This window comes from Triturus cristatus, chromosome 11 (genome assembly GCF_964204655.1).
Source record: "Triturus cristatus chromosome 11, aTriCri1.1, whole genome shotgun sequence".
Classification (NCBI taxonomy): Eukaryota; Metazoa; Chordata; class Amphibia; order Caudata; family Salamandridae; genus Triturus; species Triturus cristatus.
The window spans coordinates 1,165,214,959-1,165,791,674 of NC_140594.1; the positions used below are offsets into that span (position 1 = coordinate 1,165,214,959).

Consider the following 576,716-nt stretch of genomic DNA (forward strand, 5'->3'; position numbering starts at 1 on the left):
TGAAGAAACAAAGGAGCTCTTTTGGAGAGGGGCATGCTCACCTACTTTGCTTACTTGGTTTTGTCAAAGGCGTGGTTCAAAGTAAGGGGTATTTTAATTTTTGGTCTACTCCCTTCACTCACTGTCTGTATTTGTTAAGCAAGGCAGATATGTATCCCACCCATCACCATTCATCACCTTCCTCCCTGTCCATGGCATTTCGCCACCCATGACCTAAGTGCAGCATTGTGACTGCAGTGCTGGCTGTGTAATGTGCATCTTCTTCAGTTAATGCAGCATTTACAAAATTGGCAATGCATTGAAAACAGAACACAAGGTGACTGAATAAGCCAAATTTTAAGCACATGACAGTGATCAGTGCCACCACATCATTCTATAGCAAAAGTTCTACCTACCCATCCCATTCCCTCTAACTTACCATGCAGTAGAGAAAGTTAAATTTCCTTTCCTTTCTGCCAAGCAAATGAATCTGTTGGAAATAATTTGTGTTGGAGTGCGAGCCCCGGGAGTAAAGTGGAACTAAGTGTCAGATTTCAAGTTTGGCGGATGGGATACTCTGTGACGCACGGGACAAATACAATCTATATATCACATTCCTTTCCCTGTAGTGCAGAGCATTATTTTTTCCACTGTCTACTTACAGCAGACAGGATATCTGCATTGTATTTGCTATGTGTGTGACATTACATATTATTCATCTGCCTCTTTGGAGCCAGGGTAGAACTTGAAAGGCATTTGGAGGAGAGCAGGGACATTAGAATTTAAGTAAGATAATGTCCAGCTACAGACTGCAGAGAGTAACAACGTACCTGCCGTGCTGGCTATCATACCTCCATTAATTTAGCACAACAACTTGCAATACATAGTGCACGATGCCTTACTCATTAATGAGAGATCATATATTTTTATTATTCCACACAAAGTGCCTGTTTCGTTCTTTTCATAGGAAAGCCTTTAAAAGAACAAAATTATATCGCTTTGTGTTTTTTTAATTCTGGTGTTTTTCTGCCTTAATTCTTTTCAGACAGACGGACAGTGCTTTTTATTTGAGGCATTTGTGGCTAAACAATTGTCAGGATAGGCCACACTGATTCTATTACTAGACACAAAGTCCCCACCTTTAAAATTAGGCAGGGTTACACCTTTTGGTACTCACCCCTTTGTTGGAGCCACAGGGTTGCTAAAGGGTTTGCTGCTAATGCTCAGGCTTGAGCTCGCCTTTCCCCCCCCCCCCCCAGAAAGATACTTTTAACATGGCGGTCGCTGAATTCAGGTCAGCGTTCTAGTGTGCCTCTCAGGTTTCTGTAGTGTAGTGTTCATTAGTATCGCGCGTGTGCACTCCGTGCGCCGCGCACTTCAACTGTCATTTTTCCAGGAAAGAGTTGAGTTTTCTCTTCAGCGCTTCAAGCAATTCCAGTGATTCAGTTAGCGAGTATTCCCTCACTCGCTATCTCCAGGTTTACTTAGCGTGAGAATTTAACTCGCTATTGCTGCCATTCAGGTACAGTCTTTTTGCCTATTATGGTTCCAGTTTGTTCCCGCAGCAAGAGGCAGTAGCATTTCTCGCATTGCCGCATATGGTAATTTACTTAGCCCTTACGACATGTCAGCAGTATTTTGAAGCGTATTAATTTCCTGTTAGTAGATAGTTCAGTGACGTCCTTCTTTTGAAGCGGTTGACCTTGAACACCCACTTTTGAAGCGCAAAGACTTTGAACTCCTACTTGAGAGGCGCTAGACTTGGAACTCATATAATTAGACGCTTCTGACCCTTTCTACCTGGTCCATCAATCAAACATTTCAAAGTTCTCTCATAAGGCGCTCCAGCCCATTTATCTTGCCAGCTTTAACCTTCGATAAATTCTTCAAGTAAATACAAATATATATATATATATTTTTACTTACCATCTTTACCAGCTGCACCTTCAATTCTGCTGGGGGTGTCTGAGTCAAGTCGGTGCTCCTTTTCACAGTTGAGTTCTTTCCATCCTGCAACTAAAGAAACGAAAAGGATTTATTTACCCTGACTAATCTACCTACAAGGTCAGCTAGAGAGAGGCAAATTCCACACACACATGAAGGTAATTAGGGTTATTTGGGGAGAGTACAAGTTGACTTGAAAGTTCAGAACTGTTATAACCGTTTGCTTAATATTACAGGTGCAGGCCTTCTAGTGACAACACCAGTGTGGCAGTCTCTCTATTATTCCCATTCCCCTTTCCCCCGTGATTCTGGAATCGGATAGTCTTCCGGTTCTAGGAGTGCAGGGGAGTTGGGAAATATTCAGCAAGAATAGACTTCAGCCATTCGGCTCCTGTGGAGGCGCAAGTTCAGGTACTTTGTTTGACAACAATGGCCCTTTGACTCTCCTAATCAAATTCCAATGGCTCTAGGGGACCAGCAATTTACTTGTATTGTGCCACCATTTAATTTTAAACAAGTGTTTGTTAGGAGCATTGTTTGCAATGTCTTTTTTTTCTTTTTTTCTTGATATAGTATCTCCTGCTGGTCCACCACCAACACGGCAGGAGATAGCGGACTGACTGTGGCGGCAGGGACTGGTGACTATCCAGGCTGAATACCACCAGCTGGTGGCCCTGAAGGACGAGGAGGCAGAAGCATCTGCCGCTGCTTAGGGTCCCAGTTCCTCCAGCAGCCAGCTGCAACCTCCCGGCCAATACATTTCTGACACTGCCCACAGCTGTCAAGGGTCCTAACCACCACTGCTGCTCCCCTTTCACTCAGACCACTAATTCCAGTGTCGCCTGCTGCAGTGGATGGACCGCTTTGAGAACAGTTTGGCCGGTATAGAGCAGAGTATTAATTGCCTCTATACCCGCATAGACAACGCCATCTTCTAGGCCTCTTTTTAATTTTTTGTTTTGGTGGAAGGGGCTTTTCTTTTAGTTGGAATGGGTGGGAAGGGACTAGGGACAGGGAGTTTGGACTTTTGCTGGATAGTTTTCTTTGAGCATTGGTTAGGGATGGGCAATTTGTTTGTGGAGAGGGGTGGGCCTGTTGTGGGTAGAGAGGGTGGGGGGTTTTGCTGTAAAAAAAACAGCAAAAGGAAAAATTATTTTATCATACTTTATGTCTGAAGTAAATTTTTTGCATGATACTTTTACTTTGCACAGCTGCCTTTTTGGCACAGCCTTTTTTTAATCTGCTTATGAAAGTGTTATAGCTATAGTTAGTTATATACCCTTGTCTTACTACACTCAGTAACTATTGTGACCTATATTGCCCACAGCAACCTAGATAAACAATTACTCATTTTCATTGGAAGTTAGTTACTTACTAACTGAAGTAGATCACTTCAATCCATATTTCTCTTACATGAATAGATGAAGCGATGGTTGCTACTGCTCTCAAGCTTCCAAAACCACAGTTCCTGCAGGGTTGCCCAAGGTGCCATTCTTAATGGTGGTGGTAGTAGCAGCAAGCTAGTGTGCTAACAGGGAAGGCGTCACAAGCAAGATACCATTCCCACCTAGGTGAGCTAAAACTGTAGGATTAGTCGAAAGGATTATCTAGCACGGGCAACTGAATTGAAAGAAAAATACAGAGTTAGCTTTACAAAGATTGAGACCCTAATACTACAACCATGATACAACAAAGAATACCTGATAATATAACAAACAAGCATTTGCTATGCAATCGGTCTCGCCTTTGGGAACTTATATGTATCTAGCTATGCAGCACATTAGCCTGGGTGCTGAAACATCCACTGTTCTTTAACATGGAGGGAAAGTAAGCACCAAACTGCGTGACACGCTAGGTATGGGAACACATGGAGAGAAATATTGCCTTTCAGCAGGAAATGGTATAGTCCAAAGCTCTGTTTTCAATATAAAATCAGGGCCTTCGGTGGTCATATCACTGAAAATACGAGATTTGCAATAAATATTATTGTCTACGGGTGCTCGTGGAAGACAATTTCTATGGACTGAAACCTAGAGAATGCTAAAGTGATTCTGGTATTTTACTCACCTCTGCTGGTCGTTTTCTATCAAGAAAGTTAAATAGAGACAGTTGCCAGAAAATTTTTAAAAAGAAAGTCTCTCAGCAGAAAGCAATTCTGGTATTTTACCGACCTCTGCTGGTCATTTTCTATCAAGACAGTTAAATAGAGGCAGTTGAACAGGTAAAAGTCCCTAAGAGGAATCAGACAAGTCTTAGGGCTGGTCTCCAGAGGCCACAAAGTACATACCCATATAAGTATATAATAAGTATATACTAAAGTATATACAAGAGGTCTCGAATGCTCGACCAATAGTAACTTTTTCTGAGCAATTGGGAGCTAGTATTTATTTAAAACTAAAGTTATGAAATCCTTGAGTCAGGAAAAGTCTGGAGTGGAGTCAACAAGGTTAAGTGTTTACGCAACACAAGACCTGAATGCTGATTCAGACGAATGGTGTTCTCCTATATATAAAATATGGATCACATTTATGCATGAGTGGGTAAATGGGGCCAGTGTGGGCTATTGCTCAGGGAATAGAATGCTTTTTTTATCCAGAGGTGCAGTACTCACTGTGCTCCTTTTTCAATACCGTGGATACATCAGTTGTTGGTGTACTATAGAAGAACGCTTGTCGTTTTTATTTCATTGCTTCCGACAGTCCATCCTTTTTCTTTTACTTAGCGGGGATATGGTCAGACTTGAGGCTGAACCAGTTTTTACAGGTGTCGCCTGAGGTGGCCTTGTAGTTAGCAATTTATCAGTGGCAAGGTCTGGCTGATGAAGAGTTTTAAGGTAGTAACCCTTGATCAGCCCCAAGTTCTCCTCCCTGGATTCCACTTCCTGAGGATGCACAGTGGTTTCCTTTGAAGACACCCCATTTGTAACTTGGCCCGCCTGCTCTGACATACAGGATTACCGGATGAGACACACACTGCACCATAACCATTTGCTGGAGATTGAACATCCTGCTGTGGAGCATGGGAGGCTTGAATACAGGGTCCAGCAGCCATGATTGAGCTTTGCCCGACTTCTTCTTTGATGTCTTTTATCTCAGATAGTACAATATTAAGAAATGCTGGAAAAGATGACTTATTGTCAGTGGATGGAGAGCAGCAGCAGACGGTTGTGCCAAGTTTGTGCTAGATTTAGCTCTATTTAGAATTTCATTTAGTTTGTCAAGTTTGCTCTCAATCCGATGGGTAAAAACAACAAGGGTATTCAAAAGGTCAACTTGAGGGTCCAACTTGTCTGAGGGCAACTACCATGGACAGTAGGGTCTGGAGGAATTGTGACCAGAATGGAGCCGGCACTGGCAGAAGGAAATTGAGGCTGACATTGCTGGAGGCGCCGCTATTACGGGGCTCATCAAGAAAAGAAAGTGAAAGCTTTAGTACTAATCGATTGTTCACTTCCAAACCTGCAGTGTTAGTTGGTTGTTACCAATGTGAGCCGGCTGAGATACAAACCTATGTTACCCACGGTGGCCTGGTCCTGCCAAGCAGATGGTGGAATGCCCGGGACATTTTGAATTTAATTGTGAGCTTGGCTCCAACCAGTGCTACTCCGCTTTATGTAGGGGATCACCTTTTTGAGGGATTGCGTATGTCAGACAGCTGGGATACTTATATCACAGTTGCATACTGTGCATTGATGGACTGATGCCAAACACAGAGTTAACACATTCAGAAGTAGTTTAAACAAATGAGGATCCAGTGATGATGTGCCTGTGGGGGGCAACCGGAACGATGGACAATTGAAGGAACGGGAGAAAGATGCTGCATGATACTTAATTCCATTGGTTGACCTTCAAGAGGACTCCCCGGGCATGTTTAGCATCATTGCTGTCGCTTAGAGACAGCGGGCTAAACAAATAGTTACCCTTGTAGTCCCCCCTCCACCTTGGTGGACTCCATAAGGACGCATGAAAGAAGCCTGCGGTCCTTCAATGATCATGTAGGTTTCATTTTAGATGGTTTCCTGTTAAAGAAGTCAGTCATGGTAGAAGCGCACAGGCCTGTCTGTCCAGCGCCACGGCCAGGTCTTTTCATGCTTACATTGGTCACTGAATTTATAGCCAGAGGACTGGCCCAAATGGAGTAGGTTTGCACCAGTGTGTAGACTAGATGGGTAGAGGTGGGAGTGGAAGTGGTCCGGAGGGAGGGAGGTCACCGCAGTCACAAGCTGCACCTAGACCTGGCCAGACCACTGCAGAGACTGAGCTCAACCTGCTGCAGTGACGGCACCTAGAGCAGCACACACCCCACCACCCCACCCCCTTGTCTGAAACTGTAGCACCGCTCAGCAACTCCTGGAACTGTGAGAAGGATCCTCACGTGAGTCCAGAGTCCCTCAGGAGACCAGGGGAGGGACAGGAGGGGCAGGATCCCCATACAGTCCCGTAATTGTACAACTCCTCACCCCACCTCACCACGACTGCCTTCTGCTTCGAACCACCACTATCCGATGCCACTGCCACTACATATACAGCAACGACCTGATGCTCACTTGCCGCTCCGGGCTTCAGGCTGAGATGTTCTCCATGCTGGACTACACACCAAGCCCCACTGCAAACACCACTGGGCACCGGCTCTGTTGTGCTACAGGAACTAGTATGGGCCGTCCAGGGCTAGGGGGCGGGGCTAGCAATGGCAATACAAGGGCCAGTAGCAGTGGCAGAGGCAACAGACAGTTGGTGCTGGTGTTGGCACTAGTGCATTACCAACACCATGTCGCCCTGCTCCGCCATGGCACTGCAGCGCTTAACCACAATCCGTGGGAATTCAGAGTGGGCTGCCCCATCGCCCCTCATGCTGAGCCGCTCACTGTCCCCTCTGCAGGCCACGGCTCCAGTTTCACCCCTGCCTCACCTTGGCTTGCTCACCACTTGCCCTGACCCTCGCACAACGCGGCCTGGCTTCCTCCAAGGAGCCGGGTGTGAATACGAGCATGGGCGCAGGTGCGAACACCCGCCATTCGCTGTCCAGTCACCAGCACTCTCTAGTAGCCATACTGATGGATAAACTAAAAGAAATAGGGTATCTGTGTAGCCAAGTCTGGTAAAGAAAAGAATTTGTTTGCACTTTCTTACTGTTTTTCCCAATAAAGCAATATTTTGGCTACTTTCTCTGACCTTTCCAGGGGAATCCACAAACCCTGGGTACGTTTCATAGTGCCAGGATCAGCAACACTCCCCATCCCACATACAGCAATATTATTTGGAAATAAACCACACAACACCTTCTTTGTGGAGAAAATTGCAGCAGGTTTATATGCATAACAAATATGCCAACACAGTGGGTTATCATACGGGCGCTCCAAGGGCAGGCAACCCCTCCGCTACCTGCCCACCTGATGAGCCAAATGACACTGTGGCCGTCGCCAATCGGTGCTTACCAATTTTGGGGGAGGGGCTAACCCCTCCCACCGGTAGACTGCCAGTCCACCCCCTTACTCATGCCCTCGAAGTGGCGGAGTGTTCTAGGCAACCCCCTGTTGCTCAGGTCCACAACTGCCTGTAGGACTAACCGGGTGAAGTCGCTCCTCCAGGGTACAACGCGAGGACGTCCCTGGGGATATTTGGCCTTTGCACCCTTGTTGTGCTCCTGCAGAGGGTACCCCTATGTACCTTACAGCCTCTGGATCGCCCTGTAACTCCGCCTGCAACACAAAATAACAAGTTAGAACATCTCTCCCACCCCACCCTTGCACTTACGCCGGGTAAGCGCTAGGGAGGGAACCGACATCAAGGGCAGCGGCAAAGAGGCCGCCAGGTGGGTGGGGAGAGGCTCTTATACCTCATCCCTGCCCACCCCCTACCAGAAGTGTCGCTGCACACGGACCCCTGGGGGTGGGGGGTCCCACATGCCAGACTGTCTCGTGTGCCCCCATGTGGCACTAAGGAGGCCACCCTCTTATGAGGGTCCCCTGAATCCCCAGGATGTTGGGGGAAAAAGGACACAATAAAATTGTGAAGATCTAAGCACAGACTACCCCAAATAGTCAAAATTGGGCTTAGCATTCTAGGTGGAAAAGGCCTAGTAGGGAAAGGGTTATAGTTACAAAGCTGTGCCACACAAACTAAACTAACAGCTGGGATGCTGTCTTTTTTGTTTGATCTTCTTTCATGTCAATGTTACACCTGTATTTCTGCATTTGTAATGGAAAAACTGCAAGTACCAGAGTGCAAATAAAGAAAAGAAGGAGCTGAACTGGCCACATCTGATGAATAATACTTACAAACGCTACAAAGGTCTCCAGGTGGGGTCACCTGAATGCTACACTGCCTTAGGGTGGCATAAACAGCTGTTTGCCAAGATGGGCTTGTGAGGGGTGGAGATCGGAGGGAATGGCTTAAATTCACAGGTGATGCAAATTTCCGGGCACATTATGCATTAAAGTCTCCTGACTTCGCGGATGTAAAGCTTCTCTCCGGGGCTTCTCTGTGAGAGCTCCTTGTTTGCAGACGCCCTTGGTCAACAGCATCATCTGTAGTGACCCAGGGCCTCAGTGCACACAAAGCACAGGGCGGCGGGAAGGAATACAAGGCTGGGGCACAGATTACCTGGTAATAATCCGTTCATTCAGCTGCAAATGTACCACAGCCTGAGACCCTCATGTGTCCCAGATCCTTGTGGGAGGAGCTCCTGCAGTCCAGGTGCTTGTCTGTGCATTCTGGGATTTGTAGTCAGTATTATAAATTCAGAACTGCAAGTCCCAGAATGCAATGAAAAATACCTGGATGGAGTGAGCTATTCACACATGAACCTGTGGGAGTTGAACGCTCTTTACACTCGGTGTAAAACATTCTCGTGAGGGAATGAGATGGTGGAGGGGTGCTGCCGGTGGGGGCTGGGGCAAGTTACCTCAAATCTTACCCCGCTCTCCCGTTCACAGGTTCGTGCGCTCAACTTCTCCCCGAAGTCCATTAATAACAGGTTTTCCCTACCCCTGGTGTGGCAGGGAAAGGCTTCTAATAGTGGCCAGTGTGGCTCTGATAAAGGTTGAAACCCAGCGCCACGTCATTAACACAACATGTCCCCAGCCCTGCCACACATTATGCACCGGTTTGTGAAACATTTGCCCAGGGCTCCAGTGTGCGACAGGGTCACAGGCACCAATTCTACCCAGAATCCTCCACCGCCCACGGCCACCACATGTACAGCAGAGCGGCATCCTTCTCATTGGTGTAAGAGTTTCTTGGCGTTAGGCCGAAGCCCATCCTGTAGTGTTCACTATAAGAGTGAAAGTGCAAACCCTGTGTTCTGGGGATTCTAGGCTCGTGTTTCCTTGCAGATATCAGGTGTGCTCCTGGCTAGGGGCACCCGACAGATACACACAGGGATCTTGCAACAGGCACACACACGGCCCCCCTATACAGGCACAATCAGGGCACATTATAGGCACACACAGAACTCCTGCAACAGTCATACCCAGGTCTCTCTCTACAGGCACTCACAGGGCTCTCTCTGTACAAGCACAAGCAGAGCTCTGTCACAGGCACAGAGGGCTCCCTCTACAGGCACACGGCTCTTTCACAGGCACACACAGAACCCCTCCATAGGCGCACACAGGGATCTGTCGCAGGCGCGCACAGGAGCACACAGGGCTCAGGTACACACAGGTCCGTCTACAGGCACGCACAGGGCTCTGTCACAGGCACGCACGGGGCTCAAGTACACACAGGGGGTCCCTCGACAAGCACAGGGCTCCTACCAGAGGCACATGCAGGGCTTCGCCTACAGGCGCGAACGGGTCTCTCCCACAGGCACGCAAAGGCACGCACAGGGCTCAGGTGCACACAGGGCTCCCTTTATCAGGCGCACACAAGGCACAGATACACACAGGGCTCCCTCTACAGACGCATACAGGGCTCATGTGCACACGAGGTTCAGGTACACGCAGGGCTTCCTCCAGAAGGCGTACACAGGGCTCAGGTACACACAGGGCTCCCTCCACCAAGCGAACACAGGGCTCAGGTACACACAGGGTTCCCTCCAGCAGGCGCACACAGGGCTTTGTCACAGGCACGCACAGGGCTCCCTCTACAGGCGCACACAGGGCTCCGTCTAGAGGCACGCACAGGGCTCAGGCACGCACAGGGCTCTGTCACAGGCACATACAGGGCGCCCAGGGCTCCCTCCAGCAGGCGCACACAGGGCTCTGTTACACACAGGGGTCCCTCTACAGGCACAGGGCTCCTGTCAGACACACACACAGGGAGTGGGGGAGCCCTGTGTCTTAGGAGGAGTTGGAAGCGCCAGGAATTGCCTGTAATTAGGAAGGTGTGTGCTCGACATATAAAAATGAGCAGGGATTGCGGATCGACAATCATTAACCCCGCTGCAGAAGACGAAGAGACGTGGATTCTGAACCCGACTTCTCCCGGGCAGCGGGGAGAGGGCAGCTGCACCCCTGTGATGGAGGAGGACCCCGAGAAACACAGCCATGCCTTGCTCAACCAAGGGGAGGAGAACGAGATGGTAAGACCGCGCGCCTCTGCCGTACTCTAGGCGCTGTTTCACTCTCTGCCTCTTTTGGCGCTAGAACATTCTTCACAGAATCTGCACCTGTTTCCTCAGATGCACTAGGACGGCTCTGATGGGGGGGGTCACAGTTCATTTTTTACTGGGGGGGTTATGTGCCCCCCTATCACGAGCTGAGTCTCAGGCATATCCAGGGTCAAAGTTATTTTCCTATAGCGCTTGAAAGTTCGAATTCAGCCTATTTCTAAGCACTGCCATAAATGGCATGGAAAGAAGCACAGGGAAAAATAATGATTTGCCCAGGATCACACAATTTTAGCGAATTGTTGATTATCTTAAAAAGACAAAACGCCCTCTCTAAATATTACTTTACTTTGGGAAAGGGTTAACAAGAGTGGGCTTGCATTTAGGCAACGTTCCCAATTACGTCATATAGGAACACAAATATTTATACCCCCCCCCCCCCCACACTCGCCCCCAAGGGAATCATTTTTCGACTTTTAATGAACTATAAGGGTGCCAAATCACTCTATGTCAGCAGGATCCCCGTTTTCTAGTCCCGGATTCCATTTAGAAACGCTTGCTTTTAGACGTTGTAGTCCAATTGTTTCAGTTGAAATGAACACCACTACAGCTCCCAGAATGCACTACATTGTTATTGAAAACCCAGCACTGCAAAACGGTGTCTCATGGTGACGACGTGGAGTCAGCTGGTAACCTTAAAAACGTTTTTTTAGGGTGCCAAATACGAAAAACAAGATTAATCTTTTGAACAATTTATTTAAATGACAGTCGGATGAAGAATTCTCTGCTCATATGTCTGAGATTCTATTTCTAGTCGGTGCCAGCTTCAGGGCGGTGCGACCGGTGCAGTCACACCCGTTGCTAAATTTGGGGGGTGAGGGACGCTCCTGTTTAGAAATAACTTCTGGGTTTAAAACCGCCTGCTGCAGAGTTCCTTGTGTGTCCAGCAGTTTTCAGGAAGCAATTAAAATGTCAAGATAACTCTGGTGATCAATCCTCCTGCTGAAGAGAGATCGGGGTTTTGTCTCATCCTAAAGTAGTACAGAGGGTTAATGTGCTTGCTGCAAACAGCGTGCTCCGTACTGATCACTGAACCGTGATTTAGGAGGATACGTCAATGCGTTAGTGATTTTGTTTATTTATTTACTAATAGTTTTGTAGAGTGAGCGATTGATTACCCAAGAGTGTCCAGGCGCTGATACACTAATACACTCTGAAAACCAACTCAGTCAGTCTAGTCCACGCCTGGGCTCTGAGTGTAACTCGGCGTCAGTCTAGTCCACGCCTGGGCTCCAAGTGTAACTTATGCATCAGTCTAGTCCATGCCTGGGCTCCAAGTGTAACTCGGATGTCAGTCTAGTCCACGCCTGGGCTCCAAGTGTAACTCAGGCGTCAGTCTAATCCTCGCCTGGGCTCCATGTGTAACTCAGGCATCAGTCTAGTCCTCGCCTGGGCTCCAAGTGTAACTCAGTCTAACCCACGCCTGGGCTCTGAGTGTAACTCAGTCTAGTCCACGCCTGGGCTCCGAGTGTAACTCAGGCGTCAGTCTAGTCCATGCCTGGACTCCAAGTGTAACTCAGGCGTCAGTCTAGTCCATGCCTGGGCTCCGAGTGTAACTCAGGCGTCAGTCCAGTCCATGCGTAACTCAGTCGTCAGTCTAGTCCACGCCTGGGTCACGAGTGTAACTCAGGCGTTAGTCCAGTCCATGCCTGGGCTCCGAGTGTGACTCAGGCATCAGTCTAGTCCATGCCTGGGCTCCGAGTGTAACTCAGGCATCAGTCTAGTCCATGCCTGGGCTCCGAGTGTAACTCAGGCGTCAGTCTAGTCTACGCCTGGACTCCAAGTGTAACTCGGATGTCAGTCTAGTCCTCGCCTGGGCTCCAAGTGTAACTCAGTCTAGTCCACGCCTGGGCTCCGAGTGTAACTCAGTCTAGTCCACGCCTGGGCTCCAAGTGTAACTCAGGCATCAGTCTAGACCATGCATGGGCTCCAAGTGTAACTCAGTCTAGTCCACGCCTGGGCACCGAGTATAACTCAAACGTCAGTCTAGTCCTCGCCTGGGCTCCAAGTGTAACTCAGTCTAGTCCACGCCTGGGCTCGGAGTGTAACTTGGGCATCAGTCTAATCCACGCCTGGGCTCTGAGTGTAACTCAGGCAGCAGTTGAGTTCATGCCTGGGCTCCAGTGTAACTCGGGCGTCAGTCTAGTCCATGCCTGGGCTCCAAGTGTACCTCAAGCGGCAGTCTAGTCCACGCCTGGGCTCCAAGTGTACCTTGGGCATCAGTCTAGTCCATGCCTGGGCTCCAAGTGTAACTTAGGCATCAGTCTAGTCCACGCCTGGGCTCCAAGTGTAACTCGGATGTCAGTCTAGTCCACGCCTGGGCTCCAAGTGTAACTCAGGCGTCAGTCTAGTCCTCGCCTGGACTCCAAGTGTAACTCAGTCTAACCCACGCCTGGGCTCTGAGTGTAACTCAGTCTAGTCCACGCCTGGGCTCCAAGTGTAACTCAGGCGTCGGTCTAGCCCTCGCCTGGGTTCCAAGTGTAACTCAGTCTAGTCCACGCCTGGGCTCCAAGTGTAACTCAGTCTAGTCCTTGCCTGGGCTCCAAGTGTAATTCAGTCTAGTCCACGCCTGGGCTCCAAGTGTAACTCAGTCTAGTCCACGCCTGGGCTCCGAGTGTAACTCAGTCTAGTCCACGCCTGGGCTTCAAGTGCAACTCAGGCATCAGTCTAGACCATGCATGGGCTCCGAGTGTAACTCAGTCTAGTCCACGCCTGGGCACCGAGTATAACTCAGTCTAGTCCACGTCTGGGCTCTGAGTGTAACTCAGTCTAGTCCACGCCTGGGCTCCAGTGTAACTCAGGCATCAGTTTAGTCCACGCATGGGCTCTGAGTGTAACTCGGACGTCAGTCCAGTCCACGCCGTGGTTCCGAGTGTAACTCCAACGTCAGTCTAGTCCTCGCCTGGGCTCCAAGTGTAACTCAGTCTAGTCCATGCCTGGGCTCGGAGTGTAACTTGGACATCAGTCTAATCCACGCCTGGGCCCTGAGTGTAACTCAGGCAGCAGTTGAGTTCATGCCTGGGCTCCAGTGTTACTTGGGCGTCAGTCTAGTTCATGCCTGGGCTCCAAGTGTACCTCAAGCGGCAGTCTAGTCCACGCCTGCGCTCCAAGTGTAACTCAGGTAGCAGTCGAGTCCATGTCTGGGCTCCAGTGTAACTCAGGCATCAGTTTAGTCCATGCCTGGGCTCTGAGTGTAACTGGAACGTTAGTCTAGTCCACGCCTGGGTTCCGAGTGTAACTCAAATGTCAGTCTAGTCTTCGCCTGGGCTCCGTGTATAACTCAGTCTTGTCCACGCCTGGCTCTGAGTGTAACTCAGGCATCAGTCTAATACACGCCAGGCCTCTGAGTGTAACTCAGGCAGCAGTTGAGTCCATGCCTGGGCTCCAGTGTAACTCAGGCATCAGTCTAGTCCATGCCTGGGCTCCAAGTGTACATCAAGCGACAGTCTAGTCCACGCCTGGGCTCCAAGTTTAACTCAGGCAGCCGTCAAGTCCATGCCTGGGCTCCTGTGTAACTCATGCAGCAGTCTAATCCATTCCCTGGCTCCAAGTGTAACTCAGGCATCAGTCTAGTTCATGCCTGGGCTCCGAGTGTAACTCAGGCATCAGTCTAGTGCACGGCTGGACTCCAAATTTACCTCAGGTGTCAGTGTAATCCACGCCTGGGCTCCGAGTTTAACTCAGACGTCAGTGTAGTCCATGCCTGGGCTCTGAGTGTAACACAGGTGGCTAGTCCCTGCCTGGGCTCCAAGTGTAACTGGGGCATCGGTCTAGTCCCTGCCTAGGCTCTGAGTGTAACTCAGGCGTCAGTCTAGTCCATGCCTGCGCTTCGAGTGTAACTAGGGTGTCAGTCGAGTCCACACCTGGGCTCCGAGTGTAACTCGGGCGTCAGTCTAGTCCACGTCTGGGCTCCGACTGCAACTCAGGCGTCAGTCTAGTCCACGCCTGGGCTCCAAGTGTAACACGGGCGTCAGTCTAGTCTTTGCCTCAGCTGTGTCCCCAGAGAGACTCCTCCTCCCAATCCTGCCTCCGGTGTTTTGGTTCCATGATAAGAGAAGCGGCGGTCGAGGGAAGCAGTCCAGGAGGAGTGTATGTTTTGAACCTATCTGAGATGTACGAGGACCAGGCTACTGGATAAAGCTCCTTGTGAACCATACAAAGGGCCTTAAACCATTAAACTTACTCCTCCCGAAAATTAGCCTAGCAGCTGCATTTTGTATAAGTTGTAACATCTTTTTAAGGTAGTCCATGAAGGGCATTGCAGTTTACAAGCAGTGTGCATTCTTCTAACGACGGGGCCACCATATTGAGGGCCAATTTGAGGTTTTACCAAGAATCAGAACCTCCATTTTGACTGAGTTTAGTCAGACAGAATTGGCACTCGTCCAGCTGTCTCCCTTGATCGTGCAGCCTTTATATATATTCTGGAGTTGGAAGATATTGCCCTCTGTGGATGAATACTGGGTGTCATCCCCGTACCGTCAAACTGAAACCCAAAAGAGGCAATCAGATCAGCCTGGGAGACACAAAAAAAGTGTAAGGCTAAGTGCAGACCCCTGAGAAACACCACATTTAAAGTCTAAAAACTGAGCGAAAAGTTGCCATCTGGACTGCCTGCGTTCTGGTTTCCAGAAAGTATTCAAAGCATCTAAGGGCCACATGTACAACCCTAAATTGCATGCGCAAATGGGTTAGCGACCCGTTTGCGCATGCAAAAATGAATAGGGCCATGTACAATTCAATCAATCAATCATAACATTTGTATAGCGCGCTACTCACCCGGAGGGGTCTCAAGGCGCTGGGGGAGAGGGGAACGTTACTGCTCGAAAAGCCAGGTCTTGAGTTGCTTCCTGAAGGAGAGATGGTCCTGGGTTAGCCGGAGGTGGATGGGGAGGGAGTTCCATGTCTTGGCTGCCAGGTAGGAGAAGGATCTTCCTCCGGTGGTGGCTCTGCGGATGCGTGGAACGTCGGCGAGGGCGAGGCTGGTTGATCGTAGCTGGTGGGTGGGAGTGTAGAAGTTCAGGTGGTTGTTGAGGTACTTGGGGCCCAGGTCGTGGAGGGCCTTGTGTGCGTGGGTGAGGAGTCTGAACGTGATCCTCTTGCTGACGGGGAGCCAGTGCAGGTCTCTCAGGTGGCCGGAGATGTGGCTGTGACGGGGGATGTCTAGGATGAGACGTGCGGAGGCGTTCTGGATGTGTTGGAGTCTTTTCTGAAGTTTGGGTGTGGTTCCGGCGTAGAGGGTGTTTCCGTAGTCCAGACGGCTGGTGACGAGAGCCTGGATGACCGTCCTCCTGGTTTCGGTGGGGATCCACCGGAAGATCTTTCAGAGCATGCGCAGGGTGTTGAAGCACGATGATGAGACGGCGTTGACTTGTCTGGTCATCGAGAGGGAGGAGTCCAGGATGAAGCCCAGGTTGCGTGCGTGGTCCGTTGGTTTGGGAGTGGTGCCCAGGGCAGGGGGCCACCAGGAGTCGTCCCAGGCGGAGGGCGATGATCCCAGAATGAGGACTTCCGTTTTGTCTGAGTTCAGTTTCAGGCGGCTGTTCTTCATCCACTCGGCGACGTCTTTCATCCCATCGTGTAGGCTGGTTCTGGCGGTGGCGGGGTCATTGGTGAGGGAGAGGATCAGCTGGGTGTCGTCGGCATAGGAGATGATGTTGAGGTTGTGTTGGCGTGCGAAGGCTGCGAGGGGGCTCATGTAGAAGTTGAAGAGGGTGGGGCTGAGTGAAGATCCTTGTGGTACGCCGCAGATGACTTCGGTGGCCTCGGATACGAATGGGGGGAGGCGGACTCTCTGGGTTCTTCCGGTGAGGAACGAGATGATCCACTCCAGTGCCCTGTCTCGGATTCCGATGTTGCTGAGGCGCTGCACTAGGGTGCGGTGACAGACAGTGTGGAACGCTGCGGAGAGGTCCAGGAGGATGAGGGCCGCTGTTTCCCCGTTGTCGAGCATGGATCTGATGTCGTCTGTGGCTGCGATGAGTGCGGTCTCGGTGCTGTGGTTGGCTCGGAAACCGGATTGCGAGTGGTCGAGGGATCCGTTCGTCTCGAGGAAGGCGGCAAGCTGTCTGGTGACGGTCTTCTCGATGACTTTGGCGGGAAAAGGGAGGAGCGAGATGGGGCGGAAGTTCTTGAGGTCGGTGGGGTCCGCTGTTTGTTTCTTCAGGAGGGCGCTGAGCTCGGCGTGCTTCCAGCTCTCCGGGAAGGTGGCGGTGTTGAAGGAGGCGTTGATGATGTCCCGGAGTTGGGGTGCGATGATGGAATCGGCTTTGTTGAAGACGTGGTGGGGGCAGGGGTCGGTTGGTGATCCGGAGTGGATGGTGTTCATCATGCGGGTGGTGTCTTCGGTGTTGACCGGGGTCCAGGCACAGAGGGTGGTGATGGGGGGCGTTGGTCCGGAGGTTAGGTGCGTGGTCTGTGCGCCGAAGGTGTTGTGTATGTCGGCGATCTTGCTGTGGAAGAACGAGGCGAGTGAGTCGCAGAGGTCTTGCGAGGGAGTAATGTCGTTGTTTCCGGTGCTAGGGTTGGAGAGCTCTTTGACGATGCTGAAGAGTTCCTTGCTGTTGTGGGCGTTGTTGTCCAGTCGTTCTTTGAATGCTGTCTTCTTGGTGGTGCGGATCAGCTGGTGGTGTTTGCGGGTGGCGTGCTTGAGGGCAGTCATGTTGTCTGTGGTCTGGTCGTTGCTCCAGGCTTTCTCGAGGGTGCCTGGAGTTCTTAAGTTCGTCGGTGAACCAAGAGGCTTTCTTGCTGCCGGGTCTGCTGGGAGGGGTCTTCAGTGGTGCGAGGGGTGCGAGGTTGTCTGCGCAGTTGGTGATCCACTGTGTGAGGCTGCTGGCTGCTTCGTTGGGGTCCATTGTGCTGGCGGGAGAGTTCTGGCAGAGAGAGGTGGTGAGCTGGTCGGCGGTGATCTTGTTCCAGCTCCTGCGAGGAACCTGTTGCGGGTGGTGGTGGGCCGTGGTCCTTCTGAAGCTGAAGTGGACGCAGCTGTGGTCAGTCCAATGAAGTCCGGTGGAGTGGCTGAAGGAGATGTATTTGCTGGAGGAGAAGACTGGGTCAAGCGTGTGGCTGGCGTTTTGGGTGGGGGTGTTCATCAGTTGCTTGAGTCCGAGGTTGGCGAGGTTGTCCAGCAGGGCGGCGGTGTTGCTGTCGTTGTTGTTCTCCAGGTGGAAGTTGAGGTCCCCTAGGAGGATGTAGTCAGCGGAGGGGAGGGCGTGCGGGCTGATGAAGTCTCTGATGTCTTCGCTGAATTGTGTGCGTGGTCCCGGGGGTCTGTAGATGAGGGTGCCTCTGAGGGTCGTCTTGGGGTCGGTGTGTATCTGGAAGTGGAGGTGTTCGGCGGCGGTGAGGGAGTCGTCGGAGTTGGTCATGATGCGGATGGTGTTCTTGTGTGCGATGGCGATGCCTCCTCCAGTCTGGTTGACACGGTCCCTCCGGGTGATCTTGTATCTGTCCGGGATGGCGATGGCGATGTCAGGGGCTGAGGAGGCGTTCATCCAGGTTTCCGCGAGGAAGGCGACGTCTGGTGATGTTGTGTCGAGCAGGTTCCAGAGTTCCACAGCGTGTCTGTGGACGGAGCGGGTGTTGAGCAGGATGCACTTGAGGTGCTCGTTTCTGGTGCCTGGCTTGGCGGGTGCGGTGCAGGTCCGGAGGCAGGTGAATCGGCAGGCTTGGCAGGCGAATGGTCCGTGGGTGCGTTTCGGGGTGGCTTGGTAGCAGGCGGGGTTCTGGACGGCGTTAAGTGCGTTGAGGGTGGCGGCGTCGTAGGTCCGTCGTGTGGTCTGGCATCGGTGGGGGCCAGGGGTCCTGGCGCTCGGTGCGGTCCAGGCGCGGACGGGCGCAGACGGGCTTGCCTTTGGCGCGCCTTTGGCGCACAATCGGCGCGCCCGCTGCGCGTGTCCGCTGCGCGTCCGCGCGGTCTCCATTTAAGGCGAAGTGGGAGGGAGGAGCAGCTGGGAGGCAGGAGCGGGGAGGACACAGAAGAAAAGGGGGCGGGCCGCGATGTCACGGCGGCGGGAATCGGGGAGCGGGGGTCACACCAGGGGAGGCAATGAAGCAGGAAACAGAGGTACAGAATCAAAAAACAAATACAAATACTAAATACAATAGAGGCAACAGTGACAAGCAGTCAGGGCACAGGAGGGCAAAAACGGCAAAACGGCACAACGAGCAGCAGCAAGGGGGCACAGACACAGCTAGAGGACCGTGCGGCGCGGGGGTGTCCTGAGGACAGGTCACCCTCTATTTAGCAAGGAATTGTGACTCGCTAATAGGAATGGGCGTTTCAAGGGTGTCCCTTCATAATAGCGGCTCTCTACCCCATGTATGAATGTTTTGCGACCGCAATTGCAGTCACAAAACACTCGCAATTTACCTCCCTCTTCAAGAGGGTGGTAATGCAATCGCAAATGGGAAGGGGTCCCCAAGGGACCCCTTCCCCTTTGCAAATGTAGAGAAAAATTATTTTTAGGGGCAGGCAGTGGTTCCAGGGACCACTACTTGCCTTTAAAAAATGAAACAAAAACGTTCCATATTTTTAAAAAAATGCACCCCCGTTTTCCTTTAAGGAAAACAGGCTGCATTTAAGAAAAAAAACTGCTTTATCTAAAGGCAGTCTCAGACATGGAGGTCTGCTGAGCCCTGCAGGCCACCATACCTGGAAGGGCCAGCCATTCCCACTGGGGTCGCAAAATGCGAGTGCCTCATTAATATTCATGAGGCATGCAATTTGCGACCCCATTGGGAATCGCAAACAGTGTCTCAGACACTGTTGTACATGGCATTTGGAGGACTCCCGAATTGCGACTCGCAATCGAGCACAATGTGCGAGTCGCAAATTGTCATGGTCGTACATCTGGCCCTAACTTGCTTGTCTCTCTGGCCAAAAGCAAACAGTCTTTACAATGAAATAGCGCGGGAAACAGTATCGAAGGCGGCTGAGAAGTCAAGGAGGACAAGTGCCGACAAGCTCCTTGCGTCCAAGATCATGTGTATGTCATATGTAGCCGCTGTAAGTGCTGTTTCAGGGCTGAAGCAGAGTCTAAATCCATGCTGGTGATTGTTAAACACACTAGTTTCCTCACTGTAAGAGGTTAGTGTGCATTTCCTCAGCTTTCAAGGATTTTTGCGAAAAGCGGAAGGAGAGAAATAGGTCAGTAACTAGAAGAAATACCTTTTTGAAAATTGAGTAAATAATGCTGATTTATGAAAAGCAGGTACCACGCCTCTCTTCAGGGAGTTTTTGCACATCATAGTAAGTCAAGAAGAGAGGAGGCCAGCAATTTTTGAAATCCTAATAGGACATGGGCGAGAGCAGAGCCGGATCTGATTGTGAAACCTTTAGATATCCCCTCCTCCTCAGTAATACATCTAAAATCTGAACTCCCTTTAAAGTGATGAGTACCTTCATCCAATCTTTCTGCATGTTCCACCACTGAGGTAAATGAAAATAAAAAAGTAGAAATCTTATTCTGAAAGAAATCTGCCAGTTCTGAGCAAAGCATTTGCTCTGGTTGGGCTTTAGGTAAATGATTCGTTCATTTTGCCAAACAGTTATAGATTGCAAGAAGTTCTCTAGTGGGATTCTATGCCTACATAATTATGTTATGATAGTAGCTACATCTAGAAGCTTTCCTAGCCCTTTATATGTTCTGAGTTCTGATTTATAAGCCTGTCTCTCTGCTTCTGAATAATCTTGTCTCTAAATCCTCTCTAGACTTTTTTATTTCCTTTTTACCCCAGTCAAAGATTGACACTACCAGGATATGTTTTAAATCCTGAGTTTGGGCTTTTCCAGACCAAACACTCTTAAAATATATTGCCTACCAGTATGGATGACATGAGTTTCCTATACCTTGTAATTCTCATTGTTTTATGTAACATTTCCTACAGACTGATTTACACATGTATGATTCACTCTCTCTGTACAATGTGTGTGTGATGTAAAGTGCTCTTACACCCTACAGTGGCATGAGTAGCGCTATAAAACAAATGAAATGTATGTGAATGGGCTATGGAGAGATGAGGGGCACTGCTGCTAGTGAGAGTACCCATTGAAAAGGGGGTTGTTGGTGGCACAAAAAAACATTGGTGCACCGAGCGCCACCAGCACTAAAGCCGGCCCTGGCTTTAGTCCAATTGTTTCAGTTGACATGACCAAAACAAACTCTCCCAGGATGCACCAGATTGTTACCGAAAACCCATCAATGCAAACACCAGTGCGTCACGGTGACATGGTGTCACCTGGTAACCTAACAACATTGTTTTTAGGGTGTCTTTCCCATTGAGTTCAACCACAGCGTGCTGCAGAATCCCTTACTCAGATGTCTCACAGAGTCAATCTTTTACATCTAATTATTATATGTGAAGTTGCTACATTTATAATATGTACATGAGCAGGCAGCAGTGACGCACGAGAAACAGAACAAGGTTACAGCGTGCATAGGTCCATGGACTAAAACAAATTACAAAATCAGTACACAACTATACTGTATAGAAACGAACCCTCGCGGTACCGGAGGACCTGGTTACCGCGTTATATTAGGACTTGATAGGGAAAGAGAAGCAAGAGATGCAAAAAAGACCCATTCCAGTTCAGCTGGTAGTCTGAGATAGGGATACCAGGCCTGGGGTAACCTTATGCAAATGGTATTCCCACCCCAATCACCAGCTATTCGGAGATTACAGGGTTCAATTCCACATGTGAGTCCTTTATCCAGGCTGTTTACACGCACACACACACACATTTCCCCCCTATACCATCAGGCAGAAATGTTTGCAGAAACATATTAGGGAAGATCACAGATTTGTAGCACGCAAAGAACTACTGCTTAGTTACTACAAAAAGCAATTCATAAACCTATGGTGAAAACCTCCACCTCTCTTACCTTTTCTATGGGAAGACCCTCACACATGTAAGTTTACTATTTAGTAGTAAATTTAGTAGTACCAGGGGGAGTGGCTGGAAAAAAGGGTATACTTAATACTAAAAGGGAGGGGTCTAGGGAGGAGTAAGGAGTAGTTTAGGGAGGGTTGGAGACAATTTTAGGGGCAGACACGCACCCACCCACCATAAGCATATTGCTATTCACAAACTCTTCTTGTAGAGTTACAACAGCCAAAAGGACCCAAATAGTGGTAAATGTATTCCAGGTCAGTCCTGAAGTAAGTGCCGCACCACATAGGGCCAAACCATGGTACTACAACATCTTTCAAGAAAAATAATGGACGTAGGGACCTAACACAAAACTCCATGGACAATAATGTTAAATTAAATTATTTGAAGTAGTTAAACATAAAAGATATTTTATTTACTGTTAACAAAATTCATCTACAAATAAAACATTATTACCTTATGTTTATGACCACTTTTGAATTAAAAAAATAAGTACTATTCATTTTTATCAAAATATAATTACGTTTCTTTTAATTAATTCTATACATCACTTTTATTACTTAATACATAAAAAATACCTAGTTTATTTTAGGTGGCATGTTTTTTATTTAAACTTCACAAAATAGTTTCAATTTAACATATACAATATATGTAATTTAAATTGTTAATAATGTGGTGGTATTTTATTTTTGTTCTACATTTGAAATGCATAGCAAAAATTATTTTACAATAATATTTAAGATAAAATCATTTTTTGTAATTATTTTCAAGTTTAATCTACTTTTTAAATTTTCTCTGTACTTTACCATAGGAATAGCTCCACCACTGAGGTACAGTATTAACCCCGGGCATAGTGTGCATAGCGGGGCGACGCGGAGGGCCACGGAGTCTTAAATATACTCTGTGGAACTCCGATGGAGCTCCGCTACGCCACCTGACTCCACCCCCCACTATTACAAGTAAGTTAACATTAAGTTAAAATATATTTAAATCCACTTACCTACATACCGCGGCGTCCCCGGGCTGCAGTCGTCATCTTGCTCACCGTATGGGTAATGCTGTTGAAAACTGCGCATGAAAAATACAACGGAGGCTGTTGAAACGCGTCACCTACCAGATTTGTAGCCTTAAATAAACACGTATTGAAGCAACCCCGAGCGTGCTGGAGTGTGTATTCAATTCTACAGCAGACAATGTGATGAAAAAACAAATATATATATATATATATATATATATATATATATATATATATATAAAATTCAACAAACATCCTAAGTTGAAGACGCACTCGAAGAGCAGATTAATTCCACTGATTCTTTAATAAAATAAACCAGCATTTTAAAACAGATGCATATCGTGCCCTACACGTTTCAGTGCAGCAGCTCATTGATCACAGTTTTCATGATACTGCACAGATACATATATATATATATACAATATATCTTCAAAACTCACAGCTCTGCCACAGAGAGATGAGACGCACTCTTCTTTGAAACATCTTTTATGGAAATTAGCAACAATCCAGGTAAAATCATAAATACAGTCCCAAAACAATGACTTTGGCACAGCCTGAGAAATCTCCATGAATTTTTCACAAAACGTCTCCTTTTTGGTACAGCTGCTGTGTTGAATCTTTCAGAGAGATCCGTCATGTGGGGGCCGAGAAAAAAGGGGGGTCTCAAAACGCGTTTTCCCCATGTTAAGTCTACGGGGATTTTTTATTTTTTTTAACACGACTGCAGTCTGAACTGCTCAACAGAATTACACTAAATTCAGCATATAGCTAGATGTTGGTCCAGAAAGCATGCTTTTTGTAAATTGTGTTAAATCCATTGAGAAGTCTTTGAGTTATCTAACTTCAAAAAATATAAGTATCTGGGGACGCCAGTCCTTGCAGGGGACTCATGGATACTACTAAAATTTGATTGACTGCCAACACTTCAACCATGAAGTGTTGGCAGCCATCTTGGGACTCAGCTATATACATATATTGACTGACAAAACCATAGGTTTCAGGAACATTATAGTTCGAAATTAGCATTTCACAAACCTTATAAATTCACTGAAAAAAACACAGGTTTCAGGGACGTTATAGTTAGTTGGACATTTAACTCGTACAAAACCAGTGAAATTCAGCCGTTAGAGTTAGTTCAGCTAACTATAACGTGCATCCCCGCAATGCACTGCTGATGACGTCACATATTACATCACTCATGACATGGTCAGTGACATCACTGACGATATCACTGATGACATCATCCATGTGATAATTTTGATGCATCATCTCGCACCCTAATATAACCTTTGGTACACCCACTCTAAAATACAGACTGCCATTCTCAAAACCATAGACATTCCAACACCAATAACTACATACTCACTCACTGATTCTTAGGTCTACACAGCCATCCCCTCACTCACCCATACAGTCACTCATACTTTTGGTCACTCATCAGTACAGGACTATCATATACTTATATAGACACTCACACACTGTCACTCATCCATAGAGTTACTCACACACCTAGTCAGTCATGTAAAGAATTAAACACACTCCCATTTGCTCACCTATACAGTTATACACACACCAACTCACTTACTCACACAGATACTAACACATACTTATGCTCTTATACAATCACTGATACCAGCACACACTCATCCATACAGCCACGCTCACAATCACTCACTCTCACATATTGTCATTAATATAGTCCAACACTCACATATACTAGCTTTCACATATGTAGTTACTCACACATGTACCACTGAACCTTCCATTCACTCACCAACATACCCATACACACACTCACTCACCCATACAGTCCATCACAGATGCATTCTTGAATCCATACACCCAGTGAATCACCCACTCACACATCTATGCACAGAGTCACACACCCCTCACCCATACAAACACTCAGGCACCCATACAGATACTCAGAAAACCAATCAATAACCCATACAGACACTCATGTAGCTATTCCCCAACCCATGTAGCCACTTACACACCAACAGACAGACTGATACAGACATTCACACAATTAGTCACTAACCCATGTATTCAGTAAGATACGTTTAATCACTCCCTTATAGAGTCAGTCATGCACCTACTAAATCATTCATTCAGACACTCATACACCCACTAATTCTTCAATACACCTGGTCTATATATATTAAACATATTTAAACTTCACAGAAACACACAGTCACTGGGTGATGTCATCAGTGATGTCATTTGAGATGTCATCAGTGATGTCATCAGTGATGTCACTGACCATGTTATGAGTGATGTAATATGTGACATCATCAGCAGTGCATTGCGGGGGTGTGAGTTATAGTCAGCTGAACTAACTATAACGGCCGAATTTCACTGTTTTTATATGAGTGAAATGTCCAACTAACTATAAGGTCCATGAAACCTGTGTTTTTTTCCTGTGAATTTCTAAGAGTTTTTTTAATGCTAATTTCTAACGATTATGTCCCTGCAACCTATAGTTTTTTCAGTGAATTTCTGAGGATTTTTAAAGGCTAATTTATAACTATGACATCCTAAAACCTATGTTTTTTTCAGTGAATATCTAAGGTTTTTTAAATGCTAATTTCTAACTATAACGTCCCTCTTAAGTCCCCTTGAATCCTGAGGGTCCCTGGAGGCCAACTAGCCCACCAGGTACCTTCAGTAAGTGCCACAGAGCTGCGTTGCAGAGAGGTGTTCTGAGGCCACGCCCCTTTTTACACCACACTGCAAACACGGCTTCTGGCGCACTGCTCCTCGGAGGATGAAGTCCACTTGTGTCCTGAGGTCCTCAGGTCACAAGAGGACCTCATCGCCCCACCAGCAGTGCACCAGAAGCTGAGTTTGCAGAGTGGTGTAAAAAGTGGTGTGGCCTCGGACCACCTCTCTGCAACACAGCACTGTGGTGCTTAATGGAGGTACCTGGTGGGCTAGTTGGTCCCCAGGGACCCTCAGCCTTGAAGTGGACTTAATCCCCCAATTTACAACGTGCCAGGGGGCGTGTTTGCACACTTGTTATATCAGGCCCCAACCCCTACCTGCACCACTGTTCAAACACACCCCCTGGTGCGTTATAAGTTGGGGGATTAAGTCCCCTTGAATCCTAAGGGTCCCTGGAGGCCAACTAGCGCACCAGGTACCTCCAGTTTGCTCCACAGAGCTGCGTTGCAGGGTGGTGTAAAAAGGGGTGTGGCCTCAGATCACCTCTCTGCAACACAGCTCTGTGGTGCAAAATGGAGGTACCAGGTGGGCTAGTTGGCCCCCAAGGACCCTCAGTATTCAAGGGGAATTAATTCCCTAACTAACAACGTGCCAGGGGGCGTGTTTGCGAAGTGGTGGACAAAGGGGGCGTGGCCTCCGGCTGGATGCCAGCTTTTTAAAAATTATTTTGTTTTGCAAGAAGGGCTGTGTGGCCCCCCTTCTTTTACATTTATGGGGTCCTGGGGACCCCATCCCCCAGGGTCTGACCCCATTTTATTCATTTTTGTAAAAAAGTCAGGAAGGGGGCCGAGTGGCTCCCCTCCCAAGCCCAATTTTGCCCCAGGGACCCCATCTCTCGAGCATGACTAGTCGCTTTTTAATTTTTTTAATTTAATTCTTTAGAGGGGGTCCGTGTAGCCCCCCTCCTCAGGCCAATTATGGCCCCGGGGACACCATCCCCCGGGCCGGCCTTACCTTTTTTAATTTTTCACAGGGGAGGGGGGCCGTGTGGCCCCCCTCCCAGGCCACTTCTGGCCCCGGGGATCCCATCCCCTGGGGCCTGGCCACTCCGTTGGGGGAGCCCCAATGCCCCCACAGTCCAGCCAGCTCCCCGCCTCCTGCAGGAGCTGGCATTGCTTTTGAGCAAAGGGAGTTGCTAACATGCAGCTCCCCTTGCTCAAAAGCAATTCTGCTTTGCTTCATTGAAACGAGAGCGGGTTTCCCTGCTCTCGCTTCAATGAAGCAAAGCAGAGTTTGCTATGGCAGGGCAGGAGCCATCCCCGGGGCGTGGGATTAAAAAACAAGCCCAGGGGAGGTGGCGGTCCCTGGGGCTGCGGGAGGGCCGCGTGCCCTCTTGCATATAATTTATATAGCCCCGCGGGAGTGGCAGTCCCCGGGGTCGCGAGGGCCCCCACGGGCCCCCGTGATATAATTTTGGCATTCTCCCGGGATCTGACCCACTCGAGGTCTCACTGAAATGAAGCACAGGAGCCCGCGCTTCATTTTTTAAAATTTTCTCGGCCGGATTCGCGAACCCAGTGCGAATTCGACCGATTAAAAAAAAGAAAATGCTTTTTTTGTCCCTACATGTCCTTGTGGGATCCCCTGAGCAGGCCTAGGGAGTGAGGGTGTTTGTAGCCTGCCCCCTTTTCTTGTTTTTTATCCTCTTTTTTGCTGTTTTCTTGTGACTCGGTTCTACCGAGTCACAATATGGCTGCCAACACTTCCTGGTTTGGAGTGTTGGCAGCCATTCAGAGTGAAGCTCGTGCCCGGGAGGGTTCGCGAACCCTCCTCTGTGCTCAGATATCGATATTTTTCTTTTTTAAATTTCTCAGGAACTATGGAATGGATTTACACCATTTAACAAAAAAGGCGCATTCTAAATCAAGAGCTACTTTTTTGCCAAATTTGGTGTAACTCCGTTCAGCAGTTCGGGCTGCAGCCTGTAATAAAGTTCCTATGGAAATTAACATGGAGAAAATGCACTTTAGGACCCCCCTTTTCTCTCAGCCGCTGCTTGACGAATCACCACAAAAATTTGAACACACAAACTGAGAGATCTGACCCTGGTTTTTGGAAAATTTCACAAAGATTCGTCAAATGGCGATAAAGATATTGGCAAATCAAAAAACGCCTTTCCCTTGGTAACTAGGTCCTAACTATAACTACCCACTGGTGACCGCCAGTAGGTAATACACACACACACACATATATATATACATTTATATATATATATGTGTGTGTGTGTATATATATATATATATATATATATTACTCTTTCAGGCTTATAGTGCTGCATTCATTATACAGAAAAGAAGCAGAGAACTCTTAGTAGTTCCCACATTTAGGTGGAGAGCAGCTCCTGTATGGCGCACCCTACAACTCCAGCGATGAATTTGCTCATCCTCAAATGTCTGTTTTTCCAGCAAAATTTTTAAGCATAGGATTAGCACAGTGCCATCCATGCTGCGCTAGAAAGGGACACAGTATTTTTCCATTTATACAGCAAAGTCTTTAAGCATAGGATTAGCACAGTGCAATCCACGCTGAGCTATAAAATGACAAAATTCTGTTACCACTCCGGGCACAGAAAGAATAAAAACAACTCCTGACATTCATTTTGCTATCATTATAGCTCCTCAGAGAGGTTTAGCTTTGTCCAGATACAAAGATGCACCCAGTATAAGTCAAAACAAGACCAATTTATGCTTACAGTGCCACATAAATTATGAAAAAAGAAGCAGAGAACTCTGGGTAGTTCGCAAATTTAGGTGGAGAGCAGCTCCTGTATAGAGCACCATAATACACAAGCAAAATTCTGAATTTGCTCACCTCAAATGTCTGTTTTTAAGCATAGAAATGGCTCAGATTGCATTGCACTGTGCTAATCCTATGCTGTCTCTGAGGTGACAAGTGAATGTAGTAATTGATAAGGTTTCAGAGAGCTCTGTGCTGTACATCCCTCACCTGTGTGTTCTTCTTATTTTAAAAACATTTAAATGGTATTTTATGAAGTACATTGAAGTTTACTTTGTTGGATGAAGTCATCGGTGATGTCATCAGTGATGTCACTTGAGATGTCATCAGTGATGTAACCTTTGTTTTTTTAGTGAATTTCTATGTTTTGTTAGTGCTATTTCCTAACTATAATGGTCCTGTAACCTTTGACTTCTTAGTGAAGTTCACAGCTCTTTTTTTAGATATAAATTGTACCAAAATGTCACCCATAAGTTCAATCTACTAATATACATTTTCACAAGTTTTTAAAGTCATTTTATTAACATAATACTTATTAAAAATGTAAGACAAACAATTAACAAATAAACATGACAAAACTCATCAAACTATTTACAATTTTTTTTTTTTAATTTATTTTATGGATCCAGATATCAGCTGTGATGCCACTACGAATCTGGTAACACATCCACATTGTAAACCGTACACTAAATCATTTATTTTTATGCATCATTTGTCTGGTGACAGTCTTCGCAGCACAGCTCCATTGAATAATTCCCTTTCCTTCAAAAGAACAGAGTATTAAAGTTAAAATCTCTTCTGCTGGAGATGGAATACAATTTAAGGAGCAGGGCGAAGAACACTTACTATTGCCAAAAATGTTACCAAACGAATATATGCAGTAATAAACTGTCTGTGAAGAAGTGTTCACACGGCACATCACCCATTTCGAAACAACTGAAAATCATACATTCATCTACACATCCAATAATATAAGATGGCTCATCAACATCAGCAGTTGGATCTTCTGTGGGACTCTTACCACTTGACCAGATGCTTACCATTCTTGCTGCTTGTCCACAACTGCAAGACATCGTGACTCACTGTGTTAAACATCATATGCCTGTGAAACTAGATATATCTTCTGTTGCTTACATTTTGGATTCTGTCAAGAAGCAGATTTCTTATTTTTTCACCTCATCCTTCCATCTTCTATTGCTCTTTTAATACAAGTAGATTCACAGGGGTGGCCGAGCTGAGCCCTGCGGCGCATCCGGGGATCCTTGCACATGGACAAAAAGGGTTTGGGCAATTTCTTGTCCATCTGGGAGTTCATTACTGACTCCTCTATTAGACCCATGGTAGTCAGGGTCCATGTCCTGATATATAAAATGGCAGTCACAACTTTCCTCTCAGGTTGCGGCAAGCCAATCAAGGTATTGCTGTTGGCACATGGATTCACCTTCCTAGATATACAAAATTATTTTTTGCTTTAATAACTCCAAATCTACTGAACAGATTTAAAACAAATTACAAAAGGGCTCTTTCTGGACCAAGATCTACCTTTCTGCCAAATTTGGTGTAATTCTATTCAGCTGTTTGGGCTGTAGTAGTATTCAAAATCCCTATAGTAAATTGCTAAGAAATATGCATTTTTGGACACCCTATTATCTCAGATCCAGCTTGAAGAATCATCCCAAAACTTTTAAGACAGCATCTGAACTGAGTGGGGTACTAGTTTTGAAAATGTTGTGAAGAGTCGTCAAACAGCACCAAAGCTAATAGCAAACAAAAAAATGCTTTTCCTAACAAAACAAGATCCTAACTATTACCACCTACTGGCAACTGCCTGTAGGTTACATATATCTTTACTGAAAGAACCAAAGGTTACAGGGACATTATAGTTAGGCTCAGATTTTACAAGCACAAAACTATAGAAATACAGCAGTTATAGTTGCCTGAAATAACTAACATACTGCTCTGCAATGCACTGCTTCTGACCTCACATATTACACCACTCATGACATGGTCAGTGTCATCACTGATGACATCTCAAATTACATCACTGTTGATATTATTCAGTGAGTGTGGTTTGTACATGTTTCTGGGACTTAAGTATATATACAACACTACTGCATAATGCATATGTTAAAATACTATTCTTTCTGGTCTACTGAGTAATACTATTTCTAACATATGTCATCTGAGTGACTGTGGCTCTGTCTGTATCAATATTTGAGTGGATGTTTGTGTATCTACATGGGTGTGCAGGTTGGTATGTAAGTGTCTGTATTGACATGTCAGAGTGTGTGTAACTGGCAGTATAGGTCTGTTAATGGGTATGTGAGTTGCTGTATAGGTCTGTGAATGGGGTTGTGAGTGGTTTTCTGAATTTGTGAATGGTGGTTGTATGTGTGTGAGTGGTTGTATGGGTGTGTGAGTTGTATGGGTGTGTGAGTGATTGTATGGATGTGTGAGTGGTTGTATGGGTGTTTGAGTAGGTGGCTGAGTAACTGTGTGGGTGTGTCAATGCCTGTATGGGTGTGTTAGTGGTTTTATGAGTCTGTCAGTGGGTGTGTGAGTGATTGTGAGGGTGTTTGGGTGTGTGTGTATGGATCTATGAGTGGGTGTGTGAGTTGCTGTATAGCTCTATGAGTGTGTGTGTGAGTGGTAATATGGGTGTATGAGTGGGTTTGTGACCAGCTGTATGGTATGTAAGTTGGTGTATGAATGTTTGTATGGATTTGTGAGTATGAGTCATGAGTGTGTGAATGGGTATGTGAGAAGTTTTGTGGGTAAGTGGATGTATGAGTGCTTGTTTGGGTCTGTGAGTAGCAGTATGAGTTGTTTTGTGGGTGTGTAACTGGGTGTGTGACTGGTTGTATGGGTCTGTGAGTGGGTGTGTAAGTGCCTCTATGGATGATGTCATCAGTGATGCCATTTGAGATGTCATCAGGGATGTCACTGACCATGTCATGAGTTATGTTATATTTGAGGACATAAGTAGTGCATTGCAGAGTCAAAAGTTCTTGTTAGGTCAGGTAACATAACTGCTGAATTTCTATGGTTTAGTGCATGTTGAATATGAGCCTAAACATAACACCCCTGTAACCTTTGGCTTTTTCAGTGAATTTCTAAGCTTTTTTAAATTCTATTTTCTAAGTATAACATACCAGTAACCTTTGTTGATATTCATTGAATTTCAGGGTTCTTCAAAATCCATTTCTAAAGTATCATGTCCATCTAATATTGACTTTTTTAATTCAATTTGTGTGGTTTATTTTCAATGTTAAGTGTATTACAATTTATTTAGATTTTGAAAATTCTTTTCAACTGTAGACAGTCTTTTCTTTCATAAATATACTTAATATGTTTAAAATCATAAAAATCACGTGTGTAATTAATGTAAGGTATATCACGTTTTAAAAATGTAATTAAACACATTTTTTTTTTAAAATATGTTTTATTGGGTGCTGCAGTACCTTCATGGGTCCATGAACCTGGACAGACTACTACTCTATGGTTTTTAATCACAACCATGAGATGGGAATTAATGCCCAAGTCTGAATCCACAGATTCGCCGAAAATTAAATAAAATATTTCAGATATGTACACTCCTTCATTTTTAATAATGACATCAGTGTGAACATATTTACAAGTATATATAAGTAACCTTTAATCTGTTTTACAGTAAGGTTTTCTATTTTAAGAGTTTCACAAAATCCACGATTCTAAACGTTGGATTAAAAAATTCACCCAAAATCACACCCAGTCTTGATCTTTTGACTGGATATATGAGGAACTCACCCATGCACATGGAAGAATTGAGAACCAGTGGTGCTCTGCTTTTACAGAATGTCAGACTACTTCTTCCGTCCAGAGTTAGCATCCACAACCTGTTGAGGATGAGGAGGAAGACACACCACTTCACAGAAAAAAGTGATTTCTGGAAGCACTTTACTATACCTTCTCGGGAAAAGAAAATAACTGCACAATATGTGCAGTGCAATATTTGCAACAATCAGTTACTCAGAAGCACTGCAAAGAAGTATTCAAATGGGACAAATTCCATGTGGAAGCACCTCGAAACAATTCATGAAAGGGTCTACAATAGGATGATGCAGGAGAAAGCGGTTGCAGCAGGACAGTAGACCTCTATAGCAGCCTTGGGAGAACCATCATCAGCTACAGTCATTACAATACCAGTTCCCTGTGAAGAAATGAGAGACATTGTTATTCACTGTGTGAAAAAGCACATGATTGTCGCTGTAGAAATGTATTTTGTGGATGTATTCTTGGATACAGCAAAGAAGCTATGCTCTTAGTTTTTTGTTTTGCTTCCAGTGACCACATAATGTTTTTTTTAAGACTGAAGCCTGTTGCTTCTTTGCATTTCTCAATCCTTACCCTTTTTACTACCCTGTTGACTTTTTAAAACAAAATAGAAAAGAAGAATTAAAAAAGATCTGTTAAAAAACCTTTCTAGAAAAAAAAAACGGCTCTTGTTAGGACCCCCATCTGGTCAAACAAAGAGCTAACTCTGTGTTTTAAATGTATCAATGATGGTACTGTATAAGTGTGAGAGAGGGCGTGTAAGTGTGTGCACCTGTATATGTCTGGGTGTGTTGTTGGATGCATTAGTGTTTGGCTGATTGTATCCGTGACTGCACTGCTGTATGTCTGGGTGTGTCAGTCTTTGCATCAGTGTATGCTTGGGTGTGTCAGTGTGTATATGGCTGTCTTATTGGAAGCATTAATATTTGTCTGGGTATGTTACTGTCTTTATAAGTGTGTGGTTGGGTGTGTCACTGGCTGTATCAGTATGTGTATGGGTGTTTGAGATGCTGCATCAGTGTTTGGCTCAATGTCTAAATGGCTGTATTAATATGTGACTGAGTGTGTCATTGACTATATAGGTATGTGCGTGGGTGAGTCAGTTTCTGTGTGGTTTTATCAGTGTATGGCTGAGTATGTGAGAAGCTGTATTGGTGTATGTGTTTGGGTGTATGAGTGGGTGTATCAGTGTATAACTGGGTGTATGAGTCATTGTATTGGTGTATGCCTTGGTGTGTGAGTAACTGTCTGGGTGTGTGAATGGCTGTATGGGTGCATGAGTCTATCTAACTTGCAATTTGGGTGTTTAAATGGGTGTGTGACTGACTGTATAGGATTTTGAGTGGCCGTGTGAGTGTATGTGCAGGTGTGTCAGTACCTGTACAAATTAATCCATAGGTGTGCGGGTTTGTGTATAAGTACCTGTATAGATGTGTTTGTGACCCATAAGTAAAATTACAAAAAGAAATTTTTATAATTTTACAAATACATTTTTTTAACACATTACAAAACAATTTAAACCAAACCATTAACAAATAAACATAACATAACTTATTTAGCTATATAAAAATACACTTTTTTGCACAAGTGTTCCAGGAAGCACAAAACAAAGTGATGTGTGAAGCACCTTACAATACCATCAAGTCAAAAAAGGTTCCAGATAAATATTTATACCGCAATACTTGCACCAAGCATCCAGGGCCACTACAAAAAATTATTTGCATAGGAAAATGTCTATGTCGAAGCACGTAAAACAATTCCAGAAGGGGACCACAACTAAATCAGGTGAGACAAGGCAGGTGTAGCAGGACAGTTAACCTGTACAGCACACTAGGGAGAACCACCATCAGCTGCAGTCACTGAAATAGCACCTGCTTTCATAAATGTAAGTGAGATGCTTACTCACTCTGTAAAATGCCATATTCTTGTCACTGTAAAATTATCCTCTGTAGGTGCATTTTCCCTTTTTTCTATTCTGATGTTCTATACTCATACACCAAAAGTCATGAACTGTTGAAGGAATCATTAATGAACAATAGGGAAAAACAATCATAAAGATTGTACCAAAAAAACGTGGATTCTAACTATGAGCTGTGCATAATATCCATGGGATGAATTACATGACTTTTTTACACAAACAATCTGCAACATTAAAGACATCAAATTCAAGACACCAGGAGAACATTGCCGTTTGCAACCGTCAAATGTTTGCAGGTACTATAAGCAAAGATTTGAAACTGTGCTGTCCTTCATCTGCAAAAGAAATTCCACTCCTTGGAAAAATGACCGATTTCTTCTTGCAGAGAGTACCGAGCAACAATCACTCCTCATTTTCATATGCTGGTGTGAGCAAAAGATGCTCCTAAATTTGGAACAGACACAGATGAGTCTGTACCTTCATTCATACAACAGTATATTACATCCAGCATTCCAAAAGACACTGAGCAAAATGCATAAAGCAGCAAGTACTGCATTTCTATTCACATAGATATGCAATGTACTACCGGAAATGTTTAATTATTTTCTTAACTCCCTGTTGAACCTTCATGTTTTTCATATTCACTAGAAAAAAAGGGACGTTATAGTTAGGTTTCCATTTCACTTGTACAAAACCAGACAAATTCAGCAGTTATAGTTAGCTGAGCTAACTATAACTTGTGCCCCACAATCCACTGCTTATAACCTCGCATATTACATCACTCATGACATGGTCAGTCACATCACTGTTGACATCACTGTTGACATCTCAAATGAAGTCACTGAGTGGCTGTGTGGGTCTGTGAGTGTATGCAGAGGGGCTGAATGGGTGTGTCAATTGTTGTGTAAGTTTCGGGGTGGGTGTGTCAGTAGCTCTGTGAGTGACTAGCCAGGACGGAACTTCACCTGCCCCTTTATTAAACAAGAGTCCACAGTTTTGCAGATAAAGTCTACCCAACAAGAGTACTTTCTACTGGTCAATGAGGAAGTGCTACCTCATTGGATAATAACTATTGCATATTCTACACTACAGCTGCGTAATGGACCAAGGAGAAAATGTCTCCAGTGACTTTGTGTGTGTTTCGGCAATGTGATTGTTCCTCGTGCGTCTTAATTCAGAAATTTATGATAACATGAATCCTCCTATAGAGAAGACAGCAAGACTACAAAGAGAGGAATCTCCACCAAACAACAGTACTTCCTCTTAACTACATGAAGCAAGTGCTCTTTTGTTTAGTGAAGATGTCCTCATATCCGTCGGCATCAAGAACGCATCACCAAATTCGGCAGGAAGTGCAGGGGGAGTGCTTTTGATAAGGTGCCCATCATTCTGGAAAAAGGCAGAAAGACCAATGCTTCCGACTAATATGAATGAGGCGGGGCCAAACAGGCATGCATCCAGGTGATTTAGCATGTTTGCATACTCGTAGTCATTTAAAGGAAAAACAATGGACTCTTCTTTCACCAGAAGAGGTAAAAAAATAACACACTCACCATAGTCACTACAGATTGCGCTCTGACAGTTCAACATGCATACACCTTCACCAAGATTTTCAGTTCGTTTTAGGAATAGCCTGCACAGTTCATGCGTTGTGCATGTGAAATCTATTGTAGTCAATATAAATCTTAAAAGGGGCTTTCATTCCGCCCTTACATTTGATTTGTTCGTATGCTTGCCACTTACATTTCTTCTGTTTCAGTTAGTTGAAGCATGTTTTTTCCTGTTGTCTGTCTTGTGTTTTTCTCATCAGTGGAGCTTGGCCCATGAACTCCTTTTCATCCCTTTTTGTCAACATTCTTTGTAAGTTGTGAGCAAGCTGTTTGGTGCCTGCATGTGATTTTGCTTTTGTCTCCGTATTCCGATGGTATTTGAGCATTGGAGCGCTGTACATGAGTCAGCTGCATTATGCACAACACTTTCCTTTTCATGCAAGGAGAGATACAGAGATTATCCCAGAATCAAAGGATGTTGAGCCTCCTGCCAAGACTCGAACCCAGTTCCTCAGCTTCAAAGTAGGTCACTCTAGCCATTATGCCATATAATCTCTAATCATCTTGATTGTCTTATTCTGCTCCCTCCTCCCCCGCATTAACGAGCCAGCATTCATTGTGTACAGACTTTGTGTTTTAATGAAGGCCACTCTGTGAGATTGGGCACATGGTCCTTATGTAACATTGAGGGCTTCGACAGATCTCCTGGCCAGTCTCGCATGGGATGCTCTCTGGAGCCTGCTTATATTCGGAATCTGGTCAGTGTGATTTGCCCCGCCCCTTTCTCCACCACTCTGCAAACGTGCCTCCTGGCCCACTGCTGTTTGAGGGATGAAGCCCCCTTGGCTCCAGATGGTCTTTGGAAGCCAACAAGACCTCCTGTTACCTCAAGAAAGTCCACCAGAGTGTGACTGCAGAGAGGACGTCTGAGGCCATGCCCCATTTCACCACCACTGTTTTAACACGCCTCCTGGTGCACTGCTGGTTGGGGGGTGAAGTCCCCCTTTGCTCCAGAGGGTCTCTGGGGGCCAACAAGTACCCCTGTTATCTTCCGAAAATCCCATGCAGCAGGATTCCTAACACCTAGTCAAGGGCCCGCCCCCTTTCTCCAACACTCTGCAAACATGCCTCCTAGTGCACTGCTGTTTGAGGGATGAAGGCCCCTTGGCTCCAAAGGGTGCTTGGGGCCAACAAGCCCTCCTGTTACCTGCAGTAACTCCCACACAACAGACTTGCTGAGAGATGTTTGTAGGACATGCCCCCTTTCTCTACCACTCAGCAAATGTGCCTCCTGGTGCATAACTAGTTGGGGGATGTAGCCCTGTTGGATGCTGAGGGTTCTTGGGGGCCCAGAAGCCTTCCTGTTACCTCTAAGTCTGACATAGTAGGATTCCTGAAAGCTGGTCATAGGCCCGGCCCCCTTTCACCACCACTCTGAAAATGTGACTACTAGTTTAAAATAACTGAGAAATTCACTCAAAAAAACAAAGGTTGCAGGGATGTTATAGCTAGGAAATAGATTTTGAAAAACATTAGAAATTCACTTGAAAAAACAAGGGTTACAGGGTCGTTATAATTAGCAAATAGAATTTAAAAAACCTTAGAAATTCACTGAAAAAAACAAAGGTTGCGAGGTCGTTATAGTTAGGCTTAGATTTCACTTGTACAAAACCAGTAAAATTCAGCAGCTATAGTTACCTGAGCTGTAACTATTCGTTACACCCTCACAATGTACTGCTTATGACCTCACATATTACATCACTCATGACATGGTCAGTGGCATTGCTGAAGACATCTCAAATGACATCACTGATGACATTATCCATACAACCACTTACACACCCGCTCACACCCCCATACAAACTCTCATACACCTACTCACACACAACCACACACATATCCATTCACAGACCCATACCAGTACTCACACACCCACTCACTCCTCCATAGAGGACCTCACTCATCCACTCACTTGCTTATACAGTCACACACACAACCATTCACTCACTCATAAAACCGCTTATACAACCAGTCACTCACCTGTACAGCCACTCACATAGCCATAAACTCAGCCATACATCTACTCACATGCCTACATATTAATCTACACAGTGACTCACACACTCACTCACTCACTCACCCACAAAGCCTTTCACCACAGCCACTCACTCACACACCCACACAACCACTTACATACCCAGGCACACATCTATACAAATACTCACACATTTGCTCACTCACCCATGCAGCCATTCACACAGACATTTAGGGACATATTTACAAGCCCCTTTCGCCACCATAACCTCACTTTTTGTCAGCGGTCATTGCATGTGTCTTAAATTAAGCCTTCAACCTTTCAAGAATACTGTGTCCTGTCTTTTCAAAATTGGGATGTGTAGAAAGAGGACACAATTAGGAGAAAGTACCTTGGATAAAGTGGACAAAGGTGTTTTGCTGTCATTTATGGAGGGATTAAAGCACACTAATAGCTATCTCGACCCCTGGTACATAATAGTCATGGTATGGTGATTCTGAACTGCTTGAGGATACATTGGAGTAGGCATTGACTTTGTGCTGGTGTGTATGATTAAAACAAGAAGCCTTTATGACACGACCTATGCATATCACCGAGGTGAGATATCACTCGTATTAAGGTGATTGTAAGTTTGGACACAGCGACCGGGTGAAAGTGGCCGTGTGCATATGCCAACGGAAGGTTTTCGGGGACACGTATCGGGCCTCAGTATCAGCTGACAAAAGATGTTTGGGTGTACTTATCTGCTCTCAGCAGATGTTAACACATTAAGGCTTATCGACATTGTTTTGCTTTGCAACTTGAAGAGATGTGCTCGAGGACAGTCATCTGGGTTGTTGAGGAACGTCGCTGTGCATAGATTTCAGCAGTGACATATAAGTAGCGTTTAGTTGCCATAGCAACCTGTATTATGGTAGTCATGGAAGAGGATGTTATCAACGGTGTGATGTTGCACATTGTGCTAGTGTATCCTAGCAAAGCAATGTTGCAATGCTAGAGGCCCTGTGACGCAGCTATGGAAGTCAACAGACAGCACAGCATGAATTGCGTATGTTTTCACTATGCCTGTTGTGGTCTTAGCTAACATTAGGAAACAGGAAGTATCACTGATGTGCACAATGTCTGGATGGGGAAAGATCACTGATGCACACAGCTTTAATGGTGGTATGTTTATGCGCACAGTATGGAAGGTGAGAAGCAAGAGTCGCTGATGCGCACAGCTTGAGGTATAAATCACTGGTGCGCACAGTTTTGAAAGTGCTATAGGCGCACAGCAGTAAAGGCGTTATGTGAGTTGCGAGCAGTGTGGAAAGGCAGAATCACTGCTAGTGTGCACTAATAAAAGACAACATCCTTTTGCTGAAACTTTTGTACACCTGTTGTATTCAGTAGTTGGTGTGATATTCATTTTCTTTTTGGGAAATCTGGTGTGGTCATGACCAAGCGGGCACCAATATACTAGTGTGAGACTTACCTTACTTATATCACAAACCTCACCTTCTGGACCATGTTCTCCCCATTTCGACATGTTTACTGAGCTATTAGGAAATGTGTAGCAAACCCCCTGCTATCATAAGGGACGTGTGTGAGACACACGATAAATGCTGAAAAGGGGAAAACGGGTAGGCTTCCATCATAATTTTTATTGCAAACTTCTATTCAGAGGACTTGGAATAACCTGAAATTTAATGCTGATTGCAAGTTGTATTGTACATTATGCTGTGAACATGCTATACTGAATGTTTACATATGATGTCAAGTCATACTATTCCAATGTTATGCAACTGCTACTGTTGATCTCATTTGTCAGAATAATCCTGTTGTGGAATCACTGACAAAATATCGAAGGTCAAAAAATCGACCTACAAAAATATCGGAGCAAAAATATCGATTACAAGAATATCAACATCCTATCTACAACATGGTAAGTACAAAAATATCGAAAATAAAATATAGAGGTGCCAATTACGATCCGGTAAAAACCGGGTACGAACCGTCGGACGGAGCATATTCTCCGTCCGACGCGTACCCGGTTGTAAAAAAATACAAACATGGACTTACGATTCGCACGGGAACACCATTTCCGTACGATTCGTAAAAAACCCCCACCGAACAAAATAATCCTACAAATGCGATCCGGGAAAGCGCCGACCTGACGTCGGGACGCTCGCAGCCTGCCATTCACGAACCAGGAATTACGATTCGCACCGACGTCATCCCGCACGGTGAATATTTTCCGGCTGCCAAAAACTGCCGGGAAATCAGGACGACGCGAACAAGGACCACCAGTACGCGACGGACAGACAGGACGACGCGAACAAGGAGGACCTGTACGCGACGGACACACAGGACGACGCGAACAAGGAGGACCAGTACGCGACGGACACACAGGACTACGCGAACAAGGAGGACCAGTACGTGACGGACACACAGGACGACGCGAACAAGGAGGACCCGTACGCGACGGACAGACATGGACCCGAACCTACGTGTCATCCTGGCCCTCATAGCACTCGACCTCCTCTACAAGTTCCGACGCAGACGCCGCAGAAGGTCAGACCAACTAAGGGAGGGGGGGAAAGGGGGGGGGGCAGGACCAGGGGCAAGCCACAAAACCACCACCAAAGTCACACAGCACACATGCCCTGGACATACCTGAGCCCCATGCCCTGGTCACTACGAGGGGGTGGGGGCGTGTCCAGCAAAGCCAGCGTCCGACACAACGGAAGTGCCTGACGACGCGAACCGGCAACACAACTATACAGGTACGTCCCATACCCACGCCTTAAGAGCGTGGGTACGAGTCGTACCACGCCCACACCTACGTCACCCCAACAATGGCGGGACGGCTGTACCCACGTGGCAAAGGCCTGGGTACGGCCCGCACAAGCATCACATAGCGTGGGGACGGATATGTACGGACCGTACCCCCACGCCCGTATGCATGGAGCGTACCCCCAACCCCAACAGTGTAAGTACGACCCGTACCCCCACCCGCGTATGTATGGAGCGTACCCCCCACCCCAACAGTGTAAGTACGACCCGTACCCTCACCCGCGTATGCATGGAGCGTACCCCCCAACCCAACAGTGTAAGTACAACCCGTACCCTCACCCGCGTATGCATGGAGCGTACCCCCCACCCCAACAGTGTAAGTACGTACTGTACCACCACCCCAACAGTGTAAGTATGACCCGTACCCCACCCGCGTACGTATGGAGCGTACCCCCCACCCCAACAGTGTAAGTACGACCCGTACCCTCACCCGCGTATGCATGTAGCGTACCCCAAGCCCAACAGTGTATGTACGTACCGTACCACCACCCCAACACTGTAAGTAAGACCCGTACCCCACCCGCGTACGTATGGAGCGTACTCCCACCCCAACAGTGTAAGTACGACCCGTACCCCACCCGCGTACGTATGGAGCCTACTCCCACCCCAACAGTGTAAATACGACCCGTACCCTCACCCCCGTATGCATGGAGCGTACCCCCCACCCCAACAGTGTAAGTACGACCCGTACCCTCACCCGCGTATGCATGGAGCGTACCCCCCACCCCAACAGTGTAAGTACGTACCGTACCACCACCCCAACAGTGTAAGTACGACCCGTACCCCACCCACGTACGTATGGAGCGTACCCCCCACCCCAACAGTGTAAGTACGACCCGTACCCTCACCCGCGTATGCATGGAGCGTACCCCCACCCCAACAGTGTAAGTACGACCCCTACCCCCACCCCGTATGCATGGAGCGTACCCCCACCCCAACAGTGTAAGTACGACACGTACCCCCACCTCGAATGCATGGAGCGTACCCACATCCGTGCATGTCATGAGCGTACACATTGTGCAATTGGAGAGGTGGGTGCAGAGTCCTCCCAGCAGTGCCCTGAGACAGGAGGGGTGGGGGCCTATCACTCCCAGCAGTGCCCTGAGACAGGAGGGGTGTGTGCAGAGTCCTCCCAGCAGTGCCCTGAGACAGGAGGGGTGTGTGCAGAGTCCTCCCAGCAGTGCCCTGAGACAGGAGGGGTGTGTGCAGAGTCCTCCCAGCAGTGCCCTGAGACAGGAGGGGTGTGTGCAGAGTCCTCCCAGCAGTGCCCTGAGACAGGAGGGGTGGGTGCAGAGCCCTCCCAGCAGTGCCCAGACACAGGAGGGGTGGGTGCCTAACACTCACAGCAGTGCCCAGAGACAGGAGGGGTGTGTGCAGAGTCCTCCCAGCAGTGCCCTGAGACAGGAGGGGTGTGTGCAGAGTCCTCCCAGCAGTGCCCAGAGACAGGAGGGGTGTGTGCAGAGTCCTCCCAGCAGTGCCCTGAGACAGGAGGGGTGTGTGCAGAGTCCTCCCAGCAGTGCCCTGAGACAGGAGGGGTGGGTGCAGAGTCCTCCCAGCAGTGCCCAGACACAGGAGGGGTGGGTGCCTAACACTCACAGCAGTGCCCAGACACAGGAGGGGTGGGTGCAGAGTCCTCCCAGCAGTGCCCAGAGACAGGAGGGGTGGGTGCAGAGTCCTCCCAGCAGTGCCCAGACACAGGCGGGGTGGGTGTAGAGTCCTCCCAGCAGTGCCCAGACACAGGAGGGGTGGGTGCAGAGTCCTCCCAGCAGTTCCCAGAGACAGGAGGGGTGTGTGCAGAGTCCTCCCAGCAGTGCCCTGAGACAGGAGGGGTGTGTGCAGAGTCCTCCCAGCAGTGCCCTGAGACAGGAGGGGTGTGTGCAGAGTCCTCCCAGCAGTGCCCTGAGACAGGAGGTGTCAGGAACCTAGTGAACGTCATTTCTGTAATGGAAAATCAGAATTGCAATCGTAGGGTTATTGTGAAGCCCTCTAGTTGCAATTGTTGGGTAAACGTTTAGGCGGAATTGACCCCTTTCAAGATGGCCGCCCTAATTGCTAATTCTTCTGATGTACTTGTGCTAAGGCATGGATATCGCGTGAACCGAGATTTCATCCTCGGCGCGCGCGCACTCCATTGCGCACTTCAATTTGAGTCTTGACTGGAGTAGAAGTATTTTCGTGTCGCGCTACAGTTTCCTGTCAAAACTGGTAGCGTTCCTCCTCGTTTTGCACATTCTCTTCAGAAGAGAAGAGCAGCATTCAGACCAGTTCGTCCTCCTCACAGCTCCTCGTTTTGGCAGTTGGTCAACTGTGCTGCCCCTTCCGCTGAGAAGTTCAAAGTTTCCCGCTGCTCGTCGAATTCCTGAGAAGCTTCCTACTCATTCACAGCTCCGGTAGGCTACCGTCAAATATGAGGTGAGCCAGTGGAATACCAGTGTGACCAGAGACAAGTAAGAATTAGACTTGGTAAAGACTGCGTCGTGAACACAGCAAGTTCCAACTCTGTGATAATAAATGCTCAGTCTCCTTTTCCCCCTTCCCCCCTGCCTTTCATGCGTGCTTCCCTTTTCTTACCTCCACCCTTGCTCCTACCTGGCTTCCTTTTTGCGCGTTCAGTCCTAGGAGCTGAGCATTAGGAAAATCAACTTTCAGTTCAAGGCTTCGCCTATCCTCCAGAGATTTGAAAAGCAATGAGCATTGACAATCGTTTTCTTCAAGAAGACTACTCAAACTGCTGTATGTTGTAAACCAGAATCCTCTATTGGGTAGTCGCAGCATTAGCGAGAAAGGTAGGAAGAGAGGCCTATAGAAGAATTAGAGAATTAGGTTAGGAAGGGAGTGTAACTGTTCCTTTTCTCTCCCATGTGCACTAGGAAAGTAGCTGTCCCTCAATCCCAGCTGCAATCTACTGAATATACAGAAAAAGAAAGAAGAGAAGCAATACTCACGCAGAACCTGGTAGGATAAAAGAGAGAGAGAGAGAGAGAGATCGATAAGGAGGAAGAAGGCAGAAGTAGGTACAAGTGTAGTATTGAAGTGTTGTCTCCCTCTGTGCATTAGGTGCTCCTGTATCATCTAAGAAAGACGACGAAGGAGTTCAGGTCCAGCACGAGTGTCTCTTCTCTGTCCACTTCCCCTTTCCCCCGGCCTGGAGAAGCTGCTTAACGCAGTGAGCTCCGGGAGGCGGGCATTGGGAAAAAGCAACATTCTGCCTCCGTGGAGATTCCAGCGCACCTTCTGACAGATTGAAGTGCCCACGAATTTCCTTCACCCAGGCAGAATGGCTGAGGGATTTAGTTTAAAGGCTTTAGGAGAAATGTTAGAGGGAATCCAGCGAGAAATGGGGACACTTAGTGAAGACAACAAAAATTTAAGGCAGGATATATTAGCTTCCCGTCAAGAGACAATGTTACTCTCCAAAAGGGTTAGTGAAATCACGACAGGAGCTTCCATGTCCCAGTCCTTGTCTAGTAACATTTCAGCTGACCAAGACCAGCGCACAGTAGCACAGGTAGTGCATTCAGTTTCTCCACTCATTCCCTTGGCCCCCCCAGAAAGATTTAGTGGAGATCCACAAAAGGCCCAGCTTTTTCTAACGCAGTGCTCCTTACATTTTATGTGTCGTTCTACTCTCTTTCCAGATGCTCAGTCACGAGTAGCCTTTATATTATCCTACCTGAGTGGGGATGCTGCCAACTGGGCCATGCCTTTAGTTTCACGGGATGATCCTTTTTTGTATGACTTTGAACGTTTCAAGGCTGAATTTTTGAGGATCTTCGATAGACGCAGAATCTCCCAAGCTACAGACAATGAATTGTTAGAGTTGCGTCAGGGATCCAAAGACCTTATAACGTATTTGACTCATTTCAATAAACTTTTAGTAGAAACAAACTGGCCAGAGGAAAAAAGATCTGCCCTATTCTATCGGGGATTACGTGATGACATCAAAGATACATTGGCACAGATTCCAAATCGGCCTACAGAGTTTTCGGAACTGGTGGACCTGGTGTTGGAGATTGATTTCCGAAGTTCAGAGAGAAAAGGAGAAAAGAGGTCACGAGATTTTCGATGGAATATTCCACGATTCGATAGAGCAAGAGCTGATCAGAGTAAGAGTTCAGGAACTTCCATGGAAGGTGAACCTATGCAGATAGGATCTGTTCGCGGTCCCTTAACCCGAGAAGAGAAAGAACAAAGAAGACAAAAGAAGCTCTGTATGTATTGTGGGAGTGCTGGACATTTTGTGAAGGAGTGTCCTAAGAGACCTAAGACCGTAGGTTCGGGAAACTCCCAAAACCATCTGTAGGCGGAGTCGCTCAGGTGGTGCAACAAGGGAATCCGACTCCTGTGAGCCATCAAATTATGAATACCCTTCAAACTCTAAGTCCACATTTAACCTTGCAAATGACTGTACGATTCAGCAAGAAAGAAATCACCGGAGTGGTCATCATGATTGATTCTGGGGCCACTGGTAACTTTTGCGATATTAAATATGCCAGAAAGATGGGAATCCAAGCGGTGCTTAAGGATCGTAAGGAATCAGTTAGAGCAGTTGATGGAACCAACCTCTCTTCGGGCCCTATTACACATCATACAGAATTGATGGAACTCATTCAGTCCAACGGCCACCGAGAAAATATCCAATTCAATTTAATTGATGCTCCGCAATTTCAAATTATCCTAGGTATTCCGTGGCTCTCCTTGCATAACCCTAATATTGATTGGGAACATCGGACAGTCAACATGGATTCATCCTTTTGCTCAGAACATTGTTTCCCGCAAGCTGAAGAGATTTTGGAGCCCTCGCTAGCAACTCTGTTGTCCTATGGGGGAGAATCCATTGGAGTTATTGATACCTTGGAGATTCCAAAGGAATATGAAGAATACAAGGAAGTATTCAGTGAACAAGAGGCTGAGAAGTTGCCACCACATCGTTCTTATGACTGTGCCATTGACTTGGAACCAGGAGTTGCTCTGCCTTGCAGTAGGATTTATGCTTTGACCGAAGCAGAGAACGGCTACCTTAAGGAATACCTCGATAGATACCTTGCCAACGGCTTCATTAGACCGTCTCAGTCGCCGGTCTCTTCTCCGCTGTTCTTCATTCCAAAGAAAGAAGGTTCCTTAAGAACGTGCATAGACTATCGTGCAATCAACAGAGCAACTATTAAGAACCGTTATCCACTACCATTGATCTCTGTTCTTCTTGATCAGATTAAAGATGCTCAGATATTCACCAAACTAGATCTGAGAGGGGCCTATCACCTTATTCGCATGAAGGAGGGGCATGAATGGAAAACTGCCTTCAGAACCAAATATGGATTGTTTGAATATCAGGTTATGCCATTTGGCCTCTGCAATGCCCCAGCGGCATTCCAACACTTTATCAACGACATCATGGGAGATTTGTTGGATAAGATTGCTGTCATCTATTTGGATGACATTTTAATCTTCTCCAGGGATCCTCAAGAACATTCTGGTCATGTTAAGGCTGTACTAGAAAGGCTCCGTCAACATCAACTGTATGTCAAATTAGAAAAATGTGCTTTCAGTGTACAGTCAGTAGAGTTCCTGGGATTCTTAGTGTCTCCTGGTGGGATCACAATGGACGCTAAGAAGGTTCAAGCTGTAATAGAATGGCCTCCACCTAAGAATGTCAGAGAGATCCAGAGCTTTTTGGGGTTTGCCAATTTCTATCGCCGGTTTATTCAAGGATTTTCGCAAAAAATTGTCCCGATTACTCGATTGCTCAAAAAGGGTGTAAAGTTCCAGTGGTCAGTTGAGGCGGAACAAGCTTTTGAGTACCTCAAGAAGAGTTTTACTTCAGCCCCAATCTTGCTTCATGCGGACCCAGCCGAGCCATTCTATGTGGAAGCAGACGCTTCAGATCAAGCTATTGGAGGAGTCTTGTCCCAACGGCACAAAACTACTGGGCAATTGCATCCTGTGGCATATCATTCAAGAAAACTTAGTCCAGCCGAGATCAATTACACCATTGCTGAGAAGGAGTTATTGGCAGTCAAAGATGCTTTTGCCGAATGGAGACATTATCTGCTTGGAGCTCGACATACGGTTACAGTGTTCACCGATCACAAGAATTTGCAATTCCTCAAGTCAGCACGAACTTTAACTCCTCGCCAATTGCGATGGTCCCTTTATTTTGCAGATTTTGATTTTGTAATTACTTATCGTCCAGGAAACAAGAATGGCAAGGCGGATGCCTTATCGCGAATTCAGACAGAAGCCTCAGAACACCCGATAGATCCACAGCCGATCATTCCAGAATCAAAGATTGTATGTACTCTCTCTCTGACCGACTACAAAGAAGAAATTGGAAAACACATGTCTCCTTCTGAAATGACAGAATGGGCAAGTCAGGAAGAGGGAAGAGAGATCGTGGATTCTTTACCATACTTCAATGGAACCCTCTATGTGCCGACTAAGGAGATTCGAGAACATGTTATGAAAGATTGTCACGATCACCCTTTAGCTGGCCATAAGGGCATCCTGAAAACTACCGATCTAATTCAACGTTACTTCTGGTGGCCCCACATGAAAACCCAGATTAAACAATATGTAGATTCCTGTGAGTTATGTGCCCGAGGGAAATCCACTAGACAGGCTCCCCAGGGGTTTCTGCAACCATTACCCATCCCAAAGCACCCTTGGCATACTGTCACATTAGATCTGATAGTGGACCTACCATTGAGTAGAGGTTACAACACAGTATTGGTAGTAGTAGACACCTACACTAAGATGAGCCACTTTATCCCAGTAAAAGGGGTTCCTTCGGCTCCAGAGTTAGCTAAGCTTTTTAGTGAACATATAGTAAAAATACATGGGATTCCCAAGATTCTAATTTCTGACAGAGGTCCCCAATTTGTGTCCCACTTCTGGAGAGCCTTTATGAAGGGTTTAGGAGTAGAGGTCAGACTCTCCACTAGTTACCACCCTGAGACAGATGGTCAGACCGAGAGGATGAATCAAGAGTTAGAACAGTACCTTCGGCTGTTCCTTCTGGATCAGGGAGGCGATTGGTCCGACCTGTTGTGGATGGCTGAATTTGCACAAAATAACGCAAAGAATGTCTCCACCGGTTTTTCCCCATTCTTTTTGAATTTTGGGAGGCATCCAAATCCTTTTACCACTCAAGGAGATTTTGGGGTACCTTCAGTTAAGGATCTATTCACAGAGTTATCCTCAGCTCATAGGTCAGCGGAATCTAACCTACTCAAGGCAAAAGAAAGCTATAAGAAGCAAGCAGACAAACATAGGAAGAGAGCAAGAGAGTATCAAGTGGGAGATTCAGTTTGGTTGTCCTCACGTCACCTCAGATTGAAAGGCAATCGAAAATTTCAGCCTCGTTTTGTGGGTCCTTTTCCTATAGAACAGGTCTTGGGTCCAGTGACTGTTAAATTGAAATTACCTGCTCATTTGGGTATCCATCCTGTCTTTCACGTTTCCCTCTTAAAGGCTGTGGCATCAAATCTTAGGAAAAGTAAGACACCCCCCCCTTTAAAGATTGAAGAACATTTAGAGTATGAAGTTAAAGGGATCTTAGATTCTAAAAAGATTAGAGGAAAACTATTTTATCTAATTGACTGGAAGGGGTATGGTCCTGAATAGGGGTGGGCGGAATTTGCGGAATTAACCTTCGCAAATTATCGCGAGAATGTTTAAAATTATCGCAAACAAGCAGAAATATCGCGAAGATGCGGAAGTTTTTTTCCGGCATGTTCGCGCGATTTTCTGCATGGTTGCGGGTCGCCAACTTACCCATGTGGCTGCTTGCGGGCGCGGCCATCTTGTTTTGAGTTGTTCTCGCGGTGCATGATCGCGAGAAGAAAGACGTGATCGCGCGACGCATGACGTCACTGCGGGCGCGAACTGTCGCGAGACAGCGCAAATGGCTAAAAACAATACAACATCTCATGGAGAACGCGACCGGATCAAGAAAACTTGTCGGCGAACGCAGGGATTCAGGTAAGGCGATCGCGCGCGCGCGAGAATGTATCATTTTACAGCGCGAGCAAGAAACAAATTATCGCCAAGCTGCGGAAACCGGAATTTTTGACATTTTCGCGCTCTCCGCGGAACGCAAAAATGTCAAATTATCGCAATTTCCGCGAACGGAACGAAATTTTTGCCCAGGCCTAGTCCTGAAGAAAGATCCTGGGAACCTGCAGAAGAGGTTCATGCTCCATTACATATAAAACGTTTTCATTTGCAACACCCCTTCAAACCAAGACCGATCAATCGGTCATTGAGAGGGGGTACTGTCAGGAACCTAGTGAACGTCATTTCTGTAATGGAAAATCAGAATTGCAATCGTAGGGTTATTGTGAAGCCCTCTAGTTGCAATTGTTGGGTAAACGTTTAGGCGGAATTGACCCCTTTCAAGATGGCCGCCCTAATTGCTAATTCTTCTGATGTACTTGTGCTAAGGCATGGATATCGCGTGAACCGAGATTTCATCCTCGGCGCGCGCGCACTCCATTGCGCACTTCAATTTGAGTCTTGACTGGAGTGGAAGTATTTTCGTGTCGCGCTACAGTTTCCTGTCAAAACTGGTAGCGTTCCTCCTCGTTTTGCACATTCTCTTCAGAAGAGAAGAGCAGCATTCAGACCAGTTCGTCCTCCTCACAGCTCCTCGTTTTGGCAGTTGGTCAACTGTGCTGCCCCTTCCGCTGAGAAGTTCAAAGTTTCCCGCTGCTCGTCGAATTCCTGAGAAGCTTCCTACTCATTCACAGCTCCGGTAGGCTACCGTCAAATATGAGGTGAGCCAGTGGAATACCAGTGTGACCAGAGACAAGTAAGAATTAGACTTGGTAAAGACTGCGTCGTGAACACAGCAAGTTCCAACTCTGTGATAATAAATGCTCAGTCTCCTTTTCCCCCTTCCCCCCTGCCTTTCATGCGTGCTTCCCTTTTCTTACCTCCACCCTTGCTCCTACCTGGCTTCCTTTTTGCGCGTTCAGTCCTAGGAGCTGAGCATTAGGAAAATCAACTTTCAGTTCAAGGCTTCGCCTATCCTCCAGAGATTTGAAAAGCAATGAGCATTGACAATCGTTTTCTTCAAGAAGACTACTCAAACTGCTGTATGTTGTAAACCAGAATCCTCTATTGGGTAGTCGCAGCATTAGCGAGAAAGGTAGGAAGAGAGGCCTATAGAAGAATTAGAGAATTAGGTTAGGAAGGGAGTGTAACTGTTCCTTTTCTCTCCCATGTGCACTAGGAAAGTAGCTGTCCCTCAATCCCAGCTGCAATCTACTGAATATACAGAAAAAGAAAGAAGAGAAGCAATACTCACGCAGAACCTGGTAGGATAAAAGAGAGAGAGAGAGAGAGAGATCGATAAGGAGGAAGAAGGCAGAAGTAGGTACAAGTGTAGTATTGAAGTGTTGTCTCCCTCTGTGCATTAGGTGCTCCTGTATCATCTAAGAAAGACGACGAAGGAGTTCAGGTCCAGCACGAGTGTCTCTTCTCTGTCCACTTCCCCTTTCCCCCGGCCTGGAGAAGCTGCTTAACGCAGTGAGCTCCGGGAGGCGGGCATTGGGAAAAAGCAACATTCTGCCTCCGTGGAGATTCCAGCGCACCTTCTGACAGGAGGGGTGTGTGCAGAGTCCTCCCAGCAGTGCCCTGAGACAGGAGGGGTGTGTGCAGAGTCCTCCCAGCAGTGCCCTGAGACAGGAGGGGTGGGGGCCTATCACTCCCAGCAGTGCCCTGAGACAGGAGGGGTGGGGGCCTATCACTCCCAGCAGTGCCCATGGAACGCAAAGGGTGGAGTAGTCACATATACCATGCCCACAAATGTCAGTCAGGTGTACAAAGACCCTGCAGTACATGTACCACATGTGTGCGAGGCTGGGAGTATAAGCATGCATAGCGCAGAAAAGAAAGCATGTACACATGAAGTCATGTCAATAGGCCTCATACACAAGTACAATGACTACCAAGGATGCCACGAATGATGCAGGTGGAGACATCGCTCAGCATGCATGTGCAAAGGTGAAGGACTAGGTCACACACCCACCTAATGGACACACAGCTCTGTGCTAAAGTCAGGGGACACCCTGCAGGGAAGAAGTCAGGGTACACAGAGGAAGGAATACACCTTGGGACAATTGCAACATGCAGCAACTGCATACATGAATGGAGAAAGGTAGCTAACACCGTGTGAGGCACACAGATCCCAGGGTCCCCCCTATGAGCAGCACACTACTACATTTCCCACACACCCAACACATGACCAACACCCACAACCATGTAGCAGCCCCACCAACAGCAATGCCAGCAATGCAGGAGTGTTCCAGGGGAAAAAAATAAATAGCTTTATTCAGCATGAGCAAAAAACTAGTATGACGTAAGTCCAATATTAACAAAGCCCATAGGGCAGTCCAGGAGTCCCAGCTGGATGGGGGACACAGTGGGATGCGTGTCCCCTAGCTTGCCTGCACAGTTACAATCCGTTGTCTTCCACAGGGTTGAGGGCATCATGTGGGGGTGAGGAAACAGGCACCGCAGGGACAGGAGGGTGAAGGGTAGGCGTCGTGGGTGCAGGGATGGAGGACTCCACCACAGGGGGTGGGGCAGGGCCAAAGGCAGAGGCCAGGATGTCACTGCACACCTTTGCAAGGTCCTCCCGGGACTCCCCTGCACCCGAAGGAACCACAGGCCCCAAGGAGGGGGGGGGGGTCAGAGGGATGGGTCGCAGCGCCACTGGGGGAGGATGTGGACAGGGGGGGGGACTCAAGCACCCTGACCGGGGACCTCCTTGACCGCTTGCGGGGTGGTGTCAATGTGGGGCTCAGGGACAGAGCGGCCATGAAGGAGTCCTTGGGGAGATGTGGCCAGGAGAGCTGAGGGGAGGGGATTTGGAGGGAGTGGATTGGGTGGAATGCGGACTCCCACTCTGGCTGCGTGTCACACGTTTGCCCCCCGACCCAGTGGGTGTGCCTACTGCACCCTGTGTGTGCGTGTCAGGAGGTGTGCGGCGGACCTTCCCTGCTGGTGTGGTGCCTGTGTCTGTTGTGGTGGGTGCATGCTTACGTCTGGGTGTATGTGGGACAGGCATGGGAGTGGGAATTGTGGAAGGAGCAGGGGTAGGGGGTGGGACGTAGCGCTGCAGGAGACCCACTGCTGCAGTCAGTGTGGAGTCTATGGACCTCAGCAAGTTGCGTTGGTCAGCCTGCGATGAATGAATGCCCTCCAAGTATGCCTCCATGTTGTTGAGGACCTGGCTGTGGCCATGGAGGACATTAAGGATCGCAGTCTGGCCAATCTGCAACTGCCGCTGGATGTCCACAGACTCAGCATTGGCGGCAGCAGTGGAGACAGGGGCAGGGGGTGCTGTGCCTGGCAGGAAGGAGACATGTGGGGACCGGGTGCGCTGGGAAGGGACACGAGCACGTGGGAGGCGGCTGATGCCAATGGAGGGGGCAGTGCCAGATGTAGGGCTGCTGTCAGATGGTGGTGCAGCCACCGCCCACTCGGAGTGATCCTCCTCGGACCCGTCAGCTTCATACTCTGTTGTGCCAGTCGACAGGTCCCCGGGTTCACTCTCCACCGCCTCAGTCCCACTCGAAGTGCCAGCCCCGATGTCACCGCTGGCACTGGTGCTCGGTCCCTCCGCGCCGTCTGTGTCCATGTCTCCCTCCGTGTCACCCGACGATGCTGTGGGCAGGGTGAAGAGACCGAAATTAATCATACACCTGTATACATATGTCACATGAATCAAATCTACTTAGGTCACAGTGCATAGCCTGAAACAAAGGAAGAGTTACAACTACAAAACAAGGTACATATGTAGGCCCTGCAAGACACAGTTGTGTGACCCACCATGCCATGGAAAAACTATGGAGAGCATGACACAATAGCAAATGGGATGACATGGAATTTTGACTGAGGAGCAAGGCCCTGGGGACAATCCAGCACTGCATCTACACCACACAGCGTGGCAGGCAATAGGGATGAGCAGGGACCATAGGCAGGAACTAGAGGCACATGCAGCATAGGTAATACTGAAAACATGCCCACCATGACTGGCACAATGCACCTTGAGTGTATGTCCAGACAAACATCACACACTGGCCAGTCCTAGCAAGGAGATGACAGGTCTTGACATGTAGGCCATGCCCGCACCACCCACCCCCTACATGAGACAAATCTGTGGAGACACAGGAAGCACTTACATCTCGTAGTCAGGGTGAAATACACATGGGATGCAAAACTTCAATATTGCACACAAACTACCCAAGGTGCGGCTGTCCAAATTATCATGTACAAATGGGCATCATCAGATGATTGCAACAAGACGCAAAGGCAATGGCCACCGTGAGTATGTAATAGGAAAATCAGGTCAGGCTGTACAGTGGACACTTGCAATACATCTCAAGTCAATATACATGGTGCCAGGGGACAATGGCACAGAGCACAACCTATGCTGTAGACACAGAGATTGTCGAAATTCTCGGCTTACACACATGATACCTAGGAAAAGATGCCCCTGGGGACAGTAGTGGCCACACAACTCCATGCACCTGAATGGAAATGACTGCAACACACGCTAACATCCCTGCACTATGCGTAACGCACAATCATGCACATCATGTCACAGGCCACCACATGGGACATGCCTGCTGGAAGGCCTTGCACTCGAGAGATTAACTCCCATGTCTGGAATCAGCATTAGTGCCAACTGACATGGAACCCACAAGTCCAGAACTGGACTGGGCACAGGCAAGGTCACTAAACCTGTTACACACCACCCCCACACATGATGCTGCAGGCATTGGACACTTGGAGAATGTGTCAGGCTACATAACTTTGTGATGGAGTGACTACACAGAGACCAGGGAACACATTGCAAGGAGGGGAAGGCAGGCAGGAGAGCACTGCAATACTGTGGGGAATAGGATCTGCACAGCACCATAAACCCTGGAAGTGTATCCATGGAACATTGCACTTACAAATGCTGGTGAAACACAACAAACACACACATGTACCTACCCCCTTCCGGCTGCTGCATCTCGTGTAGACGCCTGTCCAAGTCAGGAAAGACCACCGCCAGCACACGTTTCTGGATGTGGGAGAGACGGCGGCGCCCGCGGTTCTTGTGGCTCTCAGGTGAGTCCCCCAGCAGGACCCGTGCGATCCTCCGCGTCCAGCACCGGATATCCTGCCAGCGTTTCCTCACCTGGGTCAGGCGCCGCTTCCGACCTTCCGCCCTCCTCACGGCGCTGACGGCGTCCAGCCATATCTGCTCCTTGGCAGAGGCGTCTACCTGTGAGGATGGACAAGTGACACTACATCAATACACCTGGCACATGTCACAGGGACACTGCTTAGAACACATTCGCTGTTTACAACAAGGCCTAGTATGCATCTTTGTCATAGGGACATGATCCTCTGGGGAAGGGCAAAAGCAGTACGTGCCATTGAAAGTACACAGGTGGAATGAGGGCAACGACACAATCAATGATCCAGGCTCACACTGTGCATCACACCCACCCCTCCTGTCTCAGGGCACTGCTGGGAGTGATAGGCCCCCACCCCTCCTGTCTCAGGGCACTGCTGGGAGGTCTCTGCACCCACACCTCCTGTCTCAGGGCACTGCTGGGAGTGATAGGCCCCCACCCCTCCTGTCTCAGGGCACTGCTGGGAGTGATAGGCCCCCACCCCTCCTGTCTCAGGGCACTGCTGGGAGTGATAGGCCCCCACCCCTCCTGTCTCAGGGCACTGCTGGGAGGACTCTGCACACACCGCTCCTGTCTCAGGGCACTGCTGGGAGACATCAGGCATTCCTCCCCCTTGGGTCCCCCCCTACAGTACATAGCATGTGTGTCACACCTGGACACAATGGCAGAAGACACAGTCACAAAAAAGGGACACAGTCTGTGGCAGTGGACACTGCACTCACCTGATAACCTGGTCGCCCATACAGCATGGGGTACCGTGGGAGGATCACATCCACCAAAGCCATGTTCTCCTCCAGGGTGAATGGCTGTGACCTCTCCACAGCCCTTGACATGGTTCCAGGTAATCAGTAGCAGCAGCTGGGTCGTGGAATACAGAGATGTGCAGGCAAGTGCTCCCTCATGGGACCTGGCTGCCTTATATCTGCCTTGCTGGCCCATCTCATGCACAGGAGTACAGAGTGATTGGGCACTCACATTTGCATCCTATGTTTCCTCCAATTCCTTCAAACCTAGCAGTCTGTGGGTTCTCTATCGGTTTCATTTTCCTGCATGATGTCAGCCCCACAATCACATTGCAACAAAGTAGAAGAATTCCAACTGACTCCTGCTGTGCACCTTCCAGAACAAATTAGAAATTTGAACTTGGTCTCCATGACAACCAGCATGCATGTAGGCCTTAATACTTGTCCCTCATGTGTCCCCTATGTAATTTGGAGCATCACACACAGGTACGGTGCGTTTCGGGGCCCTAGGGCACCCCAAATGCATTGCAACGGCCCGTACACGCGTGCCTACGTTCACAATCACTATGGGTCTCCTCGCGTATGCGTACTCGTAGTGGTACAGGCCGTACACACGCATGTACGCTCACTATCACTATGGGTCTCCTCGCGTATGCGTACTCGTAGTGGTACGGGCCGTACACACGCATGTACGCTCACTATCACTATGGGTCTCCTCGCGTATGCGTACACGTAGTGATAGTGAGCGTACATGCGTGTGTACGGCCCGTACCACTACGAGTACGCATACGCGAGGAGACCCATAGTGATAGTGAGCGTACATGCGTGTGTACGGCCCGTACCACTACGAGTACGCATACGCGAGGAGACCCATAGTGATAGTGAGCGTACATGCGTGTGTACGGCCCGTCCACTATGGGTGTTCTTGCGTATGCGCACTCGTAGTGGTACGGACCGTACACATGCCTGTACGCTCGCCATCACGATGGGTACACATACGGCAGCACTCCCATAGTGATTTGGGAACGTACACAGGCCCTCTTAGCAGCAGTACGGCAGTTTTAACACATCACAGTGGTGATAGGCGGCACACAGGTAGGAATAGGGCGGACATACTTGTCCATTGATGGACATACTTGTCCAGGAATGGACATCAAGGCATCGTCTGTGCATTACTACATGTGTGGGGCACAGGTGTGACAGGCTGTGATGTGGAACATTACTCCTGAGTGGAGAAGGCACCACATGTATGATGAGATGTGTACAGGTGTACTGTGTGACGGTGCAATGTGTGCCAGGCATGCCCTTGACTCCTTTGACATGTGTGCATGTCGTACTGCACACTTGGGGTGAGCGTCACTGGCATGGCACGGACACCAACACACGGAAGTGTCCCCTGATGCCCGGTACAGGGGTTACCACACCTGCCTTGACATTACCCACGGTGCACAATGTGACTATGTCATGTATGTGTGGGGGCTTCCCATCAGGTTGATGTTGGTGCACCCTCAAAAGCTGCAGCTGTTGCAGCAACCAACATGTGTCTGTGTGTAGATTGACATCGCACACTGTTCCGCACACCATGCCACATGTGGTATCGGATGTGAGGTGCACATGTATGCATGGGACACGGAGTAGCGTGACATGGACATGTCTGCATCCTCACAATGATTGTGTGGTGAGTCATGACATGTGCACCGGCATGGCAAGGTGTGTGGGCTGTCCTAGTGTAATGTCATGTGACCTGTGTCTCTAGTGTTCCGCTACCAGTCTCTGCAATCGGCATCCTACTTCTGCAGATGTGTGGGCGTATGTCACTCCTGTCTTGCGTCTGGCTGTTCACTTGCACTGGGACACAGCTATTCCCATGCCATGGCACGTGGAGGTTCAGAATCTCCGTGTGTAGCTGTAGGAGTGTCACCTGGCAGCCATACGTGTCCTGGGCATGTAGCACATACCTGACTCCCTATGTAGCATATGTGTATTGACAGATTTACATGTGCTCAGTACATATGACTTGTTGTCGTAGTGCACTCACTCTTCCTTGTCACTTCCTAATTACTGCAGAGCGCCGCCTCTTGCCCGACCAATTCCGGACTTGGCTGCCATGCGGGAGAATGACAGCATCCGTTGCTACCGCTTTCCCCAACCGTTGATTCTGGAGTTGACGGCGAGACTGGCACCACACCTGCAACCGCAGCACAGGTATCCTACGGCACTGACACCCCAGCTGAAGGTAATGGCTGCCCTACATTTTCTTGCCACGGGTACCTTTCAATATACCATAGCTCATGTTGGTGGCATGTCCCAGAGCATGTTCTGCCATGTGCTGCATGATTTCTTAGAGGCCATGTTGATTCACCTGGATGACTTCATCAAGTTCCCAACCCCTGAACAGTTGACTGCGGTCAAGCGTGGATTCTATGCCCTGGGAGGGATGCCCCATGTCATTGGGTCCATAGATGGGACACATGTAGCTTTGGTACCACCACACGCACGGGAGGTAGCGTACCGCAATCGGAAGCACTACCACTCCATCAATGCCCTTGTGGTGTGTCAGTCCAACATGTTGATTTCACATGTCTGTGCTCGTTTTCCAGGATCAGCACACGATGCCTACATCATGAGGTGTAGCAGGATGCCTGAAATGATGATGCAGCTGCGCAACGAAAGGGCATGTGTTGTTGGTGGGTACAGTCTGTCTGTCCTTCATTTTGCATAGCCTACCTGCACGAACGCTTCACCAGTTCTAACGATGTCAATGTGCTTCCCATGTAGGGGACGCTGGCTATCCCAACATGCCTTGGCTGCTCACACCTCTCCGCAACCCCATCACGCCGGCCCAGCTCCGCTACAACACCGCCCATGGCCGGACAAGGCGAGTGATAGAGAGGACGTTTGGCCTGCTGAAGAGCCGCTTTCGGTGCCTCCACAAGACCGGCGGCGCCCTCCCATATGCCCCTGCGAAGGTCTGCAAAATCTTCATGGTCTACTGTATGCTGCACAACATGGCAGTTGAGAAAGCTGTGCCACTCATCCTGGATCAACATGACGAGGACCATCCACCCGTGGAGGCTTGGCAATGGGGCTAGTGATGTGGAGGATGTGGAGCCGCAGGAGGACATCCGGACTCGGCTCATACGCGACTTCTTTGCTTAGTGGTGAGTACCAGTGTCTGAGTGTGCACGCATTGGTCCCCGTGTGGCATGTGTTGTGATGTGTGTCTCCACCTGCATGTATGGCACGTGAGTCAGAGGTGTGTGTGGGTGTGTCACTGGAGTGATGGTGCCAGTGATGGTTGTATTTCCCCAGTCATAATTGTGACCTAGCATGTTGTCATCCATACATGTGTCGAGTAAATGCACATGCAAGTGGCTGTGCTTTTTGTGGCTGACTTCTTGTGTGTCTCTCTTCCCCAGGTACTTGTGCATGCCGTCTGCTGGTTGCATTGTTGTGGCACTGCTATTTCTCATGGACACGTAATCGTGGGCTGACTCAGCGTTACAGGCACGGACACGTTTGGAAGTCTCCATAGGGTAAGGGATGCCTCAGGGGTGTATTGGGTGTGGCAGTTGTTCACGATGTATGCACACTGCCCCTGTCGATGTTTGGTTCCTCTGCAGACATGTTGCATCACCATGGGACACGACATGCAGCTGTGTACACCTGAATAGATGGTATGACTGGTTGACAGTCATCAGTGATGGGATAGTGGATTGTGATGATGGCATCAATGTGTGTGACACTTCCCTCGGACACACACGGTTAGCATTGGCTTGACATGGTGTGGGACTTCCACATCAGCGGATCAATGGTGTATGGCAGGCTCTCCGTGAGCAGCTGTGGGTGTTTAGCTGTTAGCCGACAATTGTGTGCCAGTTCCATGGCTAACACGCATTTGTGCTGCAGAAGGGGGGTGCCAGTGTTGGACCCACATGTTACTCCACAAGATGTGTTCATGTGTACTTCAAGTTGCCTCTGCAATCCCGAAAACATGACTAATAAAGGTGTCCCTATGCCTCCAAGGTGCCTCTTCTCAGTCAATGCTGGTGTGTTGCCACGGTGCATCCAGCATGTCTGGCATGGTTTTCCCTGATTGTGGCTATGTGTCAATGTGTCGAGTAGCAAGATGCAAGCTGTGTGTGTGGGCTGAGACTGTGTAGTGGGCATGATGTCCATGACTGTGTGGGTATTGTGACATGTGCCATCCCCATATATCGAACGTTGGGCAGGCCCCCATTCTCTGCATCCACCGGAATCAAGCTTACAGGACATGGTTCTGCCACCTGTCTACACATACCTGCGTGCCCCCCAGGACACTCCACATGATCCCTGACCTCTGCGCATGACTGTTGCTGTACTCAATGTGTCTGTCAGCACGGTTGTGCGGCCACCCCCTCAGCTGGTTGGGCCCATCACGGGTGTGTATGGCGCTCAATGTCTGTCTTGCCTAATACACTGTGACCCGTGTGTCCTGTGCCAGACTCAGGCCCCAGGGTGTGGATGGTTGAAGTCAAAAGAGAAATCAGGCATGTTTAGACTTTACAACACACATGTAAGTTAATAATGCAACCAGCAGGCATCTTCTCTTCATAGTGTGATTTATTATTTGGGGGGGGGGATAAAGTGAGGGGCTTTCCGGGAGTTTGGAATCCAAAGTTCAGTAGGGGAGTTGGTCTCCTTGCCATTGGAAATCATCAGAGTCCATGCCACAGTCTTTGTCAACATTGGTCAGACAGTGACCAGCAGGGCCATGTGGCAGAGAATGTCTCTTGATGCTGTGATGCTGTTGCTCCAGTGGGCCAGGTGCCAGGCCAGGTGTCCTGGGAGATGGTGATGTTGCGCCGACCCTCACGGTCTTTTCCGTGGACGACCCGCCCTCCTGCGGGGACCCTCAGAAGCAGGCCGTGACGACGTCTGGGATGCTCCATCGGATATTTCCTCCTCCTCCTCCTGCTCCCTCCCTGTGGGTGGTGATTTTCTCCGCCTTCTGGCACAGGGAGGGTCGGCCATGTTGTCGGCCATCCGACGGAGTGTATCGTGAATCCCCTGGAACACCGTCACTTGCTCAGCCTGTCTGTCCTCCATCCGTCCTTGGTGTCGCTGTAGACAGGCATGTTGCTCCGCATGTTGCTGGGCCTGCTGGGTCTTTATCTCATCGAGGGTCCCCTTGATCTCATTGAGGGTGGACACAACCTGGGCCATGCCCATGGTGTCCTGCCGGTATGTGTCCATGATGTTACAGACATGGGCAAATACTGGTTCCCCAGCCAACTGGTCAGGCTCGCGCCTCCGCCGTCCTCCATTCCCACCACCCCTGCCCACTTGCACCTGGCCTGCCCTTGTGGGTACATCGGGTCTCCGGGACCCCTGAGGGGTGGCATTGACGTTGTCGCCTGCCTCCTCCTGGGTGCCCGGGACACCATGTCCCTCCTGGCCAGCCTGGCTGCATTGTGGTGGTGGGGCAGGGATCCTGGGTGTCTCCTGGGATGTGGCAGGAGTGGGGGTGGTGGTTGGCACAGTTGTACCTGACGCAGGTGCTGCAGGTGGTTGGACACCAGAGGGGCCAGGTCGGTCGGGGTCGTCCACAGAGTGGTGAGAGTGGTCGATGCCGGTGGGATCGGGCTCCTGCAGATCCGGGTCTTGTGAGTCTTCCCCCCTAGTGTTGGGGGGTGAACCACGACGTTGACCTGTGTGTGAGAGAGACAATGTTAATTTTGGTCCATGCAACATCCATGTTTCATCAGTTTCAAAGTTGGCACTTTTCCTCTTGGAATTAGGATCTGTCTTGCATTCCACTCACAGTGCACTTGTGCATGGGTGTGTCCCTTGGGCACCACTTTGGCCCCTTTAATTATGTGTGGCACAGTCTTACTTGCTGCGTCAAGTGTGACTGCAGTCAGCAGTGGAGTGGGCAGGTGTGGCGAGCCATGCATTGGCGCCTTCCGTCTAGCACTGTACATGTGCACATGGAGTGGATCCACACACTTATATAATGCAGGTAGCTGTCGTTGTGCTCGTGCACAGGTTGTGACATGGCCCTGTGTTTTGCCATGGAGGAGAGGGGGGGTTCTGGCACTGACCACCCTTGTCTACATGCACGCAGTCTACCTGCTGACGAGCAGACATTCGCACACGCCACAAGGCTGATTTGCTCTCCCTGTGTCTCGCTCCCTCTCTGTCCCCCTCTCCCTCCCTCCGTGTGTCAGCCTCCTCCCTCTGTCCGTGTCCCTGTGTCTCCCTCCCTCTCTGTCCCCCTCTCCCTCCCTCTCTGTCCCCCTCTCCCTCCCTCCGTGTGTCAGCCTGCTCCCTCTGTCCGTGTCCCTGTGTCTCCCTCCCTCTCTGTCCCCTTCTCCCTCCCTCTCTGTCCCCCTCTCCCTCCCTCTCTGTCCCCCTCTCCCTCCCTCTCTGTCCCCCTCTCCCTCCCTCCGTGTGTCAGCCTGCTCCCTCTGTCCGTGTCCCTGTGTCTCCCTCCCTCTCTGTCCCCCTCTCCCTCTTTCTCTGTCCCCCTCTCCCTCCCTCTCTGTCCCCCTCTCCCTCCCTCTCTGTCCCCCTCTCCCTCTCTCCGTGTGTCAGCCTGCTCCCTCTGTCCGTGTCCTTGTGTCTCCCTCCCTCTCTGTCCCCCTCTCCCTCCCTCTCTGTCCCCCTCTCCCTCCCTCTCTGTCCCCCTCTCCCTCCCTCTCTGTCCCCCTCTCCCTCCCTCCGTGTGTCAGCCTCCTCCCTCTGTCCGTGTCCCTGTGTCTCCCTCCCTCTCTGTCCCCCTCTCCCTCCCTCTCTGTCCCCCTCTCCCTCTCTCTCTGTCCCCCTCTCCCTCCCCCTCTGTCCCCCTCTCCCTCACTCTGTGTGTCACCCTCTGTCACCTCAGGCCAGCTTCCTGGGCACACACTGTTAGCAGATCTTTGAATGGCCCTTGGCTTGTTGATGTGAGTTAGTTTCTGATCTCCAGGCACCCATTGGGTGTAGTGTGTGTCTGTGCGCTGCTGCTGTGGTGGTGTGTGCTGCCACTCTTTCACAATGGTGGCTGTTCATTAGCTGCTGTCATGTGCAAGAACGTGCCGTCACCCCCATGTGTTGATGCAAGGCGTCCGCCATTTGCTGGCGAGTCTTTCCTGTGTGGGGACACAGTGTTTGTCTGGCTGTGACCTAGGCCATATGGGCAGAGGGCATTGTTGTCTGCTTCTGAGTTGCACTATGTGGATTTTGTGGCCCACCCTCCCGCCATCCGGGTTACCGTGTCAGGTGTTGGTGTCTTCTGTGGCCTGTGACTTGACATTCTCCAGCTGGGTGCATGGGGCATGGTGGCAGCAGTGGCATGTGCGTGTTCATGGAGTGTGGTTGAGTCATGCGATGGCTTGGGGTGGTTGCGTGCCTGTTAGTGATTTTGGTTGTGGATGACGTTCCCCCCATGTGAGGTGCGTTGTTTGTGTACTCACCCGGGTCTCGGAGTCCTTCTAATCCGTCCACTGCCTCCACCGGCAGTATGGCCATCACCCTCTCCTCCCAGGGCTGGTAGTGTATGGGTCTGCGGGAGGGCCCTCCTCCAGTGGCGTTGGCCTGGTTGTGTTCCTCCTGCATCTTGGCTCGGACCCTCCTCCGCAGATCGTACCACCTGGATTGGCATTCCTGCCTGGTCCTTCTGGTGTCCCCAACAGCATTCACAGCATCGATGATGGTCTGCCACATGGCTGTTTTAGCTGCCATGCTGGTGTTTCTGACCAATGTTCCAAAGAGCTGTGGCTCGACTCTGAGGATTTCATCAACAAGAACCTCCAAGTCTCGGTTACTGAACTTTGGATTCTTGGTAGTGGGCATGGTGAGGGGTGTGGGTGTGGATGGTGGGGGGGGTGTGTGGATGGTGGGGGGGGTGTGTGGCTGGTTGTGGGTGTGTGGGTGTGGTTGTGCAGGTGTGTGTGTGTGTCAATGTGATGAGGGTGTGTTTGTGAAGGTGGTTGTGTGAAGGTGTGCAAGTGTAAGGTGTGGTGAAGCTTGTAGTATGGTGCTGTAGGTTGTCTGTGGTGTCTGGCAGCAGTGAGTCTGTTGCAAAGGCTCATGGTTTGTGTGTGTGGGCCCTTTTTATTGGTCCATTGGTGGGTGTGGCTGTGTTTGAAGTTTGGGTGGGTGTGTTATAAGGAGTGGTGGTGTATTGGGCCTCTGTTTGTTTTTGGCAGTTGCAGGTCAGTGAATGTGTTATTTTAGTGGTTGTTGGACATGTTTAGTGGCTTTGTGCCATTCGAATGGTGTATTCTTGTGTTGTTTTGGTTTGTCCTGGTGGTGTACGTGCGTTTTTAGCGTGTGTACGGTGTGTACATGGGCCATTTGGTTGTACGGTGCTGTCCTTGTGTGTGGCTTGGTACGACTCGTACATGCGGTGTGATGTTGGGGCATGGGGTGCGCTCCGTACTTAGGAGGTAGTGGTGGGGGTGCGACTCTGACGTACAGGGGTGTAGGTACACGGTGGTACGACACGTACAGGGGTGGGGGTAGGACTCGAACGTACAGGGGTGTAGGTACACGGGGGTACGACACGTACAGGGGTGGGGGTAGGACTCGAACGTACAGGGGTGTAGGTACACGGGGGTACGACACGTACAGGGGTGGGGGTAGGACTGGAACGTACAGGGGTGTGGGTACATGGTGGTACGACACGTACTGGGGTGGGGGTACGACTGGAACGTACTGGGGTGTACATAGACGGTGGTACGACACGTACAGGGGTGGGGGTAGGACTCGAACGTACAGGGGTGTAGGTACACGGGGGTACGACACGTACAGGGGTGGGGGTAGGACTGGAACGTACATGGGTGTGGGTACACGGTGGTACGACACGTACAGGGGTGGGGGTACGACTGGAACGTACTGGGGTGTACATAGACGGTGGTACGACACGTACAGGGGTGGGGGTAGGACTCGAACGTACAGGGGTGTAGGTACACGGGGGTACGACATGTACAGGGGTGGGGGTACGACTGGAACGTACTGGGGTGTACATAGACGGTGGTACGACACGTACAGGGGTGGGGGTACGACTGGAACGTACTGGGGTGTACATAGACAGGGGTACGACACGTACAGGGGTGGGGGTAGGACTCGAACGTACAGGGGTGTAGGTACACGGGGGTACGACACGTACAGGGGTGGGGGCACGACTGGAACGTACAGGGGTGTGGGTACACGGGGGTACGACACGTACAGGGGTGGGGGTTGGACTGGAACATACTGGGGTGTACATAGACGGTGGTACGACACATACAGGGGTGGGGGTAGGACTGGAACGTACAGGGGTGTACATAGACGGTGGGACAACACGTACAGGGGTGGGGGTACGACTCGAACATACTGGGGTGTACATAGACGGTGGTACGACACGTACAGGGGTGGGGGTACGACTCGAACGTACAGGGGTGTACATACACGGGTGGGGGTGTACATACACGGGGGTACGTGTCGGACGTACGGGGGCGGGGGGGAGTGTTGGGCGCGTATGCGGGCACATGTCTCCATGGTTGCTATGGGAGTTCGGTGCAGACGGTGTTTTTTCCATACGGTTGAGAGATCGGACGCACGAGATGGATCGTGATTCCTCGGTCGGACTTCACCTTTCACATTTGTACGGTAAATCATCCGAGGACGTGTCGGACACATTTTCCGACCCGAGGACGTGTGGGGAAAGATTCCCGATGCGGTTCGTATGGACTTTTTCCCATGCGAATCATGATTGCCAGTTCGAACGGCACTTGTACGATTTGTACGGTAAAAAGATCGGATACGAGTCGCACGGGGAATTTTTTTACCGGATCGTAATTGGCACCAGAATGTCAAAAATATCGTTATTAAAAATATAGAGTATTTTTTAGTTTAAAAAAAAACATGTAAAATAAACCAAATAATACTTATAAATAAAATAAACATAATTAAATATATTTTATAATGTTTCAAATTAATAATTAATATATAATTTAATAAAACATTAATTAAACATATACATAAAATATATAATATATATACTTACTTAATAATAAGTTTTAATAATTGTTTTAATAACTTATAACTTGTTAAAAATTATTATAAATTACAAATACATCATACACATAAAACAATAACATGAATAAAAATTAAATAATTATATATAACACATTTAAAAAATTACATTTAATTTGAATATTGTTAAAATGAATTATATATTACATTAGCTAAAATAATACAAAAAATATTAAATAGCACCGACAATAAAACTACTACTTAAGCTCCAAAAAAACAACAGTAAGGAAAATGTTGGATAGCGTAGAGCTAAAAATTACTATTTCCACTCCAGGGAGTGTAACAATAGGAAAAGTGTTGGATAACGTACAGGTATAAATTACTATACCCACTCCAGGGAGTGCAACAGTAAGGAAAGTATTGGATAGTGTAGGGGTAAAAATGACTATTCCAACTCCAAAGAGTGCAACAGTAGGGAAAGTGTTGGATAGCGGAGGGGTAAAAATTACTATTCCCACTCCAGAGAGTGTAACAGTAGGGAAAGTGTTGGATAGCGTAGGGGTAAAAATGACTATTCCCACTCCAGAGAGTGCAACAGTAGGGAAAGTGTTGGATAGCGTAGGGGTAAAAATTATTATTCCAACTCCAGAGAATGCAACAGTAGGGAAAGTGTTGGATAGCGTAGGGGTAAAAATTACTATTCCAACTCCAGAGAGTGCAACAGTAGGGAAAGTGTTGGATAGCGAAGGGGTAACAATTACTATTCCCACTCCAGAGAGTGCAACAGTAGGGAAAGTGTTGGATAGCGTACGGGTAAAAATTACTATTCCAACTCCAGAGAGTGCAACATTTGGGAAAGTGTTGGATAGCGTAGGGGTAAAAATTACTATTCCCACTCCAGAGAGTGCAACAGTAGGGAAAGTGTTGGATAGCGTAGGGGTAAAAATTACTATTTCCACTCCAGAGAGTGCAACAGTAGGGAAAGTGTTGGATAGCGTAGGGGTAAAAATTACTATTCCAACTCCACAGAGTGCAACAGTAGGGAAAGTGTTGGATAGCGTAGGGGTAAAAATTACTATTCCAACTCCAGAGAGTGCAACAGTAGGGAAAGTGTTGGATAGCGTAGGGGTAAAAATTACTATTCCCACTTCAGAGAGTGCAACAGTAGGGAAAGTGTTGGATAGCGTAGGGGTAAAAATTACTATTCCAACTCCAGAGAGTGCAACAGTACGGAAAGTGTTGGATAGCGTAGGGATAAAAATTACTATTCCAACTCCAGAGGGTGCAACAGTAGGGAAAGTGTTGGATAGCGTAGAAGTTAAAAATAACATACTTATAAATAAAATAATTATGTAAAATAATTAGTGATTTAATTATTAAATAACTCAAAATTATTTACAAATACCAATATATAATTATTACAAACATAACTACCAAAGAATAATTAATTAACAATACATTAATAATAAATACCAATAAATAATAATCAATAAATATTAATTACCAAATAATAAATATTAACCCCTTCCATGCTCATGACGGAACGGTTCCGTCATGAGCCACGGTTGAGCTGTGCTCATGACGGAACCGTTCCGTCATGAGCCCGCCCGCGCTCGAACCCTTCAGCACCGCGGCGGAATTCGCCCAGCGCTGAAGGGGTTAAACAATAAAATATTTTTCATAACCAAAAACATATGAATTATTAAAAAGTAAATACCAATTAAAATATATTTAACAATTACAAAAAATATATACCGCAAAATAATAATTATGAAACATGAATTACCAATTAATAATTACTTATTAATATATTAATTAGAAATATCAATGCATAATATTTAATTATATTTAATTAACAATTAATGATTAATCAACAATGGAATTATTTTTCATAACCAAAATATTATAATTTTAAATATTTGCCAATTAATAATTATTGTCCAATTAATTAATTATCAATACCCAACAACAAATTTATTAATTACTTAATTAGATTTCAATTACTTCCAACACTATTCCCCTATAAACGCACGACACACTCCACTAATAAAATAATACACTTAACATAATTATCAATTAATCAACTAATTAAAACTAATTGCCAATTAATAAAAATTAATTACCAATTAATTCTTAATTAACAATAATATAATTATCAATACCAATAAATGAAAATAAATTATTAATTAATTACAATTAAATTACTTCCCACCCTATTCCCCTATAAACCCACAACCCGCTACAGAACTTAAACGCAAAAATGTATTAAAATGAATTTATAATTCCTAAAAATGTATAATTAATTCCATATAATTAAATTACTTCCCACCCTATTCCCCTATAAACCCACAACTCGCTACAGAACTTAAACGCAAAAATTAATTAAAATTAATTTATAATTCCTAAAAATGTTTAATTAATTCCATATAATTAAATTACTTCCCACCCTATTCCCCTATAAACCCACAACCCGCTGCGGTACTAAAACACAAAATTGATTTAAAAAGCATTGTTAACATATAAAAATTGTATACATATATTTTAAAACCAGTAGAACACTTAACAAAAAACATATAACACATGCATATTAAATACATAATAAAATACATAATAATAATATAAATATCGATATTAGTAACATCAATATTAGTAACATCGATATATTTGATGTCGATATTACTAACTTCGATATTACTAACATCGATATTAAAATACTTACCTTAGGGTCGATATTCTGTCCTTAGATATTATTGAAATCGATATTCTGTCCCTTCGATATTTAAAACTCGATATTAGTGTAGGTAGATATTTTATTTTCGATATTTTGGCTGCTCACCCCTGTTGTGAGAGTGGTCAGGAGAAAGCATTTTTCCCCTTATTTGCAAGAGTGTGTTCAGTCATGACAAAACAGTCTATGCGTGTGCTGCCAGTCTTTTTACAAGATCCAGGGGTTCCATATATTGGATGGGAAGACCGGAGGGAAATGATTGAAACCTATTTGGAGGCTATTGTGGGCAGATGTTTTTATGGTCAAAAGAAAACTGCCCATTTTAAAACACATTTTGGAGCTGGAAGTAAGAACAGTTCTCAAGACCTGTAGAGGAAGAGAGACATGAAGATGAGGAGTCCGATGCAGAGGAGGATGATGAGAATGAAACTGAAATGAGAGCATTGCAAGATAATTTTGGCAATAAGACTAGCATTTTGGTCCAAAGATACAAGTTCAGTTCCCTCACGCAGCTGCAGGGGAACCTTTGAGCAGTACATAGCAGCCCTTAGAAGGTTTACCTTTTCAAGTCAATTCAGATATCTCCAGGATTAAATTATTAAATATTAAATAATTAACAATTGGTACTGAAAGACCCTAGTTTAGATAAGACAGTTGAAGTTCCAAGGCGTATGGGGTACACCTCTTGTTATGTCAAGGAATTGGGAAGTGCTGCTGCCAAGAGAGCAGGTGAATCGGAGAATGCATGTGATGTGAATGCGGTTGAGTAAATCCTTTAGAAGCAGAAATGAGGGATACAAGAAAGAAGTGGAATCCCCAAATGTTGGGAAAAATAGTGTGTTATAGGTGTGGTAGTGAGTGACACATGCTTGAGGTGATTAACTTCCCTACTGCAGAAAGTAAGTGTTTCAAATGTAAAAAGATGGGTCAGTTCATGAAGTGTGGAAAAAGTGGGCAACTGGAAGTCCAGGAGAGGGTGAATTTAATGAATGGACAGAAGCACCAGGGAAAAAGATGAATTTGCAATCAAGCAATGAGGTAGATTGTAGTGATGGTGGTGAGTGAAAAGGAACCACAACTTTCGGGTCACTCAAAGGAGTCTAGTGAAGAATATTGCACACCAAAATGTACAATAAGGCAGAAGGGCAAAGATGTACATGCTTGGGCTGATTCATGCTCACCGTTTACGATCATTGACAAATCAATATAGGAATACCGGGTGCGTGTGAATTGTGTTCCCCAGATGTTGAACCCAAAGAGCATTGTGGGAACAAATTGCTAGTTTTAGGATATTTCCATGCAGAAGTGAGATTTCAGGATAGGAAGGTGATGGGAAAAAAATGTATGTGGTTGAGAAGGAAAGATCTTTGGGTGGAAAGAACAATGAGCATTGGTCATGATTTTGAACCCTAAGCACCCTAAACAAGTGGATGAAAAGCACACATTACCAATAGTCTATACCGAGCAAGCTTGGGAAAATATGGCAATGGAAATATGTGGTCCCTTAGAGCGCTTGGGTGCGAGGGAAAGGTATCAGTGGTTACGATGGATTGTTTGTTGCAATGGCCGAAGGTGGCATTTAGGAGAGAAGTAAAGGCATCAAAGGTGGTTGCTTTTTGTGAGGATGTATTCCAATGGATGGTTTATCCTGCCTCCAAACTTAACGGTAATGGTCTGCAATTTATTTTGGAAGAGCTTTAGGTTATTTTGGGGAAGAAGGGAATTATTAAGCATGGTAAGTCACCTCATTAATATTGATAACAAAATCTTCCCCAAACTGCATAGCGACGCGTCTTCTCCCTCTTATGCTGCTCATCGCTCATCCAGATCAGTCCGGCTTCATACAGGGCCGGCCAACCTCCCACAATCTTCGGACCATCTTCTCCGTCCTTCACCAAATCAATCCAGCGCTTCCTGCGGTGGCCGCACTGCTTGACGCCACCAAGGCCTTCGACACCCTGGAATGGCCCTTCCTATTCTCTATCCTCCCACGTTTCGGCTTTAGTTTAGTTTCTATTCATAAAGTCTCATTATTGTACACTCTCCCCACCACCCGTCTATGGATCAATGGCCTGGTATCCGATTCCATCCCTATCGGACGTGGCACCCGCCAGGGGTGCCTGCTCTCACCTATGCTATTTGCTATCGCGATGGAACCACTGGCAGCTAGACTCTGACAACACCCAGAGGGGCATCGGGTTTACAGAACATGCCCTCTTGGTTTCTATGTATGCAGACAACATCACTTTATATGTCCGTCACCCCAGGAACATCTTAGTCCTTTACTATGCGAGATCATACGATTTGGTGGCTATTCAGGCATACAGGTCAACTGGTACAAGTCAATCCTCTTCCCTCTCACAGACGCCACCACTCCTTTTACCTCAGACTATCCTTTCCTCTGGGCGTCTGGTCCACTCGCTATTTAGGTGTCTGGCTGAGCAGGGACGTAGACGAAGTCTGGAGGGCTAATTTCGGTCGCGCGATGGACTGGCTTGAGTCGAGGATCCTCCTTTGGAGCCGACTGCCCCTGTCGTTAGCTGGTTGAATAGCCATTGCCAAGATGGTCGTCCTCCCAAAATTCTTATATTTATTCCTGAACATACCTGTTCCCCTCACCACTCATTTTTTTTGCAGGGTTCGCTCGTTGATCATCTCTCTTATCTGGGCCAGCAGGCAACCCAGGATTGCATATGACGTCCTCACCCTTCCGATGTCATGTGGCGGCCTCAGCGTCCCTAACTTCAAGCTCTATGCAATGTATGCTCAGGCCAGCTTCTTTCACTTTTGGCTTCATCCCCCTCCTTTCAAGCCGCACATGGCAGTCGATGGCGGATCTTGCTGTCCCGTGGCCGCTCACCACTGCCCTGTTTGCCCTGGCCAAACTCCAACGTCCTGAAACAGACATGGTTGAGACCTTGCGCTGGGCCTGGGAGGGACTTATACGGGCTGAATACGGTTGCGGATCTCTATGCGGGGAGTACGTTTTATTCCCTGGGTGAGGATTCTGGACCCATGGACACTCTACTTTTTTATCAGCTACAGGCTATCTGGAAGGAGCTGCACCCTGCATTCCCTCTTGAGTTCCTGTATTTGTCTTCTTCCCTTCGGAAGTTGGTAACCAAACCATACGCCCTCACACTTGCAGCCACCTCCATCTCCACTGATCACGCTCCTGTTGCATGGGGAAGGACCTTGGCATAGATATCTCTCAAGCTGATTGGCTATACTGTTGTAGTAGACTAAGCGATTGTCCCCTAACTATCGCCTGCGCCATATCCATTTAAAATACTAGCTCTACCGGCCCCCCCTTTCAGTTGCACAAGCTGGGACTTATCCCCAGTGACAGATGCCTACGCTGTTCAGCTCCTGCGGCGGATTTCGCTCATCTTGCCTGGTTGTTCCCCAAAGTCACCGATTACTGGCGCATGGTCTGTTCTGCTATATCAGAGATCACCTCATCGTCAGTTCAGCCTGACACCCCACTCTGCCTCCTTGGCTTTGGTAAATTCTGCCCGGACGCTTCCCGCCGCCTAATCACCATGCTGCTTGTCCTCGAACAGCACAGGGTTTCCATGTGTTGAGGTCGCAAACCTGTACCTATATTCGCTCAGTGTCTCGAGGATGCATCACGCTGCCAGACCCTATTGTCTGAATTCTGGGACCTTATGCCAGCTAGATCCCACCCACTCAACATATGTGGGCCCCTTGTGTTATACCTCCTTGCTCATTCCCCCCAGCGCCTGGCTTCCTCTCCCGCGCTCCCCGCCGGCACTCCGCCCGCAGCGGCCGCTGGTGTAGAATAGTAATCGGCCTCCCCCCTGTCTCTTCTCCTTCTCAGCAGGGCCCGCCCCTCCCCCTGAGACTTGTGCTCCTCATACCAATGACTGTTTATTGTCCAAACGTGCCTGTATAACATTTGCTATGCTGTCGTTTTATGATGTTTTGAGCTATTGGTCCCCTTTGCGATTTTCAATTGTGCTCATGTGCATGGTGCTTTGATTCAGTGCAAGAATGTAATTTGTTTATGCAACTTTGTCAAAACAGGTTTTTTGAAAAATTAAAAAAAAAAAAAAGCATGGTAGGTCTTCTTATAATTCCAGGGGAAAGAGTGTAAGGAAGAGATTTCACAGCATGTTGAGCCAAAGCCTACTGTAAGTAGTGACAAGTGAGCTTTGCTGGGGATGTTAGGTTAAAGATATGTTGTGGAACTATAGGACCACTCTGCATTCTATGACAGGTGAGCCTCCCTTTTTGCCTACTTAAAGGGAGAGCTGCGGAGTTAAGAAATAAACCGATTGAGTGGACAGTAAGGCTGACCTGTGAGGAGGAATGTGACACCCATGTGTGGGTGAAGTCTAAAGATGTTTAAAGTGTATGTATGCACGTATAGTATGTACCTAAATGACGAACAAATGCTTATTGTACCTGTAGCTCATATGTGATATTTATCAAGAGTTGGGTAACTCTATAATTGGTTTAGATGTACGAATATATAAATTATACTGTAACAGCTATTTGCATTTTGTTATTGTATTAAAGAAGGGGGATGTGTTGTATCCTGGAAACGGGATGCTTCCACTGCTGGATTCTAGAGTGGAGAATCCAGGAGGGGTGGGAAGTTGAGACAGTTGGTGAGGATCACAGAGTGACCAGGGGTCTTTGCATGTGTCTTAAAAAAGCCTTAAAACTTCAACTATACTCTGTCCAGTCTTGTCAAAAACTAGATCATGGTCAGACAACATAGGAGATGGTGAGTACAGAATTAATCAACAAATGATTAGGCAGATGTGTTCTTCCCTCTTACTTGAATATCCTCTAGACTGATAAAAGCTCTTTAGGAACTTAGTGCCATTAACAAAGCCTCAAAAGAGTCAGGCACTGACAGTGAGTCTCAGTTAAAATCAGCAATTGATAGGTTTCGACTGACTTCACATTGGAATCCGCAGAGATCCCAATCCTGTAAGCGGAACACTACTGCTGCCACCACTGCCAAGCCCTGCCAGCCAGTGTCTCCTCCGCATTCAGGGTTGATCAGGTCACTGCATGAGGGCGTCTGAATTCCAAAGGATACCTCTTTTAATGGTCAACAGCTTCAGTCCGATATATTATGTCATGGGTAGCAAATTGATGCTGCTCATTCTAACAATGCACCTGAAAGCTCAATGTTTATACTGCTTCCTGAAACCATTTTGGAGTAGAATCATCAGCTGCAACAGTCCTTAAAAGATGCAGTCACAGTATTGAATTCACATCTGGATGAACTTAAAAACAAGATGTCTCAACCACTCAAGAGGATCGAAAAAACACAACATCACCTGTCAGAATGTAAAGATGAGCTAATATCTACTAGAGACAGAACTATGCAATTTCTGTATTACATAGGATTGTGTAGGTTCAGTTTCTAATGCTTCTAATGTTGAGGCCTTAAAAAGAACTCATGTTCTTCCAGATTGAGCTCAAAACATCATATTAATTTGGGAACACACAGTTCATTCACAGATAAACTAAAAAGAAGCATCCAAGAACAGAGCTAGTTATCTTCTCTGAGCATAGGGTCAAAGAACCTACATTTCTAGGAGCAAATCAGGTGAAAATCTTTTTTCAAATCAGAAACAGTATCATTTTTGAATATTTCATGAGGTGAGAGCTGAAACTGCCTGTAGATGTAGAGTTTTTAAAAATCAGAATTCTCAGATTCGAGACTCAGGTGTCTGTGGTACATCAAGCTAAGTTAAATATTATTTTTTAAGGGAAAATATGTTAATGATTGAAAGAAGCACGAATATTCTCGAAAGACGTTCAACAAGCTGTGGCATAAGTAAATTGTTTTCCCTTTACAAAGGTTGGGGGTGGAGGCAAGATAAGCAGGATAAGAAGGAAGTAGTGACGGAGAGGCAAGGTGTCATTTGTCAGTAAGGCAGAGATGCAGCCCACTAGCATTCAGTCCCTGGAAAGCACAAAAGGTGGATCACAGGGAGTAAGCATTTGAAATTAAGGAGATGTTGGTTCTAGGTCAGTCAAAAGATTTTAATCAAGATAGATATATTACTGGGTTATGTTGAAGTCATAAGCTGCTATTCGTTGTTTACATTATGGGGCCGATTCTGATCCTGGACTTTTATTTTACATACAAATCGGATCCGTATTTTTTTCCATACAAATCGTACAAGTCCCTTCCAACCCGTGTAGTACGATTCGTACGGGAAAAATACATACAGATCGGCCCGATCCTTACAAGTCGGATCGGGAAAAGCTGTACGACACGGACTTGTAAAACAGACCATACAATTTGTAAAAAGGCTGTACAACCCGTCAAGTACGATTCGTACCGGGTTGTCAGCATGCGATTTGTATGGAAAATGGCCTATATACGGGGAACGACTCGTACCGGGCTATGAAGCGAACCCCTATACGCCTCGTACCCTGGTATGACTCGTTCTGGGGGTACAACTCGTACCGGGGTACGGGTCGTATAGGGGTATGAGGCGTACAGGGGTCCCCCCACATGCGAGGCGTGTGTATGGAGCGTACCCCAACATCGCCCATGTACGCACCGTACATACGCGATTTTGGGGTCCGCACCGTACATATGCAATTTTGGGGTACGGTGCGTACACAAACGATTTTGGTGTACGGTGCTTTTACGGTGCGTACACGACCAGTACCCCTTCAGCGCATATATACGCACCGTACCCCACTTTCCGTGTCATCGGTATGCACCATACATAAGCACCGTACCCCTGTATTCATGGGGTGTACGACGCGTACATGGGGGGTCCGTCTCGTACTGTTTTCGGGACGTACAATGTTTTCCCAGCACTTTTTGGCTCCTGTAAAAAAAGAGCCGTACGGAGTGCCGTTTGTACGAATTGTACTTGACGGGTTGTAAACTGCTGCCGGGAATACATGTGAACATTAAAAAAAATGCCCATGTCGAGAAACGACAAAAGAAACGAGGCGGCAAGCAAGATGTATGATATGCAAACACAAGGAAATTACAATGAGAGGGGAGATATTTTGAATGAGAACGACACTACGCCAAATAAAAAATCAATGTGGAATAAGCTGTGGAAATTGTTAAAAAATGAGCAGAAGAAATGGTGGGAAGCCACTGCTTTACAAAAATATGTTGATGCCGGAAGAGTTCCTAGAGGCCTAAGGATCTTCATAACACCGACATTTTTTTAACCGGACCCTGAGTTGGTTGAGGAGTGGGTGGAGAATAGTCACCAATGTTCAACTGTGATGTTGAAGCTGTTGGTTAAATATGCAAAAAAGGAATGCGACAAACTAACGAAAGAAATTGATGAACTAATAGTGAAATTGAAATTGGCATGTAATAAAGAGGAGTTTGAAAATGACATGTCAAAAATGGAACAAAAACTTGAAAAAATTGAGAAAGAAATTCGAGAAAAGAAACAAAGGAAGTACTTAAGGGATCAAGTTGACTATGAAAGAGGACAAGTCCTTACTTTTGCCAAAAGGTTTGATCATTTACGCAATGAACAGTCAAGTAGGAATGTTGTCACTAGACAAAAGGCAGGTACTGACAATGTTCCTATAAACGAAGAGGAACTTATTTGAAATGAGGATGAACCAACTACAAGCAATCCTGGAGAAAAGAGTACTACTGATATAAAAGAAAATCAAGCTACCAGTGCACCAAAAGATCGCATTTTAAAAGAATTTGCCCTGTTGGCGCAAGGCCGAATGGAAACACATAAACAACCAACCAGTGGGGGACAAAGAGGACGTGGACGAGGAGGCAGAGGAGACGGAAGATTAAATACATCATCAAGAGAAGAAATTTTATGCCCAGTGGGAACAAGAACAAGGGGCCAGAAAAAACGAGGACAATAATGGATATAAAAAATGTAATCAATCTTTCTGAGCGGAAGCTTACAGATATGGAAATTGAGGTATTGTCCTTTGGTCTTTCCTTTTGCCCTACAGTCAATTTTGATTACACATAATGCCGTATTGATTTATTCCAATATACTCGCAAACTCAGGCTGAAAAAATGGTTTAAGACCAAAGTAAAAGATCAAAGGCCAAAAAATCCTGAGAGACCGAATGTATTGGCTATACAAGATATTGACCTCCTTCATGTGTTTCATGAGCTACATGATAATTCCCCTTCTAACCAGAATTCTATCTTAAATTTGGTTAATGATAATATGAGACTAGACCTTAACTACGATAGTGGATTCAGGCCAAAATCTATATTTTTACCGCAAATAGTCAATGAAGCAATTGATATATTTGAGAAGGGTGTTATTAATGAGTTGAAGAAAATGTCAAAATACACTAGCTATGTGAAAAACAATTTTCCAGAAGGCCAGACAATGGCGCTTAAAACTTTACAAAATGACGAGAGTATCGTGATTAAGAAATCAGATAAAGGGGGCAATTTTGTAGTATTACCAAAGGAAATGTATATCAAAGAAGGCTTACAACAATTAAGTGACAAAAACAAATATGAGACTAGTACAAAGAAAGAGTATGAACTGGCTAGCACTAAGTTCCTCGACCAGTTGGAGGATTGGAAAGACAGAGGCCTACTTTAATCAGAAGAACACAATTTTCTTAAATGTAAATATCCTAAACTTCCAGCGCTCTACCTCCTCCCCAAAGTACATAAAAGCATGACAAACCCTCCTGGAAGACCAATTGTATCCTCCAGAGGGAGTTGTCTTGAACACACGTCGAGGTATGTAGATTTTTATTTACAGCCTCTAGTGCAAAATTTGCCTTCGTATTTAAAAGACTCAGGTGATTTTGTACGATTGATTGACTCAATCGAATGGCACCCGGGATGCTTACTTATGAGTCTTGATGTCAACAGCCTCTATACAAGCATTCCCTCATCAAAGAGGAGTAGAGGCGTGTCGACATTTTTTAAATACAAGATCCCTATCTTTCTACTTCCATACAGAAATGATTCTGGACATGATTTTGATTTGTCTGACAAATAATTTTTTCTTGTTTGATGGAACTATTTATCGTCAAATCCTTGGTACGGCGATGGGCACTTGTTTTGCCCCCAGCTTTGCTGGGTTGTACCTGGGCTGGTGGGAGGAGCAAGTGGTCAGGCCACTGGAACAATTTAAAACACATGTCAAAACTTGGGTAAGATATATTGACGACATTTTTTGTGTGTGGGACGGCAGCAAAGAGGAAGCAGAGGAATTTGTAAAATTTTTAAATGTAAATGATTTCAATTTGACATTCACAAGTCATATTGATTTAGAAAGAATTGAATTCCTTGATCTTTTAGTCAGTACAAGAGATAATAAACTTGTGACTAAACTCTTTACGAAGAAGACGGCTGGTAATAGCCTAGTCCATGCACACAGCTGTCACCCAGACAGTCTCATTAAAAGTATTCCTTTGGGTGAACTGCTACGAGCAAAACGTAATTGTAGCATTGAAGAAGATTTTGTGATAGAGAGTAAAATCATGTGTGAAAGATTCAGAGACAGAGGTTACAGTACCAGATGTACTGAATCAGCACTGTCTGAGGTCCAAACCAGAGATAGGGCTATATTAATCAAGCCTAAAGACAAACAAGAAAATGAAGTGACAGAGATTACTGATGATAAAGAAACAATACGGTTCATAACTACCTTTAACCAGCAGTCGTGGAATGTTAAAGGAGCATTAAATACATTTTGGGGAGTTCTACAAACTGATCATGATCTTTCAGAATGTCTTCAGGACTATCCCCAAGTTACGTACCGTAAAGCTAAATCTCTAAAAGACTCACTGTGTCAAGCAATAACACAAACAGGGAAAAAGAAAAGTGGCATTCAGGGATTCTTCACATGCTGGCAGTGTAAAGCCTGTAAATACAGTCACAACGTTAAAGAAGTGCAATTGTCATCTCATTGTAAACCTTTTAAAATTGTTAAACACTACTCTTGTAACACAGAATTCGTTGTATATGCCCTTAGGTGTCCATGTGATAAGTACTACATCGGTAGTACCATTCACAAAGCTAAAAAATGAATTCTTGAACACCTAAGAGCAATCAAGAACAACGATAAACAGTATCCAATCGCAAGGCATTTTGCCACTTATCATAAGGGTGACAATACACTTCTGTCTTTCTGCGTTCTTGATAATATTCCAATCAGAATAAGAGGAGGAGACAGAGTACAAGAACTTAGACGGTTGGAATCGAGATTTATTATTAAGTATCACACTCTACAACCTGATGGCCACAATTGTGATGAGGGGCTCTCAACACATTTAGGTTAAAGTCGTTATCTGGCTGTATCTCCCCGTATAAGATCTGAATGTACATTCATTAGTAAGCTTGTCCAGCCTGTTTGCTTTTTAAATGATGTTTAGTGCTTGTGAATTCTTTTACAAATTTTAAATCTGTGTTTCACCACTGTTTATTTTTGTTTTGATTTGACAGACACACGGCAGGGTACTGGAGGAGAGTTGGGTGTGAGACTGATTTGAAGTTTTTTGACTATTAATTTTTTTGGATGAAATCAAGATTACCCACTTGGGTCGGATGAAGTTAAATTCATGATGTAGAATTGACGAATGGGCCAAGTCTTTAATGCCCACTGGGGCTTCGATTGTTTTTTGTTCCAATTTACATGGAACAATAAAGTTTGTACAAAAGATTGATCAATGAACAGTTATTAACCCCTTGCACGCTCATGACGGAGCCGCTCCGTCATGAGCCACGGTTGCCGTGTGCTCATGACGGAACGGTTCCGTCATGTCACGGCCGTTGGCGACCGCTCCGCCTACGCGGCGCTGTTTCCCCGCCTGTGCGGGGGGACAACGCAAATGGGCGGAGTCATGACGGAACCGTTCCGTCATGAGCACAGCTCAACCGTGGCTCATGACGGAGCGGCTCCGTCATGAGCACAGCGCCACCGCGCTGCCCCCTGCACCCCCCAGCGCTGCGGCGGAATTCCCGCCGCAGCGAAAGGGTTAAAATGATTGTACTTTGGTTACCATAAATTAATGTAGGTAAACAAATACCGACTAATGTCTAAATGAAATGCATTTGATATGATTGAAATGTCTGTTTTCCTTTAGCTCCTTGCACTGAAATATGCCGTTATGTCTGTTTTCACTGTCTACTCTTAAGTGGGTGTGGCACGTTAAGTTTTGTATAAACACGATTATTTGCACTGCACTCTTACTCATGACAAAGGAGTTGTACTCCGAAACGCATCGAGTGACTGGCCGAATAAGATAAAAATAAACACGCTGTGAAAAGGAATACGTGGCTGTGGCATCGTTTTTTTCGGAACGATAAAAATACGATTGTGTTGGATATATATATATATATATATATATATATATATATATATATATATATATATATATATATAGATGTGTGTGTGGGTGTATGTTACCTACTGGCTGTAGGTATAGTTAGGACCTATTTTCCATAGGAAATCCGCAATATTCTATTTGGAATAACTTTGGCGAATCTTCGCGAAATTTTCAAAAATTTTGGCCAGCTCCGGTCCGCTCCTATCCTGAAAGTCTCTGGTTGATTTGTGTAGCGGGGGCTGAGAAAAAAGGGGAGTCCCAAAACGTGTTTTCCCCATGCAATTTCTCATAGGACCTTTAGCTGAAGCTACAGCCCACTCTGCTGAACGGAATTACACCAAATTACTAGTGTAACCAAAACGCTTTTACTCAACTGTTTACAGGAGATGTCCCAGGACTGAATCTAGGATCCAGTCCTGTGGTTAGAAAAGTAATCCATAAAGTAACTAATTCCATTTAACTAGAAATTCACATTGAGCTCAATGTTGCATTGTCTGAAATTGTGTTGCGCATTGCAACAACTGTAACTACTGTAAAGTCTATTGCCTATTTGCAAAGTATTTAAACTAAAGTAATTCATTCTGAGAAAGTATATTTTGTAATGTAATGTATAATGTAATTATAATGTAATTTAAATATAAAAATATCAAAAAATAAATACCACCCCCGGGGCTGGGGGGCCCCTCTGGGCCCCCATTTACATGAATTACCATTGCCCTCGGGATTTGGACGCCCGTGGGCTAAATACCAAACAAGCGCGGGAGCCCGCGCTTAATTTTTTTTTTATTGTCAGGATTCGCGCATCCAGCGTTTTAAAAAACCTTGTCCTTGTGGGACCCCCTGAGCAGGCCTAAGCGGTCAGGGTGTTTCTACCCTGCCCCCTTTTCGCGTTTTGCAAGGTTTTTGGGGGGGTTTCTTGTGCCTCAGTTCTTCCGAGGCACAAGATGGCTGCCAACCCTTCCTGATTTGGAGTGTTGACAGCCAATTAGAATACAGCTCGTGCATGGCAGGGTGCGCCTAGGCTGCGCATATGGTACGCGGATCCTCCGAGGCCATAGATATATATGTACTTTTAAATGTCGTTTTCTCAGGAACTACTGAATGGATTTACACCATTTAAGCAAAAGGCACGAGTCTGAACTAAGGACTACCTCTTTGCCAAATTTGGTGTAATTCCGTTCAGCAGTTCGAGCTGTAGCTGCGTCTAAATGTCCTATGGGAAATTGCATGGGGAAAACACGTTTTGGGACCCCCCTTTTTTCTCGCCTCCTGCTACACAAATCATCCCGAGACTTTCAGGACAGGAGCGGACCGAAGCTGGCCAAAAGTTTTGAAAATGTTGCGAAGGTTCATCAATCGGCGCCAAAGTTATTTCAAATAGAATGTTGCGGATTTCCTATGGAAAGTAGGTCCTAACTATAACTATCTACTGGCGACCGCCAGTAGATAACATGTATATATATATATATATGTATAGAGAGAGAGAGAGAGAGAGAGAGAGAGGGAGAGAGAGAGAGAGAGAGAGAGAGAGAGAGAGAGAGAGAGACATAGATAGATAGATAGATAGATAGATAGATAGATAGATAGATAGATAGATAGATAGATAGATAGATAGATAGATAGATAGATAGATAGATGGATAGATAGATATATCAAGTTGCAGTTTTGCCACCATGCTCCCAAATCATTGGTTGTGCATGTGGAAAGCGCTACCGCTTGCAGATGCCCCAAAAAGCCTTCCCCAATCTGAGAAAAAAAGACCAGTCGGAGATTAAATGAAATCAGGACCTGTTTATTTTATAAGGCTACTCCAGACAGGACAATTTTTGGTTGTTCAACAGACTTTATCACCTGACAAGCACCATTTTGCTAAAGACATTTATACTCTCCTTTAGCACAAACATGAATGAAATACAATCAGGTTCTTGTTGGCAGCAGTGGTTAAAAAGTTAATAATCTCCATACCTTTAGTCATTATTTACCTGCTCAGAGTCATTGAATTAATACCAACATAATGTTGGAATTACTTTTTGACGTTTCAGGCGCAGACAATATACAATCTGTCAGATAGTACATATGCATTACCAAAATTAGGTAAGATAAACTCAATCCATGCCTTTTCAAGCTTAATAGTGAGAAGTCATGAAGTGCGCAGTAATTGTCCACTTGAAACCCCAAGGCTTAATATTTAGTAAAGTACGGTTCCTAAGGGGCTAACAAGTTTGTTGTGGTCATTGTTGCCTCGTATGCTACTGAATCACATTGAGTGTGTTGAAAGGCAATTTAATAAACAAAATTGCTATTTCCAGCAGTCTGTGCAGCCCATCAATGCACCAGAAGTTAAAAGCATATCCCCAAGGTTCCTTCGTAATCAGCAACTAAATTCATTTAAATTCACCGTCCTATTTACCTCCTTTGCTTTGGTGGCGATGTGATCATTGTTAATTCACTGTCGCCGCTGAAACAGGTATTGTGAGAAAGTCATCTTTTTTGCAATTATCATCCTCATGTTTTGATTGATACTGTTAGGAACCGACTCTGACTGTGCCCTGGGCTCTGCTTACCAGACTCAGAGCCAGTGCGCTGATCATAAGGTATATGGTATTTAGGTTTAATTACAATTGGTACTGACAGACTAGCTGTAAGTCCCTAGAATATAATAGGGCATGTAGGCTTGAAGGTCCGGTAGTCTTAATGCACTTAAGTGTACACTACTGTGTTGCATGCTGTCCTTTTCAAGGCAGCACTGCTTTTCAGGCTGCCATTACATTAATCAATCAAATTGTGCTTATGTGGCATTCCTTATCACCTGTGAGGTTGTTCAAACACTGGGCTGAGGGTCTCAGTCGAAGAGTCAGGTCTTGAGTCCCTTCCTGAAGTCTGCCAATGGGCTGATATTCGAAGGTGGAGGGGAAGGGCGTTCAAGGATTTGGTGGTGAAGTGGGAGAAGGATCGTCCTCGAGTGCGGCAGCTGTGCAGTCTGTGCGAGGGGGAGATGAGTAGAGAGGAGGTTTCTGGGTGGCTGGTAGAAGTTTAATGTATGCTGGTCCTTGGTTGTGGGGGGCTTTGTAGGCATGGGTCAGAATCTTGAAATGGCATCTCTTCTGAATAATATGCAAATCGACTTTGGAATAAAGGTACTTCCAAAGTCTCAAGCTACCATATTTTTACATCTAAATCACCCCTAAGGTCCCCCCCTCGGTGCCCACGGCATAGAGTGTCTTGTAACTATAAGCAGTGACATTATAAAATATGTTTTACATGCCCTGATGACGCAATAAATGCCAATCTCATGTATCCCCATTGTAGAAAATTAGCTCCATAGGCTAACATGGGTATAAATATTGACAGGAGTGAGCTAAAAAATATATTTCAAAGACTTAAAATGAGAGTTAGAATAAATTCAACAACTTACCTCTGTTAGATTTATTATAACTATCCCATAAAAGATGTTATAGAGCTTTCTCTCTGTAAGCCAAAATACAGCCTTCCAGCAGCCCTCTTCTGATTGGCCAGGGTCTGCCAGGCTCAGCCATGCTGTCTCAATGAGGTGTGAAGTGGCCTGACTAGAAACAAAGGATTCCTGGTGGGAGGAGAACTGCAAGCTGCAGAACAAAATGCAGGATGGGGTGGAGTAGCCAAATTGGTCTTCAAAGGGAGAATGACAGTTTAGGGCAGCACAGGCCCAACCCCACTTCCTTCAACCACAGCCAAACGGGAGACCCAGTAATTAGATTAGCAGCGGGGCTGGAAGGGGAGTGTTAGGTAATCTTAGACACTCAAGTGAGATGGCTTAACCAGATCTAACCCTCCCAGGGAAATTTTCTCCATTTTGGATTTTGGAAAAATAGTGCTATCTGGGTCAAAAATATGCTTCACTTTGGAGGAAGTGGTTAGAAATCTAGGTGGCACTCTGCACCCCATTGGTAAGGGGTGCCCCCCTGCTTGATGCCCAGGAATAAATAGGGTAGATCTGCCAATCAACTCAGATCCCTGCCTGAAACAACAAGGAGAAGAAGAACTGTCCTACTGGAACCCTTATCTGCACCCCAAGGATTGCACTCAGAAGGACTGCACCTGCCATCAATCTGGAACTAGATGCCTAAGGACGTTGCCCGCTTCACAAGGATTAAGGAGTGGAGTCTCTGAAAGCAATAGGTTAACAGAGCTCCACCTGCATCCTTTTCACCAAGAAGGACCGATCTGGAGTGTGTCCAGTGAACCTTTCAAAGGATTTGGTCAGGTGCATTGTGGGAAACGTAGTCCCAACATCCCAAGGACACTTTTAGAGCTTCTAGACCCTAGAAGTGGTGTTTTGGACACGTTGAAACCCACAAGAGGAATTTCGGAAAGAAGCTCCAGAAGTTTGGAGACATTTGGAGCAACTTTGGTAAAAAGCTCTTTAAGTTGACCAACCCATCATTAAGAGTCAAGCTGTAGATGTCGAACGGCGATCCAGCCAGGATTTGGGGTTCATACCGCTGAAAGCTCCTGAGCTCCAGCCGTGGACGAGACTTCCAGGAGTTGACTGAGGGCTCACAGTGGACCAAGCAGACGACGTTGATGTGAATCTGGCCAGACGAAGTGCCATGCTCGACAACAAGAGTAAAAGCTCTGAAATCCTTTCTAAGTGCAAAGATAACATTTTCACAGAGGCTTCCTGCTTAGTGTATCTTACCCTCAGTCCATCGCAGTTTGCATCAAACTTTGATTTTGTCAAGCGTGACCAGATGTCCCAAGTTGGAACTTTAGGTTTTTAAGCACTATAAAGTGTTTATTTTATTAAAATTCATATCTCTGGTTCCCTACATTGGATCTTTGCCGTATTGGTGTCTAATTGTTCATAAAAATATCACCTATTTTTATAAATTGGTGTTGTAATTTTATTGTGTGTTTTGTATCTTAGTTAATGTATTTTTTTAAATGCTTTACACACCTTTCTCCTAAGTTGAGCCTACCTGCTCACAGCCAGCTACCAAGGGTTGAGAAAGGGAATCATTTGTTGAGACCTTGAGACTCTTATTACTAGTGAAAGGGCCCTACTTATCACTACTAGTAAACCACTTTCCAACAGGTATCTTCCCCATCTTGTTCATTACTTTTACAGATAGGGCTTCACAATACTGCTGTATCTCAACTCTGGTGTAATCCGATCTGACACGCATGATTGCAGTCTCACCCACCTCTTTGCCAATGCTGCGGTGCCCAGCTCTGAGCTGCAGGGGGGCACGTGGGAAGCACTAGCACTAGTGCTTGCAAACTTCCACAGAAAGCCTTCCCCAATCTCAGAAATGGCACTCTGAGACGGAAGGAAATCAGCATCTGTTTATTTTTATCAGACAGTACATATGTTTCAGACAGTACATATGCATTCCCAAAGATGCAGTTTGGTAATGCATATGTACTATCTCACACATTGTATTTTGTCTGCACCTGATATGTCAAATAGTCATTCAAACATTACGTTGTTATTAACAACTCCAGTGCCTTGAGACCCTCATGGGTGATTTGCCGCGAGTGTTGCCACTGGGTAATTACAATTAGGTTAGACTTGAAATGTTTTGGAGTAATCCGTCAAGCATAGACTGGGAAAAAGGAGAGTTCCGAGACCCGTTTTTCTCATGCACTTTGTCGTAGGAATTTTAGGACACATTTTAGAAAAAAAACAGCTGAACAGAATACACCAATTTGGGCAGAAAGCAGGGTCTGTAGTGCTTTTGTGATTTGGTGTACATCTTTTCAGTGGGTTTTGAGAAATGAAGGTTCTAAAGCTAGTGATATATTAACAGTTGGTCCTGAAGAGTCCCGCAGTGCATCCAGCTGGAAAAATAGAACAATCTGATTGCCTGACAGGGCTTTTTTCCATCCAGGCAGAGCAATGGGCAGGTTGCAACAGAAAAAGAGGCGTTGCAGCTGCAATTATTGAGCACGGGAACTGAGTCCTTCAACTTTAAAAAAATAAAAAAATAGATAAGGGGCAGCGTTGTCCCCTCCTTATAGTTGTGGTGGGTTCCTTGAGGGACCACGCCAGGGCCACAAAAACATATTTTCTCCCAGGAGCTAGTACAGCCCCTGAGTGGTCCTTGTGGTCCCTAATTAATGAAAATGGTATTTAAAATGCAGGGGCAGATTTACAAGCCTCTTGCGTCATTTTTGCACTGCTGTTGCGTCACCTTTTGTGATGCAGCGGCAGTGTAAGCAATGTGCCACATTGCAGCCCATTTACAACGTGATGCTCTTGGGAGATGCGTCACGTTGTAAAGCCCTGCGCCACATTATACCTGAATCAGGTATAATGTATGCAGGGTGGGCGTTCCCACGCAGGAAAGCCTTGTAGCAGTGAAGCAGTGAAATGTACAAGATTTCACTGCACCACTTACAGGATGCCACTGCGTCAAAACCTTACGCCTGCTAGGAGCAAGTGTAAGGATGACCAACACTATGAGTAAAGGCCTCTCCATGCATTGCTGGAGTTGCGTCGTGATTGCAACACAACTCCAGCAATGCGAGTTTTTGGTGTCAATCCTTGAGCCATGGTGCGCGTATTGTAAACATGATACATCCATGGTGGTGCAAGGGTTTCGCACACATGTGCATGGAAACTGAGGCATCTCTGCTTTAATGCAGCGATGCGTCTGTAACTTGTAAATCTGCCCCAATATGTTTTAGAATTATACAAGCTCATCAGGGCAAAACTCTTTGCAGAACAGAGCTGGCTCCCCTCAAAGGCTGGGGCCCTGGACCAGAGCCCACTTTGCCCATGCCTTAGGCACAGGTTATGGCGAGCCCATTTCCTTAAGACACTCAGGCTCCTACTACTCCCTACATTTGCTCTGTGCTAGACTATTTGTGGATAGGCAACCCAATCAATGAGGCCCAGGTGGCCAGGTGCCAATAAAGCACGGACTGGCTTTGTACAGATGTCCTCACCGGGAGTCCACTCCCTCCAGACACTCAAGCTCCGTTAAGTGGCTAAGCCCCTACTACGCACACTACGTGTTCGCTCTGTATCGAAACCTCCGTGGATAGGTACCCTTTCATGAGCAAGTAGTGAGATGTGGGTGGCCGAGCCCTTGCTACAGAAAGCCTTCGTCTTCTACAGAAGTCTTCATTATGAGCCCACTCTCTCCAGACACCCAAGTCCTGATCCTTGTAGCACAGTGGAAGGGTCCCTGTGGCTGCTCAGGACAGCTTTTGTCCCAGAAGGGGACCCTCTCTGCACAAAAACCGTGCTGTAAGGCAATTTCAATGTATATGCATGCTGCAGATGGCAGCACAAAAGGAAAGACGAAAAAAGAAAGAGAAATAAAAATAAATTGTCTTTATCAGGCGACCCTCACAGAGGTGCAAATCAATAGCGCCAAAATACATGGGTGGATGCATGGGAACGGTCACAAACCACCCATGGAATGCCCTCTTCATTCAAGGTAAAACATGCCAATGCATCGCGCTACATTTCTTTTGATTAGAAAGCAGTACTAACCTGGATTTTTCATCGGGTTCGCGCTGAAAAAGTTTTGCAAACCTGATTTAAAATCTTTGTGTATGTAACACAAATTTATTAGTATAAGTGTTCACATTTCGCTTACACTCATAACAGCAGACTTATGTTTTATTGCTATGTGTAGAATGCTAGAGCAGACTAGAATGATACTCTAACATAAAGATAGAGGCATGACAAATAACATTATTTTTTTCCATTTTTACTTTACTTTAAAACAATAAAGTTGGTTTAAAAAAAAGCATTCGTAGATTTTTTAAACAACTTTTTTTTGTGAGGGGGTTTCAAATATTTTTGAGGTTCATCTTTAAAAAAAAGTGCATCTGAAGCTGGAGATTAACCAAAAGAAAACTTTGTTTCTTTGGTAGCACCCTCTGTTCACCACCATTTTATTTCTGGCAGGCACATTCTGGTGCCCTACAACAATTTAGGTATCTGTGTGCTGGTGCTCGGGTATCATGTGCTTTTGTCGCTTCACTACCACTAAAGGGGCTCGGTCCCCAGGTCCAACAGATGGTCCATGCTGGATGTGAAAAATAATGACCTTCTCCTGGTTGTGTTTGCACTCTGCTTGTGACAGCTGCCTTGAATGTACCGCATGCACGTGCTTCCTCATTCCTGGTGTCCTGGTGCAAGTCAGTCCTTCCTTCCTTTCATTCCCTTCCCTTCCCTTCCCTTCCCTTCCCTTCCCTTCCCTTCCCTTCCCTTCTCTTCCTTTCCCTTCCCTTTCCCTTCCCTTCCCTTCCTTTCCCTTCCCTTCCCTTCCCTTCCCTTCCCTTCTCTTCCCTTCCCTTACTTTTTTCCTTCCTTCCTCCACTTTCCATCCCTCTTTCCTGCTTTGTTCTGTTTTCTTTGCTTCGATCATCTCTCTTTCTCTCTCTCTCTTCTTTTCCCACTTTTCTTTCATCCGCTCTAGCATGCACCAAGGAGCGATGTGTCAGCCTACTTCAGCTATTGGCTGACTTCACTGTGAGTCACAAGCAGCTGCCGTTTCACATCAACACACAAAGTCCCCTCCATTGCCTGGGAGTACTATGCCTATATGTGGTTTTTTTAGGTCAAATCAACATGTTCCCCTTAGATAATGCTCCTATTTAGATTGACGAGGGCCCGGCAGCTTCCTGAATAATGCGTTGTGCTAGAACCATAACAAAACAAAACAACAATTGCCAAAAGACAGGCCCCAATGCCAGACACGCTGGATTTGCCAATGCTTGTTTTAAACAAGAAATCTATGAATATCTGCCTCATTTGCATAGCTACTCGTAGTTTAGTTCTTAAATGCTCAGTCTTGTGAGCTCAGAGGCCTTGAAACTCCACCAACTCATAGGGAATATCACTCCCCACTATTCCATCTCTAGCCCAGCATGCTTGGCGAAAGGGGGTCTTTTTCAGAGGGAAGCTGGGAGGGTCGGAAAAGCACTTAGACAGTCTCCAGTCCTAAAAGTCTTCAATCTTTTTAATATTTCATTTTCAAATCTTTTATTAACCAAGACAGTTGAGGTCTTACTGAATAAATACATTAGCTCCCAAAACACAGCAACAGTACAGTTAAGAATCTTCATCACTCCCTCTTTGAGATTTCTTTCGGATTATTTTTTGCTCATTTCAGGACTATGGTGCTGTCTAAAAAAGCATAAAAATGGGTAATAAGAATTCGCTAAAACTAAGTTGTCAAGGATAAAAAAAAAACTATAAAACCAACTTTTAGATGCAGTATTTAGTTTCATGACACAGTTTTAGGAAGAAAGTTCCACAATACCTTTACAAAAAAGTACATCCGCACAAAAACACGAAGTGCAAACATTGTGGATGTCACATAAGTTTGATAGCAGACAATACATGTTCAGTGTCCTGCTTGTAATGTGGGCACACCGATGGCTAGCACTGGACTTTGCCCTGAGTTGCATGCACGAACTTTGATCATATTTCTGTCTGCGTTTGTCTGCTGTGATTTACAGTTCACACTTTGTGCCAAGGCAATCGTATACAATCCAGGTCTCGTCAGGTTAGTGCCCGGTGGGTGGGGTCGTTCTAAAGATGGCATCTTTGTGGGCGTCCTCTCTCAAACAGACACAACACATCTTTCCACCCACACAGCATCACTCCCAGGAGAGCTGACCCCCCCTCGCCCCAGAAGCCCTCGTGGACCGAAGTACACAGGGCGGACTGCCAAGTGATAAGGGAAAGACATACTCTTTTCATCGACCTCAGAAGGATGAAAGGCTGAGAGGACCCACAGGGATTTGAAGCTGTGACCATGAGGTCGAGCACAGGCCCCTACAGTGGTCTTTAGTCCACTAAGCCACCCAACCTGGCATTCCTTCCTCAAGGTTTATTTCCTTCTCTTTTCTGTTTCAATTTCTCTATTATTTTTTACCAACCTTTCCTTCCCTATTTATTTATTCCCATCACTTTCCTTTCTTTACATCCTTCTTGTCTTCCTTCTTTCACGCTGTCATTCTGTTTGCCTCTAACTTATATTTTTTCTTTACACTGTTTTATGGTTTCTCCCATATTTACTTTGCCATTCCGTCCCTTGACCTCACCACACAGCATATAGTAATATCTTCTTTCTTCCACTTTTCTATGTTTGTACCTGCTTTGATCTTGGGCCCTGCGAGTCTCACACCACAGTTAGGACAGGACTTAAGAACTGTGTAACCTGTCCACTCACACTTCGCTGAAGATGATACCACAAGCTGATGGGTGGAGTGCTTGAAATATTCCCAGCCACTGGTCATCCCTCAGAGCCGCGTCCCAACCCATCGTTTCTCACCCACCATGCCACCTCAGTTAGGATCCGACACAGACTGGGTCAGATACACCAACCAGATTTGGCTGTGTTGGAGGTTCTATCTAGAGACTTATGGCCAAATGTATCAAAGGATTGTGTGGTCCTTGCATCATGCAACAGGATGCAAGGGCAACGCAATCGCTTAAGTGAGATTTACTATGCCACACAGAGCCACAGTGCACGGCACTGTGTGCCATAGTAAATCGGGAGTGATGCAAGGCAGCACAAGACACTGCCCTGGAAAGGTGTTCTATGAGTCAAACGTGGGGGTTCTCATACATCCACCCATGGTCTTTAGTGCATTCCAAGGTTTACTAAACCTGGGAATGTGTCAAAATGGCGTGCCTTCCCAGCTGAGGCGTAACAAGAAGAAATATGTTTATTTCTACCCATTCTTTCCTCTTTCTACATGTGCTGCAGAAAGAGGAAAACGCCTCAGAGGATTGTTGTTGTGCAGGAAGGTGTCCCTGCCAGGAAAACACAATCTTGACTGTAACGCAGGCTCCCTTGCACCATGGTGCCAAGGTACCTGTGCTGGCACTTGCAGCCACAAGTATGTCAGCTCAGTGGGAGAGCAGGAATGCACCATATCTTAGTAGATATAAGGCCTTCTGGACCTCTCCATTTGATGCAGTGCAGCAAGTTGTCCTTCTTGGTTTGCGTTGTGCCAACTATTAGTAAATCTGCCCCTTAGTCTTTTTTCTGGAAGTCTAAATTCTTCAACAGGGCACTGCAGCTGGCTGTATCCGATGAAGTCCTCGCAAAGTCGGTTAGGCGTTGGACAAGGTAGAAATCACTGGTTTTGACAGGAAAAGCTCAGAGCAGGAGAAATTCAAATTTTGTGCCCAGGTAAGTCCACTTCCCAGTGGGATACTTTTGGCAGGTTCGCTTAGTCTCTTTTTTGGATCTTGGATTCATTCAGCAGGGCAAGGCTGCAGCAGTATCGGGCAATGAGTGTCAACTGAATTGGATTTGCTGCTGTGGAGAAGTTCCGGGTGGGAGAAACGTATTTTCTTAGCTGGGCAATGTTGCACCTTGGTTAGATTGGCTGGGGTAGTCTGTCCTGGTCCTCCCGAGGTCTGAAAGTCCCAACATTTTCAAAGTCTCAGGGTATTAAAGGTGGTATGAACATTTCAGTTAGACACTGCCAAGGGTCCCTGACCTTAAGATCAGCCCTTGGGGGTCAAAGATGACTCCAGGAGAGACCACTAGCAGGGTCAATGTCAGGTTCAGAAGGTACCAGTAAGCTTGGCATTTCGGGAAAAGCCCTGTAGTCACACAGGATTTGAGCCAACTATCTCTCCGAGTACACTTCATTGTCCTGGGCATAAGAGAGAGCAAGTACAGTCCTTCAGGGCAGCTTTTAGGCTACATGGTGTGCCACATTTATGCTTGGTACGAGCTAGTATGTGGGATTACTCCTGGCTCATTCATAACCAATCGGGTAAACGTTCCCAAGCGTTGCCCTATCCACTTTTGCAGAAGTTCTTCTTTGCCCTGCTGCAAACAATCTCACAGTGCCTTTCAATCCTTAAATCCAAGATGGGGAAACCCCTCTCCCCTTCTGTGCAGCAGATGTGGCTAGGGTACTGAGCAGTACCCTCCCTTGTGGTCAATTCAAACCTTTTTTGAGGGCGGCCTCCCCCCGGATTTCAAAAACTGCCTAAATGGGAGGATAAATGCTTGGGCCTTTCCAGGTATTTACCTAATATTTGCTTCGGACAGGGGAAGCCCATTTGAGGGCAAACCAAGTTCATAGTTACTCCCAAATGAATCTTCTGCTAGGGTAAAGAAAACACATCGCCACACCCAAGACTTTGTCCCTGCTATGGGGGCAGTTGCAACACCTTATCAGGACTAATCACCGATATAGATACAGCTGAGGAACTACTGCAGAGTAGCATCCTGGAGCTTCAGGAAGAGGAAAGGTAATTATTGAAATGTTACTTTTCCTTAATATTTATAAAAAAATCTGATTTCCTCATTAAGTTACCCGTTAATTAAATATTAAAATGATTGGTTTTTAAACTTCTCGCTGTCAGTCATTGTAAGCACATGTTAAGTTTAAATATCTACATGTCCTACTTTTTTAATACCAGGCACCTTGTCTTGTATGCAGCAAGGGCTACATAGGAGTGCTTTATTAATTTTTTAATGGAAGGTTTTCTTCTGTCAGAAAGAGGTAATTTGACAGGTGACACTGCAGATGTTACACTCAAGCATTTGGGCTACACAGGGTAGGCCTGAAGTCTGGTTTGCACTGCCACTGTAGTGGATGGCACAATTGGTGCTGCAGTCCACAAGTGGCATTTAAATTCCAGGCCCTGGGTACCCCTTTCAAACCACACACTAGGGACCTATCGGCAAGCTAAATGGTCCAACTAGGAATACCAATGTCACCATTTTTAAAGGAGCACCGTGGTCACTTAACCACTGGTTAGCAGGGGTGAAGTGCACAGAGTTTTAAAGTCAGACAGCAGATAGAGCAAAAATCTGGGGGGAACATTACACAAAAGATCATTTCCTACAGTATCCCTTGTATTCTAGTGTGGTTGGGTATGTCGTTCTTTAATGAAGCAGTGTTTGGGGTTCCACTAATTATCCCTATTTATCTCCTGAGAATGATATTTCCCTGAAACACATCTTGCTTGAGTATTGCTCAGTGGATTATGTAATGGTTGCAGTACAACCGTTTTCCCGATTCAGGTTGGCACATTGACTATGTCCTTGGTGCCGGGTATGTTATGTTATGTTAATTAGTTTCCTAAAGTGCTCAATTACCCCAGTGTGTCTTGCGCAGTAGAGAGGAGCCCTAGAAATAACTGAGACCCTAAACAATGCTAAACAGCCACATCTGCAGGGCTTTCCTGAAAGCCAATACATTGGGCATGGCTTTGATATGCATGGGAAGCATATTCCATGCTTTTCTTGCTCCCAACATAAAGCTATAGCCTCCCATTGCCACACAATTAAATCTAGGCACTAGTTCATATTTGGCTGATGCAGACCTTAAGGTCTGGCCTAGATTGTACTAATTAAAACTGTTTCTTAGGAAATCAGGGCCTTAATCGTGTAATGCTTTATAAGCAGTGCAAAGGGCTTTAAAGATAACTCTTTGTGTAATGTGCAGCCACTGAAGTTTCCTAATGGATTTGGACTTTGAATGTTGTTTTGGGATGTCAAGCAGGAGACGGGTCACAGCATTTTGCAAAGTTTAAAGTTTGCTGAGTATATATTGGTGTGAATTGAGATAAAGACAATTTCAATAGTCTAATTGAGACAGCACAAATGATGTGACTACCGTTTTCTGGATATTAGATGGATAAAAAGGTAGTACCTTCTTTATCATCCTGAGGAAAGCTGCAGAAGTGACAGCATTAACTTGGGTCAGTATATATCAATTACATAGGAGTGAACCCAAATGTTGTGGTCATCACGCAGGGGTCCAGAAAGAGGATTGGCTTCCAAGAGCAGGACTTCAGTCTTTCCTGAATTGAGTTTCAAACAATTCTCAGACATCCATACATTGACCACTTGCATATAGTCACAAAATGGCCAGGGAAATGACAATTTGTGTATTGTCTGCAAACCGAAAGATTTTATTAACTGGGCTATGGGAGGAACATAGACATTAAAAAGTGTACCGCCAAGCAAATACCCCTGAGCTGCCCAGCAAGGTAGAGAATAAGGCTGTGAAACAAATTTGCCCAGTAAAACAGTCTGTTCTCTGCCTTGGAGGACAGAATCAAGCTGTTCCCAAGTGGTTCCAGTAATCCTGATGTTAGCTACATGATCCAATAGCAGCCCATTATTAATGGTATCAAATGCTACTGATAAGTCGCATAGGATAAGGACTGCTCTGCCTCCCTGTTCGAGAGGCAGCCTGATCTCCTCAGTAGCTTTGATTAGAGCTATCTCCGTAGTGTGGCAGCTATGGAAGCCAAACTGAGTGGCATCAAGAAGATTGAAGGATTGAATATTCTTGACTAGTTTTTGTATGATCTTCGCAAATATAGGTAAACAGGAAATGGGGTTGTAACTATTTAGGTCCAAAGGATCAAGGAAAGGTGGTCTAGAAATCTGACCTCTGCATTTCTAGTAAAATCAAGAAAGCATGTCAGATCTGTGTGGGTTCTTCCCAATGGATATTAGGTGGAACTCCGCAGAATCTCACAGAGTTTTTAGATAACTTTTCAGAATTCTGCCCAACTCTAGTATAAATATGGCACCTTAATCAAACCTCCTCTGAACATTCCTGGACATGGGAAGACTCCACCCGAAGAAGAAGACCCTGCTGGAAAAGACTTCTGACTCCTTCTCGAACAAGAAAATGCACGCAAGGACTCTTGACTTCTTTTGGCCACCAGGCACTTCAACTGCTTTCCAAGGATTACATGTATAGCGTCCTGTATTTTTTCTTCAATGGTATAAAATACAGATGGACTACTGATTCAAGGGTGGCCGATCTTGGTTATGCGGTTTGGGCTCTGCAGAAGACCTGACTAAAGAGGCACCTTGTGCCAGGAATTCTGCCCTGAGGAGGTAGGGGTTGTGGACTGACCAGAAGGAATTTTTACAGAAGATGGAGAAACGTACGACTTAGTCATGGATTGTGAGCTGTTTGACTTTTTGCCTTCCTTTGGGCCAGAGCCTGGTTTGCACAACTCACGTCCCACAACCTCGAACTTTCATTCCACTATTTATCTTCAGACTGATGTTTCTGGGGAATGATGTGGCTAGTAAAGGGTGAGACCCACCATAGGCTGCATCAGAATCTTCCTTGGTAAAGCGGTCTTTCAAATGTCTTTCAAATTCATTTGACTAACATGCAAGGGACATCTGCTGGTTTTTGCTGCTGGATTTTGGTCAGCCTTTTGCTCATGATTGGATGGGTCTCCTACCTAATGCTGTTGTCTACCCTGAATCTGATTACTTTACTCCCTATTCTTGTGTTTGTCTCTTCAAGCAGAATTTCACTCTCATGGTGTTCAGGTGGGTGAGTTGTATTTCCCCACTGCATACCTCCTAGAACCAGACACTTTATCAAAAAACATTAGCAAAGCCAATAGCTCGAGCATTTAAAGCCAAGTCCTATAGGCTTTGGCAATGTTTCTTTTTGTTATGTGGATTAGACAAAGGTAGATAAGCTTTTGGAATCTATGACTTCCTCAAAGGTAGTTCAATTTATCCTGAGAACTTTATCTCTTCCACCCAGTCTTGTGCTAAACAAAAAACAAATTGAATTGACCCTAGCCATCCTGCCAAGGAATAGTCTGAGGTAGATTGGGGGACAGACTAAGAATTGTAATACTCCCTGTACCTCTGTCATTACCACAATAAGCCCACTTAAAATCCTACTGCTGATCATGGCATACCTGGGGCCAGATGGGGATCTGACAAGCACAGTGAGCAGCTCAATACATGTTCTTCAGCCTTATTGAGCCCACCACGGAGCCTCTATCAACCAAAGGCAACTGTTTAATATGCTATGGGTTGACACATAGTATCCTGCCATTTCTAGTGGAGCAAGGCAATACGCAAACCTTTGCTGTTCCTTTGACCTGACCACGCATGCCTTGCCCTGCCACACACTCAAAACTGGCACATTGGTATGCCCTGAGAAAGCTTTTGGGACATAGGTCAGCAGGGTAAAAGCTGCTACAGTCTTGTTAAACCAGAGTGTGTGAGGACCTTTTTTGAAGATCAAGGATCCAGAGTTTATGGTGAGGAGTGAGTGTGACTGAAGAGACAAGAGTGGGAGAGATTTTTGGTGGAAGTGAGGGGGACTTGAAAATGTAAGGATGAACTCCAGGGTGTGAGGAAGAATCTGCAATGGGGAGCAAATTAATCTTGAGCAGCTGGGTTGGGGAATAGAATTGGGTGGGCATGAGTAGGACTTTGAGAAGAAAGTATGTGTGTTCAATCAATGGGCCTTGTTGGACCTGGCACTTTCTGCAGGGTTGCCCCTAAACCTTTTTCCTCTCCCCTTTTTTTGATGAATTCTTTTTTGTTGGCTTTAGGAATCTGGGTAGTTTGCCACTGTTATCCAGTTGCTAAAGTGCATGTGATCTCTCCCTAAAAAATGGTAAAATTGGTATAAGCCTGTTTGGCATATTTAACTTATAAGTCCCTAGTAAAGTGCACTACTTGTGCACAGTGTGTGCAAATAAATGCTACTAGTGGACCTACACCGTTGATTGTGCCACTCTCTTATGTGGCCCTTTAAACATCTCAGGCATGCCATTACAGACCCTGTGTGTGCAGTTTTAAACTGCCATGTTGACCTGGCAAGTCAACCATCTTGCCAGCCCAAAACTTCCATTTTATTACATATAGGTCAACCCTAAGGTAGGCTCTGACAACCCCAAGTGCCGGGTGCATTGTATTTAAAAAGTGGGACATGTCCTAGTTGTGAGAAATGCCAACATTAATTTTTCACTACTGCAAGGCCTATCCCTCCCATAGGTTAACATTGGGATTACCTTATTACATTTTATAAGTGTAATTTAACAATTGGGAAATATAGGTATTTCGAGTTTGGTGTCTCTGGACTCACAATTTAAAATCACAACTTGTGGTAAATCAGATGTTAAGTTGTAAGTCTGAAAAGTCCTTTTTTAGAAAGTTGGCATTTTCTTACTTTAACCATTCTGTGCCTCTGCCTGTCTCTGAATACACGTCTGGGGTAGGTGAGAACTGGGCTTTGTGCATTCCCTCTAGGCAATCACACACAAAGGGACCTCAGGAGTGCCTGATGGGCCTTTCATTTTCTGATGGCTCATCACAAGGCTTCCTTGGCTGGATGAGAGGGAGGAGCTGACACTTCCACCTTAAAAGGGCTGTGCCTCTCCCCACACTAAGAGACGCATACTCCGCTGTAGTGAGTCTGGAGCCAGAGCAGAAAGGGCAGTGACCTTGTGTACTTCAAAGGCCTCTCATTGAAGGCTCTCCCACTTCAAAGGCACAAGTACGTATAAGTACTGGACCGCTGACACCACCAACTCAGTACACTCTGGACCTGAGGAAAATCTGCTAGGAAGGACTGCTGTGCTACTGAAAGAACTGATATTCATCTGGACTTTAGTGCTAGAGGCACTCCTATGGTTTGAAACCACGTGATGACCCTTGACTATCATGATTTTAGTTGACTTTTAGTGTTTCATTTTACCCTAGCCTGAATTTACGATATCATTTTCCTGCATTTGCCTTTTCCCTTGAAGATGTCTTTCGTATCTCTTGTAGTTTTAAAGTGGGAGCTGTCACAGAGTAGAACAGCTTGCCAAGAACAGATTGTGTGGGATGTGCATTTGAAAGCATGAGAGAGAGAGAGAGAGAGAGAGAAAGAGAGAGGTGTGGAATTTACTTTTTGGTCTCAAAGTGCAGTGTTATGAGCAGCGGTTCTCAAATGTGCATTATGATTCAGCTTTCCTGTTTTCAGTTTCTATTTTTGGTAAATTCTGGTGGTTTTTTTTCAGTTTTTTCAATACCTTAAAAAAACAGTGGTTATCAGTGGTTACACATTTTTGCACCGTTAAAAGCAACAGAAACAGTGTTTTTCCGGTGTTTATGGCATTTTAATTTAATTTGACTTTTTCCTTGCCTTTCTGCACTGATAGTGAATGTGAAAAGATATTGTGTGCACAGGGTATATGAGGTCTAAATACATTTTTACTGCACCAGAATGGACTACAAAGTCAATAGCATTCTTTATTATCCCTGAAGATTGTAAAGATGCTTTCAGCATACTATTTAGCAAGTGACAAGTATCTCTTTCAGGGAAGCACTTCAACTCAGGTATCTATTTTGACAGGCCGTCATACAACTTTTTCATATACGTTGCTGAATTACTGCAAATAGAAACACTATCACTCCAATCTTTATTGAACTTTGTAGAAACTTTTTTCAGCAGCATTCCATGTGACACTGTGTTCCATGTTTACCAAACATCTTGTGTCATGTTTTCACCTCTATCTCAGATGCTTGGTGACAACATTCTTTTCACGTACACCTGTCACTACATCTTGCAGTGAATGTTTAAAGCCTGGGGTGTTTGGCAATTCACTTACCATCAATACCGACTCACTACAAAAGGGGGCTGATGTATCAAAATATTTCACCTATTCTCTGCCTGTTGGAAAATGTGATGATACATATTAGGAAAGATTTTTATGAAATCAGCCATTTTACCTATCAGTGAAATCAAATGTAGCCAAAATATCAAATATGATTTTGATATTTCCAGATTCTCTACAGTTTATAAAATAACTAAGTAAGACCTAAGACATGCATCTAAACATTGCATCTTTAAACCAAAGCCCACAAAACTGAAAAAACCAAAAGCAAGAAGAAACAATATTTAAGTGACATCCCTAAACAACAAAACCCAAGCAGAGTAATGTTAGCCCCGTCTTTATTGATGCTACCTTGTTTAACAAAGTTACATTGTATTGACCCCTTCAGGAAGAAATACAAATGACTCTTTCACTCATCTTTTCCTATCTTTGAATGGCACTTAGTTTGTGGTTGTAAATGTGTTTTTTCAGTGTTTATATGTTTACACCAGTGATAGCTATTTTCCTTTTGGTGGGGTTTTATCAGTTATTATAGGTTTAAACCTAAAACTAGATAGCCTAATTATGATGTACATTGGCAGAAAAGTGTGTGATGCTATAGGCAGTGGTGTACAAATGTGCATTGTGTTGTGCATTGGGAAGTATTATAAAGTTCTTACTATTGGCATTGACATGCCCTCATATCATCTTGAATTCCGACTGTCTTGCTTGAGCTTTTTGCTCACACTGGCAAGCTCCCAGATTACTCAAGCTGTTTAGGTTATTCACATTCAAAGTTGTTTTGTTTTTTGCTGGATAGAGGCTTTCGCAAGCTTCACTGGGATGATATGTGGGATGTGTGCTTGGTGCCTTTCAGAGCATAGATTGTTGTTGCCAGAGAAATGTGTGGCATGTACAGGTTTTATACACACAAGGAGGTAGGAAAGTGTATAATGGTGGTGGCACATGCCCCGTGAGAAAAACTGCCCTCACTCACAAAATTGTGACATGCTTCATCATCTTGCTTGCTGACTAACACCCCTGCATAGATCAATGCCCTGGGTGGCGCAAGAGGGAGGGGGAGACAATAAAAAACATACAGTTGTGGGATCACCAAAGAAAAGGACAGTCAGTGAAAGGTAAAACAAGCTCGGATGTGTCCCTGGTTCCAATTTAATTCCTGGGCAACCCGGCTGGGGTTAAAAACTTAAAATATGGTGGTGATAGGAGATGTTTCTGTTGATGTAACTGTGCCCACAGTTTTGGGTCACTACGGCATTTATCAGGACCACCAGCATCCCAGAGCAACACCCTCTGATCCTGAATTAGGTATCTCTGGGTCTTTTCCCTTCCAGGTTAGGGTTTACCAAAAACACACTCTCTCCATAACCTATAGGAAAGAGGTGTGGGGTTATCCATTATATCATCTTACTCTCCTCATATAATGTATAAGAAACAAAAACGTCCCTTTTCATAAGAGCGCATACCCCCCACATGCTCAACATCCATGCACATCCACAAGGCCGACAGATCCAGCCTGGCACGCTTGTAAACTCATAGTCCAAATCGGACAATTACTTATGGAACAATGTCCACTTCATACAACCCGCAGGGGTCCGTTCCATCCATGTACAAAGAGTGTCACTGTAACGCGTCCACCCAGGCAGAACTCGGGCTATCACTCACCGAGTTCCACAGAGCTAATTGCTTGAATGAGCGAGGTATGGGAGCGACCCTGTAGTCACACTCTACATGGAGACAAAAATATGTACATGTAGATGTTACTGGTAAGCAGCTGCCCTACAGATCTTACAAGGGCTCATATAACTTTGGTAGTAGTTAGTAGTCTCACACCACTGTCTCCTTGATGAGGGTGACCAATGATGTAACGGCCCGTGTGGTGGCCCGGCTGGCCACCACACCCAGTTACCTTTATACAATCTCAATTATTTACATGCCCTAGTGTGGTGAAATTCTCTGACTCAATAGAACCCGACCAGGCGTTCTGGTGTAAAATGGAGGTGCCTGCAGAAGAATGCTAGTTTATCAAAGGTTAGGGTGTCTCATTTATACCAGCTTTCCCGTCTCCCAGATCCATCCTCATACCGGTAAACCCTCTGGGATGTATTGTCCAAAGAACCCACCCCGACTCCTTACTTCATCAAGGTAGGTCCGCTGCCTGGAAAGTCTCCACCACTCGCTGTAAAGGTGGAAAGCTTCTAATTTCTTCATTTCCTCTTTTGGGCTCCTAGTTCGGGTCACGTGGGGCGGCGTAACCCCACGACATAGTGACATCATCGCTACCGACTCTGTTCCACTTTTTATCGATTCTCACATACCCTCGTTTTTTTTAGAGAAACTCAAAATCTTCCACAACTTTATTCCTGTGAAGCCTCTTAATCAGATCATCAAGGGGCATAAGATGTGTTCTCAGATGATTCTCCAGTTATTTCTGTCACTGCAATCGTGCAGAAATTCGTTTAGCACAATAAGGGAACGCAAAGTAGTGTGTAATAAGTATAAGGCCACCATGGTGTTTCGGAACCCTGTCTAAATAGGGGACTTCTATGTTCATGCATCTCTTTAAACTAGGAGAAGCACCTGGTCACAGAACCTGCTCATCTACCCATCCTTTATTACTCCTCTCTAGCCCATTAAGGGGCTAATATCATGGGATCGAGAGGACTGTCATCCGTGTGTCTTCCAAACATATATAGGCATCAGACCAACTGCTATCAGGATAGAATCAATCTCCTATTTTGTAGGATCATTACCTGGTCAGAGTGTTCCAGGGGATGTCAACATTCAGCCCCAACTCATGGCTACGTAGTCTGTAGACCCATTTCTGCTCCCTTAGCAGGAGAGACCTCTTTATGTCCCCAGCGGACTTATAGATTTTAGGTTTGTCCATCACCGTCAGGCAATGTCATCAACTGTATGATGTTCCTCCAAGTAGTGTGCCGTGAATTTTGTCCTTGACCATTGGCATCTAATGGTGCTCCTGTGGTCCATGAAGCGTACTTTCAGCTTCCTAGTTGTCACGCCTATGTAATGTTTTCGGCATGGACATACTATTAGATAGATAACGTTTTCTTAATTGCAATTAGTATGGACCCTCTCCTCCCACGGGTAAGTGAGGCCAACATCAATACTCTTGGAGTCCTTTGTCAGGTGACATACACCACACGAACCACATCTTGTGGGTCCTGTGACTGGTGTGTTGTTCAACTGACCTTGAGTTCTATCCAGCTTCGTGACTTGGGGTCGAGTATGCACCAATAGATTTTTCAAATTGGCACTTCTTTTGTAGGAGAATAAGGGTTTCTCCATGTTGAGGCTGTTGGAGTTCAGGATCCGCCAGATCTTAAGTATCAGTTTAATATGGTGTGCAGCTGTATTAAAGGTGGTAACGCATACTGTGTTGAAAACCGTAGGTTTTTCCACCTTCTTCATCAGGCTCTCTCTGTTGGCATTCATGGCTCTTTTCCTTGCTCATCTTACCACCTTCTCCGGAAACTATCTATTCTGGAGTTTCTTGGTTAGGATTGCTGCTTCATCTACAAAATCCATCTTGTCTGTGCAGTTCGTCCGTAGACGGAAGAATTGTCCCACAGGTAAGTTCTCTCTCAGTGATTTCAGAGAGAACACTCGACTGAAAGAAGATAAGTTTTGTCTGTAGGTTTGTGATAGACACGGGTGGATACTGGATAGTCCTCCTCATTTTGGTCCAATGACCAAATCCAAGAACAGCAGATCTGTCTTGGTGATGGTACAGGTAAAATGTAGTAATGGATTCCGCCCATTTAACCTTTGAGAAAATCACGTACTGTTGATATAGCACCCCTGCATGTTACTAGGACATCATCGATAAATATGCACCACAGTTTGATGTGTTGGAACCAAGGGCTTCCCTTGTTGTAGATATGCTCCTTCTCAAAATCCCCCACATACTGACCTGCCAAACTAGGGGTGAAGATACTCCCCATGGAAGTACCATGGGTCTGTAGATACATGATACCCTCAAACTCAAAGAAATTCTTTGTGAGAGCAATCTCCGCCAAATTCAAGATGAATGCCTGTGGTGTTTTATACAACCACTCCTCTGCATATAAGAGGTCCTCCAGTACCCTCAAAGTTTTTCTCTGGGGGATGCTCCTGTAGAGTGACTCGATGTCAAAGCCCAACAGATATTAGTTTTGGGTGTCAAACTCTATCTCCGGTATCATATTTAATATGTCCTGTGTGTCCTGCAAATAAGCTTCCATCTTTTGCACCAGGGGTTTGAAATAGAAATCGCAAAACTGTGATAAGGGTTCCAATATGGACCCAATCCCCGATACAATCAGTCTCCCTAGGGATGGTCTGGTGGCCTTGTGTACGGAGTTACCGGTTGGTCCTTGATCAGATAGTCCACTTCTTGTTGAGAGATCCAATCATTGGCCAGACCCTCTTCCACTATGGAGCTTATCTCCTTCTTGATTTCTGCTGAGGGGGTCCCTCCTCAGGATGCTGTAATTTCTCTGGTTGGATAATAATCATAAGCACTCATCTGCGTATGCCTGTTTGTCCAGGATGACAATGGCACCCCCTTTATCCGCTGGTTTTATCACCAGAGTAGTGTTCTCTCTCAGTTGCTGCAATGCTTGCTTCTCATCTTTGCTCAGGTTCCTAAAGGACCCATTCTGTGATTTGCTCAGCTCCACAAAATCATGAATCACTGCTTGCTCCAAAGTGGCCACTTCAAGAGGTAGTGTTGCAGTAGGAGGAATGAAATTGGATCTTGGGCGTACTGGTGTGTCACCAGTCATTGAACCCCTTTCCTCCTTCCCTTCAAAAAAGACTCTCAATCCGATGTTCCTAAAGAACATTGCCAGTTGCTGCCATATTTGGAAATTGTTTAGCATGTTAGTAGGGACAAAACCTAGTCCCTTATTCAAGAGCTTCTCTTGTGGTAGGGTTAATGGTGTGTTTGTCAGGTTTACCACTAGTGACTCTCCCTACTCGTCCCTGTAACTAGATTCTGAGCCATACTCCTGGTGACTCGTTGGTCCAGGTTCTTCCAGGTTACTCTCTCTTCTGCTGTCCTTTCTGTCTCCCTCTGCCCCTTCCCCTGCCTAAAAAACGTATCTGTAACTGTTGCTGTGGGTGTACCATCCCTGGCCATCCAAACCCTTGGTTCATGTAACCCTGAAAGAGGACCGGGCAACAGGGACGCTGCCCCTCCTCCGTGGGTTGGAATCATAGTCACTGCCATCACTGCTGCAGCTCTGATTACTTAATGCTTTATAGATATATCTGAATGCTGTTCTTTTGACATCTGGGAAAGCCTTTCGATTAGAGAGCATCGCATAAATAAAACTCCAAGCCTTATGCTGAAAACAGTCTTTGATGTGCTTCATTTTATAAAGTGAAATCCCTTTCCAGGGGGTGTTGTGTTGTGTGTATTGCTTTGTCGTGTTTGGGCCTCCATGTGGGAGAGTGCCTCCGTTATCTGGGAGTGCGAAGCGATACATGGACTCTGCTGGATTTGCAGGATTTCTGCTCTGCTGTACCTGCTCTGCTGTGCCTGCTGCCCCTTGCCTAGTGGGGAGAAGGACTGGACCTTCGAGGCATACGCATCACCACTGATAGGACTCTGCAATGTCATCAGTGCGGCTCAAAGAGGATGCAATGCCTTCATCGTCCGGAGCTTGAAGACGAAGCGCAACCCGACTGCACGACTTGGAACTGACGCATCACCTACAATCAATCGGATCAACTACGAAGCATGACCACCTCCACTCCTCGCAGCCACTCCTCATCATCAATGCTTTTCTCAGTGAAGGTACTGTTTCAGAGGGGCCTGCATGGCTTCTCTTTCCAACTCACACTCCATCGCATTTGGCTTGACTTTTCAGATTTAACCCGATCCAGCACAGAGACTCCTCAAGGCAGAGAAAAAAGCTGTGAATCAAATTTGCCCACTCGAGCAAAATGTTCTCGGCCATAGAGGAAAGATTCAAGTCGTTACCAAGCTTTTTCCAGTCATCCGGAGGATAGCTAAATGATCCATCAGCAGCCCATGATTAACGGTGTCAAGTGCCGCTGATAGATAGAGTAGGATACGGCCTGCTCTGCCTCGACTCTGTGTAGATAGCCCCAGTTTGCACCTTATGACTCTAAGCATTATATTTCAAGCTATTGTTTAAACATTTATAACTCAGGCTCATACTTATTAGATACTTGTCATTTTGGTCTTGTGTTGTTCATCGAATTAAGCTCTAGTTTTCAATCCTGGTGTGGATTATTTTTGGTTTGGTGTTTTCACTGGTTACTGTTGCACAAATACTTTACACATTGCCTCTTAAGTTAGGCGTGACTGCTCAGCGCCAAGCTACCAGAGGGTGAGCATAGGTTAATTTAGGCTGTGTGTCTGACTTACCCTGACTAGAGTGGTGGTCTCTACTTGGACACGGTGCATACCTCTGCCAACTACAGATCCCATTTCTAACAGGCCTTGAGAGGCCAGGGGTGAGGTCTGAGTCAGAGTGCAAGGGTGCTTCAGATGCCACGGTGGGGGAGTCTAAGTGAAGTGAGGCAGACCTTAGAGAGGTCAGGATGCAATATTGGATGGGGACTCAGCATTGTCATGTCACTGGGGAAAGGAGAGTCTGGGGCGATGAGAGAATCAGTATGGAGTGGTTAGAGCTTCAAAAGACCAAGATGGACACTCTCTTGGTGGGACATTGGGGTTAGGAGATGCCAGGATCAGGAGAGTCTGTGGACAGCGAATAGGGCTAGAGAAGTCACAGCAGAGACATGGTGGGTTGGGGCATGGTCAAGGCACGATGATCAGAGTTAGGAGAACAAGCAGTATGGGGCCAGTGCATGGAATTGAATGTGGAGATACCAAGGCAGAGAGACAGTGTAAAACCTATCCTCCGTTCTTTTCCTTAACGTCGTCTTATCTTTGCCTGTTATTTCCCTGTGGAACATGTGAGAAAATCCTGAATGTAGAAGGCCAACTCTATCATTCCAAGCCATGTTTACAATGCTGTAACAGACTGGGTAGAGTATTTATTCTCATTTTTTTCATGTTATTTACTGTATTTTGTACTGTGAAGTACATTAAACATGCTTTACAGAGACCTTAATATCACACAGGAGGTGTGGTACCTAGAGATATATGCAGTGGGGGTCTAAGTATTCTAACAAAGAATTATAGAAGTCAGAGCGGGGGTTGTATGATCGTACCTCGCACACGTTTTCAACGCGTGCTTTTACCACTCGTCTTTCACGTCGCAAAGACTGCCACACCGGCAGTTTTCACAACGCACGGCGTTTCAACGCCAATGCCGTGTCACCTATTACGAAGTCAATTACCTCGCACACTGTAAAAGCGCACGCCGTTACTACGGGGGATCAGCAGCAGAGTGGGCCTAGGCTCCTGCGGGCACCCGAATTGCAGAGTCTAGACTCTTCCCAGTCAAAACAACGCCCAGAGTTTCCTGAATGCAAGTAAAGGCTTGGAATTACTAATGCTGTCTTATTAGTCTTTATTTTAGAAATGTGTGTTGAGGTGTGCGTGAAATGTATGTCCTGCATTGAGGGTTTTGAATCTACTGTATAGGTGGAATCTGTGATTGTATTAAGGCATTGCTTTGCAGACAGTTACCCCTCCCTGCTGTGGTCCTTGTTGGGCTGCGGTCCCTGTCTGTTGCTGCGGTTACCACATGTTTGACCAACCACTTGTTCCCTGCTGCAGTGGTGCAGTGACTGGCTGACCTCCCTGCAGCTGCAGGGAGGTCAGCCAGCTGAGTGTACAGTGCATTCGGGTTACCTTGGGCTTAGTTTCGAGGAGGAGGATTCTGCAGAGACTGACCCAGATTTATCGATCTCTACTCGTGTTAAGCTTTTGACCATCGTCGGTCAACCATGTGGCCCATTCAGTAGCAAATAATAACTATCTGCTGCCAACCTCCCTGATCTTTGCGGTTATGACCAGGTGTGAACACTCTGGGGTTGTGCGGTAGAGCCCCCTTCAAAACAGGTCTCATTTGCTCACTAGTTGCCAACGCAGCCCCCTCGAGGGTAGTCTTATTCAGTTTGTGTTCGATCAATTTGGCTGTCTCCCTCTCTGGGCTTGCTCCTGCTCTTCCCTGTCATTTACCTGTCTCTTTCTATCATAGTGTAGGTGTTAGAACTGGCACCATTGGCGTGGGTCTCTCTTCCATTTTTCGCTGTTGTCTCCTCTGTTTTTGCTGGTGATAGATGCTCTGGGAGCTGTGCCACTGCCATTCAGTGCCACTGGGCGAATGCTCCCTGTGTAAAGATGACATGTGAATGGGTATATCCATGATTGGCTTATTTGGTTCACCTGTTAGTCCCTATTAGTGTGGCCTGTGTGTGCCCAGGGCTGGTAAACCAAATGCTGGTGGTGGGCCTGCAGCGCTAGTTTGCGCCACCCACAGAAGCAGCTTGTAAAGTGTGTCTCAGACCTGCCACTGCAGTGTCTGTGTGCAGTCTAGAACTGCCATCTTGGCTGTGAAGTGCACCCACTTCCCAGCCCCTGAATCTTCCCTTGGCATCCTGTAAGCCACCCCTATGGTAGGGTGCATTGTATGTGTAAGAGAGGACATGCTCTGATGTGTGTAGCATGTCCTGGTAGTGAATTACACCCAATTTTGTTTTTCACTATTGTAAGGCTACCTGTTCTCCATAGGCTAGAATGGGAGGTTTGGCTATTACATTCTATAGTCCTAACTGACCCACAGAACATGGTAGAAAAACGAATTTAGTATGCCTGAGCTCAGAATATTAAAATACATCTTTTAGTGAAGTTTATTTTTATACTCTGTGTTTGAAAATACCACTTTTAGAAAGTAGGTATTTTCTTGCCTAGGCCTTCCAGTGTGCTCTGCTGTTATGTGTATTGCCTTTCTGGTTTTGGAAGGACAGGGCTGGCTGAGTCAGACCTGGGTTGAATAGAGAGATCTGCGTTGGAGTATGGCGAGGGGTAGCTCCTGGATCTGAATAGGGCTGTGCCTGGCAAGGTGAATGCTGGCTCCACCTCCCACTGTGCGTCTGATGGCAGACCCCCTCTTTCTGAAAGGAAGGATGCAGCCTGGTAAACAAAGTGCTCCAGGGCTGGGCAGAACTGGTTCTGGCTGGGTTCAGTGACTTTTAGCTTCTGAGAACAAAGACTTTTGGGGTATAAATATCTGTGCCCAAACCCCTACAATTTGTATTGCTCCTGGACAACAAGAAGAACCTCTGTCCGTGTAACTGAAGGAATCTGCAGGAGAGGACTGTCCTTGTGCTTGTGTGCTGTTTCTTGGACTGGCCTGCAGTGGTTACTTCTGGACTTGGAAGAAGAGGAAAAGCACTTTGAAAGAACTTTTATTTTTGACTACAGCAATCACCCAGGGCAAGGAGAGAGCTAGCCTCCTGCAGGAGTCTCAGGCACATCAGAGTCCACCACCAGCCTCCTGTTTCCTCCCAGCGAGGATTTCTATCTGCAGGTGAGGCTCCTGTGAGTTCCAGGGCCTCTAGTTCTACTGTGGAGAAGAGAGCGCTGAAAATCGTCGCTAACGCCCGTTAGCAAGCCGCTGCAGCTGAAGAGCCTAAGGAAAATCATCGCTCTGCTGCCGCTGAGTGCTCGCTACCGGAGATCATCGCATCACCTGTCGGCGGGCTGCCAAACGCTCACTAACCCGAAGATTATCGCATCGCATGTTTGCGGGCCTGAAAGCGCTCGCTAACCAAAGATCTTCGCATCACTTGTCTGCGGGCTGCCAAACGCTCACTAACCCGAAGATTATCGCATTGCATGTTTGCGGGCCTGAAAACGCTCGCTAACCAAAGTTCATCGCATCGAGTTCATCGCTTCACGACATCGCAGAGCGGATGCCGAGTGTTTGCCATTTTAATCGCATCACATCAGGATCGTCGCTCCCTCGCGGAGTGCCATTTTCTTTCATTGCAACAAGATCGCACACGCAACAGGCTCGGCGCATCATCCTCCCTTCGCAGCAAGGATTTTATCGCATCGCTGGCTTAGTGTGCAGAAGTTTGTCACTTTGTCCTGCACACAAATCAGCGCATCATCCTCCCTTGCAACAAGGATTTAACGCATCGCTGGTTAGCGTGAGGAAAATCATTGCTACAACTCCTTAGCGACATTTTTGTTGCTTTGCTAAAGAATCCAGGTATCTTGTGAGTAAAAGGGTCGCAGAGACCACTGCTTGAACTGAACTCCTCTTTGCACACCTTGAACTATTTTTGCAGCATTTTAAGAGTAACCCTATTTTCTAGTATTGTGGATTTTTATTGTTATTGGTCTTGTGTTAAGTCTATATATAAAGATACTTATTTTTTTTATAACTCCTTGAGTGGTGTCCCTTTGTAGTGTTCTTCACTGTGTTACTTTGTATGGTCATAAATGCTTCACACACTGCCTCTGAGATAAGCCTAGCTGCTCGTGCTACGTTACCACAGGGTTGAGCAGGGGTTGTCAAAGGGTGTAGGCTGCTTACTCTGACTTAGGAAGAAGGGTCCCTACTTGGACAGTGGCCAGCCATTGCCAACTAGAGACCCCTATTTCTAACAGTAGCTCTGTATTTCCCTCCAGGATTCCATGTCTAACCCTACTATGCTGTCTAATCCACTTTGTTTCAGTCTAAGGCTGGCCTGTGCTTTGTCCCCATCGCTCCCTCATTCTGTCTAGCAAGTCAGTTATGGTCACTCCAGGTTTCATACTCTCCGCCACCGATCAGGGAATATTTCCCCTAGGGCGTCCATATTGGGTGCCTGTATGAATTAAATGCAGCCCCATCATGCTCGGTGTTTGTCAGCGTGACTGCTGGGATATGGTCTCAGGCAAACACTTTGATAGTCTGCTCTCTAATGAGACTGCTTAGTAGACATGTGCCAACATCTATTTGCTAGGTTTATGCCCACAGTGTTCTTCTCAATGCATGGTATCCACTTCCCTGCCCTAACCATTAAGGCGGCAGTTTGGTTCTGAGCCCTTCCTTATCCATCTGGGCCCAAGGCACATAGATGGTTCCTGATGTGCCCTTCTCCAGCAGTGGGCGCATTGTAGCTTGGAGCAGGTCCATAATGTAGCGCTCCAATTTCCTTAGGCAATCCTGCATGTAGGGGAAGTTCCACTTGGAACAATGAGTTCCCAAAACACCATAAGTTAGAAGCAGCATGCAGTTAGGAACACCCAGCCAACCAGGACACAGCACACACTACACACGCAGAAGTAATCACGAGCTCCCCATGCCAGACATCTGGACACGTTACCCACTCGCCCTCATTGGGTCCATGCAAGGTCGGACCCACCTGCAATAGTCATCAGGTGGGAGTTATTTATGACCTCATGACAAAGCACACCTTCCACTCACAAAACAGGATCTATGAATTGTTTCCTGATACTTCAAGAAATGTATAAAAAGACATTCAAAACTGTTGTACTTTTAGTCGGTCTTCAGACCTGTTTCTGTATGCTACAATCCTGGCCGTAGTGGTTGAATAATCCAACAGTTCCTGTTTTGTCAAATGACTTTTGTCTTTGTTTTTTCTAAGTAAATTCATATTGGAGCAACAATATCATTTACCTAGGGCTGGTAAATTAAAAGCTACTAGTGGGAATACAGCACTTATTGTGCCACCCCTTTAAGTATCCCCTTAAAAGTAAAACATGGCTTAGGCCTACCCTTGAAGCCTGGTTGCTATTTCAAACTGGCAATTCGACTTGGCAAACCCTCTTGCCAAGCCTAAAACTACCCTTATATTACATATAAAGCACCCTTAATGTAGGCCTTAGACTGCTGATGGGGAAGGGTGCATTGTAGGTAAAACGTTGGACATGTACTTTTAAGTTAAACAAGTGCTGGTAGTTTGATACCTTATTACATCTAATAAGTGCTAATGTTTAATCAGGAATAGGTAGGAAAGTTATGTTTGGTATCTGAGGAAGTGTTATTTTAAATCCTTTTTAATGGTAAAGATGTATTTTAATGCACAATTCTGAAAATGGCACTTTGTGAAATTGGGCATTTTCCTGTCCTATTTGGTGCCTTCAATCTTTTCCTGGGTCATATGACTAGGTGTAGTTGGCATTTGGTCTTTGTTTATTACTCCCAGACAATGAGACAAAAGGGGAATGAGTGTTGTTAGGAATGGCCATCTTTGATTTGATAGGGGGACAGAGCTGGTTTCTACCACACATGCACATCACAAGGGCTCTGACTTATCACACTCGCAAATGGTTTCATCCTAGTCTTTGGTGCCCTCAGAAAAGCTGGGGGCAGGGCAGGAATTAAGGAAATTCTAGACACCTCTGCAGGGGGAAGATTCTAAAAGCTTCCCCCACTTCAAAGTGGGAGCGAGTTCTAAATGTTGGACCCTCAGACCCATCTCTTCAGTGCACATCTGGACTGGTGGAAGACTCAGAAGAAGGACTGCTCTGTTGCTCTGCTGCCGTGCTACTCTGCTGCCCTGTTGCCTGAGTGAGAAGGACTGGACCTGCATCTTGAACTCAGAACCACAAAAGTGACTTTAAGGGCTAGTTGCTGGCCTCCTGATCACAACCTATGGGACAGAAAAGGTTCCAACCATCTTTAACCCTGCACCTGGGCTCTACATGCTTTGAGCCCTAACCCTGCAAGTGGTATCTCTCCAGACTTCAACTCCTCTGTAGTGAGTCTAAAAGTGCTGTGCCAGCCCAGCTGTGATCCTCAGCAAAAACCAATGCAGAGCGACGTATCTTTTCACAGCCCTGCATCCAAACCGCCAATGTCTGATGCTTCTCTGATGCAGGACCTTGCATCACAGACACACAGCTCATCAGAATCACTGCTGCACAATGCATCTCCAACACAGGATTTCACAACGCCGACCTGCAGATAATTGGAACCGCTGCTGCATGAAACATCTCTGACGCAGGACCTCACATTCCAAACTGACAGCTCATTGGAACCGTCACTGCGTTGCCCATCTGTGAGGTAGAATCTTGCATTGCATTCCAGCCATCTTGGAGCCACCACTGCGTGATGCATCACCAATGCTGGACCTCACATCGTTGCCTGGAAACAACGCTGCGGGCCCCAACACTGCAAACAGGAATGAAGGTGCATTTTTCCATGGTACTAACTTGATATCTGACCTGCACGCAAACGTGGTCGACCTAAACTTGTGTCACGGTCCGGCACAACCAGATAACCACTGATGGCACTTTGTGCTCTTAAGCACTATTTTTACCTCAATCTGAAAAATTATATATCTCCAGTTCTACCAGTTGGATTGTTGTCGTCTTCAGCTCAAGAAATGAATTAATATTTAATCATTTTTAGGTCTCGCGTTTGGCAGCGCATGCGCTGCATGCGCTGTCTCAGCGAGACCTAAAGTAATCTATATGTTGGGTGAAACTCTGTGTAATTTGTTATACAGCTTGTGATTCGTTTAACTGTGGCAATGCTTTTCTTATCTTTCTTTCTGTTGGCTGTTGATCCCATAGTAACTTCCTTGAAGTCCCGAAGCAGCGGCGCCTAACTACTGTTTTCCTCCGCTCGCACTTGTTTTAATTAGCAGCGGTGCCCTGTAGCTGAGGAAGAGCGGCTCCCTGGCCTCTTCTTGGCCAATAGGGAGCTGGGAATTACATCAGCATGGTGCTGTGAGAGCCAGCATGTCTGCAAATGTTCATTTTCAACGTGATAGGGTGGCCGTCATACTCCCTGATCCACTGCAGTGCAACCCAGACTTGGTATTGTTTTTTGATGTAGCGCCACGTCCCCCTGCGCCTGCTGAATCTGCGCATTCCGATCACGTCTGGAATTTGGATGCCTGTTTCTCGGACTCCGCCTTGCATCGTGTCCCTGGGGCTTCGGAGGAGCGGGCAAGGAAGAGGCTTTACAGCACAGGCCGTGGGTGAACCCAGCTCCCAAGGAAGGCAGCAGCTCCCCGAATCCACTCTGCCTGCCCGTCGGAGCCAGCCCAGCAGTCAACCCGAGGGCGGAGAACTGACAACCCCGCCCTGTCCACCCGCCGAAAGCACTACAACCCACAGCGCCAGCCGAAAGCACTACATCCCCGCTCCCTCTCCTCCAGCAGCAGCCTGGCAACACACAAACACACAACCTCTTCACACAGCAGCAGCCTGTTCCTACATCCCCGCTCCCCCTCCCCGCATCCCAGTACCTCAGCCAGAGGCGCAACTAGAGCCAAATTACGGGGGGGGCTGAGAAAATTTCGGGGGGGCTGAACTTTAAGCAATAGGCAGAGTGGAGCTGCAGGGGCTCTTAGAAGGGGTGAAACAACAGCGAGGCCTCATTAACATGCAAATTGTCTTTTAAAGACCTGTGAAGTGCTCGGGTGCGGCTGCTTTTTTGCCCGGGAAGGTGTCTCATCCCGGGCTGCCACACGCGACGGGGGGGGGGGGGGGCTGAAGCCCTGTGAGTCCAATGGGTGTTGCGCGCCTGACCTCAGCCATGGGCACCACGGTCCCCCAGATGCTGCAAAACACCGCCTGGGGCAACAAACACTACGGAGCCCAATTGAACCGTGGCAGCACACCATCCCCTGGGAAATACAACAGCGGCCAGCTGAAAGCGCTCCATCTGCGCCCCCGCCACTGCCCGAGCGTGGAGGCCCCTGCCCATTGCACAGCTCTCAATGCACCGTGACTGACCTGAAGGTGTAACCGCGTAGCCCCCACCCCCAACCGCCGGCGTCCCTATGGTGGTGCCTTGGTGTATACGAATACTATCAAATCACAAGTGCCCCCTGTGACGAGTTGATTAATGTGCTAACTGTCTTCCCCGCGTATCCCCACTGCCTCGTGCCCCTAGAGCCCCCCCCCTTTCCTGAAGGTGACCATCCGCTCCCCAACCACCTGTGCAAACTACCTCCCGGCTCCTCTGCATTTCTCCCTGCTCAAACCAGTGCCCCCCACCTCTCCTACTGGCGCTCCCGCATCTCCCTCCACTCCCAATCAGTGCTTGTGTGTGTCTTCCAGACTTGCCCGCCACGTCACACCCGGCTAACTTCCCTTCCGTACTATTCCCAGGACACTAAACCATCTGCCCAGAATCACCGGATGTGATCAACACCGAAATCTGCACGCCATCCCACAGCCCCAAAGTCAACAGCCTTGCCCACAATGCCCAACGCCTCCCCATGGGACCCCTACATTGCCCACCATATGCTCTAACAACACTGTGCCCTGATCCCCCCTAGCAATCCGCCACCTCCAAAGTGCGCTCCAGCAGTCAAAGAAACAGTCTCCCATCACCAGCTTCACCCAGCCCTCCCGCACCCCTTCCCGTTCTCGTGCGCACTTCCACCCCTCACCCACTTGTGTAAATTCGCACCCAAACCCCCTAAATCCCACCCCCAAACCACGAGCATTGAACCCTCGGCAGCACTTCCAATTCCCCACCCATAACCACCAGCAAAAAAAAAAAAATCATCCATCCTCTGGTACCTGGGCTAAGCCTCGGACCTGTAAATTTGATGCCACCTCGAAACGCACGTAGATGAATGGACTTTTAAAATACTTTGGGATAATAATAATGTATTAAAAGTGCGCATTCTTACTCATATGTTGTGGCTATACATAGGGTGTTCACTAGCACGGAGCTCCTAGAAGGAGCTACTGTTTTGAAGGACACGTGAGAGCGCTATGCGGCGAACACATGTAAAATAGCGCGAAGACACCTGCGCGTGTTTATTTAATTTATGGCCACAGACAGTCCATATTACTCGAGCAAAATATTAAGCGCGATGGCAGACAGCATGCTGTAAGTGTTAATCAGATACCCATGCAGACCCAGACCCCAGCTGCAGCAGCTCTAAAACCTCTCTGCCCCTCACCCACTCACGCAGAGTCCAGTAGGAATACTCCGCCTGCAGTGTGTTGGGCAAAGGTGTTTTTCATGGAGGACAAGCAGAGGAACAAGTCATGGGAACAAGAGGCTGCAGGAGTTCGGGAGGCTGCGCTAATGACGACCCCCTGGGAAGTGCTACTTGAGGACACAGCAGGAATATTCTGTGCTCTGGCAGCCTCCCTCCCTTTCCGACCCAGCAGGAGCCCAAGCCATTTTGACGATAATGATCACTAAGTGAGCAGAAATGTCACTTCACAAATTAATATAAGTTCTCTTTAAGGACATTGTACGAGCCCTTGTAGACTCCTAAAACATTAACAAATTTCGGATTTTTTTGCCTACCTGATGCAGCTCTCCCATATAGCAGCCAGCAGATCAATAGACAGGCGGGCTGGGGTTGCAGCCACGGTCAAATTCCGTTCCAATCTATGTAGAGAGACGCAGAGGGGGTGGGGGGAGTGTGGCAGAGGCCCATCTAATTAACAAACATTTGCAATGCAATAGATCTCGCATATACGCGAGTTTCAGCTATTGGCATTGTAAATGACAATGCCTTTTATTTATGTTTTAAAAACAAAAACAAAAAAAGGCATTATTATTTGCAATGTCAATAGGTCAAACTCGCGTAAATGCGAGACCTATTGCATTGCAAATGCTTGTTTTAATTAGTGTGGGATTTGTATTGTGTTATGTTTTCACTTTGTTGATGTTTGGGTGCTGCATAAATACTATACATATTTCCTTTAAGTTAAGCCTAACTGCTTTTATGCCAAGCTATTTTAGGGTTAAGCATAGGTTAATTCAGTGACTTTAATTGTTCACTCTGAAGGGAATTGTGACTATTGCTTGAGAAGGGCTCACATCCTCCTCACCAACAATTTCTCATAAGCACCCAGCAATCAACATTTGCTCACAAGCACCTATTGTGCCATCCACTAAAGTGGTAGTATCAACATGGCTTTAGCCTAGCTTATGTAGCCTGACTTTAGCAGGATGAAAAATGCAATTCAACCAGTCAAAACAAACATTTTTGACAGGCAAAAACACCATTTTAAATACTAAAAAGTCACCCCTATGTAAGCCTAGTAGCCCATAAGGCATAAGGCAGTGTGCATGGTATTTAAAAGTAGAACATATAGAATTGTAATATTAACATGTCCTTACAGTGAATAGCACCTAGAAGCTACTTTTCACCGTGGCAGGCCTAGCTGTCCTATGAAGAACACCGGAGTACATGTTAAAATCCTACTATAGCTCGGGAATGAACTGGGGGTAAAAAAAATGAAACAACAGTTTTTAATAAATATTAAAAATATAATGTAATGGTGAAATCAGATGTTTAATAAATATTAAGGACAGGTAACTTTTAGAAAGTTAACTTTTCCCTGTCTGAAATTCCTCACTGCTAATTTCCATTTTCTCTCCAGCTTCTCTCAGCCAGTGATGAGCATTTGAATAGGTGTGAAAAAGGTTTGTAATGCCTCTCAGGAGCAAACACTAGGCTGACCAAATTGAGCAGAGATGACTTGTCTGAACCTCACAGAATATGCAGGGTGGGTCTGTGGGTATCCATGTTGTCAAATCTTACTGGAGTGATAAATCCTGCTGTACAGATTTGCTGGTTTTACATATGACACTTGGAGTGCACTTGAAAGGTAGAGAACAGGCTGCCAGGACAATTCTTCTGTACCCACTGTCTACTTGCTGTAGAACCCTGCTTTTGTCCTACCTGACATCTGTCACTAGGAATATTGTGGATAGAGTGGCCCCTTCAATTTGGATTTTAGTAATGGATTTAGGAAGGCTCTAGGAGTACCCCGCCTACACATCCCCAAGCCTCAGAGCCCAAGTTTAGAAACCAAGTGTGTATGGTTGGCCCTGGAACTTTTACTCCATTGTTTAGGGCCAGGAATCATTCCGACCAGCTAGCTTGTGTCAGGCATAAATATGGCATCTCTAGGCACCCACTTCAGAACATGTTCTGGACATGAAGAAGAAAAGGACTTGATCTGCTCCCTCTTTATCCAACAAAAAGAAGTGGACTGCAAGGGTCATAAGGCTGTTATGACCCTGTTCAAGCTACAGGACCACAACAAGCTACCAGAAGCCTTTCTTTCAACTGCCCAGCTGACCAGTGGCAACTGGCCAAGGACTAGGCTTGCTGTTGGCCTCTGACCAACACCATGTGAGACTATAAGGGCCGGCCTTGTGGTCCTGTGGGCTTTAGAAACATACTCCTGTGGTGGATTGGGACATAAAGGAATAATGCAAAATGTAAAATCTCTGACCATGACGAACCTGGTTGGTGTATCGGACCTGCGCTCCATCGCGAATTTAGGACCCGAGCAGCGAAGAACATATGTGATTGAAATTCAGGGTTCTGCTGGCACTGTGAGAAGAAAGTAAGCCACACTCGTGGGGCATCTGCTCTGGCCTGGTGTTAGAGGGCCACTATCTACTTTAGTGGCAAAAATGAGAAGTAAAAGAAATAAGAAAAAACTAGTTTTCTACACCATTGCTGCAGCCATTAAGAGCCACTTAGCACACATAAGTTTCTCTACACTGTTGATTGTCAAACACTTCTAGTTTCTCTCTCTCCCCTTTAACCCCTTGAGTGCCCCGCCCTTTCCACGCCCTGTGCCGGGCGTTTCATTAGCGGGCGGGGCTCATGACGAGATAGTCTCGTCATGGGCACAGCGCAACCGCGGCTCATGACGAGACCATCTCGTCATGGGCACTCAAGGGGTTAATGTATAATTGAATAAGAACAAATCAGATTTTTTCTGGCTGGGCACTGTCTGACAAATGTTTCATTATTGCACTGATTTTTATGTCGGGCACCCAGTTCAAATATGGTGATGCTACCCTTCTGCCGTCAAAAAATAATTGACCCCCCCCCCACTAGTAGACAATAGTTATGTGGGTTCCTTCTGACGCTTCTTTGGGGATTTCTCTAAAACACAGTTCTGTCTTTCATATTCTAGTACAGTCAGGAGAATCTGAGGAAATCAACTCTATTTCAGAACTCTCAATTTTCAGGGGGTTATTTTGTCCCATTTCAGCCTACAAAACAACCCATTTGTTAAATCAATTTATTGCTAATGTGAAGGTTGTACTTCAGCCAAATAAGCTATTTGTGTACTGTATATCTGGATCAAAGTATGCAGGTGTTACGTAACTACTGCAAATGTTGCACAGTTCATAACTTTCATGCTCCATGTTTGTGCTTTTTTGCCACAGGAAATGTTTGGATACAAGACACATCCATGCCGAAGGGTGTTGTGCATCATTGGTCACATTCTGTCCCTTGGCCTCCTTCTCTTTCTGTTCTACTGGAAGCCCGAGTGGGATGTGTGGGCGAACTGTACGCCGTCCACCTTGGAAGACGCGGATGTCATGTTACTGAGGACCACGGTAAGGTGCCTTGGTTGTTGAGTTGGGTTGGATGATAGAAGTGCACAACACAAAAAGGCATTATTGGCTAATAGTATGTATGTTATACATGTATAGGACTTAGCAGAGTGCTAAGGGAGAGCTCAGCTGGGACCTTAGGGACAAGGTAGGAATAATTCACAAGAAGGCAGCATGTACATGGGTGGTGGTTTCTTATGCTACCAAATGTCATTTGCTTTGAAGAGGTGAATGTTCTGTTACTTCCTGAAATGCAAAAGAATTAAGGCAGTTCTATTGTTTACACAACATAGTTCCAGATCTCGGGAAAGTAGATAGAGGCGGCCTGTCTTTTGTTTTCTCTTTTTTGCAGTTTTGTGTTTTATTAGGCCTGGTCTATATTAGCTTTATCTGCGGTGCTAGTCTTATTTTTTCCAAACAAATATCATATAGAAAATACATACATACATAGGGTCTCCCAAGCAACACTCTATCACCATTGGTCTGTTGACATGTCATTCAAATGATACTTCTTCACACCACAGCAAAAGACCTGCCCACTTCAGCCATTGGATACTTTCACTTTGAGTAACTACATTTTTCACTTTAACATTTACACATACATCTAAAAAAATAGTTCCCCAAAAATAGAAATTGTTAGACACTTCCACTTTTCAATGACTGATAATCCCTACGTATATTAGTGCTACATCAACTATTTTTATAACTCTCAAGACATTTATTGTAAATTACAATGTTCATTCCGCACTATAAACCAGCTTTGGTAAATATATTTATCCCACCGAAAATTAGCACAAGTCATTATAAGAGCTAGAGCATATGTGCAGATCTTTATCTTGAAGTCACATTCCCACAGCATTGTAATTGACATTAACACCACTCACCCCTAGAGAAAGTTTCACAAGGCTGCCCTACCACCTGTTTCCCCCTAGAGGGAGAGTTCAAAGTAATGACCAACTCTTATATCCTCTTACATGGAGCATATGATACATTCCTGTCACTAAAACATAATCAACTAAAATAAACTGTTTAATTGTGTTGTATGTACCTGTAAAAAGGTTCATACAAATATTAGGTTTTGATCCCAAACTTTAAAAAAAATCAAGAACTGTATTGAAATCTATAATTTAGACTCATTATTATGAACATGCTTTGGCATTAATTTATCCTTTAAAAAACATGCACAATTAGTTAGAATATCAGCAGTGTGCATGCAAATTAATGTACTAAAGCCACACCCCCACAGGTTGGTGGAGTTCCTTCTGACTTGAGCTGGACCTCTATTGACAGGTGGCGCTGCAACTTTATTAAAGGATTCCAAAGCATTCCCATTCCACTTTTGAGGGACACCTAGTGACAGCCAGTGGAACTGCAGGTAGATCTCAGAATGTCAGTGCTTTTATATTTGATTTGTGAGAGACACCTAGTAACCACCAGTGGAACTGCAGCTTTATTTGAGTATTTCAATGCTTTTGCATCTGACTCAATAGGGACACCTAGTAATGACTAGTGGAACTGCAGCTTCACAAAATAATATAAATACTTTTGCATTTGACTTGTGAGGGACACCTAGTAACGACTTGTGGAACTGCACCTTCATGACGGAATATCAAGGTCTATTTGTCAGACCCCCACAATTCTTACCTCGTGTTTGTGGAGGGATCCCACAGGGACGACAGGAGCAACCCCTACCTGAACCCTTCTGTTACTGGAAGGACTAAATACACTAGCCAGTTCCAGGAGGGAACCGGGGGAGATTGCCAGGAAGGGTGGTGCGAGCGGGACAGTGGATGGCGTGACGGGACACCCTTCGTGGCTCCTTAGTCTGTGTAGAAGTCCACGATACCTAAGGCAAGAGAGGAGACAGGGGTGACTACAGCGCTGGGGTTAGGCGAGAACATGCACATCCCCCGAGCGTTTGGGGGAGACACAATACTATGTGGAGCAGGACTCTCTTCTTGGTTACCTGTGAGCGTGGTGTTCTTGCACTGAGGAAGTTCAGGCGATGATATCAACGAGGTCCTTGCGGAGAGTGAAGATCACCAAAGGAAAAGATCCAGACGGTATGCCAGGGTACGAGCGCTCCTGCGCTGTTAGAAAGGATCAAGTACCAGGAAAGCGCCACTGCGCTAGAGGGAGAAAAGACAGGTGTGGCGACTTCGTGCCGTCGCACGAGTCGTCTAAGCAAAGGAAAGCGCCACTGCGCTCTGGGGGAAAATTAGCAGTTCTGGCGACTTCGTGCCGTCGCACGAGTCGTCTCAACAAAGGAAAGGCGCCACTGCGCTCTGGGGTGAATAAGGCAGTTATGGCGACTTCATGCTGTTGCACGAGTCGTCTCAACAAAGGAAAAGCGCCACTGCGCTCTGGGGTGAATAAGGCAGTTATGGCGACTTCGTGCCGTCGCACGAGTCGTCTCAGCAAAGGAAAAGCGCCACTGCGCTCTGGGGTGAATAAGGCAGTTATGGTGACTTCGTGCCGTCGCACGAGTCGTCTCAGCAAAGGAAAAGCGCCACTGCGCTCTGGGAAGGTAACTAGGAATATGGCGGCTCCGTGCCAAGTACGAGGGAAAGGCGGGATCTTTGGGCGCCCTTGCGCGGTCCGGACAGACTGTCCGGTTGCTGGAAGAGCCTTCGCTACGCGCCTGCGTGCCTGCGAAGCTCAGGGAAGGAATCCGAAGCGCCGAGCCTGCCGTTCTCAGTTGTGATATGCCCAGGCGACCGGAAGTGACGGCCGGCCGGCGGCGTCCACTACGTGACGCCGAAAGACTAGACTGCAACCTGCCGGGACCAACCAGGGGGAGGAGTCCCGTGTCGAGTGATGAGTGCCCTGCTTCCGGTTCGCTGGTGAGGGGCGCAAGGAAACATGACAGCACCCACCCTGAAAACAGACCAACCCATCCGGTCACAGAGGGGTAACAGGGCGAGGTTTCTGGGGATGTCGGGCATGAAAGGCTCTGACTAAGGAAGGAGCATTACGGACGTGTGACAGGGGTTCCCAGGAGCGTTCTTCCAGGCCGTAACCTTTCCAGTCCACTAGGTAAAACAGTTTTCCCCTAGTTCTGCGGGAATCAAGAATGGCCCGAACCTCGTATTCCACGTGGTCTTCCACGGGAACAGGAGGAGGGGGTTCTGCCAATGAGCTGTCTGGATGCGCAGGGCGTAAGAGGGAAACATGAAAGACAGGGTGTATTTTCATGTGAGACGGTAGGGAAAGTTTCATGGACACTGGGTTGATGATCTGGGTTATGGGATAGGGACCTACGTATCGGGGCAACAGTTTCTTGGGGCCATGCGTGTTGAGGTTCTGGATGGATAACCACACCTTGTCTCCCACTACATAGGCTGGTTCGGGTTGTCGGTGTTTATCGGTGTTGTGTTTGTAGTATTCTTTGGCCTTCGCGAGTTCAAAATGAGCACGTTGCCATATGGTGCGAAGGGAAGCATGGTGTTCCTGTACAGTAGGTACTCCACACGTTTGAGCTTCCACCCAGGGGGTCGTTCTGGGTTGATATCCCTGGAGACAATAGAACGGTGAAACCCCTGTTGCCGCATGTTTGCTGTTATTGTAGGCGTACTCTACGATCCACACCACTTTGGACCATTCGGTTTCCATGGACAATAGCAGGCAACGGAGGTACTGTTCCATAGTGCGATTTGTTCGCTCGGCCTGGCCATCAGTTTGGGGATGGTAGGAGGACGATAAACAGGCTTCCATTTGTAAAAGCGAACAGACTTCAGTCCAGAATCTGGATACGAATTGAGTACCTCTGTCCGTTATCAAAACCGATGGGATGCCATGTAACCGTACCACGTTCTGCATGACCAGGGCTACCAGTTCTGCCGCTGAGGGTAGATGCGTTAGAGGTATGAAATGCGCCATTTTAGTCAAGTGGTCAACAATTGTAAGAATGGTAGTGTGTCCTGTGGAGGTCTTAGGGAGCTCTACCACAAAATCCATCGAGACAGTGTGCCACGGGCAAGGCGGAACCGGAATGGGGTGTAACAACCCTACTGTGGGTTGTGAGAGCGTTTTTCCTTGAGCACAGATGGCACAGCGGGCGATATAGGCTTGTGTGTCGCGGTTAAGGGTTGGCCACCAGAAGTGTCTCTGCAGTAATTCCTTGGTTTTTTGATACCCTGGATGATCAGCTAGGGGGTGGTCGTGGCACAGGACCATTGCTTGTAATTGTTGAGTGAGCAACGGTAAATAGTATCACCCGTCTTTGAACAGGAATCCGTTGTTTTCTGTGAGCCCTTGGACGTCTCCGGCCCAGTCGTCCCTGGTTTTCTGTTGTAACTCTTGGTGGAGTTGTGTCAAGAAGTTGGAAGACGTAACTGCACCCTGAAAGCAGCGGAGGGGAATAACGGGTACTGGTTCTGCTGGGGGTTTCTGGTCTCCGTTTTCCTCGATTCGTGACAAGGCGTCGGCTTTGGCGTTCTCCCTTCCGGGTCTGTAAGTGATCTGGAAATCAAATTCGTTAAAAAAGAGGGTCCAGCGTAGCTGTCTTGCCGTTAATGCTCTGGCTGAACGGAGGAACAGTAGATTCCTATGGTCGGTGAAGATGGTCACCGTATGTTTGGCGTCCTTGAGGTAGTGTCGCCATTCCTCAAACGCTGCTTTGATGGCCAGGAGTTCCTTGTCCCCAATGGAGTAATTGCATTCAGCGGGCTGCAACTTCTGGAGGAGTATGCTACTGGGTGAAGCATGTTTGTCTTGTCGTCTTTCTGTGATAATACTCCCCCGAGGGCGTTTTGCGAGGCATCGGCCTCCACGATAAAGGGGCGTGTAGGGTCAGGATGTTTCAGGATTGGAGCCGAGGTGAATCGGTCTTTCAAGTCGCGGAATGCCTGTTCTGCTTTGGCGTTCCATGCGAACAGCACCCCTTTACGCAGAAGACCGGTAATGGGGGCGACAATCCGGGAGAAACCATCAATGAAGCGGCGATAGTAATTCGCAAACCCTAGGAATCTCTGGACTTGTTTCACGGAGGACGGGGCTGGCCATCTCAAAATGGCATCAACTTTTTTGGAATCCATCTGAACACCTCCTGGTGTCAGAACATGTCCCAGGAATTCCACGGTTGTGGTATGGAACACGCTTTTTTCCAATTTCACGTACAGCCCGTGTTGTTGCAATTGTTGGAGAACGGCTCGTACGGGTTGTCGATGTTCCTCCGTGTTCGCAGAGTAGATCAGTATATCATCGATATATACTATGCAGAAACGGTCAAGGAACTCCCGTAAAACCTCGTCGAAGAAGTACTGAAATGTGGCCGGGGCATTGCAGAGTCCGAAGGGCATGACGCGGTACTCAAATAACCCGTACCGCGTCCGGAAGGCGGTTTTCCATTCATCACCCTCTCGGACTCTGACTAGATGGTAGGCCCCTCGCAAGTCCAACTTGGTATATATGGCCGCATCTTTCACTTGGTCCAGTAAGTCAGGAATTAAGGGGAGTGGATACCTGTTCTTAACGGTTATGGCATTCATTGCCTGAAAGCCAATGCACGTGCGTAGATCCCCCTCCTTCTTTGCCACAAAAAAGAGAGGGGAGGAGAACGGAGATTTGGAGTGACGGATGAACCCGTTCTGAAGGTATTGAGTGAGGTAGTTGCGGAGATGGTTGTTTGCTTTTTCTGTGAGGGAGTATACTCGACTACAAGGGAGCGTGGATCCCGGAATCAGATCGATTCTACAGTCAAAGTTTCGATGTGGAGGCAGAGTATTAGCTCGTTGTTCGTCAAACACTCGGGCCAGATCCCTGTATTCCTGGGGTATAGACTCCTGTGTGACCAAGCCCATGCCGTCTCTAGGTAGGATACAGGCTAGGACCTCTCGGGTCGCCTCTTTCCCCGCGGAGGGGTAGCAGGATTGGGCGCAATAAACAGAGTCCACTGTTGTTTTGCCAGTAACCCAATCGATCAAGGGGTTGTGCTGAACCAGCCAGGGAAGGCCTAATATCAGCCTGAACTGAGGGGCATCAATGACATCGAAGCCGATGGTCTCGGTATGCTGATTTTCCAACACCATTCGCAGATCTTCCGTTTGGTATCTAACCAATCCTGAGGTTAGGTCCGTACCGTCGACGGCTTTGACTATCTCGGGTGTCTTCTTGGCTTGTGTCAGCATGCCCAACCCCCTCATGTACTGTGCATCGATGTAATTCCCGGTTGCCCCAGAGTCGATTAAGGCTATGACACGCCAGGAGGACCCTGTAGACGACTGAAGGAGTACAGGTATACCCATATGGTGATGGCGGGCGCTGGTGTTCGAGGTCTGCGTCTTCTCGGTGTGTAGTCCCAGTAGACAGACCCCATTATCTACTGGGAGGTCTCGTTTCCCGTCCTTTCTTCTCTGGTGATCGATAGAGCCGAAGGGTTCCTCTCCTTGGGCTGGCGTGGTTTAGCAGGGCAATCCCGCACGAAATGCCCATTTTTGCCACAGTACAGGCATAGGTTCTGTTTCCGCCTCTTTTCTTTTTCTTCTTTCGTCAAGGGAGCCCGGACGCCTCCGATCTGCATAGGCTCGGGTGTTTCACAGGGTTTTGGAGTTTCCCTGTACACCGGGAGTCTGGTCTCACTTCCTTTGAACCTTTCGGTTCTCCGCTCTTGCAGGCGATAGTTTTGTTTCACTACCATGTCAATAAACTGGTTTATGTCCTCAGGAGGTTCCGTCATCTGTGAGATGAGATCCTTCAATTCTTCCCGAAGACCCCTGTAGAACACTGATACTTGTTTATCTTCTGGCCAGTGAGCCTCCACCACCAATCGTTTGAACGTTGTGATGTAGTGCAACAAGTCCGTGTTGCCCTGTTTTAATTTGAGCAATTCGTTGTCCGCGGCTTGGACGAATGTATGGCGGGCAAACATGCGTCTCATGGTCTCCTTGAAAACTGGAAAGTTATATAGCAGAGGTTCGTCGTTCTCTATCAGGGGAATGGACCACTGAGCGGTGTCACCCCCTAAATAGGATAGAACGAAGGCGACCTTCGAGGCATCATCCGGAAAGGCGGTTGCTCTGGCCATGAAGTGCAGGTGGCACTGGTTGAGGAATATGCTGAACTTCGTACTATCGCCGTAATAACGTTCTGGTGCGGCCAATTGTGCCATGGGTTGAGCTAATACCTGAACAGGGGGAGGATTTGACGAGACGGTATGTGCCTGACCTCATGGGTTAAACAAAGGAGGTCTCACTATTCCGGCTGGTCGGGTTTGTTGTCCCTGGGGCGCGCCCCAGGCTCCTGTATGTCCTGCACCCAACTGTCCTTGTAAGGCAGTGACATCGTTTCGTAAGCTCCGATTCTCAGCCTGGATGTTAGTTAACATTGCTGCTATGTCCTGTAACGTAACGTCGGGGCCCTCCATGTGTCCGGGTAGGATGATAAACTTGGGCTTCGGATTCTGTCAGACCCCCACAATTCTTACCTCGTGTTTGTGGAGGGATCCCACAGGGACGACAGGAGCAACCCCTACCTGAACCCTTCTGTTACTGGAAGGACTAAATACACTAGCCAGTTCCAGGAGGGAACCGGGGGAGATTGCCAGGAAGGGTGGTGCGAGCCGGACAGTGGATGGCGTGACGGGACACCCTTCGTGGCTCCTTAGTCTGTGTAGAAGTCCACGATACCTAAGGCAAGAGAGGAGACAGGGGTGACTACAGCGCTGGGGTTAGGCGAGAACATGCACATCCCCCGAGCGTTTGGGGGAGACACAATACTATGTGGAGCAGGACTCTCTTCTTGGTTACCTGTGAGCGTGGTGTTCTTGCACTGAGGAAGTTCAGGCGATGATATCAACGAGGTCCTTGCGGAGAGTGAAGATCACCAAAGGAAAAGATCCAGACGGTATGCCAGGGTACGAGCGCTCCTGCGCTGTTAGAAAGGATCAAGTACCAGGAAAGCGCCACTGCGCTAGAGTGAGAAAAGACAGGTGTGGCGACTTCGTGCCGTCGCACGAGTCGTCTAAGCAAAGGAAAGCGCCACTGCGCTCTGGGGGAAAATTAGCAGTTCTGGCGACTTCGTGCCGTCGCACGAGTCGTCTCAACAAAGGAAAGGCGCCACTGCGCTCTGGGGTGAATAAGGCAGTTATGGCGACTTCGTGCCATCGCACGAGTCGTCTCAACAAAGGAAAAGCGCCACTGCGCTCTGGGGTGAATAAGGCAGTTATGGCGACTTCGTGCCGTTGCACGAGTCGTCTCAGCAAAGGAAAAGCGCCACTGCGCTCTGGGGTGAATAAGGCAGTTATGGCGACTTCGTGCCGTCGCACGAGTCGTCTCAGCAAAGGAAAAGCGCCACTGCGCTCTGGGAAGGTAACTAGGAATATGGCGGCTCCGTGCCAAGTACGAGGGAAAGGCGGGATCTTTGGGTGCCCTTGCGCGGTCCGGACCGACTGTCCGGTTGCTGGAAGAGCCTTTGCTATGCGCCTGCGTGCCTGCGAAGCTCAGGGAAGGAATCCGAAGCGCCGAGCCTGCCGTTCTCAGTTGTGATATGCCCAGGCGACCGGAAGTGACGGCCGGCCGGCGGCGTCCACTACGTGACGCCGAAAGACTAGACTGCAACCTGCCGGGACCAACCAGGGGGAGGAGTCCCGTGTCGAGTGATGAGTGCCCTGCTTCCGGTTCGCTGGTGAGGGGCGCAAGGAAACATGACACTATTAGAGTAGCAAAAGTGGATATGAACATTTTTGTGAAGGGCATTTTAAACAGTTGCATCTTACTCAAGAGGGACATTAGGCCCAGATTCATGAAGCCCTTGAGTTGCTGTTGAGTTCCGCAAGGCAGGACAAGGGCTTCAGTGAGATTTACTAATTCATGGAAAGCCACCTGTGTGGCTCTTTGTGGCTTAATAAATCTGGAGTAACGGAATGCAGTGCAAGGCTCTGCCTTGTGTAGAGCATGGATGTTCCCACATATCCACCCAGGGACTTTAGCACATTTCCAGATGTATATATGGCTAGTAAAGCTGTGAAGCTATGCCTTCTGCGGTGAGATGCAGTAAGGAGAAATATCTTCCTCATTGTATCCTATTTCTACATGCATTCTACAGCACGCATAGAAAGGGGAAAAAGCCTCAGAGGACTTTTTTGTGCAAGAATGTAATGCAGGCAGCGTTGCACCAAGGCACACGTGCGCCTGCTTCGGTGCTGGGCTGCAGTCAGTGTGCCATCACAGAGAGATATATATTAGTAGATGTGGCACATTTCTACCCTTTCCCTGTCACTCAACAGAGTTTTTTTGCTGCGTTGCATGACCTGTTAGTAAATCGCCCCCTTTGTAACAAGGTGAGTTATTGCAACATTGGGACAGACATGTTCAGAAGTTGTTTCTGAGTTGAGAGGTACTTCTTTTAAAGTTCTGAAGGACTGCAGTCTTGTTAACAACTTCACATTTTTTTCTGACTCAGACTCAGAAAGGACGTCTAATAACGGTAAATGTAGCTTTGTTAAAAGCCAATCCTATTGGTTTTGCCAATGCTTGTTTTGGCAATGTCCTGGCTTTGAGTGAGGTGCTTGCACCACAGTGGTTGAAAGATTAAAAGAGTTCGCTTCAGTCATCTCCAGTCTTTGACTATTCATCAACACTTCATTGCTTGGATTGAAAACCTCTTACTATCTGGCAGGTGCGCCGCGTCCTTAGTAAACTCACTAAGCACAACTGGGTAGTGTCACTTGTGAGAGTGATCTGAAAGTGATCTCTGTTCTTCACCTTCATGTTGGGACTCCTTTAAAATAAAATGTGAAAATTGCTACCAATGTGTCTCAAGAACCAGTATCCTGTCCAAAATTTCAGGTTGAAATAAGCTATATGTTGGAGCGTTTTTATTCTGCCGTATTTTTTATTTTAATTGTTGCCATTATAGCCACTGAAACAGAAATCATCTGTTAACATCAATTAACATAACTAGAAAATACTTGGAAAATGAAAAATGATGTATTTTTAGAATTTCAGCCCAGCACAAAAAGAGATTCTAACTTCAACTTTACATTTCTCTCCCGGGATCACCTTGCTGCTGGTGGGCATCTGCCCCCCATTTACTCCTTTAGTTTTCTGCAACTAGTCATTGAACACATCTCTGCATTTACCACTGAGAAGAACATTGTGATACTATTAGGTGACATGTTTCACCTGGTTACTGAACGATGAGCCTCATTCTCTGTGCCCGCCACTCATTTTGAGGGTGGACTGATTCTCCCTCATCGAGTAGACATTCTCTACTGGCCCAGAGTCATGTGAAGAGAAGAGAAACAGCGCCAAGATTGGATAAAGTGTTTACTTTCTATCACAGAACTTTATTTGCACTGGAAAGTAGACTTAAAGTAATACAAATTGTGCTTTGCACTACTTTGCATAAAGGGGCGTCCCATGGATGGTGCATGGACATTCCCACGCTATTGTCCATGTTTTTTACGCAAAGTCACTGCTTCTAAAATTGGTAGACAGGGCTTTGCACCAAAAAATAATAACTCCTTGAAGCAAGCGCTAACAAGGACAATCTTTTTTAATCCTAACTATTTAATCATTTCATGTATGCTGCACTGTTCAGCACACATCCAATGTATGACAAGTTTAAAGGTATCTCTAGAGGGAGCGCTTTTACTCAGAGGGTACCATTCCCCTACAAAACCTCCACTACCCATCAGAAGTAAACCTTTGCATAATAGTGCAAAGGTGTATGCACACCACTGTGCAGCCTAATTGTGCTCTAGGACCATAGTAGCACCACTGTAGGATAGTAGATATGGCGCTGCCCTGCTCTCTCCTCTTGGCTCAATGCTGGCCAGCTTCTTTCATTGCTTCACTTCAGTGCGCTACGTGCTAGTTAAAGAGTCTCCCAATAGACTGGGGGCCCCTTTATCTGCTTCTCAGAAAATATACACAATCCATAAGACCCTAATAACTTGCAGACACTGGCATAGGCTTAGTTTCCATGCTCTTGGTGAAGCTTTGTCTAACCTCCCCATCCTTGAATGCCCACTTCAGTTACACAGACCATGCAACAGGCTGCCACCACTGATACCATTGCTTTAGAACCAAGGTGCCCAACGTAAGGAAGAACAAAGAATGCCCCCTGGTTTGCCCCTCCCTTGGTACTCTCCAACCTGAAACCAAACAAACAACATTGAAATGGCTTCTAAATATTCTGCACATCTGAAGCCAGATTTGAAAAATAAGTTACTCTCATACAACCCCGCGATTTCCCAATTCATGGGGAATATTCCTCCAATAATATTAGCTCACCTGGGTACAAGTAGAAAATATTCCTAGTGGTGGGTAAAGACCGTTTAGACCCCCATCTCTTCTGCCCAAATCACTCAATTTCAAGAACTGTGCAATGATTCGGTCAATCATTTCACCAACAAATGCCCTGATTTGAAACCACAAAGTCTCCCTCTTGGCCCTGGATTGCTCTGCCTCAGCATAGAGGAGCCTGGTGGTCCCTTGAACCAATCTCTTGCTTTTCAAACCAGTTATCACGCGCCTGGTCCAGTGGCCCTTTGGACTCTGCTACTCTGAGTTTCTCTCGGTTTTGCTTCATTTCAGAAAAATATACTGAACTCCTGATAAAATGTAAATCTGGCTCCCCGTCCAGTACAGATCCCATTAAGGTTCACCATCTCTACATCCCAGGGGTAATGCAATCCATTATTAGTAATATCAATCTTTTTGTTCATTTCAGCACCTTCCAAAATGATCTAAACCTTGCTGTGTAAAGCCAAGTCCCAAAAATACCAAACTATGACCCAAAATGATATCCAGCTAAAGACACATCACACTCTCAACAGAAGTCTCCAGATCTTTGGAATGCTAAGCTGCTTCTCAACTCTCACCTTATCTGAAGGACAACTCTGTTCTTAAAAATGCAAAGACCATCTTCTGGCCACTAGAAGCACAGAAATTGGCATGGAGTGTCTGTGAGATGAGCTGTGAATGGGCGCTGACCAAAGTTGAACCAGTGCCATGGTACTTTTAGATCTTTTTTCTTTTACGGAGTTTTATATAGCGCAAACTTGACCTGAGGGCACTAGAGTGCTTTACACGAGCACCAGTTGCATCACATGAAGACACATTCATTTTTTGTTAGGCACGGGGAGATTAAGTGATTTGCCCGGAATCACAGGATGATACGCGTCCTTGCCAAGACTCAAACCCATTCCCCTGATTTGTGGTCGAACGCCCTAACCATTAGGCCAACTGTCAACTGATTTTAAAAACAGGCTCTTCCTTTACCTTATTACAGCAGATTCAATTCAGATTCATTGCTGCTGTGTCCAAGGGTCCTGGAGATAGGCATCCACGTCCAAATCTGCTGGGAAGAACAGGAAAGGGGTGAGTATGCACCCCAAATCCTTTCCTTCCACTGACCTGTAGACGGCGGTCCCACTGCCGTGGATGGCTCGTGGAAATCCAATTAGTAAGTCGGTCAACTCGTAATACGGCGGATGGACTGCAGAGCTCGTGGAGGTCGGACCGTGACTGGGGGGTAACAGCATTCCACGGACCACAGAACTCATAATATGCCACCAAATCCTACATCTCCATTCGTAGACCTTTAGCTGCTCACACAGTTTACACATGCAGATTAACATTTAAAAAATCCTAAATTTTAAACATATTTAAAACTGCTTGGAAGTAAGATGTGGTCTTGTTGAATATTTTCAAGCTTCTCTCGGCCAATGGGGACCAAATGAGTCAACAAAAAATATATTTACAGTCTGATCTTAAAATGATACAAAAGTCAAATTTCTGGCCATGGAATGCTTTTATGGCATTCATTTTGTCTCAAAGTATGCTGTGAGCCTTGTACCTCCCTCAGCATTCCCTTCATCCCTTCTAGATGAGAGGTGGACCATGAAGTAAATGTGACTCTGGTGAAGAGCCAAGGGGCCATAGTTATAGCAGCCGTGTGGTGATGAAGTCACTTCCCCCAGTCTTTCTAATTTGTTTCAGGGGATTGTCAAGTGGAGCTTGTATGTCACTAAACCCTTGTCAGATATATCATCTCAGATGAATACTATGTCTTAAATATAACTAACACGTGTGTGTGAGATGATATTGCAGCAGCCAAGCCAGGTGGGAATGTCTGAGATCAAAGGATGCATGTGCCATGTGGGAGAGCAGTGCAAGTTCTATCATAGATAGAATGCTGAAGAGATGCTGGCTGGAGAGGCACTGCTCCCCAACGCGGCTGATACAGCAAGTAGATCACCAACAATGGGTATAGTCATTCACAGACATGCTTGGCAACGTGTTCCAGGGTTCAAACCTAAAGTTTAGATAAATACCATTCAGAGAGTAAACTTTCTTTGGAGCCAGGGCGATGAATCCCTCAAGTGAATGAAAGAGATCCAATGACACAGCTAAGGCTATGGGAGAAGTGATGACGAGGATCCCGATGAACTGCCATCTAGGACTTTCTTCAATGCTCGAGCTTCCACAAGGCTAGCTTTGGCATCAAGCAGGCTTAGTGTGCCATTTTGTGGTGATTCCCAATAAAACTGGAAAAACCTGTACTTTCCAAAAGAACAACATGAGGGAAGGAATGCTTGAATACATTTCAGCGACTGGTGATTGCTCGTGGCTGTAATCCCGACAATTGCGTATCGCCTACTGTGCCACTCTAAACGGAGACAAGCAATATGCAAACCAATCTGCGCCCCTCCTAAAAATTGAACATTCCAGTTTGAAGCTTAACCCCAAACTACCAGCCAATAAAGACTTTAAGGAGAATGCTTCAAATGAAGTAAACGTGAATTATCAATCTTTTCAGCTACCTCTTGCAGGATCCAGCTGTAGGACCTTTTCAAAGCGCAGAGGTGGTAAAACATTGGGGCCAGTCTGTGAAGCATGAGGTGCCATCTTCACGGTTGTGAGGATTGGTAACAAGACCAGGGTGTGCCCTCCACATGAACAAAGTGGGCTGCCATGATCACCAGGACAACAGGAGTGCCTGGAGTCTGCCTCTGGTCACACATCTGTGCTCCTACCCTTGAAACGTGTAAAATGAGTCAGGCCATCAGATTCACGATGCCCATTCATCCACTTGCAACTCATCGGCTGTGTTTGTCTTCCTTTGGCAACAAGAGCTCAAGTGTAGACAAACAGAGCTGCTGCATAGAACACCAGTGTTTCACACTGCAGCACAAACAAACCAGGAAAATTGCTAATTGCCTCCTCATCGCTTCCAGAACCCACTCCTTCTATCATTAGATGTGTCACAGAAAGAAGCAGGCCCCTTGTTGCCTACCAAACAGGGAAGAAATATGTGTGAGAACCTCTCCCTCCGAACGGACCACCTCTTTCCAGAATCTTCCTCTTTTTCCATCATCCTCTATGAAGCAGTTTAACTCTGCTTGCCTTCTCCATGGAAGTTCATGTTTTCTTATTGTGACCATCTTTGGGCATTTTCTGCTTTATTCTTGTAGTTTGTTTCTGCTGTGAATTGCATTCCTGCTCTTGCAGGCACCCTGGGCCATGATAGGCTTGCCGCCAGTCCTCTGCTATCGATATATGCACCAACACCAGCCTGCTGGGTTTCAGGCCTGTGTCTGGCCTCTCATTTGTGGTTCCCCGCTGGACTTCAAGCCTGTATCTGGCCTCTCATTTGTGGTTCCCTTCTGGGTTTCAGGTCTGTGTCTGGCCTCCCATTTTTGGTTCCCCTCTGGGCTTCAGACCTGTGTCTCGCCTCCCCTTTGAGGTTTACTGCTGGACTTCAAGCCTGTGTCGGGCCTACCATTTGTGGTTTCCTGTTGGGCTTTAGGCATGTGCCTGGCTTCCCATTTGTGGTTACCTGCATTTGCTTCAGGCCTGTGTCTGACCTCCCATTCATAGTTCACTGCTGGGCTCCAGGTCTGTGTCTGGCCTCCCATTTGTGCTTACCCCTGGGCTTTAGGCCTGTGCCTGGCCTCCCATTTGTGGTTACCTGCATTGGCTTCAGGCCTCTGCCTGGCCTCTCATTTGTGATTACCTGCATTGGTTTCAGGCCTGTGCCTGGCCTCTCATTCATGGTTCCCTGCTGGGCTTCAGGTCTGTGTCTGGCCCCCAATTTGTGGCTCTACACTGGGCTTTAGGCCTGTGTCTGGCCTTCGATTTGTGGTTACCTGCATTGGCTTTAGGCCTGTATCTGGCTTCCCGTTCATGGTTCCCTGCTGGGCTTCAGGTCTGTGTCTGGCCTCCCATTTGTGGTTACCCTCTGGGCTTCTGTCTGGCCTCCCATTTGTGGTTCCCTGCTGGATTTTAGGCTTGTGTCTGACCTTCCATTTGTGGTTCCCTCCCGAACTTTGGCCTAAGTCTGGCCTCCTATATGCGGTTCCCCTCTGGGCTTCAGACCTCTGTCTGGCCTACCATTTGCAGTTCCGTACTCGACTCCCATTTGTGGCTCTCTGCTGAGCTTCAGGCTTGTGCATGGCCTCCAATTTGTGGTTCCCCTCTTTGCTTCAGGCCTGTGTCTGTCATCCTATTTGTGGTTCTCTGCTGGACTTCTAGCCTGTGTCTGGCCTCCCATTTGTGGTTCCCTGCTGGGCTTCAGGCCTGTTTCTGGCCTCCCATTTGTGGTTCCCTTCTGGGCTTCATGCCTGTGTCTGGCCTCCCTTTCATGGTTCCCTGCTAGGCTTCAGGCCTGTGTCTGGCCCTCCATTTGTGGCTCTATGCTGAGCTTTAGGCCTGTGTCTGGCATCCCATTTGTGGTTACCTGCATTGGCTTCAGGCCTGGTTCTGGCCTCCCATTCATAGTTCCCTGCTGGGCTTCAGGTCTGTGTCTGGCCTCCCATTTGAGGTTACCCTCTGGGCTTCTGTCTGACCTCCCATTTGTGGTTCTCTCCCGAACTTCTGCCTGAGTCTGGCCTCCTATATGCGGTTTCCATCTGGGCTTCATGCCTCTGTCTGGCCTACCATTTGCAGTTCCCCGCTGGACTTCAGGCCTGCGTCTGGCCTTCCATTCGTGGTTCCATGCTGGGCTTCAGGCTTGTGCCTGGCCTCCAATTTGTGGTTCACCTCTGGGCTTCAGGCCTGTGTCTGTTCTCCCATTTGCGGTTCCCTGTTGGGCTTCAGGCCTGTTTCTGGTCTCCCATTTGTGGTTCCCTGCTGGGCTCCAGGTCTGTGTCTGGCCTCCCATTCATGGTTCCTTACTGAGCTTCAGGCCTGATTTGGCCTACCATTTGTGGTTCCTTGATGGGATTCATGTCTGTGGTTGGCCTCCCATGTGTGGTTTCCTGCTGGGCCTCAGGTCTGTGTCTGGCTTACCGTTTGTGGTTCCCTCTGTTGGCTTTTGGACTGTATCTGGCCTCAGGTTCATGGTTCCCTGCTGGGCTCCAGGTCTGTGCCTGGCCTCCCATTCATGGTTCCCTGCTGGGCTTTAGGCATGATTTGACCTCTCATTTGTGGTTCCCTACTGGGCTACATGCCTGTGTCTTGCCTCCCATTTGTGGTTCCCGCTGGGCCTCAGGTCTGTGTCTGGCATTCCATTTGTTGCTCTACTCTAGGCTTCAGGCCTTTGTCTGGCCTCCCATTTGAGGTGGCTGTGGTCACTCTCCTTAATGTGGCAGTGGGTTGGCCCGCACTGATGCATGTGGGTTCCCTCCAGCTTTCACCCTCTGGCTCGTGGGAGCATGGCGGGGGCTCTTCATATACTTTCAGAATGGAGCCCAGGGTACACATGCACCAACGTTTGGATCTACTCACACTGGACATTAGAAAGAGGGAGTACTTTATTGAAAGTTGCTTCAATGTGATGACCATCTAATGCTATGAAACAGATAAAGCATTTAATTGAGGTGCTGGAATGCAATTCCAGGCGTGTAGCAGTCGTATCTGAGGGGTGCAGCAGTCCTATCTGAGGGGTGCAACTGTCACATCAGAGGGGTTTAACAGTCACATCAGAGGGGTGCAGCAGTCATATCAGAGGGGTGCAACAGTCATTTCTGAGGGGGCGTTGCAGTCGTATATGATGGGCCTAGCAGTCGTATCTGAGGGGCGTAGCAGTTGTATCTGAGGGGTACAGCAGTCAATTGCCAGTAAAGTAGCCTTGATTTGGAGGGTGCAATCATTGTAGGCCAAGGTGCAGCATCTTACAACATGACATGACAGTGTTAGCACCAGCCACATGCACTGCAATCAGAAACCAAAATTAATGACATTGTTTCTGTTATGGCAGCACTCCAAACACATAGGCTGCAATTAAACACAATGTTTGTAGGCCACGGTACAAGGTGACAATCATATCTGCTGGACTAGTATTTCCAAAACAGAGATGGAAATCAATTCAGGAATCTCAAACGTCCTCACCATTTGTCAACGCTTTGTTCCATGGTAGGATATAACTTTTTTTCTCAACAATACACATTTTCTTTTAAAGGCAGTCAGTGTTTTGAGGCAATGACACAAGGAAGATGAGTACATGAAACATTGTCTACGGAGGGGGCATGAAGTAGATTACTTCGTTGCAATATATGTTCATAAATGCTAAATCCAAAAATTCTTCCTTCCCGAAGGAAGTACTTAAATGTGTGTTCACTGAATCACAAACTGCCATCACAGTCGTTGTTGAGCAGATCCATGTATCCTGTTATGTACTCCTTATTTTGTGCTGCAACAGTTCTGGGTCAGGGAAGCTATCACTGCATCTCCTCTGGGTGAGGGAAGGTATCACTGCATATGTTCTGGGTGATGGGAAGCTATCACGCATCTCTTCTGGGTGAAGGAAGCTATTACTACATCTTTTCTGGGTGAGGGAAGCTATTACTGCATCTTTTCTGGGTGACGGAAGCCATTACTACATCTTTTCTGGGTGAGGGAAGCTATCACCCCATCTCTTCTGGGTGAGGGAAGCAATCACAGCATCTCTTCTGGGTGAGGGAAGCAATCACAGCATCTCTTCTGGGTGAGGGAAGCTATCACTGCATCTCTTCTGGGTGAGGGAAGCTATCACCACATCTCTTCTGGGTGATGGGAGCAATCACTGAATCTCTTCTGGGTGATGGGAGCAATCACTGCATCTCTTCTGGGTGAGGGAAGCTATCACTGCATCTCTTCTGGTGAGGAAGCTATCTCTGCATCTCCTCTGGGTCAGGTAAGCTATCGCTGCATCAGTTCTGGGTGAGAGACGCCATCACTGAATCCCTTCTGGGTGAGGTAATCTATCACTGCATCTCTTCTGTATGAGCGAAGCTATCACTGCATCTCTTCTTGATGATGGGAAGCTATCAATGCATCTCTTCTGGATGAGGGAAGCCATCACTGAATCTCTTCTGGGTGAGGGAAGCTATCACGGCATCTCTTCTGGATAAGGGAAGCTATCACTGCATCTCTTCTGGGTGAGAAGAGCTATCACTGCATCCCTTCTGGGTGAGGGAAGCTATCACGGCATCTCTTCTGGGTGAGGCAGAGACAAAATATTGAATCACAAATATCGAGTTGCACAAATATCGAGTTGCAAATATCATGGGTCAGAAATATCGACAGAAGGAATATCGTGGTCAAGAATATTGTCTTAAGGTAAGTAATATCGATTGTAAAAATATCGAAGTGTTTAATATCGTTTGCAAACATATATTTGTTACAAATATCGTTTGTTTATCAATGTGTCGCTTTTTAGTATATATTTTATGTGTATGTGTTTTAAGTTTTATGGGACAAGAATTGTTTGTATTTTGATATATGTGTTACATTTTTAGTAGTTATTAATTATTTTTTTATTTGAATTTTGCGTTTTTAGTTCTGCAGCAGGTTATATATATGTATTAATTATTATGTTTGTGTGTTTATCTTTTTTTAATTAGGTTTTGTTAATATGTATAATAAATTTAATTTATTTTGTTAAAATTAATATTGAATATATTTAATATAAATTATTTAATATATATGTTTACATCAATATTTTTTACATCTATATTTTTTACATCAATATTATTGACTCAATATTTTTGTACGTACCTGTTTAGGTATGGGAGTTGATATTTTTGTAGTCTATATATGTTTTTCTCAATATTTTGAACATCGATATTTATGTCATCGATATTCTATTAGTGAACCGAGGGAAGCTATCATTGCATCTCTTCTGGGTGAGGGAAGCTATCAGTGCATCTCTTCTGGGTGAGGGAAGCTATCACTGCATCACTTCTGGGTGAGGGAAGCTATAACTGCATCTCTTCTGGGTGAGGGAAGCTATCACTGCATCCCTTCTGGGTGAGGGAAGCTATCACTGCATCCCTTCTGGGTGAGGGAAGCTATCACTGCATTTAGTCTGGGTGACAGAAGGTTTCCCTGAATCTCTTTTGGTTGTGAGAAGCTTGCACTGCTGACTGTACTGCACCTGTTCTAGGTGAGTCAAGCAATGACTGCATCTCTTTTGGGTGAGGAAAGCTATCAGTGCATCTTATCTGGGTCAGGGAAACTTGCACTGCATCTCTTCTGGGTGAGGGAAGCTATCACTTCATCTTTTCTGGGTGTGGCAAGCTTGTGCTGCTGACTGTCCTGCATGTGTTCTTGGTGATGAAAGCTTGCACTGGTGTCTGTACTGCACCTGTTCTGAGTGAGGCACGCAATCATTGCATGTCTTCTCGATGAGGGAAGCTAATGCTTCATCTCTTGTGGGTGAGGCAAGTTATTACTGCATCTCTTCTGAGTGAGTAAACTATCAGTACATCTCTTGTGGGTGAAGAAAGCTTACACTGCTGACTGTACAGCACCTCTTCTGGGCGAGAGATCTTGCATTGCTATCTGTACTGCACCTGCTATGGGTGAGGGAAACCTGCACTGATGTCTGTGCTGCACTTGTTCTTGGTGAGGAAACTTGCATTGTTGGTTTTACTGCACCGGTCTATCTGTATTATACCTAGTTGGGGCGGTGGAAGGTTGCACTATTGGCTTTACTGCCACTCTCCATCTGCATTGTACCTGTTACTGGTGAGGGAAGCTTGTACTGTCAGCTTTACTGCACCTGTTTGTCTGTAGTCTATCTGTTCTGGGAGATGGAAGCTACACTGCAGGCTTTACTGTATCTGTCTGTCTGTAGTCACTCTGTTTCAGGTGATGGAAGCTTGCACTGCTGGCTTTGCTGCACCTATCTGTCTGTAGTCTACCTGTTCCAGGTGATGGAAGGTTGCACTCCTGGCTTCACTGCACTTGACTATCTGCACTGCACTTCTTTTGGGTAATGGAAGCTTAGATTGTTGTTCTTACTGTACCTGTGTGTCTGTAGTCTACCTGTTCCGGGTGATGGAAGCTTGCACTTTTGTCTTTAGTGCACCTGTTTGTCTGTAGTCTACCTATTCTGGGTGATGGGAGTTTGCACTTCTCCTGCTGTCTGTTCTGCATCTGTTCTGGGTGAGGGAAGCGTGCATTGTTGGCTTTACTGTACCTGTCTATCTGTATTGTACCTATTCAACTAAGATGGAAGCTTGCACTGCACGTGCTGTCTGTTCTTTACCTGTTGTGGGTGAGGGAAGCTTGCACTGTTGGCTTTACTGCACCTGTCTATCTATATTGTACCTGTTCTAGTTGATGGAAGCTGTCTGCTGTCTGTTCTGCTCCTTTTCTGGGTGAGGTAAGCTTGCACTGTTGACTGTGAGGCACCTGTCTGTCTGGAATGCACCAGTTCTGGCCGAGGTACACATGCAGCACCGCTGTCTGTAGTGAACTTCTTCTGGGCGAGGGAAGCTTGCACTGATTCTGTCTGTTGTGCATCTGTTCTGGATGGTGCAAGCTTGCAGTGCTGTTGTCTGTACTGCATCTGTTTTGGGTGAGGGAAGTTTGCACTATTTAGTGCATGGCACCTGTCCCTTTGGAATGCTCCTCTTCTGGGTGAGGGAAGCTTGCAGTGTTTCTGTCTGTAGTGAGTGCCTTCTGGGTGACAGAAGCATGGAGTGCCCCTTGGGCTGTGCTTATTCTGTGCTAGAGGGACCTAGCAATGCAGGTGCCGTGAGCCGCTATTGCGTCTACCTTCAATCAATCAATCAATCAATCAGTTAATTTGTAAAGCGCGCTACTTAACCACAAGGGTTTCAATGCGCGGCAAGGGGGGGGTGCTGCTTCTACTGGTCGAAAAGCCAGGTCTTGAGTTGTTTCCTGAAGGTCAGTAGGTCTTCGGTTTGTCGTAGGTAGAGGGGGAGGGTGTTCCATGTCTTGGCAGCGCGGTGGGAGAAGGATCTGCCTCCGGAAGTGGTTCTACGGATGCGCGGGACCATTGCCAGGGCGTGGTCAGCGGAGCAGAGTATCCTGTTGGGTACGTAGAAGGAGAGTTGGCTGTTGAGGTAGGCTGGGCCGGTTTTGTGGAGTGCCTTGTGTGCGTGAATCAGGAGCTTGAAGGAGATCCTTCTGTCTACGGGGAGCCAGTGTAGGTTCCTCAGGTGGGGGGTGATGTGGTCGCGGCGCGGGACATCGAGGATCAGGCATGCAGTGGTGTTCTGGATTCTTTGTAGTCTGTTGATGAGCTTGGACGAGGCTCCGGCGTAGAGGGCGTTTCCGTAGTCGAGTTGTGGAAATATGGATTTTTCTGATCAGTTATGTCCCCTATCTTGGACCCCAACGGTCTCATGTATGAATCACAAGTACATGTATGTTCCCTCCAGTTCCAGTTATGAAGACGCAAACACATGTGCGTCCACCGTCAACATGTCCTCTTTCAGATCCGCCATGAATAGGCCGGATATTCCATTCCTAAGTATGAAAGGCCACTGGCTTTATATGGTTCACTTATGCCATTTTACAGTCCAGGCAAGTAGGCCCTGATCCTGTCATCAAAATCTTCTTGTCTTCTGCCTCTGAAAGCTCCAGTCTGAGCCTGCATCTGTGACCATGAACTTTGTCTCATTCCCTGCGCGGCTCACGAAGCCTGACATCAGCCTATTGCCTGCCAAAAACTGTATTTCACCTTCGAAATTATCTGCTCCGTTCCCTGCCCAATGCATTCCTGTCTAGCAGTTTAAGTAAACATTCTTCCAGCTACCGAGCAAAGGCCCGGCTTCTCTGTCTTTATGCAAGTCATTCATAGCCCTATTACTATGGAAGATTTCCGCCCTCGCATCTAGTGTAGACACTTAGACGCTTGTACACGCACTAACCGTCAGTATAGTCAGTATAGAATAAGATTCTACTCGAAGAGACCTCTCTTTTGGATAACATAGTTCTTTAAACATGGGATGTTAGATATGATTTGGGATTAGGTTGACTTGACCCTCCAGACTTCTGTCGCCACATGTAGAGCTAAATGTCAAGTCCCCTTCACCCCCTAGTTGCACGTCAATTACACGTCATGCTGCTGCACGCGCATTTCTGCCAAGTATTTCTGCTGACATTACGAAATTCTTTCATAGAACCACCCTATTATGACATCACATCTGATGACGTTCTTTCATCACACCCAGTTACGCCTACTTTTTGCTACGCATGAATATATTATCCATACTATCAATTGTTACGCCTCTTGTATTTGCTTCACTGTAATGCCTATTGTATAAAAGTGATTGATTGTCAATAACGTATGTACTTCACTTCCTGAACCTTCGTGGTGATGGAACTTGGAGCAACCGATTATAATCGACCATTGGAATAAAGCCCATTCCGAACCTCTAATACCACGGATTCTGCCTCTTATTTACTGAGCTATTTTATTAAGTTTCTGTATCAAATTAAGTCCCGGTAATTAAATTATTTACCACATGAATGGCGCCCGAACAGGGACACTTTCTCATCTCACGCGCCGGCGGTGAGTTGCAGGCCCGGTCTCCTGCCACAGCTGGACGGACAACAACGCGTACCAGCAGGATTTCCTGTATCTCCCTCCGGTCAAGCGGGGGCGACTGAGGCTGCGATCAACACCCAGACGAGGCGGTGAGAAGTGCGAAGTATCCCGACCAGAGCCTAGCTGAGAGAGCAAGATCCGAGGTATACAGAGGCCCACCAGTTTCCGAAGTCCCGAGTCGAGTCCAGTTTCCGAAGTGTTCGAGTCGAGTCCAGTCCGGTTCAAGTTCAGTTCAGTTTCCGAGGCCTTCCGTTTCCGAGCTACCCGGTGAGTACCATTACTGGGGAGGCGTTCTGACGTGCACATAGGTTGTGCCGGTCAAGACGGGTTTGGGTACACAAATCCGGTCTGCACTGTTTTAGCAGTGTATCTGTACTGTTTAGCAGTATATCTAGTATATCAAGTATATAAATTCAGAATAATTCAGTTAATGTCGAGTATTATGTTTAGTGATTAAGTTTTCCTTAGATCGTCATCATCATTGTTGCTCAGTTAAATGTTAAATGTTAAATGTTTTAAGTACGTTCTGCATATTGTGGTGTGAATGACTGTTCATTATCGTGTTTACTGTATTAAGTTTGTTCAAAATCAAGTATCAGATCAGTTCTCAATATGCCGCTCTTTTCGAAATTAAGACAGATCACAACAAGAAAAGGGGTACTCGAAGAAGCCGTTCCTATTCCTCCTAGGGACACTCCAGGGTACTTCATGTATCATAAACATGGCTTAGACGCTATATTATTTCTTGATTTATGGGTAGACTACACCAAGGAATTACCAGAAAGTCAGAGGTGGCCCGCAGCTGGGACCTGGGATGCAGAGTGCATCATGAAAGTAGAGGAAGAGTTATGGAAAAGGAAAGTCAGACAGTCACAGAAAGACGCCATTGAGTTATGGCGTAAAGAATCTCATAGACGTACAGAAAAAGCACTCCGACAGGAAGAGAAAAATAGAGAGAATTCAAATAAAGTCCGAGAAAATCTATTAATTGAAGAAGGTAGCCGAGTGAAATCAGAACAAGTAGACAGACAAAGAAATGCCCTTATGAATGGTATGTATCCCCTCCTGGCCGAGGGATTACCTAAGGTTACTCCGGAAATACCAAAAGACTTGCCTTCCCTCCTTCCCCCATTATTTCCAATAAAAGTACATCCTAAGGGGCATCCTAGAACCGCAGAAGACGTTTTTCTTTCCTCATATTTAGATGACGCAGCTCCCGAGTATGCTAATTCCGCCCCACATAGACCGCCTGCCAAGGAGGTTCAACGCCAAGATCCAGTATCTGTACCTCTACAGCAACAAATCCTGACACAAGTTCCGGCAAGCACATCTGTTTCTACATCTGTTCCTAAAGCTACTTCTATAGCCGTGTCCACACCTATAGTTGCTGTATCGCGTTCAACGAATCCTTTCACGCCCGATACCCCAGACGGGGCTACGGGAGGTACTACCAACATTTTTTCTACGCCACCCAGAATAAATAAACTTACCTTCCAAGAGTCAGCACATTCACGTACCCCCAAACTCATAAATGCCCGTACGCTTAAGGAACTTCTTATAGATTGTAGATATGACCCTGTGCCCGGCAAAGAGGACGAAATGACCCTGGCATCATTACGTATCAGACGAGCGGCAGTGTATTTAGGGAAGTTACCAGGAATGACTGCGCATCTAGATATTATATACCATTTTGTTCAAACAAGGCGAGGAGGAAGGATCAGGACTGCCCACCGGACAGTCAGACACCATAGCTTATGTAGGTAGAGGAAGATCTTATAATAGTAATAGATGTCTTATTGACTCGATACGTCCGATATGTCCAGATAATAACAGGAATATCCGGCCTATAATTAATATAAGGTCTAACGAGCATTCGTTCCAAACCGCTGACAAATTACTCCGAGAACGAAGGGGTTATCATTTTCTCGATTCTATGGATGAACAAGAATTAGCCAGGTCAGCTGTCCATTGGGTTGACAGTCCCGGAAAGTATGGTGATGATACAGTAGCACGCACATTTTTGAATCTCACCCCAGATGAACAGCGTTTAGCTGGGATTTATATGATTCAACAACTCCTTATACTATATCAGAGTCAGCATTCGGATCCTGGTCCCTTGCCTGATATATTGACTGAATTACTCATGAATAGATGGAGAGGTTCAGGTACTAAATTAATTAAAGAAATACTAGAATCAAGAAAACAGTACATTCTTTTTGTATGCTCAGAACATGTCTCACTGCCCATTAAGGAAAGAACCACGTATTACATGGACAGACAGAATCCCTTACGAGAAGTGCACCCAATAAAAGGCGAGGACAATGAGTTTAAACGCGTATTTGTATATACGCCCATATCGAAAATAGAATTGTTAGAAATGAAGAAAGTGGTACCCAGTCATGACAAAGACCCAGCGGGTTTCCACCGAGAAATTAAAGACATGTTACTCATGGGAGAGTATACCTATCCCGACATTATGACAATATTAAAAGTATTAATGCCTGCTGGCATTTATGAAAAACTCAGGGAAAAAGAGTGGGAGGTAGGAGACCAAAAGATAGAATGGTCAGCATTAGAAGCAGAAGAAAAGGCCCGAACTGCAGGAGCAGGGCTTGGGGATAAAACTAAAGCACTACCAGGTTTACTAGTACAAGTACTGCCACGTTTATTAACTACGAAAAAGGAAGATTGGGGTACAATTTCTGCCTGTAAACAGAAGCAAGATGAAGACACTAGTGATTTCTATGCCCGATTTGAAAAATGTTTTGGTATAAATAGTGGCATAAAAGCAAGTAGCGAATCATACCCACATCTGTTTGTGACAAAATTAGTAGAAAATGCCTTGCCTCAAGTGAAGAACAGAGTATTAAAATTCGAGAGTACCTGGCAAGGTAACACTCCATCACAAATGTTACAAATGTTACAGTACCATCACAATAGAATTAGAGAGGAACAAGAACATGAACAAAGACGCATGAAAGACACGAAAATGAAAATGCTAGTCTCCCAGACAGTTCCAGCTGAAGGACATAAAAAGGGTACGACACATTCCGGTGATTCAGCAGGACCTGTAAAGGGGACATGCAACTATTGTAAAAAGCCAGGTCATTACGTACACGATTGTCCAGTTTTGAAACATAATATCGCCATAGGTAATACAAAAGAAAGACCACGGCCACCTAGACAGGATCAGAATGAACAAGGAGCCCCGCAGCATGCACAGTCCATGCCAGCTCCACCACAGTCTATACAGTTTGTGCCAGCTGCACCAGCGCTGCCTGTTGCTGCCACACAAACCACGACACGACAACTGTACCAGACCGCACAGTACGACTATCCTGATTATCAACGATACGCATGAACAAGCCTAGAGAGGGAAGTTGACTTACCCCTTATCGAGGTCCCTGTAGACCAAGAAGGACCTTATGTACATAGTGAATTATTAGGCCAAGACAGAAAATTTTTACTCGATACAGGGGCAAGTCGAACAACTATAAAACGTAGTGAAGTTCCAGGGGCACCCCTCTCAGGCTCACAGAATATTTCCCTTGGTTTTTCAGGAAAACCTATTGTTAATGAAGTGTCACAACCTCTTCCACTTACGATAGGACCTTTGACCCGAACTACAGATTTATTGCTTACTAAATCATGTCCAGAAAACTTGTTAGGAATAAAAACACTGAAAGCTCTAGGAGCTATAATATGTTGTTCTCCGGAAGGAGTAAGATTGTTTTTGCGTGATTTTAAAGGTCACTATGTGTCTAGAGACATGGATCCCCGACTGCAGACTTTACCTACACATCTATGGGCACAAGGCCCTACTGATGTTGGTTGCATGAATATTACACCATACCGAGTCACACTAAAGGCAGGAGTGGTACTACCACGAATGCGACAATACAAGTTACCACCAGATGCTGTAGTGGCTTTACTGCAAATCATTGACGAGCTCATTGCCCAAGGAGTGGTTGTGGAAACAGACTCCAATGTATGTAATTCACCGATAATTCCGATTCTTAAACGAACAGATCCGAAGGCCCCGCCAGTATATCGATTGGTTATTGATCTGCGCGAATTAAACAAATGCATTGTGCCACAATTCCCTGAGGTCCCAGATATCTCGTCATTACTGACAGCTATTGATTCCGAAGCAACATTCTTTACTGTAATTGATCTCAAAAATGCCTTTTTCAGCGTCCCAATAGATCCGGAAAGCCAATATTTGTTCGGATTTAGTTTAAATGGACGTAGCTTTAAATTCTCCCGCGCACCTCAAGGATTTACAGAAAGCCCCAGCATCTATAGCCAAGCACTGAAACGAGAACTCGACAGTATCCATATGCCAGTTAACACTGCCTTGCTTCAATATGTCGATGATCTGCTGATCACCGCTAGAAGCGAACCAGAATGTGAGAAAGCATCACTGACAGTTTTACAATTTCTAGCCGAAAAGGGGCACAAGGTGTCCCCTTCTAAGCTGCAATTCTGTGTCCAGCGAGTTGTTTATCTTGGACACTCGCTGTCCAAGGAGGGAAGGCAGCTTACACCCGACCGCATTCAGTTAATAGCTAACATGCCAATACCCAAGACACAAAAGGAGGTACGGGCTTTCATAGGCCTCACTTCATATTGTAGGCAGTGGATCCCTCAGTATGCATTTCTAGCAAAACCACTCATTCAGTTGACAACACAGGAGGCAGCCACATCGACTGTTCTCCCTTGGACTCAGGAACATACACAAGCTTTTGAAAGCTTAAAGAAAGCTTTATGTCAAGCACCTGTCTTAGCAACGCCATGTTACAGTAAACAGTTTATACTTTTTGTTACAGAACGCGAAGGTACTGCCTTGTCAGTACTCACACAGGAACAAGCAGGATCACACAAACCATGTGCTTATTTTTCTAGTACATTAGATCCCGTAGCTCAGGCTTTGCCTGCGTGCCTGAAATCAGTGGCAGCAACAGCTTTAGCAATCAGACAAAGCGATGCCATAGTGTTAGGACATCCATTGACAGTTCAAGTACCACATGCAGTAGAGGTTCTTGTGAATAGAACGCAAACGCAACACTTGACTATAGCGCGACTTACAGGGTATGAATTAACATTGTTTCAGCCACATATAGAAATCAGACGCTGTAACACATTGAATCCTGCCACACTTTTACCTGTAAAGGGAACAGACCCACTAGCCCATGACTGTATTGAAGTTATTACAATAACGACGAAACCCAGACAAGACTTAACCGATGTCCCATTGTCAGACCCAGACCTGACGTTGTATGTAGATGGTTCATGTATGAGAACAAGTACAGGAGACTTAGTGGCCGCTTACGCAGTCACAACAGACACTGAAGTCATTGAAACAAATTGCATAAATACCTTGTCAGCCCAAGCCGCAGAGCTCATCGCTCTGACCCAAGCCTGTATTCAAGCCACAAATAAAAAAGTCAACATATACACTGATTCACGTTATGCATTCGGAGTTGTACATGACTTCGGCGTGCTGTGGCGAGAAAGAGGTTATTTAACTTCCCACGGTGCCCACATTCAGCACGGACCCCTCATTCATGCCTTATTAGATGCGATACATCTACCCACTGCAATATCAATCATGAAATGTAAAGCTCATACGAAGGTTACTGATATCATTTCTCAAGGCAATGATCTAGCCGACAGAACAGCTAAACAGACTGCTCAAACTCAAACATCCGACATGACAAAGACAATAGTCCCGACGCCAACACATTGTATGACGGTTAAAGATCCTACTCTTGACGTAATAGATATACAGACACATGCTACACCAGAGGAAATAAAGAAATGGACTGAATCAGGAGGGATTCAAACGGATCAAGGATGGATGATGAAGGAAAAGTCTGTGTGGTTCCTTCCTGATTCAATGGTCCAGGTTATAATTAACACTGTACATAGTCCAGCGCATCTAGGAGAAAAAGCTATGCTAGACAGCATTCAACACATTTGGTTCAATAAACATTTACGAGCAGCAGCTAAACAAAAAGTTCGTACCTGTATGATCTGTTGTCAGTTCAACCCAGGAAAAAGCATTCCCGTAGAACAGGGTGGATTTCAGCCTCCTGATCACCCTTTTGAAGCCCTCCAGATGGATTATATCCAGATGGAACGATGTCGAGGATTCAAATATGTTCTCGTAGTTGTTTGTGCTCTTTCCCGTTGGACGGAGGCATACCCGGTTTCAGATTACACTGCCCCGACTACTGCCAAACAGTTGGTTCGAGAATTCTTCCCACGGTACGGTTTACCACGTGTTGTCTATTCAGATAACGGCCAGCCGTTCTCATCCGAATTAATGAAACACGTTTCACTTTTGTTAGGCTATCAGTGGAAATTCCACTGTGTCCGGCACCCCGAGGCAGCAGGTCTCGTAGAAAGACATAATCAGACCCTGAAAATTAGATTGTCCAAAATATGCAGAGAGAAAGGTGTCGACTGGGTAGTAGCGTTACCAGTTGCACTCTTTTACACGAGAATGGTAGCACACTCTCGAACAGGGCTATCCCCGTATGAGGTGATCTTCGGCAGACCACCAAATATGTGGGGGACGCCTATACCACGCAAAATAACTGATATTGACTGTAATATGCTGACAGATTACTTGGCTTCCTTGATGTCTGCACTACAATCTTGTCGTTCACAGGTAGCTGCAGCTTTTCCTGACAACACTGAGGTGAAACCCCATGACGTAGTTCCGGGAGACCTGGTCCTGGTGAGGAACTTTGATCGAAAGACTCAGCTGGAACCTAGGTGGAAGTCACCGCAGTTGGTCTTGCTCACCACAAGGACAGCCGTGAAGATCGAGGGCAGGAAAGGCTGGATTCATTCAAGTCATATCAAGAAATTTCATGGACTATCATCGGATGTGAATACCACACCTCGTGTGTCTTCACCGATTGACTCAAAACTTCCTTTTGTTGAAAAGAGTAAATCCGAACTTTATAAACTGAAACTCAGGTCCAATCAGTCAAGCAATTTGATTGTTTAAGTCCTCTCCAAGGTGAAGCGGTTGAATTGTCTCTGACATGTATCCCTTGGACCTGAATAGAGAAAACACCCGAAAAATGTTGAAACGACAGGCGTACTGTAAATCACTGCGTAGTCATTGCATAGTGACGTTATTAATTTTGTTTTTCTTAAGTCTTTTAATAATTACTGCAAGTATATTGTTGCACATATATTATCCTATTTCTAGACATGTTTATAATATTACTGCTGAACATTCTTTTAGTGAATTACCCCCGCTTGAGTTGTCTTATAGATTTGCGCTGCGCAATAACACGTTTATTAGTATGTTACATCATTCCCATCAGGTTAGCAATGCTACAAATTGTTGGATATGTGGTCGACTCCCTCCCTATCAGAATTATAAGGGAATTCTACCTCTCTTTCCATACCCGTTCACACACAACGGCTCCTGTGGAGCATGGTTTAGTTTAATTAATTCTCTAGATTCGAATTCTGCAGTTTATCAAGATAACTGGGTATGGGGAAATTTGAACTTAGTTTTGCTTAAGGTCTGCTACCCTAACAAGGAGGGACTTCCCCAGAGAACAGGAACTGATCTAGAAAATGAAGTGTATGGATTAGGTAATTTTACGCTTAATCTTATGATCCTAAATGTCGAATCCGAAGCTGCTCCAATTTTGCCCGCTATGTCAATATTTCCAGTAAAGGGTGAACTATGTGTAAGAAAGAATGGTTCCATACATATGGGCCATAGTAGATGCACCACTGTAGTAGAATTTAGTGATCAAGGCAAGTCTACATTTAGAGCTTCTCGCCATTCCTATTTCATATGTGGTCAGACGGCATATGTACGTTTGCCTCTAGATTGGGATGGTACTTGCTACATTGGATTCCTTTTGCCACCTGTTTTCCTAGCTCCTCCTGATTATCACAGAAATACTCATTTAGTATATAATAGAGTAAGGAGAGATCTCCCGATAGTCGATTACACTGAAACAGCATGGGAAAAATACACAGATTTCAATAAAGGTCTCTTTCCCTATATAGGTACCGTTACTAATAGTAAGCTGATACGTAGATTAACTAGAACCCTTGAAGCAGTAGTGAACGAAACTATTTCCGCCTTAGGCAATTTAACAGAAGAACAGTCTGCTATGCGGATTGTTGTGCTTCAAAATCGTCTTGTCCTTGACGTCATCCTAGCCGATAGGGGCGGAGTCTGTAGGGTCATCGGATCAAGCTGTTGCATTTTCATACCAGAAAATTCGCCATCTGTATATAAAGCCATAACTCGCCTTCATAAGATTGTAAGCCAGATACATCAGAACCCAGGCACCTGGACTTGGTCCGGTTGGTTTTGGAGTGTATTGTCTACCTTTGGATGGAAGGTCCTATCTTTCCTAGGTATTGGCCTTCTCATACTATTCAGTTGCTGTCTATGTCTACAATGTGGACCAGCGATCTGTGGTCTGTGTGCCACATTGTGTATTCCACCACCAAGATTTCATTCGTCACGGAAGAAGAAAGAAGAACAAATGATGTTATATGAACAGATCAATGGATTGATGAAGATTGATATCTCTTAACGGGCAAGTAGGGGACAAGGAGGGAATGTGGAAATATGGATTTTTCTGATCAGTTATGTCCCCTATCTTGGACCCCAACGGTCTCATGTATGAATCACAAGTACATGTATGTTCCCTCCAGTTCCAGTTATGAAGACGCAAACACATGTGCGTCCACCGTCAACATGTCCTCTTTCAGATCCGCCATGAATAGGCCGGATATTCCATTCCTAAGTATGAAAGGCCACTGGCTTTATATGGTTCACTTATGCCATTTTACAGTCCAGGCAAGTAGGCCCTGATTCTGTCATCAAAATCTTCTTGTCTTCTGCCTCTGAAAGCTCCAGTCTGAGCCTGCATCTGTGACCATGAACTTTGTCTCATTCCCTGCGCGGCTCACGAAGCCTGACATCAGCCTATTGCCTGCCAAAAACTGTATTTCACCTTCGAAATTATCTGCTCCGTTCCCTGCCCAATGCATTCCTGTCTAGCAGTTTAAGTAAACATTCTTCCAGCTACCGAGCAAAGGCCCGGCTTCTCTGTCTTTATGCAAGTCATTCATAGCCCTATTACTATGGAAGATTTCCGCCCTCGCATCTAGTGTAGACACTTAGACGCTTGTACACGCACTAACCGTCAGTATAGTCAGTATAGAATAAGATTCTACTCGAAGAGACCTCTCTTTTGGATAACATAGTTCTTTAAACATGGGATGTTAGATATGATTTGGGATTAGGTTGACTTGACCCTCCAGACTTCTGTGGCCACATGTAGAGCTAAATGTCAAGTCCCCTTCACCCCCTAGTTGCACGTCAATTACACGTCATGCTGCTGCGCGCGCATTTCTGCCAAGTATTTCTGCTGACATTACGAAATTCTTTCATAGAACCACCCTATTATGACATCACATCTGATGACGTTCTTTCATCACACCCAGTTACGCCTACTTTTTGCTACGCATGAATATATTATCCATACTATCAATTGTTACGCCTCTTGTATTTGCTTCACTGTAATGCCTATTGTATAAAAGTGATTGATTGTCAATAACGTATGTACTTCACTTCCTGAACCTTCGTGGTGATGGAACTTGGAGCAACCGATTATAATCCACCATTGGAATAAAGCCCATTCCGAACCTCTAATACCACGGATTCTGCCTCTTATTTACTGAGCTATTTTATTAAGTTTCTGTATCAAATTAAGTCCCGGTAATTAAATTATTTACCACAGAGTCTGCTGCTGACTAGGGCCTGGGTGACCTTCTCCTAACTAAATCCAAAGCTATGCTACCAAGAGACAATATAAGAGCTAAACCTAGATAAATAGCATGGTGATGACTGTGTGTGAGATTATCACATATAAATATATCTTCCGACGTAAATATTATGTCCTAAGTAATGTTTACAAAATATTACAATGGGTGTAGATGTTCTGTTATTAACAGTAAGGGGATTTTATGTAGATAATATATAGGACACAATATGTACTCTAGATGATATTCTGGTCCCGAGACCTGGTGGGATTTAAGGATGAATACTCATTAGAGCATGATAACAGAGTTATTTTAAACATGTTTTTATTATGGTCAGTGCAATCCGTACCGCAGAGGATTATCCAATTGTAGTAGGAACCAAGGCATAACAGTGATCATTACCCAATCACAGGAAGTCAACATTGCATGTTATCATAAATAAAGTGCACAAGATACACTAAAGAAAAGAAGTGAGAAGCAGTGAGTAAGTACATTAATATACTTCCAGTAAGAGAACCCCTCCCCCATCCATATCCCCAAAACAACTGTGGAAGGGGGGGCAGGGCACAGGACAGCAGCAAAGATGAATACATTAACACAGGGGTATTGCATCTGATTTAGGGTTTCTCTGGTTCAGATGCTGAGTAATGTCCACTAACAGCCATTTCAACCAGTAGTGCAGTGCAGTGCTCGGCCTTCCAAGGTGTGTTGAACATGCAGAATCCTGCAGTCAATGCTTGGAGGAAATTGTGTGGTCAAAGAAGAATTGACCTAACTCTGAAGGAAAAATCAGTGCAAGCACTATTTGTACCCAAATCAGATTTACTGCCATACTTAGAATAATGCCAGACTTTGGGCACCAATAAAATTGCAAATTCAATTTACAGTGTACACTACATTCTACAACTTTTCCACATCACTATTTCAGTGTTGTATTTTTTGTCCTTGGGAGACGTAGTGGCCTTTATTCCAGTGAACTAACTTTTAGGGAAGAAATTCTAACTACAAGATGAGAACAGTTTTCCATTACACTCGTCAGCTAATCAAATGTTCAGGAATCTGAAATGTGGTTCTATGATAAGGTTCTCTTTTATCTTGTGGGTTGGAGACAGAACAAGTAGAGCATTCTTCAACAGCTATGAGTTTACTATTACACTCCACAACTTGTCAAGTTCTCAGGGATATTAAATGTGGTTCCACAATAACATTCTCTTACTTCTGGTGGTCTGGAAACAGAAACAGTAAAGCATTGCTCAACAGCTATTTTATTATTTTATTTGAAAAGTTTTATATAGTGCGAACAAGACCCAAGGGTATCAGAGCGCTGTACAGAGTTGGCGCCAGTAAGTATAAAATACATACAGAAGGTAAGTGAAGTTACAACCTGTGGGAAAACATTCAAGAATAGCACGTTGGGTGTATCAGAGGTGCTGTAGAGCGCTCCAAGTAAAACATCATACAATAGAAAGAACCAAGATGTGCAATGTGCATCGTGAAATTTAACAAAAGAGAAACAAGCACAAATCAACAGTAACTATCAAGGACTAGAACAAAAGGAAGGTAAAAGAAACATAAAATAGAACATCAGTGAAAATGATTCAAATTTTGGTTACTAACAAACACACAAGCATGGTCAATGTGTTAAAGTTCGTTCATTAGATGCCTTTTGACTAGTTTTTTAAAGGAAGTAGTGGAAGGATTGGATCTGATCTCGGATGGCAAGGAGTTCCAGTTTCTCAGAGCAAGACCGGTGAATGCATGGTTGTACGATCTTTTATTTTTGAATCTTGAGGGTTTCAAGGGAATGATGGATGTACTTCTGAGGTTCCGGCTGGAGTCTGATAGTTCAAGTTTATTTGCTAGGTAGTGTGGGGTATTGTGGTGGATGGCTTCATGAGTCAGACAAGCTATCTTGAGTCGGATTCTAGCTTCAATAGATAACCAATTTAGCTGCAAAAGGTCGGGTGAAATGTGATCAAATTTCCTTGAGCCTGTTAAAAGTCTGACCGATGCGTTCAAGGTAGCTCTGAGTGGGGCCAAGCTAGCTTTGGAAAGTCCTTCTAGGGTCACCAGCCATATTCCAATCTAGGGATAGTCAGTGATTGAACCGCCGGCCTCAGATCTTTGGGGAGTAGGAATGGTTTGATTTTCTTCAGTGTGTTGAGTAGGAAATTGGCTCCCCTTGTGGTATCACTGATGTGTGCTTCCATGTTTAGGTGTTTATCTAAGGTGATACCTAAAGATTTGGCAGAGTCTATGACATTAGGTGTGCAGTTCAGAGCAGTTAGGTGTTTAATCCAGTCAAGGGTAGGAGCTGAATGATTGAATGAAACTATAGAAAACTATAGCTATGAGTTTACTTCCTCCTCTGCTGTCCATTGACCTTGGACTGACTCTCCTGTGACATCTCTCTCTAGGACGACTTTAAAACCTACTCCATGAAGAAGGTGAGATGGATCTACCTGCCTGCACTCATGAGCCCATCGAGGGGGAAGAGAGACTATCTCATTGCGGCTGACAAGAACGCCATCATCAACCGAGCCATCATGAAGCCAGAGCACAAGGTATAACCTTCAGTATCCTCACCATCAGCACTATCACGTCAGCTGCATTCTGGGGGTGTACTAGAAGTACAGTCGTCCATACTAAAGGACTCATTACGAGTGCTCCAATAATCCCTGATACAATACACATGGCAGCTTGCACTTGATACATGTTGCCGTAACACACACCTTATGCTGCATTATTGGTTATTCCGCATGCGGAATTACCGCATTATTTTATCAAAATGAGTTCTGAGCAATCCCCGAGTAAACCTTAGCAGAAATTTACTTATGATTAAAGGGAGGGAATTGTAATTACAATAAAAAAAATAAAAAATACGTGAAATGCATGTGTTTAGTAAACATAACCTTAACTCTCACCAACAGCATACACTCTTTATAACGTCACACAATAAATACTGCAATAAATGTTCAATAACATCCCTAAAGATCTATGTAACATTGAGGTGAATGGAACCTCACCCTAAAACCATAAAAGGAAAGACACACCAACTACAAATGTATACATTCATTTAAGAATCATTGAATGATGTAAGATGTGCCGGTATCAGGCTACACAAACAACTATTGATAAAGTCTTGACTATCACTGAATAATAGCACTTGTGCTGCCAAATAAATGTTTGCATATTTAGCAATTCATTCCATTCCTCAGTTCATAAACACAGTGAATCATTGTAAGTCTCACACACATATACATATATATAAACAATTCCAATCTGTTTCAATAACAAGCATCATACAACATCCTATTTACATTGGGTTATATTATAAATCATAAATGATTAAAATGAATGTATAATAGATAAAACAGACCTACTAGACCCAACACCATGAAGACAGTCCTATTGAACAGGTATTCTTCATAGGAGAAAAAGTTCATATGTAGTTAAAATAGGTTAATGGACGGGCCGTGAAGGTAGCAATATCCCCAATGTCGACATTAGTGAATTAGCACGTATGGGGTGATAGGATGCTATGTAAGCCTACTATGCCTTTTGCTACGAGCTGGCTATCCTGGGAGGCGCGTTGTCTATAACCTTCTTACTCTGATTCCAAGCACAAAGCAGATAACGTGAAACTGCCAGTGCGAGTAATTCCCTAGTGTTGCTCTTAAGGAGCCTTAGTGCTTCCCTCCAATGTCTCACACCCTTAGAGTTTAATACTGCTTTCAGCCATTTCTTGCGCGTATTTCTGTATTGTGGGCAGAAGAACATAAAGTGTTTGCCAGTTTTCGCGATGGTAGGGCAATTTGGGCAGAGCTTGGTATTTGAGGGTACCCTGTCCCATTTCGTAGTGTGAGTTCTCAGGGGCAGCATTACACACCTGAATTGGACATATAAACACTTGGACTGGCGTGGATACATATGGTCCATGTAGGGCTCTGGGCTGGGAGCATTTGTGGAGGAGGAACTGGCCGGTAGTGATATTTTCCTGGTGTACTTTCCAGGTTTGCAATATGATTTCCTCCCAGAACCGGGTTGTCACTCCACGGGATGTCACTTTTGGTGATTTGCCCCCGGGTGTTCCATAAGTTAGCCATGCCTATTCTGTGGGATAACACTTTTATAGCCTTCAGCCAGGGTGTACTCAAGTTCTTATCGAGGGACATTAGCTCTTTCACACAGTCCCTGTATGTTGCTAGTTCCATAGTGGACCAAAGTCTTATCTAGATTAATAGGGGTTTGAGTTGAGCCACTTGGTGTATAGGGTTGAGGGGTAGATCAAATCTTAGTTGGGTGATAGGGAAACCTGGGGGCAGATTAAAGATACCCGTTATAAACTTGTTTTTAGTTCTTGTCAACACTTCTGCTTGGACATGGCTCCATATCTCAGCTCCATAAGTCGCTGATGCTAAAGCTGTTGATCTATACATGGAAAGGACCAGAGACAGAGTGCCTCCTGAGGCAGCCCTGTAGTTTTTCACTATGGCAGAGGGTTTCAATTCGAGGGTCAAAGTATGGAACTTTTTTGAGGCAGACCCCCTCTATATGCACGTTGCCTCAGTATGATCTCTGAGGGTTAATGGTCATGACTTTGGACTTTGAGTAATTAAGCTCAAGACCTCTTTCCTCGCAGAAGGAGACAAAGGCATTTAGTTGTGCTTGCGGCCCCATTGGGGTGCGTGAAATTAGCAGGGTGTCATCCGCAAACATCAAAATAGGCGTTAGCACACTTCCTAATTTAGGGGCGTCAAGAACACAGTTCATCAGTCTACTTACTGCTCCATTAATGTAGAGGCTAAATAGGTTGGGGCGAGAACACACCCTTGTCTATCCTCTTGATTGATCTCAAATCTTTCTGACAGGTCCCCTGTGGTATTCCACCTGACCTTAGCATAGGTGCTTGTATGTAAGACTCTCAGAATCCTCAGTAGGTCTGGGGGAATAACATACCCATCCAGTACCTCCCATAGTGTTTCGCTTGGGACCAGGTCGAATGCCACCCTTATGTCTATAAAGTAGACATATAGACGGACATGTTTCAAGGTGACATATTTCCAAGATATGACCTTGAAGTGGAGGACCTGGTCCAGTGTGCTAATCTTAGGTCTAAACCCAGCATGTGCCTCTTCTAGGATGTTGGTCTCATCTATCCAATAGTTAAGTTTGAACAACACCTGCCTACAGATTTTTTTTCCGGTGTTATCCAAGAGGCTGATAGGGCGGTAGTTTAAGGGGTTTGATCTTTCTCCCTTTTGTGGATGGGTATGATAATTGCTCCATGTCATGTAGATGGAATGGAATTACCTTTTAGGATACTATTACATACAGCGTTCAGGTATGGTACCCAGATGTCCGGTTGAGAGAAGAAGAGATCACCTGGTATACCATCCATCCCAGGTGCCTTTTCTTTTTTCATTTGCTTAACTGCTTAGTGGGTTTCATCAATAGTAAAGGTAAGATTACATTTTGATAAATCAGATCTACTATACATGTCGTGAATTGAAATTCCCATTGGGTCACTCATGGCTCCTTGTTGGATTTTTCTGGTTTAACTTGCCTTTATACAAGCCACTAAAATGTGAGACCCATAGATCAGGTTGTATAGTTAGCTCCAGATGGTTAGCACTAGAGGAGTTAACAGCAATTAGTGTCCAGAAGGTCTTGTGGTCTCCCATCTCTAGGGCATCTGCCATAGGTAACAACTGATCCTCCTCCCAGTCTCTTTTGGCCTTTTCTAATGTGGATTTCTACTTTTTTTCTGGCCTTTGTGATTTCAGCTCTTTGTCCCTTTTTAATTGTACATTAAAAGAGGGATTTATCTAAACCACAAGATTTTGAATGCCAGGAGGGGGTTTTCTTTTGGAAAGCCCCTCTTTTTTGGTTCTTAAAGCACAATCTTAATGTGCCCATCAGTTCTGAATGTATAATGGTAAAGTTGAGGTTACCTATGTCTGCAAAGTCTACCTGAAAGAATTTCCACCCAAAAAGATTATATAGGTGTGTCATTTGCTTTGTGTCCATCTCCATTGCTGCCCATTTAATATTTCTTAGGTTAGATGTAGGGACCATGGGCAAGAAGGTCACTTCTTGATCTAATTTTGTGTCAGCAAAAGCAACCATGGAGAAGGATACACTTAGGGCTTGGTGGTCACTATCCGGTCTGGGGACCAACTTTATATCATGCAGGTGTGCCCATAACTCAGTGTCCAGGAAGATATAATCGATTTGTGAAATGCTAAAGCCTCTTTTAAAAGTTGTGCAAGGGTGACGGTCTGACTTAGTGTTCCCATTAACCACTCTTAGTCCATGGTCTAGTATCAGGTCGACAATTTGGGCTCCTACTTTAGTAATGTTGGTTCCTTTAGAACCAGGAAGGGGTGACATGGAAGTTCTTGTGACCATCCCGCTTGGGATTTCTGTAAAATTCTGCCCAACGTTTGTTGGTTTTCGGATGTTGATATCACCTGCTACAATCACTAGAGCTTTACGGTTAAACTGTCCCATCAGGGCATCTTCCTTCTCCACTATAGGAGATTGGGTATTTGGGGGAACAGAACTAATATATACGTTAACCAATGCTATGTATCTTGGGCCTGTTTGGGTCGAGAGTTGGATTTCCATTGCTAATACATCACTAAAGCTAGCTGAAACTAGTCTTGTTGTGGGAAACAAGTCAAGACGTAGCCATGTTAATAGGGCACCTGATGGGCGTCCTGCCTGGGCAGGAATTGCATTCTCACAAAAAGTTTGTAAACCTGGTCGAGGAATAGGATTAGTGGCCCATGTCTCTTGGAGAAGTATGATGTGGTGTGTGTCAATGAAAGTATTCCACTCTGGGTCATTAAGTTTGAATTTAATCCCACAATGTTCCTAGAAAGCAAATTTAGGCTACATGAGTTAGAAGTTATAATGGACCTCCAGATGAACCCAATTTGTTCACCCTATTTTTTTAAAGGGGTATCTGTGATATTTTTGGTGGCAATGACCCTTTCACTTACTGCGAGGTTATCAATGGGAAGTGTCGTCGAAAAATTCCTTTTATCAATCGGTGATTGCTGTGGTTCTAGAGCTACAAGGGAATCCGAGGTATCATTTCTGAGTCAATCAATGTCAGAGGTGTTCATGAGACTACTAGATTTCCTATGCTTATGTTGCCCCTCTTTTATGGACTTTGGTAGTGTTTGGGAATTGAGCTTGAGCCTTATGTAAGTATCAGTGGGAGAATTAAAGCGTAGTTCTAGTACAAGTAGTCCATCTGCTAGGTCCATATCCTTAAAGGTCACACCGATGTGATCCCACTGTTTGTTGTCAGTGCAAAACCGTTTGACATTGCATATGTCCTCCCTAATGATAGATCTGCAACCTCTTTTAAACCATATCCAATGTATAACCTTATTTACCAATGACTCGTAACTTTCCTGGTGTAAACCTTGATTTTTAGGGGTGTTAATCAAATAAAGGTCAAAGGGTTTGCCACATCTAGCATCAATGGATACCTTATTGGGTACACTTTCCTTGGTTATTACAAAGGGGCTAAAGTTTGCATCTACCCAATTAGGGTTTGTGTACGGCTGCTCACGCCAGGGGATTTTATCTGGCCTAAAGGCAATTGGAGCCACCCGCCTTCCCTCCATGGTGAACCCCTTTGGATGGCTGTAATTATGGTTTCCCACATAAGGTTTGTAAGACCCCATAGGCATTGGGTATAGTCCAGAAGTCCTATCGGCCACTCTAGTTAAAATCAAGATTTGGTTCATGCAACAGAGGACGAACTGGTGCTAAGGGGGAATGTTCCGGCAATCTTTCCCTCGTGGTCCAATTATGGGAATTATGGTTCACAAGGTAAGGCGGCTCTCCAATTTGATTGTCAGTCATGGTCTTTGGCCTCGGAGAGGGACCAAACCCGGGACCAGGCTCAATGGATTGTTTCTGTGTGACTAAGTCAGTAAGGGTGTCTAGCTTAGCTGTTAATAGTTTGGCCATCCTTTCCATAGTCTGCCTTAGTGAGTTGATTTCATTCCTTAATGCTACTAATTGGTCATCTATGACAACAGGATCTTTGGTTATACAGGTCTCCACACTGTCTTGGTCCCCTAGCAATTGAGAGAGGTTATTATCCATAGTCTCAAGACTTCCTAGCACAGTGTAGTCGTTCCACACTTGCATATATACGCTCCTCCTTCCCTTTTGATTGTGCTGCTGTTAACAAGGGATGGGGACCATTTGCAGGTGGCGAGCCTAGGACATGCGGGCTTGTGATTAAGGTAATATCTGGAGAGGTTACTGGCAATTTATCAAGGTAGGTAACAATGGTTTTTTGGTGCTTTGGGTCTCCCCCCCCCCCCCTTGGCCTTCCTAAGCCCATTTGAGGCCTTCCCTTGGTGGATTTTCCCTTTAGACTTTGGTTGGGGGGGCAAGCAAGTCCTCCACTTCCTCAATAAGTTTGCCAATTTCAGCGAGGGTGCAATTGTCGGCAGCATGTCTTGGAATTTTCTTTGAGTTACATGCGCCCTGATTTTTATCAAAAGCCTTTCTTTTGCCCATGGCTTGGTCGGGTTTGTGTGCTTAGTGCGAAACCAAGCCCTGGTCAGTGCAGTAAAGAAATGGGGGAGCTTGGTAAATGGGAGAGGGCACACCAAGTTAACGTACAGTACTTACAGTTTAAAGCCAAGAGGGGTGGCCCTGCCCTGCCTCTTCCTGGTGCTGACGGACGCAGTACGCGCGTGTCCCGTGCTGCGGGATGACAGTAGCTCTTAGGAGCGCAAGTGTAGCCCCTCCCTTCTGGGAGTGAATACTTCTGGGGCTTTGAGTCCCCCAACGGACCATCAGAGCAGCAGCAACAGCGGTAACAGCGTCCCCTCTAACACTTGAACTCACATATGTATTCAACCTTTCACATTCATGAGGGGTGAGGGTAAGGTTAAGTTATTATCCTAACTAGTGAATTTCCAGGCTTTTTGTGAAGTAAACCGTAAATAAGTATTTCCATTGCATTTTGAGTCTTTGTTTGAGTTTCAATTGCCACAGACAGTAATGAACATCAATAACCATAGAAAACAATGAGCCTCACTGGGCTGAGATATTAATGACTTAGGAAGCAATTAATACTAATGGCTCAAGGCAGGAATGACCCATACTGGAAGTGAGCAGTATTGATAATCAAAGATCCCAATCTGCAATGGGCATCAATGGTTACATGCCTTAATGAGCATTAAATGTCCTGGTCTGTAATAAAAATCAATGTCCTGAGGGCTTAATAATGAGAAAAGGCCCGAGGGGATAGGAACTGAGCATTACTGTGCCTCAGCGGCACAAAGGTTTAAAAATATATATTGGAACAGTATCAGCTCCATGAAACAATCAGGTTTAATGTTCCCAGCATTATTGAGCAACAATGGCCCCCAGGCAGTAATGAGCAGTAGTGTCCCAAAGTAGTACGTATCAACAGTATGATCAACAAGTAATGAGCCTCCCTAGTCACAGGCAATCGGAAACATAAATTACCTCAGACACTAATGAGCCTCAATAGACGCTAGCAGATTTGGTCATCATTGTCCCACACAATAAGTCTCAGTGGCTTCATTATTGCCCAACAGTCACCTCATGGAATAAAGACAATCAATGGACCCAGGCATTAATGAGCATAGGTGGCCAAAGACATTATTTATCTCTTTATGTATTTATTTAATTCTGAGGTACACAACCACGCAAAGGTGCATTGTAAGATAATGTTGATTTAATCAAATTTTGTGCTTAACATTATGAAAATTTCTGCACTAAAAGGAAACTTTTGAAAAACTGTTGAAATTAGTAAATTGTTGCATAATATGAGAGTTTCATGCAGATTTATAGATGGTACATTGATGTAGGAGGAATTCATTTCAGCTTCTTTGTTGGGATTGAGTCCAGAAATTAGTTTGCATATTCAGCAGATTGTGATGTGTTGAAATTCCATATCTGTGATTGAGATCTAGGCCAATGAAAACTATTGTCGCGATTGCTGTAATATTAAGAAGAAATCAACAAAGGAAAAATTAATGATGGCTCATAAGACTTTTTTCCAGAAGGCTTGTCCTGGTCAAGGTGACTTTCAGGAGTCTGGTCCTGACCTCGGTACTCAGTTTGGTCCTGTTGAGGGTGTAGTTATGACCACTGGAATTATGCAGCAAGAGAGGCCAAATTATGTACGGGGTTAAGTAAATTATGCGGCAAGAAAAGTTACATTATGCAGCATTATGCAGCATATTTTGTAAAATTATTATTTCATTATTCTGTCATTTTTATACTTGGTAACACTGTATGGGCATTGGCTGCAATTCATTAGAACCCGTTTAATACTCAAATACAGCAATAAGCAATGCCATTCAATCTTTGCAAAGGGCCTTACACTTTGTGGCAACACATGTCTCTGCATGTTTAGTAACTTTTGAACTGTTTGAGGTAGAAACAATTTGTTTTTGTTAAAATCTGTGGATTAAGTGGCAGATGATGGATTTTGTGGCAAGTGTGTCAAATCTATAATCATGTGTGAATCACCATTGCCGCACTATTGCATAATTTCATTGGCCCTGGATGTAGTACAAGGCAATGGGGCACAGTTTGTGCAAGGAGAAAATGTTTGCGGCATAAGGAGAGGATTTATGAACAATATACCCAGTGAGAATATTAATAAGGTTCAAATGAGGAACTGTCCTTGCCACATAAGTGGGAGGACAGGCCATTGGAAACACAATTGGAGAATTAATTCAAATAGTTTCAGAATGAGTCATAAATGTTCCCCAAATGTAGCAGAATATGAATCAGATGGCACAAAATGGGATGATGCAGTCAGCTGCCCTGTCCTATCTTCTTTCAACAGAATTAACAAATTCAGCAACAATTTCCAGTGATAAATGATTGTTAATCACAAATTTCAGGTTCACACGGAGTGCCTACAGGACAGAGTTTCACAATATGATGCATGAGGGACAAATGGATTGCATGCTCGGTGCAATCCCAGAAGTAGACTAGAATGACCCATTTGTGGAAGAAGAAGTGAATGGCCATCCAGTATTATTTTTCATTGATACAGGTATTTCCCACTCCACTGTTACACAGTTGGAGGTTCCCAACCCAATCCTTTCAGGAAAAGAAGTCCATGTTGTTGGTATATCTAATAAACAAACAACTGAGTTGTCAGCTAATGTACCAGTACAAATTGGCCGATTAACAGATAATCATGAGTTTTTCATCAGTAAGATGGGTTTAGTTAATCTGTTAGGATGCGACTTGCTTTTCAAATTAAATTTGTTAATGTACTGTACACCAGATGATTATGTGATTCAAACAAATGATGATGACTCTGATTTTAAAATAAAATCACAAGAGTGAAGAGCTCAAATGTCCTCGTTTTTTACAGAAGAAGCCTTACCTCCAGATTTAAGGCAGACTCACAAGCATGTCCAAGGGTTGGAACAGGAGGGTTGGAAAACTATGTGTCCCTGAGTCCTAGTACAGGAGGCAAGCCAGAATGCCCTTGGAGTTACTCTGGGCTCAAGTGTTGCAAGTCCAGTTCTTCTCACCCCGGCAGGAGAGCAGCAGGTTGCAGGGTAGCACAGCAAGACAAATGCACAACATGTCAGAAATCCAGCAAAGCAGCAGTCCAGCAGAGTGGCAGTCCTTTCATCAGCACAGCAGCTCTTCTTCCTGGCAGAGTAGTCACAGGTCCAGAAGTGTACTGAGGTGGTGGTGTCAGAGGTCCAGTTGTGCCTTTGAAGTGGGAGAAACTTTAAAGAAAGCTTTGGGGACAGAACCCATCCCATTTAGGTGTAAGTGTCAGCCCCTCCCTCCATCCTGCCCAGGATGGCCCATCAGGTTGTAGATGGCCCATCAAAAACACCTAAGTTCCATTTGAGTAATAAGAGCCTGGACTACTGTCCTTTGCGTGGGACCAGGCAACATCCCAAGGATTTTTTTCAGCCACTTTAGGATGGTGAAGCAGGTTGAGGCGACCTTGACTGCTTGCTGCCTCATTGATAGCTGGTCATCAATGATTATGCCTAGAGTGCCGGCTAGTTACACAGGTTGGGGAAGAGCAACCATTTGAGGAGGTCAATGCTGGGGGACCCAGAGATCTTTATTGTTGCCAAAAATTAGTACTTCTGTTTTTCCGCCGTTATGTTTTAGCAAGTTGGCATGTATCCAACCTGCTATTTTTGCAGCCCTACCGGAAGAGAAGATGACTTAAATGCCTCTTTGGTGGAACGGGAGAAGATTAGCTGGGTGTCATCAGCATTGGAAAAAATAGACAACCCAGCATCTTCGGCAATTGTAGCCAGAGGTCTGACGTAGATATTGAACCGTAAAGGGCTGAGAATAGATCCTTGCGGTACTCCATGAGGAGAATCATGGGACTTAGAGCTGGCTGACGGGGAAAAGACCTGACAAGTACGATCAGTCAGAAAATCAGTGAGCCATTTGAGTGCTGTCCCGACAACGCCCAGAGATTGTAAAGCTTTTACTAGGGCAGTGTGTGACACAGTGTCGAAGACAGCACTCAAATCAAGAAGTAAGAGTGCCACAGTTTCACCCATATCAAGGTTGTGACACAAAGTTTCTGTAACTCCCAAAAGAGTGGTTTCCGTAGAGAACCCAGCTCTAAAGCCAGACTGTAATGCATGTAAAATTTTTTGGGAGCCAACAAAATGCGTCAATTGCTGATTAGTATGTTTTTGTAGTATTTTTTAGAAAAAGCTGGAAGTAAGGAGATCGGGCGAAAATTAAATAGTTCTGGTCGATCAGCATTGGCTTTTTTCAGGAGTGGGAGAACCATGGCATGTTTCCATTCAGATGGAACAACTGCTTCCTGCAGAGATGCATTAAGCACCTCCATGGGATGGGAAGAGGATCTCTGGGAGAGCCGGATTTAAGGTTAGTTAATGTGCATTTGAAAGAGATGGTATCCAGAGGCAGCCAAATTTCTAGAGTATTAGCAGGTACGGCGGTCTGGTACGCCGGTGGGGCAAAACAACCCAGTGTAAGGGGAGAGTTCTGAGTTTGCTGCACCACATTGGTTGTCACTACATTCAGTTATGAGTAGATTTTTCCCACTTTAGCGGTTACAAATTTAGCTAAATCCGTGCATCGAGCTTCGGTGAGCACAGGGGGATGGGTTGGCAAACTGCACCCAAAAGATCTTTGACTAATTTAAACCGGGCATTAGGGATGTTATGTACCGACGTGATGGTGTTACTCACATATTCAGCTTGGGCAGTGTCGCAGAGGGAATTGTAGTCCCTTTTAGCTAATGTGTATGCAAGTTTGGATTTGGGCGCATAGTCCTTCCTCTAGCGTCTTTTTAGTGCTTTGCATTTGGTTTTCTCTGTTTTTAACCTTTCTGAGAACCATAGGGCAGAAGGTCAATGATTGTTCACTTTTTTAAAGGAAAGTGTGAGGCACGCATCAATGGATGTTAAAATCCAGGTGTGGTTATTCATCGGCTTCCCCAGAAACGTATCAACAAATTGCAGGTGGCACTGAACGACGCAGCTAGATTGATTTTTAGGCTGCCTAGATGGACTCACGCCACCCCTCTGATGTGCAAGTTGCACTGTCTCCCCATCAAGCAAAGAGCAAAATTTAAGGGTCTCTGCATTGCCCATAAAGTTATCTACGGCCAAGCCACAGTCTGCATTAAAAAACGCCTTGAGAACTACGTCCCGGGTTGCATATTGCGGTCATCCAAGGCCTGCCACCTGGCCCTTCCATGGTGCAATACCACATCCAAAGGGGGAAGAGCATTCTCCGTCCTACTCCCACAACTATGGAACCAATTGCCTGATCACCTTCGCAAAGGAACCCGCACTCCTCCCCTTCAGGAAACAGCTCAAAACGGTGCTGTTTAGGGAGGCTTTGGACACAGTTTAACCCCCTTTCCGTGCGATGTTATATAACCGTTCTATTAACCTTTGGCCCTCTCTCTAAAGCGCTAAGAGACCTGCCGGTGATTACGCGCTATACAAAAATCAATTAACATAACATAAAGATATCAAACGCTATCATTAGGAAATCTGATTTCCATGCAATTCCTTCAATCTGACTCAGGAAATCCTTATGGTACTTAACATATGAAGTAAAATAGATTACATGTTGAAACAAAACAAAACAAAAAAAAAATATATATGCAGAGTGACTAGCGAACTTGAATGCGCTGATGGCCTCTGAGGAAGGAGTGAGAGACTCTGAAACGCGTCAGGCCGAGGGTTTCCAACACGGAATCGGAAACTGTCTGTTTATTTAAATTAAAGATGTTCTTTGAACCTGCGGTGGTGAGCGGCCTCAACTTGCTGAAGCAAAAATGGGTGATATATATATATATATACACACACATATACATATATTACCTACTGGCGATCTCGCCAGTAGGTAGTTATAGTTACAACCTAGTTTCCATAAGATTTTATTTTTTTGATTTGCTAATAACTTTGGCGTTGTTTGATGAATCTTTGTGAAAATCTCCAAAAACAAAGTCTATCCAGGTCAGCTCCCATCTTTAAAGTCTGAGGGTGATTCATCAAGAGGGGGCTGAGAAAAAAGGAGGGTCCCAAAACACATTTTCCCCATGTTAATTTCCATAGGAAATTTTGCGACGAGCTACAGCCTGAACTGCTGAACGGAATTACCCCATATTTGGCAGAAAGGAAGAGCTTGGTTCAGAAAGCAACCTTTTTTTAAATGGTGTAAATCCGTTCAGAAGTTTTTGAGAAATTCAAAAAATAAGAGTCAAAAAATCAATTTCCCATAGGAAACTTTGTGCAAGGTTACAGCTGAACCTACTGAACGGAATTACCCCAAATTTCGCACAAAGGTAGTGCATGGGTCAGAAAGTGACCTTTTTTTTAAATGGTGTAAATCAGTTCAGAAGTTGCTGAGAAATTAGAAAAATAAAAGTTTCGATATCTGGGCTAAGCCTAAGTTCCGTGCATGAGCTTCACTGTGATGTGCTGCCAACACTCCAAACTAGGAAGTGTTGGCAGCCATCTTGTGGCTCGGTAGAAGTGAGTCGCTAGAAAACAGAGAAACAAAGGTAGAAAACAAGAGAAGGGGGCAGGGTAGAAACACCCTGACCCCCTAGGCCTGCTCAGGGAGTCCCAGAAGGACCCTCAGGGCCCAAAAACCATTTTTTTTAAAAAAACAAATCGGCGCAATTCACGCTGGAGTCGCAGATTCCCGTGTTTTATTTTAATGAGACCACGGGGTGGGCTAGGTCCCGGGGGCATTTCTTAAAAATAACAGCAGGGGCTCGCTGGGAATGCGGGGGCCAACTGGGGTCCCTGCAGTCTCGGGGCTTCAGTCATGTTTGGCGTCGTTTGACAATTCCTTACAAAATTTTCCAAAAAGTTTCTCTTTTTTGATCAGCTCCTATCTTGAAAGTTTAGGGGTGATTGGTCAAGAGGGGGCTGAAAAAAAGGGGGGTGTCAAAATGTATTTTCTCAATGCATTTTCCATTGGAAACTTTAGACAAGGCTACAGGTCAAACTGCTGAACGACATTTGGCAGGGATATAGGTCTTGGTCCAGAAAGCGCGGTTTTGTAGAAATGGTGTAAATCCGTTCAGTAGTTTTTGAGATATTAAAGGAAATATATATATATATATATATACATATATATGATATGATTGTAAATATATTATTGTGTAATGTTGTAAGGGCTTTTAGGCTAGAGAATCACCTACTCCCGGTATCCTCTATGAGATTAATTAGTTTTTTTAATATAATTGTAATAATTGTATATTTAAAATCCTTAAATGAAAATGAATTTTGGGATTGTTGATATATTGAGAGAGGAGGGAGTGTTGCACTATGCCAAGATGACCTACACTGTGTTAAGAAGCATTGTGTGAAAAGCCTTAACATTACGAGATAAATAGCGTGAGTCTGTTTTCAGTGGCTATTTTTAAAGAGATCATGTGACCCTGTGATTTGTATTTAAATGAAAGTGTTTCGTAATGTTGATTTGTGTGAGCAAGGCAGTTGTGCCGAAACGCGTTGCTTTAAAAGGAATAAACCCTAGCCGGATGGCTAAGTATATCTCCTGTGTCGGTGTCCGATTTTAAGAAGATCGGGTTTGGTTTTGATATATACATATATATATATATGTCGCTCCAAATACACCAAAATACGAGTCACTCTTTGCGGGCGGGTGCCGAATGCTTTTTCCCTTGTGGAAGATGTAAGGCCTGTGCGTACAGCAAAAGGGTGTTGACGTATGAGATTAAAGGCCTGAAATCACCTAAACAAATCAAGAAATTCATGACCTGTAATACTACACATGCGGCCTATTGTCTGAAATGTCCCTGTGGGCTAAGATACATAGGGAGCACAATACATTGTGTCAAACTTAGAGTGCTGGAGCATATGCGTGCAATTGCAAAAAAAGATTTTAACTATCCTGTGGCACGTCATTTTGCCCTTAAGCACAATAGCAACAGGGACCTGTTGCAGTATTTTAGCATAGACTGTATCCCATTTGATGTAAGGGGAGGAGACAGGGTATTGAAATTGCGAAGACTCGAATCACGATATATCATAGATCTCCAATCCAAGTCCCCGAATGGGTTAAATGGTGGGGAAGAATTGACAGTTCATCTGGGTAACCAATAGTTTTGTAAATTAATGTGATCACTGATCGTTGAAATGTTGACTGGTGAAGAACCTGGGACATTGTAAGCATCTGCCGATACACGGCTAAATAATGATAAATGAGGGACATTTGCAGCTCATCTTATTTGGTGCAATTGACCGATACACGGTAAAATTGTAATTAATTGACTGGTCATAGCAAGGTTATGATTATAAAATCAAGCATGTTGATGAATTTTCATGTGAAATGTATAATATGTTGTATTTACCAACTGTACTCTAAGAACCATGCATAATTGACCACTCTAAGATGGCGCGCATGAAGGAAATGCGCTAGTCCCCTGTTTATGTCTAGGTCAACCAATGTGACTCTTTTTAATGGCACCTCACAACGCGTAATGCAAACACTGAAGAGGGATCTATTCTGAAACGCGTCTGTTTGTATTCGGTTTAAACCATTAAACCTTGCTGAAATGAAAGCCCCGTGAGTGCCGTTTTTTCCTTCCAGAGAACGGAGGAATTTTTGGAGCTTATATATATATATATATATATATATATATATATATATATATATATATATATATATATATATATATATAAAGGTCCTATGGGAAAATGCATGGGGAAAACGCGTTTTGGGACCCCCCTTTTTTCTCAGCCCCCGCTTGACGAATCCCCCCGAGACTTTCAGGGTAGGAGCGGAGCGGAGCGCCCCATTAGTTTTGAAAATTTCGCGAGGATTCGTCGACCGGCGCCAAAGTTATTCCAAATAGAATGTTGCGGATTTCCTATGGAAACACGGTCCTAACTATAACTATCTACTGGCGACCGCCTGTAGATAATATATATATATATATATATATATATATATATATATATATATATATATATATATATATATATGGTCGGTTTCTAACTCCCGAGCATGAGCTTGCCTCTGATTGGCTGCTAACACTTCAAAGCAGGAAGTATCCTCTGGTTGGCTGCTAACACTTCAAACCAGGAACTGTTAGCAGCCATCTTGTGCCCTGCATCGAGTGTAAATATAAAAGAAAGGTTCCAGGGGCAATTTAATATAGCGGAGCTCTGTGTAATAATGATTTGGACGCAGTGAAGGTTTAAGATTTATCAACAATAAAGGAGAAACAGGTGAGCGCCGGGCAGCACAACCTCCACTCCAGGACACCAGTAGGAAGATAACCCTTTCACACGGGCCGCAGTTGTTCATCTGCGAGCCTGAGTACGAACTGTTCATAAGTCACACTATATGAGCATTGAAAAGCCATTTTGTGATTCAGTCCGTCAGCTGGCATCTGGCCGAGGCATTTCTGAAAACATATCGGAGCTCCTTCTGTGAGAGATACCCCTTTCACTCTGCGTCTCCCCACATTAGTAGGTGACACACCCTCTTCCCACATCACCAGCATACCCCCAACAACCTTCTTGGGCCCGGAAGTGTCCCTCTACAAACTATTAATAAAAAGATGCTTGTGAGGTTGGAGAAATAAGAATCTTAGTCATGTATAGATTTACATGTAAAACATTTTATTAAAACAAAACAACAACAAATAAAACTATGTACAGCCGTGGTGTGTCATCGCTGGTCCATTTGTGATACACAGCCTGCAAGAGAAAACGATAGATAAGATGGTGCGTCATGCGTCCAGCAAAGGAGATAGAGAGAGAGAGAGAAAGAGTGAGAGAGAATAAGACAGAGAAAGAAAGACTGAGAGAGAGAGGAATACAGAGAAAGAGAGATAGAGTAAGAGAGAGAAAGAGAGAAAGAGTAAGATACAAGGAACAGAGAAAGAGAAACAGTGTGAGAGAGAGGAAGAGAGAGAGAGAAAGCGTGAGAGAGAGGAAGAGAGAGAGAGAACGAGTGAGAGAGAGGAAGAGAGAAAGAGTGAGCTACAAGGAAGAGAGAAACAGTGTGAGAGAGAGGAAGGCAGAGAAAGAAAGAGAAAGAGAGAAAGAGTGAGATACGAGGAAGAGAGAAAGGGAGAATCAGTGTGAGAGAGAGGAAGAGAGAGAGAAAAAGTGAGAGAGGAAGAGAGAAAGAGTGAGAGAGAGGAAGCCAGACTAAGAGAGAAAGAGTGACACAGAGAGAAAGACAACGAGAGAAACAGTGTGAGAGAGAGGAAGAGAGAGAGAGAAAGTGAGAGAGGGAGAGAGAGAAAGAGTGAGAGAGAGGAAGAGAGAAAGAAAGAATAAGAGAGAGAGGAAGAGACAGAGAAAGAGAGAAAGTGTGAGAGAGAGAAAGGAAGAGATGGAGAGGGAGTGTTGACACTGGATAAAATCTTCGCAGCTCACCTTTGTGCCACCGGTGTGTCTCCAACCACGGGCAGGGGGATAGTGCAGCCCTCAAGTTTAGTGATCTGAAAGATAGTATAGAATTATTAATTGCAGAGAACATACAACTGCACACGCGTAATTCTCTGTTTCGCTAACGCGCAGTAAGGCTGGTGCACCCCATCCACTCCAACTGCTCAGAGGTGTATGTGCGCTCTTGTGCGCCCAGACTGCTGCACACTATCCACTCTCATCGCACAGAGGTGACTGCCCGCTGCTGCGGAAATAATTCTCTCTGCTCACCTTCTGCCACCGACATGTGGGTAAGAAGATCCATCACGTGCCAAAGCAACTTTGTCATGCTCTCAGGTTGGCCACGCATCATCGCAGGTTTTTCACGTGTTCAGCTTTGGTGGTGTTGGGGGGGTGAATGTTGATTCGTGATTCACAGCCTGTTAGATAAAAAGCAAGATAATATTGTGCATCATGCATCCATCAAAGGAGAGAGGAAAGGAGAGAGAAAGAAAGAAAGCGTGAGCAGACGACTGAGAGAAACAGTATGAGTGAGAGAAAGAGAGAGAGAAAAAGAAAGAAAATGGAAAGAAGACAGAGAGAAAGAGTCAGAAAGATGAAGAGAGAGAGAGAAACAGTGAGAGAGAGGAAGAGAGAGAGAAAGAGTGTGAGAAAGAGAAACAGAGGAAGAGTGAGAGAGAGAAAAACAGAGAGAGAGGAAGAGAGAGAGAGAGAAAGAGACAAACAGTGTAAGAGGAAGAGGGAAATAGAAAGAGTGTGAGGGAAAGAAAGGAAGAGATGAGGATAGACACTGAGTGCCCAAACTGTGTACAAAACCATCACAGCTTACCTTTACGCCATCGCTCTGTCTCCAACCACGTGCCGCGACCTAGTGGAACTCTAAAGCTCCCACATCTGAAAGATAGTGCAGAATTAGTAATGGCAGAGCAGGGTTGGTTTAGGATTCAAAATCGGCCCGGGCACGCTAAAAAAAAAACTAACCCACATTTGCATATTGCCTTTCCTCAAAACACTGCTTCGCCAAAATTTTATTTAAAAAAGGGGGAGTGGGGAGATGGAAAAAAAATGCACGGATTCGTTTACACTGGTGACTTAAAAGCAAGTGAGGCCACTTCTGCTCAGGCCCACTGCCCTGCTAGGTATGCATACATTAATGGGCAGCCCTGCGAGAGAAAGAAAATGACATCTCTGCCTGTTGCTAAATGTGAGGTAATGACGCCCATCTGCCACCAGAAATGCCATTCAGATACCCACTGAGCTGCTGGCTGTATCCGAACAACAGCGACAAAGTCCAAATCTGCCCACCAGGCTGCTCCAAAAAGCAGCCCACAGTTGGAACTCGGCACCGGCTCCTTGGGCATTGCACCAGTGCCTGCGTTACCAATCCGACGCTGTGGTAGAGAATATACAAGTGCGTATGCCTAAATTGCTCTGCCGTCTTTCTGCATTCAGGCTGCGGTACCCCATCCACTCCCGCCGCCCAGAGGTATGTGCCTGACGCTGATCACCAAGGCCTCACTGCTCAAGTTTTCACGGCAATGGAACCGACCACATCATGCAGCTCCGTTCTGCAAGCTAATAGGTCTCACGTTTGGTACTGAGTCTTGATATCGCCAATGAAGAGGATATACTAATTCACCTATCATAATTTCAGGTTGTACACCCACTCAGAACTTACGGTGTTACTAACTCATTGAGAAGTGAGGCACGCCGTGGCGGTAGGCCCTTGCTGTTGGGCCCAGGCCTACACTGCGGGGAAGCAGAGCACACAAAACATCAAGTGTCCGGAACACCAGGACGGGCCATCATGGCGGTGTGACTGTACCGGCCGCGGTGCATGCATTGCGAGCAACTCTAAAACAGCATAGAGCACACGCGCCCAGTCTTTTTTGTTAGTAGGGTCACGTGTCCTGTGACGCCTGTGCCGGATGGGTGTGGTGTGGGTGTATGCCAGATGTGAAGGAGTGGATGTGTGTTGGAGTGCTACCATCACCCGGGTTGCAAAAGCCAAAGTGTCACTTTGGGAGCCAAGCCCAACAATATGGCCAACATGGAAGGTACGGGCAATTACTGACCCTATATTCATCCATAGTTCCACACAAGAAAGATGGTGGACATGAGACATCTGTCTGGATATGAATGTTTATTGCACATTTAGTGGAGTGTTGCAGCTGTAGCAATACAGGGCCATGGAAAGTTGAAGTTTCAGTTTTTGGCACATGGAGGGCAGCCAATTAGAGACAAGCTCATTGTCGGAGTCAGGTTGCACCAACATATGCACTTATACAATCACTGCGACGATCCTCACGCACTCATAAATTCACTATACACTAAGTACGTACTTGTACAATGACCGAGACAAAGTTACACCACTGTCAAAGGTAAGATGTTTGCATACGCTGTCCAGAGCACTATGCAATGTGGTAGGGCCTAGGGGCAGCATGTTGCATACATAATGAACACACAGACACAGATAGATAGTGGAACTAGGTACGGGCACGTGCGCTCGACTCCTTTTTATTACCAGGGTCACATGTCCAGGGATGTCTGTGGTGGATGCGTGTGGGGTGAGTGTAAGCCAGCCCTCCAGGAATGGTTGGTGCTGGCAACAAGTACAACAGTAATCATTGGATCAGACACAGAGATTCAATCATAAAGGGTCAATAATTTGTGCTGCACTAAGGTACAGGTACCAGATTTGAAATCATACAGAAAAGATTCTATTGTAAAGGGTTCATAACTTGTGGTACACTGAGGTAGGACAGCAGATGTGAAATTATACACAAAATATCGTATCACAAAGGGTGCATGAGTTGTGCTGCACTGAGATAGGGGCATCAGAAGCATTTAGCGTCTGCGCAGCCAGCGATGATGCGTGGTGCGGGTGAGCCACAGAATCGCAACTCAATGTGAATTGTGAGCCCTGCTATCATAGTGTACATCGAAGTCAGTAGTCAGCACAGACATCAAGGAATGTGTTTAGCCACTTCCTCTTGACAAAGTTCGAGGACATAGAGTACAATTCTCTCTAATAAATAAATCATGTTTCAATTTAAATTGTGAGCTCTGCTGACCGCAGTGTTGGTGTATGGAACAAAAGATGAAACATTTATGGAATACACTGAGGAAATCTTGGTTGTTCTGAGTACAGTTGTAAAGTACGGTATTCTGAAGCTAGAATCTGAACTGGTCGTTCATCATATCATCTACCTTGTTCAGTAGGGAAGAGCTTTGGAAAGCAACAAGCTTCCAAACTTGTTTCCCAAACACTCATGGGAGTTTGTTTTGCTTTTTTCATCTGGAACAATTCAATAGTTCTTTTGAATGAAGAGGATGTATAGTATAATGTTCATAAATTTCTTCTTTTATTGAATTGTCCACTTGAAATATGTGTTTCATCTTCTAAAGTCATTTCTTCTCCTTCTACATTTACAATGTTATAGTAAATATTGTTTTGCACCAGATATAATGTAGCCTTTTGGACTTTCGTGACATGTTCTAACTCTTGCCATATTTTCCGACTCTTTGTGGGTACACCATTAAGAAGAATGACTACAGGTTCAGTATCGTCTCTTTCTACACTAACAGTTTCAACATTTGTCTTAAAATCTAAAGGTAAACACACAACTCTTCCTTTTAACCCCTTCGATGCGGCGCGGATTCCCCCGCGGTGCTGACCGTTTCTTGCGCGGGCGTGGTCATGACGGAACGGTTCCGTCATGAGCACAGCTCAACCGACGCTCATGACGGAACCGTTCCGTCATGAGCACCGAAGGGGTTAAACCTCTTTATAGATCTTTTGAAGGCAGCTAACCTGTTTTAGGCTGCATACGAATTATAGCCTGAAATGGGTGCACAGATTGTATAAGGATGGCCTTATATGTATTTAAATCTGTAAGTTTAGGAGGTATAGCAACTCATTATGGACAGCTCTAGCTGGCATTTTGTTTTGTTCTAATTTATTGTAACAATATTTACAAATTCATTGTACAGTACGTAACTAAAACGAGCTTCCACATACAGATAAGCAGGAAATTCTTTCTATTTATCATTGTTATCCTTTTCACTATTTAAAAACACATCTACATTCCTAGTTTGAATTTATAATGAGTACGTCGAGTACAAATACAAATATAGTTGGGATTTTCAGCAGAAACTACTTTACACTTTGTTATTTCTTTTTCAAACTTCACATCAGTATTATCTTCCATCTCTTCTTCAACATGTACACTTATCAAACTATTATTTTCCGTACACTTCGCTTGACTAACAAAGAAACGTAACTCTATATCATCACAAACTTGTTTTATATCCTTTATATTAAAACTCGATTTTGTGCCGCAGCAAGACCTCAACTTATCCAGATGACTCCTCTAGACTTTGAATATAAACTTGCAGATTTCTATCGATCGGAACATTCGTAGGATCCAATTTCTCAATGTGAAAGCATCTTCAAGCTGAAGCTGTACAATTTTTTGCTAAGTGTGTTCTCCTGTGAAATTTCTTCCTACATTTCTGTAATTCTGTCTTCTAAGACTTGGTAATATATGATGTGACATAGCGAGAAACAGCAATTGAGTTATCTGCAACATATTGTATGTCCATATTTGCATTCCACATCTTCAAAATCAATGGATTGTGATCATTAATGTACTTTGATTCTTCTGTTCTTTTTATATTATAAGTATTTTTGGGTGATTTTCGAGTGATAGTATGCCTCATTGCTGACATAAAACTGTTCACTCTTCCTTGCGATGACTTATGGTGCACTGAGTTAGTAGTACCTCTGGCGCTCAGCGTGTACGTACCCTAAAATGATGCGTGGTCGGGGAGCGCCACACTCGACCCAATGTCTTTTGTCTATTGAATTCTGCCTCTATAAGGCCACGTGGCGATGATTCATGGTGCACTGAGTTAGTAGTACCTTTGGCACTCAGCGTGTACGTACCCTGCGATGATGCGTGGTTCGGTAGGGCCGCACTCGGACCAATGTCTTTTGTCTATTGAATTCTGCCTCAATAAGGCCATGTGGTGATGACTTATGGTGCACTGAGTTAGTAGTACCTTTGGCACTGAGCGTGTACATACCCTGCGATGATGCGTAGTCCGGGGGGCCGCACTCGGACCAATGTCTTTTGTCTATTGAATTCTGACCTAATAAGGCCACACTCGGACCAATGTCTTTTGTCTATTTCATTTTTTCCTCAATAAGGCCACGTGGCGATGACGTATGGTGCACTAAGTTAGTAGTACCTTTGGCGCTCAGCGTGTACGTACCCTGCGATGATGCGTGGTTCGGTAGGGCCGCACTCGGACCAATGTCTTTTGTCTATTGAATTCTGCCCTAATAAGGCCACGTGGCGATGACTTATGGTGCACTGAGTTAGTAGTAACTTTGGCGCTCAGCGTGTACGCACCCTGCAATGATGCATGGTCCGGCAGGCTGCACTTGGACCAATGTCTTTTGAATTCTGCCTTAATCAGGCCACGTGGCGATGACTTATGGTGCACTGAGTTAGTAGTACCTTTGGCGCTCAGCATGTACGTATCCTGCGATGATGCGAGGTCCGGCAGGCTGCACTTGGACCAATGTCTTTTGAATTCTGCCTTAATCAGGCCACGTGGCGATGACTTGTGGTGCACTGAGTTAGTGGCACCTGAAGCACTCAGCGTGTGCGCACCCTGCAATGATGCGTGGTCCGAGAGGGCCGCACTGGGAGCAATGTATCTTGCGTACTGGACTGCATCATCTGCATTCGCTACTCCATCCAAACTGTGATGCCTGCTGTCCACAGTGTAGATCGAAGGCAGTAGTCTGTACAGACATAAGTCTGTGGTGCTGTGCCGCTGGGTTTACAGGGGGCCTGTGTTGAGGGGACCCACGGTCATGGTGGCAGCCCCGTTGCAGGGTGAGGCCCACCGCTCTGGCACACTTGTTGGTCTTCACAGTTCACAAGTGAACCACGCCCAGAGCCCTGACTTATTTATTCATACTCCTACGCTGGAGTGGCATACGTTGGACCAGCCCACTGCACTTCCGCTAACAGAGGAGGACAACACAGCTACATGTCCGAGATCTTCCCCACTGCCTCAGGTAACATGGTTGCGTCTATTGTGCACACCACTACAAGCACCAGCAGTATATGTACAGATGGAGAGGTTTATGATCTGTATAGTGAGGTCTGTCCTTCACATCACCGCTACACTTGGTATTGTGTGCATTATTATTATTGATGGATGAGTTGCGTTCTTCACACATATTTGCTTGCCATATCTACCAACATTCAAGTATTGTGTGGCTGAGGGACCATGCAGTTTTTGGAAGGTCCGCTGTCCTGTTCTGCGCTGCCTCTGTGGTAGTAGGGAGGGGGGTGTACCGGAGGGGATGTCCTGAGGCTGGTGGCAGTGAGTGTTGTGGCCTTCATGGGTGTTTGAGCTGCGTGATCAGTAATTCTATGACATATGTTGCGCTTCAGATGTGATTAGGTAGTCGTCCTGAATTGCACCAGTTAATTGCAGATGTTAGATACCTACTGCAAACGTGGCTTATTCCCTGTTTTTGGATCGCACCCCAGATTTGGCTGCACGTTGAAAATATCGGGAACTGGTGCTTTTGGGTTAATTTTTGCACAGGGACATCTACTCTGTATATTATTACCGTTAGTTGTTGTTCTGTGACAAAAAAAAAATTGTGGAAGCTATTGCTGGAAAACTGGGGATATTGGCTGTTTTCACTAGGTTGACAATGAAGTGATAATTTAAAATCACTGACAAAACTATAAATTTAAAGAAGAAAATAATTAGAAATTAGCATTTAAAAAACCTTTGAATTTCACTGAAAAAACCATAGGTTTCAGGTACGTTATAGTTACAAATTAGCATTTAAAAAACCTTTGAAATTCACTGAAAAAATCATAGGTTTCAGGGACGTTATAGTTAATTGGACATTTCACTTATACAAAACCATAGAAATTCCGCCGTTATAGTTAGCTCAGCACTGCTGATGACGTCACATATTATATCATTCATGACATGATAAGTGACATCACTGATGCCATCACTGATGACATTCAAATGACACCACTGATGACATCACTGATGACATCATCCATGTGACAATCTGATGCACCTCCTCAAACCCTAATATAACCTTTGATACACCCATTGTAAAATACACACTACCATTTTCAAAACCATTGACACACCAATACCAGTTACTACAAACGCACTCACTAATTCCTAGGTCTACATACACATGCACTCATTCATCCATACAACCATTCATACATGTAGTCACTGATCAATACAACACTATTATATGCACTCATACACCTATACAGACACTCACACACCACCACTCATCCTAGTCAGTCATGCCCTTATCCTAGTCAGTCATGCAAAGAATCAATCACAGTTCCGTTTACTCACCTACACCGTTATTCCCAAAACACCTAATTCACCTAATTTATTCATACATATACTAACACAGTATCTGTATATATCCGTGTATATATATATATATATATATATATATATATATATATATATATATATATTATCTACTGGCGGTCGCCAGTAGATAGTTATAGTTAGGACCGTGTTTCCATAGGAAATCTCAAAATTCTATTTTGAATAACTTTGACGCCGGTTGACGAATCTTCGCGAAAATTTCAAAACTAATGGGGCGCTCCGTTCAGCTCCTACCCTGAAAGTCTTGGGGTGGATTCGTCAAGCGGGGGCCGAGAAAAAGGGGGGGTCCCAAAACGCGTTTTCCCTTATGCATTTTTCCATAGGACCTTTAGTCGCAGCTACTGCTGGAACGGCTGAACAGAATTACGTGAAATTTGGCAGAGAGGTAGCCATAAGGTCAAGGAAGTGCCTTTTGCAGGTCTGGTGTAAATCTGTTCAGTATTTCCTGAGAAAATAGCATTTAAAAGCATATCAATATCTATACGCGCGCACCGTGCGCGCACGGTGCGCGCACCCTGCCGTGCGCGAGCGCAATTCTGATTGGTTGTTAGATGTCGGTAAACATTCGAATCAGTCGAAAGTGTCGGCCGCCATTTTGTCTCTCGCAGTCTGAGGGGGTGAAAAAAAAAGGTGGAGAACGTGAAAAGGGGGCAGAGTGGACAGTTCCTGACCCCCTAGCCTTGGTCAGGGGGTCACAGAAGGACCCCCAAGGGAGAAAAAAACATTTTTATTTTTTTAAATCGCGAGGTGCGCGCACCGCGCGTGCACGGCACGCACTGCGAACCGTGAGTGCTCGGTGCGCAAAGCGCACCCAGTGCCCACAGAGCGCGCACGGTGCACGCACGGTGAAAAACCTGAAAAAAAAAAAATTTAATAAATACATAACTTAGCATTTAAAAAACCGTACAAATTCACTGAAAAAACCATAGGTTTCACACACGTTATAGTTAGGAATTAGCATTTAAAAAACCTTGCAAATTCACTTAAATAACCATAGGTTTCACACATGTTATAGTTAGCTGGACATTTGTATCCAGAAGCCCTACGCTGGATTGCACTGGCCGCCCTTCAAGGTTCAGGCTTGTGTCGTGGGACACTGTGGCTTGATTTACTGTTTGGAGCCTGACCTGCTTGCCCCCTTTGAACGTGCATCACTGTTTGTGGCAAGTTGGGAGCAGAAGGAATCTTCCGGTTCTGCTGGCTGGAGTGACGTTTTAATACAGTGAGTGAAGACTGAAATTACGAACTGTGTTTGTTGGTGGACTTGGCTTTAGCGCTCAGGGAATGGATTAAATGCAAGAAGTGGTTGCGCATTATGGTCATTCGTCAATATGAAAGGACTGCGCTATTCACCTTTGAATTGAAGATTTTCCCTGTGCGTGCTCTTAGTGAAAATACGGCCCACAGAGTTAAATAGGTAAACCACGTGGGTTGTGTTCAAATGAGACTGCCTCCCGTGATCAAGGCTCGAACAGAGCAGAAACGTTGGGATTGACTGCCTCTTACCTTCGTGCTGTCTCACCATTAAAGTATTTGAAACGCTGCTCTACCAAGTGTCAGTGCACCTCTTTTGTAGTCGGAAGGAGGTATTGTAGGGATTTGTATCCAGAAGCCCTACGCTGGATTGCACTGGCCGCCCTTCAAGGTTCAGGCTTGTGTCGTGGGACACTGTGGCTTGATATATATATATATATATATATATATTACCTACTGGCGGTCGCCAGTAGGTAGTTATAGTTAGGACCACGTTTCCATAGGAAAACCTCAACATTCTATTTTGAATAACTTTGGCGCCGGTCGACGAATCCTCGCGAATTTCTCAAAATAGGTGGGGCGCTACGCTCCGCTCCTACCCTGAAAGTCTCGGGGGGATTCGTCAAGCGGGGGCTGAGATAAAAGGGGGGTCCCAAAACGCGTTTTTCCCATTCATTTTTCCATAGGACCTTTAGAACGAGCTACAGCCCGAACGGCTGAACAGAATTACTTGAAATTTGGCAGAGAGGTAGTCCTCAGGTCAAGGAAGTGCCTTTTGTAGGTTTGGTGTAAATCTGTTCAGTAGATTCTGAGAAAATAGCCTTTAAATCAATATATATATCTGAGCCCGCTTACGGTACGCTTACCGTACGCTTACGGTAAGCGTACGGCGGCGTGCGCGAGCGCGATTCTGATTGGCTGTTAGATCTTAGTAAACATTCGAATCGGTGGAAACCAGGAAGCGGCGGCCGCCATTTTGTGTATTTCACTCTGAAAAAAAAGAGTGAAAACAAGGAAAGGGGGCAATGAGGAGAGTTACAGACCCCCTAACATTTGTAAGGGGGTCAAAGAAGGACAGAAAAGTACAAAAAAAACATTTATTGATTTAAAAAAAAAATCACGGGGTACGCGTACGGTAAGCTTACGGTAAGCGTACGGTAAAAAAAAAAAAATAGATAAATGAAAAGCAGATTTAAGAGTTTAGAAATTAGGGAGCTCTAAAAAGAGCTGTTGTGTTTATGAAGTCATTTTTTTAGTGGTACCTACAAGTAAGTACCGATGCAGAGTCTAAGGTTCAAGAGGAAGACTCTGTTCCCTTCATCATTGAAGTGCACACCATCTCCTCTATAAATGTCTTGCATGTCATAACGCAAGTTGTTGTGGTAAATGGCACCCATACCATAGTCACGGAGGAAAGCAGAAACAGATTTGTTGACGTGCTTTCTTGCTTTGTCAATCTGTGGACAGAAATGATTGGACCAGTTCCATTTTTGCCTTTGGCATATGTTGGAAAACACAAAGGCAGTTTTAGGGAAAAGTGTAAACAGTTGTGCAAAGGTGTCCTTCATAAGCATTTCCAGACCTACCCCAGTCAAAGTGCCTAGGTCATTGCCACCACAGTGCACTATTATGAGGTCAGGGTGTTGGATTTGAATGAAGGATTTCACCAATGGCATCAATTGGTGCCACTTTAACCCTCTCTGACCAATCCATTTAATGTCTACATTTGGCAAAGCAAGGTCTCTCACCATATCTGTTTTCTCTGCAAACTTTTCACTCCAGAAGACATAGCTGTGCCCTACAATCCACACTGTGAACATCTTCAAAGGAGAACTGGATGCACTCAGGAGGTGTCTTTCAGTAGAATGGCAATAAGAAAAGAAAGACAGTTTGGAAATGGAGGCATACATATTTTTTTAAAACAAAAAGAACTGATTGGCTGTTTCATACCATTCTAGAATAAAAACTAGGCTGTATGTGAAAATTAATAGAAGCATGTTTTGTATTGGTACAAAAAAATGTGTAACCAAAGAACAGTACTATGGATTTGCTGTAAGGTTTGAAAAGTCAAGCACTCTTGCTCTGTGGAATTGAAACATTGTGTGTCGAACTTCTGACCTAACTGCACACAGCAGTGTTCCATGAGCTGTTGCTATGGTAGCAGGCAGAAGTCAAGTTGGGGGAAGGGTACTAGGCAGAAGTCAAGTTGGGGGCAGGGTACTTTTGGAAAAGGGTTGGTTTTCAACCAATAGAAATGTGTGAATACATGTGAAAAAAAGGGGGAAGCACTGAGATTTGAAACTTACATGTATATGTGTGGAAAAATAGAGGGAAAGTTTGCCATTATCTGGTTCTGCTGAGAGGAGAGAGGTGAACAGAACAGAGATCCTGGCTCTGATAATCTGCTGTTTGAGTGTCACATTTCTTTCACAACTAACTAATTTTAAAGGTGAGTTTACAGTTTGAGAGGGGATGTATGTGGTAACTTAAGAAATGAATAATAGAAATGGGAATTGTTTTTGTTGTAGTTACACATGGTGGTTTCATAATGTGTCAGTGTGTAAAAGTGATTTACACTTGCCCCGAAAAAAAAAAAGAGCAGTAAGTGTGCTTTCAAATTGGCAAAGAAATTTCGTTTTGGCACTAATGTGAAAACATGACTCTGTGTGCATAGAAGAATTATAGGCAGAGATTTATTGCGTCTTGCTCTGGTGATTTCACAGTTGCATTAGATGGAAAGGGGGAGCGAATTATTGGGGGAAGAAGCAGAGGCTTAGCACACACCCATGTCCTTGCCGTGTATAGTCATGCACAGTATTTACAAGCCAGTGGGGTTTTCAGGTTTAAGTCTGTAATGCAAATACATTCAGCATCACTAAGGCTGGTTGCCCTTGCTGGAGTGTAGGCAGTCACAGAGAATGCACATGGTGGTGGTCTGAAAAAAAAGCAGCTTGGACACGTGCAATTAAATAAATCAAAAATAGTGGTTTCATAATGTGTCAGTCTGTAAAAGTGATTTCAAATTGTAAAAAGAGATTTTCACTTGGCCCGAAAAAAAAAGAGCAGTAAGTGTGCTTTGAAATTGGCAAAGAAATTTCGTTTTGGCACTAATGTGAAAACATGACTCTGTGTGCATAGAAGAATTATAGGCAGAGATTTATTGCGTCTTGCTCTGGTGATTTCACAGTTGCATTAGATGGAAAGGGGGAGCGAATTATTGGGGGAAGAAGCAGAGGCTTAGCACACACCCATGTCCTTGCCGTGTATAGTCATGCACAGTATTTACAAGCCAGTGGGGTTTTCAGGTTTAAGTCTGTAATGCAAATACATTCAGCATCACTAAGGCTGGTTGCCCTTGCTGGAGTGTAGGCAGTCACAGAGAATGCACATGGTGGTGGTCTGAAAAAAAAGCAGCTTGGACACGTGCAATTAAATAAATCAAAAATAGTGGTTTCATAATGTGTCAGTCTGTAAAAGTGATTTCAAATTGTAAAAAGAGATTTTCACTTGGCCCGAAAAAAAAAAAGAGCAGTAAGTGTGCTTTCAAATTGGCAAAGAAATTTCGTTTTGGCACTAATGTGAAAACATGACTCTGTGTGCATAGAAGAATTATAGGCAGAGATTTATTGCGTCTTGCTCTGGTGATTTCACAGTTGCATTAGATGGAAAGGGGGAGCGAATTTTTGGGGGAAGAAGCAGAGGCTTAGCACACACCCATGTCCTTGCCGTGTATAGTCATGCACAGTATTTACAAGCCAGTGGGGTTTTCAGGTTTAAGTCTGTAATGCAAATACATTCAGCATCACTAAGGCTGGTTGCCCTTGGTGGAGTGTAGGCAGTCACAGAGAATGCACATGGTGGTGGTCTGAAAAAAAAACAGCTTGGACACGTGCAATTAAATAAATCAAAAATAGTGGTTTCATAATGTGTCAGTCTGTAAAAGTGATTTCAAATTGTAAAAAGAGATTTTCACTTGGCCCGAAAAAAAAAGAGCAGTAAGTGTGCTTTCAAATTGGCAAAGAAATTTCGTTTTGGCACTAATGTGAAAACATGACTCTGTGTGCATGGAAGAATTATAGGCAGAGATTTATTGCGTCTTGCTCTGGTGATTTCACAGTTGCATTAGATGGAAAGGGGGAGCGAATTTTTGGGGGAAGAAGCAGAGTCTTAGCACACACCCATGTGCTTGCCGTGTATAGTCATGCACAGTATTTAGAAGCCAGTGGGGTTTTCAGGTTTAAGTCTGTAATGCAAATACATTCAGCATCACTAAGGCTGGTTGCCCTTGGTGGAGTGTAGGCAGTCACAGAGAATGCACATGGTGGTGGTCTGAAAAAAAAACAGCTTGGACACGTGCAATTAAATAAATCAAAAATAGTGGTTTCATAATGTGTCAGTCTGTAAAAGTGATTTCAAATTGTAAAAAGAGATTTTCACTTGGCCCGAAAAAAAAAAAGAGCAGTAAGTGTGCTTTCAAATTGGCAAAGAAATTTCGTTTTGGCACTAATGTGAAAACATGACTCTGTGTGCATAGAAGAATTATAGGCAGAGATTTATTGCGTCTTGCTCTGGTGATTTCACAGTTGCATTAGATGGAAAGGGGGAGCGAATTTTTGGGGGAAGAAGCAGAGGCTTAGCACACACCCATGTCCTTGCCGTGTATAGTCATGCACAGTATTTACAAGCCAGTGGGGTTTTCAGGTTTAAGTCTGTAATGCAAATACATTCAGCATCACTAAGGCTGGTTGCCCTTGGTGGAGTGTAGGCAGTCACAGAGAATGCACATGGTGGTGGTCTGAAAAAAAAACAGCTTGGACACGTGCAATTAAATAAATCAAAAATAGTGGTTTCATAATGTGTCAGTCTGTAAAAGTGATTTCAAATTGTAAAAAGAGATTTTCACTTGGCCCGAAAAAAAAAGAGCAGTAAGTGTGCTTTCAAATTGGCAAAGAAATTTCGTTTTGGCACTAATGTGAAAACATGACTCTGTGTGCATAGAAGAATTATAGGCAGAGATTTATTGCGTCTTGCTCTGGTGATTTCACAGTTGCATTAGATGGAAAGGGGGAGCGAATTTTTGGGGGAAGAAGCAGAGGCTTAGCACACACCCATGTCCTTGCCGTGTATAGTCATGCACAGTATTTACAAGCCAGTGGGGTTTTCAGGTTTAAGTCTGTAATGCAAATACATTCAGCATCACTAAGGCTGGTTGCCCTTGGTGGAGTGTAGGCAGTCACAGAGAATGCACATGGTGGTGGTCTGAAAAAAAAACAGCTTGGACATGTGCATTTAAATAAATCAAAAAAAGTGGTTTTATAATGTGTCAGTCTGTAAAAGTGATTTCCAATTGTAAAAAGTGATTTTCACTTGGCCCGAAAAAAAAAGAGCAGTAAGTGTGCTTTCAAATTGGCAAAGAAATTTCGTTTTGGCACTAATGTGAAAACATGACTCTGTGTGCATAGAAGAATTATAGGCAGAGATTTATTGCGTCTTGCTCTGGTGATTTCACAGTTGCATTAGATGGAAAGGGGGAGCGAATTTTTGGGGGAAGAAGCAGAGGCTTAGCACACACCCATGTCCTTGCCGTGTATAGTCATGCACAGTATTTACAAGCCAGTGGGGTTTTCAGGTTAAAGTCTGTAATGCAAATACATTCAGCATCACTAAGGCTGGTTGCCCTTGGTGGAGTGTAGGCAGTCACAGAGAATGCACATGGTGTTGGTCTGAAAAAAAAACAGCTTGGACACGTCCAATTAAATAAATCAAAAATAGTGGTTTCATAATGTGTCAGTCTGTAAAAGTGATTTCAAATTGTAAAAAGAGATTTTCACTTGGCCCGAAAAAAAAAGAGCAGTAAGTGTGCTTTGAAATTGGCAAAGAAATTTCTTTTTGGCACTAATGTGAAAACATGACTGTGTGCATAGAAGAATTATAGGCAGAGATTTATTGCGTCTTGCTCTGGTGATTTCACAGTTGCATTAGATGGAAAGGGGGAGCGAATTTTTGGGGGAAGAAGCAGAGGCTTAGCACACACCCATGTCCTTGCCGTGTATAGTCATGCACAGTATTTACAAGCCAGTGGGGTTTTCAGGTTTAAGTCCGTAATGCAAATACATTCAGCATCACTAAGGCTGGTTGCCCTTGCTGGAGTGTAGGCAGTCACAGAGAATGCACATGGTGGTGGTCTGAAAAAACAGCTTGGACATGTGCATTTAAATAAATCAAAAAAAGTGGTTTTATAATGTGTCAGTCTGTAAAAGTGATTTCCAATTGTAAAAAGTGATTTTCACTTGGCCCGAAAAAAAAAGAGCAGTAAGTGTGCTTTCAAAATGGCAAAGAAATTTCGTTTTGGCACTAATGTGAAAACATGACTCTGTGTGCATAGAAGAATTATAGGCAGAGATTTATTGCGTCTTGCTCTGGTGATTTCACAGTTGCATTAGATGGAAAGGGGGAGCGAATTTTTGGGGGAAGAAGCAGAGGCTTAGCACACACCCATGTCCTTGCCGTGTATAGTCATGCACAGTATTTACAAGCCAGTGGGGTTTTCAGGTTTAAGTCTGTAATGCAAATACATTCAGCATCACTAAGGCTGGTTGCCCTTGCTGGAGTGTAGGCAGTCACAGAGAATGCACATGGTGGTGGTCTGAAAAAAAAACAGCTTGGACACGTGCAATTAAATAAATCAAAAATAGTGGTTTCATAATGTGTCAATCTGTAAAAGTGATTTCAAATTGTAAAAAGAGATTTTCACTTGGCCCGAAAAAAAAAGAGCAGTAAGTGTGCTTTCAAATTGGCAAAGAAATTTCGTTTTGGCACTAATGTGAAAACATGACTCTGTGTGCATAGAAGAATTATAGGCAGAGATTTATTGCGTCTTGCTCTGGTGATTTCACAGTTGCATTAGATGGAAAGGGGGAGCGAATTATTGGGGGAAGAAGCAGAGGCTTAGCACACACCCATGTCCTTGCCGTGTATAGTCATGCACAGTATTTAGAAGCCAGTGGGGTTTTCAGGTTTAAGTCTGTAATGCAAATACATTCAGCATCACTAAGGCTGGTTGCCCTTGGTGGAGTGTAGCACTGTGGACATGGGCTTTTTAAAAAATCTGAAAAGTGGTTTCATAATGTGACAGTTTGTAAAAGAGATTTTCACTTGCCCAAAAAAAAGAGCAGTTTGTGTGCATTCAAATTGGCAAAGAAATTTCGTTTTGTGACTATTGTGAAAAGAAATGTAGTAATATATTTAAATACAATAACAGATTTTTTTTTTAGTTTTTTTCAGGTATTGCTGAAGAACAGTGAACAAAATTTAAGATGCCTACAAAATCTCGAGTTCAAAAAACGCTAAAAAAAAAACTATATTTGAAGACAACTGGAGGACCAAAGTTAGTAGAAGATGCTGATGTTGGGAAAAAGAAAAAATCTTCTGGTAAGGAAAAAAAACAATTCCTAAACAAAATATTTAAAACAAAGAAAAATGTACAAAATGTCTGTTCTCGGAAAAATGTAACAAAACATAGAGAACAGCAAAAAATTGAGAATTTAGTTAATGCAAATATACCTTCTGCAATTGAAAAGTTTAACATAAACAGAAAAACAGCATTTAAAGAGATACGTAGAAAAATGTTTCAGAGAAGAGTTATGTCCAATTTGATAAAGGATATAAAGAAATATAAGCAAAAGGCTAAATATTACAAGAGAAAAAAAGAAATTGAAGCCATTGCAGCAAAAGCATTAGAATTAAAAAGGAAACTATTCATATTAATTTTGAATAGGATGCGTACATTAGATAAAATGGTTAATGTACTGAAATCACAAAGCAAAAGCAAAAGAGTAGTGAACAGAACAAACTTTTGTAAAGTGTTTTTAGGAAAGTGGATGCATAGTTCAAGTAGTGAACCTTTTTTTAATGAAGAGAGCTATTTTCAAAGTAATAGTTTGCTGCATGCAGTTGACACCAGAGGTCGTTCATACGAAGTAAAAAATGGTTGCATAATGGAGAAGGAGATAATGGTTCCAAGAGATGAGGTACAAGTGATGGCAGATGAGGCAATGGGGAGACGTCCTAAAGCCCCAGTGTACACTTGGAATTGTAGTAGTATTTGCACTGTGCGTCAGGAATCTATTGACAGATTTCGAGAGTTTCTAAGAGAATATAGTAAAAAAAGTGTAAAACAAAAGATTAAGGTGCTTCAAAGTCTGGATCCATGCAGAGTGAGAGAGAATACTGGTTTGCAGGGTCATTCTCTTGCTTGTCTATCTAGAAAAGTGTGCAATAGTGTTTTCCATCATTTTAGGATGCTGGCTGTTCATCATACTGAAATGAGAAAGTTTGTGAGACGGTTGTATTTTGCCAAAAGTCCAGCAATAAAGTTAAATGAATTGAATAGGGCTCTGTTCCGAGGAACGGTATCAGATGTAGAGAAGGTTGTTGATGAAATTCAGTTTTGTTACTTTGGTCCTGAACAAAACAGTGCAGAGAAGGACACAGTAAATGAGGAAGAAGTGGAAGAGAATGTAGAACCCTCTGTAAGTAACACATTTAATGATCACATAACAAAATTTGCAATAGTCTCTAATGAAAGACCAAATTTTACTTGTATTTGTTGCCGCAGAACTCATTATAGAAAACAAACTAGGAATGTTGATCTCTACAGAAAGAGTGAAAATGAAGATAATTATAAGTGGAAGGATTTTGCCACATATATATTTCTAGAAAATTGTTTTGAATTGGGTGAAGATCAGCGTATTTGTAAATACTGTTATAATAAGTTAGAGGAAAATAGAATGCCGACCAGAGCTGTACATAATAATTTAGAATTGGATGCTATTCCTGCTGAACTTTCTGAATTAAATACATATGAGTCTATACTCATTCAATGTGTTCATCCGTTCCAGACCATAGTACGTATGGAGCCCAAAACTGGTAAATTACCTCCTTCAGATTTACTGAGAGGTTTAAAAGGTAGAGTGGTGTATTTGCCCTTGGATTTGAAAAAAAATATGGAAACTATTGATGCGGATACTTTGGAAACTGAACCATTAATTATTCTGGTTAATGGTGTACCTACAAAGAATAAGAAGATTTGGCAGGAGCTGGTAGATGTGCGGAAAGTACAAAGAGCAAATTTGTATTTGAAAAAAAATAACAAATGGTATGAATCAATTTATATAGAAGAAGAAGAAGAAGAAGAAGATTTACAAGGAGACACAGAAACACCAACTGGACAAATTGAAAAAGTGGACAAGTCAAAGGAAGAAGAAATTTATGAACATTTTAGCATACATCCTCTCCATTCGAAAGAAGTTATGGGAGACAATATTGATCTCTTTCAGATGAAGAAAGCAAAAGGAAATCCCGTGAGTGTATGGGAGGAGAGCTTGGAAGCTCGATGTTTTCCCCAGCTGTTTCCTAAAGGAAAAGGAGGACGATACGATGAACGTCCAGAACAGATTCCAGCTTCAGAGTATCGAACTACAAGACTATATGCTGAAGATCCCAGATTTCGACAAAGTATTCCTTATTTGTTCCATCTTTTATTTGAAAGCGACTTGTCTGCACTGTCTTATGCAGTAAATCACATTTTAAAAAGTGGAGTACATTTACAAAATGTGTCTGCTAAGGATTTTATGGAGAAAGTGCAGCACCGAGATGATCATTTGGAAACACAACTGATCAATCTGATGGCTTGTCAGCGTGGGACAAATGAATATTGGTACCGACGCCATGGTGAACTAAAATGCATGTTACGCAATTTAGGAACACCAACATGGTTCCTTACCCTAAGCTGTGCCGAGTACGCTTGGGATGATTTACTGGATTTTCTACGAGAGGCCAATTCAAACATTAAAAACATCGAATACAAGACAGCAGGAGAACTGTGCTCATTGGATCCGGTTAATGTTTGCAGATATTTCAAACATAGATTTGAGGCTATGATGTCCTTCATCTGCAATAAAAAAAATCCACCCCTTGGAGAAGTAGTGGATTTCTTTTGGAGAAAAGAGTACCAGGCAAGAGGTGCTCCTCATATTCATATGCTGCTGTGGATCAAGGATGCCCCAAAGTTTGGAACAGATACTGATGAAGCAGTGTTATCTTACATTGAAGAATATGCAACATGTGCTATACCAAAAAGCACAGAAGAGAACAAGTTAAAGGAGCAAGTTCTACGTTTCCAAAGTCATCGGTGTGGAAAATACTGTCGACGGAAATACAAGAGCAAAGAAAAATACTACACTAAATGTCGATTTGGATTTCCTAGACCTGTTCTTTCAAATGGAAGAGTCAACAGTTTTATGTCAGCTGTGAGACATACTATCACAAGAAAATCACCTAAGAATACCTACAACCTTAAAAGAAAAGAAGAATCTAAAAATATAAATGACTACAACCCAGTCATTTTATCCATGTGGAACGCTAACATGGATATACAGTATGTTGCTGACAATTCCATTGCTGTTGCTCGATATGTAACGTCTTACATTACGAAATCAGAAAAAACAGAATTGAAGGAAATGTGGGAAGAGATTTCTCACGAGAAGACTGTCAGTAAGAAGCTGTACAGTTTCAGTTTGAAGATGTTATCGCATCGAGAAATTGGATCCTACGAATGTTCAGATAGGTTATCTTCTGCAAGTCTCTACTCGAAGTCAAGAAGAATAATTTGGGCAAGTTTAGGCCTTGCAGCAATGAGAAATCGGGTACTGAAATCTGTTGGAGAAATTGAATATTTGGCTGAGAATGACCCAGAAAGTACAGATATATTGAAAACAAACATGTTGGACACATATTATCCCAAGAGAAGTCATCATCTGGAGAACATGTGTCTCTATGAAGTGTTACAGAACTACATTTATTCACGGAAAGCTGCAGAAGACATCAACAGTGGAAAATATAAAGTTGTTGGTGAAGAAGGATGTTTGGTGAAGCAAACCAAAGGAAGTTTGATAAATCACCGGAAGCTGAGTTGCGACACTACCGACAAGAAAGAATTTTACTACTTGGCTCTTTTACAGTTGTTTAAACCATGGCGTACAGAGGATGAACTACTGGGAGAATTCCAGAGCTATGAAGATTCTTTTAATGCTTGTAAAGACAGCATACAATGCAGTACATTCTCAACTTATCTGCAAATGTTAAATGAAGAAATTGAACAGGAAACTACAATTGCAGCAGAAATAGCTAGAGACAGTTCTCAGGACAGCCAAAGTTCAGGAACATACAGTCAAGATCCCCTAGGACAACCAATCGTTGAAAATGAAGCATCAATAGCCATGAATGAAGTGGAAACGGCTATGAATCAAGGTCAAGAAGAATTTATAGACTTAGAAAATTTGGAAAGACAACTGAATCAAGAGCAGCAACAAATTTATGAAGAGATCAAAAACAAAATTGATCACGGATTTCTACATATCAAAAAAGAGTGCTCATGCACATCATTTCATCCAATCAGGATGTATGTAAGCGGACAAGCTGGCACTGGAAAAAGTTTCCTAATTAAAGTCATCAGAAGCTACCTAAAGCAAAAAACGGATTCTACTTTGTCTTGTGTGGTTACTGCTCCAACTGGGTTAGCAGCATATAACATAAAAGGAATCACCTTACATCGTTTGCTAATGTTACCAGTGGAGCATGAGAACAAAATACAATTCAACAAGCTAACTGGAGAAGCATCCTTGGAAGTTTCAAGAGTATTGAAGAAGATGCAAGTTCTCATTATTGATGAGGTGAGCATGGTATCGAACTTAATGCTTGCCTTTGTGCATTTAAGAATGCAGCAAATTTTGAAGACAGACTATGACGTGTTATTTGGTGGAAAACACGTCATAGTTTTTGGGGATCTTTTGCAACTTACTCCAGTTAAAGGACAACCAGTGTTTAATACTGTGACACATGAAGACACGAAGAAGTCATTGGGAAGCATTGGAAATACAAATATTTGGTCCTTCTTTGAGTACAAGGAACTTACAACTAATATGAGGCAAGCAAACGATGAAGAATATGGAAGTATTCTGAAAGATATCAGGATTGGAATACTCACAGAAGTTGGGAAAAAAGCATTACAGAGTCGGCTGCTACATAATTAATTTCCAAAGGAAGAAATAGTTGCAGAGAAAATATACAAGAATATTGCAGAAAACAAAAGTGTCATCTGCTTAATGCCAACTCTACGTGAATGCTCAATATTTAATGAGGAGCTTTTGAAATTGGAAAAGGAAGACATCAGGAAATTGGAAGCAGTGGACAAAATTGAGGATGGAAGAATTACTGTCACAGTAACAGGCAAACTGAAAAATAAATTGGACTCACTAGAGAAGAACATCTCCAAAACAGCAGGATTAGAAAAAAATCTATATGTTTGCATGAACTGTAGAGTGTTTTTAAGGAGAAATTTGGATGTTGAGAAAGGCTTAGTGAATGGAGCAATGGGAAGAGTTGTGGGTTTTATTAATTATCAGAAAAAAGAAGGAATTGAATGTTTAAAAATAAAATTTGATCAGATAGAAGAAGTTAAAGATATTTGTCGTTGTACAGTTCGTTTTATGCTTGTGAAAGACTTATATGTACGTAGGAAGCAGTTTCCGTTTTCTCTAGCATATGCTGTAACTATTCACAAGTCTCAAGGATTGACTGTAGATTGTGCATTTGTGAACATTGGTTCAACTGTGTTCAAAGAAGGTATGGCATATGTAGCTTTGTCACGAGTCAAAACATTATCAGGTTTATTCATGATAGACTTTGATGACTCAAAAGTTAGTGCTGATACAAACTGTGTAAAGGAGTATAATAGATTAAGAAGAAGCTATGCTCCTCATTTAGGTCAGTATCCTGTGTTGGAGAAACGTGTAGTTTCTCGTAAAAGGAGAAATGAGAATATCTGTAATGAAGATATAGAGAAGAGGAAAAAAAAGAGGAGTGATGTAATTGCAAGCAAAAAGAAAAAGGAAAATGAAGAACAGGTTGTAGGATGTCATTTTGAAAATAGCTCTGGTGTCAACTGCTATGCAAATGTAGTGCTGAATGTTGCATTTTATCTGGAAAGTTTGCAAGAGCAGATAATAGTAAATCAGGGAAAAAGATTCTGTTCAGAGCTGAGTCTCCTTTTTCAAAAGCTGAGTAAAGATAAAACTCAAATAGAAAGTGCTACTGACATTAGAAAACTTTTAGATGTATGTTCAGGACGAACACAGTTTTCTCAAAATGAACAGCAAGATGCACACGAATTTTTGATGTATTTTCTTCAGGTAGTGGAAGAAGAAGGAGTTCCCATTGACATTTTTTTTGGTCTCTCTTATAAATGGGAACATAGTTGTGATAATTGTTATAATATATGTGGCTCTATTGTTGATAATGAAAGGTTTATTTATTTGACATTGCCAGAGAGTAAAACAGTCACTTTTGCAAAATTAGTTAAAGATGCTAATCATAGCATGAAATGTGGTGAGTGTAATTCTGACATGTTATCAACATTAATTTTAAGGGAATACGGACAGTATGTAATTTTAATGATGCAACGATGTAGAGCTGATGGATCAAAATTGGATACTTTAATAAAGAAGTTTACAGGACAGCAATTATCAATTTCAGGAAAAACTTTTGTAACTGTTGCAATAATTTTCCATGATGGACCTACTGTTACTTCTGGACATTACACAGTTTATCTAAAATGTGAAAAAGGCTGGACACTGTGTAATGATTCCCAATTGATTTTCAAACAACGTTTGCCTTTTGATTTAGCAAATTCCTATCTAATCTTCCTGAAACCTAAATTTTAGAGAGACTTGGCAAGATCTGGACAAAATAATTTTACCATTTTACTGGATTACCATTGCAATTTTGTAAAAAAAAGATTTTTAAAATTATCATTTGGCCTAATGGAAAGATAACCAATTGTAATGTGGACTTTTTTAATTTTTAATGCAATTTTGAAAAACCAATAATTTAGAGATAATCGGTAACTTCTGCACATTTTAAATTTTGGAATGCTATTGAACTGCCATTGGAAATTTTTTTCAAAAAAGATTTACAAAATTACTATTTGGCCATGTGGAAAAGTAAGCAATTCTATTGTGGACTAAATAAATTATTCAAAAAATTTTCGTGAACCAAAATGTTACAGAGAATCGGTGAGATCTGGACAGATTAAACTTTAGAATTTTAATGGATTTCCCTTGGAAATTTATTCCAGGAAAAAAAAAAAAAATACTATTTGGCCTAAAGGAAATAAAATCAGATGTATTTTGGAGTTATTTGAGATATAATATTGTGATTATACTTCTCAAACAAACATATCAGACGGTATTTTAAAGAAAAAAGTATTGTTTTTAGATGATATTTTTTTAGAATAATATGCATTTCTGTAATGATAAGTTTAAGTGAGAAGAGATTCTGGGCTTTTTTAATACAATCTTTGTGATTGTTAATTTTTTTTGCCCGCTGTAAAATGATGAATGCAATTGCTTTCACAATTAATAGTGAAATGCAATATATTCTGAAAACAGCAAAAATAAGGCAAAAATATTTTTTTGGTAAAAAATGTAAATATGTGTACTGTATTATAAAATGGTTTAAAAATATTAATACTTTTTTCTTTATTTTCAGATCGATATAGAAAATTTTCGGAAACTACAACCATTTTAAAAACTATTTTTTAAAAAAACAAATGAATAAATATTTTTTTGAGTGAGTATGGTAAGTCAATAATAAAAATTGTAGTCTCTCAAGGACTTTGTAATGTGATAAATGATTTTTAGTGTTTTTTTTAAAAAAATAAAAAAAAGGTACGCTTACCGTACGCGTACGGTAAAAAAAAAAAAAAAAAAGTTTTTAAAAACAAGTAAAAAAAAGATGGAAGATAAGGTTGGCTCTTAAAAGAACCGTTGTGTTCATGCAGGGACAGAGGAAAGGAAGCATGGGAAAATCATTCAAAGCTACAAATGTGCTGATCTATTTTGTTGTTCACTAGGGAAACACTGGTCTCCCTATGACAAATTAGACCTTTACAAAATGTGCAATGAATATCAACCTTCCGAAATCGAAGGTTCATTTCCAGAGGGCCAGCAAAAGGAGATTCTCCCCCCACAGATGAAGGGCTCACCTGACCTGCAGAAGAAGGAGTAAGCCCTGCAGGTGATGGTCCAGGCTGAGCTGCTGTGGATGTACTGGCTCGTCTTTCTGAAGAGTTACCTCCAAAAAGATGACCATGTGTCCTTCTGTGTACATCCTGGAGGTGTCTCTTCATGGTGTGATTCCCAAAGGAATACTTCCTGTTAGGATTACCTCTAGAAAGTACACGCTTACACAGCTTGCAAGTAACTAAAGGTGCATTCACCTTTTGCTGGCCTTCTGGAAAAGTAAAATAATCCCAAACATAAGAAGGCTTTACTTTCCTCGCTCTCTGCCTCAAGACAGTGCTGCTGGTGCTAGCCTCACTCTCAGAAGAGCTCTGCTGTTCTGCCATCGTATCCCAAAGACAAACCAGCTCCTTCTCCCAAGGGATCACAAGCAGAAATGAGGGGAATGGGTGTGGTGTAGGAGAGTTCTAGAACTGAAAGTACTTTCAACCAATCAAAAGTTGTGTTTCATGATCACATGACCTACCGTACGCTTACGGTACGCTTACGGTGCGCTTACGGCAAAAAGTACGCATGCGCGTAAAAAAGACACACGCTTGCGCGCATGCGCATAACAGTCACTCCCCGGTACTTCCGCGTAACGTGCGCGTGTGGCGTAAGCGCGCACGCGACCCACGCGCAGTACGCGCGGCTACGCAAAGTACGTAACTATACGCAAGCAGCGTAGATAGATTACGGGCGTTGCGTAAACCGTACGCTTACCGTGAGCTTACGGTACGCGTACTATAAAAAAAAAAATAAAAAAAAAATAAAATCTGGAAATAAATTTTACATGTTTATTTTAAAAAATGTATATAAAATAAATATTTAATGATTTTAAAAATTTAAGCATAGTCTTTATAAAAGGTAAGAAAATTAAATTAAAAATATGTTTGAAAAAAATGAAGAATAAAAAAAAAAAATAGCATTTAAAAAACCTTGCAAATTCACTGAAAAAACCATGGGTTTCACACACGTTATAGTTAGGAATTAGCATTTAAAAAACCTTAGAAATTCACTGAAAAAACCATAGGTTTCACACACGTTATAGTTAGGAATTAGCATTTAAAAAACCTTAGAAATTCAGTGAAAAAACCATAGGTTTCACACATGTTATAGTTAGCTGGACATTTTACTCGTAAAAAACCAATGAAATTGCCCCGTTATAGTTAGTTCAGCTAACTATAACTCGCGCGCCCGCAATGCACTGCTGATGACGTCACATATTACATCACTCATGACATGGTCAGTGACATCACTCATGACATCACTCATGACATCTAAAATGACATCACTGATGACATCACTGATGACATCATCCTTGTGATAGAGTGGCAGACCTCCTCTCACCTTAATATAAGCTTTGATACACACATTCAAAAATAGAGACTAAAATTTTCAAAACAATGGACATACCAATACCAGTTACAACAACCTCTTCAGTAATTCTAAGATCAACATACACATCCACTCATTCACCAGCAGTCCTATACAGTCACTCATACATGTACTCACTCATCATATGTACTCATACACCTATACATCCTGTTACATAATGCCACTCATCCATAGAGTTACTCACACACATAGTCACTCATGCTAATAAAGAATCAAACATACATTCACCTGCATATACAGTTATACACACACCACCACACTTACTTCTACGGAAACTTACACATACTTAGTCTTTTAAACAATCACTTATAGAAACACATACTTATTCATACAGGAACTCTTTCAATCTCTCCCTCTCACATATACTCACATATATACACCAATAGTCACATATACTAGTTTAAAACATATGTAGTTACTCATAAAGACACTATTGAGACAGTCATTCACTCACTAACACACCAATACACACACGCATCCACCCATGCAGTCCTGCACACATGCTCTGTTCAACACATACAAACAGTGAGTCACTCATTCATGCACCTATGCACTACATCATACCCCCCACCGAACCATGCAGACACTCAGACTAATACTCAAAAAAACCAACTAATAACCTATATAGACACCCATGTAGCTACTCACCAACCCATGCAGCCACTTATACACAAAGTGAAAAAATGATACAGATATTTACATATTTAAATATTACTCACTAAGCCATGTATTCACTATGATACACTTAATCAGTCAGTTACACAATCAATTTTTCAAAAAGAAATCATCCATTTAGACAGTAATATACCCATTTATTCTTCTATCAACCTTGAGATATACATATATAAAACATATTTAATTTTCAGAAAAACACACATTCACTGGATGATGTCATCTGTGATGTCATCAGTGATGTCATTTGAGATGTCATCAGTGATGTCATGAGTGATGTCACTGACCATGTCATGAGTGATGTAATATGTGACGTCATCAGCAGTGCATTGCGGGCGCGCGAGTTATAGTTAGCTGAACTAACTATAACGGGGCAATTTCATTGGTTTTTTACGAGTAAAATGTCCAGCTAACTATAACATGTGTGAAACCTATGGTTTTTTCACTGAATTTCTAAGGTTTTTTAAATGCTAATTCCTAACTATAACGTGTGTGAAACCTATGGTTTTTTCAGTGAATATATATATATATATATCTTGCATGTCCGTCCTGGGTGTTGGCTATTCTGAATGCTAAATTGCCTCTTGAGGACCTGATCTTTCTGAGTCTTAACCATCTTGTTTCCTTCAGCAGGCTACCCCATTTGATCCCTTTTCTCCTCAGACTCGCTGTTTGATCTTGGGCAGCTCTGTACTCAATATTCTGCTACTTTGTCTTGCCTGCCACCAGTCCTTGTCACAGTCCCTGACACATACCAGTTTCCCGGACAGAGTCCTGACAGCTTTCTGTAGCTCATAATCCACACTAAATGTGAGACCTATAAAAGAACAACTATATAAAAAATGAAATTGATAAAAGAAAACACTACTCCCCATAATTAGGTTGTTGTGAGTGCCTACTACTCCTGGGTCCCAATGCAATGGAATCTCCTGCACTATAAATAGCTGCAGCCCTGAGCAGCTGGCTTTCCCCTCTAACTCTTTCACCCTTGCCCCACCATACCTGACCATCACTCGAATCTTGAATCAGACACTCTGTCTGAAAAAAAGGCACTCCCACACTTTGCCTGTCTCTTTGCAGCAAGGGTGCTCTCAGCCCTAAACTAGCAAGGAAAGTTAACTCCCATGCCTCTTTGTAAAGTAAGACAGTCATAATTGTGATGCAGCGGGCCCTCACACTTCTGGGCCCTAGTGCCACTGCTCCTGCTTTACTGAAGAAAAACGTCCTTTGATTGGACTTATAAGCATTTTGGCACTGAGTACAATCTGTTTACCTAGGATTCAAATGTATGTATTTGTTTATCTTAAACACTAAGGACTTGATTTAGAGTTTGGCGCAGGGGTTACTCCGCCACAAACGTGACGGATATCCCGTCCACCGTATTACAATTCCCACAGGATATAATGGGATCGTAATACCACGCACGGGATATCCGTCATGTTTGCGACGGAGTAACCCCATCTGCCAAAGTCTAAATCAGGCCCTAAATCATTTTGTGGCAGCATGCATTATACTCAAGGGCCACTGGAATCATGTGATTCTGTGGCCGTGGCTTTTCTGCATAATTATGGATTTTCCGCATTTGCCACATAATCCATCATCTCCTACTAAAACTTTTATCAAAAAATATTGTTTCTAGCTCAAATGGAACAAAAGTTGCTACATGTGTCCCTGCAAAGTGAAAAGTCCTTCACAAAGGTTGACTGGTTATCTTTCAATCTCTTATAGTTGTGTTAGGGTGTTTAACTGGTACAAACAAGGTGAAATAGTTGTTCAGACAGTGCCACTATGTGTAAAAATGACACAAAATGAAATAATACTATCACCAAATGTGCTGCATTACGCAACATAATTTCCCTTTTCTTGCTGCATCATTTAGCCAACCCTGCTGCTTAATTTGGTCCTCCACTTCCACATAATTCCAGGGGCCCCATTTATACTTCGTGCAATCCAAGTTTAAAATAATGAAATCTGTATCCACAGTGCTTTCTGTTACAGGCTGCAACCTCATAAACTATATACATATAAGTCACTATTCGCCACTGCGCCAACCTGAATTCAATTCTTTGACTCTCTGATCTTGCAACAGAGTGTTCACAATAGAAAACTGAGGGTTTTATAATGTGAAATAGTAGATTTTTCACTGAAATGACGCATATCATCATAATGAACACAAATCAGTAGATTAGATAATAGAGATGTTTCTAATGTGAAAATGTAAGACAAATAATAATTTGCTTGCTAATTATATCTAAATCTAAATGTGAGCAGTAGTTATATCTGTATTTACATACCTGGTTCTGTTCCTCTAAGCTGTACTTTATCGTGTAGTATCTTGTTATCAATGCTACTGGGACAAGATCTGTTAGAGCAATATGATGTTGATTTGGATTATCCTTTCAATTAATTATCTGCAATTAAGAGTCTGGCTCCTATTAATAATGGAACAAGACCCATTGCACTATTACTCAACCCTTTATTAATACTAATGAAAGGAGTGTGAGTAAGCTGAGTGTTGTAGAAAATAATTGTATTAGAGAATTTAATGAAAGGCGAGTGGAAATTAGTAGAAACACTGCAGAAGCAAGAGAGATTGTGATTGCATGAAGAAACTGAAGAGAGATTTAGAAATTTGAAAAAGCTTCTTAGATTTAGAATACTTCAAGAGAAAAAGGGAGTTATTTGAATGATGCCTGATAAAAATAATGATTGGGAAACTTCAGAAATGATTGAATGAGTGAGTTTAGTTATAGTTACAGAAAATATATGTTGGATGATGACCCTACATTCAGGGGCATTTATCATGTCTGCGGTAAAACAGTTGATTTTAACATTACATTCCAGGAATTTTGCATTAGTATTTCAGAAAGTGTATCATGTGAGTGAAATGAACGTGAATGAAATGAGTCTGTGTGACTCATGGTTTTTGTCAATTGTTAATGGATATATTGGGTGTATTGATTCCTCCTATTAATGTGGCTTTGAATAATGTCAAGATTAGAAAGTTGTCTACATTGGTAGATCAAGTTTCTGCTAATACTGCAGGTGCCTTACTTAAAATTAATGAAGACATGATATATCCATATATATATAATCGTGTGCATTTGTTTTGTAAATGCTCCACATATTCTAGTTTGCCCTTGTGAATAGATAAAAATAAATGCTTAAAAAGTACATATTTTTTCTATCAGTTACAGGTAGTCACCAGAAGTTCCACAGTGGCTCTGATAAAGAGGCAGCTGGGCGATGTACTGTGGGTGGGCAGCATGCACCGTCTTTCCCAGAGTTGTTTTCAATTCCTTTTTCAATCTAAGGAGGGTCTGGCTTTCCTAATGCCCTTTGGGTACAGTGAAAGAGCTTCAGGTGGCTTGTGGACATCCAATGCTGTGTCTTTTTTAACAGTTCTTTTTGGTGCATATTTCACTCTCTTGCCTTTAACATGCAATAAAATATATGTAGCACCATGTTCAGAAATTAAACTGCACCTTATTCAAAAGTCATCCAACCTGAGACTGCAAATCTACAGGCTTATCCATAAAAGGACATATGCGGAAGTGGGTCATTAAATGTGAAGGATGTGGGTTCTTTACAAGAAATGAATCTGCAATCTTGGGTCCACTGGGAACTAACACCCTGTTGTAGCACTTAACTCTCCCAGGGTACTAACGAAGAGCAGTCCAAGGCCTACTTACGGGAGTTGATGCAGGCTAGTACCCCAGTCTGCAGGCACAAAACATACAACACACAATTACCCAATGTCCAGGCCAGTCAGTGCTTCAACTTATAAAATGGAAAAGCAATCTATTACTCATACACTACTCAACTATACCCATTATTTACAAATATATACTTGAAGGCAGGTGGAAATGCCAATGGAGATACCGTCCTAACAGTTCATGCCCCTTACATGCCCTGAGATCCATACCCACAATGCCACCGAAATATACTAGACACAATATAAGGGAGAGCAAAATGTCACCACATACATCGGAGCAGAAATATGTCACAATATACCAATGCAAAACCACTAACATCCCAAAGGGTGTTAACATCTTACAATGGAATTCACTAATAGCTTTTGTGTGTCACTGCATGGGGAAAGTTGTGCTTTGATCCTGGTGATCCACTCCAGCCACCAATAATGGTTTCTTCAGGCTCCTTGGTCACTACATTTAGCAATTGTTGCTCTCCCTCCTTTTACTCGGGACCTGTCTCCTATCTTGGAGCCTGACATGTCTCCAGAGCTCTGGGTCTTACTCAGCAGCCCTCCAGGACCCCCTAGTTAGACTGCTTCCCCTGCCTGAAACCTCTAGGCCCCATTGTCTCCTTTGACCACTTGCAGGGCTCCTACACCAGTGGAAGTCAAATGCCTCCTCCTTCAAGAGGTCACACTCCTGCAGAACCAGTAAACGGAAGGTAACTCTCCATGGTCCCTCCAGCAGGCTCCTCCATCTATTGGCCATGGACAAACAAATCTTATTCCCTGGGGTTCAAAAGTCCTGTAGTCTATCTCATTCGGTGATTATCTCCTCTGCAGCTAACCATTCCTTTGGCATCTCTTATTCATGGTCCTGACTGCTCTTCAAAATCTAATTTCTAAAAGGGTTTTTCAGTGGTGGTGGAAAGTTCCAGAAACTATCTACCTCTGCCCAGTTATAGGGTCACACATGATCACTCCATTCGTGCCCGATCCTCCTGCACAGGATTTTGGGAATTTCCAAGATGGGGCCATCAAGTAGCCTGCTGAAAGAGCATATCTGAGAACCTAAGCCCTGCCCCTAACTACCACAGAAGTTTGGCCCTTTCCCTCCTCTTGTGATTGACTCTAGAGGTCTATCTACCCTCCTATCTTTCTGTGGAGTTGAGTCTTCCTAGGGCACGTGCAATGTAAAAAGTACTTAGCACATGTAGATTCTGTTCTCACTTCCTCCCCGCCTCTAACTCCCCCCACCAGAAACATGCTTAATGTCTGGGTAATGACCTTATTGTGTGAGGAGGACTTTGATCAATCAGCAGTGTAATTAACTTAACCCAGTAGTGTGATTCAAAGGCACAAATATAATTACGAGCCTATTCAGAGAAAAATCAATCTTGAAGTGTCCAAAGGAGTGCAGATGTGTGGAATTTAATGTCAGATCTGAATTCAGTATCCTGACTTACTATAATATTGGTGTGTCATCTGTGTCTCTAGGTCTAATTATGGTAAAACTGCAGTGTAGTGCAGATTTCAAGATTTTGCCCATAGTGTATAAGACAACAAAGCACTCTGAAAACCTTTATAAAGCCTACACAGGCCAATGCCAATCCATGAAGGGTTCTTTTTGGTACAGGCTACATATGCACAGGTCGACTAAGTTTTAGCATAGTCCTAAGCATTGAGCCCACACATGTGTGTGCACGTGTTCACATTCAACTAGCCCAGAGATTATTACCCTTGCTGTTCTGGGCTTTATCATAAGAAAATTCACACTTGTGGTTTGCAATCCCAATTCTATTATAACAGAGTTTATAGTGACTGAGACTTTGGTAGTGAGACTCATTCACAGCTAAAGTTCATAAACCAGGGTGTCGAAAAAGTGAATAATCCAGAAGGATTAAATAGGAGGATCTCGTTTCACACAATACCCTTTCTTTTGGAAACCAAAACTCATTAAGATCACTTCTTGGAAGGATGATATTTGTTACTCTGCATATGCAACCTTCTCTTATGTGATCAAACTGTGGTGGAATAAAGTGGTCTTCTAATAAGGTCTTGCTTGTTTCTGCAGGTTCGATTTATTCAGGTACAGAAGATTCTGTATGTCTGGGACAGCTCTGAGAACCGGTTCATGAAAATTGGGTATGGTTCATTCTCCCCACACAAATAAATGAGAAACTGTTTGCATCCAGTCATAACTTGATATTTTGGGAATGGGGGAAGTTCAGGCATCCTATCACCTCAGAAATCTTAGACCTGTTGGAGCCTGGTAATGCCATGAGCGAGGGCCTTTGCTCCTGTGATGAAAAGTCACACAACTCGCAGGAAGAACACAAAAGTCCCATCATCTTCAAAACCTATAAAATACAATCCTCATGTGCCATCCAGATAGAGCCAGCTAAAGTAAACCATGTTAGCGACAAACACACCTGTATGACATCTGTTTATAAACCAATGGTTCCTCTTCTCCTCTTTGGCATACCCACTTGACATTTTTCTGGCTGACTGTACCCTGTGTGTGCCATGTGTTGCTCCTCTGTCACTTCGGGAGACTGTGTTTCCCATTTCCCGTTGCTTTCTGCAATTGGTGCATGCCACAAGCGGCTCCTCTATTCGGTGGACCTTGACAAGCAAAGTCGCAAATATACCTGGACCTGCCAACATTTGATGACAAAGGGACAGATCGTATTTGCAAACTTGTAGTTATGATACAACCAGTAAAGAGAGAAATATTCCCTTGTTATTATACTTTGAAAAGCATACAATTTTATGTCAAAAAAGGGGGTATTCTATATCAAATATTTATTGTTTTTAAAAAAAACATGTTTATCCTTAAAAACATACACAATCATAAAAACATTTCATGTTACATCAAATCACATTAATAAAAACATCATATAATACATATCCATTTGATCTCAATCACATATACAATTGTAACCCAATTATAACCAGCATAACATGGAGACAGACAAAATAAAAAGATCCAACCACTCTTTTTCAAATGCACATCAAGAAAAACCCTAAAATACAGCTTGTTACACGTAGATAAATCTGTGCATAATTGAATCTGTATTGGGGCTTTGATTGTGCAAATCCTCAGCGTCTACGCGTTTTGATGGCTTAATGGGATGTAACCATCTTTATCAAGACAACTTTATACTGTCTCCCTCCACAATAAATGTAATTCCTGAATTGTAAGAGACTTTTCTATATGCTCCTGGCTCTGTAGATATTGAGCAAACACCAACTCTCCATCTATGTTTCTCCTGATTAGTACAATGGCGTATTGCCTATTGTCTTTTCGTTGGTATAAAAGGTGTGTGTATTTTTAAATTTTCTTCTTTGAATTGATGGTGCCAATTAATCACACCGTAGGAATTACATATACGTCTTCTTCTTTTCTACAGCGTGTCTCAATTACGCTGTGTTCTGTCCGTCGTGTTTGTTGCTGGATCGTTGTTGCTCCGATCCAGCAACAAACACGACGGACAGAACACAGCGTAATTGAGACACGCTGTAGAAAAGAAGAAGACGTATATGTAATTCCTACGGTGTGATTAATTGGCACCATCAATTCAAAGAAGAAAATTTAAAAATACACACACCTTTTATACCAACGAAAAGACAATAGGCAATACGCCATTGTACTAATCAGGAGAAACATAGATGGAGAGTTGGTGTTTGCTCAATATCTACAGAGCCAGGAGCATATAGAAAAGTCTCTTACAATTCAGGAATTACATTTATTGTGGAGGGAGACAGTATAAAGTTGTCTTGATAAAGATGGTTACATCCCATTAAGCCATCAAAACGCGTAGACGCTGAGGATTTGCACAATCAAAGCCCCAATACAGATTCAATTATGCACAGATTTATCTACGTGTAACAAGCTGTATTTTAGGGTTTTTCTTGATGTGCATTTGAAAAAGAGTGGTTGGATCTTTTTATTTTGTCTGTCTCCATGTTATGCTGGTTATAATTGGGTTACAATTGTATATGTGATTGAGATCAAATGGATATGTATTATATGATGTTTTTATTAATGTGATTTGATGTAACATGAAATGTTTTTATGATTGTGTATGTTTTTAAGGATAAACATGTTTTTTTTAAAAACAATAAATATTTGATATAGAATACCCCCTTTTTTGACATAAAATTGTATGCTTTTCAAAGTATAATAACAAGGGAATATTTCTCTCTTTACTGGTTTTAAGTACCCCATTTCCCTTGAGTTTCAAGGGGACCCTCTCAAGTCTTTTTTCACGTTATGATACAACCTCCAGACCTTTGGCCCCAACTCCAGTCCTTTTCCCTCTTACTATCTCATTGTCTCTTCACTTAACCTAATGGATTCATCTTACAGACTCTTTTAAATTTCACCTAAGTCAAGTACTGCATCTACCTAATAACAGAATAATTCACAGGTTAAATCCCAGATCATCTTCCATAATGTCTCTGATCAACTCAACTAGAACTCTTTGGCCCAGCACTGCCTACAGGGTGAGGATTCAGTCACTTCTGTGTTGACTCCATGTGTGGTTTCCTGGTAGCTTGGTACAGCCACTAAGGGCTTGGATTCTGTCACTCCTCTGTACACCCCACAATATGCTTCCTGGTGACATAACAGTGTTCTTTGAGACTTGCATTCTGTTAAAGCTAGGTATACTCTATATTGTACTCACTAGTGACTTAGCACTGCCCAAGTGGCTAGAATTTTGGCGTTCCTGTATTAACTCCATGTAGTTTTTCATGGGTAGATAGAATTGCGCCAGCGGCTAGTATTCTGTTGCTCCTGGATCGACTCCTCGTTGTGCATCCTGGTGGCTTACCACTGATCGTTATCGTCCTCTTCATCTGGTCCCAATCCTACTGCCAGTAGTCCTCCTGCTCCTTGCCCACATGTTTCTGCAATAACGCCTCCTGGCCCGTCACACATCATCCTAGCCTTTCGTAGATCTGATGTTCCTTGACCTCCAGTTCATTCTAGTCTTCATGTTCCTTCAGTTCCTGGTCCTGCTCTGCCTGGTCATCATTCCTGTGTACTCCTGCTCTAGTTATTTGGATCTCGGGCCTCTGTTTCACAGGCTCCTGGTCCTGGACCTTTTCTTCCTCCATGCCCTAATTCTCGCCCACCAGATCTCATAGTCTTGTACACCTGGTTATCTACTTCTCTGGTTTGCTTGTTCCTACCTTCTGCTCATGCCCCCCTGTAGTCCTGGTCTAAGTTCTGGTACTCCTTTGCCTGGTCCTTGTGTATAAGGTCCCTGGTGCTTGTCCCACTAGCCTAGGTTTCACAGGTCCCCATGGTAACCCAAGTCCTTCTGTTCTCCTGGTTTTCCTGTTTTACCTTCTTCTTGTCCATCTGAATGTGGACTCCTCTATCATAGTCCTCTTAGTAATGTTTCTCCTGGGTCTAGTGTTTCTTATCCCTTTGATGCTGGTCCTCCTAGTTCCCAAGTGCTTGTTACCCTGGTTTATGTAGTCATTGCCACCCTAGTTGAGGACGGTCCTGATTCTGAACCTCAACGAACTTCTGATGCTAGTCCCACTGGGCTTAGACTTCCTGGTCCTTTATAACCCTCCTGGCCATTTTGATCTAGGGCCTCCTGGTCACCCTGGTCCTTTCTGGTTGTGGTCTTCCCGATCCTGGTCCATTCAATTTTGGCCTCTTGGTCCTCCTTGATGTGATCTCTCTGGTCTTGGCCCTCTTTTCTCTGATCCTTCTTTCCATTGATGTCCTGGTACTGGCCCTCTTTGCTCTGTCTACCTGGGTCTGATACTCCTGGTCCTGGTCATCCTCGTCCTTCTGGTCCTGGTCAGTGCACTCATGCCATCCTAGCCCACCTGGTCATTGTGATCCCAGGTCCTTCTGTTCCTTCTACCCCGGGTCCTTCTTTTACTTTGGGCCCTTGTCCTCTGTGTCCAGAACCCCCTGTTCCACATCCTCCTAGCCCTCCTGATCCTTCTCACCCTGGTCCTGATACCCATAGGGCTATGGGTCCTTATTGTGCTCCTCCTCATCTATTTGTTCCTGGTCCCCTCTGACAATGGCAGCCCTGGTCCTCATGGTTTAGGTCTCCTTGAGCCTGTTTCTTTCTGTCCTGGTCCTCATAGCTCTGGTCATCCCAGCCCTTCTGGTGGTCCACCTAATGGCCCTTAGTTGCCTACTGGTCTCATCATCATCCTACTGGTTCTTATCCTTACTTCCCCAACCCTAAGTCTTTATTCAGGTACAGCCTTGTCACTCAGATTTATGTTTTTTGGGCTTCTAGATTTATTTTGCTGAGACAGCCCTGTCAAGGACAGAAATCAGTGCTCAGTAGAGAAATAACTTTGCCCACTTTGCCCACTTAAAACACTGGTTAGTATGTTAAAGATCAAAACTACCATTATTTATATATTTGAGAGGTTTTATATAGCGCTGGCTGGACCAGAAGTATTAGAGCGCTTTACATGAGTATAAAATAGTTACAGTCACAGGAACAAAAATCAACAACAATCAACAGCAGTGAATAATAACAGGTTACAAAAGAGAGACGGTTTGTAACTATACAAATACAGGTATAAGATCAGGAGCAATTTACAAATATTAAAGGAAGACGATGGGTCAGGGTTAAGACCCCCAATATTTGTTAAGGAGGTGCACTTTGAGGTCCGTTTTAAAGCTGAGATAAGAAGGGTTGCATCACAGGTCTTGGGGGGGGGGGCATTCCAGGTTCTAGGGGCATTGCCGGAGAAGGAGCGGGATTGGGTGGATTTATTTATTGACAGGGGTGGGACAAGGAGGAGAGCGTTCTTATTTCTCAGAGCTCGGGAGCTGCCCGCTATGCAAAGTTTGTTGGCGAGGTAAGGCGGCATCGTTTGGTGGAGGGCTTTGTGAGTAATGCAAGCATTTTTGTAGGCAGACCTGCCTTCGACAGGAAGCCATTTAAGAGTTTTGAGAACTGGGGAGATGTGGTCGAAACGTTTGCAGTCAGTGATGAGTCTAGCTGCGAGGTTGAGAACAGATTTTAGAGGAGCTAGGTGGATCTTAGGGATTTTGGTGAGGATGGCGTTGCCATAATCAATTCTCGAGAGCACCAGGGATTGAACTACTAGTTTAACGTCTTCAGATGGAATAAAAGGCTTGATTTTTTTGAGATGGCGGAGAGTGAAGAGTGCTCCTTTTGCTGAAGTTTTGATGTGAGAATTGAGATTAAGGTTATTATCAATGGAGATACCAAGAGATTTGACTGAGCTGGACAAGGAGAGAGAGCAGTTAAGGGCATTGAGGTTGGAGATCAAAGTTTGGCTTGGGAGAGGGTTGGTTTTAGGGGAGAAGAGAATGATTTCCGTATTTTTAGGGTCTAGTTTGAGATGGTTTATTTGGAACCAGGATTGAATCTTGGCGAGGGTGTTGTTGAGGTGTAGGATATCGGTGTGTGTTTTAATCTTGTAGTACAGTTGAGTATCATCAGCGTAGAAGTGGTAGTTGATTCCTGCTTGTTTGAGGATGAGTGTGAGGGGTTCCGTAAAGAGGTTAAAGAGAGATGGCGAGAGGATAGATCCCTGGGGGACTCCTAGGGATACCGGAGTGGGACTAGAAAGACAGTTGTGAATTTTGATTTCCTGTGTTCAGTGTTCTAAGTAGGAGACAAACCATTTGTAGGTGGTACCATTAAGGCCAAAACGATCTCTGAGAACATTAAGTAGTGTAGAGTGGCTGCCTGTATCAAACGCTGCAGAGAGATCAAGAAGGATGAGTTGACATGTCTCGCCATTGTCAAGAGAGTGATGAATGTCATCAACAATATTTGGCATGGGAGTTTCGATACTAAAGCCTTTTCTGAAGCCTGATTGAAGGGGGTCAAGTAGATTAAAATGTTCAATGTGTTTGTCAAGTTGGAGCAGGACACATTTTTCCTAACATTAATACCATGTTTCCTACCTGCATACCATTCCTAAGATATATTGCGCGAGTGAAAAAAAATTCAGTGTGGCTGAAGGGACAACTCACGACATCAGACCAAGAAGCATCTGTGTCTGAATTCCACTCTGCTGGGTGAATAGTAAGATAAAGGGTGTTTATTCAGCAGGCAGCTGAGGGAACTTCTCCTGTGGATTACCCAGATGTCTTACTTACCTGTCTCCTGCTTACACCTCCCAGTTCCACAGAAGTCCCATTAATGTGTCCTGCTCAATTTACCTCCTGCAAGAGTCCCAAAATACTGTGCTCCCAAGCACCGACTGTCTACTGTAAAAGCCCAGATCCAACTTTGTGTCTGAATTCCCTTTTTGCTGTTGCTACTCGACTGCGGCCGTGCTGCTAGTTCTAAAATATTAGGCAAGTCCAATTCTCCTTAGAAAGTAGTCTAAAGTTAGCAGAAGGCCATTCATAAGAAGCATAAAAAGAGCCTAGCCCTCAAAACCTTCAAAATGAGGATATATGTAACATGCTTTGAACCGTACTCACTATACTTTGCAGGCAGCCAAATACTCCTAAAATGCAGCACAAACTATCTGTGTACCTTGTTGTGAAGCCCCTGAAACAGAAGTTTGATTTCTACATTTCTTATTTGAATATTTAAATAAAGTAAATGTTTTTATTAGAAATTGATTTAACTGTTTTGTAATCTGCAAAAATGTAGGTTAATTCATGCACTTACCTTTGTACATGCTTGTGTACGTTTGTATATGCACTTACTTTCAAATATTTTACACACGATGGATGCCTATTGCAAGATATCCACCACTCTACCATTGCCAGGAGTCCCTTTTTTCTTCATGGCTAGCTAAATTAAGACTTCCTTCCCATTATGTATCTGGCCGGTGGTCAAATAGTACATCAGTTCTACTATTTACCCTGTGGCCATTATGTACTATTTGTCCAGTGTCTAGTTAAATATCCACCTTCTTTCCACAAAAGCCACTATGTGCATATTGTTATGCTGGTCTTTCACTAACAAGTCCTTGTTTTTAGTTCTGATACTTCTCCATATGCAGTTGTTTCTTATTACAGAGTCAAATCATCTTCCACATAAGCAATTCAACATTCAACCATATTGATGCAGGTACTCTGCTTGTCCAGGCTTTCTTTCACCATATTGATATGTAGCTACCCATCTATGTTACTCTCTATGGTGGACAAACTCTTCCTCATGTATAGCAGAAGGCTTTTCTGACTCTTTATTACTTCTTTTATTTGGGTAAGTTAGTCTGTCCCATGGTCAGCTCCCTCCCACTCTGGTGTACAGCTCGCCCTCTTTAGGTTAAAGGTAAGTTTTGTTTGCTTTTGTTAACTTTTCCCATGTGATGTTGCTTTCTCGTTGCCTCTAGATAATATGGAGGCTCCACCATGGCTCAACCAGCCACTCTGATGCTCAGGAAGCTCAGTGGATTCTTGGATATTTCTGGAAGTTACTAGATCTCCAGGGCCAGGTCATAAGCTGCTTTGAAACATCCCATTCTAGGGGTATCTCACTCCGCAGTTTACCTCACTAAGTTGTGCATTGCAGTATTGTCTCCACTTCCAAGGGAAGACTCTTGCCCACCTCCCTCTGACCTTAGAGTACTGTGCCACTAGGCACATTGGCTCAATGCAGCAGATTCTCTCAAGTTGCAGAAGGTATCGTGACCGAGATTTATCAATATTTGACAAATCACGCTGTGTTACATGGAGAGGGCAGAAACGCCCCATATTTACCAAGATATGGTACATTCCTGCTCTCTCACTGCGCTGGCGCCCTTTTGGCTGCCAAGCACCAACACAGGCACTCTTGCACCATGGTGGAGGCTGTCTGTGTTGCAGGCAGGATTGTTTTTGTGCAGGAAGGGGCACATTCCTGCACAAAACCCATCCTTAGAGCCATTCCTCTTTCTAAGTGTTCTGCCGAATGCAGCACACTTAGAAAGAGAAAACAATGAGAAGAAATAAGGATATTTCTTTGCGTGGCACCTCCATCAAGAAGATGTACAGTTCTGACACATTCCGAGGTTTACTACCCTTTGTATATATGGAAATACGCCAAGAAGCATGGGTGTATGAATGGAAATATGCACTCTCCATTCATGTAACACTTTACCAGCACAGAGTAATGCAAGGGAGTGACTTGTGCACCTTGTGTGACTCCGGATGTACCAGGCCAAGCAGTGCCACTCAAGGTGACTTTGCGTGGCTTGGTAAATCTGACTTAAGGATCAGATTGCCCTTGGGTCTCCTTGAGTGACGCATGTGCAGCGCAGTCCTTTGATAAATCTGGGCCCCATTGTATATTGATGTTTTTGGTGGCTGATGTGTGTGCAGCACCCAAGACTCTTCCTGACATGCCACGGCCTGCATGTCAGTTTATTACACAGTCTGTATGCCAAGCTGGCTGAGGCATTCCCAATGGAGGCGCTGCGCCACCTACAGCCCATGGGGCCTCTCCATGCGGATCTCGGGTACTTTGAATCTTTCTCTTGGGCACTGGTAGGGTCTCCTTTATGCACATGTTGCAGGCATCCAATTAATCATCCCAGCCAGGCCCCATCAGATAGGGTGCCACCGCTGAATGTCTTCCTCCTCCTTTCTGCACGCCACTCTGGAATCCCCAGTATGTACAGCTTACTCCACTGTGGCTCTATAAACTGGAGGCTAGGTTCTGATGCAACCATGCGTTGTTCTGTCCACCAGGGGACCTTACATCTCTGCCCCCCCCGGCAGGTTGTGGCACTCCTTCATAGCACCGATGTAGAAGGGGGTCCATCTTCCTCAAGCTCTAGCTGTGGCGCTGTGACTGGCAGGCTGCTTGGACAGCTCACCTTCTGTGCCCTCTGTTGCTCAGTCAGGGCTATAAGTTTGCATATGGTGAAGGTTACAAAGATAGTGATATATTTATGGACCCAGTCGCAGCGGCTTTGTTAGCAAGCAGCTATCATGGGTCTCTCCAAGATTACAAACTTTGCCCCTATTCAAACCTTTCACACCCCGTTTGCCTCAATGGACTTCATTTTATCCTTCTCAGATGGATGAAAGTCTGAGTCAGTTTAGAGATTGTTTTCTGCAGTTGCTTGAAGGTTTGTGAAGCAGGTTCCTTAACACACTGAGCCTTCTTAATGGGCTTAGGTCTATGGGTAGTAATTAACCTGAAGTAAGCACATAAGAAGGCCTCTTGGATCAATGTAGATGTTTCAGAAATGTGTAAATTACATTATATGCAAACAAATCTTCTGTGTTCTCATTTCAGGGCTCTGGAGGACAAGTACTCCTGCACTGACATGCACACAAAGTTCGGATCCGGATTCACAAGTGAAGAACAAGAAATCGGGTAGGAAGACTGTGGCCCAGCACTCAAAATGGGCAGCACATTTCAATGTATTAATGTTAAGTGCCCTTCACTGTAGTTAAGCACTTGTGTAGCACTTACACCCACTGTGAAAAATTATGATTCAGCAGGAACTCTTTGAAAATGTATAGGGCTAATTACCTGAGGTCTTCTACTGCACACAAAATTTTTGGGGGGATTCAAGTAGAATTATTTTAACATGCATGTTTGCCAAACTGCACATTTTGTTGTAATTATGCGAAAAGGCAATCCTGCACTTAGGACTAAATTTTAGTGTAAACTGTAACCTTCTGCCCATTTTGGAGAGTAGGATGCATATCATGCTAAAGAAATTGCACTAAAAACACAAGTACCACGAATGACATCCACTCATGTTTTGGTAGTTCGCTTTGCTCCTGCGCTCCCACAGAATAGTCTTGCTGTTCAAAGATGGCCACCACCTTCATGGTAAGTCGCCATGTTAGTCTTTGGCAGTTATCGTGTCAAACAGCAAAGTATCAGTGAGATGTTACAGAGACTTCTGCTGTGCCTTCCATGTGGCAGCATCCCCTTAAAGGGACAAATGGCTCCATTCTCTGAAGTGACTACAGTTTTACAGGCAGCGAGTGTGTGCACTCCTCGCAAACCAGAGACTTTCCCAGGCACCTCCTGTGATCCACTGCTTGTTCCTTTCATTCCACACATAGTTCAGAGGTAACAGATGCAGGGCTGTCAAGATTCCCTTGTCCATGACTGAGGATCTCATCAAGTCAGGCTTTTCTTTGCACTGAAGCACTTGTAATCCTGTGTATAGCATCATAAATAGAGGACTGCAAGAGAGCAATGAACAGACCTGGACTGGAGAAGCTGCTCATAAATGGACCTTGGAAACGTCACAGCTCTGATGTTACAGCATTCACTGGGACATGTGGGGAAGATGCAATCAGCTGCTACTTCTGTTGAACCCTAGTTTACATCCTTGAGGGAAATGGTCCTTTCATCCATGACCAAGTATCTTGAAGTAGTGTAAGATTCAGTATACAGCCATGAGGAGTCAATGTCTTGCAATCCTGAGAAGGTCATGGGATCTGAGGCGTGGAGAGTCTATCCATACTTATACTCAAGGTGCTGGTACCTCAAGAAAGAATGATTTATACATGTGGTGTCTTTTCAGTGTTTATTACTAACAAAGGAATTGTTCTTTGTAGGAAACTGATATGCGGACCTAATGCTATTGAAGTGGAGGTAGTCCCAGTTTGGAAACTGCTCTTCAAAGAGGTAGGAAGGGTTCCTTTTTATGCCCAGTCTCTAATTCAGCACCCTCCGTGAGGTCTACACTCTACAGACCCAGTGCTCTATTCCAGCTTGCATAAGTTCTTTCAAAACAGACAGACCTTGAATATAACTGGTTTATTGATTAATGTCAATAATCTAACTAATCTGTGAAAACTACTTTTATCTGTTTTCTCTTTGTTCTACACAGGTTCTAAATCCCTTTTACTTGTTCCAAGCTCTTGCTATGGCTCTTTGGTTGTACCTTGGAAACTATGAAATTCCCGGTGTCATCATCTTTATGACTCTAATTTCCGTCATAGTCACTACCTATGACCTCCGGAAGGTGAGTGCCCTGACTGGCTGAGAAAAGTCATCGCTTTTGTAGAGGCTTTGATGGGCTCTCGCTTGGACAGCAAGATGAAAAGGTCGCCCTCCAGCAAAATGAATGTGCAATCTAGCTAAAGGGAAATTGTCTGGCATGAAATTAAGTTTCTGTGACTATTGCTGGGGTGCACCAATTATACATCAAGCTGACCTAAAGGCACTGCAAAGTCCCTTGAAGGTGAACAACCTTTACAACGAAACTATTACAACCCACTACACTTACAACGAAATTTTTACAACGCAACATCCACTACAACGCATTCCATTACATAGCATGACACTACAACGCATGTTTAAAAACTACCTTTACAACGCATTCCATTACATCGCATACTACCTTTACAACGCATACCATTACAACGCAATCCAACACTTACCCTACTGTTGCACCCCCTGGAGTTAGAATAGTAATTTTTACCCCTATACTATGCGTTGTAATGGTATGCATTGTAAAGGTAGTATGCGATGTAATGGAATGCGTTGTAAAGGTAGTTTTTAAACCTGCGTTGTAGTGTCATGTTATGTAATGGAATGCGTTGTAGTGGATGTTGCGTTGTAAAAAATGCGTTGTAAGTGCATGCGTTGTAAAAGTGTGCGTTGTAACGACATACATCCTCCCTTGAAGAGTGGTAGACCCAGGGCCTGTAAATTAAATGCTTCAAATGGGTCTGGAGCACTTATTGTGCCACCCGCTTAAGTAGCCCATTAAAATGTGTCCCAGGCCTGCCACTGCAGCCTGAATGTAGTTTTAAACTGCCAATTTGACTTGGCAATATAACCCCGTGCCTAGCCTTAAACGTTTCAATTATTGCATATAAGCCACTCATAAGGGAGGACCTAAGGTAGCCCATAGGTCAGGCTGCGTTGTAATCAAAAGATTGGAATGTACTTTAAAGATTAAGACCTGGTTCACCAACCTCTAGAAGGTGGCAGGGGGATTATTCAATCTAAATATGATGGGTAGGCCTGGGCCTGAACATTTGAAACTGTGTTTGGACATTTGAACCAATGCATGAAAGGCATAGGCATTACAGGCAGCAACTGGTTATATGTTCTTGTACTTATGCATGCAATTGCTGTACTGGTGCATATTATGGCTAATGTGTAGCATAGTTTGGCATCCTATTAATTGGCATGTGGTTGCAAACTAAAATACACTTTTATGAGTTTTCATTTTGTTCTCATGATTTTATTGATCTTGCAGTTGTAATTGACTTTACTTGAGTGTCCACAAGTGCAAGGTCATGTGACATAATTTCCTATGGTAACAAGGGGAAAAGATACTTATGATTTCACTTCCTGTGATGTCCTCAACGATTAAAGGGCAGGTCATGTCATTTCTACTACTCCTGGCATTTCGGTGAATCGGCGCCCATGGGTAGATGCACACAGTGCGATAGCTTATTCATTAATCAGCCATTTTAGCCAAATCAATGGCCAATCTTAAAAAATAACTAGGGGTCCCTCTTCCATCATATCCAATCTGAGAGGTTATTTTAAAATGGCGCAGGTGCTTTGAGGTCTTCTTGTGGTATAATGCCATTACTGGATACTCTTCAGTCACAGATCCAACCTCTAAGTCTCGGCAACAGATAAGGAAATATTTAAGGATCATTGAGTGTCCTCAAGCCAGAAGAGTTAGAAAGGTGAGTTAAGGTTGAACCACTCTTCTAGTATTATTGAACAAGATTTTTGGCTCCTAGTAAAGTGATGCACATGATCCACCGATGATGTGTTGAATCTCTGTCAAGGACTGCGGGGATTCTTATGGGCGTTTGAGGAGCATTGATGCCCCACCTTAGAATGCAATTTTAAGTCCAGTGTTAGAAAGGGATTATAAATCTGTCTAGGATGTTAAAAAATGTGAAATAACTGTGCTCATAGTAACATTTTGCTCCTCTCTAACAGCAATCAGTGAACCTGCATAAATTGGTTGCGGCAAACAATAGCGTCATGGTCACTGTGAGTCTGAAAACTGGAGGTGAGTTCTTTGTAATTGTGAAATGAGGTTGTGCCTTAATATTGGAAGGTTCCGAAACAGACGTCCTTTGAGGACTAAAGGACTTATTTGGCATGAGACATCAGTTGTCAAAAATAAATGGCTTTGACTGGATAAACATTTATATTTTAGAAGATTTAAAAACGTTTTTGCTTCTGTTCAAAGGCTTTGCATGTCATTGTTCCAACTTCTCCTACATTCCTGCTAGATCCTAGCTCATGCTAGGCCCACCTTCTCAATGTTCCTAAGATTAAGAAAGTGCATCCAGGCAGGAGGTCCCTTGCTTTTCGGGGGGGGGGGGATTAAATGGAATCTTTGTTACTCTACATTAGAAGTCATTCAAATTTGCTCACCTTCCAGAACCAGTTAAAAACCTGAATATTATCTTCTAAAACGTCTTTGTATCACCTACGTTTAGTTTGGCCTTCTTGTCTAGCACCAATAGAATACCCAAGGCCATTATGTGCTAAACAAATATAAATAACATGCAAAACACAGACAATAACATCAGATGTCAACGATAACCCAAAATTCAACTGATCCGAACCTTATCCCTAAACAGAGGGACACTTTTTTACCCCCTTAATTTTTTAGTTCATTGAAGAAACGATTTGATGTAATTCCATTTAAAATATATTTGCCTGTTATGGCTGAGTCTGTAACAAATGTGTCCCTCACCAGGAAGTGCAATTCCAAATCGAGGGCACGCAACACAAGGATAAGCAAGATCCGATCTTATCCTACCTCTTCACTGTGGAGAGTGGTCGCTTCCACATACACAATTTCATGCTAGTATTGGCCGTCAAACTGTGATCATGGTGAATGCTTGGTGCACAGTATGACGTGTTGGGACAATCTTTAAAATGTAGTACCTGGATCCTGTAGACTGTTTATCACAAAGAGTGCTGTCCATAATTGTATTATTGAAATCATTAGGGTGTTCTTTAAACTGAATTATATGACCTCACACTGGTTTTTACCTCCTTCCCACCAATCTTTACTTCCTACAGTTGGAGCAAATAATTTGACTGGTTTTCTATCCATGCTTTAGTAGTTGGTGGAATTATGTTTGCTATAATTACAGACCTAGGAATTCTAATTTAAATGATACTAATGTAATCTTCAATGAAGACGTTCAAACAATATTGCTCATTACGTATGTGCAGCAATTTTCTTCTTATTACAGACAGTGCCAACTTTGTTTTGATATTATGGATTTCATTGTTGAACAATTCATAGTTCTAAGTTATGTGTCAAATATTAGATTACATTATAAGGAGGAGCTAGAACAAGAGTTCTAATAGAATGGTTATTGAAATGTTTTACTTTTCACCCTTTAAGTTAACAATTTGTTTGTCTGAGTTATTTTTTAAAGATGCATAGGCACAGCTCCATGTTATGAACTACCCATAACAGCAGAAATGTGTAAACAATATATTTTCTTATTTTGCAGCGTGCAAAGAGGTGGAATCGCACAATTTAGTCCCAGGAGATGTGATAATATTGACTGGAAACAAGCTTTATTTGCCATGCGATGCTGTACTCATTAATGGAAGTTGCATTGTAGATGAAGGCATGCTTACAGGTATGAATATTATATATATCTTCTTCTATGGTACAGTTGGTTTTCTTTAGGTTTCTGAACAGTAGTTATTGCTGTCACATTTTCTCATTTTTTTTGTACCAATAAAAGGGGTTACAATGTGAGAATCCCCCTCTTCCCCTGCTAGTGCACCTGCTTGTGCGTACGGTGTCCTGCCTTGTCTGGTAGGGCTATTCAGAACCTTTACAATGTGTTAGTCAATTAGAATCCCTGCGCTAAAATCCAATTAACTCATTTTTCACAGAAATTAATTAGTTATTGCAGCAATTAATATAACCTGCTTGACTCAAACAGATATAGAATGAAACCTTAGCTTAAATAAGGCATACCACTATTTTTACAAGGTTATATGGTAAAACCCTAAAACCCACAGAACACAAGTTTTTTGGTCCTCACTTCAGCCGAGGTGAGTGTTATTTATTTTGCATAGAGGTATCAATATATAACGGCATAAAATATTTCCTGTCTGTGTATTTACATGATATACATTTTCACATTTGAAAGTGATTTGTGAACCCCAGTGATGTGACCATAACCAAAACCAGTGAAATATAAATGTTGCTATTGGAAAACTTGTGGCGGTGGTTATTAGTAGATAAAAGAGGAGCCAATGGGAGATGTAATACAATCAATTCTTCAAAGACAACTGTATGATTTGTTGGGGGCTCTCCCTTTTTAATAGTCGCTGTGTGCTAGCTGGTTGGTGTAGTTTGGGCCTCTGTAATGGTGGAAGTCATTGCAGAGTGAATTGATACTGGTTAAGACGTGGTTAGCCTGAACTCGTAAGACCCCGGTGACACCATTGGGTTCTAACGCAAGGATCTAAGGCAAAGCATCAGAATCCAAAACAAAGCATACTTGATTGTGCAGTATTCTGTTCATTGTTGATTCACTTGGAGTATTAGAGAACTAAGGATTGGTTACATCAGATGTGACGTACCAGTATGTGACTTCTGAAGGTGATCAGATGTGGTGGCATCAGAGGCACTGTTGTCATAATGTATGACACACTGAATAGTCATTAAATATTTACATACCAATCACCCGCATTCATTAGATTAGCACAGTGCAACAAGTTATCTGGAGGGGTGGTGCCTTCAATATTTTTTACATTGCGAAACTGTTATATTATAAGTATTGTTCCAGGTCTACCATATTTTCCATTTTTCCATTATCTTGCTTGATTTTATTCAAATCTACTGACATAAAATAGTTGAATGTATTAAAACAACACACCTGCCCTTGTGTAGTCTTCCTTCCTAGTGTATGTGCAGATTGACATCTTGGGAAGTGAAGATAAATCACAATTTAATGTTGCCTGGCTCCGGAGATGTTCCAAACCCCTCCTATTTATCTTTTGCATTCAACTAACGACACACAGGCAGCTAATGCAATTTAGCCTCCAGCAGCTGCAGACAGAGTAAGAGTAACTTTCTAAAGGTTTTGTTTCCCATATATTTAATAAAAATGTGACTTTACCGTTTAATTAGAGTTTTGTAAAATATAAAAATGTGTCTTTGAATTGAGTATGTAGCTGGTCCAGGTAAAACATTCTATATTAAACTGCATAAACTATACTTTGACTTTTCTATGTGCCAGTTATAGCCTGAATGGTTGCAATGTGATTTTGGGCCTAGTCACCGGGAGACTATGCCATTTGCAATATCACATCAGCCCAACTCCTAAATATGTGGTACCCTACATTGAGGGCAGAAAGGTGTACTTAGGGACGACATTTACTATTTAAACCCATATTTTCAACCTGTCAAGGCTGCAGGATGTAAGCTTTTTGCTGTCAGGGTACACAGGATACAAGCCATATTTCACTGCCACTGTAGTGGATGGCACAATAGGTGCTGCAGTCCACAAGCATTATTTCACTTTCCAGGACATGGATGTATTTCCGCACCATGTACTGTGTCATTAGAGAAAGTATCAAAGTGCCAATCAGGGTAAAGTGAATGAAACCATGTTTAAATTGTGTGAGGCACTTTGTTTCTGATGACCAGGGTTAAATTGCACAGAGTTCTAAAACCAGCAAAAATAGGACCCAATAAATGTGGCAATCCGGCGATCTTGCAGAAAAGTCTAATTTCCTACAGATGGCCTAAAAAGGATGCAAAGTGTATGAATAAATAAAAACAAAATTAATTTGCTACAAAAATGGAAAACAAAGTGGGTAAAAAAACAACACAGAAGAATTAGCACTGCCTATTGATCTCGATTGATACTGAAAGTGCCTCTTCAGTTACTGGTGAGTTTAGGCACACAATAAGTCATCATGCATGCTCTCTGTCCTTCATCCTTGCACTCATTCATCCATTCATTATCCATTTACTCATTCTTGCATTCACCAATTTAACCATACACAGTAAAACAGACACACAAACTCAACAAGCACATGGAAGCTGAAATACAAGAGTATAGATAAAATAAGAAAACATATCACAAATGAAACTTGCCAGCTTATGTTGCAATTTAAAATTAAACATAGCAGTGGGCGGTCATCTTGCAATGTGATTATTCAAAGTGTATTATTTTTTTTTTTTTTAATTCCAGCATGACTGCCATGTTTAAAAACAATATTTTACTTTGAGTAGTAAAAACAATGATACAATATTCACAATGCCATTCTAAAGGGCTGTTCAGTAAACACTGAGCGACTATCTTTGAGTAATAAAGCATATAGTGTTTCACTGTTGTGCTGATTCAAAGGTGTCAGCATAATGCTTCTAAGCACGGTGTCCATCTTGGGATGGTAAAATAATGATCCGCTATGGACAAAATAATTCCAAGATGGCCGCACAGTTTAGAATGTTGGGCCTCACATGAGGAAGCACACTGCAGATAAAATGAGTTGCAATTGACTGTCCCAGTAGGACTATCTGGGGAGCTGTAGGATGTTTTAAAAGATAAGGAGAGATTAAATGGGATCAGTAAAAGGAAAACATTGAAAACTAAAGGACAGTCACCAGCCCAGATACTGAGGCGCACTTATTGTGAGATTGTCAGGTGCATATGCACATGTGTTCCAAAAAATGTTGTTATTCACAGGGTAATGGTGCCAATGGCAGACATGGTCTACCATGGTGCCCCTTTACATATACTGTCATGGGGAGAAGCAACATGCTAACGGCACTCAAACACACCGAACAGGGCTGACCCGAAGACCCTCTATGACTCGATTCTGAACTGTGCAGTACTGGGGGAAATGGTAATATTGCATGACATTCTACCATTGCCACCTTGAAACATTGCCCCAGTGCCATGCAATTATGAGGAGAACCCCATGGAATGTGGAATTCCGTTTTCGGGCTAATCTGTTTCCAGTTGTCAAACCACAGAGAATATGTCATTGTTTGGGGTTTTACCACATGCATTTGCCACATGCTCTGAGTAGGTGGAAATGTATATGTGGCCCTGTGGCTGCCTGCTTTAGCTAACCCTGCCCCATACTTTATTCTTCTGCTGCCCCCTGACCCCAGTGGCCCTAGCACCAGTAAGGCTCTGCAGGTTTGATTCCTGTTATTTTTATAATGAAACCATACTTACTGACCCAGGAAATACTATGCATTTTTAGGAAAAAAAGCTATTTCATATTACTGCATTCTGTGTAATAAAAGCGCACCAATATGTAACACTTCTCTCTCGCGCGTGCTCTCTCTCTCACATTCTCATTCTATACTCTTCTTTCTCCATTGCTTTCCTGCAAGTCTTTGTCTCATATCGCTACCCTTGCCCTTTCTTCCATTCGATGGTACTCTTTTTTTATCTCCATTTTATCTAGAGCATTCTGTTTTTCCATCATTTTAATTTCTCCACACTTGTCTGTCTCTAGCTCTTGTTCTCTTTTTCTTTATCCGTGCCCCCCTCTCTTTATCTCTTATCTCACCAATTTCATTCTCTCTTGCGCGCCGGTGGGTTCCACCCATCTAATCCACCTAGATTTTTTTGCTTTTTGATCACTTGGTTTTCAAACTTCTACTGTGGAGGAGCCTCATACCTTGTGACGCACCCACAGTAAACTCGTGGTAAAAGGACTGCACGTGTTTACCACTAGTGTCCGCCTTTTAAGATAAGTCTGCTACGATGCAGCAAGGGTAAGGAGCACTTGGCTGGTTACATGTGCACACATGTGAGGGCTGCGCCTGGAAGACTCCTGATGTGCACATCCAGGTAACTGTGCACAAGTAGTCTGGCACAGAAGTAACTCAGCATTATTGGATATTTAGCAGGGGTAGGCCCCATAATGTTAGTGTACACTCATAAGTACAGTCAGTGTGGTTTACTGTCTTGTCTGCACTGGCACTCCATTATACTCATATGGGGAGGGCTGCCTTAGAGTGCAGCTTCGCCTCCCTCTGGCCCACAGAGACCAGTGACACCTGGAATTGGGGCATAAAATGTGTAGAAAAAAAAATCTGCAAGTTCCAAAAAGATATCTGTACAGCTTCTGGGTCATCCAGGAATGTCATATTTCTCTGGCTCCGCTCCAACGAACAGCCCTGGCCTTTTGTTACTCTGCTGTGCTAAGTTAATTACATTTCTCTCCAGTAGCAGGAACAAAGGCCACCCCACACAAAGGGAGCAATTAACAGTACTTGACGCAGCTCCTTTGGAGGAAATGGGTGAGGATGAAAAGTCTGCATTGATCAATCAACTGTCGCATTGTGCCAGGGATGGACCTGACCCTGCCCACTAAACAAAGGAGGAACCCCAGGCCTCTGAAGCCAACACAGGAGTGGAGTCCCTTTGAAGATTTACTGGAAAAGTCCCTGGCAGTGATGTCAACGAGGTGCGTAACTGAGGCCCCAGAGCAGATGTGGCAAATGACTCCTTGGTGACGCCATTTTGAATTGTCCTAGGTAGGGACAGGGGCGGAGAGGTGATGTGGCACCCCAGGACAGGCCAGTGGTGCCGCACTGCTGGAACCTTCCACCCCCATGTAAAAGGTCTTGCGCAAGAGGGAGAGCTCTCTTGGTTGTGATTTTCTGCTGAACACCTGGAATGTAGGCAGCAGCCATGGACACTTGGAAGGAAGAATCTCCTGATGCCATCTGGGCTAAGGCCTGTAACTTCTGTTGACACCAGGACCTTTGGGGCTATCCCTCAGACTAGGGAAGCTGTTCCCCTTACATCCACTGAGGACTAGTTGTGAGAAAGACTGGGCTTCTGCACAAAGGAACAGAGAGACCCAGAGGAAACGAAGGACAAAGGCTGGCGCAGGGAGCCAGTGGAACTAGCCCCCACAAAGTTTGCCACCTTAAAGTGCCAGGTGGTCTAAGGAAAATGCTTCAGGTGGCTAGAGCTCACCATTAGGAGAAAGATGAGCCCAAGAAAATACAAATTGGTCCAACGAGGCCCGAGAGATAATCAGGAAAAAATGTTGACCTTTGATTCCCCCTTGATTGGAGCATGTGGAGTTCTGTTCCCAGCTGATGCAAACCCCCACCCCGGGTGTCTCAGGGCCCAGGGGTCGACGGAAGGAGTGAAACCTACTGTTTCCCTGGGAGGGGGTGTACATGGTGCCCTCTCCCCAGAACTAAGAGGACCAGGGGATCCCAACTCCTGGGCCCTATTTCACAGATGGGGCCCATGATCCTCAACTCCTTCCCTCCATTGCATCAATGCGGGGAGCACTGTCGCACCTCTGAGAAGTCACACTGGGATCCCTAAATTTAGACAACGAAAAAGGAGGAATGGGGACAGCCACCTCACTTCCTCCATCTGTAGCTGCCTGACCCCGCTCACCGTGCTTGTTTCCGAGGGGAGGGGGCGGCCACCACACAAGGCTTCATCCTGCCCGCAGGAGCGGGCAGGCAAGAACAGTCTGTGGGCTTCTGCCGCCATATGCAGAAGTGGAGCCAATGCATTAGGAGCTGGCTGGGGGCCGCCTGGGATGGGTTCTCAGGACTGCCCCAATGAGGTGCTGCTTTCTGAGTGCTCGGGTGGGGCTGGGCACCTCCAAAGAAAAGAGAAAACAACGTGGTGGGAGGCAGCACAGCGGGGGGGGGGAGTAGGAAGAACACTGGCAGCTCTCCCGAGGAGCGCCCCATAATGGCCTGCAGGGCTCCACACATTGACAGAGTGTTTTCCCTCGTGGTGGCCCCAGGGTGGCAGGGCCACCACCAAGGATGCCTCAAGAGTGCAGGGGAGCTACTGGAGTGATGTGGCTTCCCCTAAAGAGTCTAAATAGTACTGTCCCTAAGCCTGCAGGGTCCAAAATAACATGACCAAGCACTCCCAAGGATGGAGTATGTATGTGCCCTTCAGCTGGGAGTGCAGCGCTCTCTAGGGGAAACATTTACGGCTGCAATTACTGGGGCCTAAAGGGGTGAAAGAAATGTCCTTGTTGAACAGCCGAGCAAAGTTTATGGTTACATGTAGTTTGTGATAAAAATGTGATGCCCTAATAAGGCTAGTTTTATAATTGCGTCTTCCTTACTTCAAATATATAAAACGCACACAGGCTCATGCGAATCCATATTTTTCTTGTAAATGCTTGATTGAAATACTGATGTTGACGGCCACTCGTGACCAAAGTACATGTTTTATTACCTGTAATAAGTGCTTTAATTCATTATTATTAATGATTATTGCATTTATGCCTGACATGGTGATTTTTGACACGTGGTTTGATGAACTTGACCCCTTTAGGTGGTATGGGGTGTTTATGCAATGTCATTACAAAGTAAGAGTCACGCGTTACAATGGGGTGTTTGGGTTCCCAGTGGAGGGCAAATGCAGGATACGCAACTATTGGCCCATTTCCTTACATCGCTCTGTTTACCCTTCTTCATCATTGAAGAGCTTGGAATATTAATTTTGATTTATTAAGCAAGTGAAAGGGAGATGGCTTTGTGGCAGAGTTAACTCAACCCAATTATGTAAGTATTTTAAAAACTGAGGAACATTAGCTGTGTTTAAAATGTCAGATTGACTCACTCTTGAGAATCTGTTCTTTCTGCCAGAGGTATGTAAACAGAAAGTAATGCAGAAGCACACTTTTTCCTAAAAGGGGAGAGTGTTCCAGTCACAAAGATGCCATTACCCGAAGCAGACAGCTCCATGCCCTGGAAGGAGTACAGTGGAGAAGACTATAAGAGGCACATCCTGTTCTGTGGCACCAACCTCATCCAGAGCAAGACATCTGGTTCCGGCCCCGCGAGAGCTGTGGTTCTGCAAACTGGTAAGTTTTCTAAAACAGCATTGTCTTTTTCTGTGCTATTAGTTTAATTGAGTCTTTTTGCAAATTATCAAATTGCGTAATAGGGTCCAGTGGCAAAGAAAGCAGGTGTTCTGTCTGTCATGGTACGTGTATATGTGTTAATATACCTTCATGGCTATTTAACTCAGAGCTGACTTGTGATTCCAGTTTTATTTATGGTGGGGGGTACTTTATTCCTTATAATGCACAATGAATCTCTTCCTGAGCCGACAGCAGAGCAGAGATAATTTAAATGTCTGCACTATGAAAACAAAACTAAACACCATCCATCTTTAATATTTGTCAAGCAGAAGTTTAAAGCTATTTACTAAAGAGAACTTTCCAATGTACTTTTATCATGTGGAAACATCCTGGTAAATTCCTTTGGCAATAACACAGAAAACTTTGCAGTGATATGTAAAATGAATGCATGATGATACAATACATTCCATGGCAACACATACCTTTACCACGCTTGCATTACAACACGAATGCCATTACCACACAAAACCTTTACCACGCATTGTTTTAAAAACGAATATGCCTCCATTTAAGACACATGCCTTTACAATGAATTTCATTGTAAAAGCATGAATGTTAAAATGTTAAAGGCATATGTGTGTCCCCAGCCCTTTTTAAAAATACCCCTCCCCTGCCTGAGCCCTAAAAGCGGACTCTAGCACGAACCCCCCCGGCCTCAGCCCTAATAAATATTACCCCTCCCCATAGCACTAAAAGCGCACCCCTGCACAGCTCCCCCGGCCCACAGTCCTTTTTAAAAATGTCCCTGCCCTGAGACCTAAAAGTGGACCACATCTCTATAGCCGCAGCCCTTCTAAAAAATACCCTTCCCCTGCCCGAGCCCTAAAAGAGGATCCTGTGCAACTCCCCTATCAAAATCACACTTTTCTTTTTACTCCCTATAAATTACCCCGAAGGTAGGTCTTGGGTGCCCACAGAGGAAGGTGAACTGAATTCAAAAACCAGGACATGTGTACTTCAGTTTTACATATCCTGGCAGTAAAAAATCTCCAATATAATTTTTCACAGTGGCAAGACTGGCGGTCCCATAGAAAAGCACTGGGTTGCATTGTAACACCAAATGACCATTTCGGAATAGCTAGAACAATGATTCAAGGACCCAAATTAACAGGAATATAAAACCCAATCTGATGGAAAAGTCAGATAACTATTTTTTAAATGCTGCTTTTAGAAATTTCGCATTCAGTTCCCAAAAGCCTCTAGTTGTCCTTTCAGGGATAATCCCCAAAAGGCAGCTGGCAGCAAACTGGGAGGCATGCATTGCTCTTTGGAAGGGGAATAAACGGGCCTTGGCTGGGAGGAGGTGTGACCTCCTGACAGGATGGTCTGGGAGAGGTGACCACTAACTGTATAACCTTGGAAGGGGCAGCGCTGATCACAGGCAGATGTAACTCACCTCTAGGCCTGCCATTGTCTAAGTAGCTAGAGTGACACCAATCCCAGCGGGAGTGGAACCTACCCCAGAATTGGTTTTGCAGGGGCAGTCGCTGATTTCTCTAGACACACCTCACAGCACACAGAGGTTTGGCCAAGGGAAGAAAGATTCTGCCATGTTGGATTTTGGCATAGAAGGGCATTATGGGATTGTATAGGGTCAACATCTATGAAATAATGTAAAAGAGGGCAGGGTTGCCCTAGGGAACTTTTTCCCAATTTGTTAGGGAGCCTCGCCCACCTACTAGGGCCAGTCAGAAAAGTGCCACCCATTGATACCATCTTCAGAACACTGCTGGACTTGTGGAAAACAGAGGGACTGCACATTCTGAGCCAAAAGATTAGAACTCAGAAGAAGGACGGAGTTGCTGTTTACCTATGGAGAGAAACCCCGAGTGCTGGACCTACTCAACCCTGGACAGAAGAGTGTACTCCAAGGGCTAGTTGGAAAGCCTTCTCGAAAGCACCAAGAAGAAAAGCTGCAAGAAGCCTGCAACAAAGAATAGCCCTGCTGACCGATTCCAACTGGATTTGCCCTGGACCCTTCTGGTGGCTTCTAGGAGATTGACTCATGATTCACCAAGTAGTGCCCAAAAGTTCCTGAACCCTTGGCTGGTATTAGAGTGTAATCTCTCTCCCTCAAGATTGCAAAAGCAGACACTTAGGGCCTTAGTATGAGGTTGGCGGTCCAATGGTCTGCCAAACTCATGGTGGTTGTGCAGCTACATCCGCACCGATGGTCCGTCCGTCCTATAACAAGTAGGGCAGTCTGGCTGCCATAGGGCTGCTGCTGCCACCAGGGATCCTTCGATCCTGGTGGTGTTGTGTCAGTCTTGAGGCCGCAATATGCTAGGCGTGGTTGATACGTCCCGGCCAAACAAATTACGAGCTTCCTCTCCGCCACGGTTTTCATGGATGTAAGCCCGCCATGAAAACTGTGGCAGGGATGAAACAAAGGTTTACCCTAAGTTCCTGCAGGACATGGACTTAACAGTCCATGCCCTGCAGGAACATGCTTTTGCATTCCCATTGCGGTGCCTTTTTTATTGGCTTTCATGGATGTGAGCCCGCCATGAAAACTGTGGCAGGGATGAAACAAATGTTTACCCTCAGTTCCTGCAGTACATGGACATAACAGTCCATGCCCTGCAGGAACATGCTTTTGCATTCCCATTGCGGTGCCTTTTTTATTGGCACCGCATGTGTCTGTCAAAGAACCGCCGGCGGACCTGCAGGATAGTATTCCTCTAATATGGAAGGCTTCCTTTAATAAAGTGACACGTGCTGGATGAAGTTTCCGACAGAAACATATCAGGTGGATAAGATCTTCCTTTTGACTACCACACAGGCGACATGTTTTTAAGCTAATATTTTTCCACCTTGGTGCGTCTGATAGTGAGTGATAATTTCCAAAGCGTAATGCCATTAGTTTTTTTTTTTTTTAAATGGGCTGAAAAAGTTAGATCTAAATAGACCGTTGGTTTGAGGACTTTATAGTTGTTGAGTACAGTCCAGGATTGAGATCTTTGACTAAAAGTACTTTTATATCCAATAGTAGAGAATGGAGTTTTGCAGCTTTGTTTAGTGCTAACCTAAATGTTATAAAGGACAGATTTTTATTTCAAAGGTCCAAAGTGCAAGTGGATTTAAGTGCCTCATTAAGGCTAGAATTCTCCACGTTTTGTTTCATGCAATACCAAACTTTTATTGATGAGTAGCATTGGCCCAGTGTTTCGTTAATTAGGCTAAATTCCAGGCGTATTTGAGCTGGCGAAGCAGTTTGAGGAAGCTAAAAGAATTTTTTTTTAAAATCTCTGCAATTAAGGAGATGGATAAAATGTTAGATATAGTTCCTATCCCTTTACTGAAGCCCATTTGATTTGCCAGAATCAGATTGAGTTAATTAGATCTTCCAGGATCAGGGAGGCAAGGTATTTTGATTCGACATCTAGCAATGCGGTAAGCCTATAATTGGATGGGTTTAATCTTTCTCCCCCTTTGTATATTGGTGAAAAAATAAATCTTTGTCAGCTCTCCGGGAGTTGGTTCAAGAGCTCAACTTCAGAATATAAATTCTCTAGGGTGGAGCTCCAGAAATCTGCGTCATGTTTCAAAAAGGCTTGAGGGATACCATTGGTTCCCGGGGCTCCATCTCTTTTGCTTTGGGTTATAAGGCTTTTTATTGCATCAGCTGAGTAAGGGGAGTTGTTTGTGTGTGGTTCCGTGTTTAGGCCGAGGATCTCGTTTGTCGCTTTTATAAAGGTGATTTGGTCGACGAAACATGGTTGCTGGGGATGAGTTAAGTGAACCTGCTCTGTGTGTGACTGTTGGGAAGTGTAGTGCTGTATTCCAAATTTCTGATTTATATAATTTGTCCATTCCTGTTCCTGCACGTTTGATGTTAGGGTGTTCCTTGGCCAATTAAATTCATTTATTGATTGCCAAAATTTGTATGAGTTGTGGTTTCTTGCGCTGTGTAATAGTTTTACCCAGAAGTTGTCCTCACTTGATCTTTTGTTCTCCCATAGCTTCTTTTTATAAAATGTTCTCTGCTTCCCAAATACATCGCATGCGTCGTCATTACTATTTTTTGTTTGCAGTTTCCTTATTGTTTTATTTAAGTCTCTTCTTAATGTTTGTACCTCACGTGGTAATCCTCTGTGTTGGTTGAAGCAAGAGATCTTGTGAGGAGGTTTGACCATTACGGTTGGTACATCAATCAGAGATCGAGGCCATGCCTGTGCCATGTTGGTGTTTGCTTCGATAGACTCAACGGGCTGCACTTTCGTTGTTGTGAATTGCTGCTGATTGCTTCCGCTTGACCAGGTGATTCGTTTTAGGTTTATTGTCTTCAAGGTGCCTTCCTGAGATTTAGGGGCTTGAAATCTTGACAGATTCAGGTTAAAGACAATGTGCTAAATTCAGTGGTCGCTCAGCGAGGTGAATTCAATGTAAAAGCGAGCAAGGAGTGGCATTAATGGTAGCGTTGTGATCGTGTAATCGACTGTCGACTGTGACCTCAGGCCGTTAGAAAGGTATTTGAGTGGAGAATCTTCATCCGATCTTCCATTAATCACAAATACTAGTTGCCAATTTATTAAGAAGAGTTGCATCTTTGCCGTAAAGGCGGCACTCGCATACGTTAAGGTTGGGAGCATTTTAGCTTTCATTCCCAGATTCAGTGGTCTGAATGACGGGCCCTCCAGTTTCTTTGCCAGTGACTTCTGGGCAAATGTTAGTGCGTTTGCCCATTGAGCCATATAGTTCTTCTGTTCACAATGAGTCAGTTTATTGTCACCGTAGTATCCCAGGTATTTGTAGCTAGACACATTTTCTAAGGGTTTTCCTTCAAGCTCGATGTAATGCCGATGGGCTGCCCGATTGCTGAGATAATTTCAAATCAGCAATATGACAGAGATAGGTTTTTATTTTTATTTTATTTCCAACTTCTCATGTGTGTTGCACTGTACAGCCCACATGCAAAGTGGGAAAAGGTTCAAAATAAGTTTAAGCACAGTATTTTGTACCTTCCAGTACAAAACTTATCCTAAACTCTGAAGACAACCGTGACTATAGTACACAGGTGTGCCATGCCACACATTAGCACATTTCTGCACTGGCACCAGGGAGAGGGGGTGAGAGTGCCATCTGGCCCTCTCCTGCTATGTCTATCTCATGCAGTGCAGCATGTAGGGCTGCTGCACTGGCCTGCGTGACCATCTAGCAAATCTGAGCCAAACTATAATGAACCGACGCATTATTATTCCACATGTTCCTTTTATATTTTTGAATGACACCATTGTCATATAGGTTACCTGTCATCGCACATTTCCCCTCTCTCCATACACAGATTGCGCCAGCTATAAATATAATACAGAATAGGTTACGCATGATTCACAAGTTTTTGTGACTATATGAGAACCAAGCTGCACCTCAGCTAGCTCACCAAGCATGTGTTTCAGAATTAGACATTTTACAGGATTCCCTTGCAGACCCCTCTGACTCCTCACCACAAGAGAGACAGACATGCAACAAAACAACTTATAACTCTACCAATACTATTAAATCTTCAGTTTAGAGATAACTGTTCATTAAGTTGTGTTAAGAATGGGCTGAGTATTAAGAAAGAGATATTTATGTACATGGAATTTCTAAAGTGTGAACCCAGCCAAAAGGCAGTGGGGAGCAGTGTAAGGTAAAAGAGAAGTGTACACTCAATGAGCAGCAGGAGATGTGGGTTTGTTGTGGACTATTAATGCATTTGTGATGAAGTGGTCTTTAAACAGGTAAGTCTCAACTGTTTTCTAAATTGGGGCAGTGTTGGGACGTTCCTCATGGATGTGGAGGTGTGTGGGCTACAAACGAAAGAATTACAGCTTATTCAAATCACATGAATGCATTGCCATTGCACTAAAACAAGCACAAGCTACAGCAAGTAACAATTAAGGGTAGTTTGCAGAGCTCAGCTTGAGATGGCATGGGAAGAAAAGGGAGTAATGTATGAGGTTCACATTCTGGCATTTGCATGTAACTCAATTGATTACAGTTGATTACAATGCAGTGGGAAGAGCACACTGTTTAACAGAATATTATCAATGTGCCAGGAAGAAACATTTAGACAAATAATGAATGCCCATCTGTTTGCTCTGCCTGAGCACTTAAATGTTGAGTAAACGCTCTGTTCTGTGGTTTGCGGTGGGGCCAGAATCACAAGCCCCAGTATCCCTTGCGGGCAGAAAGCCGCCGGCACACATGCCAGCGCCAGGAGTTGCCAATTCCAGCTGCTGGGAGTTCCCGCTGCACGGAACATGTCCGGGTGCTTGCCCAGGCAAAGACCGGGCCAAGAGCGGGCTTGTCTGTGCCCGTCAGAGACCAGAAGAGGCCAGGCTGTGCCACCCCCCTGTCATTTGCTCCATTAAGAGAAACATACTTTTTTCTATCTTCCTTATGCGATTTCCTCGCCACACTCTGGGACTCTCTGTTGTGCATTGTCGACAAAGAGTAGTGGATCCGTTGATTTTTACTCCACGAGCTGCGATCTGTAATTCATCTGAATGAGGAAACGTGATATCGAGATTTAACTATCGTATTGTTATGAACATTTGTGATTAAAGGGTACGGTGCAGCAATTCTCTGAAGAGTTAGGGGTCAAAGCGCTTGCTGACATTAGCCTACTAGAGGATTCTGGAACTTGGATGTGGCCTTAAAAGGGGGGGGGGGAGAAAATATTTTGTAGTTACTTTGCTCTGTTGTTTCATTTTGCTCCTGAGCACCTTGATTTTCTGGTATATAAGGTATTAGTTTATATACCTTTTGAGTGTGGGTAAGAGGAAACATCTTGCCATTGCCAGCAAGTCCCAAACCCCAGACAAATCTTGACTATCTTTATTGAAGTACATCAGAGGAGCTATGGGGGCTATTGATAAGCAAATTTCCTCTGTTGAAGAAACACTGCTAACATACGCAGACTGTGTAACAGCTCCGACAACATTGACTCATGCCCCCACTAATGATATAGAATACCCTATAAATAACAGTAAAGGTAGTGCCCTAACAAAGGACAATGGGGAAAAGGGGATAATGGGTGTATTCAATACATTTCTGAAACTATTTCTTCATCCAAATCTAATTCCCCACCACCACCTAAAAGTATTAGAAAGCCCTGAAATCGCCCCATAAATATTGGCCCTACCAAGGCGGAAACTCAGAACAAGCGACTAAACACTCAAAGTAAGTGCCCCAATCAAACAGCAACAGTTCGGGCTGAAATTAATCTGGACCCTAGTGATCTAACTAATAGTAAACTCGATGTTCTATGCAAGACACTCAAATCCGTTGAACAATATGTAAAAATATACTGAAGTCTTTACACACTCACCTAACACAAGTAGAAACTAAATCTAATACCTGCCCGGATCTGTTGAATACCATTGTAACAGGGCGAACCGAACATTAAATGCATCACACATTACTGCCCTCCCCCAAATGAGGCTTCAACTAATGTCGTATTTAACAATAACGTATCTCTGGGTCCTACCTTGCCCCCTCCTGACCATGCATGTATCCAAAATCACAGAGAGAACAGGTCCCAACAAGTCTAATAGGGGAATGGATGGTGGTAAAAATTCTCGAATAGTCACAGTCACCCCATTTACCAGTGATCGCTTCTGAGAGCCTAAGGAAGAGATAACTGATTTTCTGGATCCCCCTTCAGTCGCTACTCTGTATGTGATAGTCTTTGCAAATGCACCCACGTTACCTGTATACAGCAAGGATAGTTGGACATCATTAAGAAATGCGTCCTTAAATTGGCTGGGAACTAGATCAGGTCCTGTCCTTTAAAGCCCCACAGTTTGTGGAGACAGTTTTTAGCAGGACTAGGGCTACTACATTTTCCACAAGCTCCATCTCCTCCCTTCCCTTGGACTATCTTTTACCAACCTACAAATTTAATCGATGACATCAGACCACAGAAATCACTTAATTCGAGACCACTGGTTAATCTAAATTATTTGGTACTAACGTATAATCGCTTCCCTTCCCTTGGACTATTTTTTACCAACCTACAAAGTTAATCGATGACATCAGACCACAGAAATCATTTCATCTGAGACAAGCGGTTAATCTAAATTATTTGGTACTAACCTGGATGGGTTGGATTGACACAATGGAGAAGACAGGGCAGACACCGAGTGAGACTTAATTACTGTACCCTCTACGGACTTTCATGAAGATGGGCAAAATTTATCAGATTTATGTTTCGGATCATGGCCGGCCTGCAGAATGAAATACATAACTCAGAATAGTGAGAGCTTGTAGTTGGCTTCCAGTTTATAAGAGACTTGGCTTACGGAGCCCACTCAAATAATTGTGTACTGAACATATCATGTTCCAGCTACTCCCGCAAATCATGGTAGATCAAAAGGTGGGCTATGTACTTATGATCATAACAGTTTACTATTTACCAAAATAACAACGGCGACATATATTTCTTACTATCAAATATTTGTATGTGACTCGCCAGGTTCTGTTTGGTTAGTAAGAATTGATTTGTATAATACTGCCACCATGTGAGAAATAACGTATATCTTGCAGAAACTAAATGATGATTTGGAGCACATTGATGTAGGCAGTAGCGAGAGCATGATCATTTCATGGGGGAGTGATTTTAACACACGTCTGCGTAACATGCATCTGAAAAAATATGTGGATTGACTAACTTAGAAGATGTTGAGCAACCACATTTTAATCACAACTTAAATGGGGATAAGATCAATAAATTAATATTTAAATCTGATTTGGCCTTCAGAAATTAAATCTCCTCCTCATATGCTTCACTCAAGAGCACCTCTAATGTGAGACATGTCCACAGCATTATTGCCTATGTTTTATTGTCTAATAGTTGTACTGCCCACGCATGTAATTTTTACACTCATTTGATTTCATTAAGGGGTCATTTTCCCCTGAGCATTCAACTTTCTCTCGTTCTATTTTTTAATCAGCGGCACAGTAAAATCACCCCTCAGTTTGAAGAGATTTCATTGACAACTCTTAATGGATATTGTCTGCGCTGGATACAGATTGTCCCAGAGGGGTTCCTGGAAGAATTAGTAAATAGCAAAAGGAAATCCTTTGAGACTTGTTTAGATGAAACAACTAGGCCTAATGTTATTATCAAGGCTTTCCTGTCAATTACTCACAGGGTAAAAGAGAGTCTGTTTGATGCTGGAGAGAAAGCACAAAAAGAGGGGAAAGATTCACTACATAAACCCCCAGGTGTAAACTTGAAGTTCAGGCACATAGAATTGATTATAAATGGGTGGTGAAACATAGGAAATTCCGGTTAAGGGAGATAGCCTGGGAAGCTCTACACGAGGCGAGCAATAACAATGATAATATTACCTTTTAGCGGGCAATTAATTCCTCACAACTGAGAGCAGCCAAAGGCCTTAGGATTGATATGGCGATATTGGCGGAAGACTGGATAAAGCATTTTTCTACTATCTATTCCCTTCCTACTGCCACATCACCACAAGATTGGGAAAACAGTCATAATGAAATGGAAGACACCTCTGAAACCTCCTCAATTGTTCCCTTTAGCTTGGAGGAAGTCAATAATGTAATATATGGAAGTAAAGGTGGTAAAGCCCCTGGCCCAGACGCAATTCCAGGGGACTTGTATAAGGCCAACATTGCCTTCTGGAGACCCCTCCTTGTTTTGGTAATGAGGGCATGCTGTAAAATTGGCTTTCTACCAGCGTGAGCAGACTCAACAATTGTCCCGATCTACAAAAAAGTGAGATCAACATAACCCTGCCAGCTAAAGACTGATCTCCCTGCTTGATTCTTTAGTGAAGAGAGCAGGTCGCATTTTTTTAAAAGGTTACAAAAGTGGGCGGAAATGCACAATATCCTGTCAGACCTGCAATATGGTTTCTGCTCAGGAATTGGGACAATAGAGCAGGGTCTCAATTTAAGTACGTTAATTGGAAAATATGTTAACATTAGAGAGGGGAATAGCTATCTAGCTTTTGTTGATCTGTTGTTGGCCTTTGACTGCATCATCCACGTCAAATTATGGTCAATAATGAGAGATCTTGGGGTGGATGCATCGATTATTAGTTTCCTGAGTGATTTGTACTTGGGGTGTAGAGCCATGGTCAGATATGGTACATGGGGAGAATGCACTGAAGCCTTTAGCGTGGAGAGGGGGTGAAACAGGGCTGTGTCCTAGCCCCTTTCCTATGTTCAGTATGTATAGCATGTGAGCTGTATTAAGTACACTTTCGAAAGATTTTCTTCAGGTGGGACACCACCTTGTCCCAGCCCTCCTCTACACCGATGACACCGTCCTCATGACCGGTACCCCCCTTTGCCTACAGACCTTACTCACAAACATTTTTGACCTCATGCAGGATCTTGGCTTGTTAGCTACTCAATCGAAAAAAATTATTATGAAATGTGGGAGGAGAACCACTACTTGCCAAGATAAAACAAAAAATGGCACTAATATTGGTTTTACAAATAGTTTTTCATATTTAGGGATTTTATTCAATAAAGATGGCTCATGGAACCAGGTTAATGGAAGCAGGAAGTCACTATTTAATTAAGCAAACACGGCTCGTGGAGATTTTGCAAGTGGATTGGGCGCTAATACCCCTTAGGTGATGATGAAGATCTATACATCTAAATGTCTCAGTGTAGCACTTTATGGGGCAGGTGTGTGGGCGTATACTACATGTTTGCACTTGTAAATTGTAGAGAATGAGTTTCTAAGGTATCGTCTTGCTACCACTAAAAGTGCTTCAGCATATGCATGCCATGCTGAGTTGGGAGCTCTGTATATCACAGACCAAATAATGTTGCAACCCATTCTACTCTGGCATAAAGTCTGGACTTCAGAACATAATGGCTTAAATCATGCTATCATCAGGAATTACCTCAAGTTGAGTTTATATTTGTGAATGCCGTGGTTGGTATATATCCAAGGTTTCTTTCATAACTTGGGGCACCGTGATAATTTTGAGAAGCCGGAACCTTAAAACGTACCCGTAGAAAAGCACTGAAAAAAGAAGGTCTGATGCATCTGTAGAATCTTAGACTGACTATTGAAATTCGAAAGCCTAGTGTTTTAAAAAATCTACTTATTTTAACTGCATTTGAAATGCAACCTTACCTCAAAGTTGTAGTAAATTCCAGGCATAGGTTTGTCTTGACCTGTTTAAGAATGGATATTTTTCTTCGCTTGATAAGTTTTCCCAAAATGAATAATTGGTCCACAAACCAAAATTAATTGTCCTTGTGACTGTTTGAAGGCACAGAATACTAAGCATGTAGTTCTTTTTAAGTACATTTTATTGTAATCTGAGGAAGTGCTACATCCTACCACTCTTAAGACTGCTCAATTTTACACAATGTTGCCCTGCTTACTTTTATTTACAATCATTGCCTATCAAGTAGGTCTGTTGCGGTATGTTATCTTTTTTGTGGGCTTTTTTATGCTAGAAAGAAAATGTATCCTGCCCGTGCTTAGTATTAGGTCTAAAATGTCAAAGATATTAAGTGATTTGTGATGTAATAACTTTTTAATGAATGTGTAGTTTATTGTACTTTTATGATTTTATTATTAAATCAAATAAAGTGTTGAATTCAATTGAGTAAACTTCAATTGCTGGGCAAGGGTTTTATTACCTTTAGGTTCATAGACAAAATATCAAAACCAGAAATATCATGAAAAAATATTGAGTACAAAAATAATGTCATCCTATACTTATAATGTAAAAAACTCAAATATTGGGAAAAAATATTGTTATACACTAATATGGAAAACAAAAATACTGTTTTATAATATAAACATAGTTAAACATAGTAAACATTGAGGGCCTAGTTTGGATGTATGCTTTCCGTACGGCATCCAAGGTTTCAAATCTGACCGCCACCTTACAATGATGGCGTGCAGACTTTAAACCGGCCGGTCAATCCGACTGGCTTCTGATGGGCTCAAGGAGCCCTTCGGCCAGTTGAACAAGCCACATAATCCTGTACATATGGCATTTCTGCCATCGGGATTATTATGATGTCAGCTTCCGAAAAGGTTTTCCATGTCGGGCTTTCCAACATGGAAAGCCTGTCGGAAAATCAACTTTGGCCCCCCTTCTCCCAATGCCTCCGGTTGGGAGCTGATGGGGGCACCTATGGTGCACCCCTGTAAATCACTGCACCATGTGGCAGGTACCATGAGGTTTCTACCACATGGTGCAGGGATTTAGAGTAACTCCCATTACTCTATGGGAGCTTGTGCTGTGTCCGGTTACCGACTGCCACACAAGCTCCCATAGAGAAATTGGAGTCTGCGACTGCATCATGTGCTATCGCATTGTAATTGCGGACTCGCACCACCGACGCGTGGTCGGTCGGTTATGAAACCGGAGAGATGTAGGTCAGAGGTAACTCCTACCAACATCATAATCAGGCCCTAAATATATTAATATTAAAAAATAATTTCATGTAAATTAAATATATAATTTGTTTTACATTATTTATTTATTTTATCTGTGCAACAACACCGGTGCAGTGGTGTGTTTTTCTTTGTATTTGGTGAACGAACTAAATCAGAATATTTGTGCAGAGTTTAGTAATATAGGGGATCTCTTCCCCGCCGCGGGCTCCCCGTTGCAAGAGGCTTGGGCTGCAGCGATTAAAACATTTTGTCCCTTTCTATCTCGGCTTGGATGGAACTGTGCTAATCCTATTCTTAAAGACTTTGATAGAAAAGCAGATATTTGAGGAGAGCAAACAGAGTGCCGCTGGTGTTGAGAGTGCTCTATACCGGAGCTGTTTTCCACCTTAACTTGAGAACTACCCAGACTTCTCTGCTTCCTTTTTTGCCTAATTAATTCATTAATGCATCACTCTATGCCTGAAAAGGTATTATATATATTACTTACTGGTGGTCGCCAGTAAGTAGTTAGGTAGTTATAGATAGAACCTATTTTCCATAGGAAAGGTGTTTTTTCATTTGCCAATATATTTGGCGCCGTTTGACGAATCTTCGTGAAATTTTCAAAACTAATGGGGCGCTCTGGTCAGCTCCTATCTTAAAAGTTTTGGGGTGATTCGTCAAGTGGGGGCCAAGAAAAAAGGGGTCCCAAAACACATTTTCTCCATGTTCATTTCCATAGGAAAAATTGGAACAGGCTACAGCCCGAACTGCTGTACAGAATTACACCAAATTTGGAAAAAAAGGTAGTTCTTGGTCCAGAAAGCGACCTTATTTTTAAATGGTTTAAATTCGTTCAGTAGTTCCTGAGAGTTTAAAAAAAGAAAACTTTTGATAACCGAGCACCGAGGAGGAGTCCCGAACCCTCCCGGGCATGACCTTCACTCTGATCGGCTGCCAACACTCCAAACCAGGAAGTGCTGGCAGCCATCTTGTGACTTGGTAACCGAGTCACAAGAAAAAGGAGAAAAACAAAAAAAGAGGGCAAGGTAGAAACACCGTGACCCCCTAGGCCTGCTCAGGGGGTCCCACAGGGAGCCCCGGGCCAAAAAAAAGCATAGTTTAAAAAAAAAAACTGCAGAATTCGCCCTGGGTGCGGAAATCCTGCAGATATAATAAAATAAAATTGAAGCGCGGTCTCCCGCGCTTCATTTTAATGAGCTCCGGGTGGGCCAGGTCCCGGGGGGATGCTGAAATTAAATAGCGGGGGCTCCCGCAGCCCCGGGGACCTCCACCTCCCCGGAGCTATGTAAATTATATCCGGGGAGCACGCGGTCCCCCTGCAGCCCTGCAGGTGGTCCAAGGCCACGCTCCTTTTTACACCACTCGGGGGATGAAGTCCACTTGTGTCCTGAGGTCCTCAGGACACATAAGGACCTCATAGGCCCACCAGCAGTGCTCCAAGAGGCGTGTTTGCAGAGTGGTGTGAAAAGGGGTGTGGCCTTGGACCACCACTCTGTAATCCAGCAGTGGGGCGCTTACTGGAGGTACCTGGTGGGCTAGTTGGCCCCCAGGGACCCTCAGTATTCAAGGGGACTTAATTCCCCAACTTAGAAGGCACCAGGGGGTGTGTTTGCAGAGTGGTCGGGAAAGGGGGCATGGCCTTTGCCCACCTCTCAGCAATGCCATTGTTTGGGGCTTACTGGAGGTAACAGGTAGGCTAGTTAGCCCCTAAAGGAACCCCAGCAGCGAAGGGGACTTCAATCCCCATCCAAGAGTGCACCAGGGAGCGCGTTTGCAGAGTGGTGGGAAAAGGGGGTGTGGCCTGTTATGTGAATTTAGCAGTCCTGCTGTGTGGTACTGTTCTGCTCGATTTTCCCGGCCTTCTTGTGTTAACAAGTGATTGAATGTGACTTCAGTCTCTTACCATTCAAGCCTAAGGGTTAGAGTAGTGAATGGAGCCTATTTACTAGGCACTTCGACATGATTCTGTGCTCTTCCCCATAGATCAGGGCTTGCACACATAGCCTAGGGGATAGATTCGTTAGTATTAGGGATAACCTGTCCTGTAGTGAGGGTATTTCATGGAGCTGTGCTGAATTCAGGCCTGGTAGGCCTCAAACGGGAGAGACTCCATCTTTCTTTCTGCTCCGGCAGCTTGGGATGCTTCTAGGTCAAAAGTAATGTTTTAGTTATGAGGTGTTATTCGCTTGGAGAGAACCGGTTCAGGCCGGCCCTTATCGAAGGATTGTATTTTTCTTCATGCCGAAGACACTACATCAGGCCGGCCGGCTGGGAACGTGTCCTTGGTACGGGGAGGTACAAGAATTTGGTGGGCGGCAGGTTACGGGCCGGAATTTTCCATGAGGAAATGCACCTCTATATTAGTGAAAGTCTGAGGCAGTTACATGTTCAGTCCGTAGGCGGCATCTAGCCGTTAGCAGTAAAGCTACTACTTATTCCAGGGAAGACAGACGCCATCTTGAAGGCGGAGAAGAACCGAGAGACAGATGCTTTCCTAACAGAATAGCCAGAGAGGAGAGAGTAGCCGATAAGGAAGAGGTCCCAGTGACTCGGAGAAGGGTGATTCCAGGCGAGCCGAGGCACAGACGAGAAGGGAGCCTAGATGACCACTGAGTGCAGGCTACATACTACTAAGGTGATGTCGACCCTTTCTTATTAGAGTGTACAACTTAATCTTTCACTTTTCTTTGCAGGTTATGTGTTACATCGTAATGTTATGTGATTGTGTATGCAATGAGTAATAAAGTATCCAGTTTGTAGTGAACCAACATGTGCTGCGTGTTCTTGTATAAGAGGGTAGCCTATTCTTCTAGTCAGCTGCGGCTACATGAACAGATGTTAACCCTGATCAGGTAAGTGGTAACTGAATAAGGGAAAGAGGAGCCCCTCGAACCTGAGAACAGGCTATGCCCGAACTGGCAATCCTTGTGTGATCTGATGAATAGTGAGACTGATTCCCTTTTTGTATGTTATGGTGATCATAGGATGAACTGTCGTATGAGACTGCCGTCTAGGTAGAGAGGTCTGGATTCGTAGGGGATCGCGAGGCCGCCGATTGTGCTGATACTGTCGTATGGGCAGAGGGGTCTGGGTTCGTATGGGACCGCGAGGCCGCCACTTGTTATACTGTCGTATGGGCAGAGAGGTCTGCATTCGTAGGGGATCGCGAGGCCGCCGATTGTGCTGAGACTGCCGTCTGGGTAGAGAGGTCTGGGTTCGTATGGGACCGCGAGGCCGCCACTTGTGATACTGTCGTACGGGCAGAGAGGTCTGGATTCGTAGGGGATCGCGAGGCCGCCGATTGTGCTGAGACTGCCGTCTGGGTAGAGAGGTCTGGGTTCGTATGGGACCGCGAGGCCGCCACTTGTGATACTGTCGTATGGGCAGAGAGGTCTGGATCCGTATGGGATCGCGAGGCCGCCGATTGTGAGGTCTTGGTATGCATAGTAGGAATCCCCTGTCCTTAGATGATAGATATATGTGGTTGCAGGATTGTAAATAGGTTCTAGGGAGGGGGTAACGTTCTGGCTGGGTTAGTGAGGCTCTGATGAGCGGGTTCTATCTGATCCGAAAACCCAAGCAGAACAGGTACTTACTGGATGTAATAGGAGGGGTAGTTGGCCCCCAAGAATGTCCTTGGAGGGCAACTACCCCTCTTGTTACCTCCAGTAAGTCCTATGCAGTGGGATTGCTAAGACGTCTTCAAAGGCCATGCCCCCCTTTCTCCACCGCTCTGCAAACACGCCTCCTGGCAGACAACGGGATGGGGGATGAAGTCCAATATACTCGTGCGGGACTATGGGGGCCAAGAAGCCCTCCTGGTACCTCCTGTAAGTCCTACACAGCGGAGTTACTGAGGGCTGGTCTGAGGCCCAGCATCCTTTGTCTACCAGTCTGCAAACGTGACTACCAGTTAAAGAAGTGTTTGCAATGTAATAGGTTTCCCATTTGTGAGAATTAGAGCTATTGGTTTTGTAAATGCAAAAGTTTTTTACTAATTTTTTTGGGAGTGGATGTTCGTTGTGTGTAGTGGAATTATGTGGTATGTTGTGCAGTGAAATTATGTGGTATTTAGTGTATAGGAATTAGGTAGAGTGGGATTATGTGTTATAGAGAGTAATTATGTGGTATAGTAGTCTGTGTTGTGGAGTAGTAACCTCAGGTTTAGTCTTCCTCATTTCCACAGAAGCTCAACTATGAACTCAGTGAGACAAAAAAAGAAGGAATCACTGTGGAGCATTTGTGGACCTAGTCAGAGGTATGAGCAGGGCCACTGGAATTATGTGACTGTTTGGCTGCACCGACATTTACACAATTGTACATTTTCTGTATTAGCCACATAATTCATCATCTGCTCCCTAATCTGCAGATTTAAACAAAAAAAGCCTTGTTTCTATGTCAAACGGCTCAAACGTTACTAAAAATACAGCGACAAGTGTTACAGCATGGTGCAAACCTAGATTGGTCACCTGCTACTTATTGCTAAATGTGGGTGTTAAATTGGTACTAATGGTGTGCAAGCCACTCTTTTTTCCTTCTGCGCCTCTCTTGACTCTTTCTGCATTTCTGTTGCTTCTTTCTGCACATTTCTTTCTTTTTCTGCACTTGTTTTGCCTCTTTCTGTAAATCTCTTGCACTTTCTGTACCTCTCTTCCCTCTTTCTGCATGTCTGTTGCCTCTTTCTGTACCTCTCTTGCCTTTTTCAGTACCCCTCTTACGTGTTTCTGCACCCTTTTTGCCTCTTTCTGCATCTCTGTTTCTTCTTTCTTCACTTCTTTTTTCTTTCTGCACCTGTCTTGCTTCTTTCTGTACCTCTCTTACCTCTCTCTCCACCCCCTTCCCTCTCTATCCACCCCTCTTCCCTCTTTCTGCACTTATGTTGCTTCTTTCTGCACTTAGCTTGCTTCATTATGCAGCTCACTTGCCTCTTTCTGTACCTCTATTGACTCTTTCTGCAGCTCTCTTGCCTACCTCTGCACTTCACTTGCTTCTTTCTGTACCCCTTTTGCCTGTTTATGCACCCCTCTCCCCTCTTTGTGCAACTCTCTTGTCCTCTTTCTACACATCTCTTCCCTTTTTCTGTAACTCTCTTGCCTCTTTCTACACCTCTCTTGCCTCTTTCTGCACCACTCTTGCCTCTTTATGTACTTCTGTTCCTTCTTTCTTCACCTTTCCTGTCTTTTTCTGCACCCTCCGTGCCTCTTTCAGCACCTCTGTTGCTTCTTTCTGCACTTCTATTGCCTCTTTCTGTACCTTTTCTGCCTCTTTCTGCACTTCTCTTTCGTTTTCTGCACCATTTGCACCTCTTTCAGCACCTCTGTTACTTCTTTCTGCACTTCTCTTCATTCTTTCTGCATCCCATTTGCCTCTTTCTGTACCTCTATTGCCTCTTTGTGCACCCCTCCTACCTTTTTCTGCACCCCTCTTGCCTCTTTTTGAACCTCTGTTGGTTCTTTCTGCACTGACCTTGCTTCTTTCTGCACCTTACTTACCTCTTTCTGCACTTCTGTTGCTTCTTTCTACACCTCTGTTGCTTGTTTAAGCAATTCTCTTGCTTCTTTCTGCACTTCTCTTGCCTCTTTCTGCATCTTTTGTGCCTCTTTCAGCACCTCTGTTGCTTCTTTCTGCACTTCTCTTCCTTCTTTCTGCACCCTTCGTGCCTCTTTTTGCACCGTTGTTGCTTTTTTCTGCACTTCTCTTCGTTCTTTCTGCACTGCTCTTGATTCTGTCTGCATCCCTCTTGCCTCTTTCAGCACCTCTTTTGCTTCTTTGTATGCTTTTCTCTCCTCTTTTTGCACCCCTCTTGCGTCTTGCTGCACCTCTGTTGCTTCTTTCTGCACTTCTATTGCCTCATTCTGCACCGCTCTTGCTTCTTTCTGGCCCTCATTTGCCTCTTTCTGCACCCCTCTTTCTGCACCTCTTGTGCCTCTTTCTGTACCTCTGTTGCCTCTTTCTGCACTTCTCTTGGTCTTTCTGCACCCTTTGCGCCTCTTTCAGCACCTCTGTTGGTTCTTTTGGCACTGCTCTTTCTTCTTTCTGCACGTCACTTCCCTTTTTCTGTACCTCTGTTCCTTCTTTCTTCACCTGCCTTGTCTCTTTCTGCACCCTTCGTGCATCTTTCAGCACCTCTGTTGCTTCTTTCTACACTTCTATTGCCTCTTTCTGTACCCCTCCTGCCTCTTTCTGTAGCTCTCTTGCCTCTTTGTGCACCTCTCGTATCTCTTTCTCAACACCTCCTGCCTCTTTATGCACCTCTCTTGCCTCTTTATGCATATTTCTTGCCTTGTTCTGCACCTCTGAGTTAGAGGTAGTTGTAATGCCCCTGCCCTATTATGTAGTAGGGCCTTACAGGGGAGGTCATGCCAATCACAGGGGTACCCCAACTCATGGTGTACCCTACTGTATATAGGTGTTTTCACTGTATTCTAAGTGTCTTTCAGCATTGCACTGGCTCCGGGCCTGGTTAGTCAGTCAGTTACTACCAGTATCAGTCAGCAAAAAGTTGGGGGCGCAGGATGACTTTGCAACAAGGCCTCTTTCTGCACCTCTGTTGGTTCTTTCTGCATATCTCTTGCTTCTTTCTGCACCTTTCTTCATCCTTCTGGACTTCTGTTGCCTCTTTCTGCATTTCTCTTGCTTTTTTCTGCACCTGTCTTCCTCTTTCTGCACATGTCCTTGCTCTGTAGGCATAGTTAGAAATTAGCATTTAAAAAACCTTTGAAATTCACTGAAAAAAACATAGGTTTCAGGGACGTTATAGTTAGAAATTAGCTTTTAAAAAAACTTGGAAATTCATTGAAAAAACCACAGGTTTCAGGGACGTTATAGTTAGTTGGACATTTCACTCGTACAAAACCAGAGAAATTCGGCCGTTATAGTTAGTTGAGCTAACTATAACTCGCGCCCCCGCAATGCACTGCTGATGACATCACATATTACATCATTCATGACATGGTCACTGACATCACTAATGACATCACTGATGACATTTCAAATGACATCACTGATGACATCATCCACGTGATAATCTGATGCACCTCCTCACACTCTAATATAACCTTTGATACACCCACTCTAGAATACAGACTATCATTTTAGAAACCATAGACACACCAATACCAGTTAATATATACCCATTCAATGATTCCTAGGCCTATACACACATCCACTCATTCACCATACAGTCACTCATACAAGCAGTCACTCATCAATACAGCACTATCATATTCACTCATACACCTATACAGACACTCACACACCGCCACTCATCCATAGAGTTACGCACACACCTAGTCAGTCATGCAAAGAATCAATCACACTCCCATTTACTCACCTATACAGTTATACACACACCACCTCATTTATTCATACAGATACTAACACATACTTACTATCTTTTACAATCACTGACACAAGCACACACTCATCCATACAGCCACTTTCACAATCAATCACTCTCACATATAGTCATTTAAATACTCCAACACTCACATATACTGCCTTTCGCATATGTAGTTACTCACACATGTTCCACTGAGATATCCATTCACTCACCAACATACCTATCCACACACTCCCCCACCCATACAGCCCTTCACAGATGCACTCTTGAGCCCATACACCCAGTGAATCACCTACTCACACATCTATGTACAGACTCACACCCCCTCCCATCCACACAGACACTCTGACACCCATACAGATACTTAGACAACCAATCATTAACCCATATAAACACTCATGTAGCTACTCACCAACCCATGCAGCCGCTTACATACCAACTGTCAGACTGATACAGACATTCACACAGTTTAGTCACTAACCCATGCACTCAGTAAGGCACATGTAATCACTCACTTATACAGTCAGTGACGCACCTACTGAATCATCCATTCAAACACTTATACACCCACTCATTCTTCAATACACCTTGATATATATATATATATATATATATATATATATATATATATATATATATATTCACTGAAAAAACCATAGGTTTCACACATGTTATAGTTAGCTGTACATTTTACTCGTAAAAAACCAATGAAATTCCACGTTATAGTTAGATCAGGTAACTATAACTCGCACGACCGCCACTCTATCACAAGGATGATGTCATCAGTAATGTCATGAGTGATGCCACTGACCATGTCATGAGTGATGTATTATGTGACGTCATCAGCAGTGGATTGCGGGCGCGCAAGCTATAGTTACCTGATCTAACTATAACGTGGAATTTCATTGGTTTTTTACGAGTAAAATGTACAGCTAACTATAACATGTGTGAAACCTATGGTTTTTTCAGTGAATTTGCAAGGTTTTTTAAATGCTAATTCCTAACTATAACGTGTGTGAAACCTATGGTTTTTTCAGTGAATTTGTACGGTTTTTTAAATGCTAAGTTACTTTACGCCATTCGTGGCGTGCGCGCCCACTTAACGCAGTTCGTTCCGTGCGCGCACGGTGCGCGCATAGTGAGCACGTGGTGCGCTTTGCGCACCGCGCGCCCACTTTACGCAGTTAGTGCCGTGCACGCACGGTGGGCACGCGGTGCGCTACGCGCACCGCGTGCCCACGTTACGCTAGATGGTCCATGTACGCACGATGCGCTTAGCGCACCGTGCGCACATGGAGGACATATGATGCACTTCGTTTTGAAAGGTAATATTTTAATTTTTCACACCGGTTATAAGCCATGCACAAATGGTGCCCTTCGGGCACCATTTGCACACGGGGTGGGGAGAGTGTGGATAATTTTTTTTTTTAAATATTTTTTTACCGTACGCGTACGGTAAGCGTAATCGGCGAAATTAGCGAAAAAATAAAAATTCCGTTTTTGGCCTTGGGGGATCTTTGGGGACTCCCTCAACATGGCTAGGTGTTTTGGAGCTGTCCAAACAGCCCCTTTACATGTTTTTGTGCTTTGTATTTTAATCCACACTCTCAGTGCGAGAGAGAAAATGGCGGCCGCCGCTTCCTGGTTTCGGCCGATTCGAATGTTTACTAAGATCTAAGAGCCAATCAGAATCGCGCTCGCGCACGCCACCGTACGCGTACGGTAAGCGTACCGTAAGTGCACCGTAAGCTGGCTCAGATATATATATTGATTTAAAGGCTATTTTCTCAGAATCTACTGAACAGATTTACACCAAACCTACAAAAGGCACTTCCTTGACCTGAGGACTACCTCTCTGCCAAATTTCTAGTAATTCTGTTCAGCCGTTCGGGCTGTAGCTGTGTCTAAAGGTCCTATGGAAAAATGCATGGGAAAAACGCGTTTTGGGACCCCCCTTTTATCTCAGCCCCCGCTTGACGAATCCCCCCGAGACTTTCAGGGTAGGAGCGGAGCGTAGCGCCCCACCTATTTTGAAAAATTCGCAAGGATTCGTCGACCGGCGCCAAAGTTATTCAAAATAGAATGTTGCGGATTTCCTATGGAAACGTGGTCCTAACTATAACTACCTACTGGCGACCGCCAGTAGGTAATATATATATATATATATATATTTATATCCTTGAAACTCCGACCTTCTCCCGAATTTTGCCGAAACAGGAACAGGAGCACGGACCACAAAATAGGTGCAGATTAATTAATTTATTTCACCAAAATACAACCACCAGCATGACGCGTTTCAACCTCAAAGGGCCTTGATCACATGACACGGAACACAGTACATGATTGGTTTAAATACCCTGGGCATCATTTCCTCAAGTTTTTTTCTTTTTTTCTGCGGTAATAGCAGTCTTTATCTGAAAGTTGACTCATTGCCTCATTTATATATTCACTCTTTTTCCACAACACAACATCGCCACCCTTATCGGCACTGTGGATGATTATATCATTGTTGTCTTTTAATTTCTTCATTAACATATGATATTTAAGTTAATTTTTGTTAGAGCGTGATCTTATCGTTTTTTGCACTTGGTGGTTAAGTCGCTTAATGCCTGTAATCAATTGTTCTTGGAAGATTTCAACTGAGTCCCTTGTAGTTATGGGGTTAAAGGTAGATTTTGGTTTGAATGGAGTTGTTTTTGTAACCACTTGGACCGTTGTGTTTACTTGAGTGTACTTCCTTTCACTGTTTGATGTAACTTTGATATTTTCATTGGCCAGTTCTTGTAATTCTGATAGAAAAGGCAAATCAGAGATGGTTAGACTGCAACCTGGTGGACTTGCCACCAGAGATCCTGTGTGGATTTGATCAGTTTCAGTTATGCTATTCTCATTGTTTGGGCCACGTTGGAGGAAGTATTTCTTCAACTTGAGTTTCCTGATGCTCTTAAAAATGTCCATCCTTGTTGTTGCATAATTGAGTGTTCTAGCAGGGCAATACGAGAGACCCAATGTTAAAAGCTGCTCTTCCACTTTATTTAAAACCACATCAGTTAAATTATAACCATTGGATTATTGATTGGGTCTTCACTAATTACTGCCGTTAGCGTCTCCAATTCTTTTTCAGCTTTCGTGTTGATTTTTTTTATTTTTCGTTATTTTGCCTTTCGCCTCTCCCGGCGTTTGGTGGATCTGTTTTTATTTGTTTTATTGATTGATTTCTGGGGCGTAACGTGTTTCTCCTTTCGTATACTAAAAAATCAACTTCTTGTGCTTGTGAGAGTTTCACCGGAATTGCTCGAATGCGTTCCTCATTTTCAGTTTCACTCTCCGGCACTGAGCTAAGATCAGAGTTTGACACTGTGTGAGAAACCATGTGTGGTCTTGAATTATTGCCCTCACTACTGTCGGTTGTTCGTATTTCCCCAAATTTAGTCACCTTAAGAGCATCGTATTTTTTAGCAAATGTAAAGATCCGTCCTGTTTCTATATATATATATATATAACACATATTTAAACTCTATAGACACACATAGCCACTGGATGATGTCATCAGTGATGTCATCAGTGATGTCATTTGAGATGTTATTAGTGATGTCACTGACCATGTCATGAATGATGTAATATGTGACGTCATCAGCACTGCATTGCGGGGGTGTGAGTTATAGTTAGCTCAACTAACAATAACAGCCAAATGTCTCTGGTTTTGTACGAGTGAAATGTCCAAATAACTATAATGTCCCTGAAACCTGTGGTTTTTCAAGGAATATACATATGAATATGATTATCCATTGTCCATACCCATTGTGTAGTTCACACACAATGTAGGGGGACATCATGCAGTGAAAGGACAATGTTACTTGTACTTACATATTTTATTGATTCTTTTGTGAAACAACTGGTTCTCTTTTTGTTTTCTGTTTTCAATAGAATGTAATTGCAATCAAGTTGAATGTATACAGGAAAGATTTGAAAACCAACACAACGATGAATAAATGTAATGACATTAATAAATCCAATAACCAACCATGTAAATACTCGAAACATCAGGCATTTATGGACTGATTACGAGTTTGACCATCCAACCGCACAAAGACCGCATCCACATCCTCTGGAAGACCTCAGTGCTGGTGGTCTTCAGGTCACTGTATTACAAGTTCACTGTGGTGTCTGCAGTGTTGCTGAAGTGATCTTGCAGTGGTGGTGACTAGTTTTCCATACACAGTGATGCCTCTGTGAGCGTTCCGACTGCATATGTGTTGAATGCAAACATATGCATGATACATGTGGAAAAATACCACCTACCCATTGCCGGAGTCCGACCCATATTTGGGCAGTCCAAGCAATGGGTATATGGTACAAAGAGCACTAAATGTGTATTTCTCAGGGTGAAGATGCTGCTGTGTAGGGGGGACCTGAAGACAGGGATCCACATCAAACTCCGATCTGAAGAACAGGAAAGGAGTGAGCATGCACTTCAAATCCTTATTTTCCACTGATCTGTAGACGGTGGTCTCACTGCAGTGGTTGGCTCATCAGAAAAGCCATCTCATAATACGGACAGCAGTGAAGCTCCTCAGTACCGCCCTATGGCAGTTGATTTTCCCCAGCGGTCAGCGGTGTTCTTGCGGTGTCGGCATTTCACCCACAGAGTTTGCAATCGCAATCTTCCCATCTTATTATACGATGGTCGGACCGCCAAGCTCGCTGCATTAGGACCTCAATGGTGGAAACAGCAGTCAATGGACCGCCAAACTCGTAATAAAGCCCTTAATTTACTAAATATCCTATGATGTGTTGGACTAAACTCCTAAGCCAAGTAGGAGCCTCTAATTTCAGTTTATTACCACATTTTTATTGACCCTTACTTTTCACGCCATCATGGTGTTCCATTAGTCTGGCATTGGTAGCCTGCTTGCTTGTTGCCTAACTAATCCAAGATGAATTCTCTTTAAGCGTCATCTGATAAAATGTTGTATGTCAGCCACAGTGTGCACCTCTACAGATCCTGTATACACACTGTTCACTGCTATTCACAATGGCATTGTTATATACACTCCTTTAAGCATTTACCTCTTATAATCATTGTTTTTCTATTTCCACTAGGGTTCAACACAGCAAAAGGTGATCTGGTGAGGTCCATTCTATATTCCAGGCCTGTCAATTTCAAACTTCACCAAGATGCAGTCCGGTTTCTCATGTGTCTTGCTGGATTCGGCCTCATTGCAGTGATTTACTCAATTGTGATATACAGCAGGGCAGGTGTAAGTAACCTTTTCATTTATGCACTGTTTTGAGAGACTTTTAATGACCTGGTGAATCCAGTTTCAAAAAGGTATGGGTTTTGGAGTGTGGGTTAGAGCTAGGGGAGGCAGGGGGGCATTAGACCACTAGAGTAGCTTGAGGTAGGGCTTAGGGCTTGGAAGGCACTAGAAAATTGAGGTTTATAAGAGGCCAGGGTATGACTTTGGCTCCAGGTGGTTTTCCTACTGCCTGGTGTGCTAAATTTCACTTCTTGCTGTTTTTTTCACAAACCTGGATTGCTCCAGGGGTCAACATGGATGTGCTGCAAACACCAGCAGCAATGGAAGAACACATGGTCATTGGACAGATGTGAGGCCAGGGACTCGTCTTCAACAAAGGAAATAGTAGGCAAGACAGCCAGTCTGGCTCGGCTATAGTAGCAGCCATTTGTGGGATGGAGGCCACCATGGATATTCTGTTTGGGGAACGGTAGCTTGCAAGGCCCAGGACTAAAGCTTCTACTTGTACAATGTAATGCCTGGTGCAAAATATGTGTACACCCACAGTCTTCCTGATTTGTTTTAACACTAATACAAAGCAGCAAAGAAAACCAAATTAATTTCTAGTTTTTTACTTGATTGAAAGAGCACTGGGCCATTCTTACCATTTATCTTCCGATGGACCTTTGTAGTTGACTAGGAAGTCATAAGAAGTTAACATTTACCAGACAATGTAATATTCATGCAACTCATTTGTCCACACAAGACGGACCAGGAATCAGGTACTAAGGTTAATAAGGTTAATCACAAACTAATAGTCAAACTGATATAGATGAATCTCAAAAACATTATAAAAGTACAAAATCACCAAAGGTAGACCAAATCATATTACAAAGCTCAGTCTCAAGTATAAGAAACATATGAGACATTCATTGGCAGCAATGCATAAAAGCAAAAACAAGATTTGATGCTCAGTATAGTATTTCCAGCTCTCATGATTAGGCATGAATACTTCTAAATACCGAGTCAAATCCTACACTATCTAAAGTCATCTAGGGTAAGGGTGATGTATTGTAAGAATAAGCAGGAAGGTGTCAGAAGAAGTAAATATTTCAGTAAAAATCTTTTCAGCCGAGTCAAGTATGTGATATTTAGCATTACACTCTCAGAGATGAAGTAGAAAGGTCTGCACCTCTCAGGAAGGGGTCTGAATAATACAGCAATTGAACATCTAATTAAACCTAGAAGATTCAAAGATGAGCACATCTCTCACTTGATTAATATCTGTCGCTTTCCACTCTCCCAAGGTTGACATTTTCCTTTTCTCTTGATCCTCGCATCCAACAAGTAGACCATCTGGGCGCCATGAAATATTTCCTCTCTCCTCATGTCCCATGAATGGACTCCCCTCATTCAGCTCGTTGGCACCACATTCTTTGCCAAACATTCTTGCTTGTTCCTTGCTATCACTAGTACAAAGATACTCCTTTCATTGACTACTAGGTCACTGAGGTGGACCTGCAGAGAAGAGAACATTGCAAAGACCAGCTTCTTGTTCATGTTGATGGATAAATGTCTATAACTGTAAGCTGAAGGCCCACAGTTATGCTAACTTATCTAAATGTGCTCACTGGATACATGACTCTACAGGCACATATGATTCAAAAGAAACTCAATAATTTAGTAAAGGCAAACTCCATGTTCAGTAAGTTAATAGGTATACATGTAAATATTAATAAGAACTGCAAATCGTCACATTACAATCAAATGTTAGGCACATATACAAGGTTCAAAATCCCTTGTCCCTAGTGAATGCACTGCATTAAATGTATTTTAGCGTACCACTTTACATGCTAAGACAATAGATTATATAACTATAACATTTTGACAATAAAAGAAAGTTTAATAGCTTTCTAATGCTAAAATTAAAACACACCAAAGTATAAAGAGTCCGGCACACGTAAATATTGCGTTTCTGTAACCAGTTAGGGTAGAACTAAAATGACACTGCTCCACCACTGTGACAACTTAAAATGTGCTAGCTCCATAAAAAGCATGCCCATGCCCAGGACCACCGCCAGGCCACCTGCAAAATGTAAGCATTGCTTTCAGCTCAAAAAGAATACCATAGACTACCATTTTCTTCGCATAAGAAATGTCAGTCTAGCCTAGTTGTCTAGTGTTCTGCTTTTTAATGAAGAACTCGATTGCCTAGATTTAGGTTGTGCATCCCATAAGAGGCAATTACACCTTCAAAAAGAGATCAAACGCAATTCCATTCTGGACCTTTCCCCCCTAATTTTAATAATATGATTGTTACATATAATTTCTTTATTCCTACTGGAAAATAGGACCTCGTAGGTCCAGCTCACACAAGAACATATCTCTTGTTCATATGGTACAAACTGAATTCTTGTTGGTATCCTCGCATAGTTTTTCTAATTAGTTCAAAAAAAGATATGAAGATCTAAAATGCCATTGGTCCTGAAGAAACAAGCCATAAGTGGGTGCATCCCTAAAGTTGCTAACAAGTCTGGTCCTAGTTTCATTTTCCAATCTAAAGTTACAGTGTTATGCCGTTTAAACATGACATGTTCAAATTGGAAAACATATTGTAAACTTTACCCAAAAGGACTGTTGTATTTATTTTCAATATCCAATTAAAATATTTAATTTTAGACTTTGCCCATCTGCCACAGAGCTACCTATGTCCAGAGAGTCAATAATCTTTCTGACTCAGTCTACACATGTATGCGCTACTTACTCTCACCTCAGCTGTCTGTAGCAGCTGATTTGATTTAATTAGGCACTATAGATTGCAGCTCAATAACATTAAAAATTTTTTTTACAGTCAGTGATACTTTATTGAGGGGTCTCACACATCAGAGACCCAAACCAGTGGTCTACAAGGGAAAAATAAATCTGTTTGATGTCACATTGAGATCCAGGACCCCTTAGAGGCTGGTTACTGGAGGGTTGGGTAAAATTAGCCCACAACACTGTTCCCAAACATTAAGAGTGTGACTGGAGATCAGGACATATGATTGTCCAAACTTGGAAGAATGTGTTTTTTGTAATCCAATCTGAATACACCACAGATAGAGCGCATAGACAGAGGAGGGGCCATCATAGTTTGAGTGAAAAGGAAGGCAGGTATGATTTGTGCATGAGCTTATCTGGTGTGGGTGACAGTGTCTGTAGGGGAGTTATGAACTTCCAGCTGTGAGTGTAGTACACACAGAGCCAATAAAGTGTATGTATTCATTGTTCTCTAAAAGTAAACCACTTTTAAATTAAGGATGTAAAATAAATAAATATGGTAGAATTTTATGTTGTAATTTGCAGGTTAACCAGACCAAACATTCTAACCATAAAGGTCTTTGTTTGTATTTGCTTACAATGTGGTGTTCTTCCCTCACCAGAAACCCACAGAGGAAACAATACTCATGGGGATCTCTGTGATGACCATAGCAGTGCCACCTGCTCTCCTGGCTGCTTTAGCTGTGGGTGTCATGTACGCCCAAAAAAGGCTGAAGAATAAGGGCATCTTCTGCTTCAGCCCTCAGCGGATCAACTTATGGGGACAAGCCAACATTGTCTGCTTCGACAAGGTAAGTGCAGCTTCTTGAGTCCATCTTGCATGCTCCAGTTTACAATCACATGGGCTTTTGTATATATTCATAGGGGAGCTGTAGCCTGTAATAATTGGATTAGGGTACATATTTGTATGGAGGGACTGGGATAATGAGCACTTACCACTAGAGGTTGGCAAAGGTTTAGCTCTGCCCACACAGTCAGGCACATACAAGAAATTTCAGTTTGATTAGTCTAACCTACGACTCCAGAGTGTGGGCAGCTTCATCGGAAGCATAGCTAAAGGGCACATGCCCCATCTTTGCCATGTTTTTTTAGTCATGATGACCACCTGGTGGAACATTCTGTGCCAGGAAATAGAGCGGAAATCTGCTGAATGCTCTACCTGTAAAGAAACAGGCTAGCAGGTGGGGGGAATGGAGAGAGATAGAGAGTAGGCTAAGGGCTTATTCTACCATCCATAATTAGGCTTTTGCATACTTTATGTCGACCTGGGCAGGATGTATGGGAGGGGGTGCATGGTACTTACCTGTGTGGTACTTACCTGCATAGTAACACCCTGCAGGTTGAAGACAGCATATACTTTTTACCCACCACCAGGTTAGCAAGGTCTGTCGTTTCTTATACCTTTTTCCAGGCTTTGGTAACTGATGGGGAGAAAACGTACAGAATATTTGTGTAAAGAGGGTTCGGAGCTACCTCTAAGTATGCCTAGGTTACCATCTCCTGGCAAGCAAGTGAAATATTGGCCTCTTCCCAAGACACATGCTTTTTTTAGTGTTGAATCCACTTCCCAAAGTCAGTGTCTGTGTCAGAATTTGGTAAGCCAAGACTGGCTGGCCAGCAGTTTATTTCGATTTATGAATACTTTGCAATCAAAACTGCACGATGCCATTGAGCATTTGGATTTCAGTTCAAGAGTCAAGGTTCCAAACACAAAGGTTCAGCAATCCAAATTTATTTATAATGAATGATGGGATGTCCAAGCTAGGGAATTCAAATAAATGTAATTTTGAACAAATTATTGGGAAGGAGATGTAAACTGCACAATGCAGCACCAGGATTCCTAGAAACTTCTTCATATGACACTTTTTGGAAGAGGTGCAATAAGTAATATTACTTCATATTCTGCACACAGACAGGAACCTTAACAGAAGATGGCATGGATCTGTGGGGACTTGTCCCCTCAGGAGAGAACAGGTGAGGTTGGTCACTACCTAATTGGACATTCTTGTATTCTTTTGAGAAGATGTGGTATGAGTCTTAAATAACAAAAATAAAAATGTAATGTTCTTGAATTTAAATTACCTTTCTATTATCTGTAATTTATATAATAAAAAAATGTCTACAGATATATTTTGCACAGCTAAGACCTCATAATAACCACAAATTAAGAAGGGGAAGTGAAGCACTGATATAACAAACTTCTTCCAGAGTTTAACTCTTTCTTTATTCTGTTTTATGCACTGAAAGATGTCCTTTCCCTCATTTAAGACCATCTTAAAACTACCTTAAATTGAAAATGATAATCTTAAGCCATGATGAATAGACATGTATTTTTCAATCAAAGATAAATCTTTTTTTAAATCATTGCCATATTTTTCTAACATGCTACTGCCACAAGGTGGTCTAACAAAGAAGGACAGGCCTGTTAAAGACAGTGTGAAGACAGTTTAAAAACAGAATAACCCCTTTCATAAATTTCACTCACTTGTGTAGCCAAAATCCAACATAGGAAGCCTAAGTTAATTAAGTGCGGAAAGACCACAACTTTGATGGTGGAACTATAGACAAAGGGTGGTAGCAAAAGCTTGATTCCTTACAACAGGGAAAGCTGAGATCACCATTGAGAGATCGGTTTGGTAGTGTGTGGTGTGAAGTTCATAGAAAAGTCAACAGATGTAGAAATGCAGAGTAGCATTTGAAGATAGTCGAGGAGAAGCAAAAAAGACATGCATAGTGGAAGCAATGAGAAGAAAATGAGGTTTATAAATGTTAAGCTTAGGAAAATAAAGGGCATCCCGTCCATCCTCAGTGGTGGTGAGTCAGACTCCCTGGTGATGTATATCAGTGTGAGCCGACACCTGTAGACACAGGGTTTTATCATTCCATACTGGAGGACAGAAGCACCTTTGTTGAGTCACTAGAATACCGCCCACCTTCATACACATGTTCATGCTGTATTTTGTATTGTTTTAAACAATATCATTAACCCTAATAACAGGCAAGCATGAGTCCTCACTATTGTTTCTGTTTCAGTTTTCAAACTGTTTACAGGTTTAACTCTGGTGAAGCCTTATCCTGGGGTCCACTCTTAGGAGCCCTTGCCAGCTGCCACTCACTGATGGTCATCGATGGGCAACTTCAAGGGGATCCGCTGGACCTCAAGATGTTTGAAGGCACTTTTTGGGTAATTTGTCCTTGCATTGTTCATACTCACCATCATATTGATATCAAAGAGTCAGACCAGACAACCCTCAGCCATAGAAAGTACTACCTCTTACAGCAGCCCTTTTCTTCGTATCGCCAGAGCATCTAGTGCAGTGATCTGTGCCTACAACCGGGGGAAGATTTGTAAATGCTGCCCTGATCACTCACGTCTCATCTGTTCAAGATCAATGCAGTAATTAACATTAAGTTGGTTAATAATTGCTCCCATTTTATAAGTGACACTTGAGTTTGTGGTGTGCTGAATATATTGTCACTATTACCCAAAAAGGTATCAACCACCTCTGCAGCTTAAATTTTGAATTATACAAACGTATCTCCTACAAAAAGACACAAAATTAAATTATCACCAGTCAGAGCAGTCCCCTATCCCCATGCATACAGAAATTGTAGACTAGATTGGAGAATCTTGGCTAAAGCAGCAACTAAGCCCACACAGCATTTCCAGGGTCACACATTGCTTACGAAGCAAGCATTTGAAAAATGGCAAGTCAATTACATTATCTGAGCAACTCATTACCCAGATCTTCACTATCTCTAAGAGCATTTCAAATGTCTGACTGAATAAAATTTCAACAGAGCTACCAGTACCTTCCGAACGCAATCTCAGGAAACTGCCAAACATTCTTCAACTTACAAATACATTTGAAATTGTATCAGAAGTCCACCATCATAATAAGAGCCTCACAGACCCATGTATCATCAATTTGCCTCCACTACTGGCCTAATCCTGCCTAGTAACAAAGAATATAACACCTGGAAAGATATTTATTGGAAATGACCAACTTTCACATGATACCACCCCAGATTTTTGCCTTAAGTGTTTTTGCTGGCTGTAAAACTCTGTGCTTTTTGCCCCTGCTAACCAGCGGTAAAGTGACTGTGCTTCATATTTAACATGATGAAATTGGCATACTTCTATTCGGCATATTTAACCTACCTATACGTCCCTAGTATATGGTACCACAATGAACCCAGGTACTGTAAGTTAAATGTCACAAATGGCCTGCAGGACCCTGTGTGCAGTCCACTGTGGTAGTGCAAATAGGACTGCAGGCCTGCTACAAGTATACCGGTTGTGCTGGTTTAGACTGTATATTCGACATGTCAAAATAGGCCTTCTAATGTCATCCTAATCTGGCCTAAGTGCCATAAGGCTAGGTGTGTGGCATTTAAAAGTGGGACATTTAAACACATGTTTACCGTGTAAAGAAAACCTAAAAGCTATTTTCGCTATAGTAGGATTACCTGTTCCATAGGAAATCATTTGGATATCATGTTAAATGTAATATTGTTATCTCCATCTAGGAACCACCTACAGAGTTTATTCTTGGACTTTTTAAAATATTTATTAGACACCCAATTCATTGGTAAAGTTTGATTTGTATTAAATATTTTGGAATAGGTACTTTTAGAAGTGTTATCTGACAAAAGCCTGTAGGGGGCACTCTGCATAAGCTTCCAACAGGCACCCAGGAGCTGAGTAGCCCCCTTGATGAGATGTGAACTTGCTCCCTGAGCTGAGGCAAAGGTCTTGGGTATGGGGAGGGGTTGTGTTACCCTAGCAGGCTGACCATGTGGGCTATGTGCAGGAACCTAATTAACTTCTAAGAGGTCTACTCTGTCACAGTCAGATGTAGCTAACAACTAGGCAAAGCCCCTTCCTTTGTCCCCCTAGCCAGTTTGGCTCCAGGTCTAGCAGGAGAGGAGATACCTCTAGAACTAGTTAAGAGTGACCACAGGGAAAGGGTTGCTCATTTCCCTGGCCACACCTCTGGGGTGTGGACAGGAGTTCTGCAAAGGAGAATAAAGGTTCTACCTGGTTTAAAGCAGCTGCTTCATTTTTCACATGAAGCGTGAGTTCACAGCTGCCCGAGTACAGCACATTTATCATAATACGGTGCATTATTCTTCATTGCACTGGGAACAACTTTTTAAGGGTGCACCCAGCGCAATGAAGGTAGATGCGCCGCATGCATAATGCGGCCCCAGCAGGCTGATTTCAATGTGGTGCCATCGGATTGCTTTTTCATGAGGTCTCGGTTCAACCCTGGAAGTCTGGAGCTCCAAGGGTTTCATCAGGATGGATCTGTAATCCAGGTCGAGTCGTGGTAGAACATAGCAGGCTTGACTCTCAACTAACCCTGGGCGTAGTTCGCGAAGTAGCGCTATGCGTAGCTACGCAAAGTGCACTTCGCAATACACGAGCTGTGCGTAGCACTTCGCGAACTGCGTAGTACCCTGTTCTCACTGTGCAATATGCCGTTTTCAATGATTGCACAGTGCAGACAAGCATTCGGCACTGTGCAATCATTGAAAACGGCATCTTGTACAGTGCAAGCTGTAGTTTTCTGCCTTCTCGAGTAGATTTTTACTCGAGCAGCAGCTTTCTCAACGCGGACTGGTAGTTTCTCATCGCGAGCAGTCGCGAGCATACGCGACCACTCGCAATGAGAAACCTGACCTCCCCGCTTTGAGAATCTCGCCGGGAGTTTTTTTTTCTATGCTCGCGATTGGCAACTTAATGTTGCTTATCGCGAACAAGGAAAAAGTCTCGCCGGGATGTCATTTTGCTTGCTTGCTCGCGGTCGCAAACTTGATGTTGAGGACCGCGAGCAAGCAAAAAATGACCGCTGCACTACGCTACGCTACGCTACGCTACGCTACGCGTGTTTGCACTGTGCTACGTGTATTTTGCGTAGTGCGAAGTAGCGCAAACTTCGCAAACTATGCGAGCGTAGAGTAGTCCTTTGCCCAGGGTTACTCTCAACATTGTCAGTCACCTTATGGAGCTTTTTGACAAAAAGTTTCCCAATTTCACCAAACTACTGAGTATTCTGCCAGAAGGTCTCCGTGAGGGTTCAAAGGGTTCAGATTGATTAAAATTGTTTTCGTTGGTGCTTCAACCTGTTTTAAACTTCCTCAGGTCACACACCTCCACTCACAATCTATACTGGTAAAGGCCCCTCACCCATACGGCAACATATGGAAATTTGGAATAAAAGATTTCCGCCAAAGAGCCCCTCATAGGGAGCCCGTCAGGTATTGCAGAGCCTACCTGACGAGGAGCTGCCCTATGATGAAGCATGACACCCAGCCGGGTGTGTGAGGGCCCCAAATTCTAAGAGGAGCAGTCCCCATCCTCCTACTTCTCATGACCACGCAAAAGCGGTGCTCCTAGTTTTTCCATTCCTGGTAAGCAGAGCCCAGGGCACAGTCAGAGTCAGATACCACCAGTACCAAGCAAATAATGAGGCTGATCAGGGCATAAGGGATTACTCTCTAATAGTCACATATACCCCTTCTCCCACCTGACCACAGAAGATATATAATCATGAACACCCAAACAGAGAAGGAAGAAGCACTTGTTAGTTGGTGCTTTTCTAAAGCATCTTAACCAGTATTTAGCATATTAGGGCCTGTTCACTCAGAGGGGAATCAGGCTGAGGCATGAGGAACAAGATAGGTATCCTGACCTATTGTCTGGAGCCAAGGCAGCTTATAAACAGCCCCTTCTTAGTCTCAGACAAAACTCACAACAGCATAGGGCAGTTCTAAACCTCATTTAAGGTCTAGGACCCTGATTTCAATTCACTTAGATGCAGACAACAAAATATTGTGAAATTAACTGGTCTTACTCCCCCTCCATAATGCAAGACTGGAGCTGGCTGCCAAGAATGTAGGTGTAAATTAAAAAAAAATGCTTCTATTGCAACTGAGTATTCAAAGAACAAGAGCAAAACAAGCAGCAGCCACCTCACATTAGTGTCTTGGAATGCTGCAGCACTCAATATGTTACTCGGTAATGGTGAAGCACGAGCTCCTGACCTCGCGCATAGGACCACACCATACGAAGGGTATCAGGAGGTCCAACAACTGGGAGTAAAATCAAATACATTTATGATGGGTAAGGCGTGATTATACATCACAACCACCTTAGAGACTAACACTAAACCCATAAATGAATCTAGCCGCTCGCTCCAGGCTGTTACACCAGAGCAATGTCACCTCAGCAGTACAACTTTTCCATCATGATTGTAAATATTTACTTTTATTGATATGATCATAGAAAAGCAGCCTTGGACTTCCTAGAAGAAATCAAAGAATTATTATTTAGGTACTCAAGGCAAGAGATGGTCATTACTGGTGACTTCAACCTGCAACAAATTGATGAATTGCAGCGAACACAATCTGTACATGCTGAAGAAGATCTCTTTAACCCCTTGCATGCCCGCCCCTTTCCCCGCCCAGTGCCGCGCTTTTTATTAGCGGGCGGAGTTCATGACGAGCTGGACTCGTCATGGGCACAGCGCCACCGCAGCCCATGACGAGTCCAGCTCGTCATGGGCACTGAAGGGGTTAATATCAAGGACATTGCAAGGTCAGCAGTATATTTAATTCACTTGGCCTCCAGTTAATACCAAATCTAGAATCTATTGCCTAAACTTCAAAACACACATCTTAGGGCCTAATTTAGATTTTGGCGGAGGGAAATACTCATTCACTAACGTGACGGCAGTCCCGTCTGCTGTATTATAATTCCATTATGTCCTATGGAGATCGGAATACAGCGGACGGGATAACTGTCATGTTTGTGACAGAGTATTCCATCTGCCGAGATCTAAAGTTCTTAGTCTCACAGCAAGACTACCAAGATAGAATATACCATAGTCTCATGTGAACCATTTTCGATGTGTACTTCCTTTCACATCATTTATTGGAGGGAGAATGATAATTTTTCCTTAATCTGAAGGTACCACTTACAAATGCTGTGAGATGTTGAACTTGCCATCATGGGAAAGTTAGTGCCATCAGCATTTATGAAGAGATTAGAATAGAGCTCCATGAACCTAGTGTCAGACCCCCACAATTCTCACCTCGTATTTGTGGAGGAATCCCACAGGGACGACAGGAGCAACCCCTACCTGAACCCTTCTGTTACTGGAAGGACTGAATACACTAGCCAGTTTCAGGAGGGAACCGGGGGAGATTGCCAGGAAGGGTGGTGCGAGTGGGACTGTGGATGGCGTGACGGGGATACCCTTCGTGGCTCCTTAGGCTGTGTAGAAGTCCACGATCCCTAAGGCAAGAGAGGAAACAGGGGTGACTACAGTACAGGGTTAGAGCGAGAACATGCACACCCTCCGAGCTTTTGGGGGGAACACAGTAATAAGTGGAGCAGTACTCTCATCTGGTTACCTGTGAGCGCGGTGCTCTTGCACTGATGAAGTTCAGGTGTTGGTATCAAACGAGGTCCTGGCGGAGAGTGAAGGTCACCAAAGGAAAAAGACCCCGAAGGTATGCAAGGGTCCGAACGCTCCTGCGCTCTTAGGAAGGATCAAGTACCAGGAAAGCGCCACTGCGCTAGAGGGAGGAAATACAGGTGTGGCGACTTCGTGCCGTCGCACAAGTCGGGTGTGAAAGTAAGCAAGGGAAGGCGCCACTGCGCTCTGGGGGACAAGTAGGCAGTTCTGGCGACTTCGTGCCGTCGCACGAGTCGTCTCAACAAAGGTAAAAGCGCAACTGCACTCTGGGGTAAATAGGCAGAGATGGCGACTCCGTGCCGTCGCACGAGTCGTCTCAACAAAGGAGAAGCGCCACTGCGCTCTGCGGTAAACAAGGCAGGTGTGGTGACTCCGTGCCGTCGCACGAGTCGTCTTTACAACAAAGGAAAAGCGCCACTGCGCTCTGGGAAGGTAATAGTGCAATAGGATGGCTCCGTGCCAAATATGAAGGAAAGGCGGGATCTTTGGGCGCCCTTGCGCGGTCCGGACCGACTGTCCGGTTGCTGGAAGAGCCTTCGCTACGCTCCTGCGTGCCTGCGAAGCTCAGGGAAAGAATCCGAAGCGCCGAGCCTACCGTCCTCCGTAGTGATATGCTCAGGCAACCGGAAGTGACGGCCGGCCGGCGGCGTCCACTACGTGCCGCCGAAAGACTAGACTGCAACCTGCCGGGACCACCCAGGGGGAGGAGTCCCGTGTCGACTGAGGAGTGCCCTGCTTCTGGTTCGCTGGTGAGGGGCGCAAGGAAACATGACACCTAGATACATGAAATACTTGGAAGCAGAAAGCAGCTCCACTGGGCTGCTGCATTACTTTGCAGAGCCTACTGGATCTATAATAATTTGACCCAAGGTAATCGGATCACTACACCAGCTTCTGCAGCAGGCAAGTGCCACCAACACTTTTGCTAAGTGAAGAACTTCTAATTCTTGGTTCACGTCCAGGTTAAAAGCAGTAAGACAGAGGTTTGTCCGCTAACTAGAAACAATAAGAAGACCAGCCCCACATCCTGCAACATTACTTGTCTTGCTAAACCTAAGTACTTGTTCCATAAACATTTGTAGGAGGGAAAGAGAAATCATAACGATGCACAGTGACTCCATCTATACAAACGTTTAAGACAAAATGACCAAGCCAAATTCTGTCTCTAGGGTGACTAGAGGGGACATATTATGTTCACTAATGTGGACTAAGCACATCAAACCCCTATCCAGTCTTCAAGAAGATCCCGCAACCATCAAAGATGTGTAAATTACAGTTAACATGAACAGGTATGAATTGATTAAATATCTACAGAACGATAATGTTATCACCATCAATCGATTGACACACTCAGTCAGAACCTGCTGATGCAAAGAGGCCCGGGATCCCCGCCTCATTATATATGTCCAGAGGTGGATGGAAAGACTATTTTCCATTTATTCTGCAACATTTGAACTAGGATTAGTCCCAGACTCATGGAAATGCTACATTTTGCTTCCAATATTTAAGAAAGGTGACAGGCAAAATACAGCTATAATGATTGCCTAACTGCAACACTAGATGTGCAAGTCAAAGTCTACACCATAATTCTTTTGGAAGAGTTAGAACGAAGGGCTAGTGACAAGCACATTATTCCATTTATCCAGACCAGACTCAAGCTTAACTGTAGCACAATGAGCAACATCTTGGCCTAACCTACCTAGCACATAACTGTATCAATAAATCTGTTTCTCCCCTTTTTTGCTTGTTAGAGAGTTTATTCGTTGGTCATTGACAGTCCATATTGGCAAAATGGGGTATCTCAAAATCTGTGTTGGTAGCCATGATCTCACATCCAAAAGTCTGGGCTTCATCGGGCATTGAATGAGCTTCACATTTACAACCACCAAAATAAACTCAGAGCCAGTGAAGCGAAAACAAAAATAATGATCTTTGGAAAATGGAAGTATCAATCAAAACAGAGCTGGACTCTGGATAACCACACTTTGTTTCATGCTGCTTCATACCACTATGTGAGATTATGGATTTCTGATAATGGCTCTGTACAAGACCAACCAGAAACCAACCAAAATAAAGCATTGGTCTTAATATTCGTCTTGTAGAATACTCAGCTGTTTAGTCCATCAGTGGACTCCATCCTCAAAGCCAACTTTCTTCCATTGCTTTAATACGCCCAACACCGAAGTCTAATTAGAATTCCCCCGCTGCTGGACTCAATATAATGCAAAATTTCTAGATAAGTCTTACTACTTCCAAATACACAAGTACATCACAAACCAATTTGGCATTTGGTTTAAGAAACTAGGAACATGCACGCAGCGCTTCATTAATAATACTCTGCTATAGCATTTTGAAAGCTAAAGCCTACACCCAGAAGTACCACCTGCATAAAATGATTAAAGTTAAGGACAAACCTACAAATTAAAGTCATTGCAGATCTGGAAGTTACTCCAGAATCAACTCAAATGTGTCAAAAGCAGCTCTCAAACTCTCTAAAAGAGGCAGGTTCAGTTTATCTCATATGCAATGACTCCACCGCCTTCATTCCTTTCAAACCTGCTGATCTTCTCAGTGACCTGTGTAGGATTTCAACCATTCAACGCTGCCTGAGGGAAACAACAAGTGGAAGAACAGAGCATCATAAGAATGTGCTTTATGCTGGTTTCCTCAAAAGACATCTGGAGAAAGTGAGCCAACTCAGCACAGGAACTATGACAACGTGTCTGGTCAATTATCAAAATGAAACTATGTTATCCCTTTATGGTCTGGCTTGACAACACAGCTGTTGTCAGACAATTATGTGAGCGTCACTAGAGAAGCGCTTTGGCTCCACTCACAGGTTGAGAGACAGAAGTGGATGTTTGATTGGGCAGACATTGTGTGCTTCCAGAAAGAAGTGATTGCCCTCAAACAGAGCTGTGATCATTGTGTTTATTTATTCAGCTGCCTTTCAGGGCCACACATATGACTTTGGAATACTGTAAAAGTGTCTTAGATAACTTGATAATTTATGATGTTTTTCTCTAGTGGCAGCATAGATGGGAGGAGGGCACTAATTCACCTAAATGAATGTTTATATCAGGCTTTATAGTGCAACTGCTCCTGACCTTTCAACTTACGCCAATACCCCAATAGTATTCTACAGTTCTTTGCTTCCACACAAATACACATCTTCCCCTGCTGTTTTCTTGTGATGCTTCACATTACCATACAACATTTTTCTAAAGCCAGGCCTACAAGAATTACCAATGCTTGTTTTTGCCACTTTCGAGGGGTTAAAGAGGAAAGCCAAAACTTTTAATGGCAATTTTTCTAAAAAGGGTCCCTTTTAGTTGCAATAAGTCCTTCAAATATTGCTTGAATACTGAGGACCTACTGCTCTCTGTCGGATAGCAAACTTACTATTGATTATTTAATGAAATTCAGTATCTTGAAAATTTTATAGGTGGAATTGGTGTGTTATAGCATCACATGTAGTTTACAATGTAAATAATCAAATAATACTTAAAGAAAAATGTTTTTGTAGCATTGCTTATCACCAACCTAAATGATTTTCTTCTTTTGCTGCCAGGAGATTGAGGATCAGAGTATCAATGAAGACGTGGAAGGGAAGCGGACATCATCAATGATTCTCAAACCAGGACCGAAGGCCACTAAGGTACTTCTATACAGCGTGGCAGATTTACAACACAATGACATAATGCTGCAAGACTACTTGCTGCTCTGCTCAAATCGAGAATACTAGAATGTGCCACATCTACTTAGATATGGAGCCTTCCAGCTCTCTCTCTGCACTGGTGCCCTTGTGGCTGCCAAGCGCCAACACAAGCACCTTTGCTCCATGGTGCAAGCGTGCCTACATAACAGACAGGATTGTTTTGTGGAGGAAAGACCACTTTCCTGTGAAAAATCTATCCTCTGAGGCATTTTTCTCCTTCTATGCTTGCTGCAGAATGCAACTTGCACAGAAAGAGGAAAAAATGAGGAGAAAGGAATTTATGGAAGGTGTACCATTTGTCTTAATAAATTTGGGAATGTACCAAGATTCATAGGTGTATGCGTGGGAACACCCATGCCCTCCATGGATCGCCTTCCCGGGGCAGAGTAGAAAAAGGCAGCAACTTGTGTTGCCTTGCGTTACTCCATATTTACTATGCCACGCAGAGCCATGTAATTTGTCTCTGCGTGGCAAAGTAAATCTCACTTAAGGGCTTGTGCTGCCCTAGCGTCACCTTGCGTGCGGCAAGGGCATCATAAGCCTTTGATAAATCTGCCCCTAAATGCGGGCAACATTTTACTTCCCAAGAGTCATTGAAGTTATGTTGAATGTATGTTTGAGGACATTTAAATAAAGCTCTTAATAGATAAAACCGTCTTGAACTGCTGTTTGATACTACGGTAAAAAAGATAATGGTTTAGAAAATTAAATTAAAATGCTGATCAAAAGGGTGCAGTGTCCAACACTGATATAGAATAAGGCTTCTCATTTACGCATGAACATCGGTAAATGTTGCACCATCAAATCAGCACTCCAAGAACCAAGTTCAGGGTCCTTTGCACTGTCCACAGGGCCTAATGGAGGAAAATGCCAAAATACCTTCACCTTCTCGAAACCCAACACACTCAAACCAGAACTCTGAGCTCAGCAAATCAACAATAATGGAATCATATCACTGAGAGTCCAGGGCCCTAGGTTACGGAATGTTTTGAGTCCAAATGTGACAACCAAACTACATGTGATTGAGCACAGAGCTAATAATAAAACTCCTGAAACATCCCTGCAACCAAACCTTTGAAGCAAAGGGATCCTGATTGAGGAGCATCAGAAAGGTCTTGCCTCACCATATGATTCTACTGATTTTGACCTCCTTAGCTGCACTTTGAAGTGACTGACAAGAAACATATAACATTCTCTAAAACCTTCAAATAAATAAATGGGTATGTCCAGAGAACGTCTGTGGACTGCACAGCTTCCAACTCTGTCAATGAAGATATTGAACAGCATTTGGGGTGGTCATGATCAGTGGTCATGCTCTAGATGAGAGCTGGGGTTTGGCAGGAGTCTTCCACTTAACAAAGCAAAACAAATCTACTGAACGCAGGAGCATCCACCGCCCTCCTCAGACTTCTGGATAAAACAAGCCCATGTTCCACCAGGCATGGAGGGTAATGGTGGAATGGCATATACCATAATTTTAAGTTGTTTTATCATTCGCCCGTTGGGATTGGCCAAATAATTTATTTGTTCCACCAGTCAGAATGTCCAATAGTGTGCACTCCAAACTAAAAAATGTGGAACATTTACATCGTATTGGGAGAGTGGAAACTCTAGAGGAATTTGTCAATTTACCCTATATAAAATAGCTTTTTATACAAATATTTGGAAAGCGTGTAATCTGCGATACAAAAGAAATTAGGTGCTACACTTTTTAGGCCATTTTCTAGGGCTGAGACATAGTAGGACATGACACATGTTGTTACAGAAGTATGAATCACATTTCAAAGTGTGGATTCTAATTCTCTGAAAATGTTATTTTCCTGCAACCTCTAAATTCAGTTGTTGCTGCACACTGCTCTGGGCTTTGCACCCACTACTATTTTATATCATTGGTGCCCTGTAGTGTAATGGTGGCATCATCATCAAATCTCCAGGACAGGTTGTGATTTAGTTCTGCCAAATGCTGGAGTGTCTTGATGTCATAACATGCTCTCTTTACACATAAGCATTCCATGCATGTTGAACAATGGGGTGGGAGAAGTTACGCTGACCTTGTACAGGTACAGGTATAGGCAGCACATACCGTGTTGAGTACCAAAGATCACCACATCCAGGGTTCTTACACAATGACTGAAGGGACCGGAACTGTGCTTTACTGGTACTTGAATCCACTCTAGGTGTGTCCTCTTCATGCTGAGATGTCCATCTCCACAAGTTCTGAGATTATCATTCTAATAGATTTTTACATCAGTGTATTATTCTGATGTATATATATATATATATATATATATTCACTGAAAAAACCAAAGGTTTCAGGGGCGTTATAGTTGCGCCCCCTGGAATTTCAGTTACGCACCTAGAAAATCATCCATTCACACACTTGTACACCCACTCATTCTTCAACAGACCTTTCCCTATATATATTAAACATATTAAAACTGTACAGAAACACATACTCACTGGATGATGTCATCAGTGATGTCACTGACCATGTCATGAGTGATGTAATATGTGACGTCATCAGCAGTGCATTGTGGGGGCGCGAGTTATAGTTAGCTGAACTAACTATAACAGGGGAATTTCTAGGGTTTTGTACGAGGGAAATGTCCAGCTAACTATGACGCCCCTGAAACCTATGGTTTTTTCAGTGAATTTCTAAGGTTTTTTAAATGCCAATTCCTAACTATAACGCCCCTGAAACCTTTGGTTTTTTCAGTGAATTTCTAAGGTTTTTTAAATGCCAATTCCTAACTATAATGTCCATGAAACCTATGGTTTTTTCAGTGAATTTCAAAGGTTTTTTAAATGCTAATTCCTATCTATAACTTATCTTTAAAGATATCATGTTTAATGATTTTGATTGGATTTCTGTATTTTTCCAATTCAGTGTGTCAATTTCATTAATTATGGTTTTTTTAAAATACTTTTTTATCACCATTTTTTAAACTTATTTTTTCAATTAATTCTTTTAAAAATTAAAAAATATTATTTGAATTTATTGGGTTTTTCAAACATATTTTTGTATATTTTTCAATTTTTTTTTAACTATATGTTCAAAACTTTATTTTATATATTTTTTTTCCATGTTTTTGGATCCGCGCACCCAACGCGAGAGGATCCGAGCACTAAGCATCGCTAGAGGGTCAGAGTATTTCCACTCTGCCCCCTTTATATGTTTTACACACTTATTCCCCTTGCTTCTTCAGCCTCGCTTCTACCGAGGCAGAAAATGGCTGCCAACAGTTCCTGGTTTTGAATGTAGACAGACACTCGACAGCCAATTAGCATACAGCGCACGATTGGGAGGGTGCGCTTACGGTGTGGGTAGGGTGCGCGGATCCTCCCCGGCCATAGATATATATGTACTTTTAACTCCAATTTTCTCAGGAACTACTGAACGGATTCACACCATTTATGCAAAAGTCATGAGTCTGAATTGAGGACTACCTCTTTGCCAAATTTGGTGTAATTCCGTTCAGCGGTTCGGGCTGTAGCGGCGACAACAGTTCCTATGGGAAATTGCATAGGGAAAATGTGTTTGGGACCCCCCTTTTTTCTCGGCCCCCGCTTGACGAATCACCACAAAACTTTCAGGGTAGGAGCGGAGCGGAGCTGGCCAAAAGTTTGGAAAATTTTGCAAAGATTCGTCAACCCGCGCCAGACTTATTGGGAATTGAATGTTGCGGATTTCTTATGGTAAATAGGTCCTAACTATAACTATCTACTGGCGACCGCCAGTAGATAATATATATTATATTATGGTAGTTATAGTTAGGACCACGTTTCCATAGGAAAACCTCAACATTCTATTTTGAATAACTTTGGCGCCGGTCGACGAATCCTCGTGAATTTCTCAAAATAGGTGGGGCGCTACGCTCCGCTCCTACCCTGAAAGTCTCGGGGGGATCCGTCAAGCGGGGGCTGAGATAAAAGGGGGGTCCCAAAACGCGTTTTTCCCATGCATTTTTCCATAGGACCTTTAGAACGAGCTACAGCCCGAACGGCTGAACAGAATTACTCAAAATTTGGCAGAGAGGTAGTCCCTAGGTCAAGGAAGTGCCTTTTGTAGGTTTGGTGTAAATCTGTTCAGTAGATTCTGAGAAAATAGCCTTTAAATCAATATATATATCTGAGCCCGCTTACGGTACGCTTACCGTACGCTTACGGTAAGCGTACGGTGGCGTGCGCGAGCGCGATTCTGATTGGCTCTTAGATCTTAGTAAACATTCGAATCGGTCGAAACCAGGAAGCGGCGGCCGCCATTTTGTGTATTTCACTCTGAAAAAAAAGAGTGAAAACAAGGAAAGGGGGCAATGAGGAGAGTTACAGACCCCCTAACATTTGTAAGGGGGTCAAAGAAGGACAGAAAAGTACAAAAAAACATTTATTGATTTTAAAAAAAATCACGGGGTACGCGTACGGTAAGCTTACGGTAAGCGTACGGTAAAAAAAATAAAAATAAATAAATGAAAAGCAGATTTAAGAGTTTAGAAATTAGGGAGCTCTAAAAAGAGCTGTTGTGTTTATGAAGTCATTTTTTTAGTGGTACCTACAAGTAAGTACCGATGCAGAGTCTAAGGTTCAAGAGGAAGACTCTGTTCCCTTCATCATTGAAGTGCACACCATCTCCTCTATAAATGTCTTGCATGTCATAACGCAAGTTGTTGTGGTAAATGGCACCCATACCATAGTCACGGAGGAAAGCAGAAACAGATTTGTTGACGTGCTTTCTTGCTTTGTCAATCTGTGGACAGAAATGATTGGACCAGTTCCATTTTTGCCTTTGGCATATGTTGGAAAACACAAAGGCAGTTTTAGGGTAAAGTGTAAACAGTTGTGCAAAGGTGTCCTTCATAAGCATTTCCAGACCTACCCCAGTCAAAGTGCCTAGGTCATTGCCACCACAGTGCACTATTATGAGGTCAGGGTGTTGGATTTGAATGAAGGATTTCACCAATGGCATCAATTGGTGCCACTTTAACCCTCTCTGACCAATCCATTTAATGTCTACATTTGGCAAAGCAAGGTCTCTCACCATACCTGTTTTCTCTGCAAACTTTTCACTCCAGAAGACATAGCTGTGCCCTACAATCCACACTGTGAACATCTTCAAAGGAGAACTGGATGCACTCAGGAGGTGTCTTTCAGTAGAATGGCAATATGAAAAGAAAGACAGTTTGGAAATGGAGGCATACATATTTTTTTCAAAACAAAAAGAACTGATTGGCTGTTTCATACCATTCTAGAATAAAAACTAGGCTGTATGTGTAAATTAATAGAAGCATGTTTTATATTGGTAAAAAAAAATGTGTAACCAAAGAACAGTACTATGGATTTGCTGTTAGGTTTGAAAAGTCAAGCACTCTTGCTCTGTGGAATTGAAACATTGTTTGGCGAACTTCTGACCTAACTCAACACAGCAGTGTTCCATGAGCTGTTGCTATGGTAGCAGGCAGAAGTCAAGTTGGGGGAAGGGTACTAGGCAGAAGTCAAGTTGGGGGAAGGGTACTTTTGGAAAAGGGTTGGTTTTCAACCAATAGAAATGTGTGATTACATTTGAAAAAAAGGGGGAAGCACTGAGATTTGAAACTTACAAGTATATGTGTGGAAAAATAGAGGGAAAGTTTGCCATTATCTGGTTCTGCTGAGAGGAGAGAGGTGAACACAACAGAGATCCTGGCTCTGATAATCTGCTGTTTGAGTGTCACATTTCTTTCACAACTAACTAATTTTAAAGGTGAGTTTACAGTTTGAGAGGGGATGTATGTGGTAACTTAAGAAATGAATAATAGAACTGGAAATTGTTTTTGTTGTAGTTACACATGGTGGTTTCATAATGTGTCAGTCTGTAAAAGTGATTTTCACTTGCCCCGAAAAAAAAAAGAGCAGTAAGTGTGCTTTCAAATTGGCAAAGAAATTTCGTTTTGGGACTAATGTGAAAACATGACTCTGTGTGCAGAGAGGAATTATAGGCAGAGATTTATTGCGTCTTGCTCTGGTGATTTCACAGTTGCATTAGATGGAAAGGGGGAGCGAATTTTTGGGGGAAGAAGCAGAGTCTTAGCACACACCCATGTGCTTGCCATGTATAGTCATGCACAGTATTTACAAGCGAGTGGGGTTTTCAGGTTTCAGTCTGTAATGCAAATACATTCAGCATCACTAAGGCTGGTTGCCCTTGCTGTAGTGTAGCAGTCTGGACATGGGCTTTTTAAAAAATCTGAAAAGTGGATTCATAATGTGACAGTTTGTAAAAGTGATTTTCACTTGCCCCAAAAAAAGAGCAGTTAGTGTGCATTCAAATTGGCATAGAAATTTCGTTTTGTGACTATTGTGAAAAGAAATGTAGTAATATATTTAAATACAATAAAGGAATTGTTACAGAGAATCGGTGAGATCTGTACAAATAAAACTTTAGAATTTTATTGGATTACCATTGGAAATTTAATCAAAAAAGAATTTTAAAATTACTATTTGGTCTAAAGGAAATGAAATCAGATGTATTTTGGAGTTATTTGAGATATAATATTGTGATTATACTTCTGAAACAAACATATCAGACGGTATTTTAAAGAAATAAGTATTGGTATTAGATGATATTTTTTTAGAATATTATGCATTTCTATAATGTTAAGTTTAAGTAAAAAAAGAATCAGGGCTTTTTTAATACAATCTTTGTGATTGTTATTTTTTTTTGCCCGCTGTAAAATGATGAATGCAATTGCTTTCACAATTTATAGTGAAATGCAATATATTCTGAAAACAGCAAAAATAAGGCAAAAATATTTTATGGAAAAAAATGTAAATATGTGTACTGTATTATAAAATGTTTTAAAAATATTAATACTTTTTTCTTTTTTTCCAGATAGATATAGAAAATTTTCGAAAACTACAAACATTTTTAAAACTATTTTTAAAAAAAACAAATGAATAAATATTTTTTCAGTGAATATGGTAAGTCAATAATAATAATTGTAGTCTCTCAAGGACCTTGTAATGTGTTTATTGATTTTTAGTGTTTTTAAAAAAAAAAAAAAAAGTACGCGCACCGTACGCGTACGGTAAAAAAAAATAAAAAAAAGTTTTTAAAAACATATGTAAAAAAAAGATGAAAGATAAGGTTGGCTCTTAAAAGAACCGTTGTGTTCATGCAGGGACAGAGGAAAGGAAGCATGGGAAAATTATTCAAAGCGACAAATGTGTTGATCTATTTTGTTGTTCACTAGGGAAACACTGGTCTCCCTATAGCAAATTAGATCTTGACAAAATGTGCATCGAATATCAACCTTCCGAAATCGAGGGTTGATTTCCAGAGGGCCAGCAAAAGGAGATTCTCCCCCCACAGATGAAGGGCTCACCTGACCTGCAGAAGAAGGAGTCAGCCCTGCAGATGATGGTTCAGGCTGAGCTGCTGTGGATGTACTGGCTTGTCTTTCTGAAGAGTTACCTCCAAAAAGATGACCATGTGTCCTTCTGTGTACATCCTGGAGGTGTCTCTTCATGGTGTGATTCCCAAAGGAATACTTCCTGTTAGGATTACCTCTAGAAAGTACACGCTTACACAGCTTACAAGTCACTAAGGGTGCATTTACCTTTTGCTGGCCTTCAGGAAAAGTAAAATAATCCCATACATAAGAGGGCTTTTGTTTCCTCGATCTCTGCCTCAAGACAGTGCTGCTAGTGCTAGCCTCACTCTCAGAAGAGCTCTGCTGTTCTGCCATCGTATCCCAAAGACAAACCAGCTCCTTCTCCCAAGGGATCACAAGCAGAAATGAGGGGAATGGGTGTGGTGTAGGAGAGTTCTAGAACTGAAAGTAGTTACAACCAATCAAAAGTTGTGTTTCATGATCACATGACCTACCGTACGCTTACGGTACGCTTACGGTACGCTTACGGCAAAAGTGCGCATGCGCGTAAAAAAGACACGCGCTTGCGCGCATGCGCATAACAGTCACTCCCGGCACTTCCGCGTAACGTGCGCGTGTAGCGTACACGCGTACGCGTCCCACGCGGAGTACGCGCGGCTACGCAAATTGCGTAACTATACGCAAGCAGCGTAGGAAAATTACGGACGTTGCGTAAACCGTACGCTTACCGTGAGCTTACGGTACGCGTACTAAAAAAATTTAAAAAAAAAAAGAAAAAAAGTACTGCAAATAAATTTTACATGTTTATTTTAAAAAATATATTAAAAAAAACATATTTAAGAATTTTAAAAATTTAATCATAGTCTTTATAAAAGGTAAGAAAATTAAAATAAAAATATGTTAGAAAAAATAGAAGAAAAAAAAAAATTAGCATTTAAAAAACCTTGCAAATTCACTGAAAAAACCATGGGTTTCACACACGTTATAGTTAGGAATTAGCATTTAAAAAACCTTGCAAATTCACTGAAAAACCATGGGTTTCACACACGTTATAGTTAGGAATTAGCATTTAAAAAACCTTAGAAATTCAGTGAAAAAACCATAGGTTTCACACACGTTATAGTTAGGAATTAGCATTTAAAAAACCTTAGAAATTCAGTGAAAAAAACCATAGGTTTCACACATGTTATAGTTAGCTGGACATTTTACTCGTAAAAAACCAATGAAATTCCCCCGTTATAGTTAGTTCAGCTAACTATAACTCGCGCGCCCGCAATGAACTGCTGATGACGTCACATATTACATCACTCATCACATGGTCAGTGACATCACTCATGACATCACTGATGACATCTCAAATGACATCACTGATGACCTCACTGATGACATCATCCTTGTGATAGAGTGGCAGACCTCCTCTTCCCCTAATAAAACCTTTGATACACACATTCAAAAATAGAGACTAAAATTTACAAAACAATGGACATACCAATAACAGTTACAACAACCTCTTCAGTAATTCTAAGATCCACATACACATCCATTCATTCACCAACAGTCCAATACAGTCACTCATACATGTACTCACTTATCATATGTACTCATACACCTATACATCCTGTAACACAATGCCACTCATCCATAGAGCTACTCACACACATAGTCACTCATGCTAATAAAGAATCAAACATACATTTACTTGCATATACAGTTATACACACACCACCACAATTACTTCTACGGAAACTTACACATACTTAGTCTTTTAAACAATCACTTATGGAAATACATACTTATTCATACAGGAACTCTTTCAATCTCTCACTCTCACATATACTCACATATATAAACCAATAGTCACATATACTAGTTTTAAACATATGTAGTTACTCATAAAGACACTATTGAGACAGTCATTCACTCACTAACACACCCATACACACACTCATCCACCCATGCAGTCCTGCACACATGCTCTGTTCAACACATACAAACAGTGAGTCACTCATTCATGCACCTATGCACTACGTCATACCCCCCACCGAACCATGCAGACACTCAGACTGATACTCAAAAAACCAACTAATAACCTATATAGACACCCATGTAGCTACTCACCAACCCATGCAGCCACTTATACACAAAGTGAAAAAATGATACAGATATTTATATATTTAAACATTACTCACTAAGCCATGTATTCACTATGATACACTTAATCAGTCAGTTACATAATCAATTTTTCAAAAAGAAATCATCCATTTAGACAGTAATATACCCATTTATTCTTCCATCAACCTTGAGATATACATATATAAAACATATTTAATTTTCAGAAAAACACACATTCACTGGATGATGTCATCAGTGAGGTCATCAGTGATGTCATTTGAGATGTCATCAGTGATGTCATGAGTGATGTCACTGACCATGTCATGAGTGATGTAATCTGTGACGTCATCAGCAGTTCATTGCGGGCGCGCGAGTTATAGTTAGCTGAACTAACTATAACGGGGGAATTTCATTGGTTTTTTACGAGTAAAATGTCCAGCTAACTATAACATGTGTGAAACCTATGGTTTTTTTCACTGAATTTCTAAGGTTTTTTAAATGCTAATTCCTAACTATAACGTGTGTGAAACCTATGGTTTTTTCACTGAATTTCTAAGGTTTTTTAAATGCTAATTCCTAACTATAACGTGTGTGAAACCCATGGTTTTTTCAGTGAATATATATATATATATGTATGACACTGAGCATCCAATGGAATATTATGATACAAAGAGCAGGCAGACATCAATGACATGGTTGAAAGGAGTACTCAGTAAAGAGAGAAGCGGCAGAGGTCAATGAACATGAGAGTACTCACTAAAGAGAGGTGCTGCAGATGTCAATGAACATAGGGGTACTCACTAAAGAGAGCTGCTACAGAGCTAAATGAACATGGGGTACTCTCTAAAGAGAGTTGCTGCAGAGGTCAATGAACAAGGTTGATGGGGTATCAAACAAAGAGAGGAGCAATGGCTGATCTGAACAAATACAATGGATGCCTATGGGATAGAACCACAGCAGGAGGCATCTGGTTACTGTAACACGTTTGTCTAAATCTGTCTCCACAGGTGGGCATGGCGTGAACAACACAGAACAATTTTACCTTTGATGCTGAATGTTACACTAAAAACATAATAAACTTGTGCTCAGATTCACTGGAGAGATACAGGTTTTTAGTCGAAATCACTAAAACCTTCACGAGGAATTGTCTTTCTACAAGCAGTGGCCCGTTGTTGTAAAATATAACCTTCACCGAACAAAATGGCTTTTTTTTTAAAACCGATGTATGAACTTCTGCTCATCAGAGGCCTAAGGTTCGCTGTGCCTTCCCACAGCCAGTGGAGGCTCTAGGTTACCTCCACAACCAGCAGAGACTCTAGGTTACCTCTCCAACCAGCAGAGACTCAGGGTCAACCCCACAGCCAGCAGAGACTCTAAGTCACTTCCTCAACCAGCAGAGACTATAGGTCACCTCCACAACCAACAAAAGACTCTAGATAACCTTCACAGCCAAGAGAGACTCTAGGTCACCTCCACAACCAGCAGAGACTCAGAGTCACCTCCACAACCAGTAGAGACTCTAGGTCACCTCCACAACCAGCAGAGATTCTGGGTCACCTCCACAACCAGGAGAGATTCCATGTCACCTCCACAACCAGCAGAGACACTAGGTCGCCTCCACAACCAGCAGAGACTCTGGGTCACCCCCACAACCAGCAGAGACTCTATATCACCTCTTCAACCAGCAGAGACTATAGGTTGTCTCCACAACCAGCAGAGACTCTATGTCACTTCCACAACCAGCCGAGACTCTAGGTCACTCCTCAACCAGAAGAGACTCTAGGTCACCTCCACAACCAGCATAGACTCTAGGTCACCTGCACAACCAGCAGACTCTAGGTCAATTCCACAACCAGCAGAGACTCTAGGTCACCTCCTCAACAAGCGGAGACTATAGGTCACCTCCACAACCAACATGGACTCTAGGTCATCTCCACAGCCAGGAGAGACTCTAGGTCACCTCCACAACCAGCAGAGACTCTAGGTCACCTCCACAACCAGCAGAGACTCTATATCACCTCCTCAACCAGCAGAGACTCTAGGTTATCTCCACAACCAGCAGAGACTGTATGTCACCACCACAACCAGCCGAGACTCTAGGTCACTCCTCAACCCGCAGAGACTCTAGGTCACTTCCATAACCAGGTAAGACTCTTGCTCACCTCCACAACCGGTAGAGGCTCTGGGTCACCTCACACAACCAGCACCGACTCTAAATCACCTCCACAACCAGCAGAGACTAAAGGTCACCTCGATAACCTAGTGAGACTCTAAGCAATCTCCACAACAATCACAAACTAGGTGAACTCCACAACCAGCAGAGATTCTAGGTCACCTCCGAAATCGTCAGAGTCTCTAGGTCCCCTCTACAACCTGCATTGATTCTAGGCCACCTTCACAACCTCAGCCACTCTAGGTCACCTCCACAACCAGCAGAGACTCTGGGTCAACTTCACAACCAGCAGAGACTCTAGGTCACCTCCACAACCAGCATTGACTCTAGGCCACCTCCACAACCAGCATTGACTCTAGGCCACCTCCACAACCTCAGACAATCTAGGTTACCTCCACAACCAGCACACACTCTGGGTCAACTCCACAACCAGCAGAAACTCTGGGTCACCTCCACAACCAGCATTGACTCCAGGCCACCTCCACAACCTCAGACACTCTAGGTCACCCCCACAACCAGCAGAGACTCTTGGTCACCTCCACAACCAGCAGAGGTTCTAGGTCACCTCCACAACCAGCAGAGACTCTAGGTCACCTCCACAACCAGCATTCACTCTAGGCCACCTCCACGACAGGCAGGCATTCTAGTTCACCTTCATAACCAGCAGAAACTTGTTGTCACCCCAATTACTAATAACTGGTTGTGACTCAAAGCCCTCTATCAGCCAAGTCACCGGGGACATTTGTGCTATGACATATGATACCTCCATTATGCTAATTGTTTCCTGAACAGCTTATAGTGCCCGAAAGAAAAATAAAATGGAAGAAATGTTCATCTAAGTGTTCATATTCATGCTGATGTAATTTTCTGCTTCGTCCTTAGGTTCCTGTCGAAGGTATCGCTATCGTGCATCAGTTCCCATTTTCCTCAGGCCTACAGAGGATGTCGGTTGTCACACAGGTGATTGGGTGCGACCAGTGCCTGGCCTTCATGAAAGGAGCACCAGAGAAGGTGATCAGCTTCTGCAGACCTGAGACAGGTATTCAGAGACATAGATTAAAAATAACTTACCTCTGAGTTAGAAAAACATTAGGAAACCTTGTAGGGTTCTCTGGTCCCTTCTCCATAAGTAGGCATGAGCATCTTTATAAAGTTCTAGAACTCTACGGTGGCTTGCAATATTCTTATTATGAAAAGTTGGGAATATTTTATTTATTATATGTTATCCATAATAAATTAGACACAGAAATGGGGAGAAATATTGATAATGAAATATGCTCTTTCTCCATGCGAAACCTCTCCTGCATGTTTGCAGTTGGTGAACAGCATTATAAATAGCAAGAAATAAAAGACAAAATGTATAATAATAGTATTGCTGAAGGATAACATCCTGTCAACCCAGAACACTATTTGGTTACAGTTTAGTACAAGCATTGACAAACACAATATTTCTGGCCTGGGTTAGATGATGTGGTGCCAGCATATGCCACAGAAAATAAAAGGAAAGCCATTCGGTGAAAGGAATGCCAGTCTTTGTGAATGATTGTATTTTGCCTTGACAACTGATTCTACTCAGGGTAAGGTAGCAGTGAAGAGGAAAAAGAGTCCATCCGACCCATCTAGGGAGACTGTGAGGTGCAATGAACAATCTCAACAGAAGCCAAGGTGTGATACTGATGTATAGAAATGGCAAAGCCAAAAAAATATGGAGGCATGTCCTCTTCTGCTACGAGAGAGAGACTACATTTATGGAGAAAGGATTTATTTTACAAAATTCTTGAAGGACTTCTATAATAGAGAAATATTTTTACTTCAAGTAATCTGTATTCTATTGTGTAAGGAATATGGCAGATGACTACCTCATACTGCGGCTGCCCATCCCAGGGATTACTGCTGAGCAAAAAAATAAGTATCTCTCAGCAGCCCATGGAGCTCGTAGTGGAAGGTACCAGGGCTTCAATCCACAGGCCAAATGTTTAAAATGAGGGAAGGGGCAGCTACCAGCCCATTAACATTTTCTCTTCCTATTTTTGCAAGAATAGAGTCGGAGGGGCCACGACAGGCATGTATAAACCAATGCAGGAGGTGCATTCACAGCCCTTACTCCCTCCTACTGCATCTCCTTCCTTGCCCTACTTTTATAGGTGAGGTTTGGCCACAAAGCTGCGACCACATAGTATGTGATCAACCTAACAAAGAGCTTTAAGAAGTACTAACAGTACTGCCAGGAGAGGGGCTTTGGCTCTGCCCACATTTTTAGAGTCAGGACGATATGCTTTGATTAGGCAGAAGATGTGTGCTTCCACAAATAAGGGCCCGATTCACAAAAGCAATCTGAGACAAAATCCTAACTTTACGACTCTCGGTATTCACAAAGGGCATTTAGGAGTGGTAACATTAGAATTTTGCCTCAATTAAACTTAGGTTTTGGTCTTAAGTTTACCTTAAGGGTGTGAAAGTCTCTGTATGAATGTAAAAGTGAGAGTGTAAGAGTCTCTGTTTAGGTTTGTGAATGGCATTTACAGTGTCTGCATATGTATGAGCATTAGTGTTAGAGGGTCTGTATGGGTATGTGAGTGGGTGTGAAAGTCTCTGTATGGATGTAAGTTTGAGAGTTTATGCGTTTGTGAAGGAATATAACAGTATCTGTACGATATCTGAATGGGTGTGACAGTATCTGTATAGGTATGTGACTAGGAGTAAAAGAGTCTTTATAGGTGTAATTGTGGGTGTAAGAGTCTGTGTATGGGTTTGTGAATGGGTGTGAGAGTCTCTGTATGGGTTTGTGAATGGGTGTGACAGTGTCTCTATTGGTATATGAATGGATGTGAGAGTGTCTGTATGGGTATGTGAGTGGGTGTGTCATTATCTGTATGGGTATGTGAGTTTTTCCCCATTTCTGACCCCAGGACACATGCTCAGCCCTCTTTTATAACATGTACAAGGGGTCTCACCTTATCCCTTTGTTCAATTTGCAAAGACATTTTCCCCGACAATCAAAATGGCCGGTGCAACTTTTCTGTGAAGGTGCGGCCAGCCAATCAGGTCTTTGCTGTGGCGCTCGAATTTGCAGTTCCCCCGGAGTGGATCCACAGAGTATCCATGTCCCTATATATACAAATTAGTTTTTCTCTAAAACTACTAAAAGGATTAATACCAAATAAGTAAAAGTGTGATCTGTGTTAAGAAATCTACCTTTCTGCCAAATTAGAAGTATTTCCATCCAGCAATTCGGGCTCTAGGCTTGCTCAAAGGTCCTATGGCAATTAACAGTGGGAAAATGCATTTCAGGACACCCCACTTTTTGTCGGCCATGCTTGACAGACCACCCCAAACCTTTCCAGATACAAGCTGACGTGAGTGTCAACTCTTTTGGGAAAATTTGAGGGTGATTCGTCAAGTGGGGGCCGAGAAAAAGGGGGTCCCAAAACATGTTTTCCCCATGTAATTTTCCATAGGAAACTTTAGACAAAACTACAGCCCGAACTGCACAACGGAATTGCACCAAATTTGGCAAAAAGGTAGCCCTTGGTTTAGAAAGAGTCCTTTTTGTTAAATGGTGTAAATCCGTTCAGTAGTTCCTGAGAAATTAGAAAAAGAAAAAGTTTTGATATCTAGAGCAGCGGTGGGTTCGCGAGCCCTCCCTAGCACGAGCTTCACTGTAAATGGCTGCCAACAGAACCGAGTCACAAGAAAACAGTAGAAAAAAGATTAAAAAACAAGAAAAGGGGGCAGGGTAGAAACACCCTGACCCCCTAGGGCTGCTCAGAGGGGTGCCAAAAGGACCCCCAGGTCCAAAAAAAGCATTTCTTTTAATAATTTCGGAGGAATTTGCGCTGTGGTTACGAATCCCCCGAAAGTATTTATAAAAATGAAGCGCCGGCTCCTGCCCTTCATTTAAATGAGGCTCCCGGGTGGGCCAGGTCCCCGGGGCATTGTCCAATTACTAATTTAAAAATTGCGGGGGCCCGTGGGGGCCCCCACAGCCCTGGGGATCGCCACCTCTCCGGGGCTATGTTAATAACATGCGGACGGGCACGCAGCCCTCCCGCAGCCCTGGGGACTGCCACCACAAGGGGCTTGTTTTTTAATGTGTGGCCCTTATTAAATATTCACGAGGGGGCATACGGCCTCCCCGCTGACCAGGGGACCACCACCCTCTGGTGCTCTTTTCAAAATGCGGATGTCCATTACAGACCCATGAGCCCCGGGGACCACCACCTCCCCGGGGCTTCACTCACGTTAGGAGATGGACCGCGCGGACCCCCTCCTGGAGCCCTTGATAGCCCTGGGGACTGCCACCCCCCAGGGCCAGCTCCTGCAGTGTCCCGGGGTGCCCAGCCCCAGGATACTGCTGTTTGCTATGACAGGGCGGGATCATGGCTCCCGCCCTGTCATAGCAAACTCTGCTATGGATTTTGGAATCAAAAGCAGAGGAAACCTGCTCTCTCTTCCAAAATCCAATGTACATTGCTTTTCCACACAGGAAGCAGCATATCAGAAGCTCCCTGAGTGGAAAAGCAATGCCAGCTCCCACAGGACGTGGGGAGCCGGCAGGGACCTTGGGGGAATTGGGGTCCCCCCACTGTCCCCAACGGATAAGGATGGCCCCGGGGGATGGGGTTCCAAGGGCCACAAGTCGTCTAAACGGGGACCACGCAACCCCCACCACTTTACAAAAAAAAAAAAGGCAGGCTGGCCCTGGGGGATGGGGTCCCCGGTGCCATAATTGGCCTTAGAAGGGGGGCCACGTGGCCCCCCTCCCAAAAATAAATAAAAAAAAGGATGGCCAGGCCCCGGAGGATGGGGTCCCTGGGGCCAGAAGTGGCCCGGGAGGGGGGCCAGTCGGCCCCCCTCCCCTAACAAAAAAAAGGAAAAGCCGGCCCCCGGAACCGTCTGGATATAAGGGGACTTAATCCACCAACTTAAAACATGCCACAGGACGTGTTTTCACACATGTCACATCAGGCCCGCCCCCTTCCTTCACCACTGTGCAAACACGCCCTGTGGAGCGCTTTAAGTTAGGGTTTAACTCCCCTTGAATCCTGAGGGTCCCTGGGGTCCAACTAGTGCTACCTATACAGTTTAGAATATCCCTGTTACTGCCTATGCACTCCTCCAATTACCCAGCCAGTCCCATGTCCTTATCCAATCACTCTGCCAAAACCCAAGTGCTTATAAATTCATCATGCTCTCTCCGTGCAGCAAGCACTCTAAGTATCCAGTCACTATCCATATACTCATGCAACGACCCAGGCACTAACACATGCAGTGCTACAATCACATGTGCTCTATCCATGCAGTCCTCTATCCACCTACACACTACTGATTCACTCCTCCAATTACCCAGGTAGTACCCATGCAGTCCAGCAATCACACTGTCACTCCCCGTGCACTCCTCCAATCACCCAGTCAGTACCATGTACTGATCCAATCACTCCCTCCATACCCAAGCACTTATAAATTCACCATGCACTCTCCTTGTAGTACTCTAATCATCCAGTCAGTGTCCATGTACTTATGCAATGACCCAGGCACTAACACATGCACTGCTACAATCCCCTGAGCACTACTGATGCAGTCGAGCCATTTCCTTGTCACTACCCACGCACTCCTCCGATCACCCAGCCAGTTCCATGTCCTTATCTAATCACTGAGCCAAAACAAAAGCACTTATAAATTCACCATGCACTGTCCCTGCAGTACTGGAATCATCAAGTCACTACCCATGTACTCATGCAATGACCAAGGCACGAACACATGCGCTTCTACAATCCATTGAGCACTACCCATGAAGTCCAGCCATCGCCCTGTCCCTATCCATGCTCTCCTCCAATCACCCAGTGAGCACCATGAACTTATCCAATCACTCCGCCAAAACCCAAGCACTTATAAATTCACTATGCACTCTGCTTGCAGTACTCTAATCATCCAATCAGTACCCATGTACTCATGCAATGACCCAGACAGTAACACATGCACTGCTACAATCACTGTGTACTACCCATGCAGTCCTCCAACCACCTACACACTTTTCATTCACTCATTCAATACCCCTGGTAATACCCATGCAGTCCAGCAATGACCCATGCATCAAATCATGTACTGCTACAATACCCTGAGCACTACCCATGCAGTCCAGCCATAGCCCTGTCACTACCCATGCACTCCTCCAATCACCCAGCCACTACCATGTACTTATCCAATCACTCCACCAAAACACAAGCAGTTATAAATTCACCGTGCACTCTCCTTGCAACACTCTAAGTATCCAGTCACTATTCATGTACTCATGCAATGACCCAGGCACTAACACATGCAGTCCTTTAATAACATATGCACTATCCATGCAATCCTCTATCCACCTACACACTACTGATTCACTCCTCCAATTACCCAGGAAGTACCCATGCAGTCCAGCAATTACACTGTCACAACCCAGTTCACTCTTCCAATCACCCAGCTTGTGCAATGAACTAATCCAAACACTCCGCCAATTCCCAAGCACTTATAAATTCACCATGCACTCTCCTTGCAACACTCTAAGTGTGCAGTCACTATCCATGTACTCATGCAATGACCCAGGCAATAACACATGCAGTGCTACAATCACATGTGCACTATCCATGCAGTACTCTAACCACCTACACACTATTGATTCACTCCTCCAATTACCCAGGAAGTTCCCATGTAGTCCAGCAATCACACTGTCACTCCCCGTGCACTCCTCCAATCACCCAGCCAGTACCATGTACTAATCCAATCACTCCGCCAATACCCAAGCACATATATATTCACCATGCACTCTCCTTGCAGCACTCTAATTATCCAGTCACTATCCATGTACTCATGCATTGACCCAGGCACTAACCCATGCAGTGCTACAATCACATGTGCACTATCCATGCTTTACTCTAACTACCTGCACACTACTGATTTACTCGACCAATTACCCAGGTAGTACCCATGCAGTCCAGCAATCTCGCTGTCACTCCCCGTGCACTCCTCCAATCACCCAGTCAGTACCATGTACTAATCCAATCACTCCACCAATATCCAAACACTTATAAATTCACCATGCACTCACCTTGCAGTACTCTAATCATCCAGTCAGTACCCATGTACTCATGCAATTACCCAGGTACTAACTCATGTACTTCTACAATCCTTTGAGTGCTACCTATGCAGTTTAGTAATATCCCTATTACTGCCTATGCACTCCTCCAATTACCCAGCCAGTCCCATGTCCTTATCCAATCACTCTGCCAGAACCCAAGTGCTTATAAATTCATCATGCTCTTTCCGTGCAGCAAGCACTCTAAGTATCCAGTCACTATCCATGTACTCATGCAATGACCCAGGCACTAACACATGCAGTGCTACAATCACATGTGCACTATCCATGCAGTCCTCTATCTACCTACACACTACTGATTCACTCCTCCAATTACCCAGGTAATACCCATGCAGTCCAGCAATCACACTGTCACTCCCTGTGCACTCCTCCATTCACCCAGCTACTACTATGTACTGATCCAATCACTCCCTCCATACCCAAGCACTTATAAATTCACCATGCACTCTCCTTGCAGTACTCTAATCATCCAGTCGGTACCCATGTACTTATGCAATGACCCAGGCACTAACACATGCACTGCTACAATCCCCCGTGCACTACTGATGCAGTCAAGCCATTTCCTTGTCACTACCCATGCACTCCTCCGATCACCCAGCCAGTTCCATGTCCTTATCTAATCACTGAGCCAAAACACAAGCACTTATAAATTCACCATGCACTGTCCCTGCAGTACTGGAATCATCAAGTCACTACCCATGTACTCATGCAATGACCAGGGCACGAACACATGCACTTCTACAATCCATTGAGCACTACCCATGCAGTCCAGCCATCGCCCTGTCCCTATCCATGCTCTCCTCCAATCACCCAGCGAGCACCATGAACTTATCCAATCACTCCGCCAAAACCCAAGCACTTATAAACTCACTATGCACTCTCCTTGCAGTACTCTAATCATCCAATCTGTACCCATGTACGCATGCAATGACCCAGACAGCAACACATGCACTGCTACAATCACTGTGTACTACCCATGCAGTCCTCTAACCACCTACACACTTCTCATTCACTCATTCAATTCCCCTGGTAATACCCATGCAGTCCAGCAATGACCCATGCATCAAATCATGTACTGCTACAATACCCTGAGCACTACCCATGCAGTCCAGCCATAGCCCTCTCACTACCCATGCACTCCTCCAATCACCCAGCCACTACCATGTACTTATCCAATCACTCCACCAAAACACAAGCAGTTATAAATTCACCATGCACTCTCCTTGCAGCACTCTAAGTATCCAGTCACTATCCATGTACTCATGCAATGACCCAGACACTAACACATGCAATCCTATAATCACATCTGCACTTTCCATGCAGTCCTCTATCCACCTACACACTACTGATTCACTCCTCCAATTACCCAGGTAGTACCCATGCAGTCCAGCAATTACACTGTCACAACCCAGTGCACTCGTCCAATCACCCAGCTTGTGCAATGAACTAATCCAAACACTCCGCCAATTCCCAAGAACTTATAAATTCACCATGCACTCTCCTTGCAACACTCTAAGTGTGCAGTCACTATCCATGTACTCATGCAATGACCCAGGCAATAACACATGCAGTGCTACAATCACATGTGCATTATCCATGCAGTACTCTAACCACCTACACACTATTGATTCACTCCTTCAATTACCCAGGAAGTACCCATATAGTCCAGCAATCACACTGTCACTCCCCATGCACTCCTCCAATCACCCAGTCAGTACCATGTACTAATCCAATCACTCCGCCAATACCCAAGCACCTATAAATTCACCATGCACTCTCCTTGCAACACTCTAAGTGTGCAGTCACTATCCACGTACTCATGCAATGACCCAGGCACTAACCCATGCATTGCTACAATCACATGTGCACTATCCATGCAGTACTCTAACCACCTGCAGACTACTGATTCACTCTTCCAATTACCCAGGTAGTACCCATGCAGTCCAGCAATCACACTGTTACTCACCGTGCACTCCTCCAATCACCCAGTCAGTACCATGTACTAATCCAATCACTCCACCAATATCCAAACACTTATAAATTCAGCATGCACTAACCTTGCAGTACTCTAATCATCCAGTCAGTACCCATGTACTCATGCAATTACCCAGGTACTAACTCATGTACTTCTACAATCCTTTGAGTGCTACCTATTAGGGCTGGGCGGAATTTGCATAATCGCGTTACGCAAATCTCCGCGAAACGGTAAAAAATCTCCGCGAACATGCAGAAATTCTGCGAACACGCGGATTTGCTTGTTCGCGATGCTTTTTTCCTGTTCACAGTTGCTGTTTGCGTGCTCGGGGAGAAATATCTCGCGAACACGCATTTTGAGAACGCGAACAAGAAAAAATTTCCCGAAGTCGCGGAAAGCAGAATTTTGGGCAATTTTGCGTTCTCCGCGGAACACGAAATTCCGCAAATTCCGCGAGCGGAACGGAATTTGCCGCCCAGGCCTACTACCTATACAGTTTAGTAATATCCCTGTTACTGCCTATGCACTCCTCCAATTACCCAGCCAGTCCCATGTCCTTATCCAATCACTCTGCCAGAACCCAAGTGCTTATAAATTCATCATGCTCTCTCCGTGCAGCAAGCACTCTAAGTATCCAGTCACTATCCATGTACTAATGCAATGACCCAGGCACTAACACATGCAGTGCTACAATCACATGTGCACTATCCATGCAGTCCTCTATCTACCTACACACTACTGATTCACTCCTCCAATTACCCAGGTAGTACCCATGCAGTCCAGCAATCACACTGTCACTCCCTGTGCACTCCTCCATTCACCTAGCTAGTGCTATGTACTGTTCCAATCACTCCCTCCATACCCAAGCACTTATAAATTCACCATGCACTCTCCTTGCAGTACTCTAATCATCCAGTCAGTACCCATGTACTTATGCAATGACCCAGGCACTAACACATGCACTGCTACAATCCCCTGTGCACTACTGATGCAGTCAAGCCATTTCCTTGTCACTACCCATGCACTCCTCCGATCACCCAGCCAGTTCCATGTCCTTATCTAATCACTGAGCCAAAATACAAGCACTTATAAATTCACCATGCACAGTCCCTGCAGTACTGGAATCATCAAGTCACTACCCATATACTCATGCAATGACCAGGACACAAACACATGCGCTTCTACAATCCATTGAGCACTAACCATGCAGTCCAGCCATCGCTCTGTCCCTATCCATGCTCTCCTCCAATCACCCAGCGAGCACCATGAATTTATCCAATCACTCCGCCAAAACCCAAGCACTTATAAATTCACTATGCACTCTCCTTGCAGTACTCTAATCATCCAGTCAGTACCCATGTACTCATGCAATGACCCAGACAGTAACACATGCACTGCTACAATCACTGTGTACTACCCATGCAGTCCTCCAACCACCTACACACTTCTCATTCACTCATTCAATTCCCCTGGTATTACCCATGCAGTCCAGCAATGACCCATGCATCAAATCATGTACTGCTACAATACCCTGAGCACTACCCATGCAGTCTAGCCATAGCCCTGTCACTACCCATGCACTCCTCCAATCACCCAGCCACTACCATGTCCTTATCCAATCACTCCTCCAAAACACAAGCAGTTATAAATTCACCATGCACTCTCCTTGCAGCACTCTAAGTATCCAGTCACTATCCATGTACTCATGCAATGACCCAGGCACTAACACATGCAATCCTATAAATCACATCTGCACTTTCCATGCAGTCCTCTATCCACCTACACACTACTGATTCACTCCTCCAATTACCCAGGTAGTACCCATGCAGTCCAGCAATTACACTGTCACAACCCAGTGCACTCTTCCAATCACCCAGCTTGTGCAATGAACTAATCCAAACACTCCGCCAATTCCCAAGCACTTATAAATTCACAATGCACTCTCCTTGCAACACTCTAAGTGTGCAGTCACTATCCATGTACTCATGCAATGACCCAGGCAATAACACATGCAGTGCTACAATCACATGTGCACAATCCATGCAGTACTCTAACCACCTACACACTATTGATTCACTCCTTCAATTACCCAGGAAGTACCCATGTAGTCCAGCAATCACACTGTCACTCCCTGTGCACTCCTCCAATCACCCAGCCAGTACCATGTACTAATCCAATCACTCCGCCAACACCCAAGCACCTATAAATTCGCCATGCACTCTCCTTGCAACACTCTAAGTGTGGAGTCAATATCCACGTACTCATGCAATGACCCAGGCACTAAACCATGCATTGCTACAATCACATGTGCACTATCCATGCAGTACTCTAACCACCTGCACACTACTGATTCACTCTTCCAATTACCCCGTCAGTACCATGTACTAATCCAATCACTCCGCCAATACCCAAGCACCTATAAATTCACCATTCACTCAACTAGAGGTACTCTAATCATCCAGTCAGTACTCATATACTCCTGCAATTACCCAGGCACTAACTCATGCACTTATACAGTCCTTTGAGTGCTACCTATACAGTTTAATAATATCCGTTTCTACCTATGCACTCCTCCAATTACCTAGTCAGTCCCATGTCCTTATACAGTCACTCTGCCAAAACCCAAGTACTTATAAATACAACATGCTCTCTCCTTGCAGCACTCTAAGTATCCAGTCACTATCCACTTAATCATGCAATGACCCAGGCAGTAACACATGCAGTGCTACAATCACATGTGCCCTATCCATGCAGTCCTCTATCCACCTACACACTACTGATCCACTCCTCCAATTACCCAGGTAGTACCCATGCAATCCAGCAATCACACTGTCCCTCCCTGTGCACTCCTCCAATCACCCAGCTAGTACCATGCACTGATCCAATCACTCCGTCAATACCCAAGCACTTATAAATTCACTATGCACTCTCCTTGCAGTACTCTAATCATCCAGTCAGTACCCATGTACCTGTGCAATGACCCAGGCACTAACAAATGGACTGATACAATCCCCTGAGCACTACTGATGCAGTCCAGCCATTTCCTTGTCACTACCCATGCACTTCTCTAATCACCCAGCCAGTTCCATGTACTTATCCAATGACTCCGCCAAAAACACAAGTACTTATAAATTCACCATGCACTGTCCTTGCAGTACTGTAATCATCCAGTCACTACCCATGTACTGCATGCAATGACCCAGGCACTAACACATGCACTTCTACAATCCCCTGAGCAGTACTGATGCAGTCAAGCCATCTCTGGTCACTACCCATGCACTCCTCCAATCACCCAGCCAGCACCATGTATTTATCCAATCACTTTGCCAAAACCCAAGCACTTATAAATCCACCATGCACTCTCCTTGCAGTACTCTTATCATCCAGTAAGAACCCATGTACTTATGCAATGGCCCAGGCACTAACACATGCACTGCTACAATCCACTGAGCACTACACATGCAGTCCAGCCATATCCCTGTCACTGCCTATGCACTCCTCCAATCACCTAGTCAGCACCATGTACTTATCACTCTGCCAAAATCCAGGCACTTATAAATTCACCATGCTATCTCCTTGCAGTACTCTCATCATCCAGTCGGTACCCATGTACTTATCCAATCACTCCGCCAAAACCCAAGCACCTATACATTCACCATACACTCTCTTTGCAGCACTCTAATCATCCAGTAAGAACCCATGCATTCATGACCCAGGCACTAACTCATGCACTGTTACAATCCCTTGAGCACGACCCATGCAGTCCAGCTATCGCCATGTCACTATCCAGCCAGCACCATGTACATATGCAATGGCCTAGGTACTAACACATGCACTGCTACAATCCCCTGAGAACTTCCCATGCAGTCCTCTAACCACCTACACACTACTGATTCACTCCTCCAATCACCCAGAAAGTACCCATGAACTCCAGAAATCCTTCTGTCACTCCCCATGCACTCCTCCAATCACCCATTCAGAAAGAAGTAATTATCCAATCACACTGCCAAAACCCAAGCAGTTATAAAAATGACCATGCACTGTCCTTGCAGCATTCTAATCATCCAGTCACTACCCATGTTCTCATCCAATGACCCAGGCCCTAACACATGCACTGCAACAATCCCCTGAGCACTACTGATGCAGTCCATCCCTCTCCTTGTCACTACCCATGCACACTTCCAATCACCTAGCCAGCACCATGTACTTATCCAATCACTCCGCCAAAACACAATCACTTATAAATTCAACATGTGCTCTCCTTGCCGTACTCTAATCATCCAGTCAGTACCCATGTACTTATGCAATGACCCAGGCACTAACACATGCACTGCTACAATCCCCTGTGCACTACTGATGCAGTCAAGCCATTTCCTTGTCACTACCCATGCACTCCTCCGATCACCCAGCCAGTTCCATGTCCTTATCTAATCACTGAGCCAAAATACAAGCACTTATAAATTCACCATGCACAGTCCCTGCAGTACTGGAATCATCAAGTCACTACCCATATACTCATGGCAAATACAGAGGAGGTCATGCTAATCACAGGGGTACCCCAACGCATAGTGTTCCCTAGTGTATGTAGGTGTGTTCACTGTATTCTAAGTGTCTTTTAGCATAGCACTGGCTCTAGGCCTGGTTAGTTAGAGTCAGTTACCAGCAGTACCCGTCAGCAAAACGTTGGGGGCACACAAGGACTTTCTGCTCCTCTGTTAGTTCTTTCTGCACATCTCTTGCTTCTTTGGGCACTTTTCTTTGTCTTTCTGGACTTCTGTTGCCTCTTTCTGCATTTGTCTTGCTTTGTTCTGCGCTTTTCTTCCTCTTTCTTCACATGTCCTACCTTTGTAGGCATAGTTAGATATTTGCATTTAAAAAACCTTAGAAATTCACTGAAAAAAACATAGGTTTCAGGGACATTATAGTTAGAAATTAGTATTTAAAAAACCTTAGAAATTAATTAAAAAAAACACAGGTTTCAGGGATGTTATAGTTAGTTGGACGTTTCACTCGTACAAAAGCAGTGAAATTCGGCCGTTAAGTTAGTTCAGCTAACTATAACTCGCGCCCCCACAATGCACTGCTGATGACGCCACATACTAAATCATTCATGACATGTTAAGTGACATCACTGATGACATCACTGAAGACATCTCAAATGACATTACTGATGACATCATCCACGTGATAATCTGATGCACCTCCTCATACCCTAATATAAGTTTTGATACACCCACTCTAAAATACAGACTACCATTTTTGAAACCATAGACACACCAATACCAGTTAGTACATACCCACTCACTAATTTCTAGGTCTACACACATATCCACTCGTTCACCCATACAGTCACTCATACATGCAGTCAACCAACAATACGGCATTATCATATGCACTCAAATATCTACACAGACACTCACACACCGCCACTCATCCATAGAGTTATTCACACACCTGGTCAGTCATGCAAAGAATCAATCACACTCCCATTTACTCACCTATACAGTTATACACACCACCTCACTTATTCAAACATATACTAACACATACTTACACTCTTATACAATAACTAATACAACCACTGATCCATACAGCCACTCTCACAATCACTCACTCTCACATATAGTCATTTATACACTCCAACACTCACATATACTGCCTTTCACATATGCAGTTACTCACACATGTACCACTGAGGCATCCATTCACTCACCAACACAACCATACACACACTCACCCACCCATACAGACCTTCACTGATGCACTCTTGAACCCATACACCCAGTGAATCATCCACTCACACATTTATGCACAGAGTCATACCCCCCACCCACCCACACAGACACTCAGGCACCCATACAGATACTCGGACAACCAATCAATAACCCATATAGATCCCTATTTAGCAAATCACCAACCCATGCAACTGCTTACACACCAACTGACAAACTAAACTGTGTGAATGTCTGTATCAGTCCCTAACCCATGCATTCAGTAAGACACATTTAATCACTCACTTATACAGTCAGTCACGCAGCTACAAAATCATCCATCCAGACATTTATACACCCACTCATTCTTCAATACACCTTGGCATATGTATAAAACATATTTAAACTTTATAGAAAGCTGCAGTCACCGGATGATGTCATCAGTGATGTTATTTGAGATGTCATCAGTGATGTCATCAGTGATGTCACTGACCATGTTATGAATGATGTAATATGTGACGTCATTAGCAGTGCATTGCAGGGGCGCGAGCTATAGTTATCTGAACTAACTATAATGGCCGAATTTCTCTGGTTTTGTACGAGTAAAATGTCCAACTAACTATAACGCCCCTGAAACCTGTGGTTTTTTCATTGAATTTTTAAGGTTTTTTAAATGCTAATTTCTAACTATAAGGTCCCTGAAAACTATGTTTTTTTCAGTTTTTATATATATATATATATACACATATATAAAAAACACGCCTCCTCCATTATAGGAAAAAGCACGGCACACTCCGGAGTTGTAAGCAAGGGCTTTATTGAAATAAAATGCATGTGGTGCTGGCAGTCCCTTGAAATGCTAAGGCAGATGCGTTTCAAGCCTTCAAATGGCTCTCATCAGTGCCTGTTCCCGGGGTTCCGTGCTCTCTGTGATGGTCAAACGAGGTACAGGTGAGCAGAAAACCGCTCCCTTTATGGTGTCATCACGCACCTCCTCCAATGGGTGGTACGCTGACCACTCGCTCTTTCAGCCTGCCAGGCAGGAGCGTGCTGGTAGATGTAGCCCTAAAGGGTGTCCGCACAGTGATAAAGACACTACTCACATTAAGTGATGTCCCAGATTGCTGGATAAGGGCCACCCTCCAGCTCAAGTGCCCAGCAGGACGAACAAAAGCCTCTTAGCGGACTCCTTAATCAGGCGAACAATATCACCTCCTCTCTCCCCAATGCAGCATATCACACCATAATGGCAGTCCAAGCCGTTAGGGGGGGGCTCCGTCTTTTTGCAGTTCATGCGACTGTTCCAAAAGGTTTGCTGGTCTTAACATGGTGCACCAGACCGAGAGGGTGTGCCGTTAGTCAGCGACCTGCTTGCTGACAACACACAAAACCAACGCCTCCTCCAGGATAGGAAAAAGCACGGCACACTCCGGAGTTGTAAGCAAGGGCTTTATTGAAATAAAATATATATATATATTCACTGAAAAAACCACAGGTTTCAGGGACGTTATAGTTAGATGGACATTTCACTCGTACAAAACCAGAGAAATTCCGACCCCACAATGCACTGCTGATGACGTCACATATTACATCATTCATGACATGGTCAGTGACATCACTGATGACATTACTGATGACATCTCAAATGACATCACTGATGACAACACTGATTACATCATCCACGTGATAATGTGAGGCACCTTCTCACACCCTAATATAACCTTTGATACACCCACTCTAAAATACAGACAACCATTTAAAAGCCATAGACACACCATTACCAGTGACTACATGTCCACTCACTGATTCCAAGGTCTACACACACGTCCACTCATTTACCCATACAGTCACTCATATATGCAGTCACTTATCAATACAGCACTTTTATTTACACTCATACACCTATACATACACTCACACATCGCCACTCATACATAGAGTTACTCACACAGCTAATGAGTGCTTTCTTACTGAATGCATGGGTTAGTGACTAAACTGTGTGAATGTCTGTATCAGTCTGCTGTTGTGTAAGCTGCTGCATTTGTTGGTGAGTAGCTACATGTGTATATGGGTTATTGATTGGTTGCCCGAGTATTTATGTGGGTGCCTGAGTGTGTGTGGGTTGGTGGGAGGTATATGATTCTGTGTATAGATGTGTGAGTGGTTGATTCACTGGGTGTATGGGTTCAAGACTGCATGTGGAAACAGCTGTATGCTGGTTGAGTGTGTGTATGGGTGTATTGGTGAGTGAATGGATGGATGTCTCAGTGGTACATGTCCAAGTAACTACATATATAAATAAATCACAATACGTGAGAGTGAGTGATTGTGAGAGTGGCTGTATGGATGGGTGTGTACTTGTAACAGTGATTGTATAAGAGAGTAAGTATGTGTTAGTATCTGTATGAATAAGTGAGGTGGTGTGTGCATAACTGTATAGGTGAGTAAATGGGAGGGTATATGATTCTTTGCATGACTGACTAGGTGTGTGAGTAACTCTGGATGAGTGGCAGTGTGTGAGTGTCTGTATAGATATGTGAGTGCATATGAAAGTGTTGTGTTGATGAGTGACTGCCTGTATGAGTGACTGTATGGGTGAATAAGTGGATGTGTGTGTAGACTCAGGAATCAGTGAGTGCATATGTAGTAACTGGTATTGGTGTGTCTATGGTTTTGAAAATGATAGTCTGTATTTTAGAGTGGGTGTATCAAAGGTTATATTAGGGTGTGAGGAGGTGCATCAGATTTTCACATGGATGATGTCATCAGTGATGTCATCAGTGATGTCATTTAAGATGTCATCAGTGATGTCACTGACCATGTCATGAATTATGTAATATGTGACATCATCAGCAGTGCATTGTGGGGGTGCAAGTTATATTTAGGTGAACTAACTATAACGGCAGAATTTCTTTGGTTTTGTGCGAGTGAAATATCCAACTAATTATAACGTCCCTGAAACCTACGGTTTTTTCAATGAATTTCAAAGGTTTTTTAAATGCTAATTTCTAACTATAAGCTCCCTAAAACCTATGGTTTTTTCAGTGAATTTCAAAGGTTTTTTAAATGTTAATTTCTAACTATAACATAGCAGTCGCGTCTTCAGACTGGTGGGAAAAGGTGAGCGTGGCCTCCAAACACCTTTTAGCAATCCCACTGTGTGGTATTTACTGGAGGTAACAGGAGGGGTACTCCTCTCCCCAACGTCAGCCTTGGGGGCCAACTACCCCTTTTATTACCTCCAGTACATCCCACACAGCAGGATTTCTAACTTGTTATATCAGGCCCTCCCCCTCCCTGAACCTCTTTGCAAATGCTCCCCTTAGTGCGTTGTAAGTTGGGGGACTAAGTCCCCTTGAATCATGAGGGTCCATGGGGGCCAACTAGCCCACCAGGTACCTCCAGTAAGCACCACAGAGCTGTGGTGCAGAGAGGTGGTCCGAGACCACCTCCCTTTTTACACCACGCTGCAAACGTGGCTTCTGGTGCACTAGTGCTCGGAGGATGAAGTCCACTTGTGTCCTGAGGTCCTCAAGACACAGGAGGACCTCATTGCCCCACCAGCAGTGCTCCAGAAGCCATGTTTGCAGAGTGGTATAAAAAGGGGGGTGGTCTCGGACCACCTCTCTGCAACGCAGCTCTGTGGCGCTTACTGGAGGTACCTGGTAGGCTAGTCGGCCCCCAGGGACACTCAGGATTGAAGGGGACTTAATCCCCCAACTTAGAATGGGGCAGGGGGCGTGTTTGCAGAGTGCTGCAGGGAGGGGGTGGGGCCTCTGACAAGTTGCCATTTCCTTTTTTCTTTTTTTTAATTCTTATTTTATGGGATGGGGCATGCATGGCCCCCGATCCCCCTGGGCATGAGCATTTTCTCATGTTTTTTTTTTAAACATACGGGAAGGGGCCTGTGTGGCCCCCCTTCCCTGGGCCATTATTGGTCCCGGGGACCCCACCCCCTGGGGCCTGACCTGGTTTATTATTTTTTGTTGTTGATATATTTGCGGGGAGGGGGGCCCCGGTGACCCCATCCCCTGGGCTCCGGACATTGTTTTTAAAAAATTAATGTGGAAGGGGATGTGTAGCCCCCCTCCCAGGCCACTCCTGGCCCCCTATACCCTGGGGCCGACCCTTCACGTTGAGGACCGTGGGGGGAGCCCCAATACCCCCACAGTCCCACCGGCTCCCCGCCACCAGCGGGAGCCGGCATTGCTTTTGAGCAAGGGGAGCTGCTAACATGCAGCTCCCCTTGCTCCAAAGCAATCTGCTTTGCTTCATTGAAGCGAGAGCAGGTTTTCCTGCTCTCGCTTCAATGAAATAGAACAGAGTTTGCTATGACAGGGCGGGAGCCATAGCAAATGGAACTGTCCCGGGGTGGGCACCCCGGGACATTGCAGGAGCCGGCCCTGGGGGTGGCAGTCCTAAGGGCTATCAAGGGCTCTTGGAGTGGGGCCACACGGGCCCCCTGCCAAGTCTTTAAAGCCCCAGGGAGGAGGCAGTCCCCGGGGTCTGCTACGGACCCCAGCATTTTTAATTAGTATGTGCCCCGGGGAGGTGATGGTCCCTGGGGCATGTGGGGGGGCTCTTTCCCCCGACACATCATTTTAATTTTAAAACAGAGCCCCAGAGAGGTGGTGGTCCCTGGGGCTGCAGGGGGGGCTGCGTGCCCCCCGTGCTTCAGTCTCAAAGCCCTGGGGAGTTGGCAGTCCCCGGGGCAGCATGGTGGGATTGGGAACCCCATGCATTTTTTTAATGCCCCGGGGAGGTGGCGGTCCCCGGGGCTGCAGGAGGCCACAGTGGCCTCGCATACAATTAAATAAGCCCCGGGGAGGTGGTGGTCCCCGGGGCAGCGGGGGCCCCCACGGGCCCACGCAAATTAATTGGTGAGTGCCCCCGGGACCTGGCCCACCCAGGTGCTTTGAAAAAAAAAGTGCGGGCCAGCGCTCCGTTTAAAAAAAAAAAATCATTCTCTTGGCCGGATTCGCGACCCCATAGCTAATTCGGCCGATTTCCTTTTTAAAAAAATGCTTTTTTGGGCCCTGGGGGCCTTGTGGGACCCCCTGAGCAGGCCTAGGGGGTCAGGCTGTTTGTACCCTGCCCCCTTTTCTTTTATATTAACCTGTATTTCACTGTTTTCTTGTGACTCGGTTCTACTGGGTTTGCGAACCCTCCTCGGTGCTCAGCTATTGACATTTTTCTTTTTCTATTTTCTCAGGAACTTCTGAACGGATTTACACCATTTAAAATAAAGGCTATTCTGAAACAAGGGCTACCTTTTTGCCAAATTTCTTGTAATTCCGTTCAGCAGTTTGGGCTGTAGCTTTGTCTAAAGTTTCCTACGGAAATTAAGATGGGGAAAACGCGTTTTGGGACCACCCTTTGTTCTCGGCCTCTGCTTGACGAATCACCCTGAAACTTTAAAGACAGGAGCTGATCGAAGCACCCCATTAGTTTTGAAAATGTCTTGAAGATTCGGCAACCAGCGCCAAATATATTGCAAAAACAACAGTTGAGAGACAAAGTGCAGAACAATGTCATACATTCACCCCAGTACAGAAATCTGGGCCTAAATCCATTGTTTTTTTGCTCACCATGCCATTCCAGTTTGAACCCAGCTATATGCAAATCAGTCTTGACCCTGTGCCTCATGGGAACAGTCCAGCCTGAATTGCCAAGCCAGGTCCTCCCTTGAAACAAGCATCCTAGGACGGTTTTCGGGGTTTCACCCCTCTTCAGCCAGGATAGCTTGATTCCAGTGGCATGGAGAGCACGGGACCCACGTCTAGGCATATATCCGTCCCACTCAGGGTGACAAATGCAAAAACAACAGTTGATGGACAGAATGCAGAACAATGTCATACATTCACCCCAGGGCAGAGATCTGGGCCTAAATCTATCATTTTTTTGTTCACCATGCCATTCCAGTTTGAACCCAGCCATATGCAAATCAGTTTTGACCGTGTGCCTAATGGGAACAATCCAGCCCGAACTGCCAAGCCAGGTCCTCCCTGGACTGGAAACAAGCATCCAAGAACCGGTTTCAAGATATTGGCAAAAGAAAAAACACTTTTTGAATAGAAATGAGGTCCTAACTATAACTACCTACTGGTGACCACCAGTAGGTAATAACCAGTAGGTAATATATTACCTACTGGCGGTCGCCAGTAGATAGTTATAGTTAGGACCTATTTTCCATAGGAAATCCGCAACATTCTATTGGGAATATCTTTGGCGCCGGCTGATGAAACTTCACAAAATTTTCCAAACTTTTGGCCAGCTCCGCTCCGCTCCTACCCTTAAAGTTTCGTGGTGAATCGTCAAGCGGGGGCCGAGAAAAAAGGGGGGTCCCAAAACGCGTTTTCCCCATGCAATTTCCCATAGGACCTGTTGTCGCAGCTACAGCCCGAACTGCTGAACGGAATTACACCAAATTTGGCAAGGAGGTAGTCCTCAGTTCAGACTCGTGACTTTTGCTTAAATGGTGTAAATCCGTTCAGTAGTTCCTGAGAAAATTAGAGTTAAAAGTTAGTGATATCTATAGCCGGGGAGGATCCGCGGATCCTCCCCGCACCCTCCCGAGCACGAGCTGAATGCTAATTGGCTGCCAACACTCTGAATCAGGAAGTGTTGGCAGCCATCTTGTGCCTCAGTAGAACCGAGGCACAAGAGAGCACAAAAACAAAGGCGCAAAATGTGACAAGGGGGCAGGGTAGAAACACCCTGACCCCCTAGGCCTGCTCAGGGGGTCCCACGAGGACCCCCTTTTTATTTTTTTCAAATCGGCGAGATTCGCGCACCCAGCGAGAATTTCGGCTGAAAATTTTTAAAAAAGAAGAGCGGGGCTCCCGCGCTTCTTTGGTAATTGGCCCCCGGGGGGGCCCAATCCCGGGGGCAGAAATAAAAAAGTGTGGGGGGTTCCCAATCCCCCCCACACTGCCCCAGGGACCGCCACCCCCCGGGGCTCAGAGATACTATCTGGGGGGGGCTCACTGCCCCCCCAGCCCCCGGGACCACCACCCCCCGGGGCTTATAGAAAATGGGTGGGGGGGCTCGCAGCCCCCCCAACCCCGGGGTCTGCCACCCCCCGGGGCTTGAAAGTATTTGTGATGGGGGCTCTCAGGCCCCCCCAGCCCCGGGGACCGCCACCCCCCGGGGCAACTTGTCCGTGTGGGAGCCCTCCTGGAGCCAATGATGGCCCTGGGGACCCCCACCCCCAGGGCCGGCTCCTGTAGTGTCCCGGGGTGCCCACCCCCGGGACTCTGCTGTTTGCAATGACAGGGGGGGAGCCTCGCGGCTCCCACCCTGTCATTGCAAACTGCTTTGCTTCATTGAAGCGAGAGCAGGGAAACCTGCTCTCGCTTCAATGAAGCAAAGCTGATTGCTGGCAGAAAAGATCGGGATCGGGCCGGAGGCCACGCCCCCTCCTTACACCACTCGGCAAACGCGCCCACTGGCGCTGTTGTATCTACATTTCTTGCTGCTTAGCCAGTATGCATGGGTATGTGAGTGGAATGATGGAATGCATGATGATTGTATGTAATGTTGGTGTGCCTGGCTGACTGGGAGGTATGACAGTTGGAGAGAGTGGGCTGAGCAGCAGAGATGCAGTTCCTGGTGGGACCATATATCTACCTGATCTAACTCATCTACTATGTAACTACCATCCTGTAATCAACTAATAAACATCAACTTGGATCCACCACCTCGATATCATCTTTGATTGCAACATTGGCGACGATCTGGATAAAAAAAACCCTGCGTGCACTGTTTCCTGCATACCTGAAGTGAAGATTTTGAATTTACAAGCAAAAGACTAATTCTACAAAAATTTGAAGGAAATTACACTTGAAAAAGAGGAGAAGAACACCCAACTTTGTCCCACCAGTGTCCTCCATCAACCGGACAGCCTACTTTGGGTGCTCACTCCTCAAGGAAATTCATTTAAGCAGTTTAAAATTACTAATTGACATTTGCTGGAGAGACACAGCATTAACAACGAGAAGCCTGTCAGCTAATGCCTTTAAGAAGAGATGTATGCTGCTGCCACGAACGAATGAAACTCTAAGAAATTGTTCAAGAATATCAAAGGAGCACTCCTGCCAGAAACAAGTAATTCACCATAATTAGCTCAGCTGATGCCATCCAGCGTTCTGAAGAAGCGTTCTGTTCTGAAGAAAATCGGCAATAAGAACTAACCTATGCCTAGTACTCTTGAAGTCATCATATTTAACCGTGAGTAGATTGCTGGTTGCCTGTGCGCGTGTCCTCACTCACCGTTTGCCAGCTGAGCGATCCTTCTTCGACGCTGTCATCCTCACACTGATGACGTCGTCGAATCTCCATGTGTTACAGCGGAGAACCAATGCGTCATCGGCATCCAGCGTGTTTCTGTGTTCTTCAATTTCTGACTCATGAAGGATTTTGAGGACGTCACTGCGCAAGGTCACGCAACGTTAAGCAGCCATTTTGTTGTTGTGTTCCCATGGTTACGGGAACACAACGGAGTGCAAATAAACAGTGATATGAGGATTTCCGCATAGTGAAGGTGTTCTCTGCCGAACTGGTGTTCCCCATGAGATCAGAATATCACAATTTCGGCAGCCTATACTACTTACAACTATTGAAATTTTTATTGAGTGTGATGAACATGTTTGCATACCGGTACTACATTTGAGCACAGAGACCGGTCATAATTTCTGGAATCAACACGGAAACAGGGACAAGCACTAACAAGTTCGAGTTAAGGCTTTTAATACTTTCACAAGAGTGTCATCTTGTGGTTGTTTTTTGTATTTCTTTTGTCAACACTTTTGTAGTTGAAGGCTATACTTGATCATTAATTTATAGTAATATTAAATCTACTGCTGTTTTGTTTCATATCTATGCTAAAAAAAAAAAAATTAAGTTTTCACAGCGTATTTCAAGAAAAATGACTGCAGTATAAAAGATCTTTATTTTTTTTATTGAACGTTACTTAGTGAGTTACAGTTAATAAGTTTCTCAATGATATATTGGCTTATTACAGTTATTCTCTTTTTAATTATCTGCTGTTTAGCCAAGTTTTAAGAATAACGTGCCTCTAAGTTGTTTTGCTTGATATTGTGTTTCCCTATATTGAGTGTATCATCAATAATACTACACTTAAAGGTACAATTGACATAGTTCCTTCATGGTTATGTACCTAACTTGTAGCCTGATATTTATTTATTTATACATGCGCAATGGGCAGTGTTCCCTATATCTGAAGTTTGATGCGCAATGGGCAGTGTTCCCTATATCTGAAGTTTGATGCGCAATGGGCAGTGTTCCCTATATTTGAAGTTTTGATGCGCAATGGGCAGTGTTCCCTATATTTGAAGTTTTGATGCGCAATGGGCAGTGTTCCCTATATTTGAAGTTTTGATGCGCAATGGGCAGTGTTCCCTATATCTGAAGTTTGATGCGCAATGGGCAGTGTTCCCTATATTTGAAGGTTTGATGCGCAATGGGCAGTGTTCCCTATATCTGAAGGTTTGATGCGCAATGTGCAGTGTTCCCTATATTTGAAGGTTTGATCCGCAATGGGCAGTGTTCCCTATATTTGAAGTTTTGATGCGCAATGGGCAGTGTTCCCTATATTTGAAGTTTTGATGCGCAATGGGCAGTGTTCCCGATACTTAAATTATAATTGAAATTGTTGAAATATTGAACTGTTCAATGCACTATGACAATTTATTATTGAATGCTTGAATTGTCAAAATGTTGAGTGCTTATTGGACATGTTATTATTTAATTTAATTTAATATGGTGGTTTTGTCATATTCTCATTTTCAGGGTGAAATTTTCTTTCCATGCGAATTTCTTTCTTTTCCTCAATTCTTTGTGTCATATTTTTCCATTCTTACCTTTTCTAATTTTCTGTATTCTTCTTGAGGTTATTTTTTCCAAGGAAAGGGGATGGGTGCTGTGTAAAATTGTTATATTCTCTTTTGCACTGAATTCTTCTCTATATATATCTTCACTCACTTCGCATTCTCACTATCTTTAATTCTTTTCTATATATATCTTCACTCACTTAGCATTCTCACTATCTTTTGTCATTATACATAATTTCTTCAATTATGATGTATATTTTGAATGTAATGTTTTAACGAGCTTTCTGCATATTGAGGCTACTCTCATTTAGGCTTGTTTATATTAGTTTTGTTTTTGATTTCGTAAAGGAAGAGGATGTGTTGTATCTACATTTCTTGCTGCTTAGCCAGTATGCATGGGTATGTGAGTGGAATGATGGAATGCATGATGATTGTATGGAATGTTGGTGTGCCTGGCTGACTGGGAGGTATGACAGTTGGAGAGAGTGGGCTGAGCAGCAGAGATGCAGTTCCTGGTGGGACCATATATCTACCTGATCTAACTCATCTACTATGTAACTACCATCCTGTAATCAACTAATAAACATCAACTTGGATCTACCACCTCAATATCATCTTTGATTGCAACAGGCGCGTTTGCAGAGGGGGAACTAATTCCCCTTGAATACTGGGTGTCCCTGGGGGCCAACTAGCCCACCAGAAACCTCCAGTATGCGCCAGGGGGCTGCGTTGCAGAGAGGTGTAATGAGGCCACACACCTTTTTACACCTCTCTGCAACGCAGCTCCGTGGCACTTACTGGAGGTACCTGGTGGCCTAGTTGGACGCTAGGGGACCTCAGGATTCAAGGGGACTTAATCCCCCAACTTAAAACACGCCACGGGGCCCGTTTGCACAGTGGTGAAGGTAGGGGGCGGGGCCTGATGTGATACTGTGCAAACACGCCCTGTGGCGCGTTTTAAGGTAGGGAATTCATTCCTCTGCAATCGAGAGGTCCCCTAGGGGTCAACTAGCCCACCAGGTACCTCCAGTAAGCGCCACGGAGCTGCGTTGCAGTGTGTTGTAAAAAGGGGCGTGGCCTCTGAACACCTCTCTGCAATGCAGCTCCCTGGAGCATACTGGAGGTACCTGGTGGGCAAGTTGGCCGCCAGGGGACCTCAGGATTCAAGGGGACTTAATCCCCCAACTCAAAACACGCCACAGGTCGCGTTTGCACAGTGGTGAAGTTGGGGCGGGGCCTGAGGTGAAATGTGTGCAAACTTGCCCTGTGGCGCGTTTTAATTTAGGGAATTAATTCCTCTTCAATCCAGAGGTCCCCTAGGGGCCAACTAGCCCACCAGGTACCTCCAGGAAGCACCACGGAGCTGCGTTGCAGAGTGTTGTAAAAAGGGGCGTGGCCTCTGAACACCACTCTGCAACGCAGCTCCCTGACGCATACTGGAGGTACCTGGTGGGCTAGTTGGCCCCCAGGGGACAGCCGGATTGAAGAGGAATTAATTCCCCAACTTAAAACGCACCACAGGGCGTGTTTGCACACGTCACCTCATGCCCCGCCCCCTTCCTTTACCATTGTACAAATATTCCTCTAAAATCAGCCGAACTACGAATTCCGATTTACTCACCTGTAATCAGGAGAAAACCCAGTGCTGCATCTTTTAGCCCAACACTGACCCTGAAAAGTAATTCTAAGTGTACTTACCAGTAACTTGTATTTCCTTCCATAGGAATCCATTGTGTGGTTTTCAGCAGAAAATTTTCTGTGTCCATTTTTGAAACGTAGAAATATTCCTCTAAAATCAGCCGAACTACGAATTCCGATCTACTCACCTGTTATCAGGAGAGAACCCAGGGCTGCGTCTTTTAGCCCAGCACTGACCCTGAAGAGTAATTCTAAGCGTACTTACGAGTAACTTGTATTTCCTTCCATAGGAATCCATAGTGTGGTTTTCACCAGAAAATGTTCAAAGTGTCCATTTTTGAAACGTACAAATATTCCTCAAAAATCAGCCGAACTACGAATTCCGATTTACTCACCTGTTATCAGGAGAGAACCCAGGGCTGCATCTTTTAGCCCAGCACTGACCCTGAAAACTAATTCTAAGCGTACTTATCAGTAACTTGTATTTCCTTCCATAGGAATCCATTGTGTGGTTTTCACCAGAAAATTTTCTGTGTCCATTTTTGAAACGTAGAAATATTCCTCTAAAATCAGCCGAACTACGAATTCCGATTTACTCACCTGTATTCAGAAGAGGACCCAGTGCTGCATCTTTTAGCCCAGCACAGACCCTGAAAAGTAATTCTAAGCGTACTTACCAGTAACTTGTATTTCCTTCCATAGGAATCCATTGTGTGGTTTTCACCAGAAAATTTTCAGTGTCCATTTTTGAAACGTACAAATATTCCTCTAAAATCAGCCGAACTACGAATTCCGATTTACTCACCTGTTATCAGGAGAGAACCCAGGGCTGCATCTTTTAGCCCAGCACTGATCCGGAAGAGTAATTCTAAGCGTACTTACCAGTAACTTGTATTTCCTTCCATAGGAATCCACTGTGTGGTTTTCACCAGAAAAGTTTCTAAGTGTCTATTTTCACAAACTAAAAATATTCCTAAAAAATCGTCTGTATGACTTAAACACATTATTTCAACTGTTTACAGGAGGTTGGCCAGTGCTGGATCCAGGATCCACCACTGAGTAAGAAAAAGTAATGATAACAGTACTTACCTGCTAAGTGAATTTTCTGCCATAGGATAACATTGGTGATTCTATGTGAAAAAATTTCTAAGTGTCAACTTTTAAAATACAATAATATTCCTTAAAAACAACTACTGTAACCAAAGCGCTTTTACTCAACTGTTTACAGGAGATGTCCAAGGACTGAATCTAGGATCCAGTCCTGTGGTTAGAAAAGTAATCCATAAAGTAACTAATTGCATTATACTAGAAATTCACATTGAGCTCAATGTTGCTTTGTGTTTGAAATTGTGTTGCCCATTGCAACAACTGTAACTACTGTACTCAAAAGTCTGTTGCCTATTTGCCAAGTATTTTAACTAAAGTAATTCATTCTGAGAAAGTATATTTTGTATTGTAATGTATAATGTAATTATAATGTAATTAAAAAAAATATATCTAAAAATAAATAGTTAAAAAAATATAGCAAATCAGTATCAAAAAAATCAGTATAACAATTAATACATTCAAAATTGTCATTTACAAAACCTTTGAAATTCACTGAAAAAAACATTGGTTTCAGGCCTGATATAGTTAGGAATTAGCACTTAAAAAACCTTTGAAATTCACTGAAAAAACCATAGGTTTCAAGGCCGTTTTAGTTAGGAATTGGCATTTAAAAAACCTTAGAAATTCACTGAAAAAAACGTAGGTTTCAGGGGCGTTATAGTTAGCTGGACATTTCCCTTGTGCAAAACCCTAGAATTCCCCGTTATAGTTAGTTCAGCTAACTATAACTCGCGCCCCCGCAATGCACTGCTGATGACGTCACATATTACATCACTCATGACATGGTCAGTGACATCACTGATGACATCACTGATGACATCTGAAATGACATCACTGATGACATCACTGATGACGTCATCCAGTGAGTGTGTGTTTCTGTAAATTTTAAATATGTTTAATATATATATAGGGAAAAACCTATGGAAGAATGAGTGGGTGTATAAGTGTGTGAATGGATGATTTAGTAGGTGCGTGACTGACTCTATAAGTGAGTCATTAAACGTATCTTACTCCAGACTAGTGACTAAACTGTGTGAATGTCTGTATCTGTCTGTCTGTTGGTGTATAAGCGGCTGCATGGTTTTGTGAATAGCTATATGAGAGTTTCTATAGGTTATTGATTGGTTGTCTGAGTATCTGTTTGGGTGCCTGAGTGTTTGTGTGGGTGGGGTGTGTGTGACTCTGGTCATACATGTGTGAGTGGGTGATTCTATGTGTGCATGGCTTTAAGAGTGCATCTGTGTTGGAGTGTATGGTTGGGCGAGTGTATGTATGGGTGTGTTAGTGATTGAATGTATATCTCAGTGGTACATGTGTGAGTAACTACATATGTGAAAGGCAGTATATATGTGTGTAAGAGTATATAAGTGGGTATATGTGAGAGTGTGTGATTGTTAGAGTGGCTGCATGGATGAGTGTGTGCTTGTATTAGTGATTGTATAAGAGCGTAAGAATGTGGTACTATTTTTATGAGTAAGTGAACTTGTGTGTGTATAACTGCATAGGTGAGTAAATGGGAGTGTGATTAATTATTTGCATTACTGACTAGGTGTGAGAGTACCTCTATGGATGATTGGTGGTGTATGAGTGTCTATGTAGGTGTATAAATGCATATGATAGTCCTGTACTGAGTGACTGTAAGTATGAATGACTGTACAGGTGAGTGAGTGGATGTGTGTGTAGATCTAAGAGTCAATGAGTGGGTATGTAGTTATTGGTATTGGAGTATCTATGGTTTTGAGAATGGACGTCTGAAATTTTTGATTGAGTATATCAAAGGGTGTGAGAAGATGCACTCATTTATCACATAGATGATGTCATCAGTGATGTCATTTCAGATGCCATCAGTGATGTCATCAGTGATGTCACTGACCATGTCATGAGTGATGTAATATGTGACGTCATCAGCAGTGCATTGCGGGGGCGCGAGTTATAGTTAGCTGAACTAACTATAACGGGGAATTTCTAGGGTTTTGTACGAGGGAAATGTCCAGCTAACTATAACGCCCCTGAAACCTATGTTTTTTTCAGTGAATATATATATATAATATTTTATATATATGTTTATATGTATCTTATCTTTATACTTATGTGAGAAAAATGTACATTTTCATTGTAAAGGCATCCGTGGTAAAGGCACATCTGTGGTAAACTTTTGTGCGGTAAATACATGCGTGGTAATGGCATGAATGGTTCTGTTATACATCATAAATAACCACGCTGTTTCAATTATGTTTTGAAAAATATGCAGTTTTCCCTAAACTGCTGGAAAAAATGTAGAAAATTCTAAATACATTTCTTTAACTATTAGCACTTTCATAAAGTGGTAATAGGTACAGCTCTACAATAAAATAGGGGTGGGCGGAATTTGCGAAATCCACTTTCGCAAATTTTCACGAAAATGTTAAAAATTATCGCAAACACGCGGAAATATCGCGAAGATGCGGAAGTTTTTTTTCCGCATGTTCGCGAGATTTTCTGCATGGTTGCGGCTCGCCAACTTACCCATGTGGTTGCTCGCGGGCGCGGCCATCTTGTTTTCAGTTGTCTCGCGATGCATGATCGCGAGAAGAAAGACGTGATCGCATGACGCATGACGTCAACTGCGGGCGCAATCTGTCGCGAGACAGTGCAAATGGCTAAAAACAATACAACATCTCATGGAGAACGCGACCGGATCAAGAAAACTTGTCGGCGAACGCAGGGATTCAGGTAAGGCGATCGCGCGCGCGCGCGAGAATGTATTATTTTACAGCGCGTGCAAGAAACAAATTATCGCCAAGCTGCGGAATGCGGAAATTTTGACATTTTCGCGCTTTACGCGGAACGCGAAAATGTCAAATTATCTCAATTTCCGCGAACGGAACAAAATTTTAGCCCAGGCCTACAATAAAACCTAATACATACCTAAATATAGTGCCCTAATCCAGATTATAGTAAAGGTATACTGAAAGCTACATGGCTGCCTTTCACATGCTGTAAAGACAGCCATTAGTCAATTAGATGCTACCTTCCTATTGGCTTGTACTGCAGTATGCTGTAAAGTTACTGCAGTGTACAGCAGCACAATATATTACTAAGTATTTTAACACTTAGAACTTTAAGTGGAGGGCAAGTGGATGACGGTGCTTGCACTTTTCTGGGTCTGGAGTAATTCCTCCATTAGAGAATATGTGCCCCAAAAAAACTTGAGTTTGGTTTTGTGAAACTCTCACTTTGCAGCATTTAATGTGAGACCTGCCTAAGGCAGTAGCTCAAATACTTGGGTAAGAGTTTTAAACCAGTGTGTCATAACTGTAACTGAAGCATGTGTAACAATTTGGATTACTCAGGAAATAACATCCTGAAATATGTCAGCAACTGAGGATACTCATATTTACAAGCCCCTATTGCCACAGGAACGTCACTTTGTATGACATTTCTGTCACGATAAACCCTTCACCTTATTTACAAGGGAGCCGTAAGCCACCTAATATGGCGTAACGCCACCTTGTAAATCAGGCCCACTTTCACCCTACAAAGAATGTGAGAGGGGCATGCAATGAGTGTTGCGGTGGGCGTTCCCCTGCAACACCCATTAATTTTGATGCTGCTCCCTATTTAAAAAGGTGGCATAAATTGGAGGCAGTGCCAAAAGTAAGACTAAGGAAAACCTGACCATAACATGGCGAAATGAGGAGAAATGCTTAATTTCTCCACAATGTTGCAGTTTCTATGTGTGCTGTATTGTGCAGCACACATAGAAACAGCAAATCACAATCAATGATTCTTCATGTGCAAGAAGGTGTCCCTTCCTGCAAATAAACAATAATTCTTCCAACGCCGACACCCTAGCACTATGGTGAAAGGGTGCCAGCATTGGCACTAGGCAGCTAGATTTAGTGCCAGCGCTAGAGAAAACTCAGGGGTGCGCCGCATTCTTGTGAATACGGCGCATCCCTGATATTTCAGAATGGCGTTAGCAATGTATGATTAACGCTATGCTTCACCTTTCAGTTGTGAATATGCCCCTCAGTATCTTATAGCTGATAGACCAACATGATTCGAAAAGGGACTAATGTACCTGCAGTTCTTCTTCAATTCGAGTTGATGGTATCCTTTATTTAGGTTAAGACAGGAAAACACCTTAACTCCATTTAATGGCAACATCACATCTACTCTGTGTGGATCAGGGTGCCTTTCCCTTTCAATGGCTTTCTTTGGCTGGCGCATATTAATGCAAATGCTCACCGCTCCACTACTGTCCTTTTTCGGTACTACAACTATGGGGAAAACCCAAGGCATGAGGCCTGTGAAGCTTTCAATGATATGTTTTAAGCGTGCTTCCAACTCTTTCTCAACAGCTTCTTGTAGATGAGAAGTAACTCTACGATGCTGCGGGGCAACAGGGCCAATGTCGTCATTGATATGAAGCTGTACTTTTATTTATTTTTTGTTTTTCCAGGACATGGAACAATAACGGTAATTGGTTTGGGACTTCAGACAGAGCACAGAGCTTATAGTTGAGGGTTATCAACCCAATGTCAGCTGTGGTGGCAAAACTGAGAAAACAGGCCCTCAACAATGTCCCTTGTAGAATATGAATTGTGGCTTACACCGATGCCTTTTTGTGTCGCATTGTCACTGTGAATGACTCTTGGCTTTATAGTGGCTCAAAAGTGGCCCAGGGATAAACCTTCTTACCTGATGGGGTGAGGTGGGCATAGAATATAGGCTGTTAAACTTTTCCAATGGCATGATATTAATTGACGCACTACTGTCTGAGAAGAACGATATTGAGTGATCATACACTTTCAATGTGATTTTGGTACAGCTTCTAAATAAAGTTTGTCACTTTGTTTGGTGAGTTTTATTTTAACAGTGATCTTCTTTGCAGGCAGCTAATCTCACATGTGCACGCAGCCTTTTGCGAGCTACCATCAGCACACGCCCATCTTCTTCGCTGGTACTCAACAGTTACATCGAAGAACCTTTGCACAATAAGATTGAGGATGATTGATTTTGTGTGGTTTCCACTTGTTGTAGCTGATGTTACTTTTTAGTTTTGTGGGCACAGCTGGAGTGCTTCTCCAATGTTATCGCATCCATCTTTTCTTTCATTTGTGATGCACTTGATTTTTATTTACCTCGACACACAGTTATGAAATAGTTCTCTTTCTTACAAATTCTGCAGACTTGTCCAGTGGCAGGACATTCACCTTCATAGGGAAATTACAATCCACATTGGAAGCATAGTTTTTATTTCTTCGCGATGTCAACATACGGCATCTTGGTTTTGCTTGTTTATTCTTTCCACTGTCAAAGCTGAGTCATTGTGGGCTGCTCCCGCTTCCCAGTCAGCAGCTCGTTGGTCTGCTTGCTCTTCTGCTCTTGCAGCCATGAGCATCTTCTGTAGGCGGTGTGTTTCTCTCAACATGCGTCTTCTAAATTAATCTGAAAGACAGCCATCAATGACTCTGAGGCACATGGCTTCTTCGTCGGTGAAGTCACAGAACTTGCAATGTTTAGTGAGTGCATCAAGTCTTTAAAAAACTTGTCCATGGTTTTATCAACCTGTTGTCATGCTAGGTTGAAGACATACCTTTCATAATCTACATTCGGCATTGGATTGAACTTGGCCTCGAGCACTTCTTTTGCTTTTTGGTATGATGCTGCATCGGCCTGTGACACGTTCTTTAGCACTTTTTTTACTCTGTCACATACAAGGGTTTTCAAATATTTGATAATCTTCATGTCATCTTCTTCCTCCAGTGCATCTATGAATTTGTCGAACATTTTGATCAATGCAGCCCATCTGGCACCAATGTTCTGCTTCTTAGAAGTGTTGAAAGGCTGTGGTTTCTACAGGAACGTGACTGCAGTATGTTTTATGATCCTCTATCTTAGTGCGTGCCATTCAGGCAAGCGCGATGGAGAGGGGCTTCTGCATCTTCTGCAAGCACAGCCCTGTGCTTGAGCCTGGGTCCCTACGCCTGATCTGAGCTCATAGCATGCTTTATTTGCCCTTGACTGTGAGTAAATTCTCTGTTCTCGTATCTGCTTGTCATTGCCATTATTTTTTAGCTCTGTCTGAATAATTGCTCCGTATTCAGGATGCAATGTCTTTGTCAATTGCTTCGCAGGCAATTTTGGTGGGCTTTTTGAATGTGCTCCACAGTAGGTCCTTCACATTCTTCTGCCACTGTGTACAGGCTTGGGCAGAGGTTTGACTCTACATGTGCCGGTTGTAGACTGTTTTTGATTCTGGGCACAAGTGACATGCACAAGCAGTTTGCTGTACTGTTGCAAACTTTCAGAGAGAGCAGTCTAGTTTCCTTTAAGCATTTATCCCCTACTCGTCGCCAGATGTAGCATCTTTCCCAGCCTTGGAGCATGCAAATGAATTACGCCGCACAGGAGCTGCGGTTAAGCATTACTTTATTCTTCATCATACGCTCACACACTGCACATTACATCATACTTTCCATTAAACACACCCTAACACCTCCCCGTGTAGTACGTAGTTCTGCTCAGAGTCACCCAGAACCACAAAGGGTCTAGTGCTTATAACACTAGTATGTTACAATGCTGTCAATGACATACTCGGCTAATTATACCATTACTTTAACCTTTAATTTTTATTTAAATGAATATACTGAAAGAACAAAAGTTAAAATAGTTGTATTAATGTTGTAGGTAGGTGAATTTTGTCAGACAACCGTAACGATTTGAGCTAAAAAACTACAGAAATTCAACAGTTGTAACTTGCACCTACACCAGGCACTGCTTATGACCTCACATAAAACATCCCTCATGATATGTTCTATAATATAATTTAGATGACATCTCAAATGACATAATTGAGAATGTCACTGATGGCATCAATGATAACATTATCCAATGAGCGTGTTAGTTTTTAAATATTTTACATAGTGGTGGGTGTGGTGTATCATTGGATGGCGCATAGGTAGACATACCGGGTGCTGAAGAGTGGCATGTTGCCACAAAGTCCCTGCCTCATCCGATACCTATGAGGCAGGCAAAAATGATTATAAGTCTTAGGCTAAAGAAAGCCTTGGACTCTTTTCTGAAAAAAGTATTCAGATTTAAGACACGTAATTAAGTGACCTACCAGTCCAAAACATCAACAGTAAGGGACCCGCTGAACTTAGAAAAGGTACTGAAGGCCCTGACCTTTTTTGGGCATTAAAGGCTGAAATATGTTGGCCAATCATGTGTGATGTTGTGGATAGTTAACACATCCTAAAACATCACCACTTAATTTTCAACCTTACCCTTGTAAACTCCAGCTACATTAAAGATATGTTTTTGGATACAGGAGGTAAATTGAGACTCCAGCAGATGGATCCCATCACTACATTCCCTCGAAAGGAGGCAGTACTCACCTAGTGCAACAAGTACCTAGATGTAAAATCCAATGATGACATCGTCCAATGATATACCACAGTGGAGATTACTTACACCACCATTGGAAAAGATTGGTTGAGGGTTATGAGTAAACACTGAGAATACCTAGGAGCCAAGAGACCAGTAGCGCTCACTATCCTTTGATTATGAATACCATGTTCCCCACAAAGATTCTACATACTACATACTTATACCATATTTATGAACCAGTTTGCATTGCACTTGCTAGAGCAGCGCCAACCGTTAGTCATGTTTTTGAAGCCACGCAAAGCAAATTTTCTTGGCTTTGAATGGCGTAAAGCAAGATAGCACAAATCGCTGTCCTGGGTAGGAATTCCATGGGCGTTGTGTGGCTGTTTTCATGCAACTCCACGGTTTTTGATGCATTCTCAAATTTACAATACTTTGCTAAAAAAATATGCATCCCACGGGGAGACATAACGAGAAGAAATATCTTTATTTCTCCTCATTTTAAAATATTTCTATGTTTGATGCATTCTGCAGCACACATAGAAAGAGGAATAAGCCTCTCAGGATTGTGCTTGATCAGGAAGGTGCCCTTTCCTGCACAAAAACAATCCTGCCTACAACACAGGCACTCTTTCTTCATTGTGCAAGGGTGCCTGCCTTGGTGCTAGGCTGCCAAAATGGCACCGGCGTAAGGGAAAAGGACAGGACTGCACCATATTGGCTAAATACGGTGCATTTCTGCCCTTTCCCTCTGACGCAGGGCAGTGCTGCAAGGTGACATGCTACACTGTCGTGCACCACAAGGGTCATAAATATGGCCCTAAGTATTATAAGCAGCCGTGAGTTAGTAGACAGAATCATCTCAGCATGACAATGTCTACTTACATAGAAGACTGTGTCCACCAGGTACTAACCTATTTACATGTGCTTGTTTTGCTTCAGAAAATGGGATATCTGTAAAGTTTTTACTTTTAACCTCAGTATGAAGTTTGCAGGTAGTATGATCTTCAGCACCTTTAGACCATGGTTATTGTAAGTGAATAGTCACCCATTGGACACATTTTGCACATTGTGTACACTGTGCTTAGGAGATACTTTTTAATACTCTGTGGTGTATTTCTCATGAGAGTTTCACAAACAGTGTGGTAGAGACTACAGAGTAAACTCTCCACTGTTAACAGTACCCACTTTTCAACTCATGTCCACTTCATTTCTCAATGTAGGTTCAGTGACTGTCAGAGGTTTGATACAGGTAAAGAGATTTAGTAGTAGGGCATTAGTTGCGTAACAGGGCTTGAGTATCTTGAGGAACGTGGCTTTCCCTGAACAGTTGTATAAAGACTGAACTCTGTGTTCAGTATAGGTTACCCTTTTATGTGTGGTTCATAGTCAACATGGACTCAGCTACCCATGAAGTGTATGGAATAGGGTCAATGTTACAAATGACGTAAGCTTGCTTTACCTATCGGGGTTATGTATTGTAGCAATAAAGACGCGTCATATTATTCTGAACTTTTTTGTGCTTACTTTCATAGCTCTAAATGTATTCCCGCTTAAAGAGCCTTGCAGCCAGCACTCCTCATGGAACAAACCCCAGCCCTTCAGCCATGAAAAGTGGGGGGGTGTCCTCAAGGCTTGGCCTGCATCCTGACCCTATGGCCAACCGCCCCAAAGGCAGCTAACCCCACACTGCACATGACCCTCTGCCATTGGCCATAGGGTCTGGACCCGGGGACTCCATTTTTTTTTATTAAAGGGGAGGGGGGGCATGTGGGCCCACTCCACAAGCCTCTTTAGGCCCTGAGAACCCCATCCCCCAGGGTGTAAGTAAAAGTTAAAAGGGAAGGGGGGTCATGCAACACCCCTCCCGAAACCTTGTAAGGCTCAGGAGACTCCATCCCCTAGGTCTGTTTTTTAATTAGAGGAGAGGGGTTTATGCAACCCCGTCTCCAAGGCCTAGTTAGGATTTGAGGAACCTATCCCGTAGGGACATTTCTAAAAGTTGGTATCGGACCCGGGAGCCCCATCCCCCATTGAGCATCCCTCCTTCTTCAGGCCCTGGGTACCCCATACCACAGGGCAGTACATATATCTGAAAAGGTACTGGCCATGTGGCCTCCCTCCCCATACCTCTTTAGGCCCTGAGGACCCATTCTCCCAGGGGTGTGTATTTTTAAGGGGGGGCTGCCTAGCCCCCCTCCCTAAGCCGATATCAGCCTCAGATACCCCCTCCCCCAGGACCACTTATTTAAACAAAGTGGAGGGGGGCGTTTGGCCCCCATCCTCAAACCCTAAAGACACTCTTTTAATTAAAGGGGAAGGTGCGCTTCTGGCTTCCATCTCCTGGCCAATTTTGCCCTCAAGAACCCCATCCCCTAGGGCCCAACTTGATTTTCAGGGGGAGGGGTACATGGTCCCCTTCCTGGTCCAATTTTGGCAAGGGAACCTCATCCCGCTGGGTCCAGTGAGATTTTCAAGGGGCGGGGGTCAAGCAGTCCCCCTCCCAGGGTCAATCTTGGCCCCTAGGACACCATTCCCCCGGGTCCGGCGAGAGTTTCAGGGGAAGGGTAGCAAAGCAGTCCCCTCACCAGTAAGCCTGGGCAAAGCACTACGCTACGCTCGTGTAGTTTGCGAAGTTTGCACTACTTCGCACTACGCAAATTGCTCGTAGCACAGTGCAAACACGCGTAGCTTAGCGTTGCATGGTGCTGCGGTCATTTTTTGCTTGCTCACGGTCCTCAACGTTAAGTTGGCGACCACGAGCAAGCAAAATTACATCCCGGCAAGACTTTTTCCTCATTCGCGATCAGCAACATCAAGTTGGCGATCGCGAGCGTGGAAAATAAACCTCCCGGCAAGATTCTCAATGCGGGGAGGTCAGGTTTCTCATTGCGAGTGGTCGCGTATGCTCGCGACCGCTCGCGATGAGAAACTACCAGTCCGCGTTGAGAAAGATGCAACCCGAGTAAAAATCTACTCGAGCGGCAGAAAACTACAGCTCGCACTGTGCAAGATGCCGTTTTCAATGATTGCACAGTGGTGGATGCTTGTCCGCACTGTGCAATCATTGAAAACCGCATCTTGCACAGTGCGAACAGGGTACTACGCAGTTCGCGAAGTGCTACGCATAGCTCGCGTAGTGCGAAGTGCACTTTGCGTAGCTACGCATAGCGCTACTTCGCGAACTACGCCCAAGTTTACTCACCAGGCCAATATCAGCCCCATGGACTCCATCCCTGGATGCCTGGTGAGATTTTATGATGGGCTTAATAAAATTACTATACTCTCAGTATACCAATCTGTCTTTCTCCTTTCTTGCTCAGTGTATTTTTAGTTAATGTTCTCATCTAAGCTCCCTTCTATTTCCCCTTCTAATTTAGTATTTAGAAGCTACACATTTTCTTTCCGCTCACATACACTTACAAGTTTTTTATCTAAATATACTTTTACATCTGTGTTCATTTCAAATCTCCAGTTGTAACTCCTGAAAACCTCCTCCTCTCTCAGTAGAAAAGCAGCTACAATAGCTCCCCTTCACCATGTGCTCTTACTTATGCTGCTCTAGTTAACAAATTACAGGCTAATTACAGGCTAATTACAGGCCATTCGTTATTTATTGAATTTTCCCTCATCATGGTTCATCAAAACCCCCCCACACGGCCCACCGCCCCAATGCTCTTACCTGCATGGGCCGCGCATGGCTTCCATTCGTCTTTTATTTTTGTTACACCACTTCTAAATGGTCAATATTTCTTTAAACCGTACCATGTTTCCTATCAAGAAGCTCAACCTGCAGATTTTTTTCTGCAAATCCATGGAACCACCATAACGCTCAGCGCAGAATCCCGTGTAGCTTTGAAGGGGATTTACAGGTTTGCCCAGGATCTGTGAGTGCGAGTGTCTGTGTGGGTCTGTGAGTGGGTACGTGAGTGTGTAAGAGAGTGTGTGTGTGTGTATTTTATTTGGCCAGAATTTGTGAATCCGCCACTAGTTTACACGACAGTCCACACTGAGCATTGCTGCTTATTTGCGAACCTTCGCATGTAGAAAGAAAATGTTCTGAGGTATTTTCTAATCCATCAGTGGTTCCTCATAGGCCCCTTTATTGAACCCATGGGGTGAGGGTATCTCTATTAGGTCTGGGCGGTAAATTCCGTTCCGCTCGCGGAATTTGCAGAATTTGGGTAATTTCGTGTTATTGCCAAAAATTCAGCGATCTGCGGCTTCGCGGAATTTTTTACTTGTTCGCGCTTTCAAAATGCGCGTTCGTGAGATATTTCCCCCTGAGCACGCAAACAGCGTTCGCAAACAGGAAAAAAGCATCGCGAGCGGGCGGAACAAGCAATTCTGCATGTTCGCGGAACTCTGTTGCTCACAGAGATTTTTTGCTGTTTCGCGGAGCTTTGCGTAGCGCAACTACGCAAATTCTGCCCTACCCCTAATCTCTACCGTGACTCCTTCTACTTCATTATATCTCAATTTCTGTAACCAGAGACCATTCCCCGATATCTAAAAAAGTGCTTCAACTTTCTAATCAGGTTGTGGCCAGGCAATAACAGTATTGCTATAGGCACGTGGATTCATGAAGCGCCTTGAAGGATTTGCAAAGGAATCTCGTCTCTAGATATATATGTATATTTCTTTTTCCTTTAATATCTTAAAAACCACTAAATAGATTCACACCAAATCACAAAACGCACACTTTCTGGACCATGATCTAGCTTTCTGCCAAATTTGATGTAATTCGTTCAGCGGTTAGGGCTGTAGCTGTGTCAAAAATCTCTATAAGAATTAACCCCTTTTTCTCTGCCCCTGCTAGACGAATCACCCTGTTTCCATGCACAACTAGACAAAGTGGGGCACTTTTGTGGGAAATTTTGTGCTGATTCGTCAAACAACGTCAAAGTTATAAGCAAGTCAAAAATACACCTTTTTTAATAACACGCAATGCCTAATGTAACTAAAATAAAATGCTCCATGGTTTTTAGGTCTCGCTGAGACAGCGCAAGCTGTCTCTTTGAGAGATTTTGTAAGTGGGTTTTCAAAAGTGCTACCCACATGGTTTTGCTGGCCTAGAGCTTTTGTGCACGATGGCGTGCTCGTGCACAGCTGCTCCTCTACTCCTTGCATTCCCCCCTCCCTTCTCACCCAGCCCTTTGATGCTCTGCTCGCATCTTCCTCCTCCCTTCTCCTTCTCTTTTTTCGTCACTTGTATTCAGGCTCCTCGCACTCCCCCCTCCCTTCTCGCCCAGCCCTTCTTGTCACTTCTGCTCGCATCTCCCCCCTCCCTCCCCCCCTCCCTTTTCGTTAGTTTCATTTGCCTGTACTTCTCACTAGACACTTATTCCAAACCGCTGAGACTCATGCTGCTCTGTTTGTTTTCTGGTAGAGCCTGACATGGGCATTAACATTCAATACCATTCTGAATCCAGCCGGCGCACACATATAATTTGAGACCAGACACGCAATGAGCCCTTGTAAATCATAAAACTCGTCAACCACAGATCACTCCTAACCTGCAGAGTGGCCAGCCACCCACATAACCGTATTACTCAGAACATTGTCATTGAAAAAACGCTTCAGTGCATGATATCTAGTGAAATGCTACTTTCTCGAGTAACCAAAAGAGGGCACCCAGGAAAAAACTATAAACATTCATTTTGATGTAAAAAGGCCTCTGCAATGGAATATTTCTTACTAATTTATACAACGGGAATGACTTTTTAAAGCAGTTTTTTTTATAGTACATTCGTCACATATTTTAAACATTACACAGTCTACTAGCTGAATGTCTCTCTCCTTCTCGGTCTTTTTCCTCTTTAATTCTGGCAGTAAACAGACAACAGGGGCCACTGGGCGTGAAGGCAGACAGAGCCATCCTGCTTGATTAAGGCCTTTGCATTCCCATGTGTTCCCCGCAGTAAACATGCCAGAGGTGCCAGCCGGGCACAAGGCACACGGGGACATCCTCCTTAATTGTTGTTTCCCCTCTGAGCTGAGTCACTTTACACTCAACTCCCAAAAAAACAAACCATAAAAAAATTTACTTTTTAAACAAAACTACCTTAAACAGTATTGTTAGCTGGGTCTAATTTTAAGGAGACTATGGTGCTCTCACCTCAGGGTTGTACAGTGTTTGCATTAGTTTATGGATTGCAGCAGATTTAAGAGTTAATTTATTTTAAGGAAAATATTTCTTTGGTATTTACACACAAGGGGAATATACCTGACCAGACAAAAAAAAAAACCTGCATTTCTATCTAACTTACATCTCAACATACAACACTCTGTAAATAACTGTCACTTCTCTATACCAGCAAATACATTTCTTTCTAAAACCCTAATCCACCTTTATGTCCCATATCTCATTCCTTTACATAAACACTCCATTTTTAGAAATATATTTATACATGACTAGGTACCTACCACACTATTGCTCTAGCCTTAAAAAATCTCTGTACTTCACACCTCTCTTTCAATAAACCTCAGTGCACCACTGCAATTACCTCTCATAAACTCAACTTACAACCTCACTGCGAACCTAACTCTAGATCTCTAACTCTCAGCCAATTCTCTGCCCCTATCTTCTCCTCAAATCTCCCTCTAATTCTCCCTCTTACTCTGCATCTCTCTCCCTCTTTCCCTCTCTCTCTTTCACTCTCTTCCACTCTTTCACTCTCCCTCACCCTCTCCCTCTTTCCCTCACGCTCTTTCCCTCACGCTCTTTCCCTCAATCTCTTTCCCTCTCTTTCCCTCTCTCTTTCCCTCACTCTTTCCCTCGCTCTTCTTTTTTACTCTCCTTGCTCTCCTCTCTCTCTCCTCTCTATCTCCTCTCTCTCTCTCCTCTCTCTCTCCCCTCTCTAACTCCCCTCTCTTTCCCCTCTCTCTCCCCTCTCTCTCCTCTCTCTCTCCACTCTCTCCACTCTCTCCTCTCTCTCCACTCTCTCCTCTCTTCTCTCTCTCTCTGCATCTCATCCCACATCATTTCTCTTACATTTACTTCACCTCCCTCTTAATTTCATCTCTCTTTCTATTACACTTTCTACCATTTATTACAAACATTTTTAACATCTGTACATTACCTTTAACTACCTCTTGAATGCCTCTTTCTAAATCACCATTCTCTTTCAATTCTCTCTCTGCCTCTCAACTCACTGCCTCATCTCTATCTTCCCCACCTCACAGACAGTATCTTGCCTCTCAATTTACCACAACAATTGGACTACCAGGTCTCGCTTATTATTAATGTCACCTTGCTCATTATTTTATTAGTTTATCTCTACAATACTCTCTCTACCTCTTACACTCCATCTATCATGACCATTGTTTTCATCTCTCTTTCTATCTCATTCACTATTACCGTTCAATCTCTGCTTACGTCTCACTCGTTTAATACATCGATCTTACCTCTATCTCTCTCTCCCAAATTCTACATTCTATACTTCTCCCTCGCCCATCCTCTGTATTACACTCATCTCTCTACCTCATCTTCACCTCTTTTCTCTCCACTTCTCATAACTTTCGAATTGTAATCCCACCGGCTCTACCTGCCTCTCTGCCTCGCTACTTAGATTAAAAACACCTGTCATTCTGTGCTTCACCTTTCTATTTGTGCTATCTCATTATAACTCACCTCTCTTACTAACTTATTTCTATATAGTCCTTGCCCCTCGGCTTGGCACCTTTCTTACTAGCCTACATTTAAAAATGCATGCCAGCCCTCTAAAAACAAGCATTGGCATAGCCAATAGGTCTCACATTTGGGACCTTATACGCTTTTAGCCATGCAACAGTAACGCTATTGCACCGAGGATATTGTGATGCATAACTAAATACTTATAAGGTCCCAAAAGCGAGACCTATTGGCTATGCCAATGCTTGTTTAATATCATTTTTAGGTTTGACTGTTTGATATAGTTGAATTAATGAGCACAAGAGAACCAGCTTTAATTGGTCCGGGTCCTGCCGGTGCTCACCATCGTTAGCTCTAAAAAGATGTTGCCGAAACAACTGCATATGCACTGCAATTTACTTCCAGCCACACCTTACATGGCTCCAGCATCTCTGCCCATGTCCGCTGGCAAAGCAGAAAACAAGCCCCAACAACTTCAATAGAAAAAATATATAAAAACGCTCAACCGTATTATTTAATTAATAATACACATTGTTTAATATTAGTAAAATAAATGCTCTGTGGTTTTTTAATATCATTTTTAAGTTTGACTGTTGGAATAAAAGTCATACTGCAGTTACCATCAAGATAATTCATAACAGATGCACGTTAAAGCATAAGCAAAGACACAGGGCTTTTTTAGGTTGAAATTGAAGTGAAGCTGCAGTTAAGATAAGGATAATTGCTAATAGATGCACGTCTCTGTAAACAGGGGCCATCACATGCTAGACAGTGTGATGGCAAAACTAAATACTCACTAAGTGAAATCACCAGAAGGGGAGAAGGGAGGGACTTTTACAACCCAACACCAATACAAAGGCTACATTTTTGAATGACACAGCCAATAGAAAGCAGTTCATTTTTCAATACACATAAAATACAATACAACATGTCTTGCAGTCAGCGCAAACGCTGTCTCGGCTCGATCATAAAAAAAGAAAATGTGGGCATTAGCCAGTGGTCCACAGACTGTTTTAAAGAAAATTTACTTTACTTTTTACACCAGGTAGTTTCCTTAAATGATAATAAATGCATTTTAAGAAAGCAACAGTTTACTTTATGACCCCAGCAGACCACCTTCCAATTTGAGTGAGTCAGAATGTAGGACCACTCAATTAATAGTTATTAGTATCCATGAGATAGTTAAGATTGTGACCCATTCCAATGGGAAATTTTCAAACCAAACAACTAGTACATGGGTTGATTCGCAAAATCAGAATAAATTTGTACAAAGTCATTGCATAATTTGCAAAAATGTTTACAAATTTATTCTTGGTACATCTGGCCCAAGATGCTGTAAATAACTGCTAAAATCGTCTGAAAAAAATGATACCTGTTTTTTTCACCAAACACCGTTTTTCACCAACAGAATTAAATAATAGTATTTACCTAAGCACTCTCCATTCAAGCCTAAATATGTGTTGTCTTGTGACTAAATGAAATTGTGCAAATGTGAATTCTTGTGATATAACAGAATGGTAATGAGTGATATTTTTTCTTTGAACAGTCCCTTCAAATTTTTCAAGCGAACTCCAGATTTACACCATGCAAGGATTTCGGGTCATAGGATTGGCGTACAAGCCTATGCCATCAAAGACGCCATCTGAACTGCGCAGTTTAGCAAGGTAAGAAGTTGAGGCCTCCATACCACAAGCCCTTTCAAGGAGAGGAAGATATCTCTTTCTTGATGGAAACCTCAAACCTCAGCAAGAGAAAGCAGCTGCTCTCCTGAGATGATCGCATTACAGTATTCGGAAACCATGCTAGATTAGTATTTAGTGGCCTTTCATACGACTATTATTTTTCATCTCGCTTCACAAGACCTCCTGTGAGTGCATGACTAAATGGGAAAGCGTGTATAGTACAACACCCTAAACTGAAACACCTCAGGGGGCTTTCTGAGTGCCCGGAATCTTTTTAGTGGGTTTTCCTAATTTGCAACCTGATTTCTTTGTTTTTACATCTCCTAAAATGTGATTCCAAATAGATACCAATTGAGTATCTGGAAGGGGTGTAATGTAGGTGTCCCTCCAAATACCAAATTAGTATATATCAATGTTTTGCAGCCAAAATCCATTCAGTACCTCTGCTCCATTGCTATCCTGAAGGGAAATAATTTGTAGTTATTTGACAGATTCAGGATAACCAGAACTAGCTTTATGGTTACACTGAGAATACAGCCACATAGATGGATAATGCCCGAGACTACTGTCCCAGGCATCCTCGGAATGTATTCAATTGGAAAGATTTGTAGGTGGGGAAGTGGATCTGGCATAGCAGATACATTATCTTTGGATGCTGATGAGATTTCATTGTATCTGGAGACACTTGTCACATTCCTTGTGCAAGGTCCAGAAGTTTAACAACTGAGTGCAATTATGAACACTGACTTGTGAGATAGATCCAATGATTGATAGATCAGCTGCCCTTTGATATGTTGCCCAGGGGCTCAGAAGTGCTACCCATGTAGCAGTGCAGTTCTCCCAGAGCAGACTTACTAGAGAGGTTACTAGCACCCTGTAGACAAAAACATTCTCATGTGTAAGGAGTGAAACATTATTTTAAGAAGGGTAATGATGAAAGCATGTTTGGACATGTTTGGAGGGGTTCAGGGATGTGCCCAAAGCAAGAGAAAGATTTTAGAGGGACAACAAAATATGGAAATAGCTGTGTATAGATTGTTGTACTTAGGGGAGAAATGAGAGGATCTGAAGGGATGGCTATGGACTTTGATCCTGAAGACAGAGTAGACGATCAGATCCACACATTGGCTTGAAAGAAGATAAAGATGGGAGACATTCTTACATCAATTGTGTTATAGAATCATGTGTCTTTTTCTTTTGCTTGGAAGGGAAGATGTTGAATCTAACTTGGAATTTCTTGGGCTGTTGGTGATGGAAAACCAGCTGAAGCCGGAGACGAAGCCGGTGCTGGAGGAACTCTTGGAGGCCAGATTCAGAACCATAATGGTGACAGGTATGTACGATTACCACAGGGCCTTGGGGCATGCCATTCACATGGGTCACATCCAGTGTAATAAGAAACTTACTTTTTCCACCCCCACAAGATAAGCATCTAGTCAAATATGTAAACTAAAGTATTCAATTAAGAATTTAAAGTCCTCTGCGTGATAATTTTTTCAAAGAATTTAACATGTTCCTCTATCCAAGATCACTTTTAAATTATGTGTATTTTATTATCAATCACAAGTATTTGTTATCGAAGTTTTATTTGCAACCACTAAAAGTCACTTATAATGTAAAAATATCTTAAGACAATGAAAGAGTTACAGTCATTCTGCAGTACAAACGTGATCTATGTTAATGTCTGTGATAGGGCTCCACTCTGTCAGAGTGATGTACTCAGCCAGTGTAAAAAATACTTGATTTTTTTTAATGAAAATAAAATCTGCAATTGTGGTCCCTAACTATTGTAACAACGACACTGCACATGGCACATTCAGCAAGTAATTGCAGTAGTGGAGTTCTGCAGCAAGAATAAAAGTGTAATGTTAATATAGGCAAATCGACACCAAGTAAATTAAACTAAATGGACACAATCAAGCTTATTTTTTTATTGGCAGATCACATATTCAGACTGAAGCTCCAGTCTTTTTTTCTCTTAACCTAAATTGTTATTTTTTTTGGTATTTCCTTCAGGTCTGTGTTTTATCTTCAGGATAGTGAAATGCTGCATTCTTAAAATGCTTTAAAAATATTATATCACTCATACATGTTATGAGCAGCTTTACAACATATATGTGCAATGTGTAGAAATTCTGCGTCTTGATTCCAGACTTGTCTTTCACGGAGTATTATCTGCTAGAAATGGTGGTCAACAAGTCACCATAAAATTGGCAGCAGTTCTTTTACCATGCCTGGCTCAACATCTTGGAAGAACTGTTGTCAACCATGGAGGTGTCTCCACAAGTGATATATGTAAGTTCCTCTAACTAGGGTGGTTAGTCCACTGGATGTCTAGTAAGGCATCTACTTGAGATTTATTTTCTTTGGCAGATCCTTTGTAATTCTCTAGAGTGAATAAGACTTGGACATCTTTATGAAACATTTGAATGATGTTTTTACCACCCAAGACCTTCAGAATCAAACTCATAGGGCCATATGTAGGTAGCCTAATACCGGTCGGTAACGGCCGATTTTCGGTAAATATACCGTTACCGACCGGTATTTAGGCTTTTGCTATGTAGGGGGATAATTTCTGTATTCGGTAATTTACCGAATCGGTAAAATTACAGAATCGGTAATTTTACCGATTCGGTAAATACCGAATACAGAAATGAGATGTAGGGGGACTGTGTGGTGGGTGTGGGGATTCGTTATTTACCACCAACTAATAGTTGGTGGTAAATGACGAATAGGTGTGAAAATGCATTTTTGTGCACTGTGAAGTGTGCAATGTGGCAGACATACATGCCCCTAGGGCATGTATGTGCACCACATGTGCACACATGGACGAATCAGGGGTGCAACAGGGTGTCAATGTGACACCCTGCCACCCATGATGATGCCTCCCCCCATTACCGAATCGGTATTTACCGCTTCGGTAATTATGACTGGCTTCCCATTGATTCCTATGAGCCTCCTGGCCCATAGGAATCAATGGGAAACAAGTTACCATTACCGAATAGCTAAATACCGATTCTAAAATACCGACACTTACCGAATCGGTATTTTTTTACCTACATTACATTTACCGATTCATAAATACCGAATCGGTAAAATTCGGTATTTAAGAATCGGTAAATGTAATTTACCTACATATGGCCCATAGTTTGGAAAACCCAATTTAAAATATGTAGAGGAAGTCTCCAGTGTTGAAATATGGCCACATACATGTCCGTCATCTCTGCCTCTAGAGAAACAACAGGCAGTGTGTGATTGCTTAAAGTTTAAGCTTCTGATCCATAAAAAGAAATTCTATCTTTCTCTATGGTCTGTAAATTGTATGCAATGATGTGTCTGTAACTTCTGTGTAGGATGGGGTCGTAGCCATACAGGCAACTTGGAAGGTGGTCTAGCACAGAGCTATGCTCCGCAATGGCACTATTGAGCGCCGGGACACCACCAAACATATTAATTCCTGCTCCATTCTCTGTGTAGAATGTCTTGAGCTCCTCTTGGCCGGTGACCACACAACACTGGTCTTAGACTGCATGTATCAGAGGCTACTGGTGAGCCTGAGGCTGGCTTCTTCACCTGCCAGCGGGGTCTGGTAGGCACAACTAACAGTGTCCTTTGGGTGTGCCCCCATCTTAGGCTTTACGACACAGGTGCTGTGCTTTTCCAGGACATGGAAGAGGATGGTAAAAGTGAGCTGGTTAGCGTGATCTAAGGTGCACCGCAGACGGAACCAAGTAGTAACCCTGTAACTCTGCTTAAGCAAACTAGCTTTAAATGATGGAATTTTCAGTGTGGGTGGGTTAGGGTGTTGTCATGTCAGTCGATTTACTGGTTAGGTACGCTCTATGGTTTTAAATGTATGATTTATTTGCCACCTGGATTTCACACACTCCTTTGGTTATTGTTATGTTCCTCTTTCCTTTCTGACTTCTCATAGGCTCACTCTTAAATGATTCACCTGGAATATCAGAGGTCCTAATGACTATTGCAAAGCTCTCAGAGTATTGACATGCCTGGCCCATCACAAGATCAATGTGGGCTTCTTTCAAGAGACAAGCCAGGCACCCAAACACCCATCTTCCTTCAGCCCAGAGTGATCCCTCATTTTTACTTCTCTTCATACAGTACTTATTCCAGAGGAGTGTGTATTTTCCTACTTCCCCACATAACTTTTAAGCTTCATCAGATCTATTATGACTGTGCTGGCAGATTTGTTACTCTAGTGGGCACCCTAGAAAATGCCAAATTACTACTGATCAGTTTATACGAACCAAATATTGAAGACACTTAAAATGTTTTTTTAATGTATTCTCCAAACTGTGCAACTCATGCTGGATGCTCAATGAGACTGTTCTGGTACACACCTCAAACACCACACTCATGCAGTGAATGTACTACATGATATCATGAATCTCTAGAGGTTGTCAGATCTGTGGGATTGAGCACATCCGGCAGTAAAAGACTTCATCTCCTATTCTGCGACATGAGTCTTACCCAAGAGTTGATTATTATCTGGCCGCTTCAGAAATGTCACTTCTGTATCAGCAGCCTGACATTTAACCTACACTCTTTCAATAACTCACCAGTTGTGTTTTAACTTGTCCTCTCTCGCTCCACGTTTTGACACCCATACTGGAAATTTCCAGGTTCCTCTTTGTTGAACCCAGTATTTAAAGATGATCTTAGGTTTGCAATTTTAGAATATTTTCAGATTAATGGTGGTGCAGTCCCCAAGTACACTTAATCTGGGGGCCTATAAGGCCTAGATCTTTGGGCAGTCAATAGTGAAGCATGCAGGGGTGTTGAAAGACATTCTTAGGGAGTTTAAACATCTCAAGTCTAGCTTGGAGGCCCTTGAAGCTGTGGTAGGCAATACAGTGAAGGGGGAGGCCTGGCAGAAAATCGACTTGGCTGCTCAGAAGAGAGCGCGAGCGAGACCCCATATTGATAGATTGGAGGATGGGAACGGAACAGTTCTCACTAACAATGAAGATAGCCTATCTGATAATATACATTATTACTCCTGTCTTTATGCTCCTAGAGGTGATGGGTGCCTGGATGATATTAGCAGTTACCTAAACAAAGTAGAACAGGTGTGGCTTGAGGACAAACATCATCAGTTTCTGAGTTAACCGATCTCCTCTGAGGAGGTTATTGCTGCCATTTATTCACTTGCTGGAGATAAAGCCCTGGGCACAGATGGGCTCACTGCATAATTTTAATAAGCATTCAAACACATGTTTGCTCCCCACCTTATTGAAGTATATGCAAAGGCACTTTGAAAAAGGGAGTTGCCCACTTGATGCAGGAAGCCATCACCTCTCTCCTCCCTAAAACTGGAAAAGAACCCACTAAATGTGCCTCTTATCGACCCCTCTCATTAGCAAGTCATGATAAGATTCTTGCTAACATATTTACCACCAAGCTCGCTCTCCAGCAGGAGCGCATAGTTGTATCTGTACAATCAAGATTTGTCCCGCATAAATCCACAACATCAAATTTCAGCACGGTTATTGCGGTGATCAATCAAGTCAACCCTGAGGTTAGAGCAGATGTCATACTGCTTGACACTGAAAAGGGCTTTGACTCCCTGTATGGACCATTTTTGTTTGAAACCCTCTGACAATATGGCATACCCAAAAACCTAATATGCACAACTGGTAGCCTGTATTTCTGCCAATTGCGCACATCAGACACATTCCTAGTAGCATGAGGGACGCCCCCTATCTCCTGTATCATTTACATTGACCATGGAGCGTTAGTGCGGGCCGCTCTAAGAAAAGCACCTGCATGGAGACCTCCGCTTTCATCATGGATGCCTCTAGCCGTCCATGTGTGCGGATGATATATTGCTGTTCGTGAAGGACCCAGAGGTCAGACTGCCCCACTGATATGTGAGATCGTCCGATCTGCGATATGTTCTGGTATTTCCATTAATTGGTCTAAGTCAAACCTTTTTTCTATAACTGAGAGTACAACATATGTTACCCTGTAATATCCTATCAGTTAGGTTACAGACTTAGTTAAATACCGAGGTATCTTTCTACATAGACAGCTGGAGCAGGTCATTCAGCTCATTATGGCCGGTAATAGACAACCTATCACGTAGTGGAGATCTGTGGCTCCAACTTCCATAGTCCTTGGCTATAGAATAGCCTTACTTATAACGATAGTCCTTCCTAAATGACTGTATCTATTTACAAATATACCCATACCCATTAGCAAGTACTTCTTTACCCCACTTTGGACACTCTTGATCAAGTTGCTCCGAGTGAACAAACCAGTGAAGATTTCTTGTGATTCGCTGGTCCTCCTGTTTGTTTGAGAGGTGCGGCGAGGTGGTGGAGGGAGGGGTTTGAAGTCTCACATCTAGAAATATACTATCTGGTGGCTCAATGTCACTTTGCCAAATTTTTGTATAATCCTGATACCCGCATTCCTTATCTCATCGCGAGCATGATCAGATGAATGGAATTCTGCTGGTCTGACTTCTACCGATAAGTCTACCCAAACCACAGCAGGAAAAAAAAATGGTTGCCATGACCTGTTGGTTCTGGAAATCTCTTTGTCATAACACTGGTGAGCCGTGCTTGTCCTCCTTGGCCATTAGGTTGGTTTCCAATCCTTTACTTCCATCGACAACTGAAAGCACTGTGCAGACCACCTTGCTGAAGATGGCGATTACAGAAACAGGCCACCTTTATGTAAATGGTAACTTTGTGTTGTTGGAATAGTTCCGCTCCCGGGGCAATGCCACCACACTCGGCTTCTCTATTTATGGCAGGTTATGGAACACTGAACAGGCTGCTCTACCAGGGTCTCTGAATGAGCCTACTGGCTTTGGTTGATATGACCAAATAGGTTTCTAACCTCTATATCTGCATATTGCAATTCAGACCAGGATGGGCAGATTCGGCTAGGGAAGATTTGGTTTTGGAACTGTGTGTGTCCCTACCTGAAGCCATATGGACATATTGCTGTTCACAAACTGGCACACTTTCTATGAACTACAGACACAAATTATTGTATTATAAATATTTTCACTGGGCCTACAGCACTCCACGGCGATAGCACAAGATTGACCTCCCAAACCCCCATAGTTGATTCATCTGCAGGCAGGACAATGTGCGATTTCTCCACCTTGTGTGGGAATGCCCCCTAGCAATAATTATTGGTGTGAGGCTCTCCTTGTCATAGATGACATGACATGCAATTAGCTGGACCCATTGCTGGGCTATGTAAAGAACATTCCATAGGGTGCACACCGATTGACTGCAATAGTCCTCCTGGCCAAGCATAGAGTGACTATCAACTGGGGATGGGCTAGAGTACCCACTTGTGTTGATTAGTTATGAGACATGCCTATTTGGAATGATCGCGTAGCAATCTACACCTTGCTGCCATCACCTACATTAAGACTTCAGGATATTTGGGGACCCAATTATCTACTTCAAAATGCATCGGATGACCCTAAGGCTCCTATTGTGGGTGAGACCGAATAACTATATTGTCTTCGGATTTTTTTTATGGGTTTTCAGATGTGTCTTGAAATTGTATCTTGCTACCTTTCTGTTTTTTTCATGCTCTCTTTTGCTTTCACCTTCTATTTTATATCATCACTATGTAAGCATATTCTTAAGGAGGGATTTACATTCAGATTCTTCCTTTTTAGTGTCATGTTCCTTCAACCACTCCTCCTATGTAATTAGACTTGTCGCTTGTTGCACTGTAGTTGTCCGATTTCTAATGTGCATGATCGCTAGTCCCGTTTATATGACTGGACATGCTATGTTGAATTTCAAATTAAAGTTTATAAAAACTATAAAAACAAAACAACCTGCATGGGCCACATTCCTAAACACATCATTTTGGTGTTTGCTGTTGATGTGTGGGTGTCAGCATGATGTATATGTTCCTCAGGTGACAACCTTCAGACGGCGCTGACTGTTGGAAAACGCTCTGGAATGATCCCTGAGTCTGGCACGGGCATCCTGGTCACTGCCTGTGGACCAGAAGGCTCCAGCCCGGCATCTATCACCCTACGAGAGGTGGACGATAAGAGCAAGATAGACAGAATGAACGTAAGCAATATCTTCTAGGTATCCATCTCATTAGCATGAGTGAGGTACAGCAAATGTGTCAGAGAGAGTTGTTATCCAAATTTTAAGAGCTTGACAGATGGGTAAGTTAAAAGTAAGTCTGGGTGGTGAACTCTGCTCCACTCACAGAGTTTGCGGAGCTTTCCGCACTCCGCATTACGCGGAGCTCACGGGGTTCCAAAAAACTCCATGGAACAGAGTTTTTTTCCTCGCTCGTGCTTGTCAACATCAAGTTGACAAGCACGAGTGAGGAAAACCCATCTCCCGGTGGTATTTTACCTCATTTGTGCTCATCAACATCAATTTGGCAAGCGCAAGCAAGGGAAATCAACCTCCCGGTGAGATTTCTCAATGCGGGTGGGCAGATTTCTTTATGAGAGTGGCTGCGTGTGCTCGCGACCGCTCGAGTTGAGAAACCGTCTATTTGCATTGAGAAAGCTGCCGCTTAAGTAGAAAATCTACGTGAGTGGCAGAAAGGAAGCAGTGCCCGCTTGCGCCCACTTGCAATGTGCATGGTGTTGTTCGCGATAATTTCAAAGCACTGACAAACACCCGGTGCTGAAAATTACTGTGAGCAGCATTTTTTCTAATTCACTCCACCACTTACAGAACTCCACGTAGCGGGGCGGAGTGACGCAAAACTCAGCAAATTCCACCCAGGCTCAGTTAAATCATTCATTCTGTATTCTGTGTCTTTCTAGCATACACTATCCATGTTCACAGTAGGTTGGGTAAAAATGCGTCATTCACAAAACAATCATTTACATTTTAATACATATAATATGCAACAGCTACTGGGCATTAAAAAAAGAAGGGACTACACATGTGTTTGTGAATTTGTGATACCCAAAGTGAACAGTGTAAACATTGCCAGCTCACACTGTCCGGCACACGGTGTTATTAAGTACACGTCACATTTCTCCATTTCCAAAAAATTATAGCCAAGGTGGAGCAGGAGCAGCGCATAGCTCACATATCCAGCAGCGAAGCCACCCTCGATTCCTCAAGTCACTGGTTTGTTCACATGTCTGTAAGTTGAAGACACTCACATTGTATATAAAAAGTCCTTCATATTGGTACCATGATCATATCATGATTGCATGGGGCATCATTCATGGCTCCAACTTGCCCTAATTTCCGTTAAAGGGAGCTCGCCATTAAGACCTCTGACACTGCCTGCTACCCTCTGTGTACTACCTCTGTGAGTGCTTCTCCAGACATATTAATGTGCTTACCTGTGACATCTGGTTGGCACAGAGTTGAATATCGTACCATACTCAGTGGGCCAATCAACCAGAAACTGTCTCCCTAAACGCTTGTAAGCCAAATATTTGATAACAGTAGAACATAAAAAATGTGAGTTCCTAGAAAATCAGAAAAAATAAATCTGAATGGCTTAGAAAATAATGACAGACCTGGAGAATGTCCCACACCACAGCAGTACTGTTAATGAGAAGTTGCTTAGATGGGTACGTGGTAAATTTCAAGATTTTGCCCCGAGGTTGTTTAGCATCTCTTGGGGAACTTCAAATACCTTTTTTTCTGAAATTGAGTAACACTACGAGGCAAAAGATTGGCTGTCCAGAGATTTCTGCTTTGTTGAAAATCGAAATCGAAAGTGTCTGAGTCGCTTCCTGTCCCCACTCTCCTTCGTCTGCCCCATGAATGAGTTTCAATCTCTGTTATATATCAGGAGAAGTGGATTAGGAGCTCAACTGAACCTAGGAATTACTGTTAAATGCAATGGTAATGGATGTCTTCCTCCTCTTCGGCATCTAGCAGAGCATCTCTATGATGTACAAGTAGGAAAGGGCTTTAACGGGTAATCAAGCAATCATTGCTGGTGCAGACCTGGCCAATCCTCAGGAACATTCATAAGGTACATGCCTTGGGTATCAAAACAATCCCAAAATTTCATGGACTAGAAATCCAAAATGGTGAAGACATCTTACGACTGAGAAGAGCTCTATGCTGCAAACCACCATTACCATTGACCCTCCCTGTTCAGCCACTGTGAGCTTTAAAGGAATTCTCCTCCCTATCTCCAGCACTTCTGATGGCCTCCTATCAGAAGGTCTCCTTTAGGGCTGCTGGGTCTCCCTTTTCAATGGGTAAAGAGCTTCTTCCTCAACAGTATTAGATAATCTGAGTTTAAACTTGCTACTTACTGCACAGTTTTCACAAGGATTAGCGAGACGGCGAGGAATAGTAGGAGGGCAGGTCCGGGACGCCGCAGTACAGGTAAGTGGTTTTAAATGTATTTTTTATTAATGTTTAATTACTTTATAATAGCGGGGTGGAGGCGGGGGCTGGTCAAATCCACTCCGCTGTGGTGATTTGCCTTCTCCGCGTTCTCCGCAGAATGCAGAGAAGGCAAATATCCACACACTCCGCGGGCGGAGCAGAGGTCTCCGCCCGGGGTTAAAGAATACACAACATTTTAAAAATAGCGAATGTGCCTCGGCCTGGTTAGCAGGCTGCAACCACTGCAGAGGTCAACATAACAGCTATCTTGAGTTAAATGGGGGAAATGATGTGGAAAAGATGGATGTACTTAGAGTTATGCAAATAATTAGACGATTCAGACATGAGGCACTGCCAAGAGTACACTTATCTCATGTGATGTAACAATTTATTTACACATCGAAACTTCCTGGCCAGAGGACAGTGTCATAAGGCAAGCAAGCTTTGAAGAATGGTCTCAGGCCTAAATGTTCTTTGGAGGTGGACATTTCCCAGGACGCTGGTGGTATTCCTCTTGTAAGGGTGAGAAAGGGGTTTACTGAAGAGCTCCTGGTCCTGCCATCAGTCTGCAGTGTCCGGCAGGAAGAGGGATATCACTTCATGTTATTACTTTCATTTGATGTTATTTCTACAAGTGACCTATTAATGATTTCACTTTTGTAATGATGTTTTTGATCACAGAAGATGTTCACTAGCATTGAAGAAAAATTCAGCTATGCGATGCAGTTTGGAAACTACTACTTTGCCATGGATGGAAAAACGTACCAAGTAATACTTCAGCACTTCTACAGTCTGCTTCCAAAGGTAAGTTTGAGATTTTCAAATATCAAAATTTATTTATATGCAAGACATATTCCTTTAGAAATATAAAATAATTATTATTATAAGAAGGTATGAAAACAATGTCAAATCTCCATATAGATAAACAATATCATAAGCCACAAGGTGCAACCCTAGCTTTACTTTAACATAATAGATTTTTAAACATTTTTCTTACAAACACCCAATACAAGTAAAACTCAATAAGCAATTTTACAAACTCGGATATTTTATTTTGTTGATTAATTAGTTTATTGATACAAACTCAGATATTAAGCAATTAAGGATCCTTTCTGAGTTGACTTATTATATCCAATCAAAGTATTTCCAACATCCAAATAGTTCATTTTGAATTGATATTTTCTAAAAATAAGACAAGGGGCTTTTTCCCAAAATCAACAGAAAGTCTAAGAGGAAATGATAATGTGTATAACCCTTGAATCATATAGACAACACTCATAATTTGAAACTATTTTTGCTCTGAGATCTCTAATTCTCCAAATCAAGTCAATCACATTACTTATTTGTTCCTGAGAATATTTATCAGGAATTTGAGACAAATAGGGAAAATACTTTAAACTCTAATCCCTTGAAAGGGATGCATAACAGATTTATTGGAGGACAGATTATTTTTATCTTTCATTTAACTGATGTCTATTGCCCTTTCACTCAGATGTCCTTTTACTTTGGCCATAAAAAGTGAGCTTTCTAATTGTAAAATATCAACCCTTAAGGCAGATCACACAATGGGACATCTGACCAAATAAGTATGTGCCTCCAGGACATAACCAAACTCCTTTCACTATCAATAGTAATAATTATCAACATTAGAAACTTTAGGGCACATGATTGCAGAAGTAAATCCCAAGATGAATAGCCCAGATCCAGTCTTGAAGCGTGTATCATCAAATTAGCCAGAAATGCAAACAGTATTTTTAATCACAGACTTTCTAGATGTTCCCATTTCACTCTGGCATCAGAGGTCAATAGTGCTTTGCCATAAAGATCATGAAGGGCTTGAGATATTAATTTCCCTATGAAAGCCTTATTTATTGGCTCTGCTGAGAGGCTACCAAATCAGATATCAAACTTCTTTAATACATTTGTTTTAAAGAGTTCGGGTGTTTTGTAATGGAAATACATGTTTATCCCACTGCTCATTTTTAAGTGAGGTGAAGACCAAGGTATTTGTAGACATTGACCTGTTTACACTAAAGCATCTTCAAGAAACTTTGCAAACTTCTTTCCCTGCGTTGTAAAGATCAGTGCCTTAGCCTTCTCTACATAGATGTAGAATCTATTGGCTTCACAGTATTCACTGAGGGCTTTGATTTTTCTTTGTAAATTCATTGGGATGTAGACAATAAGCACAAGGTCATCCATATACATAAGACACAGTGTATGCGTTTCTCCTATTTTTAGGGAAAACTGAATAATCTACAGTAAAAAAATAGGTTAGTTGGAAATAGAAAGGTTGAAAAGCAGAGGATCTAAACCACACCCGGCAGTGAACCTTTTCTTCCTAGATTTTTTGAGATGGAATGAGATTCCCATTAAAATCCACCTCGATTCAAGAGTGTTACTGCTAGATCATAAACAGCAAATAATGGAGAATATTGTAAACCTCAGCTTTGTTCCATGATGGGTTCTGGTCCACCAAGTAAAAAGGAGCCTGGGGATCAACAAAGCATCACCATAGATTTCCAGCCATGCCAATGGATCTCCTGGCTGCCAACCTGAGACCATAACGTGTCAATTCTGGAATTATTTTCCATAAAACTTCCTTGTTTTCTTGGTATGATGCCAAAGTCAAACATCCAGCTTTCAAGATGTATCTAAAGGGTTTTGTATAAATCATAGGCATGATATCAAGCAAAGAAATCAGTCTATAATTTGCTGGAATACTCCATTTTTATTTATAAAGGAACAATGGTCCCTTACACCATAAGTTGTCAAAAACAATAATAAACAGAGATGCAATGATAATTATGTCATATAAATCCCAATGGGAAGTTGCAATTTTATTTACATCAAAAATAAAGAAACCATAAGAAGTGGCACAATAGTTAAAAGAGGAAAAGGTGGTCTCAAAACTCAGGCATAATGATGTGGGGCCAACAAATGAATATATACTGATATCAGTGGCAAGGTACTGAAGTCGAGGGCGTTTCGATCCGTAAATTAGTAATGGGATCATCATCAGGACACATTTAATAATGCTTGAGATGTATGCCTGATGGAAAAAAGAAATCACATACATGCTACTTCAGCGTCCTGCCGCCAGATTACCTCCATGATACCGATTACGGTTCAAGTCGTGGGCTACACTTCGTCACTTCTTGCTAAATATTCGGTAAGCGCTGGTTACGGGGGGGTTTATTATTTTAGCTCTGTCTTTAAATACATTGACTGCTTAGGTGACTGAGCAGCTTTTTGCTTATTTTTAGGCTGCAATTACACAAATGGATACACTCCGAACCAATTCAATAGCATGGTAACTCACGTACATGTTTACCCTTTGCCTGCCTGAAGCCGCAATCTGTGGGTTCAATGATCTCCCTCACTTAATGTCAAATTTCAGGTCCGCTATTTCAGATAAATAATCCTATCTCTGCAGACACTTTGCGGACACTCCTGTGATGCGACAAAAGGTGATTTTCACACACAATTCTTCATGCTTTCCCCACTTCACTTAGTCGCACGCCAGGAAGGCCTCCTTTAATTCTTCCTTACATCATTGTTTTTTAGGTTCTGTGTGCATCACCTCACCAAGTCTACTGATGTATGCTTGGCTCCCTCTTTCACCCTTGAGGTGGGGTTCCCTGCATCCCAACTACTTTAACTCAAGAGATAGCCATGAGTTTATTCCTATTATGAAGGCTCCTTCCTTTATTATATGGCTGCAATACCAGCCTTGATTATATCCCCGGTCCAGCGCCAAATGGCAATTTAATTGTCCACCGCTAATAGGTTTATCATCTGGGTTAGAAGTCCTTATATGGCCTTCTTCATTCGGTTCTAAATCACCTTAGGCCCTTTCTAGCATGCCTCCACTATGTTGATCCCTTTGCATGGTTCATAACTCACGTTTTATATCGGATACAATTTTATATATAAATAGCTTTCTTTTCCTCTTCTATTTTCCTTTTCTCACTTGTTTCTTTTTTCCAGCAAGCATTCATCTCAGGAATATTTGATGTGCCCTGATGATGATCCCATTACTAATGTAGAGATCGAAACGCCGTCGACTTCAGTACTTTGACACGGATTTCTGTATATATTTATTATAACCATGCGCAATGGTACTATTTATTTGTTTGTGGCCTAATTGTTGACTGTTTGATGGCAACACTTCATCATGGCTGCATTTTGAGACCACCTTTTTCTATTTTGACTACTGTCCCACTTATTATGGTGTCTTAATTTGATGTAAATAAAATTACAACTTCCTATTGGGATTTATATGACATAGATTTCATTGCATCTCTGTGTTTATTATTGTTTTTGACTGTTGGTATTAGGGACCTTTGGTCCTGTATAATTACTTGTACCCACAGCACCTTCCAAACTACTTGAGTTTCCTTGTCTTTTGAAAATATGGATCATTCCATTTGCCTTTTTTAGGTATTTTTACATTAAAGTTATCTCGAAGGTGGGATGGTCGCTACCTCCAAGGATGACTGGCTTAAACTTTTTTTTTTTAAATTAACTGATTCAATGGAACAAATGAATAGTTGAGAAGAGCTAGTCGCTTGCCATATCTGAATGTGGCTGCAGTTGGGCTATCACTTAAGAAGTGACCATTAAGATTAATTAGATTGTGCTGAATTAGTCATTTGAACTTTATTACCTATAGCAAAACTAATACCTGCAGCTAAAGCTGAGTTTGGTAGTCCACACTTCTTGCATAACTTCATAAAGGTAACAAAGCGACATTTTTGAATTAAGTTTTAGATAACAGAGGTCCATGATGCCCTTGCAGACAGGTGTCTAAGGCACAAATGAAGCTTCCAGGTGGTGAGAGCACATCTCTGAGTTACATAAACACTGCTCCCTCTGCTAGTGCCACGGGCGACATGTGCTCTGAAGGAGCGTGATGGAGGCGGGTGACACTCTATAAACCCTTTGAACTGTTAAGCAATGACCTATATGAGTCTATCCCCAGGGTAGTGCTGGACCTCAAGTCTCCGTCTAGTGGCTGAAATGCTGCACATTTGAGTTTGACCATGAACTATTTGCTCCAGCATCATAATGATAGTAATGAATTGATCTTAGATGTATAAATGCATAGTTGGCCCTCGCTGGAAGCAAGCACTTGACATGCTGGTTGCATACATATTCCTGTAGCATATTCCAAACCAACTCATTTATAACATGTCATTTTCATAAAAAATATTAAAAAGTCTACATTTCTTGGCCTCAATGGGGAAATCTGGACTTTTGAGATGACTTTAGTATTGAAAACTTAACAGTTTCTCCATTTTGTTTAGAAGTGTGATTTGGGATACAAATATCTCTTGATTGTTGAATCATTTCAATTTTTTTAACAACTCTTTTAATTTCAATGATAAAGTACATTACAGCAATGACAGCAGCCATTAGCACACAAAACATTACGATGCATTTATGACAAAGGAAGTTTGAAAGAATCTTCTACCGTCCCAGGTATAAACCACCGCAGTCTACCTATTTCAGCGTGTCGATTCATTTCTGAGATAAAGACATTCAAGGTACGTGCTTGCACACAAAACATAGCTCTTCAAGCTGCCATGATCCCATCTCACATTGTGACATAAGAGTAGTCCTGGGGCTGAAATTCTCACAGAGTTTGAAGAGTTCTTCCTACTCTGTGCTCCACGTAGAGCATGGAGTTACAAAAAATTCCATAGTGGAGTTTTTTCCTCTCTCGCTCGTGATCATCAACATTACGTTAGTGAGCGAGGAAAATCTTACTTCAGACCACCTCCCTGCATGATTTCTCAACGCTGGCGGTCATGGATGGCTGCTGCCGCTCATATTGAGAAACCTTCCGTTCGTGTTGAGGAAGCTGCCACTCGAGTGGAATGTCTACCCGAGCAGCAGAAAGAAGCAGCACCCTGTTGTGCTCTGCGTGGAGGCATTCACGCTGATTATTTAGCACTGGGCACACACCCGGCGCTAAATGAGCGAATGGCGTGAAATAACGCACTCCGCTGCTTGCAAAGTTTTTGGGTCGCTTTGTGGAGTTTCAAGTAGCAGAACTCTTGGAACTCTGCCCAGGCCTACATTGGGGATGAGGGAGTGAATGAAGGAGTATTGCATGACATCACTGAACCACAAGCCACCAAAGGGAGGAAGAAGAGGGAAACTGGTGCACACCTATGCAACACTGAATGGTTCTTCAAATAACACAAGAAGGTTCACTCTTCCTCACTCCCACTGGTGGCTCCAGAAATTATGGTGATGGTTTTGTTGAATTTGCTCCTGCTCTGCCCGTGGCATTTGTAGGAGAGTAGGATCTGCTTCACATGGGTACCCCCACTTTTTGCTGGTGTTTCACTGCTTTTCGACCTTAGTCTGGCTGTGGCCCTGCTAATCAGGACCACAGCCTAGCTGCTTCCTCTCTAAAATGGTTTGCGTGTACATTAGGTACATATCTAATTGGATTTTGGAGTACCTTATAAGCCCCTAGTATATGGTATACTGTGTACCTAGGGCATAGGTACCTCAGAGGCCTACCAGGGGCTGAAGCATGTATTATGCCACCCCTGGGAACCCTATGGTCCTTTCACACTCTTTGCACATATTCCTTACTTCGGAGAACCAACACACCTCAGCAAGGGGATGCACTCACTGTTTGACTGAGCACCGGAAGCAGAAAAGAGTTAAACTAACTGACGCTATATATATAAATACGAGGAAGTATCTCCTCTTGCAAATTGAATACGTTACCATACCTCCTGCTAATGTTACTATCCCCTCCTTTCTCTTACAGACATCCTGAAAAACTGTAAATATCTTATTATTTTTTAAATATTTGTTGGTCCTGAAGAAGGTGGTCTCCCACTGAAACGCGTGTTGAACGCAAATTTGTTTCCAGTAAAGTGGCATCGGAGATTGATATCTCCCATAATGGTGACTTTGAGAAATGAGTGACCTAGTTCACCGGATGACATCTTTGAGACCATATTAAGGGTCCTTTTCTCTTTCTTCCCTTTTTCCTTATTTGCCCTTCCTCCTCTTAGACAGCAAGTTATATTACTGTATGAATGGAAGTATGTGTGAGTATGCAAGTACCTTTGAATGATGGGTTTTTATATGTCTAGGATGTCTCTTTTTTGTAAATTTTGTGTATTAAGCATTTACAACAAATTTAGTGAGCAAAAGTAATTACATTGTTTGTGGAAAAGAAAAAATTAACTTTTTTATATATGCACATGTTGTGATGTCAAACAAAAGAAGATGTTTACAAAAAGATTAATAAATTGTTGTTTAAAATTTAAAAAAAGACTAATAAACTGTTGTTCAAAATTTCATGAGGACTTTGTATGATATGTAGCAGGACCTTTTTGGTAATGTAGAATCTTTACAGATCACTTTTCAAAATTGAATAGGCCAGTATAGAGGTTTCCCTATTTTATATTTTATTTTCACTCCCTCCTCTAGAGCCTGAAATTATTTCAGGGAGTACCTTTTGCCCCTCTTACCCCTGGGAAGCACTCCAAAATGGCACCGCAAGTCTGCTACTGCAGCCTGGGTAAGGTGGTGCTTGCACCCCTTACAGTGGTATAGGCTACCTATATCACTATCATTGCACACACATATAAAACCTATAAGTCACTCCTATGGCAGGCCTTAGCAATACTGAAGGCAGAGTGCTTGGTTTTTATGTGAGAGGGTGCCCCTGCATGAGCAGAGCCCCTCTGCAGTGTTCGGAGTATCTCCTCTGATGCTGTTTGTGGTGCAGCCTGACCATATACTCTTAAGTGCATTATAACCTCCCGGTAAATGCTAACTTTGGGATGGCTGCACGGAAACATGTTGTATTTGGTGTCAAATGCTTTGGAATACTACCCCCCGTCAGTTCTGGCAGCAGGGGTAGCATTTCACCCTTCTAGAGGGAGAGACATGTTCACACTGGTCTAACCCGGTAGGACTTTCTACAGCCCTGGCATCACAAAATGGATGCCTCTGCCACAGACACAGGTCTGGCCTCCTGCTGCTGACTGAAACTCTGGCTGGGGAGGCCTGGACAATAGGTTTCGTGTCCCAGGGAGGTGTAACCACCTCCCCAGACAGGCAGATGTGTATTGGGGCTGGGCGGGAGCACTCTCTGGTGCTTTGAAGTCCTGCACTGGGGGCACACTTGGTGTCCCTGTGCATAGTCCAGTTTAAACTGGTTGCAGGGGCTACCTGCCCCTGCTCTGGCATGAAACTGGACAAAGGAAATGGGTGTAACCATTGTCCAACCCCCAAACTTAGTATAAGTATGGGAACCCAGTCCTAGCGACTTTAGATTACCCTGGACAAAACTCTGCAACATATATCCTGGAGCTTCGACGTTCTATCCTGACTAGAAGATTGAAGAAATCTCCCTTGGGGTCAAGGAGTGACTCCCCTGCTTGGCAGGCACCAAAAAAGCAACTGACTGGTCTGCATCGCTGAAGCTTCCGCCGGACGCTGAAGTCTTTGCATCACCAGAGGTGGATTTCCAGACTTCCCCATGGCTACCCTGAGTCCATGGCTATCATGGGTGATGTGGAACCGTGACCCCTGGACACCGTGAACTTTTGCAGCAACTCTATCTTCTGGGACTTCCTCAAAGTTGTGCTTTGAGCTCCGAGTAGCCCCAGCCTTGAGCACCTCCTGCACTGAAGATTGCTGGCCTCCACTCCACGAGTGACCCGTGGGCCAGTTTCAAGTGCGACCGCTTGAGGCTCCTTTGCGATTGCTAGCCCGTTGGCTAGTAGGTCCCCACGAAGGCAACTCCTCTTCTAATTTGGCTTTCCTGGTTGCTCCAGACGTGCCCCAACTTACCATCGCTGGGTGAGTCCCTCAGACCTTTCTGGTCTGCACCGCAGTCCTTTCTCTGATTTCCAGTGACTTGCCGTTGCCAAGGCTTCTTGGGTCCAATCTGGTCGCCAACACTGCAGCACTCGACAGACTTTGTGGGACAGCTTGAATCCAGCTCCTGGTTGCCATCGGCACCTCCTGGACCTCGTGGCTGAAGAGTCAAGACAACCATCAACTCACCTGAATCACCCAACATCTGTGGGCATTGGGCCATCCTGCCCTTGGTCACTGGCTAGTGACCCAGACTCTGTCCCCTCTGCTTTGAGTTTCCTTCCATCCTAGATCCAGGCTTGGACCTCTTTGGACACTTCTCCTCTTCACGGCAGCAGCAGTTCTTTGCCAGCTTCCATTGTAATCGACGACGCGATCCGACACTAAAAGACACCTATGCACCCGGCTTCCCTGGGTGAGGTAACTCGAGTACTCCGGTGCTCCCGTGGGTGCTAGCCCTAGAACTTCTTAAGTCCAAAAGGGTTTGATCCTGACTCAATTCTAAGTGTTCCTAATCTTTAAATTTCCAACTGCGACATTGCCCATAGAAGCTAACGGGAACCCGCGGTTGTGTTTACACACTGCACACGGCCCCCGTGGGTCCCCTGTGTCACTACCTTGGGTGGTTCCTGGGGTCCCAGCGATTCTACAGGCTCTAGGCCTTGTGTCTAATTCAGTCGTGGTTCTTATACCACTTTATTGGTATATGGTTTGGTACACACCTAGAGCCCAAACATGTATTTGTGCTATTACTGTTGATTGCTAACTTGTAAATTAAGTACTTCGAACTCCAGTCTCATAAAGAGACTAGAGGGGTGTGTTTTATCCTAAATACATATATTTTGAATATATACCTGGTGTGGTTGTCCTTTCATTTGATCATTCAAGAGATTATAGACTGGTAAAACAAGCTGCTTTACATTCCTTCAAGACTTAGCATGAAGGCTGCTCTCCATAGCTACCACTAGGATAGCTTTCAATAAAGGTTGTCTTTAACCAATTCACCATAAGGGGTTGTTTGGACTGATACAAGGTGCCCACTAGAACTAGTGGACAGCATATATCAAGCCACCTTCTCACATTGGTGTGCAGCGTGTGGGATTCCAGCTTGCTATTGTTTTACCAGATAATCTCAATTGAATTGATCAACTGAAAACCACTGAAGGTACCTAAGGTACATATAATATCAAGTTTAGCTACAGTAAGTTCTACTGAACTTAGAGTTGTGTGTTAAGGGATAGTACACCCTTTCTACAACTCAAGAGAGTTTAGTATTCCACACTAGTGTAGGTAGTGCAATACACCACACCACATTAGTAATGTCTAGTCAGCCAGGAACCAGTGGGTCCCTGCCAGGAGCCAGTGCGCTCCTTCCCTATAAATATGAGAATCTCTCCTTTGCTCAGCTTAGGGCCTTATGTTCCATTAGGAAGCTGAAGACAGGCAAAAGCCCAACCACCCAGCATCTCATAAAGATACTTAAGCTGGATGATATCTCAGGGCCTAGTGGGCCTGATGGGGTAGGCAGTGTGGGTGGGGCAGCAAGTGAGGGTGGGCCTAGGGGTAGCAATTCCCCTGACCCTACCTCTAATGCTGGCCAGACTGGTGACAATGACCAGAATGGTCTTAGAGTAATTCATTACTAGCCCTTGTTCAGTGCAAAAATCTACACATTTGTTCACCAAGCATTGTAATCCCCCAGGGGTCTTTGAAATCAAGAGAGTGTCATCAGCAAATAACAAAAGGGGCATTTTATGGTCACTCAAGCATGGAGCATCATTTAGGCTATCCTCCACATAGGATATATCATGTCATTGAGCTAGAAGGAGAAGAGAGTTGGAGCAAGGACACTACCTTTCCAAACTCCAGTCTTCATATCAATCCACTCAGTCAACTCCCCTCCCCAGCCACATCTCACTCAGGTGTACGTGTCCTGGTGGAGATGGACCAATATCTCCTAGGTGTCAGATGGAATATCACTGTTCCTCAGGGTAACCCACAGGTTTGCCCTAGGAACTAGGTCAACTCTGACTTAAAATCAACAAATACAAGGTAGAGGTGGGCCTTCTGAATAGGAACAATTTTCCAATAAATTAATAGAAACTTAAAAATCTGGTCAATCGTGCTAATCCCTCTTCAAAATCCAGCCTGCAATGCAGAGAGAGCCTGATGGTCCTCTGCCCAAGAATCCAATTGTCAAAATAATTGTCTGACAAAAACCTTTTGAGCTATTTCTATTAGGCAAAGAGATCTATAATTAAATTGGGAATCCCTCTGGCCATTTTTATAAATGGGCACAATCTAAGCCGCCTTTCAGTTGAGGGGATAATTTGACAATTTATTAAAATAGAGGGCCCATAACACTGCGTCATCCAGAAAGAGGTTACCCAGGACCCCATCAGGTATGGCTGCTTTCCAAGGGGCGACTGCTTTAATTGCCTCCAATGTATCCCTCATCTCTACCACTAAAGCACCTGCGGAGTGGTAGATTACGTCATGTTGCTGGATAGCTTTATTGGCCAGAAGACCTTGTTGTAATCTATACAAATCTGTAAAATAAGCATGCCAAACCTCAGGAGAACTTGAGTCTGAAAAAAGCCTCGATGTGCCCTCTTTGCCTTTTGCTACTGGCTTCCAAAAGGTTTTAGCTTCTTTGGAAGCAGCTGCCCCATAGATATTATCCCATAACTTTAATTGCCAATCGCTATGTGCCGTGACTTGGGTCAGTTTGTATTATCTTCTTCTACAGCAGATTAGCGATGTATCTCCCAGGGTAAGCGCCTGTCGGAGTTTGTTCTTCTTGTCATTACATTTTGTGTTAAACCAAGATCATTTAGGATTTAAATGGGCCCTTATAGCCTTCTAGGCTGGTGTAAAGCATTTACCTAGAGTTCAGAATAGATCCTCATTCATCAGGGTTACCCTGGTGGACCAGGGGTGGTCGCTTTGGTGGTCAAAGCTTAGTCTATCTAAGTCCATCAATGCTTCCCTCAGGGCCCTGTTCATTCAATCCCTTAAACATGGGTCAACAACTACACATCGGCATTTGACCCTGCGCCTATCATTAGATGGTTTTAAATTAGAAGCAATTGATATAGGAACATCTATCATATGGTGGAAGAGGCCATTCAATGTTCAAAAAAGGGCATTATGATCGCTGTCATCCCTGATAATTATCTTAAAATCGTCCAGATTCCCCCATAACTGGACAGGTATTTAAACATAACCTATTCTGCTTGAGAGTCCTGTGCGATTAAAGGTGTCGATAGCATTAGGGGCCGAGAGTGAACACCCATTACATGCTCTCAGACCATAAGTTAAAGTAAAGGAGAAGAGCTGATATGCAGCTCTAGTCCAGTGCGTTACTGGGTCATATTAAGGACGGGTATCCCCTACTCCTCATCCTCTTCACTTATTGGTGATTGATTGCCCATTTCGTAGGGCCCATATGTTGTATTAAATTTACCCATGAATATAGCAGTGTCGTGAGAATCAAAAGAGGACGTATGTTGAAAATGATCCTGGATCACCAAGACACCCCCCTTGCCCATCCTGTTATAGATATTATAGAAATAGTACGTTTGGACGGCAGTGCTAGTAAGAGATATACCCATGTTATTATCTGAAATTGGGGGGAGAGGGTGTATTACAGCATTAATATTTATTTGAACTCAGATAACAAGACCACCAGAAGGGCGTCCCTGTCGAGTTCTAGTTATAGGTACATGATCATTTCTGTATCCTGATCTATGGGGGGATCAGTGGCCAGGCAACAATCTAAGTGATCTATAACAACTCCCCCAAACTGAATCATACAGCTTACCCTTAAGCCCTGAAACATTCCAAGAAAGCATATTAAAATTAGCAGAGGTACAGTTGGCGGGTTTGGGGAAATAATAACGGAGCCAAAAGGAGAAGAAGGGGAAACCAGAGTTGTAGTACCATCAACTAAAAATAGAGGGTCTGGATCAGGACAGTAGTCCCCATTGTTTTAACTGAAAGTTATAGACACTTCAGTCAATCTACCATTTATGTGCCCAAAGGCACAGCCTGATCATAGAGGCTTCCCTTCGATGGAGGCAATGGGCCACAATAAGTCAGAGGTTAAATTTGAACCGGGTCGTTGGTGACACAGCTAGACGACGCCTCAATTCCATGTTCACAAGACCCACAGTCAGGTACTTTGACTTCAGCTTGAGCCTAATATAGTCAAAAGCACCTGAGGGGTTGGATGAATCATGGAGTTGCTTTGCGCCCTGAATATCCAAGCAAACAGTTGAATAACATTGATGGACGATAAACTTATTCATGAGTAACTCGGGCCATATTATCAAGGGACGGCGATAACATTATTGCCGCTTTAGCGGCAGGAAACATCCGCTAAAGCGGTGATAATGGGCTTGATAATGTGCCCTTGTGAATTCTCATAGAAGCCCAGGTTCTGGTGTGTGTGAATAATGTTATCGCCGTTCCTTGATAATATGGCCCTCGGTTTCCTAAAGGCCAACTCAGGTAAAGTAGGAACTTTGGTCATGTAAATTAAGCATGTTGCCGTATTCCTTACCAGGGGCACTCTGGCTACACCAGGGTGTTCCCTGTGTCTATCTCTCTGGGAGAAAAGAGCATGAGACTGGTTCTGCCCATTCTGTCTTCTATGTTTGGGCTTTGAGAGCTTCTGGGTATTCCCTGGGGGTGGAAATTGAGCCTAATGAGGCAGGCAAAATGCAGGTTTTGAGGCCAAGGACTAAGTGCTAGGCAAGCAGGGGCTAGCAGTAGGTTTAGAATGGTTATTATTCATATTATTTCTTGCACTGTTACTCTCATTAATGAGTGTTATCTAAGCAGAAGGTGGGGCTGATTGAGGGGTTTTAGACCTTGTTGTCCCTACTAATAATCTTAGCTCTTCAAGTTGAGCAGTTAGAGTGTCGTCAAGTCACAGACCTAAGATTGCAAACTACATATCATGTTAAGTGCGTGACTACTCTCGCTGCCACTATATATAGGTGCATTGTTGACGTCTAAATCTGTGGGAAGGACATGAGGTGGCGGTGGTGCTGGGGGGCCCCCCAACTTTAGGTAGAATCGTAGGCGGTTCCAGACCCGGAGCAAGAGAGGCCAATGGTGCAAATCTATTGGCGCATACTATAAGTGGGGACAGTGGGATTGCTATTTTCCCAGCAGTGGGGGATCTGGGAGAAAGCGGGAGTGAATCACGAGTAGCAACAACAAGGGTGGGACTATCCAGGGTCGACATGGAATTTGGGCAAGCCTGTAGGGTTGAAATGGTTTTGGCTTTGTTGTGCCGCTTTTTTTAAAATTAGAAGGAACTTTATTCAAACCTATAGACAAATTTGTAGCAGGTCCTGTGCCCTCCTCCAAAGGTGACTCCACTTCCTCAATTAAAGTCTCAATATCCTTTAGAGTAACATTGTTCGCTGTATTGTTTGTTGCAATTGGGGAGGCTGGTCTATGGTTTTTGATGATCTTTCCCTGTGGGGAGTCCATTGCTTTCCATTTACTCAATGCCTGTTTGTGTAGCCCCTGCAAGCGTTTTTGTTGGAGTTGCTCGATGGATATACAAAAAAATAAACCAGTAAAAAGAAGTAGAAACTCCTCACCGGAAGCAGAATTACACCCACAAAGAAACATGGAAAACCAGTCTCAGACATGCAAAGTCACAGTGACCATATAGAACTCCTCAAAAATGGCAGCACCAGTCCTTACCCCAGCAACATGATGCAAGATGGAGGATGAAAGGGGGTGTTCTGCCCCGGTTCTTCCTGGCGCTCATGTGCTCAGGACAGACCCATCCTTGGCTCAGGCTTTCCTCGGGCGTCCCCTGTGCAGCGGGACTCTAATAGGTTTTAAGAAGGTGCACAAGTGGAGATATTTGATTATCTCCCAGTGGGTTATGGGACACAAAGGATAAATGTGACGGCTCACTCCCCAGGCAGGAAATTTGATTCTAAAATCACAGGTAACTTCCTTTCGTGGTAGGCACAAACAGGCTGCAATTTACACCATCAGCAGCAATTATAGCAGGCTTTCATCATACGCACGCTTGCCACATCTACTCAGCTTTTCACCCTTCTGAGTTTGATACAATAAGTATAACTGAGGAGTTAGATTTTTGGTATAGGTCTTATGAGCACCTAAGGATGGTCCGTCGCCGTTAGTAATTATTTATAAATCCAAACACTGGGATACTGTTGTGATGCAAAGAGTAACTTGTTTTCCTTTTTCTCTTTCTTTCAGTTTCTGCTGAATGGAGTCATCTTTGCCAGGATGTCCCCTAGACAGAAAGCAAGCTTGGTTGAGGAACTAATGAAATTAGAGTAAGTAACCTATCTAAAAATGGCTGAAGCATGATGCTGCGTAGTACATCTTGACTGGAGATACTCACTGGTAGTACGTACGGATGGACACCCTACAATGACTGCTGTGAGTTACAAGGAGTTCTATCTAGTGCACAAGAGTTCACACAGGGAACAACCTTTACAACGCAACTTTTACAACGCACTACCATTTCAACGAAACTGTTACAACACGAGTGCATTGACAACACAGGACATTACAACGCAAGTCTTTACATCGACTTGCACTAGATGGCGTGCTAACATTAAAAATAGTGTAGTTTACTATCCCAACACCTTCCCTACTGTTACGTGGACTGGAGTTGGAATAGTAAATTACACTTTTTTAATGTTAGCACGCCATCTAGTGCAAGTCGATGTAAAGACTTGCGTTGTAATGTCCTGCGTTGTCAATGCACTTGCGTTGTAAAACTTTCGTTGTAACAGCATGCGTTGTAACAGCATGCGTTGTAACGTCATACATCCGTTCACACATCTATTTGTATTCTTAGTTTGTTGAGGGGGCACTAGGAACTTGAATGCGTGCAGCAGTCACAAGGTGACTTCCAGACACTGTAAGAAGCTGCACTTTAGAGAATGCAGTGCACACTCCCTGGCCACACATCACCTGTGACCAGTGTTACCATCGTTCTAGGGAGCAGCAGCAGGGCCTGTTCCACAGAGTGAACATTTTCAGTGGTTCTTTTTTATTTTTAGGTAAATATGTTTATTGAGCAAACAGCATGATGGATAACAGACCATTGCATTCACAAAAATGTTTCTTTTGAACCTTAACAATCTGAGAAATAAATGATATGTAATTCACAAAAAGAAAAAGTAAGAGATTAAGCAAACAAGGGCAATGTGAGAGCAGACAATAAGCTTTCGGAAAAAAAAGAATGAGAGGAAAGAGGAAGGGAGGAGAAATTAGAAGGAAGAAGTGAGGAAAAGACTATAAATATAAAATGGACATATAGCATTATAAGTATACAAAATGAAGAAACATTAAATACAGCAGATATAAAAGCAAATATACATTATTCAATAATAGATGTAGACAACAATTGTGGAGGTAGATTCCAAAGTCTAAATTGTACAGTTAGGTGGGAGGGGAGGGAGTGATCCTCTAGCAGTACATGATAGATAATTAGTGAGTGACAACTAGAGCTGGTTACAGTTAACAAATAACTGCATTGAGTCAAGTTTATAACTATCCAGTCTATGGTGATGACAAACTTGGTTCCACCAACATAGAAGAGTAATATTTTCTGTAGATTTCCTGTTGGAGGAATTAACAGAAATAGCTCTGGAGATCAAGAGATCAACAATTTTCCCAAGCAAGAGAACTTCAAACGTAGTGTAAGCTGCCCAGAAAGAGTAAATCACGTGAGAGAGGTCTGTGGATCTGTGTGACGGCTTGGATGCGGTTCTATATCAAAAGCCAGAAGGTGGACAGGATTGGACAGCAGAAGAACATGTGAACATCCCTTCCTGGTTTAATGTGGCAGTGCCAGCAAGTATCTTCTCATGCACGTTTCATCTTAAAAAGATGAGCAGGAGTATTATAAAAAAAATATGTTTGAGTGAGACTGGCTGTGCGAGCAGTAGAATGTATTTTGCTCTATATTCTGTCCTTCAGCAAGGTTGGCCAGACGAGACCCAGATCAGCTTCCCACAATACTTCTATTAGTGTTTTGACCCTATCTGAACAGCTGTTCTCAAAGGTTTGTATATGCAGGCCGTGGATAGATGTTGCAATTCAGTGAGGAGATAATCTGGGATGGGAGGTATCAGGAGAGAAATTCTGTGTGAAAGTAGTTTGGACCAGAGCTAAGAGTTCTTAAAACTGAGAACTCATTAAAGGTGGGAAATTGTATGTGGATGATAAATCAGAGAACAGAATAGGGGAACCTGAACTATATAGTTGTGAAATGAGAAGTATACATTTGTTCATCCATGCCTTCTCCGCCTCTTTTGTAGATGACAAATAAGGCTGTTAAAGAATTGATTAATGGAGGTGAGGGGTGAAACAAATATGAGTTTCAGTAATTTGTCTGCATGAGAGACAGTGCCAGGTAATTTGTTTGCGAGAGAAGGGTGACAGCATAACTTGTTCGAGAGACAACCAGGGCTTCTGAGGAGCATCAAGCGAAGTACACAAATAGATTTGCAATTGCTTGATGCAAAAAGATCTGTGGTAGCTCAGAAAATCAGCCACATTGATTGCCCCTATGGACTTGGGAAGTTTTAATTTTGACAGAGAGATTTGAGTTGATTAACCATGCCAAAGACATTTGTCAATTGAGCTGAAAAAAAACTCTTGGTATATTTATATGACGCATCATGATTAAGAAACTGTTAATAGGGAGGAGAATCATTTGGATAGTATCTAGACAACCCCACCAGGAGAGATACATTGGAAACCATTTCTGACCAAAAGTTAAAAGTTCGTCCGATAAGATTTCTGAGTTAATTTTGAGTGTGACCTTGAAAGTTTTGCCTTACCATATGCCTAAGCACTTGGTTTTGGAAGAATTCCAGGAGAGGCTCGCTTTGACAAATATATTTTTTAAATAATATTTATTCATTGGTAATACATCTGTTTAGTCTACATTGAGTTTATAGCCGATATAGCAGAGTATATGTTGAGTTTGTGAAAGAAAGCAGGAAGGGAATGGTCTGGATGTGACATAAACGAAAGAATATCGTCTGCATATGTTGTAAACTTTATTCGAGTGTTTTTGATGTTGAACCCTATAAAGTCATCTGAATTTCTTAGTTGGTGAAGAAAAGGTTTCAGGGCTAAAACAAATAATAAGGGAGACAGGGGACATCCCTGATGACGTCCTCTATTGACAGGAAATTAAAAAGATCGCATGCCATTAGCTATAACCGAGTAATGTGGTGAGGAGTTTAAGAAGGATATGAGTTGTAGAAAATTAGGACCAACACTGTGCCATTGCAAAGCTTCATTAATAAGCATCAATTGACCCTATCGAAAGATAATGCCACTAAAGGATCCTTTATCTTGTGAGCTTTATTAATGATTTTTAGAAAAGTTCAAGAGTTATCTGCAATGTTTCTATAAGGAAAAAAGCCAGATTGTTGGACATCAATGAGGTGAGGTATTAAAGGAGCAGGTGAAGGGCCAAGGATTTGGCAAATGTTTTGCAATCTGTGTTGATGAAAGAACTGGGTCTGTATTTTTTGCATTGGGTCAAGCTACAACCTTTCTTAGGGATTAAGCACATTGTGTCTTCGGAAAAGAGGACAGAAGTGAATTTTTAATTGGTGAAGTGAGTAAATGATTTAAAGAGTTTGGGGAACATGAGTTTAGAAAAATGTAGATAAAATTGAACTGTGCAGCCATCAGGACCTGGCATTTTACCTTTAGAAAGAGGCTGTATGGCTAAATAGTTTTTATATTTTAAGTAATTGGTTGAAAAGCAAGAGATGTATCTGTGGCGCAGCTCTAGGATAAAGGTTGAAAAATAATTATTAAGGGACTCCTCCAATGGCATATTTTCTAGAGTGTATAAAACCTTGTAATAAGAAGCAAAGCATGCCACAATTAGGCCTCTGCTAAGTGCAAAAACAACTGCTGTGCTACACAAGCGGTGGAGTTTCTTTGGATAAATGCTGCTCGTGGTGATTTTCCATGCCAGGTGCTTGTCCGCACTGTGCAATCATTGCGAACGGCACCATGCACAGCTCAAGTGGGCTCTGCTTCCTTTCTGCCGGTCGAGTAGATTTTTATTCAAGCGGCAGCTTTCTCAACGCAAACAGATGGTGTCTCAACGTGAGGGGTCGTGAGCATACGCGACCACTCACAATGAGAAATCTGACTGCCCCCGTTGAGAAATCTCACAGGTAGGTAGATTTCCGACGCTCGCCAACTTGATGTTGATGATCACAAATGAGGAAAAATCTCACCAGGAGCTGGATTTTCCTCGCTTGCGCTCGCCAACTTGGTGTTGATGAACGCGTTTGAGAGAAAAAACTCTGCTCCGTGAGTTTTTCAGAACTCCATGCAACGCGGAGTGTGGAAAACTCCTCAAACTCCATGAGTGGAGCGGAGTTCACCACCCAGACTTAGCCGCAATACCAGCATCACCAAACAACTGTTAATAATTTAATTGATAGCTGTCTTTTCCTTCCTGCGCTGTAAATAATAAGATAGGAGGGAACCAGCTCTATTATTACCACCATAATATTTGGCATTTAATTTAATTTAAGGAGTGTACCACAGGCTTGTTCAGTCGTATATTTATTGAATTCAATCTTAGCTGTAACTAAGGCTTTCAGATCTAGTTTTCTACTTTTGCTTGTATAATAATTATGTTCGAGGGACTTTAGGTGAACCAGAGTAGAAACAGATCTTTGTTGCACAGCATTCTTTTCGGAGTGGACAAAGCTCATAGTAAAACCCCTTGAGGCTTCTTAAAGGGTTCCCATGAAAAATGAAATGGTGTTTGATCATTGTCATTAAATTGGAAATATTATTTAATGAAATTGGTATGAGAAGCAAACAAAGAAGCGTCTTAAAGTAACAAATTATTGAACATCCAAGAAGATGTGTTAGGCCTACTAACAAGAATGTGTAAGTCGATTAACACTTGGACAGAATCAATCTCTGAGTTAACCTCATGTTGTAATAAACCATTGCTAAGGAAAATATAATCCATTCTAGATTGAGTTAAATGAGACTGGGAGTAAAAGGAGTATTCTAAAAGGTTGGGATTATATAACCTCCAGTAATCAGAGAGTGAGTGTTGAGAAATTAGTTTTTTTGAAGGCTTTGTGGGAGGCATGGGGAACGAAACGTGATGTTGGGAGCCTGTCCGGAAAAGGGTCAAGGACTTGTTTAAAGTCACCTCCCACCGCTAAATTACCAGAATATTTTTCAGATATAGTGGGTGAAAGCAAAATCCAAAAATGTGCATCTGGATGGGTGGTACCATAGAGGTTTAGGATAGGGAGAGGGGTTTCATCAATTGTAAGCGTAACTAGTAACCAACGACCCGCTATGCCCTGGTGTTGAGATTGTATAATGATGTTTGGAGACTTTTGACAAAGAATTATAACATAGATTTTGTTGTCGGTGGAGGGAGAGAAGAGGATTTCACCAACCTATTGTGTTTTAAGTTTAGCAACCTCCATTTTGTTAAGATGTGTCTCTTATAATAAAACTATATGACATTTCAAGTGAGCTAGATGCGGTAACACATTCTGATGCTTGCTGGGGCTCTTGAGCTCCTTGACCTTCCACGCAACTGTTCTAAGTTGAATTATATTGCGAATAAATAGTCAACTGCTGATTCATATAAGATACAAGGCATATCAAAACAGTAGAAGCGAAAAGAGAGAAAGGCTAGAAGGAAAACAAAGAAGAAGTTAGCAGGGGGAAGTGGGGGAAGACAACCTCCAGAAATTGGAGATGCATAAATATAGCATCACAAGGACAGAGGCCCACAAATGCTAAAAAAGAAGAAAAGGCAAAGGAAAACCCTAGAGCGTGAAGGGACAGCGGGGCACCTGAGAGAGACCAGAGCAAATACGGCACATAAATGGGAAATTCAGGATATTAATACATGTAGGAGTAAGACCAAAAAGATAAGATAAACTTACCAATATTTATGATGGACAAATTACAAACAAGAAACAATAATAACATATGTACATGAGCCACTTGCATTGAAAGAGAAAGACTGAACTTACCATTTGAAACACAGAGAAAGACAGGGACTCCACAAGAGGTTGCTAATTAGAAAAATGATTAAAAAAGGGGAGAAAAAGAGCAAATATCAATAAATGGTAAAGATTAGCAATAATCATCAAATAAAACTGAAAATATAAACAGTGGAACAATTATACATTATGATAAATCATTTGCTAGAGGATGTCCCTAAGTCCATGGCTTCGGTTTTTTGCTGGTTGATGAAGATTTGTAAGTCAGCAGGTTCTTCGAAGGAATAGGCTTTGTCCTAGAAAGTGATTATTAAGAGCCATGGATGAAGTAGTCCATATCTGATATTAAAGGATCTCAATTGATGATGTAGGTCTAGGAATTGCTTCTGATGAGCTGCTGTAGCAGGACATAGAGCATGTGTGAAAAACAACTTGTGGCCTGACCACTGAAGAGATCCCGGCTTTTTGTCCCCAGATATTATTTGCATTACTTCAGTGAATTAAATTAAAAGGATGATGATTCCTCTGGGATGGGAATTAGGGCCTGATGCAAATGAGGAGGAAGTTGGTGAGCCCATTGTTGAATAGACAGAGAAGTAGAAGCCAGCTGTAAAATTGAACTTATCTCCTTTTGCTGAAAGCCGATCATATAGCAGCCATCTGAACCTTCTGAAATACCAAAAAAGACAGAGATTATTCCTCCTATTGCTGTTTTTTAAGTTTTCTGTGAGACATTTAAGTTGAGCAATATCTTTAACCATTTGAGAAATGTCAGGAGTGGAATCCCCAAGGTTGCTCACTCTTTGTTCCATTGCTTAGATGTGTTGGTCATGCGAGGACCATTTTCCTTGGTACATTATAGTAAAGCATTAGTATCAATCATATGTGATTTAAAGGCTCTCAGGCTATCCTACTGTGCTGCCCTATGGCAAAAGAAAAGGGCAGGAATGTGCCATATATATCAGATACGGCGCATTCCTGTCCTTTTCCCCTGTGCTGGTGCACAATGGGCTGCCGTGTGCCAACGCAGGCACCTTTGCACCATGGTGTAAGGGTGCCTGCATTGCGGGGATGATTATTTATCAGCGGGAAGGGACGCCTTCCTGCAAAAAAAAATCACAATAGGCTTTTTCCTCTTTCTATGGGTGCAGCAGAATGCAGCACACATAGAAAAAGGAAAAACGATGAGAAATAAAGATATTTCTCCGTGTTGTGCCTCCTTTACATGCATTTTTGCTGCTGCCTCAGATCCTGGGAACGCCCCAGCAACACCCATTGCACGCACCTTTAAAGCAGAAAACTGTGTTAAAGGGAACGATATCCACAAGACCGCATTAAGCCAAAAAAAGTGGCTTAGTGCTGCCTGGTGAATATGGAGCAGTCTCCTACGGCACTGGAGCATCACGAAATGTGACGCACCAGTGGTGCAAGGGGCTTTTAAATAAGCCCTTTAGTTTCCCATTACATCCTCCTGAATCAAATGAATGGGTGATTTAGTGGGGGATTCAAGATCTTTTTGGGGCAGTTTTACCAAGTTGATATTTGTAGATTGTTTTGCAATGGTGCCAGTGGCATGGGAGGGGGAGTGCTCTCTCATATAAATTCCTAGTGGCTTCCATAGTGGCGGAGGAGGCCAGAATTAATTTTGCTGCCTGACTTTGTGATATAAGAAGAGAATTTGCAGATTTGGAAAACGGGGATAGTTTACTGCCACTTTCCGGGGGCTCCCCATAAAAGTCTGTGAAGCCAGAATAGTGAGAAAGAGAAAATGCTGGAAGTCCAGTCCAATAAAAAAAAATTAAAAAACAGAAACCAGACTTAATGAGGGTAGCAACATATGGTTTTTGCCTCATGTTAAAAAGTAGTGAAAGTTGAGGGGAAACAAGCATGCAGTTTTTTTAATGCAAATATTGCCCTCAGAACAAGAATAGAAACAATGAGCCACCATTTGCAGGCATCCAAAAACCGCAGGGAGCTGCCTTCTCATGTCTGAGGATGGAAGAAAAGGCTTTAAAAATGGTCTGGAGCTCACAATTCTCAGTCGAAGCGTCAAAGCCACACAGAGCTCTAATGAGCAGCGGCAATCTTGTACCACGTCCAGCCAGTCCCTCTGATATTTTTGGTCATTCTATCTAAGTACATTACCCCAAGTCAGCCTCTCTCTAATTAACTAGAGATTCTTTAGTAGACTGAGCAGGGCCGGCCTGTGACCATTCACCTGTGTAGCTCTCATATTTCCTGTGATCCTTATAAGTTTATCAATAGCTCTCTATAGGCTGCCACTTGACAGGTCTGCACTAAAGGCCTCTCAATCGTGTCTACCCGGAGAGCACAGACAACCTCTTCACCTGTGTCTGCCCTGAGACAGATCTGTAGCAGAGGCAGCCTCTCCACCTGTGTCTGCCCGGAGACAGATCTGCAGCAGAGGCAGCCTCTCCACCTGTGTCTGTCCTGAGACCGATCTGTTTCAGAGGCAGCTTCTTCACCTGTGTCTGCCCTGAGAGAGATCTGTAGCACAGCAGACTCTTCACCTGTGTCTGCCCTGTGACAGATCTGTAGTGCAGGCAGCCTCTCCACCTGTGTCCGCTCTGTGACAGATCTGTAGCACAGGAGACTCTCCACCTGTGCTTGTCCTGTGACAGACCTGTAGCACAGGCAGCCTCTTTACCTGTGTCTGTCTTGTGACAGATCTGTAGCAGAGGCAGCCTCTTCACCTGTGTCTGCCCTGTGACTGATCTGTAGCACAGGCAGCCTCTCCACCCGTGTCTGTCCTGAGACAGATCTGTAGCACAGGTAGCCTCTCCATCTGTGTCTGTCCTGAGACAGATCTGTAGCACAGGCAGCCTACCCACCTGCGTCTGCCCTGTGACAGATCTGTAGCACAGGCACCCTCTCCACCTGTATCTGCCCTGTGACAGATCTGTAGCACAGGCAGTCTCTTCACCTGTGTCCTTCCTGTGATAGAAATGTAGCACAGGAAACCTCTCCACCTGTGTCTGCCCTGAGCGAGAGATCTGTAGCACAGGCAGCCTCTGCACCTGTGTCTGTCCTGAGACAGATCTGCAGTGTGGGCAGCCTCTCCACCTGTGTCTGTCCTGAGACAGATCTGTAGCACAGACAGCCTCTCCACCTGTGTCTATCCTGAGACAGATCTGTAGCAGAGGCAGCCTCTCCACCTGTGTCTATCCTGAGACAGATCTGTAGTTCAGGCAGCCTCTCCACCTGAGTCTGTCCTGAGACATATCTGTACTGTGGGCAGCCTCTCCACCTGTGCCTATCCTGAGACAGATCTGTAGCAGAGGCAGCCTCTCAACCTGTGTCTATCCTGAGACAGATCTGTAGCGGAGCCAGCCTCTCCACCTGTGTCTGTCCTGAGACAGATCTGTAGTGCGGTCAGCCTCTTCACCTGTGTCTGTCCTGAGACAGATCTGTAGCGCAGACAGCCTCTCCACCTGTGTCTGTCCTGAGACAGATCTGTAGTTCAGGCATCCTCTTCACCTGTGTCTGTCCTGCGACAGGTCTGTAGCAGAGGCAGCCTCTCCACCCGAGTCTGTCCTGAGACATATCTGTAGTGTGGGCAGCCTCTCCACCTGTGTCTATCCTGAGACAGATCTGTAGCAGAGGCAGCCTCTCCACCTGTGTCTATCCTGAGACAGATCTGTAGCGGAGCCAGCCTCTCCACCTGTGTCTGTCCTGAGACAGATCTGTAGTGCGGTCAGCCTCTTCACCTGTGTCTGTCCTGAGACAGATCTGTAGCGCAGACAGCCTCTCCACCTGTGTCTGTCCTGAGACAGATCTGTAGTTCAGGCATCCTCTTCACCTGTGTCTGTCCTGAGACAGATCTGTAGTGCAGACAGTCTCCATCTGTGTCTGTCCTGAGACAGATCTGTAGCAGAGGCAGCCTCTTCACCCGAGTCTGTCCTGAGACATATATGTAGTGTGGGCAGCCTCTCCACCTGTGTCTGTCCTGAGACAGATCTGTAGCAGAAGCAGCCTCTCCAACTGTGTCTACCCTGAGACAGATCTGTAGCACAGGCAGCCTCTCCACCTGTGTCTATCCTGAGACAGATCTGTAGCAGAGGCAGCCTCTCCACCTGTGTCTGTCCTGTGACAGATCTATAGCAGAAGCAGCCTCTCCAACTGTGTCTACCCTGAGACAGATCTGTAGCACAGGCAGCCTCTCCACCTGTGTCTATCCTGAGACAGATCTGTAGCAGTGGCAGCCTCTTCACCTGTGTCTGTCCTGAGACAGATCTGTAGTGCAGACAGCCTCTCCACCTGTGTCTGTCCTGAGACAGATCTGTAGCAAAGGCAGCCTATCCACCTGTGTCTATCCTGAGACAGATCTGTAGCAGAGGCAGCCTCCGCACCGGTGTCTGTCCTGTGACAGATCCGTAGTGCAAGCAGTCGCTCCACCTGTGTCTACCCTGTGACAGATCTGTAGCTCAGGCAGCCTCTCCACCTGTGTCTGCTCTGTGACAGATCTGTAGCACAGCAGACTCTCCACCTGTGCTTGTCCTGTGACAGACCTGTAGCACATGCAGCCTCTTTACCTGTGTCTCTCCTGTGACAGATCTGTAGCAGAGGCAGCCTCTTCACCTGTGTCTCTCCTATGACAGATCTGTAGCACATGCAGCCTCTTCCCCTGTGTTTGCCCTGTGACTGATCGGTAGCACAGGCAGCCTCTCCACCTGTGTCTGTCCTGAGATAGATCTGTGGCACAGGCAGCCTCTCCACCTGTGTCTGTCCTGAGATAGATCTGTGGCACAGGCAGCCTCTCCATCTGTGTCTGTCCTGAGACAGATCTGTAGCACAGGCAGCCTCTCCACCTGTGTATATCCTGAGACAGATCTGTAGCAGAGGCAGCCTCTCCACCTGTGTCTGTCCTGAGACAGATCTGCAGTACGGTCAGCCTCTTCACCTGTGTCTGTCCTGAGACAGATCTGTAGTGCAGACAGCCTCTCCACCTGTGTCTGTCCTGAGACAGATCTGTAGCACAGGTTCCCTCTCCACCTGTGTCTGCCCTGTGACAGATCTGTAGCATAGGCAGCCTCTTTACCTGTGTCCTTCCTGTGATAGAAATGTAGCACAGGCAACCTCTCCACCTGTGTCTGCCCTGAGAGAGAGATCTGTAGCACAGGCAGCCTCTGCACCTGTGTCTGTCCTGAGACAGATCTGCAGTGTGGGCAGCCTCTCCACCTGTGTCTGTCCTGAGACAGATCTGTAGCACAGACAGCCTCTCCACCTGTGTCTATCCTGAGACAGATCTGTAGCAGAGGCAGCCTCTCCACCTGTGTCTGTCCTGAGACAGATCTGTAGTGCAGTCAGTCTCTTCACCTGTGTCTGTCCTGAGACAGATCTGTAGCGTAGACAGCCTCTGCACCTGTGTCTGTCCTGAGACAGATCTGTAGTTCAGGCATCCTCTTCACCTGTGTCTGCTCTGTGACAGATCTGTAGCACAGCAGACTCTCCACCTGTGCTTGTCCTGTGACAGACCTGTAGCACATGCAGCCTCTTTACCTGTGTCTCTCCGGTGACAGATCTGTAGCAGAGGCAGCCTCTTCACCTGTGTCTCTCCTATGACAGATCTGTAGCACATGCAGCCTCTTCCCCTGTGTTTGCCCTGTGACTGATCGGTAGCACAGGCAGCCTCTCCACCTGTGTCTGTCCTGAGACAGATCTGTGGCACAGGCAGCCTCTCCATCTGTGTCTGTCCTGAGACAGATCTGTAGCACAGGCAGCCTCTCCACCTGTGTATATCCTGAGACAGATCTGTAGCAGAGGCAGCCTCTCCACCTGTGTCTGTCCTGAGACAGATCTGCAGTGCGGTCAGCCTCTTCACCTGTGTCTGTCCTGAGACAGATCTGTAGTGCAGACAGCCTCTCCACCTGTGTCTGTCCTGAGACAGATCTTTAGCACAGGCTCCCTCTCCACCTGTGTCTGCCCTGTGACAGATCTGTAGCATAGGCAGCTTCTTTACCTGTGTCCTTCCTGTGATAGAAATGTAGCACAGGCAACCTCTCCACCTGTGTCTGCCCTGAGAGAGAGATCTGTAGCACAGGCAGCCTCTGCACCTGTGTCTGTCCTGAGACAGATCTGCAGTGTGGGCAGCCTCTCCACCTGTGTCTGTCCTGAGACAGATCTGTAGCACAGACAGCCTCTCCACCTGTGTCTATCCTGAGACAGATCTGTAGCAGAGGCAGCCTCTCCACCTGTGTCTGTCCTGAGACAGATCTGTAGTGCAGTCAGTCTCTTCACCTGTGTCTGTCCTGAGACAGATCTGTAGAGTAGACAGCCTCTGCACCTGTGTCTGTCCTGAGACAGATCTGTAGTTCAGGCATCCTCTTCACCTGTGTCTGTCCTGAGACAGATCTGTAGTGCAGACAGCCTCTCCATCTGTGTCTGTCCTGAGACAGATCTGTAGCAGAGGCAGCCTCTCCACCTGAGTCTGTCGTGAGACATATCTGTAGTGTGGGCAGCCTCTCCACCTGTGTCTGTCCTGAGACAGATCTGTAGCAGAGGCAGCCTCTCCACCTGTGTCTGTTCTGAGACAGATCTGTAGTGTGGGCAGCCTTTCCACCTGTGTCTGTCCTCTGACAGATCTGTAGTGTGGGCAGCCTCTACTGTGTCTGTCCTGTGACAGATCTATAGCACAAGCAGCCTCTCCACCTGTGTCTATCCTGGGACAGATCTGTAGCACAGGTAGCCTCTCCACCTGTGTCTGTCCTGAGACAGATCTGTAGCACAGGCAGCCTACCCACCTGTGTCTGCCCTGTGACTGATCTGTAGCAGAGGCAGCCTCTTCACCTGTGTCTGCCCTGAGAGAGAGATCTGTAGCACAGGCAGCCTCTGCACCTGTGTCTGTCCTGAGACAGAGCTGGAGTGTGGGCAGCCTCTCCACCTGTGTCTATCCTGAGACAGATCTGTAGCACAGACAGCCTCTCTGTTAGAGTCGGGGATCTCTGGTTGCCGCAAGGTTGCCCTTGTGTCAAGCAGGAACCCTCTCCTCCACGTCAGGGCGCAGGATAACCCCTCGCGAATGACCCTTGCTCACCCTCTAGGTGCGTGGCGTGAGCAGCCAAGGCGATTCCTCAGGCGTTGTTGGTTAAGCACTTACAATCATACTCACAGTAAATACATCAATCCCCCCAGAAACGGACACCAGACTTGGATATATATAAAAATACGTTTCTTTATGTAAAAATAAGGATATATCTCAGCAGACTTATCACAAGACCAATAACGTTTTCGCTATGCCGCCAGGTTGTAAAGCAGGCAAATGTTCTTTGTTCGTAGCTTCAAATGGAGACCTTGTAGTCTCTTGTAAATGTTACTTGGGGTTCCAGTACTCACAGAGGTCGGCTCCTGTGAACGGGGAAATAAGGCGTTGCGGGCCCCGAGCCCGATACTGGAACTTCTTTCGTGATGTGGAGGGTCGGCACCGGTCGGTGCGACTCTCAGCTTGGGAAGTGTTCTTGGGTCCTCAATCAGCAGGTGTGGGCACGTAGGCAGGCGCGGCCAGCGACTCTTTAGCACGGCGGTGCCGGAGGGTCTCCACAGCGGGGGCGGCGCGGCCTGAGATGTCCGGGGATAGCGAAGCGGGGTCGCAGGGCACAGTCAGTGCAGCTGGATGACCAGGCGTAGATCACAGTCGTCGGACGGCTTCCGGCGGGAGGGGTGATAGCGCGGTCAGCGCGCTCCAGTAGCAGGCGGTGACAGGGATGCAGGCGGCCTGGCCCGGGGACAGAGAGCGGCTCTGGACGGAGCGGGGCTCTCACGGGTTTAAGGCAGGCAAGCTTCTGAGTGTCACGGCCCTAGGAGGGGCGCTGAGGGGCGCAGTCTCTTTCCAGCGGGATGCACACACGGCTCGAGTTGGAGGACGAGCAAAAGCACAGAGAACCCACTGGTCCTGGGGTTCAGTTCAGGGGGCAAGCTCAGATCAAGCCCTTGGAGAATGTTCAAGCACAAAGTAGCAAAGTCTTTTTAGTAAGTCTCTTCCTCTCCTTTCTCAGCAAGGCAAGCAGCAGGCCAGCTCCTCCAGCGTCTTCTTCTCCTTCTAGTCGGGCAGAGGTTCTTTGTGGTAAACAGGATTCTGATTTCTTAGGAGCCAGGCTCCTACTTTTATACCATGATTCTTTTGTTCTTTAGCGCCAGGGGGCCTAGGCCTGGCTCAGTCCAGTTCTGGAGCACTTTGTTATGGGGACTCTGCTCTTTCCTTTCAGCAGCAGGGCAGAGACATCAGCCGCCCCACAGGGGGCGGCGCCGGCTTTGTGGTGGCAGAGCACAGGGCTATTCAAGAGTCAAGGTGTACTCCTCCCACCCATCCAGGTGTCACCTCTCTACCCACCACCTGGCAGCCAACCGGTCTCTGGGGATCCCCCCCCCCTGCTCCTTACTGTTGCTAGGCAGAACACTCACACACAGCAGAGGCGGACTGAGATGGTCAGGTCAGTAAATACTAACTTTCTAAAAGTAGTATTTACAAACCCAGGATATTAAAATAAACTTGGCTACAAGAAGTATTTTATTATTCTGAGTTCAGGCATACTAAACTTGGCACTCTACCATGCTCTCTGAGTCCACTGGGGTCACAGCGTTGGCGTGATCCCAGCAGCCCATTCTGGCCTATGGAGAGCCGGTAGCCTTCAATAGTGAAGAACGAAAATGGCTGTAATTCACTACTAAGACATGCCACACACATCAGGGCATGTCCTACCTTGTGCCTACAATGCACCCTGCCCTTGGGCCTACCAGAGGGGTGGCTAATATGTAGGTAAGGGAAGGTTTAGGGACTGGCAAGTGGGGGCACTTGCGCAGTCAGCGCGACGGTCCCGGACCGCGCACAGGGTCTGCGGTGGCAGACCCTAGACACATTTTACAGGGCCGCTTTCTGTGGGTGGCGCAACCAGCGCTGCAAGCCCACCAGCAGCATTGGCATTCACAAGCCCTGGCACCCCTGGTGCACTTTACTGGGGACTGACAGTGAATCCAATAAACCAATCATGGACATCAATTACAGGTACACTTTACTTAGGGAGCACTTGCACTGCGGCACGGATTAGCCGTGGCGCAGTGCCCTGAGCGGACAATACCAGCAAAACAAGCGAGGCACACCATCAAAAAGTGGAAGGGAAACTCACGCCAAGGTGCCAGGTCTAACACTCTCCACCTGTGTCTATCCTGAGACAGATCTGTAGCAGATGCAGCGCTCCTCCTGTGTCTACCTTGAGACAGATCTGTAGCACAGACAGCCTCTCCACCTGTGTCTATCCTGAGACAGATCTGTAGTGTGGGCAGCCTTTCCACCTGTGTCTGTCCTCTGACAGATCTGTAGTGTGGGCAGCCTCTACTGTGTCTGTCCTGTGACAGATCTATAGCACAAGCACCCTCTCCACCTGTGTCTGTCCTCTGACAGACCTGCAGTGTGGGCAGCCTCTCCACCTGTGTCTGTCCTGAGACAGATCTGTAGCACAGGCAGCCTACCCACCTGTGTCTGCCCTGTGACTGATCTGTAGCAGAGGCAGCCTCTTCACCTGTGTCTGCCCTGAGAGAGAGATCTGTAGCACAGGCAGCATCTGCACCTGTATCTGTCCTGAGACAGAGCTGGAGTGTGGGCAGCCTCTCCACCTGTGTCTATCCTGAGACAGATCTGTAGCAGATGCAGCCTCTCCTCCTGTGTCTACCCTGAGACAGATCTGTAGCACAGACAGCCTCTCCACCTGTGTCTATCCTGAGACAGATCTGTAGCAGAGGCAGCCTCTCCACCTGTGTCTGTCCTGAGACAGATCTGTAGTGCGGTCAGCCTCTTCACCTGTGTCTGTCCTGAGACAGATCTGTAGCGCAGACAACCTCTCCACCTGTGTCTGTCCTGAGACAGATCTGTAGTGCGGTCAGCCTCTTCACCTGTGTCTGTCCTGAGGCAGATCTGTAGTGCAGACAGCCTCTCCATCTCTGTCGGTCCTGAGACAGATTTGTAGCAGAGGCAGCCTCTCCACCTGAGTCTGTCCTGAGACATATCTGTAGTTTGGGCAGCCTCTCCACCTGTGTCTGTCCTGAGACAGATCTGTAGCAGAGGCAGCCTCTCCACCTGTGTCTGTCCTGAGACAGATCTGTAGTGTGGGCAGCCTTTCCACCTGTGTCTGTCCTCTGACAGATCTGTAGTGCGGGCAGCCTCTCCTGTGTTTGTCCTGTGACAGATCTGTAGCACAAGCAGCCTCTCCACCTGTGTCTATCCTGGGACAGATCTGTAGCACAGGCAGCATCTCTACCTGTGTCTACCCTGAGACAGATCTGTAGCACAGACAGCATCTCTACCTGTCTGTCCTGTGACAGATCTGTAGCACAGGCAGCCTCTACACCTGTCTCTACCCTGAGACAGATCTGTAGCACAGGCAGCCTACCTACCTGTGTCTGCCCTGTGACTGATCTGTAGCAGAGGCAGCCTCTTCACCTGTGTCTACCCTGAGAGAGAGATCTGTAGCACAGGCAGCATCTGCACCTGTATCTGTCCTGAGACAGAGCTGGAGTGTGGGCAGCCTCTCCACCTGTGTCTATCCTGAGACAGATCTGTATCACAGACAGCCTCTCCACCTGTGTCTATCCTGAGACAGATCTGTAGCAGATGCAGCCTCTCCTCCTGTGTCTACCCTGAGACAGATCTGTAGCACAGACAGCCTCTCCACCTGTGTCTATCCTGAGACAGATCTGTAGCAGAGCCAGCCTCTCCACCTGTGTCTGTCCTGAGACAGATCTGTAGTGCGGTCAGCCTCTTCACCTGTGTCTGTCCTGAGACAGATCTGTAGCGCAGACAACCTCTCCACCTGTGTCTGTCCTGAGACAGATCTGTAGTGCGGTCAACCTCTTCACCTGTGTCTGTCCTGAGGCAGATCTGTAGTGCAGACAGCCTCTCCACCTGTGTCTGCCCTGAGAGAGAGATCTGTAGCACAGGCAGCCTCTGCACCAGTGTCTGTCCTGAGACAGATCTGCAGTGTGGGCAGCCTCTCCACCTGTGTCTGTCCTGAGACAGATCTGTAGCACAGACAGCCTCTCCACCTGTGTCTATCCTGAGACAGATCTGTAGCAGAGGCAGCCTCTCCACCTGTGTCTGTCCTGAGACAGATCTGTAGTGCAGTCAGTCTCTTCACCTGTGTCTGTCGTGAGACAGATCTGTAGCGCAGACAGCCTCTGCACCTGTGTCTGTCCTGAGACAGATCTGTAGTTCAGGCATCCTCTTCACCTGTGTCTGTCCTGAGACAGATCTGTAGTGCAGACAGCCTCTCCATCTGTGTCTGTCCTGAGACAGATCTGTAGCAGAGGCAGCCTCTCCACCTGAGTCTGTCGTGAGACATATCTGTAGTGTGGGCAGCCTCTCCACCTGTGTCTGTCCTGAGATAGATCTGTAGTGTGGGCAGCCTTTCCACCTGTGTCTGTCCTCTGACAGATCTGTAGTGTGGGCAGCCTCTACTGTGTCTGTCCTGTGACAGATCTATAGCACAAGCAGCCTCTCCACCTGTGTCTATCCTGGGACAGATCTGTAGCACAGGTAGCCTCTCCACCTGTGTCTGTCCTGAGACAGATCTGTAGCACAGACAGCCTACCCACCTGTGTCTGCCCTTTGACTGATCTGTAGCAGAGGCAGCCTCTTCACCTGTGTCTGCCCTGAGAGAGAGATCTGTAGCACAGGCAGCCTCTGCACCTGTGTCTGTCCTGAGACAGAGCTGGAGTGTGGGCAGCCTCTCCACCTGTGTCTATCCTGAGACAGATCTGTAGCACAGACAGCCTCTCCACTTGTGTCTATCCTGAGACAGATCTGTAGCAGATGCAGCCTCTCCTCCTGTGTCTACACTGAGAGAGATCTGTAGCACAGAGAGCCTCTCCACCTGTGTCTATCCTGAGACAGATCTGTAGTGTGGGCAGCCTTTCCACCTGTGTCTGTCCTCTGACAGATCTGTAGTGTGGGCAGCCTCTACTGTGTCTGTCCTGTGACAGATCTATAGCACAAGCACCCTCTCCACCTGTGTCTGTCCTCTGACAGACCTGTAGTGTGGGCAGCCTCTCCACCTGTGTCTGTCCTGAGACAGATCTGTAGCACAGGCAGCCTACCCACCTGTGTCTGCCCTGTGACTGATCTGTAGCAGAGGCAGCCTCTTCACCTGTGTCTGCCCTGAGAGAGAGATCTGCCTCTCCACCTGTGTCTGTCCTGAGACAGATCTGTAGCAGAGGCAGCCTCTCCACCTGTGTCTGTCCTGAGACAGATCTGTAGTGTGGGCAGCCTTTCCACCTGGACCCCATTACAATGCATCAGGTCCTGCAAGAGCTTGATTGTACAACAAACCTAAGGGAGGACAGTGGTCTTAAACTGAAGTCAAAATGGGTTCCACACCTTGCCTCAGGTAACAGTATTGATTTGTTTCACAAAATGGTTGAAAAGGACTTAGATGCTCTAGAAAAAACTATCAACCATCGGAAATCTTTCCCCCATGTTGATAACTTAACATTTAAAGAAAGACTTGCACTGAAACAACTGAGGGCAGACTTGTCAATCACAATAAGAGAAGCCGACAAGGGAGGCAATATTGTAATAATGTCTACAGAATATTATGAAAAAGAGATTCTGAGCCAATTAAACAATACACTATGGTATAAGAAACTTTCTAGCAGTCCTATTTTAACTATTAAGATAGAGATTAATGAACAGCTTAAAGAATGGAACACTATGGGCTTACTTAGTGACGATGAACTCTGCTATCTCTTGATTGTCAAACCTAGATACCCAGGCCTTTATACAGTACCCAAAATCCATAAAAATGCCACCTCACCACCCGGCAGACCAATTGTGTCGGGAATTGGTGGTCCGACTGAACGTATCTCTGAATTTGTGGACACCTACTTGCAACCTTATGTCCACAATTTACCATCAACTATTCGAGATACGAAACATATTCTTAACACACTTATGGACATAACCTGGGATGAGTCTATGACCCTAGTCACATTAGATGTGGTGTCACTTTACACCAATATATCACATGAGCAAGGCTTACTAGCTTTACGCTACTATTTGGATAAGAGACCTGTTGAATTTCTAGAACATTCACAAATGATTATAGATATGTCACGAATGATTTTGGAACATAATGTATTTTTTTTTGGGGGAGAGTGGTACCAACAGACGTGCGGTACTGCGATGGGTTCCAGATTTGCGCCGTCCTTTGCCTGCCTCTTTATGGGGTGGTTCGAGGCGGTGCACATCTGGGGCCCATCTGGCACGAAATGGCAGGAATATATAATGTTTCTTGGTCGTTACATAGACGACTGCCTTCTAATTTGGACAGGTAGTACTGATGAACTTAATGCTTTTTTTGAACACCTAAATAATAATTCATTTAATATGAAATTTACAATGGCTCATAGCAAACAAAGAATTGTGTTCCTAGATGTAGAACTTTTTGTAGAAAACATGTGCATTTACAGTCGTATGCACAGAAAAGAAACAGCATGTAACTCAGTTCTGCATGCAGCAAGTGCTCATCCAAGGACGCAAATTAACTCGATTCCCTATGGAGAATTTCACAGAGCACGCCGTAACTGCAGCAAGGACACTGATTTTTCTAACTGTATAACAGATATTGAAGAGAGATTTTTGGACAGGGGTTATGACAAAAATATAATTGAGAGAGCAAAAAAACGAGCTAGTCTTCTCAACAGAAATGATACTTTAAAATCAAATCATAACATTAAGGGCAGACAAGAACAGTTAGTGAGAATGGTAACAAATTTCCACCCTTGGTCTCACAAAGTATTCAATATACTCAAACGACATTGGAGTCTTCTTACATCAGACTCTGATCTTAACAAGATCCTGACCAATTACCCAAGCCTTACCTACCGTAAAGGTTTAACAATCCGTAATATGGTCAGCCCAAGCTATCCGAAGAAAAAAGATGAAACTATCTCTTGGCTACAGAGTAGAAGCTTGGGTTTTCATAAATGCGGAGATTGCAGCATGTGCAAACATGCCTTATCAGGAACTAAAGAATTTTCTTATAATGGATCCAGAAAGTTTCACATAACTCAGTACATCAATTGTAACACCAAATTTGTTGTCTATGTTATTATTTGCAATTGCTCGATGATTTATGTGGGCAGTACGGTTAGGAACCTTAAAATTCGAATTGCGGAACACTTTAGAGCATTGAAAAATATGGATGACAGATACCCTATAGTTCATCATGCCTTAGAATGCTCAGAGCAGAACAAACCTCAGAAATTTAAATTCCACGCATTAGAATCAGTACCTAGTGACATCAGAGGTGGAAATCGAGAACTAAAGCTGCGGCAGTCTGAAGCACGCTGGATTCTGAGGCTACATGCGGTGAATATGGGGATTAATATTGAAAATGAATTACAGTACTTTTTGGGTACATAATTGAATGTGCTTCTATATGTCTCCTACTCACGTTAGCCTCTGATAATAATGTTAGCCGTAAACATCACTGTTAAATATGATACAGTTACTGTGAATTACCCTTTGCGACTTTATTATGTGTTGCCTCTTTTAGCCTCTCAATGTATTTACTGGAGAACTGTATTATCTTGTTCATAATAGTGTATACGAAGTACTATGCTGATCATTACCGTAAACCTTGCCTCACAGTGAATCTGCTATGGTGGGGTGTATTTTGGTTCTGGTTTCTGGTAACTCGTCCTTTCCTTTCCTTTTCTTTTTCTTTTCTTCGGAATCAACAAATTACTCAATAGATAACTAACAATTAATATATTGCATATCTACCGATTGCTTAACACTCTTTAATTACCTAAATTGAGATAAACTCTTTAGATGGTGGGTTTAGTTTTAATATTTGTCAAGTACTAATTTTGATAGTGAACACTCAATGTAAACATTGCAGATGTCCCAATTCTCAGAAAGATGGCGCGTCACGTAGAGACTTTTAGGTTGACGCGATGATCCCAATCTAATATGGTGCGCTAATTTCCATGTACTGGGAGCCAGCAACTGCAATGAGAAGAAATTAGGTATAGACAACCTTATCTGTATATATTATTGTTCAATTTAGCTGGGCTATATTCAGTTTAATTTATTATTATCATTTACGCTGTTCGTTAACCGTTCCAATATGGCGCTTAACGGTAACATGAGAGTTGCACTACATAGTCCGTTATCTAATTGGACTACTTATTCCCATCTCAAGATGGCGCTCGTTGCTGACGCCGAGATGATTATATGCGGTCGAGATATAGGACCGGTTTGAACACGATGAGGTAAGCGAAGTTCTAGTACGATGAGATTATTCATGATACATCTACCGTTTGAAGTGTTAACTTGGGATGGATATGGCATAGGAACTAATTGGGCTTATTAAATTGTTTTGCCATTACTTTATGGGTTAACTTATCCCATTAGCGGTATTTCATCGATATTAGGTTTTCTCTTGGCCGTTTGCTGGCGAGATTATCTTTGCCTATTGATTTTTGACGATAGCCTTTTCGAACTAGTGTCCCTGGCATCAGCGGACAAGTGAGTTTAAGTTCGGTTTCTCTTTCTACTTTAGGGTACATGACTGATTAATAGCGCGGAATACCACAGACCGTTACACTTGAAGATTTTGCAATAAGCCTACCGCCTGAGATTTACTGGTACGCTCTTTGATATATTTATAACTAGCGTTTAGCATAGGACCTTACATTGGACTGAATACTACTTATGTTATTAATTTCTTGTTCATTTATAGCAAGTGGACGCAGCATTAGGCTTCTGGATTTAATAGTAAAAGCCCTTGATCATACCAAGTATTGGTGAGTTTAATATATTATTTGGTTGATTCTTGCAGCATGACTTAAGTTAACTAGGATACACTTGGTATTGATCTAATTACACTGGCGGGTCACCGACTATAAGGTGTTATTAATATTTCTCTTTCTTTTGCCTCTACTTAGGACACTAGTGATTAGGATAGTGGTTGTCGTTCTTTTAAGGTCAATACAGCTTTTTGATCTTATTTCACTTATGATATTCACAACTATTGGTTCTTTATTAGGTTCTTTCCTAATATAATTATTCCCCTTCTGGCGTTTCACCTCCTTTCCTATAATCACAGAATACAACCTTTACTTTTCGGTGAATACACACATCACATGCCTTGCTCCGACCATCATTTGTACCTATTAGGTCAACTGGCACAATTAATTGTATTATTATTAGTATAGCTTATCATGTCAGTATAGATGTATGAATGTTTTTCTGATTAGTAATATACACTTATGGATTATGGTTATTATATTTTTTTGCCTGCAGCCCTGATGAAGTCCATGACCTAACATAGTCAGGACGAAACACGTGTTGGCTGACAGGGGGCTTGCATCGAAGAAGCTCTGTCAAGAAATAAAGACAAGACTTGAACAATTGGAACTTATTTGAGATTTCTTTTGATGTGCACTAGCACCATTACTTGGACTTTACTTTGAACCCTATTGCTCGGTTTTCAAAAATTGTTGGCCTTTCCACCTGTGTCTGTCCTCTGACAGATCTGTAGTGCGGGCAGCCTCTCCTGTGTTTGTCCTGTGACAGATCTGTAGCACAAGCAGCCTCTCCACCTGTGTCTATCCTGGGACAGATCTGTAGCACAGGCAGCATCTCTACCTGTGTCTACCCTGAGACAGATCTGTAGCACAGACAGCATCTCTACCTGTCTGTCCTGTGACAGATCTGTAGCACAGGCAGCCTCTCCACCTGTCTCTACCCTGAGACAGATCTGTAGCACAGGCAGCCTACCCACCTGTGTCTGCCCTGTGACTGATCTGTAGCAGAGGCAGCCTCTTCACCTGTGTCTGCCCTGAGAGAGAGATCTGTAGCACAGGCAGCATCTGCACCTGTATCTGTCCTGAGACAGAGCTGGAGTGTGGGCAGCCTCTCCACCTGTGTCTATCCTGAGACAGATCTGTAGCACAGACAGCCTCTCCACCTGTGTCTATCCTGAGACAGATCTGTAGCAGATGCAGCCTCTCCTCCTGTGTCTACCCTGAGACAGATCTGTAGCACAGACAGCCTCTCCACCTGTGTCTATCCTGAGACAGATCTGTAGCACAGACAGCCTCTCCACCTGTGTCTATCCTGAGACAGATCTGTAGCAGATGCAGCCTCTCCTCCTGTGTCTACCCTGAGACAGATCTGTAGCACAGACAGCCTCTCCACCTGTGTCTATCCTGAGACAGATCTGTAGCAGAGCCAGCCTCTCCACCTGTGTCTGTCCTGAGACAGATCTGTAGTGCGGTCAGCCTCTTCACCTGTGTCTGTCCTGAGACAGATCTGTAGCGCAGACAACCTCTCCACCTGTGTCTGTCCTGAGACAGATCTGTAGTGCGGTCAGCCTCTTCACCTGTGTCTGTCCTGAGGCAGATCTGTAGTGCAGACAGCCTCTCCATCTCTGTCGGTCCTGAGACAGATCTGTAGCAGAGGCAGCCTCTCCACCTGAGTCTGTCCTGAGACATATCTGTAGTTTGGGCAGCCTCTCCACCTGTGTCTGTCCTGAGACAGATCTGTAGCAGAGGCAGCCTCTCCACCTGTGTCTGTCCTGAGACAGATCTGTAGTGTGGGCAGCCTTTCCACCTGCGTCTGTCCTCTGACAGATCTGTAGTGCGGGCAGCCTCTCCTGTGTTTGTCCTGTGACAGATCTGTAGCACAAGCAGCCTCTCCACCTGTGTCTATCCTGGGACAGATCTGTAGCACAGGCAGCATCTCTACCTGTGTCTACCCTGAGACAGATCTGTAGCACAGACAGCATCTCTACCTGTCTGTCCTGTGACAGATCTGTAGCACAGGCAGCCTCTCCACCTGTCTCTACCCTGAGACAGATTTGTAGCACAGACAGCCTCTCTACCTGTCTGTCCTGTGACAGATCTGTAGCAGAGGCAGCCTCTTCACCTGTGTCTGCCCTGAGAGAGAGATCTGTAGCACAGGCAGCCTTTCCACCTGTGTCTGTCCTCTGACAGATCTGTAGTGCGGGCAGCCTCTCCTGTGTTTGTCCTGAGACAGATGTGTAGCACAGACAGCCTCTCCACCTGTGTCTATCCTGAGACAGATCTGTAGCAGATGCAGCCTCTCCTCCTGTGTCTACCCTGAGACAGATCTGTAGCACAGACAGCCTCTCCACCTGTGTCTATCCTGAGACAGATCTGTAGCAGAGCTAGCCTCTCCACCTGTGTCTGTCCTGAGACAGATCTGTAGTGCGGTCAGCCTCTTCACCTGTGTCTGTCCTGAGACAGATCTGTAGCGCAGACAACCTCTCCACCTTTGTCTGTCCTGAGAGAGATCTGTAGTGCGGTCAGCCTCTTCACCTGTGTCTGTCCTGAGGCAGATCTGTAGTGCAGACAGCCTCTCCATCTCTGTCGGTCCTGAGACAGATCTGTAGCAGAGGCAGCCTCTCCACCTGAGTCTGTCCTGAGACATATCTGTAGTGTGGGCAGCCTCTCCACCTGTGTCTGTCCTGAGAGAGATCTGTAGTGCGGTCAGCCTCTTCACCTGTGTCTGTCCTGAGGCAGATCTGTAGCACAGGCAGCCTCTCCACCTGTGTATATCCTGAGACAGATCTGTAGCAGAGGCAGCCTCTCCACCTGTGTCTGTCCTGAGACAGATCTGTAGCACAGGCTCCCTCTCCACCTGTGTCTGCCCTGTGACAGATCTGTAGCATAGGCAGCCTCTTTACCTGTGTCCTTCCTGTGATAGAAATGTAGCACAGGCAACCTCTCCACCTGTGTCTGCCCTGAGAGAGAGATCTGTAGCACAGGCTGCCTCTGCACCTGTGTCTGTCCTGAGACAGATCTGCAGTGTGGGCAGCCTCTCCACCTGTGTCTGTCCTGAGACAGATCTGTAGCACAGACAGCCTCTCCACCTGTGTCTATCCTGAGACAGATCTGTAGCAGAGGCAGCCTCTCCACCTGTGTCTGTCCTGAGACAGATCTGTAGTGCAGTCAGTCTCTTCACCTGTGTCTGTCCTGAGACAGATCTGTAGCGCAGACAGCCTCTGCACCTGTGTCTGTCCTGAGACAGATCTGTAGTTCAGGCATCCTCTTCACCTGTGTCTGTCCTGAGACAGATCTGTAGTGCAGACAGCCTCTCCATCTGTGTCTGTCCTGAGACAGATCTGTAGCAGAGGCAGCCTCTCCACCTGAGTCTGTCGTGAGACATATCTGTAGTGTGGGCAGCCTCTCCACCTGTGTCTGTCCTGAGACAGATCTGTAGCAGAGGCAGCCTCTCCACCTGTGTCTGTTCTGAGACAGATCTGTAGTGTGGGCAGCCTTTCCACCTGTGTCTGTCCTCTGACAGATCTGTAGCTCAGGCAGCCTCTACTGTGTCTGTCCTGTGACAGATCTATAGCACAAGCAGCCTCTCCACCTGTGTCTATCCTGGGACAGATCTGTAGCACAGGCAGCCTGCCCACCTGTGTCTGCCCTGTGACTGATCTGTAGCAGAGGCAGCCTCTTCACCTGTGTCTGCCCTGAGAGAGAGATCTGTAGCACAGGCAGCCTCTGCACCTGTGTCTGTCCTGAGACAGAGCTGGAGTGTGGGCAGCCTCTCCACCTGTGTCTATCCTGAGACAGATCTGTAGCACAGACAGCCTCTCCACCTGTGTCTATCCTGAGACAGATCTGTAGCAGATGCAGCCTCTCCTCCTGTGGCTACCCTGAGACAGATCTGTAGCACAGACAGCCTCTCCACCTGTGTCTATCCTGAGACAGATCTGTAGCAGAGCCAGCCTCTCCACCTGTGACTGTCCTGAGACAGATCTGTAGTGCGGTCAGCCTCTTCACCTGTGTCTGTCCTGAGACAGATCTGTAGTGCAGACAACCTCTCCACCTGTGTCTGTCCTGAGACAGATCTGTAGTGCGGTCAGCCTCTTCTCCTGTGTCTGTCCTGAGGCAGATCTGTAGTGCAGACAGCCTCTCCATCTCTGTCGGTCCTGAGACAGATCTGTAGCAGAGGCAGCCTCTCCACCTGAGTCTGTCCTGAGACATATCTGTAGTGTGGGCAGCCTCTCCACCTGTGTCTGTCCTGAGACAGATCTGTAGCAGAGGCAGCCTCTCCACCTGTGTCTGTCCTGAGACAGATCTGTAGTGTGGGCAGCCTTTCCACCTGTGTCTGTCCTCTGACAGATCTGTAGTGCGGGCAGCCTCTCCTGTGTCTGTCCTGTGACAGATCTGTAGCACAGGTAGCTTCTCCACCTGTGTCTAACATGTGACAGACCTGTAGTGCGGACAGCCTCTCCACCTGTGTCTGTCCTGAGACAGATCTGTAGCACAAGCAGCCTCTCCACCTGTGTATACCCTGAGACAGATCTGTAGTACAGAGAGCCTCTCTACCTGTCTGTCCCGAGACAGATCTGTAGCACAGGCAGCTTCTCCACCTGTGTCTAACATGTGACAGACCTGTAGTGCGGACAGCCTCTCCACCTGTGTGTGTCCTGTGACAGATCTGTAGCACAGGTAGCCTCTTCACCTGTGTCTATCCTGGGACAGAGCTGTAGTGCAGACAGCCTCTTCACCTGTGTCTATCCTGGGACAGAGCTGTAGTGCAGACAGCCTCTTCACCTGTGTCTATCCTGGGACAGAGCTGTAGTGCAGACAGCCTCTTCACCTGTGTCTGCCTTGTGACAGCACTATAGAGGTACCGGGGCTGCTATACTACTGCCTTCATCGCACTGGCAACACAAAGCAGCGCCAGAGCTTACAACACTTCCGCCTGTGCAGAGGTACCGGGCCTGCTTCACTTCCTCCTCAGGGCGCTACAGGGGTACTGGGCCCGCTGTGCTGCAGGCACTACCGAGGTACCAGGCCTCCTGCACCCCAGGCACTACAGAGGTACGGGGCCTGCTGTACTACTGCCTCAGGGCTCTGCCAGCACAATGCAGCACCAGAGCTTGCAACGCTTCCACCTCTCAGTGATACCCGGCTTGCTGCAATCCCTCTTCAGGACGCTGTCGACACAAAGCAGCACCAGAGCTTACAAGGCTTCCGCCTTTGCTGAGATGTCACAGCTTCCCATGTACGGACTCACACTCCTACTGGACCATGAAATGGCCGTATGGCAATGGACAGGTGACACCTTATACATCATGATTGACAGTTATAATCATCCAATGGCTTATCAATGTGTCAATGACACAACAATACAATAGCAGAGGGGCTGGCACTCAGCCCTCTCTGACTCTCTGTATGGCTCATAGAAACTCTGCAAGGTAGATAATACTGTCTGTAGCCAGACCTAAATAGACCTCTTCCGAAGGGTGAGAGGTGTGATGTGCTCACGCCTTGCTCGGTAGACCCCAGCAATAGAATTGTTACTTTTGGAAATGTGTGTTGTGGTGTGAATTTGTGTAGTTGGAATTATGTAGCATGGTGTGCAGTGGATTAATGTGGATAGTAATTATGTGGTATAGAGTATTTACTGGAATTTTGTGTAGTATTATTGTGTGTGATGGAGTGTAATTATGTGGGTTGGTTGTTTGTGTTGCGCAGTGGTATGAACTGGAGTTTAATTATGTGGTGTGTTGCTGAATTCAGTGGCATGACGTGGAAATCTGTGGTGTTGATTGGATGTATGTGGTGTGTTGTGTAATTGTGTTGTTGTGTTTAATTATGTGGTTTGTTGTTGAATTACGTGGTGTGGAATGGAAAGGTGTATAGTTGAGTTGCAGCACTGCCTAGAGTACTTAGAATGAGGAATTACTACTTGGACCAGAGAAGCAGCTGCAACACTGTCTAGAGGCTTTAGAATGAGGAATTACCATTGGGACCAGAGACACACCTGCATCACTGTCTAGAGGGCTTAAGAATTAGGAATTACTGACAGGACCAAAGAAGCAGCTGCAGCACTGTCTAGAGAAATTAAAATGTGTGAATTCCTGACGGACCAGAGAATCAGTGGCAGCACTGCCTGGAAGACATGGAATGAGGAATTACCAACGAGACCAAAGAAGCAGCTAGCAGCACTGTGTAGAAGACTTAGAATGAGGATTTACCGATTGACTCAATTTAAATATCTGCACTCCATCTGTTTTACCTAGCATAGATATGAAAGGTGGTTTGAGTACGTGTTTGAGGAGAGAGACTAATTCGGAGCTGTACAACCCCACGCTTCCATTGGATACCAGCGACAAGGAGGAGGGCTGAGAAGGGCGGGAGAGAGATACGGAGGAAGTGGGAAGCAGGAAGCCTTGTTGTTTAAACAGCTAGCAAGCCACACAAAAAATAAATAGTGTTTTTGCTGCTATTTTGGACCTGGGGAACTGGGTTAAAGTTTCAGAGTGCTCTCCACGTAGCAAACCCCCACAACTCAAAAACAATCCAGACACAAGCCGATATCCAAATTGAAAATACCCCATGGTTTGTTCAGCACAGGTAGGTGCAATAGGTCTTGCATTTGTGAGAGTTAGAGCTATAGGCATTGTAAATGTGAATGTTTACCTTTTTTTTGTTTTGGAGTTGGATGCATGTATGTGGTGCGGAATGGAATTGTGTGACTTGCATTGGAATTGTTTGTTGTGGAAGTGTGTGGTAGAACTGTGTGGCGGGGAGTAGATTTGTTTAGTGGAATAATGGTGCATGGTGGATAGATGGGGTGAGAGCTGCTCAGAATAAATATCTCATATTAGGATTTGTAGACACCAATTGATAGTGATGTTAATATATGCTGACTTTAAGATACCCTAACATCAAGGTATGCCAATATCAAGATAGGCTGACTCAAAATGTGCCGATGTCAGCATACGCCGTCATTCAGATACGTTGATTCTAATGTACAGCAACATTAGAGTGCGCTGTTGTTAAAGCCTGAAAAGGTTGTAGCACTGGCTCACAAATGCACTACACAAAACTAGATGCCTGTTTGTGTGTGTCTACTTGTGTGTGTGTTTAGTTACAATGTTGATATGTTATTTAAATGTATCTTATCTTGCAAAAATAGTGTATGCATGTTACCTTTTTAATACTTATTAGGAACATATCTATATGTGCATATTATACACAATGGACGGATGTAGATGATTGTTGGAAGGATAGTGCGTGGGTGGCCGAATGCAGGATGTTGGGTGTTTGAAGGACAGTGGGAGGTGGATGGACAGAGGGACAGAGGTGTTTGTTGGAAGGTTAATGAGTGGGTGGAAGGATGGATGAGCAAATTGCAACTTAAAGCAGGTGTATGTGCTTGTGTCTCAATGTATACATCATTGGCAAAGTGAGATCCATTTTGACCATGTTTTGTTGCTTGCTCCGACACCTCCCTGAAAGCTCAAGTTTGCTCCAAACAACATAAGTGAATGTATGGATTTGACGATGTACTTGCTGCTTCTTCGAGCAGGCGATACCAGTCTTGTGCCTTGCCCACACGTTTTGCTGCCTGCCATCTACTTTCCTTCTTAGTTCAAATAGTGCTGGTGCATTTACACACAAGTTGCTTCTCAGTGTTTTTTAAAGGCAAGAATCTACCTGGGCTTTGAGGCTGTGGAGAGTGGTCATTGTTGGCACCAGACACTGGACTTAAATGCACGTTTCTTAGATGGCTGGGAGAATAAGGGGTTTGTGATATGGGGGTCAATTACCGGACATAGGTGGTGGGGCTACACACTTCTGAAGGACGGCACAGTAGTCACAGCACCATATAGATTTCTTGAGATCCTAATATGTATGACAGCCCGGCAGTGCTTGGGCTACCAGTTGCTTTTGTGTGTTTGTTATTGTGCATAAGATAAATCCAGAAAAAGAAGAAAGTTACATATAAAGCAAATCCCATAAAACTGGAAATATAAATATGAGGAGTGGATGAATTGAGCAGAGGTTTGGTGTGGGCAGAAAGGAAATAGCAGCAGGGGGCAGCGGAGACGCTTAGGTTGGAGGCCAGCAGGAGACCGGGGAAGGAAGCAGCACAGGGGAGAGTAAAAAAAGGGAAGGCACCTGGGATATTGGTGGAATATATATTAATGAAAAACGAAATTTCATATTATTGCCAGAACTGCTGACTTTGGAACTGGGGAACAAGGTAAAAGTATTGACGTTGGGTCAACATCCTGTGATTCTTGGAAAATTACAATCTCCCCGTGCCTAAAAATAAAACCAAACTTTCCCTGCTTAATGTAGCTGGTTGATGCTCGTGTCAAGCACTCCCATACTTTCAGGTCGAGTTTGTGCTATGTAAAACTGCAAAAAAGCAAATCTTGCCGATAAACTTATCAAATTGAGTTAATAGTTGTTGGACCAGGAAGGAGAAGGTTCTTTTCAGGAAGACTTGTAGCACAGACAGCAGAGAGACGCGCATGGCATGGGAGTAGAAATGTTCATATTAGAAAGAGGGTGTGAATATGTAAAAAGATGCGTGGGTGGGCATTGGACAGCAGTGTCAGTGGAAGGACGGATTTACTCACTGATTAAATGGTATAGCCGATGGGCAACGGACGTAAGAATTGATAGGTGTGGGTGGGTGAATGATGGATTGAGTGATAAATGGGTGAATAAGGCTTGGTGAGAGAATGGATTTTTAGATGGGGTGTAGGTTGACAGGCAAGTGAAGCGATTAAACATTGAGTGGGATGGATGACCAGCTGATAGATCTATTCACAAATTATTTGGTGGACAAGTGAATGGATGGACCCACAGATTGAGGAATGAAAACATGGGTGGTAGAATGGACAGAAGACACATTGGTTTATTAAACGCAGGATGTACAGACGGACGGGTGAATGGATCGATTCATACAGGGATAAGCATGCAGATTGATGAAAACATAGGTGTGCAAGTCAGAGGATTGAATGGTTAAATAGTTATTTAGACACACACCTCGGCCGGATTCCACCTGGAAAGTTCTGTATACATGCTTGTGCCATGGTGACGTCTTAAGCACAATGGGGCATATCAACAACAACCGGCGATAATTATCTCTAAGCGCACTTAGCGCTAGGATAATTATCGCCGGCTAGCGTGAATTTTTATCGCTGAGATAGCGTGCTATTAGCAACGCTTATCTCAATAGCGATAGAAATCCTCACGCTAACAGGCTAACGTGAGATTATCGCTGGAAACCCAGCGATAATCTAACGTTACCTTGTTGATAGGGACAGGCAAACTTAGCCATGATATCCACCTTCCATAGGATATCATGGCTAAGTCAGAAAAATACCAGACATAAAAAAGCAGCATTAACCGCGGTTAGAGCTGCTTTTTTTGTCTCTAACAGGGTTAGCGACATTCTTGATAATAGGAGAAATGTCGCTTAGCGACATTTCTCCTATTATTTTACTCTGCAACGCCCCCTTTGCATCTAATTAGAGATGCAAGGGGAAGCGTAGAGTAAAAGGGTGCTAACATGCAAATTTGCATGTTAGCACCCTGTTGTTGATAGGGCGCTAGTTTTATCTCTCCTTTTTTAGCTTTTAAAGCCAAAAAAGCAGAGATAAAGCCCTTGTTGATATGCCCCAATGTTTTAGCCTTCTCAGGTGGGAAGCGTGCTTCCAAGATTTTACTCTGATGAATTCACTTAGGTTAATGAGATAGCAAAACAATTTTACCCTTAAAATGTGTACATAGATGATTTAAAATTAAAAAAAATATCGCACAGTGGGTTCAGGTGCATCGCTCTCCCTTCCCCATAAGCCTTCAAGTGGGCATGAGGAAGCGACATAGGATTCGGGAGGGCGGAGAGGGGGGGTTGTAGCAGCCCCCTTGGTAGTGGCAGGGAGCGGAGCACATGGCTGGCAGCAAACAAAGGCAGCTGTCCTCATGCCCACTTCTCCAGGGTGGCTAAGATGCTCTCTCCGGTTCAGACCTGTTTTCCAGGGCCACTACTGTGAATCTAGCCTTTATGTTCCCATGTAAATTCATAAAGAACCCATTCGGTCGAGTGTGCACTAAATAGAAATCCCAAGCAAAGTAGAAATAGTACCTAATTCACAGCGCGAGCAAATAATATTTGATTATTCGGTGATTGAGCGGTGCTCCCCACAAGCCACAGGAAGTGACGTACCATGAGTTGTGCCAATTTAAAAGGCAGCAAAGAAGAGTGATTATGCTGTCAACAAATGGTGAGTGTTTGTGGACTGAAAGTCCCTTTTGATTTTTTTTTCCAAATCGCCATAGCCACAGCGCATGCGCGCTGCCTAGGCTCGACCTTAAAAGCAGAATAACCGCTGGTGTGTAAGATTTTGAGAATGTTAGTATCATTCGGTGGAGCTCTGCTGACACCCAGTGGTCATTTGGTAGAAATGCCGCCGGTGAAATTAGGCTACTCTTGAGCAGTGCCAGGTTTGGATCCAGACAGGGCGCCTATGTTGGGGGTGAGGTTGTATGAGTGATTATCCGTCTCTATTTTCATCTGATACTTTTCACATGGAGGGTGCAGGGATATTTAGAGGCTCATTCTAAAGGCTCAATTGACATCCTCTGGAAGGAGTCAATGTTAAGCTGCTGTTTTACAAGTGCTTGAGCAAAAATCTTTGGAAACATTCACAAATCTGAATACGCTGAAGAGCATTGAACTTGTTAATATGTATTAATGGGGGGCATGTTTTGCCCTCGGTGTGTTCTTGGGGTGCTAATGGGGTTCAGTCCCCTTTGACCTGTTATTTTGGATTCCATCGCAGACCAACATCGGATTTTGTTTGTAAGTTGTAACTTGTAGAATAAAATATGAAAATGTATGATTTGTCATTCATAAATATGTTGGAAGTTTTTGTGTGTCTAGAGTTTTTTTCATTACATGTGTTCATCGTTACCCTTGTCATGTCTGTTTCCTGGTGCGTGGAAGATCCGCCAGGCCTGTGCATTCTTCGGGGTAGTGTTCCTGCTCCATATATTGGCTTCAGCTCGAAGGAGCTGAGCAGAAGGTTGTCTTGGCAGCTCAATGACAAGAACTCGTTTTAAATCTCCACGTAAATGGCGTTGAATAAAAAAACAAACCCAATTTTATGTGAAGAGAATCTGTACAGAAATATGGCCAGAGTGAATGAAAGAAACTTTGGCAAAGTCATTTTCTTTGCTGGCAACAGCGACCTATTGGTTTTGTGTCAATATGTGTGTGTATGCCCACCACACAGAAGCACACATATGACACACCTACTGTTTGTTTCTTTTATTTACTGCTTGAAGGTGCCAGGGATCAATCTAGGTGTAGTAAATGGAACACAAATACCTGTAGGCAGAGCGTCTTTAGCAGTTTGAACATCTGAGAAGTGAGGGTCAAGTGGCAAACAAATGGCCGCTGTGTAGTCAATACAACGTTGTTGAATCACACAGCATTTCAAGGAGCACATGAGCACCACACGCTAAAAGCCCTCTGTCCTTTTGTAATCAGGGTGAGACGGGGACAGTAAATAGGCCTGAGAACCAAGAAAAGTGGCCCCATTATTGAATTAGATTTTTTTTAAAAAGTGGCCCATGTTTTCCAATCGTGACAGTTTTGAACTTGTAAAGACAGAGGGGCACATTTACGAGGAACTTGGGTGAGGCTTGCCCCACGGAACATGGTACATGAACGATGCAAAGCCCCAGGTCATATTTATGAAGCCACTCAAAGCCACTTTGTGCGGCTTTTCCTGGCCTCATAGATATGAAGTAAGGCAACACAGCGCAAATCGCTGCACTGCCTTACTCTACCCAAGAGAGGCATTCCATGGGCTTTGCAGTGGGTGTTACACACAACTCCCATGGTTTTTGATGCATTCCCAGATTTACAAGGACTTGTAAACTTGGGAATGCATCAAAATCTTACATCTCCTCAGCAGAAGCATATTGAGGAGAAATATGTTTATTTCTCTTTGTTTTTTCCTCTTTCTATGTGTGCTGCAGAATGGAAAACACCTCTACAGATTGTTTTGAGTAGGAGGGAGCCCCTTCCTGCACAAAAGCAATCCTACCTGTAACTCAGACACCCCTACACCTTGGTATAGGGTGCCTACATTGGCGCTAGGCTGCTGAGTCAGCACCTGCAGGGGGGAAAGGACAGGAATGAACAATATTGGATGAATACGGTGCACTCCTGCCCTTTCCCTGTGATGAAGCGCAGCGCAGCAAGAAGACTTGTGGCTCTGCCCTACACCACCATTTCCTGTGATGCAGCGCAGCGCAGCGCAGCAAGAAGACTTGTGGCTCTGCCCTACACCACCATTCCCTGTGATGCAGCGCAGCGCAGCGCAGCAATAAGACTTGTGGCTCTGCCCTACACCACCATTTCCTGTGATGCAGCGCAGCGCAGCAAGAAGACTTGTGGCTCTGCCCTACACCACCATTCCCTGTGATGCAGCACAGCGCAGCAAGAAGACTTGTGGCTCTGCCCTACACCACCATTCCAGTAAATATGCCTCACAAGTGTTTTCCACGATATGAAAGACTGCATGGATGTGAGCTTGCTGTGGGAAATGTTTGTTTTAATAGGCATGACAAATATCAGGAAAATCAACAGCAGACCATAGAACTAGCCCCCAAACAGCCAAAGAACTGGCCACACACTGACCAGTCAGGCCTTAAGGGACTACGTGCTGGTTCCGACTGACCGACGGACTGCTTCAGCCTGTCGGAAGCCAACTGGAATGGCCGTCCGGTTGCAATTCCTACCACCCTCATCATAATACAGTGGTCGGAATTGAAACTGAATGTCGGAGGCTTTCCGACCGACATCAAAATCAGGACCAAAGTGAATAAGGAGAAACTAAAAAAAGAGGAAACATTGACCACCACTTAGAACAAGCATTAGCAAAGCCAAAAGGCCTGATCTTGGAAAGCTGGTACAATGGTTATGTTTAATTGCAATCCTATAAAGCAAAAATAAAAAGGGAAAAACATAAATTACACATCAAAAAAAGCTGCTATTTTATGTTACCATTTTTTTTTATTTAATAAAAATTCACCAGTGCAGAAGTTTTACAACTACAGTGTCTCTAAAACACTTTGTAACATAACTGTTAACAATCATTTTCAATGCAATAGGTTTTGCATTACTGAAAGTATGAGGTATTGGCATTGCTAATAATAATGCAACACCAATAGCTCAAACTGTTAGTGTTGCGAGAGCTATTGCACTGCAAAGCAATCGCAGCACTCGCACTGTAGCTGTAAACATCTTAAGCGAAAGCATGGATGCCGCGATTGCTTCACATGTAAAGATATTGTTCACATTTCTTTACTTTGGAAGCAATCACTGCACCCGTGCTTTAGCTTAAGATGTAAAGCTAAAGCACGGGTGCTGCCATTTGCCATTGTAACAAAAGTAAATAAACACCCAAAAAAATCACGCTGCCGTGTTCGGCGCCGCAAATAATAAAAGAATGGAGCGCTCACAGTTATTCCAGCCGAGGTGAGCTGCGCATATTAAAAAAAATAAGCGTTGCGGGAGAGCATGTCTTCCCTGCAAGAGTTGCAGGAAGGAGAAAGCCATTTAAGAAAATGGTGCTCGGAGGCTGTAATTAAAACATTCCGAGTAACAACACATGTAATAGGAGGTGTCCTCATCGGAGGTTACAAGAAGAGAAAAGGTGGTACTAAGGCTGGACTACTAAGCCTATTGACCAATGAAAAGCCACCATTTACAAAGGACAGTGACAGGAGCAATTAAAAAGATGGGCAGAATGTGGGCGGAGCTTCATGCCCATATATAGAGTACAGAATGTCTCGAAGAGACAGCGCAAGCGCTGCCTAGGTGGGACCTAAGACTAGGTCACATTCACATCCCAATTGATTTAATCATTATCAGAGCCTTGGCTGAAAAGTTTTTAAAATACACAATAATTTGACATATGTAAAATGTAATTTTAACGACAAGAATGGGACTTAACATTACAGCTCATTTAATTAGGGAAAGCTTTAAGACGAAGTAGGCCAAAGAAGGGTCACCGGAACAGAGGACAAATGAACATACTCTGAATCACCAGTAACCGCTCAGAAGGCAAACTTTAATTCTCTGGTGTTGAACACCAACTGATGTCGTTGAAGTCTCAGAAAGGAGTCTGTCGTCAATAACAGGATCTCCCCTGTGTGAAAAGTTGGCCTGGCATATGCTGGTCACTAGTTATAGTGGCCACCTTGCACCAGTCCAATTCGACTCTTATGGTAGATAGGTTTAAGACAACCTTTTAAAGAAAGGTATCCTAGTGGTAGCTGTGGAGAGCAGCCTTCAGGCTATGCCTCTGAGGAATGTAAAGCAGATTGTTTTACCTTATAATCTCTTGAATTACCAAATGAAAAGACACCACACAGGTATATATATCAAATATATATGTATTTATTACTAGACACACTCTACTAATCTCTTTATGAGATTAGAAGTCAGGAACACATTCGAATATCAACGTTTCACAATAAGTTAAGCACAAATATGGCTGGGGCCCTTGGGGCGTACCAGACCATATATTAAAAAAGAGGTTTAGGAAAGTCGACTTGCAAGGGGACAAGGCCTAGGGCCTGTAGAATCGCTGGGGCTTCACTAATGCAGCAAAAGCAGGTAAGTAAATGACCCACGGGAGATGCGTGCAGTGTGAGAACACAGCCGCGGGTTCATTATTGATTTCAATGGAGCAAGTCGCGGTTGGATTTTTAAAGTTTACGGGTACTTTGAGGAAGTCTACAAGCAAGCCACTTACAAGGTAAGTAATTCGAGGGCCAACACACACTAGGGACCCGGAGTGCACGAGTTACCTCACCCAGGGAAGCCGGGTGCATAGGTGTCTTTTGGTGTCGGGTCACATCGCTGTTTTCTATGGAGACCAAAGGAGATTTGCTGCTTGCGAAGACTGAAGAAGTGTCCGGTGGAATCCAAGGCTGGATTCAGGATGAAGATGACCTGAAAGCAGAAGGGACAGTGTGCACAGTCACTTGCCTGTGACCCGGGGCCAGGAAGATGGATGCCCACGGAAGTCGGGTGATTTCAGGTGATCAAGGGTGTTTTGACTCTTCGCTCACGAGGTCCAGGAGAGATCGATGATGACCAGCAGCTGGATTCCGAGTGTCCCACAACGTCTGCAGCTAACTGAGGTATCTGCAACCGGATTAGAGCCAACAAGCCTTGGCAACAGCAAGTCTTGTGGAAAGTGAATAAAGTCAGCGGTGCAGACCAGTAAGGTCTGAGGGACTCACCCAGTGAGAGTGAGTGAGAGCAGGCCTGGAGCAATCAGAGGAGCCCTTTGGTTCAAAGAAAAAGTCTTTGGGGACCCACAAGCCAATGGGCAAGCGATTGCAAAGATGCCTTATGAGGAAATGCTTCACAGGAGCCCACGGTCACTTGGGATGGGATAGGCCTCTGATTTTCACTGCAAAACCTGCTGGAGGCTTGGGCCAGAAATGGTCCAATGCACAAGTTCGTAGATTATCGTGAAGGGGTTGCACTCAATAACAGTGCACGGTACCCGGGTATTGCTGTTCCTCGTCACTCGTGGGGTCCACTCACCTCAGCTCTGCTGGGGACTCACAATGGCCATCGTGAAGTCAGGAAATTTACTTCTGGGGCTGCAGGGACTTCGAACTCCGGCAGAGCTGGAAAGTTTGCGACCGTTGATTAGAGTTCCTGGTGGCTGCCAAGCAGAGGAGTCACTCCTTGACTCCAAGGGAGATTCTTCTGTCTTCAAAAGGTAGTGGAACGTTGAAGGGCCAGGATTCTTCTTGTAGAGCGTCGTCCAGGGATATCTCATTTGCAATGGCAAGGTTTCCCTATCTTATACTGAAGGTAGGGAAGGGACTAGCTCTAGGACCACTCCTCTGGGAAGGTCAGGGTAGGGGTGGTTACACCCACTTCCCTTTGTCCAGTTTCACACCAGAGCAGGGACAGGTAGCCCCTGAACCGGTTTGAGCTGGCATATGCACAGAGGAGCCTACTGCTCCCCCAGTGCAGGACTTCAAAGCACTCTAGGAGTGCATCCACCCAGCTCCAATACACTAAATCCTGTCTGGAAGGTAGTGACACCTCCCTGTGACAGGATGCCTATTGTTGGGCCTCCTCCACTGCGAGTTTCAGTCAGAAGCAGGAGGGCAGCCCAGTGTCTGTGCTGGTGGCATCCATTTTGTGATGCCAGGGCTCTTTCAGATATCTACTGTGTTACCACAGTAGGTACATGTCGTCCCCTCTAGAAGGGTGGGATCATACTCCCACACCAGTTACTGGTGTGGGGGTATGATTCCAAGTTGTTTGACACCAAACACAACATGTTTTGATGCAGTCATTCCAAAGTTAGCATTTACCGGTAGGTTATAATGCACTTAAGAGTATATGGTTTAACAGCATCCACAAACAGCCACAGAGAATAGACTCTGCCAGCTGCAGAGGGGTCCTGCTCATGTAGAGGCACCCCCTCACATTGTATACCAAGCACCCTGCCCTCAGGGTTGCTAGGGCCTGCCTTAGGGGTGACTGGTAGGTTTATATGTGTGTGTGTATGGTGAGATATAGGAACCTGAACCTCAGTGAGGAATGCTAACACTACCTCACCCAGGCTGCAGTAGCAGGCCTGTGGTTTCAGATTGAGTCTGCTTCCCAGGGGTGGCATAATACATGCTTCAGTCCCTGGTAGGCCTGTGAAGTACCTATGCCATTTGTACATAGGGTACCATATACTAGGGGCTCATAAGGTACCACAGTATCCAATCACTAGTGCATCTAATATGCACGCCAAGTCGTTTAGAGAGAACAGAGAGACTGGGGCCTGATTAGCAGGGTCCCAGCCAGACTATAGCCAGAAACCAGTGTTAACATCAGAAAAAAGTGGGGGCAACATAAGTGTAGATCCTACTCTCCTACACCCTGCATGACTAATGGTGCTCAACCTCAATGCGCCAGGAAGTGACTAAAGCCTACGGGGGAGGAAGGCCAAGAAATGATGAAAAGCCTCCAACTCTTCGTAACACCAGTCCAGGCCAGATATACATCACAAGTGTGCCCTATGTTTCTCGCTTGCTAACATCAATCCTACAGAGAACAGGCATGCAGCTAACGTGTGACCCAAAAACACCAGAGGCAAGGAATTTCAAAGTGCCTACACAGGAAAAGTTCTCGCAAGACAATTTTTTTCCCAGAAGAAAACATAAGAGCCCGGGATTCCCATAAGACATTGACCATTCAAGAATACTCACACTGCAGCCTTAGTGGGAGAGGGGGTTTGGCGGGGACTGAGCTGCAAATTAGTACCTGGCTAAGAAGCCTCTTTTGCAAATTCTGAACAGGGAGAAGGTCTAAAAGTCAGCAGTCTAGTGCATCTCAAGCAAATATTGCAGACTTTCTTCCTCACTGTCCAGAAAAGGTTTCCTCTTCAAAATCAGGGGGCGCTTGATTGATTAGCCAAACGCCCTGTGCTAGCAGCACACAGATTTACATCACTAATCAAACCACGCCCATTACTATTCAAATGTATGGACTTAATATAATTTATTTTATTTACATTATGTACGTCACCCTAAGGGTGATGTGTATGCCCAGACGTGGGTCCCGTCCACACTGTGCCACTGGAACCAAGATGTATTTGGCTGATGAGCCCATTATAAGGGTGAAACCAGTCCTGGGTTGCTTGTGTTCCAGTTCAGGGAGGACCTGGCCTTGCAGTTCAGGTTGGACTGTTTCCCCTGGAAGAGGGTCAAGATTGATTTGCACCTGGCTGGATCCAAACTGGGGTGGCATGGCGTGCACAACAGTGATGTGCTTGGATGCGGCTCCGAATAATTACCAGTGACTGAGATTGATTTAAGCATTTCATTCATCACTTTTTGTAAACCCGAGTTCTGAGCTTGAGCGCCTAACACTACTCACCTGAGACACTTCTGACTGCTTGCCATCGCTACCACGGAGGGCGAAGTAGTGAAGGAGTTATACTTGTCATCATTTATAGAGCCATGTTAGGACAGACCCCAGGATATTAGACCCAATGGTTGACGCCCAGTTGCAACTTGCTTGCTATGTGGCCTCCGAATGGGGTCGGACAGAGACAAAAAATATCTCCTCGGGTAATCCAGGGGGCAGTTGTATTTCTGTTCTGAACAGTATACAGCTGCACTGAATTAAAGGTGAACTCACTGTGGGTGGTGTATTGTGCCACCCGGCACGAGGAGCTGAAGATACATGCAAACTGGAGACTTGGCGCCTCATTCATAAAGGTAAAGTTAGACCAAAAGTCTAACGTAGATCAAAGTCTAACTTTACCACTTTTCGGTATTCACAAAACTCCAAGTCCTGTAATCACAGAAGAAGCACCTCCGAGCTCTGGCTCACACTCAGGTCAGACTGCTGTGCACTCGCCGAGGGGAGACACCTGGTAACGGTCATTGATGCCGCTATAAAAAAGTGAATTCTAGAACTTGTGAACTGCATGTGAACATATCCAACCAGAACTAAAAAAATATTTACAGCCTATGGCGTAGCAGGGTAAATAAAACAGGTAAGAGCCCTGCTTTTCAGGGGGTGAATCACAAAGCATGTAGTGAGGCCTCCGACACAATGTTGTAGACACCCTGGGGATTGGGGTCACCCAAAGGAGATAATAAAAAGGACAAGCAGCAGTGCAGAGCAGATCTCGTGAGCGTGTTGTATAAGAACTGGGAGCTATGTTTAGGCGCGCGTTATTTAATGCATGGTTGTCCGCCGGGCGTGTAGTGTCAGGTTTTTAGCAGGGTGTGCAGAGTGGGCGAACCCTTGATGAGGTATAGATAGCGTGGCTTGCTGTGGCTGTAGTGGTGGTTTCTTGGTCTGTAGATTAACTGGTGCAGCAGGTGCAGTGGTGCCAGGCTCTAAAGGGCCCAATGAACTTCGATTGTGGTGTCTTTTTACTACTCAATCATGTCCTGTGAGAGTTCAGGAGCAAAGTCGAAATTGCCGGCTAATTAAATCACCATCAGAGCATGTGCTCTAGAATAACTGGAGCAGGGCGGGGAGGGCGTCTCTGGGCGCCGGGCGGACCCACAGGTAAATGTCGGGCTTACCTCAGCAGCCTCCGGCTGGGGGCCTGGGGTCACCATAGATGCCTGCCTGTTAATCCCTTCACCGAGTGTACCTGCCACGAGGAGCAGGGATTATCAAACACTCCCATTTCTGAATGGGAGCTTGTGCTGCGGCCGGTTTCTGACCTCAGCACAAGCTCCCATAGAGAAGTGGGAGCTCGAGACCGCACCATGTGCGGTCGCATCGTAATTGTGGAGTCAGGACCGCTGACCTATGGTCGGTCGGTTCCGTATCTGCGGCGATGCCGGTCGGAGGCAACTCTGACCAATATCGTAATCAGGCCCTTTGTGGTGAAGCAAGCATGAATCTCTTAGGTAAAACCAGAAAGCTGTACATTTCTGAAAAGTAGAGTAAATAAAAACAGGAAACAAGGAAAGCAAAAAATTGCATACGCAAAAGTAAGGACAGACATTGAATTGCTGTCCCAATTCCATCAGGGTAGGCAGCTCCAAGTTCAACTCCTTACATGGCTTTCCTTTCTATGTCTCACCTACAGACAAAATTTAAAATTCAGCAAACAGGTAACTTGTGTAAATCGCTCATGGTTTTCCCAAATAAATTTACCATTGAAATAAAAAAATAATGTATGAAATAGGAACAGGTGAAAATGTTTTAATCTGTAACTTATTGCCCTGATGGTGGATTTACAAAAGTGATATACTCTTACGTCTGTGAGGCCCTGTTAATCACAGGGATATAAGGTCATCATTTACAAGAGGCCTTGGCCACCAGAGCCTCACTTTTTATGACGCTCCAGTAGCACAGGCCTCCCAATCATATCTATGAGGTGACGCAAAGCCACCCTGCGTGGCCGCTTCGGTGGCGGGCCTCCCAATCATATCTATGAGGTGACGCAAAGCCACCCTGCGTGGCCGCTTCGGTGGCGGGCCTCCCAATCATATCTATGAGGTGACGCAAAGCCATCCTGCGTGGCTTTGCATGGCTTCATAGGTATGGAGTAAGGAAAGGCAGCGCAAAATGCTGTCCTGTCTTACTGTAAATCAAGGCGGTATTCCATATGTGTTGCTGTGGGTGCTACAATTCAACTCCCATCGGTTCTGATGCTGCCCCAGAATTACAAAATCAGGTATACCTGGGGCAGCACTAAAACCTTATTTTAATTTCTCATCATTATGTTTCCTCTTTCCATCTGCACTGCATTCTGCAGCACAAATTTAACGAGGAAAACACCTCTCATGATTGTGTTTGTAAAGATGTTATACAGTAACTCACCAGTGCTTCTAAAGGAGACCTTCTCAAGGAACTACAAGCAGGAACCAAGAGAGGATCTCCAGATTTCTAGATGCAACTAGTTGACGGAAGAGAGGTAATTAGCCGTCTAATGACGGAGGAATGAGCAGACTCACGTATTTTCTGTAAGAAATAAATTGATATTCAAATACAGATCTGGAGGGAATAGCTAAGCATCCAAAAATCATATTTTAATCCACATTAACTCATACATCAAAACTGACCCTGCGTTGAGCAAGGCGATTCCAGTGGGGAACTAAAGAAGTTTACATTTAGATGACAACTTTCTTGAGTGCTGCTCCTGGGCAGTGGTGTAACACACTCCTGACTGTTGTTGTTGTAGTTACTTTATTCGATATATTAAAAATATCATAAAAGTTTGGTACAATAAGTATAAAAACAGTTTAAAACCCACTACAACTATATACTTCGAACCTTATACAATTAAAAGCAATAAAAATGGCAATAAATATGTACGTACAGTGTAAACAAAGACCCCCATTTGTCAGTACCTTTGGCAATGGCATTCTTTGTGGGCAGCAGGGGTAAGTTTATATCTTAAAATTGTTGCACCTTAAGGAGCTTGCGTCTAATCCTCCAGGCCCAGCCCAAGTATTTAGCAGTCCCACAGATGACGCTAGGGACTGATGTATCATAGATCAAGATGCGCAATGCCACCATGGCAGACCTGGTCCCCATATTTTTACAAACCGGTATCAGCCATCTCGCTCTTGGTTGCCGGTATGCTTTACATGCAAACAGAAAGTGACCGATAGACTCCAAGGGCGAGGCACAACCGGGGCAACCTTTCGGACTTGCGGGTGCCGTGCTCCATCTAGATTGAAACTCGAAGAGTGGGAGAGTACCATATCTCATCTTGAGATAAAGGGACCTATCTTCAGGAGATTCAATAATGTCGAGAAAGAGTTCCATGCTAGGTGCAGGTTTCACATCCAGGAAATTCAAAGTTAGCTCACCTCCCTGATTTCTTAGGGTATTAGTCATGACCCATTCCCAGTAAGCCTTTTTTATCATAGATTTGGGTGGGGGGAGCTGGGTTTCCCAAGCCTCTTCCAGACCTATCTTCTGGAGCTCCTTTTTCAAATTTGATACCCAGGGAATCTTGCGCTCAGCTCCAAGTTTTATTAGCTCGTCGAGGGCAGACGCATAGTGGTGGAGTTCAGGGGTTCTCCGGAGCCTTGCCCAGTATAGTAAGGGGCGCAGCCTGGCTACATTGCTAATGTTTTGTCTGCCAAGATCATAACGGAGAGGAACTAGTGGGGTAGACAGAGGGAGCGACAGTAAGTCTCTGAAGAACTTATTCTCAGATCTAAGCAGCTCTGTTAGGTTTTCGAACCCCCACAGTTCCGCCCCGTATAGGGCCGCTGGCACTCCTGACTGGGTTTGGTGGGTGGGGCCCCTCCATGTACTTTGCAGGGGGTCCCCTCAAGTCCTCTTACACTACTGCCACTGGACCTCTTCCTTTCATCCTCATACAGAAAAATAAAGTCCTCTCATATTCCATTATTAGAATGATTATCAGCCACAACGTGTTTCATTTGCAGTTTAGGTGCAGAATTGTGTGCATTTTACATGCTCAGGAAAGGATTAAAGTTCATAAGCGACATATACTACAGCCTTAGCAATGAGGTCTTTGAGGTTAAAGGAGGAGGGCCTGCTGGTGTACTGTTTAAAGGAGATGAACCACTTATAGACAGATATGCAGATGCCCCATCACAGGTCTTCAAGTGTTGTTTTCCGAATGGCAGATTTGCTATGGGCTGACAAGGATTCTTGTGAGGCCTCCTTTACTTTGTATTATTCTTTTGATATAGTAGAATTACAAATTGCTTGCTTGCTTGTCCCAGCCTATCACTGAGCAGAGCTTCATGTAGGCAATTAGGAGCATGGGCATGAGAGTGAAGTATAATGATTTGCTGTTCACTAGGAGTGTTTTGTTGAAAATATCAAGAGGTCAGCTTCACCCCTCACTTGCTCTATCTTTTGTTTTCCAGTTACGTTGTGGGAATGTGTGGCGATGGAGCTAATGACTGTGGGGTAAGTATAAGAAGCACTGCACCTTGCCATGCACAGACTGTTTCTAAGTGACAAGTGAAGTTTGTGGGTGAGGCTGCATGTCCTGGATGCCTCAGTGGGAGAAGCATCTGGGTCATGAAGATGGTCCATTCACTATTATCCAGGATTAAATGATTGATTCATTTGTGAGTATTTGTTAACATTGATTCCACCTTGTAGCTGTCTCCGGTTAGGCTCTAATGCCTTCTCGCCCTTGATTGGTTGGGGCCACAGCTCTATAAAGTCCTTGTGTGGCTATAAATGGTGTCAGGAGAAGCACAACCAGCATGTGTCAAACATCAGTACATTTATTTATCACATGGACCAGGCATACAACCTGTATGGAAGCGTCTCTTCACGTTGTTAGATATAAAGATGGTTCTCTTTGAGGCAGTGGAGTGCTTTTTGTGGTCTCAGTTAAAAATGCTTCATTTGGGAAAATAACCTTTACACAAGTTTTTCTTTGGCAGGCACTGAGAACGGCTCATGTTGGTATCTCGCTTTCGGAGCAAGAAGCGTCAATGGCTTCGCCCTTCACGTCGAGAAACACAAATATTGAATGTGTTTCTGAAGTCATCAAGTAAGCCAAATACTGCATATTGTTTGTATTTAATGAAAAACAATTCATGCACTGGTCATAGGAAAAAAAACTCAGTAAACATGAGTGACATATTCTCAAGGGTACATTTACACATGTAGATTTACTGAAGTGTAAATCTGGTGCTGCACCAGGGTGTAAGTTTAAACTTATTTCTCGACACCATTTGTGAGTGTATATTTACACCTGAGTGTAGACTTACATGTCTCAACCCTCTGCAGTTCATGGATTGGAGACAACTAGGCTGAAATTACTTGTGTAAATTTACCACTAGTGCATTTTTACATGTTGGTGAAGATCTCGGCCACCCTGGTGGATACTATAGGAAAAATTAATAAAATTTATAAATTCGTTAAAAAAAAATCAGAAATGTATTTTACTGTAATATTATTAATTTAAAATAATCAGGTCAGCGAGTGTAAATCTCTGTAGTTTGTGCTGTCCTACACCACCTTTGCTCTTTCATGTGCCGCATGTTCCATCATGGGGCACCCTTCCAATAGTTCTTGGGTCTGTTGCCTCTGGTACCTCATCATTCGTTCCTATACCATCTTCTCCTTACACCTATTGACTCCAGCCATCCCCAGGCCTCCAAGGACTGTGTGAAGAAGTGTTTTTTTTAGTCCACGATCACCGTTAATTTAGTTTGAAAAACCGACACACATGTCACATTACATTGCCTTAAAACCTGTTTAACTTCCAGTTGTGTTGTTGTCTCTGAATCTGTGTGGTGTGTCCTGGGAAAATAAATATTGGAATCCAGGGGCCATGTTTCCTTGCCCTGTGCAGCATAAAGTATTGGTTACGAATGTTCAGAAGCTAGGATGCCATTTGTCTGGGTAGCACCCCCAGCTCCAGAGGGCCCCCAAGAACTCCGTGCACCCATCCCACAAGGAAGAACTGTGTTGCATTGTCATCAAAGACATTTGTGAGCAGCCATTCTTGTAAAACAATATCTGCTGTAGAACAGTCCCCTTTCTCTGGGATCCCCACCAAGGTGTTACTGTTTCTCCTTGAGTCCTACCCTCACCTTCTGTGAATGTATGGATGAGTGACTGGTTGTATGAATGTGTGTATCTGTCTGTCTGTGTATGTCGAAGTGCTATATAGGTGTGTGAGAGGGTAAGTGAATGCCTATATGGTTGAATGACTGGTTGTCTGACTACATCTATAGTTGTGTGGATGTGTGTGTGTGCAGGTGAGTATGTGTGTGACTGCCTGTATAGATGAGTGAGTGGGTGAGTCAGTACCTGTATGGGGTAGTGAGTGTATGTGTGAGAAGCTGTATGGTTGAGTCAGTGTCTGTATACCTATGTTGGTGAGTGACTAGGTATGAGTGACTGTATGTGTGAGTGAATGTGAGAGCATCTATATAGATGAATTCATGGTTCTGTCAGTGACTATATAAGTGAGTGACTACATGTTAGTATTCATATGAGTAAGGAAGTGGGTGTGTGTGTGTGTAACTGTTTGGGTGAGTAAGTTGTTGTGTGGTTGACTGTATGGGTGACTGAGTAGGTCTATTAGTAGTTGTATGGGTGACTCAGTGTGTGAGTATTTGTATAGGTGTCTGAGTGGATATGTGAATGGCTCTATTACTAAGTGAGATGTGTATGACTGCCTGTATGGGTTAGGGAGTAGATCTGTGTATAGAATTATGAATCATTGAATGGGTAAGTAAGTATTCGTATGGGTCTGGGAATGAATTTGTAAATGTTTGTGTGGGAATGGCAGTGATTGCATAAAAGAATCAATAGGAGTGTCAGTGGGTGCATCAGAGATGCTGTGGATGATGCCATCAGTGATGTCATTTGAGATGTCATCAGTGATGTCACTGACCATGTCATGACTGGTGTAATATGTGAGGACATAAGCAGTTTATTGCGAAGGCGCAAGTTATAGTTAGCTCGGCTAAATATAATTGCTGAATTTATCTGCTTTTGTATGAGGGAAATTTAAACCTAACTATAACGGTCCTGAAACCTTTGTTTTTTCCAGTGAATTTCTAAGCTTTTTTTAAATGTTAATTCCTAACTATAACATCCCTGTAACCCTAGCTTTTTTTTTTAATTTCTAAGGTATTTTGAATGCTAATTCCTAACTATAATGCCCCTGTAACCTTTGTTTTTTTGTGTGAATTTCTAAGGTTTTTAAGTAGCAGCTACGTTTGCAGAGTGCTGGAGAAAGGGGGCTGGGCCTCTGACCAGCTCTCTGGAATTCCACTGTGTGGGACTTACAGGAGGTACCAGGAGGGCTTCTTGGCCCCCAAGGACCCTCTGGAGCCAAGGGGACTTTATCCCCCAACTATTAGTGTGCCAGGAGGCACATTTGCAGAGTGGTGGCGGAAGGGGGCATGGCCTCTGACAACTTCTCACCAACCCTGCTGTGTGGGACCTACTGGAGGTAACAGGAGGGGTAGGTGGCCTTGGGGGTCAACTACCACTCCTATTACCTCCACTAAGTCCCATACAGCAGGATTGATGAGTTCTAATAGCAGGCAATCCCCCCTTTCTCCACCACTCTGCAAACACTCCACTTGGCGCGCTCTTTGTTGAGGAATGAAGTCCCCTTTGCTGCTGAGGGTCCTTCATCCCTCAACCAAGAGTGCGCCAGGAGGTGTGTTTGCAGAGTAGCGTAGAAAGAGGGCAGGCCTCTGGTGAGTTTCTGGCTACCAATTTTTTTGATTTTAGGAAGGGGGGCTGTGTCGCCCCCTTCCCATGATCCTTTTTGAGCCCCAGGGATCCCATACCCCAGGGCTTGATTCATTTTATTTTTTTAATAAAATAAAAAGGGAGGGGGGCCGCGCAGCCCCCTCCAGAGGTGGATTTTGGTGCCCCAGGGATCCCATCCCCCGAGGCTAGGCCTATATATTTTTCCTTGTAAAGGAGAGGGGGACCGTGTAGCCCCCCTCTCGGGCCATTTTCGGCCCTGCGGACTCGAATCCCCCAGGGCATGGCCATTTTTTTTTTAAACAAGAAAGTTTTTAAGGAGAAAGGGCTGTGCGGCCCCCCTCCTGAGGCCAAATCCGGCCCCTGACCTGGCCCTAAGTTTTTTTTTTTAAATAAATGGGGGGGGGGCCTGCGCTGCCCCCCTCTCGGGCCATTTTCTGCCCAAGGGACCCCATTCTCCGGGGCATGGCCAGCTGGTTGGGGACCGTGGGGGAGCATTAGCCCATTACTAGGGTGACCCCTCCCTCTCCCAATGTACTCCCTGATGTGTAGTGAGCTTTCCGCTTACTGCTGGTGGGTAGATAAGAGGAAAACACCTATCTGCCCTTGATGGGGACCAAAGGACTATTGTGGTAAATTTTAGGGTATGGGGGCTAGGCACTATGCCTAGGTGGTCAAAACAATATGGAGCTACAGAGGGAAAGAACAAACAGGTCGCCCCCCACTCACTACACTGTAAACAAATTAACACAAGACCTGTTCATTAATAGGCTCCTCCTCTAGAGGTTAGACATATAAGCCGAGGAAGGGGTTCCTTCACAATTTTCCTTATACTACTCCTCACTTTCGGGGTTTTTGGTTCACATGTATAGAAGGAACTGTGCTGCTGATTTGGTATATATCCCTTTATGTACCTGGGATTAAGATACTGTGACTGTCAAGTGTATAAATATAAGTAAAGTTTTTATATATAGAAAAAAAAATTTAGTAGCAAGTTTTCAGGCAGTAAAGTGTGAGGATACTACCTCGATGGAAAGTGAGGAGTAGTATAAGGAAAATTGTGAAGGAACCCCTTCCTCGGCTGATATGTCTAACCTCTAGAGGAGGAGCCTATTAATGAACAGGTCTTGTGTTAATTTGTTTACACTATGCCTAGGTGGGCCAACCCCACCCATTTGTATTAAAAATAAAACAAACACAATCCGTGATGCTATTGGGCATTCTGCCCACCTCTAGGGGCAGATTTGAAGTAACTAAGACTTTTGGGCCTTGGAGAGCACTAGGCAATTGCAAGGGGAACACTCCCCCTCTCAACAAATAGTCCCTGGTTTCTAGTGAGCGGATCCATGCCTGGGGATCCACTAGGGAAAGGCATCATTGGAAAGGGGTGATTTTCTCCTTTCCAATGATACCTCTCCCATTTGAATCGCTGCTCGAGAGCCTTAGCTATCCCCCAAGCACCGAAGCAGTGAAAGTGAAATGAGACAATTGGCTCATTTCACATTCATTTTCAATTGTAATGAGGTCAGCGTGCCATTACAAAACAAAAAAAAAGGACTTGGGTTCCTAAGGAAGCTCTTCCCCAGCAGCTCTAAGTGAAATCAAAACTGCCACCAGGGTGTGGACGTGCTGGAGCAGTTCTCAACACCGAGCTCTGGTGAACATCTTCAGCACATCCGTAGAATTGAAGTGGTTACAATTGCAATAGGGGGAAACAATATTTATGTTTCTATATTTAAAAATGTTTTTATTAAATGTAAAAAAACAAACAAAAAAATGATAACAAATAAAAAATACACTGTAATACATTAGGTTTTACAAAATATAGTGTACTGCAGTGCATTTTCTATTTTTTTCAAATTTAAATACGCACACTAATGTCTACTCAATACTTCAGTATTACCTACAAATTACTGCTTATTTTTTTTTAAATGCTCAGTTCACTCTTTAATAAAGTGTCAATAGGTATTGATTAAAAATAAAACCTACTACTTACCTATATCTAAGACCGTAACCCAGAATGCAGCGAAACGCAGAACACTGCCAAATTTTGCTAAAAGCTACAATGCTGCCATTTATAGTGACTTACTGACTTCTCATTGATATGTGCCACAGTATATCACAAACCTAGAGCGGCATACTGAGGCACAAGATATAACTAAGTTTCTTAAAACGTATAACTTTAACACTACTTATACTATTCACACATACTAACAAAACTTACCATTTACATCTCATAATTAAAGCTCCCTGCTTTTTGTTTTTACTGATTTTTACTGATAAATACAGACTGAAAAAAAAAAATTCTTGTCTGTATTTATTTATAAGTATGGGTAAAAACTGAAATTGAGTAGCTTTTTGAGTAGTTATGAATACTGTCTGCCATGACTACCAGGCCTATGGCTGTGTGGGTCGATAGGTTAGGTACTAAAAAAGAAAGGAATTTTAGTAAAGAGCCTGTGACAGAAGTCACAAGGTTGCACAAGGTTGATTCTGAAATTTGCATATTTCCTTTTAAGTGGATTGATTTATCTTTTGCAGGTGTTTACAGCATTGAATCATGGTAGGCATTCACGTATGAGTGCATATTTACCAGTTAAATACATGTGGTAATATACTAATTTCGACTTAATTTTTCCATAAAACCCTAAATAAATATGGATAAATACAGATATAATTAGCAAAAAATAAATATGGATAAATAAAGACAGAAATGGCAAAAAAAAAATACTAAAAAACCGGGAGCCTTACTCATAAAGTTTATTGCTTACACATTACATCTACATCCATTCTCTCACTTTCAAGCTATGTCTTTTTCAATCACCAGACTCCACTCTAGCCACTCCACTATGTACCACTCCACGCTACATCACTCCACTCTATGCTATTACATTCTAAGCCACTCCATTCTACTTCACTCTACTTTACGTCACTCCACTCTATATTAATCCACTGTAAGCCACTCCACTCCACTCTACTCTACTTCACTCCACTCTCCACTACTCCACTTTACACTATTCCACTGTATGCTACCCCACTCTAGGTGTCATGTGTCCCTCGGAGGCCTCTCAGGATCGGCTCGTTGCTCAAATGGGTCCACCTATTGACACCCTTAATTCCGCGTTGCTATAGTAGCACGGAAGCTTAAGGTGGTCAATCGGGGGAAGGAAAGGATGGGGACAGCGGGGAGGGAGACCTGTAAATACAAAAGAGATATTCAAACCACTTGGTACATACACCTTTACATAAACATCAACCTTTATGGAAAACCCTTTCTGCCTAAGATACCTGTAAAGAAAAGTAACTTCCGTCTATGCTCTATCTATGAAGGTTGATGCAGGCTTTTCAACGATCCCCAAGAAGTACCATGGGAGTGTGCACGTCGTTGATTCTATAATGCACGTGATGGTTTACTAAAGATAGAAACAACGTTCAGACTTCTACACAATATGAACCCTGCACCTGTTTTCCTCATAAGTCAGCACCCCCTCTTACTAGGCCTGGGCGGTAAATTCCGGTCCGCTCGCGGAATTTGCGGAATTTCGGTAATTTCGCGTTCCGCGGAGAACGCGAAATTGCCCAAAATTCTGCTTTCCGCGACTTCGCGAAATTTTTTCTTGTTCGCGTTCTCAAAATGCGTGTTCGCAAGATATTTCTCCCCGAGCACGCAAACAGCAACTGTGAACAGGAAAAAAGCATCGCGAACAAGCAATTCCGCGTGTTCGCGGAATTTCTGCATGTTCGCGGAGATTTTTTACCGTTTCGCGGAGATTTGCGTAACGCGATTACGCAAATTCCGCCCACCCCTACCTCTTACCCACCATGCTCTTGGTTAGGTCGGGCTTCACAAGGGAGGAAGGTGTAACTTCTACCTCTCACTGTTCCCCCCTGATATAAGACGGGCAACAAAACACACGGCACTCTGGTTCACATGATTAGTGGATACAGCCAAGCATTGTGATTGACGGCGTGTTTAACTCTCACTGCACACCCATACAAGTAGTATCGTTGCTTTGCGTTAACACACTTCGGGTGTGGTTTTTCCACTCATTCACAGTATTCACCATGTCCAGCTTGTCGCTGTGCACACAATCTGTATTCATAAACAAGGTTTTGAACTCCCAGCATGTAACGTCACACACATTCAGTATTCGTGAGCAAAGTTTGTATTCCCAGCGTGTTACGTCACACACATTCAGTATTCGTGAGCAAGGTTTGTATTCCTAGCGTGTTGCGTCACACACATATAATACTTCGTATAGTCTTAAATACCACCTGGTATAATTGAGGCAGAATCAGGCATGTTTCATAGCGCTCTCTGTTATCAACAAGGAACTGCTTTTCTACACGCACATAGAAGCGCGCTATCTTTCAGGGATGCAAAACTCTTGGTAACTACTCAAGCAGAGAAATTAGTGAACGCTGGTGTATGCTACTCTACTCTACCCCACTCCACTCCACCCCACTGCACTGTATCCCACTCCACTTTACGCTATTCCACTTTATGCTATTCCTTGGTACACCACCCCAGTCTATGACACTTCACTTTACACAACTTCACTTATGCCAATTTACTTTATGCTACTCCACTGAATGCCACTCCATCCTACATCACTCCACTCTATGCCACTCCACTCTACACCACCCAACTCTCTGCTATTTCACTCTACCCTACTCTAATGTGCTCCACTCTCCTCTGTACGCCTCTCCAATCTATGCTATTCCACTGTATGCTATTCCACTCTAAGCCACTCGACACTATTTCACTTTATGGCACTCCACTGCCTGCTAGCCCACTGTACCCCACTCCATCGTATACTATTCCACTCTGACTGACTACACTGTACAGTAGTTTAGCCCACTGTATGTCAGAGTAAGACACTCCAATAAATGCTGCTCCACTCTACAACACTCTATTGTGCTCTGTGACACTGTACAACATTGTACTACACCGTATTCCGCCAAAAGGACTTTGCAACACTCTACTCCATTCCGTGCCATTCTACGACACTCTGCTCAACTCTCTGCCACTCCACTACACAACACTCCACTACACAACACTACAGTCAATGAGAGTTCACTGTACAACACTCAACTGTCCTGTACAGTATGTTATTCAACTCTATGCCGCTCTACAACACTCTACCCCACTATTCAACATTCCACTCCACTATTTAATACTTTACTCCAGTACACGCAACACCACTATACTCTACTCCACTCCATTCTACTCCACAAAACTAGAGTCTGGCAGTGTTTTATCCTGTTGTTTACTTTACTCTACAACACTCTACTTAACAACACTTAATCTGAAACACATTTGTATTAAAAAATTAAAAAACATTTATATTTAATTAAAAAGCTGAGCGCAAAGCTAAATTATAGGTTGAAAATTTGTATTTATTCTTAATCCACAAACCCAATTTAAACTATAGAAACAGGAGAAATTATAAAGTTATAGTAATAACTTAAATTTCGGATTTACTCACCACTAGTTAAAACTTACATTTATAATTTACGCACCACCTTCAATTTGTTATTCGTAATGCACCTCAGTACACATTCTTCTTGCATCATTTGCCACACCACATTAACTATAATTCGCCACTAAACCATGCACTGTGTTCTGAGAAGTGATGTCATTTCAAATGTCATAGTTCTTATTATGACTGCTATGATTTCACATGCTATAAATTATATAATATGCAAGGGTATAACCAGTGTATGGAGAAAGGGTGAGTTATAGTGTTTAGTGTTTAGCAATAGAATCTCATACCATTCACCACGCCACTGTCCTGGATAGTTTCTATTACATAATGTACTAATTTCTCTGCTGTATTGATAGAAGAGGGGTTGATCTTTTGAAGAAACAAGGAGGCATATTAACAAGGGCTTTATCTCCTCTTTTTTGGCTCAAAAAGCAGAGATAAAACTATCGCCCTATTTACAAGAGGGTGCTAACATGCATAATCGCATGTTAGCACCCTTTTTCCCGACGCCTCCCTTTGCATCTCTAATGAGATGCAAAGTGAGCGTCACTGGGCGTGCCCCGGATGGACTACCTTGTAAAATATCGCTGATGTTCACATCGCGATATTTACAAGGCAGCCCACAGGATTTTAGCACACACTAGATTTTGGCGAAAACAGCGTTTTTTGCCAAAAACTAACGTCTGCTAAAATCCTGACTTACCTATGCTTAACATAGGGGGTGGATTATGCTGATACGACCACAGGGTCGTATCAGCAAGGTTATCACCATTTTGCAGGGAACATCGCTGGAAAACCAGCGATGTTCCCTGCAAAACGGTGATTTCCTCGCTATCGCTGGATTTCTTATCGCCGTTGTGAAAAGTGTTGTTGATACAGCGCTATCACGGAGATGAAATCCAGTGATAGGATGAACATCGCTAAATGCGCTTAGCGATGTTTATCTCCAATCGTTGTTGATATGCCCCAAGGTTATTTTGAAAAATGACCACTGCGGATGATGGGTCAGATTTACAATGCCCTTTTGCTGTTACAAAACATGAGATTTTATGAGTTGTAAAATTCTTTCCACCCCTACTTCAGAAAATAACGTTACAATGGTAAGTCACAATTGTGGTTGTAAATCATTGATGAGTTACTGATCCTCAAGTCTGGTGGTCACTGATTCCCAAAGGGGTAAGTGCCCTCTTGGGCCACCTTCATGAATCTTTTCTGGTGTTCCTGGGGTCAGCAGGCACTTGCGCCTTTATGGTACTTGTCCTGCTTTTAAAAAGAAATGCTTAGCATTTTCCATATCAGTTGCTAAGAAGGAGGTCTGCTGTGCCTTGTAACCCTCTATCCTTACATTAGCAGCCAATCACAGGGGATCACAAACTGTGACATGCTTAATTAAAATTGTAAGGCAGTTCCTTTTGTAAACACCCTATAATGAGCACATTTTAAATGTCAATCAATCAATCAATCAGGGGTTTATATAGTGCGACTACTCACCCGTGAGGGTCTCAAGGTGCTGGGGGGTTCTGCTAATCCGTCTGGGCGCAGGGGTCAGTCAAAGAGCCAGGTCTTGAGATCCTTCCTGAATTGAGTCAGCGATGGGGTTTGCCTGAGGTGGAGAGGCAGGTTGTTCCGGGTCTTGGCCATGAGGTGGGAGGAGGATCTTTCTCCGATTTTAGTCTTGTGGGACTGTGGCCAGGGCCAGTTGGGCGGAGCGAAGGCGTCTGGTAGGTACGTGAAATGAGAGGCAGTGGTTCAGATATGCAGGTCCTGCGTCATGGAGCACTTTGAAGGGACGTGTAAGGAGCTTGAAAGTGATTCTTGAGTTGACTGGAAGCCAGTCAAGTTCTCAAAGGTTTTCGGTGATTTAGCTGCAGCTGGGGATGTTTAGGATCAGTCTAGCTGTGGTGTTTTGAATGTTCTCTAGCTTCCTGATGAGTTTCTGGGTAATGCCGGTGTAGAGTTTGTTGCCGTAGTCAAGTCTGCCGGTGATTAGTTAGTGGGTGACCATCTTTCTGAATTCTGTGGGGATCCATCTGAATGTCTTTCGAAGCAGGCAGAGCATGTGGAAGCAAGATGAGGATACAGCATTGATTTGGCGGTTCATTCTGAGTAAGGAGTCAAGTATGATGCTGAGGTTATGTGCGTAGTCCCTGAGGGGGTGTTCCCAGTGCGGCGGGCCATCATGAGTTGTCCCAGGCTGAGGGGATGGGCCCCAGGATGAGTACTTCAGTCTTGTCTGAGCTGAGCTAGAGGCAGCTATCTTTCATTCAGGTGGCAACGGCCTTCATTCCACTGTGGAAGTTGATTCTGGCGGCTGTGGGTTGGTTGGTGAGGGACAGGATCAGCTGTGTCTCATCAGAAAAGGAGACGATGTTGAGTCTTTGGTCCCTGGCAATGGCAGCGAGGGGAGCCATGTAGAAATTGAAGAAGGTGGGGCTCAGGGAGGAGTCCTGGTGCCCTCTGCAGCTGATCTCTGTAGGTTCTAAGAGGAACGGAGGTATTCTGACTTGCTGTGCTCGGCTGGTAAGGAACGAGTGGATCCAGTCCAGGGTCTTGTCATGGATGCCAGCATCGCTGAGTCTCATGATTAGGGTGCTGTGGGAGATGGTATAAGCAGCCGAGAGGACCAGTAGTATGAGGGCAGCGGTTTCGCCTTGGTCAAGGAGGGTGCGGATGTCATCGGTGGCGGCGAGGAGTGCAGTCTCGGTGCTATGGTTGCTTTGGAATCCAGACTGGGAGAAGTCCAGGATGTGGTTCCTTTTGATGAACTCGGAGAGTTGGGCATTGATGGCGTTCTTAATGACCTTGGATAGGAAGGGGAGCAGAGAGATGGGTCTGAAGTTTTTGCGGTCTGTTGGGTCGACGGATGGCTTCTTCAGCAGGTGATTATTCTCGGCGTGCTTCAAGTCATCGTGGAAGGTGGCAGTCTCGATGGAGCAGTTGATGGTGCAGATTAGCTTGGGCAGGGGTCTGAGGGGGCTCCGGAGTAGATACTCTTCATGGTCTTGAGTGTGTCATCTGTGGTGAGCGGAGTCCGGTTGAGCAGGATCTGTTGGGGTGTGGCGTGGTTGTGTTTGGTAGTGTTGGGCATGGTGGAAGGGTCTTGGGTTTCAAAGCTGTTGTAGATCTGCCTGATCTTGTGGTGGAGGAAGGTGCTGAGTTTGTTGCAGAGGCCTTGAGAGGGAAGGACGTCTGTGGTCTCGCAATTGGGCTTGGCGAACTCCTTGATGATGGCAAAGAGTTCTTTGCTATTGTGTCTGTTGGCATGGATTCTGTCTTGGAGGGCCGTTTTCCTTGTGGTTTGGAGGAAGAGGTGGTGTGCATTGATGGCAGTTTTGAAGGTCGCATGGGTTTCTGGGGATTTCTTTTTCCTCCATCTCTTCTTGAGTCATCTGCAGGTATGTCTGGACTTGGGGAGGGAGGGAGTGAACCAGCCGAATTTCTTGAATTGTTGTTTGCTGGGGGCCTTCCTGAGGGGTGCCAGGGTGTTGGCACAGTTGGAGATCCATCGATGCTGAGGTGTTGGCATCTGCTGATGTTGGTGGAGAGATGTACTTTGGTGACCTCTTTCCAGCTAGGACGGGGGCGATGAGGGCCGTGGTGTACGGTGGGTGTGGTGAAGGTGAAGTGCACGCAGTTGCGCTCGGTCCACAGGAGTTCGGTGGTGTGGCTATTGGCACCTAGAATGTTTATTAAAATGCATTCCCACCCGTATATTAGTTGGTGTGCAAAGTGGAAATCCTAAATTTGTGAATGTGAATGATACACCTGGCCCAAAAGTCTTTGCAACTTTACACACCTTTAAACCTGGAAGAGGTGGCACCAGATTTGTTATATGGACAAGTAATATTGCAGTGTAGAGGTGAGAAAAAGGTTGCCCACTGTCTTTAACAAATAATTGCTAAATAAGCAACCCTCTTACAATTCACTGTCAATTTCACAGCTAAGTAGTGTACCTACACTGTGGAGCTTTGTCCTAAATCTGTGGGAGGAGATGTACTGGGTAAAGACAGATCATTTATGAAAGTTTTCATTCATGCAGACTACCCATCATCCATGGTTGATAGTGTTTTCTCCGCATGTATAGTGCATTGACACCCCTGGGTGCACTATATGTCACTTACAGACACAAAACGAATAAGCTGTGGACTGTGCTTGCTGTGCACATGTGCTTTTTTTTTCTTTTGCCACTGGGTAGTGGGGACAGAAGCTTTGAGGCACTGTTTGACTTATCAACAAGTGATTTTTGTGTTTTCCCACCAGGGAGGGGCGCTGTGCACTTGTGACCTCATTTGCGGTGTTTAAGTTCATGTCCATGTATGCAACTACAACCCTGATCAACCAGCTTCTCCTCTACTGGGTATGTTTTGAACTCATGGTGGCCTCTGATATGTTCCACTTAAGACCAACCAATATTGTGGAGTGGAATCACCCACGAAAATGTAATCAAAAGCTTAACTGTTTATTGTCTTACATCCTTGTGATTATGAAATATATGAAATATCATCAGCTCGGAATCTGTGAAGAAACAGAAACTGTCAGTATCCTTAAACTCATGTTTTGTCCCCCAGGTATTACTCATCGCTTGTTAGGACAGGATAGAGAGGGTCCACAGTAAGCATACTTGGAACAGTTCAGATTACAGAAACTGTTGTTCTTCCCTTATTGTGATGCAAATGGAGGCTATTTATTAGTATTTTCTTTACTTTATTGAAATGGAAATGGTATTCTCATAGAAGTGATGTACATAACTCCAAGATGGTACATGAGAATATTTGCAGACGGGGGGGATCACTTGGAGATGACTTATGGGGTATAATGGTTGCAGTGTGAGAAACTGTTATAAAGACGCCTCGAACAGGTAGGTGAAGTTCAAGTACTCTTTTATTACGGCCTCCACTCTGGAACCTCAAACACGTCTCACTGCAAGCTCAGTGACTACCAACTCTGCCAGTCAGGCTGCCTTGTCAACATTCTAAGGCAGCCTCTGGCTCAACTGTAGGAACATTCCAAGAGGTGAAAAAAGGGAGGGGGGTGAGAGAGAGAGCGGGAGAGACCATAGGAATGAGGTGGCATGTTATAAGGGAGATAAAGTAACTTAAGGGAATTATAACAGAAACACACTCAGATAGTGCTTTACCTGCACTGCAGATTGTACTCAACTCTGCTTGAAAGCCTCCTCTGCTTCAGACATCTAATGCCTCAAACACTACTTGCACAGCTTCCAGACCTGGCTGTCCAGCTCAAATATACCACTGTAGAATTCCTGTTATGTGCAAAAAAAGAGCAAACAAGCAACAGTACAAACCTGGCTCTGTGACAAGAACCTTGACATCTACAAACCCCAACTTTCACTGAATGCCGAGTCAATTGAATTCACCCTGGTCAGACAACCTCACCGTCAAGAAGCACTGTTCAAAAAAACAAGGACAGCTTAGAAGCAGCTCTCTCTTCTAAAGACATTGAAACCATTTCTTCTAGAAAGCAACGTCAAAGCTGCTGTTCAAACGCTCGTACTCTTTCATCTGGCTGGTGGTAATGCATGGCATCCCAGACCCCACACTGGCACCCTTTAAGAACATTCTACACACGGCACTTCCGTTATATCTGGTACATATTTGCTGAGGACCTTAGTCACAGATTCCATAAAACAACAAACCATATTTCCTGTGATTCTGCCTAATTTTGCATAAGTTGCTGAAAAGTTCATGAACATTCACCATATAAAATTGTGACACTTCTGACACCTTCTTTGTCACATAGACAACAATGAGTTGGAAAATTGTGATGTCAGATAAAGATGATTAAACATATTCATTGCTTCAACATGCATGTGAATGAGGGCGGACACACATGGCCCGTGCACAGGCTTGTTGTAGAAAGGATAAAGGGATCCAAATGAAGTTTTAGGGATGTTTATTAAAGTTTAGGATATCAAAGACCCCATCCACAGAAGCGCTCAAAATCAACTGCTCCCGACCAAGTCTTCCATTATTCTATCAGTCCAGAAGTCCGTTGACAAGCTCCTATGTTACAGAAACACATGTCACGCTGGTTCTATAACGTAGAATACCACATCACCTCCTCACTTATATATAACACAAAAACAAATAACAAAATACTTCAACTTTAGGAACAAAACTTAATATTTAAAAATACAGAAAGAGAAAATGGTTGTTAAACAACTGTCATGTAACGTGTCAATACAAAAAAAAATACATAAAATCACGAAAGCAAGCTGTTTTTCTTCTTTCATGTGGAGATCTTACTCCAATTCTCTCAGAAGCCTTTTCCTTGGAAGACAAAGGGACTGATCTTAGTCCCAAGTTACATTTTGATATTCTGTTGAGATTCCAAATCTTATTATCATCAGTTTTCACAGCATTTTTGAACAATTGTTTTACACGACAAGGCATACTGAATTTAGAACACTTTCCACCCTTTCTTGGAGATTTTATCTTCACCCAATCTCCTACTTGAATTCTTGTTTCCTTAACCGCTTTCCTCATGTCATACAATACCTTGGACTTCAATGTATTTCCTTCTTCTTTGGCTTCCCAACCTAAAGGTACACCAACCTGATCATCAGCCTTCACTCTCTTCTCAGTGAGGCAACCAGGACTGATCTCACAACAGGGTAACCTTCCTTTAAACAAACAGAAAGGTGACACACCTGTCATGGAATGAGGAGTCAACCTGTATTCTCTCACCTTCTTCCTCAAACCTTCAACCCAGCTGGACTCACACACAAGAGATAACTGCAAACTTTCTTTCAACACCTTAATAAAATGCTCCACCACACCATTTGATTCAGAGTGATAAAGTGAAGCTTTTATATGCTTCACCCCTCTCTCTCTAAGACACTCCTCCACCACACCCGAGGTAAACTGAACCCCATTGTCAGTGAGAACACTGGAGGGAAACCCTTCTCTCTCAAATAGCTCTTCTAAGAATTTAATCACATCACTAGACTCAATGGAGCTCACAACTTTGATCTCTGGCCACCGAGAAAACATGTCTATGCAAACCATTACATATCTGTCATGAGAACTGACTTTGATTGGACCGAGAATGTCCATAGCAATGTCAACCCATGGACCAGCGGCTCTTTCTATGAACAACCATCAGCTGTGTTCTACACTTTAACACCTTATCACTCTTTGCACAGTCCAAACATTCTCTAACTTCCCTCTCAATTATCAAATCCATTGATGGCCACCAGAAATTCTCCCTGACCCTTTCCTTGGTTTTTGAAATACACATCTGACTGGCATGAGCCTTTTTAACCAACACAAGTCTCAAGTCCACAGGAGGAACAAGTTTGCTTCCTCTTATGAGCAAGCCATCAACAACAGAAAGCTCATTGCGAACTTCCTAGATTCCATGTAAATCTTCTCAACACTTATTCTTGACCATCCAGCCCTCCACATCATTTTTACTACACGCTGCAAGCAAACATCCTTTTCCAGCAAACTTTTCCATTCGGTTTCCTGTATGATGCCTTCAGTTACAAAACAAACATTTAAGGCTGCATGAAAGTCTTCAGCGGCAAAACTCTCTTCCAAAGACGAATCGTCACACTCAAACTCAACATAGAGTCTTGCTAGACAGTCTGCCTGCAGGTTACTAGCACCTGGGACATAGTTTATTACAAAATCATACTCTTGAAGAGAAATCACCCATTTGCGTCTGCGATTGGAAATCTGATCCACACCTTTTTTTGTAAAGACCTCCCTAAGCGGCTTATGGTCTGTCTTTAATTCAAATTTACGCCCCACAAAAAACTTTCTAAGCTTTCTTACAGCCCCAAAGACAGCTAAGGCCTCTTTTTCAATAACTGAACAATTAATCTTCACCTCTCAGACCTCGTAAGATAAAAGCAAGCGTCCTATACTCACCGCCAGATCTTTGCAACAAAACTCCCCGCAAACCTTTTAAGCTAGCATCTGTCATCACAATCACATCATCATCAACATCAAAACTCCAGAGGTTTGATGCATTCTGCAAGCCTGATTTGATATCAATGAATTCTGCTTCACAAAGTTGGACTAGACAAATTCTGTGTTTTTCTTCAACAAGGATCTTAATGCTAACGTTCTTTCTACAAATTTGGGAATTAACTTATTAGAGAACTCAGTCATTCTCAAAAATTTTACTAACTCATTCCCGCTCTTGGCAGATTCTTTTTGTGTCAACTGACAATTTTTTAAGCTGGATCCCAGAGCTTGTAAATAGATGTCCAAAATATTGCATTGCATTTTCCTCGTTGGAGAATCAGACCACAATTTAACAACTTGTCTAAAACTTAACAAAACATTGTATTATGCTCTAAAGCAGTTGAACCTGAAACCAGAATATCATCCTGGTAGATCTTCACTCTCACCACACCCTTCAATATCTTCTCCATAGCCCATTGAAAAACTGATGTGGCTGATATGAGAGCAAATGGCATTCTTTAAAACTTAAAAGTACCAAAGGGTGTGGTGAAAGTACTCGATTCATGGGACTTATCATGAAGTTTAATTTGGGGATAAGCCAAATTAAGATCTAGGGATGAAAAATATTTTGTCCCATTTAACATGCTAAGCCCTTCACTAATGTTGGGTAAAGGGTAGTGATCAACCACAACAGCTTTGTTTAATTTTCTCAAGTCTACACAGAGGCACGCTTCACCATTGGCCTTACGGGCCATTACAACTGGTGAAACCCATTGTGAAGCTTCTACCTCTTCAATTATTCCATTCGCAACTAGTTTGTCTAACATTTCTGACTTTTTGGCAGGTTTCGGGCAAGCATTCTCATTCAACCTGAGCTTGTGAACATGATTCTTTAAAAAAAAACAATTCATGTTTTAAAACTTCTGAATACTCTTCCAGTAGGTTATCAAAATCAACGTGAACAGAGTTAACAGTAGGTTTATCTCTCAAGCAAACCATGGGTTTAGCATTAGGTTCAAGAAAAACAAAAAGATCACGCTAGTGCACCCAACTTGTCAGGAACACTCTGAATGTCATAACTCTTAAAACTAAAGATGCAAGAGGGCGCCGAGTAATTGTTAAACCCTCTCTATGCAATTGTTGGTCCACAGTCAATTGTGTATAGAAACCTTTTCCAAGATGGCCGCTTCATTTTCCAGCTGTCAAATTGATTCCAAAGTCTCGCGGGAAGTGAGGCTTTGTTTTGTGAGGAGGTGCGTTCTATTGCGCACTTCAATTCACTAGCGGTCATGTGAAGTCGCTCTTTCATAGCCCGAGTCTGAGTTCCAGAGTTTTGGGAGAATATCTCTACAAGCCATTGAAGGCGTGAGAGGCAGCTTGTAGAGTGAGTTCTCCCGTCTCCTTTTGGCGAAATAAGGATTTAAGTATAGTGCGAGGAGGAATATCCACCACTCTTCCTAGTACGGAAACTCGCACTTGAGTCACTCTTCTCAGCGCTGAAACGCGCATTCTCTTCACGCTTCTCAGTGCGGTAACGCGCGCATTCGTCACTCTCCACAGTGCAGGAAAGTAACATCAGAACTTCTCTTCACCAGCTGAAGTGCGGTATCTCGCACACAGAATTTCGGAAGACGCTGGTATCCTGAGACGGACTCAGGTTATGCAGGGTCTCTTTACTCCGGTAGGCTTACCGTTGAGAGAAGGAGACCGAGAGCGGAAAGAAACGACTTTGAAGTATCAACAAGCAAGTAAGCAATAACAGAAAAAGACTGTGTTTCTGCAGATATAATATTCAGTTTCTTGTTTGAATAAGTACATTTTGAGCCAGCTCACACTAAACCTTTTCCTCCCTTGCGCTTAACCTAATTCTTTCCTTACCAGTTATTCCTTTCCCTGTTCCCTTTTGCGCGTCATCCTTTTCAAGCAAGCTGGGAGAACTCAATGGTTTACCAATTCCCTACTCAGGAGGAGGAGTAGTCAAGACTGAGAGAAATTTTCCATTTGAACTCTGGCACCAATCAATAAGAATAGTCTAATCAAAAGTAAAGACCAGTACAAGAGGTAAGGGAAGAAAGAGGTAGAATAAATGATAGAGTGAGAGAGTGAAAAGTAAGAATAAGGATTGTCTTACCTATGATTGTATCTCCCTATGTATTAGGTCTATTTAATTTGAAGTCAATCAGTAGTCATCCTAGCGAGGCAGAAACTCCTGCGCCACCTGGTAAGAAGAATAAAGTATTAAGTTGAGTTTAGAAGGAAAAATATAACAAATGCTAAGGTACTGAGTTTGGAATGCTGTCTCCTTTTGTGCATTAGGTATTCTCAAGTCATCTTCACCACACTGAAGAAGGAGTCCAGGCTAGCACGAGTGTCTCTTCTCAATCCCATTTCCCCTTCCCCCCGTCTGGAGCAGCTGCGTTACGCAGTGTGTTCTGGAGGGTGGGCAAGGGAATTCTAGTGCCATTCTGCCTCTGTGAAGAGATTCAAGCACAGTGTTTCTGACAGATTGAAGTGCCCACAAAAGGTTCTTCACCCGGGTAGAATGGCGGAGGGTTTTAGTTTAAAAGCGTTAGGTGAAATGTTGGAGGGAATTCAGTGAGAGTTAGGGGCACTAAGTGAAGAGAATAAGAGTTTAAGACAAGACATAATAGCTTCTAGACAGGAAACTATTCAACTATCCCAAAAAGTTTGTGAGTTATCCACAGGAGCACCCACTGCTCAAAATTTCCCAAGTAGTTCTTTGCCCAATCAAGACCCTGGCACTGTAGCTCAAGTTATTCACTCCGTCTCCCCTATAATTTATCTAGCCCCCCCGAAAGATATTGTGGAGACCCACAGAAAGCCCAACTCTTTCTTGCCCAATGTTCTTTACACTTCATGTGTCGTGCTAATCTATTCCCAGACGCTCAATCACGAGAGGCCTTTATACTGTCCTATCTGGGAGGGACGCAGTCAATTGGGCCATGCCATTGGTTTCTAGAGACGATCCCTTTTTGTATAATTTGGAAAGTTTCAAGACTGAATTTCTTAGGATTCCCTCAGCCTCAGAGTTAGCCCGCTTAGTAAGAGAAAACATAGTCAAGATCCATGGTGTTCCAAAAATTGTGATTTCCGACCGGGGCCCCCAATTTGTGTCACACTTTTGGAAGGCTTTTGTTAAAGGGTTAGGAGTAGAGGTCAGGCATTCCACCAGTTATCACCCTGAGACCGATGGCCAGACTGAAGGAGTAAATCAAGAGTTAGAACAGTACTTACGTCTCTTTCTTCTGGATCAGGGTGCTGATTGGTCCGAATTACTTTGGATGGCAGAATTTGCACAAAATAACACCAAGAGTGTTTCCACTGGTTATTCCCCTTTCTTTCTGAACTATGGGAGGTATCCAAATCCATTATGTAATCAGGGAGATTTTGGGGTCCCAGCCACTAGCAATCTGCTGTCAGACTTGAATTCTGCTCATAAATCTGCAGAGTCAAATCTGTTAAAGGCTAAGAAGGGCTACAAACGACAGGCAGATAACCACAGGAGGGAAACACCACAGTTTCAGGTGGGAGATTCTGTATGGCTTTCATCTCGAAATCTTAGGTTGAAGGGAAATCGAAAATTTAGCCTTGTTTTATAGGTCCATTTTCCATTGAGCAAGTTTTGGGCCCAGTTACTGTCAAACTCAAATTACCTACACAGTTAGGAATTCATCCTGTGTTCCATGTATCTCTTTTGAATAAGACTGCTTCTAATCTCCGATTAGATAGACCCCCGCCCCGTTTAAGGATAGAACAACATCTAGAGTATGAAGTAAAGGGGGTGTTAGATTCGAAGAGAAGTAAGGGGAAATTGTTCTACTTGATAGATTGAAAAGGTTATGGACCAGAAGAGAGATCTTGGGAACCTGTTGAGAATGTACATGCTATGATATAATCAAAAAGAGGGAAAAAGAAGAGGCTGTGATCCAAACGGCTTCCAGCTAGTCATATATAATCAAAGGAGAATGGATCACTTGTTGCTGGCACCAGGGTTCAGGTGGTTGTATCTAATATAGGTAAAAACCCTCAATCACGTAAAGTAATGTATGGGCGGTATATCTTGGTTCTCCGCCTTTAAATACGTGATAGCATCATCATTGGGTTTATTCCATGCATCCTCCAACCTGGAGGGAACCACTGAATCTTCCAGTAGTGATCAGGGAAAAAAATGATAAAATAAAAAAGTAAAAGAGTGAGGAGTGCTCAAGTGAAGTGGTTAGTTATAATAAAATATTCCTCATGCTGCCTAAAAAAATGTTTTTATTCTGATAGGTGCTGAGGAAAAGTTAAAAACATCAAGTAGCAGACTGGACGTATTATGGATCCTCTGCGATGTTAAACGTAGTGAACGGTCGACATGTTTCAGCTCTTGAGGTGCCCAGAGGGGGGTCAGGGAGCTTTCTTCAGGACCTTGAGTGAGTAGCGTGATTTGAAAAGTTTCCAAAATCATATAGAAGTTCCAATATTGATTCAGAGGGACTTCGTCAGTGGTAGTACCTATATGCAAAAGAAAAGGGGCGGGGGGGAACAGTGAGTATGGGCGTCCTTGGTAAATTCAAGGATGGAGGGGCCAAGGAAGCTGCAAAGGTAATGAAGATGAACAATACAAAAGCAACTATAATTGGCAAATCTTTATATACATTTGGTATACATTTTAATCTGCAAGTGGAGATTAGAACCATCGCTCTTTCTAGGTGAGACTTCAAAACGCAATGACTTGGGAAGCAGGCGGTTAGTAGGTGGATGTTAAACATATTGCAACATGAGCATTTACTCATAGAGTCAGAGTTAGTCCAAAGCCTGATGTGTTGGTTAAAAAGGGGGGCGGTACATACTGGTCGTGAAAGCGACAGTAATAAATAATGGTTGGATAAAGAAGACAATACCAACAGAGGAGACACCTCTCTGAGACCCAAGTCTACTTTCTGCCCAGCGCACCATCAAGTTCCAGTAGAGATTCAAGCGTTTGAACAAGCAGTCATGAAGGAAATCAATCAACTTGGCGAGACAGCAAAAAAAACGTTTATGAACACCACAAACAAAGAGAAGAAAGCTCTAGAAGAACTAAGAACACATCCGAATATTATCATCAAACCCACCGATAAAGGCGGAGGCATTGTCATTCTCAATAAAGAAGCCTACCACACACAATGTCTAGAGTTACTATCTGATAACAAATTTTACAAAATAATAACGGAAGATCCCACACCCAGATTACAACGAACTATCAACCTTATGGTTGAAGAAGCCGAGACTAATAGTTGGATCTCAAAGAATGAAGCTTCTTTTCTACGTACCACCCTCCCACGAACGCCATACTTCTACTCTCTTCCGAAAGTACACAAAGCAAGAAAACCCCCACCTGGATGTCCCATAGTCTCTGGGATTGGCTCAATTCTTGAACCCCTCTCCCAATTTGCGGACCAATTCCTAAAACCTATGGTCCAACGAACACCCACGTATCTCAAAGACACACGTCATCTCCTCAATTTCCTAAAAGACAAGATTTTCTCCAGTGAAACGATGCTGCTCGTAGGACTCGATATAGAAAGTCTTTATACGAGCCTACCACAACAAGCCACCCTGGATACTCTCGAAGATCTACTCTTCCAACAAGAATGGCTATACCATACACCTAGACACTTTGTCTTAGAATGCTGCAGACTGGCCTTGACTGAAAACTTTTTCGAATATGAAGGTACTCTCTACCAACAATGCCACGGTACTTCCATGGGAAGTACCTTTGCTCCAAGCGTGGCAGGCCTCTACGTGAGCAATTTTGAGAGTACCTTCATATTAAATGACACCAACCCCTTCCTTCCAAAAATCCTATTCTGGAAAAGGTATGTAGATGATGTCATTATGCTCTGGGATGGTACCAAAACCAACTTACAAGAATTTCACGATTGGATGAATACTCAAGACCCCTGCCTCAAGTTCACCTATGACGCAGATAAGGAACACTTGGACTTCCTAGATCTCACCATTTATGTTGAAAATGACATCATCAAGACAAAGACCTTTTATAAACCAACAGCTAAAAACAGCTTGCTCTCTTTCAATAGTTTCCACCCGCGTCCACTGCGAGAGAACTTGTCTTACAGCCAATTCCTCCGCCTTAAAAGGAACTGCAGTGAACTCAGTGAGTACAAATTGCAAGCACAAGATCTTTCGACCAAACTCAGTAAAAGAAACTACCCTGAAAAAATAATTAAAAAATGCCAGAAGAGGGCTAGAAATCAGCCAAGAGAAAGCCTCCTGGAGTTAACACCGAAAACCACAACCACTGAGAAATTGACTTGTGTCACCACCTACAGTACTGTAACAAACTCAGTCAAAAATATCATTAACAAAAATTGGCGTATCCTTACCTCTGGCAGCCTCACGTGGCCAAAACCCATGTTTGCCAACAGACGAACCAGGAACTATAAAGACATCCTGGTAAACACTCGTCCACCAGATGTCACACCGAATTTAACTCAAAGTACCTTGTGGACCCTACCCCCAGTTACAGGCCACTTTCCATGCGGCAATTGCTCTGTCTGCTCCCTGACAAAAGCTACCAAAACTGTAATCTTATCACCAAAATTGACCTGGACGATGAGACAACATACCAACTGCAACACGACACATGTCATTTACATGATCACCTGCCCGTGTGCTCTCAGGTATATTGGAATGACTTGCCGCAAGATCAAACAAAGAATATGCGAGCACCGAAGCAATGTCAAATGCGGTCGAGGAACTACCAAATTAAGTGCCCGCTATATTGAACATCCACACACTGTCAATGAACTGAGATGGATAATCCTGGAAACACTTGTATCCAAAACACCCAATGCAGAGAAACTACTCTTCCAGAAAGAACAACGATGGGTCCACCGCCTTAAAACCAACAGTATGGGTTTGAATGACGATATTCCATGGCTAAGTGTGACATTATAAACAGAGAAAGGGTATATACATACTAACTCAACAGCGGTACGCTGTGTCTTCTCTACCGTATTTAGATGTGCCAGTACATCCCTCCCATTAATGAGAAACTCCGAGATCCCCATTCCGGACACGCCCGCCCAGCTGCACTATTTAACAATAACGATAGAACAACTGTAGCCCTGCACAACAATTACCGTTGTTTTAACATCACGTTAGCCATTGATATGATTTGTTCCGATTTGTACGACTGAATAAAGTTTTTGGCACTGACACGGCCCGCACCAGTCCCCTTTCTACTTCCTTTCATCTCGCTACTTAAACACACCCCTGGCTTCCACGTCTACACAGGAAACCAGAGTCAGCACAAGTCGTACCTGACAACCGCGGTACGGAGCCCTCAACACCAGCACAACCATGAAGACACGTAACGTTACTCTGTAATTTTCCCCTGTAATGCTCGCTCTTTTCTCTATTTGCACAGTATTAACGCTGCCTGTATCTACGTACGGAGCTCGTACTGTGGAACATCCCAGGTATTATTCTTCAGTTGTTGAACACAGCGCATAGCTTTCACCCTATACGCACCAGACCACGGAGCGATTTTGTGTCAAAAAAGATTCCTTATGAAGCTCGCTTAATTTCGTGATTAGCGCCTTTTTTAGCCATAATTGTATTCATTACCCATTATGCTTGTACAGATCAACAATCATTGTCGCAGCCATAGACAAACACGGTTGCACACTAAGGGGCTCGTTGCGGACCAGCACTTAACCATTATTTATTACTGTCGCTTTCACGACCAGTATGTACCGCCCCCCTTTTTAATCAAAACATCAGGCTTTGGACTAACTCTGACTCTATGAGTAAATGCTCATGTTGCAATATGTTTAACATCCACCTACTAACCGCCTGCTTCCCAAGTCATTGCGTTTTGAAGTCTCACCTAGAAAGAGCGATGGTTCTAATCTCCACTTGCAGATTAAAATGTATACCAAATGTATATAAAGATTTGCCAATTATAGTTGCTTTTGTATTGTTCATCTTCATTACCTTTGCAGCTTCCTTGGCCCCTCCATCCTTGAATTTACCAAGGACGCCCATACTCACTGTTCCCCCCCCGCCCCTTTTCTTTTGCATATAGGTACTACCCCTGACGAAGTCCCTCTGAATCAATATTGGAACTTCTATATGATTTTGGAAAATTTTCAAATCACGCTACTCACTCAAGGTCCTGAAGAAAGCTCCCTGACCCCCCTCTGGGCACCTCAAGAGCTGAAACATGTCGACCGTTCACTACGTTTAACATCGCAGAGGATCCATAATACGTCCAGTCTGCTACTTGATGTTTTTAACTTTTCCTCAGCACCTATCAGAATAAAAACATTTTTTTAGGCAGCATGAGGAATATTTTATTATAACTAACCACTTCACTTGAGCACTCCTCACTCTTTTACTTTTTTATTTTATCATTTTTTTCCCTGATCACTACTGGAAGATTCAGTGGTTCCCTCCAGGTTGGAGGATGCATGGAATAAACCCAATGATGATGCTTTCATGCATTTAAAGGCGGAGAACCAAGGTATACCGCCCATACATTACTTTACGTGATTGAGGGTTTTTACCTATATCAGATACAACCACCTGAACCCTGGTGCCAGCAACAAGTGATCCATTCTCCTTTGATTATATGAGAATGTACATGCCCCAAGACTGATAAAACGATTTCATGCTCAACGTCCTCTGAAACCAAGACCGATAAATCGGTCTTTGAGAGGGGGTACTGTCAGGAACACTCTGAATGTCATAACTCTTAAAGCTAAAGGTGCAAGAGGGTGCAGAGTAATTGTTAAACCCTCTCTCTGCAATTGTTGGTCCACAGTCAATTGTGTATAGAAACCTTTTCCAAGATGGCCGCTTCATTTTCCAGCTGTCAGATTGATTCCAAAGTCTCGCAGGAAGTGAGGCTTTGTGTTCTGAGGAGGCGCATTCTATTGCGCACTTCAATTCACTAGCGGTCAGGTGAAGTCGCTCTTTCATAGCCCGAGTCTGAGTTCCAGTGTTTTGGGAGAATATCTCTACAAGCGATTGAAGGCGTGAGAGGCAGCTTGTGGAGCGAGTTCTCCTGTCTCCTTTTGGCGGAATAAGGATTTAAGTATAGTGCGAGGAGGAATATCTGCAACTCTTCCTAGTGCGGAAACTCGCACTTGAGTCACTCTTCTCAGCGCTGAAACGCGCATTCTCTTCACGCTTCTCAGCGTTGTAACGCGCGCATTCGTCACTCTCCTCAGTGCAGGAAAGTAATATCAGAACTTCTCTTCACCAGCTGAAGTGCGGTATGTCGCACACAGAATTTTGGAAGGCGCTGGTATCCTGAGACGGACTGAGGTAATGCAGGGTCTCCTTTACTCCGGTAGGCTTACCGTCGAGAGAAGGAGACCGGGAGCGGAAAGAAACGACGTTGAAGTATCAACAAGCAAGTAAGCAATAACAGAAAAAGACTGTGTTTCTGCAGATATAATATTCAGTTTCTTGTCTGGATAAGTACTTTTTGAGCCAGCTCGCACTAAACCTTTTCCTCCCTTGCGCTTAACTTAATTCTTTCCTTTCCATTTATTCCTTTCCCTGTTCCCTTTTGCGCGTCATCCTTTTCAAGCAAGCTGGGAGAACTCAATGGTCTACCAATTCCCTACTCAGGAGGAGGAGTAGTCAAGACTGAGAAAAACTTTCCATTTGAACTCGTGCACCAATCAATAAGAATAGTGTAATTAAAAGTAAAGACCAGTACAAGAGGTAAGGGAAGAAAGAGGTAGAATAAATGATAGAGTGAGAGAGTGAAAAGTAAGAATAAGGATTGTCTTACCTATGATTGTATCTCCCTATGTATTAGGTCTATTTAATTTGACGTCAATCAGTAGTCATCCTACTGAAATAGAAGTGAGGCAGAAACTCCTGCGGCACCTGGTAGGAAGAATAAAGTATTAAGTTGAGTTTAGAAGGAAAAAGATAACAAATGCTAAGGTACTGAGTTTGGAATGCTGTCTCCTTTTGTGCATTAGGTATTCTCAAGTCATCTTCACCACACTGAAGAAGGAGTCCAGGCTAGCACGAGTGTCTCTTCTCAATCCCATTTCCCCTTCCCCCTGTCTGGAACAGCTGCATTACGCAGTGTGTTCTGGAGGGTGGGCAAGGGAATTCTAGCGCCATTCTGCCTCTGTGAAGAGATTCAAGCACAGCATTTCTGACACAACTTATCAGTGAGTCTCCTTTGTCAGAAACATATATTTTCCCTGAAATGATCCTATCTTCAAATTCTATTGAACCCCAAAAAATAACCTGCAAATTGTATTGGCTCACCACCGTAACCCTTTGGTTATATATCTGGCTTTAAGTGTTTCACTCCAGACGTGGGTTTTTCTTCATAAAATGCAAGTGGTATCAAAGTAATTTTTGCCCCTGAGTCAAATAACATTAGAACATTTTGATGATTCACTAACACCGTTTCTAGTAGTCCATCAAGTTTCTCTACACAGTTCTCAAGAATAATTACGTCTTCTACTGAGTCATCATCGCAGTCTATTTCCCTAACCTTCTTCGTAGTAGACCTGAAACATTTTGAGACATGTCCTTTTTTTCCCACAATTCTTACACATGGCCTTCCAGCCAAGACACAACTTATTGTTGGCCAAATGACCAGCATCACCACATCAAAAGCATTTCCCAACAAAAGGTTTGTTAGACGATTTGCTATTCACATCATACTTTGAGTAACTTTGACTTGGTTTATTGTCCTTATCCTTTTCCACTACCACTTTAACACTTGTATCCCCATCTTTATTTGTTGTTAAGGTATCTTTCTACATGACTTCTACACACTCCTTAAAATGTTCTAAGGTTTTCGCTAGAGATAATACCTTGTGTAGGGACGGATTATTTTTCTCCAAAAGTGTCTCCTTTGCCTTTTTAAGATTGCACCCTAACATGAATTGATCCCTAAGACGTTCATCAATAGATGCTCCAAAGCGACATGTAGATGCTAATTTACATAGCACAGTAATTAATTGTTCAACAGTCTCACTTTGGCGTTGCATCCTTTTACCAAAGTGATACCTCTCAAGAACAGTGTTCGATTTTTGTGCGATAGTGAAGATCAAGTTTCTTTATAGCTATCTCATACTTATTTAGATATGCTACATCATCCTCCGACAATTCGGGGAAATGTTCGTATACTTCTTGTCCCTCAGAACCAAGACAATGCAATAATAACAATGTTTTTCTCTCCACACTTAGAGTGGCACCACACACTTTTGCATAATGACCAAAACTTTTTTCCATTTTGAGCATTTTCAATGGTGAATCACCTGGCGAGTTAAAAAAATAATGGTGTAGGAACATTCTTCATGGCAAATATAATTAAACATCACACACTTTCTTTAAAATACAGAAAATAGGATTGAGGAGGCTAGAGACGAATTAAGGTGAAGGTTAACTTAGAATAAGGTGTGCATGTCACCGTGACACACTTGTTTTCCCAAAAGATGCATGCAATCTTGTTAAGTGTGTCACTGTCAAAGCAATTATTTAAATGTGGCACCCAACAAAGAAAGGTGTGCGTGTCACCGCGTTGTAGAAGTTATTTTAATGTGACACACAAACAATGAAGAAGGTGTGCGTGTCACCCCGTTGTCAAATATATTTGAATGTGGCATGTAAAGGAGAATTATATGCGTGTCACCAAGTTGCAGGCTAAAGCGCCTGATCTTTAATGGCCGCAAAATTGTATACCGAGTGACATGCGAAGATTAAAAGTGTGGTTGTCACCGTGTTGCAGAGAGAAATCCCTGATTCAAGATGGCCACTGAGCGTATACTACGCAGCGTGCATTATGCTGCGTTCCAATGACTCACAGAATACGGAGATGAAGGAAGTCATCACATGAAGTCCATGCAGGCTAATGAGGTCAGCGCGTGAAGGATCGTGCTCAAGACACAAGAATTAAACCATCCTTCATGAGTGAAGGTTCTTCACAAACGTGAGAGCGTGTGAGTAACCATAACACTGACAGCACAGTAGAAGAAAGAAAATAAAATAAAGTGCTTGCTTTGTCAGAGTCGCTGTGTTGGGGTCTCTGTAGAATAAGCTTTTCCTCTCTCTACTCCTTTTGGAAATTGAAGAAGAATTTTGTTTTGATCCGCGGTCCTCAGTAAGTATCCGAAGTGGTGGACACAGGTGGGTAGCTGGTCGCCAATGTAGAAAGGATAAACGGATCCAAATGAAGCTTTAGGGATGTGTATTAAAGTTTAGGATGTCAAAGACCCCATCTACAGAAGCACTCAAAAGCAACTGCTCCCGACCAAGTCTTCCGTTATTCTGTCAGTCCAGAACTTGGTTGACAAGCTCCAATGTTAAAGAACCCCATGTCACGATCTTTCTATAACCTAGGATGCCACACTTGTCTTAGTTGCTTAATATTCACCCATTCTTGTACAGATTTAAATCAGCTGTTACTATACTAGACAACGAGAGCTGTAAAACAGCTCAATGTGGGACGATGAAATACATTTGATAATCTAGGAAAGGCCACAAATCAGGAGACGACCATATGGCTTAGTTAATACCATGTTCATTTTCTAAAACCTTTACTCCTTAAGATTCACAGTATTCATAACAAACAGAATTTTCTCTTGGTACTTAACACAGTGTAACCTGCCAAGATTCAAATGGGACCAACCCAGTAGAATGGTGTTTGCATTTAGCTAAGGAGGAAGGATCGTTTTGAAAGCTGAAAGTTCAAATGTAGCACTCATTAAATACACTCTATATCCCCAGGTAATATTTAACCATTAATATTGAAAACAGAGATATGCAGGGGATAGTCCAATGACTTATGTACCCTTGGAGGCAATGAAAGAGCTTAGGAACTGAAGCCTTGAAGACTAGAGAACCTAATGAAAGCACACGGATGGAGGCTTTGATGACAACTTGACTTGGCGAAGCATCTGGGCATGGTAGCCTTAAAGGCTGTAGGAACACAAGTATGGAAGCCTTGTGCATATGAGAATAGGAAACCTGGAGGCAAGAGGATCTTACGTGGAACCTGAAATTTAAGTCTCAGAGGACATAGGACCTAGAGGAAAGCCTGACCTGACAATGAAAGCTTTTGAGACAGGTGAGCCTGGAGAAAAGGAGAGTTGGACATTTTGGAAGCTCAAGGACCTGAGGAAGAACCTTAGAAGGTAAGCATTGGATGCATCGGAGCTGGTATTGTGAGCACAGCCTGGGAGATTGTCTAATCTCCATGATGCAGCTATAGAATCCTAGAGCAGTTTACCATCACATCAAGGAAGGCAAGCTCAACAGGACCAACAAGATGATGGTTGATGTGGGTTCCTAAACATCCTTATAAAGCAAAGAAGGTGCAATTCAAACAACCTTTTGTTAATGCAGCATATAGCTTCTTGTGCTATGAGAATACTAGTGCACCTGGCTATACCCCAGAAACAAAACTCCTTTGATTTACCGCATTTACGTGGATTATTTCTAAAGCTAAGATGCAGCATGCTTGCTCCAATTTGTCAAATGAGTGGTCCGAGTGTGCTTTGCTGCTTTCTACTTATCTAAACACTATTAGTCCTCTTTTAATGTTGCATCATGTACGGTGTAATAGATGCATTGCTTGAAAAATGGCACTCAACTGAGATCAGAGGTGGACTGGATCCCTCCGGTTCCCCAAACCACAAGAGTTTAATGGAAGAGAAGCCCAGCTGTTTGAGATCAGGAGCAGCTTCCTGTTGGTCTTAACCTGGGCCTGTTGCTGTGGTGCTATCTGGAGTGCCTGGCCCTAGTAGCTCTTCTGCAGCTAACAGAGTGTGCATTGGAAGAAGTCAAGAAACATTTGGATCTCAGTTAGCATTGGTGTTCTCACTTAGTAAAGATGTTATTACATAAATATATAAACATGACCTAAACAAGAACAACCTCCACCCTGAAAAATTCCACCACAAAAAGAGAGCTGTTACCTGCAGGAGCAAATTATCAAATTCCGAAGCCCGGGCGTGAAGGTCGGCATTTAAGACAGTCAGAGATCCCACCTGTAGAGTGCTACTTCCATGTTTGTAGCATGGCAGTGCCCTCCTATGAATCCATTTGCTTGTATTTTTCTGCTCATCCATCATGTGCATGTGTTAAAATTGAACAATAATGCATGTGATCAGCAGTCGCCATCAGTCACTGGTCAGTTTTTGATGTGGTCCTGCAGCTGATATCTTCTCATTTACCTCCACTGTCTTGTCCTGCTTTCAAACTGTGCCACCCAACACAGCTGTGCACAAATGCACACAAAACAATATTTTTGGGATTTAGCATTCAAGTGCATCATTGTATTGTTTAATCTCTAGAAGGAATCATTAGAGTAATGTCATTTTGGGGGCTGATCACTTACACATATTGAACTAGAAAATCTGAATTGATGACTTGAATTGTACATGATATCTTCTCTTGATGCGCAACGAACTATGTGTGCATTGAATTTCACAATAATAAAGTATTTTTTTCTGTACTGTTTTTTTTCCACTATTTCAGCACTTTGGACTCTTTGGAAGGTTCCAGTACCTCATCATTGATGTGGCGATCCAAACAGTGGTGTGCTTAACAAGTACGATTCTACACTCTGTCCAAAAACATTTAAAATGTATTCTCATTGCCTGATATTCAAAAATGCAATTTGTGGCAGCCCAATTCCACCTTTGTGTGCATGGAATTTCCTAAACCTTTGTATTATACATCAGTATATACATTTGAAAATATACAACTAGTTACCCTATGTCAATATTAATCAATCAATGACCAGCTCAGTGCCACCACAAAGAACTAGTCTACTGTCCAAGACTTATATAGCAGAGGGCAATGCAAAGACCATGTCATTTGTGGTGTCTCTGATGGGTAGTATGTTTGGTATCCATCCACACAAACAGACTCACCACCTAAATTCCTACACCCACACAGAACACCCCCCCCCCACACACACACACGTTTATCTGCATTCATCAGCTGAGATAGACATCCACATGTGGAAACAAATGCATTCATGTGTGAGCACACACACATGCATCTATACATGCAGATGCAAGCAGAAGCAAGCCATTATTTCTCTTCCGTGAATTTGATTATGCAGACTAACCGGCATCATGACTAAAAGGGACATATGAGTGAGGCTGTCAACAGCAATCCATATAACAGGGAAAATGCACTCTGATTGCCTTTGATAAGGAAATCCACTCTTAGGTTTATCTCAAAAAGGTAAAAAATAAGAACCAGAAACCTCCATCCAAATTGCTCACAAAAAGTGGTCACCAATCACCAAAGTGATGTCAAAGCCATTGTGAAATTCTGAATCATTAACTGAGGCGAGAAAAAGACATTAACGCATTGCCACAAAGTTAGTAAAATGTGCTTTGTGGTAAAACGTTTCATTCAGAAAACCTGGGCTTATCCTGCTATGGCAATGCCATAAAGTAGCTGGCATACGGGCAGAGAAATGTGTATACAATATTTATTCAGCCCCAAAAGAACATTGATGAAAATAAAACAATAGTTATCCCAAACCAATTTAATATTCTGAGGAGGACTTAGGTCTAACGCTGCGGATGTCTTTGTATGAAGGTGAATAGTGTGCCTTGGGCACACACAAGTACTACTCAGGAGACCTGTTAAAGAAGAACCTGACCTTAGAATGTTGGTGGTGCCATGTTATACGGTTCCCACTAGAAATTGTAGCTCTGCGTATTAGGATAACAGAACTTCAGAATATAGGGACTATCTTCACCATCAGAAACTGTCGTCCCAATTCCTGACTAGCTCATAGTGCCTCACCTGAACACCTAAACCAACCAGGGTGGCAATTGATGTTGGCAACCTCGAACATGACACTCTGATCTCCTAGGGAATCGTGGATACTTACCCTTTTGTTGTTTACTTATGCATGCCCAGGGTAGACCACAAGAAAGATACAAAAAAGTTTTCAATGCATTTATTGAAACTATTTTAATCTTGCATAAAATGAATGAGCTACGAGTATTAGGAAAATTAAGCAAAACAATGTAATCAGCATTATAAACATGGTAAAAAGAATGAACATTCTAACCATGGCAGTATTATTTCTATATCTACCCCTACTCTGAGAGCATAATGGGAGCACCTTCTCCGTGGTCTCTGAGATCAGCCTGAGCCCCCATATCTGAACAGCGTAGTCAGGCGATCAGCATGCTGTGGATTGACAATCCCTCTTTGCGAGATGTAAGATTAGCTTGCTCAGGGCTGCATGACGAACACAGTGGTTGTTCTAGGAGGGTCACCACTGGAATGCTTCTACCTGGCCCTTAATGGGACAGCACACAGTTATATAATAATAAAGACTGTGTCACAGGTATAGATCTGATGTATTGATCTGTCTAGGTGTTAAAAGCTGTTGCCAAATGGATTATGTAATCAGTAGGATATCTTGTTCTGTGTTATTAGCCTTGTATATAATAATTACATGAGGAGAAAGGCGTCCCAAAAACAAGCAGCATGTACAGCTTATTCTTAGAATAGTATTATGCAAGCATACCGTGTCAAATATAACATTGCTAAAATGATTTCAGCCTAAAATATCTGAAATGTGAAACTAAGTGACGAACCAAAGTGGGTCCAGGATGGAAATCAAATCACTACACTGCCTCCCTGCCCTGGTCGCGGTCTGTCTGGACGCACAATAGGCCAGTTTGAATTTCTTTGTGTGTGAGCTGAGGCAGAGTCTTTAAAGTCAAGTAGGTATGTCCACAGCTTCTTGCCGCCATCCCGCCTGCATGGCCTATCCTGCTAACACCCAACCCCTCTATTGTGTGGATGTCTGGCAGGAATGCACAAAGGCCAACTGCCAAATACACCCTAATCATGTGACCTAGGAAACAGGCTGCAGGCACCAAATCGTTAGGACAAAAAAAAGCACACTTTCTAAAAGTGGCATTCTCAGTGACTTAAAATCAGGCTTACCATTAAAGAGGATTTTAAATTAAAATTTCTAGACGGGCATTGTTTTTTAATAATTTTTTATCTACTTGCTGATCTTTTGGTGTGTTAATTAGGGGTGGGCGGAATTTGCGGAATTAACCTTCGCAAATTATCGCGAGAATGTTTAAAATTATCGCAAACAAGCAGAAATATCGCGAAGATGCGGAAGTTTTTTTCCGGCACGTTCGCGAGATTTTCTGCATGGTTGCGGGTCGCCAACTTACCCATGTGGTTGCTTGCGGGCGCGGCCATCTTGTTTTGAGTTGTTCTCGCGGTGCATGATCGCGAGAAGAAAGACGTGATCGCGCGACGCATGACGTCACTGCGGGCGCGAACTGTCGCGAGACAGCGCAAATGGCTAAAAACAATACAACATCTCATGGAGAACGCGACCGGATCAAGAAAACTTGTCAGCGAACGCAGGGATTCAGGTAAGGCGATCGCGCGCGCGCGAGAATGTATCATTTTACAGCGCGAGCAAGAAACAAATTATCGCCAAGCTGCGGAAACCGGAATTTTTGACATTTTCGCGCTCTCCGCGGAACGCAAAAATGTCAAATTATCGCAATTTCCGCGAACGGAACGAAATTTTTGCCCAGGCCTAGTGTTAATGTGTGTTTTTGCGTTCTCTTTACTCCTTCTCTGCATCTTACCTGCTGGCCGCTCTTTATTCCCCGCTCCGGTGCATTCAGAGTAGTGGGAGGAGTTTTTAAAAGCAATTGAGTAGGCCTGGTCTGCATTTAGAGTGGGGGGAGGGGATTCCTTTCACACCTGACTGGGCCTGGTCTGCATTTAGAGTGGGGGGAGGGGATTCCTTTCACACCTGAATGGGCCTGGTCTGCATTTAGAGTGGGGGGAGGGGATTCCTTTCACACCTGAATGGGCCTGGTCTGCCAGAGACAATGCTGTCTCCGCCTCCTGTTGGGCAGCTACACTGAGAAGACAGAACTAGTTCTGGCTGGGCACAGGGCTTCTCTGCCTGACAGAACAAAGGAATTTTGTGTATGAGTACTGGGGCCCAGACACCAGAAATGTAGATCTCTTTTGGGGTAAGAAGACAGCTAAGAAGAAGAGCTGGAGAAGAACTGAGGAGGAACTACCACTTTGCTGAGTGCTTTTCTGTGATGGAATGCAATGACTGCTTCTGTCTTGGGCAGTGAAAGGACTGGACTAAACTTTCTGCAACTTCTTTATTGAGTTTTTTCAAGGGCTTGCGGTAGAGCTTGCCCCCTGTTCAAGACGTCTCAGGAACAGCAAAGACTTCAAGTTCTTTTGCCATCAGCACTGGGGACTTTGTTTTGTGCTGCAACAGAAGAAAAAGAAAACTGAGGCCGTCTACGATGCTGCTGCCGACTCCATGTCCTGAAGGCACCTCCTCACTTCACGCCGTCGCCCTGGTTTCCCCGACAATGGCACTCCACACCAACATCGATACTGCTGCTTGCACCGTGGTTCGAGGGCACCGCTCGTAAGTTACATGACGCACCGTACTCATCACGCACCGCAGCCTTAGCCCAATGACGCAGCGCCATCGACTCCAGTTCGTCAGTTGACGAAAGCACTTCAGCAATGATGACGACGCTGATTGCACCGTGATCTGCCAGCACTGTGACGACCTGAGGGCACTGCAAGCCGCACCACTGCATTTTGGACTGCAGCCCTGACGCCTGCCATCGCCGATGCTCCCGACTTCAACCATGAGGAGTTCGATCTACATTGCGTGTGACTTGAAGGGCCCGATTACTCCTGCACCGACCTCCGGAACTGATGCCTGCGAACTCCTGCCCTTCGGGGCTCATCGAGAGGTCGCCAACGCCCTACATTTTTAAAAGGTACTGTTTTGCAGGTCTTCTTGACACCGAATCTGGCCCGCGATGGCGTGGTCAGCCAGAACTGTTTGCAGGGATATCCCCAAACTGACTAGAAGAAAGGGCCCCTACTTGAACAAAGGTGCAAACCCTTGCCAACTAGAGACCCCCATTTCTAACAAAGTTCAATTGTGTTTTGAGGTGCTTGCAGGCCCCGTTTTCTCCAGTCAATTACGAGGGTGCAATAGCCATTGATTGGTGGTGACTTTTAATATAATTTCAACAAAATTATTCTAAATTGTTAAACTTGATTTGTTGCTCTACCTTTTGTGGGGAAACTTTGCCTGGAGGTCTTTCAAAATAACAGGATTCTAGTGTTTGTGTGTGAAGCTATAAAATTCATCCAGGAACTGTATAACTCAAATGAGTGAGCTCCCTTTGAAAACGAGCCCTGGCTGTTTCTTCATCCAGGCCCCCTCTTTTTGAGGATGGAGACAATGTGGCTGACTACCAAAAAGGACTTTGAGTGGGATCCACGCCAAATATTCAGATCACCTTCTAGTCAATTTGATGACATTTGATGTGTCCCCCCCCCCATATTCTTAGGTAACTGGTAGTGGAAGTCCAGTGATTAAACCATTGCCTTCCTGCCAGTGAGAGAAGCATTTTATTTTCTCACAGGAAAGGTGTTCTACATTTCTTTAGCTAATTACTGCCAGTAGGCAAGGAAGAGCTTGGCCAGTACTGAATTAAAAAATATATGTTTCCTGCAGAATTGGATTTTTTAATTAGATGACACTGAATAACTTTTTGATAGATATTACAGCAATCTGCTGATTATCACTGTAACTATTTCCTAACCTTATTTGTGTAAATTATGAAATTTATTGAAAAGTGGGCTTTTATTATATGAAAGAACTACCACAGTTCAATAAAGAGAAATAAAAGATTTGTATCCAATTGCCGTATATACTCGACAATCTAAATATTCAACATGACCTATATGGCACACTCGTCACCCAGATCTGTTGGACTTTGTATAGATAACTTAGCTAATGTTATATGTAGGCCTCTAATCATGTTGGAAAGTAGCTTCTTTGACAGTAGCGGCCCGTCCCCTGCCAAAGTGATGGGGCGGGCCGTTGTGTTCGGGGATAAAAAAATAAAAATTAAAAACGTACCGAACGCAAACGCTGATGTCTCCCGCCACATTGCGCTCTTCCTGCTTCTGGACACGGGCTCTCAGACTGCACTGCGGCCAATCCTGATGCTGCATGAAAGCAGCATCGGGATTGGCCTGGGCGCTGGCAACTTGCGCTCCCCGGCAGACTGGGAGCCTGTGCCTGCTCTCTCCAGCAATACAGCTGGTGCTGGGGAGAGCTTCACTGCGCATGAGGGTTTGGCCGTCCTGAGACGGCTGGCTAAACCCTCATGCTTAGTGAAGGGGGTGCACAAACACTCCTCGACTAGCAGTGCCATCCCCTAGACCCGCCCCAAGACTCATCAGAGTCATGAAGGCGGGTCAAGGGAATTAAAGTAAAACAATAATAAAAAGGTTTTAAAAATCGTTCTATCATTTTATTTGAGCGTGGTTGCAGGGGGGCGGCACTCCGCCGCCCAAATGCAGGGGCCGCCTCTGTTCTTTGATGCATGTCGGCTGCAACTTAATTCAGGGCTGCAGTGGAGGTCTGGTGTAATGATTTTTAAATCACACATATTAAGGGTGTCCATCTACACTACTGCCCACATATGATATTTACCTTTTATGTCACAGGTACATTTCTCCATAGTATTACAGTGGTCTTAATTAGAATTTAAATATGCCTCCTGGGGATAGCCAATCTTTCACAGTGTTAAGGTGTGTGTCAAATTTGACGAATGTTGGGTTTATCACTGTGTGTTGCAGGTAAATGGCCACAGTGGTTTTTATGTGTGCAGTGTCACATCACGATCACGTGTGCTATATCGTAATGCTAATACTTCAATTTGATGAATCATTGTTTAATAAAAAATGTTGTTCTGATTTACAGTGCCGCTACCATTGATGGAGGCCACAAGATGTTAGTTGCATTTTTTTTAGGTGGTACAAAGGGTTGAATTATACACTGATTTATTTTTCCCTTACCCATCAAGAGACAGGACTAAAGTCAATTATTCTACCTGAGAGGTATTTTAATTACTATCCATAATCTCTGTACACTCTCACACAAGAGGATACAGCTGACCACCTTGAGCCCCTCCCACAAGGCCCACACACCATAGGGTCCCTATATGAACACTGCAAGAACTCCCCTGCAATGCAGGGTTGTAGCCCATGGTTGTGAGAAAGAGCCTATGATGAAGCACGCCACCTGGCAGTGGGTGGGGCTTCGCCCTTTAAAGGGGATCTCGCCATGTGTGTATAAGACAGGTCTGTTTATGTTACCCATCACCACAGGTTACTTTCAATATAGTGTCATTATGGCCAGGGACTGTACCGCTTTGTATTAATTGATACCCCCTATTGTCTTTATGCAACTCTTACACCCAAATGTAATGTTTTCTATAGTCCTGTTTATTGCCCGAGGTATTTTTTCTGCCTTTCTTTATTGCCCCCACCATTGTAGCACTGTAGGTAATGGCATTCTCCAACATTGAAGCAATACCCGCTGACAATAAACAATGTTTACGATACTACAGAGATTGCCACCCATCAGAGCAATTTGTTTGATTGATACTAGCACAATTTTCATTGTAGGACCAACTTACATATGGCATAAGCATGCCAAAATTGTAGTGGAGTTTTACAGTGTTTGAATCACATAAAGCTGGAAATCTGGTTTGTTTTTTACTGGGTTTCAAAACAATGTAAAGTGAAAACGTTGCAGACATTGTTTTAAAATGCAAGGAGCCTTTTTCTCCTCTTTTAATAGGAAAATGTGTTCCCATACCTAGTCAGAAAGCCAGAGACAACAATATTGTACATGCCAACGCTTGTTTAAATTGGGACAATATTAAGAAGCACCTACTGTGACAGTGGATTTGTCTAGATCAAAGTGTAATGTATTCCTGCATAATTCTTTTCTTTCAGTAAGTCTGAATGGTGCCTACCCAAAGTTATCTACGTACAGACCAATAAACAGACTGATGTCACCCCCTTTTGTCCTGTCAATAAGTATGCACGTGCTCTTTACCCTCATCATACAGGTCGTTGGCTATGCATCCACTCTAGAGCAACCGTGGTATAATGCAACAAATATCCACAGGTAAACACCACGTCTGGTGTGATTTGTTATATTGTTTTTAGCAATTACAGAACTATGTTGTGTTTTTAATGCAATGGCTTGTTTTATATATTGTTTGCCGCTGCAGTTTCTCCATTCTGTAGCATTGGAAATGAAAACTTTATAACTCATGGGTATTCAGTTTGTCACTCTCCTAAAGATGAAATAGTGACAGTGCTCTTCTGTACACTGGTTTAGCCATCTCACTCCACATAATTATGGACACTGTCTCTAGTCCTCAATTGTTCCACAAATCATTGCTTCAGGTGTATGGGTCTAATTGTCAATTGAAGCAAAACAAATCTACAAGGCCCAGAAAGCATTAGACAAAGGTCTAGTACTGGAAAACATTTTTGTAATGACCTGGAGGACGGTGGACACCTCTGGTTACATGCAGATTATGAGAGAAGGACCAGGTGAGTTGGATGTTCATGTTGAAATCTCAAGTGAATGAGAATCCACAATCCAGAACAAGTTGCTCAAGCCATTTCATTAGTTACCCAATGGCCTCTTGTTCATAGTATGGGCCCCATTCTGTGAGCAGTTGTCTCACCTGAGGGTCATGTTGAAAATGATGAGAGTTCAAGGAATAGTGAACCTGGTGGCACATTCAGAGAGCGCCAAGAGTCAGAAATGGAAGCCAAGTTTAACCGAACTTGAATAATGACCCAAGTCCAACTCCAGATGCTGTCAAAGTTGATCAATGCAAAAACAACAGTTGATGGACAGAATGCAGAACAATGTCATACATTCACCCCAGTACAGAGATCTGGGCCTAAATCCATCGTTTTTTTGCTCACCATGCCATTCCAGTTTGAACCCAGCCATATGCAAATCAGTCTTGACCCTGTGCCTCATGGGCACAGTCCAGCCCGAACTGCCAGGCCAGGTCCACCCCGGAAACAAGCATCCTAGGACCAGTTTCGGGGTTTCACCCTCTTCAGCCAGGATAGCATGATTCCAGTGGCATGGAGAGCACGGGTCAGAGCTGATCAAGGCACAAGGTAAATGCCTATACTAGGAGCACCCATCCGGGCTCTTTTCTCAAAGAGCCCTATTGGATGGCCTCCAGGTGATCGTGTTATGGTCAGTAGACCCTAAAGAGATCTTTAAATCATCTTTCTGCCTTGGAGGAAGTGGATCCACTTTCATGGGCATGTACAGGAGATCCACATGAGTAGTTAAGTCACCCAGAACCTGCAGTCACATTTCAGAGACAGGATCGGATGTAACCACGAAGGGATAAAGAAAGATGTGTTTCTGAAGTAGGCATCCAATTGTCATCCAAAGTGCAGTTGCCGGCCAGTAAGAGTTGATTGGATGGGACATTAGGGTCTGACGTTTTTCTATTAGCAGTTTGCAGGGTTCGTGTACGTGTTATGTCCTGATAACTGAATCTTCAGGAAAGTTTAGAGTGAGTGACTTTCATTTGAACACAAATATTTTTGTTTAACCATCTACGTCGTTTTGTGGATAAAACAGTCTTGAGGATGAGTACAAATGAAAAGACATCAAGTCTAATGATTAACTTGGCGAGCTTAGTTCAAATTCTAGTTCCAGCGGCTCACTGAAGCTTCAGGCTGTTTGTGCTTTTCAACTAATACTTTTGTCCTCAGCAGGGATCTGAGTTCCCCTCAACGGGTCTGAAATGGCAAAATCAGTCTAAAGAGGTTTGTTTTGTCCTCCGGTGACACTTCTCTAAATATGAGAATGGCCTTAGTCATTGTAAGGAATGATGTGTTAAGAACACATTGAACTATTAATTGTCTGTGCATGTACAGTTCACCCAGGTTTGGTCATACGTGCACTAAGGTTGCGTGGAGTTTTCTGAAGTCCTCTTTATGGCTGAGGATTTTCTTGGGTCATGAGGCTTGGAGAAGGTGTAACACTTCCCTGAAACATAACACTGTCTCTGCATGGCTTTTATCATTAAAAAACTGAGCAATCTCTTAACTCACAGCTGTCCAATCATAAAATAATAATCCTCGTGAAGCCTATTGTTTGAAAGATGTTATCAACTGGCTTCATGTTGTTGAAGCAACGTGGAAATGGGAATAAACCTTCTAAACGTAGAAATAGAGTTAAAATATCATAACCCAAAATCTAGTTGTGGGAGGATACAATCTTTATATCTTGTCCGGTAATTTGATGGACCTTCACAATGTCTATCTACTTCTAGAAGGATCATCTGTTTATAGAAACACATGTACACTTGTGGGAAGCATTTGCCTTCTTGCAACTAACAACCACCTCCACACCCCAAAGGAGTGAGGGTGAAAAAAGAGAGATCCCCCCGCCTTTGACCAGCAGGCAGGACATGGTAAGCATGTGCTCTAGCATCTTCCTCTGTTACACGCATGCCCTAACAAGCATACTCCCACCGCCCTAGCTCTACATCTTTGACCGAGGAGGTGAGAGGAGCTGAGAACGGGAAAATTACAGCTTATTTTCAGTACTCAGATGTGCATTACATCTACAGATTCGCCTCAAGGCTGGTATGGCCACCAATTCTATGGGTGATCTGAAGAAGACATGGCTAGCCACCAATCTCTGGGATTGCCCACCTAACAGAAGGGGGGGGGGTTTGTGCCAGATATGCCCACCCAATGACAGGGCCGGCTGGCAACTACATGTGCAAAATATCAACATTTATCAAGGGAGATAGACATACACATATATGCCAGAGATTCATACCAGAATGCCACAAATGTGGGTGTTGTGAGGTTATGTTGCCTTTGTATGGCATCAACCACCATTGTTATGGCATAGCAGTGTATTCTCTGGATGGGTGTCCCTTTGCTGGAGCAAGTGCTAATGAGCTATTCCAAAGCACTGGTCATTTTAATTCCGCAGAAGATGTATTCATTTGGTCTATGAATATATTAGCAGAGTAATTTCTCTGTGGAGTTACAATTTCTGTGATCCTTTTCAGTAGCAGTCTCTTTTAACGTAATAAGAGAATGAGTGTGTCCACTTTGCAAAGAATATCATTATTGCCTTCAGAAAGCTTGGCGGTGCTATTTGACAGAGCGAAATACAAGTTTAAACAGAGTAATCCCCTTCTCTTGACAAACAATATAATCATTGCCCTGAGAAAGGTCAACACGTTACCTTTCAGAGCGAAACATGTGTGTAGACAAAGTAATCAGCTTCTCTTCGAAAACAATATCATTATTGCCTCGAGACAGCTCAATGAAATGGAAACATCTTGCTGAATATTACAGCAGACAAATAATTTTAAAAAGTTAATGACAAGAGAAGAGAGAATGCTACCAACCATTTGCTGTTAAAAGATTTGTTTAAATCCATCAGGTTAACACGCTCACTCGTAGCAGTGCTCAAAGCCACTTTACCTTTTATCTCTGCACTTTGAATTATCCAACATTCTTTAAAGAACAGGAAAAATGGAGGTTTAGACAAACAAATGGTTTAGGGGTACAGCAGCGAGGATCTCCTATATGGAAGAAAGAGGACCGCCCAAGAAGAACAACTAGGAAAAAAGCTTTCTCCTCCTTTGTTCCCTCTCTTTACTACTACTTTCTTTCTACTGAGGACTCGCTCCCACACTCCTGACTATCAGGAAACTGTGAAAGACACTTCCCTTATCACTGTACCACCCCTTCCGTGTAAACCCCTCCTCCACTCCACTATATTATATAGGACTTATAAAACCCATGGCTACCCGAATCGGGCCTCCCAGCGCTGGATAGTAAAACACAGACTACTCATTACCAAGTTACACAAAAAGCCAAGTTTTATGATGGTGACTGAATCTGATGTCACCTCTAGCCATCCATAGCGTCATAGGCGAAGGATTCCATAGTTTGGAAAACAGGAAGAAAAAGGATCAAACTCCACTCCTGCTTTTCACCACTCTTAGGATTGCTGATAGGTAACAAGTGGAGGATCTCAGATCTTATTGGGCTGTAAGGTCATATCAGAGGATGTAAAATAATAAGACCCCTTTTATTATAGGTTTGATAAGCAACACAAAGAGATTTAAATTGGATCTGTTTATATAGGAAGCCTTTGATGTGGGACCAGAGATCCTAAAACAGGTTGTAGCTTAGGCAGTCTTAATAAAAGACGCGCAGCTGCATTATGCGAAACCTGCATCTGCTTATTACATATAGTGGACATCCCAAGTGTAGTGCATTCCTGTAGATCAGGCAGGAGCTTACTAAAGTCTGGACAACGGTCCTTTGCATGTAATTTGATAGAATTCCTAGAACCTTTCTTAGTGATATTAATATATGAAAGCAGCAAGCTGCTAGTTTCTTTACCTGCGTCTCAAATATGAGCGTGTTGTCCAGCCACATTCCTAGATTTTCCACAGCAGATTTAGCTTGGGGTGTGAAGACCTAGAGAATCTGGCCAACAATCTGGAGTGCAGCAATTTAAGTCATTACCATCTACCATGACTTCTGTCTTTTCTCCATAAAAGGTCATCTATATATTGCTACTGCTCAGTGGTGGCCAACACATCAAACCAGTGGTAGGGCAGGTGGAAGGGGTACGAGGGGATGACTTACCTGAAGCTGCCAGCCACCTCCCGTGTCACACTTCAGTGTTCTTCTTCTTGGTCCCAGCAGACACTGGGACAGCAAAGACTTCTTATGCAATCACTGCGCTGCCTTATGCTATGAGAGAAGTGTGGGGATTGGCCTGAGCGGGCTGGTTTGATGCTCCACTCAGGCACAGGGAGTCTGTGCTGCTTCTCCAACCCGGCTGTGCTATACAACTGGGTTGGAGAAATCTAACTTTGCATGTCTGTTTGGCTGGCCAAACAGACATGTGCACGTAGAAGTGCACTCTACTCCTCTATGTGACCGCAGCCCACCCCACCCTAGACACGCTGAAGTCAGAGCCGGCAGCTGAAGAATAAAACGATATTGAAATATCATTTTATTTTTCAGCTGCTGTCTCTGAGCCAGTGGCGCGACGCTCCTCCGCCAATGTGGAGGAGCCGCCGCTGTTACTGCTGAAAGAGAAGGCTTAAGTTGTGATGATTTAGAATGATTTAGAATGGTTTAGAATGGAGCTAGAGGAATAACAATCTGAGTACCCACCACCCTCCAAGGCTGTGTATATTCAGATGCTGCAAATTCTGTAAGTTGCTACCAAACATTTTGCTAATGTAACTCCCCATGGACTTTGACGCCTCATCGACATTCCAACCAGTGTTTTTTTGTAAACATCTGCCAACTTACACACAATGGCATGTATAGTCCTCACCTATGTGAAGTACCATGCCACTGCTCAGTGTGAGGTTCGTCCACATAAATGCATATCACAAATATATATTTTGAAACCCTAATCCTTGAGCTTCCTGTTCTGTCTCCATCACGAAGGATGTCTCCTTTTAGGACAGTCGCACATCTGTCTTCCCTTCCATTGAAGCCCCCTATATTTAGGAACTGAAATGAAGCCTGTACGTAAAATAAGCTGCCTTGCAGTGTGGAGCAAAAAGATGGAACTAGCGAATGCTGCTTTTGTTGTATATGTGTCTTGACATATTCTCCTCTTGGCATATACCTCTTTCACTATATACCCATTTTACTATAGGCTCCCATCAGTATATGCTGATTTAGTTATATGCCTCTTTTGTTATATTTTCCTATCAGCGTATGCAGTTTTTGCTATATGCCTCTTTCGATATATGCTCCTATCAGTATATTCCCTTTCTGCGACATGCCTCTTTTGGTATATGCTCCTATGCATACATTCCCTTTGTTCTATATGCCTATTTCAGTATATTCTCCCATCAATATATGCTGCATTACCTATATGCCTCTTTCAGTATAAGCTCCTAGCTGTATAATTCCTTTCTGCCACATGCCTCCTTCGGTATATTCTCCTATCAGTGTATACCCTTTTGCTCTAAGCCTCTTTTGATATATACCCCTATCAGTAGATTCCATTTCTGCTACATGTCTCTTTCGGTGTATTCTCCTATCAGTATATGGTCCTATTAGTATTTGCCTCTTTCGCCATATATACCCTTTTCAGAATACGCTTCATTAGGTACAGACTCCTATATGCGCTCTTCACCATAAGTACTTCACTTTAAATGCTCTTCAAGGCTTTTAAGTGAATCACTACCTTGTGATCTATATGCATTTCATGTTGTAAAAACAATCGCACGGTGAGCATCTTTCCTAGACTTTTCTAGATTCCCAGGTGCAAACTTAGCTTCACACATCTGATCAGAAATGGTATAATAATTATTTATTTATTTCTGTACAGCGCTTGTCTAACTGGAAACCTGGGCGTGACGAGGTCAGAGTATCGAACCTTTGAAGGCACCACCTTATTTCCACTCTATGAGGGAACCCTCATCATTGCCGCGTTTGTCTTCGCCAAAGGGAAGCCCTTCAGAAATCCTCTGTATACAAACTGTAAGTGCACATTCTGTATGAGTCGTTTTCGAATGCATGCACAAGGGCTCCATGACAGGGATTGCCGACAGCCCTTTGAGGGAGAGGGCACAGCAGAAGTCTGATTGTTTACTATGTCTGCTCCTGATTGGTTACTGATTTCATGTCCAGTTGCAAACAAGCACGACAGGTCTGTGTGCTTGTTGACAGGCTGCGACCTATGATTCTCAGCTGACTCCTGAGATCAAGGGGCTCACTGTCCATTGGGTGGGAGCATACCACCCAGTGGAAATCCAGAGGACTGCTAGGTGGGAGCTACCACTCAGTGGAAATCCAGAGGACTGCCAGGTGGGAGCTACCACCCAGTGGAAATCCAGGGGTCTGGTAGGTGGGAGCTACCACCCAGTGGAAATCCAGGGGACTGCTAGGTGGGAGCTTCCACCCAGTGGAAATCCAGGGGACTGCTACTAGGGAGCTACCACACAGGGGAAATTCAGAGGACTGCTAGGTGGGAGCTACCACCCAGTGGAAATCCAGAGGACTGCTAGGTGGGAGCTACCACTCAGTGGAAATCCAGAGGACTGCTAGGTGGGAGCTACCACTCAGTGGAAATCCAGAGGACTGCCAGGTGGGAGCATACCACCCAGTGGAAATCCAGGGGACTGCTACAAGGGAGCTACCACCCAGTGGAAATCCAGGGGACTGCTACGTGTGAGCTACCACCAGGGGGAAATCCAAGGGACTTCTACAAGGGAGCTACCACCCAGGGGAAATCCAGGGTACTGCTACATGGGAGCTAACATCCAGGGGGAAATCCAGGGGACTGCTACGTGGAAGCTACCACTCAGGGGAAATCCAGGGTACTGCTACATGGGAGCTAACATCCAGGGGATATCCAGGGTACTGCTACGTGGGAGCTACCACCCAGTGGAAATCCAGGGGAGTGCTACGTGGGAGCTACACCCAGTGGAAATCCAGGGGACTGCTACGTGTGAGCTACCACCCAGGGGAAATCCAGGGGACTGCTACGTGGGTTCTACCACCCAGTGGAAATCCAGGGGACTGCTATGTGGGAGATACCACCCAGTGGAAATCCAGGGTACTGCTATGTGGGAGATACCAGCCAAAGTTATGTTATCTTCATATTTTCTGCTTATCTTTATCTTACTTCATTCCATACGTTTGCGCGTGTATACCTTACAAAATGCGATTCATTATTTTCCGATAGCTTAGAGGTTATTCAGTCATATGTATGTAGTCATATGATCTAAAATGCCTTAAAAAATTAAGCTAAGGTGCAACAAGAATACTATGTTAATTCTTCCATTAGAGAATGTAAGGCCTGCCCTTTTCAAAATAATCATAAATGTGCATGTTATCTGGGGGGGGGTACAAACAATGTAAGGCATTGAGATACCACCCTCTTTGGTGGTGCTATTGCTGGTGTTAAAACAAATCCAAAATAAGCCTGCAGCTGCACAGGCTGTTAATTTAAGGATGAAATTGAGAGATAATTTTGAATGGTCTCTTCATTAGTAATAATGTTCAAGCTGGAGCAGTCGTCTTGGCAGTGCCAATGTTTGGCTGTTGTTTCTCTTCAAGATCACAAATGGGGGCTTTCTAGAATTATCTCCGAAATACATAACTCCTAGGTCAGGATACTTTAGGTTCTCGAGCCACAAAACTGCAATTCAAAACAAAAAACAAGATTGAAGCTTCCGGTAAAGAAAAGACTGCACCGGAAATTAAGAGAAAAAAAGCAGAAAGCTAAACCAAAAACCAGGACTGAATCACCGCCAGAGCAGATCTCCAGCTAGGGGGGATACTTTTGAGGGACACGAGGAATTAAAAAGCCAGACCATTGTCAGCATTATTGCTGTTCTTTGGAAGATTCTGGGAAATCAGTGAACTGAAAGGAGCAGACAGACTGAGTATCACAGAAAGGACTCAGGCAGAAAAGGGAAAGAGAGACAGCTGAGGTTAGCCTGGAGAAAGAAGAAAAAGAGTTTGACTCAAAAGCTTATTTTAAGAAAAATGAAAGTGGCTGGTCTTCCAAATAAGGAAAATGCCTCAGAAAATGTGCATGCTCTGGACGTGGGCAGTCGTGTTTCTTGCCAATGCAGCAGCAATAACTATAGTTCACCAGACTCTTAAAGATCATCTGGCGGTGATGAGAGTTACAGAAAATATAAGTCAAATCTAGCGGCTTGCCAAAGTAACATAATTTGCTTTTGACCATATATGTGAAATTTCAGCAAAATTCTATGAAAGCCATCATTTTCACTATATTTTAGCTCAAAATGCATCCCCACAAGGAAGCATCTTGCGCTAAAAATGTGTAAAAAAAATATGAAATGAACGCAAACAGCAGCAAATGGAGCACAATTATTATCCAAAGTGGCTGAATGGTATAATTTCAAGAATTTTGCATAACAGGATTAATGCGAAACTCCTGAAATTACATGAATTATGCAAGCAAAATTTTAATTTTGCAAAGGTCTACTCAAAACACCAGATGGACATGTAACCTCTTCTGATGGAGTTGATGATGTAAAACTACAAGTTGAAGGGGAAATATTACAAAAAATCAAAGTAGTATTCTGGTCACATTTGTCACAAGCCTACAACATCATTCTTGCAGGGGATGGTTGGTCTTCCTCGTTTATAAGGCAGACTCCTCATGGTGAGGAGGCAATAATGAAAGCGTTGGTACCTGAAGATCTCAGGGAAAAATATCAACAAGAGTGGGCTTTAAAAAAGGTTCTGGCGATGGATAGAAACAAAACAAGGAGGGACAAAGTTTACGTACCAGATTTGATTTCCCTAAGGAGTGAAGTGAACCACAAGTTCAGGCCCAATACCCACTAAATTCATAAGCTATGCACAGTATAAGATGCATCATAGAGTAATTAAAATTTCAAGGTATAATTTTTGATGACTGCGAAATCATTATGCTGTGGACACACACACGTGTTTTAGGTGACTCCCGTGTACCGATGGAAGAAAACATGCCTTATCACTTGCTCCTCAGAAAACTGACCTGTCTGTTCCCACACTTATTGTGTCAGACTCTGCATTCTGGTTAGAATGTGGACTTGCCACATTTTCATCTAAACAGATTCAGAGATTCGAAAGGCACATTGATGAAAGAGAAACTACTTAGGGAAAAGTAACTCTTCTACAGGGCAAGCTTCCTTTGGTCCATATACAACACACCGTGGCCCATAAAAGTTAAGTAATTCGCATTAAGGAGAACTGTGCAGCTGACTTGGCTATAAAGACAGCAGTGCAAACTTTTAAGTTAGCCGTTGTAACTCGATCTCAAACCAAGATTGATGCAGACATTATTGTGGCAATACAAGGACATTGAAAGGTCCAAAGCTTCCACGTCATTTCCCTTCTGAATTGTCGTTTAACATAACCAAAGTCAATGTTTCTTGGATTTTCATACCTGGGATCGTGGGGATAAGTTTGGCTCATGTTGGTATTAGTGCTAGGATATCAATGCAAAAGCAATAATACTGGTGGCCTTATCTAGCTAAGAACTCAAAGAAAAAGGGCACTGCAGTGTAATATTTGTCAATATATTCACATTCACAGTAAAACCAGCAGCCACTCCCCTCACAATATCCAACAAATCATTTGTGTTCTTTGATCATATCAAACCACTACAAAGAGTGGATGTAAGAACACATTGGTGTGGTCTCTTTCTGATGTAGATTCCTTTGGTTTAACCGCAAACTTTCCTCTGTTCAAGAAGGAGTAAAAGTCTTGCATGCTTAGTAGCAATGGGAACAGTTCATACATTTCTTGGAGACAGTGGTACTGCATTCACCGCTAAGGTATTTTGAAATGTTATCTCTGCTCTGTGAGTGTACTAGCACTATAACTACCATTGTGATAAACAAACTGAGGCTACACCCCTAGAATTGCTTTACAGTTTTTTCTTACACCACACCATTGTTTATATCTATAATAAGTGGTGCAGCAGGCGAGGTGGACCCTCATCGCCAGTGTAGTTGGGGCCGCAGCTCAGGATTGCAGAGCCCGTGTGCTAAGGCCTAACTGGTGTGGGACACAAAATTGTACACTCACACTTAGTACTGGGTGTGAGCTGGAAGACCTACAGCCGTCTCGCCCAGTTATTATATAGCCTCTGGCCACACCTGGCCATAGGATGTACATTGTGTGTTTCTAGGGCAGGTTGCTACTGTGGGGTAAGGTTTAGGTGGCCATTGCAGTACCAGGGCCGGACTGACTACCGGGCGTTTTGGAATGCTGCTGGGCTGGGGGCTGATTTAGTTGATGGGGACCTGCGTGTACGGAACGAAATTCGTTTTGCTTTAATTGTTTCGAAGTACACGCAGGTCTCCATGAACGAAATCAGCCCCAACCGCAGTGAAATCAGCCCCCTGCTCGGCAGAATTCCAAAACGCCCGATAGCCAGTCCGGCCCTGTGCAGTACTATCTAGCTACATCTGCTTTGTGGGGAGTCCCTTCCTGAACAGATACCATATAAAAGACAAAGCTATTGACTTTGTCAATTCTTATTTATTTGTGTTTTTTTATCTAAAAGCTGCAAGGTGAGCTGAGTGAAAATATGCCTCCAAAAAGGATTACCTGAGCTTCTCATTTCACCATGAGGGATAAAGAGAGAAACACAGACTTTAAACTGAAGCAAACATGAGCCTGGACATCTGGACCTCTGTGTCCAAATACGGGCGCTCATTCTTGCAATGTATCTCCAACATAATGCACATGATGGAGCTGGACTGCATGTTTTTAGCTGTGAGCAATCAAAATAAAGCTGGAACACTTCAGAATGTCCCTAATACATATTGTACAACAGGTGTATATTTGGTATTTTATTTATTATGCATGATTAATCAAAACCTTTGCATATACAAAAATAAAATTCTATTCATTCCATAATAAAATCGCTATATACAGTAGCTTATATGTCACAGACAATAAAATTATCAACACAATTAACAAAAGATAGCTGCTGTTGTTATTGTAGCTGTGGCCAAAGATATTGGAGTCTAGATTTAGTATTAGACTTAGACTTTGAGCGACTCAGGCCAGGTTTTTTAGTCTCTTTGCGGTAATGTCGAGGAATTTAATCAACCTACAGTTCAACTGTACCCGGTCTGGGTTGAAACACAGCATTATTGCTTGTCTGCATGTTCTGACACCGTATTGTTTAAAGGCAGGTTTTAATAAGGTATACCTGATGTCTTTTAACTTATTGCAAATACACATTATGTGGATTGCATCTTCTGTACCGCTACTACAAAGCCGACATTGGGCATTTTCGTTCTTTCTCTCCCACGGCGGCAAGAATTGATTGAAAGGGCCTGCCCCCAGTCTTAGCCTGAGAAATTTTTCCTTTATAGTAATTGTTAAGCCCATTTTCAAGTAGGGTTGAGGTATTAGTTTATTGTAGGTGTGTAAAACCATCCAGCCGTGTGATCTTTTAGCTAGGGTTTTTTTATCTTCTAAAACGAATAGGGTACGGGTTACCTTGGTAACTGTTTTTTTGAAAATTTGATGATTGCCCTGGACCTCCCACAGTTCTGTTAACCCCAGCTGTTTGATCGCTTCCTGAAGGTATGCGTTTGCAGATGAATTTCTTAGGAGGGAAAGTTCTGTCCAGAGTAGCTCGTTCAGGGTACCCTTGTCATCGTGTTTAATTTTATGCCAGCATTTCACATAGGTACCCATGCGTTCTAAGGATTGTTTTTGAAGTCCAAATTCTAATCGAATTTGGGCGGGGGAGACCGATCTGGGAAGATGGAAGATTGCGCGGTATGCCTTGGATATAATGTTATCTAGAGGTACTGCATCTTTTCCCTTCAGCGCTTCACTCCCGTAGAATATGGCTGGCTGAAACTTTGCTTGTATAATCCTAAGCAAGGGATCAAATGACAAGTCCGGTAGAAGTTTCTTTAGGGGTTTGATTGTTAGATATGTTGTAACCCCCTTTCTCCGCACGGCTTCTAGTTGTGGTTTTGCTGAGTTATGTTGGTCCAGTATGACCCCTAGGTATTTATAACTTGCACCTTGGTCCAGGCGATGGCCATCTAGAAACCAGCTAAGATGTTTTCTTTTGTGGTAATTAACCGCCATGATTTTTGTTTTGTTGTAATTTATTATTAGAGCGTTTTCTTGCGAGAACTGCAAAGTGGCGTTTAGTAGGCGTTGGAGGCCGGCGGGGGTCCTGCTTATCAAAACCAGGTCGTCCGCATATCACAGGCAGGGTAGAGGAACGTTTCCTAATTTAGGAGCGTGGCCTATAGTTTTGCTCAGCGACTCTGGCAAGTCTGCAAGAAATAAGTTGAATAACATGGGGGCTAAGACGCATCCTTGTTTGAGGCCTTTTGAGGTGGGAATTTTTCTTGATACTTTACCGCCGTTTGCCAGTTTTATCCTTACCCATGTGTTGGTATGCAGGTTCCTCAATTGGGAAAGAAGATTGGAAGGAATACCCCAGCTATCGAGCTTTTGCCATAGCTTAGTACGGTCGACGTGGTCGAAAGCTGCTTTAAAGTCTATAAAACATAGAAAGAGTGGGTATTTTCCCTGCTTAGCAGCTTCCATGAGTAGGGTCAGAGCTATTATGTTGGTTATGGTGCCTTGTCTTTTCCGGAAGCCAGTTTGGGTCAAGGGTATTACCTTATTTTCCTCAGACCAGGTAGATATTTCTTTTAGGAGGAGCCCTGCAAAGTATTTGGCCTCTGTATCTATCAAAGTTATTAGACGATAGTTTTTTGGTTCAGCCCTAGCCCCTTGTTTGTGAATTGGGCTTATAATTGATCCTCTCCAAGAGTCTGGAATTGTGCAGTTTATGTTTGCGTATTGAAAAATGGGCTCTAGTGCCTTGCTCCAGAAGACCGGGTCGTTTTTAAAGAGTATAGATGGTATCCCGTTAGGGCCCGGGGCACCTGAAGGACGGCCCTTTGCTATTTGGTTCATTATCAGTTTGTTAATTTGGGCCGTGCTTTCTCCGTTTGTGGGCGATTCCGCTATGTACTCTGAGGTATCCTCTATATTTTGGGTTGGAGCTATTCTTGTTTGGTTGCCAGATGAATGTTGGCTAAGGGGCTTTGATTGATTTTTGGCCTTAATGCTAGTTCCCGGGATGTAATATTTGGAATGGGTTGTTGATTCATCATTATTGTTGAAATGGTTGAAAAGAAAATTTGCCCAGACCTCTTCGGAGATGTTGGAGTTTATTCCGTGATGCTGCGGCTGTTGCAATTTATTTATTGATTGCCAGAATTTAGCGTTGTTTTTTTGCTTGGCATCATAAATCAGTTTGGCCCAGAAATCATTATTCTTTGTTGTTTTTCTTAGCCAACTTCTCTTTTTTAAGAGGGCTTTAGTTTCACGTAGCAACTGGCGAAGATTTTGGTTTCCAGGTTGTGATCGCAACTGTCTTAATGTATGGTTTCTTGTTGTTTTCAGCTTCTTCGAAACGGGGCTGGTAATTTTCAAATTTGAAGGGACGTTTATATACTTTTTGGAGCTTTTATCTACAGGAAATCTTTTTCCAAGATTGGCGATGAAAGTCTCCCAAATTTCCAATGGGTGAGCGAGATTGTCTTGTGCTTCCTTCAGCGCTTCTTTAGCCTGTACTGCTACGTTTTCCATGTTTGTTGAGTTACACCTAATTCGGTGGAGGTTTATTGATCCCAATGGGGCAATAGATGTTTCTGCCTCCAGGTGTAATATAGCTGTAGCATGAAGTACCATCTCTTGCGGCATATGGTCACTAAGGGTACTATTGCCTATTCGAAATGATACAACTTTGTTGAACATAGCTAATGTTGTAAATGTGAAGTCTATCGTGGTCGAAGCTTTGGATGAATGGTACGTAGGTGCTGGAGGGTTATCGTCCTTGAAGCGGCCATTGGTTGCCCTCAGGTTTAGATGTTCAAGTTCTGATAGAAACAGTATTGAGCTCTTTGTAGATTTGGTTACTAACGAGAGGCCTTGGATTGGGACTCCCCAAATGCCAGTCAAGTCAGTGCAGAGATCGTCTTCCTGTGCTGTTCCTAGGAGATACATGTTGAAGTCTCCTGCCACGATGACTTTATCCGTATTTTCCTCTTCCATTATTCTTGATATCTCTTTAACCACTTCCTTTGATGATTGTGTTTTATTTTTCGGGTGAAGGTAAACATTTATTAATATTACCTTTTGAGTTTTCTGGTCAAGAGTCATTTTAATTACTGTAGCTTGGATACAGCTTGGGGAAGTAATGCGACTTGTTAACGGGTATGTATCCCCGAATTTCAGTATTGAAGAAAAAATGAGCAGACCGCCCGAACGGCGTCCAAAGCTGGTGTTTTTTATTGCAGGTTTGAAGCATGAAATGTATCCCGGGAGGTCAAAGGATGTATCCGACCAGGTCTCCTGAAGTAAAATGATGTCAAACATTTTGAGGTAGTTCAGGAATTCCGGGTCGCTTTGTTTGGAATTTAGGCCGTGAATATTCCAGATAGTTATTTTAATTTCATTGGAGCCCTTAGAAGAGGGCAATGTAAGTAATGACTTTTGTCAGTTTGAGCTTGTTAGCCAAATAGTCCGTTGTAAGCCTTGCCTTCCATTCTTGGCCGAGGGATCCATTGAGGGGGACTGGTTAACTGTTGGAGAACTGCTTCTTGCGCCCCTTAAGATTGATACCGATGTACGGCATAGGCTGTCTGAGATTAGAAATGGAGTTGGATATTGTGGTTTGGGGACTGTTGGTAATGTTATCCCCCAGTTTTGAAATATTGTAGTTTCGTTGCTGATTCTAGACGCTATCTCCGATGTTCTCCAAGTTGTTTTGGAGGCGTCCGAGTTTGTTGAGTTGTAATTTGGTAAAAATTCAACAAACAAAAGGTCGGAACTATGAATCGTTGTTAGTGATGGAATAGCTTGTAAGAGGCGCAATATATTCCCCCTATTTAAGATGTCTAACCGGCCTCGGGACTTGTATCTGGGGGCAAAGATAATCATGTCGGAGACCTCTGCGTCAGTGGAATCGTCTGTTTCATGTCCGCTAGGGAAGGCCGCGTGTCTGGCCATTGAAGCGCTATGGCTGTCTCGTGCAAGGTTGCCCAGTCCATTTCTTGCATTGTCTTTTGAGGGTTTAGTTCGGGGGTGCCGACCTTTATCTTCTAAGTCTCCAGACTGAGGCAATTTTGGGGTTTTTGTAGGTTCATGACTTTGTTGTCCTGCCGTCGACTCTTGGGTACAACAGGTGTATAGTGCTGGCCCAACACAGAGCAGCAGACATCATCTTTTCTACTTAAGATGTCACAAATTCATACATATAACTCAGATATTCTCTCAGTTAATGCATGAACTGTAGACAGCACAAGCTTGAAACGGAGCCCTGCGTTCACTGCTCACTATTTCTGACTTGTGCAGTCTATAATTCAAGCATTAACTCTGAGAAATGTCAAGTTATTAGTATTACCTTTACACATCTAGATCACTAATACACACGTGGGCGCTATGCACAGAGCCAGCCAGCTCTTTATGAACCCAGAGGCTTTTGGAGTGTAGTGAAGACCAGAGAAGTAACTGGTAAGCATCAAAGGACTTTGGGAAGGGAGGCTGAAATTGTCACCCACCCACACAGGCATAATGGAAAGTCTCACATTCACGCAGGACACGGAGAACAAAGGCTATAGTGTGACAGGGCAGAATCCTACCCAGGTGTGCCCAGCAAGAAACCTGTGCTCCCTGTCCTGACTCATCATTTCGCACTGTGAGCCATGCATACCGGGGGCCCATAGTCTCATGTCTTGTGGTGTGTTTTACCCGAAAGCCCACCATCACATTGGTGATGAAGCTGAGTGCTGGCCCCACTAGTACACAGAAGATGGTGTGACCGTGGAGGCCGCACCTTATTTGTTCTCTTTCCCGCAGCTGGGCATGGCAGCCAACAAGCCTACACAAAAGCTGTCAGTGCACCTGAGTGTGCAGCAACAACAATACCCACTAGCTAACGAAGTCAGCGCATGACAATTTGGAAAAGAGGGGAAAAAAACAGCAGACAAGGTGGAGACAACTGCAGTAGTGCACTGTGCTATGGGGACTGCTTCCCACCCCAAGGCACCAATAATCAACTTGAAAGGGGCTGCAACCAAGTAAAGGCTGAGCCTCAACTCAAGGTGGCAAGCCAGTGCCAAGGCATCAAATCTAGACAAGAGGACAATATACCAGTTCTCTGTGCAAGGGTGGCATTGCATGACAGCCACCATTCAGTGGCACAATTGGCCTTGCCCACTGGCATGAGGAGCATCCCCGTCATAGAGCTCTTTATCATTGAAGAAACCCCTTTCTCTGAAGCACCCATGTAGAAAGCCTTGTGCTGTATTTCGAGGTTACTGAGATCCCCGAAGAACAGTGGAGGGCACTCTTGCCCACCTTGAAGGGAAAGGCATAGGCAAAATCTCCAAAACAATCACAGATGTGACTCCAAAGACATACTCCACCTCGTAGCTGCCCTCAACGCTCATTTTGAACTAATGGCCAACCACGATAATGAACACTTTATATTCAGACAAGTCAGGCAAGGCTCGAGTGGTCGCTAGACGAATTCTGTGCCAGCACATGTGCATTTATTGATGGGCAAGAAGAAATTAAGGGCAGATCATACAGGAGTGCGCCTCTACCAAGAAAACATCTTACAGGAGCTAGAGAAATTGTTAAGAGACATTCTGACCCTGCATCGATCCAAGGAGCTATCAAAAGCCCAAGCCTCCCACATTGAGGTGGTGCTCCAATGGTCAGTAAAAGTGGAGCCTGTAACACAGTAACTCCCAGACGATGGCCAGAGAAGGACAAGAAGAAGCATGAGACCCCCCAAACATGCGGATAGCGCGGAGGAGCCACCTACTGACTCACAGAGTGCTTGGCAAAACAAAAGAAATGTGCCTAGTATGGGAAAAAACAACCACTTAGTGAGGGCATGCCAGACAGTCAAGAACTGAAAAGTCAATCCAACTGTGGCACTAGAGGAAACAAAGAGCAAGGATGTGACAAGGTCGCAGAGCACACAGTACATTCTGTTTTCACCATCAGCAAAGTTGCAACTGCTACCCCCAATGCCACGTACAAGTAGAATCAAACAAGCTCAAAGCAATAGTTGATACCGGCGCCTCTATTGGCATAATGTAAGCTGAAACGTTCAAAGCCATGACCCCGACACCAGCTCTCCAAAAGTCCAAATTCTGAGAGTTTCCTTATGGCTAAAACAGTCCACTGCCCATGCTCGGCATGTTTGAAAGCACTAGTAACCCGTGTGGAGGTGATGGTGGACACTGCCATATATGTAGGTCAAAGAGGAGAAAGCATGCTCCTTCTGCAACATTGTCAAAGCTCTGGAAATCGCCTGCTTCACACTTGGCTTACACAACGAGGATCAGTCACACATCCTCACAGAATTGAACAACCTATTAGAAGGCAGCAGCTGCATGAGAAGAAAAGTCATCAAGCTCCATATTGACAAATCAATGAAGCCAGTCACACTTCAACATTGCCGGATTACATTCCAACGAAGAACTAAGGTGGAGAAAGAATGTAGTGAGTTCTTCCTGAATACGCACATACATTGTTAAGTTAGCATAACCACGTTAGATGTTAGAATGCCATCTTTCTGCTTTTGCACACGACACTGCGTTTACATGTTATTTCTTAAATAAACTGCTGACTCGAGACTTGCCTCACACAAGAGCAATCTGTTGTTACCATCCCAAGCTCTGCGCAGCGACCTTGGTCTGTACATGGTGTGACAAACAGTCTGGAATATTACACAATGCATGTTTTTCACTCTAGGTTGATCGACCCACTATTTAGCCATAACACACGCGCAGCTGCACATACCTGAAAGTTGGTGCTTTTAATATCACAGACATCATGTTTATTATTCAGACCGAAGACGAGCCTTCCTGCGAGAAGTCTCCTGATGCTCCTGTGATGTGATTTCACTAAGCTGATCTTTGAGGTATGGGGTCCCCTATTCAAGCCTAAGAGACCTTCTATTAGCATAATAATAATATTAGCTTCTTAGTCAAGGGAAGGTGGTAGTATCCACTGTCATTATAATATGATCACCCCTTTTATATTCTATGGTATTGTAACTATGTTGCTGGTTTTGATATTAATCATTTGTCTGCTTGTATTAGCCAAAGTACTGCATCTTAGGACACGTGGTCTATAAAAATAAACCCCTTTTATTTACAAACGTGTCTCTGTTGATTATTGTTGTGGACTGATGTGAGAATAATATACAAACAGGTATTTCCGATTCCCACCATTCCTGAGAGTACCCTGAGTCGCTTGTTCTGGGTTGTCTATTCATTGGGATCTCTGAGCTAAATCTTGGATAACGAATGGGACACTTATGCTAGCCGGATACTGGGTTCTGGGTTCTGAGGTGAGTTTCTGGTACACCACAATTCACTGAGGTCCTGGGGTTCTAAGCATAGTTCTGTGTATAAGCAGAATCCCTGCAACATGGCGCACCTAACGTTTGGTCTATGAGTTGAAACGCCTTAGTAGTGCTTACATTTAGTCCACAGCACCCTCATTCTTGTTTCCGGATAACAAGTCTGACGGATTTTAAACCTACCTAGTTCTATTGATATAGGTTCCTTCAAGCTTGATTATTAAAAAGGTTATTGAACCCTTGTGCTACTGAATATTTGAAGTGTAGCTTGTCCTAATGGCGATAAATATTGCGGCGCATAGTCGTGCGGCACTGAAACGTCATTTGACGCAGTATGGAGTGCCGGACGCGGGCATGGACGTCATCTTTGTGGTGGGAGCCGATGCGGCTCATCCCTTTGAGTTATTCTACTCTTGGGTGACGATTCCGGCAGTCAGTGGAAATGATAATACATTTCATTCATACACTGCCTCTGCAGTGCCTGCTGCCTATGCACCGTATAGGACACAGGAGATACCAATATCTGCTTGGCAACATCAGATTTGGTTTAATGGCGCCCTCCCCCATGTGGTTATACCGCCGAGAATGGGCCCTTTATCAATTGCGGGGGCCACTTGGCCGGTACTAGCCGGATTTACGCCTCATCCCCGTTACCTCACGGTGACGGTGGATGAATTGCGTGTACTACACACTGCCCTTATAACAGTATATAGGGCGTTAGTGCAGTATGTGTCGCGCACTGTACAGGCGGGGGCGCCTGTTGGTGCGGGACAACCTGGTGATCGTCACGCGGTGGTCATTAGTCCTGTTATGGTTAATTCTGTTGTAGGCAAGCGCCCCCTCACGAGGGATGATTATCCCTTTTGGCTTGCTGAAAAATTTGACCAAATAGAAGCGGTTTATCCGCATACAACTCCTGTGGAGAAACACAGGATCCTCACCATTAGTTTGCCTAAAGACTTAGTTCCCCACATGGATGATTGTGTTTCTTGGGGTAAGGTTTTTGCTGCAACGTACGCGCAGTGCTTTGGCACTCCGTCTATGTTGCAGCTGCCCTCCGTTATCAAACGTGTTCAAGAGGACCATGGAGCGGAGTCTGCGATAGAATTAGGGATGCGGCTCCTCGGAGATTTTGGCCTGGTGGCTACCATGATAATGGGAAACCTTAAGGGTGATGCGTTGCACTTTCAGGTTCGTAATGAACTAAAGAAAGTTGCTGAAGAGGACAAACCGCAGGAGTTTGCAAAAATAATTTCAGAAGCATATCGTGATTTGGGTCGTAGCTCTTTGGGAGTTAAGCCTGTGATCAAAAATCCCGATTCTAAGCAGCAGGGTAAGGCAGGAACTTCTGGTAAGGATGAACGACCCATTTTTCCAAAACAAAAGTGGCAGTTTAAACAACAGGGCAAGCAGCAGCAGAAACAGGGCTCTCGGCCTGCCTCTCCCGTACAGTCAAGTAGTGAACGCACTTATGATCTGCGAGATCGTGCTACTATTAAGTCTCCTGATAGATTTCAGGTTTCTGAACCGCGTTCTCCTCGTTCTTCACAGGAAACATCGGCTACACAGTCTGGTGGCGGAGGCGGTGGCAAAGGTCGGGGTGCTCCACAACAGCGTGACCAACCCCGACAGACTGAGGGTAAAGGCAAGCAGGACGAGTTTGCTCGACAAAGACCCCCGTTTCAGAAGAAGAAAGTGGCGGCTCTGACGGCAAAATATGCCTCAGATAGTGCGGACACAGCTTCAGAACCGGACATGGGCGCTGACGCTACTAGACAGCGCGGCGGAAATTACCATAGTCCGTCAAGCTCTGCGTCCATTTCTGGCGGCGACAGCAACTGATGTTTTGGTTACTGTTGAAACAGCTGACACCAGAGTGGCTCCCCCTGATAGACTTTATGAAATAGTCTTATTAATTGAGGGTGACATACAACGTACCATAAAAGGGATTTTTTGGGATAATCTGACCACCACCTATGATATCCTCCTAGCGGAGGCAGATTGGCCCCCAGCCTTCATTTTGGAAGCTCCTAGAGGGGAGGAGAAAATCCTCCCGTCCTTTGCGCACACGGTGCCTAAGGAACAAGCTGAAATGTACGCTGGTGAGTGGGCGCTGGCGCTTGCGCCAGCGGTATATCGTACTCAAGTGGGTTGGGACCGGTTGTCCCCCTGCCATGAGATTCCATTACGGTCTATGCCCCAGCCTCAGCCCCAATATCCCATGCGTCGTGAAGCTAGACCCCACGTCGCGGCGATCCTTGAACAATTGGAATATCAGGGTGTTATTGAAACTTGTGTGTCCCCTATGAATAACCCTTTATTCACTGTAACGAAGCCTGACGGCTCGTACCGTTTAGTTTTGGATTACCGGCACCTAAACTCCCATTGCCGGACCTGCGCGGTACAAAATACACATAGCTCGGCTTTAGTCGACAGTCTCGTGCGTAAGAGGTTTAAAACGACACTTGACATTTCCAATGGCTTCTTTAGCCATAACCTGTCCACACTGAGTAGCCAGTGGACAGCGTTTACTTCGGGCGGAAAACAAAAACAGTTTACGAGATTAGCCATGGGCTACAAAAATAGCCCTGGCGTCTTTTCCGCTCGCGTGGTTTCTCTCTTAGAAAGAATAGACCCCGAAGCATACTCCTATGTTGACGATATCTACCTCACGGATGATGAGCTGTTGCCGCATCTGTCTCGAGTCGACAATATTGTAGTGAGTTTTGCTGACTATGGCTACAAATTCAATTTTGCGAAGTCACACATCGCGGAATATACAGTGTTGTTTTTGGGCTACGAGCTCAATAATGAAGGAAAGGGGTTAGCTCCCCACTTTCTGGAAAAGTGCGCATGCTTGAGTGCGCCAACGACGCTAAAGAAATTACAATCTCTGATGGGCTTTCTGAATTTCGGCCGTACGTACATTCCTGATTATGCCCAGCGTATCAAGCCGCTTTACGCCTTGGTACAACCCACATTTTCGAAGTCTAGCTGGCAGCTGGAACATTCTAAAATTTTACAGTCTTTACAGGCTGATCTTCTTGCTTCACAATATTTGCTGACACGTGATAACCGCACTAACCTGGTGATAAGAATAGTGCCAGGCGCCGTGGGTTTCACGTATTTGACGTTTAATGAGGGCGATACAGTCCCCATTGCGTACAAATCCCACTTGTACACCTCTGCTGAATTACGTTTTTCTGCGGTCGAAAAAGTTCTGACTGCTGTACAGATGGCGATCCTTAAGGAACGCGCACTGTCGCATGGGAAACAGATTCTGGTTGTAACACCCTATCCTGCCTTAGAGGCAGTGACAAAGGCAAGTGTACCAAATTCTAAAGCTTTGCATCCTCGGTGGATACAATGGGCCACAACACTGACGTCGCCAGACGTCACTTACATCTTTGATGCCTCATTACAGACTCAAGAGTTCTTGCAGTATGAATTCGTTCATCCGGCACCTCTTTCTTTGCGCCCGCTCGAAGAATACCATTGTGTCATATACACTGACGGGTCTGCGCAGCCCGCGATTGGATCGAAGCACGCTTATTCAGCGGCTTGCGCAATTGTCGTAGGTACATTCATAAATGGTGAATTCCAATCTGATGCAGTGCATACGCAGTCATTGGGTGATTGTACCGCGCAATTGGCGGAGCTTCGGGCTCTGGTGCTTGCACTGGAGTTTGCTGATCCCCGGGTCACTACTCTTATAGTGAGTGATTCCTTCTACTGTGTCCAGTCCTACAATGACAATTTACACTTCTGGTCTCAGAATGACTATCGAGACACAAAAGGTGGCACAATTAAGCATAAAACGCTTTGGGTTCGAGTGGCAGACTTTAAAGACCGTCTCCCTCTCGTGAATGTTATTCACACTCTTGGTCACCAGCGACTTGGTGTCCATGCTGTCGGCAACAGCTTGGCTGACGAGGCAGCAAAAACAGCAGTGGCTACATACTTAGTGGCAGCAGTTACCAGATCAAAAAGTAAGATTGATGATGACATCTTGGCAGCTATTGCTGCTACAGAAAAGGGAGGCGATTACCCGAAGGGTTTTCCTTCTCGTTACATTTACCATTTAAGTCCTGATAATGTCCCATTAGTGAGGATTAACGACGTTGGTGACAGAATTATTCCCAACGCGGACTGCAGGCCAGCACTGATCTTGGCTGCACATGAGGGGTTGGCGTCTGCCCACGCCGGTGTGTCAGCTACAATATCTCTGCTACAACAACGATACTGGTGGTTTGGTTTATATAAACAAGCGCGTGCTTATGTTCTTGATTGTGACATTTGCCAACAGATTAAACCTTCTACTGTTGCGCGGCCACCACAGACACAGCTGTACATCTCTAATAAGCCATTTGGTTGTGTTTATTTAGATCACTGCGGTCCTTTTTCCTCTGATACTGCGTACAAGTACATCTTGGTTGCAGTGGATTCGTGCACACGTTTTCTATGGGTATGGCCACAAAGGAGTGCTGACTCGCGGACTGTCATCAGGGATTTGCGTGTCTTTGTGGGAACTTTTGCGTGTGGTACCTTCCATTCTGATCAGGGCCCTGCGTTCGCCTCTAAGGCTTACAAGGAGGCTATGAGAAATTTGGGGGTCCTAGTCAAATTTTCGTCCCCCTACCGACCTGAGGGTAATAGTGTGGTGGAGCGAATGAACTGTGACTTAAAGCAATCATTGACAGCACATGTTTTAGGCACAGGCCGGAACTGGCTAGCCCATTTGTATAACGTCCAACGTGCACTTAATAATCTCCCTAGAAGGTCTCTGGGTGGGCGGACCCCGTACATGATGCTCTTCGGAATCAGAATGTTTGTCCCAGACCTTGATGGTCTAGACATGGCGGCGTCGACCGCACCCTTTGACGTAGATGATCACTGTGCTGTTTTACAGACTCTACAAGAAGCCAGAGACACTCTTTCGAAGGAACATTTGCCCTCCACATCTGAAGCTGAAGTTCAGATTCCGGTAGTCGGCTGGCTACCCCGAGTTGGTGATCTGGTCCGTGAGAAGGTGGAGAACAAGAAGGAGTTCGGCCCCTCTTATCGTGCACCAGTTCCAGTGCTTGGAGTGCAGGGTACAAGAACAGTCATTTTACCTCCACTTCCTGGTCGCAAAGAAAACAGGTACATCTCTATTGACAATGTCAAACTTCAGCGAGTGGCCGATACTTCTTAGTGTGACTCCAGCAGTTTCATGCCAGACGATGCAAAGAAATTCAATGTTAACTCTTGCTTCTAACACCTTGCCTGAGGTTGCCATCGAGATGCAATCTGTTACTGATCCCTTGTTAATACCATCGGCTGGTGGTTTGCCCGAAGAGACTGAGTACGCTTATCCTACACGTGGTCCCTCACCTGTTTTACAATCTACAGCACTTGGCCAGTCCCGTTTCTCCTTTGACACTAACTCATTACCCTCAAGCCCCCCATCAAACATTGCTGTTTTTTTCAGCTGGTTTAAGAGACATTTTTTGATTGCCCCTTGGACATACATCTGGTTGATACTTTTCACTATTTTTTGGATTTATAATAGTTTTTTTCCGTCTTGTGGATGGCCACTATCTGAGTGAGAGATCGACAATTAGACTTATCAATGGAACTTTGGCCCCCCACTCCTCGTCCCACATCATGAAGAGGGACCAGACTTCTGTGAATATTACTGCCTGGCCCGTCTTGGATGGAATCGCATGGGATGCTGTTAAATTCCAAATTCATGGGCCTACAGAGGTCATTAATGTACCTAATGTATTTCGAGTTTCTATGGGTGATGTGGTTAGGCAGAACATACGTTCTGATGATTGGGATGTACACGCCATTGAATCACTGTTTTCTGATTTGAAATATTATGCCGCTTTTGATGCTGAAGATTTATATGAAAATGCGGCTAATTATGCGGAACAGTATTGTTTTCAACATTATGGCAATCATTTCCTGCATAAAGCAAATACATTTAGAAATTTTGTAAATTTTACCCAATGGGAGCACTGTCCTACTCCCGAGTTCGGAAGTTCACAAACACTAGTTAACAAGTATTCTTATTTTACTGATTTCAGTGTTTCCGACCCGGCAGCGTTTTATTTTAAGGTGCTGCCTGAGTCTGCCGCAAAGGTTAGACTGACACACACAAAGCTACTTTATTCTAAGTCCTTTATGGACGAGTTGTCAATCAAAGGTTATGATGTATGGAAGGCTACTATTGATCTAAAGTCGGTTTGGGGTTCCAAGCCGTGGCAGGTACAGGGTACAGAGGCTTTGCATTGTGCTTGTCTTATACCAAATCATATTTTATTTTTAAATTCATCCATCTTCCAAACCACCTGTTTTGGATTGGCTACTTCTAAACAATTAAAGACACCTTCTGTGCCGGATTTGGGCGCTTATCCCAATTGGGATAACCACACAGATCTATCCCTTACTGCTTTGCAATCCTTAGTTTCAAATACATCTTTCAACATTTCGAAATTTCATAGTGAGGGTTGGTTAGTTTGGCAAAGCAGTTCAGACGCCTGTCAACGTCGCTTTTTGGGACTGAAACCGGGGTATACTCAGGAACGCGTAGATCCTCGGTTTGAGTCGTCTCATACTGTAACTACATACTCTGTGGGCAAGTTATGCCAATCTTGGCTGCGACATTCCACCTTGGCGTCTGTCAAAGTTCATTTATCACAATTACATGACAAAATAGATTTGAATGATTTTGTTAAAGGTCCTGTGGGTAGCAGAACAAAAAGGTGGGCGTATGCTATTTACAACGAAGTCTGGAAGTTGTCGCAGATTGAGGCAGCTTCCAGGTTGAGAGCTATTGACCAAGCAAACATGGAGAAGGTTTTAGCTGTTATCGATAATAGCATTAGCACTCTCTCTTCTAGGATTTATACATTAGATAATATTGTTTCTTCTGTGGTTGATATTGTGCATGATGATATGTCTGTGTTATATCATGGTCAAAACCAGTTGCGTTCTGTTATGCAGTTTGCATGGACATTGCAGACGTTAAAGGCGGGGAGAGTCCCTTGGGACTATCTTAACACTACATCGTTATTTCTTCCCTTTAACCTTACTGACAAGCAGCGATTTATGTCCATGAAGGATGCTACATATTCATTGTTACATATTGAAAAATTAGAACCATTGCCTTTTTCTGTAGCGGAGATCAATTCAGCTACGTGGTTAGTCCACGGATTGATAACTCTCCCTTTCGCGCTTTTTAAGTTCACTTCTTGTATGAAACATTATGCTTTGGGTAGATATGAACCGCTGGGCACCGCTTTCATACATGAGGTTTGGTCCCTCCCCTTTACGTATAGATGTACTAGGGACGGAACTGAGGTTTATTTGAAAGGAGAGGAATGTACCACGACACCAGACCATTCCTTGGTATGTAGGCACATTCAATTACACGGCGCATGCAATGTACAAGCCCCGAACTTAGCCTGCGTCCTACGAGGTATCCCAGTGCCTGTGATTACGCCTTCTTTCACGTTGCTTGCAAATGGTAGTTATTTAATTTTGAATAATGAAGCTTGCTGCGGGATGTTAGTGGGAATCCCGTACATAGTAACTGTCTCGCAGAAAGTTGTCTGCTGCAATAATGTTCTCTTTCCACCCCCGCATGGGCAGCTGGATGTTTCAATCTGGCCTTCGATTCCAACCTTGAAAGCGGAGTTCAACAAGTTGAGCAGAATAAGAGCTTTATTGTCCCAAAAAGAGGTGCCATTGACTTCCTCTCGTGAAACATTTGTCCTTCACGTTGCTAATACGCGCACTGAGGTACAGGCGCTTCTGAATACTGACCTCCCCCTACATTTCGGCACTTTGATCCAAACTATTTTTAATGCCTCGTCCACGACCGGCCTGGCTCATTTTTTTAAACTTGTGGGCTCGGGTCTCGTGACCTCTTTCAAAACAATTTTTGGTGTGATTCCGGCATTTTTTCATTCACTTTTCTCAAGCATCTTTGGAGGTGTTCCGCTGCTTCTGGCGCTGGTGGCAGGTGTGCTGCTTTTACTTTTCATACTACGGAATGGATGCTCCTTCTGTGCCACACGAGCGCCTGTCCCGCCTGCATCTTCTTCGTGATAGGATGCTTGACTTTTATGGAACTCTGCCGTTGGCGACCTTAAGCCTGGCTTATGGATTATCCTTCAGGTATTCCTACTTCACCTGCGTGCAGCCTGTATTTCACTGCCTGGATTGTCCCTTTGAATGGCCTTTGGATTTGTGCTTGACCAACCTGGTGTCTCCGGTGCCGGATTTCGATCGACTGATGAGGCCCTTAGTGTCTCACGAGTTGGCCTGTTCTGGTGTCCGGATTATGGCCTGTGGTGCGGCGCATGGTATCCTGGGTAATTGGGACATCTCAACAGCTGCCTACAACTTCTTGGCTATGAGCTATTTGGAGGAACATTCCGGGTGCCCTCTGATCGTGCTAGAGGCTCCGATGGTTGAAGAACACGTATGTTCCTTTTCGTTGATGGATTGGATGGCTGACCCTTTCAGTGGACCTGCAAACGATTTTTTGTTGGAAGCAGTGGCCACATATGCTGCCTATACATTCATGGATTAACTGGACAGTTGTCCTTTGCGCCTGTGCTACTGGACAGCACTCTAGCGCAACATTTCTTCTTTTCTTTCTCTTTTTTTTCCCGATGGTCGTTTTGAGTTTTTTTTTTCACTTCCTTATTTTTTTTCTTTAAAAAAAACCCTGGTTTATATTTTTTGTAGTTTCGGACTTTGGCGCATTCTGAAACTCTGCATTGGTTACGCCTTGTTCTGCTCTGACGAAACTGAACTCTGCGTTCTCTCTTTTCTTGCCTATTCAATAGTGCTTCGATCAAGGGGGCGTGTAGTGAGTTCTTCCTGAATACGCACATACATTGTTAAGTTAGCATAACCACGTTAGATGTTAGAATGCCATCTTTCTGCTTTTGCACACGACACTGCGTTTACATGTTATTTCTTAAATAAACTGCTGACTCGAGACTTGCCTCACACGAGAGCAATCTGTTGTTACCATCCCAAGCTCTGCGCAGCGACCTTGGTCTGTACATGGTGTGACAAACAGTCTGGAATATTACACAATGCATGTTTTTCACTCTAGGTTGATCGACCCACTATTTAGCCATAACACACGCGCAGCTGCACATACCTGAAAGTTGGTGCTTTTAATATCACAGACATCATGTTTATTATTCAGACCGAAGACGAGCCTTCCTGCGAGAAGTCTCCTGATGCTCCTGTGATGTGATTTCACTAAGCTGATCTTTGAGGTATGGGGTCCCCTATTCAAGCCTAAGAGACCTTCTATTAGCATAATAATAATATTAGCTTCTTAGTCAAGGGAAGGTGGTAGTATCCACTGTCATTATAATATGATCACCCCTTTTATATTCTATGGTATTGTAACTATGTTGCTGGTTTTGATATTAATCATTTGTCTGCTTGTATTAGCCAAAGTACTGCATCTTAGGACACGTGGTCTATAAAAATAAACCCCTTTTATTTACAAACGTGTCTCTGTTGATTATTGTTGTGGACTGATGTGAGAATAATATACGAACAGGTATTTCCGATTCCCACCATTCCTGAGAGTACCCTGAGTCGCTTGTTCTGGGTTGTCTATTCATTGGGATCTCTGAGCTAAATCTTGGATAACGAATGGGACACTTATGCTAGCCGGATACTGGGTTCTGGGTTCTGAGGTGAGTTTCTGGTACACCACAATTCACTGAGGTCCTGGGGTTCTAAGCATAGTTCTGTGTATAAGCAGAATCCCTGCAACAAGAACTGGAAAAACTCAACGCTGCTGGCATCATCAAGAATGTCAGAGGGCTCACCCCAAGGGTATTGCCCATCATGGCTACCAGGAAATGGAAGCACCCAGACAAAAAACGCATTTTTGTGGACATAAGACTGTCAAATCTCACAATCAAGACCCTCACCATTGATGATATCATTAAGGAACAGAGTGGAGCCAGTTGGTTCTCCAAGGTGGATCTGCGGTCAGGATACCACCAGCTAATTCTAGCCAAAGATTCCAGATACATAATGACATTCGCCACTCATGTAGGGTTGTGACACTACAGGCAATTGAATTTTGAAATCTCAAGTGCCGCTGAAAAGTTCTCATGAACAACATACAGGAGATAAAAGTAGGAATGACTGGATTCATCAATGAGAGTGACACATCCTAATCTATGCCAAACTGGTAAAGGAACATTGTGAGAGGCTACGGAGGGTTCTGCGTGGTTAAAGGTGTCAGGACTCACACTGCATAAAGACAAATGCGAGTTTATGAAGCAGCAGATTAATTTCTTTTGGTACATCTTCTCAGCTGATGAAGCAGTCCTGGACACCGAGAAGGTCCACAGTGTCAAGGAAGTGGCCCCGCCATCTAGTGTCTCCCACATCAGGAGCTTCCTAGAAATTGTCACTCACTGTGACCGCTTCATAAAGGATTTGACCACCCTGATCCAACCCCTCCAAGACCTCACCAAGTCATCAACCATCTGGATGTGGGGCAAAGATCAGGAGCAGTCACTCCAAGCCACCAAGAATGCACTTTCGACCATTACAGCCATAGCCTACTTCAGCACTGTGCAGCCAACGATCTTAACCGTGGATGCCAGCCTGCCAGCCGTACTAACACAACAGCAAGAATGTGAAGAGTGGGTACCCATAGCGTACACTAGCTAGTCACTAACCACCACTGAACGATGCTGTTCACAGATTGAAAACAAAGTGAATACCATACACTGGGGGTGTCAGCACTTCCAGCTCTATGTCCATAGACATCAGTTCATAGTCATGACAGACGACAAGCCGTTGATTCCCCTCTTTCAAGGCACCTCATTAAAACCTCCACCCCACATAGAGAAATGGATGCTGTAAGTGGAGTATTGCCTATGGACCCACACCCAGCCGACTACCTGTTGAGGCACCCCAGGATGCCACGCCACGCTAGAAGAAGCAGATGAGGCCAATGAAACAGAGGAGTATTTCCATAATATGATCGCTCTCTACTACTATCGTTCAAGACAATATGCTAAGCCTCTGCCACTGACAAATGCCTCCAATTGGCCCTAAGGGCCGTCAAGTCAGGTCAGTTGCACACACTAAAGATTCACTGGGCACAATGGATCAGATGCCTAATACACCCTTGCCCTCATTGAGAAATATTTGAAGTACCCAGAAGTTGAAATTGTCAATACCCTGGTAGCCAGTGAGGTTCTTCCCAAATTGGAGAAAATAATGGCGACCCACGGAGCTCCTCCAAGAAGTCCGGATGGAAAATGGCACAGCATTCCAAAGTCAGGAAGTGGCACTTACCTTTGGTCACTGAGCATCAAACATAAGAAGGTCCCTGTCCCAGATGGCCTCAAGCAATTGTGGAGGTTGAGAGATTCATGAGGACACTGAATAAAGTGTTCCGAATAGCCCATGGCAACCAGCAGCCTCTGAAATGGGCTATCTACTCTTTCCTGAGGGAGTAGCAGCAGAACCCCCACATAACAACGGGAAAAGCTCTGTGTCACCTTAGTAAGGTTGACCAGCACACCCTACAGCGGTGGAAGGCAACTAATGATAGAGCCATCCCCCAAAGACATGCAAATGCATCCAACATACGAGAAGGGGACTATGTGCTGATCAGAGATATATTTCTGGGGAACAAGTTCAGGCTCCTGTTTGAGCAACTCTCATGGGTGGTCACTCAGAAGTACATCGCATTCCAAGAAATTCTGTAAAATGTCAGCTCCAGAGGCAGAAGGTGAGGAGCAGAGTGACAATGAGCAGGGGGGACAAGAGGAGGAGCTGACAGGCCTCAATCCGACAGGAAGTCACAGAGAGATATCACCAGCACCCGAGAAGCAGGTGTCAATCGAGAGAGCAGTCCTAATTGAGACTAGCGCACCACTTCAACCTGAGGAGAGGGAATCAGACATCATTCATGGCTCGAGTGGTCAAGAACAGGTATCACCTCCGGATAAATACAGAACCATCAACGAGACTGATAGACCATGTGGTGTGATAGTTTACCTATGGCAGCTCATGATGAGACTCTCCTGTATCCTTTATGATCTGAATGTTCTAATCACCTGGGGGATACTCCTGAGGAAGTATGTGTGTTTGTGTTCCATTCTGTGTCCATTCCGCTATCTAGTTGTGTTTTTGGGACTGTGTTTTTTTGTTATACTCTTTTCTTTTAGGGTTGAGGAAGAATGCCATGTTTGCCTGTGAAGCAAAAGGTAAACACCAAAAGACAGAGAGATGGGAAGCTGAAGTTGTCACCTGCCCAATAATGGAGAACCTAACAGTCATGTGGAGCACAGAGAATAAAGGCTAGAATGTGACAGGGGAGAGTTAGTCCTAGCTGGGGGCACCCAAGTAAGCAACCAGTGCTCCCTGTCCAGGCTCATCTTTGTGGCTGCGTGCCAATCATACCGGCGGGCCCTGTGTCCCTTGCCTTTTGGTGTATTCTACCCCAAAGGCCACCATCACAGCTGGATCATGATGGGCTCCCCTGGCTCAGCGCGAAGTCCAGCTCCTGTTTTTATGTGGCTGAAGCGTGTAAAGTGCTTTTATTTCACTCAATATTTTCCAGAGTTAGAGTATTATTTTAGACAGGGCAGCTCAGAAACAGAAAGGGGAGAACCTTGCTCGCTGTTTCTGAGATGCACTATCTGAAAATCAAAGTCTACGCAGATGAGTACCAGGTTAAATGAACTCACTTTAGAGACTTCAGGAGCATATAACACTGAACCAGCACAGTCAGGGTTTACTATCTGGTAAAAATGAAAATGGGCTCAATCAATAAGTAGATTTGCAGAGCACTTCTTGTCACCAGTGAGGGTCTCCAGGAGCTGGTGAGGCTGATGGTGGCGTATCCAGTTCTAGACAAGACAAAAACTAAATAATAATTTCTTGGACCTTTCAGCTGTAGATTTGCACTGAATTCTTCTGATGGTGGCAAAAACACTTTTCTTATAAACCCTGCATGGCAGAAATCATGTGTTTTTAAAGCTTCATTCTGAATTATTCTAAGATGCCTGTTTTTTGTTGTTTTAGATCTATTCTCACTACTACTCATTGGACTGACTGCACTATGTATTTTCCTGATTTTTGCTGACATCAAAGAACTGTACATTATATCACAGGTAAAGGATGCCTTGAATCCAATTCAGTTTACTCTCTAGAATCTTGCATGAAAATTGTTTACATCGCACTACATGTGATAATAAATACAGAAATTTTAAATAGGAGAACCCTAATGCATTGCCTTAGAAAGACCCTCGATCAGCAGGGACAGGGTCAAAGTCATTTGGGGCCTTATTTATGAGGCCTTGCAACACTTTTGCACCGCCGATGCGTCACTTTTTGTGACACACCGGCAGCGTAAAAAATGTGCCATTTTGCGCCCTATTTACAAAGTGATGCATCTAAGCAGATGCGTCACTTTGTAAAGCCATTCGCTATATTATACCTGTGTCAGGTATAATGTATGCAGGGTGGGCGTTGCCACGTAAAAAGCCTGGTAGATGTGGTGCAGTGAAATCTATCACTTCTAAGACGCCACTGCGTCAAAATCTTATGTCTGTCTTACAGCAGGCGTAAGACTGACGCAGGCCCCCCCATGTGAAAGGACGCATTGCTGGAGCTGCTTCAGTTTTCAGACACAACCCAGCAATGTGTCACTTTGGAGCCTACAGGTACGTCAGTGATATTGACGTATATGTAACTCCCTGCGACATGGAGTGCAGCACATTAAATACGGCGCATCCATCATCTCGCAAGGAGGGCGCAGTGAAAACTGTCACATCGCTGTTTTCACGCAGTGATGCAACAGTTTTCATAAATGAGGCCTTGGGTCTCCATGAGAGAGCTGTGGAGAAGCAGCTTTTTTCACTAGGCGCCTAGCTAACACTACCATCTCATCTGCCCTCCTCGTCCTTACTTACCTGTGCAATTTCAATGCCCTACCCTACATTGTGCACCCTTCCCGAGCAGGAGTTCTTTCCTTCATTCAGATCCACCCCCTCTACTATGAAAGAGGAATAAACCCACCTCCTTCCTATTGTGCCCGTCTGGAAGCTTCCTTCGACATCTTGAGGTAAGGTAAACGTTTGCCTAGATTTTCTACATATTTCTTTCTTTTAAGTAATCAATTGCGTCAAATTACATTTGCGCTATTACTTGGACCCACATTCTGTTTAATAAGGACTAGAATTTTATGCAGTATACACATCACACTTGTTAGTGACATTATTTCAGTCCCTTTCGTTAGATTTGCTGACGGGAGAGGATATTTCCCAGTTGCTGGCAGTAATGGAGTCTCAAGCCAAATATCTATCAGATGTTACGTTTGACTATCTTACATTATCTCTATGTCTGTGACTGGTGTTATGGCAGCAAAATGAAGCGCCTTTGAGCTCTAAAGGCCTTGCTCATGATTTAGAAAGATTATTAGAGGGGTACAGTCTTCAAGCCTGGCAAAACTTTGTAGTTGGATGAAACTGTCACCAGGGAAAAAAACACCTACTTTTCTCAGACAAATCTTACTTAAGTTCTGTAATGATTTTTCTTCATTGATGAGAGCGAGGTGCAGATGGTTTATGAATGAGAGCTCTGGTAAGTAGAATTTGGAGCTCAGTTTGTGCCATGCCGATATGGTGCAGTGAACAGTATTTATTACTTTACATGTGGTTACTACTGAGGTGAAAGCAATAATTGAAAGTAATTGTTACTCAAATCACTAATCAGAAGTCAATGGCGATTGCAAATTGCTGGGGTATAATAGTCCGCAGAAAGACGTCCTTGTTCTGAACTGAAAAAGAGACAATCAAGAAACAATCAAGGAAGAATAGGTAAGAAGCTTTGCTAAGGCTGATATGACCTCTCCAGTGCTTTTTTGTTAGGTGAATTCTCTTCACACAATTCCTCCACACCAGCATTCCAAATTACATTAGTGTAAGGCTTATACCTTACTGTCCCTTTTGTCCATTGGAGATAGAATCGATCCCTCATTTTTTGTTTGTATGCCCAGCCTATTAAGCGCCCCGTTCCAGGTAGCTTAAACCACTGTGTAGGGAGCTGGGCACTCGACAATGTAGCGTGGCCCTGCGAATTTTAAGTTCAGATACTCGGCTGCTTTTTGTTTGTGGCTTAGCCAAATACTTAAGCTGGGCGTGGCTTATTAGGACAAAATGGCTTTTAGTAATTGTTTAATTATGGTCTCTGTGATTTGACCTTTTTAGCTATTTATTGTCTATGTTTTTATAGATTTTAATTCTGTAATGTATCTTACTTCTGTAAAGCTTTTAAAGATATTTTTTGTATCGAAATAAAGCCACTTTGACTGACTGACTGACTATACCAACAGGGAATAGAGGGAGGGATGGTGAAATGGCAAAGCTGAGGAAACTATATTTCAACACTACCCATCCTCTCTATCACTTAATAGGTTTAAAATAGTAACATTATGATAGATATCAATGTTTTTTTCATTTTACTTTAAATATATGTAAGTAGATGTTTTAAGGTGCATAAAGCTATTGACAGACAGATCTCATATTTAAAACCAATGGATTTATGCTCCAATGGATAGTAAAACCCTCCGAAAAACTAGGGATGGGCGGAACTGGCGGAGTTTCACTCTGTGGAATTCCGCTGTGTCGTATAGAAAGTCTGTGAGATTTCATGGAGTTCTGTGGATGGGTGGGAAATATGTACGTCATGCTGCTCATGCTGCAATTGAGCACCGGTAGCACGGTAGCACTGCAAAATCAATGCGAACGGCACCATGTAGAAAATCTACTTGAGCAGAGGCAAATCTACTCAAAAAGCAGCAAATCTACTCAAGAAGCGGCAAATCAACTCGAAAAGCAACAAATCTACTCGAGCACCAGCAAATCTACTCGAGCACCAGCAAATCTACTCGAGAAGCAGCAAATCTACTCAAAAAGCAGCAAATCTACTTGAGAAGCAGCAAATCTACTCGAAAAGCAGCAAATCTACTCGAGAAGCAGCAAATCTGCTAGAAAAGCAACAAATCTACTCAAGGAGCAGCAAATCTACTCGAGCAGCAGCAAAAAGCCTCTGGCCACAACCACTTTTGTTAGACAATCAAGTTAAGGACGGAAAATCTTGCTCGCATTTCTGGAACTTAGCAGGAAAAAAGTCCGCAATGCTGTGTTTGCCGGAATTTGGCAAGGACTCCATGTTACAAGAGTAATGTGGAGTTGCCAGATTCAACAAATTCCACTAGCAGAATGAATCATTCCACCCACCCCTCTGAAAATGTTGCTAGTTGGATATCTATTTTTCTCTGTTTACTTTTTCCTACATCCTCTTGGCAGTACTTGTATCTCTTTGCAGGAATTTGTATTATACTGAAGTACATAAAAGGGAATGATGCAACATGATTAAATACATATTTGTTGTCTGCAGAATTGTCTTTCAGTATACCTTAAAAACTGTTATACCCAAAGATAATTAATTAAGACACATTTTAAAATAAATGATGGTATGTGTTTAGAGCATAGTAAATACTGTAATAGCCTACACAATCTTCACAGGGTGGGAACATTTTAAATATGTAATACCTCAGTTATTTCAGGAACTTGTAGCAGCAGAGATAAGAAACATTTCATATAAATATTCAGCCTTCTATACTGGAGAGTGAATGACTGTAAGGTTGTTTTCTCCAGCTGCCTGTGCAGGCACCGTCTGTGTGATAAAGGAAGATTCAGCTTCTTCGCTAGAATGCTGTGATGTACACAGGCAGCTGTGGAGGAACTCCAGCCTACAGTTTTCTATTATGGGAACTGAGAAAAGGGAGTAGTAGAGAAACACAATGGAGTTTGCTGACTCATCTTGCAGCAGTTCGGGTTAGTACTCGTCTATTTCTCTCTAAGAAATATTCTCTGGAGAATCGGACCTTTCCAGCTTCCTTGTGGAGTCCCGCAGGGGTCCTCCCTCAGTCCCACTTTCTTCAATCTTTCCTTGGACCCTCTAGTAAAATTGGTGCGATCCTTCGAGTTCCAGGTGCTGTCCTATGCGAATGACACCATATCATTGTCTCTATATCTGACAATTGGGGGCTGAAGGCTGACAAGTTTAAGACCTGTATGTCTGAAATCTGTACCTGGATGAAATAGAACTGGCTTAAAATGGACGCTAAGAAGATGGAGATTGTGGTTTTTGTGGCGGATAACTCTGTGTGGTGTGAACTCTGGTGGCCCTTACCCATTCTTTTGGTCACTGCTAAAAACCTTGGAGTGATTTTTGATAAACTCTCATGTTCGATGCTGAGGTCTACAGGATGGTGAGCACCTGCTTCTTCATTTTTAAGATTCTGAAGAAGATTTTTCCCTTCTTGCCCGGAGAATTAAGAGTCTCAGTGGTCATGTCTCTTATTACATCTCATCTTGACTACTGTAAAACTTTATATTTAAATGCCAACCAGTACTCTCTCAATAAACTCCAGCCAGGTCATCCAAAATGCAGCTGCACGAGTGTTCCTGGATGTTCCTACATATCTTTTGGTTAAGGAGAGATTGTGGTCACTCTATTGGCTACCAGTGAGGAAGCGGGTGACCTTCAAAGCTTCATGCATGGTCTACAAGGCTCTTCTCAGTAGGACTCTTAGTATTTGGGAACCTCTTTCAACTGGTATTTGCCAAAGAGACAGCTTAGATATGCAGCACTGAGAAAGGTGATCATCCCCAAGTTCAGGAAGGCTAGATGGGACGGCCACTCGTTTTTGGTGACAGCCGACAGGTTATGGAACTCACTCCCTATACATACTGCGAGTCTGAATTTTTACTCTGTGTTTCATGTGCATCTTAAATGTTGGTTATTCTCTCATCCTTATTGATGCCTCTTCTGTCGCCCTCTGGCTGTTTCTGGCCGGTGTTAGCGCTTTGATGCCCTTTTAGCTTCATGAATGAAAATACAAATGCTGTCTTGTAGCAAATGTGGACCATTAGACAATGTAAAAGACACTGAATGTACCACAGCAGAACACAATCCCCAATCCCATTTTACTCACCTGATGCTCAGTGCTAGATAGTGGTTAACAAACCCAGGAAGTACCCAGAAACCTTCTCTAGGCTTAGGAGAACCAGGAGGTTCGGAAGTAGTAGCCACATCTAGAGGAATTCAGGAGATGAAGGCACAGGATGGAAGCATGACCCTTCTATGTAGGACACGGTGGAGAGAAGAAGAAAACATAAGGGAATTTGGGAAAACAAAACAAAGGTTCAGGGGTAGGCAGACATGTTGCACAAACTGACCTTTTAGGATCCAGAAAACCAAGCAGTTGCGATGCAACTTGTTCCCACTACCTTGCTGCTTGAATTGTCCTAAATGCGGTGGCTCTTTTTTTCTAACTGTCTGCCGCTCTCCGACTGACCTAGAAGATCTGGCTCTGAAATCTACGATCCAGCTACTATTGTCCGGTCATCCACAGTCTCCAAACCTTTGGTTTGGTTTCAAGCTTTTCTTGTGTGTACTTATTGCTTTTTCCCAGGGTTTGTTCTGACTTTGAGTGTTACACCCAACATGAGTTATGACGGCGCAGGGATCTGTGGGTTCATGCTGTAATAAGGCTTGCCTCAGGTACTGACTATGAATCTCATGGTTAGTAATCAACCAGCTTGGAGCCAATTAAAAAGCAGCATGTTTAGTAGTGTAGTGCTGTCCTATTCACAATATCCAATATCACAGCTTTTGATAGAGCTGTGATATTTAAGTTTATCAATTTATTCTAATTCAACATTGATTCTAGTAGACATTCTCTGTAATCCATTGGGTCTTTACCTCTCTTGAAAAATATTGGTACTGTGGCATCCTTCCATGCTTCCAGAGGTAGGCCCTTGGCGATAACGTCATGTTACATCAACTAAGAGTAATCTACTGTTCTGTGTGTTTGTAAAGTCTAGCAGGAAGAGCCTCATACCCTGCTGTTTCCCTGAGGCCAATACTGTGATGCGTCAGTTTGCTTCCTTCGTGCTCACTTCAGCTTGCAATGTTACATTTTCTGCTTTCCCTATTTCAATATAATATGACATTTCTTCAGATAGCCCTTTATATTACACACCCAGGGGTTATCAGAAAACAATCTGGTATATAGTTGAGAGTAGCATTGTGATCATGGCTATGTCACATGATTGAGGAAATACCTGATCCTTTGATTCCTTATATCCTCAATCAATTGCTGATTGATTTCTGATTTGGCCATGTTGGCCATAGTCTGGCTGGATTTTACTCTGTGTGAGAAGTTGTAGAAACTTTCAGTAGCACCAACCCTAGTGATAGCTGCTCGATGCAGAGCTTTTCCTTCACCCCTGAGTTTATTTATCAGTGGAGTGAGGGCATTAGAGTGTTGGTGATTCCATGAGTCAATATCAGATTGCTGCCCTAATAGCTGGAACAGTTATATATGAAGATTGTTTTTGTCTCCCACTTCTGATTTTTTATTATTAATACTAAACACTCTACGCATTCCTCATAGTTAGACTTTAAAAACATTACCACATTTGTTGCTATTCTTTTATTAATATGAAAAAAATATCAACCTATTCTGAAACATATCCATGCGACAGGTCACTAACTAAAAAATCTGTTTTTGTATTGACAACGCACAGAATTAGGTCCCATTCTCTCTTTACCACTGCGATGGAAGGCTATAGGTGCCTGAGGAATAAAAGACATTAGGATCAACTACAATGTGCCAATTACAGTGTAACCCATTTGGTCACATAGTAAAGCTCAGAGATTAATGGGATTGAGTATATATTTATTTCAAATTCAAAACCAAGCTAATATAAATCAGTCGCAGAAACATAGTATAAAAATACAGATTTATTAAGGGATGTCTGAAACGACATACAAAATGTAGCCTCATTAACAGAAAGCAAATGAGGAATTCTGTAGCTGCTACACAGAGAATGAGAAACAACGTCTGGTAAATAGATTGAAAGTTTCGATTCTCCTGCCTATAGATGAGTTGTCTAAGATCCACTAAACCCTATTCTAAACTAGATTTCAGGAAAACCTTTTTAAGTCATAAAGCAGAGAAAGGTGTCTGCAAAGTAGATCCTCTGTATAATCTAATGAGAAGGAATATTGAAGCGCATGAAACCACACAACTGAGGGGCATATTATCAAGGACGGCGTTAAAATTATCGCCGCTTTAGCGGCAGAAAACTGCAGCTAAAGCGGTGATAATGGGCTTGATAATATGCCGCAGAGAATTCCAATAGAAGCCCAGGTTCACACCAGAACATGGGCTTCCATGGGAATTCTCAAGGGCATATTATCAAGCTCATTATCGCCACTTTAGCGATACTTTTAACGCCGTTTCTTGATAATATGCCCCTGAGATCTCTCAGAGAGCCATGTACCTCTCAGAACCTAAAGGGAATCTGAATACAGCTGAAGTATAATCAAAATAAACAACAGAGCGTCCCTGAAATCTCTATGTGGGAGAAGAGAGCAGGGAAAATACCGCCAGGAAAAAAACACATCTTCCCCCTAATATTTAAAATGTAGGCGATTAATCCAGGATAAGTATAAGGTTGTCCCACGGACAAAAATGTATAAATATTCATAAATACAAATAACTTCAAAGATACGTACAAGCAATTATCTACATATGGATTAATTGTGGAAAAATGACAGATCATTCAAAGCAAAACCCACTAGACATGATAATCAGAACATGACATTAAACAAAATTGATTACACACCAGACGGCAAAACACAACAAATTCAGACAATGGACAAAGAAGAGACAACACATTGACAAATAACCATACAATAATACAAAAATTCTGGTTTAGAGATAACAAACAAATCAGTGTTATTCTGGGCCTGTCTGCGTCGGACCCCTGAGCTTGGTAGCTATGCCTCCGCGCTTACTGAAGTGATGGCTATGGATGGTAACCAAAAGATCAGCTGGCTCCTTAATCTAAAAAAGTGAGTTTTTGCGCTCGGCTTGAAGGATTTGTGGGAAACCCAAACCCCACCTAGTAAGGCTGACCTCAAAAAGCCCTATTGGGTTTGGGTAGACGGCAAGAGCATTGTAATCCAAGATTAGCAAGGCTCACAGAAGAATTTTACTTGCACCAGCAGCGCATATTTTTAGAACCTTACTTAGATTTTATCCAGACGCCATGAGACAGGGCGCTTTATATTCAGTTCAGGGTAGGCACACTCCCGATACGAGAATTAACTGCAAAGTGGAGTGTCCCGCATCAGTCAACAGCGGACTGCCCCTGCTGTAAGGCTCCAACTGAAAGCGTGGCTCATTTTATGTTTACCTGCCCTGCTTACAAGAAGGCAAGAACAAGATGTCTAAAACTAATATGTGGCCTACTGGGCACTTACGAACATAGTGTTGCTCTGCGCATTCTGAAAACGGACGCATGGACCCTCCTGGCCTGTGGCGTGGCCAAGTACCTCGGCCGTGCCTGGATAGTAAGGTTTAAAACACTACTGTTACACACTAAATGAACTATTGTGTTTTTTATATTACCAATTGCCCTGCCCATTTTTATTGCACTGTCATTTTATACTCTTTTATAAAAAGAAAACAAGCTGAAATTGAATTAATTCATGGCCACACAAAGTTTTCACCTGAAATAGTCCGCCGTTATTTTCCTATGGAAATGAGAATTTACTGTTTTTATGGATTGCATATGTTTAGACTATGGTTCATTTGATAACTCGTATTTTTATGATGATCGTATGTATGTTATTGCTTTTAAGATACTTGTTATCAAATAAAGCTACTTTTTGTCAGTAGAGCAAAACGCCGACGCGAACACTGAAGTACATAAAGAGTTCCTTCTTCAGGGCATGTTGTTTGCTTTACATTCAAAGATATTAAGCCATCAATATGTCATGTAGAGACCACCGGACATGTGGTACAAGGGACTCAATAATAGAAAGGCATAATAAGTTTCTGACAGGGGAGGCTCAACAGTAGAATGGACCCCATGATAAGAAGCCCAATAGCCATCTATACCGTACATAGGGTTACAAACGAGAGTGGATCGCAAGGAGACGGAAAATGCTGGAACATAAACAGGTCCAGGCCAGTCCTGAGGATAAGAAAAGAAAGAAGGAAAGGTTCCTTTAAAAGGTCAGATAGTAGGTCGGCAAGAGGGGTAAGTTAAATATGAGCAAGACGCCAGTCTTGGACACCGTGAGTCCCGCTCCAACAGCCTCACAGAAAGGGGGCCGGAAAGGGGTCCACTGTCCGTAACATCACACCGATCGACACCCGTATCAGTGTGCATTGAAGTATATCCTCCATTATACCTACAACAGAACCTTCGAGAATCCACTATCACATGTTTCATTGTTTTCCTTCTTCAAACAACAAGACTTGTCAACTACACTCGAGATTTCTTTCCTTTGTTCCACACATTAGAACGTCCTTCATGTTAAAGTTAAAACTTTCAGAAATACCAGTGCTTAAGGCCTCTGGTTAACCTAATGCAGCACGTTTAATGCATGATTACAGATAGATATACAGTCACAATATAGATGTAAAGCACTATTCAAATGGATGCATTTTCAGGTTTAAATTAAATGCAGAGTATTATTTTTAAATGAATAGATGAACATATAAGAATTACAATATTATTCCAAAATGCACAAATGTAGTTTTATGTGAGAAATGCAACTCGTCGTTACTGTAAGGGAAAATGTTAATATGCACACTCATATAAATGTCGAGATTACACAATAAGGGCACTTTCTGTATCTGTCCAAGTACACTATATTACGTTAATAATGTTGCATCACACGAGCACATGAGGCCACACGTAAACATATATGTGGCACAGTCAAACATGAAAAGGGTGGAGCCAAAATTACGCTGCTCCATTCTCATATTCAAGCTTCCATATCATGGCAGAATGATTGGAATTGACCATCAGCAAAATTCTTGCTCAATATTTTACGTTATTGCTTTTAGGGACTCAGCTGTAACCGGATGAACATTCTCAAATGCACATTTTCATTTTGTGTGGGCACTGTCCCCATGCTTTGAGGATCACTTGGAGTGGGTTTCCTTTTTAGATGAGTCGATTCCCCAGAAACAGAGAAGTCTTATCCATTTCTTGTCCACTATGGTTGTTTGCATACTCATCCGCTTTCACCTACTAAAGGTGGGGCGGAGCCTCACTTCCAAAGCCATATCTTTCCTGTGATGGACAAATCTAGAACCTTAGTGAGAAAAAAGCCTGGGGAATACCAATGTTTTTGCAGTTGGTGGCATTCCGAATCTTGAGGGATCATCGGCCTTGAATTCCTCACAGAATAGACAGTGGTTTACAACATAAAGGTTTTAAAATTAAGGGTCTGAAATTGGCCTGTGAAAATCTTTATTTCTATCAGCCCAGTTCCTGAAACTTTCAAAATTCCTCAAAAGTATGGATTACGCGATTTTGTGTAACATTTGTAAAGTCTGGGTTGCATAGAAAATACCTCACTATGAGACAATTTCTGTAGGAATTAGTCTCCTGCTGGTATCTTGCAAGACTTGTTTACAGAAAGAATACACTCACATTAAAGAAGTCATGCAAGACATTGACAAGCCGCACTTTGCTAAAAAAGTGTAATTTCACAATTTATTTTGGAATTTTGTGAAATTTCATGAGAAAAAGATATGCTATTTTGCAAACTTCTAATCTGAACTCCTATGTTTGATCCTTAAATATATTGAACCAGGCTCATTTGTATTTTTTATTTTGTAATGCTAGAATTATGTCTCTGGTGTTATCTCAGAGATTAATTTGAACTTGGTAGTCAACTCCCTTTGGATCCGGCTCGCTCTGCAGGGTCAGCCCCAAACGTTATGCCATGACCCTCCAATTTTCAAAGGAAATTTAAGACATATGTACCTGCCAGAGTCCACAGCAAATCTCCTCTGCATAGAAAAAATCAAGAATTTCAGAGTTGGAGGCCGGGTTTTCTGTAATAGTTGCCCAGGAAGCAGAGATATAATTTAGGTAACTTTATTTCAGTACATCAAGCCCACGACACAGCACGTCCTGCCTGCTCGGATCCCTACAGCTCAATTTGCTGTAACAATCCATTATTTAATACCAAACAAGCCGAGTGTGCCCACTCAGCTTGTGCATATCATTAACAACAAGAACTTCATCTATAACAACACCTTCTCTGTTAATGTGGCCCAATACTGGAGCACCTTACCTCCATCGTTGAGAACTTGTCAAGATCTACTGACTTCCAGGAAAGCCTTGAAGACCTGGCCGCTTCCTACATAATGACCATGGTACCTTTATTTCTGTTCGGGGTTTGGGCTGGTCTCGAGCTAAAATACCTTCTAGGTCACAGCTGTGCTTTACATACTATAATAAATTTTTATTTCATTTTCATTTCATTTAACTTCACATTGAGCATGGGACCCACGTCTGGGCATGAGAGTCACACTTAGGGCATCAAAAACAGGGTGATGAATGGGATGGTTGAATTGATCTCAGCCACTGGCAATTGCTCAGGCCAGCATTCAAAGCCATTGTTTCTCGTTCACCGGAACAGAACTATGCCACAAGAAAACACAGGGCACCACTAGGAAAGAAGCTAAAAACTCCACACAAAAAAGCTAAATAAATACGTTGAAAACCAGAAGACAAGTCATCTCCAGAAGACTGACCATTCCAGGATCTGGAACAACGTCCCAGTCAACATCAGAAGTGTCCCCAACTCGCTTGCAATTCTGACAGGTCTAATAAGCCACCTCTTCAGGAACTATGAGGGGCTGATTTACAGAAGCAGTTATGAGTATGAGAAGTACCACCACAGGAGCACCTGTATACATACTCTTACAGTCCTTTGTGACTCAGTTTGAAACGTCCAACTCTTCAATAATAAAAGTGCAAATAGGACACAGACCATTCTGTAGCTAATATCTGTAAATGAATATTCCCATTTTATTTCCATTTTAGATGTTTTGAATTCAATTCACACAGATATTTCAGAGAATGTAACATAGTATTACAGAAGTACTCATTTATGTACCACAAAATGGCTTTGTGAATAAGACCCTACGACCCAGATTTACACAAATCTCACGCACCCAAAGTTGCTGTGTTGCGTGAGAGGGAGAGAGAAGGACTGCGCTATATCTACAGACATATGGCACTCTCCCCCTCGCTCTCAAGTGCGGATGCACAATCAGGCTGCAAAGCGCCATGCACCACCTTTGCACCATTGCGCAAGGATGTCTACGTGAGTCTAGCATGGTGTTGTACTGGAAGGGAACCCTTCTTGTACAACATACTAAGCTTAGACTAACTTTAAAACATTGCCCACGTTGGATGTGTGTTGACCAGTACAGCACACATGCAACGTGGGAAATGTTAAGAGAAATAAAGGCATTTCTCTAGTTTAACACTTGCTTCAAAGTGTCATTATTTTTTTATACACATCCTATCTGCTATTGTAAGTAGACAGGGTTTTGCATAAAAAGCCATAGGTGGTTGGACTGGAATGCCTGTGCCCCACCCATGGAATGCCCTCTTGGTGCAGACCAACAAAAAGCTGGCCTTTGCGCTGCTTTGTGTTACTTTCAGGCAACTTGTGCAACTTTCCAGCACACAATAAGGCTTGCACTGAAAAGTAAAATTATGCGCAGGTTTGCGTCATTTTTGTGACACAAACCCATCGCAAACTGTTTGTAAATCTGCCCCTACATCTCTCAGTGGGAAGAATATCCACCCAATACCTTTCTGCATCTTTGTGAGAGATCCTTACCTTTCCCCTATAGTCATGCCTCTATTCACTTCTCTTTTACTCTCTAGATAGGTTCTGCTTTACAGTTAACTGACTGTAACATAGTCAGGATTTCCCTTAATGATAAATTCACCAATGTGGCAGGGATTAGGTAGGCAAACCAAATGAAAGACTTATCTTTGATATGTTGTCATTAGGTGAAGATGTAATGAGATGAGATGTACCCAATTTCCTAAGTCAAATGCAAAAATTGCCATTGGTTGATGGAATGTTGAAGAACGTCAAACACTCACACCCAGTAGAAAGATGTGGGCCTTATTCTATTGTTTTTTCTCACCACGCCACCCCAGTTTGCACTCAGTCTCATGCAAATCCGTATTGACCCTTCTCCCTATGGGAACTTTGCAGCCCGAACTGCCAGGCCGGGTCCTTGCTGGACCAGAAAGAAGCATCCTAGGACTAGTTTTGGGGTATCGCCCCTTCTCTGCCTGGATAACCTTAGTTCGGTGCCATGGCAAGGAGAGGACCCACGTCTGGAGAGCAGGGTCAAAACTAATTTGCATATGGCTGGGTCCAAACTGTAATGGCATGGCGAGCCAAAAAATTATTGATTTAATCCATACCTGTGACTGGGGGTGAATGTTTGATTTGTTCCGCATTCTGTCCATCATCTGTTCCGTTTGAAGTTCTCACTCTAAGTGGGAAGGGCATTCCCAGACATGGGTCGCCTGCTTACTATCCCACCACATTCAGGCTAGCCTGCCTGATGAGGTGCGATACCCTGAAACCAGTCGCAGGATGCATGTTTCCAGTCCAGGGCTAGTTCAGTCTTGACCCTGTTCCCATGAGGAACAGGGTCAGACTGATGTGCATATGCTGGGCTCAAACTGGAATGGCATGGAGATTAAAAAAATGATGGATTTAACCCAGATCTTTGACTGGGGGTGAATGTTTGATTTGTTCAGCATTCTGTCCATCATCTTTTCTTTTTGCAACTATTTCCTAAGTCATCAACTATGAAACCTGAAGATCTGTGTGTGGCCTTAAAGGAAAATTGTGTCTTTTGGGTGCATGATTTAGAGAATAGCGGTCTTCACTCTGTCCGTTAGGGTGGTAGAGGACATTACGTCCACCACCCTGATGGACAGAAGGCTGTGATATTCAGAGATTACCACCGGCCAAAATAAGATATCTGTGTGATCAGAGTGTCATCAGAGTATCCAACGTCACTGCAGTTCCTCTGAGGGCACTGCAGGTTTGGTGTGTGGCAACTGAAAGGCGAAAACTAGCTCCCAAAGTGGAAGTATCTTGAAGAAAAATGCAAAAATTTGCGATGGCCCAAAAACCAGAGAGGTTTCTCCCAAGATGCGGGAGTCCTTTTTCTTTTCTTGTGTTTTAAAATGCCAGGCTTGTCCTGGCAGTAATGGACAGCAAAAAAAAGCATCAGACTGTCTGCTGTAAATAGGGTGGGTTGTCTGATGTTCGTACTCTGTTAGTTCCTATTCCACTATCCCATCAGAGTAAGTAGTTCCATGGCAGATTCAGCAGGGAACCCACTTCAGAAAGGTCAGTCTGCCCATCTCTAAATAGTGGGCTGAGCATCGGTTTGGCATGCCATCTGTCAAACTCGAAAAATCTCCCTGTGCCTAAATTGTAAATATGTGATACATAATGTAATTGTGAATATGTGAACTGTAACTATGTAACTCAAAAAGATATAGATTTCTGCCCCTAAATTGTGCAGAGTCCTGTTTCTCCCCAGCTAGCTTCACTCTTCATCAATACTTGCATATGAAATCATATATACATGTTATCCTGAGACAAGATCGGACACTTAGCAGAGGAGGGGGCCTGGCCATCATTTATAGGGATACCTTTAGCTGTCGGATTAATGAGGGGTTAATTCGCGACAGTGAAAGTATTTCCTTCGCTATTAGTTTCTCCCACACCTGCACGTTCTCTGGGGTCTTAATTTATCGGCCCTCAGGAGCCTTCGGCCATTTTAATACTGACCTACCGGAAAACATAGCTAATTTAGTTAGCTCCCTGTCCAATTTCTCGGTATTGGGAGACCTGAATATTCCTTTTGATGAGGTCTCCTCTACTAATGTGGAGGAACTTTTTGATAGCTTAGGGGTCTTGTCCCTTAAACTGAAAGTGCATGGGTCAACCCATCTTAAAGGTCACCTTCTTGACCCTATTTTCACTAACATTAATTTATTAGTGGCTAACCCCACTCCATTACCTTGGAGTGACCACTATTTGATATTTTTTTCCCGGTCCGCACCAATCAGGGACCTTCCGGCGGGTCCAGTCAAGAAACTCAGCCGGAATTGGTCCAAGATCTCTACTGAGTCATGTTCAGGTATCCTCAATAATACTCGCCCATTATTAGAAATTGACCCAGAATCAGCAAATCATGAATGTAATGAATGGATTGAAGCCTCCTTGGACTTGGTGGCCCCTAAAAAGTTGAGACTTAATAAAAAAGGCCAAAAGAGTATAGCATGGTATACTCCTGGTCTCAGAGATTTGAAATTAATTTGCAAACAAACAGAGAGACAGTGGATGAAAGATTTCTCATATGAGAAGAAGCATGTTTACAGGGAAGCCATAAAAATGTATAAATCAGAAATTAGCAAAGCACAATCTAAGTATTACGCTACTAAAATCTCCTCAGCATCTAATGCTCCGTGGGAAATGTTTAAGATTTTTAAAGCACTAACTACCCCTCAATCGCCAGCTTTACCTGGAGAGGTGTGGCGCCGCTGCCAGGGCGACTGACACTGGACGCTGGGGATCATGGTTCGATCCCTGGCTCCGGCGGCAGGGGTCTGCCCAGTACCATGCGACTCTGGGCAATAGCTTGCTTAATCTTCCCAACGGCCCCCAGCGACGAGATACCCCTTCGGGGGTGATTTGTGCGCTATACAAGTACTGTTTTTTTTACCTGCGGTTGATAGTATAGGACGTTGCAATGATATAGCGGAGTTCTTTCATACAAAGATTCAATCTATCTATCTAGCATTCCCTTCTGCCACTATCCTTCCAAAAGACCCTCCACTGGAAAACAGGAGAGTTCTACCAGTGACTAGATTGGAGATCTTTCTGCCTTTGGATATTAAATCTCTTAAAATTTCACTTAGCAATCTAAAATCAGGTTCTCCCAGGGACATGGCCCCTCCTACTGCTTTGAACCAAGTTTTCCAAACAGTTGCCCCCACTATTTTAAAATGTATTGATATGTCCCTGGGTGCAGGGATTGTCCCCTCGTTATGGAAACAAGCCATGGTGAGAGCTCTGCTCAAAAAAGTAGGGGCGGACTCTAAAGTGTTTTCCAACTATTGCCGTATCTCTTTGCTGCCAGGGATCACAAAAATTGCAGAAAAACATGTCAACTCCATTTTATCCACCTTTTTGGAGGAAAATGACTGTTTTCATCCAATGCAAACAGGATTTAGATCCCATCAGGGCACAGAGACAGATTTGATTGCTGTCGTTGAGGAAACTAGAAACATTTTAGACTGCGGAGGCTCGGCAGCAATCGTCCTCTTAGATCTGAGCGCGGCTTTCGATACCGTGAACCATCAACTGCTGATCTCCGGGACCAGAGAGGCAGGGGTATCCGGAACTGCGCTAATGTGGCTGGAGTCTTTTTTAGATCTCAGCTCATTTCAGGTCTTCGAGGACAACTCCATCTCCAAGAGTATGCCATTGAGGTGTGGGGTGCCACAGGGCTCATCCCTAAGCCCCACTATTTTCAACATTTACATGAGCCCTTTGGCCAAAATTGTTGAACCCTTTGGCATACAAATTGTTACATACGCTGACAATACTCAATTGATAGTTTCCCTTAATCAACCTGGAAACAAGCCAAACAACTTAGCTAACTGTTTGGAAAAAGTATCGGCGTGGATGGAGTGCTCCTTTTTACATCTAAACAGAGCAAAAACAGACGTGATGTTTCTGGGGAAACTTGCTCCAGTGGGTCTCACCCCCTATAGCCTAAATGCCTGTGCAGCATACCACCGCCCAAAGAACAAATAAATAGTTTGGGAGTCTGGTTGGATCACAAGCTAGACATGAAAGTACAAGCCCAGAAGGTACAAGATGCTGCTGCGGATTACTTAGGGTGGTAAGAAAAGTCTTACCCTTACTCCCATTTAGTACAAAGAAACTGCTGGTCCAGGCTTTAATTCTTTCTCACCTGGACTATGCAAATGCACTTTATCTGGGCTCTCCGCAATCCACTATAAAAAGACTTCAGACGGTTCAGAATTGTGCAGCTAGACTGCTTCTACATACCCCCCACAGAGAATCGGCGCGAGCATCTATAGCCTCTTTACATGGGCTGCCAATTGCAGAGAAGATTCAGTTCAAATCCCTCTGCATTACCCACAAGATTATGTCCTCCAAAGCCCCACCAATTCTACAGTCTATTATCTCCCCTTACCATCCCAGCAGAGCTCTTCATTCAGAAAACAAATGGATGGCCACAGTACCCAGAATTCACAGGGCCAGAAGTGTAGGTCGACGGTTTTCCTATATTGCCTCCAAGAGGTGGAATGCTCTTCCAGACCGCATTAGTTTGGAAGAAAACCACTAGTTTTTCGCAGACCGTTAAAGACATTTTTGTTCCCAACCATCTAAAACGCTCACTGCTTAGTTCTGGTTCTCAGCGCTGGGAGGCCTTAGGGTAGCCATGCGCTTTATAAGTACCATTTTCATTTAATTTAATTTAATTTTCATTTCATTTCATTCAAAACCAAAAGCCTATTAGGTGAGGCAGCAAAAAGCACTTATGGAGGGTGAAGATGTGGAGAGTTGGGGCACAGGATAGCACAGACTAAATGTTTATCCCAAACCAGTGTCCTCTTGCTTGCATGGATTTTAATGTTCCCTGTTAATTTAAAAAGTGCCATGTCATGTGTACTCTCTATTAATCTATACTTTATTCCTCTTTCTGATTTTCTACCATGGTTTATCTTCACTCTGGTATATTCTATGATGCAGCGTTGCTGGCAACAAGATGCTGTTTCTGAGCACCGGGATGCTTCTACTACTGGAATCCAGTCTGTGGATTCTAAGGAGCTGGTGGTAGACAGTTGTTGAGGATCAGTGGCTGGCCAGGGGTCATTGTAAGCAGCACAATACATGCCTTACAGTTATACGTCTACTGCGTCCTGCTATCCTAAAACACACATTTGCTCCACTCATGTAATACACTCTTAGTGAATGCCAGGGTATGGCAAGTGGGAGACTCGCTATTCAGTACACAGCTGATATTTGAGTGAGGCTAATATTAAGCGGACAGCCCACGCTCCCTCCCCACCAGAATCCAGTCCTGTTCCTGCACATGCCCAGCTCCTGCTCCCTTGGTTTAATGTTTCCAGTAAGATTGGTTTCAGTCCCAGCTAAAGCAAAGTTGGTGTGCTCCTGGGCTGAAGGGTATGAAAGATTCTGGATTTTTCCAGTCCATGTTTAGGGTGCCAACTCGCATAACCAAAGTTTATTTTGCTCCTTTTGCCTTGACTTAGAATTTTGAATAGTCCATTTCACTGGATTAAAAAAGATTATGATCATGGAATCTGAGGTGCTCATACATCTGCACCCCAATTGCATTAGGGGATTCAAGAAAATTTGATGGACCGCATGGTACTAATTGAATTAAAAAGGGACAGTTTTCCATACATGGTACCATGGCTTTTCAGATACTGATTAGGTAAATGTGGTGTTCATAGGACAAGATTCAATGGTATTATAAAGGTGTTCATTGTTGTTGTTTGCAGCTCGCATGCGTTCCCACTCTTTGGAGGGTTTACTTGTTCATCGCTGTGGTCATCCACTTCTTTGTATGCTACGGGTTTGAGGTGAGTACTCGTACCTTTTCTGACCAATGAGCATAGTCACTGACTTTTGCCTTACTTTGTGGAGCAACATTCAAGATTTTGTAGTTGTAGAAGGAAAATGGAGCAATTATGGTCTAAAGTTACAATAAAACAGCCCAGAAAGTCAACCCTCAGTAAAATGAATAACCAATAAAAAATAGTGACTTCTTTGATTTTGCTCAAGAATTCAAATGCACTTTACAGATATTGCACTCTTATTGTGAATAAATATGTTCCTTGTTTATTGTTTTCTAATGTTTTTACCAGAATCATGTACTGGATATGCAGAAGTGGGTACAAGATATGCTCTGTTTCCAAACTTAAATTTGATTACATTGGCTGATAGATAAGTGCCCCTGTACATCTGTATGTCAACCCAGTTTTTTTTCACCATTTTGGGGATTTTAGATCCACTATATTTTGTATCTCTTGATACAAACATGAAATAATCATCACACACATTCATCATGTGTGCCCTGAGCTCAATGTGAAGGGATATCAAACTTATTTTTTTTTTAATGTGTTTTACTTTATTTTTGCAGGAAGGAATTATTGAGAACCGAGCGCTCTGGGTCTGGATTAAGAAGGTGGTTAACTACAAATCCAAAAGTCAGTACCAGAAGCTGCATCGACTTCTGGAAAGGACTCCGCAGTGGCCACCGATAAACCAAACCATCTATCCCGAATCACCTGTTCCAGAGCTAGAAGCTGAAATAGACATCTATCGCAACCCAGCATTTGAGAGAAATGAGCATGTGATGACAAAGATATAACTCAACTCCTAGCTGCATGGAATCCAAAAAGGGACTCCCTTGTCTTTTTGCCAGCACTATTTATTTGTAAATGATGAACAATTGGATTATTCATTGCTGTAACCTTGTGGTTTTAGATTGCACACCGACCTCCTGCACCCACATACTCAGAAATAACTCAATACATTGTGTGGAACATAATGCTCCAAAACAGATCACAGCCTGCTGGTCAGTACCTTGTCACTGGGGTAGAACGTGGGATGCTTAAAGGATGGTTCTATTCATTCTTCACTTACAAGCCCATAGTAAAGGCTCGGAGAACATCTCCTTACATTGTCAAGCAACAAAGTCAGGATTTTGTGGCAGACAGTGGTTTTGGGGCACCTGCACAATTGTCCATTAATTAACAGTATTAGCCAGAGACACAAAGTGGGAAATCTGATCAACATTGGCCATAACTCAGATGTCAGGAAAGGACTTTTTGTAGATTTAACATATTAAAACCTTGGCTTCAAGTGAGCTAGTCTACCTGCTCAGTGGTACCCAACCTGGGCACTGCAGGTAACGTGTAAAAGGAAGACACACTCACTGGGCCACATGAATGAATGGAGTATATGAGAGTAGAACTGGCTATGCGGTGTTCAGAATCAGATGGTTGCACATGGATGAAGTGTTGCTTGAAGAGGATGCTCTTGCCTCCTTTCTAAACAGCCCAAGTGATGGAGTTTGCTGGATATGGGTAGAAAGGGAGTCTCAGGTCATAAGAAGCAATAGGGGATGCAGGCAGTGGCAGTGCGTCAATTGGGATGCTGCTGCTTCGGCGAGAGAGTTAAAAATTCTTTTCTGTATCATGTCCTCAATAATATCATCAATAATGGGAGTTATTTCTGAAATAGTTTCTGTAGTTATGTGAGAAAAGGGTGTTCTGCGACAAGCTGATGAACTTCTTCAGGTGAACCTATTTTGAGGACCTTTTTTGAAGCTGGATTTGTGATCTGCTTATTTGAAACTCCTAGAACTTGGATCTTCTTTCCCACGAGGGGTAGGTCTGGGACTTCCGCTGTTCTTACAGTGGATTGGGTAGCACCAGTGTCAATTAAAAAGGACACAATTAATATGTCAATCTCAAGGACCCCTGTCTGTTTCTGTTTTAATCTTTTACCAATCTGGTCTTAGGGCTATTCTGCTTTAAATATGGCAAGGAAATTTACCCTCTCAGAACAATTCCACATTCGGACAGCCAGGACCAAACTTCTTGACTCTCCCTTGAGCTGTGACCAAAGCTTTCCTTTCCTTGAGGGTCCTGTTTCATGTAGGAACAGTAGATTCTCTTGTTTAACCCCTTCTGATCTGCTAAAACTAGAGAAAGCACCCCTACCGACAATTTCCCCCTTTAGCCTACCTGTAATGTTGTCCAATCAGGCTACCTCTTTCAGTTCCCCTACCTGTTCTGATAATTCCAAGAAAATACATGGTCTTTACTGCAACATTAGATACATGGCCAAGCACGCCATAGAATGATGGGACCTTATTTCTACATCAAAACCCGGGATCTGTTTCTTTATGGAAACCTGGCTTTGTGCCTCGGCCGCTCCTTGCATCTCGCTAACCATTCCTAAGCACCACTCCCTGGCCAGATCTGACAGGAGAGATCACGTGGGGGCATTGTCATCCCTTTTCATGATTCCCTTAAGGTTGAGCTCATTGACACACTATGTATTGGTCAGTTTGTGATTTGTATTTTTCAGTTGTCATCTACTACTTCTTCTTAACCTACATCAACCTACAGAAGTCTGGAAAGCGGCGCTTTTGTATCGCCCTCCAAAGTACTAAGAAGGATTTCTGGCAAGCACTAATTGACTTAATTGCCCCTTACACCTTAGCATAATAAAAGTTCCTAGTATGGGGCGACTTTAATTATCACAGTGAAAATTTGGACGATCCCTGTGTCAACAAAAGTTTAGCGGATCTGCTCTCTCTTGGACTGGAACAGCTGGTGTCCGGCCCTACAACTAGGGCTGGTCATATGTTGGATCTCATTTTCACTAATGCTCAGGAAGTGGCGCGTGACCCTTTATCTGATCCATTTCTCCATCTCACGTACAAGGCTTGTGACGAAAGCAGCAAAAAGGCCACGGCGTAACTGTAACTCAGTCCCTCTTCACATTCCTGCTCTGTAGATGTGGACACAGCACTATGGGGCAGATTTATGAGCCCCTTGCGCCACTTTTGCGTCACTTTTCCCATGTTAAAAGTGACGCAAAAGTGGCGCAAGGGGCTCATAAATCTGCCCCTATGTATTTACCATGACTCCTTAATAACCTCTATGGATGATAATGCATCTCTCAAAATATCATCCCCAGTCTCCTCTAGAAGTTCTGCTCTGTGGTATTCAGATGCCCTGCGTCAAGAGAAATAAATGTCCAAATGCCTTGAATGTAGTTGGCGTTCCAGTAAATCCATTAAGGACCAAGCAGAATATCGGTCCAGGCTTAGGGCCCGATTCACAGAACTAACTTAAGACAAAATCCTAAACTTACTACCATTTTGGTATTCATAGAAGGCACTTACTCATTTTGGTATTCAGAGAAGACACTTACTCATTTCAGTATTCACAGACGTTAGTAGTCCTAACTAGGACTCCTAAATGCCTTCTGTGAATACCGAAAGTCTTAAAGCTAGTTTTTTTCTCAGTTTACTAACTTTAAGACTGTCAGTATTCACAGAAGGCATTTAGGAGTCCTAAAGTTAGGACTACTAACTTCTGTGAATACCGAAGTGAGTAAGTGGCCCTTAGAGTCTAGAATAATACGATCAGATCAACCTGGAAAGCTTTCCTAGCAATCTCAACTGAAAAAGCAGGGAACTCCAGTAAAGAGCTTTTTAAAGCATTAAATAGTTATGTGAAACCCTGTGCCTGTGTCTCTACCATTGTGGCCTCCCAAAATTTGTATGATAATTTAGCGAACCTTTTTGAAGACAAAATCGAGTCAATTTACAAGAATCTGTCAGCTATACCTTATAGCTTTTAGCACAATTTCGATCTTAATCATCCCCATCCTACAGCCACGGATAGCCTGAGCAAATTAAGAATGCTCTGAGGCTCAGGTGTTGGAGATGCTATCCCACGCTAAGTCAGGTTCACCTCTGGACCCCTGCCCTCCCAGAATAGCAGCTAAGTTAGGGACCTGTCTAGCTTTCACAAACGTATACAACCTCTCTCTGACTACAGCCAAAATGCCCAAGGAATGGAAGCACACATTGATATCTCCTTTGCTTAACAGATCCACAGCAAATCCCAAAATTTCCACCAACTATCGACCGGTCTCATTGTTGCCTTTAGTTGCTAAATCTCTGGAAATGTTTATCAATAAACAATTCACTGCCTTCATTGAGGAAAATCACATCTTTGATTGTTCGCAATCTGGTTTCGGAGAGCTCCACAGCACAGAGAGTGCTCTGTTGGCTGTGGTAGATAACATCAGGCTCTCTCTTGACACAGGTACCTCAATTATGTTGGTGCTATTGGATTTGCCAGCAGCGCGTGACACAGTCTCCAATCCAATCTTAATCCGCAGTCTTCGCAAGGCTGGGCTGCATAGTGGGGCTCTAAACCGGCTCTGCGACTTCCTTACTAATCAAACACAACAAGTCTGCTTGGGCTTTTTCAAGTCACGTCTTATGTACTTGAACAAGGGAGTGCCCCAGGGCTCATGCCTGAGACCCACCATCTTTGATATCTATGTGGCACCACTTGCCCAGATCATGATAGCCTGCGGTGTGGAGATTGTGTCGTACGCTGACGACACCCAACTTCTTATTTCTTTTGGCCCCTCATCCAGATAAAGAGAACAGCAAATTTACTAATTGTATGAGGGAAGTTGCTGTTTGGGTGGCTCGTAAGTATCTCCAATTAAACAGCGACAAGACTGAGATCGTGCTTTTTGGGAAAGCGGCTGAGCTTTGGTCTGCCGACAGGTGGCAATCTGAACTTGGCCCTGCCCGTTCACCTAAACAATGCAAACACAATAAGATGATGGACGGACCACTGAAACTTTTCAGACACTCACCCCCAGTCACTATTGGATCTGGGTTAAATCCATCATTGTTATTTAGCCTTATTTGCCACTCTAGTTCGGACCCAGCCATATGCAAATCAGTCTTGACCCTATTCCTCATGGGAACAGTCCAGCCCAAACTGCCAAGCCAGGTCTTCCCTGAACTGGAAACAAGCATCCTGGGAGGGTTTTCAGGGTAGCACCCCTCATCAGCCAGGCTAGCTGTACCTAAGCAGGCAGTGAAAAATCAGAGTGAAGTTCGACCAATCACTTTAAATGAAGGACCAAGTCAATCAATCAATCAGAGCATTTGTATAGCGCGCTACTCACCCGGAGGGTCTCAAGGCGCTTGGGGAGGGGGGGTCCGCTACTGCTCGAACAGCCAGGTGTTGAGTTGCTTCCTGAAGGCGAGGTGGTCTTCGGTCAGGCGGAGGTGGGTGGGGAGGGAGTTCCACGTCTTGGCGGCCAGGTAGGAGAAGGATCTTCCTCCCGTTGTGGCTCTTCGGATGCGGGACACGACGGCGAGGGCGTGGCAGGTCGATTGAAGCTGGCGGGTGGGAGTGTAGAAGTTCAGGCGGTCGTTGAGGTATCTCGGGCCTTGGTTGTGGAGAGCTTTGTGTGCGTGGGTGAGGAGTCGGAACGTGATTCTCTTGTTGACAGGGAGCCAGTGCAGGTTGCTCAGGTGTGCGGAGATGTGGCTGTGTCGGGGGATGTCCAGGATGAGTCGTGCTGAGGCGTTCTGAATGCGCTGGAGTCTTTTCTGGAGGTTTGCAGTGGTTCCGGCGTAGAGGGAGTTGCCGTAGTCCAGATGGCTGGTGACGAGGGCATGGGGGACCGTCTTCCTGGTTTCGGTGGGGATCCACCGGAAGATCTTACGTAGCATGCGTAGGATGTTGAAGCATGACGAGGAGACGGCGTTGACTTGTCTGGTCATGGAGAGGGATGAAGCCCAGGTTGCGTGCGTGGTCTGTTGGTTTGGGTGCGCTGCCCAGTGCAGGGGGCCACCAGGAGTGGTCCCAGGCGGAGGGCGATGATCCCAGGATGAGGACTTCCGTCTTATCTGAGTTCAGTTTCAGGCGGCTGTTCATCATCCACTCGGCTACGTCTTTCATCCCTTCGTGTAGGTTGGTTCTGGCGGTGGCGGGGGTCGTTGGTGAGGGAGAGGATCACCTGGGTGTCGTCGGCGTAGGAAATGATGTTGAGGTTGTGTTGGCGTGCGATGGCCGCGACGGGGCTCATGTAGATGTTGAACAGCGTGGGGCTGAGTGATGATCCCTGTGGTACGCCGCAGATGACTTCGGTGGCTTCTGATCTGAACGGGGGGAGGCGGACTCTGTGTTCTTCCAGTGAGGAAGGAGATGATCCATTCCAGTGCCTTCTCCTGAATTCCGATGTTGTTGAGGCGCTGCACTAGGGTGCGGTGGCAGACCGTGTCGAACGCTGTGGAGAGGTCCAGGAGGATGAGGGCCGTTGTTTCCCCGTTGTCGAGCAGGGTGCGGATGTCGTCGGTGGCTGCGATGAGGGCGGTCTCGGTACTGTGGTTGGCCCGGAAGCCGGACTGCGAGTGGTCGAGGGATCCATTTGTCTCGAGGAAGGCGGCCAGCTGTCTGTTGACAGTCTTCTCGATGACTTTGGCAGGAAACGGGAGGAGCGAGATGGGGCGGTAGTTTTTGAGGTCGGTGGGGTCTGCTGATGGTTTCTTCAGTAGGACACTGAGTTCGGCGTGCTTCCAGCTCTCTGGGAAGGTTGCGGTGTCGAAGGAGGCGTTGATGATGTCCCGTAGATGGGGTGCGATGATGGAGTCGGCCTTGTTGAAGACGTGGTGAGGGCAGGGGTCGGTTGGTCAACCGGAGTGGATGGAGTTCATCGTGCGGATGGTGTCATCGGTGTTGATCGGGGTCCAGCCGCAGAGGGTGGTGGTGGGGGGCGTTGGTGTGGTTGTAGGGTGTGTCGGCTGTGTGCTGAAGCTGTTGTGTATGTCTGCGATCTTGCTGTGGAAGAACGAGGCGAGCGAGTTGCAGAGGTCTTGCGATGTGGTGATGTCGTTGTTTCCGGCGCTGGGGTTGGAGAGCTCTTTGACGATGTTGAAGAGTTCCTTGCTGTTGTGGGCGTTGTTGTCCAGTCGTTCCTTGAATGCAGTTTTCTTGGTGGCGTGGATGAGTTGGTGGTGTTTTCGAGTGGCGAGCTTGAGGGTGGTCATGTTGTTTGGGGTCGGGTCTCTGCGCCAGGCTTTCTTGAGGGCTCAGCAGTTCTTCTTGGAGCTCTTGAGTTCGTCCGTGAACCAGGATGCTTTCTTGCTGCCGGGTCTGCTGGGAGGGGTCTTCAGTGGAGCGAGGTCGTCTGCGCAGTTGCTGATCCACCTCGTGAGGTTGTTGGTGGCTTGGTTGGGGTTCGCTGAACTGGCAGGAGATTGAGGCGACAGTTCCAGTGTCCAATTTTATTACAATAGTGGCAAGGGGCAATTTTCTTAAACTTTGCAGTATCCATACCTGTATTTGGGTCACCAAAACACCTCTACCTCTACCCTGTAGAACAAAACCTCCCTGCATACCTGGTATACCAGCCGGCGAACCAACACCTTGCATACCACCAACATTTCCGGCAAAAAACAGAATCTGATTCTAGAAACCCTTCTGGGCAAATTTTGTTTGAGTCAGCATGAATTTCCCCTTTATTTTCCATTGCTTCATTTCCTGTTCATCATTATTTTGCATACCTCAGATTCTCGTCCAAAGATTTATTCTGCCAACAAATCACACTCTGCTGAATATGTGAACTAATTTGTAGTCTTAAGCCAATAACAAACTGAGATACAAAAAACATCCCATGTCATTAGGGTCCGGAGACTCTCTGGCACTATGCTGCTGAAACATCTAGAGGAGACACTTAAAAATGATCATGCTCTGATTCTTTCGGTTCTTGAGAGGATCTCTTCATTACACAATCCAAATCTTTTGGCTGAACCTTCTCTTTCAGAATCTAATCACAGCTTACATACTTTTGCATTGTTACAGGAATTGGTGCATTAATGTGAGCATCACTAGTCAACTTGTCACCTGGTCATTGCATTGGTAGCATGCATTCTGCCCAAAAGTCTTTTGGCACTACAATGTCGAAAAAGATATTCAAATCAATCCACAACACCACAAAATGTTCACAAATCTATCAACTTGAGTGTACCACTGCACAGGTTTATCTCTTAATTTAGTGAAATTATTCCTAAATGCAGCAAGATCCCCTCTACTCCAGGGACGTATAACCCTCCCTGTACTTCTCTCAATGGAATATTTGATACTTCTCCTTCATCTCAAGATCCTGCTTGTTTCTTGCTGCTTTTCCTCTGCCTTTTCTGCTTTCATTTTCTTTGAAATTTTCTTTGATCATTTGTTTTAAAAATTTCCAAAAATCACTCCTTCTGCGAATGCATTTTGTTCATTCTGTTATATATGCAATCTCTTTCCTGCATCTCAAAATGTCTCAATTGCTTCATCATCTACTTGTGCTCTATAGCTTTTCTGATGTGGAATGTTTTAGAAACATCCATATCATATTTTCGGGCAACCTCTCCTAGTTTCACATGTGTTAATGCAGCACGTCTGGTAATCTCTTTCCACAAGTAAACCAACTCTTTCTCCTGGTACTGATTCACATACTCAAGCTCCAAATAACCCCTGATCATTTCCGCAAATTTGATCTTCAATCTAGCAACATCTGAAAATCTTTCTCCCTCAGTCTGGTGAGCAATAACAGTCTGTCTTTCTGTCTTTCTATCTATTGTCATTTCCTCAAACCATGGAGGAAGAGTGCACCTTAAAAAAAATTAACCTCCCCTTGTCTCACTGGGGTAGTGAGGTAAATCCTCCCCCCATACATTGGATTGTTCATGGGGCTGTCCAAGTAATAATTTGATAATTCTGGAATTTTGGATTGACCTCCGCTGCTGGTGCTTCCCTAACAGCTCGTGCTCCGGAACTATATTTTTAGAAGTTAAAGGGGCACACATTTCTGCTGGTTGAGCTGTTACAGTCTGAGTAACGGGGGCTATCATTTTTGCAGTAGCACCTCTATGCTTCACTACAGAAGTAGTCTCTACTCTGGTGGGCATAGTGCCTGTCGTAATGGGTTGGATTACATGCAAGATTAATTGTACTGGTCTTTCAACTTTAATTGGACTTTGATCCACAGGAGCTTTAGTTACTGTTGAAGAACCTCAGTTTCATTTACAGGGCCACATAAGGTAGTATAATTGCAGCTAACAATACGTCCAATAGTTTATCCCCTGAATCACAAACTGATTTATTTTTACCCGTCTCCCCATCCCTTTTCTTTGTTTTATTGTTCTTAGTTTTCTCAAGTTTGTCAGAAGTAAGGAGTGAATATAATCAAGTCACTTCAATTATGGCTTTCCGCCATCTCTGTTGTTGTTCATCCCATCTAGCATCTGCATAATTAAACAATTATTTCTTACCTGTTTTTGATATTTCTCCCTCTCCTTTGCATATGCAGCTTTTTCCCATAAATTCAGTGCCATATATTGTGTGGGTCTAGGTGGTGGCTTCATCTCATACACTTTTCCCCTTAAAATCTCAATAATTCAAAGGTACCAAATTTAGAGAAACTCAAGGGACCTTCATCCTCAGTGATCTTGCACCATTGACGAAGCCACAAATGTGTGTAACTCTACAATTGTTTTCATATAATATACAGGCATACCCTCAGTTGGCCCCTCTTTGCCCTTCTGTACAGGAATTGTCACATCACTATTTACAAAATTCTTAATGCTTTTTTAACATTTCACAGTTTCAATGTATAAATCAGCAATAAATAGTAATGAAGCTTAGAGTACTCAATGTTTTGATCTTTTTCAAAAAATGTCAGTTTTCTTTCCTCCAATCTCAGTAAAGCTTTCAAAATAAAGACCTGTGCACTAACTAGAAAGAAGCTAGCAAAGCGCAACAGAACAATAGCAACACAACATTCTATTTAGTCATTAACCAATAACACTGCTAAAGAACATAAATTGACCAATCCCAGTACAGCACACTATGGCGTATGATCTCACTCCTTGAAGCGGTTCACCCTCCTTTACAATTTTCTCTCAGACATGCAATACTTTACAAATGAAACAAATGCATGTAGCTAACCTCGTTGTCTGCTCTTCTAATGAAAGAAGATATGATTCAATAATTGAAATGTGAAGCTTCCGACACCTTCCAACTTTTCTTCGTTAAAAGAGATAATAAAATCTCAACCTGCGAAATTTCACCCAAATCAATGCAGCTTTTCCTCTGGGCAGGTAGGTTCCACTGATATCAATTGAATTAGTATAATCACAATAATTTTTTATAGTTTCTATCTCAACTGTGCAGTCGATGGAACATCACAATCTACACTACAAATCTGCTGCTGACAATATCATTTATTTATCTATCCCAGGATCTTAGGCTACATCAAACCTTCCAACTTTTCAACTCACAGAAATTTCAACACCCAAAAATCACAAATAAAACCAACATTCACAAAGCACAATACTATTAATACCCTCACCTGCAATACAGCAACCGCCTTCGAAAAACACTCCTTGTCGGTCTTCAGCATTGGGCCCCTGGAATTTGGGTCAGGAGCATTTATTTATTTTGGAGCTAATTATTTAATAATAACTTCTCCTCTTTACGGAACTGTCCTCTGCTACCAGGTTTTGCTCCAGCAAGAGGCAGGTTAAATAAGATGTAATGGGTTAAATACCCTACCCCCCAATTTGTCATGAATCCTTTCACTTATTTGGCTAATGGACCTTTGGTCGTGTGACAAGAGGAGAAAGAACCAAAAACCTACATGTATCTTAAATCAAAACAGAACATCATTAGAATGAATTTATCAACTAATATGTTTTGAGTCAATAAAGAGAGTTGGGAAAGTTATAAAGGTTTTATTTTCATTAACATTTGTCAATTTAAATTCTTTATTGATTTTGTTAATTCAATTAATAACAAGCTCTCAATTTTCAATCAATACCAAAGTAAATAGTGCACACAAGCAATACATTTTAATGCACAAAATAAATTAGTGCATAGCAGGTCCCAAAAAGAGAACACCACTTACTATAGGTTGAGGAAGAAAGGATACAAATCATAGAACTCATAAAGAGTTTGTCAGAGAGAGAGAAAGTGAGAGGTTTTCACATAACTCAAAGGAACATCTCATGAAGTGAAGTCCAAAATGAGATCCAGTATAATCCCAAGCTTGGGCTTCTATTGGAATTCTCCAGGGCATATTATCAAGCCCATTTTTGCCGCTTTAGCGGCACTTTTCTGCCGCTAAACCGGCGATAATTTTAACGCCGTCCTTGATAATATGCCCCATAGTTCTTTAAACTATATTTTGACAATAGTAGCTTCATACCCCTTTCTGTAACATTCAGCTTATACAAAACATTCCTTATAATGCCATAATTCTGAAAAGGATGTCAAGGTAGCTGGAAAGGTCAATTTCTATTATCCATTTTAAAAGTTTGATATTCTCCTGTATCTTATAGGTAAACATTTTAACAAAGAAAACATTTTATTAATTACACAGGAAACATTTATATAAAAGTAGAGATAGTATTCTGATTTAACCGCTTCGGTGCTCATTACGAGCCCAGCTCGTCATGAGGCACAGTGGAGCTGTGCTCATGACAAGCTGGGCTCGTCATAACTGTCGTGGCCCGCCCACACGCGGTTGATTCCCGGCCTGAGCAGGAGAATCAATCGGTGGGCGGAGTCGTGACGAGCTCAGCTCGTCGTGAGCACAGCTCCACTGTGCCTCATGACGAGCTTGGCTCGTCACGAGCACAGCTCCACTGTGCCTCATGACGAGCTCGGCTCGTCACGAGCACAGCGCCGCCGCCCCCTCCTCCCCCTGCATCACGGGGGATTTACCCCCGCGTGGAAGGGGTTAACAGTCTTTTAAGAATAGTGTTCATTGTGTGATGAGTCAAAGACCTAATAACATTTATTTTATCTTACGTTCCTTTTCACATCTTCTTATACTTTGGGGAAAGGAAAAGGAGGAAAAGTCGAACAAATTTCTAGTATTCAGCAGTTTTACATGAATATCTTTTTCAATGATGGTCACATTTGCTTGTCGTGGCCTAGTACGGATCAGTACGACAGCCAAGTGCAAACTTTAAGGCAATATTTCTAAAGCACTTCTTTATGAGCATTAAAACTAGTGTTAAGTATAAATTATTAATTGCATTTGTAATATGTTTCTTCTAAACAACCTCTCACTGCTGTGTTGTATAAAAGGTAGATCTTGTTCTTGGTTACCAAATAGATTATGTGTTCATGTTTACCCCTCTGATGGTGATCTCTGGTTGTAGAGGGATCAGTAAAGTTCTTGGAGGGTGAATGAGATTCTGCTACAGTTGTTGAGGCCCTTGATAGTGTCTGCCATGACCACAATGCACCTCTTAACAGGATATGGCACATGGTAGGTTCATCCCTGCAAATTTTGTCTACTTTGATTAAACAGAAATCTTATAAGATGGGCAGACTAAGCATAGTAAAAGTAGGTAAATTAGCACAAGCCTGAGACCAGGACAGAAGTGTGACCTGAATCGTAAGACAAGGAGAATGTGGGTAGGCAGAGACATTTATCACAGCAAAAAAAGCCAAAAATATCAGTAAAGAATCAGCATAAATGTATCCTGTAAATGTTGCCATGGACAACTTGAGCCAAAGACATTATTTCTGAATCTAAGACACCACACCTCAGCCGCATTAGATGCAGATTGGCCAGCTGAATATGGAGAGCTCTTCAATTTTTTTTTGTTAAAGTGTATGTTTTAAAGTAAATACTGCTGGGCATCCAACTACGGATTTTTACGCATGTAAATTATATTTAAAATAAATAAATCCAGTGTCTTCGACAATAGTTAATGGGATACTGCCAGCAGCTGCCACAAGGGACCCCTTGCTGGACAAAGGGAACCATAGATGATGTCTTTTAATGTTTTTGTTCATGAATGATTCATTGAAGTTCACATCACCGATTCTGTAACTGTGTTTTTTTAATTTACAAGATTTTTAAATCTCTGTATTATCCGCAAATATGTTGGAAATAGAGTAACGCTACTTGCAGTCTGAAGGCACTCATGGGCTGATTTCATTTTCACTCTATGGGAAGGTATTCTCCCATCTAATGTGGGAACAGGTCTTTTATCTGCTTGTCCTGGGCCACACCACCGACCCAAATGCACACCTTATTCAGAAGGACCGGCCATCGAAGGGACCTCCCATCGCCAGGTTACACTCACGTCTCTGGAAAAGGTTCATTGTCACATTATTCAAATTCATTCATCAGGAAGAAGCAGAGATTACTGTTGTATGGATTATTTTATGGGCATGCAGCTATAGATGTATTTGTAATGGTTTATGAGGTTACGTAAAATCCAGTTTATTGACATATGTGAAATAGTAAATGTGATTGCATTGTTAATACCTCTTGCTTGACTTCTTATGGCAGAATATTTAAAATTAATATTCAGTGGTCTAAATTCCAAGATAACTGTATCTTTGTAGACTTTTTCCAGCTACATTCTTGAGTGCCTGGGCCTAGGAGAGGTGCGGGCCAAGAAGGAAGATTCTTCATCTTTACTGTGAATAATATCATTCCAGAGTGCCTCACAGTCTTGTGGATACACAAGGAAAACAAATGTCCATGTTCATAAGATCTCCCTTGAGTCAAGAAGGACTTTGGCATGAAGTGAACTTCCTTTTTTATGAACATTTTAGTATTCACAACCTTCGCTGGGTTGTTCACACGCTTTTATCTAATTATTTCTACAGAGCATTTACCTGTAAGCCCCTTTAAAGCCTGACCTTAAATTAAAAACAATTATATGTAGTTCTGGCATTTGTCTGCAGTGGTACAAGGAAAGGTCACCTAGGAGTGTCAAGAAAACGTCTATGATTAGACTCTATCATGAAAACGCACTCATTGGTTTCTATCATTTCTCATAGTGATGCAAAGTTAGACAACCAATGGCAAAGCCAATATGTCTGGTCTACAACTCAGTTTCTACAATGTTTGTGGAGTTGTGTGTGGTGCTGTGAATGGCTGAATGAGAGTTTGATAAAGAAGGCAAGCCACCTCATGATGGTGGTGCATCAAGCCAGGAGGGATACATCGCATGCCACTAATACTGCATCCGCTATAGAGTGAAACGTGTTGGCTGAAAGAGAAACAAAACTGTGCCATACTGGATGTTTTCTGCTAACTCTATAAAGAAAGGAAGAATGAACTCACAAACCCACAGGGAATCACAAATGGATAACAAACGGAAATTATTTTTGTCTTTCTTCCTCAATTTCATGTTATTTGTCTGGTTTTGTGTAGGTAGTTTACATTGTGCTAGACATGCTTTTCAGATCAAGTGCTCTTGTTTGATGTCATCTACATAAGGAATCATCCTTTGCACTGCACTCTAAACTGCTGAATATAATCTGAAATGCTCTTTTGTCCTACCCCAAAAAAGTGCTGGTGCCCATCACCATCAGCTACCAACACATTAAGCAGTTCTTGTGGAAAGTACACAGTAGGCACTGATGACACAAATGTTGTAGCTTAGAACATGTGACATCAAATATTAAAGTTACATTCGAAATACACAGGTGTTACAACTATATCCTATATCTATGCCACAGATATTGCCAGAACATTGGAGGGGGACAGCTCACCCAAGGAGGTTAGTGGCATGCTACTTCATCGGTGTCCTCTCCACATCAAGATATGTGAACACTACCTAAATGGACTCAACAAAGGTCAGGAATAGAGAAATAATAGAAGATGGATATGATCAGGGATCCAGATGGATTATTACTGCCTAGTCGTATACCGAAGACTTTCACTTTATTAAGCAAGTACCACTGGCAAAGTTAAAATCTAAATGCCAGGATGACTGCAGAAAATATGTTTTCATGAAGCCAAAATTATGCCAACATGTTTCGGTCAATAAAATGCCCTTCTGGATCAACAGCATTCTTCAGGGCTATGGAACCCCGACACTGTGTGTACCCACTGACATGCATCACATAAGGTGAGGGGAAACGCTCTCATACCTGTTGGTGTAATTACTTTGTTCAACCTGACTTCGATATAGAAATTAAAATAAGAAGTAACTGCATAGGAAGAATTCTCAATGCCTAATTCATACAAATTCTGAGAAATTAATGTGCAACACCATAGAAATGAACACAGCAAAAGCAAACATGTGCGTGTCCAAACCCCAATATTTTTTAACACTGTGAGTACACTAATCCACATTTGAAAGGTGAATGTTATCATTGTCATTAAGTGTTTAAACGTACCCAATTAAGGGTTACATTTTTCTTCATGGTCATACTGAGGGGAGGCACTTCCCTGCAGTTATACACCTTGAGATAAGTGGTCTCTATTTATTCCATTTTGATGGATAAAAAGACATAACAGCACCCTTAGCAGGTTCTCGATTCCTTATGTAACTTGTATAGTAGACATAAATGTGGTGCTGGTCCCGCTAATACTAAAAGGGAATCAAACTATTATTGTAATGTTGTGGGTCCACATGCTGCAAGGCGAGCCCCTTGTTTTGTTCTAATGTTCCATACTTATGTTTCACTTGCAGGCTCCTTTTGTAGAAATTGTGTCCCCAAGTAATCTGTGACTCTGCCGGTTTGTACTGTGATCCTGCTGGTGGCACCACATTAGACAAACATGAGAGATCATGCAACATGCAAAAGACCAGTTTTGATATTGCCACGTCCAGGCTCCAAGTAGTCACATGAACTGATTCCATACATAACACGGAGGAGTGACTCCTTCATGCACTGGCAAAGTATATATCACCCATAATACTAGAAATACGCATATGAGAACATTAGTCCTGCATTGTGGAGGATAGGGATTATTAGGTAATTCATGTCTTTGTCAGCAGACTGAGATATTGCTGGTGACCCGAAATTCACAATGCTATATGAATGGTAAACAGAAGGGTAAGTCATGTACAGATTACACAATATATTGTGCTCTCCTGCTGGGGAGTGTACACTCCAGCCAACGTTGTGCTGCACTGTGTCTCTGTCTCTTAGTAAGATGTGAGAAGGACACATACACTGTACTGGTGCTACAGGTATAGAAGTGCCACTGGCCCATCATATCTATTCTGGTGTGCTATTCGATAAACAGTACTAAAAAACCAGAAGACTGTCAATACAGTGATGGGCCCCTCTCACATGGCTTATGTTAGTACAGAGATTGTTCATCAGATTTCAACTTCCACGTGGAGGACTGGTCAATAGCGGGTGGTACTATTTCTATTTGGGAATAGATCTAAAAGTAGACCAACATCTTAGATGATTCCAAGCCACTTAATTGTTCAAACCTCTTTGAGGAGACATGCCACTAAATCCATCTTTGTTCATAATAGACCAGTCACCATCTTCATAGTGAAGGTAATTTCTCAATAACCATCACTTCTAGATCATTTTCAGAGTGCTTTTTTTGTTTGCTGTATGGTCTCATGCTATTCATTTGTGTCTTCTGATTCAATAACTTACCTTTTCAGGGCGATTGGACTCCTTCATTGTCCTGTACTAAGAAACTACACAACTACCAGCTCTTAGGTGTAGGGCATAAATCAGAAAGCTATCTTTGCCAGATCTTGGATGGCTTTACTTCAGACAGGACACTAGCTTAAGAATAGCAACACTTCTTCGATGGTTATTTTTTCTCCAGAGCAGCTACAATGACGTTATTTTACCACAAACCACAGTATATTAGTCTTATCCTAAACATGAAGGGCCAGATGTACGACCTGCCAAATAGCGACTCGGAATTTGCGACTCACTATTTGGCATGTACAACAGTGTCTTGGACACTGTTTTCGATTACTAATGGGGTCGCAAAATGCAAGGCTCATGAATATTAATGAGCCACTCGCATTTTGTGACCTCTTTTGGAATGGCTGGCCCTCCAGGGATGGTGGCCTGCTGGGCTTTGTTTGCCCTTAGTTGGCAGGGTTTGCCCAGACGTGGGTCCCTTGCTCACTTTGCCACTGGATTCAAGATAGCCTGGCTGATGAGCTTTTGCTTTGTTCGCCCCCTGCTGGGCTCAGCAGACCACCATGTCTGCGATAGATTTTAAATAAAGCAGCTTTTTTTTTAATGCAGCCCATTTTCCTTAAAGGTAAATAGGATGCATTTAATAAAATAAAATGAAATGTTTTTGTTTCATTTTTTAAGGGCAGGCAGTGCTCCCTGGGACCACTGCCTGCCCTTAAAAAATAATTTTGCATGTATTTGCAAATGGGGGACCCCCATCTATTTGCAAATGCATTCCCAACTACTTGAAGTAAGTGGTAATTTGCAAGTGTTTTGCGACCCCAATTGCGGTCGCAAAACATTCAGACATGGCTAAGGAGTCACTATTTGGAAGTTAACGCCCCTTCCAAATAAGGAGCCGTAAAACAATATTTTGCAAGTCGCAATTTATTTGCGAGTCACAAAATACTGTTTGTGCATGCGCCCATGGTTTTTAGCGTGCGCAAATGGGTCTAAGACCCATTTGCGCAAGCTAAAAACTGTCATACATCTGGCCCGGACTGCAAATTTGTGATGAGAGGTGAGGCACTTGGATATGATTCTCTTAGATGAGAAGCATGTTCAGAATTTGTAAGCATAACAGTTTTCTATGTTTTTCTCTGTCAAGTCCTTTTAGTGTATCCTGCACTAACTTGAGTCAACAAAGGATGTTTACATTGGCAGCTGAATGTAAGCCATTAGGTCATATGTCATGACAGCTTAGAGGATCCCCTCTGTCCATTGGCAGTGCTGAGATGGTGAAAGGCTTAGCCAATTACCATCACTGGTGCAGTTGGCATCATTTATTGTGCTCATGGTACCCTGCACACACGGTCTAGAGGGACAAAGCAAGACTTACTTTGCTTACATTGTAATGGGATTTTAAATCTAGGTGCGCCAAAATCCAAAACGTTCCCTACTGTTGGTCCATTTGGCGTGGGAGTAGACATTTTGATCCCTCCAAGTGTACATTTAATTAAATTAATTTTATCAGAAATAAATTTGAGATACATTTTGCGATTTAATTTTAAGTTACTTTAATTTAAATCATCCTTTTTTATATGGATGATATCTTTTTGGGAATTCAATGTTTTTCTAGTATTTCTTTAATGCTATTGTTTATTTTATACTTTTAAATAGCTAGTGCTCAAAATTATAATCAATAATCTTTAATATTGTTATCTTATTTAGGTAATTTGCTTTCGATCAATATGTGAAGTTCTAAATAATTGTGTGAAATACAAATCCATCATTTAGAGCTATACTGTAGCATAAAATGAGTCTTCACATACAATTTTATAGTGAGGCTGCATTTTGTCCAAAAATAAATGAAAGCAAAAAATGCAACTGAAATGAACAACAGTCATTGGCGATCAGATGATTCAAATGCTCCCACCCTGCAATTTTGCCACAAACATCACTGTAATTACACAATGTGATTTAATAATGTGAAATTTGTAAATTTCGCATCACATGAAATCCCAGAAATTATGCCTCTTTTACCAGTATATTTTAAGTTCACCCAGACTGTTATGAACTGAGTTTCTGGATGGCAGAGTTATGCATCCTGTCCAAGCAGGGATGACAATCCTAGCCAGGGTAAGTCAAAACACTCTCTAAATGATCCTTTACTCACCCTCTGGTAGCTTGGCACAGAGCTGTCCAGGTTAACTTAATAGGCAATGTGTGAAGTATTTGTGCAACACTTCGAACAGTAAACAAATGAAATCATCACACAAAAATAATTCACTCCAGCTTAGAATAATATAACTTAATGTAATAAATACAACAAGACCAAAATGACCTAAATCCAAGGCACAGAATTCTAGATATGAATAAATGTAAAATTACCGCTTGGAAGCAATATGTGCTTTTTCAGATACCTGGTTGCACCGGACCAGGACAAAGTTAAAAAATCAGGCAGACGGGGTAGAGCGTAGGCCGGCTACCGGGACCCCACCAGGCCCGCTTAACTAAAGCACCTCGCTGAGACCTGGTCTAAGTACTCCGCTCCCTTGATGGGCTAACCTGCAATATATGACAACACTCAAATCCAGTTCTCAGGTGGACCTGCGAGTGGTCTCGCAATATACATCTCAGCAAGTATAAAAGTGTAGGATCAAAGTTAAACATCTCACATCAATGTGTGCAGGCCATAAAAGTAGAAGATTGGGCACAAGGCATAGAAACATTTATTATTCTAAATATACATTTATCCAGCACATGGATAAGTTGCCTGTAATAGGAACATTAGAATCTATAATCCCAAATATAACGTGTCATACTTGATGATTTCAGGAGACTTCAATCTGAATTACTTCAGCCATCATGAGCTTGATGATAGCATTGCTCAAGACTCAATCCCAGTCAGACACCAAAATATATTGAAGGGACAGACACTGAGTCCGACTGGCCACCACTTTAACAACATAAGGCACGAGTATATTGAACAGTTGATTCAAGGTTGAAAATTCTCATGCGTGGACACATATGACCACTGGATCTCCACAATAACAGTCTTTCCCACTGCCTCTCTGACTCTTTTCAACTACTTTGCAAAATTTAGAATAGAACACCACACAACTGCAAATCACATCAAACATTTCATTTTCAGTCGCAACAATGAATAACTTCATAAGGTTAAGCTGGCAGGAATGGAAACAGAAGAAAATATTTCACAAACTATATGAACATACTGAAAGGAATACCATTTAACTCCTCTTTTAATACTTTAGGCACATGAGAATGATTCTGTGATGCAGTACTTTCTATCCATAGAAGGATGAACCGTCTCAGCCAAAGAGTCACACATAGATGAAAAAAGCCTTATTGGATGATAAAGTGCCTTCAATCTCAAAAGAGTTGCCTAAATAGAGAGTATCGACAACTACAACAGGATCATACCCAAAAGGAGGAACAAACAAGATTGAGAATGCTGCATCAAGAATGTAAGAAAGCAGGATGGAAGGCTAAGAATTATAGTTAGTGCAGTATTACCACAGTGGGCTCTGTTGTTCTGCTTCCATTTTAATGGACTTTTGAATGGCAGCAGAACAACAGAGCCCACTGAGGTAATACTACGCTGACTCTCTGAACTACAGGTACCAGCATGCCAGACAAAGACACACACTTGTGAATGATAAGCGCATGCGTGTTAAAGTACCGGAGCAGCATTTCCTGTTGTCTGTGCTTTTTTCCTCTGGTGAAGAGGCCGTAAGGCCTTGAAACGCATTAGGATCCAGTGAATAAATTAACTTAGGACAGAGTGAGTATGATGTCATTAATTCATGTCCCGCTGACGGCGAGTCCTCACAGCAGGGCAAGCTTTTTGATATATATATTCACTGAAAAAAACATATGTTTCAGGGACATTATAGTTACAAATTAGCATTTAAAAATCTTTGAAATTCACTGAAAAAACATAGGTTTCAGGGACGTTCTAGTTAGTTGGACATTTCACTCATACAAAACCATAGAAATTCCGCTGTTATAGTTAGTTGAGCTAACTATAACTCGCACCCCAGCAATACACTGCTGATGATGTCACATATTACATCATTCATGACATGGTCAGTGACATCACTTATGACATCACTGATGACATCTCAAATGACATTACTAATGACATTGTCAGGACTGCGTAATCCAGTCCGCTAAATACGCAAGGTCATTTCCCAGTTGATGAAATATCCCTAAAGTACTCCAATCAAGATCAGGAAAAGACCTATTCCCGAAAGATCTTCTTATTTCCTAGATTAGACTAGGTTATTACCTCGCGGTATTCCAAGATGGCCGCAGGTGATGCCATTCGAGGATAGCAGTCTAGTGGTTATTCCTTTTCTTCTCATGCAGCTGTGCTCGCAATTGCCCGCGCGGCAAACTGCGCACTTCAACTGTTTACCTGAGGAGTTCGGTCGCAGTTCCTTTAGCGGCGAATTATCAGGTTTTGGCAGGGTCCGGTTTCGTGAGTATTAAAGTATTATTCCTGAAACTTCGGCTTCCGTTGCTGCGGAAGGTAAGACAGTCATATCTTACTAATTTTGGGAACGTTTGATTTACAAGAAGAAGGCTTCAGACTCAGCCTTGAATTGTGAACATTTCAGGAGCAGTCTCTTGTTAGGAAGCGCAAGGTTCGTGTCCAGTCAGCTTCCACATTGCGCTACAGTCAACTTGAAGTAAAGAAGTATTTCCTTATCCAGTGTAGTACATCTTCAATATTGGGAAAAAGCATTACACAAGAGACTGTGAGAGAAAAGGATTGAAGTCAAGACCAATGAACATTTGAATGTATGTGTTCTTATATATATATATATAAAAGTACTTACCAACTAAACGAAGACCTCCTCATCTGCTGGAATTCATCTGAAGACAGGACAGTACAGGAACTTCTTCTGTAAATAAGAAAGAGAGACAGAAATATATAGAAAGTATTCATTTAAGGTTGCAAGGTAAACACATCGTAAGTCCATATAAATGGTAATGAGAATTAGAAATAATACCTAATAATAGAGTATAGATTAATTAATGTTTTACCTCAACAGAGTCATATAATACCAGAGATTGAAAACGGCAACCAACAAGAGAAGAGATAGCCACTTAGTTGAGACAGGTAATTGCAGTGGGTTTAGTTGATAAGAATTTAGGAAAAGACTGTATGAGAATTACATGTAGATCTGTTCTGCAGGAAGGATCCTACTTAGAAGAAGCAATCCTGTCAGCGGAGCAAGAAGCATCCAGCTAGTAGAAGCAGTCCTGTCAGAAGAAGCAAGACGTGGCGTTTTTCTCTTTTCTTCCAACTCCCCTTCCCCCCCCCCTTGGGTTTCCTAAGTTCGCATATATATATATATTGTGTGCTGTGCTTGGGCAACTGGGCTGGGAATTGTGGAACAGTCATCGGCTCCTGCGGAAGTCTAGCCTTTTTGGGACTGGTACTTGACAGATTGAAGTGCCCGCTTCAAAATACTTCCGCCTGGGCAGGATGGCTGAGGGATTCGATGTCAAGGCCCTAGCTACAGTGTTAGAGGGTATTCAAGTACAACTAGGTGAGGCAATGTTAGAGAACAAGTCCTTGCGAGAGGAGGTTAGGAAGTCCAGACAGGAAACTCTATTTTTACGTCAAAGGGTGGAAGAATTGTCAGATAGTGCAGTTTCCGGATCTAAGGAAAATAAATATCAGTCTTTTGATCCTGTTCCCTCAGCCGCAGAACTCACCACACAGGTTATTCATGCCATATCACCCACCATTCCCCTTGCAGCTCCAGAAAGATTTAGTGGGGATCCACATAAGGCGCAAATATTCCTTACACAGTGCTCTTTACATTACCTCTGTAGACCCATCATTTTTAAGGAGGATCAGTCTAAGGTGGCGTTCATGTTGTCCTACCTGAGTGGAGACGCAGCTGCTTGGTCGATGCCATTGGTTAACAACAATGACCCAATTCTGTATAATTTTGATGAGTTCAAACAAGAATTTTTTTGCGGATATTTGATAGAAGAGCTGTTTCACAAACTACAGACAATGAACTCTTCGATTTGAAACAAGGGAACAGAGAGTTGGTGGCATATTTGGCGCAATTTAATAAGTTGATAGTTGAGACAAACTGGCCTGAATCCAAGAGAGCTTCAATTTTTTATCGGGGCCTCAAGGATGAGATAAAGGATGGTCTGGCGCAAATCCCTAAGCGACCCACCGATGTTTCTGAACTAATTGATTTGGTATTACAAATTGACCAACGACAAAGTGAAAGAAAGAGTGAGCGGAGGAAAGATGTCAAGTATTTTCCTCCTCGATTTGACCGAGTCAAATTTGAAGGCATAAAGAGCAAGGAAGTCTCTGCCGAAGAAGAACCCATGCAAATCAGCTCCGTGCGAGGGCCGTTATCAAAGGAGGAAAGAGAAAGAAGACGGTTGGGCAAGCTATGCATGTACTGTGGAGATGCTGGGCATTTTGTAAAAGAATGTCAAAAGAAGGCTAAAAACAACGCCTTAGTAAAAGACAGGCTCCACCAGTAAGAGGAGTTGCCCTGGTGGGAGCTGAAGAAAAGTCAACTCCAGATCCTCAGTTGGTTGCGAATACGTTACAGTCTTCGACACCACATTTAATTATTGCCAGCACCATAGATTTTGGAGGAGTCAGGTTGAAGGATGTTTCTGTGATGATAGACTCCGGAGCAACGGGCAATTTCTGTGACATTGGTTTCGCAAAGAGGATGAGAATTGCTTTTGTAAGGAAAGAAAAACCCGAAGCAGTGCGTGCAGTAGATGGTACCAATTTGTCATCTGGTCCCATCGTACATGATACGGAAGTGATTAGATTAACTGGGCCTGGTAACCATGTGAGTTGGTTGAGGTTCAGTCTCATTGACGCTCCCCAGTTTCAGCTTATTTTGGGGCTTCCGTGGCTTACGGAACACAATCCAAGGATAGATTGGCCCAAAAGAACTATAGAAATGTATTCTGAATACTGCAAGAGTCATTGTCACAATTTGGAGGTTGAATCTACGGAGGAGTGCTCTTCTCAAGATCTGATGAGCCAAGCTAAAATGATTTGTGTCATGGAGACGCAGGAAATTCCCGATGAGTATTTGGATCTGGCCGCAGTGTTTGATGAAAAAGAAGCCAACAAATTGCCTCCGCATCGTGAATACGATTGTAGAATTGAGCTGGAACCAGGAGCCTCTTTGCCCTGCAGTCGTATTTACGCTCTTTCAGAAAAAGAGAATCAACATCTAAAAGAGTATTTAGACTTGTACTTGGCAAATGGATTCATTCGCCCTTCTCAGTCCCCAGTCTCTTCCCCGCTATTTTTTATCCCCAAGAAGGATGGAAATCTGAGAACGTGCATTGATTATCGAGCCTTAAATTCAGTAACAAGAAAGAATAGATATCCTCTACCATTAATTTCTGAATTGCTGGATCAGGTTAAGGGAGCACGTGTGTATACCAAGCTTGACTTGAGGGGGGCATATCATATCGATGAGTGGAAGACCGCCTTTTGGACTAGATTGGGACTCTTTGAATATCAGGTCATGCCGTTTGGTTTATGCAATGCTCCGGCGGCTTTCCAGCATTTCGTAAATGACGTATTGAGAGAATATTTAGATCGCTTTGCTGTCGTCCATATCGATGACATACTCATTTTTTCTGAAAGCCTGAGTGAACATGTTCAGCATGTGCGACTTATTTTGAAGACTCTATTGGAACACCAGCTTTTTGTGAAATTGGAGAAATGTGTGTTCAATGCTAGCCAAGTGGAATTTTTGGGTTTTGTACTCTCCCCTAAGGGGGTGTCTATGGATGAAGCCAAAGTAAAAACCATTAACGATTGGCCCTCTCCTCGAAATGTGAAACAAGTGCAGAGTTTCATTGGTTTTGCCAATTTTTACCGGCGCTTTATTGAAAAATTTTCTGAGAAGGTTTCTCCGCTAACCCGGCTGCTCAGGAAAGGAGTGAGTTTTGATTGAACCAATGAAATTGTGGAAGCCTTCAGTAGATTAAAGAGAATTTTCACAACAGCGCCAGTGCTTCGGCACCCCAATCCTGAAGAGCCGTTCTTTGTTGAGACTGATGCTTCCAATTTGGCGGTGGGCGGAATTTTATCTCAGAGGGACATGTCCACCGGTCAGCTTCATCCTGTAGCTTACCGGTCTAGAAAGTTAACTCCTGCTGAGTTAAATTATTCCATTGCCGATAAGGAGTTGTTGGCAGTCAAGGATGCTTTTCAGGAATGGAGGCATTATTTGTTGGGCACTCGACATGAGGTTACAGTGTTCACAGACCACCGAAATCTTCAGTTTTTAAAGTCCACCCGAACCTTAACTCCCAGACAGTTGCGTTGGTCTTTGTTTTTTGCGGACTATAATTTTGTATTAACTTACAAACCTGGATCAGCAAATGGAAAGGCAGATGCTCTATCACGTCTAGATGTAGGAGAAGATGTTCTGATTCTGGAAAAAGAGTTGATAATCCCACCGGAGAAAATAATTGGGGTAATTTTGTTTCCAGAGTTTGAAGAACAACTAAATCAAGTTTTTGCAATTTTAAATCTTGCAGATTGGGTCAAGGAAGATGGAAATCGAGAGATCCGAAATGGTAGACCCTATTTCAAAGGAAGACTTTATGTTCCCAATGAAGAACTACAAAATAAGATAATCCAACATTTTCATGATGATTTGTTGGCTGGACACAAAGGAGTGAAGAAAACTCTGGAACTGGTTCAGCGAGAATTTTGGTGGCCGTCCATGGAAACTCAGGTGGGACAACGTGTTGCCTCTTGTGAGCAGTGTTTGAAGGGGAAGTCAGTTCGAATGGCTCCACAAGGCTTACTTCTACCTGTTCCCCCAGCTCCTTATCCTTGGCACACTGTTTCCATGGATTTCATCGTAGAACTACCTTCTAGCCAGGGCTTCTCAGTCATTTGGGTAGTGGTAGATCATTTCACTAAAATGAGTCATTTTGTTCCGCTTAAGTCAATTCCCAATGCTTCTCAGTTAGCCTCTTTGTTCACCCAACATGTAGTTAAGACTCATGGAATTCCAAGGGTGGTAATTTCTGACCGGGGCCCTCAGTTTATCTCTCATTTTTGGAGGTCATTTTTGAAGAGATTAAATATTGACTCTCGTTTGTCTTCCAGTTTCCATCCTGAGACTGACGGTCAAACTGAAAGGGTAAATCAGGAGTTGGAGCAATATTTGCGTCTATTCCTGATGGATCATGAGGGGGAATGGCCAGATATAATTTGGGCAGCTGAGTTTGCTTATAATAATGCTGAACATTCCTCTACTGGTTACTCCCCTTTCTATTTAAACTCTGGTAGACATCCAAACACTTTTGTAGGACGACAGGAGAGTGAGGTTCCTGCAGTGGAGGAAGTAATTCAGAATCTCCGTAAAGCTTATCAACAAGCTACTGGTAATTTAATCAAGGTTAAAGCCTCTTACAAGAGACATGCAGATAAGAAGAGGCGTCCCAGTCCAACATTTGAGTCAGGGGAGGAGGTTTGGGTTTCTACACGGAATCTACGATTAAAGGGTAACCGAAAGTTTCAACCTAGGTACATTGGTCCCTTTCAAGTAGAAAAGATGTTGAATCCAGTTAGTGTTAAGGTGCGGCTCCCTCCGAGACTCAAGATTCATTCAGTTTTTCATGTCTCCCTACTAAGAAAGAGCCCGCTGAATTTGAGGAAGAAAGCCTCTCCAAGTCCAGTCTGGGGAGGAGTTTGAAGTCAAGCGAATTTTGGACTCTAGAGTTAGGCGAGGAAAATTGTTCTATCTGGTAGACTGGAAAGGTTTCGGTCCTGAAGAGAGAAGTTGGGAACCAAAGGACAATTTGCATGCTCAACGATTGATCAGAGAATTTCATTGTAGGTACCCTAAGAAACCCAAGGGTGATGAAGGAGGGGTTTTGGTGAGGGGTACTGTCAGGACTGCGTAATCCAGTCCGCTAAATACGCAAGGTCATTTCCCAGTTGATGAAATATCCCTAAAGTACTCCAATCAAGATCAGGAAAAGACCTATTCCCGAAAGATCTTCTTATTTCCTAGATTAGACTAGGTTATTACCTCGCGGTATTCCAAGATGGCCGCAGGTGATGCCATTCGAGGTTAGCAGTCTAGTGGTTATTCCTTTTCTTCTCATGCAGCTGTGCTCGCAATTGCCCGCGCGGCAAACTGCGCACTTCAACTGTTTACCTGAGGAGTTCAGTCGCAGTTCCTTTAGCGGCGAATTATCAGGTTTTGGCAGGGTCCGGTTTCGTGAGTATTAAAGTATTATTCCTGAAACTTCGGCTTCCGTTGCTGCGGAAGGTAAGACAGTCATATCTTACTAATTTTGGGAACGTTTGATTTACAAGAAGAAGGCTTCAGACTCAGCCTTGAATTGTGAACATTTCAGGAGCAGTCTCTTGTTAGGAAGCGCAAGGTTCGTGTCCAGTCAGCTTCCACATTGCGCTACAGTCAACTTGAAGTAAAGAAGTATTTCCTTTTCCAGTGTAGTACATCTTCAATATTGGGAAAAAGCATCACACAAAAGACTGTGAGAGAATAGGATTGAAGTCAAGACCAATGAACATTTGAATGTATGTGTTCTTATATATATATATATAAAAGTACTTACCAACTAAACGAAGACCTCCTCATCGGCTGGAATTCATCTGAAGACAGGACAGTACAGGAACTTCTTCTGTAAATAAGAAAGAGAGACAGAAATATATACAAAGTATTCATTTAAGGTTGCAAGGTAAACACATCGTAAGTCCATAGAAATGGTAATGAGAATTAGAAATAATACCTAATAATAGAGTATAGATTAATTAGTGTTTTACCTCAACAGAGTCATATAATACCAGAGATTGAAAACGGCAACCAAAAAGAGAAGAGATAGCCACTTAGTTGAGACAGGTAATTGCAGTGGGTTTAGTTGATAAGAATTTAGGAAAAGACTGTATGAGAATTACATGTAGATCTGTTCTGCAGGAAGGATCCTACTTAGAAGAAGCAATCCTGTCAGCGGAGCAAGAAGCATCCAGCTAGTAGAAGCAGTCCTGTCAGAAGAAGCAAGACGTGGCGTTTTTCTCTTTTCTTCCAACTCCCCTTTCCCCCCCCTTGGGTTGCCTAAGTTCGCATATATATATATATATTGTGTGCTGTGCTTGGGCAACTGGGCTGGAAATTGTGGAACAGTCATCGGCTCCTGCGGAAGTCTAGCCTTTTTGGGACTGGTACTTGACAGACATCATCCAGTGAATGTGTTTTTCTTTCAAATTTAAATATGTATTATATAAATACAAAGCTGTATTGAAGAATGAGTGGATGTATAAGTGTCTGGATGGAGGATATAGTAGGTGTGTGACTCACTGTTTAAGTGAGTGATTAAATGTGTCTCACTGAATACAAGGGTTAGTGACTAAACTGTGTGAATGTCTCTATCTGTCTGTCTGTTGTTGTATAACCTGCTGCAACAGTTGGTCAGTACATCCACGGGTGTCTATATGGGTTATTGATTAGTTGCCTGAGTAATTGTACAGGAGACTGAGTGTGTGTATGGTTGGGTGGGGGGTGTGTGACTCTGTGCATAGATGTGTGAGTGGTTGATTGACTGGGTGTATGACTTCAAAACTGCATGTGGAAACAGTTCTATGGGTGAGTGAGTGTGTGTATGGATGTGATGGTGAATGAATGGAAGTCTCAGTGGTAGATGTCCAAGTAAGTACAAAAGTAAAAGGCAGTGTATGTGAGAGGTGGATTATATAAATGACTATATGTGAGAGTCAGTGATTGTGGGAGTGGCTGTATGGATGAGTCTATACTTGTATTAGTGATTATATAAGAGATTAAGTATGCATTAGTATCTGTATGAATAAATTAGGTGTTGTGTGAATAACTGTGTAGGTGAGTAAATGGAACTGTAATTGATTCTTTGCATGACTGACTAGGATAAGTGCATAACTGTCTAGGATGAGTGGTGGTGTGTGAGTGTCTGTATAGGTGTATGAATTCATATGATAGTGTTGATAGTGTTGTATTGATCAGTGACTACATGTATGAATGGTTGCATGGATGAATGAGTGCATGTGGCTGTAGACCTAGGAATTAGTGAGTGCATTTGTAGTAACTGGTATTGGTGTGTCGATGGTTTTGAAAATGGTACTCTGTATTTTACAGGGGTGTATCAAAGGTTATATTAGGGAGTGAGGAGGTGCATCAGATTGTCATCAGTGATGTCATCAATGATGTCACTGACCATGTTATGAATGATGTAATATGTGACGTCATCAGCAGTGCATTGTGGGGGCGTGAGTTATAGTTAGCTCAACTAACTATAACGGCGGAATTTCTATGGTTTTGTATGAGTGAAATGTCCAACTAACTCTAACGTCCCTGAAACCTATGTTTTTTTCAGTGAATTTCAAAGGTTTTTTAAATGCTAATTTGTAACTATAACGTCCCTGAAACCTATGTTTTTACTGTGAATTTCAAAGGTTTTTTAAGTGCTAATTTCTAATTATTTTCTTCTTTAAACCTATAGTTTTTTCAGCGATTTTAAATTATCACTTTATTGTCAAGCTAGTGAAAACAGCCAATATCCCCAGTTTTCCAGCAATAGCTGCCACAAAAAGAATTTGTCACAAATGAGAACAACAACTAACGGTAATATACAGAGTAGACGTCCCAGTGCAAAAATTAACACAAAAGCACCAGTTCCCGATATTTTCAACGAGCAGCCAAATCTGGGGTGCGATCCAAAAACAGGGAATAAGCCACGTTTGCAGTAGGTATCTATCATCTGCATTTTACTGGTGTAAACCAGGACAACTGCCTACAATGTGAAAGGGATTGCAGCCCAGAATCACATCTAAAGCGCAACATATGTCATAGAGTTACTGATCACGCAGCTCAAACACCCATGAAGGCCACAACACTCACTGCCACCAGCCTCAGGACGGACCCTCCAGACCACCCCCCTCCCAACTACCACCGAGGCAATGCAGAACAGGACAGCGGACCTTCCAAAAATGGCATGGTCCCTAAGCCACACAATATTTGAATGTTGGCAGATATGGCAAGCAAATATGTGTGAAGGACGCAACTCATCCATCAATAATAATAATGCACACAATACCAAGTGTAGCGGTGATGTGCTGGACAGACCTCACTATACAGATCATAAACCTCTCCATCTGGTGCTTGTAGTGTTGTGCACAAAAGACGCAACCATGTTACCTCAGGCAGTGGAGAAGATCTTGGACATGTAGCTGTGTTGTCCTCCCCTGGAAGCGGAAGCGCAGTGGGCTGGTCCAACATACACCACTCCAGCGTAGGAGTATGAATAAATAAGCCGGGGCTCTGGGCGTGGTTCACTTGTGAACTGTGAAGACCAACGAGTCTGCCAGAGTGGTGGGCCTCAACCTGCCACGTGGCTGCCACCATGACCGCGGGTCTCCTTGACACAGGCCCCCTGCAAACCCAGTGGCACAGCACCGCAGACTTATGTCTGTACAGACTACTGCCTTTGATCTACACTGTGGACAGCAGGCATCACAATTCAGATGGAGTAGCGATTGCAGATGACGCAGTCCAGTACGCAAGATACATTGCTCCCAGTGCGGCCCTCTCGGACCACGCATCATCGCAGGGTGCACACACGCTGAGTGCTTCAGGTGCCACTAACTCAGTGTACCACAAGTCATCGCCACATGGCCTTATTAAGGCAGAATTCAAAAGACATTGGTCCGAGTGCACCCCCCCCGAACCACGCATCATCACAGGATACATACACGCTGAGCGCCAAAGGTACTACTAAGTCAGTGCACCATAAGTCATCACCATATGGCCTTCAGAATTCAATAGACAAAAGTCATTGCTCCGAGTGCGGCCCCCCCGGACCACGCATCGTCACAGGGTACGTACACGCTGAGCGCTAAAAATACTACTAACTCAGTGCACCATAAGTCATTGCCACGTGGCCTTATTAAGGCAGAATTCAATAGACAAAAGACATTGGTACAAGTGCGGCCCCCGCGGACCACACATCATCGCAAGGTACGTACACGCTCAGTGCCAAAGGTACTACTAACTCAGTGCACCGTAAGTAATCGCCACGTGGACTTATTGAGGCAGAGTTCAATAGACAAAAGACATTGGTCCGAGTGCGGCTCTCCCAGACCACGCATCATCGCAGGGTACGTACACGCTGAGTGCCAAAGTTACTACTAACTCAGTGCACCATAAGTCATTGCCACGTGGCCTTAGAGAGGAAGAAATCAATAGATAAAAGACATTCATCCAATTGCGGCCCCACCGGACCACGCATCATCGAGGGTACATACACGCTGAGCGCCAAAGGTACTACTAACTCAGTGCACCATAAGTCATCACCACGTGGTCTTATTGAGGCAGAATTCAATAGACAAAAGACATTGGTCTGAGTGCGGCCCTCCCGGACCACGCATCATCGCAGGGTACGTACACGCTGAGCTCCAAAGCTACTACTAACTCAGTGCACCATAAGTCATCGCAAGGAAGAGTGAACAGTTTTATGTCAGCAGTGAGGCACTCGTAAATCATCCAAAAATACTTATAATATAAAAAGAACAGAAGAATCGAAGTACATTAATGATTACAATCCGGTGATTTTGAAGATGTGGAATGCAAATATGGAGATACAATATGTTGCAGATAACTCAATTGCTGTTTCTCGCTATGTCACTTCATATATTACCAACTCTGAGAAGACAGAATTGAAAGAAATGTGGGAAGAAATTTCACAGGAGAAGACACTTAGCAAAAAATTGTACAGCTTCAGCTTGAAGATGCTTTCACATTGAGAAATTGGATTCTACAAATGTTCGGCTCGATAGACATCTGCAAGTTTATATTCAAAGTCAAGAGGAATCATCTGGATAAGTCTAGGTCTTGCTGCGGCACGAAATCGAGTTTTAATATAAATTATATAAAACAAGTATGTGATAATATAGAGTTACGTTTCTTTGCTAGTCAAGAGAAGTGTACAGAAAATAACAGTTTGATAAGTGTACGTGTTGAAGAAGAGATGGAAGATAAGACTGATGTGAAGTTTGAAAAAGAAATAACAAAGTTTGAAGTAGTTTCTGCTGAAAATCCCAACTATGTTTGTATTTGTTCTCGACGTACTCATTATAAAATTCAAACTAGGAATGTAGATGTGTTCTTAAAAAGTGAAAAGGATAACAATGATAAATAGAAAGAATTTCCTGCTTATCTGTTTGTGGAAGCCCGTTTTAAGTTACGTACTGTACAATGTATTTGTAAATATTGTTACAATAAATTAGAACAAAACAAAATGCCAGCTAGAGCTGTCCATAATGACTTAGCATTAGTTGCTATACCTCCTAAACTTACAGATTTAAATACATATAAGGCCATCCTTATACAATCTGTGCACCCTTTTCAGGCTATAATTCGTGTGCAGCCTAAAACAGGTAAGCTGCCTTCAACAGATCTATAAAGAGGTTTAAAAGGAAGAGTTGTGTATTTACCTTTAGATTTTAAGAAAAAATTTGAAACTGTTAGTGTAGAAAGAGACGATACTGAACCTGTAGTCATTCTTGTTAATGGTGTACCCACAAAGAGTCAGAAAATATGGCAAGAGTTAGTACATGTCACGAAAGTCCAAAAGGCTACATTATATCTGGTGCAAAACAATATTTACTATAAAATTGTAAATGTAGAAGGAGAAGAAATGACTTTAGAAGATGAAGCACATATTTCAAGTGGACAGTTCAAGAAAAGAAGAAATTTATGAACATTATACTACACATCCTCTACATTCAAAAGAACTGGTAGGACATACTATTGAATTGTTTCAGATGAAAAAAGTAAAACAAACTCCCATGAGTGTGTGGGAAACAAGTTTGGAAGCTCGTTGTTTTCAACAGCTCTTCCCTACTGAAAAAGGTAGACGATATGATGAACGACCAGTTCAGATTCCAGCTTCAGAATACCGTACTTTACAACTGTACTCAGAACAACCAAGATTTCCTCAGTGTATTCCATAAATGTTTCATCTTTTGTTCCATACACCTACACTGCGGTCTGCAGAGCTCACAATTTAAATTGAAACATGATTTATTTATTAGAAAGAATTGTACTCTATGTCCTCTAACGTTGTCAAAAGGAAGTGACTAAAAACATTCCTCGATGTCTGTGCTGACTACTGCCTTCGATGTACACTAGCGATAGCAGGGCTCACAATTCACATCGAGTTGCGATTATGTGGCTCGCTCGCACCACGCATCATCGCTGGCTGCACAGAGGCTAAATGCTTCTGATGCCCCTATCTCACTGCAGCACAACTCATGCACCCTTTCTGATACAATATTTTGTGTATAATTTCACATCTGCTGTCTACCTCAGTGTATCACAAGTCATGAACCCTTTACGATAGAATCTTTTCTGTATGATTTCATATCTGGTACCCGTACCTTAGTGCAGCACAAATCATTGACCCTTTATGATTGAATCACTGTGTCTGATCCAATGATTACTGTTGTACTTGTTGCCAGCACCAATCATTCCAGGATGGTTGGCTTACAATCACCCCACACACATCCACTACAGACGTCACTGGACATGTGACCCTGGTAATAAAAAGGAGTCGAGTGCACGTGCCCGTACCCAGTTCCACTATCTATCTGTGTCCGTGTGTTCATTATGTATGCAACATGCTGCCCCTAGGCCCTACCACATTCCATAGGGCTCTGGACAACGTATGCAACCATCTTACCTTTGACAGTGGGGGAAAACTTTAGTTATGTAACTGTGTCTCAGTCATTGTACAAGTACGTACGTAGAGACTGCATCATTAGAGTACTGCAAACAGAGTGTATAGTGAATTTATAAGTGCGTGAGGATCGTTGCAGTGATTGTATAAGTACATATGTTGGTGCAGTCTAACTCCGACAACGAGCTTGTCTCTAATTGGCTGCCCTCCATGTGCCAAAAACTGAAACTTCAACTTTCCATGGCCCTGTATTGCTACAGCTGCAACACTCCACTGAATGTGCAATAAACATTCATATCCACACCAATTTTGAATCCTAATCCAACCCTGCTCTGCCATTACTAATTCTATACTATCTTTCAGATGTGGGAGCTTGAGAGTTCCACTAGGTCGCGGCACGTGGTTGGAGACAGAGCGGTGGTGTAAAGGTAAGCTGTAACGGTTTTTTACACAGTGTGGACACTCAGGGGCATATTTACAGGCCCCTTGCGCCACTTTTACGTCACTTTTAACGTGGGAAAAGTGACGCAAAAGTGGCACAAGAGGCTTGCAAATATGCCCCTCAGTGTCCCTCCTCATCTCTTCCTTTCTCTCCCTCACAGTCTTTCTATCTCCCTCTTCCTCTTACACTGTTTGTCTCTTTCTCTCTCTGTGTTTCTTTCTCTCTCACTCTTCCTCTGTTTCTCTGTTCCTCTTTCTCACACTCTATTCTCTCTCTCTTCCTCTCTCTCACTGTTTCTCTCTCTCTCTTCGTCTTTCTCACTCTTTCTCTCTGTCTTCTCACTTTCTTTCTTTTTCTCTCTCTCTTTCACTCTCACTGTTTCTCTCTTTCTCTCTGTCTTCTGCTCTCTCTCTTTCACTCTCACTGTTTCTCTCTTTCTCTCTGTCTTCTGCTCATTCTTTCTTTCTCTCTCTCTTCCTCTCTCCTTTGATGGACGCATGATGCACAATCTTATGTTGCTTTTTATCTAACAGGCTGTGAATCACGAATTGACGTTCACCCCCCCTACACCACCAAAGCTGAATGCGCAAAAAATCTGCGATGTTGCGTGGCCATCCTGAACGCATGACAAAGTTGCGTCGGCACGTGGTGGACCCTCTTACACACACGCCGGCAGCGGGCAGTCACCTCTGGGCAGTGGGAGTGGATAGTGTGCAGCAGTCTGGGTGCACAAGAGCGCACAGACACCTCCGAGCAGTGGGAGTGGATTGGGTGCACCAGCCTCATTGTGCATTAACGAAACAGAGAATTATCCGTGTGCAGTTGTATATACTCTGCAATTACTAATTCTATACTATCTTTCAGTTCACTAAACTTGAGGGCTGCACTATCTCCTGGCACATGGTTGGAGACACACCGATGGCACAAAGGTGAGCTACGAAGATTTTCTCCAGTGTCAACACTTCCTCTCCATCTCTTCCTTTCTGTCTCTCACACTTTCTCTCTTTCTCTGTCTCTTACTCTCTCTCTCTAATTCTTTCATTCTCTTTTCCTCTCTCTCACTCTTTCTCTCTGTCTACCTCTCTCTCACTCATTATCGCTCTCTCTTCCTCTCTCTCGCACTGTTTCTCTCTTTCTATCTTCCTTGTATCTTACTCTTTCTCTCTTTTTCTCACTCTCTCTCCTCCTCTCTCTCACTCTTTCTCTCTTTGTCTGTCTTCCTCTCTCTCACTCTTTCTTTCTTCCTCTCTAACTTTCTCTCTCTCTCTTCCTCACTCTCACTCTTTCTCTCTCTCTCTTCCTCTCTCTCACACTGTTTCTCTCTTTCTCTCTTCCTTGAAACAGAGAATTACGCCTGTGCAGTTGTATGTACTCTGCAATAACTAAATCTATACTATCTTTCAGATCACTAAACTTGACGGTGCACTATGTCCTGGCACGTGGTTAGAGACAAACCGGTGGCACAAAGGTGAGCTGCAAAGATTTTCTCCAGTGTCAACACTCCCTCTCCATCTCTTCCTTTCTCTCTCAGACTTTCTCTCTTTCTCTGTCTCTTCCTCTCTCTCTCTCATTCTTTCTTTCTCTCTCTCATTCTTTCTCTCTCTCTGTCTCTCACTTTCTCTCTCTCTCTACCTCTCTCTCTCTTTATCTCTTTCTCTTCCTCTCTCACAATGTTTCTCTCTCTCTTCCTCTCTCTCACACTGTTTCTCTCGTTGTCTTCCTATCTGTCTCACTCTTTCTCTCTTTGTCTGACTTTCTCTCTCTCACTCTTTATCTATTCCTCTCTCACTCTTTCTTTCTCTTGCTCTCTCTCACTCTTTCTCTCTCTCTTCCTCTCTCTCACACTGATTCTCTCTTTCTCGCTCTCTCTTCCTCGTATCTCACTCTTTCTCTCTCTTTCTCTGTCTTCCTCTGTCTCACACTGTTTCTCTCTTCCTTCTAGCTCACTCTTTTTTTCCCACTCTCTCACTCTTTCTCTCTCTCTCTCTTCCTCTCTCTCACTCTTTCTCTCTCTGTCTCTCTCTCTGTCTTCCTCTCTCACACTGTTTCTCTTTCTCTCTTCCTTGTATCTTACTCTGTCTCTCTTTCTCTCTTTTACTCTATCTCTCTTTCTCTGTCTTCCTCTCTCTCCCACTCTGTCTCACTTTCTCTGTCTTCCTCTCTCACTCTTTCTCTCTTCCTCTCTCTCTCTTCCTCTCTCTCACTCTTTCTCTCTCTCTCTCTATATCCTTTGCTGGATGCATGACACACCATCTTATCTTTCTTTTTCTCTTGCAGGCTGTGAATCACAAATGGACCAGCGATGACACGCCACGGCTTTACATAGTTTTATTTGTTGTTGTTTTGTTTTAATAAAATGTTTTATATGTAAATCTATACATGATCAAGATTCTTATTTCTCCAACCTCACAAGCATCTTTTTATTAATAGTTCGTAGAGGGACACTTCCGGGCCCAAGAAGGTTGTTGGGGGTATGCTGGTGATGTGGGAAGAGGGTGCGTTACCTGCTAATGAGGGGAGACGCAGCGTGAAAGGGGTATTTCTCACAAAAAGAGCTCCGGTATGTTTTCAGAAATGCCTCAGACAGATGCCAGCTGACGGACTGAAACACAAAATGGCTTTTCAATGCTCATATAGTGTGACTTATGAACAGTTCGTACCAAGGCTCGCAGAGGGACAACTGCATCCCATCCGCTCGACTCACAGAGGCAGAACTATGAGCTGTCCGCTCCCAAAGAAACAGCAGCGTAGGAGCTCGCAGAGGTAGAGGCACAGCAGCGTACTAGCTCGCAAAGGTAGACAGCTGCGAGCCGACAGACTGGCTTCTAAAGGAATAGCTGCGAAGTGGTGATGTTGGGCACAGGGAGCGTGAAAAGGTTATCTTCCTACTAGTGTCCTGGAGTGGAAGTCGTGCTGCCTGGCGCTCACTGTTTCTCCTTTATTGTTAATAAATCTTAAACCTTCACTGTGTCCAAATCATCATTACACACAGCTCCACTATATTAAATTGTCCCATAACCTTTCTTTAATATTTTCACTCGATGCGAGGCACAAGATGGCTGCTAACAGTTCCTGGTTTGAAGTGCTAGCAGCCAATCAGAGGACACTTCCTGCTTTGAAGTGTTAGCAGCCAATCAGAGGCAAGCTCGCGCTCGGGAGCAAGGCACTGACCAGTGATATATATATATTTTTGTTTTTCCTTTAATATCTCAAAAACTACTGAACGGATTTACACCATTTCTACAAAACCGCGCTTTCTGGACCAAGACCTTTCTCCCTGACAAATTTGGCGTAATTCTGTTCAGCAGTTTGACCTGTAGCCTTGTCTAAAGTTTCCTATGGAAAATGCAGTGAGAAAATACGTTTTGACACCCCCCTTTTTTCTCAGCCCCCTCTTGACCAATCACCCCTAAACTTTCAAGATAGGAGCTGCTCAAAAAAAAGAAACTTTTGGGAAAATTTCGTAAAGAACGACGTCAGTTGGAGGGCTCCAGGAGGGCGGCCGCTCAACCCCACTCCCAACATGAGTGAAGCCCCAAGACCGCGGGGACCCTAGCGGGCCCCCGCAGCCCCAGCGAGCCCCCGCTATTATTTTTTAAGAAATGCCCCCGGGACCTAGCCCACACCGGGGTCTCATTAAAATAAAACACGGGAACCCGCGATCCCAGCGAGAATTGCACCGATTTAAAAAAAAACAGGTTTTGGGGCCCCGGGGGTCCTTCTGGGACTCCCTGAGCAGGCCTAGGGGGTCAGGGTGTTTCTACCCTGCCCCCTTCTCTTGTTTTCTACCTTTGTTTCTCTGTTTTCTAGCAACTCGCTTCTACCGAGCCACAAGATGGCTGCCAACACTTCCTGGTTTGGAGTGTTGGCAGCCAATCACAGAGAAGTTCGTGCATGGGACTTGGGCTCCGCCCAAATATTGAAACTTTTATTTTACTATTTCACAGCAACTACTGAACGGATTTACATCATTTTTTTTAAAAAAGGTCGCTTTCTGACTCATGCACTACCTTTGTGCCAAATTTGGGGTAATTCCGTTCAGTAGTTTCAGCTGTAGCCTTGCACAAAGTTTGCTATGGGAAATTATTTTTTTCTCTTATATTTTGAATTTCTCAAAAACAACTGAACGGATTTACACCATTTAATAAAAAAGGTTGCTTTCTGAACCAAGCTCTATCTTTCTGCCAAATTTGGGGTAATTCCGTTCAGCAGTTCGGGCTGTTGCTCGTCGCAAAATTTCCTATGGAAATTAACATGGGGAAAATGCATTTTGGGACCCACCTTTTTCTCAGTCCCCCCCTTGACGAATCATCCCCAAACTTTCAGAATAGGAGCTGACCTGGATAAACAAATTGTTTGGAGAATTTCGCAAAGATTCGTCAAACGACGCCAAAGCAAAAAAAAAAATTCCTATGGAAACTAGGTTGTAACTATAACTACCTACTGGTGACTGCCAGTAGGTACAAAAAAAAAAAAAAAAAAAAGTATATATATATATATATATTCACTGAAAAAACCATAGGTTTCACACATGTTATAGTTAGCGGAAATTTTACTGATAAAAAACCAATGAAATTGCCCCGTTATAGTTAGTGCTGGCAACTATAACTCACGCGACCGCAATCCTCTGCTGATGCTAATACTGTATTTAGACACTTATTTGCCCATGTCTTCTTCCATACATTTTTAGCTATACATATATTACAAATATTTTTTTTTATAAAGACACATATGTCATCAGCAGAAGATTGCGGTCGCGTGAGTTATAGTTGCCAGCACTAACTATAACGGGGCAATTTCATTGGTTTTTTATCAGTAAAATTTCCGCTAACTATAACATGTGTGAAACCTATGGTTTTTTCAGTGAATTTGCAAGGTTTTTTAAATGCTAATTCCTAACTATAACGTGTGTGAAACCTATGGTTTTTTCAGTGAATTTGTACGGTTTTTTAAATGCTAAGTTACTTTACGCCATTCGAGGCGTGCGCGCCCACTTAACGCAGTTCGTTCCGTGCACGGTTTTTATCAACTTTAATAAGCCCTGTACATTTGGTGGCCTTCGGCCACCAAAAGCGCAGGGGGTGGGGTCAATGTGGATAGTGTTTTTTTTATTTCGATTTTATAATTTCATGTTGCCAAAATTTAGTTTTTTTTCACAACTCATAAGCCCTGTACGTTTGGTGGTCTTCGGCCACCAAAAGCACAGGGGGTGGGGTAAGTGTGGATAGTGTTTTTTTTTTTTATATTTTTTTACCGTACGCTTACGGTAAGCGTACGGTAAGCGTACTCGGCGAAATTGCCGAAAAAAAAATAAAACCGTTTTTGCTCTTGGGGGATGTTTGGGGACTCCCTCAACATGACTATGTGGGAGGGAGTTGTCAAAACAGCCCCGTAACATGTTTTTGGGCATCATGTTTGATAAATAACACTCAGTGCGAGAGACAAAATGGCGGACGCCGCTTCCTGGTTTCGGCCGATTCGAATGTTTACTAAGATCTAAGAGCCAATCAGAATCGCGCTCGCGCACGCCACCGTACGGTAAGCGTACGGTAAGCGTACCGTAAGCGGGCTCAGATATATATATTGATTTAAAGGCTATTTTCTCAGAATCTACTGAACAGATTTACACCAAACCTACAAAAGGCACTTCCTTGACCTAGGGACTACCTCTCTGCCAAATTTCTAGTAATTCTGTTCAGCCGTTCGGGCTGTAGCTCTGTCTAAAGGTCCTATGGAAAAATGCATGGGAAAAACGCGTTTTGGGACCCCCCTTTTATCTCAGCCCCCGCTTGACGAATCCCCCCGAGACTTTCAGGGTAGGAGCGGAGCGTAGCGCCCCACCTATTTTGAGAAATTCGCGAGGATTCATCGACCGGCGCCAAAGTTATTCAAAATAGAATGTTGCGGATTTCCTATGGAAAAGGGGTCCTAACTATAACTACCTACTGGCGACCGCCAGTAGGTAATATATATATATATAGCTATGAGAGATGCATTAGTAAGATCCAGTCCTGAAGTTACTAAAAACACTAGTAACTGGCTAACTAACAAAAAGGGTTTTTACAAATGCAGCTCATGCAGAGCTTGCAAATTCGGGGTCAACACCAATGAAGTTATAGGAATGGTGGCATCTAATCCTATAAGAATCTCCAAAATGCTTACATGCCGCACTGAGTTTGCAGTTTATGTCCTTCAATGCACTTGCAAACTCAGATATGTAGGAAGCACCAAACTCCAAGTCTTTAATCGGATCCTACAACATCTGAGAGCAATAGTTAACTCAGACCCTAGTTACCCGGTAGCTCGACATTTCAAACATGTTCATAACAACAACTTAAATGACTTCAGCTACTTTGTCATAGACATGATACCCAAATCCATCAGAGGGGGTAACAGGGAGAAAAAATTGCGGCAGTTAGAGTCATATTACATTTTGGCTTTAGATTCAAAAATGCCAAATGGCCTGAACAATGGAGAAGAAATGCACCATTTTTTGTAATGTATTGTAATCTTATGTATATGCATCTAATTGGGGACATACACTTGTTTTATTACCTTCTCTTATCGGCCAACACATCTTTAAAAACTACTTTTTATGCCATTTCTATTTGTTATTTATCAGGCTTCTATTAAATTTTTAGAAGTGTTTTTATCAAGAGTTTTTACTGGTTCTCCGGTTTTACTCAAGATTTTAAACATTCTACTAATGAAATGATCGCCGATGATAGCATGGGGTACTGGTGCAATAAGTATTAGTAGTCATCTACATTTGTGCGTATTCACTGTTTGTAATCTCATTCAGACTGTGGCAACTAAAATTATAACCCTATGATATGCTATTCTAGCACTAGTACACAATACGAGGTTAACCAATCACTATGAAGTACACACCACAACCTCACACGAGGTCGATACATTGTGGACAGTAATGGTCTCATTGTTTACTTCATACTTTCTGTTGCCAACATAAGAGTCATCAAACACCAAACACACGCACTATCAATGAGCTTAGCTTCTCTATATTGATTCAATTTCATATGATTTTAATATGGATATTTTATCAATTTGGTTTTAAATAACTGTCGGTGATGGAATTCAATCTGAAATAATTTTAGCACTTGCACTTTCACTTTGTTTACATATTTATATATTTATATATGTATTGTAAAACTGCGATTTTTGCACATTTGCCCAAGTACGATTACTTAATTGTACATCTTCAACAATATGTTATTAATATTGTCACTTAATGTTTACATTTGAGATTTTAGCTAACAAAGGCATATTGTGTCTGTTTTCACTGTTTTCTCACCGGTATATAAGCTTGGATTGGCCGCACGCATGTCATGTGATCAAGACAGTGTTTCACTGTCGAAACGCGTAATGCTGTTATGCCAGAATTGCTGATAAGTGATAACCTGAGCAATAAACTGCACTGAATACCTGAACATGCTGTGGTCCGTACCTGTTTTTTCCTGGGATTCTCAAGATCAGACGGGACTGTGATACTTTATATATATATATATATATATATATATATATATATATATATATATATATATACATATATATATATATATATATATATATCATCACGCAAGGTTGCCCCCTAAGAAGATGCCGCACAGGTTGGGGTTACTGCACAATACATCCCAGGCAGCCTGAATTACAGCATGTGGTAGGTATCCCATGAGCCATACGCGTTTCGAGCATCCTAACTGCTCTTGATCACTGGCAATACTGACACGAGGCGGGCTGATTGGAAACAATGCTTTATTGCTGTTCAGAGTCCCGCCCAAATGGGCGCAGGCATTGTGGTCCTTGTAGTCTCCCAATTAATGCCCCCAGACTCAGCGTGTCTCTCCCCCAGTGGAAACCCAAGCCAAGGTCAGTGAAAATGTCATACCCGGTTGGGTGAGAATCCCGTTCACAGAGCTGCATTTACGCCAATATATTCCTGCGATAAAGGCCCCCTGCCTTCCAACGAGCGTCAGTGTATCCCGGCACTCAGGATCCGCTTTACAGGCGGCGGGGCATCTTCGCGACCGGGCTGGCCGCATTAAATCATCACGCAAGGTTGCCCCCTAAGAAGATGCCGCACAGGTCGGGGTTACTGCACAATACATCCCAGGCAGCCTGAATTACAGCATGTGGTAGGTATCCCATGAGCCATACGCGTTTTGAGCATCTTAACTGCTCTTGATCACTGGCAATACTGACACGAGGCGGGCTGATTGGAAACAATGCTTTATTGCTGTTCAGAGTCCCGCCCAAATGGGCGCACGCATTGTGGTCCTTGTAGTCTCCCAATTAATGCCCCCAGACTCAGCGTGTCTCTCCCCCAGTGGAAACCCAAGCCAAGGTCAGTGAAAATGTCATACCCGGTTGGGTGAGAATCCCGTTCACAGAGCTGCATTCACGCCAATATATTCCTGCGATAAAGGCCCCCTGCCTTCCAACGAGCGTCAGTGTATCCCGGCACTCAGGATCCGCTTTACAGGCGGCGGGGCATCTTCGCGACCAGGCTGGCCGCATTAAATCATCACGCAAGGTTGCCCCCTAAGAAGATGCCGGGCGGGACGCTCGTTGGAAGGCAGGGGGCCTTTATCGCAGGAATATATTGGCGTGAATGCAGCTCTGTGATTGGGATTCTCACCCAACCGGGTATGACATTTTCACTGACCTTGGCTTGGGTTTCCACTGGGGGAGAGACACGCTGAGTCTGGGGGCATTAATTGGGAGACTACAAGGACCACAATGCCTGCGCCCATTTGGGCGGGACTCTGAACAGCAATAAAGCATTGTTTCCAATCAGCCCGCCTCGTGTCAGTATTGCCAGTGATCAAGAGCATTTAGGATGCTCGAAACGCGTATGGCTCATGGGATACCTACCACATGCTGTAATTCAGGCTGCCTGGGATGTATTGTGCAGTAACCCCGACCTGTGCGGCATCTTCTTAGGGGGCAACCTTGCGTGATGATATATATATATATATATAATCTACTGGCGGTCGCCAGTAGATAGTTATAGTTAGGATCGTGTTTCCATAGGAAATACGCAACATTCTATTTGGAATAACTTTGGCGCCGATTGATGAATCCTCGCGAAATTTTCAAAATAGGTGGGGCGCTCCGCTCCGCTCCTTCCCTGAAAGTCTCGGGGGGATTTGTCAAGCGGGGGCTGAGAAAAAGGGGGGGTCCCAAAACGCGTTTTCCCCATGCATTTTTCCATAGGACCTTTAGTCCAAGCTACAGCCCGAACGGCTGAACAGAATTACTTGAAATTTGGCAGAGAGGTAGTCCTCAGGTCAGGGATGTGCCTTTTGCAGGTCTGGTGTAAATTTGTTCAGTATTTCCTGAGAAAATAGCATTTAAAAGTATATATATATATCTGTAAGCGCGCACCGTGCGCGTACGGTAAAACTTACCGTACGCGCACGCTGCCGTGCGCGAGCGCGATTCTGATTGGTTGTTAGATCTTAGTAAACATTCGAATTGGTCGAAACCAGGAAGTGGTGGCCGCCATTTTGTCTCTCGCAGTCTGAGGGGGTGAAAAACAAAGGTGGAGAACGTGAAAAGGGGGCAGGGTGGACAGTTCCTGACCCCCTAGCCTTTGTCAGGGGGTCCCAGAAGGACCCCCAAGGGCCAAAATTTCCTTTAATTTTTTTGCGAAAAATCACGGAGTACGCGTAGCGTGCGCGTATGGTAGAAACGGAAAAATTCCGCGAACTGCGTAACGTGGGCGCACGGTGCGCGTACGGTACGCGCACGGTGAAAAACCTTAAAAAAATACATAACTTAGCATTTAAAAAACCGTACAAATTCACTGAAAAAACCATAGGTTTCACACACGTTATAGTTAGGAATTAGCATTTAAAAAACCTTGCAAATTCACTTAAAAAACCATAGGTTTCACACATGTTATAGTTAGCTGGACATTTCACTCGTGAAAAACCATTGAAATTCCCCCGTTATAGTTAGTGCAGGCAACTATAACTCACGCGACCGCAATCCTCTGCTGATGACGTCAGATATTACATCACTGATGACATATGTGTCTTTCTGAAATCAAAATATTTGTAATATATGTGTAGCTAAAAATTAATGGAAGAAGACATGGGTAAATAAGTGTCTAAATACAGTGATGTAATATCTGACGTCATCAGCAGAGGATTGCGGTCGCGTGAGTTATAGTTGCCTGCACTAACTATAACAGGGGAATTTCAATGGTTTTTCACGAGTGAAATGTCCAGCTAACTATAACATGTGTGAAACCTATGGTTTTTTAAGTGAATATATATATATTCACAACGCTTTTCAGCTGCCCAACAACCTTGGTCATGCAGCACTTAAGCTAAGATTGTACACCCTTTTCAGATTGTTTTTGTCCAACTTGGCATATCTCATCTTCAATTTTTATTGATCAATGATAGACCGTATAGTTGGGAACTGGCCTGGTATTGTATACTATACCCAGTAAGAGGTTTTTCTATCATACCCAGTTTTGGTAATTGAACAATTTGATTGCAACTACTTACTCATTTTAATGTCCTTATGAGGCAGCAATATCTAGTACTATACAGTGTATATTGTATATTATGTTTGGAAACAGTCTAACAAATTTTCATCTTATGTTTTTATGGGATGCTATATTAATGTGGCTTAATAGGCTCTGATAATTATGGCAGCCGACAGTGGTGGATTTAACAGCAACTATACTAATATGTTACAATCGGATTTTGGAATCTTTTTCCTGGGTACCTAAGAGACAGAGATATAGGGTAGAGGTATGTCCTTCAATATATTTTAACTTTATTGAATTTTAAACATAGACACACATCTTTGTTTGGTGGGATTAGATATCGGTAAATCCCAGATATCCTATACAGCGTTTTGAGAACAAACATTACGCATATTGAATCAGTCCTAATTTGTGACAAGTTTGCGTTCAGTATTGTCCACATTTGTGCATTTATGTACAGTGACAATGTACTTTGTATACAAAAGTTATTTACTTTATGATGTTTTACTTTATTTGACCACAATTTTTTGCGAATGGTGGTTTCCAAGAGTATTTACTGAACATGTCAAGTGATACCTTTTTACAGGTTACGCACAATGTGGACATTGTATGATGGCCGCCATCACCACCGTATTAATGCATTGTTGTGTAGTCCTACCTTACTGTCTGGACTTTGTATAATACACGTTGGATACAGGGCTTCTAACGTGTAAGCAAGGTTATTTTTCAGCCGAAACGCATAGTGAAGAAGTATAATATAACCCTGATCCTTCGAACCCCTTTGTGTCCTGACAGTACGTGATTCCATTCTTCAGACAATTTGTGGATGTTGTGAGACCAGGGGCTTGGTCGGCATACGTACCACATTTCACAGGTCCCTGGACTGGAGGAAGATTGTGGTGAATACACACACACAAATATATATATATATATATATAGAGAGAGAGAGAGAGAGAGAAAGAGAGAGAGAGAGAAAGAGAGAGAGAGAGAGAGAGAAAGAGAGAGAGAGAGAAAGAGAGAGAGAGAGAGAGAGAGAGACAGAGAGAGAGACAGAGAGAGAGAGATAGATAGATAGAAAGATAGGTAGATAGATATATAGATAGATAGACAGACAGACAGACAGACAGACAGACAGACAGACAGACAGACAGACAGACAGACAGACAGACAGATAGATAGATAGATAGATAGATAGATAGATAGATAGATAGATAGATAGATAGATAGATAGATAGATAGATAGATAGATAGATAGATAGATAGATAGATAGATAGATAGATAGATAGATAGATAGATAGATAGATAGATAGATAGATAGATAGATAGATAGATAGATAGATAGATAGATAGATAGATAGATATTAGCACTATCTATTTCTATGCTTAAAAACTCTGATGGAAAAGCAGACATTTGAGGTGGGCAAATTCAAAGTGTCGCTGGTGTTGTAGGGTGCTCTATAAAGGAGCTGCTCTCCACCTAAATGAGGGAACTACCCAGAGTTCTCTGCTTCATTTTTGCATAATGTATGCTCCACTCTGTCCCTGAAAGGGTATTGGGATCACCCTATGATCCCAGTCTTTTTTATGATACCTAGGATACACAAAGATCTACACAGGCCACTCGATAGAACTATAATTGCTGCCCAAAACAGCATATTTGAGAATGTGTCAAAATACATTGATTATTTCTTAAATCTGATTGTAGCCACTCTCCGAGCATACATAAAATATTCTACAGATCTTTTTAAACATATATAAGACATGAAATGGGACTCAAACATGCTTCTGATGACACTCTATGTATCTACCTTGTACATGAGTATAAGACACCAGGACCAATAGGTTATGCAATGCACAATTCAATGTTGATGGAAATGATGCAGTGTTGTCTTTATATTTGACAAGCAGCTGTTCCAACAAGAGCAGGGCACGTGCATGGGCATCTGCTTGGCCCCCAGTTATGTTAAATTTCCTATGGGCTGGTGGGAGAAGCAGGTGCGACAATGCAACAATGGTCAGTAAATGTCATGATGTGGCTTAGTTTTATTGATGATGTTCTTGGACTAGGGCAGGTACTGAAGCAGAGACAGAACTTTTCATCTCAGAACTTAATGGTAATACAATCAATTTGAAACTTACAGGGAGAGTAAGTACTACATCTATGGAATTCTTAGATATTTGGTAGGTGAAGAAAAACTAGCAACAGCAGTATTTAGAAAACCTATGGCAGGCAATAGTATCTTGCAAGCTGGGAGATCACATCCTGCAGCACAGATGAAAGTCTCCCCTTTGGTGAGTTTTATTGTGGTAGGAGAGCGTGTAGCACCCGAGAAGAATATCATAAAATTGGAAGGAAATGACAGTTTGCTTCATACAGGGAGGGTATTCACAAACAATACTAGAAGCAGCAACTAAAAAAGCTAGAATATTGAATAGAGAAGTGGCTCCATTCAACCCCTCTAAAACATCTAGGAAGAAAGAATTCACCAAGGATGAGTCTCCTGCATTTGACATAGAACATGCTAGAGTTCTGGAGATCTTATTTAAGCATTGCCATTTAGTAAAGCAGGATCCTGTCACTGGTACAATTATGACGAAGCAACCACAAATCACATATATACAATCTGAATAGTTAAGGGATCACCTGGTCAGAAGTGATTTTACTACCCAGAATGACAACAGAACCTGGCTCACGTTAAGGGACAGATCTAGAAAAGTTTCCAAATGCAAGGCATGTAAAAGTGGTTAAAAAGTAATTACAATGCCCACTACTTTCAACAAAACTATAAAAATAAGGGGACATCTGACATGTAAATCTAGTTTTGTTGTGTATATACTGAAATGTCCCTGTGAGAAACTGTATGTAGGAAGTACTACATGACCTGCACACAAATGTATGTTACAACACATCCGAGCTATTTCCAACAATGACCAAAGCTATGCAATAGCTAAGCATTTTGAGAAATGTCATCAAAGCAATCCCACTGACCTTAGGTATAGCTGTATTGCCCAGATCCCCCAAAAGAAGAGTGGAGGGGATAGGGAGAAAGAATGTAGGAAATTGAAAAACTCTATATTTTAGAATTAGTAAGAAACCTAATGGCTTCAACATCGATGAAGAAATGCATACATGCCTGTATTTGATCTATTCCAAAGCTTCCACTTCACTTAAAGTACTTAGAGTACTCATATTGACTAGTTTAATGTTTTGTTAATTTGAGGGTAACACTGGGCATTTTAGAACACATACATGGAAATGTATTGGACCCTTTTATAACCCTCGCCCTGCTTTTTTTTACTAAACTTCTTTTCTTCTCCTACCATAATTTAGGTGGGTTTTGAATTATATATTGTCCAATAAGCCGGGGGACAGGGTTGTTATATAGTAGATAAGCCTATTAGTCTGGGACCCATTTTTTCTTAGGCATGTAACAATAGAATAGGGAACACATGTAACTGGACACTTGTCTTATGATAAGTAACTAAATTTGCCATCACTTATTAAGTGGTGCAGGGTTATACTATAGGCTTTATCTTTCCCTGCCCCAATGTACAGAATGCTAAAGAACAGTGGCATAATGTGGAGTTTTTATGAAGAGCTATGGCAATGTGGTTATTTATTGTTGGAGTTGGGGCCTAATATGTGAAGTGTATATGGCACTCAGCACTTTAAGTAATATTGTTCTTTTTTAGTGTATTTTTATTTTAAAAAATTGGCTTTTGCCAAATAACATAAAGTATAGTATCTTGTTCTAGCCACTTTATACTATATACAAGGCATGTATGTGTAAAGGGATTCATATCATGAATTGAATTCTTTTTCACTTTTTGATTTAGTGATTGAAAACTACCTTATAATCAGAAATTTTTGTTGTATTTGTATGTTTTAAAGATGGTGCTGAGCAATACTGTTATTTAGTATGCATTTTCCCGTGTCTGTTTTCTTTTTTCTATTTTGATTGAGGTAAAATATATAATGAATTCAAGAAATGATGCTTGTCATCGTGAACAAGGCTGCCGATGGCAGCCGTAATGCTTAGATGAATTGATTCATTTCTGTGATCTTTAAATAAAATTAATACTGAATTCCAACCTTGGAGTGCCGAATAAGTTCTTACTGGGAACTGTTGTTGAAGTAAAATGTAAATGTAAATTTGATACTTGTATAGCACACTACTCACCCGCAAGGGTCTCAAGGAGCTTGTACGAATACTGCTGTGGAACCCATCCTGGCTTTCCCTGTGAGGCGTCCACTCATGGGCACCCCCAAGGTGGAGGCCAGGCATCCTCAGCGTTGTGGGGGCTATTGCCCAGAGTTGCAGAGTGGGACTCCATGAATGGAATAGGCACCAAGGCAAGAATTATCAGGTCCGTGGAATTTTTGAGCCCAAGACCCGCCAAGGCGGGGAATGGAACCCTGGTCCCGGGCTAGACCTCTGCATCAGGGTCTGCCGCTCTAATCATTGAGCCACACTTCTCCACTCATTGAGCCACACTTCTCCATGTATATATATTTATTTCACTGGGCAAAACAAAGGTGAATGTGATGATATAGTTAGGTATGGTAATAATATGTTACTTTAATTTTAAAATTAACTGAGAAATTTACTAAAAATAAACAAAGGTCAAAAATTCATTATAGTTAGGTTAAAATGCATGCTAAAACATACCATTTTAAACTAACAAATCCACTGAAATTAATTTGTTATAATTATCACAAATATCTATAACTTGCGCCCTCGATTACATCACTCATGACTAACCCTGGGTGGAACACTACTCTACGCTCGCGAGATGTGTGTAGCGAGCGCAACTACGCGCTACGCGAATCGCACCTAGCACAGTGCAAAAACACGTAGCAGGCATTTTTTGCTCACTTGCGGTCCTCAACGTCAAGTTGGCTACCGCGAGCGAGCAAAATCAATATCCCGGCGTGACTTTTTCCTTATTCGTGATCTGCAACATCAATTTGTCGATTGCGAGTGTGGAAAATAAACCTCCCGGCGAGATTCTCAACGCCGGGAGGTCAGGTTTCTCATTGCGAGTGGTTGCGCATGCTCGCGACCTCTAGTGATGAGAAACTAGCAGTCCGCGTTGAGAAAGCTGCGCTCGAGTACAAATCTACTCGAGCAGCAGAAAACAACTGCTTGCACTGTGCATGATGCCGTTCGCAATGATTGCACAGTGAGGACAAGCATTCGGCACTGTGCAATGATTGCGAACAGCATTTCCCTACCGCACTACGCGGTTCGCATAGCTACGCGTAGCGTGGTGAAGTGAAAAGTGCACTTCGCGTACTACGCCCAGGGTTACTCATGACATGTGCTATGACATCATTGATAACATGACTGCAACATCTAAAATGACATCGTTGATGGCACCTCTGTGCATGTCAGGGCGCAAATTATAGTCACTTAGTACGTTCGCTGGTGCCAGGCATATTGGTGCTTCCCAATTCAATAATCCAAATATTTCTCTTGCCAAAAGAAGAGTGCTCTTTGTGAGGTGGGAACAATAATGGAGTTTATTTGGGACATTTCTTGGTGCAAATGACCCTTACTCAAACATCTGCCTTTTTGGAGAAAGAAATATTGAATATATATGGCTCGCTGTGCAAATTAAAATGTATTTACACACTAAGTGAAATGAATGACACAATATGATCAACTAGTTGCTTCACAGTTAAGTCATTTCACAGCTTTCCCAAACCCAATAAGAATCTTCTTCTGAATGATTTTAATTTGATAGCATTTCCCAGATCTGTGGACCTGTAGCAGAGAATCTCTGATCCCCCCTTCCACTGCAGTTTGGTCCTTGCAATTTTCAGAAGCATCTGACTGTCTGATCTTGGATTCGCTCTGGAGTATATTCAAATTTAATTTCCTACAAATATCCACTGGCATCAGCAGACTCTGTGTCAGTCTTCTTTTTGACACTCTGCCCATGACTTCCATTGGCTATTCTGCAAAGTCAGTAATGGCCAACTCTAGCGAATTGTGAAGGTGCCTTTGGCCCTCTCCTTAGTTTGCAAGCAGGTACTTTATACATAAATTCAACAAATCTCTAAACAAAGCCCTGCAATCCTTCACCGAATGGACCTCACTCTACCAACTCCTCTAACTTTTACAATAATGCGTTGCTATGCACCACCCTATGCCTCCATAAATCCTTTATCCGCAAACATCACTTACAAACCACTGCTAACTAGTTTTAGGTGCACAGCCCATCCATATAGCCACCAATGTTAACACACAGTTCTGAGTCCACCACTGGCAATGAGGTTACAAACAAGAGCTCGCTACATTCGTCACCCCGGTTAATATTACACAAACCTTCCTGCAGCCCACTTGCATCTTTGTACCACTTTCAATACTTGTATTGCTATCCCTTACTTTAAAGTCTCTATCGATGCAACGTTCCTGTATCTAATACATCAACGTACAAGTCAAAGACATCATAACACCAAGTGCCAGCATCCACACGTCATCTCTAAGCAAATGAAACCACTTGGGCCAAAATCTCTAATAATCTTATGCTAATGAAGGGTCGACCCGAGTATCTACTGATTGTCTGTCACCTCAGTGCTAGTTATGTTTTTTGCTAATTGACTGATATCAAGCAGCCCCTGATTTTTACTTACCAATGTTCCTCCTAGAAGCCCATAAAATGTCAGATAGTAATTACACCACCAAAACCTGACTCCTTGGCTGTCTGTAAACAGTCATAATAAACCCTCCCCTTTCGGCTGTTACTAGAAGTCGCTACACAGCACCCTATGTATCTGCTCCTCTGCTACCGCCACAGCCAACACCAAACCTTCACTCATTGACCCCCCTCAGCAGCCAGCATTAAGTATTTCCCCTGCATGCACTTGGTTGTTCAAGACCAATCCTCTACTGAAGTAATTGGTGTGAATGTAAGTCACAATAACTGACAATAACCATGTTGCACATACAAAATAAACATTATTTCAAGTAACTGCAAATCTCTGAACATGCAGGGGTGGATGCTAACAGCATCCCATGGTTAAACATCTCCCACCTCTGAGACTTGAGCTGATAGATCATGTGATGCGTGTGACACAACTAAGCTTTTTGCAGGCCCCCCACACTTGTTGCCCACATTTCTGAATGTTTCAGTGTAATGAGTCAGAAATTGAATGATTGGTTGAAGAGACTAACACTGTCAATCAACAATGTATTTTAGGGTCAAGATCTGTGGGCCAAATACCATTGAAGTGGACATCATCCCCATTCAGAAATTACATTTCAAAGAGGTGTGTTTGATGTGGAGGGAAAGGGGTGTTATTTGGTTTTTAAAACATGTGTTACAGTTACCAAGCATTGATGAAGGTATACTGCATGGAAAAATAACAGCTCTTGTGAAACACCTCTGAAGGGAGTCTCCTGAGTGGCTTACGGCTGTATGTCAAATGATACTGTTTATAACTGAAGACCATCTGCTAAGAAGCCCACCTTTCCACTGGGTCACACCTGTAGAGCCTTAGAGGATTGTGGAAACTATTCCCCGCGGCATGGTGCAATGTTTCCGCAAATGCTGCCAGTTTTCACTTCTTTTGTTTCGGAGCAAAGCCTGCATATATGAAAATGGCTTCCTCTACTTGTTTTTCTAGCGATCATCACAGTTGTAAAAATTAAACATTTCCGTTAAAAATTCTGAAAGGTACAAATGTGGAAGCAATCAAAGTGAAACCAATATTAAGTGTCAAATATGAATTGATCACAGAAACATAACCAATGCTTATGCATTTGTTGCAGGTCTTAAATCAATTTTATTGGTTTCAAGCTGCCAGCATCAGCCTTTGGGAGGCCTACGTTTACCATGAATGTTCATTTGCAATATTGACACTTACAATCATATCCACTGGTGTCACGGTGCATGATCTCAGAAGGGTGAGTGTCTTGGCCAAGTGGATTTCATTCCCATGTGGGACCTATCCCTGGTGAAGTGCATTTTAAACTAATGCCATTCTGTTCAGACTACAGACAGCTTTAATACTCTGACACAGATCAGGTAACCCACACAGAAATAGCAATGTTATCGTTGTTTTTCTTCCTTGCAAATGGTCAGAGATAGACTTGGGTCAACGGCATGAGGAAACCTGTTTTAGAGAACACCTCCAAATTTGGTGGAACTGTTAAGGAATATTATTCTCCAAGGAAAATATATATATATATATATATTGTGCAGAAAAGCAGAAACAGTTGAATGGATCCAAAGACATTAACACGCAGGATCATATTTAAATGTTTTGAAAAAATGGTCCCTTCAACATTAATGTATAATTGCCAATCTAATCTCCAAACAAATAATATATATCACGTTCCTGAACATAGGCAGTAATGTTTTGTGAATTCCATCTAAATTCTCTCCCCAAAACTGTTACGTGATATTCAATGCCCTAAAACTAGTGGGATCTCCCTTACTGCCTTTCGTCGCAGTCCACCTGGGGTTTAGGTAGACCGGCCTCCAGGGGTTTGCCGATTATTATGTAAAGCACTTCACTGCTCTTTGGACAAGGTCAGTGCTGTATATAAACTTCTAAATATAAAAAGTAAGAGTGCAATTTAGCACATTACAGCTCAAGTGTCACTAAGCAAGGACTTTAATGTAGATATTTTGGGACATATTATCAAGGAACGGCGATAACATTATCGCCGCTTTAGCGGCAGGAAACTGCAGCTAAAGCGGTGATAATGGGCTTGATAATATGCCCTTGTGAATTCCCATAGAAGCCCAGGTTCACACCCTTCGTCCTTCGTTGATAATATGGCCCTATGTGTTTTCTATATTTCAGTAATTTATAAGGATCTGGCAGAGTTACCACCTAGTTAAGCTGACATGTCCCGTGCAGCTAGAGGGACATCATTGTCTGCCCCACCTCATCTCCCACAAAGATCTCTGTCTATCCCTGTCAAACTCCTATCTATGTTTTCTGCAGAAACAACATGCAAGGTGGGAAGATCCCAACTTTCCCCATTCACCTATCGTGCTAAATGATGTTAAAGCAACAATGGTAAATCAGGGGAAGAGGGGAAAGGAAAAAAGACAGAAAATTGTCCCACAATGTCTCCCAGTCGAATGGCAGTCCAGGTAGACAGGAGAATTCCTACATAGGACAACAAAAAATAGGGTTAGATATGTGCAATCAGGTATAGAAGTGTTAAATGGATGTAACAGTGACTGTGGTGTAGATAACTGGTTAAGTCCCCTCTTCCATTAAATAACCCAATATTTGAGTATGCTATGGTGGTGTTTATCAATAAGGAGAAACAAATATCAGTGACATGCCACTCAGTATCTACATATGAGCTAATTAAAAAAGAAACCAGGAAGAGGGAATAACACTCACCCCAGGAAGAGGGAAAAACACCCACCTGTGAGGAAATCTCGATCGTATTGACCCGCCATTTTGTAAACCGCCGCCATTTTGTGTTGCCCTCACTCAGGCAGCACGACGAACGAAGTCTTTTCTGCTTTTCCTGCAATATTGTGTCGAAATAGCCTTGTGCCTCTGTTTACGAAGCTGGTGTTAGAGACTGGCCGAGTACACTAATCCCTGTCTGGTTTTTCTAATCCCTGTCTCAACTATCTGTTGGTTCACACTATTCTCTTCTGACTTTATCTTATCTTCTGGCCTTCGCTGTCCTCTGCTCATATTCTCTCGTTTCACAACTGTCCTCCAAAACACACAAACGTATCCCGCCACCTGCAAGTCAGCTACAGACACGTTAATACCTTAACCTGTGGGAGGGGTGGCAAACACCGTTGGAGGAGAGGCTTCTTCGAGTTACTCGATATCTTTGTTTTTCAATCTTTTCTATTGGACATGTTCTGTTTTTAAACTTACCTTATTGGCTCGAGGTGTGTTTTCTGGTTAATGTATATGTCTTCTATACCAATATAAGATTGTGCGCCACGGAGTAAAGTGGCAGTCTCCTGAGAACATACCGTGTGTGTACTTCTAGGACAACTATACTAGCTGCAGCTACTAAAATCTGATCTTTAACGCCGACAGAGTGTCCCCGTGTCTCTGTTAACTGAAGCAGGAGAACCCAGGAGATTAAGGCGTACCCTGTGCCGCCAGACCCAAAAGGTTCTGGTTCTTCAACTGGCGCCCTACGTGGGGCGGTTTCAGAGGTAGTGGTTCTGCCTGAAGGTCGTGAGGAACCCCGCAAGAAAATTCTGGAGGAATCGCGAGCCACGTCAAGCGACCCCTGTATGTCGAAAGTGGTCCGAAGGTCTTTTGCAGCGCGGTTACTCCTTCCTGACGGCTACTGATGACTGCTGCCCTGACTGACTGACTGACTGAGTTATTTATTAAGCGCACTTATGCCGAGGCGTCTTGGCGCTGTGATAGAAGGGGCGAGGTGGAGCTAGATTAAGAATTGGTGAACAGCCAGGTTTTCAAGGCCTTTCTGAACGGGATCATGTTTGTTCCCAGTCGAAGTGCTGTTGGTAGGGTGTTCCAAAGTCTTGCTGCCTGGAACGAGAAGGCCCTGCCTCCCCATCGTGACCTCTTAAATTTTGATGGGCAGACTAGGCCCATGGTAGAGGATCTGAGTGTGCGAGAGGGGGCATAGGTAGGAAATAGGGATTTCATGTCGTCAGCCCCTCCTCCATGTACAGCTTTGTGCACTAAACATAAAGTCTTAAACTGGATCCTGTTACGCACAGGAAGCCAATGGAGTCTCCTCATGTAAGAAGATGTGGGATGATGCTTCGGGAGATCGAGCAGGACTCTGACAGCCGCATTTTGCAGGGATTGAAGCTTAGCAAGCTGTCGCTCCCCTATCCCGGCATACAATGCATTGCAGTAGTCTATGCGGGAGAGGACTAAGGCCCCCACTACTGTTTTCCGCAAGGTAAACGGGATAAAAGGTAGGATCTTCCGGAGTATTTTGATCATCAGGAAACAGGCCGAGGTCACCTGATTGACTTGGAACGTCAGTGAGAGGTCTTTGTCCATCAGGAAACCTAGGTTCTTTACTTTGGGTGCGGGGACTGGACAGGTGCCCGCTTCAGATGGCCACCAAAGATGGTTCCAGATGGACGGCTTGTGGCCAAATTCTATCACCTCCATCTTCTCAGTGTTTAGTTTGAGGAAGTTCAGACTCATCCAACTCATCACTCTGGAGAGGCAGGTTCTAAATTTCTCTGCAGTAACTTCAACACTTTGCGACAGGGACACCACTAATTGTGTGTCGTCGGTGTAAGAAACCAGATTTAACCCATGATCCTTTATTAAGTTGGCTAGTGGGGTTACATATAGATTAAACAATGTGGGGGATAATGCCGATCCCTGAGGAACACCACAAGGAAGAGAAAGTTCTTCAGACTGGAGACCATCCCAGTGGATCTGCTGAGATCTGGACTCGAGAAAAGAGTGAAGGAGCGCCAGAGCAGAATCCTTTATGCCCAGCTGGATCAATCTATCATGTAAAACTGCATGATAAACGGTGTCAAACGCCGCCGTTAGGTCGAGTAGGACAAGAGTGGCCCTGCCCCCACTGTCCATGGCTCTACGAATTTCCTCTGTAGCCATTATTAAGGCAGATTCAGTGGAGTGGCGTGGTCTGAAACCGTGTTGTGTGGTGTCCAAGGAGCTGTTAGTATCGATGAATTGCATTAGCTCCTGATTGATCACTTTTTCTAAAACTTTGGCGGGCAGAGGAAGACAGGATATAGGGCGATAATGTTTAGTGACCTGGGGGTCAAGTGCAGGCTTCTTAAGAATCGGCCTTATACAAGCCTTTTTCCAGGTTGAAGGGAAGACACCTGAGCTGATGATCTTGTTTAGCAAGGGAGTCAGAGAAGCACTTATCACCGTAGGGGCCAGGTGGTAAATGCGAGGAGGGCAGGGATCTAGGGGAGAGCCAGATTTTATTTGGAGTAATATGTCACTGACCTGTTCCTCACTGAGAGGAGAGAATTGGGACAGGCTGTTGGGCGGAATGGGGACCTCCAAGGGATGGCCTATGTTATTCCCAGGGGCAGATTGTAGCTCCTGGAGTTCCTTATAGACATCTTGGATCTTGCGTTGAAAAAAAAGGGCGAGATTATCAACGAATTTTTGATCAGGACAGAAAATAGAATCGTTGGGACTCCTAGATAGTAATGTCACTATTTTGAAGAGTTCCTTCGAGGAACTATTAGCCTCTTGAATTTTGTTAGTAAAGTATGTGACTTTGGCTTGTTTTATTAAGGACTTGTACAGGTCCAGAGTATGATTATATTCCTTCTTTAATGCAGGACTGTAATCTGATCTCCAAAGACGTTCCTGCCGTCTACATTTGATTTTGGCAAGTTTCAGCTCTGGTGTGTACCAGGGTGAAGTCACTAGTCGTTTTTTTGGCTGGGTGAGTTTCACTGGGGCTAGTTTGTCTATTGCCTTACTGATCCAGGAATCAAATTTAGTAGCCCCTCCATTGCTATCCTTAGGGTGCGGAGTACCCTCTAGCAAGGCTTCAGCTAGTTCGATGCCTTGGATGTCCTTCCAAGGGCGGGTGTTAACCAGCCGAGGGCGAGATTTCCGTCCCGTTATGGATAGATGGAGGTTCACCTTAAAAAGGATTACTGCGTGGTCCGTCCAAGGGACCCGTTGAATATCTTTTACAGCAAGCCTGTCATTATTGGTGAAAATTCCATCTAATGTGTGGCCTGCCAAGTGGGTGGGTTGTGTTATGATTTGGCAAAGTCCATATCCTGCCATGATGTCAATAAGGTTGGAGGAGTCTGAATTGGTAAGGTCATCTAGGTGAAAATTGAAGTCACCTAGGACTGTAAGTGTTGTGGTATCATAACACGATTCGAGAAAGGTCTGCAGAGATTTTGTAAAAGGAGCTCTTGCTCCAGGGGGTCGATAGACCAGTAGACCGGATAGAAGTTCCACATTATTAAATTTTATAATAAATGACATGACTTCGGCCTCTAGTGAGGATTCTTGTTTAAAAGAAACTTTGAGGTGGGAGCGATAGATAAGCGCAATACCCCCTCCGACCGATCCTGTCCGGTCTACTTGCGCCAGTGAGTATCCCAGGGGGACAGCACTGTTCCAATCTGGGGCAGAGGTGACCGATGACCAGGTTTCTGTAAGAAAGACCAAGTCAGACTGGTGGCTGAGATGAGATCCTCCAGTTCGTACTTATGTTTTGCCATTGACCTTGTGTTAAGGAGAATACAGTGCAACTCGTTAGACGATTTTGCGATATTAACAGAACTGACGTTCCTCTCATAGGGAGCCATCTGTTCAGAACATTGGGTAAGAGGGCTGAGGCCAGAGTAGTACAAAGGGGCGGAGATACCATGAGGCGTAATAAAAACCGTCTTTAGGCCGCACATTGAGCAGCAGTTAGGACCTACTGTATCATGGTCGAGCAGAAGAGTCGGCCGCTGACACTTACCAGTGTTTAAGGCCAGTAGTTCATCCGGCTGATACCCAAGTCTGACACCGACCGTACGGCCCATGGCGCTGGCCGTGATCTTGGCGCGGACGGGCGCAGACGGGCTTGCCTTTGGCGCGCCGCCGGCGCGCCGCCGGCGCGCCCGCTGCGCGCGCCCGCTGCGCGCGTCCGCTGCGCGGTCGCGTCATTGCGTGTTTTATAGTGTGCGACCTGGGAACTAGAGCGCTGACTAAATTCGGAATGAGCTTGCTCCGAAATGGGCTCCGCGCTAAGCAGCGGTGACAAACAGATTACCCTCGTTAAACACGTTAAAAACACAGTGCAAATTCGGCAAGAAACAGTAATAGTTTTTAAGATTAAAAAGGCGGTCTGAGCATCAATATAAAACAGTCTCTCTCCCCCCTTCAATCAGGTGCGCGGTCGCGTCATTGCGTGTTTTATAGTGTGCGACCTGGGAACTAGAGCGCTGACTCAATTCGGAATGAGCTTGCTCCGAAATGGGCTCCGCGCTAAGCAGCGGTGACAAACAGATTACCCTCGTTAAACACGTTAAAAACACAGTGCAAATTCGGCAAGAAACAGTCAATAGTTTTTAAGATTAAAAAGGCGGTCTGAGCATCAATATAAAACAGTCTCTCTCCCTGACTACCGCCCTGCCTTGGCCCTCTTTCGATGATGTATGGTAAGGCGAGACGATAGACGGGGCCTCTGTTGGTGTAAGAAGACATCTTAGTTAAGTATTGGTGGGTCGCTCCCACATTGGTTCTTTGGTTCTTTGGTCCTTTGGTTCTTAGGTTCTTAGGTTCTTTGATTCGGGTATTGCAATAACCGAAGCCAAGGGGTAAGTACATTTGTGCTGTGTTAATCTGAATTTTAACCCCCTTGATGTTTGTGAACAGTCCAGTGAAATAATGATGCCTGGTCTGACTAAGTTTGAGAAACTTTGTTGTTTTGGTTGTAATAGGTATTCCCGGCTGGAGGACTCTTGTCTGATTCCTTTGGTTGGAACTACCACTTATGAGCTCTATTCTAAACATGGTGTTGGCCCCATTGCCTTTAAAGAGGCTTGGATCCGATACACGAAGAATGATGGTGTTTTAAAATGGCCAGAAAATGGTAGCTTTGAGCCTGACATTCTAGATAATTTGGAAGCTATTTTATTTAAAAGAAAAGCCCGGCCGGCAATGTTTGACTCTTTCCGCCTTTGGCGTAAGGAAGCCAAACAGAGAAAAATTAAGCAAGAAAAACGAGATAAGAAAGCACAGGGTATGACATATATACAGGCTGCTCAACAATTTGAAGATGATGAAGTCGATAATGCGATGGAAATTTCAGAAAGACAGCATCATATGGCGATAGATAAATGCTATCCGATGTTGCCAGCTTCCCCCTCTGATAAAAGAAAGGATTTAGAGGAAGATTCTTTAATGTCTCACCTATTGAGATTGCCTCCGCCCTATGTACAAGGTGCTAATGCACCCCCGTTGTTACAGCCTGTTCAGCCGCCAGTTGCGCCTCCGCTTGCTCCGGCTCTTCCACATTTGCCCCCCAAGTATTGCCGCCTCTGCCGGCTTTGCCTTCGACTCCTTTGCCTTCATCTTCTTTGCCCTCTGCTCCCCCGGTAATTACCGACTCCTTTTCAATTAGTTCACCTAATACTTTGTCCCCTATTCTTATGTTCAATTCTCCCTCTATGCGTAAACGACTCACAGATACGGTTTCTGGTCTTTCATCTCCTTTCTTTGAGGCCTTAAATGTGTCTCCAGCTTTTCTCGAAGACAGTCTCGTAGTCAGTTCCCCGCTTCCGAAGAACGAGAAAGGTTAAACTCTCTCGCTCGTAAATGGATTGAAAAGGGTCCTCAGTATAGTGTGCTCGACATTATGCCTACCTTCTCACAGTGGAATGCGCCTACGCAGATATATGTTTTCAATGTTATGTGTGATACTCTTATTAAAGGATGGGAGGATATGGACTTGGGTTCGGTTCCTCAGGGTCTGTTAGATATTCAGTCTGATTTTGATAAGGGACTCATTGTGGGTTTCAAGGTTGAGGACGCTGTAAAGACACTTGTTTCCTTTAGAACCTTATTTACCTCACAGACTTTTCTAGATTCCGATCCCTCAGTTAGGTTGACACTGAAAAATTATCCAATGAGAGAGGTTCCTCCGGTATGGAGAGAAGAGGTTCCAGCAGCAGGAAATGTTCCAGCTATTCCTGCTCACTTCCAGCGAATATGGGTACATGTTCCCTGGAAAAGATCTGAAGTTTTAGCCCTTAAACAGTCTCTACCAGATCCTCGCAAAACTCCTGCAGGTTATTATAAAGAATTGTCACAAACTGTTGAAGCCTGCATCATGAATTGAGCAGACATTGATATGTTGATGGGGAATGGAGTCCCACAAGCATTATGGGCTAAAATTCGTAAAGAGAATCATGCCCAAGAATTAGGTGGAAATTGGGATGCTATCATTGCCGCAGATAGAAACCAAGTGGGTGGTGCGAAGCCTGACGCTTTGATTTCAGAACTCCCTGGTAGGATTATTACATTAATGAAAACGATGATGCCTGCCTTGAGAGTTAACTGGGATAAACTAGCCGCGTGTAAACAAAAGAAAGATGAGAGTGTCTCCGATTTCTTCACTCGTTTCGAAGAGACATTCATTGATCACAGTGGTCAGGACATGACTACAGAGGGTGGACAGCGGTTTTTTGTAGATAAGTTCGTATTTAATTTGCTTCCTGAGCTGTCGCACAAGTTGAAAGACTCCGAAAGTTCATGGGCTGTTTCTTCTTCAGCCCAGATATTGGCTACTGCTCAATATTATGAAAATAGAGATAAAGAAGAGAAAGATAAGCAAGAGAAAAAGACTAAAGAATTGAAAACTAAGGTTCTCTTGCAACAGGCTTATCCACCTCGTTATGCTCAGCCCCAGTTTCAACAGCCTCCGCAGCTTCAGAGGGTGTATCAAAAGCCTGAGCCATATATTCCGCGACCTTTGTTAGGTCCTAATCAATGTGCCTATTGTAGGGAGGAAGGTCATTTTAAGAATAGTTGTCCGGTTTTATTGCAGCGTAATGGCACACCATCTGCTTCACGAGGTCGGGGTGGCCTCCAGTCAGTAAACAGAGGTAGAGGTCGAGGTATGTTGACTCAAGAACAGCGTTCCCTTCCTCCTCCTAATTCTGTGAACTATTTTGATCAGCAAAACGCTCGGTCTACACAGTATTACAATGAGGATTATTGTATTGAAGACAGGAATGAAAGTCTTCATGCTCACTAGGACAGCCATGGACAAAGTAAGGGAGTTGTGTCGATTCCAGTAGATCAGAATGGACCTTATGTTAATGTCACTACAATGGGTGTTTCAGAGCCATTTCTTTTAGATACTGGTGCGATGAGAAGTTCTATCATTCATTCAAAACTCCCTGGGGCACCTTTGTCTGGCTTAACGAATGTATCTGTAGGCTTTTCTGGCGCCCCAGTTCGTAATCCAGTTTCTTGCCCTTTGCCTATTTCAATTGGCCCTTATGATTTAGAAGTTCCGCTTCTCTTAATGAATGGTTGCGGCGAGAATCCATTGGGCTTGGATCTATTGAAAAGATTGCATGCAACGATTTATTGTTCTCATTCTGGTGTATATCTCACTTTAGGACAGAAACTGATTTCTCCAATGTACTTGTCGAAAGATCAATTTCCTCCTGAATTGCTCTCTCTTCCTTCAACGCTTTGGGCAACGGGTCCGAATGATGTTGGTTGTCTTGAGATCCCACCGTATGTTGTTACTCTTAAGCCCAATGTTGAATTACCACGCGTTCCGCAATATAGAATTTCCACTGAAGGTGAAAAAGCGCTTTTGGAAATCATTCATGATTTGATTCAGAAGGGAGTGGCTGAGGAAACAAGAGGAAACATATGTAATAGCCCTATTCTTCCTGTTCTTAAACGCACTGATCCTTCTCAGCCTCCTGTTTATCGTTTTGTGATTGATCTTCGAGAGGTAAACAAAATTGTTGTTTCACAGTCTCCAGTTGTCCCAGATATCACTGCGCTGTTGACAATGATACCTTCCACAGCGGTTTGGTTTTCTGTTATCGATCTAAAAAATGCCTTTTTTAGTATTCTCATTGCCGAAGAGAGTAGGGATATTTTTGGCTTCTCTCTTGGAGGCCGAAGCTTCCGGTTCAAGCGCGCACCTCAAGGCTATTGTGAAAGTCCCTCTATTTATAGTCAAACTTTGAAATGTCATCTTGATGCTTTTCCTTTGCCGTCCGGTGCTGCTCTTATTCAGTACATGGACGACTTGTTGATCGCTGCTGATTCAGAGGAAATATGTAAGAATGTGACGGTTGCATTGTTGCGACACTTGTCCGATCTTAATCATAAGGTTTCACCTTCCAAACTACAATATGTTAGCCGAGAGGTTACCTACTTGGGTCATCTCTAATCAAAGGAGGGAAGACGATTAACCCCAGAACGTATCCAAGCTATTGCGCAAATGTCTGTGCCATCTACACAAAGAGAGGTACGTGCCTTCCTGGGCATTACCTCCTATTGTAGGCAGTGGATCCCTAACTTCTCTCTGTTGGCCAAGCCTTTGTTGGCACTCACTTTGAAAGATACGCCTCAGCACATTCCATGGACTGACGAGTGTCAGAGGAGTTTTACTGACTTACATACTGCTCTGTGTTCCGCTCCTGTATTAGGTACTCCTGCTTACCGCAAACCTTTTACGCTATATGTTCATGAAAAAGAAGGTTGTGCATTGTCAGTCTTAACGCAGCGATTTGGAGATAAACAGCGGCCATGTGCCTATTTTTCTGCTACGTTAGACCCAGTAGCTACAGCATTGCCTAGTTGTCTTAAAGCGACAGCAGCAGCAGCAATTTCTATTCGACAGTCTCCTGGAGTGGTGCTAGATAATACTCTCATTGTTATGGTGCCACATGCAGTGGATACTTTGCTAAATAGAACAAAAACGCAGCATCTTATGAGTGCTCGTTTGACTGGATACGAGCTGACACTTTTGGCTAGTCACGTACACATCAAACGATGTAACACTTTAAATCCAGCTACTTTGTTGCCTCTTCCAGAAGAGAAAGGTGTTCAGGAGCAACATGGTTGTTTCTTTCGTACTGAGGAAGAGACAAAAGGTAGAATTGATTTAACAGACACGCCATTAGTGAATCCGGATGGAACGCAATGGGTAGATGGTTTGTGTTTTAAACTTCCTAATGGAGAGACAACTTCAGCTTATTCGGTTACCACCTTGCATACAGTCGTGGAAACAGCACGCATCAGACATAACTCAGCCCAGGCAGCTGAACTGATAGCCCTAGCCAGAGCGTGTATGTTATCCAAAGGAAAAAGAGTGAACGTGTACACCGACAGTCAGTATGCTTTTGGTGTGGCGTTCAATTTTGGACGTCTGTGGAAAGAAAGGGGATTCCTTACTTCCCACGGCACTAAGATACAACATGGTCAGTTGGTGACTGATCTTCTTGAGTCACTTGCTTTGCCTACCCAAATAGCAATCGTGAAGTGTAGTGCACACAGGAAGATTACTGACGATATTGGTCGTGGAAATGCATTTGCGGATGAGGTAGCGAAAAAGACAGCCAGAGATGCTACAAGTCACATGTATGTTGCGGGCCCTGCAAATTGGGTCAGAGAAAGAGGAATGTATGAAGACACCGTAGAGAGTGTGAAATTAATTCAAGAAGAGGCTACAGAGAAAGAATTGAGCAGGTGGAAAGAAAGTACAGGAATGTTAGATGAGATGGGTTGTTGGGTGGAATTGTCAGAGCACCAACGTTGGCTGTTACCAGACGCTTATGTACTACCTGTAGTTACTATGGCGCATGGTCCAGCCCACCTAAGTGCGAAAGGAATATGCAAGCTTTTGGCTCCAGTATGGCAGAATGAGGGAATACCGAAGTGTGCAGAAAATGTAGTGAAACATTGTATCATTTGCTTAATGTATAATCCGGGAAAGGGAACCCCAACTCCAGCAGGTCATTTTGCTCCTCCGACCTATCCATTTGAGGTGTTGCAAATCGATTACATTCACATGGAACGATGCAACAATCTCAAATATGTTCTAGTGGTGGTATGTGCCTTTTCCAGATGGATAGAGGCATATCCCCTGAAAGACAATACTGCTCTATCCACAGCCAAAATACTTTTAAAGGAATTCTTTCCTAGATTTGGGTTGCTGCGCATTGTCTGGAGTGACAATGGGAGCGAATTTGTGGGCCTAGTCATGCAAAAGGTTTGTGCAGGTCTTGGTATAAGACAGAAGTTCCATGCGGCAAACCATCCACAATCAGCGGGTCTAGTGGAGTGCTATAATGGCACCCTTAAACTTAAGCTCGCTAAAGTACAGGCTAGTACAGGCCTTAGTTGGCCCGATGCCCTACCTTTGGCTCTTCTATCTACCAGAACGGCTGTGCATTCTCGTTTGGGACTTAGTCCTTATGAGGTCGTTTTTGGACGCCCAGCTAATATATGGGGAGTCCCTCGCCCTAAAAAGTATTCAGACTTGCCATACCCAATGTTGATTGATTACTTGCATGACCTCACAACTAAATTGCATGTTCTCCATCAACAGGTTCAGAGCGCTCTGCCAGAGGCCTCCACAGACTCAGGTCATTCCATCCGACCAGGTGATTGGGTCTGCGTGAAGAATTTTCAAAGGACAAAGAATTTGGAGCCTCGCTGGAGGGAGCCCCGTCGGGTCCTCCTAGCAACCCGTACAGCAGTAAAGGTTGAAGGAAAGAAGAACTGGATTCACGGTGTACACTGCAAGAAGGTTCCTTTACCTTTGCCCTTTGATCAGTGGATCCGTAAGGGTATAAGAGACTCTGAAAGCGAGAAGGTCCCTCGTTTTGTACCCTTGAGTGATGCACACTTGAATGGAACATTGTCAGAGAAAGAAAGCGACGACATTCTCCAGGAAGCTGTACCACCGCACCTTCGTCTGAATGCCACAAATCCACGAACATTGTTTCAGGATCAGACTGTACCTGATAAGACCCATTACGATTTAAGACCCAGACTAAAGAAGAAAACCTGAGAATCTCTCTTCTATGTAGTTTCTATCGCGGTTGCAGTGTCACGGTAGGAGTCTTGGTTGTGACCTGAGTAGTGGCAATAGGCCTGCAGGACGTGCAGTGTCATAGGACGGCAGATAATCATAACCAAGTGATTGAGGAAGATTGTCGTGAGCATCCATATAGAAGATGGAAACTACATTAGGCGAAAGAGAGAAAAGGAACAAAATGAATACCCACTGTAAAATAATATACAGTCGTTGTAGTATAACTTTATGTATTTTCATATTATTGTGTATTCTATTGGCATGTATCGGTTGGATTGTTTATGCTATGCAGCAAAAAGTTGTCCCTTCTTCTATCACTGTGCCTTCTTATTCCACTATCTCTCCACATCTTTTTCATACACTTCCTCAACATGAACTGATTCGAAGAACCGAATATTACAATAACACCTTTATCCAGTTATTACACCAACACCAATTAGTAATTAATACAACCGATTGTTGGGTGTGTGGATTAATGCCTCATACCGCAGAAAAAGGGATGCCATATTTAGTCCTTCCATTCTCTTATGAAGGTTCTGCTTGGGCTTATTTTGTAATTTTCTCTAATGCCTATCAAAGCCGATTTAAACGACCTGTCATTTCTTATATTGGTGGACCAGATTTTAGTCATAGTTCTTTGATAAAGGGAATGGAAGCTATGGCTAAAATCATGGAAAGTAGCAAAATTGCTGTTGATGAGAGAAAAGCATACACCAATTGGAATGTCACTCATTACATCACAAGCCTTAGTGATAAGGTTAAACAAAGCAAATCTCCACCGATTTGGACTGTACCTAATCAAGGCAATTTCTGTTTGCAAATAAATGGCCAAACTACTGACCCCGAACAAAAAAGAAACTCTTGTTCCCATACTTACATTCACTCCTCTCAGAATTCGCCGCCGTTAGTACCATCTCAGGGCACGTATTTCATCTGTCATGATAGAGCCTATACGTGGTTACCGACTGGTTTTTCTGGAACTTGCTATATAGCTTTTCTTCTTCCCCCTACATACACTGCTTCTTCAAATTTTCATAAAAACAGATATGGCAGATGAATTATTGATTCCAAAGACACAGCAGGTCAAGAGGGAGGAGACTTCCTAAAAGGATTTCTTCCTTTTTGGGGTCCTATGGCAAATAGCAGGAATATGAGGCAACTGGTCCGTGTCGTAGAGACTACCATAGACATCACTGTAGGAGCTTTAAGTAATATTACGGCGGAACTACAGGCGGATCCGTCTTATGACTTTGCAGAACCGAGTTGCCCTAGATGTTATTCTTGCAGATCGTGGTGGAGTCTGCAAATTGATCAAATCGAGTTGCTGTATTTATATACCTGATGACGCTCCGACAGTATACCAGGCCATTTCTAAATTACATATAATCTCTGAGTCGATTCATCAGGACGAAGGAGATTGGTCGTTATTGGAATGGTTTTGGGGACTACTGTCCAAATGGGGTTGGAAAGTGCTAACATTCCTTGGTATGGTTATAGCCATCGTATTCTCTTGTTGTCTTTGTATGCACTGTGGTCCCGCCATCTGCGACCTTTATGCTACTATGTACATCCCAAAACCCAAAGCACAAAGAACAGAGAATATTAGAATGATGTTACAGCAACAGCTTGATGACCTCATGGCCATCGACATCGACTCAGATTAACATGAGTCTATGTATCTTGCCTGAGTTCTGGCAAAAGGAGGGTCTGAGGAAATTCGATTTTCGATCTCGATCGTATTGACCCGCTATTTTGTAAACCACCGCCATTTTGTGTTGCCCTCACTCAGGCAGCACGACGAACGAAGTCTTTTCTGCTTTTCCTGCAATATTGTGTCGAAATAGCCTTGTGCCTCTGTTTACGAAGCTGGTGTTAGAGACTGGCCGAGTACACTAATCCCTGTCTGGTGTTTCTAATCCCTGTCTCAACTATCTGTTGGTTCACACTATTCTCTTCTGACTTTATCTTATCTTCTGGCCTTCGCAGTCCTCTGCTCGTATTCTCTCGTTTCACAACTGTCCTCCAAAACACACAAACGTATCCCGCCACCTGCAAGTCAGCTACAGACACGTTAATACCTTAACCTGTGGGAGGGGTGGCAAACACCGTTGGAGGAGAGGCTTCTTCGAGTTACTCGATATCTTTGTTTTTCAATCTTTTCTATTGGACATGTTCTGTTGTTAAACTTACCTTATTGGCTCTCGATGTGTGTAAGAGGTGTGTTTTCTGGTTAATGTATATGTCTTCTATACCAATATAAGATTGTGCACCACGGAGTAAAGTGGCAGTCTCCTGAGAACATACCGTGTGTGTACTTCGAGGACAACTGTACTAGCTGCAGCTAATAAAATCTGATCTTTTACACCGGCAGAGTGTCCCCGTGTCTCTGTTAGCTGAAGCAGGAGAACCCAGGAGATTAAGGCATACTCTACGCCGCCAGACCCAAAAGGTTCTGGTTCTTCACCTGTCTCATGCAAGGCTGGAATGTGGAAAAAATAGAAAACTAAAAAAGAACCAACTGCACTAGCTATCTGTTAGTATGCTCCTTGAATTTGCCTTGTGTTTCCTTCCTTCAGGAAATAAATATAAAAAATCTCTCTTATACACAGAAACAACATAAATGAAACCTGGACAAGGCAGATCTCCAAGGACGGAGGAAATTGCTCAGGTACCTATATATTTCGTCATAATGCCAAACTAATAGTCAAGCTCAGTGTGAAGAGAACGATATAACCATTGTGATATGTTTTCTCTATTCCTTGCAGGTCCACCGAGGCAGGAGGCAAGGATGATAGAGGAACCGTCGAAACACGAACGGCGAGGAGAGCAGGGAACGGAGAGGGAACTCCACGGAGATGAGCCCGAAGCACAGGAGTCGCCGAGGATCGCAACGCTGCCACTCCGACCGGAAACAAAAGGTGAGTATCCCAGAAGTGTTAGGGGACACGGAAACTCTAGAACGCGAAGCGTTCCAGTGCAGAGTCGAGGAAGATTTATACTCCCTTGCCGGGACTCGCTACAGGCCATGGCAAGCATGACTATCCCTAGTCGTGATCATAGCTCTACAATGTCCTGTTCCCAAGCACTAGAGCCAACTTCTAAGCTTGTTTACACAGATTTCTAAGAGACTGCCAGGAAACTTTAAACAGTTGTGTATTCTTAGGTATTCTACCAGAAAATCTTTGAGGTTTTCAACTTTCAACTTTGCAAAGCACTTTCCATTGTAAGAGATTTTCATGGTGTATGATTGTAGATGATAAAATGTCATTGCATTTGTCCAAGAGCACTTTTCTCTTTATATTTCTTTTTCCGTAAGGATAAAATATTTGCCTTGAGGAGGAAACCCATTCCCATGCATGTACTTTTATGTTTTACCTGTCCTGGTAGTGAAAAACTCTTACATTTGCTTTTTACTACTGCAAGGCCCACCTCTCCCATAGACTAACATTGTAGTTACCTTATTACACGTACTAAACTGTAACTTCCAAATGGGAACAGATAACCAGACCATATTTTGGTGTCCCTGGAATTCTAATAAAAAAATCCTCGTGTATGATAAAGTCAGATTCTAAATTATAATTTTTAAAATGCCAATTTTAGAAAGAAAAGTTGGCATTTTCCTGCCTTAGCCATGAAGTTGCTGCAGCCTGCCTCTGGTTTACATGGCTGGGTGTCGCTGACAGTTGGACTTTGTGCGTTCCTCCTAGACAGTTCCACTCAATAGAGAGCTTAGGTGTGCCTGGAAAGTCATCACCTGCAAAAGGGGAGGGTTGAGCTGTGCTTAGCCCTACTTACAGTTGAATAGGATGTGCCCTGCCTCCATAGTTAGTCCAGAGCCAAGGCAGGGAAGGTAGGAAAGTGTTCACTTCAGGGAAACCTCTAGAAGCTTCTCCCACGTTAAAGAAGGCCCCTGGTATAAATATTGGACCTCAGACACCAACTCTTCTTCACACTTCTGGACTTGGGGAAATTCTGCCAATTTGATTGACTGCTGGTCTGCTGAAAAGACTGCCACTCTGCTAGACTACTGCCCTGCAAGACTGCAGTGTTGCTAGATTGCTGCTCTGCTTCCCTCTTGCCTGATTCAGAGGGATTGGACCTGCACCTGAATCCAAGACTCCCATAGTGACTCCAAAGCTAATCTGCTGACTTCCTGTTCATAGCCACAGGGACATAACAGGATCAAAACCACCTAAACAAGCACCCAGGTCCAGCTAGAGCCAGCCTCTGTCAACCAAATGTTGCCCCTCAAGTCCTGGACCCTTGGTGTGGCCTCAGTAGAGCTGAATTGAAATTCTTGGGCTCTTCATAATCACAAATGGGCCCTTTGGTGCCAAAATCGTGTCACTCGCAGAGCATGCCAATGCAAAGTTCTGTCCACCCAACTCCTCACACTACAGCATTGACGTCACATGGGGAGCAAAACCGCAAACCTCTGGCCCAAGTGCTCGTGACAACAATAGGATCTTTACAGTCCAGCAATGACCCTTCGAGACGACAAGATGTAAATGTAAATGTATGTAAATGTAGTTGAGCTTATATAGCGCACAGCTACCCGCAGTGGGTTTCCCGGCGCTTGCTTAGGGAACCCGTCCTGGTATTCCCCAGTGAGATAGCAGAGTATCCACAAGGTGAAAGTCAGGCATCCCGCCGCGAGGGGCCGTTGTGGAGATTAAGCAAGCTATTGCCCAGAGTCGCAGAGTGTGAACCCATGAGTCGAGGAGGCACCGGGGCGAGAATTATCAAGTCCGTGGAATTTTTAGCCCAAGACCCACCGAGGCGGGGAATTGAACCCTGGTCTAGGACCGATCTCAGCTTCCGGGTCTGCCGCCTCTAACCCCTGACCCACACTTCTCCAGCGTGAAGTGTTACACATAGCCTCAGGGTTAAGGGTTGAGCACAGGCTTATTTTGGGTTCGCTTGTGCCTCACCCTGACAATGATTGTTGTTGCTGTTTCTGTGGGGTTTCACCCACCCTTAACTAGCAACCCAATTTCCATTTGGAGGCATGTATATTGTATGAAATTTAACTGCCATAATTTGGGAACAGACATAAGGATATTCATCTGAGTTTTCAACACCCACACAGGTACACTTAAGTTCCATCATGAAAATCCATTATTTACATATGCAATCTATGGCTACTGCTTGAACGTGTGGCTAAGCAACCAGGTGGCCCTTCCAAAAACATGTGCTTCTTGTATTTGTGTGTAGAAAAAAGAAAAACAATGCAGTTACGAAATGAACATTGTAATGGTATAAACTGCATCTGATTGGAAATATAGCAGTAGACAAAAAGCTAAATATTAAAGAAACTTAAAAAAATTATAAAAATTGTTAGTGTATGTCTGGAAAAGACAGAAATATGGAAAACATCTGACACATACAAGCCAGGTAGGTGTTAGAGAAGAAGGGAGGTTTAGTATCAATGGCAAGTAATTTGCACGACTGGGGAAACAACCTTAACAACGCAGTCATTACATCGCACTACAATTACAACGCAGCCATTACATCGCAACATCCCTTACAACGCATGTCACTACAACGCAGCCATTACATTGCATGTCACTACAACGCAGGCATTACACTGCATGTCAATACAACATATACCATGACAATGCATAGTACCCCTACAATATCCAACATTTACCCTACTGTTGCACCCCCTGGAGTTAGAATAGTAATTTTTACCACTACACTATCCAACACTAACCCTACTGTTCTACCCCCTGGAGTTAGAATAGTAATTTTTACCCCTACACAATCCAACCCTTACCTTAAAAGCAATGTCATAGTATGCGTTGTAATGGTATGCATTGTAAAGTATGATGTGATGTAATGGAATGCGTTGTAAATATAGTTTTAAAAATTTCGTTGTAAAGGCATGCATTGTAAATGTATGAGTTGTAACATCATACATTTGCATGATTGGGATGATCTTTGCCTCAGATCTTTCACTTAACATCACTTAACGTCCAGAACAGTGCCCTATTAAGCAGCTGTTTCAATCAGTTAAATAAGCTGAGAAATCTGATGATCCTGTTAACCACCAACCATCGAGGTCTACGACTTCCAAATAAGATCATCTTCAAAGAGTCCACAATGCACCATTCAGGTTAGTCTGGAGTTTTGACCACGTGAACTCTGCTTCAAAAGCTATCCACTGGCTCCCCACTAAAAACAGGATCCAGGTTTTAATCTTGCAACCTTCCTTCATACCTACCATTAACATCTCATGGCTCACCCTGGTTAGGAACCTGACAAGTAAAGGTCACTTTTGGCTAACTACTCCACATCAAACGTGTTTCAAAACGCATGTCCGAAGGTAAATAGCATTTTCTCATCAAGACCCTCTGCTCTGGGAAACTCAACCTCCACCTTTCAGTCCCTTGCCCTCTTTGAGGTCTTCTAAAGGGTTCTTAGGACCCGGAGGCCTACAATATGGCCCAAAGCCCAAAAAATCTACGGAAATGCTTTGATGTTGTGGATTAGTTTATTCAAATTAATAAATCACTTGTGAAAATGGAATAAGTCATAACAAAAATTCATAATGCAAAATTCGATAAGGTGTTAATAAAATTGTGCACATAACACATTTGGGGAGTAGAACATTCATCACCATCATGAAGTAATCTCTCCGCACCAAGGGACACCTCCCAATCCTGAATGCCTTTGGACCACACAGGTGTAACTACCTGCATCCGTGAGGGGTGGTCCCACACTACTGTACCCTTGTCCTCACTATGGGCACCGCCCCCAAACACCTAGCTCCCCAGGGGCTGCGACAAGGAGGGGAGGGGCAGCGCACCCCGTGCCCACCCCCAATGATCTATCTGTGTGCCCTAGCCCACAAGCTGGTGTACATCCTCTGGTTGGCTCAGGACTGCAGAACCTTACCCCTTAGTCCTGGGGAGGGGACTTCTCCTGAAGGACCTTCTCTTGCTAACTAGTGGTGTCTCTTGTATTCCAGACCCCGTCACGATGGTCGCCCTCCCCCCATAAAAAATTACCTGTGCAAATGCCCAAATGTCTCTGATAAACAGGTGAGTCCCCACATCTGAAAGATGAGCTCCATCCTCATGGAACATGTCATTACCCTTGAGAGTTTTGTGTGGAATATAAAAGGCCCGGACCCGGGCACAATCTAGACATTTCAGAGTTTAGGCGCCGTACTGACACATTGAGCACTCTAGATTTTATATTCTTCCCCCAGTTCCATCGGGGCACCATGTGTGACCAAGCTATCTTCGCATCAAGGAAAGCCTTGTCCAATTTTGCAAATTCAGTCAATATCGCCTCCCTGAGGCCCTTACGTCCCAACTTCACCAAGTCATTACCACCTAGGTGTACCACAATGAGATCCGGGGACTGAAGTCCCTCACAAACTTTGGCGATTTGAATCAAATGCTGCATCTGTGTAATATTTAGGCCACCAGTCCCGAACCACCGGAATGCCACGTCACGCAAGGCAAAAGGCTTGGGTCCACGGAGCAGTTGCAACCTGTAGGCCGCTCCACGAATAAATGAGTGACAGGCCACCCACACAACCTTGTGAGGCATCCTACTAAGTAGTAAAGAAAAATATGAATCAATATGCATAGTAAAAGAAGGTAAAGGAAAGAAAAGAAAAGAAACAGACCGTGTACCAGCTTCTTAGCAAGTCAGGGCGAATGAAACGCATGTATGACCGTGATGCCCAACGACCCAGCTTCTTCACATCGTCGGCTGACATACCCGCCCCTGCCGCCTCTGTCGCTGCGCCAATCCTAAAGGAGAGTGACGAATAACCCTCAGTATTGATACCCACTTCCTTAAGGGCCGCCAACATGACACTCGAGACAGGGAGCCTGGGGCCGCCTTTAGTTTGATCATAGCCCTTTTTCCCACCTGATCTGTTTTGGACCTTCTCAACCATATCACCAATTTGTCTTTGCTTAATTGCACATCCGCTCACTGCAGGCCCCCCGCCGAATCTTGCCGCGCCGATCCCACTACTTCGCTAACCCTAAATGCTCCATAAAAGGCCACAGTATATGCTGCAGCAAAGAGTGTTGCTTCGTAAGGAGATTTACACACCATAGGCAGATTAGCAAGCAGGCGGCCCAGAATATGGGCGCTGAGCGGGCGCCTGGAGTCTTTCTCTGAACCCGCTAGATGAGCCCACCCAGCCAGTGCTTTCTGGATGATGAACAAATTGTTCATGTCAGGTGCCCCTTGCACCATGGCGAAGAACCTTATCGCTGAGAGATGTGCTCACGCACAAGACACCGTCTTGCCCAATCTCCTTAATTCACCTAGAAAAAGACATATGTCGTCGCTTGGAGTAAACATGCCAGATATCTTCTGCCTGTGCAAGAATGACCTATAAGATGCAAAACATTTTTCATAGGATACTTTGGTGCGCTTTGCAAGGGAGGCTGCCACTAGATCCGGTAAGGTGGTTCTCCAATCTTCCACAGATATGAAGGGAACACTGTCATCTTGTCTACTGCTTGTGGGTGGAAGTCCCGGAATTTCTGCAACTTGGAGCGAGATAAGGCATCAGCAGCATTATTACGAATGCCAGGTACATGCTTTGCACAAAATGAAATATTAGCTTTCAAACACAGAAGACCAGATGTTTAAGTAACAGCAAGAAACATTTGCACGAAACCCCTTATTATCAGACCAAAAGATAACACTCCTATCCCTGAGGTCCTCCACCCGTATAGTCACCGCCATCACGATGGGAAACAGCTCAAGAAGGGTGACATTCCTAGTATTACCACTCTCATGCCATGCCAGCGGCCATTCCTCCTTACATCATTCAGAGCCCAATATCGCTCCAAAACCCACGCTGCCTGCGGCGTCAGTAAAAAGGTCAAGGTCACAACTAGAGATGGGGTATGAGGGCCACATCACCGATCCATTAAACTGCTGCACAAAAGTGCGCAAAATTCTCAAGTCCTCTTTAACTTCACTAGCCTCATGTGGTGATGCTTATCTTTGGCACCCGACATTGACCTAGCTATGGAGTGAGAGAAGGCGCGCCCCTTGGGATAACCCGTTGTGCAAAATTCAACTGACCCACCAACACCTGCAGTTGATGTAGTGTCACCTTCTTGGACGATAATGCTGTAATTCCAGTCACAAACAAACTGTTGATCTACTATGCCCCCGCGACCCCGCACTGACCACTGACCGCCTGATCCGGGTTCCTGGCTCACTCTACTGACTGCACAGGAAGGTGCACTGGATAACCAGCCACGCCGGGCCAGGGACAAGGGGGAGGACGGGGCGAGCTGCAACTCCCTACCGCACGTATGCGGTGTCTCAGATACGGAGTAAGCTTTAAAGGGAGAGCAGCTAGCCAATCTAAGCAAAATCACAGCGGGGCAGAGTGTTGAGAGCCGGTCGGCCGCTCTCCATGAAGGTAAAGGGGTGGGAGCAGAAGGCGGGAGGTACAGCGGAAACACACGCCAATCCGCGGGTCTTTGTCGATACTGCTCCAGAAGCCAAATAGGCATTGGTCTGCACGCCGCCGCTGCCGCCAGGTCAAGGAAGAGGCCAAGGCCAAAAACCAAGGGGTCTTTACACCCCCCTTGACCGGCCTCAGCTGCGGCGAGCGGAAGTGACATGGAATGCCGCGCTTCCGGTTCCGGAAGCCACCAAATCAGCCTAAACCGCCCTAGGCCGGCACACCACCGGATCGCAAGGGGCTCGGGCCACAGAGTCCCCAACTCCTAAGTGTTGCACCCCCCACATGCGGGGGGAGGGGGGGGGGCGTCTGTCCAAAACACTCAATTGTTCTAGGCAGATTTTTTAACATAATCTGGGAGAACTAGCTGCAGTTAGTGTGCATGCTAAAAAGGTAACATTTATGGGAGCCAGCAAATCTCTGTAGGTCACTAGATGAATCTGTATTTAGCAAGGGAGGCTTTAACCCAGATATAATTGGGTCCTCGTTTACAAGCCCATTGCACTGCCAGTGCATCACTTTTGCTTGACACACCGGTAGCTCAAAGGGCCTGCCCATAATTACCAGGCCATGTAAAGCCACCTTGTGTGACTTTTGATGGCATAATAAACATGGGCCCCTTTCACGCATTACCGTGCATGAAAGGGGCGTTCCATTGGTGTTGCTGTGGATGCTCCAACGCAACATCCATGGAACCTGACACATCCCTAGGTTTGCAACGTTTTGCAAATCTGGGAATGTGTCAGGACCCTTGGTGCGGCCTCAGCAGAGCTGAATTGACATTTCTGGGCTCTACACATCCACAAATGGGCCCTTTGGTGCCACAATCTTGTCACTCACAGAGCCTGCCAATGTCAATTGCACCATGAGGCAAGGGTGTCTGCTGTTTGGGCACCGAGGCGAGAAGCCCAGGAATGTGCTGTATTTTGTAAATACGGTGCATTCCTGCCCTTTTATTTTGATATACGGCAACGCAGCAGTAAAGCTTGCTGCACTGCTGTGCGTCAAAATGTCATAAATTAGGTCCTTGTTCGGAAACGGGAGGCATAACCTAGGCACCTTTAGCCCCTGAGGTGAACCCTTCTAGGAGCTACACATCCTTTAGGGGCCCTCATTCAGCTCAAGACTAATGAATATCTGTGAGAAATGGAAGACTTGGGGACCCCTCATCACATCTGCATGGGGTTCCATCATTTTGTGTTACCTCACTCTCTGATACTTCATTAAAAATCTCACAGAGGGATGTGGGGAATTTTGAGTCTGAAAATGTCACCCATCTTTCAGAGATTGCCACCTGCTTCTTTGCAGTTTTCAATACTCTGAAATGTGGGTATTTTCCTGCAAAACACAAACCATTTCTAAATGTTTCTGAGTACTCAGGGGCATATTATCAAGGATCGGCGTTACAATTATCGCCAGTTTAGCGGCAGTAAACTGCAGCTAAAGCGGCGATAATGGGCTTGATAATATGCCCTGGAGAATTAGAATTCCCACAGAAGCCCAGGTTCACACCAGAACATGGGCTTCTATGGGAATTCTCAAGGGCATATTATCAAGCCCATTATCGCCTCTTTAGCTGCAGTTTTCTGCCGCTAAACTGGCGATAATTGTTAACTGCGATCCTTGATAATATGCCCCCAAATTGTCCTAGACATATTGTTCAAACTTTATCTGAGAGAACTAACTACAGTTTGTGTGCATGCTAGTAAGGAAACATTATGGAAGCCACCACAATAGAGGAACCTGCAAGGTGGACCTGACTCCAGATACACTTTGTCTGAAACGAGAGGCAAAACTCAGGCCCCTGCAGCCCCTGTGATGCAAAGGTGAACCCAGACCTTCAAGGGGCAACAAAATCCTCCAGGGGCCCCCTTTCAGGTCAAAACCAATGAATATCTGTGAGGCATGGAGGACTTTGGGGCCCCTCATCACATTCTGCACTGGGGCCAAATCATTTTCTGTTGCACCACTGGCCCTCTCTACCAAATCCTCCACAGAATACACACCCAGGGGTCTGATCCTGTTTCATATACTATGTGAGAGTCACAACTCACACAACAGGTTGTAATCCTTGCGCCGGGTTCCTGAACCATAGCTCCACCCAGTCCAAATGGTCGCCAGACCCTCAGTCTACACAAACCCACAGTATTTCTGGGCTGTGGTGTCAAGCGCATTTCTTTTAAATGTGCATCTGCACTGTGGGACCATTTGTCTGCCACGGCGTGTTTAGGGGCATATCAGCAACAACCGGCGATAATTATCGCTAAGCGCACTTAGCGCTAGGATAATTATCGCCGGCTAGCGTGGATTTTTATCGCTGAGATAGCGTGCTATTAGCAACGCTTATCTCAAAAGCGATAAAAATCCTCACGCTAACTGCCTAACGTGTGATTATCGCTGGAAACCCAGCGATAATCTCACGCAATGTGGCGTTAGCTTGATGATAGGGACTCACAAACTTAGCCATGATATCCACCTTCCATAGGATATCATGGCTAAGTCAGTCCTGAAGCAGGCGTAAGGAAAGTAGCGATAACAGGGGTTATCGCTACTTTTCTTGCCACTATGCTTCATAGCGCGGGGCTTGATGATAGGAGAAATGTCGCTTAGCGACATTTCTCCAGTCATGTCAGGTCAGGAACGCCCACTTTGCATCTCATTAGAGATGCAAAGCTGGGCGTTAGGAATTCCTACGCTAACGCAAGTTTTCACGCGTTAGAGTGCGCTTGCTAATAGGCGATAAAATTATCGCCGCTTTTCGGCCGAAAACGGCCGCAAAAGCAGCAATAATTCTATCGCCTCACCTTGCTGATATGCCCCCAAGTGTCTTTTAACATCAAGCTCCAGACAGCGTTAGATGCCTATTGGCAAGCTAATATGTCCCTCCCACCGACTCACCACATATCAAGGGCCTGTACATTGCTCCATTTTGCCTCAGATACAGCTGTGACATTTTCTTTTCTCTCAATTTGGGATACATGGAGCTGTAGTGCCACCAATTGCTTGCTGTGTGTATCACAAGAAAGTCAGATGCATTGTACATGGAAACCCTAGTTTCTTTTGAGAAGAAATAAATTGCAAAATGTAACAAGGATTGACAAAGTCTATTTAAATCTTTCGTTTATTGTCAATGCTTTTTAGACATGTTTAATGCAGCCTGTCTTCAAGCTACAAAAACAAGATGTATGACGTGCTGAACGCATAGACATGTTGCACAGTGGCGATAGCTGCTGTACAACATGGTATAAAGGGGCATATTATCAAGCCAGGCGATAAAATTATCGCCGCTTTAGCGGCAGAAAACTGACGATAATGGGCTTGATAATACAATTTATGACTGTGCACATGTATCTATGGGGTATATTACACATGCTCTATAGAATTCCAATTGAAGCTCAGGTTAGACGTCCTTCATATCTAACATGGGCTTCAATTGGAATTCCATAGAGCATATAATCAAGCCCATTATCGCCGTTTTAGTGGAAGTTTTCTGCCGCTAAAGCGGCGATAATTTTATCGCCTGGCTTGATAATATGCCCCAAAGTGTTTTTAAAAATGAGCTTATGACGCGTCTAGCGTTGATTGAGCCATACTGTTTGGTTTTGAAAAAAAAATTGACCAAAACAATAGATTTCGCAGATGTGAAACTTATTGGCTTTGGCGTTTGTTGTTTTTGCATTTTTATGTAGCACAAATTCCATACAAAGGTTTTTGAGCGCTTTACGTGAGCACCAGTTACATTACACAAGGTTACATTTTTTTATTCTTACAGACACGGGGAGATTAAGTAATGCAACAAAATCCCTTAAAATCGAACTAGCACTAGGAGGAGCTTCGTGTGAGCCGTGCACGCCCCTCTCAGGTTTCGCCTCAATCAGGCTCAGCCAAATTGAAAAGCTGCTCTGCTGAAAGGCCTCTTTTGATAGAAGGAAAATACGAACGTGATTTCAAGCAATATTAGTTCCTAGTAGTCTCAGGTCAGAATTAAATAATGTTTACAGTTTTAAGATAAAGGAATATGAGCTTAATTTAGGAAAGTGTTTGTATCCAATAATGTAATCATAACCCTAGTGTGCCTGCTAGGTAATTTCACTTGTGGCTGCTTATATAGCAATAATCAGTGTTCTGTGTGTTTCTTAGATCTATGGGCCCCTGTGCAACTGCACCTGCTGCACCACGTACAAGTGTTTATGCAATAGCATTACAACACACTAAGGGCCTCATTATGATGCTGGTCGGAAAGTATTTTGACTGACTCATTGTCGGAATCGGTTCCGAATGACTCTGGTTCGGCGAGTCCAACTGACTGAGTATCATGTTTCCGAACACCATTCGGTCAGACTCCCATTGACTTCAATGGGAGCCTGTGTTCCGACCGACAACACAGACTTCCACTGAAAAAAGGGATGGTTGCAAAAACCTTGCACCCTGTTGCAGGCACCTAACGGTGCCTGTCACACTGTGCATGCTTGTAAAGAGGGGTCCCATAGGTACCCCCACGGGCCCCAACCAGAGGCCACCGGGTGAAGGGGGGCCTGCTACGGGCCCCCAAAGTCAGTTTCCGACAGTCGTTCCGTGTCGACAGACGGATCCAGAAAGTCTGTCCAACTCTGACATCGTGATACGTTGGTCGGAAACGCGGTCCATAGAGCTGTATGATTCAGCTTCGGCCAACTCAGAGTCTCTGAATGCTCGGAACCGAGTCGGAAACACCAAACGGTTACCTTCTATTACAATCGGTCAGTCGGATATGTTTCCGAGTCGGAGGGAAACATAGGTTCCGACACAGTTTAGGAGAATCTGAATGCCGTTCGGAAACTTTCCAACCATCATCGTAATCAGGCCCTAAATGTAGTAGATAAATTAAGCAGCTGTTATTAATAATGTTTAAATTATTTAAGATAAAAGAGAAATATTTATATATTAAATTGATTCAGCCAATATAGGGGCATATTTACAAAAAAGTTATTGAGTGAGGCGTTAACCTTCCTGGCTTAACCAGGCACTCCGCCACTTCAGAAACGCATGGCTGCACCATATTTACAACAATATGGTGCAGCCCTGCATTTTCCCCCTGCGCTGGCGCTAAACTTAGCAGCCTAGCACCAACGCATGAGCCCTTGCACCACAGTGTCATTTCTTGTTTTTTAAATTGTTTATATGCAGGAAGGGTCACTTTCCTGAACAAAAACAATCAATGGCAATTTGCTGTTTCCTTGTGTGCTGCACAACGCAGCACACATAGAGACAGCAAAAACAAGGATGAATCAAACATTTCTCCTCGTTTCGCCTGTTTAAGACCAGGTTTTCCCCGGTCTTAATTTTGACGCTGCTTCCTATTTACGCCACCCTTGTAAATAGGGGGCAGTGTCAAAATCGATGGGTGTTACGGTGGAAAGCCCACTGTAACACCCATTGCCCTTCCCTTTCCCCTAAGTGCAGTGTGAAAGGGTGTGAAAGGGGGCCCTATTTACATGGCAGCGTTAAGGTCATTAATGACTTAACGCTGCCTTCTAAATAAGGAGAAGCCCATGTCGCCAACGCAACGTCCTGACAGTGACGTTGTGGTGGCGATAGGGGCTTGTAAATATGCCCCATACTCTCACACACTCTATTTTCATCCTGAAAACGTGGATTGCAAGCAACATTATGTTGGCTAAGCAAAGAAACACATGAGCTGTATTTAATATTGGGAAATCTGTGTAGCCAAAGAATAAAGGTTAAAAAATGTATCCTATGTATTTTAGACTAAATGGGGTCAAACTAGTTTTAAAAGCAACCGAAGCCTGAAATGTAGGTGACAGAGACATTGTAAGTTTACCAATGCATTTGTTTTACATATCAAAGTAAAAGCTAAGCATTGTTTAAATAGTGTTAAAGGCTGGCTAGCATTTTCCTGGGAAAAGATCTTTTTGTGGACTATTAACAGGGCCACTGTACGGTTGTGTGGCTGCAGCGATTGTCGCATAATTATAGAATTGCTGCATTAGCCACATTGTCTATAATCTGCAGAATTTAACAACAAAAATTAGTTTTTAGCTCAAACAGTTCAAAAGTTACTAAAAATGCAGCAACATGTGTTGCGGCGCGGTTGACGGCCTTTTGCAAATCTGGGGTGGTCCCTTTTTTTTGCATATTGCCATATTTGGGTATTTAAATAGTACTGTAGCAGTGCAGTCAAGGCCTAGAAAGTGTCACCATGTTTAACACTGATGAAATAATGATAGGCTAGTATTAGGAAATGTGCTGCATTATGCAGCACAATTTGGATTTTCTTGCTCCATAATTTACTCCACCCTGCTGGATAATTTGTCCTAAGTTTGGAAGTAAGACCTTAAGGAAGGTGAATTGGCCAAGATGAGCATATGTTAAGATGGCGCTGAGACAAATGACATGCACACGCCAAAGAAGAGGACTAGTAAAAGTAAAATACCTCTTTGAATCTGTGATCTTAGTAGAGATAAATTAATTAAGCCGGCAAGCTAGACAACCAAACAATCTGCAAGATCCTTTAAAAGCGCTGCTGCAGTCACCAAAAATAATGAATTAGTGCTAGTTTTAATTAATTTCAATTTATTTAAAAATGTTAAAAGTGTCTGTGCAACAAAAAATAATGAAATATTTCATATCAGATAATACATATGTTCTGAACAAGGGCTGCTAGTGCAATTTACATGCCCGTAAGCAAGAATGTATTGGAGCAGAGCCGCAGTCACCAAAAATAACAAAAATAACAAAGTATGTACAAACACAAAGCAGATGTTTTAAATATTCCACATCATAAAAATTTATGACAGTGTTTCTTGTGCCCCCAAATAATGAAATGTCTTGTGTTAAAATATTGGGTGTGTATGGAAAATGGAAGATTTGCACAAATTAAATGGACTCCCCAAAGAAGAGGAAATGTAAAAGCAGCCACAGCCAGTGCAGGTAGGAGTGGGGGTGGTGGGGCAGGGTTGGGGGGTATTCGACAGACAACCACAAGGAAAAATTAAATAAATACTTTTCTCGTTGTCATTTGTCGAAATCACCCCCAAGCAACGCCCCACCACCCCACCCCTCTTACCTGCACATGCAGTGGCTGGGTAAAAGTATTCCAAATATTAAAATCATTGAGCATGGTAAGAATAAAATAACACAACGGCACAAATGGTATGCAGTCGGCAAATACACTTTTTCAGAAAGAAAAAAAATATACACAATAAAAAAACAATGGTTGAATTGCACAAAAAGCACTGCTGCACAAATAACATACAGTCGCAAAACAGCTTGTTCAGAAAAAGGAGAGTAGGTCCATGAAATGTGGATGAAAAGATCAAAGGAAGTCGTACTTGGTCCAGGCTCCACTGATCAAAAAACACACAAAGAAAAACCAGAACCCAACAGGAAATAACAGGGGCGGTTCCTTGGTATGGGTGCAGGGGCTCCGCCCCTGTAGTTGTGTTTCCATAATATTTTTTAAATTAAATAAATGCACCCTACCTGCTGCCATAAAATATGCATTATTCATCAACTAAAGTTTTTTTCTGATGCTCGCTCTGCGCGAGGGTCAGGCAGTAACATCACTGACAGGCACATGCACTTACTGCGCATATGCTGTGTCGCAGGATTTTCAGGGCTGATGTGATTTCAGCCCTTGTTTCTGGGGCCTGCCCGAGCGTAGGGCCACTCTTCCCCTGGGACTTGAACCACCCTCACTGACTGACTCCATTGGGGCGCTTCAAAACAGTACATCAGTCAGCGAGGGTTCGCCTTTCCCAGTTCGTCACAGAGTGGGGTGGATCAGATGGCCTTCCTGATCCCACCCCCCTCTGTGACGAGTTGGGAACAGGAGACCAGGATTTGACGCAGAAGGGTTGCTGTTAGAAAAGGTAGACGGACCGGGAGGGTCGGCCGGGGTCAGGGGGAGAGGTCTCCGGGGAGAGCCGTCTCCAGCGATCGTACAGACAAGTAACTTTCCCCCCCCCACAGACAGATATCACACACGGATAAGGTTCAGTGTTCTTTATAGGTACTTAGTTATGTTACGGTAGAATGGTACAAGGAGGTCTGGACGCAGGGGTCCCCTCGATTAAAGTCTCGTAGGGTAGGGAAGGGGGTAGCGGGTCAGTCTATTTACCAATCAGGTAGTTCGGATGAGATGAGGATGAGCTCACAATCCTCGAGCTTGGTGGTTAGGTGGTACGGTCCGCGGCAGCGCCAGCAGGTCCCGGTAAGGATGGTTGATACAACGGGCCGCGGCAGCGCCAGCAGGTCCCCGGAAGATGTACGGTCCGCGGCAGCGCCAGCAGGTCCCGGTGAGGATGGTCGTTACAACGGGCCGCGGCAGCGCCAGCAGGTCCCAGGAAGATGACGGTCCGCGGCAGCGCCAGCAGGTCCCGGTGAGGATGGTCGTTACAACGGGCCGCGGCGGCGCCAGCAGGTCCCAGGAAGATGAAGGTTGCAGAAGGCCGCGGCAGCGCCAGCAGGCAGGACGATGGTTCACAAGAGCGGGCTACGGCAGCGCCAGTAGACCGTCAGGGTTGAGTTCACTCGGTGTCTCTCGACTCCAGGATACAACTGCCTTCCTGCTCCGGAGCTGCCTCAGTTATAGGGCTGGTGCCCTTTGATGTCCGGACCCTCGCACTTGGAGGTCGGGGGGTCCGGGATGAAGGTGTCCAGACACCCAGCAGGGGGTGGAGCCCGCGCCTGGGGGAGCTGGAGGCGATCGGCACCTGGCGGGGGAAGAGCTCTTGACACTTCGTCCTCCCATTGACCTGCCAAGTGGTCCGCTCACCTCCTGGGTGGATGGTGGTGCCGGGATGTCGGGGCCGGCCAGGCCCGGGGTTAGGGTCGAGGTGAGGCCACGCGGCCGCGTGGTGCAGGGCCCAAGATAGCGGCTTGACCCGGCCGGGGAAGCCGGTGGGCTGGACCCCGTGATGAGTAGGGGTCCGAGGGCAGAGGGTCCGTCGGGAGACGGAGTACATGGGCTTGTCACGGGGGTATGCCTGGTGGGCCGGAGCTCGGGCCCTGTCGTGCGGGGAGGGAGCAAGCCCTCTGTGTGGCCTGTCCAACATGCGTCCCCCCCAGCTGAAGGCGGGGAGAGTCACCCATCTCCTTGGGGACTCTCTTCGTCGAGGCGGAAAAAGCGGGACAGGCCAGCCGCGTTGGCGTGGTCTTGGCCTGGCCGGTGCTCCACAGTGAAGTCCATTCCCTGCAGGGAAATGGACCAGCGCAAGAGTTTTGGGTTCTCCCCCCGCATCTGCATCAGCCATTGCAGGGGTCGATGGTCGGTTTGTACCCGGAAGTGGGTACCGAAGAGATAGGGTCGGAGCTTTTTGAGGGCCCACACTACTGCAAATGCCTCCCTCTCGATTGTGCTCCAACGCTGTTCTCGGACCAGGAGACGTCGACTGATGAAGGCCACCGGCTGGTCATGACCTTCGGGGTTCAGCTGAGAGAGGACGGCCCCGATGCCGTGGTCGGAGGCGTCGGTCTGCACCACAAATTCCCGACTGTAATCGGGGGCCTGGAGCACCGGGGCGGTGCACAGGGCGGCCTTCAGCTCCTCGAAGGCCGCTTGACAATCAGGAGTCCAGTGGACCCGCTTCGGTTGATTCTTGGATGTGAGTCCCGTGAGGGGCCCCACGATGCTGCCGTAGTCCTTCACGAACCGCCGGTAGTAGCCGGTGAGCCCCAAGAAGGCTCGGACCTCGGTCTGGGTGACGGGGGGCTGCCAGGACTGGATGGCAGCAATCTTAAGTTGTAGTGGGGCCACCAGCCCGCTTCCCACTTGGTGCCCAAGGTAGGTCACAGACCCTTGGCCAATTTGGCACTTGCCGGCCTTAATGGTGAGGCCGGCCCGCTGGAGGGCTTGGAGGACCTCTTGGAGGTGACGGAGGTGGTCGGACCAGTGGCGGCTGTATACAGCGATATCGTCCAGGTAGGCAGCGCTGAATTCTTCGAGCCCTGCCAAGACCTGGTTCACAAGACGTTGGAATGTGGCAGGGGCATTCTTCATGCCAAAGGGCATGACCTTAAATTGATAGTGGCCATCGGGGGTGGAGAAGGCTGACCGTTCCTGAGCCCTGGGTGTGAGGCCGATCTGCCAGTAGCCCGCCGTTAGGTCGAAGATACTAAGGTAGCGGGCGGCCCCCAGCCGGTCGATCAGCTCGTCTGCTCGGGGGATGGGATGAGCGTCGGTCCGGGTGACAGCGTTCAAGCCCCGGTAGTCGACGCAGAATCTCAGTTCAGGGGCGGTGCCGGGGGCAGCGGCCTTGGGAACTAATACAACCGGACTGGCCCAGGGACTGTCCGAGGGCTCGATGACCCCGATCGTGAGCATCTTGGCCACTTCCTCCTGTATGCAGGCCCGTACCCGATCTGGTACACGGTAGGCCCGGTGCCGGACAGGGGGACTGTCCCCGGTGTCTACGTCGTGCAAACACCAAGGGGTGACCCCGGGGGTGAGGGAGAACAGGGCAGCGAACTGCAGCAGGAGGTCCCGGCAGTCCTGGCGTTGCTCCGAAGTGAGGGCGTCAGAGAGCCGGACCCCATCCACGGAGCCGTCCTTCTCCTGAGTCTTTAAGAGATCCGGGAGGGGCTCGGAGTCTTCTTCTGTACCGCTGTCTGTCGCCATCAGGAGGCTTAGTTCGGAGCGCACAAAGTGTGGTTTGAGCCGGTTGGTGTGGAGGACCCGCAGGGGGTTCCGGGTGGACCCCATGTCGATGAGGTAAGTGACGGGGCTTTTACGCTCGACCACTTTGAAGGGCCCCGTCCACTTGTCTTGCAGGGCACATGGTTCGGTGGGGGACATCACCCATACTTGCTGCCCAGGCTCGAATTCAACGGAGGAGGCATTGTGATCATACCACCTCTTCATGTCCTCCTGACTGGCCTCGAGGTTCGCCTTGGCCATCTCCCTGAAGCGCCGGGTCTGGTTTCGTAGGGCCAGGATGTATTTGAAGACGTCGGGAGGGGTCGTTAAGGGGGCCATCTCCCAACCTTCCTTGACTAGGCTGAGGGGCCCTCGCACAGGGTGCCCGTACAAGAGTTCGAAAGGGCTAAAGCCGAGGGACTTCTGGGGGACTTCTCGGTAGGCGAAGAGGAGGCACGGGAGCAGCACATCCCACTGGCGACGGAGAGGCTCTTCCAATCCCCCAATCATCCCCTTGAGAGTGCGGTTAAAACGCTCCACTAGTCCGTTCCCTTGGGGGTGATAGGGGGTCGTGAATCTGTAGGTGACCCCGCATTGTTGCCAGAGGGACTTCATGTATTTAGATATGAAATTCGTACCTCGGTCGCTGACGACTTCTCGGGGGAAGCCTACCCTGGAGAAGATCCCCATCAGGGCCCGGCCAACCACCGGAGCTGTCACTGTCCGTAGGGGCACCGCCTCGGGGTAGCGGGTGGCATGGTCCACTAGTACCAAGATGAACCTGTGTCCTTGTGCCGTGCGGGGGTCCAGAGGCCCCACAATGTCTATCCCCACCCTCTCGAACGGGGTGGTGACCACAGGGAAGGGTTGCAGAGGGGCCTTCAGCTTCCGACCACTCTTCCCGCTGGCTTGGCACGTGGGGCAAGATCGGCAGTGGTTCAGGACGTCATTCCTCATTTTTGGCCAGAAAAAGTGGGTCACCAGGCGACTGTATGTTTTGTCCTGGCCCAGGTGTCCCGCCAGGGGGACATCGTGGGCTAGGTTGAGCAGAAAGTCTCGGAAGCGGAGCGGTACCACCAGAACTCGACCGGCCCCCAGCTCGGCGATTCTTTGCTCGCTGTAGAGCAGGTCGTTGTCCCAGTAGACCCAGTGGGTTCCGGTGGTGTCCCCTGCGTTTTGGGTATCGGCTTGTTGGCGGAGTCCCTCGAGGGAGGGACAGGTCTTTTGTTCCTGGCGGAACTGTTCTTGGGTGGGCCCCCCCTCTTGACGCCACTGAGCCAGATCCGGAAGGTCCTGGTGTTGCGCGTCTGCTTCGATAGTCGGGTCCGGGAGGTCGGACTCGCCGTTGTCCTCGACGGGGGCAACCGGGGGCGGAGGTGCTGGCCATTCGGTTTCTTCTGATCGGGGGGTGGCACGGGCGGCCATGGATCGGGTGGTTATGCAGGCCCAGTCCGGGAGGCCCAGCATCCCCAGGTGCTCTCTTTTCTCGACGGTGGCCCACGGGGAACTCTCGAGGTCATTCCCCAGGAGGCAGTCCACGGGGGCATCGTCCCGGACCGTCACCTTCAGTAGGCCGGAGACCCCTCCCCATTCAAACGGGACGCAGGCCATCTTACACATACTCTCAGAGTTATCTGCCGAGCGGACGGGGCAAAGAATGTTCGGCAGGATCTGCTCGGGCTTCACCAGATGACAGCGGACGGCCGTCACGATGGCGCCGGTGTCACGCAAGGCCTCGGCTCTCTGTCCATTAATGGTCACCCACTGACCGTATTTTCTGGTGTTGGCGGGTAGGGGAGCCCGCGGAACCATGTCTCTTCCCCCTAGGCATGCCAGGACCATGGCGGCCGGTTCCCACCCTTGCTGGGCCGGCTCGTACTCTTCGGGTCCCTCCGATGATTGCTCTTCCCCTAGGGCAGCGGCCGCTACCTGGCGGGGCTTGGGTGTTTGATTTAGCGGGCAGTTCGGGTCATTGGCGTAGTGGCCTAGTCGCTGGCATCGGTGGCACGTGACGTTGGCTCGGTACCCAGGCCGCAACGGGGGGTTGCTCCGGCCGGCCGGAGGCGGGGTGCTGGCCACGGGTGTTGCTGGTAAGGCGTCTCTCCCTCGCCCCTGGCCCCCTCCTCCTCCCCGAGGACGGTGCTGGCCTTGGTTGCCTCTGTTCTGGTCGTGGGGCCCTCTCCGGCCCACTCGGGTGCTTTCCCACCGGTCAGCTTCGGCGGCGAGCTGCCGGGGGTCGGTCAGCTTACTGTCGAGTAGGTGCTGCCTGAGCTCGACGAAACAGTTGTTTGACAGGTGCTCCCATACCATAAGGTTGAAGAGTTGTTCGTAAGTGGTGACCTGACTTCCCTTGATCCAACCTTCGAATGCCCGGCTGAAATAGTTCACGTATTCTACCCAAGTTGTACCTGGGATCCTGGTGCAATCTCTGAACCTCTGGCGGTACATCTCGGGCGTGAGGCCGTAGCGGGTGAGGAGGGCAGCCTTCATGTGGTCGTAGGACGACATTTGGTGATCGGGGAGCTGCAGCAGGGCATCGCGACCCTCGTTGATAAATCTCCCCCAAAGTCCGGCTCCCCAATCACTCCGGTCGATTCGGTGGGAGGTCATTGCGATCTCATAGGCTTTAAACCACTGTTGTATGTCGTCTTCTCGGACATATTCGCGGACAACATCCTTGGGGATGTGATCTTTTTTCTCACTTGGCCCCGGGGTGTGTGGTCGCTCAGGCACCCCCAGTTCCTTATTCTGTTTGCGCAGTTCTATTTCCGCTAGTCGGCGCTCGTGCTCGAGCGTTATTTTTTTCTCTTCCAGCTCTCTCTGTCTCTGCTTTTCTTCTCGTTCCTCTCGAAGCCGCATATGCTCGAGGTTGAGTTTCTGTTCAGCTAACTTGAGTTCCCCATCCATCTTGAGTCGTGCCATCTCCAACTCGTGTAATCTGACTCTGTCTCTTTCTCGGATCTCCTCTTGCGGGAGGCCCGTTCCCCGCTCCTCGGGAGCCGTGGCGTTCCCCTCTGGTGTGATGCTGGTTTGGTCTGGTGTGACGCTGCTTTGGTCGGAGGGTCCTGTGACCCCCGTTTCTGTCCATGACTCCAGAGCGCGCTTTAGATCATCCTTGGTACTCAGGCCGGTGGTAGCAATGCCAAGTTCTATGCAAAATTGTCTCAGTTCGCGGTGGTTGTATTCTTCTAATTTCTCCATTTGGAATTTCTCGGTGGAGCTGCTATCTTTGGTCGACATCGTGTTTTTGTCGTGGGGTGAGCTACTTTCTGTACGATTACGCGTTGATTCGGATCGCGCCGCTGGCCACCAATGTTAGAAAAGGTAGACGGACCGGGAGGGTCGGCCGGGGTCAGGGGGAGAGGTCTCCGGGGAGAGCCGTCTCCAGCGATCGTACAGACAAGTAACTTTCCCCCCCCCACAGACAGATATCACACACGGATAAGGTTCAGTGTTCTTTATAGGTACTTAGTTATGTTACGGTAGAATGGTACAAGGAGGTCTGGACGCAGGGGTCCCCTCGATTAAAGTCTCGTAGGGTAGGGAAGGGGGTAGCGGGTCAGTCTATTTACCAATCAGGTAGTTCGGATGAGATGAGGATGAGCTCACAATCCTCGAGCTTGGTGGTTAGGTGGTACGGTCCGCGGCAGCGCCAGCAGGTCCCGGTAAGGATGGTTGATACAACGGGCCGCGGCAGCGCCAGCAGGTCCCCGGAAGATGTACGGTCCGCGGCAGCGCCAGCAGGTCCCGGTGAGGATGGTCGTTACAACGGGCCGCGGCAGCGCCAGCAGGTCCCAGGAAGATGACGGTCCGCGGCAGCGCCAGCAGGTCCCGGTGAGGATGGTCGTTACAACGGGCCGCGGCGGCGCCAGCAGGTCCCAGGAAGATGAAGGTTGCAGAAGGCCGCGGCAGCGCCAGCAGGCAGGACGATGGTTCACAAGAGCGGGCTACGGCAGCGCCAGTAGACCGTCAGGGTTGAGTTCACTCGGTGTCTCTCGACTCCAGGATACAACTGCCTTCCTGCTCCGGAGCTGCCTCAGTTATAGGGCTGGTGCCCTTTGATGTCCGGACCCTCGCACTTGGAGGTCGGGGGGTCCGGGATGAAGGTGTCCAGACACCCAGCAGGGGGTGGAGCCCGCGCCTGGGGGAGCTGGAGGCGATCAGCACCTGGCGGGGGAAGAGCTCTTGACACTTCGTCCTCCCATTGACCTGCCAAGTGGTCCGCTCACCTCCTGGGTGGATGGTGGTGCCGGGATGTCGGGGCCGGCCAGGCCCAGGGTTAGGGTCGAGGTGAGGCCACGCGGCCGCGTGGTGCAGGGCCCAAGATGGCGGCTTGACCCGGCCGGGGAAGCCGGTGGGCTGGACCCCGTGATGAGTAGGGGTCCGAGGGCAGAGGGTCCGTCGGGAGACGGAGTACATGGGCTTGTCACGGGGGTATGCCTGGTGGGCCGGAGCTCGGGCCCTGTCGTGCGGGGAGGGAGCAAGCCCTCTGTGTGGCCTGTCCAACAGTTGCAATGGTGGGCCCTGGGGAAGCAGAGTCGCAGACTAGTCTTCTCCCGGGGTCTTTCGCGCAGGAGGGCCAGGGTGGGGTCAAGGGGTGGGGTTTGGGGGTGGGGTATAAGAATGCAGGGGAGGAAGTCGACTTCCTCTTCCTGCATTCTGGCACCATCGGGAAGGTTAGGGTTGTGAAAAGGCGGAGAGGAGTCTAGGGACGGAAGTAGCGTTGCGGAGCCACTGGCCAGTGGTTTGGTGTCTTGTGGGCCGCGGAGTAGTGCGGAGGAAGTCTGGTGGATCTTGGCATTGTGGCCGTATCTGTGGAGGAGGTGTGGGAGGCCCTGCGCGTGCTGGGCCGTGTCGGCCGGGAAGACCTTCTCCGGCCCAGCGTATTAGGTGAGGTGTGGGTGGGGCTGGCTCGGACCCTGCGAGCGGCTTTGGCCGGTTTTGCGGCTGTGGTGGTGGCATGCATGGAGGAGCCACCACCGGCCACGAGAGGTGCGCCGGGGAAGGGGCGGGGCTGGCCCAAGAAGGAGGGGGGCTGCACAAGGAGGCTGGCGCCAGGGCCTGCCTTCACATCTAACTGATGATATAGGAGAGGCGGGCGGGCACCCGGGTGACAGGAGTAAGCCGGGAGGGCTCCAATGGCATGGCAGCACCTGGGACTTGGCTGGGAGGAGGGGAAGGGCGGGGCCCCGGTCAGGAGAGGTTGGCACAGTGTTTGCGGGCCCAGAGGTGTGCTGGGGGGCGGGAGTGAGTTGCCCGGTGACCAGCTGCCCCTGCTGGTGCTGGGGGACCCCCATCCACAGATTGACGAGGGGCAATGGGATGAGGCCCCCATTGACCTCTCTCCGGGAGCGCGAGCTTTTGGCAACAGACTTGAGGGGGGCACTGAGAAAGGGTTGGGGGAGGCGGCCCGGGTGGGGGTCAGGGGCGCTCTTAGGCTGGTTTTGCCCAGTGTGGTGGGGTCTGGGGGTGTTTCTAGGCCATATCTTCCTGTTGTGGAGCCTGGGGAGGTGGAGCCTCCCACCCTCCCCCATTGGGTGGGCCTGTCCCTGTCGGAGAAGATCAGGGAACAGCGACAGATCATTGAGGAAACAGAGGCGCGGTGTGCGGCGTTGAATGCGGCCAGGGGTGGGGAGGTCTGGGAAGTTGAGTCTGAGGGGCCGCCTACGCCCAACTCCGAAGAGGAGCGATGGGCTGAACAGGAGGAGAAGGAGGCTAGGGGTAAGTGGGGAAGGGTAGGGGAGAAAGGGCACAAATGGCCAGGACGGCTTTGAGGCTCGATGGTGTTGGGGCCCACCCAGGTTGGAGCGACCTGGTGGGCAGGGGGATCCAAGCCAGCGGAGGTCGGCATAGTGCTGGGTAGTCCGGTGGGGTGCAAGATGGCCCTGGGACGCCAGCTTGAAGCAGCAGGGGGGTCTGCGGCAGCCTTCCCTCCAGCGCAGAGCAGGCAACGGCAGCGTGTGTGGCAGGTGGTAGTGGTTTGAATGTGAAAAAGAGCAAAGGTGTGAAGAGAGCGGTGCGAGAGGTGTTGTGGACGCCTGTTGAGGTGGAGCCTGAAGTGGAATTGGATTATGACAAGGAGAGTGAGGAGCTTGAAGACGGGGAGGTGAGGGACGATGAGGACAGGACGGGGGAGCGAAGAGCAACAGCAGACTTGGTGTTTTGCAGGTGGCGAAACCAACGTAGGGCAAGGCGGAAAACCAGAAGCAGAACAGCGCCAAAGGAAGGACTGGAGAGGCACAGACGGCCTTGACAGGTGAGGGGACATGGTGGGCGGCTTGGGACGGTGGGCCAAAGGAGGGGCGGAAGAAAGCCTGCCGGTCGGTGGGTGTGGGAGATATGTCAGTGAGGGACGCCATAGTGATACCGCAGGGAGGAACAGGGGGGTGCTAAGGCAGACGGGAAGGGCAAGAAGGTGTCGATAGTGGGGGTACAGACTGACAAGATGGATGGAGCTGATAATAATGGGGAGAAAGGCATTGACAAGCATCACAAAAAACTGCCGTATATGGAACTGGCCATGCCTCTGGGGTCGCACTTGTCGGATAAGACTAGGAATAGAATATGGAAACACGAATATGTGGACGTGTTTAAGTTATTGCACAGGGAAATCCAAGCGAAGGCGGGCTCTAAGGAGGAGGGATGGGAGCTTATGAGACGACCTAGGGTGCCGGTGAATATGGAAAACTGGACATCGGCCTTTCTCATCTATGCTAGCATCTACTGTGAGAAGCAGTTGGACAGGGCCATAGCACTTCTGAAATATATGGATATCATTAGGAAAGCCCAGATGCATTTTGGGGGTTTTGCTTGGCTGAGTTATGACGAGGAATTCCGGGCGCGGATTAGCGTGAACCCGGATAAACCTTGGGGTGAAGTGGATCAGGAACTGTGGATGCAGTGGATGTCATCCACGCAATCATCGGCGTCCACCCACAAAGCCAGTGGCCTCCCGGTCACTTACCGGTCCTTTCCGCCGCTTCCCGCTCACGGTGAGGCAGGAGGAACTAATGCCAGTTCAGGGAGTGCAGGGCCACCTTCCAAACCGGGAGGCAGCAATACAGGAGCGTGTTGGAGCTACAACAGGGGTTATTGTTCCCGTTACCCCTGTAAGTTCAAGCATGAGTGCTCCAAGTGTGGAGGGCAACATGCCCTTACCCAATGCTTTACCTTGGCCACGCCGTCAGAACAGTGGTGGGCCACGAAAGGGAGAGGACAGACTGGGCAGAGGGGCGCCTACACCAGTTAAGATTGAGGCGATGGGCCCTTGGCTCTCGCGTTACCCCGAGAGGGAGGCGGCATTGAAGATTCAGTGGGGTTTCACGGAGGGCTTTTGGGTGGGGTATCAGGGCCCTAGTTAGAGGAGATGGGCAGACAGTTTGAAATCAGCCAAGGAATTGCCGGACATGGTGACTGCCAAGCTGAAGAAGGAGGTAGACGAAGGCAGGATAGCGGGCTCGTTTGTCGACTGGCCCGTAGATGACTTGATCATCTCCCCATTGGAAGTGGTGCCAAAAAAGGAGCAGGGTGAGTTTCGCATGATACATCACCTCTTGTGGCCCGAAGGGCAGTCTGTGAACGATTTCATCGCTGAATCAGACTCAAGAGTGCTCTATGCCTCTGTGGATGACACGGTCCGCCTAGTGCGGGTGTGTGGGCCGGGAGCGGAAATGGTGAAGTGCGACGTTAAATCGGCCTTCCGCCTGCTGCCCATACACCCTACGGATTTCTCCCTCCTGGGGATTCAATTTGCTGGTGCCATTTACGTGGACAAGGTGCTGCCCATGGGGTGTGCGATTTCTTGCGCACTTTTCAAAATGTTTAGCACATTTTTACAATGGGCTTTTACTCCGATCAGAGGGCATCGGGAAGATTCTCACTACCTCGATGACTTTCTCTTTGTGGGAAACGCACATTTGGGGGACTGTGGCAGGGCACTGTCACAATTTCAGGAGATGATACATCATTTCGGAGTCCCTCTGGCACCTGAAAAAACGGCTGGGCCCAGTTGTAGGCTGACTTTCTTGGGAATTGAGTTAGACGGTTTGGCAAGTGCAAATTTACTCCGATGCAGCCGGGGCAGCGGGCTTTGGGGTCTTCTGGAATGGCAGGTGGTGCGCGGAGGACTGGCCGGCTCATTGGGTGAAGCAAGGGTGAAGCATTGCGTTTCTTGAATTTTTTCCCCTTTTGGTAGCACTGGAGGTGTGGGATTCGGAATTCCAGAATCAGTCGGTACTGTTTCATGTGGATAACATGACTGTGGTTGAGTTGGTCAACTGGCAGAGAGCAAGAGATTTGAGAGTGCTGCGATTGTTGCGAAGCTTTATGCTGAAATGTCTGTGATTGAATGTGGTGTTTCGAGTGAAACATGTCCCTGGGGTGAATAATGACATTGCGGATGCTTTGTCTCGTTCGCAGTGGCGACAGTTCCGGCGATTGGCACCTGGAGCAGATCAGTACAAGACCAAGCTGCCGGACGGCATCTGGGCCTCTGGGGAGTAAGGGTGATAGGCCTGCTGGAGAAATCTATAGCCAACACCACGATGCGGACCTACAGACTGGCCTGGGTGGAGTTTGGAGCCTTTATGGGCTGGTGAGGGGAGTCTGCGCCTGGATCATGGAACGGGGAGTGCTACAGTTTGTCTTACATTGCATGGACAAAGGTCGCAGGGAAGTTGGCGGGAGTGTCTTTCTATTGCAGCTTGTTTTTTGGGTTGATCCCACAAAGAATGTGATCATTGGCAGAGTGCTCAAGGGTTGGGGCAAGAGAGGGGAGGGGGGGAGGAAAGGGGTACTGAGGGAGGCGATTACTTTTGAATTGTTGGTTTGGCTGGTTGAGGCTTTGTCTTGGTGTTGTTACAATGTTTTGAGGTTGCGGTTTTTCGTTTATGTATGGTGTGGATGTTTTTTGGAGCTTTCAGGGTGTCTGAGCTGTTGGGTACGAGGGGAGCGGGTGGGAGAAGGTATGAAGAGGTCAGATTGGATGAGGGGCATTTGGGGATTTGGTTGGGGCAGTCCAAGATGGATTAGTTGAGGCGTGGTAAATGGATTTGGTTGAGCGAGAGTGGTTGCGTGGAGGCATGTCCAGTGGCAGAATGGCAGAGGCTTTTACAGGTGACGGGGGCTCCCAGTGGGGAAATCTTTTGTCATGCATCAGGGACGAGGGTGATGGCGTCACAACTGTTAGTGGTATTGCGCATGGCCTTGCGGCAGTTGGGGATGAATCTAGGGAGTTTTGGGACTCACTCTTTCTGGACTGGGGTGGCGACGGCAGCAGCACGTCTTGTGTGGTCCTGGGATACGATTCGGCGGATTGGGAGGTGGAAATCTAGATGCTGCGAGCGCTATGTGTGTAAGTGAGGGGGACAGGGACGGGGCAATGCTTGGTGGGGGGTGAAAAGGTTGTCATGACGTGTGGTACCAATGCTTTTTTTTCATGCCGAAGGTTGCGTGGGTGGCCCGGGGGCCAAGACGGTCATGTGGATCGTCGGTCACTCGTTTGTGCATTGGGCCTCAAAGTATGCGGAGCAACAGGTGTACGGCCTTAACCTGGGACTCAAAGGAAGCCATCATGAGGTGCATTGGTGGGGGAAAGGAGGGATGCGGTGGGGGACACTATTGCCCTGGCTCGCGAAGATGGTCTCACAAAAAAGATGCCCGGACTTGTTAATACTGCATGTGGGAGAAAACGATCTGGTTCGGCTGTCGGGTTTGGCGCTTTTACAGTCGATGCAAAGAGACTTGGAGGTCATGAAGCAAAGAATGGCGGGATCCTGCATCGCATGGACAGAATTTGTTCCCCGGAGGGTGTGGAGGGGGGCAATTAAACATGGGGCTGCCGAGAAAGCCCGGAGGAAACTTAACAGAGCGATGAGGTTTTTTTGTGGGGAGAAAGACGTCAAGGTGATTGCCCATACAGGACTGAGACTGGAGGAACGACTACTTTTCAGGGATGACGTTTTGAATCTTTCGAGACTAGGAAACGCATACATTAGGATGGAAATGAGGGATGTAGTCAGCAAGCTGAGGAATGAGGCTATTTGGTGTAAGAGGAATGTCTGAGTAGGTGGTCGAAAAATGCACAGTGTGATTTGGGGTGGGGGGCAGGTATCCACCCTAAATGGGGTTCCCTGGTTGGCGGTACTTGAGAGGGGTGAGGGAGTCACTGACGGGCGCACCCATCCCTCGGGGAGGGAAGAGTGAATGATGAGGGGGCTGGAGGCATGAGTGTAATGCCAGGTGATACAGGGGAGGATGTGAGAAAAGAAGTGAAGAAGTGGATGAAGAACTGAACGGGTCATGGATTGGAATGAGAGGTGATTTTGGGTGGTGTGAAGGGAGTGAGTGGATGAAAAAGTTGATGTTGGGGGTTTGATATTGGTTAATTGAGTTTATTGTTATTTGATATGTTGTGCAGCCTGGTCCTAATAAATGGCTTAACATCTGCGTGGACTGGTTATTGCGTGACATATGGGCAACGTCGGTGAGCACGGAGAGAATGGTAAGCGTGAATTTAAGACACACACGCAGCTCGAGAATTCTAATTTTCATGCTCTGCTGTTGGCCTCTCTTCCCTGTTCCGTCTGACGCATTTGTCTCCACGTGTTTGCATAACATGAGCACTTTTGTTATCTTTGGAATGGGTTGGTTCCATCGTGGCCAGGTATTTGGCAGCTAAGAGGAAAAGTGAAGTGTTTCTGCATTTCTGCTTCAATAGATTTATGTTTCTTTCCAAGCAGCCCATCATGTGTTCCAAATTCCAAGGTACATGCGCACTGGCATATTACATGTTTCAAGTGCACAACGGCAGCCTTGCATGTGTGCGTCTTGAAAACTGTATTGCTTTTCAGTAATTCCCCTTTGTTTCTTATGTTTAGAAGTAGTGAGCCGAGTAGAGCTTTCATTTTTAGGTCTCGCTGAGCCAGCGCATGTGCTGCCCTGCGAGACATTTAGTGTACAGGTTTCCAAAGTGCTGCCACAGGCTTTTGGTGGGCTAAAGCTTGCGTGCACGAGCGCAGCCGCAACTCCCGCTTCTCTTGATCGTGATAGCGATCACTTTCACTTTCGCCGGCCGCGCGTCCGTGTCACTTTCACGGCCGCGCGGCCAATGCTTGATTTACCTTCTCTTCTCATCTCATTTACCTTTTTTGTTTCTCCTGTCTTCCTATGTGCTTCGCTTTTCTGCATTTTTTTGGATTGTCCCCCCTTTTGCTCATTCTCTCTAGTTAAACCATCCCCTGTCTATGTCAAACTTATTTTCATTATCTCGTTACCATTGTTCCATCTCTTACTTTCTTTTCCTCCTTTCTATTTCAGTTTCTTCTAATACTAATACCCCGCCCCCTCACAATTTCCTTCGTCTTTCTCCACTCTTTCATTACTACTCCCTTTAACCCCTTTTCTTTACCATAATTTTTATAGCGTATCATGTTCTCTTTCATTATTTCTCAACAAACGTTCTGTTTTTCTGTATTTCTTATACGCCTGTCTTTCCTTTCTTTACTTTACCTATTTTTGTGTTTGTCTTCCACACATTTCCTTCAGTCTTTCCCTTTCTATTCTCCCTATTCATTTAGCCATTTTGCCGAGTTTTCTGTTAGCCATGTTACTGTCTCATTATCCTTTTAATATATATACTTTTTATTTTCCTCCTTTTCTATTATCCATCCACCGTTTTACTTTTTCTTCTATCTTTATTGTCTCCGTTCTCATTTTCTTCTGATCCTACTATCTTTCAGCATCTCACCCGTTTACTTTTTTTCTTACGGTCTTTCACCCCATCCCCTGTTTAAGTATACCAGTTTGTAGAAACTGGAATAAAAAAATAAAAAATATATACAGAGAACATACAGCAGTTTCCTCTGCTGTGTCATTGTGTCCTAACATCCCACGCACTTCTGCTTGCATGTAAAATCAATCATCTCGTTGACGTAGAAGAAATCCTTAACGCACCTGCTCTGTCCTTAAAAGATCACACCCGTTTTATGTCCCGGTCCACTTTTTTGCTCAATATAACAGGATGGGGCACCAGCTCAATTATTGCTTCTTAATAAGCATGCAAGTGTGCTAAAAATGCCAAATTCTTCCGTATGAATGGACCGAATCCCAGGTCTCCTGGCCAGCATCTGTGTGTTTGATGTATTACTGCTTCTTCCTCGTGCCCGAGTCCACATTCCTTTCCTTTCATGCCCAGCAGCGAGTGTTGTTGCTATCACTAGTGCAGCAGGTACAGTGGCACAGACGCCAAGTGGTTAGCGGTGCCTGCTGCCGCCCCGTTCGAGCTGCATTTTAGTACCCACATGGTGGGCAAGTGGTACGCTTTTCTATGGTTACATTGGGCAGCATGGTACTTAAATTGCGCTCGCGGGCTGCTGGTGTTCTGGAGCTCTCGGAAGAGAGCTGCGCCCCAAAACATGCGGTCTCGCGCCAGGACACTTGTGTTTCCATTCATTCAAGTACTTTGCAGTAAAGGCACGCCTACTGTCAACTTGCCAACACTGAACAAGCATTGGCATAGCCAATAGGTCTCGCCTTTGGGGCCTTATAAGTGTTTAACCATGCAACAGTTGATGTTGTTGCACCAAGGATATTGTGCTGCATAACTAAATACTTATAAGGTCCCAAAAGCGAGACCTATTGGCTATGCCAATGCTTTTTTTTAAGAAGGTGGCATTTGTGTTCTCTTTTTACATCGTGTCCCGAACCATTAATATTCCAATCCAGATCTCAGTTTTTTCAGCCAGAAAAAAGGAAAACTGTAAATACAAGGTAGACCTGAAGGCCCGTCATCTTTATAAGCTGTTACAGTTGCCTAGCAAACATCTTTAGGCACAGGTTTGTGATGTAATATTCAGTTGAATGTCACATGATTTCCTTCCCCACAAAAGTTTTTTTCAAATTTAGTTGCAGTTTTTGTTAAGTATTTAATTTTAAAGACATAGGGGCATATCAACAACAACCGGCGATAATTATCGCTAAGCGCACTTAGCGCTAGGATAATTATCGCCGGCTAGCGTTGATTTTTATCGCTGAGATAGCGTGCTATTAGTAACGCTTATCTCAATAGCGATAAAAATCCTCACGCTAAGTGGCTAACGTGAGATTATCACTGGAAACCCAGCGATAATCTCACGTTAGCTTGTTGATAGGGACAGACAAACTTAGCCATGATATCCTCCTTCCATAGGATATCATGGCTAAGTCAGAAAAATACCAGACGTAAAAAAGCAGCGTTAACCGCGGTTAGCGCTGCTTTTTTTGTCTCTAACAGGGTTAGCGATATTCTTGATAATAGGAGAAATGTCGCTTAGCGACATTTCTCCTATTATTTTACTCTGGAACGCCCCCTTTGCATCTCATTAGAGATGCAAGGGGAAGCGTGGAGTAAAAGGGTGCGAACATGCAAATTTGCATGTTAGCACCCTGTTGTTGATAGGGCGCTAGTTTTATTTATGCTTTTTTGTCTTTTAAAGCCAAAAAAGCAGAGATAACGCCCTTGTTGATATGCCCCATTGTTCCTCACATATGTCTGTTTTAATACAGTAAATAGTTTGTTCAAGGTATATATTATGGCCTACTTTGATGATTGGAAACATACAAATTATGTAAGATGTGCAATATGGTCTTGCTCTGTAGAAATATAGCTATAAGATAGCCCAATGTGCTGTGCTCGCCTACTGATGGAGTTTCACAATTAATGCTTTCAGCCGGTTGTCATTGTGCACTTGTATGGATCCAACGGAACGGTGTGCCTGTCTCTCACACTTCATCCATCACGCTGCTAAGTGCTGTGCCCCATAACAAGACAGCAACACCACAGCAGCCTCCCCAGCATCACAACTTAGAAGCTGTAGCGTGCTTTGCATGTATGCAAGTGCTTCAATGGCCACATGGGTAGCAAGCGCTACATTAATATTGCAATACAGTACAATCAGTGTATGGAAGACATTGAAGTAAGAGGTAGCAACAGCAAGATAGGGAGAGTGATGAAGATAAAGCAGGACAAGGAGAGAGAGTAGGAAGCAAGAAAAATGAGAAATTGGTACATACAGGGAAGGAAGACAGAAAAACAAAATGGGAACATGTAGAGGAAAAGTTCAGTGGAATACAAGAGTTATAGAAACTGAAATGGAATGGAATTCGGTAGCTTGGTGCAGCAGGCATAGAGAAAGGAACAGAGTAATGGATGGGTGGAAGGAGACAGCAATGTATAGAGGGTACAAAAGAGAGGATTTTTATTTACAAATGACATCCACAAAAGTATTGTGCTTCAGGAATAATATATGCTGGCTATCCGCTGCGAAAATATACCTTAGGTAAGTTTATATAGCCGCATATAGATTTACTATCCGTAATTCTAAATCTATACATTTTGAGAAACCCACCCATGAAGTCCCATGATGACAGTAGCTCTCGCTCACTACACTTGCTTGTACAGTCTAATTCAGGATTTACTCTTGCGCCTCGCCCCTTTCACAATTCACCAGCCGCCACTGGGAAATAGCATTCTACAATCAATTAAAAAGAAAGAAAACTCAACTTGGTACACTCGCATCTATTCACGCCGCCGTACCCCCGGGTTGACGGCACAGGGCTGTGTGATTTGGTGACATATAACCGTATATCCTACGCGGCCGGCCCGCAGGGTTGTAGGCTGTCAGCTGTGTACTGTGTATCTCTGAATAAAGGTCTTTAAAAAAAAAAGAAAGAAAACTGAGTGGCAAGCACACCAACAAATGCAAAGTAAGGTCGGGCTGTAACCACCTTTTAAGATTCATTTTAGGTCTCGCCTACGCAGTGCACATGCGCTGCAGAGGCAAAAAGACCTTTAGCAATCGCTCCGGCTTTTCAGCCGAAAACGTGCACGAGTTCCAGTGCCTTCAATGGCAATACGAGCTTGACACCATATGTTTGTAGTTAACTTACAAACACATGGTGCCCCTGGCTCGCTCCCGCAAGGGAAACGCTTTGTGTGCTGTCGCACTCCCCCCACCCCTCCCACTTTTAGCGCGAGGCACGCGCGCGCTTGTTATTCTGCTGGAAATGGGGGCTCAAAAAAGATCACTTTGATTTTGGTTTCACTCTGTATTTTTAAAATATTTTTGGGGATGGTACCAGTTCTTATGATCTATAGTGGTGGCGTTCTGTGCGTAAAATGAACATATGGATATTGTGCATGAGAAATAAAATGGTAGTTTTGCATTTTTATTTTCACAGGTGGCTGTAAGTTCTACCAGGAAGAATGCCTCTGGTGTGCGCTGCAAACCTTTAAATTAGCGCTGTATTCCTTATGTTTGATAACAAAGGGGGGTGCAGCTGAAGCAGATGGTCGGGCGGGAGGGGTTGCTGAATTATTATAGTAAGCGTCTAGAGGAAGGCCAGCAATACAGACTGCAGATGCTTTAGTGACCCAGCTTCATGCTAGAATCCCTACGCCATCTGCTTTCATCAGAGCAAAGCACGTGTCTATCAAAATAATACATTGCTAAAATGGCCGACCCCAGCATTGGAATCGGTAATATAGGTGACCCACATCCAGTTGTAGAACAATAGTATCTATTGGAACAATACCTGAGCGTGACATTGAGATGCACGCTCCGCAGCACCGACCGGACCCTTATGTCTGCCTCAAATGCACTGGCTGCCGTCTGTGGATGCCATTTTGGAGCGACTTTAACCTTTGTCCCTTTTGTCGACATAAACAATGACACTCTTGTTTCCGACCACTGGCAGTGGCTTACAAGGGTGGTGGTAGCTTAAAGTTGTCCGATCACTAATGCAGCGGCAGTAAAGCATACCTCAATGGGCTCACGGATGACCCAAGGCAGAGTGCGCCCCCAGCTGGCTAGATTTATTATTCCACATAAAAAATCACGGCCGTAATGCTCTGGGGTCTTTTTAGGTCTCGGGACCATCCGGTCGGCAGACTGGAAGTCCGGAGATTTAATGACTTGGGAGAAGAGGGGCTTGAACCCGCCCCTCTTCTGCCCTGTTCTCCATTGGCTGGCCTCGTAAATGCTGGCCAGCCATTGGAGAAGAGGTCCCGTCACTCCAATCATGCCCCGTCCTTTTCGGATCAGGGGGCGTGTTTTTTGCGAAAAGTCTCAGGGAGGAGACAACAGCAAAACACGCCCCCCGATCCGAAAAGGACGCTGCGTTTCTCCGAGGCACTGCTCTGCCTCGGAGAAAGGCAGTGGTATTATCCATACTACAGCAACTTCAACTTAACAGCCATGGTCCATGCTTGACGAGCTCTTACGCTTCTGGGGGCGCTGAGGTTGACATGCATAGGCAAATTGCATGATGCGATGCTCGAAAGGTTCCATGGCAGCTGAGACTGCCTGGTGGATGGATGCGTCCACCGCGTCGCAGAATTCATCGTCGACGGGGAGAACCTGAATGTTTTCCTTTTCAGTATACTCCTCCTCCATGACGTTAGTTTGTATGTAAATATATGTAAGGCTAGTAAGGTAAAAAAAAAACAAGCGCTCTAAGCGCTCGTGTTGGTACACTCTCTGGGGGTATGTTTTGGCGTACGCTGAGTCACTAAGTTTTGGGCACCCCTGAAGTGAGCGACTTTTGTGGCCGATAGGGCCTGAAGGGGCGACTCACCCTGCAGTCAAAACGGGTGTCAAAATTGCTCTGGGCCCGCCCCTGGATAGTACTCCCCGCCGCAATCCCAAATGATGTAAATGAGGGTAAACTCGCCTTACGGCGTTTAATACTGACCCGCTGGTGCCGGGCATCTAGCAGTTGTGCACCGCCCCGCGCTCCCACCTCAGGCGGGGCCGCGAGTGGAGCGAAGAGCTCCCAAGGCCCCGAAACGATAAATAACCGCAAAGGTAAGAAACAAGCATTTACAAT

At 44.4% G+C, this 576,716-nt stretch overlaps 1 protein-coding gene across 1 annotated transcript; it reads left to right on the forward strand.

Annotated features, from left to right (window-relative positions):
- Positions 1 to 9,841: 9,841 nt before the first annotated feature.
- LOC146788644 (putative cation-transporting ATPase 13A4) lies at positions 9,842 to 478,122 on the forward strand. Its single transcript, XM_085635854.1, has 30 exons — positions 9,842 to 10,443; positions 115,461 to 115,634; positions 150,602 to 150,748; positions 198,816 to 198,886; positions 207,955 to 208,035; positions 209,241 to 209,310; positions 209,516 to 209,650; positions 211,600 to 211,672; positions 213,144 to 213,275; positions 220,312 to 220,482; positions 245,385 to 245,542; positions 248,944 to 249,132; positions 250,254 to 250,315; positions 251,375 to 251,525; positions 260,399 to 260,485; positions 273,080 to 273,236; positions 316,171 to 316,288; positions 317,515 to 317,639; positions 324,224 to 324,384; positions 327,328 to 327,450; positions 341,764 to 341,843; positions 385,782 to 385,824; positions 386,313 to 386,422; positions 398,859 to 398,955; positions 417,068 to 417,140; positions 424,415 to 424,589; positions 430,854 to 431,005; positions 456,516 to 456,604; positions 475,007 to 475,087; positions 475,648 to 478,122. Exons 1-30 carry the CDS (start codon positions 10,267 to 10,269, stop codon positions 475,876 to 475,878), a joined length of 3,693 nt encoding a protein of 1,230 aa, XP_085491980.1. The 5' UTR covers positions 9,842 to 10,266; the 3' UTR covers positions 475,879 to 478,122.
- Positions 478,123 to 576,716: the final 98,594 nt, after the last annotated feature.

Coding starts and splice junctions, on each gene's coding strand:
- LOC146788644 (XM_085635854.1), top strand. CDS start 10,267: ATGAGCAGGGATTGCGGATCGACAATCATTAACCCCGCTGCAGAAGAC. Junction 385,825..386,312: donor ATGGAGCTAATGACTGTGGG/GTAAGTATAAGA, acceptor TTTCTTTGGCAG/GCACTGAGAACGGCTCATGT. Junction 431,006..456,515: donor AAATCCTCTGTATACAAACT/GTAAGTGCACAT, acceptor TTGTTGTTTTAG/ATCTATTCTCACTACTACTC.